The sequence below is a fragment of the Lepus europaeus genome, chromosome 10 (genome assembly GCF_033115175.1).
Source record: "Lepus europaeus isolate LE1 chromosome 10, mLepTim1.pri, whole genome shotgun sequence".
Classification (NCBI taxonomy): Eukaryota; Metazoa; Chordata; class Mammalia; order Lagomorpha; family Leporidae; genus Lepus; species Lepus europaeus.
In genome coordinates, this window is record NC_084836.1 from 63,455,990 (window position 1) to 64,008,444 (window position 552,455).

Consider the following 552,455-nt stretch of genomic DNA (forward strand, 5'->3'; position numbering starts at 1 on the left):
GTGGAAGGAAAGGACCACCTGCGGGAGAGGGGACCGGGTGTGGGCGGAGGATGGCTGGGGTGGGGGGCCCTGGAAAACCTGCCCTGCCCTTTTCTTTAAAGTGCACTTAATACCAGCTGGGGACAACACAGAAGGACATCTTTGGGGCAGGGGGTATATGTCAGGGAGAAGTCCAGCTCCACTTGTAAGAAAGGCATCCAGAGAGATTGTGCCAACGAACTGGGAGCCCCCAATTCCAAGGGTAGAGCTGGGGAGAACCTGGAGGCCAGTTCGGGAGAAAGGACCCCAGCTCAACGCTTCAACCTGACGCTGTGACAACAACACTTAGGACTCTCCGGGCTCGTTCAGCCCCCAAACCCAAGGAGTCAGTCATTCTGACTTGTCCTCGCCTGGAACCACCGTGGGCAGAGGAGCAGCCACCAACAGCTGCTGGGCGGGGTTCTACCACCTGGGTTTTCACAGCGGTTGGAAGCAGCCCTGACTTCTGGCCGTGAGATCTGGGATGCAGAATGTCAATGGAAGGGAAAGGCACACGGCCCCTCGAGCAATCCAGATTCTCGGGAAAACAAAGGGAGGCAAAAAGTTGAGCGGTGGTGAAGCCCTGGGGTCCCCCGACTCAGGTGGTGGGTGTCTGAAGCAGATCGTGTGTGAATTAGCAGCCCTTCCGTGTCACCCTCCCCTGCGCTGCACGTGAGCGAGGCACGAGGAAGTCATTTCTGCGTCTTCTTAGGATGCCAAGACATTCTTCCGCTTAAGGCTTTGTGTGTCCGTGTGTGTCCGTGTGTGTGTGTGTGTGTGTACAGAGACAGAGAAAGGCCGCAGCCCTCCAGCTCCCGTTTCTCCTTTTGTCATCTCTGTGACCTCTATCAGCAACTAATACCACTCAGTGTGAGAGACGAAGGTATGAAGGAGACAGAAGGAACACGTGCCCTCCTCTCTATCGCCCCAATCGAGGAGGGCAGACTAGGCTTAGCGATTGCTCAGTACATGGTTAGATACTCAGAGAGTGAGACAGAGAAGAGAGACGTAGCAGCAACTTTGATCTATAGATACAGAGCGAGCAAACATCAAACATCGCACATCGGGACGACAGGGGCGGGGGCGGCTAGTATTGGAGACCACAGGTTTGCAGCATGCTGAGAGAAGAGGCCTCGGTCCCTCTTAGAAACTGGGAAAGAAAGAGAAAGAGCGTGTGAGGAGCCAGCTGGCAGCCCAGACACTGCCTGGGGACGGGCGCACACACAGGTTCATAGTCCTGCTCCTTCGCTCAGCCCCTCCTCCCCACCCGATTTCTCTGCTTCTCACACCTTTCTGCTGGTGCGTGTATGGCCCATTGTCCTGGGCGCCCCTGCAGAGGGCCAGGGAGGGAGGTGCAGGCCAGAAGAGAATGGCTCTGTTCTCCAAAAGTGGACAATAAAACAGGATCCCAGGGCCCAGTCACCAACGAGGCGTGATGACCCACGAGATCCAGGAAGGTACCCGTGTGGCTGGAGGTAGGAAAGGAGGGAAGTGCTGGGAGCTGGTGAGAGAACCCTTTCCGCCTCCAGGGAGCAGAGGGATGACCTGCACCCAGGGTAACACCAAAGCTCGACCTGGCAGGTGCTTCCTCAGTATGGGTGCATACACAGGTAGGGCAGGAGGAAGGCGAACATCACCTTGACTGGAGATGCCTTGGTTTGGAAAATATCTATCCATCTGAAGCCATGTTAGGGTGGAGGTAGGAGAGCTGAGATCATCTCTCAAGGCCTCCGGTATCTAAGTCTGTGACCTGCCTGTGGCTTTAGAGCCACAGTGCCCGGGTTTGCTCCTTTTGATGTGTGGCGGCGCCCCCTAGCGGCAGGAGGGCAGGAGTGCTGTGGTTACTCCGGCAGCTGAAGGGAGAGTTGGGAAGAGTGGGGAGGTGGGTCCTGAGTTTCTGTACAGATGCAGCCCCGGAGAGGGGGAACCAAGAGGTGAGCACTGAGTACACAGTCTAAGTTTTGAAATGGTGGAGAAAAAAACAGAAGCAGGAGGACTAAAGAGGCGTGGGCAGGAAAGGAGGCAGCCTGCAGTGGTCCGGGGAAGAGCTGGAAGCTACCTGACAGTGCAGGTGCGGAGCCGTCCTGTGGGAGATTAGCTGGCTGCCGTCTCTTGGTGGAGAGGGAAAAGCTTGGCGGGCTCCTCGGCCTCGTAGCCGCATGGCAGGTCACTTCTGGAGGGAGAGAGACCGGGGTGAGGAGAGGACCCCTGTCACCGTCCCTGAGCTCGGACACAGGACTCTCCGGGTTACCCGGGAATGCAGGGATGACGCTGACCTGCCCAAGGTCACCAGCGAGGAGACAGGGCCAGGTCAGCAGATGCCTGTGGCATTTCCTCCCTCCACCCTCGGGCCCCATAACCGGGATGGGGAGAAATCATGGATGGGCCTGGAAGAGGGGACGGCGATGACAGCCCAGAGATAGCAAGAGGGGCTCTGATCTGCTGCTGTCGGAGCCCCTGAGAAGCTCTAAGTAGGGCAGAGGAAAAATGGATCATTTCTTCTCAAGGCGCCCAGAGGACCCAAGGGTATGGGGAGTAGCATACCTGTTGTCGTTGATATCTGTGGCATTTCCTGAGAGCACGGGGGTAGAAGATGACAAAGGACACTAGCCGTTAGAAACCACCTCCCCGGACACGCCCACCTCAGCGCCCTGGAGAAGCTAAGCCACAGCTCCAGCCTCAGCTGCCCCGCGCCTGAGATCAGACCTCCCAGGCCCCTCCCTGAGCGGGGTAGGGGGCGGGAGGTCAGGGTGGAGGACGGGCTCAGAGGTGGGAGGAGTCCACGCGTGAGAGACTTGCAGAGGTGGGCAGTGTTGGAGCTGTGGGAACAGGGGCCACAGTTTTTCTCGATCTATCTGGAGCCCTGGCCCACAGGAGGAGTCTGTCAGAGTCACTCGTAGGCTGCGGTCACTCACTTTCTGCCGCCTCTCGGCTCACCCCGGGGATGCCCACGGCCGTGCGATTCGTCTTTCCCACTCACCATTGTCCATGTTGGCCTTCTGGTAGGGAGCCAAGGAGCCACCGGAAGATGCGGCCGCACTGCTGCTACAGGAGTTGGCGAAGCTGACGGAGCAGAGGAGAGGGAGGTGGGCTCGGGCACACACCCCACTATCCTGAGGACCCTCGGCAATAGAGCCACCCACCACCACCACTGCCACCACCACCAACCCCCTCCCCCGCCCCAAGACCACAGCCCAGCCAGCAGGACCACGGCTGGGGAGCGAACCAGTGGATGGAAGCTCTCTCTCTCTCTCTCTCTCTGTAACTCTGCTATTCAAAAAATAAATCTTAAAAAAAAAAAAATGCCTCCACTGACAATGGACCCAATCCTATGCCTTGGGTAGGGAGCCCACGCCACGGTCACTCACTACATGTCTGAGGTGGAGCTGGGTGCGGCCTGCAGGTACAAGTTCTGGTAGTTCTGGAACAGGCTGTTGGTGTAGCTGATGCACTCCGGGCTCCGGGTGCCACAGGGGTTGGTGGGGGAAGATGCTGGGTAGTGGCCTGGCCGGACAGGTTTGGCTGTGAAAGAAACAACCTTGAGGGACAGGTGTTTGGTGCAGAGTTTCAGACGGCGCTGGGGACACCCACATCCCATACCAGCGAGGCTGGTCCCCGTCCCAGCTCCTCAACTTCCAGCCCAGCTTCCTGCTCATGCGCACTTGGCAGCCAGCAGATGATGGCTCAAGTGCTTGAGCCCCTACCACCATGTCGGAGACCTGGGCCGCGTTCCCATGTGAGGGGCGAACCAGTACATGGAAGATCACTATCTCTCTTTCAAATAAAATGAAAATAATAGTAATGATAATGCAGGTAAGCTTCTTTCCAAAAGAAGAAATGACCTTGAGGAAGCTATGGTCACCATGTGCTCCCTGGGGTCACGGGGGTCATTTAGCTAGGGTCACACCAGTTCCATGTAAGATAAGTATCACAGGGCCAGGCATTTGGCAGCACAGGTAAGACGCCACATCAGAGTCCCTGAGTTCAAGTCCCAGCTCCATTTCTCACCCAGCTTCCTGCTGGTGTGCACCCTGGGAGGCAGCAGGTGATGGCTCAAGTGTTTGGGCCCCTGCCACCCACAGGGAAGACCCAGCATGAGTTCCTGGCTCCTGGCTTCGGCTTGGGCCAGCCTTGGCTGTTGCAGACATTTGGGGAGTGAACCAGCGGATGGAACATCTCTCTCTTTCTCTGCCCTTCCCCCCGCCTTTCAAATTAATAAAATAAAATTTTTAAAAAGATAATCATTCCTTTTTTACTTTTCAGGCGTGGGACAGGGAAGAGGCAGTCATGTAGCGGTTCGGCGCTTGGGGGCTGCAGAGTCTGCTCCGGGTGTTAGGGCCGCCACTCACCGATCTGTGCTGAGTGGCCCCGCTTGCCGGAGCTCTTGTAGCGCACAGCCTCCTTGATGCGGTCCACCTCCTGCTGGTAGCGCCGCTTGTCTTTCATGGCGCCCTCCTTGGCCTCCTTCAGTGCACCCTCCAGGGCCTTAACTCTCTCAGCCGTAGCCCTAAGTCGTTTTTCCAATTTAGGAAGCTCACAACGCAGATCTGCATTGTCACGTACCAGCTGCCGAAGGGAAGAGCGCGGGGTGAGGGATGGGGAGAGAGAAAAAAGATCTCGAAGCCAAAGAAGAGGGACACCAGGTCCCTTGGCGTAGCGTGCTGTCCTGCCCGCCTCTCTCTGAGCAAAGGGCAGTCACGCGTTACAAAGTTCTGTTCTCTAGGCAGCAAAACCTGCCCTCCCCACTGTCGCTGATGTCTGGGCTGGACATTTCCCTCCACCAAATGGCACAGCATGTGCCGGATCAACCACTGCAGGGCAACCATGGGGACCAGCCGACGACCCCCCGCCGCCAGGGATGGCTGTGGGCACACGTGGGGCAGTGCAGGGCGTCGCAGCGTTGAGGTGGTGATGGCACTGAGAATGGGTGCCGGTCGGGTGCCGAGCAGGAGCAGAAGCCGCAATTCAGACCCCACCCCACCCCCCGCCCCCCCCGCCCCCCCACCCCACCCTCCACGGTCGTTCTCACATTTCTGCTCACTACCTTCTCATTCCAGGACGTCCTGGGCTGTCTCACCCCCATCTGAATTAAGCCAGAGCGAGGGAGCAGCTGCTACCTTTGCAGCGAGCAAAGATTTCTTGCTCTTTTTCACAGGGCTCCCCACAAGGACTGGGAGCACCAAGACTGCAGGAGGCACTGGGCCCTGGCAGACACAGGGGAAGCCAGCAGAGCCGTAAAGGGGTGGAGTTGGGAGCCTTTCTGTGCACCTCTTGTCTGACAATCGGCATTTGCACAGAGAGGGACGGTGAACACACAGTGGGGAGAACAGAATGGCAGAACTGATTACAAACCATTTCCTGGTTATTTTTTCAACATTTCCATAAAAATGTTGTTGCAGTGTTTTATAAGTCAAAGCTGTAGACTTCTGCAGGCACAAATCAAAATAAATAAAGCCTGCAGGTCATCTCTGGGACACAGGTTTGGGATATTTTCATTTTTTGAAAAAGTAGCAGTGGTGTTTAGTCTAGCAGTTAAGATGCCCTCACCCGACATGGGAGCGCCAGGGTTCCACACCCAGCCCTGGCTTCTGACTCTTGACTCCAGCTTCCTGCTAATGCCGGCTCTGGAAGGCAGGGGCGCTGGAGTAACTGGATCCCTCAGCCTGTGCCAGACCCAGATTGAATTTCTGGCTACTGACTTTGGTTTGGCCCAGCCTCAGCCACTGCAAGGCATTTGGGGAGTGAACCAGCAGATGGGAGTTCTCTCTGACTGCCTCTGCCTCTCTCTAAATAGACACAAAAAAATTTTAAATGTATTAAATATTTACTGTTGGGGGCTGATGCTGTGGTACAGTGGGTTGAAGCTCCGGCCTACAGCACCAGCATCCCATTTGGGTGCCGGTTTGAGTCCCAGCTGCCCCACTTCTGATCCAGCTCCCTGCTAATGTATCTGGGAAAGCAGTGGAGGATGGCCCAAGTCCTTAGGCCCCTGCACCTACATGGGAGACCAGGAAGAAGCTCTTGGCTTCTGGCTTCAGATTGGCTCAGCTCCAGCCATTGTGGCCATTTGGGGAGTGAACCAGCAGATGGAAGACCTCTCTCTCTCTCTCTCTGTCTCTCTCTCTCTGTCTCTGTCTCTCTCTCTCTGTCTCTACCTCTCTCTGTAACTCTTTCACATAAATAAAATAAATCTTTTATATATATAAAAAAAAGGTCCATACCACATAGGCTAGACATTGCACTGGGAGGAAGAGAAGTTGAAGTTCCCGGCTAGTGAGAATATGAGTCTGATGGAACTTCAGGTGGATTTGCAAGGGCGGGACTGAAGTGTGTGCTCGAGCTTCTTTTATGAATTCATTAGAAGAGCCACTCGCCAGGCTGTTGTGCCTGCCTTCAAGGCCCAGCTGCGTGGCAACAGCGAGGGTGCACCTGCTCTGTACGCACCAAACACTTCCTGTCCTCACTCCTTTGGACTGCCCTCTGCCTCCCCACCCCACAGCTGTGAGCGCCAGTCATGCACCTGAGAGCCGCAGCAACAAGGAGGGTGCAGAGAGGCAGCGACCAAACACGCAGAGGCTCTCACCTGCCCCAGCCAGGCACTGCCCGGCCATCTCTAGGACACTGTTTAACGTCCTTGCAGGCCAGCGCAGGCCTAGGCAGCTGGAGTTCTCACCCTTCCCCTTTCTCCCTGCCTTCCCTCTGGTGCGGTGACAAAGCCACCCCCCACCCCCCAAGCCTTTCTGACCTCTGCCAACCTCAACCTCTCCCTCCAAGGCAGGCCTGAGGAACTCCACTTGGAGCAGGGGTGGGTCAGGGTCTCAGAGAAGGGAAAGCAGGCAGGCAACAAAGGCCAAGGCCAAGGCCCAAAGACAGCATCCGCATCAGTAGGGCAAGTAAAAGAGAACAGGAAAACAAGCAACCAGGTGTTTCTGGACCCAGGATCTCCAAAGACCTGGGTGTCCTAGCTATCTGGCCTCAAAGGCTGTCTTGGCCCCACCTCCGGACTCTTACCTGTTTGTGAACCTTTGTAAGCTGTTCCAGGTTGTTCTCAAGAAAGGAAATCTTCTGCTTTTGGGAGTGAATCCCCCCACTGTCCTCGGGCTCCATTTCTGCACTCTGATCAGAGACAGACAAAGATGTGGCCAAGCAGGTCCCCCAGAGAGCGGATGGAGCCAGCCCCACCAGGGAGAGCGGGGGCTGCAGATACGTGGAGTGGGGTGTGTGTGTGTGCGTGCGTGTGCGTGCGTGTGTGTGCGTGTGCACACGCGGCCGAGGATGGCACTCACTTTCTTGACTCGAGTCGTGACGTCTTGAACGAACAGCTTGCGAAGGTTGTGGAGGGTCTGGAGTTCACGGGCCTGGAAGGGATGATGAAACACCAAGGCTGGCCAGGTGCCACACCCACCCTCTCCCTCCAGACTTACGGGAACCTCGGCTCTACACAGTCAAGGGAATCACTCATCCTTTCCAGGGGCGGGGCATGGGGGGTGTCCTGATTACGCCATAGAGTGGATGGGGAGAGGGGGTTAGGGAGAAATAGAGGGGATGTCATGAAGCCCCGCCCTTCCACGCCCCGTCTGCTTGGCACAGAAGGAAGCCACTCACAACTGTCTCCTCCAGACCCTTGAGGTCCTGCTTGGACTGCTCGTGTCGCTCGTACAGAAATCTGCGGCAGAGAGACGAGGAGAGAGCAGGACACAGAAAGCCTCACGACTCCCTCCACTCACTGCCTCCACCCCTTTCATCCCTGGTCATTGTGTTACACAAGGTACTCAGGGATACTGTACAAAAACTAGAAAAAGATTTTAAAAGAGCGCTAAGGGAGTGGGTATTTAGCCTGGTGGTGAGGACACTCGCGTCCCACAGTGAGCCTGGGTTCGATTCCCAAATCCAGCTCCTGGTTCTGGCTTCCCGCTAAGGCAGACCCTGGGAAGCAGCAGTGATGGCTCAGGCTACTGGGTCCCAAGCCACCCACATGGGAGACCCGGACTGAGCTCCTGGCTTCCAGCTTTGGCCAGCCCAGCAGCAGCTGGGGAGTAAATCAGCATATGGAAGCAAACTCTCACTCTCACTTTCTGCTTCTCAAGTAAATAAAAAACAATAATGAGAAAAAGAACATCCCTCTTTAAAAAAAAAAAAGAAAGAGAGAAATGGGGCTAGTGTCATGGTGTAGTAGGTTAAGCAGCCGCCTGTGACACCAGCATCCCATATGAGCACTGGTTCAAGTCCCAGTTGCTCCACTTCCGATCCATCTCCCTGCTAATGTGCCTGGGAAAGAAGTGGAAGATGACGCAAGTCCTTGGGGCCCTGCACCCACGTGCAGATTTTTATGGGGTCATACCAGACCGCTCTGACACCAGCTTTTCACAGTTAACAGAACCCACAGGCCTCTTCTGGCTACCACTCTGGTCGCTTCTGAGTCTCCTTGCCCCTCCCTGACCTGTGGGTGGCCGCGTGTGCCAGGTGCCCAGGCGTCCCGCCTCTGCGGGCCCGCTGGGCGCAGTGAGCGTCACTCACGTCAGCTCCTGCAGCTTGGTGCTCTTCTCGTGCTCTTCGCTCTTCAGCTTCTCATAGTCGGCCTGCAGCTTCTCCAGCTCCAGCTGCAGCTTCTGATTCAGGCTGTGAGGGCCGCGGGGAGAAAAGCAGAGGTTCACGCGCAGGAAAGGGAAGAAAGCTCCTCAAGCACCCTCCTCCTTGCAGGAGGGAAGCCACTTGGAATAGATGCATCAATTCAGGCCACTGCTTCTGTGACAGCAAACAGCCCTGAGCTCGCCAATCAGTCAGGCCTCAAGGGGAGGGAGCAGTCCATACTTCTGTATCTCCTGATACAGCTGGGCTGCAAAGCTGTGTCACCGTGGATGGAACAACACATGGGAGTGGAAGAACCAGATCCGGAAGGGCAGCTGAGTGCACCCCGCAGGACGGGAGGACCTGGGGGAGACTGGGGCCGCCCACAGGAACCTTACTCTTTGAGTTCATCAATGGTCTTTTGCTTCTCGTTGATCTCGTCCCGGAGCCGGGCCAGCTGCCGGTGATGGGCCTCCCGGTGACTCTCCATCTGCACCTCCAGAGCCTTCTGCAAATAACCCCACTCCAGGCTCAAAGCCGGACTCCCAAGGCACCCCCATGAGGTCTCTGCTCCTGTGCCGCCCCCGGCCCCAGCCCCAGCCCCGCGCTCACCTTCACTTCATCCGCGTCCTGGGTGTCCGGCTCCTTGTCCTTCAGGGCCACCTCATGCACAGTTTCTATGGGAAAGACAGCTCGTACCAAACCCACCTCCTCCAGAAAGACCCACAGGTGGTGAACAAAGCTCAGGCCGGGCAGGGGATGGGCTGTTCTGGGCAGGCCCAGGGTTTATGGTTCGTGTGCATGGGTCACATGCAAAGGCCTGGCTGGGCTCTTAGGATGAGTCCGCACCCGTGGTTTCAGGCTAACGCTTTGGGGGACTGACTGTCAGGTGGGTATTTTGGGGATGTCTGGGACTTTCCATGGGGGATCTCAGATGCCAGGATGGGTGGGACAGAGGTTGAGGAAGGCCTCACCCTGGGCCTGCAGCTTGGCCAGCTCGTCACTCAGGGAGTCGTAGGACTCCTCCAGGTGCCGCTTCTTCAGCTCCACACTCTGCATGTATTCTGTAAGCGAGCGGATCTTGGCCTCATGCTGGGAGGAGAGGGGTGGGGAGAGAAAGAAGATGGCTGGAGCCAGGGACACAACTCCGAGCTGGCGCATACCTGTCAACTCCCATTCTCCTCCCCAGTCCTCCCCCACCCCATGCCTTCCAGGACGCTGCAGATTAGGCGCCATTCCTATGGGGACTCTGCTAGACCCTCTCGGATCAGAGCCTTTGCTTTGGCTGAGTTCTCCCCACTGGCACCCCAGCTCCTCTGTCCTTGATCTCAGCTGACCTTGACCTTCAGGTGGGCACTGGGAGCTTTATCCACAACCGCACAATAGCCCTGTTCCCCAGGGTTCTCAGCTCAGGCGCTCACCTGGGAGATGAGGAGCTGGCAGGACGACAGCTCGCGCCCAGTCACCTCCATCTTGCGATGACATTCCACCTGCAGGTTCTCCAGCTGCCGGCACCGCTTCACCACAGACTTAACCTCCGATTTGATTTTGCTGATGTAGAGCCGGGCCACCGTGAACTCTTCCTCGATGGCCCCGCTGATCTCCACTGGCTGGGGATGGGAAGAAGAGGAAGATCCACTGCAGGGGAGTCCCAGGCATCCCTTCTGCCTTCCGCCCAGCTCCTCACACACTTGGGGACTCAGGTGGACAGGTGAGCCCCCTGCAGCAGCTCTCCTGGCAATTTGCACTAAATCTTCCACCTGCATTGAAAGAACCAAGGGCCACACTCCCCGCTCCCATCTTATCATGCACGATGATTTTCTCTGGTAGACAAAACAGTGTCTCACTTCCACAGCACCGTGCCCCCGCCACTAAATTCTACGCACATCTCCATTGCTTCTGCACTTGGTACCTCCACAGTGTGTCCTGTCAGCTGAGTCTATGCAAACCTCTTGCTATGTTCTGGGTCTAGTGTGAAGGTGTGTCCCCTGGCTCTCTGTGTCCCCCTCCCCAGTATCCCCGAGGGCCTGGATTGGGCCACCCTGTACCTCCCACCAGGACCTGACCAGGACTGCTGGGTGTCCCCACTCACCAGCTTGATTTCCCCGTTGCCCACGATGACGCTGAACTCACTCAGGTCCTTCATCAGCCCGTTCAGCACCTCGGCAATTCGTTTGCGCTGGTGCCCACTGACTTCCTGGAGTCGCTGCAACTCAGCCTCCAGGGACAGCATGGTGGCCTGGGGAACAGCCCCTCAGGTCACTGCCATTGCCATTCCCGCTCCCCTCCCTGGCCCAGGCGGAGGCCTATCACTTCGTGCGTGACCCTGAGGGCCGCCACAGAGAGGACACAGGCCCCACAGAAGGGTGTGGAAGACAGGGGGCAGAAGGGCAAAGTGCAGGGGCAGGATGGGTGCCAACACCCTACTGCCCTGCCCCCACGGGGAACACGGAGGATGTCCGAGGCCAGGAGCACTCGGGCCGTGAGCAGGCCACTTACCACCTTCTGAGACAGCTCGTCCACCAGCAGCTGGTTCTGCTGGCTCTTCTCCTCCACCTCCTGGGACTTCTGGTCGTAGTTCACGGCCAGCTCCTCCAGGGCCTGCAGCACTTCCTTCACCTCCTCCTTGGCGGCGTCGTTCTCCGACTGCAGGTGGCTCAGCTCCCGCTGCACCTTCTCGTTGTCCCCTCGAGTGGACACCAGCAGCTGCGTGGGAGAGGAAGGGCGTGTGAGAGAGCGCCCTGCTGGCGACTGTCCCCACAGCCCCACAGGCTGGGGAAGCTGAGCCCCCCCACCCAAAGCAAAAGTTGGAGGGAGTGGGCTTTAGGCTCCACAGCAACAGAGTGAAGAAGCACCCAGACTCCAACTCCGAGCTTTCAGAAAAGCCCCAAAGCACTTCCTAGACTTCTGTTACGTTTTGGGGGGTGACCAGCCCCCAGGCAGAATGCCCCTTCTTCCATCCGATTTGTTATTTGACAGGCAGAGTTAGACAGTGAGAGAGAGACAGAGAGAAAGGTCTTCCTTCCGTTGATTCACCCCCCTAAATGGCTGCTACGGCTGGTGTGCTGTGCCGATCTGAAGCCAGGAGCCAGGTGCTTCCTTCCGGTCTCCCATGAGGGTGCAGGGACTCAAGCACCCAGGTCATCCTCCACTGCCTTCCCAGGCCACAGCAGAGAGCTGGACTGGAAGAGGAGCAACCGGGACTAGAACCCAGCACCCATATGGGATGCTGGAGCCGCAGGTGGAGGATTAACCAAATGAGCCACGGCACTGGCCCTCTGATTTTTTTTTTTAATTTGTTTATTTTATTTGAAAGGCAGAATTAGAGAGAGAGGGAGAGACACACAGAGAGAGAACCATCCACTGGTTCATGTCCCCAAATGGCTGCAACAGCCAAGGCTAGGCCAGACCAAAGCCAGGAAGTAGGAGCTTCATTTGGTTTCCCAGGTGATGGCAGGGGCCCAAGCACTTGGGCCATCTTCTGCTACTTTCCCAGACCATTAGCAGGGAGCTAGATAGGAAGTGGAGCAGCCAGGACTTGAAATGGCATTCCTGTGAGGTGCTGGTGTTGCAGGCAGTGGCTTTATCTGCTACACTGCGACTCACCGATCCCCTGCCATCTGATTCTATAAAGGCCTTCTCAGGGGAGGGTGTTTACAAGTAGGGAGACCTACGTCCCACACTGGGGTTCGATTCCCAGCTCCGGCCGCTGACTCCAGCCTCCTGCTAATGAGGACCGTGGCAGGCGGCAGCGACGGCTCAAGTCACTGGGGTCCTGCTACCCACACAGAAGTCCTGGATTGAACGTCCTGCTTCTGGCTCCAGCCCCACGCCCAGCTCTAGTCACTGCAAGCATTTGGGGAGTGAACCAGCAGCTGGAAGCTCGCTCTTTCTCTTTGCCTCTCAAATAAATAAATAAATAAATAAATACAAAAATAGGTTTTTTTAAAGAAAGGTCTTTGTTATGTCTTTCAGAGATGAACACAACTGCTTTCCTTTGTGTCTTGCTCCCCCACACCCCTTACCTCTTCCTGGTCCAGCATCTGCTGCTTGAGCTTCTCTATGAGCTGGCTCTGCTGGTTGATCTCATCGTCCTGTTGGGGGTGGGGGGCAGGTTGGGGAAACAAGTGAAGGGAAACTGCTGATTGCTGTTTATCATAAAAGGGTGAGGAGTCGAGGGAGGACCCTGATAAAAATCCAGAGAGCTGAGGCTTTCCGTTAGAGACGCCCATCCTAGAAACAGCGATCTTCTTGAACTCACCTCCAAATCTCTTTTTTCCTGGAAGTTGGTATGACCTTGACTGTCCACAGCAAACACCTTTCAACATTCATACCCTTCAGCCCGGAAGTCCCACACCAATCGTGCATTCCAACCCAATCACTCAAAAGCAAAGTCTTACGCACTTGAAGCAAAAACAGTCATTTCAGAGCTATTTATAAGAGGAAAAAACCCTGCACGCCCTGTAATAAGTGAGTGGCCAAATGCATCTTGATAAACGCACTCCCGGGCAGCTATTTAAAAACACTTTTGATGAAGTAGTGCTAATGCAGTAGGAAATTGCTCCTAATTCAATGCTGAATGAAAAAATGGATGCAAAATTACACTGAGAGTCCATCTCGGCTGCCCGATGTGTGCGCAGGGGAAAGCAAAGTGCTGGCAGCGTTCTCTCTAACGGACGGGGTGATGGATGACGTCCATTTTCTGCTTTCCGTTTCTAATCACTTCCCACCCTTTTCAGAACGAGCATCTGCCCCTTCTAAAGTCAGAAGGGGCAGTGGAGGAGAGCACTCGGTCCTGCAGGGCCCGGCCGCTGCTCACCTTGTCGTCCAGCTGCTTGTAGAGACGGCGGATCTCCTCCTCGTACTTCTGCCGCTCCTCAGGCGCGATGCGTACCACGATGGAGGAGTTGTCATTCACAGGGGTCTCCTCGCAGAGCTCAGCTCCCAGGGCGGCGTCCTCCCCGGCCAGGCGCTCCGTCTCGGGCACGTTCTCTCCTGGCAAAGGGGCAGGACGAGCACAAGGCAGGGACGGGAGAAGGGAAAGCTGAGAGCCCAGGTCTTTCGTCCCTCCCACCTCCAGGCCAAGACCTCCAAGCCAGGCCCCCGATCTCTTTTCCATGTGGCTTTTGCACCTGTTCTGGGCCTGTGCCCACCTGACTGCTCTACTGCACCTCCCCTCCCTCCAGGAGAGGGGTCTGGTTGCCCCGGGCACCAAGCTCTAACCATTGCGCCACCGGCTCAGCTCTGCCTCCAGCTTCGCGATCGTCTCCTTCTGGGCCTTGGTCTTCTCCTTCTCCTTCTCATATTTCTTCTTCCACTGCTCAGCAGTCAACTCCAGATTCACAGAGGCAGTGTTCTTAATGGTCTTTGCCCTGGGGGAAAGAAGGGGAAGGAAGAGGCCTGCGTTAGTCCTGGGCGGCACTGGGGCGGGGAGAGCTGCAGGGACCCTGCCACTGACCGCTGCCCAAACATCAGGGTGGACTTGGTCTCCGCATCATTGTAGCTGGACGGGGAGCAGCAGATGAACATCGTTGTCCTGCAGTTTCCTCCCAGGGAGTCCTGGAGAATCCGCGTCATCTTGCTGTCGCGATATGGCACGTAGCTTTTCTGGGGGAGAAAGGGGCCGGTGAGTGAGGTGGTGCCCATGGGGGATGGTGCAACCTGCGAAATGAGGTGGGGGCATGAGGGGGGGAACACTCACAGTGCCCTCGGCCAGCGCGGAGATCACGTTGCCCAGGGCCGACAGGGACTTGTTGATATTCTTTGCCTCGTCCAGCACGGCCCCCTCTGCTCCAGTCTTGCTGACCTGCCAGGACATGCAAAGGCTGTCGCCACCTCTTTGCACTCACGGGGGCTCAGTCCAAGGAGGAGGGAGGGAAAGGGGATGAGGATGGAGCAAAAGAGATGCTTGGCCAGATGCTGCCCCCCTAAATGCTCTCACCAAGGCCATCTTTCCCTCCATCCTGTACAGCTCTGTGACATGAGATGCCCAGGAGAGGCAAATCCATGCAGACAGAAAGTAGATGAGCGGTTACCAGGGGGTGGGTGGAGGGGACAGTAGGAAGTGACTGTTAATGGGTGATGAATGTTCTGGAATCACACAGTGGAGAGAGTTGCACAACCTTGGGAATACTCTAAAAAACCACTGAATTATACACTTTAAAATGGTGAACTTTGGGGCTGGCATTGTGGTGCAGCAGGTTAAGCCACTGCCCTGAGACACCAGCATCCCTAAGCACTAGTTCGAGTCCTGGTTGCTCCACTTCCCATCCAGCTCCCTGCTAATACACCTGGGAAAGCAGCAGAAGAAAGAGCTTGGGCCCCTACCACTCAAGTGGGAGACCCAGATGGAGTTCTGGGCCCTGGCTTCAGCCTGACCCAGCCCTGGCTGTTGTGGCCATCTGGTTCTCCCTCTCCCTCTCCTTCTCTCTTGTCACTCTGCTTTTCAAATAAACAAATAAATATTTTTTTAAAATGATGAACTTTATGGCACGTGAACTCTCTCAATTTTAGGTCTTTTTCTATTAAAAAAAAAAAAGCCACCCCCACCCACAAGATTCCCCACCTCCCCAGGATGCCAACCTTCTCACTCCCGGCCAGGTCCACGAGATACAGCTTCCCACTGAGCTTCTGCTCCGTCTCCATGTTCTCCTGCTTGATGTTGATGAGGAAGATGCTGTGGCTCCGAGAGCTGTGTTCATTCATGTCTGCAGGAGCGAGCGAGAAACACCCTCGAGCACGCCCTATGCGCCCCCATCTGCCCCAGCGTCCTTGCACCCCCCTCCCACCCCCCCTGACAGACAAAGGGCCTGCCACAGCCACCACCCAGCCCTGGAGGACACACTCTTCCCTCACTCCCTCGCTGCCCACTCACTGGTGACAGCCACGTGACGATTCGACTTCCCCTCATCAATCACATCCAAAATCTCCTCTGGGCTGGACACAAAGCGCTCAGTACAACCCTGCGGGGAGCGTGTGGACAATGACCACAGACTCCGACCTGCAGACTGCACCGCCTGCACGCTGACCACTTCAAGACAGCATCTTTTCCAGGCGCCCAGACTCTGCAGGCCCCTCGGCACGTCTTACCCTGCGGGATCCCCACCCTCCAACTCTGGGCCACTGGCCTGCCCTCCTCCCTCACCCACACTCCCAACACACTGGCCCCACGTGGGCGCCCGCCCCCTCACCTTGACGAATGGCACCCGGTTCTTGTCCTCGTGCACAGACAGGTTTGTCTTGGTCACTGAAGGAAGACAGCACATGATGGGCAAGGCTACCGCTTGCCCCGACCCAGCCCCCACCATGGCTGCCTCCACATGCCACAGAGAGGAAGACTTCCACGTGTGTCCTCGCGAAGCCTCAGTCCCTCCTCCTCCTCCCAGCCGCTTATAGGCGGGCCTGGGCCCCTGAGCACAGCTTCTGTCCCTCTAAGGTTTTGGACATTCTTGGTGAGTGAGGCCGAAGGACTGTGCTCAGGGGGAGGGGTGTGCGTGTCTCGGGTGCCCCCTGCACCTCCTGCCAAGCAGTACCCAAGGCCAAAAGCAAGGTGGGCTTGCCTCCCCACCCCCCAACTGGGGCTTCAAAACTCACCATCCAGAAGGTCACGGATTTTGTCCAAGTAAATCTCAAAGTAAGAAACCTGGTTAGGGAGAGAAAAGGAGAATGAAGTGAAGAGAGCCCACCCTAGAACTAGTACAGGAATCCCAAACTAGTGGGCCTTGCTCAGATGGTGGAGGGAGAGAGAGGGCGGGCAGAAGGGACCATCTGGCAGAGAAGGAGAACCGGGGTCGCCAGGGGTGAGAGGCAAGTTGGGAGCCCAGTGGGTCCCTGGAGGCCTCCCCGTCCCCATCCTGCTGTCATCACCTTGATGTGGAACTCAAGGTTCTCATCCATGGAGTAGATGTGGTTGAAGATGTCTCGGGCAATGCGAGGAATGATTCCCATCAGCTGGGGGTCGTGCAGCTTTCCCTGGGGGAGGGAGGGCATTCCGGAGTGAGGCAAATCACAGGCCCGCAGGTGAACATAAAGGGCGTGGTGGGTGGGAAGACCGTGGTCACCACCGCCGTGGCCGCCTTTCCGTGGCAGCAAGAGCAAACTGAGCAGCCTTCTGGACTCTCACTCTGCTGATTCTCCAGGTCAAGAGAAGAAAACTGGAGCAGTGCAGAGGCAGGCGGGCTGCAGTGGGCCGAGGGGTTCCACCACCTGACAGCGCCCCCTCTGGACCCCTAGGTCTTCCCCCACTGACTTTCCTCGACCTCCACCAATGCTCCCGGTTTCTCACTCCCCACACTCAGAACCCTCACCTCCATGGTATGGGTTTTCCCTGAGGAAGTCTGTCCATACGCAAAGATGGTGCCATTGTAGCCAGCAAGGACATCTGGGAGAGATGGGGGAGGAAGAGTACAGGTGGACATAAGCAGGGTAGGGAATGGGGAGCCTGAGGAAGTACACCCCAAAACTACTTGCAGGGGAGGGCGCTGTGGCACCCACATCCCATATCACAGTGCCTGGTTCAAGTCCCAGCTATTCTGTGCTTCCAATCCAGCTTCCCGCTGGTGTGCCTGGGAGGCAGCAGGTGATGGCTCAAATACATGGGTTCCTGCCACCCACATGGGAGAACTGGAGGGAGCACCCAGCTCCTGACTTCAGCCTGACCTGGCCCTGGCTGTTGCTGGCATTTGAGGAGTGAACTATGGGATAGAAGATCTCTCTCTTTCTCTCTCTCTGTTACTCTGCCTTTCAAATAAATAAATCTTTAAAATAACAATAAGACAATTTTTAAAAAAAAATGCAGTGGTAGGCATTTGGCCTAGAGGTTAAAACACCCACATCCCACATGGGAACGCCTGGGTTTGATTCTCAGCTTCAGCTCCCAATTGCAGCTTTCTATCAGGGAGAAGCAGCAGTGCTGGCCCCTGTAACTGAGCTGCTGCCACACACATGGGAGACCTGGACTGACTTCCTGCCTTCAGCCCTGGCCAGTAGGGGCCATTGTGGGCATTTGGAGAGTTGACACCAGCAGATAGGAGCGCTCTCTCTCACGAATAAATACAGATAGAAAGATAGGAAGGAAGATTCATTACCTTTGACAATCTGCATGGCACACGCATGATAAACTTGCTCCTGAGTCGTGTTCGGGGGGAACACGCGGTCAAAGACGTAGGGCTTCCCCTGGAACGGAGATAAAGCACATCAGACATCAGCAGGCAGAGCGCGATGGAGCAGAACTCCCACAGCCCCGTCCAACAGCCCGAGTCAGGCATCCTGTTCCTCAATCCTTCGGGTACTCAGAAAACCGGGGTGTGGCAGGAACTAGAGAGAGCAGCGAAGTTCAGTCCGGACAGCAGGAGGTGCGTCTGTGTGGCCAAGTGTCACCCAGTGAGATGGCCAGAGGGGATCGCAGTCCCCTGTGATGGTTTATGCTCCACCACCCCACAGCCCCTGCCCGAGAAACCAAACGAGAAAAGACATCAGGGCCACCAGCTGTGGAAAGTGAAGAACTACTCATCAACATTAAAAACCATCTCTGGGGCCAGCACTGTGGCGCAGCGGGTTAACGACCTGGCCTGAAGTGCTGGCATCCCATATGGGCGCCGGTTCAAGATCCGGCTGCTCCACTTCCAATCTAGCTCTGTGCTATGTCCTGGGAAAGCAGTAGAAGATGGTCCACGTCCTCGGGCCCCTGCACCCGCGTGGGAGACCTGGAAGAAGCTCCTGGCTCCTGGCTTCAGTCAGCACAGCTCTGGCCGTTGCGGCCAATTGGGGAGTGAACCAGTGGATAGCAGATCTCTCTCTCTCTCTCTCTCTCTCTCTCTCTCTCTCTCTCTCCTCTCTCTGTGTAACTCCAACTTTCAAATAAATAAATCTTTTAAAAAAAATCTTCTTTCATAGATCCATACCTCGTGCCAGGGAAGGATCTCGAGGTGCTGTGGGGCAGGTTAAGCCACCGCTTCAGTGGCTGGAGTTCTGTCTCAGAGTGTCCGCTCCTAGTCCCTGCTACCCCACGCTTCCAATCCAGCGTCCTGCTAATGCACCTGGGATTCAGCGGGTGATGGCCCAAGTCCTTGGGCCTCTGCCACCCATGTGGGAGACCTGGATGGAGTTCCAGGATCCTGGCTTTGGTTCAGCCCAGTTTCAGGCATTTCAGCCATCTGGGGAGTGAACCAGCAGCAGACAGAAGATCTCTCTCTCTGTGTCCATCTTTCTTGATAGAAGAGCTCTATCTCTCTCTGTGTGTCAACTGCCTTTCAAATAAATAAATCTTTTTAAAAAGACGTTTTAAATGAGTAAGGTATACATAGACATATATTATGTATATACATATGTATATATACATACATACATATATATATATATTTATATTTATACCAAGCAGCAGCTTAACTCACTATGCCACAATGCCAACCTAAGATTTCTGGTATTTTTAAATTTATTTATTATATTTGAAAGTCAGAGTCACACAGAGAGAGGAGGAGAGGCAGAGAAAGGTCTTCCATCCACTGGTTCACTCCCCAGGATGGCTGCAACAGCTGGAGCTGCACTGATCTGAAGCCAGGAGCCAGGAGCTTCTTCTGGTCCTCCCACCCGGTACAGGGGCCCAAAGACTTGGGCCACCTTCCACTGTTTTCCCAGGCCATAGCAGAGAGCTGGATCGGAAGTGGAGCAGCTGGAACTTGAACCGGCACCCATATGGGATGCCAGCACCGCAGATGGAGGCCTCACCCACTACGCCACAGCGCCAGCCTCCAGGATTTCTGTTTTTAAATGTATAAACTATATTTGTATATGTGTACACTTTTCATAGCAAGATATTAATAGTGACCATCCTTGAAAAGTAGGATTTTAGAAGTTTTTTTGTTTTTATTTGTTTTTAAACTTTAATTAATTTATTTGAAAGGCCAACAGACAGAGATGGAGAGAGATCGTCTATCGGCTGGTTTCACCTCTAAGTGTCCACATCAGCTAGTGCTGGGCCAGGCTGAAACCAAGACCGAGAACTTGCTCCAGGTCTCCCACATCTTCACCACTATGGCAAATGCCCATCCCTCTTTTTAATTTAAAACTTTTCTAAAATGAAAATACAGGGGCTTGGGGCCGGCGCTGTGGTGTAGTAGGTTAATCCTCTGCCTGTGGTGCCAGCATCCCATATGGGTGCCAGTTCTAGTCTGGGCTGCTCCTCTTCTAGTCCAGCTCTCTGCCGTGGCCTGGGAAGGCAGTAGAAGATGGCCCAGGTCCTTGGGCCCCTGCACCCACATGAGAGACCCAGAAGAAGCTCCTGGCTCCTGGCTTCGGATTGGCACAACTCCGGCCATTGCGGCCATTTGGAGAGTGAACCAACGGAAGGAAGAGACCTTTCTCCCTGTCTCTCCCTCTCACTGTAATTCTACTTCTCAAATAAATAAGTAAATAAAACCTTAAAAAGAAAATATAGGAGTGGGTGCTGTGGCACAATGGGTTAAGCTGCCGCCTGCAATGTTAGCATCCCATATTCTGCCAGTTCAAACCCCAGTAGCTCCACTTCCAATCTAGCTCCCTGCTAATGTGCCTGGGGAAGCAGCAGAAATTGACCCAAGTGGTTGGATCCCTGCCACCCACGTGAGAGACCTGGATGGAGTTCCAGGCTCCTGGCTTTAGCCTGATCCAGCCCCAGCTGCTGTGGCCATTTGGGGAGTGAACCAGGGGTTGTAGATCTCTTTCTCTGTCTCTCCCTCTCTCTCTGTAATTCTGCCTTTCATATAAATAAGATAAATCTTTTACAAATGAAAATACATAATTTTTAAATAAGAAAAGTTTAAGTTTTTGAAATAAATACATCAACATGCTTATTACCTAGAGAACTCTTATACATTAGTAACAAAAAAACAAAAGCTTAGAAAAAAAGGACAAGTGTTAGGTATTACAACAAAATAAGAAATATAAATGTTCGGTAAACATAAAGATGCTCAATATGTCCAAGAAAAGGAACTAAAACCGTAGCTCTTTTATTTAAACCTATCACGCTGGAAAATAAAGTTTCCATAGTAATGCCCAGAGCGGATGAGGGGGTAAGGAAACGAGCACTCTCCATCTCCCCTGGCAGGAGAGCACACCCAGGCTTCAGGGGGCGATTCAGAAATGCATCTCTCATGTCGCAGGTCTCCTGACCCCGAAATCCTGCTTCTAAGGATTGACACAACAGGAATCATACGCACGGGCAAAGATTCAGCTGCCAGAATGTTTACTATCATACAGCTTTTAATAATGAGAAAGTGAAAACAAAGAAGTAACATTTAAGGCACTGGTTACCCCAAGGAATCGATTAAATCATATTGTATGCAAGTATTGTTATTCCTGACTGCTGTTTAAAACGATGGGATAACAGAATATCAATAAGTAGAACAATCTCCCAAAAACATGGGGAAAGGACACAGACTTAATGCTGTACTATTCCCTTTATACGAAGTTCATGAAGGGACCCAACTTATCTGTGGTGCTGAAATCCAAAGAGCTGCTACCTAGGATTGTGGTAACCCAGTGGTGACTGGAAGGGAGTATGCAGGGCTTTCAGGGGCACAGAAGTGTTCTGGCTCTTGAGTGGGATGGTGGTTACATGGTATCTACAGACACTATAAAAGCCACCGAGCAGGGCCAGCGCCGTGGCATAGTGGGTACAGCCATTGCCTGCAGTGCACAGGTTCGAGTCCCAGCTGCTCCACTTCCAATCCAGTTCTCTGCTATGGCCTGGGAAAGCAATGGAAGATGGCCCAAGTCCTTGGGTGCCTGCACTTGTGTGGGAGACCTGGAGGAAGCTCCTGGCTCCTGGCTTTGGATCAGTGCAGCTCTGGCCATTGCAGCCCTTTGGGGAGTGAACCAGAAGATAGAAGACCTCTCTGTCTCTTTCGCTGCTTCTGCCTCTCTGTAACTCTGCCTTTCAAGTAAATAAATAAATAAATCTTTAAAAGAAAAAAGCCATGGAGCTCTGCTTACGATGTGTACACTGTATATAAATTATAGTTCATGTCTGCTCCCTCTCTCTGCCATTCTGTCTTTCAAATAAATAAGCAAATCCTAAAAAAGGGGAAAAGGCAAGGTGCAAAACAGTATGAATGAGGGGGTCTTCAAAAAGTTGAAGGAAAATGTGTATTGGGGAACCGTATGCATGGATTTCAAAAATGGCTTTGCACCATAGTCAACTTGTCTTTTCATTCTATTTTTACACAAACTTTGTGGAAAACCCTCAAATAGTATGCTACCGTTTGTGTGAAATGGTATATGCATGTATAATTGCATTTACTTGCAAATGCACAGTATATTTCTGGAAAGATCCACAAGAAGCTGGCTGGTAATGCTTCCCCTCCAAAAAGGGAACTGGAGGTGAGGAAAGAGGGGTGGAAGGAAGCTGACTTTTCATTGTATATATTTTTATTTATCTGAATTTTGTCACAGGTGCCTGAGAGATTTATTTAAAAAGTTAAATTAAAAATTGTAAAATAATAAAAAATTACACAAAAATATTTAATGATGGTGAAATTTCATGATATTTTGTTAGTAAAGGTAGGTTCTAAAACCATGTCCATAAATATGGAAGAAATAAACACTGGAAATAAATACTGTTCATCGAATTACTAAGGGTGCTTTTCTTGGGATGATTTTTATAGTTTCTTCTAATTGCTTTTCCTTACCTCTGTCAACAATTAAAATCTAGTAGTGTCATAGTCACGTAATTTCTAAAGGTATTAAAGAAAACATACCTTAATTATTGAATTCTAACCTATCTCAATGTTTCTCCAGCCAGCGGCCAAGAGACAGAAGCAAACAAAATGTGTCTGTCAGGCCGATGCCTCTCAGCTCTTCCACCAGTGATCTCAATCCACGCTTCATGAAACCAGCGTCTGGCCAAAGGGGAGCAAGTACAACTCGGAGGCCAGCCTCGTCCCTCCTCTCTCCCTCCTGCGAACAGGGGCACCAACGCACTCACACCCACTCAAAACATTCCCAATGACCAGACTCCGGAAGGCTCTGCGGACGCACTGGAATGGAGGGCGCTCTCCAAATGCTGAAGCCAATGGCTGCCTGCTGGCCTCCTTCCTCAGCCCTAGCTGGGGAGAAGGAACAATGCAGAGGGTAAAAGGGTGGGGCTCTCAGCTGCAGGAGCTGGGAGTACATCTAATAACCTCCTAAGCAGGAAAAGCCCTAGGACACGGGGAATCAGCTCAGGGGTGCTGGGAAGGCCTGCTGCCCGCTCCCCTTCTCTTCCTGGGCACTTCCATCCCAATCAGCTCTTTTCTCCTTTACCTTCAGATCCTTACTCCTGACCAGGTGTCAAGTCCTTTCACCTTTCTACCGACCATGCTCAGGATGAGTGGAGCCGTGCCTGATCTTTTCAGGAGAATAACTAGACCTGTGGTTTTCTACTTTTCCTGCCTCGAGACTATTCACACGGGACTCTCCACCCTTATTTCCATCTCTCATAACACACAATTACTGAGTCCCGCTGCAGCAGATTGTGAGGGTCCCTTCCCTTCCCTGGGGGAGCAGACACATAATTAGGAAAACCAACTCTGATGTCCCTCTCCCCGGGGCACTCCATAGCACCTAAATCCAGGGTTTCTAGAAGGCAAGAATCCCCTTAAACGCCCCCAGCACCAGAGACCCTGGCCCACAGGCCGCTCTTCACAAATATTTGTTGAATAAACATAGATGCTGATGAGGAAGACGGCAAGAAGATACCAGGCGCCTGGAGATCTGGATGAAGCAATCGGTGAGAGGGGAAAGTATTAACCACTTCCCGATTTTAGCGAAAGAACTCGTGGGGGAGACAGCATATAAAATAATAACAGCTAATTCTCATTAAGAGCTTATTGTGTGTCTGTCACCATGCAAAGCAGCTTTATGCATCATGTCATTTAATGCTCACTGTAATCCCAGAAGCTCAGTACTATTATTACTCTCACTTCATACACGAGGCATCTGAGGCTCGGGGGGACGGCAGCTAGCCCGCAATCACACAGCTGAGAAACGGGGCAGCATGGTTCCAAACCCAAGCGATCTATTCCAGACTCACACAGAGGAAGCGAAGTGCACCCCCTGCTCAGATCCTTATCATGGCTTCCCCCCCACACCCCTGCTGCCCCAAATGCGCCCCCCCCCATTCTTTTCCCTCAGCTCTTTTGGTGTGGCCTTTCTCCAAGTGCTTCCAGACAGTAGGGAAATTCATCATGCCCTTTGTCCAGCCTCAGCCCCTTTCTCAGAAACATGCAGTTCTCCCACCCACCCTTTCAGGAGAGCCTCCCTCGCCCTCTCCACCTCCAGGTATTCCAAGACCCTGCGAGCAGAAGTATTCCCTGAGCCCCTCCACCTTTTTTAGAACTGCTCCTGCAATCACTCTCTCCCACCACCAGCAGATACGGTGCTCATTTGTCCTCGAAGCCTCTGGAGCATCTCTCCAGGACTCGGCAGCCCAGGATTCTTTGTTCTGCAGCCCAAGCTTCCTGGCCGTCTCCTGGTCCATTTGTGTATCCCAGTGCCTTTCTGTAGTTTTCCACCATGCGTGCTGACTCAGCTAATGGGGGGGAGGCTAGAAGCAGGGGTCCAAAGGTGACCAACCTGTTCAAGGCTCACTAAAACACTTGGTAGAAGCTGAACTTCAAGCACCAGGCCCGATTTCCATGGTGACATCCCTGGGGAGGGTTGCCATGGTAATGATGGAGCGACACCGGCCACAGTGAACATCACAGCCCCTCTCTGTTTTCTCTGATGAGATTCCCCCAAAGCTAAGGGGGGCCCTATTCCCTGCCCCTCTTCAGGTAGCAAAGGAATTCCAAACCACCCTAAACCGTACTGACTCTGATCCAATGCCACTGCAGCTCCCAACCCAGCTTGTCCCAACCTAGATTTTCCCAACAGGAACTTGATGGTGGTTTCTTCATCATTGGCAGCCCCGTGGGGGGTGGCGTGTAGACCCCTGAATGAAGATGGGGAGTGTATGTGCATGTACGTGTCTCCTCCCATATCTGGTATGGACATGGCAGCCCAGACAGCAGGCCTTGGGACACTGCTGAGAGACGTCAAGGCGGGGAAAGACAAAAACAGAGACATTTACGAAGGTCCAGGGAAAGTCACGTTGGATTCCGAGTGTGCAAAGAGCAAAACAAGATGCACATGACACATACACAGTGACCCAGACACCCTGCTACCATGACTCAGGCCGTTAGCTTTGACTAAGCCCCATCCCCCAGATTCCGGAGAGAAGCCAGAGAGAGGAGTGGGGGAGACATAAGGCACCTGGAACTGTCTCTCCAGCTTCCTCTCCTACCCTCTGCCCAGCAGAACCAAGCCCAGAGCCCGCCGCAGTGCTGCAGAGGTGGAGGGAAGAGCTGAGGCAGGAGGGACAGAGGCTGGCTCTAGGGACAGCTCCCTGTCCCACCTTTGCTCTTCCTGCACCTTCCCAGCCATCCCAAAGCAGATTCCGCCACCAATTCCCTACACCTGGGGCCCCCAAGAGAGCTGGAGGACAGGGGAGGGGGAGGAGACGTGCTGCCTTGGCTGGGACCCTCCAGGCTCTCCTCAAATCACGTCTCCCGTGACCCTCACTCTCCCGAATGCAGAACCAACAGCGAGTCTAGGAAAGCAGGCTCCAAGGGTGCTGCCTGGGACAAAATGGCCCCCATAAGCACGGAGGCTTAGAGTGAGAGATTGACAGGGAGAGCCAGGACAAGGGAAGATGGGAGCAGCAGGCAAAACCGACAGGGAAACGTGAGCAGTGGTGCTGGGAGAGAGTCGGGATTGGTGGCGGGGGAGGAGGGGGTCCTCCTTTTGCTTCCCCTCTCCTCCCTCTTCACCCTGATTGGATCTCTCTTGTTAGGCTGGTCCAACTGCACGGATGAGCACCACAATTCCTCCTGCCAGCACCACCCCCTGTCCCATGCTATCATACCAGGGGTCCCATCTACAGGAAACACCTTCCAGAACAAGCAAGTTGGGCCTTTTGTGGATTCGTTCCCTCTGGCCACCTCTCCCCATCTTTCGGCCATTTCGTCTCAGGGGACCTCACACTCCAGCTCCCACAGCTATAGTCTGCTGCCCAGACTCTTCATAAAGGAGCTGCCAAGGCCTCACCCGGGCTCTGGCAGCTTGGCCAGACTGCTCCACCAGCCAAGGCCTGAGGTCCCTAAGATAAAGTAGCAGAAACCCCCACTCATACACGTCCATGTGTGCACACACACAGGGCAAAGGCAGCCCCTTGGATTCACAGTGTGGAGGAAGGCACGGGGTGGTGACAGTCCAGGGCCCCTGGGGCCCAGGAAGCAGGTCTCTCCCTAAAGCATGTTTACTCCAAGTCCCATTCTCCCTGACACCCAAGGCCCCGGCTTCCTCCCCTTCTTTCCTTAGCTCCTTTACTCCTGCTTCCAGCTGCCTTGCACCAAGCACTGGGGATCAAAGAGGCACCAAACGTGCCCCTGACCTTGAGCACTGCCCTCCCTTCTCAAACCAGCTACACTTTGCTGGCCCAGACTCTCTCAAACCCTGCAGAAGAATCAACCCCAGATCCTGCAAACTGTCCACTGACTGAGGGTCCCCACCCACCCGGCAAAGGGCAAGGCCTAGCAACTCTCTTCGAAGAGGCAGACCAGAAATGGGGAGGCAGTGGGAGATACAGGAAGATGTGTGGGCTCTGCAGGCACAGATCCAGGTTCAGATCCACACGCTGACAGCGTGACCTTGAGAAAGTCATTCAACTTCTGTGGGCCTCAATGTCCTCATCTGTGAAATGGAAATGTTGATGCCACTTCCGAGTGCTGTTTTAAGGGTTAAATAATAGAGTAATCAGCACGCGGTAAATATCAGTTCTCCCTCTCCAGATCTCCCCCAAGACAGCGGCTGCCACCTGGAGGAAGAGGCGGCTAGCCACTTTTCACTGGATCAACAAGAGAGAGGATGAATAAGCACGTACTGATTGTGGTCTCAGGGCCTGGTCATTTTTGCTGGTGTGGGGAGGGATTAGGGGGTCTGAAGTCCTCTGTTTACAGCACCTGAGATGGAGGGGCAGACCTGTTCTTAGGATCTCAGAGGTTCCCCCACAAAACTGGGTGTGGCATCAATGCATTTTTCTCCCACCCCAAAGTCCAGGCTGTAACTACTTCGGGAGCTGAGGGGATCTTGTCCTACAACCCATTCCCATTCAGACATCAGCAGAGAGCCCTGGCCGCCCACCTCCCATTTAGCCCTTAGGCCAGCCTTCCCCTCCCTGCCTGGGCTCTGGGGTAGAGACCTGAGCCAACAACAAAGGGAAGATGTGCTTTCTCTGGGGGAGAGGGAAAACAGCGGAAAAACACGGTACTGGCTCTAAGTCTCTCTGCCGGGACTAGCAAAGGGGACTTGGGTCTCCTGATGGTGGAAGTGGCCCACTCCCACCCTGCAGAGCCGGGCCGCCGGCAGGGCCAGGCCACACCCAGTCATCGGGATACAGGGGAGAAAAGGAGGGGCTGCAGCGGAAGACAGGATGAGCGGCGGGGACGGGGCGCAGGGTGACAGGCAGAGGCGAAGCTCTTGGGGGAGAAGATGCCACCTCCCGCCCCCTCCCCTAATTCCCTGCCATGGCGACACTCACCCCAATGACGACGCTGTCGTCTCCTTGGAAAATGGGGATGAACTTGTCCCCCCGCAGAATCTCGGCCTGGTTCAGGGGCCGAAATCGGCAGAGCACCTTGATGCTACATTCGTTGTTGGTCTCCGCCATGGTGGGCGCCGGCGCGGGGCTGGAGCACTTCTTGGGCTGCAGAGGTGAGGCGCGCGGCGCAGGAGGCCGAGGCACTGCACAGGTGCTGGCTCGCTGGGCCGGGAAGACAGCCGGGGGGCGCCGGGGCGAAGGCTGGCGAGCAGGGCCGGGCGCGCTTTCTCGAGGCTGCGGCACAAGGATGCGGGCGACCTGGGCGTCTGGTCCTCTCGGCTCTGCCTCTCCGCCCCTCGCGCTGCAGCGCCGCGCTGCGGGCCTGGGCGGGGCGCGCCGGCTCGGGGCGGGGCCTCCTTCGCAGGGGGCCGCTCCGCCCCGCGTCGACCACCGCACTGGGGCTCGCGGCTCTCCTCGCTTCCTCCCCCTCCACCCCCGCCCCCGGAGATGACCTTGCCCTCACCTCTGTCCCGACTCAGCTCACTTGCTGCCTCTCACCCCACGCCCCCGAGTTGTGCGTCTGTCGCTCAGACTCCATCCCCTGACAGGGATGAGGGGACTGCATGGACCTGCCACCTCGGTAGGAAAGGTGGGCCACCCCATCAAGGTCCTCTCCCCAGAGCACACACTCCTCACCCCCCTCCACCCCCACCCCCGCCCACTGCGTACAGCACCGAGGCCTGACTGCCCACCGAACTGGGCCTGCAAGAGCTGCTGGCCGCTCCCCAGTGGAGGTGGGTGTCCAGGTGCCGGCGGCAGCGAGGGGCTACAGGGAAGGGTCTGGCTACTCCCTTCTACATCCCTCTACTACCTGCCCCCAGTACACATGGGACCTCCAGTCTGAGGCAACATAAGCTCCCATTCTGGGCTGTCAGAATTCAAAAGCAGATAAAATTCTCATTTTTGCCTTTTAGGTTGAGGCTGGGCTGGAGTAACTTTTGCAAGAGAAAGGGGGTCAGCATTCTGTGAAGGAGGGGTGCTGATGGGAGTGGGATGGGAGGGTGACCGCCTCCATCTGGGTTTGGGGCAGGCTTAGGCACCCGAGTGTGTATGTGCTTCCCAGTCTCCAATGAACACAGCCCCAACACCCCAGCCCCTTTCTCGGGCCTTTCTTTGCTGCTGCTCCTCTTTCGCTGATTAAAAAAAAATGTTTTAAAGAAAAAAAAAAAAGTCCGGAGATTGCTCATTCTTCCTCCCCCTGGGTCAGCTCCTGCTGCAGCCTCTGAGCCGAAGCACCAAGAAGCGGCTGAATTGATTTTCTCCTCGCGTCACAGGCCTCAGCTGGCCAACAGAGGGATGGATTGCTGGAGTGGAGGCTGCAGGCCAAGGGAGGGGCAGGATGATGGGAGACGGAGGGGGGGATTGTCTAGAGGGAGTCAGATGCTGTGGGCAAGGGAGAGGGACTGATGGCCCGGCCCCACGAGACAGAAGCGCTCAGAACACCGCCGACCCCTCTTGAATCTTCAGGGAGCTGCAGGAAAGGGGTCTGGCCTGAGGAACGGGTAGCAGGGCAGCAGGACTCTGGAGAGGAAGCAGAGGCTTGGGCAGGAGCCCACAGAGAGAATGACAGTGATTCCAAATTCAGGAACTCTCCAGTCACTTGGTTTGGCACTGTTTCTCTGTGTTGCAGCATCTGGCAAGTTCAGGAAACATCCCAGGGGCTCCAAGGTGGCATCCTTAGTGAAGGGGCTTCAGATCGCCAGTCCATGGGGTGGGAGGTCACTGGTCACATGCCATCAGAAGCTACATGAGTTTTTCAAAAAGCTGGATTTGTTGTGTCTCAAAGGGCTGTCTTTTATTCTGAGAGCCTGCCCTTCCTACTTTTTATCGAATGATGATGGTGATAACAGATAGATAGCAGGTTTTTCTGTCTGTAATGTCCTTACTTAGTAAAATAAAAAGACAGCAATGCTATGTCTGCCCTCAAAAAAGGCTTGTTGTTTTAATTTTACCGGACCGTGACATTCAAAAGTCCAGGAACTGTTGGCCAAGTGATTAAGAACACAGTGTTCAAGCATGGAAGCACCACTTATCCTTTCCTGAACTTCTGTAGGATTGCCAGGTTTGAAAAGCACAAAACCAAGATGCCCACTTAAATCTGAATTTCCGGTAAATAATAATTTCTTTGTGTCAGTATATGACATGGAATACACTCATAGAAAAACACAACACAAATGGCCTTTTGTTTACCTGAAATTCAGTTGCAGCTGGGCGCCCTGTATCTTATCTGCCAGTCCTAATTGGCCAAGGTTGCTTAACTTTTCCGTTCCTAACAAACATGCACTAAGCACTTAGGAAATGTTACTTCTTGCTATTGTTTCTGAAGCCAGGGCTATGCTACCCAGCAGGACTAGCTGTGTGGTTTTCTCTAGGCAGGTTCTGGGAGGCCAACACAGCAGCTGTACACGTTATTCACAGACCTGCTGTAGCGATAAAAGCAAGCAGCTGTGTGATGGAGCACCCCAGGTGCGTTAGGGCCGGTCCCGCCCCGGCGCGGGGGACCCAGACTACACATCCCACAATCCTAGGCGGCGTCCCCTGGCCATTACCTCATCGCCTGGCCTCGTTTTCGCCAATCCCTGCCTCTCCAGGGGTGTGGTCGCGGGCTGCTCTCGCGACTTTTGCTTTACCCTTCTACTGTGCTTTTGTCGCGAGACTTCCTGCGCCTCTGCCGCTCCCTTTGCCGCCGCCTTAGCCGGGGACCCGGACCCAGCCTCTCCCCTACCCGGTCACCGGCCCCGGCTTCACCGAGGCCCCGGTCCCCCAGCCCCGCCTCGCCGCCGCCATGGCGGACCCTAAATACGCCGACCTTCCCGGCATTGTGAGTACAGGGCCGGCCCCGGTTCCCTAGGACCGCGGCCCCGACCTCCCAGGGACCCCCAACAGAAACCTACCCGCGACCCCTCCCGCCTGCAGCCCCTCCTCAGCCCCGAGGGCTCCCGCCGCTGCTCTCGGCCGGCTGCAGCACCTCCCCGGACCACTGACGCGGCCGGGGCCAGGCCGGGCTTTCAGACAGCCCACCAGGCCCTCTTTCCGGCAGCCGCCGGCTTCTCGGCCCAGAAATCGTCTCCGGGCGCTTACCACTTGTACCCTTGTGTTTTTACCATCTGTGTCAACCCCGCCCGTGCCTCTCCAGACCTCCCCATGAGTGCCCCGTCCCTAGCCCCGACACACAACACCAGGCCCCTTGTGGTCCTAAGCCTGCCAAGGAAGAGGTTCCTGTGGCAGAACCCCTTCTTGTGTCACATGGGGAGGTCTGGCCTTCGGGAAGCCGGCGCCCTCTTACCCACATGCACATGTTGGCTTTTTGTGCTGCCCGGCCTGAGTTCTTGGGGGTGGGGCACAGGAGGTAGGGTGCTGGGTCCTGAGTCACTGTAACTCTTCAGCCAGGGTAGTGGTGTACAGGGCCTAATTCGAGGATAGCCCTCACCTCCTTCGGACGTGCCCCCCTCCAGAATCAGGGTTTGTTATCACTAACACTTACCCTCAGCTCCCAGTTGTGCCCACTGTCATCCCCACTACTCGGAGATCGGGGTGCAGACACGCTGTTGACAGCGCAGGTGGAGGAGAAGGGACAGGATCCTGGCATCACAGCCTGCCTTCACCGTTAGCTCGTTCAAATGGGAGTGGGGAAGGAGGTGCTGATGGGTGCTGGGTAGTGAGACTGGGTGGTCCCTGCTTCTGCCTGCAGGCCAGGAACGAGCCAGATGTGTATGAAACCAGTGATCTACCTGAGGATGATCAAGCGGAGTTTGATGCGGTAAGACACTGTGCTGCCTCGGGACTCCTCCCCCAATACAGGCCCGTCCCCTGGTCTGCAAAGCCACAGCAATAAGCGGGTATGCCAACCCCAGGCTGCACAGCTTGCATAGGCCTTCCTGGCCTCACAGGCGCTGAGGAGCAGAGCCAGGAGCGAGAGTCAAGCCAGTAGGGTTACCGCTAACGAGACCTGTGTGCAAAGCCCCGGTCCTTGGGCCTTTAGATATTTAAACTGAAATAAAACAGTTCCATTTGGCACTGGTGACTTAGTTCAGGCCCTGGGTTCTCATCCAGAGCAGTGAGCCATGATGCGTGAGCACTCCGGATAAAGAAAGTAGGCTTTCTACATGTTCATGAGAACCTTACCAAGAACTAGACTTTGAAGTATAGAGGACTACTTCTTACAGCCATGGGGCAAGGAAGATTATTTGGAGATGTTAGATAAGGGAGCTGATCAGAACAAAAGAAGTTTGAGGAAGAACACAAGTGTTTCATGTCAGCAGAGGAGAGGCTGTGGTAGCTCTTTCAGATCCAAGAACTCAGGAGGAAGAAGCTAGCAGTGGAGACAGTTTAACCATGAGGAGAGCCTTTTTTTTTTTTTTCTTTTTTTAAGGAAATATGACTATGAAAGGCAGAGAATTTTTTTTTTAAATATGAAAGGCAGAAAGAGAAATAACATCTGCTGGTTCATTCCCTGTCTGCCTGCAATAGCTGGGGCTGGGCCAGGCCGGAGCCTGGATCCAGGAACTCAGTCTGGGATTCCCGCGTGGCTGGCTGGGATCCACATGCTTGAAGCAGTCACCTGCTGCCTCCCACAGTGTGCATTAGCAGGAAGCTAGACTGGAGCAGAGCTGGGATGGAAACCCAGACGCCACGGTACAGGCTGCAGGTGGCCCACGTGGCTTCCTAACTGCTGCCCCAAGCAGAACCATTCAGCATCATTTATTGAATGTGTTTATTCTTTGTGCAGCACAGAAGAAGAAATGCCCCTGTCCTTAGAAAGCCCAAGACTAAGGGAGAATTGGGATACATGTAGGAAACATGGGGGAAAAAACAAAATTGAGTGAACGAAAATGAACATAGTGAAAACTCTGTGTGTAAGTGCCAAGGGGGACAAAAATCTATTAGTATATTTCACAGGCTGGGTTTTAGGTTCTTGTGTTTCCAAAGAGAGCTGGGTTGAGTCACGTTGATTGTATGAGAGCTCAGAGAAGGTGTGACCAAGAGTCACTGGGAACAGGCTCAGGATGCGTGTCTGTAAGTCCTGTGGCTGTATCTGTGGGGCTGGTTAGTTCTGGGGAATGCTGGTTGCTGGCTTCCTATGTATGGCTTGGCGTACTCACTTATTTATTTGATTCCCCCTTGTGGAAGTGCTTCCTACGTTGTGGGGAACACCTTCCCTGTCCCCTCTCTCAGTGATGTGTTCCTTGTGGCTTCCATACTCGCTAGCATGTCAGTCTGTCCCCCAAGCTTGAGTATCTGGAGATAATGCAGATGATGTTGTTGCCAAGGATCTGAGGGTGCACCTGTCACTCCAAGAGTGTGCACCTGTCGCTCCAGCAAGCTGCTTCCATCCTCACAGGATAGGAGTGTGTATGCTGAGAACTTCCCTGTGCTGCCACAGCTCAGAGACTATTCAACTCAAGCCTGGGCCTCTGCCTATAAAATAGCATGCCTTCATGGTAAGATAATGAATAGAACTCTGTCCCTTTGGCAGTGATTCTGATACAAATTGGGTAGTGTCACAGCGGTTCCCTTTGCAAACAACAACAAAAAATACATTGTAATTTTTCTTTAGAAGATACTGAGATCTCTCTTTATAATAGAAGGTGATGCCCATTTTTGGCATGGAAGGACCCTCTGGTTGTGCAGCTCTGGATGGCGAGTTCTCCCCACTAAGCCTGAGCAGCCCATCTGAGTCGCTTCTAGCGAGGTGGCTGCTGGGGAGGAGATAGCATGAAGGTTCATTTCCTGCATCCAGGATGCCACGACAGTGATGCCTAGGAGCTTGGAGCTAAATAGGAGGGCGATGAAGCTGCAGCTGCCTCCCCACCAGGCTCGGCAGAGTGCCTGTCCTCGCTAGGAAGGAGCGGGGGTGGGGAGTGAGACCTTCAGCTGCTTCAGGGCCCCTGGGGGCTGCGATGTATCCTGATGCCAGCTAACGTTTGTGGCCGTGCGAGTCTCTGTGGGCCTTTGGAGGGCAGCTTTCGGGAAGTCAGCTGAGTAATGGCTCTGCCGTAAGCATGCAGTCAGAGGAACAGGGAGTTGTTTGCTGAAGTCTATCCAGAAATGGCGCCTCCAGGGGCCTGGACTCTCAGTCCCACCCAAGGCGACGGTGCTCATCGCCACTCTTGTGGCTGGACCCGTGGCATTTTCTGTCACCTCCTTAATGCCTGGCAATAGCATTCTCTGCCTTAGTCTCCAGATTGTTCTCAACTTTGATTTTATGAGCTTTTGAAATAGTTAATATATGCACACAGACCCAAAAACGCAAGGCTGGCTGATGAAGCGTCCTTCCCACTCCTGGACAGCCTACTTGGTGGGGGCCTCTTGGAGGGGAGCTGGTCTTTTACTTAAAGTAAGCGTCAGTCAGTGTTGACCGTCCCTCCTTCCCCTGATTTCTCCACTGAGAAAGAAATTGGGCTGTGGGAGGGAAGAGCGTCCTCTGATGTCCCTTGATCTTAATGGCCAGTTTAAGGGAAACACACAAGGCTTGATTCCCGTTAGTGGGGAGGATGGGTGAGGAAAGCAGCAGATGATCCAAACTTTGCTACAGATAGTTCTGATTTGTCCGTTTCCCTGTGAAGCAGCACTAGCAGGAAGTAGAAGAGGAATGACCTGCAAACTGTGCAGGCTGGCCCTGTCCCCTCATGCGGGAGACCTCTCCTCGCTTCAGACACACCCGGGTTTGGCTGGGGCAGCCGGCTCATTGGGAGACTTGGCTTAAAATGTCTCGTGAGGAAGCTACTTCCCATGGAATTCCCTCCCCTGGGCCCACAGCCTCCCTTGGGTCAGGGAGGGGTCCTGCACGTGGCTTTTGAACTGCGGGAGTAAGAGGAGTGACCTTTGAAAACCTCCCCGGAAGCAGGATTTCGTGTCTCCCTTCGTGGCGTAACTGCCTGCAGTTCCACGCTGAAAGGTGGCCTCGCCATAGTTCGGGTGGGCTCTGGCAGGCTGAGTTCTCCTAAGGGTAGATGATGCTGGGCGCCCTCCAGCCTGCGGGAACAAACAACAGGTCCCCTTCCTTACGGCCTAGAATATCACAGAGATGCTTGATTGTGTTCGTTGACTGTTGGCGCATTTGAACTTACCTGAGTTTTTCCTAATGCTTCCCCCATCCTCCCTCCTCACCACCTTGCCTGGACACTAGTTTGCACAAGTAAGACCATTCAATGCTTCTTCTCTGCATGTTTTTCTCATCTGCCATCTCGCATGCGATGCTGTGCCGCTGTGCTGTTGTTGTAGCTGATTGTTTTAAATTCCATCGGGTCCTTAGCTGGGTCACTGAGGGGCCTGCTGGCCTTAGGTTTGAAGATCATTAATCAAGGTGTAGAAACATGACTGTGATCCACGAATCATTGTCTTTTCCCTTTGTGAGGGCTGCAGAATAAAACTGTCCAGCGGAGGATGGGATAGAAACATGGAGGCTGTGGATGCTCTGAACATGAGGCGTTTAGGGGTCAGAGTCAAAAGGAGGCTGCCCTTCTCTTCCTCAGACGAGATGGGATGCAGAGATTTTCATGGAATGACATTGAGCCTTCTAGATAAGAGTGGACAAGGGGAACAGCCACAGGCCTCACTTCTTAATTGTGTGTGGATTTTCCCCAAAAAAATCTTCATAATCCCCTATGCTAAGTAAGATGGGATGGGAGGAGGCTATTACGTGCACCTTTCAGAAAATAATTTGGATTATTTAAAAAAAATAATAATTTGGGTTCTTTGTGCTTTGGCGAGTCTTTGTGTTTCTGCACCCCTCCTTAGAGATGGATGTATGGATGATCAACATTATATTGGTCCATCCTGGACAGTTTTCTTCTGTGGCTCTGTGCATCCTCCTCGTCGTCATGGTTATGAGGTCCCCTTGGCTGCAGTGTTGGTGTAGAGCCTGAACAGGCTCAGGGAGCAGCCGTGGCCGCGTCTCCTGTCTGCTGTAGAACTTTAGGTCTTGCCCTCAGAGGCACAGCCACGTAGCCAAACAGCCCTGGGGCATCTGGGAGTCCCTTAGTGAGAAGGGCTGAGAGTCAGTAACTGGTAAGCCAGTTCCCAGGACCAGTGCACTGAAATATCCCAGTCAAGGTAGATATGGTGTCCTTGGTTTCCATGGTGACTGTTACAAGAATTATGCCAAAAATCTCATTGTCCCTCTCACCTCATAGGACAAACCTGGAGGGATGGTATAAAGTATTTACAAGCTAATATACCATTTTTCCTTCTCTTTGACTTTTCCAACTCCCCATTCTGCCCATCCTGCATAATTTTTTTTTTTTTAAGATTTATTTATTTATTCTGAAATCAAAGAGAGAGGTCTCCATCTGCTGGTGCACTCCCTAAATAGCCACTGACAGCCAGGGCTGGGCCAGGCCAAAGGCAGAAGCCAGGAACTCCATCCTAGTCTCACCCGTGAGTGGCAGGGGCCCAGGTATTTAAGCCGTGTTCCCTGCCTTCTTCAGCTCCTTAGTGGAAGTGGATCAGAAACAGAATAGCCAGGGCTCAGAACCAGCACTCCGGTGTGGGATGTGGGCATCGTGAGCAGCGGCTCGACCTGTTGCACTGCAACACCAGCCTCATTCCTCATGATTTAAACTTAAGCTTACACCCCAGTGAACTCTCTCCCCCTCCTTAGTTTCTCCCAAGCAGGTTTTAGCTTGGGATGAGATAGAGAAAGGCATAGTCTCATACTTCGCACATGTGTGCAGCTCTGCATTCGTAGCCCACTCTGTGCAGGGACCGGCTTCCTGGACTGGAGCACCTGGAACCACCACCTCTTGCCTGGGCTAAGAGAGGGCTCTTGGCTGAGCTTGACCCCACTGGCATCAGCCAGGGAGTGGAGGGGTTGGAGGTCAGATCTGTCTGGCTGAAGTCTTGGGAAGGAAGTGCGTGTCATTATCCCACCACGGTTTTCATACATGTGTAACTGTCCTCAGCCTTTCTCACGTCCATCTACCATTGACAGAAATCCTGGAAAGGCCGGGCATACAGCCAGATTTCCCCTGCTGGCAGTTCTAAACCAGTCGTGCCCGGGAGTGACAGCCGAATCCCTGGGGTCTGGAGTAAATTAACACCTTCAGTATACTCACCCTTCCCCGTGTCCACCCTCCAGTGCCTGTGAACAGAAGGTTGAAGAGACATGTTCTGCGCATGGGCTGGGGGTCTTGGTGTCCTTGGGGCTCTTTGTGCTGGCATATCACGCAGATCTGCCCTGGGCCTCTCAGAGCTGCGGGCTGACTTCCCAGCTATGCAGGATGGCCACAAGTGCACCAGGCTGCAGGAGGAACCAGTGTTTGCCTCGCCTCTTCTCTGGCAGCAGGAAATGTGAGCAGGGCTGCAGTTAGGTGCTTCCTGTTTCCTTAGACTCACCACCTGTACCTGACAGGTCTGTCCTGCCTACCCTGAAGGCATATTGGACCACCCGCATGGGCACTATCGTTCTGACTGATGAACTCTTCACAACCGGAGGAACTGGGAGACAGAGACATGGGCCATGAGCTAGTAAAGGGAACTCCCCCTTAAGAATTGGGAGCCCTCCGCCAGCTGTGGGTCCTCAGCATCTCCATGACCTCTGCCTCATGTTCTGCCACTTCTAGAGCCGCCCTCGCCCTCAGCCTTCTCTTCCCGCCCTTTCCATTCTGTGCCACTAGCTTGTAACGTCTAACCCGTACCTCTCACACCCTACATCGCTTCTGGTGATGGCAAAGCTTCATGACATCCTCACCACCAGAGGAAAGGGTCTCATGCTCTTCTTTCTCTTGGAGTATACGGTGACCCCAGCGGAGATTCCTTGGCCCCCAGACCTTGCTAGGCTCCCCTGGGGCCCTGTGGTGCAGTGTGTTGGAAGACTGTCATGTAGTGCATGTGACAATTTGCTAATAACAATTTTGTCTTTTTTTTTTCCCCTCCCTCATCCCCATTCCCCCACTCCCTTTCTTTTTTAACTCTTGATTTTCTCACCTCTGGGGAAACCACAAGGAGCTGGTAAGAAGCCTGACCTTTCGTCTGCTTTTTAACGGGGTGTGCTGTGCTGGGCAGTTGTTTCTCTTTGTGTCTCTACTAAATCTTCATCCCTAGCCTCAGCCCTACGCCCGCTGACAGCCTTTCTCTGTCTCACAAGTCACCATAATGATACTGGCCCAACCCATACCCCAGATCTGCAAGACGCTGGTGGAGTAGGTGCCACCGGACGACTAGCGTGTGCTGCCCGCCTGAGGCTCCCAAGGTCACAGCCTCCAAGAGGGCCCGAGAGGATGCCAGCGGCAGGCTGACCTCCCGGCCCAGGGCATGCTCCTGCCGCAGGGAACCTGGGATCAATGCCTTGTCCATGTCTGCGACCATCCAGAACCCCTGAGGCGCGCCTCCTTAGGGCCTTAAATAAGGAAGTAGGTTCTTGTGTGCATAGCGCCCACCAGTAACAAGGGCTTTATAGACAGTATCTATGATTAATTTCCTTCGTGGCTCTGTAGGTTATGCCTCCCATTCCTCTTTTTGTAAGACGACTAAAGACAAAGATTTCTGCCTCATTGGTCTTGATGTAGGGCTTTCAAAGGGAGAAGTGGTGTATCCTCAAATGTGACTTAATATGGTTGTCTCTCCTGAGCCTGAGTCCTTGGCAGATACTGGACAGAGGCCAGAGAGCACAGCTCTTTGGCCTGTGGATGCTTTGGCTATATATAACATTTCAGAGAAGGTTAAAGAGATAATTATTGGCACTCGAACGGCTCTTCCCAGGGCACTTACATATGGGACATTGAGCCCTTGTTTCCCCTGGATCTGTAGCTCTTGTCCCTCTGCCCAGCAGTTTCCGAAGAAGAGGTGAAGATCAAAGTTGCTACTTGTTCCTCACCCTCTCCTTCCCTCCTCTTTAAAGCTGCCAGGCACATTGATCTCTTCTCTAGCAGGGCAGAGATGGAGGACAGGGCTTCCTTCTCTCAGCTCTACTCCCTCAGGGCGCACCTCCGCCACCTTCCCTCCCCAACAGCCAAACACAGGCAGTCTCAGGCCTGGCTGCAGATTGGAGTCACCTCGGTAGCTGGCCCTAGTCCAGAACAATTAAATCCGACTGCACAGAGGTGGGCCCAGGCCTAAGTGGTTCCAATGTGCAGTCAGAGGTGCAAACTGTTGTCCCAGGTGGAGGAAAGAAGATCCATTCGCCTTCCTCCTGTGGACGTCTCGGTGTAGTTCTTGGACGTTTGGTAAGGAGGGGACCTCTCGGCCTCGGGTTCTAGGTTACAGTCTGACTCTGCTGCGCCCCTGTGTATGGAGAAGCTTCTGTGCTGGAGGCACAACAGAGGCCAGGAGAGAAAGCAGGTGCAGCAGCTGCTCTGTGAAGAGGTGCTAGGCTGGCTCCATCTCAGGGCCAACACAAGCCCTGGACCCAGGGTGCTCTTGGCAAGCAGATATTACTTGTGTTTCTGGCTTCTAAGACATCCCTTTAAAACTCCAGTAAGCCCTTGCCTCTTGCTGGCCTCTGAATTCTCCAGCCTCCTGGCAGCCTGGAAGCCAGGCCCCTGGTCAGGCCTTCTGCCAACCTTTGTGTCTAAGAACTGGTGTCTTACCTTCAGCAGGTTTAGAGTCCTCATAGTCTCCCTCAGAGTTAGTGGTCTGTCTGCCTTCCCTCTTTTCCCTCCAGCAAGGATGGGAGGTGAGCTGTAAACGGACTTGCTCAGTGGCAAGATTTACTTTTGGGAGGGGGAAGTTAAGAGGACAGGATGGTTTCTTGCCTTGAGTGCATGGTGTGTGCCCGACAACTGGGAGGGGTGGGGGGAAGGTTTATGTACAGAGTGGGTGGGGAGGTTTTGCTGCCTCTGTTGCCAGTTGAATCAGGGTGTTAATATTTATACAACTGAGGCTCCAAATTTACCAGGAAGCTTCAGTTTCCTAGGCTGAGCCCAGGTCGGCACCTTGGAATGTTGCCACCCTTTGCCCTTAGAAAATTAGGGCCCAGTCTCCTCATGGTTTAGGGAATGGGGTAGGAATTATAGGGTGAAGTGAGTGTGCCCCAGGCTGAACTACCTGTCCCTGCAGGAGGAGCTGACAAGCACAAGTGTGGAGCACATCATTGTCAATCCTAATGCTGCCTACGACAAGTTCAAGGACAAGAGAGTGGGAACAAAGGGACTCGGTGAGGCTGGGCTGGCAGTTGGGTGGAGGGGAGCCTGAAGGACAGGCCTGAGAAGTGGCTTGCTGTCCTTGGGTCTTGGTGTCTTTAGCTTCAAGGCAGGGCCCCCCTTGGAGATCTCTGGTGGGAGCCCTCACAGACATCTGAGACCACGGCTGCCCTGGGCCCAACTCAGGCCCTTAGTTCTGTCTTTTCTTGGCAGATTTCTCGGATCGTATTGGAAAGACCAAGAGGACAGGCTATGAGTCTGGAGAATATGAGATGGTTTGTAGCTTGTGTGTTAGTGGGAGGATGTGACCAACCTGTGTAGCAGCGCTAGAGGAGGGAGCCCAAGGGATGTGGTGGGGACTCTGAGTTTCTCTGGGTGGGGGTCCTGAGAATGCACAGCCCTCCCGCTGTTAGTCTCCAGGTCTTCTGTCCTGGGCTGTTGTAGTAGGCTCCTGAGTTGGATATAATACCCTTATGACTTGGGCTGGGTTTACATGGTTCTTGAGGCTCCCTGTAATGGGAGCTGTGCCATCACCCTGTGTTCACTCTCTAGCTTGGAGAGGGCCTGGGAGTGAAGGAGACTCCCCAGCAGAAGTACCAGCGACTACTGCATGAGGTCCAAGAGCTGACAAGTGAAGTTGAGAAAATCAAGGTGATTATAAGCTCTCCTCCCCTCTGCTGTGACCCACATAGCTGAGGAGGCACTCCCAGCAGGAGCAGAAAGATCCCCTAAGCCCCTGGCTGAGGGGCTGAGGTTCCTGGAGTTTGGGAACACACAGGAGTCTACACACAGTACCACAGGCAGGCAGGCTCCTGTGCTAAAACCATGCCAGTGACTCACGTCCAGCCGAAACTCTCCTGAAGGGTCGGGTCCGTTTTTTTTTCCATTGATTCACATTCCCCCCCCCCCCCCCCCCCCCCGGTCTGCCTCTCTTCACGCCAGACGACAGTGAAGGAGTCAGCCACTGAGGAGAAGCTGACCCCCGTGGTGCTGGCCAAACAGCTGGCAGCCCTGAAGCAGCAGCTGGTTGCTTCCCACCTGGAGAAGCTGCTGGGACCAGATGCCGCAATCAACCTTACCGACCCCGATGGAGCTCTGGCTAAGTGGGTGCCCTCCTTGATTGGGAAATCGCTGCTGGGTGGGGTTGTGGAGGGGCTCGGGCAGCCACTGGCAGGGAGACTGAGGGGAGAGTCGTGGCGTAGCCATTCCTCAGCACTGACTGTCGGGCAAAAGAGAGTGGCCCCCATCCTTCGTCTTGTCATTACTCGGTCTCCTGCCCCAGGCGCCTACTACTGCAACTGGAGGCAACAAAGAACAGCAAAGGGAGCTCAGGGGGAAAGACGGCTGGTGGGACCTCCGTAGAGAGCAGCCTTGTCACTTACGAACTGCATTCTCGGCCTGAGCAGGACAAGTTCTCTCAAGCTGCCAGAGTAAGTACGTGCACAGTGTCAGCTGGAGGCTGGGGCAGATGTGGCCCTGCGGATTCTCCTGCCTCCCTCCAGGAGAGCGAGAGCACGCTGGGAAGGCCTCTCACTCCACCTGATGTCCCATTCTCCATTTCCCTCACCCATCTACTTTCAGTTAGGCTTTTAAAATGGTGACAGGGATGTGTTCCTGGGAAAGGAGTCTGTCAGGTGGCAGGGGGATGTGGGGGGATGGCGAGCAGAGAAGAGCAGCATCCAGGTGCTTCCGCCCTGGCGGCGGGGAGGCTGGCGGCGAGGCTGGCGGCGAATCTTCCCTCTCTCCTCTGCCAGATTGCAGAACTCGAGAAGCGCCTGACGGAGCTGGAGGCAGCTGTTCGCTGTGATCAGGATGCGCAGGTCAGGTGCTCTCCTAGCCTTCCTGTGAGCCTCAGGTCCCGCGCCCTGAGCCACAAAGTCAGCAGCATCCCACATAAGCCCGTGGGCGGGGCGGGGGAGGGGGGCTCGGCGGAGGGTTACCAGCTACAACCAGGAAGAATGGGAGACGGTGGCAGTCACATGGAGGTTTAGGGACCACTGATTTCTTCCCTCCCTTTCCTACCAGAACCCCCTTTCTGCAGGTCTGCAGGGAGCCTGTCTTATGGTGAGTAGTGGAGACACTGGAGTATTTGGATTTTACAAAGGGGATGTTGGGATTGGATTTCATTAGAGGATTCCTTCTGAGTCCGTAGTGATCTATTAACACTAGTGGAGTATGGCAGGCCTCTTCCTAGCCTGATCCCTTTCCCCTTCATTATTCTTGTCCCAACCCCACCCCCAGGAGACTGTAGAGCTGCTGCAGGCAAAGGTGAGCGCCCTGGACCTTGCAGTTCTGGACCAAGTAGAAGCTCGGCTACAGGTATTAAGCTGAGGACACGCTGGATCGTGGGTAGCTTGGGACTTTGGGAGCCCAGGATTCCCTATCTACCTAACGTCTGTGCTTTCAGAGCGTCCTGGGGAAGGTGAATGAGATTGCCAAGCATAAAGCCTCTGTGGAGGATGCAGATACACAGAGCAAGGTCAGGACACCTTCCCTGTCTCCATAGCCCTTTCTGCTCCCTCAGCTCCTCCAGGAGCTAGTACTGAAGGCTCAGGTGCTTGTCTTGAAAGCGCTCGCTGGCCGAGGAAGTGGGGAAGTTGGGGCAGCGCCGCCCACTGCCCAGTCAGCCCTTTTCCTGCTGCTACATCCTGTACTGCCTGCCCTAGCCGTGCCCTTGGGGCCCTGTCGTGCCCTCCAGGTGCACCAGCTGTATGAAACCATTCAGCGCTGGAGCCCTGTCGCCTCCACCCTTCCGGAACTGGTGCAGAGACTCGTTACCATCAAGCAGTTGCATGAGCAAGGTAGGAGGCCAGCTTCCAGAGATGCTAAGGGTTGAAGGATGGATGGCTTTTCTTCTCTCCTGGGTCCTAATCACAATCAAACCTTTTTTTTTTTTTTTTTTGTAGCCATGCAGTTTGGTCAGCTCCTGACACACTTGGATACCACTCAGCAGATGATTGCTAGTTCTCTCAAAGACAATACCACCCTCTTGACCCAGGTGTGTGTCCCTTTATTGAGCTGTTTTCACCTTTCAGCTTTCTCCAGCTCCTCTGGACGAAGTTCTTCAGCTTTAGTTCATGGGACTGTGCCTTAGTCCATTGTGTGGCCTGGTGGTGTGGCAGGGCCGTGGCTTGAGTCTCCAGCTTCGTAGTGCCTGTGGGACCTTATTAACCTGTGAACCTCCTGTCTTCCCATTTGGAGATTTACCCTGGCCTGAGTTATGTGGATTAAGTGAAATGATGCTGGCAAACTTCATTGATTCCTTTGGCAATGCATACAGCAAGTCTTGTTTCAGCTGTATGCACGGCACCATTCTCATTATTGAGGGAACATTAAAGTCAAGAGACCAGAATTACAGGACCAGCAAAGTAAATGAATATATATATAAATGCACGCATCCATATGTGTGTGTGTGTGTAAAAAATACTTGGTAAAAAGTTTTATAAAATTTTAGACCAAACCCCCATTTCAATTCTGTTTTGGTTCCCATTATAGAAAGCAGATGAAAGAACTCTTCTAGTTCAAAGCTGGGAATTCTTTTTTTTTTTTTTTTTTTTTTTTTATTTTTGACAGGCAGAGTGGACAGTGAGAGAGAGAGACAGAGAGAAAGGTCTTCCTTTGCCGTTGGTTCACCCTCTAATGGCCGCCGCGGGAATTCTTGAGTGCGGCCTGCTTGGCAGACCCTGTGCTGCGTCCACTGGACCCCAGGGTAGTCAGGACACTGCCACTATAAACGCACCCTCCTAGGGCCCACAAGCCGTGCTTCATTTCTTCCCTAGGAAAAAAACTTCCAGTCCTTGTCCAGGTGAGCTCCTGGACCTGACAGTGAAAGCGAGCCTTTGTACCTCCTTGTAGGTGCAGACAACCATGCGTGAGAACCTGGCCACAGTTGAGGGCAACTTTGCCAGCATTGACGAACGGATGAAGAAGCTGGGAAAGTGAGCACCTCCGGGAGACGGAGACGGGGGTAATTCCGACCCCTCTGAACTGTTAACAGCTTACATAGGATTTCCCCCTCACCTTAACTCTTGCAGTCCCAATTCCATGTGACACTGGGAGCAAGGGTTCTTGCATGTGGGGTCCATCCCCCTCCCCTGATGAATACAGAGTGGCGGCTGGAGGGTATTAGATGGCGCACCCCCCGCGGGCCCAGGGGATGAGGACGTGGGCCCAGCCACACGGCGGCTCACGTCCAGTACTGCTTTGCCGGGTGTGGGGAAGGACGGGGTCCTGTCCAGCACAGCTTTTGTGGCTGACTGTACTACTACACATCTGATTCTGCCCATTAAATGCTGTTGTACTCTGTGTGGCCACTGATGTATTTCTCGGGGAAGAGGCAGCACTGAAACTCAGACGTCCATCTACGTCCCTTGTAGTGGAGGAGCAGTTAGGTGGTAACGTGTCCTTACCAAAGAACTAAATAAAAAATGAATACAGAGCCAGAGCCAGAGTTTCAAAATATTCTCATCTGTTAAATTAAGAGTGTCTCCCATAGAAAAGCAGTGGAGGCCCCACAGGGCAAGTACAAAACAGAATTAAAACTCCCAAGGGTCTTGTCTTTACAAAAGAAAAGGCAGGAGGCAGCCCCTGGACAGCTGGTCATGCTGGCCGCTCCGGTTGGACCACGTTGCATAATCCTCAGCCGCATCGTCACAACGTCTCTGAGCGTTTTGGTGGGGGAGAAGGGGTAGTGTAGTGTGTATGGGAGGAGAGGCCCAGAGGGCTCTCTTTGCCCCCTTACCCCCTTTTCCTATCCCAGAGGAAAGTCAAGGGAACCTGGCTACACCTTGAATGAGGCTATGTGTTTCAAACCTGGGGACGGGGTAAGAGGGGATCTGTGCTTTGAGCAACCTGAGCCAGAGGCAGAGGGGTGTTGGAGGGGTGAGGGAGGAGGCATGATGCTTATTGCTTTGTACCTTTCACTGGGAAGGAGGGCAGCAGCCAACAGTAGCTCACAGGTTTGTAAACTGAGCCTGCTGGCTTCAAGGGAGGCAATGAAGTCCAATTAAATATAAAAGAGTCATTTGTGCAAAAATAACTTAAAACAAATAAAAGACCTGGGGACGGGGGAGAGGGGTGTTCCCCTTAGCGCCTGGTGGGGAGAGGGCCATATACCACCCCCCCCAGGCCTTTTCAGTGACATGGCTTTGGGGGGGAGGGGGGGAGCTTCCCTACCCCCTGCAATGGCTCAGGATGGGATTGTAGGGGAAGGGGTTGCATTTGTGCTCTGAGTGGGGAGTAGTGCCCCCACCCACTGTCCACAGGTGCAGGTGGCTGGCAGGGGCTCCCAAGGCTCAGCACTCAGCTCTCCCCAATCAGGGTCAAATCCAGCTCCAGGTATGGCTGCTATGGGGCCAGTTTCCTCCTCTTGTTTTTGGCAGGACGGCCAGGGCGGGCCCGGGGAGGCAGAGGGACAGCCGTCTATACAAGGGGGGAAGTTGAAAGAAGTGACCAATCAGCTAGGTGTCAGCAAGTCCTTTATTTTCTCCCCACTCCCTGTAACTTCCTTGCCCCCTGCCTCATCCCTTATTTACCAGCTACCTGCCCACCCCCACACACCCCCCCACACACACACACACACACTTACTCGGGTTGTGGGGCTGGATTCCAAGGTAACATCCTGGCGGGAGCTATTGCTATTCCGGGTAGGGCTGCAATAAGGGGCACAGATGATCAGGAACAGCTCCCCAAGCACCAGGAGACTTTCAGGAGTTTGGGTGGGAAACTTTCTATATTTGAATAGTAAAGGCACAATATCCTTATTCATACTCAAGTAAGTATACACCCTTTTTGAAAACCAAACCACCATTTTTTGGATGTTCTTAACCCCAACAAGCAGGCACAGGCAGGACTATGGTGGGTGCAACACTCACTTGTATTTTCTCCTCCGGCCACGACGAGACTTTCTGACTATCCCTGGGGGTACCTGAGAAAGGATGGGCTGTGTGTGTGGAAGAGTTAGAAACAGGTACCAAGGACCCAGCCTTTCCTCAAAGCCCTTGGTCCCAGACCTCAGCCATCATTCAGCACCTACCTTCAGGTCCTCAGAATGGGGCCCCACAGGGGGTGGGTCCTTGGGCTCAGCACCCCCTTCAGCCAGCTCCCCATTATGCTGCCAGTGGTGGGTCCTTCTTGGGGACCGTTCCATTTGTCCATTGAAGCCACCACGTGTCCCCCACTTGAGGGCCAGTCGGCCAGGCTCCCGTCGGCTGCCAGGCTTTCGGCCCCGGCCTGGCCTGGCCTCACCGTTAATGCCCCTAAGTCCCCCTCCTCCCCTCCGGCCCCGCTTCCCTGACCCCCTCCCAGTGAGCAGCTCAGGGACTGGGGGGTCGGGAGAACCATGGGGTGGGGCTAAGGCACTGAGGGGAGGCCGGGCAGGCTCCGGTTCGAGGGCTGAGGTGGGGCTCTCAGAGGGCAGGCAGGGGGCTTCTGGCTGCTCTGGAGGGATCTGCTGGCAAAGAAGAGCTCCGTCAGTCTCAAACACAGCCCGCTGCCGAAGTAACTCGGCCTTCAGTTTCCAGGTGGGGGAGAAATTTCTCTCCCTGATGACACACCCACCCCCTTACCTGCAGACTCTGTAGCAGACAGGCTAGGGGACTAGAAGCCTCCGAGAGGGGTGGAGGAGCTCCCCCCCCAGGGAGGAGCTGCAGCCCCAACTGGCCAGAGAGAAGAGGGCCAGGAGGCTGCAACAGGCTGGGGAGGGTTCCAGGGCTGCTGGTTAGCGAAGACAGGTCACCTGCAGAGATGCCGTGAGGTCAGAGGTCTCGCCAGGACAAGCCAATTGGGCTGCGCAGACGGTCGTTCTCCGGCACAGGCTTTCTCCCCCGCAGTCCACCCTGCTCTCCCCATCTTTACTGCTTTCACCTCCACATCCTCACTCAGACTCACCCAGCAGGCTGGCACTCAGCAGAGGGCTAAGGAGTTGGGGGGGTCTCCCTGAGTTGGAGGGGGCCTTGCCCAGAGAGGAGGCCCCCGGGTCAGTAGTTGCCGTGGTGACACTGGAGGTAGGTGGTCCAGGTTGGGGGGCACTCAGGACACAGGGCTAAGGAAAGAAAACAGGTTTGAGCACTCACAAGTGACCTTCTGGAGATCTCTGGTACTTTCACATACAGGACCTAGCTGAAGCCTCCAGGGAAGCAGGCCGCTTTTATTAGACTCGGGCCAGATTCATACAACCATCCCACCCCAGCCTGCAACTTGGCCCTCCCCAAAGCCCCCCCAGGAAGAGCCGGGTGTGCAACTGAACGCCTTGGGTTCTACCTCCTGTTCTGTCCCACCCACTTGTCCTCTGTTGTCCTCACCTGGGGGGGCGTCCCCGAGGGGGGATCCAGGCTGGCAGCCAGCAGCGCAGAATTTAAAGCTATGAGGGTAGGGGGTGCTGAAAGGGGGGGGAATAATAGGGGGGGCAGGTCTCCCAAACCTGAAAATGGTTCCCCACTTGGACCCCCAGCTCCCTCTGCAGATCCCTCCCCGTCCCCAGCTGTGGGGCCCAGGGCCAACAGAGGCAGGAAAGAGGCAAGGAGGTTGCTAGGGGGTGCGGAAGGGGGTGGAAGAAGGTCTGATGGGGGTGGTGGAAGCAAAGAGGCCACCAAAAGCGAAGGCCCTTCGGGCTCGCCTGGGGCTAGAGGAGGGCCAGGTCCCCCGGGCGGGGGCAGCAGGGGCTCAGGGGGAGGCTGTCCTCCCCCAGCCAGCACACCAAACAGACTGTGACTGAGCAAGGGAGAAGGTGGAGGCTGCCCCAGACTCAGAGGGAGCGGCAAGGCCCCCAGCATCCCCGGGAAGCCAGCTCCACTCAGCGCCAGGCCCTGCTCAGGGCTGGGGAAGGGGAAAGCCTCCCCACCAGCCAGAGGAGGCAGAGGGCAGGCTGGGCCTGCCGCCATCCCCAGCCCTTCAGATGGGCTTTGAAGCACAGGGCTGGGGACTACAGGGGCTTTGGAGGCAGCTGGCGGGGCAGGGGGACCTGTAAAAGAAGACAGAGACTGAGCTCGAAGGAGGCCTTCCTCCTGGAGTCCCAATCACCCAGCCTCCCTGCCCCCCAACCCAGAAACCTGTCCCACAGCTCGCCAAACTCCCCCCACCCCCCCGCCTTGACTGCCTCTTTCCTCCCCGGGGCAAGCAGGGGCTCCAGGATGCTCACCACGTACCTGGCACGCTGCTGAGGCTGCCACTGGTGGCACCAGGCAGGGAGGGCTGGGTGGGGTGCCTGGGCTGGGGAGAGCTCCCTGAGGAGAGGGCTGGGGGAGGAGGAAGGTGTGCATCTGACCCCAAAAGGTTAAAGCTTCCATCAGAATGGGAAGGGCCAGGAGTGGGGAGTCCCAGCAGGGACAGCACAGAAGGGAGAATCGGCTGGGACGGTTCTGGGAGAGGAAAGGGCTGGGGGGCAGGAGCAGGGGCCCGGGGGCGGCTCCTTCGAGGGGTTTGAGGGCCTCCCCCTTCTAACAATCGCAGTACAGTTGGGGGTCGCCGGGGACGACGCTGAGTGGGACGGGGTGATGAGTGGGAAGCTGAGGGCACCTGGGCACGGGGCCTTCGGCCCTGTAAAGTGCTGGGAAGGGGTGACGGGGGTTGCTGTGCCTTGGCCGCTGCACAGAGGAGGCTGCTAGCGAGAAAGGGGGACGCCCCAGGCCCCTCCACAGTGGGGGCCGGTCCCAGGACCAGGGGCAGGTGCATAGTGGCTGAAGACACTGGCGGCTGAGTGGCAGGACCGAGGGGACCAGGGGGGCCGGGGAGATTATTGCTTGGGGGCAGGGAAGGGGGTGTTAAGGCATCACTACAGTGGAAAAGAGGAGGGTCTGAAGGTGGTGAGGAGGAGGCATGGGGGGCCGGAGGGGAGCCCAGGTCAGAGGGCACCAGGCTGGATCGCAGGGCAGCTCCCCAGTTGTATGCGGGGGCATTGAGGCTGATGGCAGGAGGAGGTGGTGGGGCTGGAGAAGGGGCATTGCCCCTCGGGAGGAAACAGGGGCTGCCGCTGCCTCCGGAGGGGACTGGGTCAGGAAGCCTTGGTGGAGGGAAGAGCCCCCCAGGCCCTGATAGAGGGGGGAAGGTCTGGGGCACTGAGGGTGGTTCTGGGGGCAGGGAGCCAGGACCCCCATTAAGTGGAGTTGTAGGAGGAACTCGACAGGGAGGGTGGGCGGAGGGGGGCCCTGGGGACACAGTGTGGAACAACTGGGGGCTCGCTCCCTCTCCTGCAATAAATGAGAAACGAAGGGTCAGCTTTAGGCGCCCTTCCAACACCATTCTTTTGTCTTCTCCAGTCCCATCTCCCACAAGTGCCCGACCTCCCTGTCTCCTCCTGTCTCCTGGCTCCCCACCCCACCCTACTCCCAGTGCTCCCACAGAGCTCCTCCCACCACCACCTCCCAGGTCCTCAGGCTGGCCTCAGTCTTGGGCAAAGTGGCAGAAGACTCACCAGGAGAAGAGTGTGAGCAGGTGGTCTCCATGCTGCGGTACAGAGTTGCCATGGCAACAGCTTTCCGCCGGTGGTTGCACAGCTTGGTCATGTCCTCCTCAGATGCTGGCCCCACCCCAGCCCCACCCGGGGTCACCGGGGCCAAAGGGTCAAAGTTGAAAACCTGTAAGGTAGAAGGCACGGACAAGGACCAGAGGGGGTGGAACCTGTGAGAAGGGCTACCATGGTCAGTGATTTGCATTCAGTCCTTTGGCTCATCCCTGTACTCACTGGCACCCCTCAACCCCTCTGACCTTGGGGACGTTGAGTGGACACTCCAGACCGCACTTGCAGGTCCCATCGCTGAGGAGGTAGCTCCGGGTTTGCTCCAGGGAAGACAGCTCTGTGCCACTTGGGCTGGGAGAAGACAAGGTCAGGGGGAAGGGCAGTTGCTAAGTTACAGACCTTCCTAGGAAGGGCAGAAAGGAGGAAAACAGATTCAAAGGCATAGGGCACCAGAGAGCAAAACGGCTGAGGAAGGAGAAGAGAGGAGAGCAACAGGGTACAAGCCCTGGGCTTCCAGAGGAGGGGCAGGGGAAGAAGATGCAGGCACCGTAAGAGCAACTGGGGGGACCGAGCTCAGGGAACGCTCTAGAGCCATACCTGATATAGAGCACAGCACCCTCCCGCACACAGCGCTGCCAGCCGATGGGGACAGATGTGGCCACAGGGCCCCCAGCTCTGTCTGCTCCACTGCTCTCATTGCCCCCATTCATTGTGTGTAATCAGCTCCCGCGTGCCTGATAACACAGACATCCATGTGGGCACGAGGAGGATTACGCTGGGCTGGGTCCCCGAGGGAGTCCCCCAGGAAGGCTCCAAGTGGCAAGAGGGAGCTGGGAGAAGAGTAAGGAGGAATCCTCTGCCACACCACCATGGCTACCTGAACATCTCTGCAAACATTGTGGGGTCCAGTCCAAAGCCGGGGCCGCCAGCTTAGCCCACACCTGTAACACAAGCAGAGCAACGAGACTGTCAGGGAAGCTGCCCCACTCGGGGGAGCGTCACAGCCCAGGACCCTCAGTGTCATGAGACCATGCCTCCAAAGATCTCAGGGGCTGCTGGCCGAGGCCACAACCATCCAAGCCCAGTGCCCAGGGGCCCTCAGCTTGCCCGGAACCCACAGAATCACAGCCCTAGTCCTGGACCTATGAAGAGCAAGGCCCCTTTGTCCCATTAGGGACAGGAGACTTCAACTAGGAGTGTGGGCAAATTCCCACAATGCCAGGCCACTAGGAAGTTTCCCAGAGTGTCTGGCCCTACTGTTCCCTCCCCCAGGAAGATCGTATAAAAAAGTACAGACTGCCCCTAGGTCAGTAGGCAACCACCCAACTGCCTGCTGCGGTGGTACCAGCAGGACTCCCCCCACCCCACCCCCACCCCCGTGTCTGCTTCATCAGACAATCGCTGATTTAGTTCACTCGGGTCTTCAGCGAGGTCAGAATCACAGCTCTGTCTTCTCCCAGGACCCTGAGGAGCTAGGAGCTCCTGATTTTCCCAAAAACCTAGGGCAAGGGGCTTCAGACCCTCGGATCAGCTCCGAGAGTCTTCTTGCTGTGTGGGGACGCCGCTGAAACCTGCAAGCACCCTCCCCAAGCTCACCGCCGCTCACACGCCACAGTGGCGGCTTCCAAACTTTCCCTCTCATAACAAGGCGCCCTGTCACCCAGACTGCTTCCCTCAGCTCGGGGAGGAGGGGAAGGCGCACGAAGTAGGAAGGAACTTGGGGAGAGGGCGGGCGGAGGGTGGGCGAAGCACGGAGGGGAGGGAGGTGAGGAGGCAGAAGTCAGGCAGTGCGAGGGAGAAACGGCGGGGGCAGGTGAGGGCGGGGGAGCGGGGATGGGGCCGGGGAAAGGGGCCGAGAGGACGCAGAGGGGGCAGAGGGGAGGGATAGGGGGAGGGGGAGGGGCGGTGGGGGGGGGCCGGGCCCCGCACTCACCGCGGCCCATGGTTCGGCCGGCCCCGCCCTGCGCAGTCGCGGCCCAGAGGGTGAGTGGGAGGGGGTGGGAGGAGGGTCGGTGGAGCCCGAGCCTCCGGTACGGCCCCGGCCGGTCCTAGCAGGAAGCGCCGCCGCCGCCGCCGCGGATCACCGAGCGGCCTCCCGCGCATGCGCCATGGGGGCCAGGGGCAGCCCTGGGGATTCCGTTCCCAGAAGGCACCGCGCAGCCTGCTGCCGCCGCCGCCGCCGTCGCTGCCGCCGCTACCGCCGCAGCCGCCGCCGCCGCCGCCGCCGCCGCTGCCCGGACGGGAGAGGGGCGGGGCCGGGCCCCCGCCCAGCGGACAGAGACGAGCCAACAGGAGGGGCCGCAGTGCGCATGCGGGAGCGCGCCTGCCCCTCCCCCACAACCCCCCATTAATCCCCAAGAGAACAAACACCCCACGCGGCCCCCCCCGCCCGCCGCGGAAGGATCTGCGTCTCTTCCCAGGCCACTGGTGGCCAATCCCAGCGCTCCCCGGGGAGGGGCCCCTGCCAAAGCCACAGGCTGCTGGGGGAGCCAGGAATGTCGGGGCCGGGAGGGGCCGGCCCCAAAGATGAAAGTCGCGACTTGCCCTGCCCCGCCCCGAAGGCCGCCCGGGTAGTGTGCTGGGACTTGACCCGCCTCCCCAGGTCAACGTGTCACAACACGACCCCGGCCTGTCAAGTCACATGACCCCTGCCTGTCACTGACAACCTGGTCTGTCTGTAGGCCAGGCTAGACCATCTGGTCCAGCCCGCCGCCCACCTCCACTCACAGGAGAGGAAATGGCGCGACCTGTCACTGCCACGCCGGCCTGGTGACAGCCTCTGCCCGAACAAACTGGCCGCCCCCGTGAGGGCATGACAGGAGCCGAGCAGGCCACCATGGCGCTTTCCACTTGGAAGCTGCTTCCAAGTTCAAAGTTCTCTGCTTTTACTTCTGACAATGCGTTATCTTTAATTTACAAACAACACAGGAACGAGAACGGCAGGATTCCCGGGCGAGGAGAAGGCAGAGCGGAGGCTGGCACCCGGGCTCCCGAAGCCCGGGACGAGGCCAGGCGCGCTCAGGTTGACGCACACGCCCCAGGCAACAAGGCTCTGCCCAGTGCACAGCAGGAGCCACAGGACGTAGGGTGGGGGCGTGTGGGGCACAAGCACACGGAATCGGGCCCACTGGGCCAAATAGAAGGTGACTGCGGACACGCTGAGGACTTCTGGGAGACGAGACAAACGTCGAGGCCGCTCTAGAAGCGGCAGTTAACGACCACCAAGGGGAGTCCGATACCTCGGCCCCTTTCCGGGGGCCCTTAGGGGGCGAAAGGAGAGCCCTTTTCGAAGACAAGATGTCGTCGGTCCTGGCAGATGGTTGCAAACTTTCAAAGGAGAGAGGTTCAAAAGGCCTGTATGCCCATTAGCGGGGAGGGGATTGAGAAAACGGGAGCCCCCTCCGTAGAAGGTCAAACGAGGGCTGATGCAAGGTGGGCGGCGTGGCCGCTCCCGGGGCGCAGAAGCTGCAGGGAGGACCCACACGGCAGCTCACGGGAGGCCACGGTTGATAGCCGTTGGGGCCGTTGGTTGCCGGAGCCGGTGCCCCGCCCTCTCTCCTCTCCCCCACCCCCCGTACCTCCCACCACCCTCGTAGTCCCCTGCGCGTGCGCGCGCAGACACCGGTTGCCAAACATTGCATCATCCCCGCCCCCCTCCCCTCCCCTCCCCCTCCACACTCCCCTCCGCGCGCGCGCATGACTCACCCACCGCCTCCGCGGAGCCTCGTGACCCAAAGCCACTTCCGGGTCCAACGCGACGTCGACCTCCGAGCGGGAGGGAGCGACAGGGGCTGTGCCATGGGGCTCCTGAGTGGCGGATGTGGGGGGCGAGGCGGGGCCAGTGTCGGCGTGCCGCTTTCTGATTGGTGAACTCTTGGGCACCGCCCCTGAGAGGAGGGCCAACCCCCTGGTAAAAGATCTGCGCTCTTGCGCTCTCGAGGTCAGAGGCTTGAGTCCGAGACACAGAGCAGATGATGTTGAAGATGAGCCGGTGGCAGCGACAGAGCCAGAATCAGAGCCGGAACCTGAGGAGAGAGGCGAGTACTGACTCCTCATCTACTTTACTCTCCTGTCTATGCGGACGCCGGTCGTCTCCTCAAAGTTGGGGCGCCGCTCTTCGGGCTGTGTCCCCATCCCCCCCAACCCCGCGGTGAAGTTAGGGACCCTCTGGGAGGGATGGGGACAGTCCTTGATTCCGGAGGGCTGCTTACAGGCCCTTCCTTCTCCGTACGACAGCGGGGCCCCACCCCTCCGCGGAGCGTGAGCTCTGCTCTGCGCTTCGGGGCCCTGGGACCCCGGCTGACCTCGAGAAATTCATTCTTTGCCGTGGCCGACTTCAGGCCACCTTGTTAGTCGGTGGCCCCAGCGGAGGTCCAGACTGGAAATCTGCATTTGAAGGATGTCCAGTGGGAGGCGGGGCAGTACACACCCCCGCCCCGAGAAGGCTGGATGGCCGTGGCTCGGGCCGTGTCCGCCGCTTTGCCACCAACGGCATTCCCCCTACCCCACCCCCAGGCCTGCCTCCGCTGCAATGCCTCCCGCGCCAGCATGGCCAGTGCCGTAGCTGTAGGTGGAACCTTTGGGGACAGGGGTACAGATGGAACAGGGAACAGAGGTGGATTTTCCCTTTCCCTAGAGGTCCCTGGGCCTCCCGCATAAGAGAGCAGCCTGGATGTCTTAAGTGAGGGAGGCCATTTGGGGTCTCCCCAGTGTATCCTCCTCCTCCTGGGATTGCTGCCTCCATCTTCCTTCCGTCGTGCCTTCCAGCTGACTGTAAGCATTGCATCAGGCTGGCCCCCGTTTGGCTCTGCAGCCCTCTGGCCTGAGGCTGCTCTGCTGATGAAAGCTGCTTCCCACACACTGGAAGGCGAGGGAGACTTCCCCAGGGAGGACAGCTCTGCAGAGAAACACTCAGGGCGATGTTGCGTCTCCAGTCCCCAAGGATGGGCAGCGCGCAGCCTCCGGGCTTGAGGGCTTATCCAGTCACACGGGATAGATAATGAGCACCTACTATGTGCCAGGTTGTTTGAGGCCCGGGGTATATCCATGAACAAATCTCTGCTCTCAGCTTCTGTTTCAGTGGAAGAAATAAACAAATGCAAGTGCAATGGAGAACACTTGAGCAGGCAAAGTAACAGAGTGTTCAGGGTGAGGGGGTGCAGTTTTTCATCGGGGGGCAGGGCCAGGAATTCTCTCACTGAGGTGGTATTTAAATGAAAAGACCCATAAGGAAGCAAGGCAGTGGACCCTACAGATAGCAACATGGAAGGAAGAGCTTTCCAGGAGGCGCAGCCAGAGCAAAGCCTTGAGATGGGAGCATCTTGGTTTCTTTAGAGACAAGGCCAGTGGGCCAGACTAAAGCGAGAGGGAGTGGACCGTGAAAACTCAGGGGCAGGAAAGGAAAGGATGCTTTAAGGCCTTGTAAGTCATTTTGAGGAGGTTAGCCTTTTAGTATGCATGGAATAGCAGGTCACTGGATGGCTTTGAAGAGGACATTCTGGCTGCTGTATTGTCAGTTGACTTTGGAGGTGGAAACCTTCTGCCATTGGGGGCTCCTGTGATAACCCAGGGGGGAGATGGTACACTGATCCATAATGGAAACAATGGAATCAGTGAGAAGTATTTTGATTTTTTTAAGATTGATTTATCTCAGTTATAAGAAAGGGAGAGACAGAGACAGATCTTTCATCCACTGGTTCACCAGGCTGAAGCCAGGAGACAGAAGTTTCATCCGCATTCCCCCGCCCTGTGGGTGCAGGGGCCCAAACACTTAGGCCATCCTCTGAGCAGGGAGCTGGATTGGAAATGGAGCAGCCAAGAATCAAACCAGCATCCATTGGCATTGTAGGCAATGGCTACACTAAAATGCATAACCCCAGTTTTTTTTTTTTTTTTAAATGAGAAAATTTGCTGGGGCTTTTGGTTTTTTTGCACGGAGTCCAGATGTTATCAAAGGAAACAGCAAGGAGGCAGGAGATAGCAAAGTCGGTGGCCCCAGGGGCGGTCCAGACTGGAAATGTGCGTTTGAAGGATGTCAGTGTGGGAATGGAGTTAGAAAAATGCCACTCAATTCGTTCCCTTCCATGTAGCGTAGTCCTTACCCTGGCAAGTTTGAGGCCTGCCTTGAATTTAGAGAAAGCTGAGTTGGCCAGGACTTCACTGTTATGTAATCAGGATTACAAACGTCAAGAACTAAAAATAAAGGGAAGCTGGCTCTTGCTTCTGTCCTTGGAAATGACCTTTAACTGTCCGTGTCCCCCAAGATCAGAAGTCAAGGAGGACCACTAAGAAGCTGGAAATAAATACAGAGCATCTCTCTCACCCATCCCCCAATGGCTAACATTTATGTTTGTTCCCCACAGTGTTCCAGGAGGAAGTGTATCTTCATACATCACCACACCTGAAAGCAGGTAAGCTTAACCCACCATTCGCCAACACAATGTCCTGTATGCTGTTTAGGCTCCCTTTGCTGGGACCTTAAGAAATTATTAAAAGACCTAGAGAAGGTGGGAGATAAGGGTTTAAAGCTGAGCAGGCTTTTGTTGTCCGCCCACATCTGTCCGGACCTGCCTCTAACACAGTGACCAAGTTGCCATTCTTTCTTTTTTTTTTTTTTAAACAGGCAGAGTGGATAGTGAGAGAGAGACAGAGAGAAAGGCCTTCCTTTTTGCCATTGGTTCACCCTCCAATGGCTGCTGCGGCCAGCGCATTGCGCTGATCCGAAGCCAGGAGCCAGGTGCTTATCCTGGTCTCCCATGCGGGTGCAGGGCCCAAGGACTTGGGCCATCCTCCACTGCCTTCCCAGGCCATAGCAGAGAGCTGGCCTGGAAGAGGGGCAACCGGGATAGAATCCAGCGCCCCGACCGGGACTAGAACCCGGTGTGCCGGCGCCACAAGGCGGAGGATTAGCCTGTTAAGCCACGGCACCGGCCCAAGTTGCCATTCTTAGAGCATGTCCTAAACGAACGCGAACTCAGTCAGCCCCAGACAAGACGACTGTCTGACCAGTCTTCAGTCCCCACCGAGTTAGACTGACTCACAGGACCATATCCCAGCCTTCGCCACAAAGGAGAAAGGAGCACACATGGCCTGTTAATTGTCCCTGGAAGCTGCCAGTGGAGTTCCTAGCAGGGCTGAGGACTTACTAAGATCCCATAAGAATGTTTCTCGAGGCAGTTTGCCTCTTCAAGTCTTGGTCAGAAAGGGAAGGAGTCTGTATAGAGGAGGGGCTGGCAGATTTTTTAAAGAGCCAAATCATATGTTTCAGATGTTTAGGATCATATAGTTCCTGTCACAACTACTCATTCATCTTTGCTGTTGTAGCATGAAAAAGTAGTCCTAAGTGACGGAGTAAGTATGGCTGTGTTTCATTAACACTATACAAAAACAGGCAGACCAGTTTGCCAGCCTGTAGTGCAGACAGTTGGCTATGTGCAACCACTCGTTTTCTTTCACTGGAAAGGCAGTGGGACAGGGAGAGGAGAGCTCCAAACGCTGTTCACGCTGCGTTATCTGAGCACGTCCTTTTCCAGAACCTGAGCCGACTGCAGAGATGGCAGCTGAGTCACTGCCTTTCTCCTTCGGGACAGTGTCCAGCTGGGAGCTGGAAGCCTGGTATGAGGACTTGCAGGAGGTCCTGTCCTCAGATGAAAATGGGGGTACCTATGTCTCACCCCCTGGAAACGAAGAGGTGAGTATATGAGGCCTGAAAGTATAGGTGGGGGGATGTTACTTTTCCCTTCCCTACCATCCTACCTTTTCTCATTTCCTTGAAGGAAGAACCAAAAACCTTCACCACTCTCGACCCTGCCTCTCTGGCGTGGCTGGCTGAGGAGCCAGGGCCAGCAGAAGCCACCAGCACCTCCCTGAGCCCTCACTCGCCAGAGTCTAGTCAGAGCTCCCTGGCTCAGGAGGAAGAGGAAGAAGACCGAGGAAGAACCAGGAAACGGAAACAGAGTGGCCAGTGCGCAGCCCGGGCTGGGAAGCAGCGCATGAAGGAGAAGGAACAAGAGAACGAGCGGAAAGTGGCACAGCTAGCTGAAGAGAACGAGCGGCTCAAGCAGGAAATTGAGCGCCTGACCAGGGAAGTGGAGGCCACTCGCCGAGCGCTGATCGACAGGATGGTGAACCTACACCAAGCATGAACACCTGGGACAGTCACGCCCCTACATGGGCCACGACTTACCTTTCCCAGAAGTGGCCATGAGCACCTGCCCACCTGTGCCAATGATGTGACCCTCAACTACACCAATTCCGTAGGGGGACGGCTTGGGAGAGACAAAGGAAGAGGTCTCGGCTTGTATATAGGGATTGTACATTTATTTATTACTGCCCGTTATCATTAAAAGTGACTGTGTGTGAGCCAAGCTTTTCACTTTTTCTTCTTGCCTTTGGGTGTTTCCAGGGGTTTCCCTTCCGCCAGAGCCAGCTGTTTCTTCAGATCCAAGAGCTTAGTCACCTCGGCAGCAACCTGGTTCTTGTCTGCCTTCTGCGCTTTCAGTTCTCGGACAAGGTTGCCCTAGGAGAGGAGGCCGCATGGAGAGTGTGAAAGCAGGCACGGACCTATTTTTGTTCTGGGTTCCCACAGCGCCTAACCTTTATACCTGTTTTGTCACTTCATCCAGCAGCGTCTGTATCTCCTGCGGCCCAGCTGTCTCCCCGGCTGCTGGCTTGGGGGATGCTTTTGCCTGCAGAACAACAGAGTTACCACCAGCAACCAAAACACTCCCCCCTCCCTGTTCTCCAGTTTGACAGAACAGGAGGGAAAGTGATTACCTTTAACTCCAGGGACTCTTCTAGCTAAGACAGGAAAGAAAAACTACAGGTGAGGAAGCAGCAGGGCCCAAAGATGGAAATGTGATGTATGAGGAGTGTTTTAGGAAAACTAAGGCGATGACGGGCTGTTGCCGGGGGAGGGCAGTCTAGCTTTCTCACCTGGCCCCCTCCAAAGCGCTGCCTCAAACTTTCAATCTGGTCATTTTCCAATTTTTGAAACAGGGGACTGACCTGCGAAAAAAGAATTCCAGATCACTTACTGGTTAGGTGTAAACCACTAGGCAGACTCCTACAAAAAGGCCTGTCCAAGCCACTTCTCTGATCAAACCTTTTGAAGTACCCTCATGTTTTAGCTTAGACAAAAGTTTAGTGATATACTTATTTTATCATCTTAGGCCAAAAGAAGAAACGATTACCTGCTAGCATCATGGAGATCAAGGGAAACATGGCCTTCTTTAATCAAATGCAAAATGGTTTTATATGCCAGGTATTGGTTCTAGCATGAGGAACCATCAGGTATACAGATGATGCAAAGCTACTAAGTCCCATGCCCGAGTAAACCAGCGGAATGGAAGACCTCTCTCCTCTCGCCTCTCCAGTCCTACCTTTCTCTGTAACTCTTTCAAATAAAAAACAATTCTTAAAAAAAAAAGTCTCATGCCCACAGTAAAGCTGAAGAGATGTTAGGTCTCCCTCTAACCCTACCCCAAAGGCTATATAAGTATGAATTTTAAGAGACACAGATGTTCCAACTCAGACGTACTGTGCCAATCTGGTGTCCTGCTGGTAACGTACACAGGAAGTTTGTTGGCAGGACACTGCAGGCTGGAGGTGGGAGCTGCAGCTGGGCCTGGATGCTGGCACTGACCGTCGGCATGTAAGGCTGGATCATGACAGACAACAGGGCAGCTACATTCACTGCCATGCCTGTCACTGTGCCTGCCCGCTGCCTGGGGAAGGAGAGGTACTAGGTCAAGGTCACCAGGAAGACAGAGCCCACCAGCCACTTCATACCTGTGCCTGTGCCTGCCCCTACCTGTCAGCCTCATCGCCTTTTATCCGCTTCCAGGGCTCGTTGACCTGAATGTATTGGTTGCCATGTCGAGAAATGGTGAGGATGCTGCGTAAGGCGTCACGGATCCTAGAAGAGAGAGGGCAGACCAAGGCAGATGAGAGCTCCAGGGGCCAGGATGGTGCTCTCAACATGCCCACACACCACTGAGAGGAGACCAAGGTGTCACACTCACCGTGCCTTCTCCAGCAACTGATGATAGTGCTGGAGCTCCAGGGTAACGTGAGCCAACAAGCGGCGGTCATCTGACGTAAGCACCATCTCGGGCACACAGCCCCCAAAGAACTTAGACACAAACATTCCAGCTCTTGATGGGGGAAGGGCAGAAGAGACGGGAGTTACTGTCCAGTCTCTGGAACGTCCTTCTCAGGATTCCTGTTCAGAACCGACACTTCCCTCCAGCTAGAAGCAAAGCCTAACAAAGTAACGCTTTAATCTGCCGTGCCCTAAGAACATGACTGCACATAAAAGAGCCTGATAAAGACACTTTCAGGTTTTTTTTTTTTTTTCTTTTTGACAGGCAGAGTGGACAGTGAGAGGGAGAGACAGAGAGAAAGGTCTTCCTTTTTCCGTTGCTTCACCCCCCAATGGCCGCTGCAGCCGGCGCACTGCAGCTGGCGCACCACACTGATCCAAAGCCAGGAGCCAGGTGCCTCTCCTGGTTTTAAGAAGTCAATACTCAGAATGGCCAGGTTACAATATATATTGATTGCTATCAAACAAATGGGAAGGCATTTGGCACAGTGGTAAAGATGCCACTTGGGGATGCTGGCACCACTTAGGAGTGCTGATGCACACCCTGGGAAGCAGAAGCAGAAGATGATGACTCCAGTGCTTGGGTCTCTGCCACTGACAAGAGACCCAAATGGAGTCCCTGGCTCCTGGGTTCAGTCTGGTCCATTCCTGGTTATTGGAGGAATTCGAGGAGTGAACCAATGGATGCAAGGTCTTATCTGTCTCTCCTTCAAATATATGTAAATAAATTTAAAAGACTACTGTGGGGCCAGTGCTGTGGCGCAGCAGTTTAAAGCCCCGGCCTGTAGCGCCAGCATCCCATATGGACATCGGTTGGAGTCCTAGCTGCTCCACTTCCAATCCAGCTCTCTGCTATGGCCTGGGAAAGCAGTAGAAGATAGCCCAAGTCCTTGGGCCCCTGCACCCACGTGGGAGACCCGGAAGAAGCTCCTGGCTCCTGGCTTCGGATCAGCTCAGCTCTGGCCGATGCAGTCATTTGGGGAGTGAACCAGCAAACGGAAGACCTCTCTCTCTGGCTCTACCTCTCTTTGTAACTGTCTTTCAAATAAATAAAATAAAGCTTAAAAAAAAAAAACAAAAAAAAAAAACCACTAGTGGTAGCTTAGTGAGGACTACCTATTAGATGTGGTTGATGACCAGACCTGAATGAGTAGGTAGCAGGACTGAGCTAAAGGCCCTGGGCTCAGAGAATGGAACTAAAGAATCCTAAGCCATGGAAGGTATTTCTTTAGATGCAGAACAGCTGAGATACAATGTGAACCAACAAAAACTCTCTGTCCCCACTCCAAAATAATGTCTTTCATCGACCAGACTTTTCAGTGGTCTGCAGGTGAACTTTTCTGCTAGGAAAGAACATCTCTCACTCTAAATAAAGAAAACAATTTGCAGGGCCACTGCTGTGGCACAGTGAGTTAAGCTGCAATCTACGGCACCAGCATCGGATGTTGGGGCTGTTTGGAGGCCCGGCTGCTCCACTTGTGATCTAGCTCCCTGCTAATATGCCTGGGAAAGCAGTGGAGGATGGCCCGAGTACTTGGTCCCCTGTACCTATGTGGGAGACCCAGTTAAAGCTCCTGGCTTCTGGCTTTGGCCTGGCCTAGCCCTGGCTGTTGTAGCCATTTGGAAAGGGAACCAAAGGATGTAAGATCTCTCTCACCATCTTTTCCTCTAATTCTGCCTTTCAAATAAATCTTTAAAAAAGAAAGAAAAAATCTGCAAAAACCCACTTTGTGGGGCTTGAATGTGGCATAGAAGTTAAGCTGCTGCTTGCAACACCAGCATCCCATATCAGAGTGCCAGTTCAAGTCCAAGCTACTGTGCTGCTTATGTTTTGTTTTTTTTGTTTTTTTTAAAGATTTATTTATTATTTATTTGAAAGGCAGAGTTACAGAGAGGAAGAGGCAGAGAAAGAGATCTTCCATCTGCTGGTTCACTCCCCAAATGGCCATAATGACTGGAGCTGAGCTGATCCGAAGCCAGGAGTTTCTTCAGGGTCTCCCACACAGGTGTAGGGGCTCAAGCACTTGGCCACTCTCTACTGCTTTTCCAGGCCATAACAGCTGGATTGGAAGTGTAGCAGCCAGGTCTCAAACCAGGCCCATATGGGACACTGGCACTGCAGGCAGCGGCTTTACCTGCTCAGCCACAGCACCAGCCCCATACTTATTTATTTGAGAGACAAGTTAGAGAGAGAGGCAGAGACAGAGAAAGGTCTTCCATCCACTGGTTCACTCCCCAAATGACCACAATGGCCAGAGATGGACCGATCTGAAGCCAGGAGCCAGGAACTTCTTCAGGTCTCCCTCATGCATGCAGGGGCCCAAGGACTTGGGCCCATCCTTCAGTGCTTTCCCAGGCCATAGAAGAGAGCTGGACTGGAAGAGGAGCAGCTGCGACCTGGGATGCCAGCGCCATAGGCAGTGGCTTTACCCACTATGTTCCAGCACGGGCCCCACAACTGTGCTTCTAATCAAGCTCCCTACTATTTGTATGGGAAAACAGCAGAAGATGGCTCAAGTACTTGAGCCCTGCCATCCAAGTAGAAGACCCATGTGGAGTTCCTGGCTCCTGGATTTGGACTGGTCCACCTGGGAACTGAACCAGCAAATGGAAAATCTCTATCTCTTTCCCTCTCTGTCACTCTACCTTTCAAATAAATAAATAAATATTAAAAAAAAAAAACACTTTGTGAGCAACTGTGCTAAGTCGCACCTCCACAGTTAACTGTTCCCTCGAGTGCACACAGCCTAATGTGCTAGAAGTGGGTCCCAACGGATCAGCTTTCCCCACTACACTTCCCAGCCCTCACAGCTTGCTTACTAGTTCTGTGCACATTCTCCTCTGCTGAGGGAGGATCGGCCCCTCACCAAGGCCCACCTGTTGATGAAGTTGCCCAGGTTGTTAAGCAGCTCAGAGTTATTCTTGAGCAGCATGTCTGTCCAGGAGAAAGCACTGTCCTGGCCCTCAGGTCGAATGTACAGCAGATAGAAGCGCCAGATGTCAGCGGGGATCCCTGTGTCCTGGGCCATGTCCCCAAACACTCCCACACCCCGGCTCTTAGAGAATTTCCCATCCTCGTAGTTCAGGTACTCTGGACAGAGAAAGAATGAGAACCATCTGCTCCAATCACATGCTTCTCCCCTCTGACCCGTTAACTCTTCCACTGTGGGATCCACCAACACTCCCCCTTGAGTAGCTGGCCTGCACGGAACATGGCAGTCCCCATCTATTCTGGCCCCTATTCTCTCCTTGCCTGTACCTACTGCAAAGTCTTTGCCCAGGGGTGAGAAACATCCAGTCTGCGAGCTATATTATTTGGTCTGGCCCTGCCAAGACACTGGCAGGCAGGACTTGAAATTCAGTAAATCAACTGCAGGCTAATTTTTAAGTTGATCATTTTGTTTAGTCCACGAATGATGTTGTAAATATCCAGGTGTCCCCTGGCACAAAAAGGGTTCCCCACTGAGGCCGGCGTTGTGGCATAGCAGGTACTGTAATGCTGGCATCACATACGGGTGCTGGTTTGTGTCCCAGCTGCTCTACCTCCAATCCAGCTCCCTGATAAGATGCCTGGGCAAAGCAGCAGAAGATGGCCCAAGTGTCTGGGACTCTGCTACCCATGTGGGAGACCCAGAAGCAGCTCCTGGCTTTGGCCTGGCCCAGCCCCAGCTGTTGCAGCCATCTGGGGGGCTGAACCAGCAAACGAAAGATTTCTGTCTCTTCCTTTCTCTCTGTAACTAGAACTTTCAAATAAATATTGCTTGAAAAAAAAAAAAGGACTCCCTATCCCTGTTTTATACTTTTGTTTTCTTTAGTTTCTTGTTTCCTTTCTCTAGACTGTTTACTCATGTTTTTTAAATACTTCCTATTTCATGTCAGCTCCTAACTCAAGACCTAGCACCTCTCTAAGATCATGTTCTAAGGACTGCCCTCAATCCCTGGGAACACACCATCTGCAGTCTTCCAGGGGACCTACCTGTAGCGATGAGGTGTTTGACCAAGGTGTAGTTGTCCTCAGCTCCTAGAGCTGAACAAGGAAAGACTAAGCCATGGAAGGGAACGTTGTCTTTGGCCATGAACTGATACAGGTCCACCTAGGGGGACAGAGTTAGGAGAGAGATCTGCTGAGGCTGCCTTCAAAGGCCCAGGAAAGACCAGATACCAACCCTAGCACTCTCATAACACACACACATCCCACCCACAGACAGGGTAACCAAGAACTGCTCACTTGCTCTGGGTTCTTCCACCATCTCTCCCACTGATCTGTGTAGTTGGCTGTGATGGACAGGTAGCCAATAGTGGCATCAAACCAGACATAGAATACCTGGAGGGTCAAGAGGAAAGAAGCACTACAGTGATCAACCAAACTCCCAGACCAAAACAAGACATAATCAGAGATCTATTCAGCTAGCCCAGGGTCTCAACCCCACAGATGAACAATGAGATACAAATAAATGATAGAGTTTTTACCTTGTCCTCAAAACCTTCTAAGGGAACAGGGGTGCCCCATTTGAGGTCTCGGGTTATGCAGCGTGGCTTTAGGCCATCCCGAAGCCAAGAGCGAATGATAAACCGGGCATTGGGTGTCCAGTCACTACCAGGCAACGTCTTCCCCAGCCACTCCTCCAGTCGCTCTTCCAGCTGACACAACAAAGAGAAACAGCCTGATTTAGGCCAGCCTCACACATGGGTAGCATAAGGAGGAACATGCACAGCCTTTTTGGAGCAGTGTGGCAACATGTAATCAGAAGACTCATGTCTTTGACATAGCAACTCCACCTCTTTCAGTTTATTCAGAAATAATTACACCCGAGTGTCAATATTCATATAGAAAGAAATGCAGCTTATGACAGCAAAAACCTGAAACAAATTCCCATGGTTCAGATCTCTACACTCAATACCAGGAAACATTCAGAATGCCATTAAAAAGAATGAGTATGCTACATAAAAAAATTATGTATGCTGACAAGAAAAGACCTTCAAAATATATTATCAATTAAATAAAGCCAACTACAAAACAATAATGTGATATAATCCTATTTTTAAAGTAAAAATAGGCAAATTAATATAGAGCCAGAAAAAAATTTTGAAGTAAAATATATATTGGTGCTTAATTATGAGAACTTCTACATGTTCTACCATAGATTTCTATCTGAAAAAGAAAAAAATTTTTTTGATAGAGACAGAGACAGAAAGGTCTTCCTTTTTGCCATTGGTTCACCCTCCAATGGCCGCCGCGCTGAGGCCAGTGCACCGCACTGATCCGAAGCCAGGAGCCAGGTGCTTCCCCTGGTCTCCCATGCGGGTGCAGGGCCCAAGCACTTGGGCCATCCTTCACTGCACGCCCTGGCCACAGCAGAGAGCTGGCCTGGAAGAGGGGCAACCGGGACAGAATCCAGCGCCCCGACCAGGACTAGAATCCGGTGTGCCGGTGCCACAGGCGGAGGATTAGCCTATTGAGCCGCGGCACCAGCCTCTATCTGAAATTTTTAAAACAAGCTTTTTGGGGCCAGCACTGTGGCGCAGCAAGTAAATCCACAGCCTGCAATGCCAGCAATCCATATGGGCGCCAGTTCAAGACCCGGCTGCTCCACTTCCAATCCAGCTCTCTGCTATGGCCTGGGAGAGCAGTAAGAAGATGGCCCAAGTCCTTGGGACCCTGCACCCATGTGGGAGACCTGGAAGAAGATCCTGATTCCTGGCTTCGGATTGGCTCAGTTCCGACCGTTGCAGCCAATTGGAGAGTGAACCTTCGGATGGAAGACCTCTCTCTCTCTCTGCCTCTCCTTTCTCTGTGTAACTCTGACTCAAATAAATAAATATTTAAAAAAAAAAAAAAAAAAAGATAGTAGAGTATCTCAGGAGCAGAGGCCAGTTCCCCAACTGCCAAATAAAGGACAATCTGACCATAAAAATCACTTAGGACAGGAGTGGGGGAAAATAGGACTCCATGAATCTACAATGAAAGCAGATAACTAAAGAAATAAACAAGGGAAAAGAGTAAATGTAGAGGGATATGGTAGAGTTGGAAAATCCACATGATGAAGAGTGGTTGGAGTAAGAATGATTGATGGGGGCCAGTGCTGTGGCATCCCATAGAGCACCAATTCTAGTCCCAGCTGTCCCTTTCTGCTCCAGCTCTCTGCTAGGGCCTGGGAAAGTAGAAGATGGCCCAAGTGCTTAGGCCCCTGCACCAGCACAGGAGACTCAGAAGAAGCTCCTGGCTTCGAATTGGATCAGCACCAGCTGTTGCAGCCATTTGGGGAGTGAACCAGTGGGTAGAAGACCTTTCTATCTTTCCCTCTCACTGTCTATAACTCTACTTCTCCAATAAACAAAATCTTAAAAAAAAAAAAAAAGGAATGATTGATGAATACTAAAGCACAGCATTTGCATAGTATAAAAAAGTATATGCCCAGACTGCTCATCAGTAGTAAGGGGGGAACATATTATACAGTACAGAAACTGAGTAACACCTTCACTAAAAGAATTATCATCACCAATGACAGCCCAATAGTGTTCCAATAGAAGGAATCACTCAGATCTAACCATGAGGAAACACTCAACAAATCAAAAATGAAGAATATTCTACTTTAAAATGAGAGCTAGAGGGGCCAATGTTGTGGCGCAGCAGGTTAAGCTGCCACCACAGCAGTACATCCCATATGAGCACTGGTTCAAATCCCAGGTGGTCCACTTCCGATCCAGTCCCCTGCTAATGCACATGGGAAAGCAGGGGATGATGGCCCAATTACTTGGGACCCGCCCATCCATGTGGGAGACCCAGATGGAGTTCCAGGCTCCTGGCTTTGACCAGGAGTGAACCAGCAAATGGGCAGTCTGTCATTCTGCTTTTCAAAAAAAAAAAAGAAGAAGAAGAAGAAGAAGAACTATGTGGTATCTATGGGGAAGAGTGAGAAAAAATATGCTAAAGCAAATGAAGCAAAGTCTTAACTGAATCGAGGTACCTGGCACATTGAGTTTCTGTTGGGTAAAGAACATGGTGTTCTTTGTTCTAGCAAGTTTATTTTTGTACCTTTGTGAGGTTAAAATCATTTCCAAATAAATTTTAGAACAGAAAAAAAGACACAAACCTCCTAATATGCAAGACTGGTGAAGATGTAGCACAAAGCATAAGCAAGCTGGTCGCAAAGGAGTGTGAAAGCCCTGATATAATTGGTGTTACACAAAACAATATTTGTGTGTATTTCAGAATAGACGCAGAGGGGAACGAGCAGCGGTGGGCCTGGGCTTTCCCTTTGTGCCCTTGCATCTGTTTCATCTCTTTATAACAGCAGGCAACTTTCCATAGAAACTGAAAACATTCAATTGGCCAGCAGTATTTGTGGCCGAGACAGGGGACTGAAGGCTTACCCACCTTAGGGAGGTCCAGGAACAGGTGCTGGGAGGACTTCACCACAGGGCTCGACCGGCACACTTTACACTGCGGCTTCTGTGTAAGGAGAATTCAGAGAAGGGGTGACAGGCGGGCCAAGGTCAAGGTCAGGACTGCAGGTCAAAGGGAGCTGTCTGGGCAATCACAGGGACACAGAGGGAGGAGCCCCTCAGGCTGATGTCTGGTTTAGTTTCACGCTCCCCGGTCATCTGGCCCTCTCTCAGCTTGGAGACTCAAGGCTGCAGTGCTAACACTGGTTCCTCCCGGTTTCCCATCACACTGCTACCACTCCAGAGGAGGAAAAAGCACTCCCTGAGCACAGGCCAGGCACACAGCACTGCACTGTCCCGAGCTGGGTGAGGGGAAGAAGGACAACCAAAGAGAAGACACCCGTCCCCTCTCCTTGAGGAGGTTACAATCAGATTAGGGACAGAGGGCTTGCCTAGGAAACCAGGGCACAGCTTTACAAAGCAAGAGGTCACTTTACCTGAGTGGTAAAGTGAACATAAACTCTGAAGGAGGAAGGCCTATGGAGTAAACAGGTGGAGCTAACGAGAGAAAACTTCCCAGTGGGTTTCCACCTGAGATCCTCTCTCATGATCCCTCCTGAACTCCACATGTCTACATCCAACTGCCTACCTAGCGGCTCTACTTGGATATCCAATAAGCATCCTGGCATAACAAACCTGACATTGTCATTGCATTCTACCTGAAAACCTGTTCCCCTCACTCACACGCGTAGATGGTACTCCCATCAACCCAAGCACTCCAGTCACAAACTTATCTTTCTCTTTACCACCCCAAATTCCAGGCCATCCAGCTCTTTAGAGTCCTACCTAGAACATGCATCTCAAATCCTCCTATTTTTTTTCCACTTCTGCTAGACCAAGACACCAGCAGCCCGTTTCTGGATGCTGGCCTCCAAACCCTCCTCCCCACTTCCGCCTGCCTCCCTCCCATCTATGTTCCACCCAGCAGCTTGCCGTTCATCATTGTAACAACCACTTATGACATTTGCACTGTAAGTGCAAATAAGTATACGTAAGTATCTAGAGAAAATTCAAAGTATCCAGGAGAATGTACATAAGTTACATGTAAATACTACATCACTTTATAAAAGGAACTTGAGTATCAGTTAATTCCGGCATCCACAGGGAGTCCTAGAACCAATCCCCATCCAGACACTGGGAGATGACTGTGATTATTTGCTTGAGTGGTGTTGGTCTCCTCCCTGTAGCAGGTAAGAGTCCACCTTATTCACTGCCTGATCCCCAACACCTAGAACTGGCCTAGGATAAGGACTCAAAAAATGTCTGTCAAATAAATGAGTGAATAAGTAAGATAGCCAGTGAGCAAATGCAGACTTGAAGACAGAAGGTATTCATGGAGAAGAGAAAGAGCCACACAAGCCTAACACAGTTAGCCTGAAGGAGCAGCAGAAGTTGAGTGAGTATACACGTGTCTACTTCCTGGCAGAGCACTAAGCACACAGTGAGTGCTCAATATGCATTTTTCAAAAAGTTTCACTTGAAATGACGAATTGCTGAAATGGGTCAGAAAGGGCTACTGGTAAAAGGTCTTAAATGTTAAAATAAAAATCCTCACTGGGACAAAACTGGGCCTTAAAAATATGCACTGTGGCCTTCCAGGCTCCCTGGAGACTCTGCTCTCACCTTGAGCTCGATGGCATTGATGAGCTTGCCACACTTGTCACACTGGTCCCCGCGGGCCTCCTCATAACCACAGAAGGGACACACCCCCTCCACAAAGCGGTCAGCCAGGAAGCGGGCACAGTGCTCACACCGCAGTTGCTCCACAGTATCTTGCAGCACAAAACCTCGAGACAGCAACCGCTGGAAGATGTCCTGGGTGATCCTGGCAAGGTAAGCAAAGGACAAGGAGAGAGAGCCAGAGGAGTGGTGCACCCCTCTTCCTGCCACTCCAACCAGGGACCCAAACCCAGAGAAATCATGCAGATGGCCCAGCAAGCCCAAGGCCACTCTTTAGAGTTTACTGGCTGAGTCCAGCGCCCTCATGCATATTCCCCGAGCAAACACACAATCTCGCCCCTCAAGTTTAAGGCTTATTCTTGGCTACCCCAGGCCTTGGTCAGGCTCCTGCACACAATGAATCCCCTCACCAATACCTGAACACCAGCACACGGAATAAATTTCAGGGCTCTATTCAGATCCTATGTTTAAGCAAAATGCCCAGATAGCCACCCAGTTCCTTCCATCTCCAAGCGATTGTCACTGTCCCCAGCCCCAGCCTTCAACCTCCATCTCTGCTTCGTTAGAAGACACCTACTTGGTCTGTTGTGGAGTGGTGGTGCGACCAAAAATATCAAATGAGATATTAAACCATCGGTAGATGTCAGCATGGATGATGTGGTACTTGTCACAGATCTCCTGGGGGGTCAGGCCCTCCTCCATAGCCTTGGTCTCTGTGGCTGTACCATACTCATCTGTCCCACACAGATAGAGGGTGTTCCACTGGCGTAGGCGAGAGTACCTGGTAAATGGCAATCAGAGGGCCCTGAGTCAGCTGGTCCCTTGTGCCAAGGTTCTCCTCAGTCCCCATCCACCAGGCATCCCGGAGGCCCACGCCCCCCGCAGGAGGTCCCTCCCCACCCCCTGGCAACTGGCTCCACCTGGCAAAGACATCCGCACTGAGGACGCAACCGATGATGTTTCCAAGGTGGGGGACATTGTTGACGTAAGGGAGGGCACTGGTGATGAGCACGTTCCTTTCCCCAGCCACAGGCAGCCTGGCATGGAAGGAGGAAGGGAAAATCCATGGAGGAGATGCAAGGGTCAAGAGACCCAAAGTACACAGAACACACAGACACAGACGTCCCAGTCACAGGCTCTCGCGCGAGTACATCTGAAGTCTTTCCTCACAAGAGCCCACGGGACCACAAGGTCCCCCACGACCACAGAATGCAGAGCCCCGAGAGCTGCAAGCACAGGGCCCTGATCACACGAGCAAGCCTCACGTGCTGCTATCTAGGAGACTCGCCCCACCACTGGTTTCCACGTCTTTCACTAACAACTGGTTCTTTTCTCATTCATTCAAACTTCCCAAGTATTGACAAGTCTCCCTAGACTGTCCAATCATCTGTCTCTCACTATTCCTAGGAACACTGCCCAACGCTGACCTCTCCCCTGCTTCCCAGGTGCTATGCAACCTTGCCTCCAGTCCCTATGAAATTCTTGCAGCTCATCACCCCGTACAAGTCTCACCAAGCCCATTCAGGCCCCTTGACTCCTCCTCCCTAACCTCCATCTATTTCCTCGTTGCCAATAACGCAAACCAACAGGCACCAGCTATTGCCTCCATGGAGCCCCTTCCCTCCCCACGTTTTCAGGATCATTCCTAGTCAGCTTCTCAATCTATCTAAACATCTCAAGGCACTCAGTTCAGCACTCCTTCCTCATGCTATATCGCCCTGGACAGCTCAGCTGCACACACCCTGCCAGCCCCCTCCCTCCGTAGCACTGACACCTCACCCAAATGCCTGTCATCTTCCCAGCTACTCTCTCACCCTGTTACCACTGCCTCCCAATGCCTTCACATTAACCTCGCCTCTTCCAAGCTGCTGCCAGTCCCAGGCAGATGGCCTGTCTAGTTCCTAACACATACGACAGCTGATCTCACAACAGCTTTCCCTGGGTGCACTGTCCTTTCTACCCATAATTGAAGACCACAATTTTCTCTGAAATCCAACTGAGAAATCTGCTGCTTCAGGAAAACCTTTCACTGACAATCAGCCTCCCACCCAATCTTTCTCGTACCCCGAGCCCCTAACCACTTCTGCCTTTCTCACACATGGCTCCTGTTCAGTTCCCCATTACCTCTCGCACGAGTGTGCTTACCACTGCAGCACACATATAGGTGAGCAGGCCCTGGGTTCTGCCCGCAGCGGGGAACATTCTGTTGTACAGTAACCCCCCATTATCTGCGGGGGACACATTGTAAGACCCCTCCTGTGGCTGCCTAAACCTGCAGATCCTACTGAACCTATGCATACACCAGAGTACCTCAAAAAGTTCATGGAAAATAGAATTGAAAGGTAAGTTATTTTGGTGCAAAAAAAATTTTTTTGAAGCAGTCCATGTATATAAAGAAACTTCAAAATGTTTACAGAAAATTCATATAATAAAAAAACTATGGGGAGCCGGCGCTGTGCACAGTGGATTAACACCCTGGCCTGAAGCAACAGCATCCCATATGGTCGCCAGTTCGAGACCCAGATACTGCACTTCCCATCCAGCTCTCTGCTATGGCCTGGGAAAGTAGTAGAAGATGGCCTCAAGTCCTTGGGCCCCTGCATCAACGTGGGAGACCCTGAAGAAGCTCCTGGCTCCTGCCTTTGGATCAGCGCAGCTCCAGCCATTGCGGCCAATTGGGGAGTCAACCATCAGATGAAAGACCCCTCTCTCTCTTTCTCTGCCTCTCCTATCTCTGTGTAACTCTGACTTTCTAATAAATAAATAAATCTTAAAAAAAAACTATGCATGAATTTCAAATTTTCCTGTACCAAAATAATCTTATTTGAAAGGCAGAGACAGAGAGATCCCATCCACCAATTTGCTCCCCAAATGCCTATGATGTTCAACACTAGGACAAAGCTGGGAGCCAGGGCTCCTATGTGGGTGACAGGAACCCAATTACTTAAGCCATCACCACTGCTTCCTGTAATTTTTCTATTTTATTAACAGTTACTGTTAATGTCTTGCTGTACCTGGTTTATAAAGCAAGCTTAAGCATAGGTGTGTATAGATAGCAATAAACAGAGTATGAAGGTACTAAAAAACAGTGGTGATGGCTTAAGTAATTGGAGTGAACCATCGGATGGAAGACCTCTCTGCCTCTCCTTTCTCTGTGTAACTCTGACTTTCAAATAAATAAATAAATCTTTTTTAAAAATTATAAAAATGTACTGTGAAAAAAGATACTTAAAACTCGTGGTGGGTGGGAGGGACACTAGGGTGAAGAGTATCACTGTGTTCCTAAATCTGTACATGTGAAATACATAAAATTTGTATACCTTAAATAAAAAAAAAAAAAAAAAAAAAAAGAAACTCGTGAATTGGATAGAATTTTCCATTTAATAGTCTTCAGACTGTGGTTGACCACAGGTAACTGAAACACACAAAGCAAGAGCATGGACAAGGGAGGCTCACTGTGCTCATATAACTGTTTGCTGGGATCAGAGCAACGGAGCACTACAAAGTGGGAAAAAGGTTCCACGGAAGGCAAGCACACACTCCAGCCTGAGATGAAAATAAGTAAGACCACTTAATTTGCCTAGAGGGTCTTCAATATCCATTGTCTCGGGCCGACGCCATGGCTTAACAGGCTAATCCTCCGCCTTGCGGCGCCAGCACATCGGGTTCTAGTCCCGGTCGGGGCGCCGGATTCTATCCCGGTTGCCCCTCTTCCAGGCCAGCTCTCTGCTATGGCCCAGGAAGGCAGTGGAGGATGGCCCAAGTGCTTGGGCCCTGCACCCGCATGGGAGACCAGGAGAAGCACCTGGCTCCTGGCTTCGGATCAGCGCAATGCGCCGGCCACAGCGGCCATTGGAGGGTGAACCAATGGCAAAAAGGAAGACCTTTCTCTCTGTCTCTCTCTCTCTCCCACTATCCACTCTGCCTGTCAAAAAAAAAAAAAAATCCATTGTCTCACCCTCCACTTATATTTTTAAACATATTTGCCTGTATGAACACCTGCAAAAGTCTATCTTTCATTCACTACAAGTCCAAAGTGCTTAATTCTAAAATGAATTCACAATACTCAAAAACTACTCAAAATGAGCAAATGAATACATGATGGACTTCCATTCATTCATTCGTTCACTCAAATTTTATCAATATCTACTAAACGCTTGACCCTGCACACAAGCACCTGGGCCCCACAAAAGGAAAGAAACAGGCCTGCTCCTCAATAAGCTTAGAGATTACTGAGGAAACAAACAAGCGATGAGGCAGTGACAACCATGAGAGGTCTCACGCTGCATTGAGAAGGACAGGGCAGAGCTCCGGGCTGGCAGAGCTGCACACCAGCGTTCCGGGGAGGAGAGGCAGTGTGCACAAGGACACACAGGTGGGCGCGGGCACCCTCTCAGCCCCGCTTCCCCCTAAAAGTTCACCCTGGCCCATCTGCCTCTAGACCAGGCAGCCTCCAGTCACTGATCTGATCAGCTCCTTAAAAACACAAACTCTCTTCCCTTGGGCCTTTCACCTTAGGGTTTCTCTATCTGAATCACCCTTTCCCCATCCATACCCTTGCTTAACTGCCACCTACTCATCTTTTAAGTCTTCACTTTTTAAAAGAAGCCTCAGGGCCAGCGCTGTGGCATAGCAAGTAAAACTACCACCATCGAATCCTGGCTGCTCTTCTACCAATCCAGATCTCTGCTATGGCCTGGGAAAGCAGTAGAAGATGGCTCAAGTCCTTGGGTCCCTGCACCTGTGTGGGAGGACCAGAAGAAGCTCCTGGCTCCTGGCTTTGGATTGGCACAGCTCTGGCTGTTGTGCCCATCTGGGTCTCTCTCTCTGCCTCTCCTTCTCTCCCTCTGTAACTCTTTCAATAAATAATTAAAAAAAAAAAAAAAAAAGCCTCTAAGTCTCCCGATGTTTTCTCTCATTGCATCCTGTCCTTTACCATCATAACTTACTAAAATTTGCAACTAGACATGTCTGATTGTTTTTTAAATACCTACCCACTAGACTCAAAGTTCCATGAAGTCAGAGGGCCTGTCTGTTTTGTTCCTGTCTATTAACATTTCTAAGTGCACTCATCTGTACCCACTCACACTGGATTCTGCTGGGGCCGACGCGGGGGCAAGCTCTCCAGGCCCTTCTCCCAGGCAGTGACAGCCACAGCAATCTCTTCCTCAGACAGGGTAGCCAGCTCCTCCTCCTAGGAAGAACAGACAGAATCCCTCACCAGATGAGGGGGCCCACAGGACACAGAAACTCTATCTTCACTCTCCAATAACTGAAAAGGTTAGGGGCCACCTCCCAACCTCCCCAGGGCTCTGTCCCAAACCTCAGGCTCATTGCTGACAGCCCTGTCCTCAGGTGGGCTGGGCTGAGGCTGCTTTTGGAGGTAGGGCCGAAGAGCCAAGATCCCCTGCTGTTTCAGCACAGTTTCTGCAGCTTGCTGACAAGGCTCCTGGGTGCTCAGTGTCTGGAACCAGCTGCGCAAGGCTCCCAGCTCATCTGTGGGCAAGGGAGGAAGAGGGAATCAGCAGGCGTGAGGAGCTGGACTGGGCAGGCAGGGACCTCTTCCCTGCTCTGTGAGATTTCTCCAGCCATTCTCCCAGTTCCCTCAGCCGTCCCCTGTAAAGCTGCCTTGTCAGGCGACCAATATTCTACCGCTCATTCTACAACCCCTACACCAAGCTCCCGGAGCTGCAGGTCTCACCTGGGAGGTAGGCTGGGTCTTGGAGCAAGGGGTACAGTGCTCCCCACAAAACAATGTCAGCTAGAGATTCTGTCTCCTTTGTTAGAGAAAGAAAAAGGTGAACAGGTGAGAAGCTCAGCTTTTTTTCCTCAATATTAATAATACTTTCTAACCTTTACTGAGTACTTACTACATGTCAAAGACTCTGTTAAGCATTTTATATTATCTAGCTCAATCCTCACAATAACTCAATGAGATATTACTAGTACCCCCATCCCATGTGTGAAAAAAATTAAGAATTAGAAAGTTGAAGTGGTTTGTTAATGTTACACTGCTAGAGCTGGTGTTGTAGCTTAGCAAGGTAAGCTGCCACCTGGGATGCAAAAATCTCCTATGGGGACTGGTTTGAAACCTGGCTGCTCCATTTCAAGTTCAGCTCCCTGCTAATGTGCCTGGGAAAGCAGTGAAAGATGGCCCAAGTACTTGGGTCCCTGCACCTACATGGGAGACCTGGAAGAAGCCTGGGCTCCTGGCTTTGGCCTGGCACAGCCTGGGCCATTGCGGCCATTTGGGAGTAAACCAACAGATGAAAGATTTTTCTTGTTTTCTCTGTCCTCCCTCTCTATGTAATTCTGCCTTTCAAATAAATAAAAATTTAAATAAAAAATGTTATACGGCTAGTAAGTGGCAGCGCTAAGGCTTTGTTTTTGTTTTGTTTTGAAGATTTATTTTATCTATTTCAAAGGAAGATCAACAGAGAGATATCTTCCATCCATCTTCTAAATGGCTGGAACAGCCAGGGCTGGGCCAGGCCAAACCCAAGAGCCAGAACCCCATCCTGGTCTCTCACGTGGGTACAGGTTGGGCCATCTTCCACTGCCTTCCCAGGCACATTAGCAAGGAGCTGGATCAGAAGCAGAGCAGCCACTCAAACCAGACTTGGAAATGGAGTGCTATACGTCACAAGGGGCAGCCTGAGCCACTGCAGCACAATGCCAGCCTCGGTGCTGCGGACTGAACATTCTAAATAATCATTAATCATCTCCATCTGCAGCATTTGCAATCCCCATCTCCAAGTCAACTCACCCCAGCCAGGAAAGGACTGTTCTGCCGACTTAAGCTCTGGTCAATATGAGTCAGGGCTCTCCGGACTGGGCCAAGAACATCTTCCCCCTTCTTGCCTTGGACCACTAAATAGTACAGGGCAGCAGACAAAACTGGCTAAAACGCAGGGGACATGGGTCAGGACGGCCATGCCGAGCAAGGACCTGCCTGCCATCCCCCATGCTTCAGCCCCACCTGCAGCTCTGTGGCTTCCCATTCCAGCCACTGGTTGGTGAGGTCATCTTGCTCCCAGCCAGACAACAGAAAGAAGTATCTGCCCAGGGAGACAGCAACCAAAGACACAATTAGAGGAGCCCCGTCTGTCTAGCCCATTTCTCACGCCTCAGTGAAATGACGATTGCAAATAAGGCCACAAAAAAGACAGCGAGGCCTGCTTTGGTTCATCCATCTCCCCACACCACAGGACCAATACTGACCGGCAGATTGCACTAGTGGAGAAGAGGTAGTTGCCACCATCCAGTTGCAAGGCAGGGACCTTAGGCTGGGCCAGGAACGGGACCACACACTCTGATGCAGGAAAGGAAAATGGGTGAAAAACAGGACAGGAAAAAAAAAAAAAATGTTATCAACTTGAACAATCCTGCATTGTTCAGGGAAGGGAGATGGGCAGTCTCAACGTGGAGGTTCCAGGATAGGACCACCGAAAGGGGGCGGGTCTAGAATGAGCTGGAGAGACCAGCAGGTGTTCGGCCAACACTGGCAGCTGGCAACAACAGATGGGGATTGCAGAGAGGAGCTGGTGGCGTTGGGGCAGTGCTGCAGCCCAGAACGGGAACAACTAAAAGAAACTAGGATATGGGAAGCATGAACGGAAATCACGCTGGTAGAAAGAAATTGGAGGATTGACAAGAGAATCGTTCAAAAGCCACCCAGACACTGGCCTGGAGAGAGAAAAGGTAAACAGAAAGAAGTGTGCGGGTGCTTTCGGCGGGAGGGAGGCATCTTTTAAGAATGGCGAAGGGTGTCTGAGAAGTGGGATGGTTTCATAGACACGGGGGAAGGGTTGGGAAGGGGAGACCGGCTTTTGGGGAGTAAGGCGGGGTTTGGAAGACAAAAATGGACAGGCTAGAAATGAAGGGTGCGCTGAGATCAAGGGAACAGAACCGGGGTGGGGTGGGGGGGACCGGAGGTTTGGGGACGACTTCTGCAGGGTGTCAGACGTGTTCCGGTCCCGCCCCCCTCATTCACCACCACCCCCAGTACCAGCACCAGTACCTTCGGGGCCTACGGTGCTGATGAGCAGCTCTGCTCGGCCCCGGGCCTTCCCGGCCGCTGCCAGCACCGGCAGGCTTCCAGGCGAGCCCGGACTCACGAACAACCTCATTTCGCCGTGCACCCCACGCTGATGCAACCGGAACCGGCCTCCCGCCTTTAAGTTGAGCGGCCGCCGCGAAGCCCGCCGGGAAATGCAGTTCTGTATTAGGCCGAGGCTCTCGCCGCGCTCCCGGAAAGTAGACTATTTCTCCCATCATGCAACACTGGCGCACAGGAAGCGACCATAGAGACGGAGAGACTGCACACGCGGTACTAGAGCGGCGCGCTCTTGGTGCCGGGCTCGGGCGCGGAGGGGGCTCTGCGAGTGTATCCTCTGGTCCTCGGGGCTGTGACAGAAACCGTGGCCGGTTCTCGTCCTGTCGATGTGGAGGATGAAGTGGCCAAGTCATAATAGCAGCTACTCGTAATGGCCAGCTCTCGTTTTTAGGGATCTGAATATTTTATTTTATTTGAGAGGTAGAGAGAAAAGGGCAGGGGGGCGGGAGCGGAGGAGAGATCGCCCATCCGCTGATTCACTCTCCAGATTCCTGCAACAGCTGCGGCTGGGTCAGGCTGAAGCCAGGAGCCAGGGACTGCGTCCAGGTCTCCCTCGTGAGTGAGAGACCCAACTACTTGAGACACCACCAGCAGTCCCCAGGGTGCGCAGTCGTAGGAAGCTGAGCTGGGACTCCAGCCTAGGCAGTGGTGCGGCATCCGGAGACTTTACCACTAGGTCTGATGCCCGCCCCCAGAGTTTCAGAAGAGTTATTATGATCTTACTTTAGCAACAAACTGGAGGTTAGTGTGGGTATCCCAGCAACAAAGAAGAATGTGGCTAGTTAAAATACTGATTTATCAGCAATCTGTAGGTCTACACTGTTACAGCTAGACAATCTCATCGAAGGGAAGAGAGAAATCTGAAGGGAAAATGTCCAATGGAGGCAAGGTTAGAAGGCTAAGTGTTTGGCAACAAGTATGTTATGCCAGGAAACACAGAAATTGAGAAAGGACCCTTATTCATCTTTGTATCCCTTTAAGAATTAATACCTAATAGTATTATGAGCTGGGATTGTTCTAAGCACTTTACATATATTAATTCATTTAATTTGCAAAAACCTCTACGAAAGTTCTGAGTATTTTTCTTTCAGTGGAAAATACCTTTTAATTAAAATTTTAATGAAGATTTTTTATTTATTTGAAATACAGAGTTAGAGAAAGAGGTAGAGACAGAGAGAGGGGTCTTCCATCCGCTGGTTCACTCTCAACATGGCCGCAACAGTCGGTGCTGGGCCGATCCAAAGCTGGGAGCCTGGAGCTTCTCCTGGGTCTCCCATTACTGGTATAGGGGCCCAAGGAGTTGGGCCATCTTCTACTGCTTTTCCTAGGCCGTTAACAGAGAGCTGGATCAGAAGAGGAGCAGCTGGGACATGAAACGCCACCCATATGGGATGCCGGCACTGCAGGCAGATGCTTAACCTACTAGCCACAGCATGAGCCCCAAATAAATCTTTTTTTAAAATGGAGGGGCCGGAGCTGTGGCATAGTAGGTTAAGCTTCTGCCTGCGGCACCGGCATCCCATATGGGCACTGGTTCATGTCCCGGCTGCTCCACTTCTGATCCAACTCTCTGCTAATAGCCTAGGAAAAGCAGCCAAAGATGGCCCAACTCCTTGGGCCCCTGCCACCCACATGGGAGACCCGGAAGAAGTCTGGCTCCTGGTACAGCCCCAGCCGTTGTGGCTATCTGATAGTGAACCAGCAAGTGGAAGATCTCCCCACCCCCGAAACTCTTTCAGACAAATAAATAGTTCTTAAGAAAAAAATGATATGGGGTACTACCTTAGCAGCACACACAGACTTCCGGGAAGTCAGAAAAGAATGCCCTTTAAAGTGTGATGAAAGGGGGTCAGACCTTTCAGCTGAGATCTGATGAGTAGGTGAGGTGGAAATTGGAATGAATGGAGAGGAGAAATGGTTCAGGCAGAGTAGACAATGTGTGCAAAGGATCAGGGATCTCCACGCACCTCAGGAGCGTGAGGGATCGTGTAAGGCTGTAGCGTGGAGTTTGTGGTGGGGAGCGTGAAAGGCCTAAGCTAGAAGGGGAGCATCTCTGTCAGTCATACTGTAGAACTTGGATCTTATTCTGAGGACAATGAGGAACCTTTAAAAAGTATAAGTCAGAGGAGTGCAAGATGTATTGTGTTTAGAAAGATCACCTGGCTGTCGTGCCAGGCATGGACTGGAGAGAAGCTAAACTATAAGAAAACAAGTTAGGAGGTTACCATCCATCTAAAGAGGTAGAGCTACTGGGATTTAAAAAAAAAAAAAAAAAAGTAGGGGCCCAGCTCTGTGGTGTAGGGGGTAAAGTTGCTGCCTGCGTTGCCAGCATCCTATATGGGTGCCGGTTCCAGTTCTGGCTACTCCACTTCTGATCCAGCTCTCTGCTATGACTTGGGAAAGCAGTAGAAGATGGCCCAAGTTCTTGGGCCTCTGCACCCACATGAGAGTCCTGGATAAAGCTCCTGGCTCCTGGCTTTGGATCAGCTAAGCCTGCCATTGCAGCCATTTGGGGAGTGAACCAGTGGATAAAAGACCTCTCTCTCTCTCTCTCTGTCTCTCTCTGTAACTTTGCCTTTCAAACAAAATAAATCTTTTTTTAAAAGCCATAAATATTATTTATATATATAAATTCTTGCATATGAAGAAATTAAGTCACTCACCCATATTTCTGTTTAACTCACTCAGGGAAAAGAGAATCCACTCCTCATTAAGACCCTTTGACTGCAAGCTTCAATCACAATCTCGCCCTTATCTTTGGAAGCAGAGTGGCTGCCTCTATGTATTTGAAAGCCACCTGTGGGTTTTCCCTTCTGAGATTCCTTTTCTCTACCTCAGGAGCAGCAACTCACAACTATTTATACTCCTTTTCCCTGCAATAATTAGAGGGATGAAGGTGGAAGAGTGGTCCTTGCACCCAGATTTTGCCTCACTCATGAGATAATTGCTAAGGTTTTCAGCACTGTCTGCCCAGTGTTGAACACTTACTGCATGGATGAGTGTTTGGCTGAGCTTTCGTCTCAGCAGTGTAGACCCTGTTGGGACCCTACATGCTTATCACAGTGTCTGGTTCAAGTCCCAGCTCCACTTCCGATTTAGCTTCTTGCTAATGTACATTCTGGGAGGCAGAAGGTGATGGCTCAAGTATTTGGGTCCCTGCCACCCCTGTGGGAGGCCAAGATTGAGTTCTGGGCTCCTCGCTTCGGCATGGCCCAGCTCCAGCTATTGTAATTTGGGCAGCGTATCAGTTCTGTCTCTCTCTTTGTCTCCCTGCCTTTCAAATGAATAATTAAGAAGAAAAAGTAGGGGCAGGCTTTTGGTGCAGCTGCAAATCACTACTTGGGACACCCACATCCCCTATCAGGGTGCCTAGGTTGTGCCCTGGCTCTGCTTTCCGTTGAAGCTTCTTGGATCCCTGCCATCCACACAAAACTCCTGGATCGAGTTCCTGCCTCCTGGCTTCAACCTGGCCCAGTCCTCGCTATTGTGGACATTTAGGGAGATCTGTCTCTCTCAGCCTCTTTTCCTTTCAAATAGCAAAGGTTAATGGAAAGGAGACAATAAAGAGAAGCTAAAGTGTAGAAGCAATAGCTTTGGAGAAGGCAGAAGAGGATGGGACCGAAGCTCTTAACAAACACCAGCCGAGTGAAGAATGGACCAAGTTAGTCATTTCTCTGGAAGTGGGAAAGAGGGTTGAGAGGAAACGTTGACATATGTTGGCAGTAGAACAAACGAAGAAAGATCTGAGGCAGAAACCTGGCGCTGGCCACCCAGCCCTCAGGTCACGTGTCCCGGAGGAGAACTGGCCCTGTGCTATCACAGGGGAGGAATCCTCCCTACCAGACCCGAACACTGTGCAGTGGAGAACCTCAGAGAAGGGGAACAGAAACATGCTCAGAAAGGGTGGATTTTAAAATGCTGTCTCCTCCCTCTCCTTTTCTCAAATGCGGAAATATTTTTTAGATTATTGGATTGAAGCCCTGCCTCCCCATTCCAGCTTCCTGCTAATGTACATGCTGGGAGGCAGCAGGTTACTCCTCAAGTGGATGGATGGGTCCCTTCCACCCACTGGGACACCTGGATTGAATTCCCAGCTCCCAGCTTCAACCTGATCCACACCTGGCCCTTGCAGATTTTGGGGGGAGTGAACCAGCAAATGGGGGCACTCCCCCTCTCTTTCTCTCTTAGATAAATATAAATAATAACTATTAAAGTGCCGGCAATCCAGGGGTGATCAGTTCCCACCTTCCACCAGGGAGAAGCTGACATCAGTCCCTCATCTACCTGTCATAGCATCTTGTACAACTACAGTATTCATTCAGTTACAATCCCTAAGTCTAGTATCCTTAGTTAAGGTGAGGTCCATCTGCCTTCCACTCCAAGAGGGCTCATTCCCCTCGCTGAGCTGCAGGGCCTGACACGGCTCCTTGCATCCAGGGAGCACTCAGCCAGTCCCCATAAGAGCGTGGATGAAGGAGCTCATACACTGCAAGGGCTGTATCCACGCAGGTGTACAGAATGAGGGCAAGGTTTCTCAGCTCCCCAAAACACGCCCTGGGCTGGGAAGACGGAGGTGCGTCAACACCTCTGTTTCTCCCAGCCACTTTCTCTTTCTCTCTGACTTGGTCTTACTGTGTCTTTGGCTCTGCCTCTCAGAGAGTGCACAGGAAGCACGCAGCTTTAGGTCTGAGGTGTTCGGTAACGGAAACAGTGATGCCTGTGCAAATTGAATGCGAGGCTTGCAAACCTCCTCTTCGTCATCGTGTCCTGCCTCTCTTGCTGTGGCTCCCTCTCAGCCCTGACTCTGTCTCTTCCTCTCCTTCCTGTGGCCACTGCAAGACTCACACCTGCACCCAGGACCCGTGCTCCTGCCCCTGGATCTTCTGAGGGGCCCCACAAGGTACTTGGAGGAACATTACCAAGCTAGGCCTTGTCCTCTGATTTCCTGCTGTGCTGGCCACACAGCCCTGCTGACCACATCCTCCCACACCTCACTTATATACTTCCTCATAGACAGGAGTCCTCAGCCCCCAAAACCTACCCTGACCCCTCTCCCACACCCCCCCGCTTTACCCTCACCTCTTACCCCGGGCTGCCGTCCTCGCCCTCCTGACACTGCTCACAGCCCCATGTCCCTCTACCTAAAGGCAGTCAGCCCTGCACCCTTCTGGATCTCCAACACCTCCTTTTTCTCACAGGTGGCAGCACTGGCCACAATGCTGTCTGGCCGGTGGTGGCCAAGTACCTGGGGCAGCCTAGGGCTGGGGCCCCGAAGCTCTTCCCAGAGGTCCCAGCTCTGTGCCCTCTATGCCTTTACTTACACTGGGGCAGATGGCCGGCAGGTGTCTCTGGCTGAAGGGGACAGGTTCCTGCTACTTCGAAAGACCAACTCGGACTGGTGGCTGGCCAGGCGCCTGGGAGCACCCGCCACTTCCAGACCCGTCTTTGTGCCAGCTGCCTATGTGACAGAGGAACCCATGCCTTCCAGGAGCCCAACTACCACTACCCCCAGCCAATCCCTCTGGACTCCTGGTGGTGAGTAAGCCCTAGGCTGTCCCCTGTCACCTTCCCCCAACCCTGGCTGCTGGGAGGCTCCCTCTCTCCCAAGCTCCCGCTGATCCCTTCTCTTATTTCCCCTGATCCCTATCATGCTGTCCTCATCCCATTGCCTCTCCTGGTCCCAAGTCTGCCAAATCTCATGTCACTTTCCACAGCCTCCCTCTGCTTTCCTTGACTTCCAGGATGGGGGACCCAGCCAAGATGGTGCGTCTGATCACCTGCCCCCTCCCCCCACTATCCTGGTCCTTCTATTTCCAGGGCCTAAGTTGTTCAGTGGCTCCCTGGAGGAATTGCAGCTGTCCCAGGCATCCCCAAGCACAGCCCAGGCGACATCTGAGCAGCCTCCTCCCCTTCCCCCCAAAATGTATAGAAGTGTCAGTGTTGCCAATTTGAGGTCCAGGCCCGGGAAGCCCTTCCGGGAAGGATCCAGTGGAAGATCTTTCTCCCAGGAAGACTTGCTGACCACGGCCAAGGCCAGCACGGTGAGTCACCGCTCTTCTTAAGGAGCACGGCAAGGCGGGCACTGCTAGCCCCGGTTCTGTGCCCAGTGGCCAACAGGACAGATGGCAGCCCTGCCCTCAAGGGACACACACTAGTGAGATGGCCCTGGTACAGTTAAGTGCCACAAAAGAGGCTGAGATGATGAGGGAAGGTGCCTGAGGTGAACGGCTTTCAGCAGGATGGAGAGTGGGAGGAGGAAGCAGCCGCCGAATCAGGAGCGGAGAAGGGGCAGCAAGTAGCCAAGGCCCTGAGGGGACAGGAAGCCTGGCCCAATAGCACTGAAAGAAGCCCCTTCTTCCCGACTCCCGGGCCAGGGCAGGGTCTGTCCGCACCAGCAAGTCCTCTTAGGAGAGGGAGCCGCCTGCCTCGGCCTCTCCCCTCCCACTTTCTCAGCAGTGGGAGGGAAACAGCCCCTCCTCCCTCTCACTCCCGCAGCTAGGATCTCTGATCCCTCTCCCGCTCTCGCCCTCTTTCACCCTGCAGGATGTGAGGGTGGGGCGCTCCCCTCACCCCCCCACAAACAGTCTGTTCCCCTTTCCTGCGGCCCTGGGGTGGGGGTGGGGTGGGGGCGGAGGGAAGTTGGCAACAGGAAGTGAGGAGAAAAGCAAAGAAGACCGTGAGGGAGAGAATTTTAAAAAAGCAGCCTGGGACTGGGGCTTCTCCACCAGTCCTGGGTCACCCCAGCCGGGAGCTGGTGGTGAGAAAATGGTGGTGGGGGGAGAGGAGGGCGTAAGGAGGGGGAACCGGAGGAGGGGCGAGGCCAAATAACCACCCCCTTCTTCGCGCTCTCCTGGCAGGCAGGACCCCAGCCCCTCATGTCAGAGCCCCCTGTGTACTGTAACCTGGTGGCGCTCCGCCGCTGTCCCCGGTCCCCGCCGCCAGGCCCTGCTTGTGCCCCGCTGCAGAGACTGGATGTCTGGGAGCAGCACCTGGACCCCGACTCCGGACGCTGCTTCTACGTAAACTCGCAGACCGGCTGCAAGTCCTGGAAGCCCCCTCGCCGCCGGCGCCCGCCAGAGACGGTGAGACCCTGCCTTCCTGCTCGCCCCAAGTCCCTTCAGGGCCCACAAAGTACTGTGCACCCTCTCACAGGCAGATTGTGGGGAGGGAGCCAGGAGCCGGTTGACAGGGCGCCCGGATGTGTACGAAGCTATATCTCCCCCTCCCCTGACCCAGAATCCTGGCTTCATGGAGGGGACGGAGCCCCTGAATAGAGAAAACGGGGTCCTGCAACCTGAGGCAAAGGGCACGGGATCTGACATAGGGACCCCAGAACTGCTTGACCCACAGGTGAGATGCCTCCTGCTTCCCAATGGGCTGGCAAAAAGCCAGCCTTTTAATGACTTTCCTGGGCAAGACCTCTGTAACCCCCCACACCCCCTACTCTCACCCACATCCGGAGCCCTCTTCCCCTCCAGCCGGGGCCTCAGCTGGAAAGTTCCTCCACCTGCTCTCCAATCCCCTTCCCCAGGGTTCACCCCGCCCCTGCCAGCGCACCTCCCAGCTCCAGCAGCCTCCCGCCTCGCAGCCCCCTCGACCTATGCCGCAGCTCCTGGAGGACCCCCACGTGAGTTTCCCGTTTCCCTGTCAATGTCAACGTCTTACCTCCCTGCCCTACTCCCCAAATTTTGCTCCTCAAAAATATCTCCCTCTTTCCGAGTACCCTCATTTTACCCAGCCCTCCCGGCCCTAACTTTAAGGGAACTCAATCCTAGGAGAAAAAAGACCCTGCAGGGAGAGGCGTGGTCGCCGTGGGGGGCACAGGGTGACTGAGGGACACCGCTCTTTCCCCTCTCGTTCCCAGGAGGTGGAAAAATCAGGCCTACTCAACATGACCAAGATTGCCCAGGGCGGACGCAAGCTCAGGTGAGGAGCGGCGGGAAGAGAGCAGGGGCCTGGGCTGGGTGCTCCGGGGTGCAGCGGGGTGAAGGGACAGCGCGCTGCCGGGCTACTTGTAGTCTGACCTTCGCACTGCCGCCACTGCCCCTGACCCGCAGGAAGAACTGGGGACCGTCTTGGGTGGTGTTAGCGGGCAACAGCCTAGTGTTCTACCGAGAGCCACCGCCGACTGCGCCCTCCGCGGGCTGGGTGAGTGTGCGGGAGGGGACGCAGCTGCTTTCCGCTCCGCGGGGTGGAGGCGCCCGCGCGGTGTGGAGCAAGTTGAAGGAGTGAGGACGCCTCCCACCTCACAGCCATCAGGTGAGAGCGAAGCGTTAAGGGAAACAGCGCCCGAGCTTCAGTTTCCCCCATCCCGATTGCCAGGGGCCAGCGGGCAGCCGGCCCGAAAGCAGTGTGGACCTGCGCGGGGCGGCCCTGGCGCACGGCCGCCACCTGTCCAGCCGCCGCAACGTCCTGCACGTGAGTGCCCTCCCGCGCGTCCCCGCAGCCGCGCCTGTCTCCCCGCGTCTTGCTGCTCGCCGCCGACCCTAGCCTTTTCCCCACCCGCCCCTCAGATCCGCACTGTTCCTGGCCACGAGTTCTTGCTGCAGTCGGACCAGGAGAGCGAGCTGCGCGCCTGGCACCGCGCGCTGCGCGCAGTCATCGAGCGGCTGGTGAGATGCGTGGGGGACGCGAGCGGGAAGGGCCAGGCTGGGTCCCAGGGAGTCAGGGAGGAACAACAGGAGTCAGGACGGAAGGGGGCAGGGCGTAGAGCGCTGGCTAGGGTGCGGTGGGCCTCGGGGCCCCGGCAGCCGGTTAAGGGTCTCCTTGCCTCAAGCGAGGGGGTGCAGATTTCTCCTCTCTCTTCCTACTTCCTATACGATCCACTCTGCCCGCGCGTCTGCCCGGGTCTAGGATCGGGAGAATCCCCTGGAGCTGCGTCTGTCCGGCTCGGGCCCGGCGGAGCTGGGGGAGCTGAGCGCCGGGGAGGACGACGAAGAGGAGTCGGAGCCCGTGTCCAAGCCGCTGCTGCGCCTCAGCGGCCGCCGGAGCTCCAGTAGGAGGCGGGCCGGGCAGGGCGGGGCCTGGAGCGGGCGGCCAGGCTGCTGTGGGCACTTACTCTGCCTGCCTCTCCGCCGCAGGTCGGTGTCCTGAAGGCGCTGAGCAGAACCGAGTGCGCAACAAGCTAAAGCGGCTCATAGCCAAGAGACCGCCTTTGCAAAGCCTGCAGGAGCGGGGACTGCTCCGAGGTGAGCTGGGCTGTGCCTGCTGGACTAACTGCTCCTTCGTGCTTGCCTGATTTTGCAGGCATCAGCCCATTGCGTGGATGGGAGCGTGGCAGCGCGGCTCAGAACTGCTGCCCTTCCCAGAGCTGGCTCAGAGTTTCCTGAGAATATCACTTTTCCCACTACTTGGGAGGGTTTAGGGGCCGGGGAGTTGAACCTCCTTGCCTGGGCCTGGCACAGCGGCAGGAAGGCCAGCCCCACGTGGGAGAAGGGCTGAGAAGGGCTTCCTGGAGTGACTGCTGGCCCTGGCGTCCCACCTCCTACTGTTCCTCCCCAGACCAGGTGTTTGGCTGCCAGCTGGAGTCACTGTGCCAGAGGGAAGGCGACACCGTACCCAGCTTTGTGCGGCTCTGCATTGCTACTGTGGATAAAAGAGGTCATTTCTCCAGACGCCCCAGTAGCTCCCCTTCCACAGGCCAAGACCTGCAGCTCTCCACCTCCTCCTGCCTGGTCTTCCTCCTGCCCTCCCCTCTCCCCGCTCAGATCCTCAGGGGCCCTGCCCCACCCACACCTGAGCACAGGTGCCCCTGTCTGCTCCCTGCCTCCTCTCCTAGGTCTGGATGTGGATGGCATCTACCGGGTGAGCGGGAACTTGGCTGTGGTCCAGAAACTCCGCTTCCTGGTGGACAGAGGTGAGAAGGCTTGGGGCGGGTGGTGGTGCTAAGAATGGCCCGTCTCAGAGCCATGTGCAGCTCCAGCTGAGGGGGCTGGCGGGACTGGGAGGGTTTCGGGCTGGAACCCCACGTCTGAGCTTCTGATCTCTCCTCACCCATGTTGCAGAGCGGGCCGTCACCTCCGACGGGAGGTACGTGTTCCCAGAACAGCCAGGACAAGGTACTTACTTGGAAGCCCCCCCCCGCCCCCGCCGCCTCCTGTATTTTCCCTGCTCCCCGGATTCCCCCACGTGCCGCTCCTGGGGGTGGGGTCCTCATCCCCACCTTTGCCGGCTTTCCCGGTCCCTCTCCTCCCAGAAGGGCGACTGGATTTGGACAGTGCTGAGTGGGAAGACATCCATGTGGTCACCGGAGCTCTCAAGCTCTTCCTCCGGGAGTTGCCCCAGCCTCTGGTGCCCCCCACGCTGCTGCCCCATTTCCGTGCTGCCCTTGGTAAGAGTTGGAAGCTTGGCGCGTCACACCCTCATTGGGGCGAGCATGGACGTTCCCTTCCGCGCTCTGTCCCATTCTGACACAGAGAATAACTCTGGACTCAGGTGCCACCTCCAGTTGTCGTTTGTGTGGCATGTTTAGAGGACAGAATTGACTCCTGAGGCTACAGAAGGGTTACATGAAAAAGAAAGCTGTGATAGAGGAATGATGCCTTTCCCAGGCGTGAGGGAGAGTGGTGAATTGACCCACCCTGTTCTAGCACTTTCCCTAACCTCACTCCCATGCTGTCTTTGCTCTCTCTCTCTCTCTGTGTGTTTAGCACTCTCCGAATCAGAGCAGCGCCTCTCTCAAATACAAGAATTAATAGGCTCAATGCCGAAGCCCAACCATGATACTCTGCGGTACCTCCTGGAGCATTTATGCAGGTCAGGGAGACTGAACAACTTCGTTTATGCTGGGCAGGGTGGAGGGGGGTGTGCGGCAGGAAGTCTGTTCAGGTGGGGTGAAGGTAGGGAAGTGTAAGGCACAGGTCGGGGAGATAGTAGGCACTTAAAAAAAAATCATGGGAATCAGGCGAAGGCATGTGGCGCAGTTAAGGTGCCGCTTGGGACACCCACGTCCACCTCATCAGAGAGCCTGGGTTTTAGGCCCAGCTTTACTTCCATTCCAGCTTCCCACTAGTGCATACTCTGAATATCGGCAGATGATGGCGCAAGTCCTTGGAGCCCTGCCGCCCACATGGAAGACAAGGATGGCGTTTCAGGCTCCAGGCTTTGGCCTGGCCCAGCCCCAACTTTTATAGACATGTGGAGAGTGAACCAGCAGAGGGAAGAGCACTCTCTGCATGTCCTTCCATCTGTCTCTCTGCCTTTCAAATAAATGAAAACAATTTTCATGGAAAAAAGAAATTAAATGATATTTATGTGTTACAAAATTTTTTTTGATGCACAGGTTTGGTTTTGTTTTAATATTTATTTATTTGAAAGACAAAGTTACTGAGAGAGAGAAAAAGAGGTGGAGAAAGAGAGACAGACAGACAGACAGAGATCTTCTATTCACTGGTTCACTCTGCAAATGGCCACAATGACCAGGGCTGGGCCAGGCCAAAGCCAAGAGCCAGGAGCTGGGAGCTTCATCCGGGTCTCCCATGTCGGTGTAAGTGCCCAAGCACTTGGGCCATCTTTTACTACTTTTTCTCAGAAAACTAGCAGAGAGTTGGATTGGAGTGGAGAAGCCAGGACATGAACTGGTACCCATATGGGACGCCAACACTGCAGGTAGCAGCTTAACTTGCTGCACCACAGCACCAGGCCCCCACTCAATGCACAGATATTTGTTAATAACAGATTTTTCATCAGTTTTTGAAGGCCCCTCCTATTACCAGGGTCGAAGCCTTTGGAAAGTTAACATCAAATGGGGGAAGGAGGCAACAAGCCCAGGGATGCTGTGAGAGAAGCAAGGGAAATCTCACCTCTTCCTTCCCTCTGCCTCGGTCTCCCGCTGGGGTGGGAGTGATGGCACGTCTGCAGAAAGGGGATGGTCATTTGAATCACAGCGTGTGAGATTGCAGGCAAGGAGGACTGTAGGGACTGTCCCTAAAGCTGGGAAGCAGCAGCCGGACCCCAGGCTGGACCCTCAGGTTGTATCCTGAACGTGTCTCCCCTGGTCCATCCTCACGGCCTCTTGGGGGGCTCCCTCCGTGGTTCCTTCAGCCACCACGTGGAGGGGTCCCAGAGTGAAGTCTTGCTTGGCCAACCCTCCTAAGGCTTGGATCGCCTTGAGTGGCAAGCTGCTGCCTCACATCCCCTTCCCTTGGCCTGTGTCCACAGGGTGATAGCACACTCAGATAAGAACCGCATGACCCCCCACAACCTGGGAATTGTGTTTGGACCCACCCTGTTTCGGCCGGAGCAGGAGACGTCGGATCCAGCAGTCCACGCCCTCTATCCGGGGCAGGTAGTGCAGCTGATGCTCACCGACTTCGCCAGCCTCTTCCCCTGACCAGGCAAGGAAGGGAGCAGCTGTCCGTTGGTCACCCTTTGGTGGTGGTGGCAGGGTGTTCTGAGATCGTCGCTTCGAATCCTGTTTCCTGAATGACTATGTGAGAGGAGAGGCTGGGAAGGGGTGAGGGAGCTGCGCGGCAGGGCCTGGGAGAGCCAGCCACACCTCTTGTTCCCTGTGCCACCTTCCCCAAGATAACACGTAAAGCAGCACAGAGCGGCACTCTCTCTGGTGCAGTTCCTTTATTATCAGGAAGCAGTGTCATGTTCAAATTCCTCTCCAAAACATATGCAGACTATGTACAGTCTCCAGCCTGGCCCTCCCATTCCTGTGCCATCGGATGCAGGGGCCATGGCTCCTCTCCCTGACATCTCTGGAGGGATGGAAACCCTGTAGGAAACGGGGGTCTGTGATGGCCGCGTACCCCCACTCTAGGCACTAGAGTTGAGGAATTGCGTCTCTCCGGGCAGGGATCCCAGCAAGACGCTCATGTTGCCCACAGCCATGTTGGGCGTCCCAGAGGGCGGTGGCTCAGAGCTGCCCTCCTGGTCTTGGGAAGGGGGAGGACTCAGGCCCTGGGCCTCATCCAGAATAGCCACAAAGTCCAGCTGAGTGTTGTCAAGATCAAGAGAGTCCAGAGGGTTACACACCTGCCCTTCAGGGGGAGGGTACAAGGCAGGACCCCCTCCCAGCCTGCCCACTTCAGGATGGCCACAGCTGGGGTTGGTGCCCCCCGCCTTGAGGGGCCCATAGCAAGTGGGCAGCGGTGGCAGAAGTCGGGGTGGTGCTGCTGACCTGTGGGAAGCCCTGTTTGTCCCCACAGCAAAATTCTCAGGGCATGGTGGAGGGGTGGGATAAGATCCCGCCTTGTGATTGGGCAAACTGGGTGCAAAGCCAGGTCCGTATGCAGCCACTGGGGCCTTGGCAGGGCTTGGGCTGACTTGGGAACCCCCCATAAACTTGGGGCCCTGGTAGGGAGGTTCCTGGACTGGTACCCCCGTCCTGGCCCCACCCTCCCACAGCAGTTCCTGTTGAGACTGAATGTAATCACACATAAGCTGAGCCTTCAGCTGTCCTGTGGAATGAGTCGGGGAATCAAAATCCAGGCCAGGCCTGGGCTCGGAAGGAAGATAGTCAGAGGGGAGCTGGGAATAGGGGCCTGGCTGAGGGTACTGAGGAGGAGGGGGCTGGGGGTAGTGGGAGAACAGGGGCTGTGGGCGTGGGGGCCCCTCATTGGGGTGGGCATTGAGGCAGGGTGCCAATCCTGTGGAGTCAGACCCCGCTGGACACCCCTGTTCTGGCTTGACCTGTACTTGTCCATAATGTTCAAGTCGAGGACATTGGCTGTAGGCTCCACCTGGAGCCTTGGGGCCTGGGTAGAGCCCCGGGTGGGAAGGAAATTCACCCCATGTTTCCGGGGCGGGATCAGAATAGACCTGCTGGGGGCAGGGGTTGGGACCGTAGTTGGGGGGTGGACCGGGCCCAAGAGGCAGGGAGCCTGGGCCTCTAGCTCCATAAGGCTCAGCTGCTGCCCCTTCAGGTCCCCCATAGGCCAGGGAGTCCGTGGGCGGGAAGTCCATGTAAGGGTTCAGACCACTGCCCATCACGGAGGCCCCAACCTCTGGCTCCTCCCGCAGGCCTCTAGTTTCCATAGCGACATTCTCAGTGATGCTGGGGGGCTGTGGAGAATAGATGGAGGCTGGGAGGTGGGGATCAAAGTTCCTTCCTCCCCCTGCCACAGCAGGCGGGGTATGCACACAGCCCAGGCTCTTGAACCGCTGGACCCTTGCTGGGGCAGGGCGGTCAGCAGCCCGGGCTGGGTCACTGGCCCTTCGGGTGACCCCTGCATTGGGGTTGTATCCTGGGTACTCGGCTCGGCTTCTCCAAGGAGGCGCAGGCAGAGCCCCCATGCGATCCAGGCTGGGTGCTGCGGTGGGTGGGGTGCTGCCCCCCTTGCCAGAGGCGTATCTCGCCCGGAGCAGGTAGTGCTGGGCAGGCGTGAGGCCTGGCAGGGAGGATGCCCCATTCTCTGGGGGGGAGCCAGGGGGGAAGGGGGAGGCCAGGGAAGAGCGCCGGCTGACAGTGTAGGCAGAGCTGATGCTGCTGGAGCTGCTGCTGCGGCGGTCAAGAGAGACCGGGGGACCCAGGCAGCGGGAAACCGGGGTGCCTGCAAGTGACAGAAAAAGCAGGGTGGTCACAGAACCCCCTAAAGTTCACCCCAGGGACAGGCTCCTGGATCCTGACTGCTCATCTCTGTCTCTCCCCAGAGCCTCTCCTGCTTTGGGGCAGCAGAGAGTCAGGGCCGCTGTGAACAACTGTACAGGTTGTACACTGTGCAATCTCAGGGAATAGTATTCATGTCACAGACTTTTTAGATAGTACAATGACTTTCTGATAGATAGAAAAAAAGGGCCTCGAGGAAGGGGGACCTCATTCTAATGGCGCAGAGGTGCTCTATGGCAGCCCTGACCGGAGGAGACCTGCTCCTCCCAGCCTCAGGGCAGACCTACACAGCAGCCCAGCACCACCTCCCACACCGAGATCTTACCAGTGTGGGCCAAGCTGGGCAGCTTGAGACCCCGGGGCCCTACTGGACGGAGCTGATGCAGCTGATCCAGCCTGAGGTTCTCAAGGCGGCGAAGCGTGGACAGACCTGTGCCAGCAGGACAAGGCCCCTCATCCAAGCTGGACAGGTCCTCGGTGCTGCCTCCCGCGTTGCCGGTCATTTCCACGCCACTGTCTGTATTGGCTGCACTGCCTGCTGGGGAGTGGTCACTGCTGCAGGAAGACTGGGCCCCAGGGCTGGGCTGTGGCTTCTGCGGGCAAGACGAGGGCTGAGGGCAGGCCCCTCCCGGTTCCCCACAGCACCCTCAACCTGGCGAGTGACTGCTGGGGGCTAGGGGAGGCGTACAGGCGCAGACAGGGCTGGGCAAGTGCAAAATGCAGAGCTGCGGCCGCGCGGGCTCATGGGTTCACTCTTAGTCCTGTGACCTCCGGCAGTTTCTCTACACCTATTTCCTCATCTGAACATGGAGAGAGCAAATTCCTTTCTCAGGAAGTTGTGAGAAGGACATAAGACTGTCCAGGTCCAAGGCTGGGGATAGCATAGGCAGTGTTATTTAAAGAAGAGTTTGGTGAGTGAATGAGATCATTAAGGACACCCAAGTCCCTGGATTTGGAGTTCTAGAAGGAACAACACTGGGATGAGAGACAAGAAGCCTGGCCGCCCAAGAGCAATGTCCAGAAAGCGGCCAGTTGGGTCGGAAAGGACCCAGCAGCATGTCAGCAGGGCAGGCAGCGGAGGTGGGACAGGGACACGTGGGCTCTCACCATGCCGCCCTCTGGCACCGTCAGCCGGCTGTCCTCCCTGACGGGGCCTCCGTCCCGCTCCCTCTTGGGCTCCACCGTGGAAAGGGATGGTGCCCGGGGTAAGGGGCCATCCCCTCGGTGCCGCTTGGTCACGTGCGCATCAGGACCGTGCACTGTCTTGACGTGTTTTCGGAGTGAGCTGGGATCTGTGTAGCGTTTGGTGCAGCCAGGGAGCTTACACACGTACGGCTTCTGTCAGGTGGAGAGTGAAGGCAGAGGCAAAAGGATCAAAGCAAATGAATGGGGTATGAGGGTTGGGGGGCCCTTGGGTGGGGCTGAACGATGAGGAGATCGGGGGAGGAGGGTTAGAAAGAGGTGAGCCCAGGGCTGGAAGCCTCATACACCCACGGGTTGAAAGCATTGGGGTCTCCTCCGGACCGGGTCTATCTTAGGTTAGCCTTTGACTGGCTGGAGGTAGGAGGAGGGTACAGGTGGAAATTGTGTCTTCAGAAGGCCCTCTCTGGGTGGATTTTATGGGGAAGGAGGACTCACCTCTGTGGAGCAGGTGCTGTGCTAAGGGGCTCCTATAGGGGAGGCTCCCCGGAGGTGGCTTCTCAAGTAGGGGATCCCTGAGCTGGGGCATTCACCTCATTGGAGTGGGTCCGGTTCTGATGCTTGGCACGGTCACTGGCGTTGCTGAAGGCTTTGCTGCAGCCCTCGTGCTCACACATGTATGGCTTCTCACCCGTGTGTGACCGCAGGTGTGTCTTCAGGTTTTCGAGGCGCGAGTATGACTTCCGGCACCCTTCAAACTAGGGACCATGGAGGCATCAAAGGGTAGCTCGCAGACACGAGGATGTGGAGAGGAAAGGGACCTTAAATCTCAAGGGGTATATGCACCAGAGAAGAGAATCCAAGGTGGGAGAGCGTTGGGCCTTCCAGAGAATTTCCAAAATTAGTGGGCGAGGGCAGGCAGCTAAGAGCTGGGGGAGCAGAAGCCGCTGGAGGCACCGTGACTTCCAAGCCCTGGAGATAGCAAGCCAGAGCAGCTCCCCCTGCAGGCATGATTTTTTGAAAATGATTGATTGATTCAGGGGCTAGGGTTGTGGCGAAGAAAGCAAAGCTGCAGCCTGCAATGTCAGTATTCTATATGGGCACCAGTTCAAGTCCTGGCTGCTCCACTTCCCATCCAGCTCCTTGCTAATGGCCTGGAAAAGCAGCATAGGATGGCCCAGGTGCACGAGCTCCTGCCACCCAAGCAGGAGACCTGGAAGAAGCTCCCAGGTCCTGGCTTTGTCCTAGCTCAACCCTGGCTGTTGCAGCCATTTAGGGAGTAAACCAGCAGATGGAAGATCTCTCTCTCTCGCTCCTTCTCCCTCTGCTTTTCAAATAAATATATCTTTAAAAAATAAAATAATTGTTTCACTCCCCAAATGCTTGCAACGGCTAGGGTAGGACCAGGCCAAAGCCAGGAGACAGGAACTCCATCTGGGTCTCCCACACGGGTAGCAGGAACCCAGATACTTGGACCATCTCTTGCTGCCTTCCCAGGAGCATTAACAAGAAGCTGGATCAGAAGCAGAATATCTGAGACTTGAACCGGCCCTCTGGAATGAGATGTGTTGACTTAACCTGCTGTACACCTGCCCCCCAGGTGATTTTCATATTTGTTTGTAGAGGAAAGGGCCTATGATGGCGAAAGTCTGCCTCAGGCCGTACCTTGATTGGGAGCCCTGGTTTAGGAAGGGACCCGGGGCTTGGGAAGTGAGTGCTCACCGTGCACTTGTGTGGCTTCTCGCCCGTGTGTCTGCGCATGTGCACCACCAGCATGTACTGGGCCTTGAAGGGCCTCAGCTCCCGGGAGCAGCCCCCCCAGTGGCACACGAATTCCTTCCGCTCCCCGTGGATGTGCTCGCTGTTGATATGCTGAGGAAGAGGATACAGAGGTTCTCCTAGGTTCCCCGTGCCCCCAGGACCCAGAAGAGACCTCCCTCCCCCCACAGCTCCACCTGGAGGGGAGAAAGGGGCAGCAGGAACATGATATCCTGCATGTCCTGCCCATCCTGCCAGCTCCCTGAAGCAAAGCGGCAGCTCTGAGCCTCTGCCTGCCCAGCTGACCCCCAGCCCTGGTCCCTGGCCCTCAGCCACATTCCTCGGTGTCCCCCCAGAATCTCCAGCCAGCCACTCCTGTTACCCCCTGCGGCTCACGTGCACCAGCTGCTCCTGGGAGTCAAATTCCTGGCTGCAGCCATCCCAGCGGCAGTCAGTCTCATACACAGATTCCGGCTCCGGCTTCTCCTCCCTGTCCGGGTCCTCCCGCCCGTCCAGCATCCCCAGCAGGGGATCCTAGGGCAGCAGAGGCAATCTGAGGGTCATGTGGGTGACAGCACTGGTTTGGCTCAGGGTCCCAGAGGTCCAGCCCCACTTCTCCTCTTACCTGCGTGCCGGTAGAGTTGGGGCTGGACATGTCCCCTTCCAAGGGCTCCTCTGGGCACTTGCCAACCAGCATGTCCAGCTCTGACTTCAGCTGCCCCCAGGGGGAAGAGGTGAGGGTGGTCAGAGTAACGGCCGGCTGAAGGAAGGGGGAGTCCCGCCCTAAGTGCCCCCACCTAAGCAACTGGAACCCTTACATTGGGAAGGGACTTCAGCCTGCACAGGTGAACTGAAGGGCAGAATGTGAGGTCTCATTGGGAGGGTGTGATTGAACCCCAAGGAGTGAGCCTCCAGCAGCCACGCCTCCTCACTCTCTGGAGCTGAATGCTTATATTCCCTGTCCTCCCTTCTTTGCCTTTCTCCTATAACGCCCTCCACTCCCTCCCCTACCCTGAGCTGGGGGAAGCGGGTTGCCATATGGGGCCTCTCACCTGGCAAGTGGGGAGGGGTCCCCGGGCCTGAGGATGTGGCATCATCCCACTACGGGTGGAGTCGTGGGGCCCACAGGGCTGGACCCCAAAGGAAGGCGAGGTCCCTTTTTGGTGATTCATCTGAGATGGGAATCCCAGAGAGGGGCTGGGGAGGAGGAGAGAGAAGGCAGTTACTGAAGATGATGCCGAAAAAGCCTCCAGGAGGGTTTCTGGGAGACTCAGTATGAGACGCGCTTGAGGTAGTGCCAGGGAGGGTTGCAACGCCTTTGAAATGGCAAAGATTCAGTAGGGTCACGTGGCTTGGAGGGCTAGGGCTTTGCATGGGCTTTGGTAGGGGCTTTAGGGCCCTCTTAGTCTGGGGCTGCCTGCACCTCATGGTGCCAATGGAGAGGTGGCCATAGGAGCCTCCAGGGGATGTGCAGCGAGAGTTGATGAAAGCCACGAGGGAGCTGGGCGAGGTGCGGATAACGGTCTGCAGGTCCAGGCTGGCGTCCGACAGAGGTGAGATAGACAGTGCCCGCTTCTTGGTCAACTTGACTGCACTCCGGGGAGGAGGGAAGAGTGGGCCTGGGGCAGGAGACAGGGGACATAGAAATGTTGAAGAAGGGGGCGGCATTTTGGTATAGCGGGTTAAACTGATGCCTGCAATGCCAGCATCCCATATGGTCGCTGGTTCAAGTCACAGCTGCTCCACTTCCCATTCGGCTCCCTGCTAATGCTCCTGGGAAAGCAGCGGAGTCAGGGGTGGGCATTTGGCCCAGCAGTTAAGCCACTGCTTGGGATACCTGGATCCCTTGTCAGAGCACCTGGATTTGAGTCCTGCCTGTCTCAATTTTGCTCCCTACTCCAGCTTCCTGCTAATGTGCCTCTGGACGGCAGTGATAATTGGGCCCCTGTACCCACGAAGGAAACTGAGGAAGCTCCTGGCTCCTGGCTTCAGCCTGGCACAGCCTGGCCATTGCAGCCATTTGGAGGGGTGAACCAGTAGATGAAAGATCTCTGTCTTTTCACTCTACCTTTCAATAAATAAATTTTAAAAATCTTAAGAAAAAAAGAAAGAAATGGTGATGAAGCAAGTCTCCTTGTACTCAACCTGTAGGTCCTGATTCCAAGCAAATAAAAGATACTTGAGGGCTGGGTATTTGGTGCAGGGGTTAAGATGCCCACGTCCCGCATCAGAGTGCCTGGGTGCAAAAGCTGGCTCCACTGCTGACTCCAGCTCCAGCTTGTGCACACTCTAGGAAGCGGCTGTGATAGCTCAAGTGACTGGGTTCCTGCCACTCACATGGGAGACCTGGATGGAGTTCCTAGTTCCTGGCTTTGGCCTGGCCCAGCCCCAGCTGTTGGTGGCATCTGGGCTATGAACCAGAAAATGGGAACTCGCTGTCTGTTGCTTCTCTAATAATAATAAGCGACTTTGCTTGTCTTGCTGATCCCATCTGTGGCCTTTTGATGATGCCTTGAGCCCTCACATCTCTGGACATTGCCCGCTTCTAGTTAGATGCTCTGCCCACCCACTTTCTCCTTCAGAACAAGTCCCAGAGGGGCAGAGAGGAAAGACGTGCCTGAGGCCTCACCCTCGGTGCAGCTGCTGGTCTCTCTGGCTGGCCCATAACTGTGGGGGCCAGACATGAGGTTGGCTTGGTGGCAGAAGGGCAGACCAGACAGTCCTAGAAAAGACAGATGGCTGGAATGGGGGTGTGAGAGTGCATGACATGTAAGGCCTCACCTTGAAACTCCAGGCAAGACCTGATCCCAAATGCCAAGCCCGTAGGACATGGAGCCTCAAAGCCGCTTACAGATGGGAAATGCGTAGGTGCACTGACCTTCTGCCCCCATGCTGGGGGGGCCCTGGCTGGGGAGGGGCCGGAGACAGCAGGGTTCACCATAGCTACTGACTGGCGGTGGGGTCATCGAGTTGAACATGGTGGAGGAGGCAGGGACGCTGCAGAAGGGAAAGGTAGAACCTCAGGTTATCAAGGTGGAGGGAATTAGCGAAGGTCCCTTCATGATCTCAGGCACAGGACCCCGGGCAGGGCTGTCTCTGTTCCCCCAGGCCCTCAAAGGTGTCTTCCCTGGAAACCAGGTTGAAAAGAGCACCACTCGGGGTGGGCATTTGGCCAGCAGTGAAGCCACTGCTTGGGCTGTCTGGATCCCATGTCAGAGCACCTGGATTTGGGTCCTGCCTGTCCCAGCTCTGCCCCCTGTTCCAGCTTCCTGCTAATGTGCACCCTGGAGGGCTGTGGTAGTTGGGCCCCTGCCACCCACATGGGAGAAGTGGATGGAGTTCTCAGCTTCTGCCATTGGCTTGGCCTGGTTCCAGGTTTGCCAGCATTTGGAGAGTGAACCAGCAGATGGAAGCTCTGTGTGTGTGTGTGTGTGTGTACGTCTGTGAAATAAATAAATAACCAACAAATAAGCATCCTCCTGCCAGGGCCGGGGTTAGGGTGAATGCCCCAAGGGATAAAGGCCTTCTTGCAGTCTTGGAGATCTTTTTGGTAACTGGGTCTGAGCGTTAACCCCCATAGGTGTGTATGTGTGGATAGGGGGTGTTATGGACTAATCGTGCCTATTCAAGCTTCAGGTGATTTTCTGCTTCTTGCTCTGACAGGGAGCCAGCTTTGAAGGCTGGGCTGCGGGCACTTAGGGAGGGTCTGACCTAAGCCCCAGGAGGCTCGCCTCCTTTCCTTCACTGGCCCCCGCGCAGACAGCCTACAGTCTCCCCAGTATCCAGCAGGAGGAGCCCTCGCCACAGTCCAGACAGGCCGGCGGGGTCAGGAGCGAGCACGGAAGAGCTAGGGCTCTCTTAGGTAGAGAACTCTGAGTAGGAGTGGGTCAGACTTCTGGGGGAGCCTCCCGGGACTGGTAGGTATGCAGGACAGAAGCTGACGTTGTCCTGCCGTGGTTTGGATCTGGGCCCACTTAGCCTTTCGGTGTCTGGTTTTTGGGGAACAGGAAAAGAACTCTGAGGGAAGGCATTAAGGAGAATGAAAAACAAACTCATCAGCCACTCGAAAGTAGTGAGGAAGAAGCGGGTGCTGCTGTCTGCTTTTCTCCTCAAACTCCGGTTCATACTCCACCCCGGGTTTTCCGGGCTTCCGGGAGCGAGGGTGGGGCGGGGCGGGGCGGGGCGGGGTGGAGAGCCACCGGGAGCGGGCCGGCCGGCGCGGTGGGTGATCCCGGGATGCTGGGATTTAGGGTGAGGGAGGGGTAACACGGGGAGCGGAACTCGGACCCCAAGACCCGGCCCGAGCCCCGCAACCAGGGCCGTACCCTTCCTAACCCCTCCTCCTTCAGCCGACCCCCCGGATCCAGCACCGGGGACCTCCCAACTCGACCTTGGCACTCAAGTTGGAGGCGGGGGGCACAGCTGGCTGGCAGCTGGGTGGGGGGGCCCGTCTCCCGCCTCCTTCCTCTATGACTCACTCAGGGAAAGGAGGCGGACTCGTCAAGGACCCCCCCCCCCGACGCCAACGAGACTCCCCCAAACGTGCCCACGCGGTGGTCCTCCTGCCCCAGCGCCCAGCCGCCAGCCAGGCGCGATTGGAAACGGGGCGACATCCCTCCCCGCCCACGCGTGCTGCGGCCCACCCACGTCTCCCTTTCGCACTAGTGGAAGCACAAGGTCGCCGCCCGCTTTCCCAGCGCCGGGACACTTGGGAGTGGGTGAGGGTGCGGGGTGTGGTGGGGAGCTCCCCGGCTCCCGCGCCGGAGCCCGGCTCGCCAGAGTGCCCCCTCGCACCCCCGCTCCCCAACTCCCAGGAGCCGGCCCCGCCCCCTTCCCCGGTCCCGCCTTCCCCGCCCCCGTGCCTCCTCGGCCCACCCAAGTCGCCGCCGCAGGCTCTGGCTGCAGACGGCTCCGCTTCCCCCGCCCGCCCCGGGAGCCCAGTCGAGCGAGCCATAGTGTGTGTGTGGGGGGGGGGGGGGATGAGGGGCGGGACACATTCTTCCCTCCTCCTCCTCTCCGTGCATCCCGAAAGCAGGCAGCGGCGCCCTGGGGAGCACTTTTGGAGAGTGGGGATCCCCGTGGTGGGGTGGCAAAGCAAGAGAATCCTTAGACTATAGGGAGGGGAAAGAGACGGGGTAAATAAAACAAGGTGTGTGTGTGTGTGTGTGGACACCTCGGGTTCCCGGCAGCCCAAGGGTTAACCCTTTCGGACCCCCGGGAACCCCCTAGTGACGTCAAGGGCGGGGTCTGCGCGTCGGGCGGGGATGCCGGGGAGATAATGAGGGGGGGTCTCGGGACCCCGCCCCCCTAGGGAAAACCACCCTGACGCCGGCCTTCGCGTCTCCCCGGGAAACGGCCAGGTCTTCGCCCTCCACTGGAACTTACGGGCCTATGCTAAGAAGACCCTAGCTCGCCAGCCCCCTAAAACCCTCAGCCCTCCGCCGCTACGGGGTCCCCTTTCTCTAATCCTGCCCCCAAAGCTGGCTACCCAAGGTTGATTGTTTCGGGGTCAAGGGGCCTGAAAGAGGCTTCAGAGCGGGGAGCCAGGGCAGGCAGGGTGGTCTGAGCCAGAGGAGGGGCTTGGGTTCGCAGCTCCCGTTTGGGCGGGGGGCCAAGCGGGATATATAGGCTGGCAATGGCCGGTGGTCCCGCCTAGCCCCAGTAGGGGTCTCCCTGCGGCTGGCTTCAGCTGCCCCGGTGGTCCAGAGGTCAGAGGGTCAAGAAAAGGTCTCCCCAGCTCCTCTTAAGCGGCCTGCCCCATAGCCCTAGAGGCTCGGGAGCCCAAAATTCTTTGGGGTCTTTCTAAGGCCTAGTTAGACCTTGGACAGCCCCGCCAGCTCCCGGCCTAGTCCGGAAGACGCTCGCGTCCCGCATCTGCAGGCGCATCGCCACAGCAGGTCGGGGGCTCAGGCCCAGCAGGCTCCCCGTGGTTCTGCTGCCTCACACACACCTAAGCCCACCCCACCTGGAGCGCCCTCCTTCGGGGTGCCCCGACGTCCTCATGCCTGGCGCTCAAGATGCTACCTGGAGTTCCCGCTCCACCCTGCAGACCCCAGGCCAGCCACCCCTCCAGCCTCGAGAAAGTGAGATGTTTCTAACACAGGGGAGTGGCGGAGACAGACAAAGAGACCCACGGTTGCCCGAGACAGAGACACGCAGACTGTCAGAAGAAAAAAAGAAGGGAATGAAGAGATACAAACGGGGGGAAAAAATTCCCCCAGACTTCCTAACAACTCACCCCGGGCTCGCCCACCCCCATTCTGTCCCTGCACCCCAGGTCTCCCTCCAGGCAGGGGTGAACACCTCGGAAGCAGCGCATCCCCCTCCCCCACCGCTCCCAGGTGGTCCCCCGCCCGCCCCCCTTCTCACCTCCGTCTGGGCGCTGGGCTCGGGATGCGCGGTCCAGGGCAGGAGTCTGGGCTGGGGGGTGTGCGGTGGGGAAGGGGGGCGGACAGGGCCACGGCAGCGCAGCCTCGGTGCCACCCCCACCCCCCAACCTGGCCCCCCAGCCCTCCCGCCGGCCCAGCCAGCCGGGCCGCGAGCCGGGACCACCCGCGAGAAGCGCAAACTTTTTTTTTTCCCTTTTGCAAAAACTTTTCCTCGCTCTAGCCGCTGGCGCGCCGCCTCTCTTCCCGCTCGCCCCTCGCCTCCCTCCTATCTCCCTCCCTCCTGCCGTTCTGGAGGGTGAGGCGGGGTGGCTGGGAGCGAGAGAGGGGGTGCCGGGCTTATTGCACCCCCAGGACCCCCAGGATCCTCCCCCTCCCTTGAGGGACCCTATACTGCCTCCCCCCCCCCCGCTGAACACGCTGCTGGTGGTGGGCGGGAAATCCCGGTCTGGATCCGCGGATCGGCTGTCCACGAAGAGGTCCTGAGCCAGAGCCAGAAAGACCGAGGGAAATACTGTGGGGCGGGGGCAAAAGAGAGAAGTTCATCTGGCAAAGATCATATTCGAGGCAGGGTCGTCCACACTGACGGATGCGAACTGAGCATCCTGCCACCCTGTGGTTTATCTGCAGGTCTAATCCTCTGGGAGAGTTGGGGTTGGGGGCTAACCGAGTTGAGGAGTTGGGGGGGGGGGACTCTGGAGAAAGTTTCGGGGTCTACGGAGTAGAAAGGAGAGGAGAAGCGGCCGAGGCTCTGCGTGCGAGGTGCGCCTCCACAGCGTCGCTAAGGAGCCGTGGGTCTGCAGCACCTTTCCCAGGAAACGCCCTCTCCTCCTCGAACCTCTGCAGGCTGCGGCCACCTCCGCACCTCTCTGCCGCCCCGCGCTCTTTCCGCTCTCCAAGGCTTCCTGCTCCCTCTGCTGGCCCTGCTTGCACATGACACTCTCTCTGCGTTTGGAGGCGGAGGAGACCGGGAGGACCCACGGAGCCCGCGCCCAGACAGCTGCCTCCCCCAAAGCCCAGTTAGGAGCCCAGAGAAGCGGCGGGGCCCAGCGTCAGAGGCTGACGGAGGAGTGCCCTGTCCCTCTGGGTTTGTATTGCCGTGGTGACCGGATGGCGGGGAGGGCGCAGCTATTTCGTCCTGGGGAGAGGAAGGACTCCCTTCCCGGTTCTGTCACCTCCCTGGCAGACCTGGCACACCTTAGCTCTGCGTCCAGGAGCCACCTACTTGAGCTGAGAGTGAGGGCCTGTTAACAGTCGGGTTGGGGGGTCCAGGGAGGGGAAGACCAGGAGAAGCAAGGGGAGGTCTGGGCCCCACAGGAGTCACTGGGGGGTGGGACGGGGTGGGGGAGGTCCCCGTGCAGCCTGCCTCCCGCACAGTGTCACCCAGAGGGTCGAGGGCCTGCCCAGCTCGTTCAGGCCGCATCAGTGGCCACCAGGAAAAGAGATCCCACTCACGCTCCTGTCCCAGCCGGGTGTCCCTTCTCCTAGGACTCATTTATCAACTTATTTCAGGGCAGAGACAGAGACCCAGAGCTCCTAACCGTTGTTGTTGATTCATTCCCAAAATGCAAGCTGGGAACTCAATCCAAGTCTCTCACTGGGGATTTGAACCCAGGGACTTAGATATGGGATGTGAACTTTTTTTTTTTCTTCTTTGCTTTTCATTTCTTTATTTATTTGAAGGGCAGAGTTACAGAGAGAGAGAGAGAGATCTTCCATCCTCTGGTTCAATCCCCAAATGGCTGCAATGGCCAGAGCTGGACCGATCCGAAGCCAGGAGCTAAGAGCTTCTTCCCGGTCTCCCACCCGGGTACAAGGGCCCAAGCACTCGGGTCATCTTCCACTGCTTTCCCGGACCATTAGCAGAGAACTGAATCAGAAGAGGAGCAGCCAAGACACAAACCAGTGCCCATATCAGATGCTGGCATTGCAGGAGGCAGCTTTTACCTGCCATGCCATGGCACTGGCCCCAATATTTTTTTTCCAAGATTTATTTATTTGAAAGACAGAGGTATGGGGTGGGGGAGAGAGAGAGGGGGAGAGAGAGAGAGAGAGAGAGCGCCTCCATCCATTGGTTTACTCCCAAAATGACTGAAACAGTGGGGTCTGGGCCAGGCCAAAGACAGGAGTTAAAACTCCATCATGGGTAACAGAGACCCAAGCACTTGGTCCATCTTCCACTGCTTTCCAAGTCACATTAGCAGGGATCTGGATTGGAAGCAGAGCAGCCAGGACTCAATCAGGGCTCACGGGTGGCGACTTAACCGGCTGCTCCACAGCGCCCGCTCCGAGGGTTGTGGTCATCTTAACTGCAGAGACGAACATCCACGGGTCCAGAGGAGCTGATTTATTTATGCATTTTTAAAGATTTATTTATTTGAAAAACAGTTACAGAGAAAGGAAGAAAGAGAGAGAGATATCTTCCATCCACTGGTTCACTCACCAAATGACTACAACAGCCAGGGCTGGATCAAGCAGAAGCCAGGAGCCTGGAACTCCATTCGGTCTCCCATGTGGGCGGCAGGGGCCCAAGCAGGTGGACCATCTTCTGCTGCTTTCCCAAGCACGTTAGCGGGGAGCTGGATGGGAAGCAGTAGCGTAATCCACAGTGCCACGATGCTGGCCCCCCCAAGAGGCTGTTTTAGAGCACCCCATTTTCTTCTCTCCACCCAGTTCTGTAGGTCAGCAATTTTGTTTTCAAGATCTCTACATGCCCTTAGAAAGTATTGAGCTTTGGTTTGTGATTTATATCTATCAATTCACCATATTAGACATTAAAATGTAAAAAACTTGTGACATAAGAATGCACAAGCACACATTCCGTTAACAATGATGTCAGAGTGGCCTGCATTGTGGCGCAGTAGTTTAATCCTCTGCCTGTGACACCAGCATCCCATATGGGCACCTGTTTGAGTCCTGGCTGCTTCTCTTCCAATCCAGCTCCCTGCTAATGAGCCTGGGAAGGCAGTAGAAGATGGTTCAAGTGCTTGGGCCCCTGCACCCACGTCGGAGACCTGGATGAGGCTCCTGGCTCCTGGCTCCTGGCTCCTGGCTTTTACCTGGCCCAGCCCTGGCTGTTGCAGCCATTTTGGGGAGTGAACCAACAGATAGAAGATCTCTCTCTCTCTCTCTCTCTCTCTCTCTCTCTCTCTGTAACTATGCCTTTCAAATAAATAAATAAATCTTTGAAACAACAACAAAAGTACAGTGTCAGAAAGATGATGTGACCACACATCGCACAGGCTCTGCAAAACTCCACTGTACAATTGCGAGGTAACAAAAATAAAAATGGCAGCTGATGTATTCTTAGGAAGATAATTCGACCTGGTGGACACCCTGAAGAGGGTCGCCCCTGGAAGGGCTATCCCACCCTTCGTCACAACTCACACTTGTAGCTGTGCTTTCTCATTTTTATTAAGAAAGTAGAAATGTCCGTCTCTCAGGAGAGACCTGTGCTCCAGAGCAAAACCAGATAGCTTCTCAGATTTCGCACCGCTCCTTCCTGACCCCCATTTCAGGGTGTCTCCTACACCCCCTGCCTTGGAGCATTTCTGCGTCCCTTCCCTTGGCCAGCCCTGCCCTGCCCATCGTCCCCTGCGCCCTCTGCTTCCGCCCTCTCCCACCGGAGGACTTGCCCTTTTGGGCAGAGTCAAGCAGTTTTTCTCTGCCTTCTCCTTCCCCCCACCCCACCCCTTCCTAGCCCCGCCACCTCCTCCCAGGACTTAGGATAGGAAATCGTGCTGCATGACCCTTTAAAAGAAACACTTTCCCCCTTCTCCCCACACACCCACCAGCCTGGCCCGAGGCTGGAACAAGAAAGTGCCCATTTGGGTTCCTTGGGGAGACCCAGGCGGCCTGTTGGGAGGCGGAGAGGATCAGGAATCTGATGACATCACCGACCGACCGCAGGTGGCTTCGCCTGGGAGCCCCTGACTTGCTGTCTTCCTGCCGCTGCCCAGGTCTTCTCGCTAGCTGCAGCCACAAGCCTCCACCACCATGTCTGGCACATCTGTCTTGACCACATTGCCCTTATGGTCGAGGTAGAGCAGAGAAAGGGACCTCCGGGCAGTGGGGACGCAGCAGGAAGTACCTGCAGGCCAAGGATTATTGGCCTTGAGAAGACTGAAGACGGCCGAATGGAAGGAAGCAGCAATGCCTGGGCTGCCAGCCAGGTGGAGTGGGCACTGCCCACTGCAGTAATTCAGCTGGTACCCCTCAGGCTGCAGGATCCAGTCCCGCCATCCCAGCTCCTGGAAGTCCACATAGTGGTCTCGTCTACAACATAAGGGAGTCTCAGGCTCACAGGTGGGAGTCCTCCTCCTGGCTCGGCCTGCCCCAGGCTCATTGGCCCGCATCTTAAGCTCCAGGAAGGGCCGCTGGTGTCCTGCCATGTCCAGGAGCCGCCGCCTCGGTGGTCCAGCCGCTGTTCTGTTGCCTTTCAGGGGTCTGCAGTCCACTTGGAGTTTCAGGACGCCAGATCTTTCACCCCTCAAGCCACTAGGGGGCAGAGTCAGGGCTTGCCAGCCGGGGAGGCTCATTTGGTGCTCACCCAGGAGGGTGCGGGATCCTCGGTGCCTCCTCCTTGGGCTCCACCGGAAAATCTTCAAGTTAAGAGTGCCAGGAGAGTTGGGGAGCACGTGCAGCCAGAGGCGGGCACGGTACAGGTGGTGGGACCGAGGCGTGGGCAGGTGGAAGGTGAGCATGGAACTGCACGCCGCAGTGGAGGAGCCTGCCAGAAAGGCAGAGAAGGGAAAGAAATGTGAGCAGAGATAAGCTGTAAGCCGGAGGCTCTCCCAGGCCCTGCGTGCTGCCCTCCCTCCCTCCCACCCGCCTTTAGAAAAAGCCGGGTCTGCCTTGCGTCCTCGGCAAGGAGTCCCTGTCCCAAGTCCTCCTTCTCCTGCCACACCCCACTCCCCTTCTCTCTTCCTTTGCCTGTCTTGGGCTCCCTCACCTACCTGTGACAGTAGCAAAGCTGACAATCTCCTCCCCGTTCCCTGGAGCCACGCTCCCAGGCTGGAGCCTTCGGAGGGCTGTGGTCAGCGCTGCCGGGGGTGGAGGATGCGTTATTCTGGGCCGGCTGGTCAGGTGCAGCCCCTCCAGAATTTGCTGCTTGGCCAGCTCCAGGACCACAGCTCGTTCTGCCTGGGGTGCCAGGGTTGGGCCCCCACAGGCAGGGCACTCCGATCCTGCCCTTCGTGCCCACCACAGTGTCCACAGCAGAACCAGGCAGAGCTGGACATCTGGGAGCCCCATGCTCCTGGTGGGTGGCCCCGGGTCAGGAGCCTTGGGTGGATGCTCTTCTGTCTGTTGAGTCTGATGTCGTGTGGCAGCAGGCACAAGGGCCACACCTATCCTTGGCCAAGGGCAGGGCCACCTGTCTTCTATTGCCTGGGACTGAGAAAGGCTGGAGGTGGTCAGCCTGATGGGGAGCTATGGTCAACCCTCACAGTTCGTGTCTGGCCACTGAGCCAGGGCCTCTTTAGACCAGCTGCCTGGGGCTCCCTTACCTAGTGGTCAGCCTGCAGATCTGGCCTCTGAGCCCGGGGATTGGCCAGCTGGGCTGCCCATCAGGCCCCTGCAGGGGTGGAGGTCCCCCCTCCCTGGAGCTCGGGTTTCACCATCCCGCCTGGTGATTGAGCTTGAGTAGGGGTATGGGGGTGGGGGGGCAGTGTGGACATGCATGATGCAAGAAAGAGGATGATTTCACATGCTCAGTTCCCAAGGTCTGGGACACAGAGGAGGGAAGCTCATGCGCCAGGCAGGGAAGGGCAGTACCGCTCGGATCTCCATGGTCTCCAGCGTGCCCAGCCACCACCACTGCAGCAGGTGCCAGGAGGTGGCAGGGGGTCCCGGTGCTTATCTCTCTGGGGTCCCTGGAACAGGAGAATTCTGGCCTCTGTTTCTAGCCCTGGAACTGGGGCAGAGGTGAGGGGTTGGTGGAGGTTAAAGAGAACGGAGTTCTCTTGCTTTGGCCTAGGTGGCAGTGCCACGGGGCACGGAAGTCACACCCTGACCCTGCCTGTGCTGGCTGCTCAGAGTCCAGTTGGACTGGAGCAAGCATGGAGAGGGGCCAGCGCGGGGGTGGGGGCATGTTACTGTGATGTCTGGGGAAACCCAGCGAGGTGGGGGTGATGCAATATTGTAGCAGGGCAGAGTCCACACAGGCTGGCAGGAGGGCATGCGACTTGGGAGAGCCTGCACCCAGCTGCCAGGTTCTCTTTCAAGGACTCTGAGAGTTGCCTGAATTGGGGACATCCCAGAAGTGGTGTCAGGACTCTGTTCACAGGGGCCAGAAATGGGAGGTTTAAGGGCTTGCTTTGGAGAACGAACCAAGGAGAATATACAGAACCCAGCCGTCCCTACCACACTTGCTCAGTGACTGAATGAACTGGGGAGGGGAGGCTAGCTCTCCTCCTTACGCCCCAGTTTCTTTGGGAAGCTGGGGTGGAGGGAGAATGTGTGGGTAAAGGGAACTGCCCCTACCCGCTTTGTTCATCCTCCCCCCTCCATAAGTTGGTCAGGGCTGTCAAGAAAGGCCATTAGAGAGTTTTTGTTTTGTTTTTCAATTAGTGGCTGTTTTAATTTTTAAAAATTTTTTTTAATTTGGGAGATAGAGAGCAGAGGGAGAGACAGAGAGTCACAGACAGATCTTTCATCCATTGGTTTGCTTCTCAAATGCCTGCAGCCTATGGGGCCTGGTCAGACCCAAGCCAGGTCCCCCATGGGGGTGGCAGAGACCCAAGGACTTGAACCATCACTTACTGTATCCCAGGGTGTGCATATAGCAGGAAGCTGGAATCCGGAGCAGAGATGGAACTCAAACCCAGGCACTCCAGTATGGGATGCAGGTGCCCTAAGCATCGGAACTGCTGTACCAAATGCCCACCTCCAGAGACATCAGGAGATTTGGCACCAAGGAGGTGGCCGGCACTTTGAGGGCCGGGCCTCAGTACCACCAGTGTCCACCATGTGGCAGTGCCGTGCCTCCGGACAGTAGCGGGCTTGAGCTGACCAGAGCGTCCTAGGGAGAGGGAAGTGCCGTAGGGAGCGTGGGGAGCGGAGGACTGTGCTCCTCAAACTCGCACTCTGGGGCCTCTGCCTCCCCTACAAGACAGGGAGACGCTGGCTGGCCCCTCCCCCAGCCAGAGAACGGAGGCTGTCCTCAAAACCTTTGGTTTTGGACCTCATCACACTGACAACGTGGCAGTGGCCCTCGGTGAGGAGAGTCAGGCTCGTCCTAGAAACTCAGGGCACGGTGTGGCGGGGTTGGAGCCGGGAGAAGAGACATTGAAGCTCTCGGACCCTTCTGTCCACCCTGCCTTTGTCCACAGGCCCTGAAACATATTCGAGGCCTCTGTGTGGTGCTCTCCCCAGCTCCCTCTCTGTGGGTCAGGGCTGGTGGGTGACGGTCCTGTAGCCCCTGGGTCTGGAACATCGACTGCAGGATGGGTGAGTCTGCCCATGAAGGTGCTTCAGAGGGCTTCCCTGGAGACGCCAGCAGCCGGAGGCAGGAGCAGCAAGAAGTGGCTTCCGACCCCACCTCTCCGCCACCCTCTCTGTCAGGTGCCCCCAATTTCCAGCTCTTCCCACCCCCCTGGCTGCTGCGCCTGGCCTGGCCCTACCTCCCCACTGACACTTACGTCAGAACTCAGCTATAAATACGCTCTTAGCATCTTAGTCACTTTTCCCAAGAAGTGCTCCCAGGTTATAAATACCCCAGCCATCTGCCTCACTGCTCGCCCCACCACCAACCTGGCTGGGGGCTGGGGGTGGCAACAAGCTTGGGGGTAGGTAAGGAAGTGCAGGCATGCCAGAGCTTACCTGGCCCAAATGCAAAAAGCCGGAAGTGGAGCTTAGGAGCATCTGGAGAAAAATGGTCTGGTGCAGCCCCTGGAAGGCACAGCCCATCACCCATCCTCTCCCCTTTTTACAAAAGTGTCAAAAGAGGGGGGAATCATACAGACCCTGTTTCTATGTTAAAATATGCTATTTGCTAATCATGGATTTTTGCATTTTGATTTTAAAACATTGCATTAAATATTACTTATTTTGATTGATGAATTTTTTGGTCTCTCCTTAATTTTTTTTAAAGGTTTATTTATTTTATTTATTTGAAAGAGAGAGAGAAGGAGAGACAAAGAGAGACATCAGCTGGTTCACTCCCCAAATGTCCACAATGGCCAGGGCTGGGCCATGCTGAAGCCAGGAGCCAGGAGCTTCATCCAGGTCTCCCACGCCGGTGCAGGGGCCCAAGCATTTGGGCCATCCCTCGCTGCTTTCCCAGGCACATTAGCAGGGAGCTGGATTGGAAGTGGAGCAGCCGGGACTGGAACTGGCACCCATGTGGGATGCTGGCACTGCAGACTGTGGCTTAACCTGTCATGCCACAGTGCTGGCCCTCTCCTTAAAATTTTGCCCACCAGGTTTGTGTCTCACTTCACTTTAATCTAGTCCCTGAGGACTGGAGGGAAGGAGGGGGCATGTGGAGGAGGGGAGGAGCCAGGCGGGGTGGGGGAGGGGTGACACCAGAAGCCCTCCTTAGATGAAGGTCTCCTTAAGTCCCAGGTGGGATACCTCTGGAAGCCCCCAGCTCCAAAATGCAGTCCCCTGGGAGGTCCCTCTCCGATGCTCTCCTCAGGCACATCTGTCACAGGGGCCTCTTACATGGGTGGGAGGGGTTATAAGCTGAGCAAACACAGACATCACGTCCCCCAGAGGACACAGGGGGTTTGCGCAAACTCGGCCTTGGGCTGCAGACGGTATTGACCGCATGGTTCTGGACTGTCCAGTCACAGGGAGCAGATGGCTGGGGAAGGCAGGCAAAGGTCTGAAGAGGACCCAGTCTCCAGCAAATGCCGCCCTCTCCTCACTCCAGGCCTTCCTCTTCCCGCTCAAGTGGCCCTATCCAGTTGGAGCTTCCAGCAGGACTCCTGGACGGAGCCTTGGGGGTGGGTGAGGGGAAGGTGAGGGGGTTTCCGGCAGCCAGCCCTGAGCACGGTGCTGCCTCCCAGCACGTGTGTGCCGTCAGGCTGCCTGCCTGCTCGGGGACTGGCTGTCCGTCTCACTCATCTCCTGGAATGAGTGCAGAGGGAGGAGAGGAGCAGGTGAAACCTAGGTCTTTATCAGCTGTGAGACCATCAGTGACAGCCCCGGGGAGATGCAGAGGGCCTGAGGAGGCTTGAAGATGTGAGAGCCAGGCCTGAGGAGTCCAGGTGAAGATGGAGCTGAGCAGGCAGGGCAGGAAGGCTCTGTGTCATCTTGGGTGTCATCAAGGTCCTGGCAGGACACTGAAGGCCCCCTCAGTTGTCTAGTTCTTCATCAAGATGACTTGGTGCAGGAATTCGTTACAGAGGTAGAAGCAGGGTTAAGGGGACCAACAAGGGGCGTGGAGGCACCGAGGGACCAGCAAAAGTGGAAGGCCATTAGGATCCCCTAGTGGTGCTGAAACAACGCCATCAGAACGCAGGCAAAGCTAAAGCCATGGCAGGACGTAGCCAGGCAGCAGGCACTAGGTCACAGCATAGCAACAGTCACATAGAACCAGGGCACCCAGAGAGGGAACAGGAATAAGAAGTACCCTGACCTCTGCCTCTGCCTCTCCTGTGGTCCCCTGCCTGTGTCTCCCCTTAGTCAAACCCAGCAAGAAGCCCGAGGGCAGGGCAGCCCAGGTAAGTCAGCCCCTAAGTGCACAGCACAGGACAGAGAAGGACAAAGAATAGTTGAGGGCATGCAGAGAGAACATTGGCAGCCCACCTAGGCAAGTTAGGACAGAAGCTCAAGATACAGAGGTGGTGAATCCCACCTTGGAGAATGACCTAATCTTTGGTGAATCCAAGGGATGGGGCTCTGGAGACCCAGAAAAATCAGGAGAAGGGGCTGGGTCAACTCACCCTGGAGTGGGGGCCTTCTAGTGGACAGGGCAGGGAGGCAGAGTGGGCTATGGGGTTGGTTAAGGCTGAGTTAAAGGTATCTTTGCCTAGGAACCAGACGGCACTGCTCATGGCTGGAGGTGGATCAGAGTTCCTGGATGGGGGTGAGCATGTGAGACTTGCTGGATGGACCATGCCGTGAGAGAGAGACTTGTGATCATGAAGATGGCCCTGTGGTTCTCCTTCGATGTAGCTCTCCTGAAGTCCAAGGTGGGATCCTTCTCATGGGTTGCTCAGGGGGTCTGCATCTGGACAGAGGCAGCAGCAGGGAAGGCCCTCTTCTAGGGGAAGAGCAGCTCTGAGGGTGTGTTTGGCACCCCACCCCACCCCGGGGTTGCCCACACCACACACACACTAGCTGCACCCACAGGCCTCTACCACCATGTCAGGTATGTCTGTCTTGACGATGTTGCTGTCCCTGTCATAGTAGAGCAGAGACAGAGGCCGCTGCGCAGTGGGCACACAGCACGAGCCCCCTCCGGCCGTGCCTGTGGCTGTGTTGGCCTTGAGCAGATTGAGCACTGCAGTGTGAAAGGAGGCAGCGATGCCAGGCATGCCGGCCACGTGCAGCGGGCACTGCCCTCTGCAGAAGTTCATCGCGTAGCCCTCGGGCTGGATGATCCAGTCCTGCCAGCCAATTTCACGGAAGTCCACAAAGAATTCTTGTCGACAGCACATCTTGGACCCTGCCTGGCAGTCAACGCCTCGTCGCCGAACTCGGTGTCTGCCTCCAACCTTCACCCGGGCTGCCACAAAAGGCTTATGGGCAGCCGTGGCCAGGATGACTGAGCTCTGAGCTTCCTGGCCTTCGGGTATCAACTCCAGGGACAGGTGCCCCTGACTACAAGCAGCCTGAGCTTCAGGTCCCAGGAGCAGCTGGTGCCAGCCACTGGCACCTACCTCTAGCAGGTGCTGGGTAGCCAAAGTGAGGTTTGTGTCCCGTAAGCTCAGCACCAGGACCCTCACTGTCGTAGTCCAGGTGGTATTGGGAGGGAGTTGCACAAAGAACATGAGTCTGGCCTGCTGGACCTCCGCGCCACCCACAGTTCTGTCAGAGAAGTGGAAATCGAGACGAGTGCGGTTGATGTCGGAGAGGCCTGTGGATACAAGAGGCCCATCACTGCAGCCATCCGAATGTCAGCTCTACCAACCACCTGCTCTTGGTTTCCAGCAAACTTGAATTCTGTGGCACTTGCTATGGTTTGAACGTGTCCCCTAAAGTTCATGGGTTGGAAATTTGATCCCAAATGCAGTGGTATCAGGAGGTGTTTGGGTTATGGGGGCACTGCCCTCACAAATGGATTAAAGTCCTAGGGCCAGCGCTGTGGCACAGTGGGTTAACGCCCTGGTCTGAAGCACTGGCATCCCATATGGGTGCCAGTTCTAGTCCCAGCTGTTCCTTTTCTGATCCAGCTCTCTGTTATGGCCTGGGAAAGCAGTGGAAGATGGACCAAGTCCTTGGGCCCCTGCACCCACATGGGAGACGCAGAAGAAGCTCCTGGCTCCTGGCTTCCGATCAGTGCAGCTACGGCCATTGCGGCCAATTGAGGAGTGAACCAGTGGATGGAAGACCTTTCTCTCTCTCTCTCTCTCTCTCTCTCTGCCTTTCCTCTCTCTGTGTAACTCTGACTTTCAAATAAATAAATAAATTTTTAAAAAATGGATTAAAGTCCTGATTTCAGGACTTTAGAAAATGAAGAGCCCCCATCCCCCCATCCCCCACCTTTGACCTTTTGCATGGGATGGTGCACCAAGAAGGCCCTCACCAGCTGCCAGCCCTTGGATCTTGGCCTTCCCAGCCTCTAGAACCATGAGCTAGGAAACTTTTGTTCATGGCCAACTGACTTGGTCAGTGGTATTCTGTGACAGTGGCACATACACACTCAGACAGCATTGTTGACTACCCTTTCCTTCTTGAAAATCATTCCTCTCATGCTTCCATGACACAGCAATTACAATTCTTCCTTGGTTTTCTCTGCTATCTTTCTTTTCTCTGATCATCCTTCCAGGCGAGAGTTCTCTAAGGTCTGTCTTTTATGAAAAATTTTTTATTTACTTGAATAGGGGAGGGAGAGGGAGAGAGAGAGGGAGAGGGAAAGGGAGAGGGAGAGGGAGAGAGAGAGAGAGAGAGAGCTCTTCCATCTCCCCCACATGTCCACAACAGCTGGAACTGGGCCAGGACAAAGCCAGGCACCTGGAACTTGATCTGGGTCTCCCATGGAAGTGACAGAGAGCCAAGTATCTGAGCTATCACTATTGCCTCTCAGGCTGTGCATCAGCAGAGAGCTGGAATCAGAAGAGGATCAAGGACTCAAACCTAGGTACTCTGGTATGGGATGGGAGCATCCCAAGTGGCATCTTAACTGCTGCAACAAACAACTGCCCCTTCAAGGTCTGTCTTTGACCTTCATTTCCTTTCACTCTACGTTGAGGGAAGCTCTTATGAACCTGGACGGTCAGCCAGCATACTCTTTATGTTAGTGGCCTTTGTGAATATCTGGACTGGATATACAGATTTGGTAGTCATTGGGCTTCAGGCCAAGATTTCTTTTTTTTTTTTTTTTAATTTTTTGACAGGCAGAATTAGACAGTGAGAGAGACAGAGAGAAAGGTCTTCCTTCCATTGGTTCACCCCCCAAATGGCCGCTATGGCTGGCGCGTTGCGCCAATCTGAAGCCAGGAGCGAGGTGCTTCCTCCTGGTCTCCCATGCGGGTGCAGGGCCTAAGCACTTGGGCCATCCTCCACTGCCTTCCCAGGCCACAGCAGAGAGCTGGACTGGAAGAGGAGCAACCGGGACAGAATCCGGCGTCCCGACCGGGACTAGAACCTGGAGTGCCAGAACCGCAGGTGGAGGATTAGCCTAGTGAGCCACGGCGCTGGCCCAGGCCTAAATTTCTAATTGCTTAATTTTGTAAAATGAATGTTCTGCCAGCACATTAAAATCAATTTGTCCCAACCCCCAATAATGGAATAACAGTGAAAGTTGCCCCTTGGAACACTCTTATCCCACATCAAAGTGCCCAGTTCAAGCCCCAGCTTCTCTGCCTCTGATCCAGCGTCCCGCTAATGTGTATCCTGGGAGGCAGAAGATGATGACTCAAGTAGTTGGGTCCTTACCACTTACATGGGAGACCTGAATTGAGTTCTGGGCTCCTGTTTTGCTTTGGTCCAGCACTGGCCAGTGCATGCATTTGGGGAAGTAAATCAGTGGATGGAAGACCTCTCTCTTTTTTCAAATTTTTTTTTAAGATTTATTTATTTATTTATTTGGAAGTTGGAGTTACACAGAGAGAAGGAGAGGCAGACACACACACACAGAGAGAGAGAGAGAGAGAGAGAGAGAGAGAGAGTCTTCCATCCACTGCTTCACTCCCCAGTTGGCTGCAACAGCTGGAGCTGTGCCAATCCGAAGCCAGGAGCCAGGAGCCAGGAGCCAGGAGCCAGGAGCTTCTTCTGGGTCTCCCACGCAGGTGCAGGGGCGCAAGAACCTGGGCCATCTTCTTCTGCTTTCTCAGGCCATAGCAGAGAACTGGATCGGAAGTAGAGCAGCCAGGTCTCGAACTGGCGCCCATATGGGAATGCTGGCACAGCAGGTGGCAGCTTTACCTGCTATCCCACAGCACCGGCCCCTGGATGACCCCTCTTTATGTCCCTCTGTCTCTGCCTTTCAAATAAAATGGAATAAAAAATTGGTAGCACTCCTACACTGCGTATCATCTCTAGAAATCCTGTGATCACCTCCTTCACTCTTCATCTAGTTCCTCATCAACATAGTTCTAATGTCTGTATGTCTTTATATCCTCATTACATTTGCCCAATTTCTCCTCACCATCTCTCCTGTTTTATTGAAACATTTTCACTGGGTTTTTATTCGCTCTACTGTAATTGCTCGTGTCAAAGTCACCAACACCTTCCAAATCTATCTCGTTACATTCATCTTACTTGACCTTTAAGCAGTGTTTGACACAGTGAAGCACTTCCTCCTCCTTAAATATTTCCTTTTCTTGGCTTTCGTGGCTTTGACCAGTCCATCTTTGTCTCTTTTACTGACAGCTCTTCTTCCCTTGCCTGGCCTCTAAATGTCGGAGGTCCTAAGTTCCCTTCTCCTCTCTATGCATACTCTCCCAAGGCTGAACTCGTCATTTCTCGTGCCTTTCAATTCCGTCTATGTGCTGATGGCTCTCAAAAATGAGTGCCGTGTATATCCCTGGCCCTGACCTCTCCTTGGGCTCCAGACTTGTATATCCAGCCACCTATCTACTATTCTACTTGAATATCCAATGATACCTCAAACTTTTCATGTTCAGAGAACTCTAAGTTTACCTCCCCAATCCAAATCTATTCCTCCTCCAATCTTCCCCTTCCTTGAAAATGCCTTACTTTAGCTCAAATCTTCATTGTCCTCATCCTTTCCTTTGAAATTACCTGAAAGAACTATCAACTCTACCCCAATTCATAATATAATTTCACTTCTCTTTACCTTCTCTATAACACATTAGTCCAACACACAATCATCTTTTTTTTGAAAGATAGCAATAGCTTCCTAAGCAGTCCACTCACCCACTCACCCTTCTAACCATTCTCTCTCTCTCTCTCTTTTTTTTTTTTGACAGGCAGAGTGGATAGTGAGAGAGAGACAGAGAGAAAGGTCTTCCTTTGCCATTGGTTCACCCTCCAATGGCCGCTGCAGCCAGCACGCTGTGCCCGGCGCACCGCACTGATCCGAAGCCAAGAGCCAGGTGCTTCTCCTGGTCTCCCATGTGGGTGCAGGGCCCAAGCACTTGGGCCATCCTCCACTGCACTCCCAGGCCACAGCAGAGAGCTGGCCTGGAAGAAGGGCAATTGGGACAGAATCCGGCACCCCGACCGGGACTAGAACCTGGTGTGCCAGCGCCACAGGCGGAGGATTAGCCTATTGAGCCAGGGCGCTGGCCCAAACCTTTCTTCAAATATCAGCCACAGATAGAACTAGAGAGTTTCCACTGGCTGGTTCACTCCCCAAATGTCTGAAACACCAGGGACTGGGCCACGCCAAAGCCAGGAGCCAAGAACTCCATCTGGGTTTCCCACACTGGTAGGGCCTAAGTACATTGGCCATCACCTGCTGTCTCCAAGCTGGACCAGAAGCAGAGGTGGGACTCAAACCAGGCACTCTTGACAGGGGATGTGAGCATCCCAAGTGGCAGTTTAACCGGCTACATGATAACATCTGCTCCCAGACTAATCCTACTGTATGAGTCTGATCATCTCTTTCTCCTCAGCTGAAACCCCTCCAAAGGCTTTCACTGATAATTGGATACAACCCAACTCCTTAAATGGAAAACTTATGTGCTTAGGTGGTTTGTCATTTAATTACTACACTCTTCCTTACTGTAGACTCTTTTCTGTTTCCTGAACTACCACACATGAACCCATCTCATGGCCTTTTCACCTGCTTTTCTCTTTGCCATGATGTCTTTCCAAGATCTTTGATTAACTGACTCCTTTTTGGCATGCAGCTCAAACGTCTCCTGTGCAGAGGAGCCTCCTTGACTAGCCCTTAGGGACAGAAGATTGGCACAGTGGTTAAGACATCTGCATCCTATTCAGGAGTGCATGGTTTCAAGTCCTGGCTGGTTCTTGTCCAGTTTTTCACTAATGTGGACCCTGGGAGGCAATGGGTGATGGATCAAGTACTTGGATCCATGCCACCCACATGGGAGACACGTATTGATCTTCAGGTTCCTCGTTTTAACCTGGCTCAGTTCCAGATATTAGGGACAGCAGGGGAGTAACTCAAAGAATGGGAAATCTTTCCATCTCTATCTCTGTGTGTCTCTATCTTTCTTTTTAAATATTTTTTAATTTTTTTGTCAGTTTTTTTTTTTTTTTGACAGGCAGAGTGGACAGTGAGAGACAGTGCCATTGGTTCACCCTCCAATGGCCGCCGCGGTAGGCGCGCTGCGGCCGGGGCACTGCGCTGATCCAAAGCCAGGAGCCTGGTGCTTCTCCTGGTCTCCCATGGGGTGCAGGGCCCAAGCACTTGGGCCATCCTCCACTGCACTCCCTGGCCACAGCAGAGAGCTGGCCTGGAAGAGGGGCAACCGGGACAGGATTGGTGCCCTGACCGGGACTAGAACCCGGTGTGCCGGCGCCGCAAGGCGGAGGATTAGCCTAGTGAGCCGCGGCGCCGGCTTTTTAATTTTTTTTTGAAAGGCAGAGTTACAGAGAGGGAAGGAGAGACAGAGAAATGTTCCATTTGCTGGTTCACTCCCCAGATGGCCACAACAGCCAGGGCTGGCCAGTCAGGCCAAAGCCAGGAATAAGGAGTTTCAACCGGATCTCCCAAATGGGTGCAGGGGCATCCTTGAACCATCTTCCGTTGTTTTTCCCAGGTCAGTAGCAGGGAGCTGGATTAGAAGTGGAGCAGCTGGAACTTGAACCAGCACAGAATGCTGGTGTCACAGGCAGAGGCTTTATCTGCTACTGCATAATGCTGACCCCTTTTTCAAATTAAAAATATATTTTTAAAAAAGCAGTCCCCCACTCTACTTCCATCTCTCTAAGACATCATCCTGCTTAGCTTTAACTCTCTCAACAGTCACCAACAGTCCCTGTAATCTTGGTTCTATGCTCATATGTTTATTATGTTTGTGGGGGCCTTCAAAAAGTTCATGGAAAATGTGGACTATAAAAAATTATGCATAAATTTCAAATGTTTTGGGCCCCAAAACAAATTTATAGGAGTGGGCATTTTTCTTAGTGGTTGAAACGCAGCATTTCCTATCAGAGTGTCTTGGTTCCATACCCAGCTCTGCTCCTCACTTCAGCTTCCTGCTGATGCAGATCCTGGGCCGCAGCAATGGGGACTCAAGTGACTGGGTTCCTCTCACCCACATGGGTGACCTGGATGGGGTTCCCAGCGCCTGTCTTCAGTCTTGGCCCAGTCCTGACTGCTGCAGGCATTTGAGAACCTGTTGCTCTCGTTCTTTCTGCCTCACAAATAATTTTTTAAATGTATCTTTTAATTCCATTTTCCATAAACTTTTAAAAATTATTTATTTATTTTGAAAGAGTTAGGGAGACACACACACACACACAGAGAGAGAGAGAGAGAGAGAATCTTTCATCTGCTGGTTCACTCCTCAGATGGCTGCAATGGCCAGGTCAAAACCAGGAGCCAGGAGGTTTATCCAGGACTCCCACACGGGTTGCAGGGGCCCAAACACTTGAGACATCTTCTGTTGCTTTTCCCAGGCCATTAGGAGGGAGCTGGATCAGAAGTGGAGCAAGCTGGGACATGAACCAGCGCTCATGTGGGATGCTGGCATTACAGGCAATGGCTTTACCAGCTATGGCAAAATGCCACACTTCACTCCCTGGCTTTAAAAAAAAAAAGACTTATTTGAATGGTAGAGTGACATAGAGAGAGGGAGACACAAAGAGATCCACACACTTGTTCACTCTCCAAATGGCCTCAACAACCAGGACTGGGCCAGGCCAAAGCCAAGAATTAGAAACTCCATCCAGGTCTCTCGTGGGGGTGGCAAAGGCCCAAGTCCTTGGGTCATTTTCTGCTGCTTTCCCAGGTTCATGAGCAGAGACCTGGATCAGAAATGGATAAGCATGGATTCAAAGCAGCATTCCAGAATGGTATGCTGGCATGAGAAGTAGTGGTTCAACTTGCTATGCCATGCCAGTCCCTCCACAAACTTTTTGAAGTACACTTGTACTTCTACCACTCCCTTGTCCCACAAGCTAGAATGTAAACTCCATGAAGGCAGAGACTGTGCTTGTGTGGTTCACCATTGTGCCCTTGGTACCTGGTATGTACTAGATACTCAATAAACATTTGTTGAGTGGTCTTTCAGTTCTTCCATTCTTCTTTTACACTGACACCAGAGTTATTTTTCAAAAACTTGGATGGAGGGGCCAGTGTTGTGGTGCAGTAGGTTAAGCCACCACTTGCTACATCAGCATGCCATATTAAAGTGCTGCTTCAAGCCCCAGTTGCTCCACTTCCAATCCAGCTTCTTGCCTTTTTGCGTGGGAAGGCAGCAGAAAATGGCCCAGGTATTTGGGCCCCTGCCATACAAGTGGGAAACCAAAATGGAGTTTCTGGCTCCTGGTTTCAGCCTGGCCCAGACCCAGCTGTTGTGGGCATTTGGGAAGTGAAACAGCAGATAGGAGATCTCTGTCTCTCCCTTTTTGTCACCCTACATTTCAAACAAATAAGTAAATCAAGACTTAGATGGATCATAAAATTCATGGTCTCAAAAACCTTGTTGGCAAATTAAGTCTAAACTTGTCTAGGAAGCAGTTAAATGTCTATTTAACTAGGGGCTGGCGCTGTGGCGTAGTGGGTAAAGCTGCCGCCTGCAGTGCAGGCATCCCATATGGGCACTGGTTCGAGTCCCGGCTGCTCCACTTCCAATCTAGCTTTCTGCTGTGGCCTGGGAAAGCAACAGAAGATGGCCCAAGTCCTTGGGCCCCTGCACCCACATGGGAGACCCAGAAGAAGATCCTGGATCCTGCCTTCGGATGGGTACAGCTCCAATTGTTGTGGCCAACTAGGGAGTGAACCAGTGGATAGATCTCTCTCTCTCTTTCTGTAACTCTTTCAAATAAATAAATAAATGTTTTAAAAATGCCTTATTTTTCTTTATCAAGTAAAGGGTGCTTTATTGTGGGAATGCAATTGATACTTTCATGAGGATAAAAAGGCAGGAAATGAAGTTCAACCAGTCATTATTTGAATAAGGCTGCTTTGACAGATGTGAGGGCCAACACGATCTCTCTCATCTGTGTGAAAATACATTTTATACTTCTTTCTGTGGATTTACGGCTGCCTCCTTGTCAGTTTTCACAGGTCCCAAAATTATGATGCCAGCTCCTGAGTCTGCAAACTTTCCCCTCAGCTTCTCCTAGTTAAGTGAGCTGATCATCCAGTGTCTCAATTCCAAAATCCTAGTCTGATTGGCCCAACTAACCTCCTGCTAGGACATGAAGCGTGCTACAGTTAGGACCTCTTGAGTTACTCCAGTTATGGGATGCAGACGTGATCAGCAGGGCCTGTCGTAGGCCATTCATTACCTTGATGACCCTCAGGGACCAACACCTCCCAATATTTATAGCTTTGTGTTGTCCTTTCCCACATCAAGTCTGGTCTTGGTCATGTGACGTGATTTAGCCAATGAGACAATCAGCAAGACTAGTGTGTACAAAAACTTGCTGGGTGTTCACATATTCAGGTTTCTTACTCAAGGAAGCTGCTCACAGTGCTGCAAAGAAACCTAGGCTCAGATAGGTGTTTAACCAAGTAGTAAACATGCCCAAATCTGGGCTGGCTTTTGACACAATGGGTTAAGCTGCTGCTTGTAACACCAGCATCCCATGTTTGAGTGTCTGAGTCCTAGCTCTTCTGCCTCTAATCCAACTTCCTGCTAATATACCTAGGAAGGTAGTAGAAAACGGCCTGAGTACTTGGACCCTTGTCCAAGTGGGAGACCTGGATTGAGTTCCCTGCTCCTAGTTTCTGACTGGCCTAGCCCTGGCTGTTGAAGTCACCTGGGGAGTGAACCAGCAGATAAATAATCTCTCACTTCCTCTCTGCTGCTCTGCTTTTCAAATAGATAAATTAAAAGTTTTAAATAAAAAATCCTGGACTAGTACACTGAAAATGGACCCAAAGTAACAAAAACAACCATAACAGAATGTTACTTATATATATAAAGACACCCACATCCCACATCAGAATGCTTGAGTTAGTTCCTGGCTTTGGCGCCTGACTCCAGCTTCCTGCCAATACAGACTCTGGCAGGCAGTGGTGGCTCAAATAACTGAGTTCCTGCCATTATGAGGGAGACCTGGATTGTGTTTCTGGCTCCTGGCTGTTGCTGGCATTTGGGGAGCGAACTACTGATTGCTAGCTCTCCTTACTGTTCTCTATGCCTTTCAAATAAATTTTAAACAGAAAGAAAGAAACTTAGGCTAGGCTACTAAATGAGAAGAAGCCATGTAAAGGGAGACTTTAGAGTAACAGAGAACATCTTAGATATTCTAGTCCCATCTGAGAGCAGTTGCATGAGTGACCTCAACTGTATACATGGAGAGAACTGTCAAATAAGACCAATCCAGTCACAATATCGAAAAAGTGAATTTCTTGCTTCAAGCATCTATGTATTAGTGTTTTTAATGTATATATTTATAAACACACATACATTTCAATTAATTATTTTCATTTTATTTGAAAGGCAGAGAGAAACAGATACAGACAGATCTCCCATTCAATGATTCACTCCCCACATGTCTGCAACACCTGGGACTGGGCCAGCCTGAAGCCAGGAGCCTGGACCTCAACCCAGGTCTCCCTCGTGGTGGCAGGGATCTAAGGACTTGAGACATCACCTGCTACCTCCTCAGCTGCATTTTAGCAGGAAGCTGGATGGGAAGCAGAGCTGAGACTCAAACCCAGGTACTCTGATAAGGAATGCAGTTGTATATCAAGTGGTATCCTAACTATGTCAAATGCCCACTCCTGGTGTTACATTATAAATAGCAGAAAAAGAAATCAGTATCAGAAGTGGGGTGCTGCCCAAACAAGACAGCCTTGGCACTGGCTTTGGGACTGAGTGGCAAGCAGAGGTGAGGGCACAGAAGACTGTTCGTGGAGCTAAGAAGAGCAAGGAGAAACTGCTACAGGAAGCCGGAGGAAGGGGAACCTGTTGTGTGTGTTGGCTGTCACCCATGGTGACTTGGGAGCCAGAAAAGATATCTAACAAAGTTGTGAATCTAGCTAGAGCTATTTCCTGGCAGAATGCTGAAAATGCCAATTGGCTTATTTTAGCTGCCTATGATAAGGCATTTCAGGAGAGAGATGAACTCAAAAAGGAATTGTTCAATTTTCAAACAGAATTTAGAGAAAATATTTCTAAAAGGACTTGCTAGGTTGAAAAATAAAATCCTTTTTCATACCTCCCCTCTCTGTCAAACCCAGTTTGCTGCCCGTAAAATACAACCTGGGCTCAGAGCAAAGATCAAAACAAAGAAAGGCTGACCTGTAAAACTGTTTGTTAAGATCTAACATCTTGTTGAGAACTAAAATTTAAAGTGAAATTCTGTAGATCCTCTCAACTAGACAAAGGGATTTCTAAGAATGTGAAAGGTATCGTCTTGTAACACTGACTCGTAGCCTAAAGAAGCATCCGTCTCATTAGAGGGGGGTGCCTTCTGTCTAATTGAGCAGACCGCAACTGATTATTCAGAGAGCCCGCAGGGTTTTAAAGAGAATTTTCATGGTGAGAGCAGCACCAGTTTGGATGAAAAGGGAACACAATTAAAAATGAAAACAGACAATTAAAAATGAAAAGAAGCTCTTGGGCCTCAACTTTTGGGAGGGGGGGGCAGGAAGCAGGCTGAGTTTACTCAGCCACAAACACACGCCATTTCCTATTTAAAATGAAAGATGTGTGAGAAAGTAGAAAGGCTAGGGCTAGGAGTATGGGTCTAGAAGCCCAGAAGAAGTAGAGAGCAGTGGGAAAATACGACCTAGGAAAACCAGGCCCTACACAAGGGAAGTCTGGGGCAGATGGAGGCACTTGCCTAGAGGGAGGTCAGAACTTGTGCATCAGCGACTGCTCTGAGCCTCCTGCTCTCCCATCCCCCACTTTGAGCAGGAGGGTCTCATGAAGGTTATCCTGCTGATCCTTGCACTGATGTTAAGTGTATGGGAGGCAGAAAACTTCTATTTTTAGGACACAGGCAGTGGTGTGTTGGTAAATATTTGACAACTGGCCCAGGAGGTGGGGTGGGGGAAGAAAGTAATAAAGTCCCTGATTTGTAGTGTTTGTCCATTTTGATGGTATAAATTCTCCCACCATATTTGATTTCAAGTTACTAATGTGACCGGACCTGAGCAATGGAAGAGCTCACCCTTGCAGCCCATGAAGATTTGTGGGTCCTGTAGGGAAAAGGGCCGAGGTGATGAGGGCCAGGATGTCTCAAAAGCAATGAAGTTTACCAACATTCCAGCTGCTCATTGGTCAGGTGCAAGCTACCAGAAAGAGCTGGGAGTGAGAGCCTGGGATTAGCAGATTCCAGGGTGGGAGAGGATGGTTCAGGGGAGGGAGTCAGGATGGAGGTGGGTGAGGAAACATGCTCTTTCCTTGAAGGATCAGGTTTTGGGGAAGAGCTACAGACCGGGAACCCACCTGTCTCAGCAAAGCTGATGATCTCATACTCCTGTCCCTTGACGTCCTCCAGAGGTGTTCCCCATGGAGGCCCACGGAGGCGCCGCAGTGCGGTCTTCAGAGCAGCTCTGGACACTGGCCGGCTCAGGAGTGGACGCTGGCTGAGGTGCAGCTTGTTCAAGATGCTTCTCTTGGCCAGGTCGAGAAGCAATTCCCGCTGGCTCTTGAGGTCCAAGGCAGGTCCCCCGCATGCCGGACACTGATCGCCACCTCTGGGAGTGGCCACTGTGGCCACAGCCAAGAACAGAGAAGCCAGGAGCAATGAGGAGGTCATTGCTGGGGGAGGGCCCTCCTCAAATCACACCAACTCAGGGTCTCAACAGCAAAGGTCTCAACTCTGTCCCAGCTGCCAGGGGCTCCGGAAGGAGCGTGTGTCCAGCTGGCACGACTCCTTTATGGAGGGCATAGAGCAGCCAAATATCTGACATGGAAACGCGGCCAGCGACAGGTAGAATTTGGCAGAGGAGTCAGTGAAAGTACAGAGTGCGGGAAGTGAGAAGTTGGTTTGTTTGGGGAAAGAAATGTCCCCGGGCCAATGCTGAGAGACAGCTGCCATCCATGTGAGCTGCCAGGCCTGGGGACAAAGGTTAGAGAGCTGAAATTCCTCCTTAGGATCACTGACATTGCTGGGAGGCCTGGGGGGTGCCGGCAGGGGAAGAGCAGAGGATTTAAGACCGGTGACAAAGGCGTCCTTTGGGTCACATTGGAAGCTGTATTCTTCCTTGCCCAGTGTTTTACCAATCCCGCGTCCCACCCCTCAGCCTCTCTCCCGCCGCTGTCATTTCGAGCCATCTTTGCTACTCCTTTGTGGGTTTTGCGGGGGGGGGGGGGGGGGGCATCCATTATGAAGTGACTTAGATTACGCACATCTTCACGGGGAAGACTGACATTGGGAAGGGGCCTGAGGTCCAGATGCGCTCACCCTTTGGGGTTTGTTCTGCCCAGGAAAAGGTGTTTTGAGATTTCTCAGAATTCTCAGCTCTTTCCATCCAAGGTCCTGAGCGGTGAATCTTAAGGGCAAAGCCTCTGTCTCCACAGCAGGGGTTTACCTGGGGGGGCAGGGCAGGAGCACAGGTTTTTCACTTTTGTCCCTTCCTCTTGCTAGCTGCGTGTTCCCCGGCGTGTTACTGGATTTCTTCATTGGAGAAATGAGAGAATGACAGAACGTTTACTAGGATTTCACTTTCTAAAACTTGAAATTTTCTGAATTCTGAAATCCTAGCCCTAGGATTTTGAATATGGAATTATAAAGCCTGTAATGATTATTCATTAGGGTTTTGAGAATTAAATAATCCTGTAAAGCACTTATAACCATAGCCAGCACCCAGTGAGTGCTTAAGCAAAGTTTATGATTCCTGCTACATAAGTTTAAGAACCAGAGTACCTGCACCTCTGCACGTGATGAAGAAACCTGGCCAATGGTTACCCTTCTGGACTCCGTTTTCCCAGACTCCCTTCGCAAGTGCCTTCTGTAGTGCACTCACTTAGTAAGCTGTCTCTGCCACTGGCTGCTACTGCACAAGCACAGTGCCTGGTCTATAATGCAGGTGTTTAAACCTTATTTATTTACTTATTTATTCAGAGGCAGAGAGAGAGAGAGAGAGAAAGAGAGAGAGAGGGAGAGGTCCTCCCCACCTCTGTTCACTCCCCAAGTGTCCTCAATGGCCAGGGCTGGGCCAGGAGCCAAGAGCTTCATCCAGGTCTCCCACGTGGGCCACACAGTGGCCCAAGCACCTAGGCCATCTTCTGCTGCTTTTCCCAACCATTAGCAGGAAGCTGAATTGGAAAGAGAGCAGCCAGGACACAAACTGGTGCCCATATGGGATGCTGACATCACAGACTGGGGCTTTACCAGCTATGTTACACCACCGGCCCCTTAAACCATATTTATTATTAATGAGTAAATGTTACAGTCCAGTCTGCTTTTCAGAGGTTACACCAAAGTCATCTTGATTTTTTTGAATATCATAGTCTTTTAACTCTTCTCTATAGGGGCCCTGATAGATTTCTTAGTTTTCAGCATTATATATGGCTAAAAATGGCAATTTTATTGATATAATTCATGTACCATAAAATTACATTTTTTTTTCTTTTTGTTTGAGTGGCAGAGACACAGAGAGCTCTCACTTGCTGATCCACTCCCCAAATGCCTACCACAGCTGGGGCTGGGCCAGGCTGAAGACAGGAATCAGGAACTCAACCCAGATTTCCCACATGGACAGCAGCCATCCGAGTACTTGCGCCATCACCTGCTACTTCCCAGGGTGTACTTTAGCAGGATGCTGGAATCAGAAGCAGAGCCAGGCAGTCTGATCTGGGAAATGACCATCCCAACTGGTGTTTTAACTGCTAGGCCCGATGCACAATTCAGTGATTTCAGAGTGTACAATTTAGTATAATACAGTGGTCTTGAGTCTATTAGACCTGTGTAATCAACACCACTATCTAACTTAAAAACAGTTTTGGGGAACAGGTATCAGCCTAGCAGTTCAGATGCCCGCGTCCCAGCCTGCAGTACCTGGTTTCGACACTTGGCTCTGGCTCCTGACTCTAGTTTCCTACCAATACAGATCCGAGAGGCAGCAGTGATGACTCAAGTGGTTGGGCCTCTGTCACTCATGTGGGAGACCTGGACTGATTTCAGCTTGGCCTGGTCTTAGCCACTGTAGGCATTTGGGGAGTCCATTTGCAGATGGGACCTCTCTGCCTCTAAAAAAAAAAAAGCAAAATTAAATGCATGAGTTTATTTTGGTGCCAATTTTTTTTCATAGCATGTGGAAAATACGTATTATGAAAACCGTGCATGGATTTCAAAAATTTCTTTGCATGAAAACAAACTTACTCTTTTTTTCTTTTTATTTATTTGACAGGTAGAGCTATAGACAGTGAGAGAAAGACAGAAAGGTCTCCCTTCCGTTGGTTCACTCCCCAAATGGCCGCTATGGCTGGCGCTGCGCCAGGAGCCAGGTGCTTCTTCCTGGTCTCCCATTTGGGTGCAGGTGCCCAAGCACGTGGGCCATCCTCCACTGCACTCCCGGGCCACAGCAGAGAGCTGGCCTGGAAGAGGAGCATCCGGGACTAGAACCGGCGCCCTTATGGGATGTCGGCACTGCAGGCGGAGGATTATCCAAGTGACCCACAGTGCCAGCCCTCCAAACTTATTCTTTTTTTTTTTTTTTTTTTTTGACAGGCAGAGTGGACAGTGAGAGAGAGAGACAGAGAGAAAGGTCTTCCTTTTGCCGTTGGTTCACCCTCCAATGGCCGCTGTGGCTGGTGCGCTGCGGCCGGCGCACCGCGCTGATCCGATGGAGGAGCCAGGTGCTTCTCCTGGTCTCCCATAGGGTGCAGGGCCCAGGGACTTGGGCCATCCTCTACTGCACTCCCTGGCCACAGCAGAGCTGGCCTGGAAGAGGGGCAACCGGGACAGAATCCGGCGCCCCGACCGGGACTAGAACCTGGTGTGCCGGCGCCGCAGGCGGAGGATTAGCCTGTTCCATGAACATTTTGAGTACCCCTCAGTACATATATAATACAAATATTGGCTATTATTTTCTCCTGGACATTACTGCCTCTTACCCCCAACTTGAACTTAGTAGAACTTGGAAGGAAAGATGAATTTCATACCTCTATGATTTTGCTGGAATCTGCATTCTAACCTCTCTGGTAAACTCCTCTTTATATTCTACAAGGTTAGCTGAAATTTCAGCTGTGATTTCTCTGTAGCTTACTGTGTATCTTCCCCCTAAGAACGAACTGTGCTGTTTTGTTTTCATAACACATTGCAATCTCTCTATTAAAGCACTTACACTGTACCATAATTATTATTTTTCTTCTTGCCTACCTCAGTTTCTGTCACATAGTAACTAATGGTTGAATGCTAGAGATTTAAGATTACAGTGCTTACTTGAGGGAGTTGGTTAGTGAATTATCCCAATACACATAGTCAATAACTAAGCTGATTCTGCCAGAATGGACAGAATGGAGGAGGCTAGAAGTTTAAGTGACTTTTGAGAAAAAGACGGTGATGCTAAGAATGTGATTTTAATAGGACAGCCTGAGTTCCTTCTAAGTCAGCTTCTTCATCCGAAAAATGGACATTTATCTACTGGAAGTACTTTTATCCACCTGTACATCAAATAAATATTGTGCATATGCTTCTTCTCGGGCGCGTAAATCAGAGGCTGTTTGAAAGTGTTAAGTTGAAATTAAAGGTCATCATTATTACCATTCTATTAAAATCTAGAGTGGTTCTACCTGGCAGTGTGGACGTGTTTGAGGTGGACTAAGGAGCCCTGGGGTCCAGGAACTGGCGGACTGACCCACAGGTGCAGGCGACGGGAGCGACAGAGGGCGAGCGCGGGCGCGAGCCGGTGGGCGCGCGCCCGGACACCGTGAGCGGGCAGGCGGCGGCCGTCAGCCGGCGCCGAGAGGCGCACGCAGGAGGCGGGAACGCGCGGAACGCAGGACGCGGTGACGACTACGCCGGACGTGGTGACGTAGCGCGCAGGCCGCAGCGGGGGGCGGACTCGGGGCCTTTCTTCCCCTTCTGATTTTCCCCCTCCCCCCTTTTCTCCCTCTCCGGGTCTGGTTCCCCCCTCTTACTCCCCTCACCCCTCCTCCCCAAGCCCCTTTCCCCTCCCCCGCCCCAGTCCCCCTGCTCCCCCGCCTGGGCCCGGGGGAAACCCCCGCCGAGAAGAGCCCGCCCCTAGAAGCGCGCCGCCGCCGGCCGTCGGGGCCGAGCCGCAGCCGAGGGGCCGTGGGCCCGGGCGGCGGGCGGAGACGCGGGCGCCCTCCCCGCTACGGCCCGCGTGAGGTGAGGCCACCTCCTGGCCGAGGGGGCGGGCGGCCCGGGCGGCCCTTGGGGAGGGGGCGTGGCAGCCGCGCGGGCGGGCAGGCGGGCGGGCGGAGGCCCTTCGGCCTGGGTTCCCCACGCTGGAGCTGCGGGGTCCCCGGGGCGGTGGGTCAGGGCCGGAGCCCGCCGGGAAGCACTTGCCCTTGGCCGGAGACCCCCCGAGTGTGCGCGAGGAGCGCAGGCGAGAAGCGGGGGCCTTGGGGCGGAGGGCGGGGGGTGGCGCCACCTGTGGCCTGTGCGGTGGGACCTAAAAACTGTTGCGCCCCTGTGGTACTTGGGGAGACTGGCTCCATGTGGTTATTGGGTGTCCGATTGCTTCCGAACATTGGCAAAACGGCACGGAGAGATGGCCGAGCTTCTTCCTGGAGCACAGATTCGAGTTGGCACAAACAGGGCGATGTTTCTGGAGCTTAAAAGTTGGGCCTACGCTAAGCCCCTCACTCGCTCTTGAGCCCCTGAAAACTTCTCAGATCGGTTTCCTGTAGAGCCAACACTCTGGAGCAGTGGTGACCATTAGCCCACTAATTGCAGCGAATATTTACTTATTCAGAGTGAATTGTTCTTGAATAATGTGAGAAGTAACTGAACAACAGTCCCAGGGCTGCATTCAAATCAAAGAAAGAAAAGTGGGACAGTTTATGTTCAGATCGATTCCAAGTGGATGGAATGTCCTTGTATTTTTTTTTTTTTTTCCAAATAGACTTACCTGAAACAAGTTAATAGCCTGAGCCCTTGTCTGTTGTTGGTAGGTGACGTGGAGAATCTGAGGACGCGGGAGGTGACAGGTTCTCTGTAGGTGTCTTGCTGGATTTTCAGATAGATCGACACTTGAATCAGTTCGTGGCTCCTCTTCTTCAGGCATCAGCCCCTCCCCACCACCCTTCTTCCTTCAGTACTTTATCTCCCTTCCGGAGCTTGGGGCGGGAAGACCCAAAAGTTTCAGTAGTATAGGAGGTGAGAGGTTATTTCAGTTCACTTTTTAATTGTGTCTTTCTTCCCCTGTTCTTTATCAAGAGAACAGAGAAACTTTTCTTGAAAGTCTGATGCACTCTGTCACAGAAGCTGAATTTCACAGTTGCAGTTCTAGTGGTTTTGGTGTCCACTAAATTATCAGCAGAACCTCACAGTTAAAAATAATTATTTCAAAAATTTTTAAGATTTATTTTTAGGCAGAGACAGCGCTCCCATCCACTGATTCACTTCCCGGATCCCTCCTGAGTGCCAGGAACCAGGATGTGCATTAGGAGGAAGCTGGAGTCAGGTGTGAGACCCCAGTGGCTTAACTGCTAGTCTTAAATGCCCACCTCAAGACATATTTTAAAACTTGCCTAACAAAAATAATGAGCCTTGGGCCGGTGCTGTGGTGTAGAGTATTCAGCCACCACTTGTGGAGCCAGCATCCCATATCAGTTGGTTTGAGGCCCAGTTGTTCTGCTTCCAATCCAGCTAAGGTGCCTGGGAAGGCAGCAGAGGATGGCCCACATTCCTGGCTTCTGGTTTTGGCCTGATCCAGCCCTAGTTATTGTGGCCTTCTGGGGAGTGAAGGAGCTAAGGAAAGAAAGACCTCACTAATGCCTCCTTCCCCTCCTCACCAATTCTCTCCTCCCTCTCCTCTGCCTTTTAAACAAATTAAATAAAAAAAAAAAAAAATCCAGATATGAGGCACCTACTCTTTCTTTCTTTTTTTTTTTTTTATGGGAAGATGTCAGAAGAGGCAATGGCTTCTTTTCTTTTTCTGGGTAAAAATCAGTCTTCACAATTGCCTGGATCTGTAGCATCCAACCTGCACAAGGACCCCTCGGCTGTTCTTGAGCACAGGAGGCACTCTCTGCTCCAGGGGTTATGCAGTTGTTCCCTCTTCCTGGATCACCTTTTTTTTTATAAAGCTGTCCCCTGCACTTCCTTCAGTTCCTTCTGTACTCAAATGTCGCTGTTGACATTTCCTTGGCTACCTAGATTGCAAAGCCTTTCCCCCACATACATGTACATAATTCTGTATCCCATCTCTCTGCTTAAGTTTTCTTCTTACTTCTTAGTAATTTTTAACATAATATATATATATATATTTTAATTTTTTTTTTTTTTTTTTTTTTTGACAGGCAGAGTGGACAGTGAGAGAGAGAGACAGAGAGAAAGGTCTTCCTTTTGCCTTTGGTTCACCTTCCAATGGCCACCGCAGTAGGCGCGCTGCGGCCGGCGCACCGCGCTGATCCGATGGCAGGAGCCAGGTGCTTCTCCTGGTCTCCCATGGGGTGCAGGGCCCAAGCACTTGGGCCATCCTCCACTGCACTCCCTGGCCACAGCAGAGAGCTGGCCTGGAAGAGGGGCAACCGGGACAGGATCGGTGCCCCGACCGGGACTAGAACCCGGTGTGCCGGCGCCGCAAGGCGGAGGATTAGCCTAGTGAGCCGCGGCGCCGGCCTATATTTTAATTTTTGACAGGTAGAGTGGACGGTGAGAGAGAGAGAGACAGAGAGAAAGGTCTTCCTTTGCCGTTGGTTCACCCTCCAATGGCCGCCGCGGTAGCGCGCTGCGGCCGGCGCACCATGCTGATCCGATGGCAGGAGCCAGGTGCTTCTCCTGGTCTCCCATGGGGTGCAGAGCCCAAACACTTGGGCCATCCTCCACTGCACTCCCTGGCCACAGCAGAGAGCTGGCCTGGAAGAGGGGCAACCGGGACAGGATCGGTGCCCCGACCGGGACTAGAACCCGGTGTGCCGGCGCCGCAAGGCGGAGGATTAGCCTGTTGAGCCACGGCGCCGGCCCATAATATATATTTTCATCTCACCCATTAGGAAAGGACTTCAGGAGGGCAGATAGGAGAGTCCTCCAAAAAGTTCGTGAAAAAAATGGAATAAAAATTATTTTGGTGTCCAAAAAACTGAAATCTATGCTTTTTTTTTCATAATGCACATGTCCATGAACTTTCTGAAGACCCCTTCATTTTTATTAATAGCTTTGTCTTCAGCACTTAGCATAGCAGTTGACATGTAGTCAAGTGTGCAACAAATTTATTGACTGAATAGGTAAGGAGGAGGGGTTTTCATTCTTGAACTCTGATCTTGTCATGACTTTCTGATTTTGATTGGCTGTTCTTGGATGTGTGGGATGGGTTTTTACTAGGATTTTGTAAGGTACTCATTGGAACTTGTTGAAGTGTTTATCTGTCATTTCTTGGGACATGTCTGTTGACAAAGATCTTGTGTTTTCAGGTTATTGGATGAAAGTACTCTGAAGGCAGAGGAGGATGGAGTGTGGAAATCTGTAGTATTGGTGATTTTTTTTGTTTTTAAGATGTATTAATTTGAAAGGCAAAGTGACAGGAAGAGAGGAGAGAGAGGGGAAAGAGACCATCTTCCATTCTCATTGGCTGCAACAGCCTTGTCTGGACCAGACTGAAGCCAGGAGCCAGGAACTCCATTCTGGTCTCCAACATGGGTGGTAGGGGCCCAAGCACTTGGGCCATCTTCTGCTGCCTTCCCAGGTGCGTTAGCAGGTAGCTGGAATGGAAGCAAAGCAGCTGGGACTTGAATTGTCCCTGCAACATGGGATGGGGGTGTTGCAACCTGCTTCACCAGAATACTGGCCCTGGTGTTGGTGGTGTTATCACAGACCTCACGTGGCTAGAATTTTTACCTCCTTCAAACTCTTCAGGTTTGTTCACAGATGTCGCCATCCTTGCTGCTTTGGTCCCAGAGAGCTAAGCAGGTTGGTTCCACCTTGAGTTTTTCATTAGTGTGAAATATTTGTATTTATAGTTGTGGCCCTGTGGATTGTCCTTCCTATTCCCCTGTTCATGGAGAGACAGTTGACCTCAAAAATGTAAAAATAGCATTCTCTTACAATGCTAGAGTGACTTTCAATTTCTTTTTTTTAAATAAAGTTTTTTTTTTTTTTTTTTTATTCGTTTGAAAGGCAGAGTTACAGAGAGCAGGAGACGGGGGGGGGGGGGGGGGGCGGCTCTGCCATCCCCTGGGTCACTCTCCAAATGGCCATAATGGCTGGGGCTGTGCCAGGCTGAAGCCAGGAGCCCGGAGCTTCTTCCGGGTCTACTATGTGGGTGCAGGGGCCCAAGCACTTGGGCCATCCGTTGCTGCTTTCCCCATGCTCATTAGCAGGAAGCTGGATCAGAAATGGAGCAGTCAGGTTTCAGACTGGTGCCCATATGGGATGCCAGCTTTGCAGGTGGCAGCTTAACCTGCCACGCCACACCACCAGCCCCAAGTTTTCATTTCTAGAGAACGTGATCTTTTTGATCCTTTTTCACAGATTCATTTTAGGTATCATTGTTTGTAGCTAAATTAATCTCTATTAAATTTGGGAGTACAAGGAGAAGGCCTCCTGAGTCCTGGGGGTTATCCCTCATTTATTTTTTCCTTTCTTTTTTCTTGGTTGGTGCATTTATTACCTTCATTGACCTTCTGGCTGGGGTGACCTGGATGTTTCTCTTTGGGGCTATCGTAGCTGCTCTTCTCCAGCTTAGCAAGGCAGAAGGGTTGACGTGTGCTTTTAACACTTTGTAGGAATGCTGGTGTCAAGGCTAAGGCTTTTACTTAAACCTTTGCCAGAATGCTGAAAGCTGCCAGGTCTATGGGGTACAGTTCATATGAGGTGAAAGAATTGGGGCTCTGTATGCATTTGACTGATTTGGTTCTGATACTGTTAGTGTAAAGAAGTAACAGCATTAGAAGTGTAATAGTAGTTGTTATTTTGTGAATAATTTCAAACACAGGTTGATAAACTTCTGTTGGACTAGCCGGCGCCGTGGCTCAATAGGCTAATCCTCCACCTGCGGCGCCGGCACACTGGGTTCTAGTCCCGGTTGGGGCGCTGGATTCTGTCCCAGTTGCCCCTCTTCCAGGCCAGCTCTCTGCTGTGGCCAGGGAGTGCAGTGGAGGATGGCCCAAGTGCTTGGGCCCTGCACCCGCATGGGAGACCAGGAGAAGCACCTGGCTCCTGCCTTCGGATCAGCGCGGTGTGCTGGCCGCGGCGGCCATTGGAGGGTGAACCAACGGCAAAAGGAAGACCTTTCTCTCTGTCTCTCTCACTGTCCACTCTGCCTGTCAAAAACAAACAAACAAACAAAGCTTCTGTTGGACTGCTTTAAGTCCTTATATGAAGATTCTAGGGGAAGTTTTTCCTAGGATCCAGGACTGCTAGCATCTCTGTCATCTCTTCAACTTCTAAAAGATAATACTGAGTACTGACAATGCTTCTGTGTAGATAACAGTTTCTGAATGACTGCTGTGTTTCTTCTTAAACTCATAAGAAAAGTTTTCTGGGAAAAGTCAGTTTTTGTGGAACGGGGAAAAAGTGTTGCATTTTGGTTATATGGTCCTAATAAGTGCAAAGGAGATAATTTTGTGGGGAAAAATTATATATATATATATATACATATATATATATATATATACACACACACACATACATATATTTAAAGGTTTTTCTGTGCTTCTTTGTGAGATTGGATAAGAGACTCCGAGTTTCCCTCTGTGGAATGTGTTGCTGATTTACAAGCAAGAAATATAACTAGACTCATGGCTTGAAGATGTGTGCATGAATACATTTGGTGGGGTCTAATTTTAGAGACTTCTTCATCCACAGTGGCCTTAGTAGTTTCCTTCAGCTGTATGCTTACCCTCTGTGTAGAAAACATTCCACGTAACAGTCTTTCAGTGACTAACTTTCGGTTGCTAATTTGGTAGTGTAGCACCTGTTCCATCTCTGCCTTACTCTGTACATTCCTGTCAGTAAATTTGAGTCTCTGTCTGAAGGCAGATAGAGAGGAAAGATTTCTTAACCTTGATCTATTTTGATTCCTCTGAGTTTTTTTAGATTTTCTTAGCATATTTTCTCCAGCACTTGAAAAAAAATGAATGTTGAAAGCCTATAATTATGATAATCTGCAGTAATTCCATCTTTTTGGCTTGGGGATTATGAAAAGAAAGATTCTGGGATTCTTCCTGAATCTGGGTGTTCTTTTTGCTTTTCTTGCAGGATCTCTTGTAAGTTGTTCAGTCTATTTATTTGAGCCTGTACTGGGAAAACTGTTTCACCTTTTTTTTTTTTTGACAGGCAGAGTGGACAGTGAGAGAGAGACAGAGAGAAAGGTCTTCCTTTTACCGCTGGTTCACCCTCCAATGGCTGCCGTGGGCGGCATGCTGCGCTGATCCGAAGCCAGGAGCTAGGTGCTTCTCCTGGTCTCCCATGAGGTGCAGGGCCCAAGGACTTAGGCCATCTTCCACTGCACTCCTGGCCACAGCAGAGAGCTGGCCTGGAAGAGGGGCAACCAGGACAGAATCCGGCGCCCTGACCGGGACTAGAACCTGGTGTGCTAGCGCCGCAGGTGGAGGATTAGCCTGTTGAGCCATGGCACCGGCCTCACCTTTGTTTTTGACAGTGCAGTTTCCAGAGTGCTTTCTAGTGCTTTAAGGAGGAAAAAAAAAAAAAAATCTGATCAAATTAGGAACCTCATGCAAGAGATAAGAGAGAACAGGGAGGTGCTGGCACGGTGGCCCAGCGGGTTAAAGTCTTGGCCTGCAGCACCAGCGGCATCCCATATGGGTGTCAGTTCAAGACTTTGCTGCTCCACTTCCCATCCAGCCCCCTGCTGATGTGCCTGGGAAAGCACCACATGGGAGACTCAAAAGAAGCTCCTGGCTCCTGGCTTTCGATTGGCTCAGCTTTGGCTGTTGTGGCCATTTGAGGAGTAAACCAGCAGATGGAAGACCTTTCTCTCTCTTTCTCTCTACCTCTCTCTGTAATTCTGTCCTTCAAATAAATAAAATAAATCTCTTAAAAAGAGAATACGGAGAAGGGTCCAAAAGCCTGAAGCAGTCATGTGTTCCAATAAAAAGCAGTTTTGGTAGTTTTAGTTTTATTTTAATTTGTTCATTGTTAAAGATTTATTTGCTTACTTATTTGAAAGTCAGAATTATGAAAGAGAGGGGGAGACACAGAGAGAGGTCTTCTATCCTCTGGTTCGCTCCCCAAATGGCCACAGTGGCTGGGGCTGGGCCAGGCTGAAGCCAGGAGCCAGGAACTTCTTCCAGGGCTCCCATGTGGATGGCAGGGGCTGTATAGAAAAGAGAAACTTAATGGTTTGAGGCATATGTTCTAGAGATATATGTTTTAGATTGTGATTTTGCCAGCTGTTTTGCTCATCCTAGAACAGTACTCAAAGAGATCATTTTTTTGAGTCTTGATTTGGGACAACAAATGAAACCCTGAACTGAGTTTTGTCCCATGCTGCCTCTGTCATCAAAGTTTTACCTTTCTCATTGTCCTATTGCCTGCAGCTATATGTTTATTGTCCTTTTTAATTCTCCTTTTCCCTTCAGAGTTATTTAGTTTAAAAACATTCTTTTGTATTTTACTCTCCATGTTAGCAGTACTTTTGACTATGAAAAAATAAGAATGTTAAGAGAGTTTGCATTTTGAGTATTTTCCCTGAGTGATAGTGCAGAAACATTTTAAAAAACCTTTTTATTTGTGGCTGGCGCTGTGACACAGCAGGTTAAAGCTGAGGCCTGCAGTGCAGGCATCCCATGTAGGTGCCAGTTCAAGTGCTGTCTGGTTCACTTCCAATCTAGCTCCCTGGTTATGCGCCTGGGAAATCAGCAGAAGATGGCCCAGGTCCTGCCACTCATGTGGGAGACCCGGAAGAAGTTCCTGGCTTCTGGCTTCTGCCTTGCTCAATGCTGGTCATTGTGGCCATTTGGGGAGTGAACCAGTGGATGGAAAAATCTCTCTCTGTATCTCTCTCTGTAATTCTTCCTTTCAAATAAATAAATAAATACATATATATTTTAAAAGTTGCTTTATTTAAATTAAAATTTTCATTTTATTTGAAAGGCAGACAGATACAAACACCCCCCCACCCCCATCTGCTGGTTCACTTCCCAAATGCCAACAACCAGGACTGAGCCAGGTGGACACTGGGAGTCAGGAACACAATCTGGGTCTCCCATGTGGGTGGCAGTGACCTGATTTGAGCTATCACCTGCTGCCTCCAAGGGTGTACATTAGCAGGAAGCTGGAATAGCACTCAGTTCTAGGCACTGATTTAGGATGGAGGTGCCCTAAGTGCGTCTTAACTGCTATGCCAGATACCTGCTCCCAAAAACACTTTTTCTTAATTTTTAATTAAGAATATATTATGACTGAAAAATTGAATAGATTAGAGCTAGAAGGACTGTTGAAGAAGTGCAGATCTGTTTGGTTTTTGCGTAAGCGCTGTGAAAGAGTAAAATCAGAGCCCAGTAATTAAAACTTTGAGTTTTTAATTCTGAAGTTTGTAAAGCTTTTTCTAGTTACCCTCATTAACTGCTGAATCTGTGTCTTCAAGTGTGAAATGAGATTGATGATCTGTTTTCTTTCAGGGTAGAGGAAAACTGACTTTGGGTTAAGGACGGTAATACATCTTGATATAGGTATTGACTTAAAATGTAAATACTTGAGATTGAAGCTGCACTTTACGGATTCTGTTCTGGCTTCAATCTTTTACTCCACCTGTATTGTTTAAAGAAAGATTTATTTATTCAAAAGGCAGAGTGAGAGGTCTTCTATTAACTGGTTCAGTCTTCAAATGCAGCAGTCTTCAGAAGCAGCAGGGCTGGGTCAGACTGAAGCCAGAAGCTGGGAACTTACGTGGGTGGCAGGAATCCAAGTGCTTGGACCATCATCTGTTGCTTTCCCAGGCACGTTAGCTGGAAGCTGTACCAGAAGAAGAGTAGCTGGGACTCCTATCCAATCTCAGATTACCAGTGTTGCCAGCAGCAGTTTAACTTGCTGTGCTACAGTGCCCACCCTTCTACCTAAATTTAGTAGATAATACAAAAGATGAACAGAAAAGTATCTGCAGATACTAGTGAACACATTTTATGAAAAGTTGAGATGTATTTACCTCTGTTTAGTGTCCGTAGTCAGCAAACATAACCTGCCTTACAGGACAGTATATATTCAATAATATCAAATTACTAGCCTCTAAATGTTGCTCAGTGTTGATAAAATTGGGACTAGGGCTGGCATTTTGTGCAGCAGTTAAGATGTCCTTTGGACACCTGCATCCCATAAGGGGACAGCCTGTTGTGAGTCCCCACTTCACTTCAGATCCAGCTTCCTGCTAATGGGCACCGTGAGAGGCAGCAGGTAGTGGTCCAACTACTTGGGCACCAGGTAGAATACCTGGATGGAGTTCCTGGCTCTTTGCCATTGCAGCCATTTGTGTAGTAAAGCAGTGGATGGAAGATTTCGCTCTCTTGCTCTTGTTCTCTCTGCCTCTCAGTAAAATAAATCTTTTTTATGAAAGTTCATAGAAAATGGCATTGTTGAAAAATAGTGCTTGGATTTCAGAAATTTTTTGAACTATAAGAAACTTTCAGTCCATCTTCCATGAACTGTTTAAAGCATCTTAATATGGTTAGCAGAATGAAGCCCTCTGGAAAGATACAAATTTTCAGTTAAGAATTGCAGGCATTCACTTGCCACTGTTTTGCTTGACCAATCCAGCTTTTTTCACTTCACACAGTTGAAGCCCTGTTAGTTTACCACTTCCCAATGCTGTGTGCTTATCATATAAAATGTTAGCTTAGAAATCAGAACAGCCGTCAGTATTAGTCTGTTAGACTAAGCATCATCTTTGTGTTTTCTTCCCAGGACAGAGCTGTGTTAGAATATTCTTTCTGGTTTCTATGCCTCTCTCTCTTTTTAAGATTTATTTACTTATTTTTTAAAAGGATTTATTTATTTATTTCTTTGAAAGGCAGAGAGAGACAGAGAGAGTTCTATCTGCTGGCTCACTCCCCAAATGGTCACAATAGCCAGGGCTGGGCCAGGCTGAAACCAGGAGCCTCTTCTGGGTCTCTCATTTGGCTGGCAGGGACCCCATCCAAATGGACCATCTTCTGCTTTGCTTTTCTAGGCACATTAACAGGGAGCTGGATCAGAAGTGGAGTAGCCAAGACTCACACTGGTGCCCATATGAAATGTTGGTGTCTTGGGAAATAGAATTTGTTAAGACATGGAATGTATGTGGGGTATGTGTGTGCACACGTTCATACATGTGGGGGAGGCGAGAGAATGTAATGCTAAATGAGAAGGATAAACCTTGGATAATTCAAATTCTGTGCCAGGGTGCATGGTTATGAGGATTTATGAGTTAAGGAATACAGGAAGGTGTATATTTGGAAATAAAATGTGAGGCCGGCGCCGAGGCTCAATAGGCTAATATTCCACCTGCAGCGCCAGCACACCGGGTTGTAGTCCTGGTTGGGGCGCCGGATTCTGTCCCCGTTGCCCCTCTTCCTGTCCAGCTCTCTGCTATGGCCCGGGAGTGCAGTGGAGGATGGCCCAAGTCCTTGGGCCCTGCACCCGCATGGGAGACCAGGAGAAGCACCAGGCTCCTGGCTTTGGATCAGCGCAGTGCGCCGGCCGCAGTGCGCCGGCAGTGGTGGCCATTGGAGGGTGAACCAATGGCAAAGGAAGACCTTTCTCTCTGTCTCTCTCTCTCTCACTGTCCGCTCTGCCTGTCCCAAAAAAAAAAAAAAAAAAAAAAGAGATGTTTGGTTTGGACTGGTTGAATTTGTGATACCTGTGGAGCCATGCGGAAATGCTAATGGACAGTTGTATATACTGGTCTGCAGATGGAGCAGTTGGGACTAGAGAGAGATTTGGGATTCAACTGTACATCTGGTGTATCTGAAACAGTAGGTTTGGGTCAGCTAAGGGGCATGTTAAGACAGAAGAGCTGCAGGCTAGGGAGGGAGCCTTGGAGAACACTGACAGTAAAGATGTGACTAGTAGAAGTAGAACGCTGGGAGAAGGCCAGAAAAGTAGATAGAAAATCAGTAAAGTGTGATGGGAACCAAAGAGAGAGAGGTTCAAGGGGTAAAAATGCAGTAGTATAGATTTGGTGAGAAGATCAGGTACCTCGAGGACAGAGAAGAAATCATTGGATTTGGCATTCAGGTCATTGACAATGACAGTGGGGTCACTGAGGTGATAACAGACCACATTGCATTGAACTGAGGAATAAATGGGAGGTGAGAATAAAAGTCTTTCAAGATGATTGCAAAGAGGTGGAGAGAGAGAACAGTGGTGAGAGAAAATGTGGGGTCAAGGGAGTTTTTTTTTTTTTTTCAGATTATTTATTTGAGAGGCATGAGTTACAGAGATGGAGAGCTGTACAGATCTGCACCTGCTGGTTCATTCCCCCAAATGGCCGCAACGGCAGGAGCTGGGCCAATCCAAAGCCAGGAGCCAGGAGCTTCTTCTGGCTCTCCCATGGGGTGCAGGGCCCAAGCATTTGGGCCATCCTCCACTGCTTTCCCAAATATATTAGCAGGGAGCTGGATTGGAAGTTGAGCAGCCTGGACTCCAACCACACCCATATGGGATGCTGGTGCTGTAGGTGGAGGTTTAACCTACTACCACACGCTGGCCCCAAAAGGAAGTTTTTTAAAATGAGAGACTCAGGCACATATGTTTATATGTTCAAGACAATAGGGAATGGTGATAATGGGGTTAAATTCTTGAGCAAGTAAGGAAGATAAGACCCAAAGCAGAGGTAGAAGTGTCATTATCTCCTACTACAGATAAGAAAAAGAAGGATGAGGAGACATGTTTGATATCTAAACAAAGGGGTTTGAGGAAGTTCCTGCCTTATAACCTTTATATTTCTTGTTTGGTGTGATAAAGAGGTTTGGTGTGATAAAGAGGTTTGGTAGAATAGGGCTCTTGAAGGCAAATTGCTCTTGACAGAATGGGAAGGATCTTGTCTGGTTAGATAAAAGTATGGTGAGGTGGTATGGGGGAGCATTCCAAGCAGATAGGTTAGCTTGGTTATAGAGCAGCATAGGGCCTGATTTTATGGTGCACTTTATAAGCTATATTAAGGAATTTGGAGTATTTTGAGACATGAAGTTTGTTTTTTTTTTAAGATTTTATTTTATTTATCTGAAAGAGTCACAGAGAGAGGTAGAGATGGCCGAAGATGAGCCAATCTGAAGCCAGGAGCTTCTTTCGGGTCTCCTACTTGGGTGCAGGGGCCCAAGGACCTGGGCCATCCTCCAGTGCTTTCCCAGGTACATTACCAGGGAGCTGGATTGGAAGTGGAGCAGTTGGTACTGAAACCGACACCTATATGGGATGCTGGCGCTTCAGGCCAGGGCTTTAACTGTTGAGCCACAGCCAAAGCACCAGCCCCGCGACATGGAAGATTTTTTTAAAAACAGATTTTTTTTTTTGACAGGCAGAGTGGACAGTGAGAGAGAGACAGAGAGAAAGGTCTTCCTTTGCCGTTGGTTCACCCCCCAATGGCCGCTGTGGCCGGTGCGCTGCGGCTGGCGCACCACGCTGATCCGAAGCCAGGAGCCAAGTGCTTCTCCTGGTCTCCCATGCGGGTGCAGGGCCCAAACACTTGGGCCATCCTCTACTGCATTCCCGGGCCACAGCAGAGAGCTGGACAGGAAGAGGAGCGAGCAGTACAGAATCCAGTGATCCGACTAGGACTAGAACCTGGTGTGCCGGCGCTGCAGGCGGAGGACTAGCCTATTGAGCCGCGGCGCTGGCCTAAAAACAGATTTTATGTATTTATTTGAAAGTCAGAGTTACAGAGAAAGAGAGCTTCCATCTTCTCTGCAATGACCAGGAGCTGCAACAACCAGAAGTCGGTAGTTCTATCCAGGTCTCCCAAGTAGGTGGCAGGGCCCAGCGAATTGAATCATCTTCCACTGCTTTTCCTAGGCCAGTAGCAGGGAGCTGAATCAGAAATGTAGCAGCTGGGACACAAGCTGGCACCCATATGGGATGCTGGTATTGCAGGTGATGGCTTTACCCACTGTGCCACAATGCCAGTCCCAAGGCTTGAAGATTTTAATAGAATTATTTTGTATTTTACAAAGGAAATGATGGTGGCTATTCAGAGACGTTCTGTAAGGTTTTTATTTTTAAAATTTCTTTATTATTTGAGAGAGAGTTACAGAAAGAGAGGGAGAGACATAGAGAAAGATCTTCTATCTGCTGGTTCAGTCCCCAAATGGCTGCAACGGCCGGAATTGAGCCAATGAAGGCAGAAGCCAGGAGCTTCTTCTGGGTCTCCCAAATTGGTGCAGGGCCCCAGCAGAGAGCTGGATTGGAAGTGGAGCAGCTGGGACATGAACTAGTGCCCATTTGGGATGCTGACTCCACAGGTAGAGGTGTAACCTACTACGCCTCAGTGCCGGCCCCTCTGTGAGGGTTTTGTAGTAGAGGAAGAGACATTGGTTAGGGAGCTGAGGTAGTCCATGTGAGAGAGATGATATCAGAATAGACTAGCATATACTGGGTAAGAAACAACCCCTGAATTTCAGTAACTTGGAATGGCAGTTTATTTCTCACTTACACAACATATCTATCAAAGGGCAGGCTAGTTGTTTTAGTTGTTTTGGGACAAAGGCTGACAGAGCGGTCACCATCAGGAGTAGTGTGTTTTTATGCTAGAATCGAGACCTCTGGAAACTGAAAATCATTGTGTTTAGTGAAATAAACCTGTCCCCAAAAGGCAAAGATCATGTTTTCTCTTATATGTAGTAGTTAATATAGAATACAAAAAAAGGATAGAAATGAGACCGGCGCCGCCGCTCAATAGGCTAATCCTCCGCCTGCGGCGCCAGCACACCGGGTTCTAGTCCCGGTAGGGGTGCTGGATTCTGTCCCGGTTGCTCCTCTTCCTGTCCAGCTCTCTGCTATGGCCCGGGAGTGCAGTGGAGGATGGCCCAAGTGCTTGGGCCCTGCACCCGCATGGGAGACCAGGAGAAGCACCTGGCTCCTGGCTTCGGATCAGTGCAATGTGCCAGCTGCAGTGCGCCGGCTGTGGCGGCCATTGGAGGGTGAACCAACAGTAAAGGAAGACCTTTCTGTCTCTCTCTCTCTCGCTGTCCACTCTGCCTGTCCAAAAAAAAACCCAAAAAACAAAAAACAAAAACAAAAACAAACAAACAAAAAAACACCAAAAAAACAAAGGATAGAAATGAAATGGACATCTTGAGGTTTGATTGTTGTTTTTAGCCCTTGTTTATACTCCTGTGGAACTATGGTCTTTCCATTTTTTTACATGCTGAATGTTATGGTTAGGTTCATTAGCTGTGATTATAGAGTGGACTGAAATCATATTCTTGCGGAAATTGGAGGAAAAAAGGAAGGAGGGGGATTGAGGGAGGGAAAAAAGAAGGAAGGGAAGTATGGCTGTCCTCTAAGAATTGTACCTAGGGACTACCAGGTTGAACATCCCTTGTGGGTACTGTTCCTCTTCTGATCCAGCTCCCTGCTAATGTGCTTGGGAAAGCAGTGGAGAATGGCCCAGGTGTTTGGGCCCCTGCACCCACATGGGAGACCTGAAGGAAGCTCCTGGCTTCAGCCTGGCCCTGCCCTGGCAGTTGAGGCCATTTGGGGAGTGAACCAGCAGATGGAGAGATCTTTTTTTGCCTCTCCTTTCTCTCCCTCCATGTTTCTGTCACTCTGACTACTTCCAAGTAAATAGGTAAATCTTTTAAAACAAAACAGTTGTACCTATGAAATATGTAAAATCTGTTCTCTGTATATTAATATTTTTTTTTAAAAAAAGACCTCCAGAGGTCTTGCTCCAGTAAACTAAATATTGTGCACAGAAGTGATGGGAATGGAGAGGAGGGGGACAGGACTGAGAGGATCAGATGGATCCAGGAGATGGTGTCAGAATTTGGAGTGTTTAAATGTGGAAGGAGAGAGAAGGAATTGTGGGTGGATGACTCTTCTATTTCTGTCTCAGGTAACTGGATGTTGTTGCCCATTGACATAAGAAAAGGTCAGATTTGGAGTTAGAGAACGTTGGTAGAGAGTTCATTTTGGGGGATATTTGTGAACTAGTTGGCAAATGGATCTGGGGCATTAAACAGAGGCAGGGGTGTTTAAATTGGGGAGTACACTGTATATGAAGGAGATTCAGCCCAAGAAACTAGATTACCCGAGGCATACTTGTGGATTAAGAAACTGAGATGGAGTCTCAAGAAATACCAGAATTTAAGGGATACTCCTGACCTGATGGCATTGGATTTTAATGTTAAGGTTGACATTTTGGGGATCAGTGCAGCCTGTATCGTTCTGACAAGTAGTCCATTAGTGATTTTTTTTGAGGAAGGGGAAAATGTAAGCTGGGAAGTTGATTTTCCATCATTTGACACATGCTTTAGAGTAATGTTAGCTCTCAGTTATTTGTGGTAATGGAGTGCATTTTAATTCTATTTGATTTTGGATGTGTTTCACAATTCACAAAATTTTGACAGAGTAAGTTAGCAGCCAAGACACCGAAAGGTTAAAAGTTGATCCATTTCCCTACATCACAAGGTATTAAGTGAATGAAGAATGTGATAATGTCATAAAATACAGCCATAAATGCCACATGCTAGGTCATCTAGTCCTCAGAATTCAGAGCCCCCTGGAGTATACTGCATTATTCCCTTTTTACGGTGGTGGCTTAGGGAGCTTGGTGTATGTTAATTGTCCATCTTGTAGTCAGGTAGAATTTAGTTTGATGCTACAGTCTGTGCTTTTAGCCACCACCGGAAATTCAGGACACAATATAAAAGTTATTCTGGATAGCCAAATGTTTGGGTTAATTTGCTTCTTAATCTTTTGGCCCCAGTTTTTTATTGGGAAGAATTTTAAACCTATAGGAAAGTTAAAGAATTACAATGTGAAAACCAGTGTGAACTTCACCTGTGTTTGTCAATTGTGATATTTTGTCACATTTGCATACTTGCTCTCGTAGTCTCTTCCCTCCCTCTCAGTAATTCTTTATTGTACCATTGTGTATTAGGAATTTCATTAGTGTATTAGGAAAGAAATTACAGACATTAGGACCCTTTTCCTCAAAATTTCTTAAGTGTGTAGTGCCTGAGAACAAGAATGTTTTCTGTATTACCTCAGTACCATTAATAAACTCACTATCACATTCAGGATATTTTACAGTGATATAATAATACATGTAGTCCATTCTTGGACTTCCACAGTTATCTCAACCTGCTTTATAGCTTCCCCTTTAATCCTGGATTTATTCAAGGATCATGTATCCTATTTAGTTGTCATTTGTAGTTTCTTTTTGTCCAAAGGAGTGCTCTTCCTCTTTATGGTTTTTCATCTCCTTGATATTTTTGAAGATTACAGCCCATTAATTTTGTAGAATATTCTACAATTTGGATTTGTCAAAATTAGATTCAACTTGAACACATTTGATAAAAATGCCAGTGACATGTTTTGGGTGCATAATGTTACTTTGTTCCATTATTTGTGAAATCGCTTGATTATGTGGTTAAATTGATAAGTGCTAGATTTCTTCATAGTAAAGGTGCTTTTCCCCTCTTTGAGATGATGTGTTTAAGATTTCATGACCCTTTTACTCCTCAACAACCTTTTTCCCCCTAGTGGTGTTAGCATCTACTGATGATCCTTTTCTGATTCTGTTATATTATATTGGTAGTTTCAATTTATATTGGTGGTTGATTTTTCAGATTCTCATTCCTTCTACATACTCTTGCTGGCATTGTTCTACAGAAAAGAGCTTTTCTCTTCCTTTTTTTAAATTTAATTTTGTTTATTTGAAAGACGGAGTTACAGAGAAAGGTAGAGACAGAGAGAGAGGTCTTCCATTGCTGGTTCATTCCCCAGATGGTTGCAACGGCCGGAGCAGCGCTGATCCGAAGCCAGGAGCCAGGAGCTTCTTCCGGGTCTCCCACGTGGGTGCAGGGGCCCAAGGAGTTGGGCCATCTTCCAGTGCTTTCCCAGACCATAGCAGAGAGCTAGATTGGAAGAGGAGCAGCCAGGACTAGAACCAGCGCCCATATGGGATTCCAGTGCTTCAGGCCAGGGCTTTAACCCACTGCGCCACAGCGTTGGCCCCCCTTTTGTTGTTGAGGATCACTACAGATTTACTATTTAAAATTCTTTTAAAATTTAATTTTATTTATTTGAAAGGCAAAGAGACAGAGATCTCCCATGTGCTGTTTCACTCCCTAATTGCCTCCACAGCCAGAGTCTGGAAGCCAGGAGCCTGGACCTTAATCTAGGTCTCCGAAGTGGGTGGCAGGGACTCAAGTACCTGGGCCATCACCTGCTGCCTCCTAGAATGCATATTAACAGGAAGTTGGGGTGAGCCCATCTGGGACTTGAACCAGATGCTCTCATATGGAATGTGGTCATCCCAAACAGTAGCTTAACCATTGTGCCAAATGCCCATTCTAGATTCGCTATTAAAAACATGTTGCAATTCATTGCTGACAATATCAAGAATACCAGTGATATTTATTATTAAGATTACTCAAATTATTCTAAGTTTGACTAGTGAGAACCCCTTCAGGCTGACTGTTATATCCTATTGACATGTCCCTGTCAGATTTTGAGCACTCCTTACACTCTGACATACACTTACCAAAGTATTGTGGCCTCATTTTGTGCGTTATATGTCCCAGACTGGAATCAATCATTTTCTTTTTTCTTTTTTTTTTTTTTTTTTTTGACAGGCAAAGTGGACAGTGAGAGAGAGAGAGAGACAGAAAGAAAGGTCTTCTTTTGCTGTTGGTTCACCCTCCAGTGGCTGCCGCTGCTGGCGTGCTGCGGCCAGCGCACTGCGCTGATCCGAAGGCAGGAGCCAGGTGCTTCTCCTGGTCTCCCATGGGGTGCAGGACCCAAGCACTTGGGCCATCCTCCACTGCCTTCCCAGGCCACAGCAGAGAGCTGGCCTGGAAGAGGAGCAACCGGGACAGAATCTGGCACCCCAACCGGGACTAGAACCTGGTGTGCCGGCGCCGCAGGTGGAGGATTAACCTATTGAGCTGCGGTGCCTATCAGGAATCAATCATTTTCAAAAGGACTTCTGATTCCTTTAGTGGGGAAATTATTATGTTATTTACTTTTCATTTATTTTTTAAAAAGATTTATTTATTTATTTGAAAAAGTTAGAGAGAAAAAGAGAAAGAAGTCTTCCATCTGCTGGTTCCCCAGTTGGCTGCAACATCCAGAGCTGCACCGATCTGAAGGCTGGAGCCAGGAGCTTCTTCTGGGTCTCCCACGCAGGTGCAGGGTCCCAAAGGCTTGTGCCATCTTCTACTGCTTTTTCAGGCTATTGCAGAGAGCAGGATTGGAAGTGGAACAGCTGGGACTCAAACTGGTGCTCATATGGGATGCTAGCACTGCAGGCGGCAGCTTTGCTTGCTACACCTCAGCCCTGGCCCCTACTTTTTGTTTTTAAAATACTTTTATTTATTTACTTGAAAGGCAGAGTTGGAGAGGGAGAGAGAGATCTTCCATCTGCTGGTTCACTCCCCAAATGGCTGCAATATCCAGGGCTGGGCCTGGTTTCAGCCGGGAGCCTAGAACTCCATGCAGGTCTCCTATGTATGCGGCAGGGGTCCATGTCCTCAAATTATCTTCTGTTTTCCCAGTGTGTTAGCAGGGAGCTGAATCAGAAGTGAGGCAGCCAGGACTGGAACTCATGCTCATATGGGATGCTAGGCATTGCAGGCAGTGGCTTAATCCACTGAGCCACAAGGATGATTCATTTAAATTCTTGGCATTCCATATGGAGTGTCTGGGTTTGGTTCCTGGCTCTGGCTTGTGATCAGGTTCCTGCTAGTGTAAATCCTGGGACCCAGCAATGATGGCTCAAGTAATTGGGTCCTTGCCACCCACAGTGGGAGACCTGGGTTGAGTCCCAGCTTCCTGTTTTGCCTGCCCCAATCCAGACTGTTGCTGGCATTTGGTGAGTAAACTGACAGTTTTGAGCACTCTCTACCTCACAAATAAGTAAAATTTTTCAAAAGAGAAATACTCATTCTGAATTATCCACCCCTTGTTACTTTGGGAAGTTATTTCCAGTAAAAAAATAGAATGGATTCCAGAGCTAAGACCTCCTGAATTTTCCCAGATGTGCTTAAGTAATAAAAGTATCTAAACTGGGATATTTCACAAAATGAAGTGACCTATAGGCAGGTGAGGTGACTTATCATGGATCTAGGATATTACCTGGTGGATTAGCATTGTATTTTTTTTTTCACCCCTAAGTTAGTGGTGAAAATGTGAAAGTGAAAAGTGAAAGTGTGAAAGTGAAAATAACTTCATTTCCTTCTTATTCTTCTATAATCCAGGGTGTAATCAGTTTTGTGGAAACTTTGTATCTTCTATCTGAACTAAAATATTGGAGCCAAGAATTGAATCCAGGCACTCTGAAGTGAGATGGGTATCCCACTGGCAGCTTAATTGCTAAGTGCCTGCCCCCAAATATTTTTTCAGAGGTGAGAAGGTGGTCATTTCCAGAAGCCATCAGTGGTATTTTAATGAATACCATTACTAATCTATCAGCTGGTTATATTATTAAATATATTTATTCTTTTACTTTATGTGGATGGCTGCTCTAATGATTTCTTAGGAAATTAGCTGCCTGGCAACATAGAAGTGCAAATATTAAAATGAATTACATACTTCCCAACTATATCTATCACTTGGCTAAATTTAGAACCTTATAGAGCTCCTGTAGAATTGAAATCTCTGGAGATTTTAATAGTTAAAACAGGCAATATTCAGCTGCTCAGAGTAAGGAAGAAGAAAGGTAGCTTCAAATTAATTTTTGTCCTGTCATCCAAACTGCTTAATGAAGACATGGAGTCCAGAGAGAAGTCCGAACAGTTCTGAGAATAATTTGACTATTGCAGAAACCTTAGCAGTTCCTGGGCTCAGGGTGGTAAAAAGAATTTTTTTCCCTCCTAGGAGAATTGCTAGAGGCTGTCCACTCTCCTTTTCCCAGTGTCTCTCCAAATTATGCTGATAAAAATAATTCATAATACTTCACCACAATGGAAGAGACAATACAAATGAGATAGAGATCAGGTGAGCATTAACTTGGGTGCTTGTGGGTAAGTTTTATAATGTCGGAATTGTTTTGTGTGTGTCTGAATTCAGTCTAGAGTTTATGTAGAATGTTTTGAGGAAAAACTTAGTTACTTGATGTACATTAAGCGATACATGATGTGTGTAGATCTGTTTGTAGTTTGGTAGCACCTCAACACAAGCAATGACATATAAAAGGAATGATTACTTTGAGTATTTTAATTTAAATATGTTAAAATATAGGGTAAGATTTTACAGACAGTGTAAATGATATGTTTAATACATGAATTGGTAATTGGGAAAGTAAAACTTCTTTGTTACTATAGCAGATAATTTTAGGGATACTGGAAAAAATATGCAAAAAATGTATTGTAAACCAACAAGAAAAATCCTTAAAAACGGAATGCCTGGTTATTCTGGCCCTGCATTTATACAGTTGGTGAAATCAAGACATAAATGTACATTTTAACTCTGGTTAATTGTTCTTCCTTTTTATTTCTCCTTCCTGCTAGGGCTTCCATAAATCAGTTTTAGAGGAGAGTGATGTGTTCATTGGTGAAATGAGCTACCAGTTGAAAGGTTATGAGGGAGGTTATGGGGAGATTTTTTGTTTTCTGTTTATCTGTTTGTAAATGATGGATATTTCTTTTAAAATTGGAGGAAGGAAAATTATTTCAATTTTTTTTAAGATTTTATTTATTTATTTGAGAGGTAGAGTTACAGACAGTGAGAGGGAGAGACAGAAAGTTCTTCCTTCCACTGGTTCACTCCCCAGATGGCCATAATGGCCGGAGCTGTGCCTGTCAGAAGCCAGGAGCCAGGTGCTTCTTCCTGGTCTCCCATGTGGGTGCAGGGGCCCAAGTACCTGGGCCATCTTCTACTGCCTTTCCAGGCCACAGCAGAGAGCTTGACTGGAAGAGGAGCAGCCGGGACTCAAACCAGTGCCCATATGGGATGCTGGCGCCACAGGCGGAGGATTAACCCATTGCGCCACTGTGCCACCCCAATTATTTTAATTTTTAAAAAAGATTTATTTATTTATTTGAAAGGCAGAGTTACAGAGAGGCAGAAGCAGAGGCAGACAGAGATCTTCCATCCACTGGTTCATTCCCCGAGTGGCCACAGCGGCCTGGGCTGGGCCAATCCGAAACCAGGAACTTCATCCAGATCTTCCACGTGGGTACAGGGGCCCAAGCACCTAAAACATCTTCTGCTGCTTTCTCAGGCCATGGCAGCCTGGTAGAGCAGCCAGGTCTTGAACCAGCACCCGTATAGGATGCTGGCACTTCAGGCAGTGGCTTTGCCTGCTGTACCACAGTGCGAACTCCTTTAATTTTTTTTTTTTAATAAAAAGCATAATGGGCTTATGAATGGGCTTATGAAACTTAAAGAGTACTTCAATAAACTGGTTCTCCAGTGGTCTTGATTGGTCTCCAGTTAGATAATGGGTTCTTTGTTTCCTGGGCTTTGTGTCTTTTTCTTTGGGTAAACTATATTGAAACTGAAGTTTTTATTAAATAAGTACACTGTACTTACTTAATCATTAATCAGTTAGTCAACAGAATTTCTATTTAAATCTAGTAGCATATTTTTGTTTCTGTGAAAGAGTACAAATATGCCTGTTTGAACTCTGGGAGGAGGAGAAGCTGGTACTTATTAGCTTACCTTAACTTGCTGGAGGCTTAAAGATTTATTTATTTGAAAGGCAGAGTGACAGAGAGAGGGAGACACACACACACACACACACACCTTTTATCTGCTGGTTTGCTCCCCAAATGACCAGAACAGCCAGATCTGCATCAGGGTGAAGGGCTTCATCCTGGTCTCCCACATGAGTGGCAGGGGTCTAAGTACTTGGGGCATCATCCATTGCTCTTCCCAGACACAATCCAGGAAGCTGGATTGGAAGTGGAACAGCCAGTACTCAAACCAGCACTCTGACAGGTTTCTGGCATTTCATTTGGTGGCTTAACACAGTGTTGGCTTAATATGCTGCACCGGAATGCCACCCAGAGGCTTAGCATTTTGATGTCACAAAAGTGACTACTGTAAAATTTGAAGAAGATGCCTTTGCTTGAGTAAAAACTTTTTTTTTTAATCCATAACTTTTTTTTTTTTTTTAATTTATTTGAGAGGCAGAATTACAGAGAGAGGTCTTCGATCCACTAGTTTACCCCCCAAATTGGGGTTGGGCCAATCCAAAGATAGGAGCCAGAAGCTTCTTCCAGGTCTCCCACGTGGGTGCAGGGGCCCAAGTACTTAGGCCGTCTTCACTGCTTTTTAGCAGGGAGCTGAATTAGAAGTGGAGCAGCCAGGACTCAAACCGGCACCCATATGAGATGCTGGCATGGCAGATGGAGGCTTAACCTACTATACCACAGCACTGGCCCCCTAAAAACTTGATTTTATTGTCAAGTGACAAGGAAGAATGCTGCATTTTTCCATGGATCTCAAGGTTTTCCCAGACAAGTGTCAGATAAGATACTTGGGACCATTAGGCTAGTTAAGCATCCTTCTAGTGTTGTAGAATTTTGTGTGTTTTACCTTACTGGCTGCTAGCTGTGGAGATAAAACTTGAGCAATTAATGAACATGATATAATGGATTAGATCCTGTGATATAGTCAGAATACAGTAGAACTTATTTAAGTCAAATTTTGTTAGTATAAACAGTTACAGAAAACAAGAAAAATCAATATAGAAAGGCTTCACCAAAGAGGAAGGAATTGAACTTGCCTTTGAAGAAAGATTACTATATAAAATTTTAAGTTCCTTATATTTCAAACAGAGAGGTATATATATATATATATTTGTGTGTGTGTATTTCTTTTTTGAGATTTGTTTTGTTATAAAACTTTTACTATGAAAGATTTCAAACATAAGCATCAAGAATAGTATAACAGGGGGCCAGTGTTGTGGCGTAGTGGATAAAGCCACTGCTTGCAGTGGGGTTCAAGTACCTGCTGCTCTAATTCCAATCCAGCTCCCTGCTAATGTACCTGGGAAAGCAGCAGAGGATGGCCCATGTCCTTGGGCCCCTGCACCCGTGTGGAAGACTTAAAAGAAGCTCCGGATCTACCAGCTCTGGCTATTGCAGCCATTTGGGGAGTGAACCAGCGGATGGAAGACCTCTGTCTCGCTGCTTCTCTGTAATGCTGCCTTACCAATAAATAAATAAATCTTAAAAAAAATTAAAAATTAGTATAAAGGGGGTGGTGTTGTGTCATGGATTAAATGGCTGCCTGAAAAGTTGGCATCCCATAAGGGCACCAGTTCAGATCCCAATTGCTGCACTTCTAATCCAGCTCCCTCCTAATGGCCTGGGAAAAGCAGCAGAACATGGCCCAAGTACTTGGGCCCTTCCCATCCATGTGGGAGACCTGGGTGGGTGAAGCTCCTGTCTTTGGCCTGGCCCAGCACTGGCCATTGTGCCCATTTAGAAAGTGAATCAGCAGATAGAAGATATCTGTCTCTCTGTGGCTCTCCCTCTTTCTATGAAACTCTGATTTTCAAAATAGATAGATAAATCCTTAAAAAAAAAGAATATAATGAACCTCCATTTACAAGTATCAACTCATGGCTCATTTTGTTTCATCTGTATTCCCACTACTTTCCCTTCCTCATTATTTTGAAGCACTCTTTGATATATTATTTTATCAATCAATATTTCAGTATTCATCTCTGAAAAATAAGGATTTAAACATTTTTAAAAATTTGAGAGAGAAAAACTAAGAGAGATTCCCACAGGTGGTTCACTTCCCAAATGCCCACAATACCCAGGACTGGACAGAAACTTGAGCCAGGAACCAGGAACGCAATCCGGTTCTCCCATGTAGATTGTAGGAACCCAATCTCTTGAGCCATCTCTGCTACCTCCCAGAATCTGCACTGGTGGGAAGCTGGAGTCAAGCTAGAGCTGAGCATCAAACCCAGCCACTCTGATGTGAGCTGCAGGTACCTTAATTGCTGGCTAAATTGTCTGCTCCAAAAATAAGAATTTTAAAGACATAATTATCAATAGCATATGCACATAAAATAATTAACAATTCCTTAATTTAAACTGTTCATATTTTCCCAATTATATAATTTTAAAATAGCTTACAGGACTCCTGCAACCTCTGTCAGTTTCTGGGTCAAGTCCTGGCTACATTCCTGTTTCCAGCTGCACCCTGAAAGGCAGCAGGTGATGGCTCAAGCAGTTGGGTCCTGCTGCCCACATAGGAAACATGGATTGAATTCCCAGCTCCTGACTTTGGCCTAGTCCAGCTCTGGTTGTTTGTATGCATTTCGGGAGTGAACAGTAGATGCAAGATTTCTCTGTCTCTGCTTTTTAAATAAATGGGGGGAAAAAAAACCAACCCAAATAAAGTGCATTGTAGTTAACCAATAAAGATGCTTTCTGCCTTACACTGTGGTTATGCCATAATAAATCCATATCCATGCATTTTATAAGCGTAACCTACAGAATTTTTTTTTAAAGATTTATTTTGTTTACTTGCAAGAGTTAGAGAGAGGTAGAGATGGGGGAGGGGTGGTCTTCGTCTGCTGGTTCACTTCCCAAATGGGTGCAAAAGCCAGAGCTTAGCTGATCCGAAGCCAGGAGCTTTTTCAGGTCTCTCATGTGGGTGCAGGGACCCAAATACTTGGGCCATCATCTGCTGCTTTCCCAGGCATATTAGCAGGGAGCTGATTTGGAAGTGGAACAGCCACGACTCAAACTGGCAGCCATTTGGGATACCAGCTCTGCAGGCTAGGGCTTTAACCTGCTGCGCCACAGCACCAGTCCCTAAATATTGTATCTTTTTTTTTTTTTTTTGACAAGCAGAGTAGACAGTGAGAGAGAGAGAGACAGAGAGAAAGGTCTTCCTTTTTGCCGTTGGTTCACCCTCCAATGGCCGCCGTGGCTGGCGTGCTGCGGCCGGCGCACCGCACTGATCCGATGGCAGGAGCCAGGTGCCTATCCTGGTCTCCCATGAGGTGCAGGGCCCAAGCACTTGGGCCATCCTCCACTGCACTCCCTGGCCACAGCAGAGAGCTGGCCTGGAAGAGGGGCAACCGGGACAGAATCCGGTGTGCCGGCACCGCAAGGCGGAGGATTAGCCTAGTGAGCCGCGGTGCCGGCCTAAATATTGTATCTTAACACTGTACACTGTAGGGTGTAGGTTGTTTACTCTGGTGATTGGGTGCCTGACTTTGAGTTTGAGCTTGGTGCTGCCTGACATCTCCAGAGTATCATAGGACATATTGCTAGCCTGGAAAAAGAGCAGAACTCAAATATGTTTTCTGCATTGTGCATATTACTTTATACCATCATAAAATTGAAAAATTGTTAGTTTGAACAATGGTAAGCCAGGCAGCATCTGTGTGTGTACCTCCCTCCCTCTCTCTCTCTCTCTTTCTTTCTTTCTAAGATTTATTTATTTATTTGAAAGGCAGAGTTACAGAGAGAAAGAGAGAGAGAATTTACTCCCTAAATGGCTACAACAGCTAGGGCTGGGCCAGGCAGAAGGCAGGACCTAGGAGCTTCTTCCGGGTCTCCCATGTGAGGAGCCCAAGCGCTTTGGCCATCTTCTGCGGCCTTCCCAGGCATATTAGCAAGGAGCTGGTTTGGAAGTGGAGCAGCCGGAACTGGAACTTGCACCTATATGGGATACTGGCACTGCAGATGGTGGCCTTACCTGCTGTATCAGAGCACTGGCCCATGTCTGTGTATCTTTAACATCTCTTTTTTTTTTTTTTTTTGACAGGCAGAGTGGACAGTGAGAGAGAGACAGAGAGAAAGGTCTTCCTTTTGCCGTTGGTTCACCCTCCAATGGCCGCCGCGGCCGGCGTTCTGCGGCCGGCGTACCGCGCTGTTCCGATGGCAGGAGCCAGGTGCTTCTCCTGGTCTCCCATGGGGTGCAGAGCCCAAACACTTGGGCCATCCTCCACTGCACTCCCTGGCCACAGCAGAGAGCTGGCCTGGAAGAGGGGCAACCGGGACAGGATCGGTGCCCCGACCGGGACTAGAACCCAGTGTGCCGGCGCCGCAAGGTGGAGGATTAGCCTGTTGAGCCACGGCGCCGGCCAACATCTCTTAATCTCAAAAAATTCTCTTACCTTATTTTTTCTTTGCCGTTTATTTGTTGAAGGAACCGGATTATCCGTCTAGTACAGTTTTCTACGGTTGGCTGATCTGCTGATCATTATCATTGTGCCGTCATTTAACATTTTTCTCTGTCCCCTTTATTTTCTTCAATCTGACAGTTACATCCAGAAACTTGATCAGATTCAGATTTAGTGCTTTTGGCTAGAACACTTTATGTGGTGTCTGTTTCCAACAGGAGGTTTGTAATGTCTAATTAGTCTTCCTTTTGTGATGTTAGCAGCCATTGCTGATCATTTTCTAGATCTCTTCATTTTACTTACCAGAGATTATAAAATGTTGAAATTCAAATGTGTCACTTCTTAAATTTTTTTTTAAACTGGAATACTTTCATAAAGAAGTATTTCACCTCATCCTCTATTTGGTTGCTCTGAGGTATAATAATATGTACTGGAAAAGCAAACCAAATGCTTGAGTATTTTAGTTACTGGCCATTACCATTTTCAAAATAATGAATTTTTTTACTAACATCCTCCAAAGATGACTGATGAATTTTTTTATATTGTCATATGAATTCCCCAATTAAACATATTTAGTACGTCTTACTAGTTTCAGTTTTACCTTTATTAATGTCTTTTTTTTTTTAAAAGATTTATTTTATTTATTTGAAAGCCAGAGTTAGAGAGAGAGGTAGAGATAGAGAGAGAGGTCTTCCATCCACTGGTTCACTCCCCAGATGGCCGCGACGACCGGAGCTGTGCCCATCTGAAGCCAGGAGCCAGTAGCTTCTTCCGGGTCTCCCACGCGGGTGCAGGGGTCCAAGGACTTGGGCCATCTCCTACTGCTTTCCCAGGTCATAGTAGAAAGCTGGATTGGAAGAGGAGCAGCCAGGGCTAGAACTAGCACCCATATGGGATGCCAGTGCTTCAGACCAGGGCTTCAACCTGCTATGCCACAGCGCCAGCCCCTGTTAATGTCTTTTAAATTGATTCCTGTGACCTTTGGAACCTGTCCAAAGATCCAGTATCCAGGTTCGTTCATCCTTCCTTCCTTCCTTATTTATTTATTTCTTCATTTATTTGAAAAGCAATGACAGAAAGAGAGGGAGAGACAGAGATCCATTCTTCAAATGCCTGCAACAGCTACGGACAGGCTAGGCTGAAACCAGGAGCAAAGAACTCCAGCTAGATCTCCCATGTGGGTGGCAGGGATCCAAGTTCTAGGGCCATCATCTGCTACCCAGATATATTACGAGGAAGCTGGATTGGGAGTGGAGGTGGGACTTGATTACAGGCACTGCACCGTGGGATGCAAGCATCCCAAGTGGTGGCTTAACCTGCTACACCACAACTGCCCCATGATTCTGTCTTAGTTTCCTTGCTTTCTGGTGTGACGTGATGCTCCATGATGATCTTTTTACATTTCCTTAGACATAGATCAGCCATTGGTTCCAAGACATTGGTTCCTTTAGTGGGAAATGATATTTAGTGATCACAGTTTGAGTGCAAGAGGTACCTAATAACTTAGTGGGTTGGTCATTGTTTCTTGATGGGGACAAGGGTAGGAAATAAGGTATTTTTCTTTATAAAAAAGTATATGGGCCGGCGCTGCGGCTCACTAGACTAATCCTCCGCCTTGCGGCGCCGGCACACCAGGTTCTAGTCCTGGTCGGGGCACCGGACTCTGTCCCGGTTGCCCCTCTTCCAGGCCAGCTCTCTGCTGTGGCCAGGGAGTGCAGTGGAGGATGGCCCAAGTGCTTGGGCCCTGCACCTCATGGGAGACCAGGATAGGCACCTGGCTCCTGCCATCGGATCAGTGCGGTGCGCCGGCCGCAGAACGCCGGCCACGGCGGCCATTGGAGGGTGAACCAACGGCAAAAAAGAAGACCTTTCTCTCTGTCTCTCTCTCTCTCACTGTCCACTCTGCCTGTCAAAAAATAAATAAATAAATAAAAGTATATGACAACATCATATCAGTATTTCCAATTCAAAGTTATAGCTATAGGTTTTTTTTTTTTTTTTTTTTTTTTTTTTTTTTTTTTTAAGATTTATTTATTTGAAAGAGTTACACAAAGAGAGAAGGAGAGGCAAAGAGAGAGAGAGGTCTTCTATCCGCTGGTTTACTCCCCAGTTGGCCACAATGGCCGGAGCTGTGCTGTTCCGAAGCTAGGAGCCAGGAGTTTCTTCCAGGTCTCCCATGCAGGTACAGGGCCCCAAGGTCTTAGGCCATTTTCTGCTTTCCCACACCATAACAGAGAGCTGGATTGGAAGTGGAGCAGCCGGGACTCAAACTGCACTGCAGGCGGCGGCTCCACCTGATTCGCCACAGCGCCGGCCCCTAAGTATAGTTGTTTTTACTTTAAACTCTTTGATCTTGTAGACATTTGCTTTTTGAATTACAAAAGTAAAACATTCATAATCATTGTAAGAAACTTAAGTAACTCCAAAGTGTAAAAGGTGAAGAACCTGCTCCTGCTCCAGAATGGTTAACCGTTTAACACAGAGACTTCACAGTGAATGTCTTGGACTCTTAACATTAATTATAGATACATTGTTTAGGCAGCACTGACTCTACAGTTAGAAAGTAACTATGTATATTCTTTGAGGGTAGAGGGTAAAAAAGATGAGAAGGATTTACTTTTTGAATTGGTATTATATAGTTCAAAATTCTTTTCTTAAAAACATTTATTTATTTGAAAGTTATATATATATAGACAGAGACAGATCTTCCAGGTCTCCCATATTGGTGGCAGGGGCCCAAATACTTGGCCATTTTCTGCTTTCCCCAGGCCATTAGCAGGGAACTGGATAGGAAGTGGAGTATCTGGGGCACGAACCAGCAGCCATATGGAATGTAGCTGCCTTGCCTGCTACATCACAGTGCTGGCTCCTGTGGTTCAAAATTCTAAGGAAAAGAGATCTGGATTGAAGTGTCCTTCTTGGTTTTATACCTCCAAATTAGCTCTTCTACCTCTCTCCAGAGGCAACTACTATTATGTTTTTGTGATCTGTACATTTATAAGCATAAACTATATACATTCATGCAAATATGTGTATATTCTTTTACAGAATGGTTCTGCATCCTGCTCTTCTCGCTTAATACAGCATGCAATTATGTCAAGAATTTCTAGTTTAAGGCTGCTGAGTATTACAAGGTCTATATGCATTGTTTATTACTTAGTAAAGGGAGTTTTGATTTTCCCTCAGTCTTTTGCAGTTACAAAGAGTGCTACATTAATAACCTTGCACATAGATTATTTTCTGTATTTATAGGATAATGTCAATTGAGAAATTTCTAAAAGTTAACACTTTTGTAATTTTTATCAATATTATAAAATTGCCTTCAAAGATAATACGCAATTTACATTTTCACCAGCAATTTATTTCTCTACCAGTTGGTAGAAGATTTGGGTGTGGTAAATATATACAAAATAATCAGTTTGAAATATCAGCTTTATCCTTCTGTGTTTACAGTGAAACACTCAACACTGGATTGTGTTTAGCCTTGTCTTTTCAACATAATCATAAACTAAGTTCCTGTGAGGGGCTGGTGCAGTGGCGCAGTAGGTTAATCTTCTGCGTGTGGCGCTGGTGTCCCATATGAGTGCCGAATCTAGTCCCAGCTGCTCCTCTCCTGATCCAACTCTCTGCTATGGCCTGGGAAAGCAGTAGAAGATGGCCCAAGTCCTTGGGCCCCTGCACCGGCATGGGAGACCCAGAAGAAGCTCCTTGTTCTTGACTTCAGATTGGCTCAGCTCCTGCCCTTGTGGCCATATGGGGTGTGGAATAGCAGATGGAAGACCTTTCTCTCTGTCTCTTTTTCTCACTGTAATTAACTCTCCTCTCAAATAAATAAATAAAAATCTTTAAAAAAAAAAGTTCCTATGAACGAATATAATCTTTGCTGTCCACTGTAAGCAAATAATTACATCAGATTAACCATGTAAAGTATTGGAGAAGGCTTTCTTTCTTTAAACATTTATTTATTTGAAAGAGCAACAGAGAGAGAAACCTTCCATCTGCTGGTTCACTCCCCAAATGACTGCAACAGCCAGGGCTGGGTCACAGCAAAGCCAGGAGCCAGGAACTCTTTCCAGATCCCATACATAGGCCAGCATCTGATGCTTTCCCAGGTTCTTTTAGCAGGAAGCTGGATTGGGATGTTGGTGTTGTGAGCGGTGACTTAACCTGCTGCACCCCAGGCTTTCTAGAGGAGAGGAGCCTTAATAGACAGTTGAGGCTGGGCAAATTCTAGATTAACATCTGTTAAACATTTTGGCCTCTGATCTTTGTACACCTTTAGCATTTTTTAAATTTGAAAGACTGAGGACAAACATCAAACTCTCATCTGCTCGTTCATTTCCCAAATGCTAATAATAACTGGGTCTGGACCAGGCTGCAGGTCTGTATAATTGGCTGGAACCTAGCAACTTGAGATATCACTGCTGCCCCCAGCATCAGCAGAAAGCTGAAGTCAGGAGATGGAGCCAGGAATCGAGTCTGGGTCCTCCAGTGTAGGATGTGGGTGTCTGAACCAACATTTTAATTCTTGGCCAAATATCCACTCTTATATACACTTTAAAAAATTGTAGGGCTCGTGTTCAGACGTAGTAGGTAAAGCTGCCACCTATGATGCTGGCTTCCCATATAGTTGCTGGTTCAGGCCTCTGCTGCTGCCCTTCCAATCTAGCTCCTTGCTAATATGCCTGGGAAAGCAGCAGAAGATGGCCTAAGTAGCTGGGCCCCTGCCACCCTGTGGGAAACCCAGAAGAAGCTCTGGCTCCTAGCTTTCGGCCATTTGGAGAATGAACCAGCAGATGAAAGAGCTCTCTCTGTGTCTCTCCCTCCCTCTCTCTCTGTAAACTCTGCCTTTCAAAGTAATAAATAAATAATTAAAAATTATAAAGTATCCCAAAGAACCTTTCTGTATGTGGAGTATATTTATTAATATTTACTATTCAAAATTAAAACAATGTATTTGCTAATTCATTACACAATAAACACATTAATATTCAATTTTTAAAATGAAAAAACTTTTTTAAAGATTTTATTTATTTAGTTGAAAGGCAGAGAGAGAGATCCTCCATCCGCTGGCTCACTCCCCAAATGACCACAATAGTGGGAAGGGGGCCGATCCGAAGCTAGGAGCCGGGAGCTTCTTCTGGGTCTCCCACATGGGTGCAGAGGCCCAAGCATTTGGGCCATCTTCTACTGCTTTCCAAGTCTATAGCAGAGAGCCAAATCTGAAAGTGGAACAGCTGGGTCTCGAATCGGTGCCCATATGGGATGCTGGCACCGCAGGTGGAGGCTTAGCCTACTATGTCACAGTACCGGCCCCCAAAAAACTATTTTCTAAAGCAGAAAAGGTCTACTGAGAAGGAAGACTTTGTTTTACTTTTTGTTGTTGTTGCAAATCTCTGTAATGTCTGTCTTAATAGAAGACAAAATGGATTTTTTTTTTTTAAGATTTTATTTATTTTATTTGAGAGGTAGAGTTACAGACAGTGAGAGGGAGAGACGAAGGTCTTCCTTCCATTGGTTCACTCCCCAAATGGCTGCAACACAGGAGCTACACCAATCTGAAGCCAGGAGCGGTCTCCCACGTGGGTGCAGGGCCCAAGGACTTGGGCCATCTTCTATTGCTTTCCCAGACCATACCAAAGAGCTGGATTGGAAGTAGAGCAGCCGGGACTCAAACCGGTGCCTATATGGGATGCTGGTGCTGCAGGCGGAGGATTAACCTACTGAGCCACGGCATCAGTCCCTGGATTCTTTTTTTTTTTTTTTTTTAAGATTTATTTATTATTTATTTGAAAGAGTTACAGAGAGGCAGAGAGAGGGAGAGAGGTCTTCCATCTGCTGGTTCACTCCCCAGATGGCTGCAATGGCTAGAGCTGCATTGATTTGAAGCCAGGAGCTTCTTCCGGGTCTCCCTCACGGGTGCAGGGTCCCAAGGACTTGGGCCATCTTCTTTTGCTTTCCCAGGCCATAGCAGAGAGCTGGATCAGAAGTGGAGCAGCTGGGACTTGAACCAGCGCCTTAATGGGATGACTTTGTAGGTGGCAACCCTTCCCGCTATATCACAGTGTCAGTCCCTGGATTCCTATATCACCATCTGTCCTCAGTCTGTTGGGATGTGTCATTTTGGTTGAAGTATATGAAAAAAAAAAAAAAATCCAGCCTCCAAGATCTGTTAGAAAAGGAAGGGATAATTTTGGGTAACTGTGGATATTCTTCTTTGACCCTATACCCAAACTCAGCATGTTTCTTAAAGGGTACTTGCATGGTGGATTCTGTAACCATATTACTATATGTTTTACTTGGAAGAATTAAAATCTATTTGTCTTATACATTGAATAGCCTTTTACTCTTTTTGTTTTTTAAATATTTTTATTTATTTATTTGATGAGTAGAGTTACAGAGAAAGAGGGAGAGAGAAAAAGGTCTTGCATTTGCTGATTCACTCCCCAAATGGCTACAGTGGCCAAACCTGGGCCAATCTGAAGCCAGGACCCAGGAGCTTCCGGGTCTCCTACATGGATACAGGGGCTCAAGCACTTGGGCCATCTTCTACTGCTTTCCCAGGCCATAGGCAGAGAACTGGTTTGGAAGAGGAGCAGCCAGGACTGGAACTGGAGCCCATGTGGAATGCTGGCCTTGCATACGGAGGCTTAGCCTACAATTCCACAGTTCTGGCCCCTGGCCTTTTACTTAATGTATGATTGGGAAACATGAATCAGTCAATTGAAATATACTGTTTTACTGACATATAGACCAACTGACTATTTGACACATTTCATTATATTTTTATTTATTTTTTGTTTAAACAAATTTTAAAGATTTATTTGCGAGTCCAAGTTAGAGAGGGATCGGCAGAGGTAGAGGTAGAAGGAGAGGGAGAGAGACATCTTCCATCTGCTGGTTCGCTCCCCAGATGGCTATAACAGTTGGAATTGGGCCAGGCCAAAGCCAGGAGCTTCCTCCAGAACTCCCATATGGGTGCAGGCGTCCCAAGTGCTTTCCCAGGCACATCAGCAGGTTGCTGGATTGGAAGTGGAGCAACTGGGACACCAACAAGTGCCCATATAGGATGCTGGTGTTGCAGGTGGCAGCTTTACTTAGTACTCCATAAGGTAGACCCCAAGAAAGTTTTATTTTTTTTTAAAAGATTGATTGATTTGAAAGGCAGAGATAAAGAGAAACAGAGGCAGAGAGAGAGAGAGAAGTCTTTCATTCGCTGGTTCACTTCCCAAATGGCTGCAACAGCCGGAGCTGGGCCAATCTGAAGTCAGGAGCCAGGAGCTTCTTCTGGGTCTCGCAGGTGGGTGCAGGGCCCCAGGGACTTGGGCCATCTTCTACTGCTTTCCCAGGCCATAGCAGAGAGCTGGATTGGAAGTGGAGCAGCGGGGACTTGAACTGGCGCCCATATGGGATGCTGGCACTGCAGGTGGCGGCCCCATGTGCTGTGCCACAGCTACGACCCCATTACTTGATTATTAATGAGACATATACTCAGGGGTAGAAACTTAACAAAATTACTAACTTTTATTGTTTTACTAAAGAAATTTTAAAGTTATTTACTTATTATTATTTTTTTTTAAGAAGCAAGTGTTGGGTGGTAAAGAACATATTACTTGGGGCCAGCACTGTGGCATAGCAGGGAAAGCCACCTTCTGCAGTGCCGGCATCCCATATGGGCACCGGTTCGAGTCCTGGCTGTTCCACTTCCGATCCAGCTTTCTGCTATGGCCTGGGAAAACAGCAGAAGATGGCCCAAGTCCTTGGGCCCCTGTACCCACATGGGAGACCTGGAAGAAGCTTCTGGCTCCTGTCTTTGGATCAGCGCAGCTCTGGCCGTTGCAGCCACCTAGGGGAGTGAACCAGCAGATGAAAGACCTCTCTCTCTCTGTGCCTCTTCTTCTCTCTCTTTGTAACTCTTTCAAGTAAATAATAAATAAATCTTTAAAAAAAGAACATATTACTGGTATAGTTTGATAACCCTGCCTTCATTTATAGGAAGGCACTATCAGTTTACCTTCTGATGCTTTTGAAAATATGAAAAAATAACATTTGATGTTATGAAACTTATTTGACCTCTTAGACCCAATCCTGAGATCACACTTTGAGAACTGTGTTGTAGATAGGTGATACATACCTAGAGAAACTGAGGTGAGAAAAAGCATAGCTTTTTTAGGTCAGTTACACTAATTTGTTATGACAAGTCAGAGTACATGGTGAGAGAAAAAGAAGATAGTTAAGTTCTAGATCATAAAGGGACAAGAGTGCAGCTCCTGTGGGTCTCTCATGTGACACTCACATAGCAGGGGTCCAAGAACTTGATCCATCTTCCACTGCTTTCCTAGACCATTAGCAGGGAGCTGGATCAGCAGCAGAGCACCTGGGATTGGAATAGGACAAGGCAGGTAGCTACATTTATTGTAGTTTCTTTCTTGTATTACAATCTTCATTTGTGGTTAAGTTATTTTTCTCTAGTGTGTACTTTGATTCCTTATTATTTTTGTTAAGTCCATTATAGGTCTTTGGTTTGTGGTTGCCAAGAATCCTACAAAAAAATTCTTTTGGCTGTAGTAAGCTATCTTGAAATTATAACAAGTCAACATTTATTATGGTATATAGGTAGGAAAGAGACAAACAAACAAAAAACAAAGATATAAGAAATCCTAATAGGGTTTGGCGCTGTGGTGTAGCGGGTGAGGCCACCACCTGCAGTGCCGGCATCCTGTAGGGTGCCGGTTCAAGTCCCTGCTGCCCTACTTCTTATTCAGCTCTTTGTTGTGGTGTGGGAAAGCAGTGGAAGATGGCCCAAGTCCTTGGGCTCCTGCCTCCTATCTTCAGATTGGCACAGCTCTGGCTGTTGCGGCCATCTGGGGAGTGAACCAGCGGATGGAGGACCTCTCTCTCTCTCTCTCTCTCTTTCTCTGCCTCTGCCTCTCTATAACTCTGCCTTTCAAATAGAATAGATAAATCTTTAAAAAAAAAAAAAAAAGAAAGAAAGAAAGAAAGAAAAGATGGGGCCGGTGCTGTGGCATAGTGGGTAAAGCCACCGCCTGCAGTGCCGGAATCCCATATGGGTGCGAGTTTGAGTCCTCTGCTCCACTTCTGATCCAGCTCTCTGCTGTGGCCAATTGGGGAGTAAACCATCGGATGAAAGACCTTTTTCTGTCTCTCTGATTCTTCTCTCTGTGTAACTCTGGCTTTCAAATAAAGAAGTAAATCTTTAAAAAAAAATCCTAATAAGAACTCTATAGTTGTGCTCCATTTCTCCTACATTTTGAAATTTTTTAAAAAAATTTATTTAAGGTATATATAAATTCCATCAAATTTTGAAAAAAAATTTTTTTTTAATTTTTATTTTTTGACAGGCAGAGTGGACAGTGAGAGAGAGAGACGGAGAGAAAGGTCTTCCTTTTGCCGTTGGTTCACCCTCCAATGGCCACAGCGGCTAGCGCGCTGCGGCCGGCGCACCGCACTGATCCGATGGCAGGAGCCAGGTGCTTCTCCTGGTCTCCCATGGGGTGCAGGGCCCAAGCACTTGGGCCATCCTCCACTGCACTCCCTGGCCACAGCAGAGAGCTGGCCTGGAAGAGGGGCAACCGGGACAGGATCGGTGCCCCGACCGGGACTAGAACCCGGTGTGCCAGCGCCGCAAGGCGGAGGATTAGCCTAGTGAGCCGCGGCGCCAGCGCCAAATTTTGAATTTTTGATAATTACATTTGACCTTTATCAATATTGCCCGTCTCTTTAACATTTAATGATTATCACTTTTTTTTTTTTTTTTTTTGACAGGCAGAGTGGACAGTGAGAGAGAGAGACAGAGAGAAAGGTCGGTTCACCCTCCAATGGCTGCCACGGCCAGCGCGCTGCTGCCAGTGCACCGCACTGATCTGATGGCAGGAGCCAGGTGCTTCTCCTGGTCTCCCATGGGGTGCAGGGCCCAAGCACTTGGGCCATCCTCCACTGCACTCCCTGGCCACAGCAGAGAGCTGGCCTGGAAGAGGGGCAACCGGGACAGGATCGGTGCCCCGACCGGGACTAGAACCCGGTGTGCCAGCGCCGCAAGGCGGAGGATTAGTCTAGTGAGCCGCGGCGCCAGCCAATGATTATCACTTTTTAAAAGTCTTCTGGGGCCTGAGCTGTGGCGTAGCAGGTAAAGCCACCGCCTGCAGTGCCGGCATCCCATATGGGTGCTGGTTTGAGACCCAGCTGCTCCCCTTCTGATCTAGCTCTCTGCTGTGGCCTGGGAAGGCAGTAGAAGATGGCCCAAGTGCTTGAGCCCCTGCACCCTCGTAGGAGACCAGGAAGAGGCTCCTGGCTCCTGTCTTCGTATCGGCTCAGCTCCGGCCGTTGCGGCCAACTGGGGAGTTAACCAGCGGATGGAAGACCTCTCTCTCTCTCTCTCTCTCTCTCTCTCTCTCTCTGCCTCTCTTCTTTTTGTGTAACTCTGACTTTCAAATAAATAAAGTCTTCTCAGTAAAGATATACATGGTTTACACATCATGTTTACAAGGAGCATTCTGAATTTATTTGTAGAATTACTCTTGCCAGTGGATTACCTGCATTCTGATATTTTCTCCTTGTTAAGGTTACTTTCTTTCAGTTTGAAGAACTCCCTTTAGCATTTCTTATAATACCTGTCTGGTAATGATAAATTCTCTCAGCATTTGTTTATCTAGGAGTGTCTTTGTCTTTCCCCCAAGTCTGGATACTGTGTTTTTGGCTAGCACTTTCTTTCTTTCAGTGTTGTAGAAGGTTCATCCTACTCCTTCCTGGCCTGAAAGGTTGCTGCTGAAAAGTCTGCAGTCAGGCAAAATGCGTTATTTGCTTCTTTTCCCTTGCAGCTTTGAGAATCCTTTCTTTATCTTTTACCTTGGAAAAACTTGACTTTTTGGGGTAGACTTGGTTGGGTGACTCTGAATGGTGACCTTTTACCTTCCTGCACCTGGATGGTTCTATTTTTCTCTAGGTTTGCAAAGTTGTCTGTCATTATCTCTTTGAATATGCTTTCTACCCCTCTGGCATTCTCACGTCTGTACTGAATCCCAGTAACTCGGACATTTGCACTTTCTGTGCTATCCCATATATTTTGTATAAGCTTTTCTCATTCCTCTTGATTGTTTTTTCTCCTTTGTGTATTTTCAAATAATCTGTTTTCAAGTTCACTGATTCTTCTGTTTGTTCTGTTCTATTGATGCCTTATATTGCATTTTAAATTCTACTTAGTGTAATTTTTAAGTTGAAGGATTTGTTTGATTTTTTAAAAGTTTTATTTATTTATTTGAAAGGCAGAATTACAGAGAGAGGGAGAGGCATAGAGAGAGAGGCAGAGAGAGAGAGAGAGAGAGATTCTCCATCTTCTGGTTCATTCCCGAAGTGGCTGCAATGGCCAGAGCTGGGCCGATCTGAAGCCAGGAGCCAGGAGCCTCCTCCAGGTCTTCCATGTGAATGCAGGGCCCCAAGCACTTGGACCATCTTCCACTGCCTTCCCAACTACATTAGCTGGGAGATGAATAGGAGGTGGAGCAGCTGGGACTCCAACTGGCTCCCATGTGAGATGTTGGCATTGCAAATGGCAGCATAACCCATTGTGACACAGTGCCGGCCCCTGGAAGTTTTTGATGCTGTACAATGTCATCCACATGTTCAAGGACTAGTTATAGTAATTTGGCTGTCCTTTGAGAAATTTGAAGCTGTCTATTTATTTATTTATTTATTTATTTGAGCCTGTGGATATTTCTGCTATTTATTTCAGCACTAGATAGTACCCAAAGTTGCAGTTTGCTCCAGGCCCACTGTTGATATATTTTCACTGATTCAGTCTTAGAATACTCCCAAACTCGAATTTGTCCCAAATCTAAATTGATGTATTGTTCAGTGTGAACTGGCTAAGTGCCTAAAATGGGGCAGTGCATCCCTACAAGCCTCTTCCTGGGCCTGTGTTTGGCTTAGATTCCTTGGTTTGTGTCCACAGATGCCACACTACTAGATCACAGCTAGAGCTCTCATCCCACCAAGACTGGTGCAGCGTGGATAGGACCAAAGCTCACTCAGCTAAGGTCTGTCTACTCCTGAGGTGGGCTTACTGCCTGATGCATCGGCCTCCTGGTGATGTTGGATAGGGTGTAAGACTGCTGACCTGGGACCAGGAACTCTGCTGGGTACTGAATGAAGCGGGTCCAGAGGATCTGTGCAGTCATGGACCTGGGTACAGGGTCCATTAGAATTTGCTCAATGCTGGCTTTTATCAGCCTGGCCGAGTGCTAAACAGTTCTATGATTCCTAGCTGTCTGCCTAAGGTTGAAGGAAGGGTGGTAGAGGCAATTCCTCAACTACTCAGGCAGGCTCTAGTTGGGTCACATCTAGATCTCACAGTCACTAGGCCTTGTGCAATTTTGTGGTTGCACACCAGACCCACAAGAGTTATGGTACATGCTGAAACAAGTCCGTCTCACCAGTGCATAGTTCTCTGCTGGTGCTGGGGCAAGTCCAGAGACTCCATCCACAGGCATTTCCTTGGGATGGAAACCTTCAGGATCTGCCCAGTGTTGGGCTTTGCCAGCCCAGCACTGAATAACAAGACACAATTCCTTGGCCCCTTGCTGTCTGTCCAAGGTTGGAGGAGTAGTCCTCTGACTACCTAGGCTGGTCACACTTCTGTCCCCTAGTTGCAGGTCCCTACAAAGTCCCAGGCATGTCTGCCAAGCCTACCAGATTTCAGCAGTGACACATACCAAAATGAGTCTGACCTTCCCAGGGTGCAGATCCCTGCCTGATGTTTGAACAATTCTGGATGCGATAGAGGCTTTAGGGTGTTACCATGCACCAGGTCTCCAGGTCTCCATGTGGTAGTCCGTCCTTTTTTTTTTTTTTTTTTTTTTTTTAAGATTTATTTATTTGAAAGACAGAGTTATAAAGAGGCAGAGAGAGAGAGAGAGGTCTTCTATCCACTGGTTCACACCCCAGTTGGCTGCAACTGTGGGAGTTGTGCTGAGCAGAAGGCAGGAGCCAGGAGCCTTTTCTGGGTCTCTCATGTGGGTGCAGGGGCCCAAGGACTTGAGCCATCTTCCAGTGCTTTCCCAGGCCATAGCAGAGAGCTGGATCGAAAGTGGAGCAGCTGGGACTCAAACTGGTGCCCGTATGGGATGCTGACACTGCAGTCCAGCAGCTTTACCCACTACGCCACAGCACCAACCCCTCTATTTCACTGGCCCTTTTTTTTTTTTCATTCCTTTTAAATGAAGTGCATGCTTGATTTGTTTTTATTGGCCTTGATATCTTTCTTTTTCTAGTTAGAACAAAACAAATAAGGTTAAAAAATACTTTCTGTGATTACTTGGTATTGCCAGGTACTGAAAATTTCATATTACCCTAGTAATACCTGAACATCTGCTAATGTTGAGGGGACCAGTTTCTTTGCCAGGTGATTTTTAACATCTTTGTAAAATTGGTAATTGCTGGGGCCAGCGCTGTGGTGTAGCAGGTAAAACCACTGTCTGTAGTGCCGGCATACCATATTGATGCTGGTTCGAGATCCAGCTGCTCCACTTCTGATCTAGCTCTCTGCTATGGCCTGGGAAAACAGCAGAAGATGGAGATGGCCCAAGACCTTGGGCCCTTGCACCTGCCTGTGAGACCTGGAAGAAGCTCCTGGCTCCCGGCTTTGGATCAGCCCAGCTCTGGCTGTTGTAGCCATTTGGGAAATGAGCCATCAGATGGAAGACCTTTTTCTCTCTGCCTCTGCTTCTCCTTAACTCTTTCAAATAAATGAATAAATCTTAAAAAAAAAAAAAAAGCAGTAATTTCTGAGGGTTAACAATTTGGTCCTTTTTATGGGCTCTTGGCTGTTAAGTCATCTAGAATCACTAATATGAGCCTGAAGTACTTTTTTTTTTTTTTGTCAAGTGCTCAATGCAGTCATGTAGGGCAAGGCTCCATAGCAAGGAAAGGTGTCTGGATTGTGGTTGTCTTGAGTAGACTGTTTTTATACATGAAATAAAAATCTTTGGCAGGGCTCAGATCTTAGTGACCTGTCAGCCCATCAGGATGAATCAGAATAAGTTCTAGGTGATGTGACAAGGGGCACAGTGAGCCCCTTATTTTAGAGAAGAGTAAAAGTTATTGTTCAAGAATTCAGATGACTTTCAAAACTGTTTTGGAGGGGAAAGGTCACTTTCAGTATAGATGTATTATTGGAAGTGACATATGGCTGTTTTTTTAGATTATAGTCATTTTGGTATTCCCAAATGTTAGAGTGGATATTTAAAACTTGTCTCCAGGTGACTAGAGGTTAGTCTAGTCAATATTTTTAATTAATTGTCCTGACAAGTGGATAATCAGATAGTAATCTGATTATTATTATATTGATAATCAGAATAATAATCCAGACAAGTGGATTTTTTAACTGTAATTTCTGATTTACATTGCTCAAACCAGTAATAATCTGATAACAGTAGGAATGTACAGGTGGCATTTTATTGCCAAAGATGGATGTTGGCCGGGGTGGAAGAATCTAGTAAAGAGGCTGTAACTGTAGGCTCCTTGGGCGTTACAATGCATGGAGGAGAAGAGAATTAGACTTTTTCCAGAAAGTATTCCACTTTTAATTATGATAAGACTACAATTTGATCAACAAAACCCTTAGAGCAGTTAAGTACTAGTGTATCTTTTGAATTGTGTTGCTCTTGATTCTTTGACTCAGAGTTGAAGAACAACCTCTTGGTGTAGCCAGGCTCTCAGTGTGAACAACTATGGCCACTTAAAATGAGACACCCTGGGTATGCCTTGAGGGCCTGTGGGGGAAAGGCAACTAGTAATCTTTTTGTGGGTTGTAACAAGGTATTTCATGGGAAAAAACTGACCAAGTGGGCAGTGTTTTAGGACCAAAGTTGGTGGTAAAAAGAAGGTTAATGTCCTCTAGACATGTCTTTGCATCCAATTACCACATGTCCCTGATGCTAAAACCTTGAAGTGCAAAGTCTGTAAAGAAACCAGAAAAGCATCCTCACAGATTTATTTGAAAGGTATTGAGAAGGCAAACTTCAGAGGTAGACTCTTTGTGGAACGAGATTACAAAGCAAAATGGTGAGTTGAGATACACCTCTCAACATAGAACACAGTAGGACTTAGGTGTTTCCTGGCCTTCCAGGAATATAGACTGTCTTGGGCATGTGGAGGGTTTCAGTGGTGACACCCAGCGCTTTGGGCTCTTAAAGTAGATTAGGAAGCGCCCCTAAAGCAGATTAAGCTCTCAAGGTGTTGTAATAGCGATGATAATGATGATGGTGGTGATAAATATTGAAGTAGGGGAAGGATATATTTAATTATGTCTTTGCAATGCTTACTTATACTCATGGAAAAAAAAAGTCTGTCTCTGGCCCCAATTCATTTCTATGTCTCCCCTACTAAGAGCATCTGGGATTTGTTTCTTATTTCTAGACTTGTCTTGTGTAAAAGGATAATGTTTTAAAGATAGCTGCAGAGAGGGTTAGGCATTGTGGTGCAGCAGGTTAGGTAGCTGCTTGACATGCCTGCAGCCCATAATGGAGTGTCTGAGATCTAGTCCTGGCTCTGTTTCTGATCCAACTTCCTGATAACGTGCCTGGAAGGTACTTGGGTACCTACCACCCCATGGGAGACCTGGATGGAGTTACTAACTCCTGGCTTCAGCCCAGCCCAACCCCTGCTGTTGTAGCTTTGGGGAACAAACCAAGATGGAAGATCTCTTTCTCTTTGTCACTCTACCTTTCAAATAAATAAATAAATCTTAGAAGAGGCCCAAAAAAGGGGATTCTTTTAAGAATAAAGTAGACCAAGGCCGGCACCATGGCTCACTAGGCTAATCCTCTGCTTGCGGCGCTGGCACCCCAGGTTCTAGTCCAGGTTGGGGCACTGGATTCTGTCCCAGTTGCTCCTCTTCCAGTCCAGCTCTCTGCTGTGGCCTGGGAGTGCAGTGGAGGATGGCCCAAGTGCTTGGGCCCTGCACCTGCATGGGAGACCAGGAGGAAGCACCTGGCTCCTTGCTTCGGAATGGCGCAATATGCCGGCCTTAGTGGCCATTTGGGGGTGAGCCAATGGAAAAAGGAAGACCTTTCTCTCTGGCTCTCTCACACTAACTCTGCCTGTGGGGGGAAAAAAAAAAGTAGACCAAAATACTTTCCCTTCAGTAGAGCAGAAAGAGCAAAACATTAGTTTTTTTAAAATTGTGAATTGAGAGTGGGAATGGAGCTGGAGAGTTCAGGGAAGGTACAGCATTATGAGAAAAATGAACAGGGGCCTGCACTGTGGTGCAGCAGGTTAAAGCCCTGGCCTGAAGCACTGGCATCCCATATGGGCGCCAGTTCTAGTCTTGGCTGCTCCTCTTCCGATCCAGTTCTCTGCTATGGCCTGGGAAAGCAGTAGAAGATGGCCCAAGTCCTTGGGCCCCTGCAACCATGTGGGAGACCCAGAAGAAGCTCTTGGCTCCTGGCTTCGGATCGGCGCAGCTCCGGCCATTACAGCCATCTGGGGAGTGAACCAGTGGATGGAAGACCTCTCTCTGTAACTCTTTCAAATAAATAAAGTAAATCTTAAAAAAAAAAAAAAAAGAAAGAAAGAAAAATGATTAAAAGGAATTGGGAAGGAAGATATTCATATATTAATAGAGGTGCTGCAGTGACTTTTGAATTGAGTTAATTTTCTTTGAGCATCTCAATATATTCAAATTTGACTTTTTTTTTTTTTTTTTTTTTGAGGTTAAACTTGTTTCTTCTATGTGATGCCATTCCAGCACTGGACTCATGGAGGCTGAGCCTTTGTTCAGGTAATAATAGGTAACTTTTGTGGAGCATTTTCTATGTGGTAGGCAACAAACTAAGTGCTATACCTTTGTTCTCATTGAATTCTCAAATAACCCTATCCAAATGGAAGTATTATAGTACTTCTTTAATAGATGAAGAAATTGAGATGCACAGAGTATATCAAGATTGAGTTCAGCTGAATTAAAAAAAAATACCTGTTGGCTGCAGTTGAAGTGAGAGATGCTGGGAGTTTGGGTTAGATGATGCCATCATTCATTTGTCATAAATATCATGGATACAAAGTGGTTTTGATTGAATTTCACCCAGAATTCCGTCATGTTTTTCTACCAGTGAATCCATTGTTACTTGTCTTTAAAACAATGGACTTTTGGTAAAGAAAAATCTTTTGGTAAAGAAAAATGTAGTTTAGAATTTTTAGCATTCAAGCTTTTCTAACTTGCTATAAAATAGATTAAAAATTTTTTGAAATAGTTTGTGTGAATATCTATATAAGATAAATGGAAGTGGTAAATTCTTTCTTTCTTTGAAAGGTAAAGTTATGAGGGAGTGGGGGAAAGACAGAGAAAAGTCTTCTGTTTGCTGTTTCTCCCCTCGAATGGCTGCAATAGCCAGGACTAGGCCAGGCTGAAGCCAGGAGCCTGAAACTCCAACTGGGTCTCCCATGTGGGTAGCAGGAGCCCAAGCACTTGGGCCATTTTCTGCTGCTTTCCTAGGCACATTAGAAGGGAGCTAGAACAGAAGTGGAGCAGCCAGGATTGGAACCAGTGCTCATACGGGATGCCGGCATTTTATGCTGTGGCTTAACCCCTTGTGCCACAATACCAGCCTGAATTCCTTTCTTAAGAGGTGATTGATATAGGTAACAGAAGTTGCTCATTAATTTCTTCTTGCTTGAGATACTGTTGGCAGGTATCTTCATCTTTTTATTTTTCTAAAGATTTATTTATTTGAAAGGCAGAGTGACAGAGAGAGACAGAGAATGAGAGAAAGAGAAAATCTTCCATCTACTCCTTTACTCCTTAAAATGGCTGCAGTATTGGGCCATGGATTGGGCCATGCCGAAGTCAGGAGCCAGGAACTCCATCCAGATCTATCATGTGAGTGACAGGGAGCCATTTTCTGCTGTCTTCCCAAGCAGATTAGTGGGAAGCTGGATTGGAAGCAGACAAGCCAGGATGCTATCTGGCACTCCAATTAAGGATGCCAGTGTTAAGTGGCAACTTATCCTGCTGCACCAACACAATGCCAGCCCCAGGTATTATTAGGGTTCCTTTTTTTTTTAAGATTTATTTATTTAAAAAATGGAGAGAGAGAGAGAGAGAAACAGAAAGATCTCCTATCTGCTGGTTCACTCCTTAAGTGACTACAACAGCCTGTGCTGATCTGGGCCAGGATGACTCCAGGAGCCCATCAGGGCAGGAACTTAAGTATTTGAGCCATCATTTGTTGCTTCCAGGCACATTAGCAGGGGACTGGATTGGAAGCAGAGTAGCTAGGACTCAAACTGGCACTCCCATATGGGATGTGGAAGTCCCAAGCAGTGGTTTAATCCACTGAGCCACAACACTGGCCCCTTACAAGGATTTCTTATAGGAGCTTTCCTATTATATCTAAATGCTCAATTACAGATCACATTGATTACACTACTTACCATGTGTAAAGGAGAATTGAAAGGGTTTTTGGCATTACCAATTGAATGTCAGTGAAAAATCAAGATTGAGCATCTCTGAAATGATAATTTAGGTTAAATGGAAGTATTTTCAAATTTATGAAAATTGAAATTCATAGTCTACTTTGAGTGGTCCTCCATATTCAGTCTTGCCAAGGGTTGTCTGTACACTCAGTGAGTTAAAGTAAAATTGTTTGTACCTTCTCAGTTGAGTGGCCAACATGAATATATTTGTCTGTTTCCTTTTCCCCATCATTTTTAAAGAAAGAGCTCTAGTGAGGTATAATTGACATGTAACAAGCTATATATATTAAAATGTGTAATTTAAGGTTTTTTTTTTAAAGATTTATTTATTTGAGAGGCAGGGTTACAGAGGGATGGGGGGGGGGGGGTGTCTTCCATCTGCTGGTTCACTCCCCAGATGGTCGCAAAGGCCAGAGCTGGGCAGATCGGAAGCCAGGAGCCAGAAGCCTCATCCAGGTCTCCCACGTGGATACAGGGGCGCAAACACTTGGGCTATCCTCCACTGCCTTCCCAGGCCACTAGCAGGGAGCTGGATTGGAAGTGGAGCAGCCGGTACTCAAACTGGTGCCCATTTGGGATACTGACACCACAGGCAGAGGCTTAACCTACTATACCATAGCACCGGCCCCTAATTTAAGTTTTGACAAATGTGCATATCCGTGAAACTCACCACAATCAAGATAAAGAACAGGCTCACCAGCTGAAAGGTTTCCTTATCCTCATTTGTAACCCAACTTCTGATCTCCAGGCAGTCCCTGATCAGCTTTCATGTCAGAATATTTTGCATTGCTGAGGATTTTATATATGGAATCATAGAGTGTACTCATTTATTTATTTATTTTTGGTCTGGCATTTTTATTCAGTGTAATTATGTTACTGCCTATGCCAATAATTAATTCATTTTTATTACTAAGTGGAAATCCATTATAGACATTACACAGTTTGTTTATCCATTCACTTGATGATGGACACTTGGATTGTTTTTAGTTTTTGACAATTACAAATAAAGCTGTGCTATAAATATTTGCGTAGAAGTATTTGTATGGATGTGTACTCTTTTTTCCCTTCAAGTTAATTTTTTTGCAGTTGAGGTGAAGTTCATGTAATTAACAATTTTGGAATTCAATTCAGTGGTATATGTGTTTATACTGTTTATAACTACCAGCTTTCTCTGGTTTAAAACTTTTTCATCATCCCATAAACTACACCATACCCATCTCTCCCTATTCCCTCCCTGCATCTCTTGATAACCTCTAATCTGCCTTCTGTCTGTATGGATTTGCCAAACCAAAGCAGTCATATGTAAAAGAAACCTTTCAATAGTGGACCTTTGTGTCTGAGTTTTTTTAAAATTTATCCAAGTTGTAGCATGTACTACTACTTTGTTTCTTTAAAATTTAAAAAAGATTTGGGAGTGGGGGGCGCAGTGCTGTGGTCAATGGGTTATTCCATACAGTGCCAGCATCCCAAGTGGGTACCAGTTCAAGTCCTGGCTCCTCCACTTCTGATCTAGCTCCCTGCTAACGTGCATGGAAGAGCAGCAGAAGATGGCCCAACTCCTTGGGCCCCTGCACCCATGTGGAAGACCAGTATGAAGTCTCTGGCTTCTGGGCTTTGGCCTGGCCCAGCCCTGGCTTTTTAGGCTATTTGGGAGTGAATCAGCTGAATTCACAGTGAATCTGTCTGCCTGTGCCTCTTCCTTTCTGTAACACTGCCTTTCAAAAAAAAATTTAACCAGTAACATTCAAATTGTATTTATTTATTGAGTACTATATGATGTTTTAATAACATGTATGCATCATGCATTGTTCAAATCAGAGTAAACGTAATATATCTCCTAAAACATTCATTTTTTTCTTTGTGGTTAAAATACTCAAAATCTTCTACCTTTTATACACACACACACACACAGAAAATATATAATCATTATCTTCTTTCTCCTAACTACAATTTATTATTTGTTAACCAGTATTTTCTCATCCCTTCTTCCCATTTACTTTCCCCAGCCTCTGGTAACCTCCATCGTACTTTTGAATTTCTATGAGAGCAACCCTTTCAGATTGCACATATGAGTGGATCATGCAGTACGTTTCTGTGCCAGTCTTATTTCACGTGTGACTAACAGTTTCATCTCCATTTTCCAAAGGACAAGATTTCAACTTTTCCAATGACTATAATAGTCCATTGTACATACACAGACATCAATTTATCCGTTCTTTAGTTGATGGACATTTGGGTGGTTTCTACCTTTCAGGTATTATGAATAATACTACTATAAATACTTAAGTAAAAGGATCTGGGTCTTTGCTTTCAATTCTTTTTTTTTTTTTTTCCTTAAAGATTTATTTCTTTATTTGAAAACATTACACAGAAAGAGGAGAGACAGAGAGAGAGAGAGGTCTTCCATCTTCTGGATCATTCCCCTGTTGGCCACAACAGCCGTAGCTGCACCGATCTGAAACCAGGAGCCAGGAGCTTCTTCAGGGTCTCATACGCAGTTGCAGGTGCCCAAGGACTTGGGCATCTTCTACTGCTTTCCCCAGGCCACAGCAGAGAGCTGGATCGGGAGTGGAGCAGCCGGGACTTGAACTGGCACCCATGTGAGATGCCAGCACTGCAGATGGCGGCTTTACCCGCTATGCCACAGCGCCGGCCTCTACTTTCAATTTTTTTTTTTTTTTTTTTTGGACAGGCAGAGTGGATAGTGAGAGAGAGAGAGACAGAGAGAAAGGTCTTCCTTTTTGCCGTTGGTTCACCCTCCAATGGCCGCTGCGGCCGGCGCATCGCGCTGATCCGAAGCCAGGAGCCAGGTGCTTCTCCTGGTCTCCCATGCGGGTGCAGGGCCCAAGCACTTGGCCCATCCTCCACTGCCTTCCCGGGCCATAGCAGATGGCTGGCCTGGAAGAGGGGCAGCTGGGATAGAATCCGGTGCCGCAACCGGGACTAGTACCTGGTGTGCCGGTGCTGCAAGGCGGAGGATTAGCCTGTTGAGCCACGGTGCCGGCCTACTTTCAATTCTTTTGGTTATGTATTTAAGTGTAGAATTGTTAGGCATATGATAATTCTACATGTAACTTTTTGAGGAAACACCAGACTTTTATACAGTATTGTCTCATTTTACATTTCTGCCAGTAACATGAGGATTCCTATTTTTCCATATCATCATCAATATTTAGTTTCCAATTAAAAAAAAAAAAGATTGATTGATTTAAAAGGCAGATGACAGAGAATGGGAGAGAGAGGCCTTCCAAATACTGATTTACTCCTCAACTGGCCACAACAGTCAGATCAAGCCAGACTGAATCCAGGAGCCAGGAACTTTATCCAGGTCTCCAACATGGGTGGCAGGGGCCCAAGCACTTGGGCTATCTTCAGTTGCTTAATTTTTTTTCTTTTATTTATTTTCATTTTATTTGAAGGACACAGAGACAGATAGATCTTCCATGCTCTGGTTCACTCCAGTGCCTGCAAAAGCCAGGGCTGGGCCAGGCCAAAGCTAGAAGCACAGAACTCAGTCTTGATCTCCCATGTGGTTGGCAGGAACCTAGATATGTGGGTCATCACCAGCAAAGAAGGCTAAAGAGCCCAGACTTGGAGCAGCACTCTGATACGGAACCTCAGTGTCCCCAGCGAAAACTTAACTGCTGTCCCGAATACCCACTCTTTGTTAGTCTTTCTTTCCTCACTTTGAAGGTGTAGCCTTTGGGCCTCCATGATTTGTGATGAGAAATATGCTATTAATCATACAGGGTTGTCTTATATGTGATGGGATGCTTCTCTTTTGGCTGCTTTTAGGAGTCTCTGTTTATCTTTGTTTATTTATTTATTTATTTTTAATTTTTTTACCAGGCAGAGTTAGACAGTGAGAGAGAGACAGAGAGAGTTATAGACAGTGAGAGAGAGACAGAGAGAAAGATCTTCCTACTGTTGGCTTACTCCCCTAATGGCCGCTATGGCTGGTGCTGCTCTGATCCGAAGCCAGGAGCCAGGTACCTCCTCCCAGTCTCCCATGCGGGTGCAGGGACCCAAGAACCTGGGCCATCCTTTGCTGCCTTCCTAGGCCACAGCAGAGAGCTGGACTAGAAGAGGAGCAACTGGGAATAGTACCCAGCACCCCAACCAGGACTAGAACCCGGGATGCCAGTGCAACAGGTGGAGGATGAGCCAAGTGAGCCACATGCCGGCCTATCTTTGTTTTTTAAACAATTTGATTATGATGTGTCCAGGTGAGAATCTCTGACTTTTTCCTAGTTGAAAGTTGTTGATATTCGTAGACATGCAGATAAGTGGGTTTTTTTTTTTTCACCCATAGAATTTACTTATTTGAAAGGCAGACAGACAGAAGGAGAGAAAGAGATCAGTTCTCTGGTTCACTCCCCGAATGGCCACAGCAGCCAGGCTGATGCCAGGATTACAGTGTTCGATACAGGTCTCCTATGTAGGTAGAGGGTACCCAAGCACTTGGGCTGTCTTCCGCTGCTTTCTTAGGTGCACCAGCAGTAAGCTGGATCTGAAGTGTATTAGTCAGGACTTTAACCCACACTTCAGTATGGGATGCCAGTGTTACAAGTGGTTACTCAACTCATTGTGCTACAATACTGGCTCCTCAGTTTGAGACCCAGCTGCTCCACTTCCGATCTAGCTATCTGCTATGGCCTGAGAAAGCAGTAGAAGATGGCCCAAGTCCTTGGGCCCCTGCACCTGTGTGGGAGACCTGGAAGAAGCTCCTGACTCCTGGATTTGGATCGGCACAGCTCTGGCCATTGCAGCCAACTGGGGAGTGAACCAATGGATGGAAGACCTCTCTCTCTCTCTCTCTGCCTCTCCTCTCTCTCTGTGTAACTCTGACTTTCAAATAAATAAATTAAAAAAAAAATCACTGGCTCCTAGATGAATGTTTTTCATCAGATTTGAGAAGTGATTTTTTTTTTTTTTGGCCATTGTTTCATTAAATGCTCTTTCCCCTTTTGTCTTCTCATAGAATTCCCAATATTCATTTGCTGATATATGCTTAATTGATGTTCCACAGGTCTCTGAGGCTTTGTTCATATTTATTCATTCTTTTTTTTTTGTGCCTCAGACTAGATAATCTTTCATTTACTTAAAGATTTATTGTCTTGTCTGCCTACTTAAATCTGCTGTTGAGCACTTTTACTGATTGTTTCCATTTCTATTATACTTTTCAACTCCAGAGTTTCTAATTCCTTTTTATAATTTCTGACTTTCTATTGCCAATCCAAATTTCATGAGGCAGTGTTCTTCTATGTTCTGTTAGTTCTTTCCACATGATTTTCTTTCCTTTTTTGAACTTATTTAAAATAGCTGACTTAAAGATGATCTGGTAATAATAAGTCTGATGCCTGGGCTTCCTTATCGACTTTGTGTTGACTGCCGTTTTTCTTTTCAGTGGCCATACTTTGTATTTTAAAGTAAAATACTGCTTCATGTATAGTATAAGAACTTTATAATAATATACAAGTCTATTACATTTACCTACTTAATACCTATTCCTCGTGCTCTCCATTTGTTTGTGTAGATTCAGTTTTCCATCCTTTATCAGATTCATTTAGTCTGAAGGACTAGTGTAGGTCTGCTGTTGATGAGTTCTTTCAACTTTCATGCGTCTGATAAAGTCTTTTTGCCTTTGTTATTTTCTGAGGATATAGAATTCCTGGTTGACAGTTTTTCTTTTAGTCCATTGTTATTCCCTTGTCTTTAGACTTAAGTAATTTCCAACGAGAGTTTTGTTATCTGTATCTTTTCTTCATTCATAATGTATCCTTTTCTTCTGGCATTTTTAAGATTTTCTCTCTCACTGATTTTGAGTTGTGGTCTTTTGAGCTTCTAGAATCTATGTTTTAAAGTTTTGATTTCAAGTTGGAAACTTTGAAGTTACTATTTTTTAAAGATTTTTTATTTGTTTCTCCTCTTTGGATTTACCACTGACACACACATTAGGTTATTTGTCCATCATCACTATCAAGATAGAGTAGTTCCATCCCCACAAGGATCTCTACTGTTATTTCAAGAATATTACATAAATGCAATCATATAATATGTATAATTGACTTTTTTTCACCTCTTATGATTGGCTTTTTCTTAAGTGAGCATAATTATTTTGAGATTCATCCAAGTTGTTTCATGAATCAACGATTTGTTCCTTCTTATTTCTGTTACTCCATGATATGGCTGGACAACAGTTTGTTTAATCACTCATCTGTTGAAGGGCTTCTATGTCGCTTCCAATTTTTGGCCATTATAATAAAGTTACCATGAACATTCATATACAGATTTTTAGTGTAAACATAAGTTTTTATTTGTCTGGGGTAGATGCCCAAGAATGCAGTTGCTGGGTGGTAATATAATAACTACGGATTTCGTTTTATAAGACATTGCCAAACTATCTTCTGAAGTGGCTATTCCATTTTATATTCCTATTTGTAATGTATAAGTGATCCAGTTGCATCCTTACCAGCTTTTGTTATTGTCAGTATTTTTTATTTTAACCATTATGATAGACATGCAGTAATAGCTTATTGTGGCGGTTCTAATTTGCATTTCCCTAAAGGCTGATGATTTTGAATATGTCTGTTTATGTCTTTTGCCTGCTTTATAATCGGGTACTTCTTTACTGTTGAGCTTTAAGGGTTCTTCATATATTCTAGATACAAGTCCTTTGTCAGATACATAATTTGCAGTGTTTTCTCCTTAATTTATTCATATCTCTCTTTAACTTATGCTCCCAGTGAACTCTTGCCTCCTTGGCTTTCTCAGGTTCTCATTCTGTCTTCTCCATTCAGGGAGCATGCTAGACTCTGCCCTTGCTTTCACTAGAGTCCTTTGCTTGTGATATTACCTGTAAATAAGAAATATGTTAGAAAATCTGTGGGAAATGGAATTAAAATAAATTTATTTTGGTGCAAAAAATTTTGAAATCCTTGCATATTAGGCATCTTTAAAAAGCTTATGGAAAATGTGTGTTATGAAAAAACTCTTGGCTGGCGCCGTGGCTTAACAGGCTAATCCTCTGCCTTGCGGCGCCGGCACACCAGGTTCTAGTCCCGGTCGGGGCGCCGGATTCTTTCCCGGTTGCCCCTCTTCCAGGCCAGCTCTCTGCTATGGCCCGGGAAGGCAGTGGAGGATGGCCCAAGTGCTTGGGCCCTGCACCCGCATGGGAGACCAGGAGAAGCACCTGGCTCCTGGCTTCGGATCAGCGCGATGCACTGGCCGCAGTGGCCATTGGAGGGTGAACCAACGGCAAAAAGGAAGACCTTTCTGTCTCTCTCTCTCTCTCACTATCCACTCTGCCTGTCAAAAAAAAAAAAAAAAAAGAAAAGAAAAGAAAAAGAAAAAACTCTATGGGTGGTCCCTGTGGCGCAGTGGGTTAAGCTGCTGCCTGTAGCATCAGTATTCTATATGGTTCATGTCCCAGCTGCTCTTCTTCTGATAGAGCTCCCTGCTAATACCCCTGGGAAAGCAGTGGAAGACAGCCCAAGTCCCTGAGCCTTCCAGGTCCATGAGACCTGGAAGAAACTCCTGGCTTTGGCCTGGACCAGCCCTAGTCATTGTGGCCATTTGGGGTGTAAACCAGTGGATGGAAGATCTCTGTGTCTCCTCTCTATAACTTTACCCTTCAAATAAATAAGTTAATTTTAAAAAGAAAACTATATATCAATTTCAAACTATTTTTGCATCAAAATGAACATATTTTGATTTTGTTTTCTGTGAACTTTTTGAAGTACCCTCACACTTGCTAGGCATTAAGTTTGGGTAATCATGGAGCTCACCTCATTGATTTGCCATCTCTGGAATCCTTGTCCTTCGCCTGATAAACTGTGACTTAAAAACTGTTGTTTCATGCATTTTTGGTCTGCCTTTTGTTTCTGCTAGGAGGTAAAACTGATTTTTTTTTTTTTAAGATTTATGTATTTTAGAGGCAGAGTTGGGAGGAATTGGAGAGAAAGAGAGAGATCTTCTATCTGCTGGTTCACTCTGCAAATGACTGCAATAGCCAGGGCTGGGTCAGGCCAAAGGCAGGAGCCACGAGTTTCTTCTGTGTCTGGCACGTGGGTGAAGGGGCCCAAGCACTAGGGCTATCTTCTGCTGCTTTCTGAGGCCATTAGCAAAGAGCTGTATTGCAAGTGGAGCAGCCTAGACTTGAACCGCGTCTGTATGGGATGATGGTATTGTAGGCAATGGCTTAATTCATTGCACCACAGTGCTGGCCCTCTGATTCCTCCCATCCAAACCGGTAAATTTTTGTTAACATTAGATACGCACATTGTTACTTAATATTGTCCAATAATTCCTTCCTATCTAAAGCTGTTTTTTTAAAAAAAAAATATTTAATTTGACTTGTTTTATATACAGAGAGAGAATAACAGAGATCTTCCACCTGCTGCTTCACTTTCCAAATGCCTTCACCTGCCAGGGCCAGGTGTACTGAAGCCAGGATCCTGGAACTCAAATGGATTCCCATGTGGGTTGCAGGGACCAAGTACTTGAGCCATCAATTACCGCTTACCAGGGTATGCATTAACAGGAAGCTAAAATTAGCCAAGCCCTCCAGTACAAGATGCAGGTGTCACAGTGTTGTCTTAACTGCTATGCCAAATGCCCACCCCTCAAATTCTTTAAAAGGAGAAATGGAAGCCAAATAAAGCTCAGATAAAATATATTTCTAATGTTGTTCGTTGTCTGTTGAAACCCAGGTACTTCTAGCAGTTTGCAAATCAATGAGATATAGGTCAGCTCCCTTAGCACAAGATGAGAGCGTGAAAAAATTTAGTGACAGCTTATACATAGTAATATATCCTTTCTTATTCAAAGTTCTCTTTGGATTTAATGCTAAATTCTTTTTTTTTTTTTTTTTTGACAGGCAGAGTGGATAGTAGAGGGAGACAGAGAGAAAGGTCTTCCTTTTTGCCGTTGGTTTACCCTCCAATGGCCGCCGCGGTAGGCGCGTTGCAGCCGGCGCACCGCGCCATTCTGATGGCAGGAGCCAGGTGCTTCTCTTGGTCTCCCATGGGGTGCAGGGCCCAAGCACTTGGGCCATCCTCCACTGCACTCCTGGGCCACAGCAGAGAGCTGGCCTGGAAGAGGGGCAACCGGGACAGGATCGGTGCACCGAGCGGGACTAGAACCCGGCGTGCTGGCGCTGCAAGGTGGAGGGTTAGCCTACTGAGCCACGGCGCCGGCCCTAATGCTAAATTCTGTGCTGTTTTTTTTTCCTCTTTTTTTTTTTTTTAAAGATTTATTTTATTTATTTGAAAGAGTTACAGAGAGAGGTAGAGATAGAGAGAGAGGTCTTCCATCCACTGGTTCACTCCCCAATTGGCCGCAATGGCCGGAGCTGTGCCGATCTGAAGCCAGGAGTCAGGAGCTTCTTCTGGATCTCCCACACAGGTGCAGGGGCCCAAGGACTTGGGCCGTCTTCTACTGCTTTCTCAGGCCATAACAGAGAGTTGGATCAGAAGAGGAGCAACCAGGACTAGAACCTGCGCCCATATGGGATGCCGGCGCTTCAGGCCAGGGCTTTAACCCAATGCGCCACAGCGCCGGCCCCTCCTCTATCTTTCTTAATCTTTTCCTTCAAAGCATGTATATGGGTAAAATCTGAACTTCTGCATTTTAAGGTTAGGGTGACGGTTAAAATAGCCTTTGCAAACTAAGTGCATCTAGATGTTTCTCCTTTGATTTTTATAATTTATTTTGGAGCTTATATTTGAGTTTGACGGTTTAGTGTATATGATAGTAGTTCTTAAAGATTTTTCTTTGTATTTCAGAGCTGCACTTATCTATGTAAGTAGTTGGGTAAAGTAATGTATTGCCATAGGACCACATAACTATCAAACACTTGAAGAAAAAAATTTTTGGACTTATTTTCTTGGATTGGGCTACAAACTAGGTGGCTTTGAGCTCTGGGACTTCTTCTTTTTAAGATTTATTTATTTATTATTTAAAAGAGTTAGAGAGACACAGAGAGATCTTCCATCTGCTGGTTCACTCCCCAAATGGCTACAAACAGGTGGCACTGGGCCAGGCAGGCCAAAGCCAGGGACCAGGAACTTCTTCTGGGTCTCCCACATGGATGGCAGGGTTCCAAACAATTGGGCTGTTCTCTGTTGCTTTTCCTAGGCCGTTAGCAAGGAGCCAGATATGCAGTGGAGCAGTTGGGACTTGAACTGGCACTCCTATGGGATGCCAATTTCACAGGTGGCAGCTTTACCCACTACACCACAATGCCGGCCCCAAACTCTGGAATTTTTCAAAAAGGGCTGCCTCTGCCAGTCTTATAACTAAAGCTGGTTTTTTTTTTTTTTTTTTTTTTTTTTTTTTTAATTGATTTGAAAGGCAGAGTGGCAGAGGCAGAGGCAGAGAGAGAGTCTTTCATCCACTGGTTTACTCCCCAGATGGCTACAATGGGCCAGAAGTGGGCTGATCTGAAGCTAGGAGCCAGGAGCTTTTTCCAGGTCTCCCACATGGGTGCAGGGACTCAAGGACTTGGGCTATCTTCTGCTGCTCTTCCAGGCCATAGCAAAGAGCTAGATTAGAAGTGAAGCAGCCGGGATTCGAACCAGCACCCAATATGGGATGCTGGCACTGCAGACAGTGGCTTTATCCACTACAGCACAGTGCTGGCCCCATAAGTAAAGTTTTATTTTTATTTCCAGTCTATTGCTTCTGCTGATGAACTAAGATTGACTATTAGTCAGTTGTTTTGGACAGTGCTTCTCTAGATACTTTTTTAGTGGTAGCCTAGTAATTATTCGTTGGATGAATGAATGCCTGTTTATCACTATCTCCCTTTTTATATTTCATTTGGAGTTTTTCCATTTATCCTTTGGTCTTTTTTTTTTGCTCCAGAGTAAACCAAGAGAAGAAAATAGATGAACCTGAAACCATTCCTTCTCCTTTAAATATTGGTATGTCCTGAGGCCACTATTTTTCCTTCTAGCACTTTGTTTTGCTGCTTTAGCACTGTTTTCACCATGCGTTTTCCTTTTTGACCCCACTTAAAGCCCAGGGGTTCAACTACTTTCAGAGTTTGATGATCCTAGATTCCAATCCCTCCTGTGTAAATGTCTGTTACCTTGTGCCAGTTCCTGGCACATTACATTTACCATGTATTTATTTATTTTTCTTTTGACAGGCAGAATGGACAGTGAGAGAGAGAGAGACAGAGAAAGGTCTTCCTTTGCCATTGGTTTACCCCCCAATGGCCGCTGCGGCCAGCGCACTGCTGCCAGCGTACCGCGCTGATCCGATGGCAGGAGCCAGGTGCTTCTCCTGGTCTCCCATGGGGTGCAGGGCCCAAGCACTTGGGCCATCCTCCACTGCACTCCCGGGCCACAGCAGAGAGCTGGCCTGGAAGAAGGGCAACCGGGACAGAATCCGGCGACCTGACTGAGACTAGAACCTGGTGTGCCGGTGCCGCAGGCGGAGAATTAGCCTATTGAGCCGCGGCACTGGCCACATTTACCATGTATTAAACAGAACTTTATCCAGTTTTTTTTTCCAAAGTGATTTCTTCTTCAGTATCTCTATCTCACTGAGTGGAAATATCCACCCAGTAGTTTTCAACCTTTTTGGTATCCTTTATACTTCTAAAAAATCAGGTCTCCAAAGAGCTTTGGTTTATGTGAGTTAATACTTATAAATACTAGTGTATTGGAAATTAAAACAAATTTAAACCATTAATTAATTAATAAGAGCAGTAAATCTATTAAATGTTGACATATTTTTGATATTTTTCTGAAAAATAACTTTCTAAAACAAACAAGAAAACTTAGAGATATGTCTTTTTTCATTTCACAAATCTTTTTAATGATTGAACTAATAAACATAGTTGGATTCTCATACCTACCCTTTAATTCAAAGTAGTTGTGGTATTACATGACCATATAACTTCTTAGTTTTAAGGCTTATTTATTTATTTATTTGAAAGGCAGAGCAACAGTGAAAGAAAAGGAGAGAGAGAGAGAGAGAGAGAGAGAGAGAGAGAGAGAGATCTTCCATCTACTAACTCTCCAAATGACCAGAACAGCCAGGTGTGAGCCAGGATGAAGCCAGGAGGCAGGAACTCCATCCAGTTCTCCCACATGGGTAGCAGGGGCCCAGGCATTCTTCAGCTGCTTTCCCAGGCACATTAGCAAGAAGCTGGATTAGAAGGGGAAACATCTGGGACTGAAACCTCTGATATGATATAGGATGTCAGTGTCACAGGCAGCAGCTTAACTATTTACACAAGGACAACACCCCCATATAGCTGCTGCTGCTGCTTCTTCTTCTTCTTCTTCTTCTTCTTCTTCTTTTTTTTTTTTTTTTTTAAGGTTTATTTTTATTTATTTGAAAGCCAGAGTTACAGAGAGAGGTAGAGACAGAGAGAGAGAGGTCTTCCATCTGCTGGTTCACTCCCCAAATGGCCACAATGGCTGGAGCTTTGCCTATCCAAAGCCAGGAGCCAGGAGCTTCCTCCCATCTCCCACGTGGGTGCAGGGGCCCAAGTCCTTGGTCCATCTTCCACTGCTTTCCCAGGCCATAGCAGAGAGCTGGATCGGAAGAGGAACAGCTGGAACTAGAACTGGCACCCATATGGGATGCCGGTGTGTCAGGCCAGTGCTTTAACCCACTGCGCCACAGCGCCGGCTCCCCCATATAGCTTCTTAAAACTGTTATATACATGACAGTATGAATGTGGAATGATAAACAAGATATTAATAGTATAAAAATGATTTTGACCTTGCAAGTCCTATAGAAAAATCTTGGGGATTACCAGGGGTTCCAGACCACATTTTGAGAACTGCTTTTCTGTTCAGTCTTCTTGGTGCCCTTAGATGCCTCCTCCTATCCCAGTATTCCCACACATCCCTTTTGTCTCTAAGTCTTTAAAGTTTCTGCCCTAGAGTCCCCTCGTTTACAGCCAGAGTTCTAAGCTCATCTTATTCCTGTCTGATTTTTTTTTAAAGATTTATTTGTTTATTTGAAAGGCAGAGTTAGAGAGAGAGAGATCTTCCATCCACTGCTTCTTTCCCCAGATGACCACAACAGCCAAATCTAGGCAAAGCCAGGAGTCAGTAACCCTGTCCTGATCTCCTGCATGAGTGGCAGTGCCCAAGAACTCAGGCCATCATCCACTGCCTTTCCAGGTAAGTTAGCAGGAAGCTGGACTCGATATGAGATGGCAGCATAGCAAACTGGCTTAACCTCCTGTGCCATAGCACAGTACCTCCACCTTTTCTTTTAAAGAAAGCTTTAGGAGTTGGGCTTGTGGCCACCTAGTGATTAAGACATCAATTAGGACACATGCAAATTGCACCCAAGTACCTGGGTTTGGTTCCCAGTCTTGGCTCCTGATTCCAGCCTCCTGCTAATGCAGACTCTGGGTGGGAGCAATGATGACTCAAGTAATTGTGTCCTTGCCATCTACTTGGGAGACTTGAATTACATTCTTGGCTCCTGGCTTTGGCCCAGCACAGCCTTGTCCATTTTGGGCATTTGAGGAATGAGACTAGCCCCAGGTGGTTTTAAATGTTTAAAAATTCATTCATTTATTTATTTGAAAGGCAGAATGACAGGGGAAGAGAGAGCAAGTAAGCGAGCTTCCATCTGCTCGTTCATTCCCCAGTTGCCCACTAGTATCTGGGGCTAGGCCAGACCAAATTCAGGAACCATGAACTCTATCCGGATCTCCCATGTGGGTGGCCAGGACCCAGGTACTTAGACCGTCATCCACTTCTTTTCCCAGGCACATTAGCAAGGACCTGGATCAGAAGCAAAACATCTGGAAATGAAATTGGCACTGCAGTGTAGGATGCCAGCATTGCAAACGGGCTTAACGACTGCACCACAACACTGGCCCTTAAAATTTGTAGTTGTCTTTAATTACTTTCAGGCTTATGAAGAGAGAATGGTGTGTATTGTGATGACCATGGGAAAATGCAGTTTTGAATACAGAATAATATTTCTGCATTGCACACATTGTTGAGTTTGTTGAATACATCTGGGTCTGGCTATTCTTATAGTCCTCAAGGTACAGTCTTCAGATTGTCCAGCCAACACTGTTCATCAGAGCCTATACTTGAATCATTCTTGAATAGGTTGAGACTTGTGTGATTAATATGAACCCAGGATTTTGGACTGTCCTTATCTAACCATTAAGATTTTGGTACCAGGGGCCAACACTGTGGCTTAGCCGGTAAAGCTATGGCCTGCAGTGCCATCATCCCATATGGGCGCAAGTTTGAGACCTGGCTGCTCCACTTCTGATCCAGCTCTCTGATATTGCCTAGGAGAGCAGTAGAAGATGTCCCAAGTGCTTGGGCCCCTGTACCCATGTGGCAACCTGGAAGAAGCTCCTGACTCCTTCAATCTCAATCTCTCTCTCAATCAATCTCTCTCTCTCTCTCTCTCCCTCCCTCCCTCCCTCCCTCCCTCCTTCTCTGCCTCTGTGTAACTCTGCCTGTCAAATAAATAAATAAATCTTTAAAAAAAAAAAAGTCTTTGGCACCAAAGCCATAATACATGGGCCATTGGAAAACATCCAAACCATAACATAACAACCCTCACTACTAGAGATATAATTAGTGATTAAGAGTTTAAATTGATGTTAAACCTATGACATCGTGGTATAGAAAATAGAATTTTAATACCTTTCTATTTTTTTCTAAAAACTGTCTCCTGGGGTGGGCATTGTGGTACAGTGGTTAAATCACTGCTAGTAATGCCCACATCCTGTATCCAAGTGCTGAGGTTTGAATCCCACTCCGTTTCTGAATCAGCTTCCTGTTAATGTGCACCCTAAGAGACAGCAGGTGATGGCTCTGGGTCAAATTTCAGACTTCTGGCTTTGACCTGGCTCAGCCTCAGCTCTTGTGGGCATTTATAGTCTGAACCATCAGAGAGATTTTTTTCTCTCACTCTCTGTTGCTCTGCTTTTCAAATAAATATAAAACTACAAAAAAAAAACAAAAAAAAACAAAAAAAAACAACCTGTGTTTCTTATCTTTTGGATTTGATTTTATATAATAACTGCTATTGCCAAATAGTACTATTGTTTATTAGTTCTCTTATTATCAGATTTTCTAAATTCCTGAAAAATACTTTACTTTTTTTTTTTTTTTTTGCTCCATTAGAATTCTGGTATCTGTGACAATTTCAGCAGCATTCTTTGTTGCCAAGGGCTTGGGGGTTTGTTGACATGAATGCATTTTCTCTGACTCCTGATTCCTCCACCTAGGCGCTCTAGCCTGTGGTCTATTTTTAAATCCTGCTGCTGTGCTCTGTATTGCAGCAGTTCTTCCTGAATTATTTATCATTGTTTGGAGCTGAATGGAGCAGTATGTTTTTTTTCACCACTGCTCATTAGAACCCACGTGTCTGTCTTCAACTTGGTTGACAGATTTGGTTCATGTGAAATCCCACCAGCCCATCCTGAGGCTGTGAGGCAGTATGGAAACAGGTCGCAGTCTACAGTGTGTGTAAAATAAGTGGGGCTCTAATGTTATGGTATACATGTATATGTTTTTGTTTCAGGACCAGTGAGACAGTAGTTATGCCAGCCATAGACTGCTAAAAGATAGAAATTGTGTTTTGCTGGCTTTTCTGATGACATTAACTTTTTTTTATGGGTATTGCATTGATGATGGTTATTTAGGAGAGGTGCAGGAGAAATCTCTGTGAGAAGTATAACATTAACTTAAAACATTAATGTAGGGTCTTTTTTAGTTATAAATATGATTCAGATATTTGAGGAGACTTTGCAGTTTTCTGGTTTGGTGGTATATGTTGTGAGGGATTGGTTTGTTTTGTTTGGGGCTATTTCTTATTGCCTGTCTCACCTTTACAGACTATAGACTTGGAGGGAGATGGCAGTATCTAACAGCAAGGCCATTATTTTGAGTGATACTTCCTCCCTTTTGTGTTTTGCAGTGCATCAGAACTGATGCTTCCCTCTTCATTCTGTGCAGTTTCCTCCATCACATCTACATGAAAATATTTTTCTTTCCCGTTGTAGCCCTGCTTTTTTTCTCTTTGAAAAATGTGTATACTACCACTTGTGCATTCTTTACTTCTTTAAGTATTTAACCCTTTCATTATCACTGTAAGCCGAAAGGGATGAGCTGTCACTCATTTGGGCATTGAAAACAGTAAAATCTTGTTTGCCTGCCCTTCTCTTTTGGCTATCTCTTGAGTTTGGGTGTACCTTTTGAAAAAAAAATATGGGTATAGATTTGACTCCTGTTTTGTTTTGTTTTTTTCTTCTTGTAAATGATTGTCTCAGTTTCCTTCTTTCTTTTTCTTTTTAAAAAGATTTTATTTATTTGACAGGCAGAGTTACAAACAGAGAAAGGGAGAGACTCAGAGAGAGCTCCTCCATCCACTGGCTCACTACCCAAATGGCTGCAATGGCCAGAGCCGGGCCAATCCAAAGCCAGGAGCCTCATCCATGTCTCCCACATGAGTGCAGGGGTCTAAGCACTTGGGACATCTTCCACTGCCCTTCCAGGCCATTAGCAGAGAGCTGGATTGGAAGTGGAGCAGCCAGGACATGAACTGGCACCGATATGGGATGCTGGCACTGCAGAGGGAAGCTTAGCCTACTGTACCACAGCATTGGCCACTTGACTCCTGTTCTTGAAGTAATGATACAGTATATTTTTTTAAAGATTTATTTATTTATCTGTAAAGCAGAGTTATAGAGAGGCAGAGAGAGAGAGAGACAAACAGAGAGAGAGAGAGAGAGAGAGAGGTCTTCCATCTGCTGGTTCACTCCCCAAATGGCTACAATGGCCAATAGGACTTGGGCCATTCTCTGCTGCGTTCCCAGGTGCATCAGCAGGGAGTTGGATTGGAGGTGGAGCAGCCAGGACTCGAATCAGCACTCATTGGGGATGCTGGTGCTGGAAGGCTTTAACCTGCTGCGCCAGAGTGCTGGGCCCTCACAAACATGTTTGTAAACTCCAGATTTCAATTTTAAGGGCAAGAATAACTATCTTGTTTCCTGTAGGCTGCTTTTTTTTTTTTTTTAAAGATTATCTATTTTAAAAGACAAAGTTACAAAGAGAAGAGAATGAGAGAGAGATATATTGCATCTACTGGTTCACACTCCAAATGGCTGCAGTGGCAAAGGTGGGGCCAGAAGCCTGGAACTGCATCCAGGTCTTCCACATTGGTGGCAGGGCCCAAGTGCTTGGGCTCTCTTCCTTTGCTTTCTTGGGCACATTAGCAGGGAGCTGTATTGGAATTGGAGCTGCCAAGATTCGAACTGATGTTCATATGGGATGAATGGAATTCAGCAGTTTAAAATGCAGTGCCAGCATTTTAAACAGTTTAAACAGTTCATCCTTTGAACTCTTACAAATTGTTCCTGCTGCTTTTAGCGCCTGATAGGCAGCCACTTGCCATGTAATGGAGCAGACTAGTTGGGTGGTAGGGCACTAGGATAGGGAAAGAAGAGTTCTAGGTATTGTGGATTCTCTATATCTTTTAGAATGGTAAGACTTTACAGTCTTTTAGAATGCTAAGACTTTACAGTCTTACTTGATATTATATTTTGGAGACTAAAATGGCAGACTATAATGTAGCAAAAAGATATACTAGGTATATTAGTCTATTTGCTGCTGCTATAATAAAATACCTTAGAATAGGTACTTTATAAAGGATGTAGATTTATTTTGCTCAGGTTTGGAGGCTGAAAGTCAAGACACCATAGTAGTGGCTGTATTTGAGAGGAGACAGCTTTACATGTGAGAGAAAACCCAGTGATCTTTGGAGGATTTTCCTAACACACACTGTCTGATATAGTAGTCATTAGCTGTAAGTAGAGATTTACATAAAAACTAAGTTCTTCAGTTGTGTTAACACAATGCAAGTGTCCAATACCCACAATTCCATCATCATAGAACTTTTTTTTGAAAGCTTTCATTTAATAAATATAAATTTCATAGGTACAGCTTTAGGAATATAGCAGTTCTTCCACCCATAACCGCCCTCCCACCCCCACTCCTGTCCCACCTCCTACTCCCTCTCCCATCCCATTCTTCATTAAGATTCATTTTTAATTAACTTTATATACAGAAGACCAACTGTATACTAAGTAAAGATTTCCACAGTTTGCACCCACACAGACATACAAAGTATAAAGTACTGTTGGAAGACAAGTTTTACAGTTAATTCTCATAGTACAACTCATTAAAGACAGAGGTCCTATATGGGGAGTAAGTGCACAGTGATTCCTGTTGTTGATTTAACAATTGACACTGTAATTTATGATGTCAGTGATCACCTGAGGCTCTTGTCATGAGCTTGCCAAGGATATGGAAACTTTTTTTTTTTTGGTGCAGGGCCCAAGCACTTGGGCCATCCTCCACTGCCTTCCCATGCCACAGCAGAGAGCTGGACTGGAAGAGGAGCAACCGGGACAGAATCCAGCACCCCAACCGGGACTAGAACCTGGGGTGCCGGCACCGCAGGCGGAGGATTAGCCTAGTGAGCTGTGGCGTCGGCCTGCTTTTTTTTTTTTTTTTTAAGGTTTATTTATTTGAAAGAGTTATAGAGAGGCAGAGAGAAAGAGAGAGAGAGAGAGGTCTTCCATCCACTGGTTCACTCCCGATTGGCCACAACGGCAGAGCTGGGCCAATCCAAAGCCAGGAGCCAGGAGCTTCCTCCAGGTCTCCCACGCAGGTGCAGGGGCCCAAGGACTGCTTTCTCAGTGGAGCAGCTGGGACTTGAACCAGCGCCCATATGGGATGCCGGCACTGCAGGCAGTGGCTTTACCCACTGTGCCACAGTGCTGGCCCCTGGAAGCCTTTTGAGTCTACGAACTCTGTCAGTATTTAAACAGGGCCATAAGCAAAGTAGAAGTTCTCCCTTCAGAGAAAAGTATATCCTTCATCACAGAAAGTTCTTTTGGATTTTATTGTCTTAAACATTTTAGTTGTATATTAGTTCATGTGTGTGAGGAAATTACCCAGAGGCAGAAAAAGACTGCTGGAAAGGATTAGTCAAAATAGTCCTTGGAATACAGTGCCATGAGTGGTTTGATTGCAATAGTTAGAGTAGACAACACTTTCTAAGACATGGGACAATGAATAGAGCCCTTGGAAGGATATTGCCTTAGTCATGATACCAAATTAATACTAGTCTAAGGCTATCTTTTATTAACCCAACAAAGTATAAATGCAAGCCTCAGAAGGATCAAATTGTTCCTAAGTCAGAGTACTAAAACAAAATCCAAATTAATGGGTTATTTTAAAAAACTCCATCTATATGAAATGCATTATATTTGTTCTCTTTATATAAATAAAAAAGTAAGAATAAATAAGCCCAGAAAATTTAAGACAAAAAAAATCCCCCCATCAGCCAACAATGTAAAATTTGTATTTGGCTTCTAGTCACAAAATTATCAGGTATGCAAAGAAACAGCAGAGGAAACTGTCCATTATGAAGAGAAAAACCAATCAATAGAAATAGACCCAGAGGCCAGCACCGCGGCTCACTAGGCTAATCCTCTGCCTACGGCACTGGCACCCCAGGTTCTAGTCCAGGTTGGGGCACCAGATTCTGTCCCGTTGCTCCTCTTCCAGCCCAGCTCTCTGCTGTGGTCCAGGAAGGCAGTGGAGGATGGCCCAAGTGCTTGGGCCCTGCACCCCATGGGAGACCAGGAGGAAGCACCTGGCTCCTGGCTTCTGATCGGCGCAATACGCTGGCCGTAGCGGCCATTTTGGGGGGTGAACCAACGAAAGGAAGACCTTTCTCTCTGTCTTTCTCTCTCACTGTCTAACTCTACCTGTCAAAAAAGAAAAAAGAAATAGACCCAGAAATGACACAAATGATAGAGTTAGTAAACAAGGACATTGTTGCAGTAAAAACTATTCTGTGTGTTCAAGAAGACTGAGCATGTTATGTAGAGATGAGGAAGATATAAAAACAATCTGGCTCAGACTTCTAAAGATGAAAACTGCAGTGTCTAAGATGAAAAGTGACCAGGATTAATAGTAGATAGGTACTATAGAAGAAAGCATTAGTGAAATTGAATAGATAGCAAAAGATATTTATCCAAAATGAAACGTAGCAAAAAGACTGAAAATAGAAGGGAACAGAGTGTCAGTGATGGAATATCAAGCAGTCTTAAGAATATGTGCTGTTGCTCTGGCCTCAGAATCAGCCCTTAAGGCATTCGGATCTGGATAAAAAGCCCATGAGAATATTTCAGGCATGGAAAGCCAAGACACTGTGGGGAAAAAAAAATGACCTAAATGAAAGATCTCTGTGAGTGAAATCCCAGTGGAAAGAACGGGCCATCAAAGAAGGAGGTACCTTTCTCTGAAGGGAGGAGAGAACTTCCACTTTGACTGACCTTGTCTAAATAAGATCAGAATCGGGGAACTCAAAAGGTTTCCATAGCCTTGGCAACTCATGACAAGAGTCTCGGGTGATTACTGACGCCATAAACAAGAGAGTCAATTGTTAAATCAACAATAGGAGTCACTGTGCACTTACTCCCCATGTAGGATTTCTGTCCTTAATGTGTTGTACAATGTAAATTAATGCTATAACTAGTACTCAAACAGTACTTTACACTTTGTGTTTCTGTGTGGGTGCAAACTGTTGAAATCTGTACTTAGTATATACTAAATTGACCTTCTGTAAATAAAGATAATTGAAAATGAATCTTGATGTGAATGGGATGGGATAGGGAGCGGGAGATGGGATGGTTGCGGGTGGGAGGGAGGTTATGGGGGGAAAAAGACACTGTAATCCAAAAGCTGTACTTTAGAAATTTATATTTATTAAATAAAAGTTAAAAAAAAAGAATATGTGCTGTTGGAGTCTTAGGGATATTGTTTGGGAGGTGAAATTCGAAGTGATATTCGCTGAAATTTTTCTAAATTTAAAGAAAATTATAGGGGCTGGTGCTGTGGCATATCAAGCTAAGCCACCACCTGCGATGCTGGCATTCCATATGGTCACCGGTTTGAGACCTGGCTACTCCACTTTCAATCCAGCTAATGTGACTGAGAAAGCAGCAGAAGATGGCCCAAGTGCTTTAGCCCCTGCACCCATGCGGGAGACCCAGAAGAAACTCAAGGCTTCTGGTTTTGGCCTGACCCAGCCATGGCCATTGCAGCCAACTGGGGAGTAAACCAGCAGATGGAAGATCTCTCTTTCTCTCCTTGCTTTCTCTCTTTCCTTCTCTCTCTCTCTCTCTCTCTCTCTTCCTTCCTTTCCTTTCTCTCTCTCTCTCTCTTTTCTGTGTGTGTGTGTCTTCCTTTCTCTCTAATTCTGCCTTTCAAATAAATTAAACATAAAAATCCTTAAAAGTCCAAGAGCTAATTTACGAGTTTCTCTTCATCACTTATATTAAGCAGTTTGAATATGACATGCCTTGGTAGCTCATTTTCTGATTTTTTCTTTTTTGGGGTTTTTGAATATTTATATCTGTGGAAACCCAAAATAAGAAAATCATGAAGAGAGCTATACCAACACACATCTTTATCAATAAAGGGATACTCTTTATTTTTTTAAATATTTATTTTATTTTTAAAAGAGTTAACAGGGGCTGGCACTGTGGCGTAGCGGGTAAAGCCACTGCCTGCAGTGCAGGCATCCCATATGAGTGCCAGTTCAAATGCTGGCTGCTCCACTTCCAATCCAGCTCTCTGCTATGGCCTGGGAAAGCAGTAGAAGATGGCCCAAGTCCTTGGGCTCCTGCACTCCTGTGGGAGACCTGAAAGAAGCTCCTGGCTTTGGGTCGGCCCAGCTCCAGCTGTTGCAATCATCTGGGAGTGAACCAGCAGATGGAAGACCTCTGTGCCTCTGCCTCTGCCTTTCAAATTAATTAATTAAATAGAAAAATATATATATAACTTAAAACAAAAAAAGACAGTTACAGAAAGAGACAGAGAGGGGTCTTCTATCTGTTGGTTCATTCCCCAAATGGTCGCAGTGGCTAGAGCTGAGCCTATCCGAAGCCAGGAGCCAGAAGCTTCTTCCAGGTCTCCTACATGGGTACATGGGTACATGGGCCCAGAGACTTGAGCCATCCTCTGCTGCTTTCCACATGCATTAGCAGGGAGCTGGATTGGAAATGGAGCAACCAGGACTTGAACTGGCACCCACATGGGATACCAGTACTGAAGGCTGAGTCTTTTATTCTGCACCACAACATGGCCCCCAAAGGGAAAGTCTTAAAAAGAAGGAAAGGGTGTGATAAATCACATTATAAACAGAAGAACTGAAGTTTAGACTGAATTGTGTCTCCCGCAAATTCATATATTGAAGTCTTATCTCACCAGTACCTTAGAATGTAACTGTTTTTAGACATAGGACCTTTACAGAGGTGATCAAGTTAAAAATGAGGTCAGTGGGACCAGTGTTATGGCACAACAGGTTAAGCCGCTGCTTACAATGCCATCGTGCTGTGTAGGTGCTAGTTCAAGTCCTGACTGCTCCATTTCTGATCCAGTTCCCTGCTAATGTGCCTGAAAAAGCAGCAGAAGATGGCTCAGTAGTTGGGTCCCTGCCACCCAATGTGGGAGACCTTGATGGAGCTCCCAGCTCCTGGCTTCAGTCTAACCCAGCCCCGGCCGTTGCTGCCATTTGGGGAGTAGTGAACCAGTGGATGAACAATCTCTCTCTCTTTTTCCGTAACTCCACCTTCCAAATAAATAAAGTAAATCTAAAAAAAAAAAAAAAAAAAAAAAGCTCAGTAAGGTGGGTCTTAATCTAATCTGACTGATGTCTTTCTATAAAGAGTAAAGTTAGACACAGAGGGACACTAGGAGCACAGGCATGTAAACATGGAAGAGACCGAGTAAAGACACAGTGGAGGGCAGGAGGGCAGCCTTCTGGAAGCTGAAAGAGCGGGGCCTCAGGAAAAACTACATCTGCTGACATCTGATTTTAGACTTCTAGTCTCCAAGACAGTGAGAAAATAAACATGTTGTTTAAGCTATTCAGTGTGTGCTGTATTTTTATAGTAGTCCTAGAAAACTAGTACAAAGTAGGAATTAAAACAGACTTTTTTTTTTTTTTTAATTTTTGACAGGCAGAGTGGACAGTGGGAGAGAGACAGAGAGAAAGGTCTTCCTTTTGCCGTTGGTTCACCCTCCAATGGCCGCCGCGGTAGCGCGCTGCGGCTGGCGCACCGCGCTGTTCCAATGGCAGGAGCCAGGTGCTTATCCTGGTCTCCCATGGGGTGCAGAGCCCAAACACTTGGGCCATCCTCCACTGCACTCCCTGGCCACAGCAGAGAGCTGGCCTGGAAGAGGGGCAACCGGGACAGGATCGGTGCCCCGACCGGGACTAGAACCCGGTGTGCCGGCGCCGCAAGGCGGAGGATTAGCCTGTTGAGCCACGGCGCCGGCCTAAAACAGACTTTCATCAGAATCATTGGAAACCAGAAAATACTGCAGTAATAATGTTTAAAATGCTCATTGACAAAGCTGTCAATCTAAATTTCTGTGTGCAATGAATTGTGAGAAAATGGGAATTATTGCTAATGAGAAAAATTTCTTTTGGGGATGATGAAAATATTCTAAAATTGATGTTGGTGATGGAAGCACAACTCTGGCTATATGGAAAGACATTGAAGTGTATACTTTAAGTGGGTAAATTATACAGTTTATGAATTATATCACAATAAGAAATATAGATAAAGTTTTTCAAATAAATATGGGAGCTGATTGAATTCATCGTTATCAGAGCATCATAAGAAATGGTAAAGACAGGAGAAATCTATACCAGCGGAAATTTGAATCTAATAGAATTAAGAAAATAAGATGTATTTGCAGAAATGTGTGAATTATTTTTAAAAATTCATATCAGAATAATTGCATGTTTAAAACAAACTAATAAAGCTGTATTGTGAAGTTTATAACATGTTAAACTGAAATGGATGACAGCAGTTGCCCACAAAAGGTTGGGAAAAGGGGACAGCATTGTGGCACAGTGAGTTAAGTTACCACCTGTGATGCCGGTATTCCATGGGAACGCAAGTTTGGGTCTTGGCTGTTCTGCTTCCAGCCAACTCTCTGCTAATACGTGTGGGAAAGCAGTGGAAGATGGCCCAGGTACTTGGCCCTCTGCCACCCGTGTGGGAGACTGATGGAATTCCTGGCTCCTGGCTTTGGCCTGGACCAGCGCTGGCTGTTGTGCCCATTTGGGGAGTGAACCAGCAGATGGAAGACCTCCTCCCTCCTCTCCCCTCCTCTCTCCTCTCCTCTCTCCTCTTCTCTCTGCCTTTCAAGCAAACATACACATAAATATTTTTTTAAAAAGTTGAGAGAAGTGAGATAAAAATACTTTCTCCTAAGGTTCTTATAGTTTATTACTTGGAGGTAGATTGTGATAAACTCTAAAGCAGCGATGGGAAACCTTTTTTCTGCCAAGGACTATTTGAATATTTGTAACAGCATTCATGGACCGTACAAAATTATAATTTAAAAATTAGCTTACTATAGATTTATTGAATTTCTAGTCCTACTTGCATTTCTCTTGGCAAGGCCAGACCAAATAATTTTGTGAGCTTTATATGGTCTGTGGGCTAGACACTTCCTACCCCTGCTCTACAAAGAAACTGCTTTAAAAGTAAAGGGGTGGGGCCAGCTCTATGGCATAGCGGGTAAAACTACAACCTGCAGTTCCAGCATCCCATATGGGCGCTGGTTTGAATGCTGGCTGTTCTACTTCCGATCCAGCTCTCTGCTATGGCCTGGGAAAGCAGTAGAAGATGGCCCAAGTCCTTGGGCTCCTGTACCTGTGTGGGAGATCTGGAAGAAGGTCCTGGCTTTAGATCGGCATAGCTCTGGCTGTTGCAGCCAACTGGGGAGTGAACCAGCAGATAAAAGACCTCTCTCTCTACCTCTCCCTCTCTCTGTGTGTAATTCTTTCAAATAAATAAATAAATATTACAACAATATAAAGGGGTGGGCCTTGCGGCACAGTGTGTTTATATGCCCATATATCATATCACAGTGACTGGGTTTAAGTCCCACGTCTGCTTCTTATCCAGCTTCCTGCTAGTGTGTATCCTGGAAGGCAGCAGGTGATGGCTCAAGTACTTGGCTTCCTGCCACCCACATGGGAGATCTGGATACAGTTCCTGGCTCCTGGCTTTGGCATGGCCCAGCTGTGGCTGTTGTGGGCATTTGGGGAATGAACCAGTAGATGGAAGATCTCTCCCTCTGTGTCTGTTTTTCTGTCTCTCTCTCTCTCCCCTCTCCCCCACAACATTTCTGTACCTTTTAAATAGAAATAAAAAGAGGTATAACTAATAAGCCAATAAAGGAGATAACATTGCTAGTTAACCTAAAAGATGTCCAAAAAATGGAAAAATGAACATTTTGAAAAATAGAAAACAAATAGCAAGGTGGTCAATTTAAATCCTAACATATAATAATCATTTTAAATACAAGTTATCTTAACACCAAAATTAATGGGTGAAAGCTATTAGAGTGATTTGAGAGCAAGATTCAACTAAGCACTGTCTATGAAAAGCCCTCACTTCGCAGACACAGACTAGAATAGAAGGATGAAAGAAGATATACTATGCAAACACTAATTGGAAGTAGGAGTTACTGTATTAATAACAGACAGTAGATTTAAGAGCAAGGATTATTACCATGAGTATAGGAGCTGACTTAGTGATGAAAAAAGGTGTCAGGTCTTTAAGAGGACCTAATTAACATAACCATTTATGCATTTAATAACAGCTTCAAATTCATGAAGCAAAAGTAAAGTGGAAGAAAGAGAACCTACCAGTATTTGTGGAGATTTTGATAACACTCTCAATAATTGAAAGAACAAATTTTAAAAATCAGTAATTGGCCCAGTCAGCTTTTACAAACCATGCCAACAAAAGCACGATACTTACTCTTTCCTAGTGTTCATGGTTCTAGTGTTTTGATAGTTTCGTAGTATCTTTATGGTAAGATAGACTGTATTCTGGGCCATGAAAAAAGTTTTAGTAGATTAAGTATTTAAACTGTATAAAATATGTTGTTTATCAAAAAGGGACTAGGATGGGGTGAGTATTTGAGGTTTGGTATAGCACTTAAGATGCAGCTTGGGATTCCTGTGTCTCATGACAGATTGCCTTGGTTCAAGACTACATCCATTTAGGATTAAAGCTTCTTGCTAACACACACTCTGGGAAGCAGCAGGTGGTGGCTCAAGTACTTGGGCCCTTGCCATGCAGGGGACCTGAATTAAAATCCAGTTTCCTGAGCTTGGCCTGGCCTACCACTGGATGTTTTGGGCATTTGGGGAGTGATCCAATGGATGAAAAATTTTCTGTCTCTCTGCCTTTCTTTTCTTTCTTTATTTGAGAGGTAGAGTTGCAGAGAGGGAGAGGCAGAGGAAGAGAGAGAGAGAAGTCTTCATCCATTGGTTCACTTGTCAAATGGCCAAAATCGCCAGGGCTGGGCCAGACCAAAGACAGGAGCCAGGAGCTTCATGTGGGTCTCCCACATGGGTGCAGGGATCCAAGCACTTGGGCCATCTTCCGCTGCTTTCTCAGGCACATTAACAGGGAGGTGGATTGGAAGTGTAGCAGCTGGGACTCTAACCAACACCCTTATGGGATGCCAGCACAGAAGATGGTGGCTTTACTACAAGGCTGGCCCATTTAGTTTTTATGCCACAAGGCCAACCCAACAACTTTTTGAAAATAAAGGGGCTAGGGGCCAGTGTTATAGCACAGCCGATGTAGCTGTCACCTGTGATGCCAGCATCCCATATAGGCACTGGTTTGTGTCCTGGCTGCGCCACTTTCAATCCACTCCCTGCTAATGGCCTGGGAAAAAGCAGCAGAAGATGGCCCAAGTATTTGGACCCCAACCACCCATATGGGAGACCCGTATGAAGCTCCTGTCTCATGGCTTCAGCCTGGCCCAGCCCTGGTGGTTACAGCCATTTGGCTACAGCCAGTGGCTAGTTTACTGGTTTACAGTGACTGGTTTACAAAGATCTTTCTCTCTTTGTCTCTCCTTCTGTCTCTGTAAGTCTGACTTTCAAATAAACAAATAAATCTTTAAAAAATAAATTAAATTAGAAATTAGTAGCAGGAAAATATCTAGGAAAACCCCAAATATTTGAAAATTAAACACACTCTGAATCAGATATTGGTCAAGAAAAAGTAAGGGAAATTACAAGATGTTTTCAGCAGAATGAATTGAAAACACAACAGCAAATTCTGTGAAATGCAGTCAATACATTACTTAAAGATAAAAATTTATAGCTTGAAATACTTACATTAGAAAGTAGGGAGATTAAACTTCTACCTTAAGAAATTAGAAAAGAAGAGTGAACTTAATTAATAGAAGAGGGGCCGGTGCTGTGGCGCAGTAGAAGATGGCCCAAGTCCTTGGGCCCCTGCACTGCATGGGGGACTGGAAGAGGCTCCTGGCTCCTGACTGCAGATGGGTCCAGCTCCAGCCCTTGCCGTCATTTGGGGAGTGAACCAGCGGACGGAAGACATTTCTCTGTCTCTCCTTCTCACTTTCTGTAACTCTACCTCTCAAATAAATAAAACAAACAACAACAAAAAAAGTTAAATAGAAGAAAAATAAATTGTATGGACCAGAGCAAAAAAATCAGTGAATTAAAAAACAGGAAAACCATAGGGAAAATCAGTGAAACCAAAAGCTGATCCTTTATCAGATATATTCAGAATTAATAAACTTGGCCAGATATACTAAGAAAGGAAAAGAAGATACATGTTAGTATCAGGTACAATGAATGATTCATTGATGATTCTGTAGACACTGAAAAAATAATGGAGAACCACAAACCATTCTAAGGCAATAAACCTGACAATTTATATTACCTGGATAGATTCTTTGAAAGATACAAACTGGTAAAGCCCAAAGTGAAATATAATCTGAGTAGACCTCTGTGTGAGAAATTGTAGTTGAATTCATTCCCATAATCTCAGATGACTTTACTGTTGTAGTTTGCCAACAATTTAGGGAAGAAATGCCATTTCCATGCAATTTGAGGAACATGGGAGAGGAATTCAACTTTGCCCACCTGGAAGGGACAGGTATTTAGTCTAGCAGTTGAGATGCCCATGTACCACATCAGACTACCCGGGTTAGAGGCCTGGCTCTGGCTCCTAACTCCAGCTTCCTGTAGACCCTGGGAAGCAGTGGTAATAGGTAAAGTAATTGGGTTCCTGCTACCCACATGGGAGACCCAGGTTGAGTTTCTGACTCTCAACTTTTGCCTGAGAGAGAGAATCCTCTATCCACTGGTTCACTCCCTAAATGGCTTCAATGACCATGGCTGGGCTAGGCTGAAGGCAAGAGTCCCATCTGGGTCTCCCTTGTGGGTAGCAGGGGCCCAGGCACTTGGGTCATCTTCAGCTGCTCTCCCAGGGAGCTGAATTGGAAATGGAGCAATCAAGACTTGAATGGAATCCAAATGGTATGCTGGCGCTGCAGGTGCACCATGGCACTGGCCCCATCCAAACCAAATGTTGATGAGGATGTGGAGGAACTGGAACTCTCATGTTATTGATAGGAGTATAAGATAGTACAACCATTTTGAAACAATTTTTTTTTCTTTTTTTCTTTTGAGAGGCACAGAGAAAGAACACTCATTTACTGGTTTACTCGTTTTTTCAAAAAATTGATTTATTTATTTGAAAGGCAGAGTTACGGGGCTGGGGGGGGGGTATCTTCCATCCACTGGTTCACTCCCCAAATGGCCACAACAGCCAGAACTGGGCCGATCCAAAGCCAGGAGTCTGGAGCCTCTTCCAGGTCTCCCACATGGGTGCAAGGGCCTAAGCATCTGGGCCATCTTCTGCTGCTTTCTCAGACCATAGCAGAGAGCTGGATTGGAAGTGGATCAGCCGTGACTCGAACTGGTTCCCACATGGGATGCCAGCACCGCAAGTGGTGGCTTTACTCACTGAGCCACAGTGCTGGCCCTTAACTTACTCTCTTGAGATGCTCACAATAGCTGAGTCAAGGCTGAAGTTGGGAGCCAGGAACCCAATCTACATCTCCAAGTGAGTGGCAGAAAACAATTACTTGAGCTGTCATTGCCATCTCCTATGGTCTGCATTAGCAGGAAACTGGAGTTAAGGTGTAGAGCCAGGGATGGAACCCAAGCGCTCCTATAGGGCATCTTAACTGGTGTCTTAACCACTGTTCCAAATGCCCAGCTCTGTTTCCTGATTCTTACTTAAAAATTCTTTTTTTTTTTTGTCTTTTGTAAAGATTTATTATTTGAAAGGCAGAGTTACAGAGATGGATAGGGAGAGAGAGACAGAGAGAGAGATCTTCTGTCCACTGGGTTTACCCTCCAGAGGGCCGCAATGGCTGGCTAAGTTGAAGGAGCCTGGAACTCCATCCATGTGTCCCATGTGGGTAGCAGGGGTTCAAGGGCTTGGGACATCTTCAGTTACCTTCTCAAGTGCATTAGCAGGGAGTTGGATGGGAAGTGGAGCTGCTGGGGCTCAAACTGATGCCCATATGGGATGGCAGCATTGAAGGTGACAGCTTAACTCACTGCACCATATTGCTGGCCTTAAGATTCTTGTATATTTGCTTCTAAAAGTTTTAAGGACTTGAACCAGTGACTATATGGGATGCCTGTATGAAGATGGTGGCTTAACCCATTGTGCCACAATGCTGGTCCCTTAAAGAAACTTGTATTTAATATTTGAAGGCAGAGATCATTTTTGCATTTGCAGATTCACTTACCAAATGACCCCAATGACCAGGACTGGGCCAGGTGGAAACCAGAAGCTAGAAACTTAATCCAAATTTCCCAGAGGTTTGGTAGGGACCCAACTACTTGAACCAAAATCTGCGGCCTCCCAGGGTGTGCATGTTAGAAGGAAGCCGTGGAGGGCCAGCACTGTGGCAGAGTAGATAAAGCCACCACCTGCAGAACCGGCATCCCATATGGGTGCTGGTTCAAGTACCAGCTGCTCCACTTCCGATCCTACTCTCTGCTATGGCCTGGGAAAGCAGTAGAAGATGGCCCAAGTCCTTGGGCCCCTTCACCCATGTGGGAGACCCGGAAGAAGTTCCTGGCTCCTGGGTTTGGATTGGAGAGTGAACCAGCAGATGGAAGACCTCTCTGTCTGCCTCTCCTTCTCTCTCTGTGTAATTCTGACTTTTAAATAAATAAATAAATCTTAATTAAAAAAAAAAAAAAGAAGAAGAAGAAGAAGAAAGCTGTGGGGCTGGGACTTAAACCCAGACACCCTGAAGAAGGATCTTTTTTTTTTTTAAGATTTATTTATTTGAAAGACAGAGTTGCAGAGAGACAAAGAGACAGAGAGTCTTCTATCTGCTGGTTCACTCCCCAGATGGCTACAACGGCTGGAGCTGTGCCAATTTGAAGCCAGGAGCCAGGAGCTTCTTCTAGGTCTCCCACGAGGGTACCAGGCCCTAAGGACTTGTGCCATCCTTTACTGCTTTCCCAGGCCATAGCAGAGAGCTGGGTCAGAAGTGGAGCAGCCAGGACTCAAACTGGTACCCATTATGGGATGCCAGCACTGCAGGCAGCAGCTTTACCCGCTATGCCACAGCGCCAGCCCCTGAAGAAGGATCTTAACCACTACACACTCATCCTCTGTGAACTTTTTGTAGCTTACACGTAGTAGTGCTAATTTCTCTAGCTTGAGCATCTTAATCTAATTCCATTGACATTTTTGTTGAAATTGAATTGAATTGAATTGAATTGAACATGGGGGAACCTGGATTCTGAGTTTTCCCAGCCACAGATGAGATAACCCTGTTTGGGTTATTTCTGCCCATCAGTAATATTTTGTGGCTTTTTCATTTAAAATATAAGTTTTTTCCCTCAGGTTAAATTTATTCCTATGTAGTATTGGTAGTTACTCTGTGAGTTCTATTTTTCTGTTGTTAGAATATAGGTGCATTGTTAATTTTAGTATGTTGATCTTTATTTTAGATGAACTCTTAAATGGTAAGTGCTTGGCACTTAGATTTTCTTGGATTCTAGACAGTTACATTGACTAAATTTAGGAAAGCTTTGTCTTTCTAATTCTTAAACTTCATTTCTTTTTTGTGTCTCATTCTTTTGGATAAGCCCTCCCATTCAGTATTGAACAGAGATGGTGATGATGAGTATCTTAATATCATTCCTGACTCCAGTTGATGTTCTTCTTTCCTGTTAAACTCAGTAATAATAATATTGCCTGCAACTTACTTAGTGCCTACTGTGTGCCAGTTACTATGCTGGTGATTTGTTTCTACTTTTCATATTTTGCAAGGCAGATAGTTGTCTCCATTTTGTAGTTTATGATCATAAAGTAGAGAAGCTTGTCAGTTCTGTAATGAGTGACTAGAGTCTGGGACTGTTAGTCCTTGTGCCTTAGCACTAGGAAAATGCCCTCAGGGGAGAAGTAGAAAGTCATCCTGACATTTTTCTATGATTCTTCTCTACTGTATGTTGGAGAAATAGCACATACTCATACTTTGTCAGTACACATCATCCACAGGTGCTACTTTTTGCTTGCTTTCATATCCAGCTGGGCTGGGCCAGGACTCCATCCAGGTCTCCCATGTGGGTGCAGAACCCCAGGGACTTGGGCCATTTTCTGCGGCTTTCCCATATGCCTCAGCAGGGAGCTGGACAGGCAGTAGAGCAGCTGAGGCCCGAATCGCTGCGCCAACACTGACCACATGTCTGTTCACATAAGCAGATTTTACCTGTCAGGATCACCAGCAGCTACCTGAATCTCTCTTTTGGTTCTTTAGACATTTGTTGCAGTTTTATTTGCCATCTAGATGTGATAAATATCTTGAAAGTTTATGTAACGCCTTATCTCTTCTTATTCATATAAGCCTTCTTTGCTTTTCAAAAAGTTTTCTTGGAGGAAATTTGAACAGAAATAGCAATGAAGAATAATCTAATGAACTTCCATAATCCAACACCCATTTTCAGTACACTCCACTCACATTGTTGTTACTGTTCTAATTGAAGTTGGATTATTTTGTTTATGTTAGTAATTTAATATTTTAGAAACACAGAAGACAGAGTACATTAAAAACATGTACTTGGGGCAGGCAGTTAGTCTAGTGGTTAAGAAGCCTGCATCCCATATTGCAGGATGTTCGATACGCAGCTCAAGCCGCTGATTCTAGCTTCCCTGGGAAGCAGCGGTGATGGCTGAAGTAATTGGAGCTTGGTGAACTAGAGGCAGCATTGGATTAGAGTGACAGCAAAACCATGATAACAGCATGGAAAGAAATGAAGTTAATATTTTAAAGTAAAGCCAGGCATGTCATTTCATCTGTAAATATTTCAGTTTCGTCTGTTACTAATAACTTTTAGAGAATAAACATGATACTATTATCATATTTCACAGAATTAATAAGGATACTTAATCATCTGATACCCATTTTATATGCTCATTCCCCAGTTGTCTGCAGAGTATCTTTTCATTGTGTGAAATTGGATCCAGGGGCCGGCGCCATGGCGCTCTAGGTTAATCCTTTGCCTGCAGCACCGGCATCCCATATGGGCACCGGTTCTAGTCCCAGTTGCTCCTCTTCCAGTTGAGCTCTCTGCTGTAGCCTGGGAAAGCAGTAGAAGATGGCCCAAGTGCTTGGGCCCCTGCACCTGCATGAGAGACCCAGAAGAAGCACCTGGCTCCTGGTTTCGGATCGGCGTAGCTCCGGCCGTAGTGGCCATTTGGGGAGTGAATCAATGGAAGGAATACCTTTCTGTCTCTACCCCTCACTGTCTGTAACTCTGCCTATCAAATAGATAAATAAAAATCCTTAAAAAAAATTGGATCCAAACAAGGTCCATACATTTAAACTTTATAGTTGAAAAAAATCTTGAGAACTACAAACTTCTTATGACCCTTTAATTTTAACTTTTATTTACTTATTTATTTATTTATTTTTGACAGGCAGAGTGGACAGTGAGAGAGAGAGACAGAGAGAAAGGTCTTCCTTTGCCGTTGGTTCACCCTCCAATGGCCGCCACGGCCAGCGTGCTGCGGCCGGCACACCGTGCTGATCCAAAGACAGGAGCCAGGTGCTTCTCCTGGTCTCCCATGGGGTGCAGGGCCCAAGCACTTGGGCCATCCTCCACTGCCTTCCCTGGCCACAGCAGAGAGCTGGCCTGGAAGAGGGGCAACCAGGACAGAATCCGGCGCCCCGACTGGGACTAGAACCCGGCGCCGCAAGGCGGAGGATTAGCCTGTTGAGCCGCGGCGCCGGCTAATTTTAACTTTTATTTATTTGAAAAAGAGAGAGTTCCCATCTGATGGTTCATTCCCCTGAATGCCCGCAATGGCTGGAGCTGGGCTGGGGTTGAAGCCATGAGTTAGGAATACAATCTAGATTTCCAGTTCAACACTGTCTAAATCAGTATAATTTCTCAATGAGTGTTAATGTTAAGTGCTATGATTCCTATAACTTTATTCTTTCTCAAAATTGTTTTGATTATTTTGACTTTGCCTTTCCATTTAAATATATTAGAATTAATTTGTATCTGTAAACAACAACAAAAAACTTTGCTGGAGTTTTGAATGGAATGGTACTAAATCTGTAGATCAACTTGGGGAGAATTGACATCTTTACTATATTGAGTCTTCTAGTCCATGAAAATAGGATAGCTTTCTGTGTATTTGGATCATTGAAATTTTTTTATCAATATTTTATAATTTTATTACAGATACTGTATGTATTTTGTTAAGTATATACCCAAGCATTTGATTTTGAGGACAATAGTTGTAAATTGTACTATTTTTAAAATTTTGGTTTTCAGTTATTAGTATGTGGAAATTTTATTAATTCAGCAATGTTGACTTACTGATTCAACAATGTTGATTTTATGTCTTATGATCTTGCTAAAATAGAGAGATGCCCCCCATCCACTGATTCACTCCCCAAACTCCCACAATGGTTAGAGCTATGCCAGGTCTGAGCCCTGGTTCGAGGCATGAGCTAGGAACAAATCCAGGTCTCATGAAGTCACAGGAGCCTAATCACTTAAGCCAGCATTGCCGCCTCTCAGGGTCTGCATTATTGGGAAACAACTCAGAAGCTGGGGCTGGGAATTGAACCAAGGTACTCTGCTGTGGAAAAGGGCGTCTTGACCACTAGGCTAAATGCTTGCTCTTGGATTCTTTTTAAAATTGAACCAGTGTTGTATTCTCAGGATAAACCCCTCATAGTTGAAATGCTTTATTCTTTTTATTCATCCTTGGATATAATTTCCTAATATTTTGTTGAGACATTTAGTATCTATGTTCATGAAGATATTAGTCTAAAGTTTTCTTGTAATGTCTTTGCCTAGTTTTAATATAAAGGTAATGTTGGAAAGTGTGTTTTTTCCTTCTATTTTCTGAAGAGATCATATTGAATTGGTATTACTTCTTTAAGTTGTGATAAATGTTACTAGAGTAAATATCTGGGCCTTTAGATTTCTTTGATAATTAGTGGATATTCCAGTTTTCTATTTCATATTGGGTAAGTGCAATAGTTTGTAATTTTTAAGAAATTAGGCTATTTCAACTAAGTTGTTGAATTTATGTGTAATGTTTTATTGAATTTATGTGTAGTATTCCCTTATTAGCCAGTACCTGCAAGATCTGTGGTGATATCTTTTTTTAAAAGATTTATGTATGTATTTGAAAGGCAGAGTTACAGAGAGGCAGAGGCAGAGAGAGCGAGAGAGAGAGGTCTTCCATCTGCCAGTTCACTCCCCAAATGGCCACAATGGCTGGAGCTGCGCCTGCCAGGAGCCAGGATCTTCTTCTGGATCTCCCACGCAGGTGCAAGGGCCCTGGGACTTGTGCCATCTTCTGCTTTCCCAGGCCATAACAGGGAGCTGGAATGGAAATGGAGCAGCTGGGCTTGAACTGGTGCCCATATGGGATGCCAACATTGCAAGCAGCTTTACCCGCTGTGCCACAGCGCTGGGCCCCAGTGATATCTTCTGTTAATGTTTTCTGTTTTCTTTTTTTAAAATTGCTGTTAAGAGATTTATCAAGGGGCAGGCGCCATGGTGTAGCAGGTTAAGCTGCCTCTTGCAGTGCCAGTATTCCATATGGGTGCTGGTTCAAGACCTAGCTGCCCCACTTCTGATCCAGCTCTCTGCTATGGCCCTGGCTACTGGCTTCGGATTGGCAAAGCCCTGGTCGTTGCCATCAGTTGGGGAGTGAACCAGTGAATAGAAGACACCCCACCCCCCGCCTCTCTTTCTATCTCTATGTAACTCTGCCTTTCAAATAAATAAATTAAAAAAAATTTTTTTTGACAGGCAGAGTGGATAGTGAGAGAGAGAGAGAGAGAGAGAGAGAGAGAGAGAAAGGTCTTCCTTTTTGCCGCTGGTTCACCCTCCAATGGCCGCTGCGGCCGGCGCATCTTGCTGATCTGAAGCCAGGAGCCAGGTGCTTCTCCTGGTCTCCCATGCGGGTGCAGGGCCCAAGCACTTGGGCCATCCTCCACTGCACTCCCAGGCCATAGCAGAGAGCTGGCCTGGAAGAGGGGCAACCGGGATAGAATCCAGCGCCCCAACCGGGACTAGAACCCGGCGTGCCGGCGCTGCAAGGCGGAGGATTAGCCTGTTAAGCCACGGCGCTGGCCAAATAAATCTTTTTTAAAAAAGATTTATCAAAGAGCCAGCTTTTGCTTTCATTGATTCCATCACTTATTTTTCTTTTTAAGATTTATCTTATTTGAAAGGGAGTGAGAGAGAGGGAAGAGAGAGGTCTTTGCTCTGGTTCACTCCCCAAATGGCCACAATAGCTGGGGCTAGTCTAGGCTGAAGGCAAGAGCCTGGAGATTCAGCCAGGTCTCCCATATGGGTGGTAAGCACGCAAGCATTTGGGCCATCCTCTCTGCCTTCCAGGGTACATTAGCATGTCGCTGGATCAGAAGTAGAGTAGATGGGCCTCCAGCTGGTCCTATGATTTAGGATGCCTGCATCACAGGTAGCAGGTTAGCTCACTGTGCTGCGGTGCTGCACTCCCACTGCCCCGTTTTTAATTTTATGGGTTTCTGCTTTTTATTATTACCTTAACTCTTGTTGCTTTGAATTTGTTTTGTTGGTTTTTTTGTTTTGTTTTGCTTTTTGAAGTTTCTTAAGGTGAAAACGTAGATTATTGATACTTGAGACCTTTCTCCTTATATTATTCAGCTCTGGTAGCATTTATAGATTATCCCAGACTGGGTGGCTTAAAGAGCAGAAATGCATTTCTCATGGTTCTAGAGACTAGAAAGTTTAAGATCAAGATGAAGGCAAAGTAGATTTTCATTCTGAAGCCTTTCTGTTGACTTGTAGGCAGCTTTATTCTTGCTCTGTGTTCACATAACCTCTTTGTGTGAGTTGGGAGAGAAATGAGGTTTTCTGGTATCTCTTTGTAGAAGGACATTAATTGGATCAGAATCCACTCTCATGTTCTCATAGAGATTTCGTTACCTTCTTAGAGGCATCATCTCCAAGGGTTAGGTTTTCAACATGTGAATTGTGGGGAGGGCAGGCACAGGGGCACAAACATTCAGCACAATATACTACTTCTCTTTTTTAAGATTTGTTTCAATATTTATTTGAAAGGCAGAGTGACAGAGAGATGTGGAGAGAGAAAGAGATCTTTCATTCCTCTGGTTCTCTCTTGAAATACCCACCACAGCCTGGACTGGGCCCATGTATTTGGGCCATCACCTGCTGCTTTCCCAGGCCCATTAACGGGAAGCTGGATAGGAAGCGGAGCAGCATGACTCAAACCAGTGTTCAGATAGCAATGCTGCTGTCTCAAGCTGCCACTTAACATATCTGCACTACAATGCCAACCCCTAGGGCCGTTTTACATGTACTGTAAAACTGAATAGAAAGTAGAGTGTCCATAAACTGCTCCTCTGCCCTCTGTACATATAACAGTTTCTCTTGTTATTAACATCTTGCCTTAGTGTAGAACATGTTAAAATTGGTGAACCTATATTGATACATTATTATTAACTGAAGCCCATAGTTTATACTATTTCATTCTTTGTGTTGTGCAGTTCTCTGGATTTTGGTAAATGTATGTCATGTATCCACCATTAAATTACCATACAAAATAGTTTAATCCATTTGGGTTTAACCAGCCTATTTTATTATATTTGAAATGGACTTTTAAAAAAAAGAATTATTTGGCCGGCGCCGTGGCTCAACAGGCTAATCCTCCGCCTTGCGGCGCCGGCACACCGGGTTCTAGTCCCGGTCGGGGCACCGATCCTGTCCCGGTTGCCCCTCTTCCAGGCCAGCTCTCTGCTGTGGCCAGGGAGTGCAGTGGAGGATGGCCCAAGTGTTTGGGCTCTGCACCCCATGGGAGACCAGGAGAAGCACCTGGCTCCTGCCATCGGAACAGCGCGGTGCGCCGGCCGCAGCGCGTTACCGCGGCGGCCATTGGAGGGTGAACCAATGGCAAAAGGAAGACCTTTCTCTCTGTCTCTCTCTCACTGTCCACTCTGCCTGTCAAAAAAAAAAAAAAAATTATTTATTTGAAAGTCAGAGTTACATAGAGGAGAGGCAGAGACAGAGAGAGAGAGAGAAAGAGAGACAGAGGTCTTCCATCCACTGGTTCACTCCCCAATTGGCCACAACGGCCAGAGCTGTGCTGACTGAAGCCAGGAGCTAGGAGCTTCTTCCGGGTCTCCCATGTGGGTGCAGGGGCTCAAGGACTTGGACTATCTTTTACTGCTTTCCCAGGCCATAGCAGAGCTGGATTGGAAGTAATGTAGCTGGGTCTCGAACCTGCGCTCCTATGGGATGCAGGCACTGCAGGTGGCAGCTTTACCCGCTACGCAACAGCGCTGGCCCCTAAAGTGAACTTCTTACAGATAGCCTGTAGTTGGGTTATGTTATTTAATCTGTTGTTTAATTGTCATTTTTAGACTATTTACATTTAATGTAATTGTTGATACATTTACATTTTTGGTTTATCATTTTATTGTTTTTGTTGTTATTCCTCCCTTTTCTTGCCTTTTCAGTTATTGGAACATGGAGTGAGCCATCACTTAGAACACATGTATCCTGTACTGGAATGCTGATTTGGGTCCCAGCTTCTCCCTACCTATCCAGCTTTCTGCTGATGCATTCCCGGGAGGCAGCAGATGATGCCCCCGGTGCTTGGCCTCCCCTACCCTCATGACAGACCTGGGTGGAGTACTAGGCTCCTAGTTTCAGCCTGGGTCAGCTATGGTTGTTACAGGCATTTGGGGAGTGAATCAACAGATGCAGACATTTCTCTCTCTCTCTTTCTGTGTGTGTGTGTGTGTGTGTGGGTATGGGTGTGGGTGTGACTGCTGTTCAGGTAGATGAAAATAAACACTTTTTATTTTTTATTTATTTATTTATTTATTTTGACAGGCAGAGTGGACAGAGAGAGAGAAAAAGGTATTCCTTTTTGCCGTTGGTTCACCCCCCAATGGCCGCTGCAGCTGGCGCGCTGCGGCCGGTGCACCGCGCTGATCCAAAGCCAGGAGCCAGGTGCTTCTCCTGGTCTCCCATGCGGGTGCAGGGCCCAAGCACTTGGGCCATCCTCCACTGCACTCCCCGGGCCATAGCAGAGAGCTGGCCTGGAAGAGGGGCAACCAGGACAGAATCCGGCGCCCCGACCGGGACTAGAACCCGGTGTGCCAGCGCCGCTAGGCAGAGGATTAGCCTGTTGAGCCACAGCGCCGGCCTAATAAACACTTTTTAAAAAGGTATTTATGGGCTGGCGTTGTGGTGTACCAGGTTAAGCTGACGTCTGTGATGCCAGCATCCCATATGGGCACTGGTTCAGGTCCTAGCTGCTCTACTTCCAATCCAGCTCCCTGCTAATGTACCTGGGAAAGCAGCTGAAGATGGCCCAAGTGCATGGGCCCCTGCATCCTCCTGGGAGATCTGGATGAAGTTCCTAGGATTGGCCTGGCCCAGCCCTGGCCATTGTGGCCATTTAGGGAGTGAACCAGCAAATGGATGCTCTCTCCCTCTCTGTTTCTCTGTGTACAACTCTGCCTTTCTTTCTTTTTTAAAAAAAGATTCATTATTTTTATTTATTTGAAAGAGTTTCGGAGAGAGGGAGAGACAGAGAGAATCTTCATCCACTCATTCACTCTCCAAATGGCTGCAGTGGTTGGGGCTGGGACAGGCCCCAACCCAGGCCATTAGCAGGGATCTGGGTCAGAAGTAGAGCAGCTGGAATACAAACTGATGCCCATAAGGGATGCTGTTGTTGCGGGTGGAGGCTTTATCCGCTATACCACAACACTAGCCCCACTCTGCCTTTGAAATAAATGAATAAACCGTTTACTATAAATAGGTATCCAATTTTAGTTGTCTTATTTATGTATTAGATTTTGACTATATCTCTTTTTTTAAAGATTTATTTATTTGAAAGAGTTACACAGAGAGAGAAGAAGAGGCAGAGAGAGAGAGAGAGAGAGAGAGAGAGGGAGGGAGAGGGAGGTCGGTCAGTCTTCCATCTGCTGGTTTACTCTCCAACTGGCTGCAACAGCCGGAGCTGCACCAATCCAAAGCCAGGAGCTAGGAGCTTCTTCCAAGTCTCCCATGCGGGTGCAGGGGCCCAAGGACTTGGGTCATCTTCTACTGCTTTCCCATGCCATAGCAGAGAGCTGGATTGGAAGTGGAGCAGCCGAGTCTCAAACTGGTGCCCATATGGGATGCCTGTGCTTCAGGCCAGGGCTTTAACCCACTGCACCACAGCGCCAGCCCCAGCCATCCAAGTTCTGTACCAGCAAAATAGTGAGTCAGAAGCTAGAGTAAGGAGTTACTCCAGTGTGTAGCCTGGTTGTCTTAACCCATGTCTTAACTGTGAAACTATACAACTGCCCTGTTTTAGAGTAGGTTTATAGCAATGGATTCTGTTACTTTTTCTTCATCCAAGAATGTCTTTATTTCATCTTTATTTCTGACAGATATTTTCTGTAAATATGGAATTTTGCATTTATAGTGTTTGAATAAAATAATTTTAAAGTATATATATATATATATTTTACAGGCAGAGTGGATAGTGAGAGAGAGAGAGACAGAGAGAAAGGTCTTCCTTTTTGCCGTTGGTTCAACCTCCAATGGCCGCTGCGGCTGGCGCATCGCGCTGATCCGAAGCCAGGAGCCAGGTGCTTCTCCTGGTCTCCCATGCGGGTGCAGGGCCCAAGCACTTGGGCCATCCTCCACTGCCTTCCCGGGCCATAGCAGAGAGCTGGCCTGGAAGAGGGGCAACCGGGATAGAATCTGGCGCCCCAACCGGGACTAGATCCCGGTGTGTCGGTGCCGCAAGGCGGAGGATTAGCCTGTTAAGCCACGGCGCCGGCCAAAATATTTTATTTTTAAAATGTCCTCTTTCTCCATGTTATCACCAGCAGCTCTCTTGGATAATAGCCATTCTTTTTTTTTTTTTTTTTTTTTTTTTAAGATTTATTTGAAAGGCAGAGTTACAGAGAGACAGACAGACAGACATCTTCCATCTGCTGGTTCACTCCCAAGTGGCGGAAATGGCCAGAGCTGGGTGAATCCGGAGCCAGGAGCCAGGAGCTTCCTCCAAGTCTCTCATGTGGTTGCAGGGGCTCACGTACTTGGGCCATCTTCTGCTGTTTTCCCAGGCCATTAGCAAGGAGCTGGATCAGAAGTAGAGCATCTGAGACTCAAACCGGTGCCAATATGGGATGCTGACACCACAGACAGTGGCTTTATCCGCTACACCACAGCACTGGGTCCGGAACATTTTTATGATACCTAGTTTAAGATCATTGTCAGGCAGTTAAGTCCCATGTCTATGTCATCTTGATGTTTTGACCATTCATTTCTTTTCCTGTGTGAGTTGAAATTATCTTAATTCTTCAAGTAAATTTACTTGATTCTTCAAGTAAATTTAGGTTGGTTGTATCCTACAAATTTGAATATTACATTGTGAGTGTCTGGATTTTCTTTAAATTCTATAGTGAATGTTAGGTTTTGTTTTAGTGCCCATTTGACCTGGTTTTCAGCTTGCAAATTCTGACTGGCTCATGGTAGGAACATAAGCCTGTTGCAAATATGTGTTTGAATGAACGAGTAGATGCATCTTTCTGTAGTAATAGAGATTACTACTACATTTCCTTGCAGTCTTAGAAATTAGAACCTGAATGTTGTGCCTAAGTTTGCTATCCCAGAGTCTTGTATACCTTATAGAATTACTACTTCATTGTCCTGATCTCCTTTATTTATTTATCTTTGGTCCCATTTTTGTATTCTCTATTCTCATTCTTTTTTATCAGTTCTATCAGGAAAGGTGCCTTCATGGCTTCCTTATTCCCTCATTTTATAGCCAGAGTTTTCTCTGCATTCATTGGGGGAAATATAGGAGGACGAATAGGTAGCTACCAGTATTCTCTGCTGCCTACCTCCTGCTCCAAAATGAAAAATGATTTTACTAAATATAGCTTGCTGGAAAGAAATCCTCTGCAACTAGGTTTGGTCTTTCTTTTTTACCTAACATCCAACCCAGTAGCTTTTAGGCAAAGACTGTTTCTCCAGCCTTGGTTATTCTGCAGGTCAGAAAAAAGCAAGGTAAATTTAAAGGTGAACTTTTAATTCAGTACATGCCCTCATCCTGTTATCTCACTGAAAGACAATTTTGTGTCTCAACATATGCAGCAAAAAGGAGCTCCTGCTGCTGTGTCTTTAAAAGCTGTCCTCAGAGCAGGTGGAGGCAGGCGTGCCATTGAAGTACTTGAATGAGAGCACGAAGAGGAGGTCGGAGTGGGGGTTGCTTTTGCAGCCTCTGTGTATGTGTGTGTCTGTGAGTGCATGTTCCAGTGTGACTGTTGGCAGAGCACTGGGTGACATCTCTCTGAACAGCTGGGCCATGGTCTGCTTCAGAGCTGCTTGTCAGAGCAATTAGCTTGCTGGAGACGCAGCAGCAAGGATCAGTAGCATTTCATTCAAGGGTGAAGGGGGCGGGGGAAGAGGCACAGGTTTCCCAGAAGGAAATTCTTCCGGCAAAATTCCGGCAGAACAGATTCTTACAATGAGGTCTCCATTAATAATGAGCTTGCTGTTGGTGTAAGTGCAGATCCATCTGGGTGAGTTTTGGATAATTTTCTTTCTTTTTATAAAAGTCCTTGAACTCCACAGATTAGGTAGGAAAGAGGCTACAAAGATAGTTTCTTTTCTATCTTGGCTGATATAACTATAATACACACAAGGGAAATTAGAGAATTTTCATGTGTTACAATTGTTAGGATTTTGTGAGCATTTTCATTTGCTGTTTTTTATCTTTAAAACGTTTTAAAGATTAGGTTTGCTAGAACTTTTACTCTATTCAGATGTCTCTTCCATGGCTATTTCAAGCGGTGCTTCATTCAGATTTAGCTTATGAGAACGGTGGTGATTTCTGTTCTCTTTGGTGATGCTGTTGACGCACATTGCAGGAAGCAGGGAATCCCCTATAAATATCCTTCACTGTGTTATTACCCAGCAGTCCACACCCGGCTGGTGAATATGTCTCTCTGTCCTATGTCTTTATGTAACCGTCCCCTAGTCTTTAAATGTGATAGGAAGAAATATGTCGCCTTTGCTATGTGTAGGAAGCTTCTTTCATTGTGAAGATCATAGGAAGAATTTGTTAGACCTTTTTGCTAAAACATGCCTTTTGATGTGTTGAAATTATCGTATGAATTTCTTCTGGTTTAACCGATTCTTATTTTGGATTACTCGTTTCTTTCTTATAATTGGCTTGTTTTTGTTTGCTGGCTTTGGTTTCTAAAGAGTGCGGAGATGGGATTCCCTCTACCTCCAGTGACGTAGTGATTTTGTTTGCAGTCTTTCTCTTCTGAAAGGGAGGGGACGGAGAGAAGGAAGAAGAAAAATCCATCTGAAGCTGTGCGGTGCGTTTTCCCATCTTTGACTTGATAATGATAACTGGGTACCATTGAATAGAGCTGAAGCCAAAGTGGGATGTTTTAATAATAGGGGTGCTGTTTTGTTTGTTTCCTTTTAGAATAGGCTCAGACCAAAGTCAGGATTGCTGAAGCAGGATGCCTGTATTAACCCTATATGTCCTGCTGTTAATGCATTTTACCTAATTGCTTCTAAATATGAAAAGAAAAAGAGGTCATAAGCAGTTTTTGGAACCTAGGATGCTTTAATAATCCCAGGTTCAGTTTTGGAATTTGGAATTTTGATTTGCGCTGCTCCTGATCAGACAGTTTGTGTGCTGTTTCTCGGACTTCAAAAATAACTAGTTATATAAAATTCCTTGTTAGGATAACATTCTAATTTTGAATATATGTAGCTATAGGGAAGCTTCAGGAAGAAATTGTTAGATATACTTAGGTGTGAGCCTAACAGCCCCACCCATTTTTTTGGATTCAATCTTTGGGCTTCCAGTTCCATTATAAGCAACTGCATTTTAAAACTGCTGATCTCTGGAGCACTGCCTGCAGAGGTCAGTTTGAAAACTCAGTAGACTAGAGAGCCTAGGGAAATTTAAGGATTGCTCCTCTGTGAATATGTGTTTGGATAGCCTCTGTGGAAAAGAGCCTATATGAATGACTGGTTTATTTTCTATCTTGATTTTCTTTTCTGTTCTGTGCTTTCATTTACCCTAAATTCTTTATGTGAAGTAAAAAGAGGAATAATGTTGCTTTACAGTTTATGTTTTGCAGTCTTTTTTCCTATGGTAGCTCAATTATAGTAATACTTATTTCAACCATAAACATTTCAAACTAACAAAATTAACTTTATTTGAAAAGAAGTGAAGGAGACAAGAAAAAGGAAGATAATTCTAGGGTGAATGGAAAACATTCCAGAAGAATAACCTGTTTACAAGCTTGTCAGAGATTGTACCCACAAGGGTTAAAAGAAATTCCATCACATCTTTGCATCTTGATATTGCTGCAAATATGTGGATAATTTCTTGCTAGCTTTTCAGGAAACCCCTGTGGTGGACAACCCTCATTAATCGTTGCTGGGAGACTGCTCTGACGTCACTGGGAGCAGTTCCCTGTCTGCAACTAGGACAGGAATAGCCTTTGAGGGGGAAGAGAACTGCTGTGATATTAAAAGATGATGGTTTTGTTAACTTGCTTTTCCTTCCATTTGAGGGTAGGGGGGATAGACCTAAAGTCTTTCTTAAATGCTTCAGTAATTACTAAGGGAAAAATCACCAAATTACCAAGAGATTGTTTTATTTGAACTGAAAGTGCCTTCTTTTTAAATCTTTGTTTTCTAACCATCAAGGTTTTGGAAAAGGTCAAAGAAAAGAAAAGCTGTTGGAAGGTTTTAGAGAAGTAAGATTTCAGTTTCTTTTTACTCTCTCTCTCTCTCTCTCTTTTTTTTTTTTTTTTTTTTGAGGAGGGAAACTTTTACAAAAGGTATTTTAGCATCACTCTGTTAGGGATAATTAAAAATTGATGTATGGTAGAAGGACATTCTGCAAAATTGATAGGGGCCATTTCCTTGCCTAGAATTTACTGTATGTTCTTATTCTCTTTGTTGTCCTCCTGCCTAGTCCCCTACCCCAGCCCTGTTGTTCTATGGCCTGTCAAGAGCTTCTGGAGTCTGCAGTTTAAATCCCAGCTTTGATGACTGTTACTTCTGCAACTTTGGGCAAATCACTTAACCTCTCCATTTCTTACTGTGTGTAATGAGGATAATAATAGTACTCATCTCCTAGGGTTGTTGTCAGGATTAAAAGAGTTAATACCTATAAAATAAAGCTGTTAAGATGGTCCTGGTCATTTTAAGGCTTTAGTTAACATTAACCACTATTAGTAGACTTTAGGAATAAAATAAGGATCTACGACTTGTGTTTTTAGTTCACATGTAATTTCTGAGGAAGCCATAAGAGATTTTCAACCCATGTAAGATACTTTTTAAAATGGATCTAAGTATAATATAAGTATTTAAGCCAAATATTATTGTTTTTGGAAGTCTACTTTGTAATTTAATGCTCAGGGGCCAAACTGTGAACGTACCTTCCCTAAGAAGATTAGTATCTCTCTTTTTCTTTCCTGGCCATCTTTGACCTTTTGACTTATACAGATGATGATTAGTTAGTTTTGGGATTTTGTTTTCATTTTTTACTTTCAGCCATTGGTTCTGCTATACTTTCAAATCTTAGGACATTTATCTTTGGGGTCTACTTCTGAAAATTTAGTCGCCTCTGCTTTTCTCTCTGTGATTTGATATCTTTCTCCATATGTTTATGAAAGTATAAGATTTATCTGAAGTACTCTGTGTGAAGAATCCTCAAAATTACTAATGTACAAAAACCTAGGATAAGTGGACTAAAGGTCAAATCACAAATATTAAAATTTCCATTTTCTCTATTCCCTTGTTTTAATTAATATTGAAGAGTTGGAGTGCTATTCTTTTGTGTTTTTAGAGGTTTTACATTCTGAATTGCTCACTAAACTACTGAAGTACTTTGACAAGAGCCAGTGTCTTGTCAAGTGACAAGTGACAAGTGATGTGTAAAACATTAATAGCAAAGAGAGTATCTCCCCATATAACTTTATCCAATCCTCCCTATTCATTTTCTTAGGTCAGTGGTTTTCAAGTAGGTAGGGGGCAGGACAGGGTGCTAATACTATTAAAATAGTAGAATATATGGGGAAAAGGGAATTTATATTATTAAAGAGGGACATGAATTGAAGAAAAATAAGAACGGGAAATGCTGCCCAGGTAAATGTCCTGGAATCCCAGGGCAACACTGTGAGACCTGGGAAGAAGACATGATTTGTTACTGGGGGAACATAATATTTGAAGATGTGACTACTTGTGCTTCGCTAACTAGTGTGAACTCAAGGAATTTTTTTTTACCTCCAAAACGATCGAATGTATTTATACTGGGGAGTTTATGAGAAATGTAAATGAAGGGTGTTCATCATACATTGTTACAAAAATTAATGGCTGCCTAAATTTTCAGTAATAGGGCAATGGTTAAATAAAGTATAGTACTTGCATGTAATAGGGCATTAGTTAGATACTAAAATGACTTTATGTTAAATGTAACTAAATGAAAAAATGATTATGGTTTTAATAGTTGAAAAATGTTATAAATATACTCTCTGTCATATAAATTACATCAAACTTACTAGAGGGGTGGGCATTGTGGTGCAGTGGTTAAGCCACCCCTTGGGATGCTTGCATATCAAAGCACTGGTTCAAGTCCTAGGTAACTCTACTTCTGATCCAGCTCCCTTCTAAGTCTGTGAAGAGGCAAATGATGGCTCAAGTATCTGAGTTCCTGCCACCCATTTGGGAGACCTGAAAAGTTTCTGGCTTCTGACTTTGGCCTGGCCTAGACCAGCTGTTGTGGCCATTTGGGGAGCCCATGGATGGTAGATTCTCTCCCTTTCTTCCTTTCTTCCTCCCTCCCTCCTCGCTGCTCCTATCTTTCTGCCTTTCAAATAAATAAATGTATCTTTTAAAAAGTTATCAGGCCGGCGCCGTGGCTCAACAGGCTAATCCTCCGCCTTGCGGCGCCGGCACACCGGGTTCTAGTCCCGGTCGGGGCACCGATCCTGTCCCGGTTGCCCCTCTTCCAGGCCAGCTCTCTGCTGTGGCCAGGGAGTGCAGTGGAGGATGGCCCAAGTCCTTGGGTCCTGCACCCCATGGGAGACCAGGAGAAGCACCTGGCTCCTGCCATCGGAACAGCGCGGTGCGCCGGCCGCAGCGCGCTACCGCGGCGGCCATTGGAGGGTGAACCAACGGCAAAAGGAAGACCTTTCCCTCTGTCTCTCTCTCTCTCACTGTCCACTCTGCCTGTCAAAAATTTAAAAAAAAAAAAAAAAAGTTATCAGATGTGGAAACATGTCCAATATGGTTACAAATTCCATACAAATACAGAAATAGACTATAGAAAGATATACCTGAAAACATTGCTCTCATTAATTGCAGTTATCTCTAAGTTACAGATTATGGATGATTTTTTTCTTTATCCTTGTATGTGTTTAAAGAATACTGTAGTGATTTCCTAGTCATGAATTTTTAATTTAAAGTTTCTACTGTTGGTGTCTAAAAGTAATATTTTAGATTGTGTTAAATTCAGATAAATGTGATGACCTATATAAACCCCCGAGTCTAGCGTTTGGAACGCAGTAAATACTCAGTAAATAAAACCGCTGCTGTTATTATTGGAGGAAAGTAGCCTCCTGTGATCAGAGCCTAGGGCTTTCATGTTGGAAGACATAAGCACTGAGAAAATATTCTGTTCATTCAACTTCCTGCCTTTCTGAGATCCATAAATATACTTTTGTATGTTTACTGGCACAGGATATTTTAAAAAATAAAGTAGAAAAAAAAAGTTACAGGAATACAGTAAAATGTTATGTGATGGTGTAGAGCAAATGTGACATTAAGAGGTCTAATAGGGGCTTTTAAAAAATAGCTTTAATATAATTTATTTTTTTCTTAATTTTTAAAAAAAGATTTATTTATTTATTTGAAAGAGTTACACAGAGAGAGAAGGAAAGGCAGAGAGAGAGAGAGAGGTCTTCCATCCGCTGGTTCATTCTCCAACTGGCTGCAACGGCCGGAGCTGTGCCAATCCGAAGCCAGGAGCCAGGAGCTTCTTCTGAGTCTCCCACATGGGTGCAGGGGCCCAAGGAGTTGGGCCATCTACTACTGCTTTCTCAGGCTATAGCAGAGAGCTGGATCAGAAGTGGAGCAACCGGGTCTGGAACTGGTGCCCATATGGGATGCTGGCACTGCAGGCAGCAGCTTTACCTGCTACTCCACAGTGCTGACCCCAAATATAATTAATTAATTAATTAATTAATTTTTGACAAATATAATTTATTTTTTCTACTAAAGTTTACTTCTGCCCCACTTTCTGGGTCATACCTTAAGAATTCTTGGGAAATTTGAAACAGTTACAGGAAAGATTTTCTCAGTTCTAAGAATTTCTAGAATTCTATCTGCTGTGTATTCTGTTAGTCTTCCCTGGTGGGTTCTTTGGAAGTTAGTGCTGACAAAGAGATCTACACATCCATCTACTTTGGAACCATTTGGAAAGTGAGACAGGCACATAAGAAACTACAGTTAGTGTGTAAAAAACATACTAGGTATCCTTGTGTTGGTGATTTTACTGGACAGTGATGTCAGATTCTTAACATTTGACTAGTTTATTATTCATATCCCCAACTTATCATGGTTCAACTTATGATTTTTTTTTTTTTTTTACTTTATGATGATTCAAAAGCAACACACATTCAGGAGAAACCGTACTCTGAATTTCGGTCTTTTCCCAGGCCAGTGTATGCAGTACGATCCTCTGTGGTGATGCTGGTCAGCAGCAGTAAGCCACAGCTCTTAAGTCAGCCACATAATCATGAGGGTAAACAAGCGATGCTGTACAGTGTGCTGTGTTGCTAAGCAATAGTGTTCAGTAGGTTAGATGTATTCAACACATTTTTTACCTACTGTATTTTGTACTTAATGATGGGTTTATTCGGACATAACCCCACTGTAAGTTGAGGAGTATTCTGTGTAAGTGACTTTTACAATAAATGCATGTTCATTAAATATCATTGAAAGAATGGCTGTAGTCTCTTTCTTATTTATTTTTTTAAAAAAATATTTTTATTTATTTATTTGAGAGGTAGAGTTACAGACAGTGAGAGGGAGAGACAGAGAGAAAGGTCTTCCTTCCGTTGGTTCACTCCCCAAATGGCCGCAACGGTCGGAGCTGCACCAATCCACAGCCAGGAGCCAGGTGCTTCTTCCTGGTCTCCCATGCGAGTGCAGGGGCCCAAGCACTTGGGCCATCTTCTGCTTTCCCAGGCCGTAGCAGAGAGCTGGACTGGAAGAACAGCCGGGACTAGAACCGGCGCCATGTGGGATGCCGGTGCTGCAGGCAGAGGATTAATCTACTGCGCCACAGCGGCGGCCCCTAGTCTCTCTTTTAAAAAAAAAAAAAAAAAAATTATTTATTTATTTATTTTGAAAGGCAGAGTTAGAGAGGCAGAGGCGGGGCATGGGAGGAGAGAGAGACGTCTGGAGCTGAGCCAATCCAGAACCAGGAGCTTCTTTCGAGTTTCCCATGTGGGTGCAAGAGCCCAAGCATTTGGGCCATCTTCCACTGCTTTCCTAGGTCATAGCAGAGAGCTGAATTGAAAGTGGGGCAGTCAGGTCTCCAACCGGCGCCCATGTGGGATGCTGGCACCACAGGCGGCAGCTTTACCCTCTATGCCACAATGCCGGCCCTGTAGTCTCTTAACACCATGGCTTTGTGCCTGAAACTAGTTTTTCTTCATAATGCACATTATGATTATGCATAATATCACTGAACCATACACCAAAGAATGGTCAAAATGGTAAATTTGATGCATATTTTATGTATACATGTGTTTTATATATACATAAATAAACTTTATGTAATTACTGTAATTTTTAAAAAGCTCAAAGCAATGTGAACCAGTTAGAAATGCAATTTCCCATCTAATTTTGACCCTGGTGTCTCAGACTTAGTCTGATTCTCAGCGCTTACTCATCACTGTGTGATGGCAGGAACCAAAGTACTTATTTAGAAAACTACATCAGTTACTGGTGAAAGCATGGCAGAAAGGGCAAACAGTTTGTAATATGTCAGGTAGATTTTAGAGTATTTATGTGCACCATTGGAAAAAACAAAATTTTTTTTGGTGGTGATGGTGGTTGGTTGATTAGTTGGTTTTTGGTCTAGTTTCATCATCCAGTTTGAAGTTATCTTGTTCTCTCTTTGCTTCAAGATCTGTAGTTAAGGGAGAAGGAATGGGGCATGTGGAATGTGAAGAGCACATGTAGTGTTTCTTGGACACAGCAAGATTTTGCTTTAAACATATTGGTGGGGCAAGGCAGGGTGGTGTGACTGTGCTGAGAAGAGGACAGACACAATAGAATTTTGAGGACTATATGAGCTGATTGAGAACTTGGAGAATAAGGGCCCAGGGTCTGAGCTTTGGTGTGCATTTTAACATTAAAAAAAAGTTGTGGGAAGCTTAAAAAGGGCAGCAGTCATATATTAAAACCTTTAGTTGTGTCTGTATCTTGTGGCTTGGGAAGCTTCAATATTGTGATCTCAGCTAGGCAGCACTCTTTTCTATTAATCCCTCAATCTACCCTAGTATTAGTTTTCTGGCCATTCAGAGATTCCTGAATTCTCCAGTGAAATTAAATAGGGAAAAGTCTCTAGGTTTTTTTGGGTCCCTTGTTATTTACATAGATTCATTATCATTGCTTTTCATCCCTCAAGCCCACACACAGAGAGTTCATTTTTAGGATACCAGAATGGCAGCATTATTTATTTGTCTACATTTAGAGACGATTCACTGACAGGGCTTGCAACAGTTTCTGTGGAAAATGCTTTATTTAAAAAAAAAAAAAAAGGCATGAAGAATATCGTCTTGTAGCTCATAGTGATAGAGCCTGTTGCCATGGAGTCTGAGATCAGATTGGCTGACCTAGGGGCCAATGAACAGATAGAACATAAAGCACATCATCATTTAACCTTGCACAGTTCACTTACTCAGTAATATATGTATTAATATCCTAACTGCATATATAGCTATGAAGTAAAATGTTTGATTTGTTCTCTTCTGTCAAAATTTGTTGTTAAATATAAACACTGTAATTGTATATCCTTAAGTGATTTGACTGGGAGCAGATGAGGTAGGAAACACCTACTTACTTACCTGTCTGTGAATTGAGCTGCTGCTGCAGTCAGCTGGGTTTGTGCCAAGTCTGGTCTGACTATGGCCTTTTAGGCCAGAGGAGATTTGCCTTTATATTTGGAGCCGCCTTGCATCTTTTGGTAGCTTTAAAGCTAAGTTAGAAATGACGAGCTTTCTTTATACTTGTTTTTCCTTCTTTCTCTTCCACTCCCATATGGTAGCATTTCATCGATGTTGAGCTGCCTTGCTATTTGGTCTGGACATAGAGGGTGAGCAAGGGGTATCTTCCAGGTTTTCCATCTGCACTTTATGAGCTTGTACATGCTTAACAGTTTTCACTGAGCTCAAGGTTAGTTCACCCTCATCCCCTCCCCTTTTTCAGTAGTTGAAAATATTTATTTGTTTATTGGAACAATTGAGAAAGAGTTCCCATCTGCTCCTTCATTCCTCAGATGCCTACAACAATCAGACAGGGATCCAGCTCCTTGAGCCAGAGCCTGCTGCCTTCCACATGCAAATTAGCAGGAAGTTAGAACCCGGAGTGGAGCTTGACACAAACCCTGTCACTACAATACAGGATGCGGGCATCCTAAGTGTCATCGTAACTGCTGCACCAAACACCTGCCCCAGTGTTGGTGTCTTGTCATAGCAATTCATAGTATGTGTTTTCTCCCAATGTATTGCCCTGGAGACTAAGAGTGACTCATTCACACACAGAAAATTCTTCTTCTAGATCTTGTAAATGTAGGAAATCAAGACCATGTAATTCTTTTTATGTCACAGATTCTGGTGAAATTATAATAGATCTTATTCTTTGATCTCCCAGCATTCTTGTATTTACACAGCTGAAGGACTGAAGAAGGGTACAATGGGGCACCTTAATAGGGCCGTGAGTTTATCCTCCTCCTTTGAGCTGTTGAGTCTCCATGTAAACTTTGCATTATACGCCACTGCCTCTGTCTCAGGGAAAAATAAGCACGGTTTAGATTCATTTTCTACACAAATAGGAGTAAAATCCGTTCAATATCTGACAGAATAATTTTTTGTGGGAGAAGACTGAGGGTAAGAAAAGGTACATGTGAACTGGCATTGTGGTAGTGTGTTGAAGCCACTGCTTGCAATGTCATCATTCCATATAGAAGTGATGGTTCAAGTCCCAGCTTCTCTGCTTCCAATCCAGCTCCCTGCAAATGTGCCTGAGGAAGCAGCAGGAAGTGGAGCGAGTGCTTGGGCCCCTGCCACCCAAATAGGAGACTTGAGATGGAGCTCCTGCCAGGCCCAGCTTCAGCTGTTACAGTCATTTGAGGAGTGAACCAGCAAATGGAAGATCTTTCTATATCTCTCTGTCTCTCTGCCACTCTTTTAAATAAATAATTTTTTTTTTTTAAAAAAAGGAGCTGGCATTGTGGTGCTGGTTCGAGTCCTGGCTGCCCCCCTTCCAATCTAGCTCCCTGCTAATGTGCCTAGGAAAGCAACAGAAGATGGCCCAAGTACTTGTGCTCCTGCCACCTATGTGGGAGACCAGAATGGAGCTCCAGACTCCTGGCTTTGGCCTGCTCTAGCCATTGCAGCCATTTGAGGAGTGAACCAGCTGATGGAAGATTCTCTCTCTTTCTCCCTCTCTAATTCCGCCTTTCAAATAAATAAAATAAACCTTTAAAAAAATAAAAGAAAAAGGAATGTGATTTGGTTCATTGTGTAAACATAAAGCAGAAGGAAAAAGTAAGCAGGTTAGCCCGACAGGTTAAAAGCTTGAAGTGCACTTAGCACAGTTTTTTATGTCTTCTCTGTGAGGCTTTGTTTTGAGTTGCCATCATTGATCTCTCCAGAATGGTGATCTTAATTTGGAGCAACAGGCCATTTTGAGAAAACAGTTTAATGTCGGAGAAGGTTTGGAACCAACCTTGAGTTGAATTCTAGCTTTACCAAAATTCTATGAATATTTAGGAAAATTACTTTTATTCATGTATTCATTTAAAAATATATTTAGGGGTGAGAATTTGGCAGAGTGGTTAAGATACCACTTGGGACACCCGCATCCCGTATCAGCGTGCCTATGTTCAATTCCCACCTTTTCTTCCAAATTTGAGCTTCCTACTGATGTACACTCTGGGAGGCGTCAAGTGATATCTCAAGTATTTGGGTCTGTAACATACATGTGGGAACCTGAATGAGTTTCAGGCCCCTGACTTTGACTTGGCCCAGCCCTAGTTGTTAGGAGCATTTGAGAAGTGAAACAGAAGATATGAGATTTGTATGTGTCTGCCTCTCTGCCTTTCAAATAAATAAAGAAGTTTAAAAATACATACATATTTAATATGTGCTGGGCCCTGTTTAGACCCTGATTGCAAGCCAGTGAAGAAATGTAAAAATCTCTGCCCTCTTTGCGTATGCACTGGGGGGAGATAAAGGATAAAAAATAGTAAAGCATGTGGAGTATTAGGGATAAATTAGGAGACAAATGAAGGCAGGGAAGAATAGGATGCATTTTGGGGTTTTTGTAATTCTGATTATTGTAATTTTATTTATGGTTTTGTATATTGTAATATTTATTATTTAACTTAGTTTTATTATTATCACTGAATGGCATTTGAGTAAAGACTTGAAGGAACTGGGTAAGCAAGCAGTTATCTAGGGGAAGACCATTCAAGGCAAAGGAAAGCAGCAATGAAACAGTCACCCCAGGGTGGTTTTAGAACTCAGGAAAGAGGCAATGTTAATGGAATTGGAGAAGTTGAGGGAGTGGGGAGAGATGGAGTCAGAAAGCAAACCAGAGATCAGATCATTTAAGATCTTATAGTTCATTTAAAAATTTGGGCTTTTCTCTGAGCGAGATGGATAGCATTGGAGGGTTTTGAGCAAAGAAATATATAAAGTGACAGTGTTTTTGGCTGCCATTTAGAAAGTACTGTGGTGGGAAAGAGGGAGCAGTATTTGCCCTAGTAGTTAAGATGCCCGTGTCCCATATTAGAGAGTCTGGGTTCAAGTTGCAGCTCTGGCTTCTGAGTCCAGCTTCCTGCTAATGTGGACCCTGGGAAGCAGCTCTGATGACTCATGTAGTTGAGTTTCTGCTACCCATGTGGGATTGAGTTCTTACCTCCCAGCATTAGGCCCCTGGCCATTGCAGGCATTTGAAAAGTGAGTCAACATTTGGGAACTCCTGCTGTGTCTCTGCCCATCTTTCTCTCTGTGCCTCTCAAATAAAAAATAAATATTACAAAGAAGTGAAGATGGAAGCAAGGAGGCTGGTTTAGAAGGCTGTTGCAGTCATTCAGCCGAGAGAAAATGGAGGAACAGTTAGGTAAGAAAAAGAAATATAGTACTTGGATACCTACATCCCGTATCAGAATGCTTGCGTTAAATTCTAGGCTCTGAGGGGCTGGCCTGGGGCACAGAGGGTTAAGCTGCTACCTGTAATGCCAGCATCCCATATCACAGCACAGTTTCAAGTCCTAGCTGTTCCCACTTATGATCCATCTCCCTGCTAATGCAGCTGGGAAAGCAGCAGCAGATGCCCCAATTACTTGAGCTCCTGCCACCCACATAAGAGACCCAGATGGAGTTCAGGCTTCAACCTGGTCCAGGCTGCAGACACTGAGGGAGCGAACCAGCAGAAGAAAGATCTCTCTCTCTCTCTCTCTCTCTCTCCCCACCTCTCTCTTAACTTTGCCATACAAATAGATAAATCTTAAAAAAAAAAAAAAAAAAAAAAAAAAAAATCCCAACCCTGCTCTGCATTCCCGCTTCCTGCTAATGTATACTTGGAGGCAGCAGGTAGTTGAGTGGCTCAAGTAATTGAGTCCCAGCCACCTATGTGGGAGACCTGCATTGAGTTACAGGCCCCCCAGGAAGAAGTAAAATAATCTCTGTTTGCAGATGATGTGATCTTATATGTAGAAAATATGTTGCCAAAAAGTCCTGTTAAATTAATAAATGAATTCAGCAAAGCAGCAGAATACAAAGTCATCACACAGAAATAAATTGCATTCCTATCCAGTAACAATGAACAATATGAAAAAGGAAATTGTGAAAACAATTCCATCTATGATAGCATTTTTAAAAATGCAATACTTAGGAAATACCAAGGAGGTGAGAGTCATGTACAATAAAAAATAAAAAACATTGCTAAAATAAATAAATGGAAATATTTTTCAGCTTCATGAATTGGAAGACAATTTTTTTCTAAAGACTTACTGATTTGAAAGAGTGACAGAGAGAGGGAAAGACAGAGATATGGGGCTGGCACTGTCGCGTAGTGGGCAAAGCCGCCGCCTGCAGTGCCAGCATCCCATATGGGCGCCGGTTTGTGTCCCAGCTGCTCCACTTCCCATCCAGCTCTCTGCTATGGCCTGGGAATGCAGTAAGGGATGGCCAAAGTCCTTGGGCCCCTGCACCCGTGTGGGAGACCCAGAGCAGCTCCTGGCTTTGGATCGGCACAGCTCTGACCATTGTGGTCATCTGAGGAGTGAACCGGTGAATGGCAGACTGTCTGTCTGTCTCTCTCTCTGCATCTGCCTCTGCAACTCTGCCTTTCAAGTAAATAAATAAATCTTTAAAAAAAGAGAGAGAGAGATCTTCTATAAACTGGTTTACTCCCCCCAAATGCCTGCAACAGCAGGGACAAAGCCAGGCTGAAGCAAGAAGTAAGAAACTACATCTGAACCTCCCACATAGATGACAGGGACCCAAGTATTTAGACCTTCATGTGCAGCTTCCCAGGGATGGTAGCAAAAAGTGTGAAGCAGCCAGGACCCGAAAAAGGCGCACTGATATAGGATGGGGGCATCCCAAGTGGTGGCTTAACACACTGCACCACAACACCTATTCCAAGACTTGATATTAAGATGTCAACGTTACTCAGAGCAGTCTACAAATTCAATGCGGTCCCTATCAAAATCTCGATGACCTTTATTGCAGTAATAGAAAAATACCATCTAAAGTTCATATGTAATCCCAAGAATCCCCAGCTAGCCAAAACAATCTTGAAAAAGAGCAAAGCTGGAAGACCCACACTTCCTGATTTCAAAACTTACTACAGAGGTACAGTAATCAAAACAAAGTAGTGGTGGGGGCCGGCGCCGTGGCTCACCTGGTTAATCCTCCACCTGCAGTGCTGGCATCCCATATGGGTGCCAGGTTCTAGTCCTGGTTGCTCCTCTTCCAGTCCATCTCTCTGCTGTGGCCCAAGAGGACAGTGGAGGATGGCCCAAGTGCTTGGGCCCCTGCACCTGCATGGGAGACCAGGAAGAAGCACCTGGCTCCTGGTTTCAGATCGGCACAGCACCAGCCGTAGTGGCCATTTGGGGGGTGAACCAACGGAGGGAAGACCTTTCTCTCTGTCTCTCTCACTGTCTATAATTCTACCTGTCAAATAAATAAATATGAAAAAAAAAAAAGTAGTGGTATAAAGGTAGACATAAAGACCAGTGAAAAAAATAGAGAAATAAACTTTGCATATATGATCGGGTTGTTTTTTTTTTTTTTTTGACAAGGATGCCAGTATCATTCAGTGAAGAAAGAATGGGCTTTCGGGGCCGGCGCTGTCACGTAGCAGATAAAGCTGCTGCCTGCAGCGCCAGCATCCCATGTAGGCACTAGTTCGAGTCCCAGTTGCCCCACTTCCAATCCAGCACTCTGCTGTGGCCTGGGAGGGCAGTAAAAGATGGCCTAAGTCCTTGGGCCCCTGCACCCACATGGGAGACCAGGAAGAAGCTCCTGGCTCCTGGCTTCGGATCGGTCCAGCTCTGGCGTTGCGGCCATCTGGGAAGTGAACCAGCGGATGGAAGACCTCTCTCTCTGCCTCTCCTTCTCTCTCTGTGTAACTCTGACTTCCAAATAAATAAATAAATCTTTAAAAAAAAAAAAGGGGCTTTCAACAGATAGTGCTAGGAGAACTGGATATCCATATGCAAAAGAATGAAGTTGGATCCTTACCTTATACCATACATAAAAAATACTCAAAATCAAAAACTTAAATGTGAGACCTAAAACTCGGAATCTCTTAAAAGAAAACTTAAGGCAGAGGCTTCACAACATAGATTTGCCAGTAACTTGTTGTTTGTGAAAACAAAAAATATAGATAAGTTGAGCTTCATGAAAACAAATCTTGTGGATTGAAAAGCAAAGCAATGTATAGTATGAAAAAAATACTTGCAAATCACATATGTGATGGAAGATAAAAATAAATGTGTGTGTGTAATGGGTAAAAGACTTGAGTAGATCATTCTCCAGAGAAATTATCTAAATTGGTAATAAGCACATTAAGGGATGCTCAGTATCACCGAACATTAGGAAATGCAAATCAAAAATATTTTAAAGATTTTTTATGTATTTCAAAGGCAGAGTTACAGAGAGAGAGAGAAAGGCAGAGATATCTTCCATCTGCTGGTTCACTCCCCAAAACCCCAAGTGGCCACAACGGGTAGGGCTGGGACAGGCCGAAGCTATGAGACAGGAGCTTCTTCTGGGTCTTCCACGTGGGTGCAAGAGCCCAAGCACTTGGGCCATCTTCCATTGCTTTCCCAGGTGCGTTAGCAGGGAGCTGGATTGGAAGTGGAGCAGCCGTGACTTCAGGAACCGTAGGTGGTGGCCTTACCTACCATGCCACAGTGTCCATAGCATTGGTCCTGCAAATCAAAATTACAGTGAGATGCCACTTCATGCCCATCATATTGGCTACTATTAAAAAAAAAAAGTGTTGGTGAGGATGTAGATAAATTGTAATGGTTCTGCACTGTTGGTAGAAATGTAATATGGTACAACTGCTATGGAAGACTGTATAGCAATTTCTCAAAATACTAAAATTACTGTGTTATCCACTTCTGAATCTGAATTGAAAAAAAGTTCTTGAGGAGATATTTGTAAACCCTATATTTATAGCAGTGTTATTACAATAGCTAAGCAAGATGAATCAAAAATATAGTGTATATAACACACACACACACACACAGTGGGATATAATGCAGCTTAAAATAGGAAGGAAATTCTTGGGGCCAGCGCTGTGGTGCAGTGGGTTAAAGCCCCTGCCTGAAGCACCGGCATCTCATATGGGCGCCAGTTTGAGTTCCAACTGCTCCTCTTCTGACCCAGCTCTCTGCTATGGCCTAGGAAAGCAGTGGAAGATGGCCCAAGTCCTTGGGCCCCTGCGCCCACATGGGAATCCCGGAAGAAGTTCCTGGCTCCTGACTTCAGATTGGGATCGGCTCAGCTCCGGCCATTGTGGCCATTTGGGGAATGAACCAGTGGATGAAAGATTCTCTCTCTCTCTCTCTGTCTCTGTCTCTCTGTCTCTACCTTTCTCTGTAACTCTGTCTTCAAATAAATAAAAATAAATCTTAAATTTTTTTTGAGGAAGGAAATTCTGACGTATGCAATAACATGGATGAACTTTGAGGGCATGTGCCAGGTGAAATAAGGTGGTCGCAAAAAGGAAAAATACTGTATGGTTTCACTTCTTTGGGGTAATTAGAGTAGTCAAAATCATAGGGACAACAAGTAAAATTGTAGTTGCCAGGGGAGGGAATGAGGAGTTATGGTTTATTGGGTGCAGAGTTGCAGTTTTACAAGGTGAAAAGAGTTACGGAGATGGATGGTGGTGATGATTGCATAATATCACACCAGGCTATACACTTTAAAGTGATTAATGCAGTGACTTTTATGGTATATGCATTTTACCATAATTACAAAAATTGAAGGAAAAAAAGAGAAAGAGGCTGGTGGCTTGGAGCAGGGTGGTAGCCGTGGAAATGTAGGTAATCATCAGAATTTTAAGATACATTTTGAAATTAAAGTCAGCAAGATTAGGTTCTTCATCACTTGGAGCTTCAGTTTACCCTTCTATAAAGTAGGAATAATAATATCTACTTGTAGGGGCAACCATTTGACATAAGGGTTGAGTCTCCACCTAGAGTGCCTACATTCCCTATCAAGAGCCTGGGTTCAAGTCCTGCTCTGCTTCTAATCCAGCTTCCTGCTAATGTGTCTTTTGGGAAGCAGTACGTGATGCTTACTTCACCACGTGGGAGATCCAGATTGGTTTCCAGTCTCCTGGCTTCAGCCTGGTTGGCTTTGGCTGTTGTGGGCAATTGAGGAGTGAAGTCACAGATGGAAGATCTCTCTGCCTTTCAAGTAAAGTGAAAATAAATAAATAAAAATTCTAAAAATATATTACTTGTAAAGTGGCTAGCTCTGTGTATGCAATGGTGTGATAAATGATAAGCGCTCTAGAGGATCTTTGCCATCAAACAGTATTCTTTAAATACCTGACCAACCATTATGGGTATCTACAAGTCTGAAGGAAATAGCCATTCTGAGTGACTTGTCTTTGCCTTAGGCCTAATCTCAAACCCATATCAAACATTGGAGTTCTCTCTTGGAAAAAGCATTTACCTAAATTGACTTTTTAAAAGCAATTCTCTTTTTTTGGGTAAGATTTATTTATTTATTTGAAAGACAGAGTTACACAAAGAGAAATGAAGAGACATACAGAGAGATTCCGTCCGTTGGTTCACTCCCCAAATGGCCACAACTACTGGGCTGGGCCAGGCCGAAACCAGGAGCTTCGTCCAAGTCTCCTACTGGGTATACCAGTTCCCAGATGGGATGCCAGCACTCCATGGCTTAAACCCACTGCACCATAGCACTGATCCCTCTTTTTTTTTTTTTTTTTAAGTTTTATTTATTTTATTTGAAACACAGTTAAATCAATCTTCTGTCTGTTGTTTCAGTTCCCAAAAGACCACATTGGCAAAGCCAAAGCCAGGAGCCTGGAACTCCATCAGGGTCTCCCAAGTGGGTGCAGGGGCCCAAGTACATGCTATCTTCTGCTGCTTTCCTAGACAAATTAGCAGGAGGGTAGATTAGAAGTGGAGTAGCCAGGATGCAAACTGGCACCCATAGGGGATGCCAACATTGCAGGCAATGGCTTAACCCACTGAGTCACTAGGCCAGTCCCTAAAAACAATTCTTAAAATATAACATACCTGGGCCAGTGCTGTGGCATAGTGAGTAAAACTGCCACCTGCAGTGCCAGCATCCCATATAGGTACCAGTTCAATTCCTGGCTGCTGCACTTCCCATCTAGCTCCCTGCTAATGCATTTGGGAAAGCAGTGGAAGATGGTCCAAGTCCTTAGGCCCTTGCACCCACAGGGGAGACCCAGGTGAAGCTCCTGGCTTCAGATGGGCCCATCTCTGGCCATCGCAGTCATTTAGGGAGTGAACCAGTGGATAGAAGATCTCTCTCTGCCTCTGCCTCTCTGTAACTCTGCCTTTTAAATAAATAAATAAATCTTTGAAATTATCTATATCTATCTAGATAGAATCTATCTATCTGTCTATCTGTCTCTCTATCTATCTATCTGGAACATACCAAGAAAAATAAGAAGCCAGGGGTGTTGGTGCTGTGGTGTAATGGGTTGAGCCTCCGCTTGCAGTGCCAGCATCCCATATGGGTACCTGTTCATGTCCTGGCTGCTCCTCTTTGGATCCAGCTCTCCACTGATCACTGGGGAAAGCAGTAGAGAATGACCCAAGTCCTTGGGCCCCTGCACCCACGTGGGAGACCCAGAGGAACCTCCTGGCTTTGGATCGGCCCAGCTCTGGCCATTGTGGCCATTTGGGGAGTGAACCAGCAGATGGAAGACCTCTCTCTCTCTTTCTGCCTCTCTCTGTCGCTCTGCCTCTCAAATAAATAAATAAAATCTTAAAAAAAAAAAAAGAGAGAGAGAGAAAGAAAAAGAAGAAGCCAGGTAGAGGGAGAAGTTAATAGGATTCTTACCTTCTCTGTTTGTTTAGTCTTTTGCTGTTTACTTTTACCAATCTCATTAAAATAAGCAAGGGTCTTACCTATGCAAGGACAGTGTGGGTTCATTACTGACTGGGAAAAGGCTATATATGACTTGCCAGTCCTGAGTCAAAATATGTTAGCTCATCAAATGCCAGTGAATGGCAAGGAAAGGAGATCTCTCAATTCTGTTTCTGTCCCTTCTTACTGTAGTGTATGATTGTGAGGAGCATCTGACATTTATGTCTTATGTCATTTTCCAGTGATTCTGCCTATCTTATAGACAAGTGGACTGAGACTTAGTTATGGGATTAATATGTTATGGAAACAGTAGTCATATGGTCAAATCTATGTCAAACTTGAAATCCATAATTTCATTCACTGTAACCTGATTGCTGCCTTCACACTGGAGATAGGATGTTCCTTATTTTAGTAGATGCCACCCTTAACTCACCCACTAATAATGGTTATCTTTTTCCTTGGAGCAGAAGTAGTGTTAGTCACAAAGGTGATACTCTTTATTGTATGTTCATTCACTCATTTATTTATTCATAACAGAGGTAGGGGGAGAGGGGTGGGAAAGAGAAAGATACCTTGCATCTACTGGTTCATTCTCCAAATGCCCACAGTGGGGTACTCTAATATTCTTCAAAAAAATGCCAGCTCTCACTTTACCTCTTCCTTCTCAAGTACATATCAGCTCCAACTTTTTGTTTTTTGTTTGTTTGTTTTTATTTATTTGACAGATAGAGTTAGACAGTGAGAGAGAGAAAGGTCTTCCCTCCATTGGTTCACCCCCCAAATGGCCACTACGGCCAGAGCTACACCAGTCCGAAGCCAGGAGCCAGGTGCTTCCTCCTGGTCTCCCATGTGGGGCCCAAGTACTTGAGCCATCCTCCACTGCCTTCCCAGGCCACAGCAGAGAGCTGGACTGGAAGAGGAGCAACCGGGACTAGAACCCGGCACCCATATGGGATGCCAGCGCCACAGGCGGAGAATTAGCCAAGTGAGCCACAGCACTGGTCCTTTGTTTTGGTTTTTGAAAGAGTGAGAAAGAGTCCACTGGTTCACTATCCAAATAGTTGTAACAGCTAGGCCTGGGTCAAGCTGAAACCGGGAGTCTATAGCTGCATCTGTTCTCCCTTCTGGGGAGCAGCATCCCAGGTACTTGAGCCATCTTCCACTTTCCTAGGTGCATTAGCAGGGAGCTGAATCAGAAGCAGAGTCTTTGGGACTTGAACCATCCATATGGGATGCTGGTTCACAGGCAGCGGCTTAACCCTCTGTGCCTCAATGCCAGCCCCAGCTCTAGGTTTTTGCTGTAGTATTTATTTATTGCTTATAGGTATTGCTTATTATTATTTTCATCATTATTGCTTATAGTGAATGTATGTTTTATGTATATATGAGACATATCACGTAGGTACTGTGTTAGGTTTGGATTCTGGTGACATTTAACAGCAAAACCCAAAGAGATTTTTTTTTAAGACTTATTTATTTATATTTGAAACAGTTACAGAGAGAGGAGGAGTGACAGAAAGATCTCCCATGTGCTGATTTCACTCCCTAGATGGCCATAATGGCCTATACTAGGCCACACCAAAGCCAGGGGCCAGGTGTTGCTTCCAGGTGTCCCATGTGGGTAGCAGAGGCCCAAGCACACTGCTTTTCCCAGGCCATTAGTAGGGAGTTGGATTGGAAGTGGGGCCAGTGGAACATGAACTGGCACCCATATGGGATGCCAGTGTCAGATGCTACAGCTTTACCCACTAGGCCGTAGTGCCAGCCCCACAAAGAGGATTTTAAATCACACAAGTTTATTTTTCTCTCACAGTCAAGAGATCCAGAGGTAGGTACAGGATTGGTTTAGTTAGAGACCTACATATCTGTATTTATGGTTTTTATTCTAGTGTCATCTGTCACTGCAATAGGGCTGTTGGAGCTGCAGGTCTCACTTTTGCAAGAAGTGTATTTACTAACTTCTCTTAGTCTGCCAGAGTTGCTGTAATGAAAGAGCACAGGCTAGGTGGCTTAAACAGTAAGAATTTATTTCCTCTCAGTTCTAGAAGCTAGAAGTCTAAGATCATGGTGCCAGCAGGTTTGGTTTCTCCTGAAACCTCTGTGGCTTCCAGGTAGCCACTTTCTCTGTCTTCACAAGGTCTTTGTACCATGTGCAACATATTCCTAGAGTCTGTGTGCCCAAATTTCCTCTTTTTATAAGGACATTCATCAGATTGGATTAGGCCCCACCATAATAGCTTCTTTAAAGGCCCTTTCTCCAAATATCATCACATTCTGAAGTACTTGGAGGTTCAACATGAATTTTGGGGAGATGCAGCCCTATCTCTGCCTGCATTTCATAGAACAGAACTTAGTCACATACTCGTATTTAGCAACAGTGGAATTTGGAATAATGTGTAATTTTTTTTCCTAGGAAGCCATGTGCCCCAACTAAAAATTAGTTGTTCTAGTACAAAAGAAGTGATTGGATATTGGGGAATAAACAATAGTCTTTTGCAGCAGAGGCTTAAGGGTTGATAATTCTTAAAGATTTCCAATTTCGGTGGGAGGGAGGTTATGGGGGGAAAAGCCGCTATAATCCAAAAGTTGTACTTTCGAAATTTATATTTATTACATAAAAGTTTTAAAATTTTTTTCCAGTTTATTTTCATGAAATTAGATTGTCCTTATCTAATTTCTCTGACCAGTCTCACATTTGATTTTAGATTTTGGAAGATTCTTTTAATACTAAATTGTTGGTTGAGATTTCCTCTTTACCCAATAGTAGTGGTAGCATGACCAAGGGTCATGATAAGGCAGGATGGTAGCTGCGGTGGAAAGAATCTTACTGGTATTCTCAAGTATAGAGTGTTAGCAGTGGAAGGTATCCTGAAACTGCAATGGACAGCAGATAAATTAAAATTATTCATTTCCCAGGTTTCTTACCTGGGTTCATTGGGAGCAGTGTTACAAGGGGCTAGGAAAAGATATTGAACTGTCAAGATCTTTTCCATCCCTAACTTTCTGGGCTATTTTCTGCATTGTGGTACTAGATTAATAAAGCTAAAGAAAATGGAAGCAGTAGAGAGGAAATCCCCCACTGCTGCCTTTCTTTTGAAAGAGGAGGATGTTTGATTTATTCTGTTTCATTCAAGGACATAAAATGGGCATTTTTGGCCTCAAATGTAGAGGATCTAGTAGAAACTGTAATGAGACCCAGCTAACATTGTAGTCCATTGATCAAAGCACTTGCAGTTCTTATTTTAGGACAAGTATAGCCATAACAGATACTGAGGAAAGAAAGAGGGTATTTATTCAGAATATTTTAATCTCATTTCTTTACTTTGCCTGAGGAATTGCTCTGGACACATCAGCTCTTGTGGGTTTCCCTATACACTAATGAATCCTTTTGCAGTTACAGAGTGGGATAATTTTCATGCTTCTTTGATTTGAATAATTGGCACAATTGTTGTTGTTCCTAATCCAGTACTAGTGATGTCTTTGACAGTTGGCTTCTATGGTGATTTTTTAAGATAGATAGATCATGAAATTATTATAAATCTATTATTATAAATCTATTATCTATTATTATAAATCTATCTATCATCCATCTATCTATCTGAGAGGTAGAATTACAGAGAGAAAGAGACCTAGAGAAAGGTCTTCCACTCGCTGGTTCACTCCCCAAAAGGCCGCAACAGCCGGAGCCGGGCCAATCCGAAGCCAGGAGCCAGGAGCTTCCTCCGGGTTTTCTATGTGGGTGCAGAGGCCCAAGCACTTGGGCCATCTTCCACTGCTTTCCCAGACCATTTTCAGAGAGCTGGATCAGAAGAAGAGCAGCTGAGACATGAACCAGCGCCCATGTGTGATGTCAACACCGCAGCTGGAGACTTAACCTATTATTCTACAGCACCGTCCCCATTTTTGTTTTTTTAAAGATTTGTTTATTTATTTGAGAGGTAAAGTTAGAGAAATATTGTGGGTTTTTTTTTTATTTTTAGAAATTTCTTTATTTGAGAATTACAGAAAGGGAGAGACAGACAGAAAGGTTTTCTACCCACTGGTTCACTCCCCAAATGGCAGCAATGGCCAGAGCTGGGCCTATTCGAAGCCAGGAGCTAGGAGCTTCCTCCCAGTCTCCCACATGGGTGCAGTGGCCCAAGTACTTGGGACGTCTTCCACTGCTTTCCCAGGCCAAAGCAGAGAGCTGGATTCGAAGAAGAGCATTGGGATGCTGGTGACCCAGGCAGAGGCTTAGCCTAGTACACCACAGCGCCGCCCTGACTTCTGTAGATCTTAGAGCTTGGTGACTATCATAACTATAGCTTTATATGTTTCATAAGCACTTTATACTCTATTCCCATGTTTTCTGTTTTCTTTCTTTGTGAAGAATTGAATCATATGTTTCATTTATTGTAATGCATTAGGCCCTTTTTTCCTGTCATTTTCTGGGGGGCTGTTAGGCATTTATCTCTTCAGGTAAGCAGCTACCATACTGTTTTGTTTTGTTTTCTTTGTTTTTTACACTGTAATGAAATGAGCCTTGAATTTTGGAAACAGATAGACCTGAGTTTGGATCCTGGCTCCTTTTACATAGTGTATGGTCCTGAACAATTACCTTAATATTTTTTACTTCTAGTATCTTCATTTATAAAATGGAGATAACACTCTATACCTGGAAAAGATCAAATAAGATACTTTCTATAAACTATAAAGAACTCGGCTCACTTGGCTAATCCTCCGCCTGCGGTGCTGGCACCCCGGGTTCTAGTCCCGGTTGGGGCGCCGGATTCTGTCCCGGTTGCTCCTCTTCCAGTCCAGCTCTCTGCTGTGGCCCGGGAAGGCAGTGGAGGATGGCCCAAGTGCTTGGGCCCTGCATCCGCACAGGAGACCAGGAGGAAGCACCTGGCTCCTGGCTTCAGATCGGCGCAACGTGCCGGCCGTAGCAGTCATTTGGGGGGTGAACCAACGGAAGGAAGACCTGTCTCTTTGTCTCTCTCTCTCTCACTGTCTAACTCTGCCTGTCAAATAAAATAAAATAAAATAAAGAACTCAAAGTCAGGAGAAGTGGACCCAGGTTGAAAGGAAATATGGGTGAATTCACAAACGTGTATATTTTTTAAAAGATTTAATTTGTTTATTTGAAAGGCAGAGTGAGAGAGAGAGAGGGAGAAACAGGTCTGCCATCCTCTGGTTCAATTCCCAAATAATAGCAAAGGCTAGAGATAGGCCAGGCTGAAGCCAGGAGCCCAGAACTCTATCAGGTCTTCCATGTGGATGGCAGGGGCCTGAGCACTTTCCCAGGCATATTAGCAGGAAGCTAGATGAGAAGCAAGAATTGCACCAGCACTCTAATAAGGGATGCCAGCATTACAAGTGGTGGCTTAACCCGCTGCGCCACAACAGCCCCAAAATCTATTTTTTAATCCAAAAATATGTCCCCCACTCTTACTCTCTGAAGAGAGACCTTCTAGATCCAAACCCCACCCCCACCCCGACCACCCACTGCCAATCCCTTGCTATCATGCACTCCGTGCCCTAGTGTACTGCTGAATAGCCAGCCACCTTGGAATACCTGGAACTTTGACTTTGGGATCAGACACAGCTGGGTTAGAGGCTGGCCTTGCCTCTCTTATATTCACTTGATTTGAACATTGGTTTTGTCATCTGAAAAATATCCAAACAAATAGTTGTGTTAGGATTAAATAAGGTATAGAAATAATAAAAAGAAAAATCAAGGTCATGGGAAGAATGTTGACTTTGGAATCAGACAGTGCCAGCATTCTGATCTGGTTCTGTCATTTAGTCCTCCTGTGACCTTGATCAAGATGTAAGTTGAAGTAGGTAAAGCACCAAGTTCCTAATCGTGCTGAATAAACATTAGCACCTTTTTATTTCCTTCTAATTCCAGTGTCAAAGAATGTAAGGAAAGGCTTCCAATGCATTAGCACCTAGATTGTCTTGCTATATTTTATTTTAACCTACTGTCTATCCCTATGGGTGTTTTGTTCCCACTGCTTGATTCCTAAGGGTATTTTTTGTTCTTTTTTGACATAATTAAATAAAATATAATAAAAGTCACAGATTTTAAGCATTCAGTCCAAGAGTTTTGATAATTGTACACTAGACCCATGTAATGACTGCCTCAAACAAGATAGAATATTTTTCATCACTCCAGGAGAGTCCCTTATTCCTGTTTCTAGCTAATATCTACCTCCTAAGCCTTAAGCAACCACTTTCTGATTTCAATTACTGTAGGTTAGTTTGCTTGCTCTTGAACTTTGAATAAGTAAACTTACATATAGTATGTATCGGGGGGTGGGGATGACTGCTTTCTTTGATATACCATAGGAGTTTTGAGATCCATCCATGTTTTTATGTGTATCATATATATATAGCTGTTCATTTTTTATTGTTAAATAGTATTCCATTATATAAACTTACCACCATTCTTAAAATCCATTCTCCTGAGCCCCTACACTTTATTTATTTTCATTTGCAAGGCAGAAAGACACACAGAGAGGCAGAGACAGAAATCTTCCGTCCTCTTGTTTATTCCCCAGTTGCCCACAGTAGCCAGACCAAAATCCGGGAGCCTGAAATTCAAACTGGGTCTCCCATGTGGGTGGCAGGGACCCATCTACTTGAGTTATCACCTGCTGCCTCCTAGCTCGTGTATGACCTGGAAACTGGAATTGGGAATGGAGGCAGGAGTCAAACCCATGCACTCTGACATGGCACGTCCCAAGGATGCCTCAACTGTTGCACTAAACACCATCCGCCTCCCCCCAGTTTTAAAAGTTTTTTAAATGTAGCTGGTGCCGCAGCTCACTTGGCTAGTCCTCCGCCTGTGGCGCCGGCACCCTGGGTTCTAGTCCTGATTTGGGCGCCGGTCCTGTCCCGGTTGCTCCTCTTCCAGTCTAGCTCTCTGCTGTGGCCCGGGAAGGCAGTGGAGGATGGCCCAAGTGCTTGGGCCCTACACCCAAGTGGGAGACCAGGAGGAAGCACCTGGCTCGGATCAGCGCAGCGTGCTGGCCGTAGCGGCCATTTGGGGGGTGAACCAACAGAAGGAAGACCTTTCTCTCTGTCTCTCTCTCTCTCTCTCACTGTCTAACTCTGCCTCTCAAAAAAAAAAAAAAAGTTTTTTAAATGTTATCAATTTAGAGTAATTTACTCTTAATAAATTTTGTCTTTTAATTGTACATATTTACGTGGCACAGTGTGATAATTTGATATGTATATATGATGTGTAATGATCAAATCAGGTTAGTTAACATTTCCATCTCTTTAAACGTTAAAAAAAATTAGTAACAATATCATACATGTTTAAGGCATACAGTGTGATATTTCATTTTTAAAAATTTTATTCATTTATTTGAAAGGCAGAATAACAGAGAGAGGAAAGGAGAGAAAGAGAGACATCCTATCTTTTATCTGCTGGTTCACTCCCCAAATGGCTGCAATGACTGGGGCTGGGCCAGGCCAAAGCCAGCAGCCTGGAATTCCATCTAGGTCTCCCTCTTGGGTACAGGTACCCAAGGACCCAAGCCATCCTCTACTGCTTTCCCAGGTTCATTAGCCGGGAGCTAGATCAGAAGTGAGCAGTGGGGACTCAAACTGGCACTTATATGGGATGTGGGCGTCACCGGTGGTAGCTTAACCCATTGTGTCACATCACTGTCCCCATATGGTGATCATGGAGGAATTTACTCTTGATAGTAAGTAAATTAGTAACAAACTGGAAGGCTTTACTGGGAATTTGGCATAAGATGTCACAATTTTTAGCACACAAATATTGTCTTCTTGCTTGTAGTCTCTCTACTTGGCCATAAATTTTTATTTATTTATTTATTTGACAGGTAGAGTTAGACAGTAAGAGAGAGAGAGAAAGGTCCTCCCTCCATTGGCCCACTCCTCAAATGGCTGCTATGGCCGGAACTGTGCCGATCCAAAGCCAGGAGCCAGGCGCCTCATCCCCGGTCTCCCATGCGGGTGCACGGGCCCAAGCACTTGGGGCATCCTCCACTGCCCTCCCGGGTCACAGCAGAGAGCGGGGCTGGAAGAGTAGCAACTGGGACTAGAACCCGGCGCCCATATGGGATGCCGGCACTGCAGGCAGAGGATTAACCAAATGAGCCACGGCACCAGCCCCCTTGGGCATAGATTTAAAGGGAGAAAATGAAACTATCCTGTCTCTGAGCATCTCCTATATAATGTATTCCTTTTGGCCCAAAGCCTAGAAAGTTGTTTATAGAGTCGATGGATAGATACATAATCTCACTGTGTTCTGGAAAGTACTTAACCTTGGCAGTCAAAAAATTTATGGGGAATATACAGTATTCTCCCTGGAAAAAAATGTGTGAGTCTTAGCTCCCAACCATCCTCCTTGTATCATTCCATTTCCTCACTCCTACTTGCCCCTACATTTCACAGTCTCCTTATGCAGCTTTGTACCACTGAGAATCCTCAGGAGATAGTCTGCCTTAGAAATTGTGCTGTTTGCCTGGATGAGATGTACAATGTGCACAGATACGTTGTAGAGAGGCACACATCTAGGCCCTCCTGAGAGCTTAATGTCTTTGCTTTGTTCTAGTCACAGTTATATATGAAATAGTTCCTTTCTGTTTCTCCTATCAAATAAACCTCCCAAGCCCTTGCTTTTTTCCCTCTATATCAAATAAACCACCAAGAGTGGAAATTACTTCTGTGCCTTTTAGCTTGTCTTTATTTATTCTCACACTTTAAAGGCTACTTTAGTTAATAAATTGTCTTGTTCCTCAACTGCAAGTTTCACTTGTTTTGGCCCAGGAAATTTTGTATCTAAGAATGTTTTTGTTTTAATGTTTGTTTATTTTTTTATCTACTTGAAAAGGGGGTGAGGTAGGGGGGAGATAGATATCTTCCATCTGGTTAGGCCAGGCCAAAGCCAGAAGCCTGGAACTTTATCTGGGTCTGCCATGTAGGTGGCAGGAACCCAATTACTGGGCTATCATCTCTTACCTCCCAGGATGCATTAGGAGAAAGTTGGATGGGAAGTCAAACAGCCAGGGCTCAAACTGGTGCTCCAGTTGTGGCAGCTTACCTGCTGTGCCACAATGCCCACTCCTGCTTCAGGAATTTTTATACCCTAAGGGTAAATGGAGTCTTCTGCTTAGTTTATAAGATTAGAAATGACCTTAATTAAAGGTCATTTTGAAGTTGCAAAAAGAGAGTCTCAGCACAAGAATTATGATTTTGTTCTCAGTGATTTTCCCGTAGATCGTGACTGTGGAACAGTAGCATTGTAATTCCTAGCTTCCATCTGCCTCATCAGGATAGCTCCTTTTATCTAGAAGCAAAATAATGAGGAGGCTTAAAATCATGGGATGTGAAGACCTGACTTAAAGAAGCTGGGACTGTTTGGAGAAGGAAGTAAGATAGAGTTGTCTTTTGTAAGGGTCCCCGATGGAAGCCAGGTTAAGTTTGTTCTCTATAATTGTCAAAGAAAGCTGAACTGGGGCCAGTGGGAATAAGTAGCAAGGAGATGAGTTTTGCATCTTTTTGATGAAGATGTTCCCAAAAGAAATTATTTGTCTCTAAAGGTGAAGACTTTTCCTTTACTAGAGTATAATAAGAGGAACAGACAACTGTTTTTCAGAGTTGCTAATGAATGAAGAACTCAATCATGAGTGACTGTGGCTGTAGAAGGGTGGAACTGAATGAGAAAATTTCTAAGTATTCTTCAAATAATAAGATCTCACAATTCCTTCGTGTTTTTCAGACTTCTCATATTCCTCTCTGGTCTTTTGACCATCTATCCCTTGTGAGAGGTAATATTGCATAAAGGTGAAGAAAGCAAGTACCAGAGCCAAATTCCCTGGCTTTGAACCCTTGCTCTGCTTTATACTAGTTGTATGACCATGAACAAATTATTTAACTTCTTTGTACTCAGTTTACTTGTCTATAAAATGGTGGTGATGATAGTAATATGTTTGTCATAGGATTTTTTTAAAATCCAGTGAGATGCCTAAAGTATTTTAGGATAGTGTCTGGTACAAAGTAAGTACTCACAGGAATTTAGCTGATTATTATTATCGTCTCTCACCCTGTCAGTTATTACTACTTCAATAGCTAAACTTCTCTGGTCCAGGGAGTCCATCTCTCTTAATTTTTTTAAGATTTTATTTATTTATTTATTTAAGAGGTAGAATGACAGCCAGAGGGAGAGACAGAGAGAAAGGTCTTCCATCCTCTGGTTCACTCCCCAAGTGGTCACAAGGGCCAGAGCTGAGCCGATTCAAAGCCAGGAGCCAGGAGCTTCCTCTGGGTCTCCCATGTGGGTGCAGAGGCCCAAGCACTTGAGACATCTTCCATGCTTTCCCAGGTCATAGCAGAGAGCTGGATCTAAAGAAGACCAGCCAGGTTATGAACCAGCACCCATATTGTATGGCAGCACAGCAGGCAGAGGCTTAGCCTACTATACCACAGCGCCGGCTCCAAGATACTTCTTCTCTTAACATGCCCTTTCTAACTATGTCTTATGATGTTCAGGTAATAAACTCAACTGAGAATAGCTTAAATGATAAGAAGACTTAAGACCTCACATATCAAGAGGCCCTGAGATAGGGAGGGAGGATCCAAGTTGACTAATTCAGGTCTCCATTACAGCTTCATAGATGCAGATATACTCTCTTGGCTCCCTCATCCTCTATATGTTGGCAAACACTGCCACGGTCCAGGCCTCACTTAAACACAACACCACCTTCAGCAGAAGATAGCCGCCATTTTTTCCTAAGGGCTTAAAAATATTTTAATACAATAGAGAGCCTTTCATTAAAGCCACCCACTAGCAAAATCCCCTCATGTCTCACTGGTGCTCATTGAGTTACTATTTTTTTAAAGATTTATTTTATTTATTTGAAAGACAGAGTTATAGAGAGGGCTAGAGACAGAGAGAGGTCTTCCATCCGCCAGTCCACTCCCCAAATGGCCACAACAACTGGAGCTGAGCCAATTCAAAGCCAAGAGCCAGGAACTTCCCTTGGGTCTCCCAAGGGTAGCAGGGGTCCAAGGACCCGGGCCATTCTCCGCTGCCCTCCCAGGCACATCAGCAGGAAGCTGGATCAGAAGTGGAGCAGCCAGGACTCAAACTGGCGCCCATATGGGATGCCAGCGCTGCAGGCCAGGGCTTTAACCTGCTGCACCACAGCAGCACCAGCCCCTCATTTAGTTACTTCTAAAACTAGTCACAGAAAGGCAAGAGTTACCACAGTTCATATCCCAGAATTCCAGGATAAGGTCACCTTGACATTGTATCCTCAGAGGAGGGAAAATGCCAAAAGAATCAGAATTAGATCATTGGGTGTGGAAGAAAGGGTGAACTAGCTAGGTAGCCAAAATAGTGTGCTAACTTACATTTCTTCTGCTGCTACTCTTTTTCTCCATGTGAGAATTACTTTGTTTTATTAGCTCTTCAAGAAGCTAATGATCTCAGTATAATGATTGACTCAATTCTTAAAAGTAGGTGGATCAATCACTGTATAGTTTATGAGTATCTGAGATTCTAACATTCAAGTTTCCCTCTGTCACCAATGAATGAAGGAAACCATATGGCACCTTAAAACTTGAGTTTGGGGGCCAATGTTGTGGCTTGGCATGTTAAGCCTCTGCCTGTGATGCCAGCATTCCATATGAGGACCAGTTTGAGTCCAGCTACTCTATTTCCTATCCAGCTCCCTGCTAATGTGCCTAGGAAAGCAAGAGAAGATGGCCCAAATTGTTGGGCCCCTGCCATGCATGTGGGAGATCTGGTCGAAGCTCCTGGCTTCAGCCTTGCCCAGCCCCAGTGGCTGTGGCCATTTGAGGAGTGAAACAGAAGAAAGATCTCTTTCTGTGTCATTCCCTCTCTCTAATGCTGTTTTTTTATATTAAAAAAATATATTTAAGGGCCAGAGCTGTGTATAGCAGGTAAAGCCGCCACCTGCAGTGCCAGCATTCCATATGGACACTGGTTCAAGTCCTGGCTGCTCCACTTCTAATCCAGCTCTGTTATGGCCTGGGAAAGCGGGATTGGCACATCTCTGGCCATTGAGGCCATTTGGGGAGTGAACCAATGGATGGAAAACCTCTTTCTCTCTCTCTGCCTCTGCCTCTCTGTAATTGCCTTTCAAATAAATAAATTAATATTTTTTTAAAAATTATTTATTTGAAAGAATTACAGAGAGAAGAAGAGACAGAGAGATCTTCCATCTGTTGGTTCACTCCTCAAATGGTCCAGAGCCAGGAACCTCCCCTGGGTCTTCCACATGGGTGCAGAGACCCAAGGGCTTGGAACATCCTTTGCTGCTTTTCCAAGAGCGTTAGCAGGGAACTGAAATGGAAGCAGAACAACCAGGACTTGAACCAGCACTCATATGGGATGCCAGCATCACAGATGACAGCTTTACCCACTGTGCCATAACACCAGCCCCAATAAATAAATATTAAAAGTCAAAAACAAAAAAACTTGAGTTTGAATATGTGACCAGATTCTTCAGGCAGCTGTTGTGAATGACAGTTTTTGTTGTTTGCTTTCCTTATGTTTTGGCTAAGAAACAATGCTTGGATAGTGAAATTATTCCTGGCATCTAGATAATTGATTCTTTCCTGATCCACGTATGAAGGAAAGCTATACAGTTGTTATTCTGATTTGAAGAAATATACTTGATTTGTAATTAAGGGTCTTCCTGGAAAAAGAAATAACCGACTGCTTTATATTTTTCCGTATCACCTTATCTTTATTTCTTTTTTTTTTTTTTTTTTTTTTTTTAAGATTTTATCTATTTGAGAAGCAGAGTTACAGACAGAGAGAAGGGGAGACACAGAGAGAGGTCTTCCATCTGCTGGTTCACTTCCCAAACAGCCACAATGGCCAGAACCGGGCCGACCTGAAGCTAGGAACCAGGAGCTTCTTCTGGGTCTCTCATGCAGGTACAGCGGCCCAAGCACTTAAGACATCTTCCAGTGCTTTCCCAGGCCATAGGCAGAGAGCTGGATCAGAAAAGGAATAGCTGGGTCTTAAACTACCACCCATATGGGATACCAGTGCTATAGGCAGAGGCTTAGCCTACTACTCCACAGTGCTGGCCCCCACCTTCTCTTTCTAGCATAAATTTGTTGGAGGTTATTTAATCCTGGAAAAGAGAAATATATTGAAATTCTAATGTGTGGTAAAAGAAAATTTTGTGTGACTTTAAGGCTGATTTAGGATAGAGATTGAAGCAGTTAATAGCTTATTGTAGGGAACAGTTATATAAAGTTAAGACTATTCCATGTAGAGTGGGATGACCCTGTCCTAGGAGTTTTCCAACAGACCTCTCAAAGTTACAGAAAGGAGATTTCTTTGTTTTTCTTTCTCTTAAAAAATTTATATTTAGGGGCCAGTGCTGTGGCATAATAGGTTAAGATTCCACCTGTGGTGCCGACATCCCATATGGGTGTTGGTTTATATCTGGCTGCTTCTCTTCCAATCCAGCTGTCTGCTAATGGCCTAGGAAAGCATTGGAAGGTGTCCCAAGTGCTTGGGACTCTACACTCATGTGGGAGACCAGGGGAAGCTCCTGACTTCTGGCTTTGTATTGGCCCAGCTCCGGCCATTGCGACCATTTGAGGAATGAACCAGCAGGTGGAAAACCTCTCTGTCTGTCCCTCTCTCTGTAACTCTGCCTCTCAAATAAATAAATTTATAAAAATTTATTTTAAAAAATTTTATGCAATGTTGCAGTTATTGCAATATGCAATAATTATACATTTTGCAGAGTACAGTACAATATTTCCACACATATGTACATTGTAAACCAGGTAACCAACCTTTCCATTTCCTTGTCTTTGTGTTGGAGTCTCCCAGCTCCTCACTTCCAGTTCCTTATGCAGCATGCAATACATTATTGTGCACAGAAGTCACTCCACCCTGTGTGGAGCGCTGGAATTTGTTACTTCTCTCTGACAGTAAAGGGGCTCTGCTTTGGGAGTAGGGGGAGGTTGCATTAGATCATATCTGAGAACTCTCCCAATTCTTGTCTTTGTTGTTTGCCAGCTAAGAGGTATAAAGAAGGCATGTCCTGAATTTTACTGAAGAGATCCAAGGATTGGTTTGCCTATTAATAAATCTATAAATATATACATAGACAATGTAACCTGTACAGCCACTGATTCTTTGAGTTCTATAGATTATAACTCTTTATAGAAAATCCTGTAGCTATTGAATCAGTTAATTTTATTTTTTTTTTATTTTTTTTATTTTTTATTTTTATTTTTTATTTTTGACAGGCAGAGTGGACAGTGAGAGAGAGACAGAGAGAAAGGTCTTCCTTTTGCCGTTGGTTCACCCTCCAATGGCCGCCGCGGTAGCGCGCTGCGGCCGGCGCACCACGCTGATCCGATGGCAGGAGCCAGGTGCTTCTCCTGGTCTCCCATGGGGTGCAGGGCCCAAGCACTTGGGCCATCCTCCACTGCACTCCCTGGCCACAGCAGAGAGCTGGCCTGGAAGAGGGGCAACCGGGACAGGATCGGTGCCCCGACCGGGACTAGAACCCGGTGTGCCGGCGCCGTAAGGCGGAGGATTAGCCTGTTGAGCCATGGCGCCGGCCGAATCAGTTAATTTTAAAATGGAATATTGACCATTATCTTTTGTAGTCAAGTTCTTCTGATTTTTTTTAGATTTTTTTCATCCAATATTTCTTATCTTTAAATTCAACTTCATCTCCTTGTGATTATATGAATCACTCTCTGGCCCTTTAAAGATAATTTATCTAGCCTTAAGCAAATTAAGTCTCCAAGTAGCTGCTCAGGAGCTCCCACATAATGAACAAAGCAGTAATCTTGTAAACATCCAGATAAGGTTACCTGTGCTTTTTAAAAATACATATATTTATTTTGAAAGCATTACAGAGAAAGGGAGAGAGAGGGAGGGAGGAAAGGAGGGAGGAAGAGAGAGATCGATCTTCCATTAGCTGGTTTGCTCCCCAGATAGCCACAACAGCCAGCATGGAGCCAGGGTGAAGCCAGGAGCCAGGAGCTTAACCTGGGTCTCCCATGTGGGCAGCAGGGGCCCAAACACTTGGACCATCTTCCACTACTTTTCCCAGGCCATTAGCAGGGAGCTGGATCAGAAGTGGAGCAGTTAGGTTCATGAACCAGCACCCATATGGGATGCAGGCGTCCCAGGCAGCAGCTTTATACACTATTCCACAACATTGGCCCCTACCTTTGCTTATTTAGAGCCTTCTGAATTTTCCCTGTTAAACTGGTTTGAATGAGAGAAAAATGTATGTTGTGACAGTTTTCTTGAAGCAGTACTATTTGTTTAACTGAGTTTCTAGGGCCGCACTGGAAATAGATGTGACATTTGGGAGAGTTTCTAGCCTTAACCTTTCTAAAGGAGGGGAAGAAGTGTTTAGGATTGAAGTACAGCCATAAGCTATACAAAGGAGAAATCTCTACAATCCTTGTTGGAGCCAAATATGTATGACTTCAACAGTTGAGGACAGTAATCTGTGTATAGAACATCAACTTCTGTTTTGTTTTTGTTTTTTAGATTTATTTATTTATATGGAAGGCAGAGTTAGAGAGAGAGAGAATCTTCTATCCACTGGTTCACTCCCCAAATGGGCACAACAGCTGGAACTGGGCTGAAACAAATCCAGGAGCCAACAGCTTCTTCCAGGTCTCCCATGTGGGTAAAGGGGACCAAGTACTCAGGCTATCTTCTGCTGCTTTCCCAGGCATGTTAGTAGGGAGCTGGATCGGAAGTGGAGCAGCTCGGACTCTAATCAGCTCCCGTCTGGAAATGCCACAGTACCAGCCCCCAACTTCTGTTTTTTTACTGTATGCTTAGAGGACTGTGTTAGCTTTAATACAGGATTTCCCATGTAATGACAGTAAGTGATAAAAGAGCCAGCCACCCTGCTCTACAGATACCCTGACATTGGAATGCCATGGATCGACTGAAATAGCAAATAGCAAATGACAGAGCAAAGATTATCTCCTCCTGGGGAGACAGCCAATCTGTCCAAAGGACCATTGACTACAAAGTTCTCTTCTTGCTTTTTCATCTTGCCTGAAGATAAAGAAAAAGAGCTGATGTTGTGGCGCAGTGGGTTAAATCACGAATCAGAGTACCAGTTTGAGTCCCAGCTGCTCCACTTTGAATGCAGCTGTCTGCTTATGAGCATAGGAAGGCAACACATTTTGGCCTAATTACTTGGGCACCTACCACCGGTGTAGGAGACACAGATGGAGTTCTGGCTCCTGATTTCAGCCTGGCCCAGACCTGGCTGTTGGGGCCCTTTCAGGAGTGAACCAATAAATGAAAAAGATCTCTCTGAATCTCTCTCCCCCCTTCCCTCTATCCCTCTGCCCCTTCTTCTCTGTCACTCTGCCTTTCAGATAAATCTTTTTAAAAAATTTTTAAAAAAATTTAAGATTCTTTACCCATTGTCTGAATTTGCTGCTTTTTGACGGTGGAATAGCTTGAGGTTGGTAACAGTGTTGTTGTTTATGGGAGCTGTGGAACTAGAGAGCCCCTCTCTAGTGATGAATAGAGCTTTATAGTGTATTTTCCTTTTTTCTAGTGTATTTTCCTTTTTTCTAGAGAGGATTTAATGATTTAAGTGATTGAGCTGAAAATGTGAGCAAATTCCTCTAGGGAACAAGGGAGGGCAAATAAAGTGCCAAGAGGACTAATGCTAAATTGCATTAGAATTGAATGCTGGTGAATCTCAACATAATAATGCTGAATAAGAGTCCAGATAGTGTATGATTCCATTTATATAAAATTTTAGAAAATGTAGACTAATCTGTTGGGGCAGAAAGCAGATCAGCGGGGGTAAGCATTGTGGCACAGAGGGTTAAGCTGCTGCTTGAGACACCAGCATCCACTTTGAAGTCTGGTTCAAGTCCCAGATCCTCTGCTTTTGATCCAGCTTCCTGACAGTGAGCCTGGGAGGAAGTAGCTGATGACCCCAGTGCTTGGGTTCCTGCCACGCACTTAGAAGACCTGAATTGAGTTATTGGTGCTTACCTTCGACCTAGCCCAGCCCTGGCTTTTATAGGCATTTAGGGAGTGAACGAGTGGATGGAAGATCTCTCTGTGTCTCTCCCTCTTCCTCTCTCTCTCTCTGTGTCACTCTGCCTTTCAAATAAAGAAATAGATCGTTTAAAAAAAAAAAAAAGCAGGTCAGTGGTTTGTGGCTGGTGGGAAGACCACATAGGGCATGAAGGAAACTTTGGGGCTAATGGATGTGCTCACTGTCTCAATTGTGGGAATGAGTTCACATTTGTATGCATATATCATAACCCACCAAACTGTACATTTTAAATTATTCAGTTTATTTCATATGCTGATTTAACCTCAGTAAAGTTAAAGAAAAATTCCAAGGGCAGCAGCATTTATACCGAGGCTAGTTTATACCGAGGCTGCTGAAAAAAAAAGTACATATGTGAAATACAAATCTTGTATGTGTATTAAGGATGGCTACAACCTCTTGTTTAATATATTTGACATTTCTTTAGGAGTCCCTAGAGGCACTGTATTCTATTGAAGAACATGTCTAACAGTAACACTACTCAAGAGACCCTGGAAATAATGAAAGAATCAGAAAAAAAACTGGTAGAAGAATCTGTAAACAAAAACAAGTTTATATCCAAGACTCCAAGTAAGGAAGAAATTGAAAAAGAAGGTGAAGATACCAGTTTGCGTCAGGAGACACAGGTAAAGATTAGAGTACGTCGTGTGCATGCTCTGTATTATCTGAATAGAAGTGAGGATCCATAGGAAAACTTGATTCTCCTTCAAAACCCCATCTTGACCTCTCAAGAAACATCTCCTGCTTGCTTTGTTACAGAGCCCACAGTGAAACACAAAGAGGACAGAATGAAATCCCTAGTTCATTTGGACCTCGGTGTACTGGTCCCTACAACATTGGTGCATTTTGATATTTTTAATAACCAAAAATAACTATGTACAACACATAGTTAACAAATCATAAAGTGGCTTATACAATAAACTTACAGCAATGGCTTCCTGACTTTGGGCAGTGTTGAAGTCATATCCTGGTTGTGTTAAAGCAGTCAGCATTTTCTGTGTCAGAAATAGTCTCTGAACTTACCACTAGGTGAATGTGAGAGGAATTTCACCCTTGGGTTGCCATGTTACTTTCCATCCATATTTATCCTGCAGTACAGAAATGATGGCAGGAGGTTGTCAGCCAGGCTGCTGCTTTGGTGCCTGCCAGCTGGGTCTCTGAACCTCCTCTAGCCATCCTGTTCCAGCCCTTCTCCTATTCTGTGCTAACTGCTGGTTTCTTCTGTTACCCAAGTCCAATTTATATAAATCCTGTCCTTCATGCTCAGGGGTAAGACTGATTTTTGTTATAAAATCTAGCCAAAAGTTAGATTTCAAAACCAAGACAACATTTTGGAGGGTCTGGAAACTTGAAGGATAATTTTTCTGGACAACTTAATTCACCTCGGCCTTGTTTTCTTCAAAGTTTACAGCAACATAAAGGGACAAATTAGAACCAGACAGCTCTCAGATATTTTGTTCTGTGGCTGCCTGCCTTTCCCCCGTCTCTTCTCTTAACTGTTCGCCGGATCTCTGTCCTGGCTGCTTTTCTCTCCATTGTCTCTTGGGTGTGCATCGTCACTTCCTGCTGTCCTTCCAGAGTTTGTGGAGACAGTCTGCCACTGTTGCAGCCATGCTTCCCCCCTCCACTGCCACCACTAAAGAATTTTAAATCCTTAGGACAGAAGAGGGATGGGTGTTTATGGATTATGTGTTGTCATTTTACATGAAAGAGTAATCAAGTGGACTCTTGGGTCCAAGTTACTATGTTCTCAATACTGTGATAGATGATGTTCTGAACTCCTGTTATGTCATGTACTTCTTGAACAAAGGCAGTAAGAAAAGGACCTTTATAAGTTTTACACTCCTTATGGATGCTCACATGTTTAAAAAATGCCTTCACCAGGCCGGCGCCATGGCTCACTAGGCTAATCCTCCGCCTGCAGTGCCGGCACTCCGGGTTCTAGTCCTGGTTTGGGTGCCGGTCCTGTCCCGGTTGCTCCTCTTCCAGTCCAGCTCTCTGCTGTGGCCTGGGAAGGCAGTGGAGGATGGCCCAAGTGCTTGGGCCCTGCACCTGCATGGGAGACCGGGAGGAAGCACCTGGCTCCTGGCTTTGGATCGGCGCAGTGCACCAGCCGTAGCAGCCATTTGGGGAGTGAACCAACGGAAGGAAGACCTTTCTCTTTCTCTCTCTCTCACTGTCTAACTCTGCCTGTCAAAAAAAAAAGTCTTCACCTGGCTGTGTCAGTAGGTTATGAGGGGTTTTGGGAAGAATAGGATGTCTCTTCTCTGACTTGTTGACTCCTTTTGCTGCTGCCACCATTGCCGCCATCTGCTGGAGCTCCTGCTCCTTTTGCAAAGTCTTCAGTCACATCAGACACCCTGGATCCAACAGAGCAGTCCCTTAGAAAACCCTCTTCCCCTCTACCATTTTCCCACAGATCATGCACCACTTCAACAACAGCAGTAAAACTGCTTCTTTCCTGTGTGTTTCTGGACCTGAGTTAGACCTTTGTGCTGTGTACTCCTGTAACACTCCATGAGTGCCTCTCTAGTGCACCAACTGTGCTGCATTGTAATTGTCTGTTTGTCTTCTCCAACAGGATTATGAGTCCCTGTTTGACAAGGTTTGTGTCTTTTATCTCTGTATCCTCCAGTAGCTGTCAGAGTACCTGGTACCTAGTAGGCTTTCAGTATGTATTTGACTATTAAATGAAACAATCCACTCTGGGAAGTAAGCAGATTCATACTTTGCTAATAGGAGTATAAATTACTACAGTAATACTTTATAAAAATTTTTAAATGAATTATAGCTGTACTTTATTTATAGACATACACAGTGACATCATTTATACTGGAAAAAGTTAGAAACATTCTAGTGTGACAATTTAAAGGACTAGCAAAATAAGCAATATAGCCAGTTGATGGAATACCATGCAGCCATTAAGAAAAACAGAGTAGGCCTCCTATGGAGTGGTATTCATGAAAAAACTTTAAAAAATAGCATATACAATATGCTTGCCTTTAAAAACAACTGAGTGCACATGTGTGTTAACCTTGTATATGTGTAACAGATCTCTGGATGTATCTAAGATTCAATGCTGGCTGACCCTATAGGAGGGACGACATGGAAAGAGACTTACTGTTGAATATCCACATTATACTTTTGGATTTTGTGTCATGTGTCTGTATTGCTGACATGAAAAAAGAGTGACAGATACCACTTGCCATCTCTGGGCTTGGATTTTCCCTTGCTCCAGCACCCTTGCCACCGACCAGATCCACCATCCCATACTCTTTCCAGCTCCCCAGTTCTCCACGTTCTGTTGTGACAGTGTTGTTTGCTAACTAGTGAAGAGGACTGAGGAAAGAGAGATCCTCACCTGCCCAACACCAGGCTGATATTCTGCTCCTGACTTACTTCCCCTCCTCCGCCTCCCAGCCCCAGTTCTTTCCATACTCCAGTGGCAGTAATTCCATTCCAGACTTCTCAGAACCCTGAAGTTCCTCATCCCCTTTATAACCCTATGCCAAAGCCCCTATTTGGACTTCTTTGTTGTTTGGAAATCTTGTCACTTAATTAGCTGTTCCTCCCTTCATTGCACCCCATTCTTCATCTTCCTCAGCTTCTGTCTCGTTCCCTACCCACTTTTTCTCCCTATTTTCTGTGGAAAATTTGACCCTATCTTCCATGCTTTCTTCTTTATTATCCTGTCCCATCTTGCATATCTGATCTAGACAGACTATAAAAGTCATCACCAGGAGCTTAGAACTGGAAGCAGTCTCATATAAAGGGAGAGAGGTACTTGGGAAGAAGACTCTTTTCCATTTCCACAACTATAAGGACAAGTACTATGGGTATCTTGTGTTGAAACTCTGGCTGTGTTGTCCGTAAACATGTTACTATAAGTGATAGTTAGGGACCATATCTCACATCTGGTGTGCATTAAATAGTCTCCTGTGATCAAGCCCGAAAAAAAAAAATTTCATGCAATGATAGTGACATTACCAGAAGTATTTTATTAGAAGAGGATCCAATCCCATGGCTTGTTCAAATGTAATTCCTACCAGTCCATGAAATGAGCCAGTAAATCAGTCCTCCTGCTCTTTATTTTCATGGTGAGTGGTGTGACTATCGATGGTCTGTGACCCTCTGCGTTCAGTAGGGAGACAACCACACCAGGTAATTCTCATCATAGTTTAGCTATTGGTGTAGTGGTTTTAACAGTTAGTGACTTTTCTTTGCAGACATGTATTGCTTTTAACTTCAGTGTTGATTTTCCCCATCTTTGTATTTTCTATTCCTTTCTCACAGAGGCGGACATCCAACCATGGTCATGCAAGAAAAAGAGCCAAGGTAAGAGCCTTCCTCATAGCTTCTTTATTATATTATTAGTAATACATTTATGAAGATGATGTACAGGTAGAGTTTTCTGGCCTACACTGTGCACCCAAATTGTGTACATTCACACACATACTGGTATGCACATACCTACACATTTCCTAATGGTGAGTCTGACTTCTTTTCTTTTCATTATCTATAATGTGGTTACAGTCTGTTTCTGATGCCTGAAAGGATACCCAGCTGGAGCCTTCCACAGAGCCTGAGAGAATTTGGTACTGCTTGTACTGAAATGGCACTTTGTCTGCTCACATCTGGCTTCCTGAGGAGAATGGCCACTTTTTATTCCCCTTCATTTAAAAAAAATTTTTCCATGTGAATTTTTCTTTAAAATATATCTGCTCCCTTAGTAGAAATAGCTCAATACTTTTGGATATCCTAACAATGCAGGCCTTTAAAAATCTTTTTTAATGTTTCAGTTTTTTTGGGTTGGGGCAGGAAAGAGGATTTTGTTTTTAATCGTTGTATAATAAAATTAGCATATCACAGATTATTTTAAGCAGAGTTATCAGTGAAAAGTGTATGTGTTAATGTGTGATAGCTTTTTGATTTAGCTGGGGAACAGTAAAATATTAAGTTTCGCTTGCCATAGAAAGAATTATCACCAGAAGTAATAATTAAGGTTGTCCACTGCCTTCCCCTTCAAAAAATGATAGAATTTGGGAGTAGCCTAGCTAGTAAGTGTCTTATGTTTGAAAAAGACTAAGAAGTATGATAAATTGTCTCAGTGGCTTTCCTCACATGACCTAATCTATAGTGAAATGCTTTACATTAAAGTTTAAAACAGGCTGGCATTGTGGCATAGCAGGTAAAGCCACTGTCTGTGATGTTAGCATCCCATATAGATGCCCGTTCAAGTCCTGGCTGCTCCCCTCCCCATCCAGCTCCCTGCTGATGCACTTAGGAAAGCAGCAGAGGATGGCCCAGGTGCTTGAGCCCCTGCACCCATGTGGGAGACTGGGAAGAAGCTCCTGGCTCCTGGCTTCTGGCTTCAGCTAGGCCCAGCCCTAACCAATGTGGCCATTTGGGGAGTGAAGCAGCAGATGGAAGATCTCTCTCTCTTTGTTTCTCCCTCTCTCTCTGTAACTCTGACTTTCAAATAAATAAAACAGATCTTTTTTTTTTTTTTAAGTTGAAAACAAAAAGTGCTCACTGCTATTTTAGTGCCTCCAGACTTTTAAAAATAAGTAAGATAGTTATCACCACCATTTTGCAGATGGGAAAACTCGAGCTATAGAGTAGACTTCACCAAAGACATTAAGCAGTAAGTGACAGAACTAGACTTCAAGTCATTCTTCAGACTTACAAGTTCTTCTCACTATACTACACTACCTGGGGCATGCAAACCATATTTTGTGCTTCTGTATGAACTGTAAGCTTTGGCTTTGTTGTAAGGACTCTCACTAGATGTTTATAGGTAGATTTCTAATGAATCACTACAATCTCTGGTCATGGAGATCCACAGAACAATGATTGGCATTATGGCAGTCAGATTGCTTGGGAGTTTACTGGCATTGGTTCATTATTGCATTAATCTTAAGTATTGAGGAATGGCCTAGTGACTGAGACACCTGCCTCCCATATCAGAGTTCCTGAGTTTAATTCCTGGTACATGCCCTGGGGAGCAGCAGGTAAGCAGCAGGTTCAGATAGTTGAGTCTCTACCATCCACATGGGAGACTTGGCATGGAATCCCAACTCTCAGCCCAGCCCAGTCCTGCTTGTTATGGGCATTTAGAGAGCTAAATGCATTTGGCATTTGGCAGCTCTCTTTCTGTTGATCTCTCGCTGCCTCTCAAATAAATAAATAAATTTCAAATGTTATAAAAAGTTTTCTCTGTCCTCCTCTTTCATCCTTTCTTAGAAAGTCCTTTCCATACCTTTCCCACCTTAGCTATACAGTCATTCAGCATGTATTGTTTACTGTATGCTTAGCACTGTTTAATGGTATGTATATTTATATACTGTATATCATATATTTCTCATGACTTAGACATTTTTATTCTAATTTTATTGAGGAAAAAGAGAGACTCAGAGTATCAAGTAATTTGCCCGGAATCTCATAGCTTCTAAATGCACATCAGGAATTTAGGCAAGGACTGTGGCTCTCAAACATGATGTCTTTCGGGGGCCAGTGCTGTGGTGCAGCGGGTTAATGCCCTGGCCTGAAGCGCCGGCATCCCACATGGGCACCGGTTTGAGTCCTGGCTGCTCCACTTCCCATCCAGCTCTCTGCTATGGCCTGGGAAAGCAGTGGAAGATGGCTCAAGTCCTTGGGACCCTACACCCATGTGGGAGACCTGGCTCCTGGCTTCGGATCAGCGCAGCTCCGGCTGTTGTGGCCAGTTGAGGAGTGAACCTCTGGATGGAGGACCTCTCTCTCTCTCTCTCTCTCTCTCTCTCTCTCTCTCTCTGACTCTCCTCTCTCTGTGTAACTCTGACTTTTGAATAAATAAATCTTAAAAAAAATAAAAAAGAAAATATGGTATCTTTCTACAATGCTGTGGTAGTTTGTGTTCACAGTAAATAGCTGAGAATAAAATTGGAACACTAGGATAGAGAAAGAAGAGAATTTAGTGAATTGAATTTACTATTCTATCCATGTAGGCTTTTTGTTTTTACATGTCTGCCATTTTAAGCAGGAGAAATATCTTCCAAATGAATTAGAAACTGGTGAGTAGAACTTGTTTAGGGGAACAAAAACATTTATTAGAAGCAGCAACTAACAGAGCCGAAGAGGGTACCCTTGATTCAGCCAAAAGTTCCTGAATGTTCACCAAGGGAATATATTTGTGTGTGTGTACACATACATACATATATATATGTACACACACACACACACACACTTTTTTTTTTTTTTTTCAGTCTAATTCCAAGCTGAAGTTGGTACGAAGCCTGGCAGTGTGTGAGGAGTCCTCTACCCCATTTGCTGATGGGACACTAGAAACCCAGGTAGGTCATTTACAGGACAAATTGTAGCTTTTGAGTGTGGCAGTTGTTTGGTAAAGTGTAGTATAGCAATCACACATCAGCATCAATCTTGGAAATTGGAGTGGAAGTCCTTTCAAAACAAAAGCTGCCAGTAAAGAGTGGCCTGGTGAAAGCATGAAATTTAAGTCTCTATAGTTTGACCACCTGGGATACTGAAGGCAAGGAAATCTTAGGGCTAGATCTTGTTTTCTCACTCACACCATTTTATTTCCATCCAGTTCCTACTCTAAGAACAGCTGGTGTAACTTGAACTCTGCATAGATTAGGCCGTGATTGCTGGCAGAAAAAACTTAGCCTTTACGCTCTTGGTGGAACAAAACTGAAAAACAGTTTAATGAATGAAAAACAGTCTTCTGTAAGAGAAAGATGCCTCCCCAAGATTGGCCTTCTTTGAGATTTCAGGGGAGCTACAAGACAGTTAAAATCTTTTCCCCCTCTTTGATTATATTCCTTTTTTCCTCTTATTTAAGGATATAATTCAGTTGCACATCAGTTGTCCTTCTGACAAGGAGGAAGAAAAGTCCACTAAAGATGTCTCTGAAAAAGAAGACAAGGACAAAAACAAAGAAAAGGTCCCAAGGAAGATGCTCTCCAGAGGTGAGGTCTTCCTCCATCTCCTACCTGTCCTAGGGCCAGACTCAAGTGGCTTTTCTTTTCATTCAGAAATCTGGTACCTGCTTGTCTTACTGGCCTAACTGTAGTGTCTTGTTGACTTGATTGACTGGGTAGATGCCTAACTAGATTCCTTTCTTTGCTTCTTTAACCAACCCTGCTGTAACAGCTCACCCGTCGCAGAAACCCTGCTGTAACAGCTCACCCGTTGCGGAGAGCTGCTCCATCTACATTGTCACCACCTGTTGGAAGACAGTGTAGTCAATTCTGATTTTGTTTGTACTCTGGAAAAAATGGTGACATGGAAAGCAACTGGTAGCATTTCCTGCAGACACCATTTATATTTTGATTTGGGGATGGCTGGAGTGATTTAAAAAAAAATGATAATGCATATTTGCCTCTAATTATTAAACTCTTTTTGTCTTTACACTGTTGGACTGGCAACAGAAAGACATAGCCTATAAAAATGATAGTTGACCAAAAAGGCCACCTTGAGATTAAAAGTAATCGGGTGTATTTACAGAGATTCCGAAAGTTTAACCCTGACTGTCCTTACCTGGAATTTATTTTCTTTTGCTATAATAAAACCTGTTTTGTTTTGATCAGAACATTAAGCAAATACTTAGTATTGGTCAGGGGCTTTTCAATGGGCTGTTGATGCAATACTGTGGCCCAGATTCCTCCTCCTCTTGTGGGGAGCTGGCTAGTCATGATCATTCTGGAGTTCATGATAAGCCTCCTAGTCTCTTCTCTCCTGGTTAGGTTGTGGCCTTTTGCTTGGCATTAGATACTATGCAAGCTAGTTTCATTTATTTTAAATTTCTTTTTTGCTGTGGTTCTAGACTCCAGCCAAGAATATACAGACTCCACTGGAATAGACCTGCATGAATTTATTGTAAATACACTGAAAAAGAACCCAAGGTAATAATATGATTGGTATAAAAGGAAAAGGGGATAGAGGCCAGCAGGAGGCCAAGCAGCTTGACAGAATTTTTCCATAAGAATCTAGGATCTCCCTTCCTCCCTGCCCCTCCCCAGTCTTTCTCAAATACTTTTATGTACTGTGAGGGATTCAGAATACCCTCTCATTGAGGTTTCAGCTTTGGGAAGAGTTAAAAAAAAAATTCTGTGGAAGAATGCAGAGACAAAGAAATGTGCAGACCTTGGGAGTACTCTGATTAAAAAGCACAGGGGAAAAATTATTTATTTATACATAAGCTAAATCATAATCTCCTTAAAAGTCTATATGTAACCAGATAAAATGTAGAAAAATAATTGGATTTATAAGTGTGTTTATATGAATATACTACTAAAAGAATGAGATTTCTGATATAGATTATAAAGTCTGTTATTGGGAGGACCCTGTAAAATTTATACTTCAGTTGTTTCTGTCTTTCACACTATTGTCAGCCCAGTGAGGCTCTGCATTACAGTCCTTGTTGAAGTTTGGCTCTGTCCCTCCCATTAGCTCTTGTGGTAAACAAGTTGTGTTTTAAATCCCTGCTTTCAGTGTCTACGGGAGGGCTGTGTTTTGTTTTGTTTTGTTTTAATCTTTTTTAAACAGGGACAGAATGATGCTGCTAAAATTAGAACAGGAGATTCTGGAATTTATTAATGACAACAAGTAAGTTACTTGTATGAAATACACATCTAGAGGTGGGAGGGGGCACTGGAGGAAAATTGAGACGCAATTTTAGGACGTCCCTTCTTCATCCTTCCCTTAAAGTGTGAATCTGGAACTAATTACTCACTGGGGAACAAAATTAATTAGGGGAGAAGCAATCAGAAATGGGTAAAAGAATGTATGTGTGACAATTAAGTAAACAATTAGAACTCACAGACTTGAATTGGAAAAGAATTTACTTCTTCTCAGCAGTTAGTTCTTGTCCCAAATTTTACTATTCTTGACTTTCTCCCTTTTTTTCTTTGTTGAACATCATCTGGGTGGCTGTGCCCAAGGGCTAACAAAATGGCCTTAATGATGATAGTGGATTGAGTAGTCTGCAAAACACTATCAATAAAGAAGCTGAGAGAAACCTTTTTTGTTCCCATTGAGTAAATATCTGTCTTCCTTATGATATGTCTGTTTCTCCTAAGAAATTCTCTATTTTGAACTCCTGTAAGAAACATTACAATTGACTGTTGTGGCTGTTTGTCTCATTCCACTTTCCCTCGCCCCCGGGGTTTCCCTTCAGTAACCAGTTCAAGAAGTTCCCTCAGATGACCTCATATCACCGGATGCTATTACACCGGGTAGCTGCCTACTTTGGGATGGATCACAATGTTGATCAAACTGGGAAAGCTGTCATCATCAACAAAACCAGTAACACAAGAATGTAAGGGAGGAAACTGTGGATTTGGAAGACTTCCTGGGATAACTTACTGGGGTGGAAGAGGAAGGTGCAAGATCAAGATGTCTCTGCCGGGGGGAAGGAGTGTGGGGACAGGTGTTAGTTACATTATCAATTCCCAATCTTGTAAAGTGTTAGAGATAGATGCTGTGTTTTATAAGGACTGACCCTGGGTTCTCTTCACCTGCACTGGTAGGATAGGTGTAACTTTGGAGGAAGAAGCATTGTGAGACTATGTAAGAAAGGATGTAGAGCAGACTCAGAGGATTTCATTAAAACCCTCGTGTGACTTTCTGGATACCTGACTCCAGAGTTTCCCTGAGTGGGAATTGTGTAATGTAAGGAACTGCATGTAGAAGGGCTGCTTCCTAACAAAAGGATCTTTTTCCTCCCTTCCTTCCACATTTCTCTCCAAATTCTAGTCCTGAGCAGAGGTTCTCAGAACATATAAAGGATGAGAAGAATGCAGAATTTCAACAGAGGTTCATTCTGAAAAGAGACGATGCCAGTATGGACCGAGATGATAACCAGGTGAAGAACGGAAAGGGGTGGGCCTGTAGAGAGAGCAGTAAGAGAAACTGGGAAGGGAGCAGAATTTTTATGGGATGGAGAAACCTCAAAATATCTTGGTATGGGAAAGTGTTCCTGAGCTGTACTGAGTTGGTGTGGACTTGGGTTGAGGACTAACTACACTTGTTGAGCTGGGTGCCACCCTGTTAGCCCCAGAGAGACATGGTGCTGAGGTTTGCTGGGTGATCTCATTTGGCCTGGAACTCCTTGGGTCTGCCACTGACTTCTAACCCCGTGTCTTTTGGACAAAGCAAGGTTCCTCCCTGCCTCAGCCTTGACCCAGCTGATGGTTTCATTCCTTTTTCTCCAAGAGTTAGGGATTTGTTTGGGAACCACCAGAAGCTACTTTATTCTGCTTCCATGCTTATCCTAGCTCAGGGCTAATCTTGAACTGGCAAAGTTGTGGTCTAATTTAACCAATTATAAAGGTATTTCTGATCTCTTTCTGCAATTTCTTAATCTTTCCCAATTCAAAGGTGAGTGAGTTAATTTGACTTTTGATGCTGGAAACTTCAGGCAATATCCCCTTTGTGGTGCCCTCCTGTGGGAATGAGAAGGGAACAACATGTCCTGTCCCTTCATTTATGGGCCTGGCTATTGCTCTAATCTCTGGCCTACCCTTTAGGTAGTAAGTGATTGAGAGTTAGTTTCCCTGAGTAGAGAGTTTAGATCCAGCCTGCTTCTACTTGGCCTCCAAAGAGGATTAGGTTTGAAAAGCATGATTGGGTAGAGCCAATATGAATCTTGCTAATTAATGGTGACTGAAATAATATCTTACTTCTAGAGTCAAAATTGATTTCTTGGGATTTTGTATGGTCTTGAAACCAGGACCTGTCTTGCTTGCTACTGGAGTATTTGAGGGAGTCCTTTTGAGAAAAGTGCCATTGTCTGCTGTGGACAAACACACTGGGTCTGATTGAAATCAAAGAAGCATACAAAAAGACATAAAAATTTTAAAAACAAGAAAGAGCCTTTCCATCCTGATGCCCTTCTCTCCGTTTTCCCACAACCATTTTTCTGTGGATCAAGAATTATTCAGGCCTAGAAGCATGTTGAGGCAGCGCAGAGTCTGTCCCTATTGTGAACTTATTTCTCAGCTTCAGGCTTAATTCATAATAGGGTAGGTTTTGTGTACTTTCTATCTGTGAGACCATTAATAAGCATAGTAATCACCATTTTTTTAACTGTTTCTCCTGAACTAGGCTCTGTTCTGAACACTTTATGCATTATCTCTCCACAACCCAATGTAGATGCGAGTTGTTAGTCCCACATTACATAAAAGAAAACTGAGGCTAAAAGATGTTAAGTCACTTGCCTGAAGTCGCATTATGGGGAGGTGGCAGAGCTTAGATTCTACCTGACCTCAAAACCTATTATGTTCTTTCCCCTCTGCCTTTAGTTTATCAGTGTTAGAGGCTGAGGACAAAAATGGCTCCCTGAGGTCCTGTGTCATCTTTGGATGGATAAAAGGACTTTTGGTAGTGTTCAGGTTCTTAAGACAAGTGGAAACTAAATCTAGTCAAAATGGGTACCCCTGAAGTTATTGCTGCCCCTGGGGGTTGGTGAAGGTAAAGAAATTCAGCCAGGAGCTAGCAGTCGGTGGGTGCTTCCTCTAAAGCTTTCGAAGCCCATGGACTGAAGGTCAGAATCATTTATAGCTTGATGACACGCATTTGCGAAGTGTTCTCCTTTAACGCTCCTTACCTTTCAGAGCAGTGTGGATAAGGATACTGTGTTATATTCTACTCAGGGAAGTGTTCATAAAATAAATTGCAGACCAGATAAAGAGAGTGATGGGGAGTTCAGTGGTAGACTAGTAGCCAGAGGAGGCCATCAGCCCAGCCATCCCTTCTCATCACTGCATACCATTTTTCAGAGAATGTCAAGTTCTTTATCCTCCACTTCCCTCTTTTCCCTTTCTCTCTCTCCCCTCCCTTCACTGTGCTTTGCTCCGTCCTCTGTCCATCTGTCTCTTCTGTTCTCCTTTTTCTCTTTTCCTCTTTGTGTTGCTCTGTTCTCTTTCTTCTCTATTTCTGTAACTTCTTTCTCTTATTCCCTCTCTCCAGTTGCTATGGTTAAGATGAAAAGAAATGCTTAGGCTTTTCAGTTTAGCTTCGCCCTTGGGATTTCATTCCCAAGGCCCTCTTTGCTGAGCTGTATGTGACTTGGGTCTTCAGCCATAGCACTAGTGACTAAAGAAGGGATAATGTCAGTTGCTAGTTCTGTAAACTTCCTTCTCTGTGTTCAGCTCTGCTTAATACCCATTTCCTCTCCCTCTCTTAACTTCCTTCTCTCCCTTGCTTTCCCTCTAAAGCAATGTTTATTTTCCCAGGGCTGTTGTTTTGTTTTGTTTTGTTTTATCCTTATTAACTGGAGAGTACCTGATTACAGCAGGGAAGCAGCCCAATCCTTATAAATAGTTGTTCTTGGTACTCTGGGGTGGGTGGGGAGGTGGACAGTCCCTAGCCATCCAGAAAACCTGATCTCCCAAACTGCATGGTCAGATGTACCCAGTGAAATCTGTCCAGGACTGGAAATTTTATTTTTTTTCCATTTTTTTGATGGCAACTGTAAACTTTCCCGGTTTCTCTTCCTTGCTGGTGTGCAGTGAGCTTGCAGTACGAGGAGAACTTAACTAGCTTAATTCTGCTCATCGATCTAGATCAGAGTTCCATTGCAGGATGGAAGGAGGAGCAAGTCAATAGAAGAGAGAGAGGAGGAATATCAAAGGGCCCGAGAGAGAATATTTGCCCGAGAGGTAAGTGTAGCTTCTGAGAGTTGTCAGCCCATAGTTTTTAGCTCTTAATCTTTGGAACTGTGAATGGAATGAACCCTCCATAAATGTTTTTGGGGTTGTTTCTTTTGTTTGTTTGTTTGTTTGTTTTTTAACCAACATCAGCCAGTCCCAGGTTTGATCTCCAAAATTAAATGTGGCTTATTGGGAAGCTGCAAGTTTTTGTTTGCATTATTTTTAATATGTTTCTGTATAGTATTCAAAGAGAACTAAAACTTGGAGTGGCTGAATTTGGTAAATATGACTAGATTGCAAATAGAAATGGTTTTGACAGGGCTTACGGAAGGGCCCTAAATCTTGCCTGTCGAACCCTCTTCCCACTTACCTCTTCCACTCCCACTATCCATTTTAGGCATCTTTGCTTCTAAGCAGAAGACCTAGTGTCTGCACAGGCTATACATTCATCTTGTTTGACAAGCTTCACTTTTAGGCTATGTTGGTCATTGTTAGAACACAGGTGTAGCATCCATCCTGTATGAGTGCCCTGTTCTGCCTATACAGAGAGACTACCACTATTCCCTCCAGTCTCTACCTGAACAAGAAGTCTCTCTCTTTCTATGTTTCTTACCTTGCTTCCGACAACAAGACTGGCTCCATGGGCCAAGAGGCAATGTGAATCAGTTTAGCCAACTTTATTCTTAAGAATTGTGGACCATATCAGTTACACTTGATGCCCTTGTGTCTGGTTGTTTTTTCCTACTATATTGAAGACAGCAGACAATTCAGAAAAGGGAATGAATTGTTGAGAGAAGAACAAATCCAGAAAATGTAGGATCCAGATAGCAGCACCATCCCATAGTCACATTAACAAGAAAGAAAGGAATCACTCTCCTTTCATTATCAAAAGATGGTTAGTTTATGTCAGTGTACTTAGATGGACACTACTCTCCTCCCATTCCCCCATTCCACCTTCTCTAAGCAAGGCATATCTGTCTGTCTATCTATACATATATACATATATATATACACATATATATATATATCTTTTCATCATTACCTCGCTCAGAAAAATACTGTCTCCAACTGAAAACCAAACTCCTCTGTGTACGTGTTCATTGTCTCAGGAGAGTCATGTACTTCCGAGGATCCTCACTGGGGACTGATACATGATAAGTCTGAGGAGAAGCTGTCTTCTTGCCTCCTGGTGTATAAACTTCCATTCTGAGTCAGAAAAATATGTCCTCCAGATTATCCAATCATTGCCCAAAGAAGGTTCTCTGTCTTTACCTGCAAACCAGCTGGGTGGAATGAGAGGAGAGATGTCATTTTTATGTGACTGTGGCCAGTGATGTCCCTAAACTATTGTTAGAGCAGATTGGTGGATAATAATAGCAAACAATTATATAATGCATTTTATCTCTTAGTGTTCTTAACACTTTGTAGATTAACTCACTTAATCCTCACACTAGGCCTGTGAAGTAGTTACATTATTTTCCGTATTTTATAAATGAAGACCTGAGGCACAGAGAGGTTTGGTAGCCACCTAGTGTCACACTGCTAGTTAGTAAAAAGAGCTGCGAGTTGAATTCAGGCATCTGGCTCCAGAGCCCATGCTCTTAACCCTAAGGTAAACCACCTCAGGAAAACTGGCTCTGCTGTGGGCTCTTTAGATTAAGAAGTAACAGTGACACCGTAGTCTACTAGCTGACTATCCCTGGTGTGTTCCTCTGTTTCAGTGTCACACGGAAAGTGACTAGTCCACCACAGCAGCCCTTAACAAAGCCACAGATGTTCTGAAAGAACAGGCAACTTGCAATAGGGTATTGGGACTTTCTGTGAGCAACACTGGGATGTATATACCTGTATCATAACAAAGGCAAAGTTAGCTCTTCTATCCTTTTTTTCTCCTGATTTTCTAGTCTCAAGCTTCTGTTAAATCCTGTGGATTTATCACTTTCATTTCTGCACTTCCTAACTCTTGTCATAGTAGAGGCATCAGGAGTTTGAGAAAGTCTAGACCAGGAAAACTGGCCAAAGCCCACCACACTCCAAAGATTCCATGAGCAGAGGAGCCTGGCCAGTCAAAGGAAGCTGATCAGGGGTGGGGCTGTGGGCTCTCGGGTGGACTAGGGGCAAGAGGCAGGCCAAAAAGAAAGGGAAGTGGCAAGAAGGGTGTTTGGATGGAAATGCTGCTGCAGCCTCCTGGAGCCAGAGCCGTGTTCTGGGAGAACTGCCCAACATGGGCTCTGCTCTGTGCAGATCCCACTCTGCTCAGCGGCTGGACACTCTTGGTACTTTTTTCTAAGGCTTGGGAATCCACCACAGTGCTCACTTCCCTCAGCACATGACTTGGTCAGAAGATGACCCCAAAGGGAATGTATCAGGCTTTTAATTTTCTCATTTTTTCTAGGCTTTGAAAAGTACCTGCTTCCCCAATATCCTACCCTGTTTGGGTCTCAGGTAGAATGTCTTTTATTTTGGCAAGTGTAGACAACAGAAATGGAATAGTCATTGAAGATAATTTTTAAAAAATGAGATTTATTTTTCTTGTCTCCCTTTTCTCTTCCTTTGAACACACTCTTTAGGCCCACGTACATCAATTATTAATATTCAGCTTTCCTTTAGCACAATAAATGTAGAGCTAACTACAAAGGAAATAATAATTAGGTTAATACTTTCCTCTTCCTTTTTTCCATACTCCTACCTTGATCAACCTCTTTTTAAACTGTGGGAAGGCTAAAATTGCCAAGTGTTCTTTCCCATTGAAGGTGAGAAGCCAGATTGGGTGTGTGGGTGTGGGTCATCTTGTCCCTGCTCTCCCTCTCCCTGTTGGTGGGGTGAGCTTTGGTTTGAGGACCTTGGGTATTCATAGCATCATGGACATCCTTTTCGGTTATGCCATGCTGTTTTCTTATAAGTTATTTTCCGTTTTCTCCCCCTCACCTAGACTGGCCAGAACGGATATCTAAATGACATCAGGTTAGTACCACTTAGCATGTTCCCTGCTTCTCATTGAGCTTTGTCAGTGAGGTTAATATACTCCTGTAATTATGCTTTTTTTTTTTTTTTGATGTTAACCAACAGACTCTCCAAAGAAGCCTTTTCTTCTAGCTCTCACAAGAGAAGGCAGATTTTTAGGTACTTCTGTGTGATATATATCTCTCCTTTTAATTTTTTATTTTGTTTTGTTTTGCTGTAATCTTTTCAACGGAGTGGGTTTGCTCCATGCATGGCTGCTTGTGGAATAATTAAATTCGTGGTTTTTGCAACATTGGATATTTTCCCCTATTTAAAAAAAAAATGGCTCCTGCTTAGTGACTTCATTTTAATCATTGCTGGTTTCATTTTGAGTCCTGAATAGGTGGTGAAGGGGGTAGGTGTATCAGGGATAGGTAATTCTTCCCAGAAATTTACTAAAATTGGCATTTTTGAAAGATTTGAGCACATATTTATAGTAAGGTGTAAAAGAATGGGTGTCTCTGGCTGCCTTTTCTGAATCTGGGAAGAAGTAGAAAGCTTATCCTTGACCCAGCATAGGGAGTGCTTTCTATCTTCAAGGAAAAAAATAGGACATATACAAACATAAAACACATACACGAACACCTCTGCTTGTGTAGTTTTCTGTTTGAGACAATGTCATGTCCAAGATGACCTTAGAAAGTACCGAGGGGACCTGTCTGACTTAGAGCATGTCCTTTATATGAGTATCTACCACTTGCTGTTAATGCTAGTAGAAGTTGTATTAACTTCCCCAGTGCGTAACATTCTCCATTTCCCTACAAAGCAATCATAAGAATCCCTCTTTCATTTCCATCTCTCAATACCACCCCAGAGGATAATCTAAGGAAGTGGTAAGGGAAGTACTACTCTCAGCCCCTATCTTAGTACCAGTTCATTTTAAGTGTGTTCTTCCCATTTTACCAATAGAATACGGAGAACCTGAGTCTTAAAACACTGAGCATTAACACGCATAATTCAGATTTCCAAAAGGTTTCTCTTTTTTTGAATCCTAAACTCAATAGGGACTTTCTGAGTAACTCAGATTAGGGATCTCATTTCCAGTATGCCAGCTGTGCATCCTATGGCCCTTTTTAAAGCTAGTCAACCCATGTAGAAATTGGGATGGTGAGATTTCACATTTCATGGGTGGAGGATTTCCCATCTCTCTGAGCTCCTTTTCTCCTAGACTGTCCCACCTGAAGTCCATCAGAAAAGCCCAGGCAGAGATGGTTTTGCATTGTGGGTGTTATAAGAGATAGAGTACTCCACATTAAAAAAAGAAAAACCCATTCTACATCTATACTTCAAAGTGGTAGATCATACCAGAATACCTGTAATAATAATAAAATTCCTGTAATAGGAATTTCAGGCCAACTCCTGTGTGTGAATTAATGCACAGAGCTTTACAGTTGCCAAGTATACTTTATTTGATTCCATTCTCTCAACATCCTGATTTGGTTAGCAAGTTTACATCTAAGAAAATAAATGCAGGGGCGAACACTGGCGCAGTGGATTAAAGCCCCAGCCTGCAGTGCTGGCATCCCATATGGGCTGCTTCACTTCCAATCCAGCTCTCTGCTATGGCCTGGAAACACAGTAGAAGATGGTCTGAGTCCTTGGGCCCCTGCACCCACGTGGGGGAACTGGATGAAGCTCCTGGCTCCTGGCTTCAGATTGCCCCAGCTTTGACCGTTGTGGCCATTGAGAAAGTGAACCAGCGGATGGAGGATCTCTCTCTACCCCTACCCCTACCCCTACCCCTACCCCTCCCCTTACCCCTACCCCTACCTCTACCTCTACCTCTCTATAACTCTGCCTTCCAAATCAATGAATAAATCTTCTTAAAAAATGCAGAGAGATTAATTGACTAGCCCAAATTTAAGTGGTTGTTAGTGGCAAAATGGAAGCTGATTCTTTGTTCAGTGTTCTTGTCACTACACTACACCACACCAGCTCTGTACAAACATCAACCCTTTCTTTCTAAGTAGAGTTCTATTTGGAGCCCTGATTGAGATTCACTGCTAGGAACGATCCCCTTTTAGTGCTATGGAGCATCCATCTATATCAAACTGCAGATAGTAGCTTGAAAGATCTGGTTAGCAGGTGCAGCCCTCTCTCCAGACCTCCTTTTAAGCTGCTGCTTTTTCAAACTGAGCTTTGACAAAAGATCTAGGTCATCTGAAATGAGGCATCATGCACTCTTAAGGAGGTAGCTTCTTCCCCTGTTTGGATGCTAGTCCAGAACTGTAAAGATGAGATGCTTATAATCATTTTGTATGTTTATATCCCAGTTTATATTTGTGAAACATACCAGTATACCATCATCCATATTGGCCATAACTATGGCAATTTCTCAGTTCTTTAGAAGATTCTGCACCATCGATAAATAAGCCATCGTTAGTTTGGCTTACTGATGTTCATTGCCACCTCTTTCACAAGCCTCCCCACCCTACTCCTCAGACCCAACAAACTGCATAAAAACTGAATCAGCTCTGATTTTACAGAGGTATGAGGTGTGAATGCTCTTTGTCCTTTATCCACATCTCTCTAACAGAACCCAATCCAGTGCTCTGAATTGAATCTAGATAGCTTTCCCTAATTGCTTTATTTTTATTTATTCAAGAGGCAGAGAGAAAAACAGAGGGTTCCTATCCACTGGTTCTCCAAATGCCTACAACAGTTGGAGCTGGGCCAGCACCAGAGCTATGAGTTGGGAACTGAACCCAGGTGTCTATCCAGGGCTCCCAGTTGGGAACCCAATTACTTGAACCACCTCTGCTGCCTCCCAGGAAGCTGGAACCAAGAGCCAGAGTTCAGTATTCTACCTAGGCATGGCAGTGTAAGATGCAGGCATCTTAACTGGTAGGCCAAACGCCTACCCTAGTTGCCTTACTTTTAGTGAAGTGAAAAGACATCACTAGAAAGTAGGCTTAGTTGTAGAAAAACTGATCTCTTTCCTGCCAAGACTCAACTTAGAATCTCTTAACTCTTAGAGGAGTAGTGTACTACTAACCCAGTTTAATCAGAGTATCATCAGACAATCCACATTTTGAGCATTTGGTTCAACTCACTTAGGGGAACTAGGTGAATGTAGAAGTGCTGCTGTTTTGGACCTAGTTTCCCGAGATACTTGGTTTAAATATGCCTTATTCATTGTCTTCCTTTGGTAGCAAGTAATGGCAAGATTATCCTAATACATAGCAAAGTGTTTAATTTAGGTGGAAAAGACCATTAAGGACTTACCTTGCAAAATCAAGCTCTACTGTCTAATGCTGAACTTCATCAACTGCCACTGCTATACTCCCTTAGTCTAAGAACATGCACATTATTATTGAGCCCTCTCAGTATACTGGCCTTTGTCCATTGAAATAGAGCAGTTGTCTCTTACTTCAGGTCTGATGTATTCCTGGGGAATCCTTGATGTACATTTCTTTCTTGTTTCCCATTATATTTTTGATATCGTATCAGAAAGAAGTAAAGTTTTGGGGAACGAGAATGTTTCTCAATCTTGGAACTGTACAAAGAAGCATTGAGGTTATAGATAGGTACATGTTCTTGGGATGGCAAAGAACTAATGTGCCTCTTACAGCTGTGCCAGTGTGTTCTAGTCTACCATGATTGCCTTGGCTAAAAGCTAAAAAATTCCCCTAGCATGTATTTGCCCTTTTTTCCCTTTAGTGCCTTTAAAGTAATATCCTAATAGTTCTTTCATATGAACCCCTTTAAGAAAAATACTTTTTTTTAGTTAAAATAACTCTGAGCCTAGCACCTTTGCAGTTAAGAGCATGGGGATTTCTATTTGTTTTTGGTGGAATAGTGGTGGAAAGAAGGGAACCCAAGCATCTGTGATTTTTGCTTACTTGTTCCCCAGTGTTCATACCAAAACCTTTGTCATTTGTTGCCATTTGGTTTCTTGAGGTCATTAGGTTTTGGGGCAAGTGGGGGAGGAAAAGATGTGAAAGGAAAATTTCTAGTCTTTGGCTGCTTATTAGTTAAGAAGCAGTAAGAGCTCAACAAGACATTTTCAGGGAAACTCTGGGTATCTTAAGGCATACAGCTATTTATAATCATAGTGATTATAACATCAGAATAACCCTGGTTTATCAGAGCAAAATAAGAGAGGAAGACCCCCTTTTTTCATTAGCTTTGTGTCTTGCCTAGGACAATAGGATTGTGAATATGGAGGCAACTAGACACAGTCCTTTCCATTCTGAATCCCATGATCTTGCTGAGAACTTGAGCACTTAGAGACCCTGAAACCAAGTGTTCCCAGACACCAAGATGGAACTTCCACAAAATAGTTTGGGTCAGTTCCAGACTATCAGTTGGAGTTTTCTAGAGTGCCTTTTAGTCTACTGTACTCTTCTTCTGACCCCTGGAAGATGGCCATAAGCAGCACCCCTGCTGGCTTAGACAGGTGTTATATGGAAGACTTATTGAGGGATTTATCCATGTCATTGGCCATTCCTGCCTTTTAGCAATAATAACTTCTAGGAGTCCTTTTGTTTTAATAACTCTCAGAAGGCACTAGCTCTCCTCTGCTCCCACTATGTCCTGCATGTGTGGGATCCCCGCAGTGTGTGGGGAAGAGACCACAGCCAATCTCAGCATCATGTATGTGGTTTCCCGTCCACCTCTGGTCTGATGTATTGAATTAGTTGCCAGTGCACTGTCTTCTAGATTTGCCTCTGTGCTCTTCATTACTGTACTAGATCTTGTTCTGTCTGCTCCCATCAAGTCTTAGTTGGCCAGCCAACTAACAAGAAGTCAGTGTCCATCCTCCCCCTAATCGTTACCCTTCTTTGTCATTGATAGAATAGAAATGAACTCTCTCCTAGACCTTCTACTGAAGTGGTGGGTGGGGGGTGCTCTGACCACTGTGGTCTCTGCAGGGGGAACCGTGAGGGGTTGAGCCGCACCTCAAGCAGCCGCCAGAGCAGCACAGACAGCGAACTCAAATCCCTGGAACCACGGCCTTGGAGCAGCACCGACTCGGATGGCTCTGTCCGAAGCATGCGGCCCCCTGTCACCAAAGCCAGCAGCTTCAGTGGAATCTCCATCCTCACCAGAGGTGACAGCATCGGTAGCAGTAAAGGTGGCAGTGCAGGAAGGATCTCCAGGCCAGGTACCACAGCTTCTTTCTTTCCATGTTACATGCTTGTCTCCTCCAAAACATCACTGATATTTACTTTCAACAAAACACTCGCCTCAGAATAGTTTCCTGGAATCCTAACACAGCCAGGCAAGGGGAAACTTGATTTCTTGGATCTAGTCCCCTCTCTGATTTTCTTTCAGATCTTTGTTCCTTATTGGAAAAACTGGTTGGGATTGTATTCTTTTTTCTGATTGCTGACTGAGGTTGGACATGCCTGTCAGTCCAAGTTCAGGTTATATACTGGAATGAAAATGATAGCTGCTTGCATTCTGGACCCCTTGAGATTGTAAAGAGGATTTGCAGAGCAGAGGGAGCGCATAGAGTGTAGTTGTTTGTAATTAATTGTAGTGGCCAGTAGGTGAGAATGTGGAGAGCTGAGGCAGTGGCTGTGTCTCAGGAGCTTAGTACCTGGGACTTAGTGCTCCGTGTGAAAACTCTGCCACCAGCCTTCTGCTCTCTGCTCTGTGGCACAACCTTCTGTGTTCCCACTGCACTCTTGGTAGATATTTAGCTCTCTAAACCTGGTGGGCCACTCCTTCACTACACTTCTCTCTTTAAAGAGTTTCTTGAATCTCGTTGCAGAAGTTCTGTAGATCTGTACTCAGCAGACATAAGAAGGGGAAGATTGTGCCTCTGACTGTTGGGTCTCTAGCTCCCCTCTCTGTGACCTCCTAATGCCTCTGCCTTTATCCAGGCCTTTATTTTCTTGGATTATGGCACTAGCCTTCAAGCTGATCTCCCTGCTAGTTTACCAGTCTATAACAGATTTAATCATATAAGTTCCTTAGCAATGTTCAGGTTTCCGTATTACCTGCCTGAGAAAGTCCAAACTGCTTCGTGTAGCCTTAACTTCCTGACTCTGGGCTATCAATGTCCTGTCATTTCCAGATACCTGTTGTCCCACAATCCTCCAGCCATTTCTTGAATATGGTACTAGCTTTGTCCCCTCTCAGTGTCAAGCTTCTGTTCATCCTTAAAACCCATCTCTCCAGTCACCACTTCTTTAGATCCTGTTTTGAAATCACTGATGGATCCCTTCTAATCAGATCTTAACAGCTAGGTGGGTGTCCATCTCCCTTCACAAGATCTTGTGTTATCTAAGGGTGAGGACTGTGCTCCCTTTAGCCGTGTGTCCTAGCTCATTCCATAATGCCTGCACAGAGTAGATGTTCAGTAAAAGCACATTAAATGGATGTGTGCATATGTTGAGAGCCTGGAAATGGGGGAAATATTTGGGTGCAGGATATGTGTACGTGTATACTCATGTGTGTTTAGGTTGCCTTTTTACAACTTTAAGAGATGCTGCAAGTTGAGAACAAGCAAACACAAGACAGGTCCCTTGGGGACCAGGAAGGGAAGATTCACCTTTTCAGCTGTCTAGTCATGATGGAAAGATTTTAGCTACTCAAACTTAACAGTCTTCACATGTTGTTCAATTCTAAAACCAAACTTTGATGGTTACGGTGGTTCCTGTCCCTGGTGAGCAGAACCCTGCAAAGACAAAGCAAGGCAACTGAGAGTGGATCTTCAAAGGACAGTGCAGGAATGGACAGAAGAGAGGGAAGAGAAAGGGCAAAGAAAGGTGGAGCCCTTCAGCTGGGCCCTTCAGGGGCGTGGTCATGGCTTGTGCTTACAGCTCTCAGTGAGCCTCCTCTTTGCCTTAGGTATGGCACTAGGTGCCCCAGAAGTGTGCAACCAGGTCACCTCATCCCAGTCTGTCCGGGGCCTTCTCCCTTGTACTGTCCAGCAGCAGCAACAGCAGCAACAGCAGCAGCAGCAACAGCAACAACAGCAGCTTCCTGCTCTCCCACCCACGCCTCAGCAGCAGCCACCCTTGAATAATCACATGATCTCACAGGTGAGTCACCGCTCGGTGTCGGAGCCCCCTCTGCTCTGAAAGTACAGACATGTCTCTGGTGCTGTGGGTGGCAGGAAGAATCTGTTTTTGGAGCTATGCCACTTCCTTTCCCATTTCTAATTTGTTAGTTATGGGGAGAGGCATGTAAGGGCAAAGGTCTGGCCAGAGTCCTCTCAGTACAGTCATCCTGGGGTTTTTTGGCTTTACATTTCTTCCTATTTCTCTTGAGAATGTTAGTGAGACCTTTTACCCTGTACCACATTTTTGTGCACCCCAACTCCCTTTACATCCTGTATAATTAGCAAGGTGATTTTGCCTACTATCTCCATATTTAGAACTTGGAAAAAATCACAATTGCCACCATAATCTGATGGAATATATTGAAGTGTAGGTTGACCTATAAACACATATTCATGTATTGGGATTGGGAGCAGGGGGATAACTCTGAAGACCCCTACAATACACATACCATGAGACACAAAGATCCCACATGCTGTCTTTGCTTCCCATATCTTTCTCCTGCCGTTGCTAGAGTGGGACATGTTGGAACCAGCCAGGATCTGAGGGAAGTTTTGCTACAGTGGAGACCGTGTAAGTTACCAGCCTAAGAAGCAGGTCGTGTTTTAAACGGGATCTTCAGTGATTGGGATTTAAAAGCCACATTCCTACTCAGAGCAGAACTGTGTTGAGATCTTCACCTATTCTCCTGTATGAATAGAGCTGTCCATGAGGAGAGCTCCACTATCCTGAAGTATTTTCTAGTCATCAGGAAGCCCATAGGTCTACACTATGTTCTGCTGCAACTTCAGTTCTCACTTTACCCTCCTGGCTTGCTCATCCCCTGCTCAGTTAGTTCCTCTTAGCCTTGGGTATGTCTTTTCCTCTGGCATGAGAAGCAAGTCCCAAGCACTGATGTAGCCCAGGAACTGGAAACTAGATTGGAAGGATCCCAGGATGGTCCAGGATTGCCCCCTGTCAAACACTGTGAAATGGAGCTAAAACAAAGAAGAGTGATGATCCAGGAGATCTGCTGTGTCAGTTGTAACCCACATGCAGCTCACTCCAGCCCTTCATCTGAGTCCTTAAACCAGTCTCTCCATAGTCCTTTCTTATTCTGTTACCATCTACCCCATTAAGTCTCCTTTGTATCAACATATCTTGGTCCTTGCTGAAGCATGGCATGTGCTGGTGCTTTTCTGGGTCTGTGCTAGGTAGTTCAAACCTGCAGATGGCAGACTTTGTGCTTCTTCCCTGTCTCCCCCCTGTGTGTGTGTGTGTGTTTGTGTGTGTTTGTGTCTGTCTGTCTTGCTTTCCCAAGGTCCCAGTATTTCTTGTGTATTTTTTCCCTCAAATGTGTTATTTTAATTCAGTCTTGCTCCCTTTTGTCCCCTGTAGTCACTCTCTCATCTGCCTCCACTTTCCACATGCCATTCATACCTAGAAACAAACTGTAAAAGTTGGAGAGAAATAAAAAGATGAGAGTAAACATTTGGGACTAAAATTCTAGAAAGTCCAAATCCTGGGCCCTGTACCCCAGACTCAGGTTCTGTTCCTGCCACTGGAGTCATGAGGGTCAGAGAGTCAGTGGTTAGTGTTTATTTCTCTCATACAGGGAGTAGAGTGCTAGGTTGGGCACTATAGATTAGGGGCAAGGGGTCATTTTTTTGGTGCAGAGCTCTCTGTTCCCTCAGAAATTCATTCTTGAGGTTAATCATGATAACCAACTCCAAACTATGTAAAGATTCTTATATTCTCCTGTCCTTTTTCTTCCTCTCTCTTTATCCCTTTCTTTCCTCTTCCTACTACCTCTTCCCTTCCCTGCCCTCCTTTGCATTTCCCTCTTTTCCTTCTTTTCCCTGTTGGGTGTTAGTACTGGTTGGCTATCCAGACTGAAGTTGCTGAAGCCAAGAATATTTAATGCTCCACCCTCCAGTGGCACAGAACAGTGCGAGAATGTGACCACATGTACCCTACTGTGCTTAATTTCCTTCCAAAGAAAAACTGAGAAAGAACAGTCATTCTTAGCTCTATGCCTAAGGACAATGCTGGCAGGACTATCTCCTTTCCTTCTGGGAAAGCCTCCATATCATATGTCACTGAAGCACAGGGAATTCAGGGGGTCAGACTAAGGCCCAAAAGGACTTTTGCCTAATTTACTTAAAATGGAGTAGACTTTTTTTTTTTTTTTTTTTTTTAAGATTTATTTGAAAGAGTTACAGAGAGAGGGAAAGAGAGGGATCTTCCATCCACAGGTTCACTCTCAGTGTGGCCACAGTAGTGGCAGGAGCCCAAACACACTCCCACATGGGATGCCAGCATCACAGGTTGTGGCTTTACCCACTGCACCGTAATGCAGGCCCCTGGAGTAGGCATCTTAAAAAGAAGCTCTCTGAGCCCCTCTGCTGGTGTCGGGCATCCAAAAGCCAGTGTTCGAGCCCAGAATTCACCAGTAGGTGGCAGCCGTATCCCTCAGGGTCAGTCTTTCCCCATGGCTTCTCAAAGGTTCCCTGGCTTTGGAGTTTGAGCTCTGAAAGAAGAAAATTATAGCTAAGGGTAGCAGCAGAATAACTAAAACACAGCACTGAGACCCCTACCTTTACCACTTCCCTTTCCTAGTTAGGAGAGACTAAAAGAGAAGTATCATGTGTTCTCTCTCCAATCTTTATTTAGAATTCACAGTGTGAGAAACATAGGCAGTGTTGTTTCGGGGTTTTAGTTTAGTTTTTCTTCTCCCTCCCTCTCTGTCTCTCTCTCTCAGGCAGGCAGACAGCTAGCTCCCACCCACTGATTTACTCCCCAAATGTCCACAGTGATTGGGATTGGGCCTGGCCAAAGCTGGGAACTAGGAGGGGCTAGTGTTGTGGTGTAGCGGGTAAAGCCACTGCCTGCTATGCCAGCATCCCATATGGGTTCTGATTTGAGTCCTAGCTGTTTCACTTCTTTTTTTTTTTTTTTCTATCAAAGATTTATTTATTTATTTGAAAGTCAGAGTCACACAAAGAGAGAAGGAGAGGCAGAGAGAGAAATATCTTCCATCTGCTGGTTCACTCCCCAGATAGCCACAACAGCCAGAGCTGAACCAATCCGAAGCCAGGAGCCAGAAGCCTTTTCCAGGTCTCCCACACAGGTGCAGGGGCCCAAGGACTTGGGCCATCCTCCACTGCTTTCCCAGGCCATAGCAAAGAGCTGGATCGGAAGTGGAGCAGCCAGGACTTGAACCGGGGCCCATATGGGATGCTGGCACCGCAGGAAGTGGCTTTACCCGCTACACCACAGCACCGGCCCCTGTTTCACTTCTGATCCAGCTCCCTGCTCATGTGCCTGGGAAAGCAGCAGAAGATGGCCCAAGTGCTTGTGCCCGTGTATCACATGGGAGACCTGGATAAAGCTCTTAGCTCCTGTCTTTGGCCTGGCCCAGCCCCAGCTCTTGCAGCCATTTGGGGAGTGAACCAGTGATGGGAGTTCCGTCTCCCTCTCCCTCCCCCTCCCCCTTCCCCTCCTCCTCCCTTTCTCCCTCTCCCTCCCCCCCTCTGTCTCCCTGGGAACTAGGAGGGGCTAGTGTTGTGGTGTAGCGGGTAAAGCCACTGCCTGCTATGCCAGCATCCCATATGGGTTCTGATTTGAGTCCTAGCTGTTTCACTTCTTTTTTTTTTCTATCAAAGATTTATTTATTTATTTGAAAGTCAGAGTCACACAGAGAGAGAAGGAGAGGCAGAGAGAGAAATATCTTCCATCCACTGGTTCACTCCCCAGATAGCCACAACAACCAGAGCTCCCCATCCCCCTCTCCCTCTCTCTCCACTGTGGATATCTGGGGAGTGAACCAGTGGATGGGAACTGTCCATCTGCCTGAGAGAGAGAGACAGGGAGGGAGAAGAAAAACTAAACTAAAACCCAAAAACAATATCTATCTTTCTCTCTGTAACTCTTCCTTTTAGATACATAAAAATAAATCTTGGGAAAAAAATCTGGGAACCAGGAACACAATCCAGATTTCCCACATAGGTGGCAAAAATGCAATTACTTAAGCTGCTACTACTGCCTCCCAGGGTCTGCATTGACAGGAAGCTGGAGCCAGAGTCAGGAATCGAACCCAGGCTCATGTGGGTATCTAACCAACATCCTAACCACTAGGCCAAACATCACCATGGCAGAAGAGTTTTACATTTTGCTGTTCTCTCCCCTCCCTCTAACCCTCACCCTGAGTGTGTAAGGCCTGAACCTGATCAATCTCGCACAAGAGAACAAAGATTAGGATGATAGAAAATGGGTACAAAATGGCTACCAGCGTTAGCAGCCAACGCTGAGCCACCTGGCAGGCAGTGACAGTTGGAACACCATTGGTTTAAGGCAGATGGGTGCACAGTAGAGCTGAGTTCATTCTTCAGGCTACCACAGCGTCTCTTCACATCTTACCATGAAGATATTTCTCTCTCTGCCTTTTCTTAGCCAAGTGACTTATATAATCCAGATATCAAGTCCTCTGCTGAGTCTTCTACTTCCTGTACCCCCAGACTCCCAGACCATCGTGAAAGAGCCTCCTCAGGGATGCGAGGCGGGAGAGGCTGTTGCTGCCCTGCGATGCATGACACGTGGAGGAGGAGCCTGGGGGTGGGGCGTGGATAGCTTCTGGGACTTCTTTCCCTCTTCCCCAGTGCTAGAATGCAGTAGAAAGAACGCATGTCAGGTAGAACCAGGCTCATCCCAGCTTGGTCACTTCAGGTGTGTGAGCCTAGTTGAATAATTTAATTTGTCTGAGCCTTACTTTCTTAATTGCCAATACAAGTTAGATCTCCCAGTAGGATTTTTGCAAGGCTGTAATGAGAGAATGCATGTTTTGAGATAATGTTTTTGGTCCCCACCCCCGACCCCTTCAACTGTCCTCCCAGCCCTCCTATTTCCAGGGGCTGTGACTGGAGAACTGATGGGGCGGGGAGATCAAAAGGGCGGAAGAGGGAGAAGGGAGAGAAAAAGAACTACCCATTAGTTGGTTTAGGACACTCCATGTTCCTAATAAATCCTCCGGCTTGAGGCTAGAGAAGAGGGAGCAAAGGGACACACATGAAAGCGAGGCTGTTTCTATTTTATTCCTGCATCCTCCCTGTGTGCTTGTGGGGGCACTTTTCATGCTGGCCTCACAGCCTGGAGGAGCACTGAGCCGTCAAGGAGCAGGAAGGAATAGCCTGAAGCGGCCAAGCGTGAACTGGATGTATTTTCCTGCTCTGCCCTCGGGAGGGAGACAGTCCTGGGCAATGAGCACTTGCTCCAGGAGAGCCACGGTGTGAAATCAGAAGCACAGCTGAGCCAGACCTTGGGTGACCCCCCTGCAGAGGCGGTACAGCGGTGCAGACAGCAGTCCATTCTCAAGTGGGCATTCAAGGAGGGTTATGATCCAGCTCCCCAGGCAGCGTGTGTTCAAAGAAAATGCTTTAGGAAAAAGCTTTGTTTGAATCAGACAGCAGACCCTGGCCCTAAGAGTCCTCAGATCGCTCACAACAACTGCAGAGTTCTGAATGGCTAATGGGGCGGGGAGCACAGATGCTCTCTGCTGATAGGAGAGGTTGCCTATTTGTCAGAGATGGGAAAGCCACAAGCTGTCTTGGGCTCGCTTGCCAGTCAACTCAGCAGCCTTGCTCTTCACGTGGAATTTCTTTTATGATTAACTTTGTTGTTCCTTCCCTTTCCCTCCCCCCCCCCGCCCCCGACTCCCCTGCCTCTCCTTGTACCTTCCTTTTCTCTTCCCTTTCCACATGCCTCTGCTGTCCACAGCCAGTCCCGGCTCTGCAGCCCTCTCCGCAGCCTGTTCAGTTCTCTCCAAGCTCCTGTCCCCAAGTCCTTCTGCCAGTCTCTCCGCCCCAGCAGTACAACATGGTATAAACTCCATTCCCCCTTTTCGTCTTGTCCATGTGTGGCCTGTATCTGTGGGTGTGTCTGGATCAAGCGGTGATGGCCTTGCACGCGTGTTGTGCTTTTGGAGTGCCATACTGAAAGCTGCTGCTTCTTGAGGCACTAGACCAGGCTGAACTATACCCTATTGTAATGACCTCATCACAGCCCATCAAAGGATGTGTCTGTGGAAGACACAGGAATACCGAGTTCTCCTGAATTTCAGGAGGGGAATGGAATCAGGTGTTGGTCTAACCTCGTCTCTTCATCTTTCCACCAAGAACATCCTTCATCTGATCATCTGATTTGCTCCCTGGATGTGTCTGAGGACGCCAGTTTTCTTTCTTTTATTTATTTTTTTTTTTTGACAGGCAGAGTTAGACAGAGAGAAAGGTCTTCCTTTTCCGTTGGTTCACCCCCCAAATGGCCACTACAGCTGGCGCGCTGCAGCTGGCGCACTGTGCCGATCCGAAGGCAGGAGCCAGGTGCTTCCTCCTGGTATCCCATGCAGGTGCAGGGCCCAAGGACTTGGGCCATCCTCCACTGCCTTCCCGGGCCACAGCAGAGAGCTGGCCTGGAAGAGGGGCAACCGGGATAGAATCCGGCGCCCCAACCGGGACTAGAACCCGGTGTGCCAGCGCCGCAGGCAGAGGGTTAGCCAAGTGAGCCACGGCGCCGGCCAGGACCCCAGGTTTTTTATGTTTGGTTTGGTTTTATTTTTTTTAATACAGAATGATTGCCTGTAATTTCTTTTAAAGATAAAAGCACAACTTGTAGTTGTACTCCTGTGGTACTACCACTGGTAAAACCTTAAAATCTTACCTGTCTTACCATGTCATTTGTATTTTAAAAATCCCTTTTCCCTGTATAGCACATGATTAAATTCTTTGTACCCTGATTATGCAACCTTTGAAGATATGATTTGCCATGTAATTGGTAACTCCCATCATGGTTGTCGAAGCCTGGGTGACTTTGCTTTGTATGAATCATCTCTCTGCTTTTTCACTAACATCTCCTCTTCCCTCCTGCCTCTTGTCTGCATTCTGAAAAGTCCTGGAATAGGGACCTCAGAATTATCTGCAAGCTAGTCCTTTTGTTATCTCTTCCTGACCGATAAAGTGGCAAAACAACTAACCTGAACATCAAATTCCTGAAAATTCTGTGAAACTACAGGAAAGCATTATCTTCTGGTTTCTACTAGTTTGTTTTGTAAAAGAATTTGTGCATGTGCGTGTGTGTATGTGTGTGTGTGTATCCCTGATCAGGGAGCAAAAGGAAAGAGGAAGCTAACAAACTCCTAACTATCCCCATGCAAGTGAGAAATGGAACACTGTCGCCCTTGCTGCTTAGGGAAGAGGCTAAAGAAAAGGTAATCACTCTCCCCCTCCAGCTCAGCTGCTCACGCTGGCCTCCTTTCCGAGGTGAGAATTGAAAGTGGTTTCTGAAGGGCAGGAGAACTCTAGGCTAATGTCAAGAACAAAAGTGGAAATGACATTGAGAAGGAGTGCGGAGGGAAGCAGCAGGAGAGGGTGCCCTCCAGTCCTTCCACCACGTGGACAGAGCTGTGGAGGAACCCAGGCCCTGCCTCTCAGGGTCTATTCAAGGAGTCATCCAAGTCCTTTTTTTTTTTTTTTTTTTTTTTTACAGGCAGAGTGGATAGTGAGAGAGAGAGACAGAAAGGTCTTCCTTTTTGCCGTTGGTTCACCCTCCAATGGCTGCTGCGGCCAGCACATCTCGCTGATCCGAAGCCAGGAGCCAGGTGCCTATCCTGGTCTCCCATGGGGTCCAGGGCCCAAGGACTTGGGCCATCCTCCACTGCCTTCCCGGGCCATAGCAGAGAGCTGGCCTGGAAGAGAGGCAACCGGGATAGAATCCGGCGCCCACAGCCAGGACTAGAACCCGGTGTGCCGGCGCCACAAGGCGGAGGATTAGCCTAGTGAGCCGCGGCGCCGGCCCCAAGTCCTTTTTTTAAAAACAGGATTTACGGCCCTTTTTACGATTGGAGGCATGAAGGAGACAGGGAATGGAAAGACCTACTAGTTTGTCCTGTTATGAAGTTGGGTCGTAGCTCCCCATTTCCCTGGAACTAACCCTGATAATGATTATCAAGGTGGCCATTTTTACCTCATATGTGTTAGGGAGACTGTCTCTGGATTTGGACTTCAAACAGCTGTTCAGGTCATAGCAGTTTAAAATACCACATGACAGAGGCTTAGGGCTAAAACACACCTCTCAGAACAGAGGCGGGACTGTCCCAATTTGGTGTAAGGAAGGCTGTAGAGAGCATTGCCATGTCTGTCAGTCTTTCTGTGTTGAAGCCAAAGACATGAAGCTTGATACAACTTCAGTCCTTGAGCCTTCCTCTCTCTCAACAGGCAGATGACCTCAGCAACCCCTTTGGACAAATGAGCCTCAGCCGCCAAGGTTCTGCTGAAGCAGCTGACCCCTCTTCAGCTCTGTTCCAGCCCCCACTTCTCTCCCAGCACCCCCAGCAGACTAGCTTCATCATGGCTTCCACAGGACAGCCCCTCCCCACTTCCAACTATTCCACTTCTAGCCATGTACCACCTACTCAGCAAGTCCTGCCGCCCCAGGGCTACATGCAGCCCCCTCAGCAGGTGAGCAGCTTTATGATCATCCTGCCTTCCTCCAGTTGAAGTAGCTCAAAGTGGACGCCCCTCCCTGCTTTGTGCCGGGGAGTTGTGTTCCAGACAGAAAGTCTTCTTTCTATGTAGCACAAGGCTTCCTGTTTTATTGTAAACGTGTATACTAATCATACCATAAAATATCTCCATTTGTAGATTTCTAGCCATCAACCACACATTTAGTAATTTGCAGATGTTGGAGCTGAAGTTGAAAAACCTCTCACCTAGCTGTTTTCTTCTACCACAGATCCAGGTTTCTTACTATCCCCCTGGACAGTATCCTAACTCAAACCAGCAATATCGACCTCTCTCTCACCCGGTGGCCTACAGCCCCCAGCGTGGTCAGCAGCTGCCTCAGCCATCCCAGCAGCCTGGTAAGGAAAACTTCTGGCATAAAAAGGCAGTGAGTAGGGAGAAGGCAGAGAGTGGGAAAGAGGGAAGAATAACCTTCCTATTAAAAAAAAAAAAAAGGCATGAATGATTGGAGTCCTAAGGAGGGGGACACAAGAAGAGGAAAGGTAAAATAGGATGGAAGGGGAAGTTACTGAGAGAGGGCTGCCTTCTCCACTTTCATACTAACGTTGTCTCTGCTTGCCCGTCCCTAGGTTTACAGCCCATGATGCCTAACCAGCAGCAGGCGGCTTACCAAGGCATGATTGGGGTCCAGCAGCCCCAAAACCAGGCCCTACTCAGCAACCAGAGGAGCGGCATGGGGGGCCAGATGCAAGGCCTAGTGGTTCAGTACACTCCACTGCCTTCTTACCAAGTGGGTGCCTTCTGCTTTGGGAAATATCACCAATTCTTGGGATGAGGGAACAGACAGCCTCCTGGGATCATCCAGACTTAAAACTCCAATGCTAAAATATTGTCCATTTCCCCCTAGAATTGTTAGGTTTTTTTTTTTTTTTTCTTCTTCTGAGAGAAAGCCTAGAGAGCCTGAGAAAATTTTGTAAATGGTTATTGCTTATATAGCCTGATTTCCTTTAGAAATCAGGCCCCTTACCCTGTGTCGGATGTCCAGGGAGAGGAAAGTAGAGGTAGCTCTGTTAGCATTTCCTTTAGGCAGATGGGAAGAACAGGATGAAGCTCTAAGCAGGGATGAAAGTTGTAGTGCCCTGGTCTCGTGATGCTAGGCTGTGCTCGGGATGAGCTCTATGGGAGTGTGAGTAGTCATTCTCTTCTCCACCCAGGTCCCAGTGGGTAATGACTCACAAAATGTGGTCCAGCCACCTTTCCAGCAACCTATGCTGGTCCCTGCGAGTCAGTCTGTGCAAGGCGGCCTCCCAGCAGGGAGTGTACCGGTGTACTACAGCATGATTCCACCAGCTCAGCAGAACGGTACGAGGTGAGGACTGCAGAGCCAGGGTGCCTCCCGTAGACCTTCAGCAACTGTGCTCCATGGTTTTGTCTCCACTGGCCTCAGACACACAGGGGTAAAGATCTCAGTGGTGCCCCATGGCAGATAGAATATGAGGGAGTTCATTCTCCTTTTCTTCACATTGATTTCACATTTGCATAAAAGCTTATCTGCAGGAAAAAAATCCTTGTTGAGAGACAGAAGCTTTAGAGTGGTCCCCCATTTTTTTCCCATCAGTGGTACCAGAACTATGGGATAGAGGCTGCTTATCATTAAGAGAAGCAATCTGGATATATGTAAAGTTCACTGTGAACATCTGTTATCTATTGGTGAAACTGTGTGTCTGTTTCTGTATATCCGTTTATATAGAAAGAGTGAGTGAGCTGGGTATAGGTCATAGCTAATTAGAAAAATCCAGTTAACTCCCTTTGTTTCATCTCTCTCTCTCTCTCAAGATTTATTTATTTATTTATTTATTTATTTATTTGAAAAGCAGAGCAACTGAGAGAGATGGGAGAGATCTTCCATATGTTGATTTATTCCCCAAGTGCCCACAATGGCCAGGGCTGGGTCAGGCCAAAGCCAGGAGCCAGAAACTTCATCCTGGTCTCCCATGTGGGTGACTTGGCCATCTTCCACTGCCTTCTCAGTATATAATTAGCAGGAAGCTGGATCCAAAGCAGAGTAGCCGGGACTCAAATCAGCGCTCCGATATGGTATGCCAGTGTTACAGGTGGTGGCTTAACCTGCTACCCCAAAACACCAGCCCCCTCCCTTGTTTTTTTAAATAAAGAAATTTCAGCTAGGAATGTTAAGAAACTTACCCAGGGGCAGGCGTTGTGGTGCCTCAGGTTGGGACGCCCACATCCAGTCTTGGAGTGTCTAGGATCAAGTTCCGCCTCTGCTTCTAATTCCAGCTTCCTGTTAATGCATCTGAGAGGTGGGGGAGGATGGCCTGAGTATGTGGGTTCCTGCCACCCATGGGGAGATCCAGGTGCAGTTCCCAGCTCCTAGCTTCAGCCTGGCCCAGTCCCAACTGTTAAGGGCATTTGAGGAGAGAACCAAAGGGTGGAAGATAGCACTGTCTCTTGCTTGCTCTGTCCTGTCATTCTGTTTCAAAGAAATAAAAAAACCTTTACAAAAATCAAAAGAAGAGAAAGAAACTTACTCAAAGTCACACAGCTAGTTAGGAGAACTGGAACTAGAACCCAAATCCAGGATGTATGTGTCTCTTTCCCAGTATGTATGTTCCTCTCTTTTTATGTGTACGTCTCCATGTTGTTGGCGTCTTGTGGGATTTTTGTTCCTCCTGTTTCTCTGTGAATCTTCTGTGTTTTGCATTATATGTGTATCCAAAGTCATAAATCTCCTTAGTTCTTTTATACTCATCTCTGTGGCACCATGTTTCTGGCACACTGTGTGTCTGTTTCTGTGTGTATTTACATGTGTGTGCACACATATATGGGTCTGGTGTTTACACGCTGTGGGGAAGAGCATGTGTCACTAACATTTCATCTGTAGCACTGATTAGCAGCTTCCTAATTGAAAGATGATCAAGTACAAATATATATAATTAACTTTGAACTGATGAGTGATTTTAGAAATTGCATGGCAAATTGATCTGGGAATGGCTTGGAGCTGCCTCTGCTTCCCACGGGGGAGGCCCAGGCGGCAGCAGCTGTTTGCCGGGAGCTGTGCTCCTCCCTCTGCTGCTTCACCACTCCTCTCTCCTCCATCTCCCCAGCCCTTCTGTGGGGTTTCTGCACCCTCCAGGGTCTGAGCAGTACCAGATGCCTCAGTCTCCCTCTCCCTGCAGTCCACCGCAGATGCCACAGCAGTACTCAGGTAAGAGGGCGAAGGGGCAGGGTCTGGGGCACTGGCAGGAGCAAACACTGCTGAAGGGTTTGTGTTGAGAGTGGAAAGGACAGAAAGAGCTCAAAGACTGGTTCTGTCCTTACTGTGACCCCATCATGAAGTCCTGGCTGGTGTTTCCCAGGGGTCCTGACGTTGACCTCTCAAGAGGTAAGGTTGGTTGTCCTGTCCCTGGGAAGCCACTTCTTTGGTTGAGTTCCCTGTTTTCTTGTCCTTTTCTTCTTCTAAATCCAGCATTGCACTCACATGCCTTTAAGTTATGAAATACTTGCATCTGTTTTCTGCATTCATTCTTCCTATAGACAGATTTTCTTTCTGTTGGCTGTGTCAGAGAAGTTGACAAAATGCTTTTTAAGTCATAGGTTTGCTCAGCAGTTTTTAATGTGTGCTTATATACATATTGACATTTTAATTCCCATCACAACTTTGAGAGGAGGGAATTTAAGATTTAACAAAATTAAATGACTTGCCCAAAGTCACAGTCCTGAAACTTGAGTCTTTTGACGTTCTGAATCCTCAGTAACACATTGTCAACAGGCTTTTGTACCATGTTCCTTTCTTGCCATTGAGAAATAAAGGACATCGTGTTAAACAGCTAAAAGCCCTCTTCAGAGGGGCCCGCTTTTCCCGGCGAACAGGCCGATGCCATGCAGCCTCTCACTGGCTGCCTCCACCCAGGACTCCTCCAGCACAGCAGGCACAGCTGCCCTTGCTGGATGCCGTTTACCTGCCCCGACACAATATCGCACTGCAGTCAGAAAAACGTCAGGGCGAGGCCTGCACTGTGGCATAGCGGCCGCAACACCAGCATCCCATAAAGGCGCTGGTTCAAGTCCCGGCTGCTCCAGGCGGGACTTGATCCGGTTCCCTGCTAGTGTGCCTGGGAAAGCAGCAGAAGATGGCCCAAGTGCTTGGGCCCCTGCACCCATGTGGGAGACCTGAAAGAAGCTTCTGGCTCCTGGCTTCGGTCTGGCCCAGCTCTGACCATTGCAGCCATTTTGGGGGTGAACCAGCGGATGGAAGATCTTTCTCTGTGTGTCTGTGTGTCTCTTTCTCTCTTTTACTCTGCTTTTCAAATAAAATAAATAAATCTTTTATAAGAAAAGAAAAAGAAACTTCAGGGGTTCTGGAGGGGAGGAAATGTTAACCTAGCCTCCAACCAGCCCCATTCCACTTTGTTGTGGGAATGTCAGAGTGCCCTCTTCTGGTGAAAGGAAGGCACTTTGCCAGTTTTCCCTATTTAGAAGTGGAATATTTTTCACTTAAGATTTTTGGCACTGTCACTGTGTGTTAGGTGTTATGGAGGGGATTCCAGAATTAATCTTGCTCATAAGATATGATTAGTTCCTACCTTTAAGGAGGAACGTCTGCCTTTATCAGGCTAAACAAGGATCTTCCATAGGCTGAGATTTTATATTCATCAGTTCTGACCCTCTATTGAATCAGTGGTCTCTCTAGTTGTTTCTGCTAGTGTCCGCCAGGGGCACTTGGCCTTGAAATTCCCAGTGGGGTATGGAAATTACAGAAGTCAGCTCCAAGAACTACTGTAGCCTGTGGTGGTGCTTGGTACCGCAGGGCATTTTCTCTCCAGTTCATTAAATAAGTGTGTGTGTGTGTGTGATATGCTTGTGTGTGCATTTTTGTGTGTATCCTGTGTTGTATGTCAGTATATCTCTTGGGCTCTGCTTATATCTGTTAATCTTCAAATATCGGGTTTTTGAACCAAAATCAAACCAAGTGAAAAGAAGTTTTCATTTCCTACTCATCCTGGTTCTGGGTTAAGTAGACTGGAACACTGTTGTTCTGGAAATTGACAACACTGGAGGCGTTGGAAGAAAGAGATAACCTAAGCTTCCCACATCAAAGGAAATAACGAAATGCTCTTCATCGTTTGTTTCGCTTGCTGCTCTGAAATTTTCTCAGTTGTGTCTCCTTTCTTCCTGGCTACCCCAGTTGAGCCTAGGCTTCTGACTGGCCCCACATACTTTTCCCAGATGATAGGACCCTCTGCTCTACCCACATGATGTAAGAAACCATATTCCCCAAAGAGTTTCTTGTAGAAGTCTTGAGCCCCTGCTCGTGGAAACCTGAGGAGAAGTGGGAGAAGAGGAGCACTTGCTTCTCTTGTCTTCCTCTCCAGTTTACCCTTCGTGGGCAGAGAGACGGCAGACATAGCCCGCGAGGGCCACTCTGTCACTTTCAGAGGACAGTCACCTGGCCTCCTCTCATGTAGCAACATGGTCACTTTTCCAAAAATAAAGGCAGGGATTAGGATTGGCTGTTCCTGGAACAACTGTTCTGGTTTATTAATACATTTTTGTAGTTGCCCAGTTCCCCCCCCAGGCCTGGATCTTAATTCCTCTACTATAATATTAGACATAACTGTAACCCCAGGAAACACTTCTTCCCACTAAGATGATGGCTTGCAGGTCCCTTGGGGTTTCCACAGAGATGCTTGTCTGGGGAAGAGGTACACAGATGAAATGGCAGTGACACCTGTACACAGGCTCCCAGCTGCCAGTGACACAGCAGTGGAAACGGAGGGAGAGACAACAGAAAGAGCCTCTCACATTCTTACCAGCTCATTGTTTAGCTGAGGGGAAGTTTCCAAAGCTGAGACTATTATTTTCTCTCCCACTTCCTGAAGATACCCTCGCCCCTATCAAAGGACCAAAGTATGATTGGTTTCTGTCCTGGACTTTGGGAAAGGTGGCTATGGATTTTATTCCTCTGGACATTCCTTTCCATATATTTGGTTCCTTGTGGTAAGGAAGAAGCCTTGTCAGTCTTCTACCTCGGTGATTAAAAAAAAAAAATCTAAACAGCGAACAGTTGTGTCAGACATAAATGTCATCTGTTTGTATTTATGCGATTTGCTCTGCCCAATCGACCTTTCTGCCCAGGTTTAATGATGCCACTTAAAAAGCCATTCACACGTCCCCTCTCCTCTCAGAGCTTTCAGGCTGAAATTGATTTCCTTATTCAACCCCTTTCTCCCCCTTCCCACCTGCTCTCAACCGAGCTCCTTCCCCCAACCTGATTATATGGAAGTGCTGTCACTGGGCAGTGGTTTTTTTTTTTTTTATTGCCATGTCCATTAAGAAGTAGCGACAGTTCTGCTGCTAACGGATGCCACCTGCTTTTGGCTTGAGGAAGAGAAGCATAAAAATCAGCTCATCAGCCAAGGAGCAAGTAGTGCTGTGTCCTCAGCTGAGTGAAAGAACAATGCCCCAGGCCAGCGGGGGAGGACCAAGTGTAGGGAGGAGCTTGGATTGGGCTGCGCTAAGAGCCCTGGCTTTGTTTTTGTTGGGATCAGAGAAAATAATAGGAAGGTGTTGTCCTCAAGCCCCTTAATTGCTCCTTATGGCTACATGTTGGAGTTAGAGCATCCACCACCTTGCTTATTTATGCTCACCCACACACACACTCCCACTTCCCCCTCCTTTCCTGGCCCAGGGCTTCAGGCTCAGATTATGAGCTGCCTTCTAGAAAAGCTATAGACTTGATTATTTTTTTGCGTTGGCCCCTCAGGTAGCACTGGGGTGTTTTAGTAAAGCCAATTGCAGTTTTGTTGGTAGACAGTGTTGGAATGGGTGGAGCTCTTAGGATGGGGAAATAGAATGCCCAGAGCCACTCCAGTCAGGGGAGTTGGTGAGTGTATGACATTGCACAGCCGTGCAGCCATACTGAACGAGTCCTTGTGCCCTTGGAGGGGAAGGGGTAGTGCAAGGTGTTGCTCTGAATGTGTGTGTTCTGTGACTGACTGAACGCTGGAGGGTAGGGGCATGGACTCGCTAGGGGATAGGATATAACTGATGCTGTCTCTCCTGAGCTGCTCTCTCAGACCTCCTGCCATTTCTTTTCCTCTCCTTTGACGGTACTACCTCAGGAAAGCAGTCACACTCGCTTTCCAGCATGGCTGATGCCCAGGGCCAAGGCTGCACCATTTCCCGGTACAGGAGGAAGTGTGATGGTGGCAGCAGTGGCAGCCCCAGAGCACTGCCCCGTGACAACAGCAGCACTGCAGCAGGCAACCCCAGCTCCCATTTCTCCACTACTGCACACACAGGCAGCCTCAGCAAAAGAGCCTGGGAGGTCAAGAGCAAGCCCTCATGCTGAATAGTGCCCTGTGGGGAAGCAGAGCTCCCGCCCACCCTCCCAGCAGGGACTGTCCATCTGACTGCCCTACCCTGGGACTGGATGAGGCCTCTGAAGTTGCCGGGGCTAGAATCTCAGGGTTGTGTCCAGTCAGTCACCTAAACCTGTTGGTGTAACCCTCAGAGGCTCTACGTGCCCACTCTGTTCCTGCTGGCGTTGCCCTTATTCAGAACCTCCTCACTGAGTTTCCAGAGCATCCTAAATGGTCTTTCTGCGACTAGTCTCTCCCTCCCTTCAACTGCCCTACATCTGAACTCTTGGAGCAGCTCTCTAAAGCACAAGTCCTACTCCCTGCACCCTCAGGATCAAGTCCAAGCATCTCCCCAGAATGAGCTTTAGGCTCAGATACCAATTACTTCTAGTGGATAACCCCGTAGTAAGTGGAGTGTGCCATCTCTGAGGGCAGGGACCAGGCTTGTTTGTTGTACGTAGTAAATGTTCATTAAGTGTTTGCTGAATATACCTACTTTATTTCCTGCTACCTCCCCTACATAACATCTTGAGTCATCTGTCATTACCTGACGTAAGTGACGTTAAGTGTCCATGCCATTCCCTCTGCTAAAATGTTTCCTACCTCTTCAGTCCAGAAGTATCTCCCTGGTCTGGCTTAGGGAAGCTATGTGCATTCATCCTCTCCAGGACAACCAGAAAAGCTTGCACGTGTCTGGAGCTCTGGCCCACACCCCGGACTGGGACCTGTACCCTGCTCAGGCATTTGTGCAACCTGACCTGGATGTTTCGTAATACCTAGCTTTGACCGAGTGGAGTCGTTTTCTGCCAAGCCTATCAGACTGCCCCTCACCAGGTGAAGGCCAAGAGAGCATTGGCACTGGGGGCTCCTTTCCCTTTCGCTCAAACTTCCACAGTTTTGGGGAGACAGAGTCAGATGCCAAGTCAGCAGCCATCTTGGATTCCTGGCAGGACACAGTTAGAATTGTGCTGAAGCTAGAGGGTGGATTTGCTTACTGGGTTTTCCACCTAAGGCTAACTGGAACACCAAAAATACAGTTTGAATTCACCACCAACTGCTTTCTTCCTGCCACTCAGGAGTGTCACCTTCTGGACCTGGTGTAGTGGTCATGCAGCTGAATGTCCCTAATGGACCCCAGGCCCCTCAGAACCCATCCATGGTCCAGTGGAATCACTGTAAATATTACAGCATGGACCAGCGCGGTCAGAAGCCTGGAGACCTGTACAATCCTGACAGTAGCCCCCAGGTGAGTTTCACAACCCGGCCTTGCCTTGGCAACGAGGTGACTGGATTATTCCCAGGGGACAGCCTTTGTCATTGAATGTACAGCTTCTTTTATGTGAGTATTTTGGGGGAAGAAACAAAGAAACCGAGGAGAGCATCCTGTTTTAAGGAACTTCACATCTAAGGTGGCAGATGAGCACACTGTTGAAAGTACTTGGAGAAAGCCTAAAGTGGTATGTCACAGTGGAAAATCAGGGGCTGGCATTGTGGTGCGGCAGGTTAAGCTGCCAGTTCCGATGCCAGCATCCTGTATGAGCGCCGGTTCAAGTCCTGGCTGCTCCACTACTGATCCATCTCACTGCTAAAGCAACTGGGAAAGCAATGGAAGATGGCCCAAGTGCTTGGGTCCCTGCCACCCACGTGGAGACATAAATGGAATTACAGGTTCCTGGCTTTGGCCTGGCCCAGGGTCGGCTGTGGCAGCCATTTGGGGAGTAAACCAGCAGATGGAATGTGTGTGTGTGTCTCTCTCTCTTTCTCTCCTAATAAATAAATCTTTTTTAAAAATAATGACACCAGGGACCAGCACTGTGGCACTAAGTGGGCTAAGCCTCTGCCTGTGGCACCAGAATCCCATAGGAACATCAGTTCCAGTCCCAGCTGCTCCTCTTCTGATCCAGCTCTCTGCTATGGCCTGGGAAAGCAAGGGAGGATAGGATGGCCCAAACGCTTGGGCCTTTGCACACACGTGGGAGACCTGGAAGAGGCTCCTGGATGTAGGCTTTGGATCAGCTCAGCTCCAGCCATTGCAGTGTGAACCAGTGGATGGAAGACCTTTCCCTCTGTCTCTCCCTCTCTCTGTCTATAATTCTACCTCTTAAATAAATAAATAAATCTTAAAATAATAATAGTAATAATAAAACCAACTAATTAGCCACTAGGTGGGCAGTTTGAAGGAGTGATCTGACTTTGACAGAGTTCAGCAAGAGAAACTTCTTTCCTGAGAGAGATGAAGTTTAAGCCAAGCCATAGAAACATCCAGAGGGTGATACTGACGTTCATATGCATTGTGCTCCTCTCTTCCACAGGCCAGCACACAACTGAGCAGCAGCCCGGTCACCTCTCCCACCCAGTCTCCAGCTCCCTCGCCTGTCACCAGCCTCAGCAGCGTCTGCACAGGGCTCAGTCCTCTGCCTGTCCTCACACAGTTCCCCCGGCCTGCAGGTCCTGCACAGGGTAGGGGGCTCATTTAGGGCTGGCTGCCATGGAATTTACCCTTCATATCCCACTCCCAAGTGTAGAGATGGAGAGGGTAGCAACAGGCAGGGAACCAGGCCGGCCAATCCAATTCTGGGAACCAGCTCTTCCTTAACACCCTGCTTTAGGCCAAAGACACCTGCCCATCTAGTGCAGCCCATAGTTCACCTTATTCCAGCCCTGCTTTACAAACTTAGTACTTATCCCCAAGGCATGTGAAAGAACAGGGAGGCCAAGGAGTTTAACCTAACATCAGTACTGAGTGTGAGGACTGGGAATGTGGAGCTTTGTAAAATGAGTATGGTTTCAGAAGAAGGAACACTAGATTTGAGCTCAAAGACTTGGATTCAAATTCTAGTTTCTCTACACACTAGCTTTGTGATGTTGAACAGCTTATTTAATCTTAGCTGCTTTCTGCTTGGGCTGTGATTAACAATATAAAAATAAGATGAGAATATAGTTGAACTTCAGAGTGTTCTGAAATGTGATCTTTATCAATCCAGTGTAACACAGTATGCCATTGCTATTAGTACTTTACATGTCTTGCATTCATTTCACCTTCCCCTGGACACTATTGTGAGAAAAACAAACCCAGAATCACATTTCTGGTGACAGAGCCAGGATCTTAACCTAGGCAGGCTGACGCCCCATCTGTGTTCTTGTCCAGTGCACTGTGTTGCCATTTTCCTGAATCAGAAACTTGAACTGAAGCCCGGGCTTGGGGATTGGGGGATGTGCATAAAAGATAAAAGACACAAGGGTCTATAGACTTCTTCCTTGGTCATTTCCATAGGGCCTTCTGTCTATAATGGAAAGAGCCCTTCTTCAAGGGTGAGGGGTCCAAGAAGCCCCATTTATCTGTAAGGTACAGCTAAACCATCAGACAGACAACTCTGAAGTCAGTCACTTGGGTACTCCCCTCACGGAAAAGATAAGAATATCCTGCATGATTGCTATCCATCTCCAAAGCTCCCTGAAGTCTCATAAGGTCACAGCAGGAGGCTCAAGCTCCCAGAAAACCGCCTGCTCTTAATCCCTAGGTGATGGGCGCTACTCTCTCTTGGGCCAGCCATTACAGTACAATCTGTCCATCTGCCCTCCCTTGCTCCATGGCCAGTCGACTTACACGGTGCACCAGGTAAGGCTACCAGACCCCCCTTTCTCACCCAGGCCCCTGTCTCTGAGCCACTGCTTCAACCAGCTGGGTGGACAAAGGAGACAACACAGAATGGACAAGGCAGTGGAAGCTTTGCCCCACCCCTGACTCGCTCCCACCTCCCAGCGCATCAAGAAGCAGGGGCTCTTTGTTTTCCGGTGGCCACCCCCTCACCAGTCTGGCTGCCTCTTGGGGCCCTCTGGGTGGGAAGTTACTTCGCAGTCTCTCGGACAGACCTTGGGACGCAAGGCAGTAATGTTTGCTTGGAATGAGAGTTAACTTTTGAATGTTGAAGGGACAAAGTGGATTGAAGCATGGAAACCGAGGCAAGAGACAAGCACTCAAATCTGCCTCCACTGACCTGGGGACCACAGACGTTGGTGAGTAGCAGGATGCTGAATCCCAGAAGAAGGTGCCCATCCCATCAGCCCTCATCACCATCCCAGGATGATGGGGAAAGCCAGCGTAGTTAGCATGGGGAGTGGAAGAGGGACCCTTTGTGCTCAGGCGCAGGCAGACATTGGAGAAGTGAAATACCTCGGTCCCTCTTACCAAGCCATCCCAGGCACTTAAAGACCGATCGTGGCAAGACTTGGGAATAACTCAATAACGGGAGCTGCTGAGCCTCTTGCTAACAGTTGTCTTGGAGTGGTCCTGCCCCTAACCTGGGACATACAGTATTGGTAGCCCTAACCCCGGTTCAGGAGAAAATTGATGGGGGAATATGGAGGAGTACCTCTCCTCTTACAGCCTCCCATGCTAGGCACACAGGGTCTCTCAGGAGTTCACCCCGAGTTTGCTGAAACTCGGGTGCAAGGAAGGGAAGGGAAACTGCTTCCTGAGACGAGGAGGAAGGCTCCCTGTGGTCCGGCCTCCGAGCGGGAGGGCATGTGGGGCACGTCTCACAGCAACCCATTGACTCGATGGAAGCACATGAGCAAAGCCATTTCCTTCATAGCAGTGACGCCCTGTGAGAAAGCTGCCACGCAGGTCCTGGAATCTGTACACTAGGATTCAGACTCCAGGCCCTTCTCCCTGGACTAGGAGAAGCAAAAGGCTCATTTGTTTCCCTCTATATTGCCCGGATCAGAGTCTGGCTAGTGGGGAATTGGGTTGATGTGGGGAGGGGAGGATAGGACTAAGCAAGAAAGGCCAGACTTTCTAGAGGATGTCTTACGTAGACCTGGTCAGCTGCACGTGTCTCTGCCAGATCACTGTTCAGTCCTCCTCAACCCTACACCTCACACGTATCCTCTCTTCTCCTCTTCCAGTCCTGGGGCGGGTACTGGAGGTGACAGATCTCCCTGAGGGCATCACTCGCACCGAAGCGGACAAACTATTCACTCAGCTCGCCATGTCTGGTGCCAAGATACAGTGGCTCAAGGATGCTCAGGGGCTGCCTGGCGGGGGCAGCGGGGACAGTGGTGGGACTGCCGAGAATGGCCGCCACTCGGACCTTGCCGCCCTGTACACCATCGTGGCTGTGTTCCCCAGCCCCCTGGCTGCCCAGAACGCTTCCCTTCGCCTGAATAACTCCGTCAGTCGCTTCAAACTACGAGTGGCCAAAAAGAACTATGACCTGAGGATCCTGGAGCGAGCCAGCTCCCAGTGAATGGACACCAAGGGCCAGGAACCGGCACAGCAGGGGTGGGGCAGGGTGCAGGGGCAGAGGGATCCTGACACATGCGCACAGAGGCTGCGGCGGGGACAGTGCTGGGAACAGGTGTGCCGGCATGAACTCCTTTCTGCCCCCTGCCGCGGGTCTCCTCGTTGCCTGGTTGGCCCCTTCTGCCCCTCTCCTTCCCATACTCTTCTATCATTTTTTACCTCTTCTTCCACCATGAAATCAATTTCTTTCGTATTTTTTGGTCAGGTAGAATTGGGAGGGTCCCACACTTCCCTATTCTCCTGTTTCCTTACCATCACAAGCCTCCCTTTCCTTTTTGAGTCTTTATGAATATATTTATATGAACAGAATTAAGACGGACAAAATTGATTTCCCTGTTCTCTAACTTCTCCCATCTTGTATCCCCAAGCCCCGCAGAGTTAAAACTTGGGACTCCCCCGCCCCTAGAACTCTTGTATCTTGTTTGTTTGAGGTTTGTGCCACAGTGACAGATGCAGTATTTAATTGCACATACAGATGTTTGCTGGGGATATTCACTGTAAATTTTATTTAATCTGGTTTTTGTTTGGGGGGGGATTATCCGAGGGGAGGTTGGCTTTGTTTTTAAATATTAAAAAAAAAATCTGTCACTGGACATCAGTCACTGTTTCTCTGTTGCCTCCCTGGGGTGGGTGGGGTTGGAGGCCCTGGGTGAGTAGCGCCCCTCACTGCTGGAGGAATTTGTTGTGGGTGGCTTTCCCTAGCATTGACACACGTCTCCCCTGTACTCTTCCCTCGGAGCCATCCTCCTCCCTGCTCAAGTTCTGATGGGGGCTGGGTCTCTAGGTCAGTGGGTCACTGAGCAGCACCTCCCTCCTCAGCTCTGGGCCTCTGTGTTCCTATCAGTAAAATAAGAGGCTCGATGACAAAGTGGCCTCTGAGGGTCCTTCTAGCCCTGAATTCCAGGACTCATGTCGACCCTGTGGCTGAAGTGGCGATGTACCCATCTGTTGAAGGTTCCAGAAGCCCTTCAGAGGTGGAGGACTTGGACCTTTCTTGAATCCTAAAGCCAGAGGATTGGGTTCTACCTGGCAGGAACAGAAGAGGGTACTTCTAACAGTAAAAGCTACGCCAGCTGAACTTGAAGTGTCAAGATGTGTGTTCCTTGCCATCTGTGGTGGAAGAAGAGAGAGGAGCCAGGAGTACTTGGGACTTCCCACAGCTAGCCTGTAGGTACAGGGTGGTCCAGCACCTGTTTCAATCTCCCCTACCCCTCTAGGAGAGATAAAGAGCAGTGGGTAGATGTGACAAAGTGCAACCCCTAAAATTGCTGGGGTCTGGGTGGCCCTATCTCTAGCCATGCTCCCCCCAGGAACTTGGCTGACCCTACCTGCAACATAGTCCTTTATTTATTACAGATAAGAAGGGATAAAGCAGCATACAATACCCCCTCAAAATCGCTCTTTCGTAGTTGAGAGTATCTCTTCCTTCAGTTATGCCCTGGCCCAAAGAGAAGGCGAAGGCTGTGTCCCCCTGAGATGAGAATGCCAGCCAGATCTCTGCCCTCTCACTTCACATGCTGGGGTATCAGAGGTGGGCGACGGGACTGGAGAACCATAGTGGTTTAGAGACTTGGCCGTCCTCCCTTCAAAAGAGTCTGCAGCTCCCTCCTGACAAAGAATGGACTTAAAAATGACAAAAACTCCCTGCAGAAGGCAGCCACAGTCTCTGGCGTCAAGTATTTCTTCCTTGTTACTGGCCCCTCCTTCCCTGGAGCCCCTCAGGTGGAAGTTTCGGCCTGTCCTGTAGTAACCCTTACAATTCCCTTTACCCTCAGGACAGGATCTTAGTGGAATGGGGCGAGGACTTCCCTGGGGGCGACTGGAGGGAGCAGAGCAGTACTGTGTATTCCAGGATAGCAAGGTGTCCCTGCAGCTGCCCGGTGTCAGGCAGCCATGTGGGGTGGCTGACAGGACAGTCAAGTGGCCCATCCTAGCCTGAAGGTCTGAAGCTGGCGGCTGGAGGGCGCAGGGACTTAGAGCCACCAGGAGACAACTGCAGAGAAGAGAAGCCTGGCTCCTAAAGGAGCTCCGGGGAGGGTAGAGTTGGGGGTGATTGGGTTGGGAGTCTAAGTCATCTTCCCTCACCTGCAGTCATCTACATCCCCTCAAATGGGCACACAGCGTGAACAGAAACTCCCAGCACTGGGCCTGTTCAGCTCCTGCTGCATGAAGACTCAGGGAACAGCAGCTGGGGGAGGGGTGGAGTTCGGGTCCAACCCTGCCCAGACCTCCCGTGTCCGATTTCTCTGTGTCAGCTGTGTGGCTCAGCTGTCCACTTCCCTCCAGCCCTGTCATTTCAGCTCTGACACCAAGGCAAGAGGCTAGGAGGTCTACAAATAACCGTCTGAGTGGCTGGTGTGAGTACGGACGGCACTGGGGGGGCGTAGCCCCCAAGGAAGAGGAACCAGTCCTCCCCCAGCACCACCGTCAAGGCCCCAGGGGCTCCCTCTGCCCTCCACAGCCTGACTTTAGGGAACCCCAAACGTAAGTTGCCTCTTGCTCCCCTTTCCCGCTCCAGGATTGTTCTCCCCAACGTCCCCAAGCGTAGTCTATTCAGCTGTGTCCTCTCGTGTGTAAGTAGTGGGGTTTTTAGGAGTGGCATTACTCTACTGCAGGATGAGTTGGGATTGGAGGTGGGGGTGGGGTCGAGGGAACAGAGTAGTAGGGAAGGAAAGGCTCATATTACTCTGAAAACTTAAAATAGCAGGCCTGAGGCAGGCTGGGACAGAAGTAGGCAGCGGGCCCCCAGGAGTCGAGAAAGAGGGGAGAAGCAGTGTCTCTAGCCCATCCCTCCCTGTGGGCTCGCAGGGATGCACAGCAAACCTGCAGGGAGGGTGTGTAGAGGCACAGGACACTGCTGGACTGAGCAGGCTGCCCGTCAGAGTGGAAGGATGGATGGGAGGATGGGACTGGCTGGGAGGTTCTGACGTCTGCTGAGTTTCTTCTGGACCTCCATGGAATCTTGCTGCTCATAGCCCTACCAAAGGGTCTCTGCCAGATTTTTCCTAAAGCCTCCCTTTCAAAGACCACCCTACCCCCAATGAGACAAGAATGAAAAGACAAGAAGAGGCTGGCGCCGCGGCTCACTAGGCTAATCCTCCACCTTGCGGTGCCAGCACACCGGGTTCTAATCCCGGTCGGGGCGCCGGATTCTGTCCCGGTTGCCCCTCTTCCAGGCCAGCTCTCTGCTGTGGCCTGGGAGTGCAGTGGAGGATGGCCCAAGTGCTTGGGCCCTGCACCCGCATGGGAGACCAGGAGAAGCACCTGGCTCCTGGCTTCGGATCAGCGCGGCGCAGTGTGCCAGCCGCAGCGTGCTGGCCGCGGCGGCCATTGGAGGGTGAACAAATGGCAAAAGGAAGACCTTTCTCCCTGTCTTTTTCTCACTGTCCACTCTGCCTGTCAAAAAAAACCAAAAACAAACAAAAAAAAAAGACAAGACAAGAAGAAAGTTAGTCAGGGATTAGATTTCCTATGGAGTCCAACCTCTTGCAGGATGACAGAAAAGGAGGTGCCGGAGTCCCCCAAGCCCTCTCCAGCAGAGGCTGGGCAAAGTGGGGTGAGTCTGGGGCACTGACTGCTGTGTTGGGGGAACTGGGAAGCCATTGCTGGCCAGAAGGAAAGTGCTTGATTGGTCTCTGTTGTTAGATGGCTAGCCAGCACCTGCTGCTCCCCTGACCCCACCCACCCCACCCCTGGCTGCATTCCTTGCCCCAGACAAGAACAATGTGGCTAGCTGTAGCCTTAGCTACTCCAGGAGGCCTTAACATTGGGTTTCCTTCACTCCCTCCCTCAGCTGCAGCGGCTGAAGCAGTTATTCAGGAAGGGGTCTTCAGAGACAAAGGAGATGGAGCTTCCTCCAGAACCCCAGGCCAATGGGGAGGCGGTGGGAGCTGGGGGTGGGCCCATCTACTACATCTATGAGGAAGAGGAGGAAGAAGAGGAGGAGGAGGAGGAGCCACCCCCAGAGCCTCCTAAGCTTGTCAACGATAAGCCCCACAAATTCAAAGATCATTTCTTCAAGAAGCCAAAGTTCTGTGATGTCTGTGCCCGGATGATTGTGCGTGAGTCATGAAGGGAAGCAGAGAGAGTGAGGGCGGGGGCAGGGAGTACGGGAGAGGGTTTAGGAGAGTGATATTGGTAGCAGGCGGCCGGTGGCAAGATTTGACTTGGGAGATAGCTGTTAAGAGATTCAGAGTATAGAGTCCCAGACCAAAAAGGGAGCGGAAACTCTGCTGCAAAGGAGAAGGGCAAGCCGGGGTCTTACACAGATGTTCTCCCCTCCCCCAAGTCAACAACAAATTTGGGCTTCGCTGTAAGAACTGCAAAACCAACATCCATGAACATTGTCAGCCGTACGTGGAGATGCAGAGATGCTTCGGCAAGATTGTGAGTAGGCTCTGGGGAGCAAGAAAGGAGAAGTGGGGGACTCGCTAGCTGTGCCCTTGCTGCTCCCCCTCAAGTCATCCCTTTCTTCTCCCTGCTTCTTCTTAGCCCTTCTCTTGCTCTGAGAAGGGGCGAGCACTCATGGGAGAGATGGGTTTTGGACCCTGCACTGCTGCCTCTAATACTTCCTCCCATCCCATCCTACAGCCCCCTGGTTTCCGCCGGGCCTATAGCTCCCCACTCTACAGCAACCAGCAGTACGCTTGTGTCAAAGATCTCTGTAAGTGCCCCATATGGGACCTGAGGGAATGGGGCAAACCTCAGAGATGGCTGCATACCACCTCTAGCTTTGGAAGCCACAGTGTGAAACAAGAGCATTCTATTTCCCATGACTCTCCCTCATCCTAATACAAAGGCTCTTCAAAAAGTTTGTGAAAAATGCTTGTCAGGAAAAAACTGTGGATTTTGAATATTTTTTGCGCCAAAGTAATTTTTTTAATTGATTTTTTTTTTTTTTTTTTTTTTAAGGCAGAGACAGAGAGCTCCCATCCGTTGGTTCACTCTCCCAAATACCCACAATGGCTAGGGCGGGCTGAGTCCAGAGCTAGTAACTCAATTCAGGTCTCCTATGTGGAGATGCTTGAGCTGTCACTGCTGCCTCCCAGGCTCTGCGTTAGCAGGAAGCTGAGTCAGGAGCCGGAGTGGTTCTCAAACCCAGGCACTCCGATGTGGGATGCAGGCATTGCAACTGTAAGGCTAACCATCCGCTTCCTAAACCTTTTAATTTTACCTTTTCATGAATGTTTTTAGTACCCTCATAAGGACTATTACAAAAGTAATAAGTACTTTTATAGCCATCTCGGTTGCAGCATTAATATTGTCCTGTTTGAGACAATCTTGAGAAAAATAAGATTTGCCTGGAGGGGGTCAGCGCTGTGGCTCAGTGGGTTAAGCCTTTGCCTACAGTGCCAGCATCCCATATGGGCACCGGTTCAAGTCCCAGCTGCTCCACTTCCACTCCAGCTCCCTGCTAATGGCCTGGGAATACAATGGAAGATGGGCCAAGTGCTTGGCCCCTGTACCCACATGGGAGACCTGGAGGAAGCTCCTGGCTCCTGGCTTCAGATTGCGGCCATTTGGGGAGTGAACTAGCAGATGGAAGTTCTGTCTCTCCCTCTCTCTGTAACTCTGCCTCTCAAACAAATAAATAACTCTTTTTTTAAAGAAAAAAAAATTGGCTAGAGCTATCTACAGCTAACAAGAGATAGAGCCAAGACTAAAAATTGCATCTGCGAGTTTCAAAACCTGCGCTGTTCAGATGCAAAACTGTTTCTGAGCAAGAGCAAAGATTCTAGACTGTCCTCACGCTTCGCACAGAGTTATCCCAGACTCAGCCAGATCTGGAGCTGTGGGCAGCCTGGGCAGGTGCATGATTTGGCAATCCTTAGAAGTGTATTCCTTGACAATTCTCTCAGCATTTATTTGGAGAAGAGGCTGAACTTTGCGAGGAGCATGGGTGAAAATGAAGAATCTGCTGGTCACAGCACTGCAGCTTACACATGCCACTCGGCAGGGAGAACCCATCAGTTAAGGGAGCACTCTCCTTAGGAGAACGGGGACTCCAAGCATGCCCCAGCTCCAGAGAAACTTGCCGCCATGTTTCCTCCAGCGTCACGTAATGCTCTGCCTGGAAGGAGCCTGGCAGATGTCTTTCCATCTCGGGCCACTTCCAGTGCTATTTGTAGCAACCTCCACGGATGGGTGACCTCATTACCACGCAGATGGCCACTCCCTGACCCTCCCCTCAAACACTGCCTTCCCCAAGGGTGTCTATTCATGCCCACTTCTTTCCTCCACGAGAGGTGTCTCTTCCCTCCAAACCTCTACCTCCCCAGTAGTGTCGTCTTTCTCCTCCAATTCCACCAGCTGCCGCCAATCGAAATGACCCAGTGTTTGAAACCCTGCGCACGGGGGTGATCATGGCAAACAAGGAACGGAAGAAGGGACAAGCCGACAAGAAAAATGTGAGCACTCTTTTGGGAAACTGACCAAAGCTGGGGATCTCTGTTGCACAGAACCCAACAGACAAGTTTTTGCATGCACTTTTAAGTTTTCTGGACCTGCTGCAACTCACCAGGTTGAGAACTCCTGCCGTAGAGTGTTGGCTCAACTCCTTTCTGAAACTGTCAGACTAACCACCCGAAGGCTAGATCCCGGGCCGCTGGCGGAAGTGGGTGACAGAGGCAAGAGCTGTGCTTTCAGGTTTGAGGGAGAGAATGGGTCATGCCATGCGATCAGAGTGTTCTAGAGCCATGCAGGGGTCCCTGAGGGTCATCTGGTCTGACTCATTCATCTTCCAGATGATGAAACTGAGGCACAAAGCCACAGGCCAAGAGTGACCTCAGTCCCTTTTCTACTAGGGTTAGTAGGTTAGTAACACCACCCACTCGCGCTTCATTCAGCAAGGAGTTTATCAGTGTCCTTTGACGGAGGGCCTTCAGAAAGTTCATGGAAATGCATATTATGAAAAACTATGTGTGGAGAGGCACACCTGTGTCTTCCTGGACACCAGGTTAGACTAAGGTGGACGGTGGTTCCACTTAGATGGATTTCTGTGGCCGTGGCCAGGATCCGGGTGCTGGTTCTCCTGCTCCTCACGACATGATGTGGTCCGTGGCCCTTGCCTGTGGACGTTCTCACTGATGCAAACGAAAATGTCAGTGGTGTATTCATCAGTTTGTGGGGCAGCGAGGAGGGAAACCTATGTGCTGAATGATACTTTAACACAGAGACTAAAAGAAAGGGCCAGAACTAATCATTTGAAATTTCATAAGGAAAAATGTACATATCTGCCCTTAGATTTAAAAAAAAAAATCTGTGTAAAATCTGAACTACACCTGTGGCTGCAGACTGGTTGACAGGGAGTTGGGCACACGTGGGGATCTCTTGGATGAGAACGAGGGTTCCTCAGGCGCCAGGAGTGTGATTCGGCTGCTCCCAGAAAGGCCAGCACACTCTCGGCGTCTGCTCTCAGAGGGGCCGCTCGTGTTTCTCTCCCATCCGGTGTACTTGTAGGCACAGACAGAAGGTGAAGGACCTGGAATCTGGATCCCAGGAGTTACTTGAAGGGACTGAGAGCGATTAGTGAAGAAAAGCCAAGAAGGACTTACAGCTGTCCCCAGACACTGAAAGGGGCCGTGTTTGCTCCACAGGCAGTACGGGACCAATCCAGCTAGAAATTGCAGGCAGACTGATTGAGGCTTACTACAGGGAACTGCCTTGAAATTGCTCGTGGTTACTCTGTAAGGTAGTGAGCTCCCTGCCATTAACTGCATCCAAGCACAGCTCAGCATGGGCGTCCCGCCCACCAGGAAGCCTTCGAAGTCAGCGGCTGGCCTGGCTGTTTCTCCCAAGGCTGCGGCCCTGAGATCCTATCATTTGGAAGTGCTCAGGCCTTCCTAGAGAGCCAGCGCAGGCTCTGGGTTCCCAAGCCGACCTCCCCCTAACTCTGGTGCCCCCTCCAGCCTCTAGCAGCCATGATGGAGGAGGAGCCAGAGTCCGCCAGACCAGAGGAAGGCAAGCCCCAGGATGGTGAGTGTCCCGGGGGTCTCAGCTGCCGCCCAGGGGTGGAGATAAGAGAGAGGGTTGCCCTCCAGAGCCAGACACAGTCTGTCTGTGTCCCCCCCCCCCCCCCAGGAAACCCTGAAGGGGATAAGAAGGCTGAGAAGAAGACGCCTGATGACAAAGTGAGACTCCTTCCTCGTGGCGAGGGTCCCAGGCCTCTCCCCAGCCCAGGCCCCACAGCGCTCACAGCTCAGCGGCGGCTCAGCTGACCCCTTGGTTCCCATCACCCTCGGCCTGCCCTTTCCCTCGCCACGGGCACACGCCCAAAGCCATCAATCAACTCCTCTCAGTTCAGGGCCCTGGAAGAGGGTTGCAATGCGGTGTGTCTGGAGAGTGTCCCCGCCTTGGGCTTCTACCCCTCCATGCGGGGTGCAGGAGCCCTGACACTCCCCACCCCCTTCACTCCCAGCACAAGCAGCCTGGCTTCCAGCAGTCTCATTATTTCGTGGCTCTCTATCGGTTCAAAGCCCTGGAGAAGGACGACCTGGACTTCCCGTGAGCGGCCTGGGGTTGGCGGGGAGTGGGGAGACAGGAGGGGCGCTCTAGGCTTCCTGTGGAAGTGGGGCGCGGGGACTCGGAGCCTGGAGCCTCCTGAGCTTAGACCTGGGGCCCAGCCAGGAACCTGCTACTGAGTGAGGGTCCTAAATCTCACAGCCCCGCCTTCCTCTCCCAGGCCAGGAGAGAAGATCACAGTCATTGATGACTCCAACGAAGAGTGGTGGCGGGTAAGGGAAGTGATGGACGAGGGTGGGACACGGGTTGCGTCCAGAATCTGAGATGGAGAGGTTGATTGTTCCTGTCTTCCCTAGGGGAAAATCGGCGAGAAAGTCGGGTTTTTCCCTCCAAACTTCATCATTCGGGTCCGGGCTGGAGAGCGCGTGCACCGCGTAACAAGATCCTTCGTGGGGAACCGTGAGATAGGGCAGATCACCCTCAAGAAGGACCAGGTAGCCCTGGAGCCCCAACCGGTCCCGGGCCCGGATGCTCCTCCACCAATGGGCTCCTTGGCCATCCGAGCCCACGGAGGAGTAGCAGGAGCCTCTGTTGCCCCAGGCTCCCCTGCTCTGCCCTTCATTCTGCTTCCTGATCCTTTAATCTTGTAGATCGTGGTGCAGAAAGGAGACGAAACCGGCGGCTACGTCAAGGTCTACACCGGCCGCAAGGTGGGGCTGTTCCCCACTGACTTCCTGGAGGAGATCTAGGCGTGCGGGCGCCTGCAGGCGGGAGACCCCCGTGCTCCACTCTGGGCTGGCCCGGTGGAGGCTGGGGAGAAAAGGGGCAAAAGCAACTGGACTGCTGGGTGGGGGAGGTGGGGGGAGGTCCGCCGGGGCGGGGGCGGGGGCGGGGGCGGGGGCGGGGGGCTTCCGCGAAGGGACTGGTTCCTGCTCCCTTCCCCGGCCGAGGGCTCCAATACCTGGTGCCCTCGCGCCCAGCCGGCGGGAGCCGGACCAAGAACGCATCGCCACTAGGAGGGGCCGGGGGAGGGGGGGATGGAACTGTCGAATGTTGCGGATTTATTAAAGTTTTGACAAAAGTTAGAAAAGTTTGTTCTTTAACTGCGGAGGGCTGGAGGATCCTCCCCAGCTTTCCCGCTCCACTACCATCCGGCAAGCGAGAGATCTTGGCTGAGCCTGCGGGAGGGAGGGAAGGCAACCGCGTCCGCCAGGAGAAACCTCTGTGGCCTGTGAGCAGGCGAGCCGGCCCGGAGTCACCGCCCCTGCGCCCCTGCGCCCCTGCGCCCCTGCGTCCTTGCGGCCAGCGCCTACCGCCCATCACCGTAGGCCCCTCCGGTCTTGGTCGTTTAGCCGCCGGCAGCTCCCCTTGCATTTCGGAACCTGGCTCAGTGCCCAGCTAGGCCGCCAGGGGGCGATGCAAGATCTCGGTTGGAGAGCGAGGGATGGGGAGGGGGTAAGGGTGGGTAAGGGGAGAGAACCAGAGACACCGAGCCGGAGACCCTAGGCCTGGGAGGGGGTGGGGAGCGTGCCGTCTCTATGGCAACACTTCCTGAAGTCCTCTGGGAACCGAGCTAGCGAGGCCGGGGGGTCTAACCCCTCCCGCGCGGCCCCTGCCCCAGCCCTTTCCGACAGGTACGGAGGAGAGGACGCGGGGCCGACAGCTAACGGGCTCTCGCCGAGACCCCCCCTGCGGCGCGCTGTATGCAAATATTATTATTTGCATATGCAAATATGCAAATGTGCCGGCCCCGGTCAGGGCGGCAGGTGGCGAGGAGCGGGAAGGTGTGGGGAAAGGAGCAGAAGGAGACGTGGAGTTTGGGGACCTGGGAGCGGACCAGTGAGAGGCAGCCTGGGGTGGTCGCTGGAGTGGGGCAGGCGGAGGGTCTTGAGCTTGATGGTGGGTGGGGGAGGGTCGGCTTGGCCAGCCAGGCGCTTCTCTTCTTGTCTGCCCGTTGTCTGCCACGACTGAGGTTGGCACCGCCTAGCAAGGTTGGCAGCAGGAGCCCGGGCACCATCTGCTGCTGGCGGGGCTGGTGGGGGGGATAGGGCAGAGGCTCAGCTGGGCTGGGGAAGAGGAGGGCCTGGGACGAGGGCACCCCCTCCTTCCAGAAGGCTGAGGTGCGATGGGGGTGGGGAAGCGCACAGGAAGGCTCGCTGCAGAACCGGGTCCACTTTCCCGGTTCCCTTTGCCCTTGACTGTCCCAGACGCCTCGGGCAGGGGCCAGCGGCTGGGTCATAACGGAAGACTCGGGCAGCCCCCCCCCCCAACCTCCCTTCACGATTGGTGTGGAATAGGAGCAGATCACAGGTGCACACACATTCCTCCTGGGGACCCGCCCACCACGAGTGTGTGCAGGGACGGAGGGCAGGGTTAAGGCCTATTCATCAAGCAGTCTGAGGGACGCAACACCCCAGCCCCCCAAGATCTTTGAGCAGGGCCCCCCACGACGCTGAAGCAAAACCAATTTACTGGCTCATTGGGCGGTGAGGCTGGTGTGGGGGTGCGGAGGAGCAGGGAGAGCGGCTGTTCTCCCCCTACACTCGGGGGGCGCCCCCCTCCCTCGCCTCACCGAGCCGGCAGCTGTCCCTAATTAGAGCGGTGGTTTAATTGGATTTATCAGCAGTTAATAGGAAATTAAGCAAAGGGCCCGAGAGAAGAGGGGCGGGAGGAGCGCAGAGATGGGCTGGCAAAGAGCTGGAGGGAGGGGTGCTGGGGTGCCAGAGGTGGGGACACGAGGCCCAGGGAGATGAGTCCCAGGGTCACACCTTCCCTCAATACTCTGCCGCCAGTTGAGCCGTGCCCCACAGACCTGAGAGCACATCCCGAGAGAGGGCGACAAGGCAAGACCCTCTTGGAGCCCCCAGCGCCCCCAGCTCCCACAGGCACCCGCCTAGGTGATGGATGACGCTGCCACCCGCCGCAAAGGTCATAAGTCTGGGCCGAGGAGCCGACTGAATTGAAAACAGATCGGAGGTAGGGCCAGGGGTTCCAGGGCCCAGGACACAACTCCCACCTCACCCCTCTCCCACTCCACGTTCGGTAAGAATGTTTAACAATCACACAAAAAATTAGAGTACCCTTTGGAGTGGGAAGATTGGGCAGCACTGGGGAGTTGCTGGGTACTCAGTACCCTCTATTCAACCCCTGCTGGGAAGCTGTGTTGGAGATCCGGGGATTCTCCCAGTGCAGCTACCAATGCTCCCCCCCTTGCATCCCTCCCCCAACGGCTCGGGGCTCGGGTTGGGGTCGGCCGTGCCCGCAGGGGCTGCCCGTGGTCCGCACCACCCGCCCCGCACACAGGGAGGAAGCTTGCAGCAGCCCAGCGGGGGCGCACAGGCCTCCGAGTGCGCAGCCCCAGGCGCCTCCTGTCACCGCGGCCTCATTACACAGCTCGGCTAAGGCAGGCTAACAAGGCCTGCTCCGGGAACCGTGGCGACCTCTCGGCCACATTCCCTCCCAGCCGGGGCATCATGGCTGCTCCCGCATAAACGTGCATGCCAGCCTCTGAGTGGGTCCGGGTGGTTGGGTGCTCTCTGTGCCTCTGTACCTCTGTATCCCCTGTGTGTGATAGGTGTGTTTGTGTGTGTTAGGCGTGGCTGAGACCCACGTATACGCCCGTGTCTGTGCCCTGGGGGCGTGTGTCTGTGTGGGACTCGTCCACTCCCACTCCGCCCTCCCCCATGGTTTCCGGCTCAGCCCCAGGGTGTCTGGGTGCCCGTAAGTGCTTGGGGGGTGTGGACGTGTCTGTGTGCCCCTCACGCCGGCGTGCGCCCCGACGCGCGAGCCGGTATATCCCTGTGTCAGGTGTGAAAATCGGGAAGAGCCACCGGTGAGTGTGTGTTGCTCTGGGCGTCTCCGCCTGCAGGTGTGTGTCTCGGTGACAGTGCGTGGGCGTGTGCCTGGGTGTGAGCCGCGCGGCGGCGAGTCTCCAAATGACAGTGTGACGCACGCGTGTGTGCGCGCGCGCCTGGGTGAGTCTCCCGCCCCCGCTGCTTCCTCTCCCTATTTCTATTCCTCTCTCCTCTCCCGGCCGGCTCGGCTCCGCCGTCCGCATCATCTCCATCCATTATTGAAGAAACAGCCGCGTCCGCTCCAATCACATCAACCCCCCACCCCCTCCCCGTTCCGCTCGCCCCGCGGCCCCTCTGGGTGCTGGGGAGGGGGAAAGCCAAGGCGCGGCGGGGACGCCACGCGGCAGCGGGCTCTTGACCCCGTGCCCCGAGCTGGGCCAGGCGCCGGGACGCCAGGGTCCCCGGCGGAGAGCGCTTTGCATAAACAGATGGCGTGAGCGTCTTTGTCTCGCTCGCTTGGCCGCGCGGCTCCCGACTCCGCTTCTGTCTGGCTGATGCAATCACGACCGTCTCAGAGCCTCGGGACCAGGCGCCCTTAATAGTGGCAGAGGGGGTCAGGGACCCCAGGGCTCCCGAGCAGCTGCTGGGCCCTGTGTCTCTCCTCCAGCCGCCCCCTCCCCGCCCCACAGCTGCAGCTGGAAGAAGGAGGCCGTGCAGAGGTGATGGGCATGTGGAGGTGACCGGGAGGGGGACCCCAAGCAGTGCCCAGCGGTGTCCCCGGGCTGTCCTGTTGGACTGCTGCAGCCCCTCGGGGCGCCAGCAGAAGACTAGGAATGGAGGGGAGGGGGTGGCGAGCAGAGAGACAGAGACAGAAATCGGTGTTGGTAAAGAGCCACGGCGGGCGCCGAGGAGAGAGGTAGAGGAAAAGAGAGACACAGAGAAACAGATGCTGGTGGAGAGCGCAGCAGAAGAGAGACAGACAGATAGACAAAGCCAGGACGGTGGGCACCGGAGAGGCGGACATACCCAGAGCCAGAGCCAAACAGAGACAACGGGACACACGGCCTGCAGATGAGGCGGGAAGAAGGCCAGCCAGATGGCAGGGCAGGTCTGCTCACAGGGTAGAGAGCAGTCTTGGGAGCCCCAGGCATGTGAGGCCGCCCGGCCCCTGGGAGAGGACCAGCCTGATGCCCGGAAAGCTCCCGTGTCCTCGATCCGCCCTTTGTGCCCACCTCACACCACAAGAGTGGAGGCTGCGGCGCCCGCTGTCTCAGCAGCGGGATTATCCGGAGTGCCCGGCTGGGCGTGGACTCGTACCCTCCAGGGTTGGTTTTACCTGCACCAGCGTGGGGAGTGCAGGGCAGAGGCCTCCCGAAAGGGGGCGCCCGAGGCCTCGCCCCCAACAAGTTGGGAGCCGCTCGGCCTCCAGGGGGCGCCCGCACCCACGGACCCGGCTACTCGGGGGCCACGCGGAGCCCAGCTGCGTTTGACCTGCTGCCCCAACAGTGCATGGATTAGCATCCTGGTGTGGTTTAGCGTTTCACAGTCGGGTCCCGACGGGACCCCTGGCCGCGCCTAATCCGCGCCTAATGAGTCCTGCCATCCCTCAGGGAACGGGGGAGAAAGGGGATCTGGAACCCAAAGAGTTCTGCTTCAACTCGGCCCCCAGAGACCATGGACGGCAAGCAAAGATAGGAGGCCGGGTAGAGATGGGCTCACAGCCCCCGGGACCTGAGGCCGGCGAAGGGTCGGGGCGTCGCGGACGCGGGGAGCAGAAGCAATCATGTCACAGTGCAGCCGGGAGAGTGGGGGGTGGGGGGCCAGGTTCAAGGCCAGAGAGCCGGCGGTGGCTCTAAGAAAGGAGCTGGACCGAGGGCCCCGGGCTCACCAGGCCCGGGTCCCCGGACCTCAAGAGAAGAGCCCGGCGTCGCTGCCAGCGCCCTGCTGCCCAGCTGTGCCACAGATGCCAGATGTGCAGCCCAGATGTGCGGCCGCTCGGGCGGAGCCCGCAGCCTGGAGGGCTGGGGGTGCGGGCGCACGGGGAGGGCTCGGCGCCGCACGGCTCTGACACCCGTCAGCCCCCGCCCCCGCCCCGCACACGCGTCGCAGCTAGTCTCTGTCTCTTTGTTCTCGCAGTGTCTCTGACACTTTATCTCATTATCCACCGGAGGGAGGCGGAGAGCCCGGGACCCCGCAGCCTAATTACAGCTGCGCTTGGCAGCGCAGGGGGCGGGGGAGGGATCAGCGCGGGAAAGGGAGGGGGCTCCCCTCCCCGCACCCCGAGGGGCCCAGCGGCGGGGGCACGGGACGGGCTCTGGAGGGGAGATTTGGGGAGGTCGCCGGAGGTTAGTGAGGGAGTGCGGAGGGGCAGTTAGGGCTCGGCTCCTGAGTCCCCAAGACCCCAACTCCCCAGACAGGGGGCGGGTGTGCAGGTCCCCCATCCCCCCACCCCCGGCAACGCAGCCTACACCTGGGTTGGCTGAGAAGCGCCAGTCTGTGTCTTGTTCTTCCTCCCTCAACACCTTCTCCGTCTTTCCCCCCACCCGGTTCTATTCCTTGCCAGGCCACAGCCCAGAGGCACAGGCTGGTTTCCGTGGGCGGGCCTCCTGCACCCCTACCCCAGGTAGCTAGCAGGGTCAGCTTGGTCCCTCAAGCCCCCACCGTGCCACAACTGACCTACCGTGTTCTGAGCCTGGGTGAAGACACGCCTCCTTTCGGTCCTCAACACCTTGGGGGGGGGGGGCACAACAGGGCCTGGGGCAGTGTTTAGTGATGGCAGTCACTGGGTGGATAGCGACATGACCGACTCCGCCAGCCCTGCCAGTTACCTGAGGGGCCTCAGGGTAACGCCTCAGACACCCGCACTGGTCCCCTGCCGCACATCTGTGAACAGGTGCCACAGGTGTATCTTGCTGCAGATCCGTCCACACATCTGTCCCACAGCCCCCCCCCCCTTCCCTGGTGAGTCTCCACATGCCGAGCCTGTGAGGCACCTCCCTGCCCTCGGATGCCTAAACCTCCAAAGGGGTGCAGGCAGCCAGAAGTGGAGAGTCAGAGACCTGTGTGCTCCCCAGCAACTCCTCTCCAGTCCTGGGCCTGGACTTGCAGGAAGGAGTGAGAAGCATGGGGTGGGGTGAATCTGCAGAAGCGGCCAGCCCAGCTGGGCTGACCCCTCCCTGCAGGGGCGGGACCCCGAGAGGAGGGAGAGATCCGAGGCACTGGGAAGGAGACAGGAGAGGCGCTATGGCAGGAACCGGTCTAGGGGCCCGCTTCTACCGGCAGATCAAAAGGCATCCGGGGGTGAGTGCCGCTTCTGGCCGCAGATCCACTGCCCACTCCGTGTCCCGCGGGCCCTGCCTGGGGCCCGTTGCTCCAAGGCTCCCAGTCATCCCCAGGAGCCCTGATCTGTCCCTCCAGGCTGCCTTGAACAGAAACGCCTTGGGGTGAGACCCGGGTGATCTTAGGAACTTCCAGGTCCCCTACCCCAGAAGGGAGGGAGTCAGAGGCAGGGTGGGGGTGGGGTAGGCAGCAGAGCTGGGGGGGGGCAGGGACTAACCCTGAAGGTGCCCTCCGTGTGCCTTGCAGCTCATCCCGATGATCGGCTTCATCGCGCTGGGCATGGGCAGCGCTGGGCTCTACCTGCTGCGACTCGCTCTTCGCAGCCCCGACGTGTGGTAAAGGACAGGCGTGGCACTCCCGCAGGGGTCTTGGGTGGGGCGGGAAGTCATTGGCCACCAGCAGCGGTGGAAGCGTGGGAGCGAGCAGTCCTGGCCAGGTACCTCAGGCTGCACCACACCGTATATCAGGGCTGGAGCCCGCTCCTAACCTGGGAGACCCCCATCTCAGCTCTGGCCCGCCTGGGCGCTCTCTCGTCTGGGGCTCCCAGCCCGGTTGCCATGGCGACGCCGCTCTGCCGATGGCCTCCCGCTTTTGGGCACCTGAGTCCAGCGCACTGGAGCACCGGGGGCACGGCCGCGTTCGCTGCTGCGGGCACCTCTGGGCCTGGGGTGTCGAGGGGACTTCACGCCAGTCGCTGAGGCAGTGAGGGCGGAGGTCCTCCCAACCCGCAGCAGGCGTGCCGGCCGAATCCGCGGCCCTTGGCTATCTGTGCCCAGTTCCCGGACTCTGCTCTGTGGTGTCCATCTAGGACGGCAGTGAGCGGGCGGGAGTCACCAGCCCCCACGCTGACAATGGTGACAAGCTGCCTGTCTGCATTGTCAGCACCTGCTAACATACCCCCTCTCTGGGAAGCGGGCCCCTAGAGCTGGAGACATGGGTGGGTGGGTGGATGGGGGAACGGCGGGGGAGCAGGGACTCCAGCTGGGGCCTGGGGTCACGTAGGCTTCAGGAGTCCTGGCTCCCTGAGAGGAGACCCCAGCCCTGTCCATCGTGCTCCGCAGCTGGGACCGCAAGAACAATCCGGAGCCCTGGAACCGCCTGAGCCCCAATGACCAATACAAGGTGTGTGCTTGCTCCGGGGTGCTCCCCCACCAGCTCGTCCTGGCCCCGGGGCCCACATCTCCCTCTCTCAGTTCCTTGCAGTGTCCACTGACTATAAGAAGCTGAAGAAGGACCGGCCAGACTTCTAAGCTGCACTGGGCTGCGCTGGCCAGCGCCCCCGTTTCTACTCCGCGCCCGCAGACCCCCTAGGCATCAGTGTGTGCCCCCGTCCAGCTCTTGCTCCCACAGGCCACGTTCCCACGCACAGAGGCGGCGGCTCCACCCCCACCCTCCTCCCTCGCTCCCCGGCGGAAGCGCCTCTGACCCTCGGCTGCGGTCCCACGTGGGGGAGGGCAGGCAGCAGCCCCAGGGGGCACCCAAAAGGCCCAAACCAGCTGGTCGGCCCTCCTACCCCGGCTCTGCAGGGTGTGGCGCAGGCTACGTGCTGAGCGTGGCCGACGTGAGCCAACAGCGAGCAGGGGCCTCTGAGTGCCAAACGACGTGGCGGGCCCCACGTTGGCCCAGGCTCCCGGCGCCTGCCAGGGGCGGCGCTGCTCAGGCTCGGCTGGGCTCGTCTGGCACCGCCCAGGCCGCCCGCCCAGTACGGGACAGTCCGACAGTCCGTCACCAGCCCAAGCTGGCAGCTTCCCGCGCCGGCGGCACCGCCGCCGAAGGCGCCCCTCTCGCCTCCCACTTGGGCCTCCCCCTGCCGCTCCCCACCCCTCCCCTCCCTTGCTCCCCTCCGTCCCCCGGGATCAAACAGAAGCAGCCGTGGGCAAAATACAATTTCATTTAACAAATTGAATTTGCTGCGCCTGCTAATCACGTCTGGTGTCGGCTCTGATCAGAAACAGAGAGGAGGCTGCAGCCCCGGGGGTCCTTGTGGTGGGGGGGCGGGGTAGGGAGGTGCACTTGGAGGGAGAGAAATCACCACACGTCCAGGGGACCCTCCCATAGCAGCAGAAACGAGGGGCAGGTGAGCATTTTATTAGATAAAAACAGGAAGGAGGGTGCCCACCCACCGTGTCCACTGGCTCAGAAGGGTAACGCCCCCCTTCTCCAGAAGGGGTGGGGGGTCTGTAACACTGAGAGTTAGGGCAGAACGCTCCATGGAGGCCAAGTCTTGTTACAAAAATTCTTTCTCTGAGCTACAGATTCTAGGAAGGGGGATTGGGCCTGGCTCTTGCCCTGCAGGCCTGCTGGAAAGACAGGTGGCCGTCGCCCCCCACCCAGCCTGGGCCTCACTTCCCAGGCGCCCTCAGTGCTCAGGAAAGCCAGGCATAGGGAAGGCCCTGGCGAACTGCTGCACGCGGCGCCTGAGGTCCGCCAGACGCTGACTTGTTTCCGGGTCCTTGAGGAGGAAGGACTTGAAATCCTGGAGCTTGGCTAGACAGGGGCAGGCAGAGAAGCGCGGTCAGTGGTCAGTGCTCGGGGCAGGCGGTCACGGGAAACCCGCTGGCCCTGGGCTCTGCCGTGCCCACTCACCAGTCTTCCTCTTCACCTCCAAACCGATGTTAACCCCCTCATCTATGAAGTCCACAACTCTCCGGAAGTCATCCTCGCGGAACTGCCGAGAGGTCAGGGCGGGGGCCCCTGGGAGAGAAGCAGAGGGGCAGGATTAGCACCACAGGGCAGCCCCCCGGGGGAGTGTGGGCCCTTCCTTCCCAGGCCCCCGGGGCTCACCAAGCCGCAGGCCCCCGGGTGTGATGGCACTTTTGTCTCCGGGACAGGTGTTCTTGTTGGCGGTAATGGAGACAAGCTCCAGTACCCGCTCAGCCCGAGCTCCATCCAGACCCTTGGGTCTCAGGTCCACCAGCACCAGGTGGTTGTCGGTGCCACCTAATGGGGGGATAAAAATGGGAGTGTGGTGAGTCCTGGGCCTCCACCTGGAGCCCCCAAACCCTCATCCATCCTCCCTGGCTCACCGGACACCAGGGAGTAGCCTCGCTCCAGCAGTGCGTCAGCCATGGCCCGGGCGTTCTTCAGAACCTGCAGGGAGTACTCCCGGAACATGGGGGTGCAGGCCTGCAAGTAAGACAGCAGCACCTGTGGCCCTGCCCGGCTTCACCCCCAGCCTGGCCCCGGACTCCAGCCTTGGCCTCTCCCGCACTTTCCTTCCATCAGCCCCCACATGGGTTAGCAAGGTGCAGAGGCCACGTCCTCGGGCCAGTGTGCCCCATCCAGTGCCCAAGAGCAGGCTGCCCACCTGCTTCAGGGCCACGGCTACTGCAGCAATGGCATGGTTGTGGGGGCCCCCCTGCAGCGATGGGAACACAGCGAAGTTGATCCGGTCCTCAAACGTGTAGGGGATCTCTCGGCCGGTCTTGGGGTCCACGGTCCGTACTCCCTTGCGGTAGAAGATGAGGCCTGACCTGTGTGCGAGGTGTGTGGTCAGAGGCTGAGCTGGCCAGCCTGGGCCCCTCGGCCATGCTTGGTGTTCTAGTTTCCCACCCCCGCGTCCCCTGCCAGGGAATGGCCACCATGGGCACAGACTGGGTGGACAGGAACAGGGAGGGAAGGCAGGGAAGGGCAAGGCCTGCCCACAGAGAAGCCTCACCTGGCCCCTCGGAGAGTCTTGTGGGTGGTGGTGGTGACAACGTCGGCATGCTTGAAAGGTGAGGGGATCACCTTGGCAGCCACCAGGCCGCTGATGTGGGCCATGTCTGCCAGCAGGTGCGCCTTGACCTCGTCACACACCTGGACAGGTAGGGAGACAGGCCTCAGCCGGGGGAGGCTGCGCCCCCTCCCAAACCTCTGGGCCAGGGGCGCCCCACCAACCTCTCTCATGCGGGCGTAGTCAATGAGGCGCGCGTAGGCACTGGTCCCGGCTATAATGAGCCGCGGCCGGAAAAGCCGGGCAGTCAGAGCCAGCTGGTCATAGTCGATGAGGCCGGTTTGGGGCTGGACAGGAGAGACAGACAGCTCAAGCCCTGGGGAGGCAGCAGGGCAGCTCCCTCTCCCCCCTGGTCCTCAGGGCTGCCCAGGGCTCCAGCCCCCCACCCCATCCCCTGCCACCGCCTGGACAGAGGAGCCCCAGGCTGGAGCAGCCCCGTCCGCGGCACAGCACTCACGTTGAGCTTATAGGGCATAGACTCGAAGAAGATGGAGGTGGCTGAGACGCGCTTCACATCGGACATGTAGCCATGCGTGAGGCTGGGAAAGGAGCAAGGGTTAGGGGGCCTCAGAGTGGAACAAGCCAGACTTAGCCACTCCCTGCCTGCCAAGCTCCCCAGCCTCTGTCCCAGAACACAGCTCCCTGCTCGTCTGCCCGCCCTGCTCTGTCACTCTGGTGGGCTCTGATGCTGCTGGGTCTCACATCCCTCATCCACGGTAACACATGGGACAGGGACAAGCCTGCGCCGCAAACAGCAGGTGTCGGCAGAAAACTCCTTCCTTACCCCAGTCCCACCCCCTCACTGTCCCCCCCCCCCACTCACTGGCCCCCATCAGGGAGGTCCAGCCCCATGATGCGGTCGTGAGGCTGCAGAAGGGCCGTGTAGGCAGCCAGATTGGCTGGGGACCCCGAGTAGGGCTGGACGTTGACTCCCCACTGGGCAGGATCCAGGTCAAAGGCTTCCAAGGCCCGGCGCTGGCACAGCAGCTCGATCTCATCCACCACCTCTGCTCCCCCGTAGTATCTGTGGCGGGAGAGGGGTGCATAAGGGCCCAGAGAAGGGGCCCTGGGCCAGCAGCCGAGGACTGGCAAGGTCACTCCTCGATAAACACCGGGAGGGTCCAGGTAGGTCCCCCGTTGGGAGCACCAGCCCTGATGTCGCCCTCCAGCCCTGGGGTGCCTCGCCCTCACCTCTTGCCAGGATAACCCTCCGAGTACTTGTTGTTCAGACAGGACCCCAGGGCCTCCAGCGCAGCTCGGCTGCAGAAGTTCTGGGGTGGTGGGGGGGGGCAAGGTCAGACGGCACGGAGTCCCTCCCTCTGGACCCCCACAGCCCCACCCTGCCAGGGCCCCACAGGGAGCTCGGGGTGCCTTGCCAGAGGCACCATTCTCAGAACCCCAGCTGCCATTATGCATGTCCCCAGCGAGGCCCCCTGTGCACCCTGACACGTGCCTCCAGGCTGCTCTTCCCTCCGGGGAGGGCAGGAGGAAGCAGAGGAGCCTGGAGTGGCCCTGGAAGGCTGTGGGATGCCTGGATGCCCACACCCCCTCAAGCAGGCTGGTTCTGTCGTCGTTTGAGAGGACAGTCCAAAGAGAAGGAGACACGGCCCGGAGGGGACACCAGGAGAAGTCTCACTGAGATGACTTCTTTCGTCCTGCACCTGCTCCATGCCCCTCTCCCAGGGTCCCACCTCTGACGCAATGAGTTCCAGGCCACAGCACTGCCTGTCCTTCTCCCTCTGCAACAGCTCCCACATCTCGGGGTCAGTGTCCGAGAGGCTCTCCTGGCCGGTCCAGCCCCTGCTCGCTTCCCCAGTCTGAGTCTGCGCCGCCTTGCCATGCTGAGCCCGCACGACCGTCCTGACCAGCGGACCACATCTCTGCAGAGGCTGGGGGCAGGAAAAGCCAAGGTCAATCCCAACTCACCCAGGCGGTCTCCCAATCACCCCCAGCCAGGCTCACACCGCCCTCTGGCCCTACACCAAATGGCCAGTGGTCCAGCCAGCTGGCTCCCGTTCTTGCCACCTCCACCTCTACCTTTCAAAGCCAGTTCCAGACCAAGGTTGAGATCAAGGTCCAGGGGGTGGTACTGATTCACTCCACTCAGCTCACCTCCTCCGAAACTCCCTCCACCTCACCCCAAAAACCGTTATGGAAGCCCCAGGGCAGCTTCCCATGTCTGCACTCCCCAAACCCAGGAAAGGGCCCCTGAGATTCTAGAACCTGCCCGCCCACTGGGACAAAAGGGCCCTCCGGGGTGGGCTGGGGGGGGGACCTGCTACCCCAGGCCAAGTCCACACAGGCTGTGGAGGTGGTTTTCCCAGGGATGGAGGTGGGAGGGTAGACCCTCTGCAGCCCCTGGGTTACAGGTACGTGTGGGGGAGGGGAGTTGTCTGGCTGAAAGGGAAGCCAAAAGCCATATCCTGTTCCCTTCACCACTAACTTTTCCACTTCCATCCAGCCACACTGCCGCTGGCTGGACCCCTGCCTGATGCAAGCGGTGGGGCTCAGTTGCATCATGTGCATGGTTCAGAGCCGGCCGCAAAGGTTCGGTTTGCTGGTCCGGGCCGGGAACCCAGCTAGTTCCCCAGCACAGGGTCCCCAGGGCATCCGGCGCGGTCCTCTCCCCTCGTGCCACGTGAAGTGGGCGGTCACGCGGCTCTGTGGCGACTGAACGCTAGAACAGAGAGGGTCCCCAGCTCACCCCTCGCGTGCCCAGCGGTTTCGGGATACTCCCTAGTTACATACATACATGAGCACATGCGGTGAGAAAGCCAAGAGAACCCCAGAGTTTGTGAATGGGAACTAGGAAGGGGGAGGGGTTCTTTTCCACTAGTCACCCTGCCTCCGGAGCCCCATTCTTACCCGAACTGCCCAGAGCAAAGAGAAGGGCAGCATGGCAACCACAGGTCGCAGAAGGTCCAGTAACCAACTCTGGCCCGAGGTAGCAGGGGGTCGGAAACAGACCCGATCTGACAGCGCATGCGCGAGAAGATCTACCCGCCGAGCCAGATTTCAGGGGCGGGACCTACGCATGCGTGATGGTGACCTTTTGAGGCCTTTTGGGAATTGTAGTTTTTCTCGTTTCTTCCGCTTCTTTCCCCCATCTGTAGTCCCAGGATTAAAAGCCCTTGCCTGAAATAAAAGAGATTCAGTGCCACCCTACTCCTTACAGTCCAGCTTTTCAGGATTTCATTTTCTTGTCGATTGTCAAGACAAGTTGATTGGATGCGTACTGAATACCTTGCATTATTATCAATCTGGGAGATTCAAAGACTCCTGTACAAAACAGAGAGCTGTGTATGGTATCCTGGTTTACAAGGGGGAAAGACCTGAGTTCAAGTCCCAGCTCCAGGACTAACTAGCAAGTTAGCCTGTGTGGGCCTCAGTTTCCTCACTTGTAAAGCCACAGTCAAATAGTGCATGCTGGGTGATGGACTGGCAGTATTCATGGGAAGTGCTCTGGGGCTGATCTGCTTCTGAGCCACACTGGCTCCCTCTGAGGCCATCCTCTGCCTTTCCTGACACACCCAAGAGCAGACAACCCCTCGTGTTATGCACCTGTTGCATTCTGTTGCCTGTTCATTGGCCTCTTGATGTCCCAGTAGCCAGCGAAGGCCTTTATATCCAACCCTAGAGGCACAGATCCTGGGAACCGGGAGGGATCTTTTCCTTAGCCTTACTTCATCCGGATAAAACCCCTGGGCAGTTCCCAGATGAGTGAGAGGCCTCTCCTCAGAGGTGGTTGACAAAGTGTGGGCATTCCGCCCACTTGTGCTAACACATAAGCAAACCTCTCCTCCGGGAACCTAAAAAGCGGTGGTTTGGGGAACCATTCCTCACACAGCCATATTACACACATTCATCCATTCATTCAACTGACAAATGGAACTCCGGCTCCGCCGGGAGCTGGGCATGGCACTGGAGTTATTAAGCAGGGCCCACTGGCTGCTGGGACATCAAAAGGTAGACAGGTTGGGGCCAGCGCCCTGGCTTAGCAGGGTAAGCCTCTGCCTACAGCTCCAGCATCCCACATCAGTGCCGGTTCAAGTCCAGGCTGCTCCACTTCTGATCCAGCTCCCTGCTGATGCACCTGGGAAAACAGCAGAAGATGGCCCAGGTGCTTGGGCCCCTGCCACCCACGTGGGAGACCCGGAAGAAGCTCCTGGCTCCTGGCTTCAGGTCAGCCCAGGTCTGGCAGTTGTGCCCATTTTGGAGTGAACCAGTGGATGGAAGACCTCTCTCTCTCTCTCTATATATATATATGTGTGTGTGTGTGTGTGTGTGTGCGCGCACATGCACGTGTGTGTATAACTCTGCCTTTCAAATAAGTATTTTTAAAAAAAAAAAAAGAAGTGGACAGGTTACAACATGTGTCTAGATGAGTAATACGCAGGGATGCCTCACTCTTCCTCCCAGAAGCCCAGATGGAGCGGGGAGGGACAGGGAGGGGAAGAGGAGGTGGCCTTGGAGGAAACAGGTACCTGAGCCAGAGGAAGAGGAGCTGATCCATCCCACAAGTGTGTTCCCAAGCAAAGTTTCATCTCATCCCCCCCCCCCCCCCCCCCCCGCCATGTGATTTTACGGCGACGTCGTTACAAGGGAGGAAGCCGAGGCCCACGGAGCTACCTTGCTATTCCAGTCATTCCCACCTAGCTGTCATACCCTCAGGGCCAACCTCCTTCCCGGCCACTCCAGCTCAGCTTTCCTCAGGCGGTAGGAGGCTTCTGGGTTCCTCCTGCAACCTCTGACCCAGGACCCCTCCCCGTGCCCGCTCGCGCTGGGCTGAGTCTGTCCTTGGCCCAGCCACCCTCTCGGCGGGCCCGTCCACCCAGCAGCCGCTGACTTTCTGCTCGCAGACTGTTCATACCCAGGCCTGTCTGGGTCAGACCTGGCCCTGACTCAGTTTCTGGCTGCGGGGGGGGGGGGGGGGATCTCCTGGGGAACACGGCCCTCCCCCAGGGGGCACCTGGACAGTGGACACCGGGAAGCAAGGCGGAGGAGGAGGGCCCGTTTCGGTGCCTCAGCTTGTCCGAACCCCCTCCCTCACCCCAGTCAGGGGTCCCACGGGGAGGGGGGCCGCCGAGCTAGAACTGCTAATGAAGCCGCAGCCAATTAACGCCCGGGCCAGGGTTGGGGGCGGATAAAATTAGCAGCCGCGGCTGCAGGAAAGAGCTGGAGGCGGGGGTGGGGAGGGTGGGCAGCTGGCTGGAGGGGCCTGTGTTTGCAGGCGGCTAGCAGCGGCGTCGCGGCCCCGCCCTCCAAACCCGCGCCCGGCCCTTCCCCCACCCCCTCATCCCAGTGCTCCCTCCCTCTCTCATCCGTCTGCAAACTCAGCGCCCACGAAATTAGGAAGGAAAAGGAAGATCGATGACTCCAGATGCTGCAAACACCGTTCCCCCTCCCTCCCAACCTGCCGCCTCCCTCCAGCCCCGCGAAGCTTCGCAGGTTGTCAGCGCTCTGCCCACGCTGTCCCCGCAGGTCCATCCCATTCAAGGTCTTGTACCTCCTTCCCCAAATAGTTCGCCGCTCCCCACTGAGGTCTTCGGGCTCCAGCCCATTCGCCACAGCCGCCTTCGCTCACCTCAGGGAGGAGCCTCATCCCTCCTGCACCCGGTCTTCGATGACCTTTCCGGTGCCGGCTCTTGGCAAGCTTTGCCTCAGTTTCCCCAGGAGCCGCTCAGGGAGGAGGCCCCCGGCAGGTCTCCACCAGACAGAAACCCACACCTGCCCCCCTCTTCTCTACAAAGGTCTCACACAGACGCGTATTGGATTTCACTTTATTTTGTTCCCTTCCCCGTCTGTTTTGGCGTATAAAAAATATCACCGAGAGGAAGCAGCCAGAGAGGGCAGGTGGAGCTGGACTGCGGGGACGGGAGGAGGGCGGGCCCAGGGCAGGGGCCGGGCGTTCTGCTTCCGCTACCCTACGGGGTTGCGAGGAGAGGGTAGGGGGGCAGGCAGACCGCAGGCAGACAGCGACGGGGACGGGCCGGGGCTATTGGCCTTTGCAGGCTTACACACGGGGGCAGGCGCGGCAGGAGGACAAGCGCGTGGGGGAAGAGAGTTAGGGCGGGAGGAGGGTGCCAGGCAGGCATCATTAAAGCTGCAGGCAAAGGGAGTGTCCATCCCAGCGCCGGGGGCGAAAAGGGCATCCAGTGTAGACCTCGAGCGCGCTGGAACCGCCTTCCAGCTGTGTATTCTGGGGCTGCGTTCCTGCCCCTCCACTTTAGGGGGTGCCTGGGGCGGGGGCCATGCCATCCCACTCAGGGGCACTCTCCGCTAGGAAAAGGGGTAACGCGCCTGCTGATGGGCCCGGGGAGGGCCATTCCCCTCCGCCCGCAGAGTGGAAGGGCTGGACGCGGCCACAGGGACGGAGAGGTACAGGGAGAAGTGGGGGGGGGGGGTCCCACCTAGCCAGGCTAGGATTTGGCGGAAAGGTCGGGGCCGGGGCCGGGGGCGGGGCGCGCTATCCAAAGTAGGGGTGCTCGCTCTGGAAGTTGTAGTCTGGGCACACCTTCTGCACCAGTTTGTAGTCAAAGCTGAGGAAGGAGACGAAGATGCAGATGACTTTGAAGGGCTTGGCACAGAGCCAAGCGGCCTGGCTCTGCGTGTGCTCGGTGAAGCACACCTGCGATGGGTCGTACAGGCACGGGCGGTGCTTGCGCGCGCGGTTTGTCTTCTCATACTCCACGTGGCAGTTGAAAGCGCGGGACTCTTTGGCCCCAGGCACTCCCAGCGCGCCCCCGAGGGGGCCTGCGAGTGCGCCCCCAAGGGTGCCCCCAAGCCCCGGCCCCGCTGCTGCTGCAGTCACCCCCAGCGGGGGCCCCAGGCCCGGGAGCACCCCCTCCAGGGCCAGTGTAGACTGCAGAGGGTGGGGGGCCGGCCCGGGCAGCCAGACGCCCCCGAACTCGACACGCTTGGAGGGCGGCACGATGCTCACACTGAGGTTGCCCAGGCTGGAGGAGTTGTGGCGGAAATACACACTGAAGGTGCCGTTCACGTGGTCCACGATCTTGCCAGTGACCAGCAGCGAGAACTTGAGGGTATGCACCCGAAAGTAGAAGTCTCCCCAGCCGAAGATCTTTTTGGCTCGGGCCGCTTTGATGGAAGGTTTCCTCTTGGTGCGCGGCACCGGCAGCGCACCGGCAGCCCCGGCCCGGGCCAGCGCCCCCGTGTGGTTAGCCGGCCAGGCCCAGCTCCAGGCGCGGGCGGCGCCCAGGCCCTCGGAGGACCTGGACGCTGGGAGCTGTTGGCCAGTGGCGCCCCCTCCGGCCGCGGCGGGGCGCAGCTCCAGGTACTGCGGCAGTCCGGACTCCGGCAGCTGGGCGCTTGCGGCCTGTGCACCAAGAAAGAGCAGGAAAGAGAGACGCTGGGGTTGTCCCCACCGCGCCTGAGCCCTCCCCACGCCAGCCCTTCCCGTAGGCCGCAGCGGGGGATGGGGGTGTCTTCAAGAAGGCCCTGGAGTAAGCCCGCGCGGCCTTTTCAAGCCGTATGGACTTGGCCAAGGCACCGCAAATATCGGGACCTCAGTTTCTCCGTCTGTGAGATGGCGCTGCGGTGGAGCTCCGTTCACTCACAGAGCTCCAGAGTGAGCCAAAAAGCCACAGCCGGTGCGGGAGTGGATCTGAGTAGGGAGTGCAGCTCTGGAGCCCGGCCCCCACTACCCAGGCCTGCAGCTGGAGAGGCTGTGGCCGCGACCACATCCGGCGCCAAGAAAAAGGCGCGAGGAGCTCCCGCCTCACCTCCGCCCCGACCGGCCTTCGGGCAGGGGGCGCGTCTGGGGCGCCTTGGATTGTGGCTGGGGCCGTAAGGGGCACCCCTCGCTGCGTGCGCGGGGCGGCGCTTCCCCGGGCTCAGAGGGGACCCGGGGGAGCCGGACCGCCCGCCCCCACCCGTCTGCGAGTCTCAGGTGGCGGCCGATCTGGGAGACAGCGCGGGCGCGAGTACAAGATGGATCGAGAGGCGGGAGCGGCCGGGCCAGGCCCGGGCCATCAATTATCTGGGCGGGGTGGGTGGGGACGGGGAGGGGTGGCCGGGAGTGAAGGAGACCGGGAGAGCGAGAAGAAGAAATATGGAGATGCCGCTCGGGCGCGGGAGCGGGAGGGAGAGGAGCGGTGCGTGTCAGAGTGTGTCAGTCAGCCTCGCCGGCGGGCCCGGCTGCTGCGGTCCCGCGGGGGAGGCAGCGCCGCGTGCGGGGTCTGGGCGGCTGTCTGCCTCCCGGGGCTCTGCGGTGACTGTGCTTGCGCCTGAGGGGGCGCGGCCGCGCGCGCGGCCTGGCTCGGCTGTGCGCGCGTGTGCGTGTCGCTCGGTGGTGGCCGTGTCTGTGTGACTCTCGTGGCTGCCTGTATTTGTCTGGAGAGATCGCTCTTCCTCTGTGAGCACCACCTTTCATGCTCTCTGTATCCGCAGACACAACAAGTGTGGCCGCACTGTGTCCCCACAGGCGTGTGGGAGTGTGTGGGAGTGCCCCCCGGGGCTGAGCTCCGGTCCGAGGGTGACTAGGGAGGTTGGGCAGCAAGAGTGCCCCCTGTGTTTGCACACGCCCGTGTGTCCACACCGCATGTCCACGGGGGATGGGGACAGCAGAACAAGCTGCCGGGATGGAATCTCCTCAGCCGCCTGCGATCCCGGGTTATTAATGCTGCCGCCACCCGCCCGTCATACATATTTATCGGCCCTTCGTTCCTCCTCCCATCCAGCCCTCCTCCCAGCCCAGGTGAGGGGGGCAGGGGCGCAGCAGTGACTGAGTCGGACAGACAAGCTGGAGCTGACACCTAACATCCGGGGAGTGGGCTTCCGAAGGGCTGGGGCAAGGAGAGGAGGCCTCTCAGGGGGAGGGGAAGGGGTCTGAGCCCCTGGGGCTAACGTGGGGAGAGCAGGGTCTGAGCCCAGGCTGGGGAGGTCGGGGGAGGAAGGATTGGCTGAGGCTCTTGGGGGGGCCTGGAAGAGTGGGTTGTTTGAACTCTGACCTTTAATCCCACCCACTCTGTACCCAAACGCTGTTCTCTCCAGGAAACCCAGCCACCAAGTCCCTGGTCGCCTGACCCCAATGCCACCAAGCCACCTCTGCCCAGCAAGCCCCAGGCCCCTTGTCCTGCACCCAACCTGGGACGGCGGGGCAGGGCTGCTCAGTCCCGTGACTTTCAGGACAGGGGGCCTGGGGGAGGGGACCTGGTTTGGCAGGGCAGAGAAAGGTGCCAGGATGCCCCCCCACCTCTGATCCCAGACAAATTGCCGTCTCTACTTCTCTGATCCTGGCAAATCCCTGGGCTTTGGGCTCTGGAACCCCCCCCTGCCACCGGAGACAGCAAAGATAAAAGGGAGAGTTGAGGGGGGACGGCCACAACGACCTTGGAGGGGGGCTTGCACGGGAAGGGCGAGCTGCGAGGAAACGAGCCGAGAAATGGGAACATGGAATAAAATAAAATCAAATCCTCCCTCTGGCTTCCTTGATCGCTCGAGCTCGCTCTCCCTCTCTTGCTCTCCCTCTCTCTTGTTTTCCACTCCCCCCCCCCCCAGTCTCTTCCCTCACTCTCGGTAATTACCTCCTTCTCTCCCTGTCTGTCCGTCTGTCTGTGGTTTTCTCTCTCCGTCCTTCAGGGTGTCTGTCTCCCCCGCTGGGGGAGGGGTGGGAGCGAGGTGATAAGGAGCTCCGGTCTGCCCAGAGCCTAGGTCTGCCCCCCACCCCGTGGCTGATGGAGGGAGCAGGGTGTTGTCCAAGGAGGGGTCCCCCTCGATCCAGAGCCACTTTAATTAAGCTAATTGGGCGCGGTGACATTTGCAGAGGGGAGAGGCTAGTGCAGCTGTCGGCTCAGAGCCGCGGAGCGGAGGTGCACGGTGGCTGGGGCGGGGGGGGGGGGGGGGGGCTTCAGCAGGCTCATCTAGGCCCTTGCGGGTGGGAGCCGAGCCAGCAGCGCTTTGCCCCCAAGGCAGCGGCCCACGCACCTGGGGGGAGTTGAGGCTGCCTCTTGCTGCTAAACAAACTCCACTTGGGGGGGGGCAGGGCCCTTTGGGGATGGGACTGCTGGGAATGGGGGAGGATGAGGCTGTGGGCCCCCCAGCCGCATTGCAGGGTGCACCTCCCTCGGGCCTCCTGACTGCTCGGTGGCTTTCCTCTCGCTGCGTGGGTCAGGCAGGGCGCTCAGCAGTCAGCTGGGGAAGGGGACAGCCCCCTGTGGTTGGGGAAGGGACAGCCCAGGCCTGGACTGAGGACGGGGAGACGACAGCATGCTGAGCCCCTGCACCTAGGAAGACGCCAGGGCGAGGGCACCGCAGTCAGGGCGGGGAGGAGTCTGGCTGAGAACCAAGGACAGAGGTGGGGTGACCAGGACAGGCTGGGGTGAGGACTAGAGCAGCCGGAGGGGAGTCGGGATTGGGGACTGGCCAGGCACAGGCGTGGGGTGCTGGGATGAGGAGGCGGCGAGGCTAGGCCAGGGGCTTCGGAGGAGGAGGAGGAGGCGATGAGAAATGGTGGCCAGGCACTGGGCAAGACAGAGGTGGGGACAGGGTGGGGGCCACAGAGAGAAGATGGAGCATGGTGGAATGGGAACCAAGTAGGGACAGGGTTAGTGGCGGCTGGGCACTGGGGGCAGGTGGGAATGAGGATGGGACAGGGTCAGGGACCGAACGGGGTAGAACGGAAATGGGAGGGTATTGGGCAAATGCAGGAATGCTGGGGCTGCAGACACCCAGGAGATGGGAATGGGGTGAGCAGGTAGGGCTGGAATGGGAAATGGGGGGCAAGGAAAGAGATGGGAGAGACGGAGGGAGAGGCGTTGAGGACAGGTGTGGGACACAAGCGGGGTGGGGGGAGACAGAAAGCCAGGCAGATCAGGCTCTGGGAGGGGCCAGGCAGGTGGAGGCGAGGGGACCTTGTTCTAGACCCTAGTGCCTGAGGACGGTGGGGGACGGCTGGTGGGGTGGGCTCTGCCCTTGGGCCCGGGGCCCCCTCCCCCTCAGCCCCGCCTGCCCGCCTGCTCGCGGCCTGCCGCGCAAGGCTCACCGTTATCTGAATTTTGATTTTATTTTATTTTATTTTATTTCCCTGCTTCCTAGAGCCGGCGCGGTCCCCCCGGGAACGGCCACCCCCCGCCCCCCGCCCCGCGCCTCACTTTATTATTGCAATAAATGTGCCTATAAAGGCGCCGGCTCCGGGGCGCGTGGGGGGGGGGCGGGGAGCCGCTGAGCGGGGATGTAATTTCCCGAAGCCGGAGCCGGAGGGGGAGTGGGCGGGGTGGAGGTGGAGGAGGGGCAAGCGGGGGAGAGGGGGAGACTCGCCAATTTCCACCGCTCAAAGCGGCGCTCCCTGCTCCCCAGCCCCGCTTCGCAGCTCGAGGCCGCCCCACTCCCTGCGACTCCCCCCCCCCCCGTACTTGAGCCCCGGCCCCTCCCCCATGACCCTGCCCCCCTCAGTGACCCTATCCCCCTCGGGGCCCCGCCTACCGAGAGAATGCCGCCTTCCAAAGTTCTCGTTCCCTTGCCAATTACTCCTTCTCTGACCCCTGTCTGCGAGCCCCTCTCACCCCAACTTACCTGCTCTCTCACTGTTTATTTGCTCCCTCCCCAGTGACCCTGACCCCAGTGACCCCTTGCTTCTGTCCTTATTATCTCACCTCTTCCCCATGCACCTGCTCCAGGATCTCGCCCACCCTGAGTCGTGACCCCCTAAATTCTCATTTCCAATGGAGTGCCTGCCCCCATTCAGGGGCTTCCACTGCAGGCTCTGGCTCCAGGGAACTGTCACAGCAGCCCCCTCCCCTGTGTCCCTGAGCCAGCTGCTGCCTCTGATCACCCCCAAATCCTCACCAGCAGCTCTAGGCCCTGGCCCAGGCAGCGCGTGCCTAAGTGGCCCAGCCAGAGATTAGCTGAGGGGCTGGAGGGGGTGTGGAGGCGGGAGGGGGTGGCTGGACCAGGGGCTGTGGCCAGCCAGCTCACAGATTCATTCAGGCCTAATCCTTCCCTGAGGCAGGATAGAGCTGGAAGGTCCCACAGGGCCCCGCCCCTGCCCTCCCCAGCTAATTAGTAATTAGTGATTAGTGATTAGTGACTATTGATCGCCTGCTGCTTCTCCCAGTAGGCAGCTGCTTTGGCAAGGGTGGGAGAGACAGCGAGAGAGTGAGAGAGAGAGAGAGAGAGAGAGAGGAAGAAGGAGTGAGACTGTTAGAAAGATCCCGAGGAAACCTCAGTAGACAGAGGCCAGAGCCCCAGCGGCCATGCAGGCCTCGAGTCCCAGCCTGAAGCTGGCAGGAGGCTGGAGCAGGTGGAAAGAGGGAGAGACCCTGGGGAGGCCGGGCCAGTGAGCCGGGCGCAGGAGGCAAGGCTGTTGGCATCTGATGGACAGGGCTTTCCGAAGCCACCCTGTATGCTGTCCCTCACCCAGGTTAGCCTCTGTTTTCGCCCACTCCCACTCGCTGGCACAGAGACACCAGGAACATACACACATACGGCACGATCAGGTATGTGAACACGCCCTGAGGCTCATAACTCCCTACCCACACTCAAATGCACCCAAAACTACCAACACACGGATACACACTCACACACCCCAGGGACTCACCTCCAGACAGCACACGGACCTGGGGTACATACACAGGCACACTCGGTACTCACGAGCACACCGTGTGTGGACACCTGAAGCCTTCGCGACCCACACTTCCCCAGGAACAGCTGTCCACACCCCCCACACCCACAGGGTGTACACACACCCAGCCAAGCACAAGCTCTCCCATGCACACGAGCCGATCTCCAATCTCCCCACCGGCTCCACCATGAAGGCCCACAGCTGCAGCTCGCTCGCGCTCAGATAGCTCCCATCGCTCATATCCCTGAGCTCGCTCTCCCTCAAGTCTCCACCAGATGTTTCCTTCCCCTTCAGGGGGCAAAGGAAATTAAACCAGATCTCTGCACAGGGGAGTTTATTTGACAGGAGAGTAGGGAGTGGGAGGAAGCCGGAGGAGGAGTAGGGGCGAGCCACCCTACCCCCCCCCCCAGCCCAGGCCTTCCTGCGGGGTGGGTGGTTGGCCCAGACCCCCCTCTGCAGCCCTCTAAGGGCAGCGCTGGGCATCTCGTGCAAAAGGAGCTCCTGCCCGAGGCAGCTGTGCCCACCTTCCTGGCCCTCAAGGTCACCAGGATGGACTGGGAGAATGGGGTGCTCTATTGCCGGCTTCCCAGGGGGCAGTCCCTGCCCTGCTGGAGTGCCCGCGTGTGATTTGGCTGAGCAGGTGGTGGACCAAGGGCCGGGGGAAGGGGGACTACACCTTTCCGGGCTCCAGGGGCTGAGGGGGTGGGGAGGGAGAACTAGGGAGCCACCTACCTGCTTGTGAACCAGGTAGGTCACAACTGGAGTGCAGAAAACCAGAAACCCACGGGCAGCAGAGGCTTAGGAAAGGAGATGGGGGTCCAGGGCTTAGGCCCCGTTGTATTATGGGAGACACACCAGGGCCCCAAACTGCTGGCTGCACCCTAAGGCAAGTGCTGGCACTCTCCCAGGCCAGGTGGACACCACCACACCACAGCAGCGGACACAAGCACCCTGTGCCCCAGCACCAGACACTCAAGTCTGGCTCCCCTGGACACACCCACGCACACAGGTGCACACCAGGACGCACACTGCACATAGGAGCACACCCTGTACACCAAGTGGAGAGCCAGGCAGATCAAGTCTGCGCCCCCTTAGCCTTTACGTCCTTGCCCCGGAACCTCAGGGAGGCAGGCTATCTAGAGAGGTTGGGTTAGGAGGAGAGACTCCCCTTCCAGACAGCACCCCCACCCCCGCCATTTGCGGGGCGCGAGAGGGGGGTGTGTCTGCGAGGTTGTGCAGGGGAGATGGTGTCTCCGCGGGAAATGTAATGGGAGATTGTAGCCAAGTTCAGCCGTGTCGGTGTGGGTCCGAGTGCGCGTGTGCTCCGGCCGTGTAAGCTCGGAACCAGAGCCTCCCTGGCATCTTGACAAGTGCAGAGAGACGGGGAGGCGGGGGTGGAGGGGTAGAAAGACCGACAGACAGCGAGCAAGGCGAGCGAGGTTGGCGCGGAAAGCCGGCAGGGCTGACACCCTGCTGGCTTGTCTGTCTGTCTCGCACTCCCGCTCTGTCTGGCGCACTCGCGGGTCGCGCCTTGTCCCCTCCCCCGCCGCGCCCGAATCCACACCCGCGCCGGCCTCCACCCCGCGCCCCCTCTCGCCTTCCGCCAACTTGCGCTGGGAGAGTGCCAGTCCGGAACCCGGCGATCTGTCCGTCCGCGTCCCCCCACGCCGCGCAAAGTTGGGCCGCTCGGAGCTGGGGGCGGGGCGGGCGCGCCGAGCCCCTCGCACTCCGGGACCTTCGCGCCCCAGCCCCGCCGCCCTTACCTTCCTCACGGGCCATAAGAGCCACGGGCCAAAGAGCAAGAGGAGCCATTCCGGGAGCAGCCGCATCTTCCCGGGCGGGCGGGCGGGCGGGCGGGTCCCGGGGCGGGCCGGAGCCGGGCCTCGGGACGCAGGGCTCCGGGCGGGCGCGCAGCGGCGGGAGCAGGCGGCGCGGCCCGCGGACTGCGCGCGAGGAGCGGAGCCGGCGCTGGGGGCGGGGCGCGGGCGGGGGAGAAAGTTGGGTCGGACTCGGGCGGGCGGGGGGCGGGGCTCCGCGCCGCTCCAATCCGGGCCGCGCCCCGCGCGCCCCCTCCCGCCCAGCTGGGGCCACCGAAGGTGACTTTCACCCCGACACGCCCCGGACACGCCCCTTGGCCCAGGTGCGAAGCGAGAAGCTCGAGGGGCCCAGGGGCCGTGTACCCCACCTGCGGGCTCTGCACACCCAGGTGGACCGGGGCAGGGCGTGGAGCTCTGGGCTTCGGGACCCTGCAACCCGAAGCGGGGACACAGCGGAGCCGGAGCCCGGCGGCGCAGCAGGACCAGGGTCTCTCGGTGCTCCGGGCCAAGGTGGGTCCCCGGGCCGGAGCAGGGCAGGGGCCGAGGTGAGGGCGGGTGGGGCCTCGGGCGGCCGCCGCCGCGCGGCGCTGACGGGGATGGATGGGCGCCCCGCGGCTCATTCGGCCCGGAGATGAGAATCATTGATCACGGACGGAAACCCCATCACGTCTGTCAATAGGGCTGACGAACGGCGCCCGCCGCCCCGCCCCCGCCCCGAGACACCCCTGCGGCCCCGGGACCCTTTGGCTAGACGGGCGGCTCACCTTTGCCTCCCCCTACGCCCCACAGCGCAGACCCCCGCGAGGGGGCTGGGCAAGAAGTCCCCCTCGGAGCCGCCGGCCCAGCCTCCTGGTGCAGCTTCTGTCCCTTCCCTGTCGCCGTCCCATCTTTCACCATTAGCTCTTCTTGATCCTCGTCCCCTTCCCGGTCTGTCTCTGTCCTTGTCTCTGTCCCCAGCCCCAGCCCCGTCTCTGTCCCTGTCTTGGCTGTTTCTTCCTCCTGCTCCCTCCTCCCCGTAGTCTCTCTCCCAGCCCTGGAGTCTTTAGCTGTCGCTGTTGCTATGCGCTGAGACTATGCCGAGGTTGTGGTATGACCCACACCTTAGACAGGAGAGATCCTGGCCAGCGAAGAGATGGAGAGAGGGGCGTGCACCCCGAGATACCAACACAGCCCCTCCTAGGCGTGCTCGCTCTGCATCCACGGGACCAGGCTCCTCCGTGGAGGTGCACCCACATGGCAGAGCACTCGTGGAGACCAGCACACAGGACAAACACATGCTCATTTTGTGCACACACACACAGACGCACAGTGTAGGAGAAAAACACATACCTGCACAAGAGATGAGCACACCCAGCCAGGTACTCAGAGAGCTCTGTTCCCCTCCCCCCCTTGGCCAAGAGCACACAGAGACAGGTGCATGTGGGCAATGTCAGCCCAGAAGACCCGCCGAGGCATGTACAAAGAAAGAGATAGGTATGAGATGTCACACACACACACACACACATGCACAGGTCAGGGAAAGGATAGGGAAGCTGGAGGAGGCAGACTGGGACATCCAGGGAGACAGACAGAAGCCAGGAGGTAGGAGCCCCGGGGAGGGGTAGCACAGAGGAGTGAGCAGGAATGGGCAGAAACGTCCAGGCTCCAGGCCACAGTCAGAATCCGGAGCCCAGGTCCCTCAACAGGGGGCTGCTTTGGGGGTGGGGGTGGGGCAGCCGGTACATCAGCACAGATGCCCATCATCCTGAAGCTTTGCAGGCCCACCCCATTACTTGTCCCTTCTTGCTACGGTCTCAGGTCATCCTGTTTTCTCACCATTATACATTTGCATGCAAGCGTACACACACACACACACACACACACACGTCCCCCTGGCTCTTTGCTTCTGCCTGATACTGTTTCTGAGTCTGCCTCTCATTCTGACTGTCTCGGCCTCTGTTCCTGGTTCTGCCCCCTCCCCCCCTCTCCTTGGTCCCCCCCCCCCCTGCCGGGCAGGTCATCTTGGAGGACTGCCTCCTGGTGGACCATCTCCTGGCAGGTCCTGGACAGAGTCAGGGTGCTGACCAGAAGGCTGTGCCTTCCAAACCGCTGCCGGGGGGGGGGGGCTTTCCATGCTTTGCTCAGGATCTTGAGGCGACAGGCGGAGAATCAGTGGCTCCCGGGGGGCGCCAGATGCACGGGCTGGCAGAGGGAGGGGATGAGGGGGTGGGGCCGGTGGAGGGGAGCGGCGAGCTGCTACGGAGGGGGGAGGCTGGCTGGCAGAGGGTGGAGGGGGGTGTGGCAAAATAGCCTGAGGGAAGGAAGTGAGAGGCTGGGCTAGGGTCCCCCCGCAGGTGCATAATTAGTGTGTGTTGAGGAGGGGGCTGTGCGGGGCTTCAGGAAGAGCAGCCCTGTAGGAGTGTGGACGCCACCTGGTGGCCGGATGGAGGCACAGCCCGCTCAGCAATCAACAAGAAAGCCCTTTTTCCCTTCTAGCTGGGTTGCTCAGCCCCGCGGCGGGCTCTTGGGTTCCCAGGCAGGCAGGGGAAGGTCTCAGGAGCGGGCTTGGAGCAGGAGGCCAGGGTTGGAAGCCTAGGGCTAAGAGGGAATGGGAGGACTCATTTCTGGAGGCACCACTATCCACACTTTCCCCAGGAGAGGAGGAAGGGAGGGAGGAACCCCCGGGGAGGGTGAACCAGTGGGGGTGGGGATGAAATGCGGTCCCCCGCTTTTGGGAGTCTGCTAAGGGGCCTCCAGGCATGGACAGCACCCTCCCTGGGCTCCTGTGCTGCTGGGCGGAGTGGGGGAGCTCCCTCTCTCTCAGCCCTGGGGAGCACAGAGCCGTGTGACCTTCGGCAAGGGGTTCCAGCCCCGGGGCAGGAGCCGAAGTAGACCCGGGACGCCCGTGATTGCCACAGCCCTTTCCTGTTGCCCCTGGACTTCCAGCTGGGTCTGTTGGCGGCTACCATAGCGTTATTCATTCCAGGGTTTCGCTCTAAAGAGGCCTCTGAGTCTCCACGAAGTGAGATGTCACCACTTCAAGAGCAAACCCGGGCAGAGAGGGCCGCCTGAGGCCTGAGGCAGCCCCCGCCGAGCCCAGGGTGCGCACCTGTTAGCCGTTGTGGGAGGCGGTTTTTGGTAGTGGTGGATGCGTCTGCTGGGAGTGACAGTGCACAGAAGTGCATCTCGGAGTTAGTGTCCTGGAGCCAGAGGGCACACGAGGTCCGGAGCCGTGAAGTCACGGGCTCAAGGTCTCACAGCCAAGCCCACTGCCACCCCCTTCCCCAGCGTGGCAAGACCCCAAACAGGCCCTGAAAGGCCCAGGCGCAAGCCTGCCTCCAGCAGCGAGCAGCACTCCCTCTGGTGGCTGAAGCAGGCAAGCGCAGCTCCAGCTCTCAGAGTCGCAGTCACAAGCAGACACCGGCGTCTTTTTTTTCTTTTCTTTTCTTTTTTTTTTTTTTAACAATTTTATTTATAACAATATCTGTGTTATTTAGTTGTAAAGGAATTCAGCAAAAATTATTAAAACGTTCAGGTCCCCAAAACGGGGCTGCCCGCTTGCCCTTCCTTGGCGTGCCCCACCTCCTCTTCCTCCTTTGGCCGGGGAGGTGGGGGGGACGGGGGGGGGGCGGGGGAGGGCCTGTCTGGGAGGGGTGCTGAGTGTGGCCATCTCAGAGGTGCCCCCAGATTAGGGGCTGGGGCTTGGGGTGACCTCCCCCAAGAACTAAAAGTCTCCACTCTTTCCTTCCAGCCTCAGCCAGAGCCAGACAGGACCGCAAGAACCCTCCCGCCTGGAAATGCGCCCCCGGGGGGCTGGGGGTGGGTAAGTGGGTGGGGGCTGAGAGGGGACGCCTTGACAAAGTGTCTCGCTGTGGGAGGGGAGGCAGCATGGCCAGCGCTCCTGGTAGGATGCGTCTGGGGGGGCAGCTGGGAGTGGCCCCTTGACCAGATGAAGCTGTAGGAGCCCCCAGAGCCCTCCCTGCTTCCCCCCCCAAAGGCAGCGTGGGGGGCGGTGAGGGGCAGGCAGGAAGAGGGGACTGGGAAGAGATAACACTGTGCTCGCTGGCTGGCTTGCTCGCTCACATATAAAAAGTAATTCCTTCATTTTTACATTTATACATCCGGCCGGCTGGGGAGGGGGCTCGCTGGAGAATCCCTCGGGTAGGGCGCGGGAGGCTCTCTCGGGGGGAGTCCTATGCCAAGGGGTCCCCTATCTCGTCCTCGGGACCCCGGCCCAGGAGTTCTCGCTTCTCATCCGTGCTGGCCAGGGAGTGGCGGCTGCCGTGGCCCCCCATGTAGAGTGTGGCGTACACAGGGTTGGTGAAGTTGGTGGGCTGCAAGGCGACAGAGCAGTCAGCAGGGGCGCAGGGGCCGGGTTCTGCGGCCCCGCCCACCCCCTCATATCCCCCCACAGCCTCCTGGCCTTGCCCTGGGAGCTGTCCCCCCACCCTGTGTCTGCCCTGTCCACCTTGTCAGGGTCCAGGGCAAAGTCGGCGTCCAGCAGGCCACCCACATCATCCGGCTCTCCGCCTTCGTACATCTTGTACGTAGGGTTCCCGATCTCCACGTTCATGGCCCCGTTGGTCATCCGCTGGTGCTGGAAGCCCTTGGCCCTGCAAGGCCAGCAGTGTGAGGAGCAGGGAGTCCTAGGAGGGGGTAGGGCGTGGGTGGCAAAACCACGACCAGAACTTGCCAGGCGCCAGTGACTCACCCTCGGACTCGCCGCTTGTACCAGAAAACCAGCCCGGCCGCTGCCAGCAGCAGCAGCAGCAGCAGCAGCGGGATTAGGATGGAAGCCACATCTGGAGGCAGCAGGGAGGCGCAGTCAGAAGGACCCAGGGAAGCGGGGGGCACAGGTCCCCTGCTCCAGCCCCAGCCCTGCCACTCACGTCCTGGCTGCTGCTGGCTGACAACCTGCTCCTCACACCGGGGACCTGTCATGTGCGGTGGGCACCTGCAGATGGGAGGGGCGTGGCTGAGCAGGCCTGGCCCCCCCACACCCCGTCAGGACCGCGGGGGGGGGGGGGCTGGGGCAGGGCGGGAGGAGCTCTGCCCGGGGGAGGCCCAGGCCCTACTCACTGACACTCGGGCATCATCTTGCTGTTCATGGTGCAGGAGCCGCCATTGCTGCAGTGGCCGGCGCAGGTGAGGCAGCTGGGGGCCACGCGGCCATCGGTGCAGCTGTGGGAGGGAGGCAGAGGAGTAGGGGCGGGGCTGGGCTGGGAGGCCAGGAGGCTGGGGCCAGGCTGGATGGTGGAGGTGGGGCGCCACTTACTTGCAGGTGACACCCCCAGTCTGCTTGTTGACCACGCAGGCTCCCTGGAGGCAGCGGCTGCACTTGTTGACCTCACACCTGGGGCCCTCGAAGTAGGCAGTGCAGCGGCACTGCCGGGAGCCGTCGGCAGCCATCTGGCACGTGCCGAAGTTCTCGCAGTAGTTGGAGCACTGGCCTGCAGTCAGGGGCAGGAGAGGCAGCGCCTCAAGTCCCGCCCTCACCAAGATCTTCCATCGGTAGACGGGGGAGGCCGGGCACCAGGGACCCCCCCCCAGGTCCTGCGGGAGGATCCCACCTCTCCTGGGCTTCCTAGTGTCCCCATGTCACAGGCTCCAGCATCCAGAGAATAATCCTGATGACAGGGTGCTCACTGCATCAGGGAGGTGTGCCAACACACCGGCAGCCTGGGTACGTGCCCACTGCCCTGTGCTCTGGGGGTCCCTGGCTCCTGTCACTGCCCCCCGCCCCCAGGGCTCGGGGATGGCTCACTCACGGTACTGGCAGCGATCGCCCAGGAAGCCGGGGAGGCATCGGCACTGGGGCTGGTTGCCCTGGTTGACGGTGCAGGTGCTGTTGTTGGCACAGTAGCCCGCACACACCTGCTGGGTGCATTTGGGGCCCGTGAAGCCCGTGGGGCACCGGCACGTGGGCATGCCTGGCGGGAGAGGATGTGTGAGCGGGACCACCCGGCCCTGCTGTAGAGAAACAGGGCTGGAAGGACCTGGGTGGGAGGCAGAGCCCAGGGGAGAGGGACGCAGGGGCTGTGGAGAGGGAGGCAGGGGCTGGGCGTGAGCCCGAGGCCAGGCCTGCGGGCCGTGGCGCTGGGACCAAGGGGCCAGGAGCGGTTGCCGGTGCGTGGTGCGTACCGGAGGGGGAGGCGGCACAGGTGCCCCCGTTGCGGCAGTGCTCCCAGCACTGGTCCAGCTCACACTTGTCGCCCGTGTAGCGGGGCTGGCAGCGGCACTTGGGCTGCCTCCGGGCGTTGAGGAAACAGCTGCCACCGTTGAAGCACTGCAGGTTGCAGGTCCCGGGCCGGGGAGCTACGGCGAGGACTGACCATTAGCGTCAGCAGGCAGAGCTGGGGGGTGGGGGGCAGCAGGCGGCGGGAAGGGGGGGCGTACCGTCTGGTGGGGGCGTTGGAGAGGGCACGGGCACGCAAGTGCCGTTGTCCAGCCGTTTGCCATTAGGACAGGTGCACACGGGCCCGCTGGGGCTCAGCAGGCAGAGCCACTCGCACTTCTTGCGGTCACAGGGGTTGGTCACTACATTGGGGGGGGGCAGGAGGACAGTGAGCAGGGCCCTCCCCTGAGCCCCGTGCACCCCCAGCACATCCTGAGCCCCTGCCTCCCTGATCCCACCTTCGGGCTGCTTGTGTTGGTGGTACAGGACCACGTCAGAGGCGTGGCTCAGGCCCCCTGTGAGGTTGATCAAGGGGCTGTGGCCAAACTTATGGATCTTGAAGACACGGTTGTTGATGTAGGTGACGCCGTAGATGTAATCCTCAAAGACATCGATGCTGAAGGGGTGACTCAGACCTGCGGGGCAGGGGGAGGCGGCGTCACAGGGGAGTGAGGCCCTGGCCCCGCCCCCTCCTCCTCCTCCTCGGCACAAGAGAACTCAGCAGTGCAAAAGCGGACTCTGGCCGGCCCCTGCGGCCAATGCCGGCAGAAGCGCCCACCACCCTGGGACTTCGGGGCCACACAGGGTTTTGCTCTTTCCTCCCACACCTGCTAAGGCGCTAATACCACACTGATCATGCCACTCAGTCATCGCTCACAAGGACAAGTGGGTCAGAGGGTCAGGGTGGGCCTCGGGCCTGCTGGCAGGGCAGGGGCGAGGCTGTGGCCGGCTCTGACCTCGTTTGCTGTCTGCGGCCACGACAGGGTCGGTGCCGTTGAGCCGGATGCTGCCGATGACTGAAAGCTTGGCATCTGCCCAGTACAGCCGCTCGTTGTGGTAGTCCACGGCCAGGCCTGGGAGCAGGGCAGGGTGGCTGTGAGCGCCCGGCCTCTCTGCCCCAGCGCCGTCTCTGTGTGCGACAGCTCCCCCCGCTGCACCGGATCACTGCCAGTCACCTCTTCTGGGAAATCCGTGCCCCTCCACCCCGCCCCGCCACCTGCCCTCCTGGTCCACGGTTTTGTGTGATGGTGGCCAGCTCCCCCCAGCCCCCGGCCCTGCAGACCTGTGGGCCACTGGATGTTGTCCTGCACCAGTGTCTCCCGAAGCGTCCCGTCCATCGCAGCCGTCTCGATCTTGGGGTGGTTCCCCCAGTCTGACCAGTACATGGTGCTGGGGAGGGAGGAGGGCAAGTGTGGGCCTCCTGGGCTGGCCACAGGGACTGCTGGGCTTTGGGAAGAGGGGTCCTGTCCTCCTCCTCCAGAGACTCAGGTAGCCGGCCCCTGACCGGGTCAAGTCTTCTACTCTAAAGTGGGTGGAGTCATTTGGGGCGGGGTGGGGGGCTGGGCAGAGGAGAGGCCTGGAGCAGGCCCACGGAGCTGCTGGGCCCCACCCCGGCGCGGAGCTGGCCCCCAGGGCCCTCACCCACCCCCTCAGCGGGTCCACCACGATGGCATGGGGCTCATCGATCATGCCCGAGATGAGCGTCTTGCGGTTCTCGCCCTTCATCTGCGCCACCTCGATCACGTCGCGGCCCGAGTCGGTCCAGTACACGTTCCCGGCCACCCAGTCGATGGCGATGCCCCTGGGCATCTTCAGGCCTGAAATCTGAGCGGACACCAGGTTCTCCCTGCCTGCCCGCCTCCTCTCCCCCTGCCACCACTGTCCCTGGGGAACTGGCACCCCGCACTGACAGCCAGGCCCCTGGCTTTCCCAGGCATCCCGCCAGCTCCTCCTCCCAGAGCGCCCACGGCACAGGTGACGATCAGGCCCCTCAGTCCGCCAGCTCCTGTGGATTCTGTCTGTGCTGCCTGCCCGTGGCTCGGGACTCAGAACACAACCCAGAACACAACCCTCACTCTCCACGTACCCTCCCTCTTGGCCCTGTCCCACTGTGCTTTTCAAAGTCTGTTCTGCAATGTGTGGCTGGCTGGGCACTCACATTGAGGTGGGTGACGCCGCGGTCGATCTGTCGCCGGTGACGGTTGGAAGTGGTAGGGGGCGCGGCAGGGGGCAGGCTGCGGTAGGAGATGGTGCCTGTGTGCCAGTTGGTCCAGTAGACGCGGCCGGCCTTGACGTGGACATCCATGGCGTCGATGCGCACGCTCTCATCCCCCTGGAAGGCCTGCTCGTAGGCCGAGTGCGGGTGCCCGGGGAACAGGCTGCGGATCTCGTTGTCATCAGCGATGTACAGGACCTGGTACTCGGAGCCTGCAGGGGCGAGTGGCCAGATGTCAGGCAGGGGCTGGGGCTGCCGCTGGGGCATCTGGGCCTGGTGCTGGGTGCAGGGCAGCTGGGATGTGCATCCCCACTCCGCCCAGCCCCTTTCACACTACCCATAGCCTTCCCTACTTAAACCGCCTGCTCCAAGCAGAAGCTAATGCTCGCCCGCCCCTGCTGGGGGTGGTGTCCAGCCTCAGCCCCTTTTGCCTGGCTGGCAATTCCTGTGTGCCCTGCTACATCATGCCATCAGGAGGTGCACAGGCAGGTGGTGGGGTGTGGGTGGCCGTGGGCACGGGACTGGATGGTGTGTGCATACATAGTGGGTATGTGTGAGTGGCGAGCACTCTGTGCAGGCAGGCATGTGTGATGGCGTCAGTGCCCGTGCCTGCATGTGCACCTGACCCGGGACTGGTGGGGGAGGCATGCGTGCGACACAGGCCCGCACCTTCGGCCTTGCAGGTGTTGTGCGTCTTCATGAAGTTCCGGGCACAGCTGCAGAGGTGGCCGCCCTTGGTGTTGTTGCAGAGCTGCGAGCAGGTGCCGAAGCGCAGGCACTCGTTGATGTCTGGGGTGGGGGGGTGGTCACAGGGGAGGGTCACGGGCTGCATTGCGTCTGGGCCTCCCACCCACCCACCCCCTCTGGATCCCGTTTCCCACCCTGGCATCCAGGCTGGCCAGGCACGGTATGGAAGCCCGGGCGGCAGGCGCAGTAGGCCGCTTTCTCGGTGCGCACGCAGCGGGCCTCATCGCCGCAGATGCTGGCATTGGTGGCGCAGCTGGTCAGCTTGGGGTCTGTGGGCGACAGAGAGTGGGTTCCCCCACCGAGCTCCTCCCCCGGCACTCCCACCGCCAGCCCGGTGCCCGTCGCGTCCTACCCATGCTGCAGCCCTCCTCGTCCGAGCCGTCCCCGCAGTCGTCCAACAAGTTGCAGCGCAGGGAGGAGGAGAGGCAGCGCTGGTTCCCGCACAGGAACTCCTTCTTGTCCTTGCAGTGGGGGGTCTGGGCCGTGGGGGGCTCTGAGGAGGGGCGGGGCTTCAGGCCCTGCTACTGCTGCTCTTCCCCCAGGGACCCCTCAGAAGCTGGGAGGTCCCAGGCTGGCTGTTTGTCAAGCTCGCCAGGGAAACTGTTTAGCACTGATCCCGGCTTCTGCCTGCAGATCCACAGGCTCAGGAAGCCTCCAGCACCTGCTTCTCTCCCAGGGAAGGGCCTCCAGGCTCGGGGCAATGGATCCCCGCCTGCCCTGGTGAGTCCGCTCCCCAGATGCACACTCAGCCCCGTGCAGCGCCCCGCACCAGCCCCTGCTCACCGCAGTCCTCCTCGTCTGAGCCGTCCCCGCAGTGGTCAATGCCGTCGCACTGGCGCCCGATCCACAGGCAGACACGGTCGTTCTTGCATCGGAAGGGCCGGTTGGGAGGGCACACGAACCGGGCTGCGGTGGCCAGGAGGGCGCAGAGCTGGAATCAGTCCCAGGGAGCCTGGGGGCCGGGCCCCTACCCGGGAGCCCCGCCCCTGCCCCCACATCTCACCGCACTCCTCCGGGTTCTCGTCGGAGTTGTCCCCACAGTCGTCCTCGCCGTCGCACTTCCAGGCCAGGGGCTTGCACAGGGTGTTGTTACACTGGAACTCGTCCAGGGGGCAGGTCCGCACTGCACGCCAGCACGACTGTGAGCGCGGGCACTGGGCAGTGTCCTGCCCGGACCCCGCCCGCCACAGAGGGGTCACCAGGAAAGCAGTGGGCACCAGCAGACTGGACCCAGGCCTTGTAGGGCAAAACTGCCCCCGGGGTAGCCGGGGGTAGGGGACAAGCCCCACTTTGGGAACCCATGCTCCTTCTCTGGTGGTAGTGGCAGGTGCAGAGGAGTAGCCCTGGGCTGGAGGAGGGGACTCAGGCCGAGTGCTTGTCTGCCTGGTGTCTGCCATCACGGTGGGGGCCGCCGCTCCAAGCCCCCACCTCCTCAGGCCCAGGCTCAGCCAGGAGCAGGGGTGGTCTCCCTGCCCCAGGACAGGGAAGTGGACAGGACTTTGCTTTTCAGGCAGCCAGGTGCAGAGCCCACAGACTCCTGCCTGATGGGCACAGCCTCTCCAGGAAGGCAGCCAGCAGCCAGTATCTTGCTTACGGCTTACCATGGGTCTTCAAAACATTCCCAGAAAAGGCATATTAGGAAAATCTATGCATGGATTTCAATGTTTTTGCACCCAAACAAGATTATTTTTGAAACCCATTTTTTCCCTGAGTGTGTTGAAGTGTATCCCCAACACTCAGGACAAAGCCTGGTGCACGCTGCGTGCTCAGTAACATTTCCTGCACAGGAGCCAGCGTTGTGGTGGAACAGGCTCAGCCATTGCCCGCAACGCCGGCATCCTATATCAGTGCTGACCGGAGTCCTGGCTGCTCCACTTCCGATCCGGCTTCCTGCTAATGCACTGGGGGGATGTCCCAAGTGCTTAGGCCCCTGCCACCCACGTGGGAGACCCGGATGGAGTTCCTGGCTCCTAGCTTCAGCCTGGCCCAGCCCCTGGCCATTGTGGCTATTTGGGGGAGTGAACCAGTGGATGGAAGATCTCTCTCTCTCCCTTCCTCCCTCATTCTCTAATTCTACCTTTTAAATAAAATACATAAAAGTATGTAAGTGATAAAAAAATCGTCGCGTGACCAGTGCGAGACAGAGGCGGGGTGCTCACCGCCAGTGCCGCAGGCCTCCTCGTCGCTGCCGTCCATGCAGTCGGCGTCGGCATCACAGCGCCAGCGCAGGGGGATGCAGTGACCATTCTTGCACTGGAACTGGTCCATGTCACAGCGTGGGGTGCAGTCTTTCTGTGGGCACGGCAGCGGGCAGCCTGGTCAGCTCCGGGCTCCCCGGGGCCCTGGCCACCACCCCTCTGAGGCACCCTCCTTCCGTGGGGTCCCCCTGCCCACCTCGTCTGAGCCGTCGGCGCAGTCATGATCCCCGTCGCACTTCCAGCGCCCGGCGATGCAGCGGCCGTTGGCACAGGAGAACTCACTCTCGGAGCAGGGACGCGGTGCTGGGGGAAGGAGAGGGGAGAGAGGCCCCAGGAGGGTGGGCATGGGGCCTCGCCTCCGAGGCAGCTCCAGTCCTCGGCAGAGGGAGCCTCCCGAGCCCAAGGCCCACTCCTGTGACCTCAGGGGCCCCAGCTGACCACGCAGTGACCAAGATGCTGGAGCATCCTGGGCACCGCCAACCGGCTGTTCTCATGGGACAGAGGGTGCTCACGCTTACCCCGCTGGGGACAGACACACAGCAGAGGGCCTGGGTCCTTGGCCTGCCTTCAGGACAGACTGTGGGTGGGTGGGGGAGGGGCAGGACCACTAAGACAAGCACCGGGGTCTGGGGAGAGGCCAGTAGAGGAAGGCACAGGGCAGGCGGGCTCCGGGGTAGAGGCAGGGGTGTGGTAGGAGCACAGGCGCGTCAGAGACACCTACCTCTGAAAGCCCGAGAGGACAGTGTGAAAATGGAGAGAAACATGAGATGACGTGAAATGGCACAAACTCAGAAACACAGCATGGAGGGGCGAGGCGGGAGGGGCTCCTGCGCCCCCTGGCCCGGGAGGCGGTGCCTGCCGGGCGGGGGCGCGCGCGCAGCGCGCGGCGGGACGTACTGCAGCTCTCCTCGTCCGAGTTGTCCCCGCAGTCGTTGTCGTAGTCGCACTGCCAGCGGCCCGGCACGCAGCGGTTGTTCTTGCAGCGGAACTGGTAGGGCTCACAGGTGCGCTCGTCTAGGAGGCGGAACGGGGGAGGGAGAGCCTCAGGTGGGCGTAGCCTGGAGGGCGTGGTCCAGGGAGGCGGGACTGGGGCGGGGGAGGGCCTGCGTGGGCGTGGTCTAGGGAGCAGAACGGGGGAGGGAGAGCCTCAGGTGGGCGTGGCCTGGAGGGCGTGGTCCAGGGAGGCGGGACTGGGGCGGGGGAGGGCTCAGGTGGGCGTGGTCTAGGGAGCGGGATGGGCGTGGCCTGGAGGGCGTGGTCTAGGGAGGCGGGATTGGGGGATCGGGTGGGCGTAATCGGCAGGGAGAGAGCTCCTGAGGGTCAGCTGTGGGGAGCCCAGGCAGGTTCAGAGATGTGGGTTCTCTAAGGAGGCTTGGGGCAGGAGGGATGTCGGGGGCTGGGCAGCTGCTCTGGGGCGGGGAGATGAGCTGACCCCGCGGGGTAAACCTATGAGGCGTGGGTGGTGGCAGGGGCGGGAATTAGGAGGTGGGTGGGTGGGGGATGAGGGTTGGAATCTGGGAAAGTAAGCCCCAGCTGGGCCTCCCTGTGCCAGCTCCACAGTGGCTGGGCCAGGGCCAGGGCTAAGCAGAGAGGCTGTGAGCAGGCGGGCCGGCCCCGCCCGCCGCCCCTAGCGGTATGGGTCGGGGGCTGGCTCACCGCACTCCTCCTTGGGCTCGTCCGAGCCATCGCCGCAGTCGTCCTCGCCGTCGCACTTCCAGCGCGCCGGGATGCAGCGGCCCGAGTCCTTGCAGCGGAACTCGTCCACTCCGCAGGTCATCTGAGCTGCAGGGCAGGGCAGGGCGGGGCTGAGCCTCCTGCGCGGGGGTGGGGGGAGGGCCGCGCAGGGGTTCTCCTGGGGCCTGGGGGTGCGGGCCACTCACTGCAGTTGGCGGGCTCATCGCTGCCGTCCACACAGTCGTTGTCCCTGTCGCAGACCCAGACCCGGGGGATGCAGCGCTTGGTGATGGAGCACTGGAACTGGTTGGGGGCGCAGGTCACCTCGGCTGCGGGGGGCGGGGTGAGAGGATGAGGACCCTCCCCTTCCGCCCTCCAGCCCAGTTCACAGTGGCCATCCTCTCCCTCTCCCAACCACCACCCTGCCCTGGTCCTGCCTGCAGTTTCGGGGGGGGTGGGGGAGTCAGATTATGCCCGAAGCTGGTGCTTTTTTGTTGTCTGGATCTGCATATTTTTACGCCAAGCATGATGGCTTTTATGAGCCAACCAAGTTACACCCAATATAATTTACGGCCCCATCTTAGGAAGTCAGTGGAGGGTTTCTGGGAGCGGCGAGTCCCTGCAGCCCCCCCGCCGACCGCCCCACGCTCACGGCAGTCCCGCTCGTCCTCGCCGTCGCCGCAGTTGTCCTGCCCGTTGCAGCGGAAGATGCCGGGGATGCAGCGGTTGGTGTTGGTGCACTTGAACTGACTGGGCAGGCACACGTGGATGTCTGTGGGGACAGGAGGGGCGCGTCAGGAGGGTGGCCAAGGAGCGGAAGTGGGCACCCATTCCCTCAGGGCATGGACAGGAGGAGATCCACCCCCACACCCAGCCTGCCTCGTGCCCTTGGAAACCCTGGATGGGGGGGGAAGGAGGCGGGGAGCTGGGCAGCCCCTTACCGCAATTGGCCTCGTCACTGTTGTCTTGACAGTCATTGTCCCCGTCACAGATGAAGGCGGGGTTTGTGCAGATGCCTGTGGAGCACTGGAATTGACCTGGACGGCACTTGAACTCGGCTGTGGGAAGGCAGGGCTCAGTCAGAGCAGCTGGGGTGGGCGTGGCTGGCGCCGCCCCCAGCCTCCCCAGCCCCCGTGCCGGGGCACTCACGACAGTCTGGGGGCTCGTCGGAGTGGTCTCCACAGTCGTCCTCCGTGTCACACTTCCACCAGAACGGGATGCACTTGTCGTTCTTGCACACAAACTGGAGGGCAGTGGGGCAAGAGGGGTTGGTGGGGACCCCGGGAGCTCAGAAGGTTTTGTTCTGAGGGGCCGGGATGTTTCCCAGGAGTGGCGAGGGCATGACAAGTGCAGGGGGCCCAGACAGGGTCTGTGGGGCATCGGGGTAGGGGTGGAAGTCAGGACTTAGGGGGTGGGCGCTGGCAAGGGAGGGTAATGGCTAGGCCGTGAGGTGTTTGTTGGGAGGGGACAGGTGTACAAGTATTGCTGTGGGGAGACAAGAGGTAGGCAAGAAACGTGGGGGTGTTAGCGTGGACAAGTCAGCCGCGTGGGGACATCACAGTGGGCGCTGGGGTCTGAGCAGGACTGGAGGTGCTGGGTGGGGGGAGCTCGGGCAGAGGCTCACCTGGCTTGCCGTGCAGTTGGACACACAGGTGCGCCCGTCGCCGCCCAGGTAGAAGTTGGTGGGGCAGGCACATTTGTGGCCCCCACCCGGGGACAGCAGGCACAGGTTGCTGCAGCCCCCGTTGTTGCTCTTGCATGGGTGATTGGGCACTGTGGGGGAGAGAGTGGCTGAGTGACAGGTGCCTGGGTCTCCTGTATGGCCACTGCCCCTGCAGGCGCTAGGGATACGTCTTGGTCTTCCAAAGGCTGCCCAGCCCACTTCCTCCTGAGCGGAGGTGGCCTGGGACTAAGTCCTGCCTCTCTCTCAGGAGGGAGCTGAAGCTGGAGACAGGAGAGGCCCCTCCGAAGGTCCCTGGACCCGCAGTCCTGCACTCCTGCACCATCTGTGCCCTCCCCCACCATAGGTGCCTGCCTGTGGGTCCTGCCTCCACCCTTCTCCCCACTGCTGCCCGACTGGGCTTGGGCCTTGCTGTTACAAGACCCTGGGGTTGGACCAGGCGGGCATGAAGTTGATGGTGCTCCATTTTGAGCACCTGTGCCTGCTCCCACCCCTTGCTCACGTACCATCCGGCTGGCGCAGGGCGTGGAAGACGTGCAAGTCCATGGGCCGGTGCAGGGTGCTGATGAGCAGTGTCTTGTTGGCGCCCGTGGTCTTGTGGGCTCGGTTGATGGACTTTGTCTCCCAGTCGGTCCAGTAAACGTAGTCCTCAAACAGGGTCAGCGCGAAGATGTGCGGGATGTCCTGGCTCAGCACTGCGGGGAGCAGGGACACAGGCGCGGCAGGCCTCAGCCCAGGGTGACCACTTGACCTCCTTCACCCCCACCACAATCCTGCAAAGCGGGCGTGAGCCCCAGTTCCAGATGGTTCTGTGACTTCCCAAGGTTGCACAGCCAACAAGCGGCCGAGCTGGAATTCAAGCATGGTGTGCTCTGGCCCTCAGAGGGGCCCGATTCCCGCCAGGAAGGGAGAGGCGCTGCCCTCCCTCCTGGGCTGCCCATCGCCATTGCTCAGAAGGGTACATGGCTGTGGGCCTCTCATTCTGCCTCCCAGTGGAGCTGGGGCCCAGAGGGAGCGCCCTGGTGAGTGGTGTCCTCAGACCAGGCCCTCTGGCTTTTGCACCACTCTCTAGTCTCAAAAACTTGACCCCTCCCCCTCCGCCCCTGCCATTGCTTCAGCCCCTGACCCACTGGGCCTGCTCTGCTGGGGGCAGGGGCCCTCACTGGCACACTGACCCACGTGGCGGTTGGAACCATCTAGGCTGGCAAACTCAATGTAGTCCTCGCGGGCGTCGGCCCAGTAGATGCGCTCGGTGACGTAGTCCAGCGTCAGGCCGTTGGGCCACGTGATCTTGGTGTCCACAATGACACTGCGGCGAGACCCATCCATGCCGATCCGGCCGATCAGGGAGTGGTCACCCCAGTCCGTCCAGTACAGGTACCTGGCAGGTAGGAGGGCAGTGAGCCTGCTGGCCTGAGGCTACCAAGGGCTTTTGGGGGCTCCCCCAACCCTCCTCAGCCACATACCCATTCTGCACGTCCACTACCAGAGCCCTGGGCTCACGAAGGCCAGAGCTGACCAGCACCGTCCTGTAAGCCCCGTTGAGCTTGGACACTTCAATGGTGTCCCGGCCTTTGTCGCACCAGTACAGGTTGCCACCGACCCAGTCCACAGCCAGCCCGTCAGGGTTGCTGAGACCTGTCCGGTGCAGCACCTGCAGGCAGGAGCAAAGGAGGATGGGCTCTGGGTGACCTCACGAAGGCTCAGGCTCCCCGACATGGAAGCCTCCCCAGCTTTGCTGGGAGGACAGCGGGTGCCCAGCCATGGCCTGGTGTGGGGTGAGCACCAGCAGGGGTGCTGGGAAAGGGGCTGGAACATGAGTGAGGACACACAGGAGCCCGCAGTGCTGGGAACACAGGTGTAGGGGCGGTCAGGCCTGGGGCCCCAGGATATCCGGATAGCCAGGGAGATCAGGGGATGGCGGTGGGGGAGGAGCTTGTGCCCGGGGCTTGCAGGAGAGGGAGAAGCTACATGGAGCAGACCCACGCAGTGACGCAGTGAGGAAAGGAGGCAGGAAGTCGGGTGGGCGGGGGCCGTGTGCATCTGCGGGGTGCCCACGGAGGAGTGCCGCCCTCACCGCACCTGCACGTTGCTCCCATTCAGGTGCATCCTTCGGATCATGCTGCCTTGGGTCGTCACGTCTGTCCAGTAGATCATCTGCTCTCGGTAGTCGAAGTCCAGGGCCACAGCGTTGTTCAGGCCCTGGATGTGCCGAGTGAGGAGAGTGGAAGGAGTGAGTTTATGGCAGCAGGGGCCCCGTCAGCCAGGGGGGGGTTGGCTTTGGAAGCAGGACTGGGGTAGGGGCAGGGCTGGGGGGAGGCTGTCCTGGGTGAGGAGGCGGGGCTTGGGCACCTGCTTCAGCAGCGTGTAGTTGGAGCCGTCCAGGTTGAGCCTGCGCAGGTAGTAGCGGTTGGCAAAGATGAGGAAGGGTTCTTCGTCTGGAGACAGAGGATCCGGGCCTCAGCTCCTGGCTGGGGCAGCCTCTGGCAGCCCTGGTTCCCCTACCCGCCTCGCAAGCGCCTGTCTCACCGGTCACAGCCTTGCAGCTGTGGGGGTCGCCGGCCCGGGGGGCGTAGCCCTCCACACACAGACACTTGTAGCTGCCGTGGCTGTTGATGCAGCGCTGGCTGCAGGGGAAGGTGGTGCTGCACTCGTCCACGTCGGCACACGTCCGGCCGTCGTCCTTCAGCCGGAAGCCGGGGCGACAGCGGCACTGTGGGCACAGGGAGCTTGAGCTGGGACACGGCAGGGGTCTGGGTCTCCCGCCCCGCATGCTGCAGGTCAGAGGCCCTCTAGGGGCCAGGAGGAGGCAGGCAGCCGTAACCCCAGGCGCTTGCACCAAACACCGGCTGAGTGAACACAAGAGGGGTCGGGCCGGGTCTGGGGGTGAAGCAGCGCCCAGCCCCGGGGCCGGGCACACCTTGAAGCCGATCTTGAGGTCCTCGCAGTCCTGGCTGCAGCCGCTGAGCTTGTGGCTGAGACACTCGTTGACGTGGCAACCGCGCTCGTCTGAGCCGTCGCCGCAGTCGTCCTGGCCGTTGCAGAGCAGGGCCTCGGCCACGCAGCGACCGCTGCTGCACAGGAACTGCGAGGAGACGTTGCACTTGTGCTCTGCGGAGGGGCGGGGCAGGTCAGCGGGGCGGCGGGCACCGGGGAGCGCGCGCGGCAGCAGTGGCGGGGAGCGCGCGCCCACCTGGGCTGGTGCAGTGTGGGTTCTTGGGGGCCTCGTCGCTGTGGTCGTGACAGTCGTTCTCCCCGTCACACTCCCACTGGCGGGAGCTCAGACAGCGCCCGTTGGCGCAGCGGAACTCACTGGGGCCGCAGGTCGGGTACTCTGGGGGAGGGGGAGAGGCCGGTGAGGCGGGAGCCCTGGGCGCGGCCCTCGCACGCATGCGCCTCCCACCGAGGCCCGGGGCTCACCGCACTCCGGGGACTCGTCAGAGCCGTCGGCACAGTCACGGTCGTGGTCGCACACGAAGTGCTTGGGGATGCACTGACGGTTCTGGCACATGAACTCCCGGTCGTCACACGTGCTGTTGTACACTGGGGACAGTGGCGGACACGGCCCCCTCAGCGCTGCCCCTGCCCTGCCCTGCCCCTCCCGCGGCCCCAGTGGCGACAGTGGACTGAGCCCCGGGCAGGGAGGCTGGGCGCCTGCTGCAGCACCTCCCGTTCCTTGACTGATTTCCCCACCTGCAAAGTGGGACTTGGCCCTGCGCTGCCCGCCCGCTCCTCACGGTGGCCCCTGCTACTCACGGCAGCCGGCTGTGATGCTCTCGTCAGCGCCGTCAGCACAGTCCTTGTCACCGTCGCAGAGCCAGCGCTCGGGGACGCACACGTGGGTGCCGGGGCAGGAGAAGGAGGAGGGGCCGCACGTCTTGCCTTCTGCGGGGCGGGGATCAGGGAACCAGGGAGACTCAGGGGCGGCTGCAGGGACTCAGCCCTCTGCCGTGCAGGGGCGTGGGGTGGGGGTCTGTCCCTCCCCTGGGGCGCCTTCCCGGCCCCGGTCCCGCCCGGCCCTCACCGCAGTGAGCCGCCTCGTCTGAGTTGTCCCCACAGTCGTCACTGCCGTCACACAGCCACTGCTTGGAGATGCAGCGATGGTTCTGGCACTCAAACTGGGCCTCAGAGCAGAACTTGTCTGGGGATGGGAAACCGCGGTCAGACGGGACAGAGTGGGCGGGAGAGGTCCCTGAGGCCCTGCCATCGGGGCTCGGCAGGACTTGGGGGGTGGGGTCCCAGGCTGGCGCCAGAGCAGCTGAGCTGCAGGCAGGGGCCGATGGCCGATGGCCTCGATGGCCTCGGTGCCCTTCTCCACAGCAGGCGCTTCCTGGAGGGACTTGGAGGTGGGGCCTGGACGGTTCTGGGCGCTGCGGCCCAGCCCCCGCCCCCCAGGCGCTCTGCACTCACTGCAGTGGGCCTCGTCCTCGCCGTGCTCGCAGTCATCCTCCTTGTCACACGTCCAGCTCATGGGGATGCAGCGCCCGCTGGGGCACGCGAAGTAATTCAGGGGGCATTTGGGGCGCTTCACACCTGGGCGGGGGGCGGGGGCGAGGCACGTGTGAGGGAGGCGCCTGCAGCCTCGGGGCCAGTGCCCACCACCGCACAGGTGCCCCGGGCTGACCTGGACAGTCGCGCTCATCGCTGTAGTCCCCGCAGTCGTTGGCGCCGTCGCACACCCAGCTGGGCGCGTAGCACAGCGACGTCCGCTCGCATGGCTGGAAGAGCACGCCCTTCACGCCCAGGCGGAAGTAGCTGCTACAGTCGGTCGCACCTGGCGGGGTGGGGTGTGAGGGGTGCCACCTGGCTCCTCTAAGGCACCCTGCTGGGGCAGCCGCCAGCCCTAGGAGCCTCTGTGTGCCCTTCTTGCCACTCCTGAATCCCAGGAGAGCCCGGGAGCGGGAGGGAGGCAGGGCGGCTGGGGACGGGGCAGGGCCTGAGGCGCGAGGGGCTGGGAGGCAGGCGGGGCTGGCAGAGGGGAGGCTCACGCACTGCAGTTCATCTCGTCGGAGGCGTCCTCACAGTCCACGAACTGGTTGCAGCGGCTGGAGTTCCCGATGCACGAGCCGTCCCGGCAGCGGAATTCGCCCGCGCCACAGGCCGTCTCTGGAACGGCACCGGCCCTGCACCGTCAGGCCAGAGGCCTCTCTCCGTGGGGACAGGGAGGGCCCAGCCTGGGGGCGGGCGGGGCGGGGCGCACTCACTGTTGCAGGGGATCTCGTCGGAGCCGTCGCCGCAGTCGTCGGCGCCGTTGCACCACAGCATGTTGGACACGCAGCGCCCGTTGTTGCACTGGCGGAAAGTCTTCTTGCAGCGGCGCGAGTCTGCGAGGGCGGGGGAGGGGCGGGTCAGCAGCCGGCTGGGGGCGGGGCTGCCTCCTAGCGGGCCTGGGGCAGGCTGCTGGTGGCTCTGTCCTCCCAGGGGCTCCCAAAACACCCAGACCATGGAACTGCATCACCCTCGTGCTCCCGGGGGCTGGGGGCCGGAGGAGGCGGGGGCTGGAGCGGGCGCCTTACTGCAGTAGGACGGCTTCTCATCGGACTTGTCCTTGCAGTGGGAGACGCCGTCACACGTCAGGCTGAAGCCGATGCACTCGCCGTTGGCACACTCAAACTCGTCTTGCTCCCGGCATGAAGAATTCATGGCTGAGGGGGAAGGGGAGGAAGCACCATGAGCCAGGGCCCTCTCCTGGCCAGGAAGCTGCCTCCCACAAGCCCCCTCCTCCCTCCCTCTCACCTCGGCAGCTGAAGTCCTCCTGGAGGACGCGGCCCCCTCGGCACGAGCAGTTGACGTGGCCTTGGTGAGTGAGCAGACACAGGTCCTGGCAGCCCCCGTTGTTGACTCGGCAAGGGGAGAGCTCGCCTGAGCAGGGATGGAGTGACCGCGGGCTGCAGAGTGTCCTCTGTGGTACCCCCCGACCGCACACCCAGCTTCCCTGGACCTCCCTCCCGCACGCTCATGAATGCCCAGTGGTGCTTGGCCAGCCAGGGTGTGGGGGAGGAAAGGGAGAGGACGTGGATGCTCCTACTGAGGTTCGGTAGGCTTTGAGGGGTGCTTTGGGGAGATGCTAGTGAGCCTTGAGACCACGTAGGTGCTGGAGGGTCCGGGGCACACGTGAGGAGTGTGCATGAGGCATGGTTAGCCAGGTGCAGCTAGAGGGCATGCAGGGGCGGTGGGTAGTGTTTGGCATGCTGTGACTGAGCAGGTTCTGGGGTGCGTGTGTGGCTGCAGGTAGGGAAATGACGGGTGTGGGGACAGGGTGTCCAAGAATGTGAAGCGGGAAGGTGTGCAGGAGCGACTGCTTCCGGTGGATGGGCCCAGGCATGAGCCCAGTCTCTGGGTGTGTACACAGAAGTCTTAGGGAGCTGGGTAGGAACATTGGGCCCTGGCAGGCGTGTGTGTGTGTGTGTGCAACGGAAGCCCCGCAGAGCTGGACGAGGCTGGCGTGCGAGGTGGGCGGGAGAGCGAGGATGGGGGCGGTGGCCCCACTCACAGCTGTTGGTGTCGTTGGCCACGGCGATGATGCCCATCGGCTGCTGGGGGATGTCCACACGCAGCAGCTTCATGTCACTGCCCACATACTTGTTGGCCCGCTGTACAGCCCGCCGCACCCAGTCCGTCCAGAAGATGTGCTGCCCATACACAGCCAGCCCGAAGGGGTGCACTGGCTCCGACTTCAGGATCACCTGCAGAAAAAGCACCGTTACCGATGCCAGGAAGGACTCACATACACGCACACACACACATGCACATACGCACATGCACACGCATGCCACCTCCCCCTCGTCTCACCACTGAGCAGGCCAAGCCCATCCAGGGCCCGGGTGGGGCTTCTCACCCGCTCCCACTCTTCCCACCGTGCCACACGCCGCCTGGCCTGGTGCTCTGGGCCCAGGCAGGCTTCCCCTCAGTCGACCAGCTGTCCCCTGCCCCGGCCTCCCCCTTGTGTAGCCCGCAGACTCACATAGCGGTGGGAGCCATCGTACTCGCACCGCTCGATCTTGTCCAGGGTGGCGTCGGAGAAGTAGAGCTTCTCGGCGCGGTGGTCGATGGCCAGGCCGTTGGGCGTGCGGATGTCCTTTTCGATCAGAGTCAGGACGTTGGCGCCGGACAGGGCTGCCCGCATGATGCTGGGATGCTGCTCGTTCCAGTTGGTCCAGAACATCAGGCTGCAGGGGGAGGGGCCCAGGGACCAGGGTCAGAGCCGGGGAGTCGGCCACAGACGGCACTGTCCAGGACGTGCGAGGCAACCTCAGGAAGGGATCAGTAGTCTGGGAAGGGCTGGGCTGGCGCACACACAGTGCACATATACTCCGCGGCCCCAGTGACGTGACTACTTGCGCTGGCTGAGATGAGACATGGTGTAGACAGCAAGCCAGGCTCTGGGGGTCCCGTCCTGGCTCTGCCACTTAGCACTGAGGTGGCCTTGGACACCTTCCTGAACTGCCTTGAACCTCAGTTTCCTCCTCTGTGGGGTGGAGAGAAGATGCACCCGTTCCTCAGAGGCTGTGGGATGGACACGTATGGGCTAACGACATACGGGCTGCACACTTGGAGCGCTTCCACAGCTACAGCGGTGACCCCGCCTCTCTCTGCGGAGAAGCCGGCCCTCTCCCAGCTCACCAGGGAGACAGCTGCGTGCAGGGCGCACCAGGATGAGCCCCCAGAATCCCTTCTCAGGGCCCCCTGGTACTTGGGGTCGAGCCCCAGCTCTGACCTCGAACGTACCTCTCGCTCACTCCCCCCACCCCGAGCCGTGGCTTCCTCTCTGTAAAGGGGGTGAGGGCGCAGCTGGCTGTGCTCACGGCTCCCGGGGTGGGGCGAGGCTCGAGGGGTGCATGTGGAAGACCACGGGGGTGGTCACACGGTGGGTGTCACAGTGTGGCCTCAGCTCACTTGCACTGGATGGCGAGGCCTGGGCCTTGACCCCAGAGCTGCACACACTAGGTTCTGGCAGGGGAGCCAGCACCGTCCGGCACCCCCACACCCTCGGGCACACTGGAGCTGAGAACCACCCAGGGCCCAAAAGCCACTTGCATTTGTTCATCTGCCAGTGCGCCAACGGACCCCGCTCCTGCCCCTGCCCCTCAGCTGTGCTGGGCACAGGTCAGTCCTCGGGCTGCTGCTGGCACACCTCTCCCCAGTCTATCACCTCCTTCAGAGCAATGACCATGCCTCCCAACCCCTGCCCCTCAGTGGGCCGCAGGCTGCTCCAGTGCACACCAGGCAGAAGCTGTGATATGGGAAAGGTTGCACGCAGGCTGGGGAGGACCGACTTCCTGCTGGCTCTTGGAAACGCCATGGGAGCTGGAAGGGAGGGGACAACCCTTTCTAGCTGCCTCAAGAGAGCACCCCGACAGCAGGCCACTTCCCTGACTCGCCAGGGCTGGACCGGACATGCTGGTCCACACCCCCAGTATGGCAAACTTATGTGTGGGATGCGACTGTTGGCGCTGGAGTCTGGGACAACTCCCTGGGAGGACGGGGGAGGGAGGAGGAGGAGGAGGAAGGCATTCCTGGGCCAGGGGTTGAGCAGCCAGGACCACAGGGACATCCTGCCATCCTACTGTGCGCCCCAGGGGCCACCAGTGCCCCAGTGCCAGCTTCAGGGTGAGCTCAGGAGGGAGCGGGGCCCTTCGAGCCTCTCCGTCTGGGGCCAGGCTGGCTCCGTGCAATTCCCCCACAATGCCTGCTCCCAGACTTTCCCAGCATTCCCTGGGGGCCACCCCGCCCCAGCCTCAGTGTACTCCAGTGACCCTGTGGAGCCGAGCTCAGTAGCACCCATGTGAGGACACGTCTAGCAGGGACAGGTCCCCGGCACGGAGCCACAAAACTCCTGCTGCCTCACGGGAGCCGCAGCAGACATCCCCGAGACAGGGCCCACAGACCTCTGTGCCCCCACTGGGCCCTCAGCACCTGGCTGATTCTCGAAGCCACATGCTAAATGCCCTGCAGAACCTCATGGGCTCAGAAGAGAGGGACCGGGTGGGGGGCCATTCAGGGGCTGGGCTGCTCCTGGGAGGGGGTAGGAGACAGGCAGGGAACCTGCAATGGCCACTCTGCGGCAGGGGGGGAGGCTCCAGGCCCATGGGGGACAGGTGCGGTCACCAAGGGTCAGGCAGGCGAGTCCTGATCTTTGTCAACTTGGCTGTGCCCACCACACACGAGGCCAAGGCAGGCAGAACAGAGGGGCCTTGTGCTGGCTCGGCGGTGGCGGGCGGGTGGGCAGGCTGGGCCAGGGCTGGGCACACTCGCTGTTTCTATGTAGCTGCTTTGGAGTTTTGTTTGTCTCTTAGTTTCCTAGTAAAGCTTTTTGAAAACATTCCAAGGGCTGCTGAATCAGGCGGAAAAAAGTGTTGCTCACATCTGGGCCAGGATTGCTAAGGCAAGGGGGTGGCCCCTTGCTTGGAGGGGCTGGGGGCCGCCCCTGTGGGAGAGCAGAGCAGGTGGACCCCAGGGGGCTGGAGAGCACCCACCCAGGGGATCTTCCTCCCAAGTTCTTCCTGGCTGTGCCCTTGACTGCCGCGTGACCTGCTACCAGCTCTCCGTGCCCGGCGGCGTGGGGGAGGTCCCCCTGCTGGCCCCTCCGCCTGAGCCTTGCCTCGTCCTGGCTTTTGCTCAAGACGCGCCCCTGTCTGGGCTGCACTCATCTTCATCACGGCAGGCCTGGTGCCAGTCCCCGCCTCCAGGCTGCCTCTGGTCGCTGCTGTGGGCAGCCCTGGGCCGGCCCTCGCTACTGCCCTCCTGTGTGACCCCCCCATCAGGGGCTTGCCAAGCCCCCGGCAGCCACACAGCCACCTGGGCTCAGTGGAGTTCTCTGCCTTACTTTGCACTCTGGGGCCCAAAAGGAGCTACTTTGGGCCTGGAACGTGGCTCTCAGACGAGTGACTCAATCACAAAGCCAGACGCCTCCACCACAGCCCTCCATCCTCCCCTTGGTTTGGGGAACTGGAATATTATCCTCCTGTCACAGCCGAGGAAACTGAAGCCCAGAGGGGGTGTGCAGCTCACCCCAGGACACACAGCAGGGGCAGGCGGCATGGGGGCTGGCGCCTGGCTCTCCTGCCCCCGCACCCCCGGGTGGCCCTGTTCGTGCCCCCTCCCCTGGCCTGCAGCTCACTTCTGGCACTCGTCCAACACGAAGGCCCGCGGGTGGTCATCTCCAGACATGGTGATGACTGTCTCACGCTCGAAGGCCCCTGGGCGGCTCTGGTCCACCGTGTGCCGGGTGATGGTGGACGTCGTGTAGCTTGTCCAGTAGAGCGTGTCCCAGCCACGGTGATAGGCCAGGCCTTCCACGGAGCCCACGTCTGTGAAGGCACGGGAGAAACTGGGGGTCAGGAGGGGGCGGGGTGGCCAGGGGCATCTATTCCCCAGGCTGGAAGGGGGAGGAAGGGTGTGGATGTGTAGGGCGCCCAGGTCTGACCTCCAGCGCACCCACAGTCCGCCCCCTGCCCCCTGCCCTCTCTGTGGGCTCAGCTCTCTGTGGGGTTGTGTTTTGCTGGAGCTCAGCCAAGCTGAGTTCATATTGGGTTTCAGTAAATCAGATCCTACCGGGGCTGTCTGGGGAAGCGTCCTACTTAACAAGGCTATGACCCTGATTGGTTAGGAAAGTAGACATCTTAACTCTGCTTATAGAACCAAGAGCATGAGGCCCGGAGCTGTGGCACAGTGGGTTGGGCTGTTTGTGGCCCCAGCATCCCATTTGAACGCCGGTTCAAGTCCTGACTGCTCCTCTTCCAATCCAGCTCCCTGCTAATGTGCTTGGGAAAAGTAGCAGAAGATGGTGCTTGGGTCCCTGCACCCACATGGGAGACCTGGATGGAGTTCCTAGCTCCTGGCTTCCGCCTGGCCCAGCCCCAGCCGTTGTGACCATTTGAGGAGTGAACAAGAGGATGAAAAAATCTCTGTGTGTATAACTTTCTCTTTCAAATAAATAAATTTTTTTAAAAAACTTTTTTTTTTAAACAGGGGCTGGCATTATGGCATAGTAGGTAACGCCATTGCCTGCAATGCCAACATCCCGTATAGGCACCAGTTTGTATCCCAGTTGCTCCACTTCCAATCCAGCTCCCTGCTAACAGCCTGAGAAAAGCAGCAGAAGATGGCCCAGGTGCTTGGGTCCCTGCCACCCACATGGGAGACACAGATGAAGCTTCTGGCTTCATCCTGGCTCAGTGCTGGCTGTTGTGGCCATCTGAGGAGTGAACCAGTGGATGGAAAATTCTGTCTCTCCCTCCTGTTCTATAATCTGACTTACAAATTAAGAAAAAAAAAAAAAGCAAAATGTATAAGGAGACAGACAGGCCTGAAAGCAGCGTGCAAGGGAGAGACCAGGGGTTTTCTTGCCTTCAAGCAGCAGGGTGATGGGAGTGCTGGCAGGGAGGCGCTGGGCGCAGGGGCTAAGACACCACTGCTATCAGAGTGCCAGGGTCTGAGTCCTGGCTCCGCTTCCGATGCCAGCTTCCTGCTAACGTGCACCCTGGGAAGCAGCACGGATGGCTCAACAGCCTGGGTCCCTGCCACCCGCGGGGAAGACCTGGATGGTGTTCCAGGCTCCCAGCGTCAGCCTGGTCCAGCCCTGGCTGTTGCAAGCCTTTGGGGAATGAACTAGAGGATAGCAGAGCTCTTGGTGCCTCTCTACCTTTCAAACAGGGTGGCCATAGGTTTTAAGAGGGGCCTGTCGGCCGGCGCCGTGGCTCAACAGGCTAATCCTCCGCCTAGCGGCGCCGGCACACCGGGTTCTAGTTCTGGTCAGGGCGCCGGATTCTGTCCCGGTTGCCCCTCTTTCAGGCCAGCTCTCTGCTGTGGCCCGGGAGTGCAGTGGAGGATGGCCCAAGTCCTTGGGCCCTGCACCCCATGGGAGACCAGGAGAAGCACCTGGCTCCTGGCTTTGGATCAGCGCGGTGCAGCAGCCATTGGAGGGTGAACCAACGGCAAAGGAAGACCTTTCTCTCTGTCTCTCTCACTGTCCACTCTGCCTGTCAAAAAAAAAAAAAGGGGGGGGGCCTGTGTGCCATGCTGCAGTCCGCAGCACGGCCTGGCCGAGGGGCGGCTGGGTTACTCTCCTGACCCGGCTGTGATGAGGCTGGAGCTGAGCCGGGACACGACACTTCTCAGACAGGCATTTGTGGACGGCAGCTGGTGACAGACAGTGTCCCAGAGGGGCGTGAAAGGGCAGGTCTGGCCCCCCCCCCCCCATTGTATACCCAGCTCACTGCTGTGGTCCAGCTGAATGAATGAATGAATGAGCCTGAGGAGGAAAGGGAGTGGACACAACAGTAGCTCCCAAGGAGCCCAGGGCTGTCCTGGATGACAGTCTAAGCCTGCGACTGCTTCCCCGTGCAGCCCGCACTGGCCCCTGGTGCTGAGCTCGGATGCTGCGGAGAGGGGGTGGGGGAGCCCATCTCCCTACACAGCCCAGCACACCCAGGCTTGTCCAGGGGAGCAAGCCCGTGCAAGTTGCTGAGATCCTAAGGGGCCAGCGTGGACCCCAGCTTGTGTCTGCAGATGGAGCTGTGAGTGTTGGGCTCCAGACTTTGGCCTGACTCTGGAGGCATGGGGGAGGGGATGACAAGGGGGGAGGGGAGTGGAGCAACAGCGACTCCAAATAAGGAGAGACTTTTACGTAACTGACAGCGGGCTCAGCAAGGCTGGACTGCCACTTTTGTGGGACAGTGTGGCAGGTGGGATAGGGATGTGGGGCAGGGGAGGGCTGTGAGAGTCTGTGCCGGGCACTCACTCTCCACGATGGTGGTCCTCCCCGAGCCATCGTCATTGATCTGCTGGATGTTCCCAAAGTGGATGTCGCTGAAGAAGATGCGATTGGGGGTGCCCGGGGAGGTGCCCGCCCGGTAGTCGAAGGCCAGGGCGATGACGTTCTTCATGTGCTCGGGGTCCTCGAAGGGTTGCACAGGTGCGTTGAGGTTGCGCTCGTCCGACAGGTGGATGCTCTTCAGGATAGTGCGCTCTGAGTAGAGCAGGTAGCCGGCGTACTCGCGGCAGGACGCGCCGTCTTCCGCCAGCATCCCATGGGCGCAGGCGCAGGCTCGCTGGCCTCCGCCCCGGTACAGGCACAGCTGCTGGCACCCGCCATTGGCCACGGCGCACACGTTGGTGCCTGGGGGGAGGGGGAGGTCACAGGGGGCGGGGTCTGCCTGGGGGAGGGCTCTCTGGTGCTCCTGTCACCTGGACCCCGACCCTGGCGCCTGCTCTGCTTCAGCATCCCCAGCTCACTCAACCCTCCAGGCCCTCACCCCCCAGCTCCCAGATCAGCCTTACTTGTCGCCAGCCTCTCCCCTCCCCCCATTCCTGGTCTCTCTGGCCTTTGGAAGGCACCCCCCACCCCCCAGGCTCCACCTTCTCTCCCAGTCCCTCTCGCTCTGGCCCCGGCCCAGAGCGCCAGCCTCACACCTTTCTGCCGGTCCCGGTTGAAGACCTTGATGTCTTTGAGCTGGACGCCGATGCCGGTTCGTAGGGGCACGGAGTCGGTGGCGTTGTCCTTGCTCCCACGCTTGATGGAGCCGTTAGCGTGAGTCCTGGGGGCAGGGAGAGGCATGAACAGGGCGCGCGCAGGGCAGGGAAGGGGTGAGGACGGTGCGCAGAAGAGCAGCCCTCACCGGTCGCTCCAATAGATGAAGTCCTCAAACACGGACACGGAAAACATGTCCATGTTGTTGCTGGACAGGACCACCTCGCGGCTGTCGCCCGTCTCCAGGTCGATGCGCTCTATCTTGTCGGTGCGGGCGTCGCACCAGTACAGCTTCCCATCCTGCGGGCAGATGCCGCTTCACTCTGGGGCCCCCCACCCCCTGATCTCTCCACTCACCCCTGCCCATCCCCCGGGTCCCTCTGCTCTGCACGTCGCCTCTGGGGTAGAGGAGTCCTGCTCTGGGTGGGAGCTGGGCCCCTGCCCTCTGCTCTCTCACTGGCCAGGGGCTCTCCCCACCAGCTCCATGGTCATGCCCAAACCTGATAGTCCACGGAGATGCCGTTGGGCCAGCTGATGCTGACGTTAACCAGCACCACCCGCTCGGTGCCATCCAGTCGCGAGCGCTCGATGCGCGGATACTGGCCCCACTCAGTCCAGAACAGGTACCTATGCGTGGAGACAAAGGGGGTGGGCATGAGAACCCAGACCACAAAGGAGAGAGTGCCAGGGCCGGCCCCGAGCCAGCCCGTCCAGCTGCTCACCCCTTCTCTGGGTGCACAGTGATGGCCCGGGGCTTGTCCAGACCCTGGGAGATGACCACGTAGCGGAAAGAGCCATTGAGCCGGGCTACCTCGATGACGTCAAAGCCCTGGTCTGTCCAGTAGATGTTGCCTGCGGAGGGAGTGGGGTGCAGGGAGGTTGGTGGGGGGCACGCACACAGCCCCAGGGACCCCTCCAGCTGTCCATCTGTCCCTGCCAACTCCCTCTTCCATCCCCTCTGAGGCGCCCCAGCACCCACCTGCGATCCAGTCCACTGCGATGCCCTCCACACGGCCAATGCCGTTGGTCACCACGTCCTCTCGCCAGGTCTGGTCGCGCTTGGCCCGGCTGATGGTGCTCAGGCCCATGTCCACCCAGTAAATGGTGTCGTTCTCTGCAAGTGGAGGTGCCCACGTGAGGACACCCAGTGTGGCGGGGGCAAGGCCGGGGTCCAGGATCATGCAGCAGGTGTCAGGTGCTGGGGGCCAGTGCAGGCCCCCAAGCTCCTGGGTCACGTCCCGCCGTCCCCCGTCACCCAATGTCTCACCAGCATGGAAGTCGATGCCAACAGCCAGCGAGGTCCCCGACACAGGGACCAGGGCGTCTGACTTGTCATTGGGATCCAAGGGGATTCCCCGAATTCCCTCGTGCACGGAGTACAGGAGAAAGGAGCCCACGCCTGAAAGGCAAGGACCCCTCAGGCACGGGCCTCGCGACGCTCCTTGAAGCCTGGCTCTTGCTACCTTCACACCGCTCTTCTCTGCTTCCCCTTTGGTATCTTCCCCCCAGCCATCGTCCCTGACCCAAAGGTGTCTGAGACCCAGAGCCTGGGCGGTGCTGAAGAAAGTCCTGGCCGGCAGGGTCAGTGCCTGCAGGACCTCTCACGGACACGAGGGGGCAGCAGAGACGCGGCTTTCTCTCCCCTCACTTGGCCCTCACAAGACGGGCGGCTCCCCACAGAGGCCCTGGGGGAGGCTCAGACAATCAGGATGGGACGTCTCCAATCTAGATTTTCAGCTTGGCACTCCGCCTGACCTTAGCTTCCTCTTTGTCCTCCCTCTGACTGGTCCAGGCCACACCCTCTCTCCAACACCCAGAACCTTCCCAGCACCTTGCTTGCTGCCAGCCCTCCCATTCCCCGCGTAGCCTTAGCCCTCCCTTGCCTTTATCCTCTCGTGCAGGCCGGCCCCAAATGAACGCCCCAAAGGGGCCCCAGTTAGGGAAAAACCCAAATGCTACAGGCCATGCTTGCATATTTAGTCCTAACGTTGCTTACTAGAAGTGCTTATTTCTAACAGTCTAACATTCCTGATATTTGAATGCTGGAGTCCGTGCCTGAAGAATTCTCGGTGTGCACGGACACATTCAAGGCCCTGAGAAGTTCCGCGAAGTTCTGCAGCCTCGACGTTGCCTCCCTGCCGTGCCCACATCAAAGGCGGAGGTTCCCAGGGGCCCATAAATCAGTCGACAAGGGCTCGTGAAACGCCTCTGACTCTCAGCCCAGACCCTGCTGCTCACCCTGGGATTACCCCAAAGCCTCCTAACTGGTCTAACTGCCTCGGTTTCTCCCGCTCCCCTGCTGCCGCCAGCTTAATCTTCCCCAAACACCACTTCCAGGCACCACCGGCTGAGAACCCGCAGGAGCCCGCCCGCCTGACCTCACCACCTTATCACCAGGACTTTCCCACACCCAGTCCAGCGCTCTGGGCTCAGGGCCCTACGCATTGCCTCCATCACCTTGGGCTGGGGCACGGCTTTAGCGTCCCCTTTGCATGGGCCTAGAACCTTCTCCTGCAGGCCGTGTGTCCCAGTGCTACTCATTCTTCCTACAAACCCAGCTCACAGCACACCTCTGCCAGGAGGCTGGCGTCTAGCTCCCCAAAACCCTACTGTGGGTGGGCACTGGACAGTCAAAGCCACTCCGCGGTCCAGCTTCCCCTCTGTGCTGGCCCCCTACAGAGCCAGGGACAGGGACTTTCACTCCCTGGGTTTTCCCATGGCGCCCAGCAGCGTGGGGGCTTCTCAGACACCTCACCCGAGGGCGCCGGAGGAAGGCAGCGTTGCCCGCGGTGTGGGCCAGGGTGGGGGAGCAGAGGCCACGCACTGACCCTCGCAGGCCTGCTGGCCGCTCCGGAGGCTGTAGCCGGCCGTGCACATGCAGGAGCGGGTCGTCTCCGACGTGGGCAGGCAGAGCTGGGAGCAGTCGCCGTTGTTGACGCTGCAGGGGTTGGTGCCCTCGTGGTCTGGGGGGTGGGGGTAGGAGGCAGACAGAGGGTCAGGTGGCCTTTGGGATGGTCACCACCTCCACCCTGGGCCTGGTGGGGGCTACCACCCACCCAGCTCCCAGGTCTTCTATCCTCCCAGGGCCGGTGACTAAGGCTGTCATGCGAAGGAGCGAAAGGAGCCCGCGGTAGGGGGTGCAGCCGGGGCCTCTCACTTCCGTACCGGCCCGCTGCTCGGCCCGTTGCCCACCCTGAGCTCTGGGCCCCACCAGCCCCGCTGTCGCCTCTGAGCTCCAGACCCCAGCCCCAGCCCTGCTGCCCGCTCTGCACTCCAGGCCCTGCCCCAGCCCCGCTGCTTACCGAGCTGGATGCTCTCATCATAGACCTTCATGTGCATCACCAGCGTGGTGCTGTTGCGCAGGACCACGGCGCCCGAGCCGTCGGCCTTGTTGCAGGTACCCATCTTCTCCGACACCTGATCTGCCCACCACAGCTTGTCCCCTGGGGAGGCAGGAGGCGGTGAGGCCCGCGGAGCCCTGAGGCTGTCATCTGTGCGTGGCCTGCCCTCCCCGCGGCGGGCCCTCACCCATGATAGCCAGGGCAGTGGCCTTGCCCAGCTGGCTGCGCATGGCGTCTATGACCTCCAGGCCGCTGCCATCCAGGTTGCAGCGGTTGATGGTGTGGTTCCCGGAGCTGATCCAGTAGAGCTTACTCTCGGGGAAGTCGATGGCCAGGCCTGAACCAGGAGGGCGGGTGGGAGAGGTGAGAGTTCGTGGGAGGGGCATCCAGACAGCCACCGAGGCCAGGATGGTGGTGGTGGGGGCAGCTGAGGGGCCCCGCGAGCATCTCACGCTCAGGGACTTGGGGGAGGGCTGCAGGCACAGGCAGGGCAGGCTCCTACCCACAGGGCCCTTCTGGGCGCTGAAGAGCAGGGTGCGGTTGCTGCCGTCCATGTTGGCCATGCTGATGTTGTCGCCGTCCGTCCAGTAGAGCTTCCTGCAGGAGGGGCCGACGGTGGCAGCGTCAGGGTCCCCCGCTGCCCACCTGCCCAGGCTCTCCCCCCGAGCCCCCCTCCCCAGCCCTGGGTGTCGGACCCACCCCCGCAGCGGGTGGACCACCAGGCCGTGAGGCTGCTCCAGGCCCTGCACCACTGCGTTCTTGAAGGAGCCGTCCAGCCGGGCCACGTTGATCTGCTTCTTGTTGGTGTCATAGCTCGTCCAGAACAGGTTCCGGGAGACCCAGTCCACAGCCAGCCCGTGGGCGTTGGGCAAATCTAGGGGCACAAGTGGAAAGCCCGTGGTTGGGCGCTTGCGGGGCCCGGGCTGGGAGGAGGGCAGGTGTGGAGCGCTGGGCCGGGTAGGGCCCAGGGGCCGGGCGCGGGGCCAGCACCTGCAGAAACGACCGTCTCCACGCCTGTGCCATTGATGAAGGCTCGCTTGATGGCCTGGGTGCGCACGTCCGACCAGTACACACGCTGCTCCCGGGCGTCGTAGTCTAGCACCGTGACGTTGTCGATGTCGGGCACCGTGAAGGAGATGATGTAGTTGTAGTAGGGGGCGTCCAGGTCCACGCCCCGGATCTCCATCTGACGCGCGTACAGCAGGAACTTCTTAAACTCTGCGGGGCACAGTGCCGGTCCATGGGGGCAGTCCCTGCCTCCCTGCTTCCCAGCCAACCGCCACCCCCCCAACGCCAGAGGATCCCTTCCACTTGCTGCTGGCCCTGGGCTCTGGGGAAGCGCCCCGCTGGGTACAGCCCCCCTCAAGCTCCAGCCTCGGCTCCCCGCACTGGTGCCTGGGTCCTCTCCTAAAGGACAGGGGTCCCGGGGGCCAGAGCCCTCCCTCAGCCTTCTGGCCTCAGTGGGGGAGGGGCGAGCCTACCATAGCAGGTGGTGTTGTCCTGGTGCAGCTTCATGAGGTGGGGACAGGCGCAGGAGACTGTCCGGTTGTAGTTGATGAGACACAGGTGGGAGCAAGGCCCACGGCCGCCGTTGGCCTCACACGGATTGGGAGCTGGGAGCAGGGGCGGGAAGAGGAACAAGAGCCTCCTGGGACTGCTGGTCCAGGCCTGGCCTTTCTCACCTCGGCTCACACGCTCCTGCTCCGTTCCTGCCCCTGCCTGCCCAGCACAGACCCCAGCCTGTCTCTCCAGCGCCTTCGAGGCCCCAGGCCCTTACCCATGGGCTGCCGGGATGGGTGGTAGACCTGCAGGTCGAAGGGCTGGGTGTTGGTCCTCTGGACAACGGTGACGTTGTGGCCAGTCCATTTGTTGGCCTTGGCCAGCGTGTTTGTACGCCAGTCGGTCCAGTACACCTCCCCCCCATACAGCGTTACTGCAAACGGGTGCGACAGGAACTCGTGTCCCCGAAGCACCTCCATGTGGCCGGAGCCGTCGTAACGGGCTGAGTAGATGGCGTCTGACCTGAGAGTGGGGTGGGGGCAGAGTGAGGACGCAGGCGGGGAGCTCAGCCCTTAGCACCCTGCGTGGGGTGTCCACTACCCTGCCCCGGCCCACAGCCTGGTCCGCAGAGCACGCAGCCAGCATCCCTTCCTCCCGGCCTGGCCGGCCAGAGCAAGCATAAGGAAGGACTGAGGCTGGAGCCGGGCGGCTCTGGGCTCCAGCTGCTGGACCCCCGTTCCCGAGCCCCCAGGGAAGTGCGCTGGCTCACTTCTTCCCAGGGCTGCAGGCGGCACTCACGGCTCGGGAGAGAGTTAGGGAGAGACGCCCTCTCTGGACAGACAGATTAGGATGCTGTCCCTTCCTCCCATGGGCCCCGCCTCCCGCAGAGGCCACAGCCTGGGGCTCACAGAGGGCCCAGCTGGGGTCACCGCAGGCGACAGCCTGGCTTCTGCCCTCTTCTCTCCCACTCACTGCCCCTGGCCCCAGCCTCTGCCCTCATCCCACTGTGCCTGGCCCTTGACCATCCTCTTCCTGCTTGCACAGCCCGGCTTCCCCTGCCCCTTCCCCCTGGGCCCCACAGGGTGTGGTGTGGGCGCGGACCTGGCGTCGATCCACAGGATGCGCTTCTCCAGGTAGTCCACGGTGAGCCCGTTGGGCCAGCCCCCGGAGCCCGTCTCCCTGTGGACAGTGCGGCGCCCAGCCCCACTCATGGAAGCGGCCTCGATACGAGGCAGGCTGGCATCCCAGTCTGTCCAGAACAGGATCCTGGGGGGTGGGGAGAGAGGGTCAGGAGGGCAGGGGTGGAGGGGAGGAGCCGAGGTAAAGGGTAACGGTGCAGCCAGCACTGTGGTGTCCCCGGCAGGTGCAGTGGGGTCTTCCAAAGACAGCGGGGCGGGGCCTCACCCATCCCGGGGATCCAGGGCAATCGCCCTTGGATGCTCAATGTCCCCGGCCAGCAGGGTGGTGCGGAGGGTCCCGTCCAGCTTGGCCACCTCGATCTGGTCCAGGTTACTCTCCACCCAGTAGATGTTGCCTGCAATCCAGTCGACAGCCAGGCCCTCGGGAGTGGCCAGGCCGTACTGGATCACCACCTCGAAACTGGTCAGGGCTGGAGGACAAGAGCCGTTGGGTTGTTAGCATCTCCTGGACAGGGTGGGGAATCCCAGGAGTCCTCGCTGACTGTCCCCCTGCCCCAAATCCTGGCACTGGCGCCAGCAGCTCCAATGTGCCCAGACTCAGTGGGGGGTCCCCAGCACCCCGACTCTCCTCACCCAGGCTCCTGCTCTATCATGAGATCAAGCAAGAGAGAGGACTAGAGCAGCGGGGCGAGGCTCTGGGGAACCGGTGTGCCCTCAGTATGAGGACAGAACTTTCTAGAAGTCACCCCACCAAATGTTCTGATGGTTTCTCACGCCAGCACAGGCATGTGTGCCTTGGGTTTGGGAGCCGTCGCCTTGTGTGGCTGTCACCATTACTCAGCCATCCTCTTGTGGACAGACATTTGAGATGGCTTCGCGTTTTCTGTACTAACAAACAACACAGACTGCTCCAGTACGCTGTGCCCTTCGAAGTCCCTGCTCAGATGTCGCCTTCTCAGGGGACTGTCTGAGACCAGGCAATTTTAAACAGCCATCTTGGCCCTGTAGAACCCCCAGACCCCAGGGGCATAGCAGGTGTGTGGCTGAAGGAGGAGGCCTGCAACAAGCCAGGCGGCTTTGGGCCGGGACAGCAGCAGAGAGGGCCTGGGGCGGGGGGGGGGGGGGGGGCAGATGCTCCACCCCCAGCGGCTTTTTCCTCTCAAGCCTGCAATTCTAGGAGCTGGGGAGCCGAGCTCCAGGCTGTCCCAAAGGAAAGGACGATCATTTTCTTAATTATCAGGCTGGGAGCTCTGTGGAGGATAATTATGGGGCGTCAGGCACTGAGACCCACAGCAAAATATAACCCAATTAACAGCACTGAGGGGGGATGGGAGAACCAAGGCCTCTGCCGGGGGCCACCAGGACCTGGGCCTCTGGCACTGGAGTGCCCAAAGCCCCGTGAGCCTGTGCGGACCCTGTCCGGGCCGCACCTCCGTTGTCCAGCAGCTTCCCGCGGTAAATCTTGTCCTCCACCACGTCGGTCCAGTAGAGGGCGCTCTGGCTGAGATGGAAGTCCAGGGCGATGGTGTTGCGCAGGCCAGGCACTAGGACGCTGTAGTCCCCTTTGTGAAGATCGATGCGTCGGATCTCATGGCGGTTGGAAAAGATGATGAACGGCTTGAAGGGGTCTGGGGTGGAAGGGACGTGATGGGGTCAGAGGCTTGCCTCCCATGCCCCCTGTCCGTGGGGGCAGGCAGGGTCTCTGTCGGCCCTGGCACTGGGGAGCCGAATGGAAAACGGAGCCCCTGGCATTCGGCTGCCCAAGCCCAACCCCCCACCAGCAGCTCCGGGGCGTCCCCCCCCCGCCTGCCTGGGCCCCCCAGGTCGCACCCAGGCTGCGGCAGCTCTCGCCATCGGGCTCCAGGACCCAGCCCTCGTAGCAGGAGCACTTCACGCTGAACTTGTTCTGGTCGCACTTCTGGCTGCACTTGAGGTGCTTGGCACAGTAGCTCTGGATCTGACAGGTGTGGTTGTCGGGCCCCAGCTCCATGCCCAGAGGGCAGGAGCACACGATGCCTTCGCCAGGCGCCACGGAGCAGTTGTGGCTGCAGCCGCCGTTATTCAGAGAGCACTGGTCTGCAGGTGGGGGGCCGGGGACAGGTCTGGGGTCAGCATCTGGACCTTGGCCTGCCGGGCCCCAAGCCCTGGCTCCGTGCCAGGGGCCCCCCCTTCCTCTCTCCATTCCTGCCAGTGCTTCCCAGGCTCCCTCAGGCCGGGGGCAAGACCCTGGAGCCGACAGCACCCCCATCTCTCTCTGGTTCTTAGTTAGTTGCCTACCCCGTCGTGGGCTATGGCTGGGACCCCTGCCCTTGGCGCTAGCCCTGGGCAGCTGCTTTCCCCACCTCTCCTGAGCCTGGTGCGCTGCGAGGGGGGACGTGGCAGGGAATGTGCTGGCCTGGGATCTGCAGCCTGCCCGGCGACCTGTCAGCAGTTCTGCGGGCCTTATCTCCTGGGGCTCCCCTTCCAAGGAACCGGCTGCTCCAAGGCCCGGCCGAGCACAGATAAGGCGGCTCTGCTGCTCCTTCTGGAGCCATACCATTTGGCTCTCCTGACCCCCCGCCTCCCCCAGCCTCGTTCCTTTAGATCTAGAATGTGCACCCCCCTCCCCCACCTTTGCACTCACTCTACAAGTTCTGCTTGTCCTTGGGAACCCACTTAAAGGCCCACTGCCTCCGGGAAGCCTGCCTGGCCATCAGCACTCGGGCCTGGTGCCTGCACCTCCTGCCCCAGGGTGTTGCGGGGAGCAGGGGCGAGGGGGACCGTGCCTGCAGGAGCTGTGTGACCTGGACCAGGCTAACTAGCCTCTCTGTGGCTCAGTCTTCTCATCAGCAAGAGAGCGACGGTGCCTGTCTATGCAGCACAAGGGGCCGAGCAGGCTGCCTCTCCACCGTGCTCCGGCGCGTCCCCCACCCCAGCCCTGTGCGAGCCCGGCCCGGCTGCCCTGGCCGCTCCTCACCGCAGAGCTCGCCCTCGTCCGAGCCGTCCCCGCAGTCATCGTGGCCGTCGCACAGCTTGTCGGGGGGCAGGCAGACGGATGTGTTGTTGGCGCAGGGGTGTGAGGGCGGCCTGCAGGCCAAGGACTCGCAGTTCTCCTCGTCCGAGTTATCTTCGCAGTCGCTGTCGCCATCGCACACCCACGCTTTGCTGATGCAGCGAGCTGAGGGACGGGACAGGATTCCCAGACCCCATGGGATCAGGACTGTCACGCCTGGGCGGCCACTAGGATCCTCTAGACCCTTTCAACCCAATCCACACGGGCCACGGAGGAGGCCTCTGCCGCGGTGCCGACGCCCCGCTCCGGCTGTGGTTCCCAGGTCCTTCCCACAGGCCCTGGCCACCCGGCGCCTTGGCCCGTATGTGTGGTGTAGGCTTCCTCTGGGCTGCCTTTGGCCTCACAGGGCCCTCGCCCCACCATGCAGTGCGGGGTGTCTCCCTGGCCACCACTCGGCCCTCAGCACAGCCTCCCTGTCCCAGGCTCCCCCCAGCCCTCCTTTTTACCCGAGTCCTTGCAGCCAAACTTAACGTTGGGGTCACAGACGTGGGTCACTCCCTCGCAGCTCTTCTCATCGCTCGAGTCCATGCAGTCAGTGTCCCCGTCACAGCGCCACCGGAGAGGGATGCACAGTCCGTCCAGCCGGCACTGGAACTCGTCCGTGTGGCAACCACCGGGAGGCCTTGTGGCTGCAGGGGGACGTGGTGGGGCCATCAGGAGGGACAGCTGCTCCTGGTCAGCCACCCCCAGCGCTGCCTCCCCACCCCACCACGCCCAGCTTGGGGGGCCGAGCCCTGCCGTCTCCCAGCGGGAGCTTAGGGGACATTGCGATCCCTCCCTCATCGGACCCCCACCCCGCCACTTGAACACACAAGATTTCCTCTAGATCGGCCATTTGCTAGGCCAGAGCTCATGCGAGCGGAGGTCAAGGATATCTGCAGGCTCCTTCCCTGCAAAGGGCACAGCCAGTGCAAGTCTCAGAGACAGGGCCGTGCCGGGCAGCAGTGCAGGGCAGACGTGGGGGAGGGGGCCGCAGGCCGCGGGGGAGGGCTTGGCAATGACTGCACGCCTGCAGGGAGCCAGTGCAGAATGGAGGGCAGGCTGGGGCATGGCCTGACGCACGCTCCATCAGGATCACTCTGGCCCTGCGTGGGGAGCTGACTCAGGAGGCAGCGAGCCGGGCAGGGGCAGCACGGGGTCACGGCCTCGATGGCTGAGTTTCACACTCGCAGGGCTGCCGGGCCCAGGCCTCTGCCCTCCCTGCTGTGAACGCGGATGACGCCCATGCCCATGCCCGGAGCCCCTGAATCTCCTCCCAGTCAGATCCCCTGCAGCGTTGTCTTCCTGAAGCACCTGCTGGCTTCGACATCCTTCCAGGACACCTGCGCCTCCCAAGGCAAGCCAGGGCCCAACTTTCCCCTGCGGCCATGATCTGCTCCCTTCAGGGACGGCTGCGTTTGCCGCTGACCCTACACAAGGCTCGCCTTGGCCCAGCCTGGCACCCCCACCACCCTACTGAAGTGCTCAGCCTCACTCTCTAAGTCTCCACAGCAGGGCACCCCGTGCCAGTCCCTCTGCCTCTGAAGAGCCTCCCCCTTGCCCACCTACTGGCAATCTAACCCCTCCACAGGGCGTGGTTCAAACCCCATCGGCTCCCGCACAGCCACAGCCTGGTCAACAAGCGCTCCCCGGCTGCCCTCTCGTCCTGCTTCATGGAGAAGGAAGCCTGCTCACCGAAGCCATGACCGGGCCCAGCCTACCCTGCTCACCGGCGAGCCCAGGGAGCCCCTCTATACCGCACGGCCTCCAGGGCCTCCTTCCCAGCACCCCATGGGGTTGTCTCCTGTCCCCCTCACTCAGCCTTTCTCAGAGATGACCTTGGAGACTCAGGCACTGTTTTCCGAGCCTCCTGTCACCTCCTTGTCCTCCCTCTCGGGCTGAGCTCTGCAAGCTGGGGCCAGTGAGCTGGTGGGCGGGGGGCCAGTGAGCCTGTAGAAACTTGGGTCTGTGGTATCTTTTTTTTTTTTTTTTGACAGGCAGAGTGGATAGTGAGAGAGAGAGAGACAGAGAGAAAGGTCTTCCTTTTTGCCGTTGGTTCACCCTCCAATGGCCACCGCGGCCGGCGCACCGCGCTGATCCAAAGCCAGGATCCAGGTGCCTCTCCTGGTTTCCCATGCGGGTGCAGGGCCCAAGGACTTGGGCCATCCTCCACTGCCTTCCCGGGCCATAGCAGAGAGCTGGCCTGGAAGAGGGGCAACCGGGATAGAATCCGGTGCCCCAACTGGGACTAGAACCTGGTGTGCCGGCGCCGCAAGGCGGAGGATTAGCCTGTTAAGCCACGGCGCCGGCCTGCCTGTGGTATCTTAAAAGCTTTGACAACCAGTTGCCAGTTGAATTGAGGTCCCTAAAACGATACGGAAGCCCTCCCCTATGACACCCGGGGTTGGGTCCCGACTCAGAAGCCTGATCTTTGCAGCTGGTCAGCCTGAGGTGAGGTTATTAGGACGGCTCCAGCCAATCCGGACTGAGTTCTGTATTTAAAGGGGAAATTTGGACCCAGAGAGACACCTGCATGTGGGGAAGACACCATGTGATGATGACAGAGACAGGGACACAGCAGCCAAGACCCCCGATTGCCAGCAAGCCCACAGCTGCGGGGGCAGAGGCCTGGGACAGCTCTGTGGCACCTCGGAAGGGCCTAGCCCTGCCAACAGTTTGGTCTCAGACTTCCAGCCCCCAGAAGTGGGGGACAACGTATTTATGCTTTTTAGGTCACTGTCTCTGCAGCGCCACTATGGGGCCCCAGGAAGCGCGCGTGTCACCGTGAAGAACTTGGTGGCTTTCACATTCAAATCTGCATTTCTGACTTCTCTTGAAGCCAAGGCGACCTGGGGTGTGCACCAACCCCAACCGCCGTACCAGCAGTCAACATCGCAGGGCGGGGGCGGGCAGTGCCCTCCGGAAGAGGCCGCTCCCACGGTCCCCAGGCACAGCCAAGCCCTGTGTGCCCCGTTCTCTCCTGCTCACTTAGCACCCTTCACCCAACGCAGGCCCTGTGCCGAGCGCTTCTTCCGCGTCTCTTCTCATTAAATCCCCGCCTGGACACTGTGATGCCAGGGCTGTCATTACCCCACTCTGCAGACGCAACTCACAGAGGCCCAGCAGAGATTAAGCAACTCGCCCAAGGCCGCTCAGATAATACGTTGCAGAACTGGAGCTCAAGTCCAAGGCCACCCAACTGCCAGGCCCTCGGAGAGCTCAAGAGCACGCGGCCAATCGTCAGCTGGCATGCTCCCCCCTCCCCTGGGACGGGAACCTCCCCGCTCAGCCAGCGGCCAAGGCGGCGGGCACGGCGCTGGTGCCCACCCTGGTTGGTGCAGTTGGCGTGCGTCTCGTCGCTGTAGTCCCCGCAGTCGTTGTCCCCGTCGCAGGTCCAGTGCTCGGGGATGCAGCGCCCGCTGTTGCACTTGAACTGGGTGCTGGAGCAGGAGTGGCTGCAGCCGGCCTCGTCGCTGTTGTCCCCACAGTCGTTGTCTGGGGGCAAGGGAGGAGGGCAGAGGCGAGGGGAGCAGTCAGCAGGGCAGCTTTCTCTGTGACCCCCAGCTCGGCCCCCGCCGCCTCCTCCTCAGGCCCACCTGCTGCCCCCCCCTCCCCCGCCGCTGAGAAAACAACAAACAGAAAAGACACAGAAACTGCATAGACTGCAGCATGCACCATGGCCCGGGGCGGGCGGGACCCACGAGGGCCCTCCCTGAGTCGGAGAGGCTGTGCCGGGGGCAGGAAATGTCCCCTCTCTCGGCAGGGTGTGGGAACGGGGGTCTGCTGCTTTTACAGGAGAGACAGGAGAGGCAGAGATGTCTCTAGATTTGGAGGGAGAGAGGAGGGGGTATGGGGGGGGGCTCTGCTGGGCTGGGAGGGGCTTTATTGCTCCTGCACCTAAGCTTGCTGGGCAACCTGCTCTGGGCGCCTGTGGCTGGGGGGGCCCTCTGTGGATAGAGGTGTCTGAGACAACACTTGAGTCCCAAGGCGAATGAGCGCCCTGCTTCTAGCCCTGGGGGGGTGGGGGGCAGCGGCTGGACTCACCCACGTCCACGGGACCTGTGCTAAGACCCAGGTGCTCTGCCCATCTCGGGGCATTGCTGCCTGCCTCTCTCCCAGGGCACGGGCTGCCCTAACGCTCTCCTGCCCTGAGAGCCTCGCCGCCCGCTCTCCGTCATCCCTCCTGTTTCCTTCCCATCCCCTGTCTCCTCTCTGTCCTGCGGCTCAGGGGCGGGAAGACTGCGGGCCCTGGGGGTGGCCGAGGCGGCTGGGGCTCTGGGTGATGGTGCATGTGCTTCTATGCACTGACCGGCAGGCTCAGGACAGGTCTTTTCGTCAGAGCCGTCCCCACAATCCTTCTCTGAAACACAGAAACCGCCAGGGCAGCCATTGGCACACGAGACACAGCAGGGATGAGGGCCAACGTGGCGCTGACCAGCCCACGCTCACACACAACAGGCAGGCTGCAGCGCTGGGCAGCGCATTACAACACAATGCCAGACGAGACAGAGCCCGACACGGCCACACACACACACACAGACACACACGTGCACGCGCAGTCACTTGTTGGCATCACCTGGTCCGTGGCTCACCACCAGGTGGGCTCCTGAGCCTGGAGCCCGGAGCCTGGGGGCTGTACCAAGGACTCCAGGAGATGGGGGTTTGCAGGAAGAGGGGGAGTGAGGTGACCCCAGGCTTTCCCCTGCTCTCGCCCCTCTCGCTCATCATTCTTGGGCACCTGAGCCCTGGCACAAGGCAGGCAGCTCCAGCCCTGCCCACGGGAGGAATGGTGCCGACCGGCAATGTCAGGGTCTCCCGTCGGTCCATCTTGGCTCCCCAAAGCCCTTCCAGCTCCTCCTGTCTTCTCCCAGACAACCCGGCCGGGCTTCAGGGTACCGGAGGCCCTGGCCTGATTCTCAAGGCCCCTTCCCTTCCCATCCGGGGCCTGGCTACAGTTTCCAGCTTTCCTAGGACATCAGGGCCGGTGATGGGGGTGGAACTCTTACCATTGTCACACCTCCAGTTGATGTTGATACATCTGCCGTTGTTGCAGGTAAACTGAGTCAAGGGGAAGCAGGTGGGGTAGGCTGTCGGGGAGAGAGAGCAACTGAGCAGGGGCCCCCGGGGAGGACACAGCATCACTGCTCATGTATCCCCAGTCGGTCACCAGAGCCGGGCCCTGAGCCAAGTGCTCTCTGGGTGGGAGCTTGCTGCGCCCAGCAGTGCTGGCATGTTGGTGTTATTAGCGTTCCTGTTTTGCAGACAAAACTCTGCTGAGGCCACCCAGGTACTAAGCTGCAGTGGCTCTGCAGGTCCTCACTTGAGGCACGTGCTCATGGGCTCCCCCCCCCGCAGGCCCGGCCTTGCTGCCACCCCTCTTACCACAGGAGGCTGACTCATCGGAGCGGTCCCCGCAGTCATCATCCAGGTCGCATGTCCAGGAGATGGGGATGCAGCGGCCACTGGCACAGGAGAACTGGTTGGGGGGGCAGGTGCGAGCTGGGGACAGGGATGGGCATGAATGGCATCGCCCTGACCCTCTCAGACCTGCTCTGCTTCCCTGCCACCCCCCACCCCATGAGACCCTTATCGGAGAAGTTCAAGACCATCCACGTGGTCTCAGGCTGGATGCTCTACGCACCTCTCAAGGGGTCTCTGGTACCCTCCCAGGGGAAGGGCCACCTGCCTTGCTCCCGTCTACACTCTGGAGCTGTGCCACGTCCTGCGAGCTTGGCCCTCCCAGCCTAGGAGCAGACAGCCCTCCCCCCACCCCCAGCTCTGCCCTGGAGGCCTGAGCTCTGTGCCTTCTCCCCGAGGCCCCTCCGCAAGCCTGGCTCCCCCATCCTCCCTGCCTCCTTGACAGAGGGGTGCGCAGTGGGGGTCCCCAAGTCCACACCTGAACAAGTGGCGTTGGACTCGTCCTCGCTGTTCCCACAGTCGTTGTCCCCGTCACACAGCCAGCGGTTGGGGATGCACCGGTTGTTCTCACACTTGAATCGGTCGGAGGGGCAGGTGTGCTGATCTGGGGGTGGGAATGTGACAGGCCGGGGTGAGGGGGCAGGACGGGCACTGCCAGCACCCAGCTGCCCCGCCGGCCGGCAGGGAGGGCAGGCACTCACGGCAGAGGGCCGGCGCCTCGTCGCTGTTGTCCAGACAGTCATTGTCCCCGTCGCACTTCCAGCGCTCCTGGACGCAGCGGCTGTTGGCGCAGGCAAACTCCCCCGGCTGGCACTGGGGTGGGGGCACGTAGGATGGATTCGCTGTGGGCACCACAAGAGAGTGAGCGGGAGAGTGAGACCCAGGTCCTGGGACAGGCGCTAGGCCGTCATGCACGTGTTCTGTTTGTTTTAACACACAGAGTAGTTTTTTCCAGCACAAAACGCTTCAGGAACGGGGCAGGGAGCCCACGGTTCTGTCTCCAGCCTACTTCATCATTTCCACACCTCACTGTGGCCTGGGGAGAAAGCAGCTTCCAAGAGAGCCTCAGGCCCCAGCCCCTTCTGACGACACAGCTCGTCTTTCCTCACCCCTTCCTTGCCACCTCCACGACTGTCCCTTAGAAGTCATCTCTGGGACCCTCAGGGCCCTGCCCTGGTCCCTGGACTTCTTCTTTCACAGATGTGTCAACTCCACCAGCGGGAGTGGAGAGAGGCCCGGAAACCTGCAGCTCCACAGCTCTACCTCATCATCACCATGACCCTAGCAGGAGAACCAGTGTGTCCTGGTCATCACACTGGTGACCTCAAGAAGTCCAGGACTGGGGCCGGCGCTGTGGCATAGCAGGTAAAGCCACCGCCTGCAGGGCCGGCATCCCATATGGGCGCTGGTTTGAGTCCTGGCTGCTCCACTTCCGATCCAGCTCTCTGCTGTGGCCTGGGAAAGCAGTAGAAGATGGCCCAAGAGCTTGGGTCCCTGCATCCGCATGGGAGACCTGGAAGAAGCTCCTGGCTCCCAGCTTTGGATCAGCTCAGCTCTGGCCGTTGCAGCCATCTGGGGAGTAAACCAACAAATGGAAAACTTCTCTCTCTGTCTCTGCCTCTGCTTCTCTGTAACTCTGCCTTTCAAATAAATAAATAAATCTTTAAAAAAAGCAGCAGCAGCAGCCCAGGCCTCCTGTGCCCCAGATGCACCTCCCACCCCACATCTCTGAGGCTCCACACAGGCCCCCTGCAGGGCTGTTTCCCCTGCTGTACCCATGGGCCGCTGGGCCTGGAGGGTGACACATGTCCTCCTCACTCCACACCGTCACTTCCGATCGTGCTTCCCTCTCCTGCCTCTCAACTCAGCGCAGGGGTGGGCGTTTGGCGTAGTGGTTAAGATGCAGCCCAGACACCTACATGCCAGGCACCTACATTTTGTAGTGCCTTGGTGTGGTCCTGGTTCTGGTTTCCAATTCCAGCTCCTGCTAAGGTAGACCCTGGGAGGCAGTGGGTGATGGCTCAAATGGTTGGGTCTCTGACACCCAAATGGGAGACCCAGCTTGAATTCCGGGTTTGTGGCTTCAGCCTGGCTCAGCACTGGCTATTGCAGGCATTTGGGGAGAGAACCAAAGATGGAGATTTCTGCCTGTCTTTCTCCAGGTCTCTCTGCCTTTCAATTTTTAAAAAAATCAGTGCTGAGGGCCGGTGTTGTGGCATAGCACCAGCATCCCATATGGGCATCGGTTTGTGCCCTGGCTGCTCTATTTCTAATCCAGCTCCCTGCTAGTGCACCTGGGAAAGCAGCAGGAGATGGCCCAAATGCTTGGGCCCCTGTACCCATATGGGAGACCCAGGGGACGCTCCTGGCTCCAGACCGGCCCAGCCCTGGCCATTGCAGCCATTTAGGGAGTGAAGCAGCACTTTGGAAGACCTCCTTCTTTCTCTCTCTCTCTCCGTAACTCTGCCTTTCAAAACAAAAAAGAAATATTTTTAATAAAGAGAGTCCTGTTTTAAAAAAATCAGTGCAGACTTTTAGATTATTAAGCCACAGCGACTTCTACTTGTAAGGGACTCTCGGGCTACTTCCCAACAACCTTAGGAGGTACTGGGTCCGGGCTCAGTGTCCCTTTCTCCAGAGCCACTCCTACTTCAAGCCTTGATGATGTCAGCTTCCGCGTACATGATCCTTCTCTTACCCGGGCCCTTCAATTCCTCGACCTCCCTCTGCCAGGTAACCTCGCCAGCCGTTTACTACGGCCCTGCTGACCCACTGCCATTTCTGGGATTCTGTTCTAAGGAAACCACATGGCATTGCGGAATACAGGGAGGCATGGAGGTGACGAAGAACCTGACTCCGTCAGGCCTCCTGGGTTTGAACCCCTGCTCTAACTTTGGGTCTCAATTCTCCATCTGTGAAATGGGGGTAAGAGAAATGCCTTCCCTGTGGCGATGTTCTAAAGAGTAAGTAGTTACTGCGTGGGAAATTCTTCCACCAGGGCCTGGCACACAGCCCACGCTCAGTGCACACCGGCTGTGACTGTAATGAGAAACTGGAAACGACGGACACATCCAACAGCCAGACCATGGCTGAGGCCACCTCGGGACAGTTTCTAAATAATATCTGGTCTACCCTTTAGAAATGCTGTGTGCACGCTCATGACCTATGGCCCAGCCTGTGCTGATCCCGTCCATGTGACTGCACAGAGAAACCAGAGTGGCAGTGACAGTGACCCTGGGAATGGAACTGGGTGATTCCTCCTTTCACCGTTGTATGTTATGATACCACATATGTATGTATTTTTACAGTGAGCAGCAACCCACTTTTATTAAAAGCCAGATTGTTTAAAATAATGCAATAGTAGGGGCTGGCGCTGTGGCAAAGTAGGTTAATCTTCCACCTGCAGTGCTGGCATCCCATATAGGCACCAGTTCAAGTCCCGGCTGCTCCACTTCTGATCCAGCTCTCTGCTATGTCCTGGGAAAGCACTAGAAGATGGCCCAAGGCCCTGTACCCACGTAGGAGACCTGGAAGAAGCTCCTGACTCCTGGCTTCAGACCAGCTCAGCTCCGGCCATTGCAGAAATTTGGGGAGTGAACTAGCGGATGGAAGACCTTTCTCTCTGTCTCTCCTTCTCACTATCTGTAACTCTACCTCTCAAATAAATAAATAAATAAATAACCTTAAAAAATAAAATAAAATAATGCAACAGTAATGCAGAAAACGCTGTCACACCTACGAGCAGAAAAGGACAGAGACAATTACATCCAGCGCGGCCCCAGCTGGGTCAGAATCAAGGCTGCACCCAGCAAGGGAGCAGGACGGGGCAGCATTAGGGCTAAGGAGGCACCGGGCTCTGTCTCTCCTCTGGAACTGCCAAGGCTTTGAACTACTCTGACTTTGTTTCAATAATGGGAAAAGTAAAATAAAAGGAGCTCAGCACCGTTCCTCCGTCCCTAGCTGTCTCCTTCCTCAGCGTCCACCAATCTTCACGCCTCCTCCAGGTCCCCACGGCCTTCTCTTACCCCCGCCTCTTGCTTCCTACGAGCCCCCAGAGCCCCTCTTTGCTTCTTGCTTCTCAGATCGGGCTCCAGGAGCTCCCCGGACCCTGCCTGTAGCCTCCTTCGGGGGTCTGCTCCCCCCCCGCCCCCCCCCCCCGCCGCGTACCCAAGCACGTGACGCCGTCCGTGTCCAACACCTGGTCCTCCGCGCAGGCGCACTGGCGGCTCCCGGGGGTAGCCAGGCACAGGCTGCTGCAGCCACCATTGTTCACTCGGCACTTGTTGGTGCCCACTGCGGGGACGGACACGAGAGGGATGGAAGCAGGGTCGGGGGAGGCAGAGAGGGAAGAAGAGGGGCCGGGGAGGAAGGAGAGAGCACGTTGGAGAGGGCCCGGGACTGGGCTGGTGATGGCTGTTCTCACGAGCCCCCTGTCACCCCAGGAGCATGTTCACCCCCAGAGGAGGCTCAAGTCCCAGGCCAGACCCCACCCCCATCCAGGCTCCGTTTCTCCGCCCCAAGCCCCGCCCCCCAGCCCCGCCCCGAGGGTACCTTGCTGCTGCTGGGCGTCATACATGCGGATCTCAAAGATGGGGGGCCGCTCGCTGCGCAGGAGCGTCACGGTGGGGGGCGCGCCTCCCACACCCCTCTCCAAGCGGTAGACGCTGCCGCTGCGGTACTCAGTCCAGAAGAGGTAGTTGCCATGGTGACAAAGGCCAAAGGCGTGGTTCAGCTCCGGGCCCTCGTACACAATCTAGGAACCAGAGATGTTACTAAGGATCTGGGAGACAAACAGGGGCTCCTGAGGGAGGCCAGAGACCACTGCTATGTCCCTGCATCTGTCTATGTCCTGGGCACAGGCCTTGTTTCTCCCATTAGCCTGGGAGCCCCTGGGAAGGGTGACAGACCTTGAAGCCAGTGAGTGACCCAAGCAGACCAGGCTGTCCATGTGGTCCTCCCTTGGGCTCATTCACATTCATTCCTATTGCCCACAACACACACACACACACACACACACAGCAGACAGAATTCATCCACTCACGTCACGCAAGATCTGTTATGGGCCCAGCTGTGGCAGGCACTGAAACAGGAGAAAGTCATGCTCTCTGCCCTCAAGCCACGCGTTGCCCGTGGAGGGCACACCCGGCAGTCCAGTGTGGAAGACGGGTGGCCTGGAGGAGCTGGGGTGGACTTTCCAGGCAAGAATTCCTACATGAGCAAGGGCAGAGGGCAGGTGCACGAGCAGGCATGCTAGGAGTTACAAGCTGTCTGTGCTGCTTGTTTAGAGTGTTGGGATGTGGGGAGCAGGGAGAAATGAGACCACAGGAGCTATGTCACAAAGGGCCTAATATTCAAGGAAGAGTGTGGGTCACACACCTAGGCATGAACGTGACCCATGCCACACGAAATTCCCCAAGCATAGGCTTCTCACACTTGAACAGGTAGCAAGCACCCACCAAAGTATACCATGCATGCGTGTGCGATCATGTGCGTACATGCACATGTCCACACACCACACGGACAGATATGCGCCCGGAGAGGCAACGCTTGAATGATACAACGTATGAGATCCCCAAGCACACAGATGCACACACATGAAGCACACAGACACCCACCAACGCACACAGGGCCTCATGCAGTCTGCCAATGCACATAGGAATGCCTGCTCACCTTCCGGTCTGTGCCATTGAGCAGTATGGTCTCAATGCGGTCATAGAAGGCATCGACCCAGTAGAGGCGCCCGGCTGGGATGTCCAGGCTCAGCCCATTGGGCCAAAGCACCGTCTTGGAGGTGACAAATATGTCTCGATGTGATCCATCCATCCAGGCCCTCTCCAGCCGTCCACGCCGACTGTCCTTGGGGTCCTCCTCCCAGTCTGTCCAGTACATCCACCTGTGGACAGCAACCGGTCAGCACCCCACGGGCCACCTGTGCCATTGACAGCCTCTCCTGCGATCCCACTCCACAGGTGCTGTCCAGGGCCCCTCCCAGGGGTCCTCCTGCCCTGCCTGCCGCTGGGCCACCGTTTCATTCACTCTTCCCTCCATTCCACCAATTTTTGTTGAGTGCCTACTGTCTTCTGGGCACAGTTCTGGCATTCAGGGACCCAGAGAGACCAAGTTAGCCAAGGCCCTTGCTGTCATACGACTTATATCCTAAGAAGCCAGCCAGTCAAAGTCATGCTTAGGAGTGACAAGGCAGGAAGTGAAACAGTGAGGGTTGCACAGCGGCCATGAGGCAGGTGGGGGCCTCTTTGAGGATCTGCTTGGTGCTGAGAAGGAGATAGACCTGCAGGTGTCGGGCAGTGCCAGCACAGGAAGTCTGAGGGCAAAAGCCTCAAGGCAGAGGGAACTGGGGCATTTGTGTGAGGAGCAGAACCTCCAAGTGTGGGGAGCGAGGTGCAGACGAGGTCAGACAACCACCAGGCAGGGCCATGCAGGCCTGGCAAAGACGGTGTGTCTCATGTTAAGGGGCTGGGGGAGGGCCAGGCAGGGGGCGGGCTCTGGTCTGGGACTGACAGGCTCAGATTTCTGTTTATGTGTTTAAGGTATCACTCCCATTGCCCCGAAGTCAGGGCCGCCTTCTTAAGTGCCCGGCCTCAGCAGCTGTGCTCCAATTCCCTCTGTCCCATCCCCCGGGCCTCTGAAGTGTACATATTGTCGACTCCTCCCACCCCACAGCCCTGGGAGGACTCACCCATTGAGCGGATCCACTACAATGGCCCTGGGGTGCGTCATTTTGCCCTCAATTAAGGTCTTGCGGGTCTGAGCAGCTTTCTCCAGCCTGGCCACGCTGATGGTCTTCTTGGGTCCATCGTCCGTCCAGTAGAGATTGTCCCCCATCCAGTCCACAGCCACGCCCTCCACATTGTGGATGCCTGGGAGGGGTGCAGTGGGGACGGGGAGGGAGAGCCTCAAAGGAAGCTCAAAACTGCCTGCCTCCAACCCCCCAGGATACATGGACCTTTGAGCGAGGGTGCTAGGCAGGGGTACAGGACACCTCCAGTGCTCTGGACAAGTGGGGGTTGGGACAGGAGGCTGGGGGAAGGGATGAGGAAGGTCATCTGTGTGGCCACGCCTGTGTTGAGGCACTGTTTCCCAGAGGCAGGGGGTGATTAGCCTGTTGATTAAGCTCCCATTGGAGTGCCTGGGTTTGATTCCTAGCCCCGGATCCTAATTCCAGCTCCCCGCTAATGCAGAGCCGGGGAGGCAGCAGGTGATGGCTCCGGTGGTTGGGTCCCTGCCACCACATGGGAGACCTGCCTCGAGTCTCTGGCTCCTGACTTTGGCCGAGCCTCAGCTGTTGCAGGCATTTGAGGAAGAAACCAGCATCTGGGAGCTCTCTGTCTCTGTCTCTCTGCGTCTCAGATAAGTAATATTTTCACAAACATAGAACTGTATACACGGCAACCAGTGAACCACACGGCTGTGCGGGCCCTGGTGTGAGTCACACGTGAATGAACATGAAGCAATGGGCGCGAGGCGCCAGGCGCAAGTGTGACGCCACGTCCTCGGCCTCAAAGTCCTGAGCTAACAGAATGAATAAATTAGGAAGTGATTTTTCACTTAGCCCGAGGCTTCATCTCCAGGGTCCTTTAAATAGCAGTTCCCCTGGTACAGGGAACCCCGATCTTTTCCTGATGAGGACTTACTTTTGATTTCCCCCAAGTCTTATGATTGCTGACTGCTGAGGTTCTCTGAGCCGTGGGAAGTGGGGGAGGTGGGGAGCAGGGCAGAGGGCGGCACTGCATCCGCCCGCTGGGCTGGTGAGGAGCCCAGTGCTGGGGGCTTGGGCAGGACTCACACAGCTCAGGAGCCCCCGGGCCAGGAGACATTCACACGGCAAGGCCCAAGTAGCTCAGAGCGGAAAACCCGCTTCAACCGGCAAAATGCAACTTCCTTGAGACCCGGAAGCATGTGTTTGGGGCGACTGCAAGGCCTTGCTGTGTGTGCACACACGCGTGGGTGCGCCCTGCTCTGCTCTGGCAGGCCCTGCTCTGATCACAGGCCTGGGGCCTCTCCCGCCTGTGTGCTGCGTGCAGCTCCAGGGCTCCGAGCCAATGGCAGAGAGACCCTGCGTTTTCCCAAGGGCTGGCAAGGACGGCCCACACGGCCTAACCCATCCATCCTCCTGCCTCTTTTCGGCTCAGCCAAGAAGGGGGTCACCCAGGGGTCAATCTGTCTATCCCCTCATCTCCATGCCAACCGGCCCAGCCAGCCAGTCAGCACGGGACTCTCCAAGCCGAGAGGGCACCGAGAAAGCTGCCGAGGCCTCCTGCTGCCTTCCCGACCGGGGTGGCCCACGTCCCTGCGGAGCACTGCTGGCGCGCTGGCCGCCCTGGGCTCGTACCGTCTTTCAGGATGGTCTCCCGCTCGGTGCCGTCGATCTTCTGGCGGCCAATGAGATAGCTGGTGGTGTCGGCAAAGTAGATGAAGCCTGTCTCGGCGTGGAAGTCCAGGGCCCGGGGGTTCATGAGGTTCTCGATGGGGATCATGTGCTCGTCGGGGACCTTGGCCCCCATATCCATGCCCCGGATGATGCCTGGCCGGCCCTTGCCGTACACAAGGAACAGCTCGTGCTCTGGCTCTAGGGCGGGCACAAGCAGAGAGGGGTGGAGTCAGACGCCGCCCGTGACCAGCACCCTCTGCTGCAGAGCCAGAGCCCCTGCCCGGGCTGTGCTGGGGTCAGGAGCCGCAGGGATGCAGGGCTGTGGGTGGGCAGGTGGACCGCACACACCCTGACACTGAGGGCTCTGGGTCCGGGCCACAGTGTTCCGGGGCTTTGTCCCACGCACTGGGCAGTGGACAGAGGGGGAAGGAGAGCGTGTCTGCAGAAAACTGCCCGCTGCCCAGTGGTGACATTAGTGGCGGCAAAGCAGTGCCTTCAAAATGTGTCGGAATCAGATCACATCTCACCACTTCCTGTGCTAGCACCCCAGCCGAAACCACATCACTTCTGGCCCACACCACTGAAATAGCCTCCCGGCTACTCCCCTACTGCCCATCCTCGCCCGCAGGGCTATGATTTGTATACACGTGTGAACCTGATCACATCACTTTTCTTGAAAGTTGCAAGCTGAGAGCTTCGGATCTCGGCAGAGGGCTCGGCCTGTGCCCGCCGGTCCCCTTGCTCACAACGCTTGGCCCTGCTGGCCTCTGTGCCATTCCTCGGGCACGCCAGCCTCACGCTGGCCTCCGGACCTTTGCAATGAGTCCCTCTGCCCGAAACGCCCTTCCCTCGGCAGGCACACGTCACAGAGAGCTTTGCCCAGGTGCTGCATCCTTGGAGAAGCCCTGGCTTTATTTTCTTCAAAACACCCACGGACACTAACATTATATTCACTAACTCCCCTGCTACTAGGCTGTAACTCCCTGAGCCAGGAATGACATCTGTCCTGCTCACTGCTGGATCCTCGCGGCCAGAACAGGGCCGAACACACACTGAGTGCTCACTAGATATTTGCTGCATGCATGAATGAGACCATGTACAGCCCTCTTCCCAGATGTGGGCGCAAGTCCTGTCTCTCCCACAAGAGTCCAGCAGTGGTATCAGGGGTTGAGTTCCTTCAGAAAGAGGCAGCAGAGCTGGGGGGGACACCTGAGGACACCCCCCCCAGCAGGCGAGCACGCCCTGCCCCGTCACTCACTCTTGCATGATTTCCCGTCACTGCCCAGGCTGAAGCCCGAGCGGCAGCGGCAGGTCCGCGCCTTGTGGCTGTTGGCCAGCAAGCAGATGTCAGAGCAGCCGCCCGGCTTCCCATACTGGTCGTTCTCACAGGCGTGGCTCCGCACTGCGGGAGGGTGGAGAGCTGTCAGGATCCCGTGGAGCTTCCCGAGAAGACTTCCCGAGCTCTGCCCATATGCCCTGCCGGGGCGGTCCTTGGGCCTCTCCTCCCATTCAGGATCCGGAAGCTGCAGGGCCAAGACTCCTCTGCCTGCCCCCACAACCTCACCCCTGGATGCACTTGGTGGAGACGTCTGTGGTCAGGGCAGAGTCCCAGGGATCTGGGAGCCAGGTGCTTCTACTCTAGTCCCACAAGCAACTGGGAGGGGCGGGAGGGGGTAGGACCTGGGGGCTGAGAGACTAGCAAGGGGCTGGCAGGAAAGTGGAGGGGCCAGGTGTGTGGCCTCAGTTGGACAGCATGGACAAGTGGTCAGGAGGTGGCAGAATCAGGGGTCCCCACAAGAAGGCCATGGAGGGGCTGTGGTCCCTGAGCACAGAGCCCTTCGGGGTGAAGCTGGCTACGGGGGAACTGCGGAGGCCGCTTACCTCGGGGCTGACGGCGCTGGTGGTAGATGTGCAGGGCGCCACCCTTGTCCACGCGGGTCACAACCTGGTACTCGGTGCTGTTGAAGCGATTCACTCGGATCACGCTGGTCTTCTGCTGGGCATTGGCGTTGTCGGAGTTGGTGGCGTAGAGGTAATTCTCGAACACGGTCAGGCCGTACAGATGCTCGATCTGAGACGCAGGCGGAGTGGGCACCGTGGGGTGAGAATGGGGCCTCCCTCTGTCCCCGGGAAGCCCAATCCCAAATGCACGTTACAGGGCTGAACTCTATATGCTGCAGCTTGTGTGTTCTGTCTGGACGGTCCTGTCTTGAGATTTCTGCTTGAATTCACACACCCTTCACAATACGACTCTAGAGAGCTTCTGGAATATTCTGAGATGGCCTCTCCTACACTCTCTCCTGTGGCCTTGGTACCCATGGTGTGGGGTGGTGCTTTGTGGGCTGGTCCCATGCACCCTACTGAAGCCCCTTGAGGACACAAGCCACGCCCCTCACAATGGACGATTTCAGGAGTGGGGCCCCGGGCTCCTTCCCAGAGAATCCTCACAGTCCGACTCTGGCGCCCGGCTTTGCAAGCAAGCCCGGTGACAGCCCCCATGTTCTCACGGCTTGCCAACAGTGCCCATCTGACCAACACTATGGGGCTCGTTGGTTCACGGGACTTTCAGGGCTAAAACCAAGACAACTTCAGGCAAAGTGGGACAGGCGGTCATCCTAACTAACCCAGAATGGCGGTGCCAGCTCTGAGTTCCAGTACTTGCCTGGTTGCATGACCTCAGCCAAATCACTTCACCTCTCGAAACCAAAGACACCAAACCACCCGCCTGCTTGTCTCCTAGGCACTACAGTGAGGATCGAATGAGGATGAGGAAGTGAAAGAGACCTCTGCCGTGACTGCTCCCACAGACGGGAAGCTGTGTCCTGTGCCTTTTCTGCAGGGCTCACGCCCAGCCCACTGCACCAGAGGGCTCAGGGCAGCCACGCTCCCCTTGTCCTCCCCCTCACCATGGGGCCCTGGATGATGGCTCCCCCGCCCCCCGCCCAGTTCGCTCAGCCAGCAGCTCCCTCACCAGAATGCCCTGGATGATGGTCTGCCGGCCCTTGCCCTCGTAGTCCACCACTTCAATGTAGTCCAGGTAGGCATCTGCCCAGTACACCAGGCGGCTGACCAGGTCCAGCGTGATGCCGTGCGGAAACACGATCTTGCTGTCCACTAGCTTGGTGCGGTTCTGCCCGTCCATGTCACAGCGTTCCACCTTCGGGATCTGCCCGTAGTCGGTGAAAAAAACCTTCCTGCAGGCAGATGCAAGTTAACCGGTGTCTGGATGGATGCCCCGCCCCATTGGCCTCCTCCCTTCCCGAACTGCTCTCACCCCATGGCAGGGTCCAGTGCGATGCCCTTGGGGTTGTAGAGCTCCAGGTCTAGCAAGGTGACACAAGTGTCCCCGTTGTGGTTACAGACAAAGATCCTATCGTCGATGTCATCCACAAAGTAGAAGTTGCCCGTCAGCCAGTCGATGGCCATCTGCTCCACATCTGGAGAGTGTGAATGAAAGAGCTGTGGGGAGCAGGTCCTCCCACAGACACACCCGCCAGGGGCTGTAAGCACACAACCCACGCCTGGGACCCCACCTTCTCAGGTCGCCCTCCTCCGCCTGCCAGCTGAGCTGCCTCCCTGCCCTGGGCGCCAGGGAGAGCTGCGGGCAGCTTCACACTGCGCCTGGTAGTCTTCGCCATCTTTGCAGGTGTCTCCGCTCTCCCAAAATTAGTCTGGAAGTATCCACACACCCCCCACCCCCAACCCCGACACCCTGGCCCATGCCCTAGGCCACGCTCCGGATTGTCAGGGCTGGGTAAACATCAGCTGACAGATTGACTGACAGGCTTCCCCCACTCTGACCTTGAACAGGGAGCTGACCTTGAACAGGGAGCATCTTCTCGGAGTTGCAGAAAACAGAGGGGGCCAGCCCACCAGCTCACTGCTGGGTTTCTTTTTTTTTTTTTCTTTTAATCTGGTTTTGCTTATAATAAGATTGCTCAGGCCAACTAAAACACCACGTATCTTTGCTTTTGGCTAGACTTTTAGCAGCTTTATATGGTAAGACTAGTTATCGCATGTTAACCAGAAGCACCAAGCGGAAGCTGTAGGTGTTGCATAAATTTTGAAATGGAAAAGCAAGGTACGTGTCAATAAACGCAGGTTGAGAGAAATGGATTTTAAGCATGGGCAAGAGCTCGAGACAGGAAGGCCCACGGTGCGAAAGGTTGGCAAATAGTAACTCCCTGGTCAAGCTCCTCCACGCCCCCACTCCCTGTTTCCCAGGTTCCTAAGCTCCCTCATGTCCCACGGAGGGGCAGAAGATGGGGGAATAGGATCTAGGGGTAGGGAGATGGAGGCCGAGAGCGGCGCTGTGAAAGGACCATAAAGTAACCCGAGGGATGGCTCAGAAGGAGGTCGGGCGTTTGAGCCAGAGGTTAAGACCACGTGCAGATGCCTGGGTTAGATTCCCGTCTCCAGCTCCTGACCCCAGCTTCCTGCCAATGCAACCCTGGGGAGGCAGTGCTGCTAAGCAGTTGGGTTCCTGCCACTCATGTGGGAGACCTGGATTGAGTTCCAAAATCCTGGCTTTGGCTCTGACCTACTCCCGGCAGTAGTGGCCGTTTGGGGACTTAACCAGTAGATGGGAGCTTTGTCTTTCTCTGTCTCTCTCCTTCTGCTTCTCAAAAAAGTACATAGAAAGGAAAATAGGAAGGGAGGGAGGAGAGGGAGGAGAGAGAGAGAGAGAGCGCGCGAGCGAGCATTCCAGGAGGGTAGAGTGGGGAAGATGCAGGCCAGGTGCCCGTGCAGCCTAAGCCATGATTCTGGAGGAGTCCGGAGGTGGGGGCAGGGGCAGCGGGGTGGGGGGGGTCTAGGAGGCAGGAAGTCTGGGGACAGAGGTGCCCACTGGCCTCCTTTGGGCCCCGCCCCCTCCCCGGCCCCTGGCCCCTCCAACCACCGCCGTCAGAGATGACGCCTCTTGCAGACTGGGAAATTCCCAAGGCTGTGCTTCTCTGAGCTCCACCTTCACCCATTTCCTCAACAGGTGGAGAGGTTTCAGACTCCAGGCTTCTGGCGGGAACTTAGCACTCCACTGCCCAGACTTTACCCTCCCCCCCGCCCCCCACCGCCACCCAGCACCAGAGACCACGACAACTTGGGGTCTGATTAACTTACCCCCCCACCCCCCCACACACACACCGGAATCAGGGGTTGTTTCCTAACAGTTGGCGGTGGGGGCAAAGGAAACAGGAACGCGGCTCCTAGGGAACTTGGCTGGGCCCTGACACTGACTCACAGTCACAGGACTGGGACTGAGCAGAGGAAGGGAAGGAGCCAGTTGGAGGCCTCATCAAACTAGTTTCCTCTTCAGGTCTCCTCTGTTGAACCCCAGCCTGCAAGGACTCCGCAGCAAGGGGTCCCAGGGATGAGTGTTACCCCCGTAAGTGCCGGTGCACCCCCAGCCCCAGCCACCCTTTCCTCTGCACCTCCTGACGAGGCCGGACGGAGCGGCAGGGCAGGCTGGGGAGAGCCAGGCCATGGAGGGAGAGGGCCCCGTGCGAACTCCGTGCCCCACGCACTGTTACCCCAGAGAAGCCAGATTAAAACGCACACCGCTGGGCCGCCTCCAAAGGAAGCCGAAGTGCCCAGGCGGGGGAACCTGCCCGCGGCCCCAGGCCGCCAGCAGGGCGGCTGGAAGTCAAACAGGGCTGCGTGCCCTTTACTCGGTGGGCACGGCAGGGGTCTGGGGGCTGCTGGCATGGATTTGAACTTCATCAGTCAAAGCTGTTTTCCCAGCACCAGCTGGCGCGGCTATGTCCTCTCTCCAACTTCCTGAGGCTTCCCTGAGTCACTGCCCAGCCCTGGGGTTGGCAACACCCTACCCGTGCCACCCCCTCCCCCCCATCCACCCTTCCCTTGGCAAGAGGGAAGGAGGAAGAAACCTGCCCAGATCTGGGGCCTTCGTCCCTGCTGCACTGCGTGGCCACCCCTGAGCCTCAGGATGGGGCCCCCCCAGAGCCCTGCTCCCGGCCCAGGCTCCCCCGGACGCTGGGGAGGCAGGCAGAGAGATGGTCCCTGCTCTCAGATATCTGCCCTTGGCTGGTCTCCGCTTCCACCTCCCCAAAGGCCAGGCAGGGCCCCACTCAGCAGGCCGGTGAGGAGTTGGCAAGAACCGGAGTCCCCGGCCCGCCTGGCCTCTCCTTTGGTATTTTTGCAGCTGGAGACTATTAGTTACAAGCAAAAACCCTTTGTCATCCAACCCCCGCCACCACATTATTTTCCTCTCTCCTAAAGTTCAGATTCTTCTGCCTGCCCTGCTACACACACACGCGCGTGCACACACATTCACACACACTCACGCACACACTGATGCACACACGTACGCACACACTCACGCACACATACGCACACACTGACGCACACACACACACACGCACATCTCCACTGCAAAGCCAGCATAGATAGGCTCAGATTGAGCCCTCTATCGGCTCCCTCGCAGGCAGGGTCTGGGCCACTCCCCCCTGCCCCTTGCCTGGGATTTGGGTGGGGTCCTGGCCCTGAGCACTCTGGCCCCACAAACCCAGAAGGCAGCTGTGCCCCCTCAGGCCAGCCCTGTTCTAGTTCCAGGGCCCCAGACCCTCAGGTCAGGAGAAGCTCGGGCAAATCCAGGGGCGGATCCTGTGCGGTGGGAGGAGCTTGGGGGGTGGTCTAGGGCTGTGGCTAGGACACTGGGAAGGGGACAGATGAGTCAGAGGAGGCCGGTAACGCGGCAGCCATGGCGCCCAGGACTTTCGGTTCCAGGACCCAGAATAGACTCAGGCCGTGCATCTGTTGAGTCCCTGCCGCCCCACAGCTCCAGGCTTTCTCAACTTCTCCGTCATCCACGTTGTTCCACAAGCCGCTGCCTAAACGGTGGCCGCTTTCGCAAAACGTGGGCCCCACTCCCCATTCCCAAGGAGACCCTGGCTTCAGCTGCAGGATCCTGCTTCTCTAAAACAAAGAAACCCCTGGGAGGGGGCGGAAGGGGGACCCTACACCCCGAGAAAACGTCCCCTAACCCAAACACACACAGCAGCCAGCGCAAGGTCTCCACTCAAGGAGAATCCCATTTGCACCTTGGTGACAGCTGCGGGGACACACTGGGTTCCGGCCTTGATTCCTGCACACCCCCTCCAGCTTTGCTTCCATTGCTCAGCCCTGCCCTGGGCCCGGCTGGGCTCTGCAGAGACACGTGCAAATGCTGGTTTTGTCACCTTCCAGCCGTGGGACTGTAGGCAAGTTACGCAATGTCTCTGGGTCTCAGCTTCCTCCTCTGTCACAGGGGGTGACGCATTAGCGGTTCCCAGCCTAGACTCCCAGCGGGAAGCACTCCCCGGTAGAAGCAGCTCCTGGGTCCATCTCTGGCACCGGTGCCGACGCACAGCTATGGATTCGCTTAGCCAATACATGTGGAATAGATACTTGTGGAATACCCAGTCCTCACTCTAGTCCAGAGCTGGACTTCATTTTCCCTCTTCCCTTCTGCCCCCAGGACCCTCCCTGTCCAGGCTTGGGATGCCTCAGGACAGCCTGTCCGTGGAGCTTGCTCAGGGGCCGGCCCAGAGGGCTGGGAGCACTGAGCCAGCGGCTGCCGCTTCCAAGCTGGGGGAGGAGACCTTGCCGCAGGTCCAGCAGCTCTGCTGGGCCCAGACTGCAGCTCTTCCTCGTTCCACCAGCAAGTCCAGAGCTCAGCCACACTGTGTCACCTTATTCCCCCATGCCTTCTGGCCCTGCTCCTCTTCCAGCCTGGGGTCTCTGCCCTGTTCCCTTCCCAGGCCTGGCTCAGGTCATTGCAGACGGCAGGGTTGGGTTGCCTGGATGCGGCTCAGCCGGTCTTAGAGTCTTTGCAGGATGGAGAAATCCTTGCCGGACTCTCTCTTGCTTAAGCTACTTCCTTTGGCCTGAAAACAGCCGGAGTGGGGGTGGGGTAGAGGAGGGGTGCTGGGAGCTGGCTGGGTGGGGAGGCAACTTCCAGGAGACAATGGTGGAGGGAGGAGAGGCAGGGGCTGGCTCTGGGCTGGGAGACCTGGGGCTGGCCCTGGCTAGGAGAGAGAAGGAGCAAGAAAGGGCTGTTAGGCCGGCGCCGTGGCTCAACAGGCTAATCCTCCGCCTTGCGGCGCCGGCACACCGGGTTCTAGTCCCGGTCGGGGCACCGATCCTGTCCCGGTTGCCCCTCTTCCAGGCCAGCTCTCTGCTGTGGCCAGGGAGTGCAGTGGAGGATGGCCCAAGTGTTTGGGCTCTGCACCCCATGGGAGACCAGGAGAAGCACCTGGCTCCTGCCATCGGAACAGCACGGTGCGCCGGCCACAACGCGCTACCGCGGCGGCCATTGGAGGGTGAACCAACGGCAAAAGGAAGACCTTTCTCTCTGTCTCTCTCTCTCTCTCACTGTCCACTCTGCCTGTCAAGAAAAAAAAATAAAATAAAGAAAAAAGAAAAAAGAAAGGGCTGTTAAACCAGGAGGAAACTTGGAAGGTGAATGGGGAAGCCAAAGTGCCAGGGTGCAGGAGGACAAGGCCGAGGAGGGGGACAGTGAGAGCCCCCTGAAATGTTCTGAACCCCGTGGGTCTGCAAGGCCAAGGGACAGTCTGGTGGATTTCCCAGGTAAGCCTGGGGCACCCTGGGCAGTGGGCATGCGGCCCCCTCCCAGTTATCACAGAGGGGTTGCTGTCTGCTCCCACTAGACAAATCACTACCCAATTTCCTGTTGTGATCTTAAACACGCACACACCCCCCACATGCAGAGGGAGGGAGAAGTGAAGTTGGCCAGCTGGACTTGGGGACCCATTTCGCAACCGCTGCCTGCAGCCTAGGGGGCCTTTGCTGTGCCGCCCCGCCTACCTCCTTCTTCCCCAAGCAGCACGGAGCGGGGTGGGGGGGCAGGGAGGGAAACCCTAGGACCCCCCTGGAGGGCACCTGCCCCAGCCCAGCCAGTCCCATCACGTACACACAGAGGCAAAGTGACCTCAGCAAGCCTTCTTTCCCTCAAGGCCTCTATTTGCAAGCTCAAATGCCCTCCATGCGTGCACGCGCACACGCACGCGCACACACACACACACACCCCTCCCCAGGGCCTCACGGCTGCAGTGGGCCTCAGGCCTGCACTGTGGAAACCTCAAAGCTGATAGGCAGTCAGGTGGCAGGGCTGGGGCAGGGTGGGTGAGGTCAGGAGACGCGGCCACCAGCCGTGCCCAGGGGCAGCCCTGCAGGAGGCTGGACGGGCAGCCTCAGAGGTAGGCGTTCGAGTGGCAGGCCAAGTCCTGGCTCTGGTGCTATCAGGCCTGTTGACCTCCTGTTTCTAGAATGTTAGTCTTTTGTGTCTCACTTTCCAAACACATGCCACACTTATGTGCAGCTTGTGCTATTATTTAGTTGTATTTCTTGAAATCAACTTATTTTTCCTGTTCTGCTGCCTGCTAAACCATTTATGAAATCAACAGGATCAATGTGGGGCCGGTGCATGGCGCAGCTGAGGAAGCTGCCACCAACTTGGCCAATGTTCTCCATCAGAGCGCTGGCTCAAGTCCTGGTTGCTCCACTTCTGATCCAGCTTCCTGCTAAATGCACCTAGGAAACCAGGAGAAGACAGCCCAAATCCTAAGGCCACATGGGAGACCCGGCTGGAGTTCCAGGCTCCTGGTTTTGGCCTGGCCCAGCCCTGGCTGTTGCAGCCATTTAGGGAGTGAACCAGCGAATACATCTCTCTCTGTCTCTCCCTCTGTCTGTCAGTCTGCCTTTCAAATAAATAAATAAATAAATAAGTCTTTAAAAAATATATTTGATAGGCTAGTTACAAGAGTTTCCTAATGAGTATCAAATAAAAATGTAACCATAACCATGAAAAAAGTCTTGTCCCTGCATCCCCTGAAATCAAAGCCCAGCCACTGGGAAAGGCAGCACTGGAGGAGGCTGAGGAGCCGGCTTCCATGGTTACCAAGGGTCTTCCTTCTTTTCCGACTCTCACCATGGACTCTTTCCTGCCATAGACTTGGAGCCTTGTGGACTGCCCATCGCCCCAGGGACAGTGGCGGAGGGGAAGAGACCCGGGCCCTATCCAGGCCTGTGAAAGGTATGGGGGCTGGAGGAGGAGAGGTAAGCAGCACAGGCCTTGGCCAGCCCCAGAGAGAATGGGGTGGGGGTGGAGGTGCATCCCACAGGGTCTGGGGCTCCCGGCTCCCGGCTGCTCTGGGACCCAGAGCTGCCCCGGCTCACTTGCCCCAGGACCCACGTGAGGCAGGCTCACTTCCGGACCTTCTTCCTTCTTCTATTTCTGCTTCCAGAGTTTTCTCTGGGGCAAGCTCCCCCTTCTCCCCACACCCGCCTTCCTGGCTCCTCCGACACCTCTCACTTGTCTGGCTCCTCCCTCTGGGCCCACTGTCGCCTGTCAGGTGTGTGTGGGGGTCCAACAGAGGCCACAGTCACAGCAAAGAATGGGCTGATTACAGGGAGAGCAGCCCTGAGGGCAGGAGAAAGCAGGAGAAAGCAGCCACTCCTCTTCCTCCTCCTCCTTAGGGAGCTGATTACGGGCCAGCAGCCCACTGCGCAGGTGAGTGTGGGAGCCCACACACCAGGGCAGGCCAGGCAGCCTCTCCTGGGGAGGGGGCTGCTCGGAGGTGGGGAGGTGCCGGGGAGAGACACTCCGACATCCTCAGTCCAGGGCCTGTAATTAGCTTGTGGGATGACAGCAAAACAGTCATCCTCCCAGTGACAGCAGACACGCTGGCGGCCAGGGGGTGGGGAGGGGTCGGAGGAACCCATTCCTCTACCCCACAAAGGTTTCTCCCTAGAACCTTGGTCTCTTCCAGCCGCCTGGACTCTGCCCTGGAGGGGCCCAGGAGTCTCAAGGAGGCAAAACAAATGTGTTTGCCAAGGGAGGGGTGTCTGCCCCAGGTTATTTCCGGCTGCTCTGGGGAAGAAGTTAGGAGAGGGGACCAGGCCAGAGCAGAAGCTGAGATGGGCAGTCCACGGCCACTTACCCACCAGCCCAATTCTAGCCCGGAGGCTAGTCTTTCCCCTAGCCCATCTCCTGGCCCTAGAGTCCCTGGGGTTCCCCCATGCACCCACCTCTCCAGCCAACCACACTCAGCCCAGCCCCCAGGAGCATGCAGGTCTAATTGCAGGGCACCTTAGACACCAGCAGCCCAAGGACACCAGTAGGATGCTCTGGAGAACCCAGGGGATGGGGTGTAGCCCACACAGGAAGTTCTTCCAAAAGGTCACGAAAATCGTGAATGCTGCAAACAGCACGGATTTCAAAGATGGTTTGTGCCAAAGTAAACTTATCTTTTCATTCCATTTTATGAACGTTTTGTGTGTTTGTTTTTAAGGATTATACATTTATTTGAAAGGCAGAGTGACAGAGAGGAAAGAGAGAGAGGTCCTCCATCCACTGGTTCACTCCCCAAATGGCCGCAACAGCTGGAGCTGGGCCAGGCCAGAGCCAGGAGCTCTCCGACATGGGTGGCAGAGACTCACGTGCTTGGGGCAGCATCTGCTGCCTCCCAGGCGCATTAGCAGGGAGCTGGGTCAGAAGCGGAGCAGCTGGGACTCAAACCGGCACTGGATAAGGGAAACCAATGTTGCCAGCAGTGGCTTAAACCTGCAGCCACCATGAAGTTGGTGAAGAACCCCAGCGTGATGAGGCCTCTGCTATCCACAATCCAGGCAGGTCTCTGTCTCCCAGAAGGAATCCCTGGGAATTCCTTGTGGGATCTTTGTTTTCCGTGGGGATTGCCCCAGGAACTGAATAAAGAACCTTGAAGGCCTCCCGGAGAGGCACAGAGTTCCCAATCCTAAGCTTCACCACGTGTGCCAGCCTGTGTTGGCCAGCGGCTTTCACTTCTTCTGATCTGGACTGACCAGCTCAAAGCCATTGTGAAGATTAGAAAAGCAAAGTGGGGACAGGGAGTTCTGGTTCACTTAAGGCTGAGATCAAGTTACCCTGTGGGTGGGGGTGGGGGGTCAGAATGTTCCCCTCAAGCCTGTCCACACTGTGATGACCCGGATGTTGCCTCTAAAGCCGCTGAGATGAGCGGGCTGTGGGTCCACACCCAGCCCCGCCTGCCCTGCCCTGTGACATGCCTCCTGCCTCGGCTGAGCTGAATGGGAACATCGGGAGATCCTATAGCGTGCCCACAGTCTCATCACCACCACACGTGGCCCTGGGATCTCCACAGCCACGCTGCAGCAGGGAGTCCATTCTGGCTAAGCCCTGAGGGAGGCCACGGACGTAGACACAGACCCAGCCAGGTCCTGGCTCCTCTGCACTTGGCCACAATGTAACAGGGCTGCCCCCGGCTCCGGCCCCTTCTTTAGCCAGCCGTGGCTCAGGCTGCATGGGAAAGTCCCTCTGAGGTCCACTCAAGACAACTGTCTTAGAGAAGGGACAGTCCCTGTTCTCTGGAGATGGGTCATGTGCGGCCCTTCAACCCCTGCTTCCCTCTAAGGCCTTGCTCAGCCCTGTGCCAGAGAGGCGGAAGCTATCCAGAAACTCAGTGCAGAGAGAAGGGAGGAAGCAGAGCGTGGCACTTACCCTGCCCCAAACAGGCCCGATCGCGTCCAGCCCCCCTGCCTCGGCCTCAGTCAGGGACTGCTGGATGAACCGCAGACAAGCGCAGTCCTGCCAACCCCCTGCCCCTGATCCCGCCCCCAGCCCCTGTCCTCTCCTGCCCTCCAGGGAGGCAGCAGGTGACTCACGGTGCAGACTGAGGGAGATGTTGATGGTGTGCTCATCCACGAAACCCTTCAGGCCGGGCATTCGGGCGCACTTGAGCTGTGTTTGGGCAGCGCTGTCCCCAACATGCACCCAACACACGGTCTCGTTGGCGTAGCTGAAGTCCATGGCTGTGGTTTGCCGAGTGCTGGTGGGCGTGATGGTGGATACCTGGGCGCCACTCAGGTATGTGGCCAGGATGTTCTGGGAGTTGGCGATCAGTAGCACAGGAGGGCGGTCTACCGGTTCTGGGCATAGGATAGATAAGGGTCAGTGGGGACAGGTCCCTAGCACCCGTCAGGGACAGCATGGAGAGCATCTAGCACTGACCACAGGCAAGCCCACTCACCATTCTTGGCTTTGCAGGAGCGGTTGTCTGGCTGCAGCAGGTACCCCTCGACGCAGCCGCACGTGAAGGAGCCGTCTGTGTTGGTGCAGAGCTGGCTGCAGGTGCCATACACGGAGCACTCGTCAAAGTCTGCCAGGAAAGGGGCGAGGGCGCGGTCACTCCCAGGATGAGGAGGGCAGGGAGAGGGTGCCCTCAGATGCCACCAGGCTGCCTGTCCTCGTAGCTACTTGCAGAGACAGTTTGGCAGGATGCACTACAGCAGGCTGCATGTAACCTTGTCACCCAGCAAACCCTCAAAGCCCAGCCTCGACCTCAAAACTCCACTCTCAAGAAAAATCTGCATGTGATTTCCAACAATAAATGAAATATAGTAATAATAATTATAAATAAATAAAAGGTAAAGGATATGTTGGAGGTGCTAGGGTGATGGAAAGGGACGGACACTATGGAAAAAATCTAGGTGGGGGTGGGGTGGGGACAGCAGAGTCGGGGGTGTGGCTTTATAGTGCTCAGGGGCCGCTTCGCCGAGAAGGGGGATTTGCTCAAGGGCCTGAGCGAGGCGAATGTAAGACAGGAAAGTCTGCATTGTTTGTAGCAGAGAAAAGCTGGGAACATCTTACTCATCAATAGGGAGATGGCCAAGTAAACTGTGGCAACAGTCACACGTCAGGGCGGTTTTTAAAAGAATGAGGTAGAGTGCTGCATATCAGCCTGGGAACAGAGTCGGGGCGGGGGGACAGCCTGCGGAACGCAAGCTTCTGTGATAGGAACAGCAGGATGCCGCTGGTGTCACAAGGAGCAGACGCACAGAATCACGCTGCCAAGCAGGTGTGCGCGAGCACATGTATATCACCACGCAGAAAGGGGCCTGGAGAGACGGACAGCCGAGTTGCAGGATCTGTCAGAAAGGACTGTGGGATTGTTTTGTTTTGTTTTGTTTTACAACCAGAAGATTCACAGATGCCCTGGAATATTAAGATGAGTTTCCGAAAGTCTGGTGGAAGCAAGGGGGTTGGGGCTGGGCAGTCCCGCCCCGTCCAGCCTGCACCTTCCCGCTCTCTCCTCCCGCAGCCTGCACTGCACGCATGTGAACGCAGACGCGGCTGCTACCCTACCTTTGCAGGTCCTGCCGTCGGCCTGCAGCTGGAAGCTGCTGTTGCAGTAGCAGGTGGGTCCGCTGAGCGTGGGGACACAGTGGTGCTGGCAGCCCAGCCGGGAGCAGTTGCCCCGCAGCTCTGCATGGGGCAGGAGAGACACGAACTCAGGCCTCCAGACCAGACAGCCACCCCCAGACCGCACTGTCCCCGGTGTCTTCAGAAATCGTTTCCCAGGGCTGAGGAGTGAGAGATGGGGGGAGCCCGAGGAACCGACTCCTGAAGTTTGCAAGTGAGGGAATGGAAGCCCAGAGAGAGGGTGCGAAAGAGGCCCGGGGTCTCTGCGCCCATCGAGGCTTAGCAGCCTGTGTGCTGGCCCTGGATTCCCTCCGTCCCCATGGAGAGGGGATCTGGAACTTTTCTGGGGCCAACAGGAAGAGGGGACAGTGGGTCTGATCCCGACCATATGCCACTTGTCTACACTGCCAGGGGCTCAGCACGTTGGCTTCAGCAGAGGGCGAGAGGCGGATGGGATCCGGTCCGGCCCTGCAGGAGCCCAGCACGGACCTGGCAGCAGCCGTCTGACCTGTGCTTCGAGCACGAGGGGCCTCCTCCGAGGGGCCTCCGGGAGAAGGCTCAAGGTCAAGGTGGAAGATGGGGAGGAGGAGCAAAACTGCTTCCCTCAGGATCCTTTGCAGATCTTTCTCCTGCCACTGACCCACTTCCACACGGGGGACAGAAGGGAACGGGACAGGAGGGGGAGAGGTAGGAGAGCAGTGCCCCCCCCAGACCAGTGACCCAATTAATGGCCTTGCGTGGGGCCAGGCGGCCTGGCCACAAAGACCCCTTTGTCCAGCGGCCTCACACCCCCACTGCCCCTGCCCCCACCTAGGAGGGAGCATGGCTGTGAAGCTAAGACGTTGAAGGCGCTGAGCCTGCCAGAGGAGCAGAGGTGGGGGCCAGACCCCTGTTAGCCGCTTCCCCTCTCTGCTGTTGGCACAGCCCAACTGTGCCGGGAAACCCAGCAAGGAAGGTCCCCCCTGGGGATGGCACGGCGGGGTGGTGAGGAGGCCTTGCCTGTGGACCAGCAGAGAAGAAAGTTCAAGCCCTGGCTCTTCGAGGCTAACTAAGAAGCTACCCGAAAGGCAGCAAACTTGAACACGCGCCACCCGATAAGGAGGGGTGTCAATGGACCGAAGCCGGCCCCAGGCCCACCTTCTGCCTCTCAGCATGGGAGCCTGGGATAGAAACAAGCAGAACCAATCAAAGGCAGGGAGGGGAATCTTCCACAGCCTCTGCCCAAGTGAAAGGATCCAGATGTGCTTCCTCCCGCGGCAGCTGTTTTCTGATTCGCCTATGGCACAGGCCACGGTCCCCACCCTGTGACCACCCCCAGCAGGAGGCAGAAGTCACCACTCCCCAACACATAGGCCTGAGGCTGCTCACGCAATGACCCAGACTCTCCATGGCCCCAGGGACGCTTCAGAGCCCAGTGACCCGAGCCGGGGCAAGGGGGACATGGTCTGGCTTTTGCCTCCTCACACGCCCACCTCAGCCTTGCTGCCCTTCCCGTCAACCACTTCAGGAAGTGCAGACTATCAGGAACGAGGGAGCAACGCTGCTTTTGGGCCCCTCCTAGGGGGCTTCCTGGGCAAGCTCCCTACCCCAGCCTGGGTCCCAGCACCTCTCTACTCCTCTCTGTGCCCTCACTCGGGTTACAGGTAGGAAGTCTTTTGAAGAAAGGACCCCACTATTTTTATACATATACACATTTTTAAGCACGAAGACAATGATCTCTCATTGTGTGGAAAGAAGCAGTGACTTGCCCCAGCACACACGGCCAGGGGCAGGTGTACAGCCCAGGGTCTGATTGAGCTCCAAGGCCAGGTGCATCACCAACGTCATCTGCTGTCTGTTGGCCATGTCTGGGCAGGGGAGCAGGACAAGGCATCACCCCTCCAAAGGAGTGAGGATGGTCCTCGGATGGCCCTCTGCTGGCACTAGGTGCCAGGCAGGGTGGGAGAGCAGGAACGAGTCCTTACCTCGGCAGTGGGGCCCCTCGTCGGAGCCGTCCACACAGTCCTGGACCCCGTTGCAGAGCCGGGACATGGGGACACATAGCTCGGTGCCCAGGCAGTTGTGCTCATTCGGCTGGCATCGCTGGGCTTTACTCTGTGGACCTGCGGGCGGACAGAAGGACTGACGTCACCATGCTGGCCGACGTGGCCGGCCGGAGGAGTGTGGGCACGAGAGACTGCAGTTCCGGACACCTGTGCTGGTAAGATCTCCAGCCGTGGACACCTTCAGCCAGGGCTCTCCTACACCATTCCCACCAGGAGCGCGAATGTGGGAGCAGCCAAGTGGAGGGGAGAATAGGCCTTTAGCAAAGTCCACCCCCAAGTGCCCAGTGTCCAGCACTCAGGAGAGATGCTGGGTCAGAGGTGAGAGGTCTCAAAGAGCAGAGGGGAGCAGAGTCCAGGGCAGGGAAACTCAAAGCTAAAACCACCTCCTTCCCATGACTTCCGGCACTCAGCCTGGGGCTGACAGTGCCACCAACCTTCTAGAACTGCATTGTCCAATATGTAGCATCAGCATTTTCAAGCCCTCTGGAGGACCTGAAATACCGCTAATTCAAATTGTAGGTAAAGGGACCCGCGTGTGGTGGAGCGGGTGAAGCCGCTGTCTGCAGTGCCGAGATACCATATGGGTGCCAGTTTGTGTCCCAGCTGCTCCACTTCCAAATCAGCTCCCTGCTAATGGCCTGGGAAAGCAGTGGAAGATGGCCCAGGAGCTAGGGCCCCTGCTATACATGTGGGATACCTGGAAGAGGCTCCTGGCTCCAGATTTTGGCCCGGCCCAGCCCTGGTCATTGTGGCCATTTGGGGAATGAACCAGCAGATGGAAGACCACTTTCTCTGTCTCTTTCTCTGTAACTCTAACTTACAAATAAATAAATAAATCTTAAAAAAATTGTAGACTAAAGATACACACCGGATTTTTAAGATTTAACACAAAAAAAAAAAAGGATGCAAAAGATCTCCAATAACTTTATAGGGACAATATTACATAAATGATACCATCATTGGATAAAATAAGTTATTCAAGTTAATTTCACCTATTTATTTTGGAACTCTTTTAATGTGATGATTGGCAATTTATTTAAAAATTATTTATCTATTTGAGAGCAGAGAGAGAGAGAGACAGACAGATGGACACAGAGCCTATCCTCTGGTTCACTCCTCAAATGCTCACCATGGCTGGGGCTGGACTATGCCAAGGCTGAGAGCTGGAAACTCAACCCCGGTCTCCCACATGGGTATCAGGAACCCAACTACTTGAGCCATTATTGAGGCCTCCTAGGGTGCTCACTAGCAGGAAGCTGGAGTCATCCAGCCTGGCACTTGGCTATGTGGGCATCTTAAGTGCTAGGCCAAACACCACCCCTACTAGCAAAATTTCACATGTGGTCTGCAATATACTTCCATTGAGGGTGCTGGTCTAGACTCCCAGTGTCCTGATGGAAGGCTCTGGAAAGAGTCCAAGGTTGTGGTCAGCTAGTGATGTCTCTGGTACTTCCTCTGTTGCCTGAGATGAACATCCTCCTGCCCATTGGCCCCTAAGTCCAGACAGGGAGTGGCAGTGAATGTCCCTGGGTGCCTGGGTAGGAGTCCACATGCCAAGTGAAGGGGTGAGCGTGGAGTGAGCAGTGTGTGTAGTGAGGGTGAGGCTATGTGTCTCTGTGTGCTGGGCTCCTGGCCTGAGGCTGTGAATTTCCTTTTCCTTTTGTGAGCAGTTCTGGTTGTGCGTGTGTGTCTGTGTGTATTGGGGGAGGGAGTGTCTGTCAGAATGCAGGTGGTGTTTCTGTGTGCAAGGGGCAGTGTGTCTGTGCCTTTGTGTGCAGGTGTGTCAGGCCCAGCTGGCTGTGTGTGACTGCTACAGGTCCAGGAGTGTATATCTGAGTGTGAACAGCACCAAATTAAAGAATGGACAAAAAGAGCCAGATCCGGCCTCAGCATGGCTTTCTTTACTCTCAGCACCCACGGATCGCGATCAGAAAAGCAGAGGGGTTGGGGCCGGTGTTGGGGCACAGCGGGTTTAGCCATGGCCTGCGATGCAGACGTCCCATACTGTAGCCAGTTCCAGTCCTGGCTGCTCTGCCTCCAATCCAGCTCTCTGCTTGGGAAAGCGCTGGAAGATGCCCCGAGTAGTTGGGCCCCTGCCACCCATGTGGGAGACGCGGATGGAGTTCCAGGCTCCTGGCTTCAGCCTGGACCAGCCCTGACTGTTGTGGCCATTTGGGGAATGAAATAGTGGATGGACTTTCTCTCTCTCTCTCTCTCTCTCTCTGTAATTCTGCCTTTCAAGTAAATAAAATAACTCTTAAAAAAAAAAAAGAAAAGAAAGCAATGTGGAGGGGTGACGGTGGCCTTAGGCAGGAGGGGACTCCAGGCCAAACACCCTGGCCCCTTCCTCCAGGGCACTACGTGGGAATGAGGTTGAGAGAACCAGTGGCTCCCTTTCCGGCCCTAAAATTACCGCTGATAATTACGGGCGGGGGTGTGGGGAGAGGACAGGGGATGGGACTGGAGCAGCAAGAAGCCTGAGAAAGAAAACAGAGACACTGAGGCAGACCTATGGATGCAGCGGCACCCAGACCCTGGCCCAGATTAGCTCCATGGGGGAGTGGCTGGGAGGATGAGACCCCAGGACCTTGCCAGCTGCCCTGACTCTGAGGTCCTGCCAGCGAGTCCTCCACCCCCCACTGGCAGGGGAAAGCCTGGGTGGGGACCTTTCTCCCAGTTTAAACAGCTGCCTCTGATTACACCACTTATTGGGGGCAGGGGAAGGCGGGTGGCGGGAAGCGCATAAGGGGTGGGGCTTCTGGTACAGAGGCTGAGCAAGAGCTGTGGCCTTTGGCCTGGGAGCCAAAGACAGAAGGGACCGGCAGGACCTGGGGCCACTTATCAGGGGTCAGGGAGGCTCACAGGTGGGAAGAAGGAAGGGAAGCCAGGCCACCTCCCTCCAACACAGCTGTCAGCCCACAGAACAGAGCCCCTGGCAGCCTTGGGGGTGTGGCGGCTGGCTGGGGGAGAAGTGAGAGGTGGCCTTTCTAAGCACCCCATGCACCACACCGGGCACCTGGAAGAGTGGGGGAGAGGACAGTTTTAGCTGTGTCATGGACAAACACAGCACGGAGCAAGGTCCACGCCGAGCCAGAGAGCAGCTGTGCCGTCCCAGATACCTGCCAAGGGGAGAGGAGTCAGCAAAGGGTCGAAGCTCGGGGATCCCCGGCTGCACTTACAAATCTCGGGGGCCTCATCAGATCCGTCAGGGCAGTCCCTCTCGCCATCACACCGCCAGCCCTTCGAGATGCAGGTGATCTGGTCTCTGCAGGCAAACTGCTTGGGGCTGCAGGTCTTAGGGGCTGGGGGTAAGAAAAGAAGAGAGGGGGTGTCAGTGAAGGCTGGAGGCTGGCTTTGTGGCCTTGAAGCTCCCCAGATTCCCCCTGCTGCCAGTATGGTCCCCACCCAGCCGGACCTGAGCCACAGCCTGGGCCTGGGGGAATGGTCGCTCTTGGATGCAGGGGGCAGCCCTCCCCCACCCCAGGTTGCCTCTTTGGTCAAGGCCCTTGCTGTTTGTAGTCACTCAGGTCAGACATCGGCCTCCCCCGCCCCACCCCTGGCAACGTGAGGGGGTCACTTAGGCCTTTGACATGTTTTCTCCTTATCTTCCCGCCACTCCCACTTAAAAGGCCCAGAGCTGGTTTTTCTCTTTTGAAGATTTATTTATTTGGAAGGCATTGTTATAGAGAGATGGGGCCGGGGGGGGGGGGGGGGGGAGGTCTTCCATCCACTGGTTCACCCTTCAAATGGCTGCAACAGCCAGGGCTGGGCCAGGACACATCCAGGAGCCCAGAACTCCATCTGGATCTCCCTTGTTGGTGCAGGGGCCCAAACACTTGAGCCATCTTCTGTTGCTTTGCCAGGCACATTAGCAGAGAGATAGATTGCAAGTGGAGCAGCCAGGACTTGAACCAGTGCCCACATGGGATGCTGGTGTCACAGGAAGCGGTTGAACTCTGCACCACGGCACCGGCCCCCAGAGCTGGTCTTTTCTAACCTCCTAGGATGCTGGTCCCTTGACCCATCACCCCACCTACCCCAACCTCTCATCACCAGGCCCCCAGACCAGAACTGTCACAGTCTGCAGAAATGTGGGGACACACAGGTCTAGGAGGGCAAGGTGAGGCAGGGCTGGGCAGGGCAGGGCCGAGAGCCCAGCTTCCACCTCCATTCTCCAAAGACACAGCCTCCCTGGCTGCTCACACCTAGGGAGCACTTTAAGCAGATGTTTTCAGACACAAGAGGCACTGGAGGATTGCTCAGGATGATGGAGTTGGAGGGCAGAGGCAGGGGGACAGCTGGCATGACCTCTCGGAGCTGGCTTCAGCCCAGCCCACCTGTGAAGTTTCTGTATCCAGGACCTCTGACCTAGCTCCCACCTCCTGCCCCCAGCCTCTTTCCTCTCCTACCCCATTCTCTTACCTCATTCCCCAAGGAGCAATTGAGAATGGGACCAGCCAACTTCTTACTATGGTGGTATTGGTATGTGCTGGCAACTGGTAAACCAGTTCCCTCCACATATCTTCTTTAATCCTCTCCACTATGTGATAAAGGAGGGGCAATGAACACCTCCACTTCCCAGAGGGGGAAACCAAGCCTGGTGACTTGCCCTGAGTGACAAAGCTGATGACAAAACCAGGGCTCAGGAGCTGGCGTTGGGGTGCAGTGGGTTAAGCTGCCACCTGTGACAAGAACACCCCACGTCAGAGCACCGGTTCGAGTCCTGGCTGCTCTGCCTCTGATCCAGCTCCCTACTGCTCCTAGGAAAGCAGCAGAAGATGGCCAGAGTACTTGGGGCCCTGACACCCACATGAGAGATCCAGACAGAGCTCCAGGGTCCTCGCTTCAGCCTTGCCCAGTCCCATGGGCCATCTGAGGAGCGAACCAGGGTACGAAGATCTTTCTCTCTGTAATTGCCTTTCAAATACATTAGGAAATCTTAAAAAACAAAACAACCAGGGCTCAGACTGGCCCAGCTGGCTCTACGCTCTCAGCCAGTGTGGTCCACACCAGTCTCCCCTTCCCACTGAGCCATTCTGGGTGCTGCAGGAAAGCCCCCTGACCCCTCGTCCCACACCAGGGCTGGCTTCCCAGCCTTCCAGTCCCTTCATGGTTCTTCCTTGGCCTGTGTCAATTACATTTCTATTCTGCTGGCTCACGCTGAAGGCCAGCTCTGTGCCAGGCCCCGCGCTAGGCACCAGGGTGCCAAGGAAGGGCAAGAAGCCCCCTCCCCTGCTCAAAGCCACAGCCTTCTGGGAAGAAAGGCAGCTGGCCACACCTAAGGGGAGAGCAGGCGGAAGGCAGATGCCTAAGGCAAGCACATCAGGCCTCCGAGTGCAGAGGGAGTCCGACAGGGCCACTCGGAGATGTCCTCCCTCCGGAGCCCCCATCTCTGGCAGAGGGGACAGCACTCAGGCCCCTGGCCAGAACGAGAGCCAGAGAGCTGACTTCAGGAAACACATCAAGGATGGCCTGGCCAGGCCCCCCCCAACGGTGCCCCCCCTTCTCTGCCCCCCCCCCAAGGCGGGAATAAAGGCCCCTTGAGGAGGTGGATAATGCTGAGTTCATTGCCCCACTGGGCCAGCTGTGAGGTCTTCCCGGGAAACGCAGCCGCCAGCCTAGTTAGCATGCGGGGGAACCATCCACTTCCCCTGGCCAGCCGGCCAGCGGAGAGGGGGCTGCACTGGGACTCACAGGCAGATGGGGTGTTTGGAGCCCAGAAATGGGCCCCCGTGCCACCCCCAGACCCACCGCACTTCTTCCCTCCCCTGCCTGGGATTGGTTCCCCATCCCCACTGCTCCCAGTGGGGCCCTGGGGGTGGGGGGTGGGAGGGTGGAGGGGAGGCAGAACTCACAGCCAGGGCCTGAGGTTACCGCTTGGTCACTCTAACCTCGCCTCCATTCCCCCTCTCAGCCACGATCCCCCCCTTTGGCCCTCGCTGAGTCCCCCCGCTGTCCCCCACCCCCAATTTTGGCCTGAACTCGACGGAGGAAACAGCAGCTGGCAGACTCCGAAAGCTGGAATGAGAGAGATTCACAAACCAGATGTGCTCTTGCTTAGGGAGGGAGTGGGGGAGGGGGCCGGGGAAAGGAAGAGGAGGGCCCAGGCCCCCCCATCTCCCAGCCTGGGGCAGCAGAGGGGAGGCCCATGCAAATCTCCCAAGGGCCAGGACAGCCCTTGGGGTGTGGGGGGACAGGAGAAAGAGCTGCTTCTTCTCACAGCCGGGGGAGAAAGCCCTAGGCACCTCAGGGCCAAGGCTGAGGCCTGTCTTTGATTTCCTTCAGGGGGAGAGGGGAGGAAAGAAGCAAATAATCTACTTCAGGGCCGTCTACACCAGCCAAGGGAGCCTCACTGTGGACTGGGAAGGAGCCGGGAAACTTATAATCTGCTTAGCGCCCACGCCAAGCCGGCTCCCCTCAGCTAGGCCTTCTGCACTGGAATCCGGCCCCCAGAACCCCGCCTCTGTGGCCTGCTGTCTGCAGGACTGCCCTGAGGTCCTCAGCCACCTCGGCCTCAGCTGGCGCCCCTCCCTCGGGAGAACAGGGGCTTGTTAAAGCTCCCCTCTTTCCTGTGGTCACTGCATGCCTGCTGCGGCTCTGAAACCCTCCGCCCGTCCATATCTACTCCTTTAGATCTTCCTCCGGGCCCTGTCGCAGCCCCCACCTTACAGAAAGGGAAACTGAGGCACAGACCGGCAGTCACCCACTGGCTGTGAGGATGCAGTCGGATTAGGAAGGGAAACGGGCCCGGTGAACTCTTTGGGTCCCTGGCACCGGGAGTGAGGGGGCAGATTGCAGGGAGTGGACTTCAGGGCCCCATTGAGGACTGCAGGAGATGGAGGGGGACGAGCAAGGGGATAGGAGAGGGAGCGGCATGGGGAGAAGACGGAGGAGAGGACCGGAGCGGGTGGAGAGCGAGTGAGGCGGCAGGAAGGACACCAGGACACAGGGACCGTCTGTTCTCAGCTTTGCTGGACACGAATGTGACCGCCATGCTAACTTGGCCAACACCCTACCTCCCCCCCCACCCCCAGCCCAGGCGTCCTGCCCAGCCATGGCCCCCCGGGGCCACCAAGCTGGAGCCAGGGCAGGAGGTGTAGGGCTGGGTGTGCGTCCAGACACAACACAGGCCCCACCGCCCTGCAGGAGCCTTGGCTGTCATCCTGGGTCCCATTTGAGGACTTTGGGGGCAAGACGGCCTGGCCAGAGAAGACATGGGGACATAGAAGCCCAGGCCCACTGGACACCCCCAGGGGACAGGGAGGGAAAGGAGAGGCGGGGGGACCTCGGGACACTTCCTAAAGGAGCAGGAGGCGCGGAGACAGGAGGGAGCCTGGCGGCTGTTTCCAGAGCAGACACAGCAGAGGGAGCGACAGCTCCTCCCTCCCCACCCCATCTATCTAAGGGACCAGGGAGCAGGGGTGCCCAGGGGTGGGGGGCAGAGCTGGCAGGAATCCGATGCGTCCAACTCACGGGGGTGGGGCGGCCAGGACCTCCAGGCCCAAGCGCTGAGCTTTGCGCAGGATTTTATGTATTTTGGGTGTTACGCCCGTGGCTCCTTTTCCTCAGCTCAGTGAGGCTCAGACACATTTTTGTCATTCCTGAGTCTGGGCCTCTGCTTTGCGGCCTGGACAGATGGACAGATGGGGTGGCTCAGACCTTCAGGGGAGGGGAAGGGTCCCCCCTTCCATCCTGAGTCAATGTTGACTCAGCAGGACATTAGCCTGACCTGTGACCTCCCAGCCATCTTTCCCTTTCCCCACAAATACAATCCAGACTCCTGAGGAGCCTCCAGAGGTCAACGTATCTCACCAGGTCCTCGGAAGCCCCTCCCACCAACCCCGTGCACCCCCCCACACTCCCCCCACTTCCCACCCCGGCCAAGCGCCCCCACCCCCGCCACAGCCTTTGCCACCAGAAGTAAAAGCACCAAGCTCTCAATGACACACTAGTTCTCAGCTCCTGGGCTGGAGGAAGTTCTGCCAGGAGTCTAACCTCCCTCCATCCTGAAATACCCCCTCTCCCGCTTACTCAACCCACAAAGGATATCAAGTTCCTTTCTTCCAGAAACATTCTCTCCAAAACCCAGTCCCAAAATCAGCGGAGGGGGAAGCAGACAGAGGAACTTGGAGGAAAGTGGAGGGGGACTTTCACTGCCCAGCTGGCAGCTCTGGCTCTGGCTGGGGCGAGAGGCAGAGACGCCAGTCCAGGTAGCTTTGGGGATCTCAAGAGTCCTGGACGAAAGGGAATAGCAACCGGCTGGGGAAAATATGGCATGAAAGAGACAGAGAGGGTGGAGAACAGCACAAGCGGTGGGCTATGGGGGTGGGAGACGGGGGAGGTCTGAAGGCCAGGGTAGCCCACGTCGAGGACGGACAGACTGGCCAAGAAGATAGAGGGCGCTCAGTCCAGAGCTCGCCAGGATGGTGACACAGGGGTGGGACAAACCCAGAGATTCAGAGTGGGGTGGGGGCAGTGTCGACCCTGGTGCTGACACTGCCTAACTCAGGACACACCCAGGAGAGGGGCTGCTTCCTCCCACGGAGCCTGGAGGGTGGGCAGAGGGAAGGCCTGGGAGACTGGCTCACTCTCTGAGCCTAGAGGGAGAGGACAGCTCTCTCTTCCTGTACCCCTCACCTCTTTCTCAGGGAGGTTTTACACTGGTGCCTGAGGCCACTGCACCGGAAACACTCTAGAGCCAACTGCTTCCTTCTCCAAACAATGCCAGATCCTGCTAACCAGGCTGAAATCTGGGACAGAACACGGGGGGTGGGACCAAGCTGCCGGAACGCGCCGCAGAACCGAGTCTGGGCCCCCCTGTGCAGTCCCACTTGACTGCACCCGATTTCCCGGAGGTTAGGGAGCCCCTTTCCAGGGCCGGAGAGCCTGAGAGGTGTGGGGGGGGCCCACGGGGGTGCAGAAGACCCTGGGAGCAGAGCACTGGGGGTGTGACCCACAGCAGGGGGAGAGAGAGTGGCACAGAAGAGCTTCCCAAAGGCAAGGAAGGCGTTGGGAAGAGTCAGCTGGGACTTGACCTGGCCAGTGCTGCAGATGTCACGCTGGGGAGCCCAATGATGGGGGAAGTGGTTGAGGGTATTTAATATATATATATATATATATATATATATATGGAAAAGATGGAAAGAGAGGGAAAGGAAACAAGAGTGTGGAGGGGGAAGTTTTGTGAAACAGCCCCAAACATCTAAATACCCCCCCATCCCCAAATGAATTCTGCAACATCTTTGTCTTAAGAGATGAGGCTAAGGGGAGGTCTGACCAGGGGAAGAGTTTGGATCCTTCTTTCAGGGAACCTGGAGGTTGAGACCCCACCCTCCTAATGCACTTCAGCTGTCCACGCATCCTGGCCAGGCACTACCCCAGCCCCAGGAGGTAGGGAGAGAGGTGGGAGTCGGCCTTCTTCCACCAGCTGGTTCTGCCTGGGAGTGCTCCCCCCTCCACAAAACCCCTCCAGCGAGGCAAGGCCCGCACAACCTCTCCTCCCATCTTCCTCCTCCTCCCCAGGAGCAAGCACTAGCAGTTTTGTCTACTCATGGGGAGTGACAGTGCTCGGCCGAGACAGGGGGACCCAGGATCTGGAGAAGGCCCTGGGACTGCTCCCGCAGCCTGGACAGCAAGAGGAAGGCAGGCCAGACATTAGGTCAGTCCAGCTGGGCCTGGAGGGTTCCTTCTCTGGAAAGCGAATAAGACAGTTCAGTGTCTGGGCCCCAGGCAAGGCCGTCAGGAGGAGGGATTACGGGCTCTCTCAGGCTGCCCCTGGCCAGAGCCGGTGTGTGTGTTTGGGGAGGGGTCCTCTCCCTGGGACTTGCACAGTTTGGTCTGAACTGGGGGAGCAGACTAGGAAGGGGGAGACTTTAAGAAAAGGGAGAGAGATGGTTCAGAACATGTCCAGTGTCCATCTCATGGTTAGCACCAACTAGCACCAACACGCAGAACCAGCGGAACCCGAGGGACTAGGTTCTGCCCTCCGCAGAAACACCTGGCTTTTGCCTAAAGGGTCCACCTTCCTTTAAGGGGCTCCTGATGGGCCTCTAACATTTGTTTTTTTTTTTTTTTTCCATTCCTCCCAGAAACAACCGTGCCCAAACCTCTCTGCCTCAGTTTCCCCTCTCACTTCACAGGGCTGAAAGCTCGAGAGTGCTGGCCCGGGGCTGGCTGTGAGAGCCGGGCTGAGGCAGAGCCCCCTTTCTCCTCTTGGGCAGATAATGGATGTGTGTGTTGGGGGAGGGGGCGGGGGTGGACACACAGCCCCCAAGACAGCACGATTGAGGGCCACTGAATACACTTTTCCGGGCACAGCTGCTTCCTAACCTTCCAACCCTTCTCCCTCAATGAAAGCAAGTTAGGGAGAGGGGAGGAGGGGGGTGATAATCTGATTTCAGAGAAAAACTTTCCCAATCCCAGCCTGGCAAGATTCAGAAGGCAGGGGAGGGGGTGTGCGATGGGATCAGGCCATCCTGATCTCTGGTCCCACCCATTCTCAAACCGGGGACCCAGCCCAGCCCAACCCCATGACCCCAGCTTAAAGCTTGGGCAAGACTTGAACCAGTGACTCACAAGGAAAGGAAAAAAACAGCGGACAGAGAAAAGGGAGAGAGGGGCACCCCATGTCCTCAAAAGGACCCAGGTCTAGTTCCAGTAACTGCGCAGTATATAAAGTGTGTGAGCAGGATGGCAGGGGTTCACACATTTACTGAATGAGGAGAGAACTGGGGGGTGGGGGGCACGGCCCTGAGCCCCATCCAACCTCCAGCTCCCCTTGCAGTCCCAGTTGGGACGCAGCCAGAAGCCAGGGGGGAAGCCGCTTCCCCTCTGCCTCAGACCCTGGCCGCTCCCCAGTCCCCTTCCCCAGCGATGACATCTGACGTGTTTTTTTTTTTTTTTTTTTTTCATCTTGAAGCTCCCAGGAATTAAGAAGGGAAATTTAAAGTCACAGAGCATCACCAGCGCCCCCTCTCCGCCCCCCAACACAGCCCTACCCAGGATACTGACAGAGGCCCTGGGAGGGGGAAGTGCCCCCTTCAGAAGCCAGACAAGCAGTCCTGGATGGAGCCTGGACCCCAGGCCTCCAGGCTTGGGCTCCCAGGCCAACCCACACCCAAGCAGGGGGCCTTCCCTCTCCCCATCCACAGCCTTCCTGGGCCTGCCTGCCCTCTGCCCAGCTTCAGAGGCCACTGCAAAAGGTGCCCCCGCCCTGCTCTGCACCCCCTTTTCAGCGGTCATTGCAAATCCGGATTCCTTCACAATCCAGATGGGGGTGGAGGATGTGGGGGAGGCAAAGGCCCTCCCCGACCAGAGAGAGGGAAAGAAGGCCTCTCGGATCCTAGAATCACAAAAACCGGGGCGCCCTCTTCTCCCCATCCAGGCCTTCACTCTTTGTCTGAGCTGGGGGGTCCTGAAAGCATCATCTGCCCAGGGCCCCCATCCCCCAAATCGGACCCCCATCCCCGCCCCCAGTCGGGCCGCTGCTGTGTCAGCTGGACCGGGATAACAAAAGGCACCCCCTCCCGCGCCTCCCTTCCCTACCCGCTCGCAGGAGTGGGGGCTGGAGAGAAGGTGTCCCCGGGGGTCCAAGGGGGGCCACGGAATCTCACTCACCGTCGAGAGCAGCCGCGACCAGAGCTGAGAGCAGGGGCAGCAGCAGCAGCGGCGGCGGGGTCAGCATGGTGTGGGCTGATGCAAGCAGCAGCCCCTCCCTCCGGTCCTGCTCCTTCTCACCCTCGTGCCCCCCCCAACTGGGGGGTCCCCCTTTTCCTTCCCCCCTCCTCCTCCTCTATTCTTATTCTTTCCTTCGGCAAAACGTACCAGGGGCGTGGGTGAAGAGGGATAGTCCGAACCCTTTGGGGGAGGGCCTGCTGACGCGGGTGCGCCCCCTGCCCCCAAATCCAAACCCTCTGCCCCCCGTTTTACTCCTCGCTCCTCTCTACCCCTCCCCAGGCGAAGCTCACAGCCCCATCTCGGAGCCGCCTCCGGCTGCAAAAATGCACAATTGGGAGGAGGCGGGGTGGGGGGTGGGGGGCGTGGACCGGGTCGGGGAGCCTTTGGAGGGGCCTGATGGAGCTCTGGGGGCTCCCCTCGTTTCCGCCTCCTCAGTGCACGGGCCTGGAGCTCGCACCGCTGTTCCCCGGACTGAAGTGCCGCGGGGGGGGGGGGGGGTGAGGGGGAGAGGGAGGGGACGGGCCGAGGAGGGAGGGAGGGAAGGGGCGGGGAAAGAAAAACCGGGGTGGGGGGGGAAGAGCTACGCGGCAGTCCCGGGAGTGCGCATGCGCCGGTTTGGCGCGCTGCCCTGGGGAGGGGGAGTCGGAGCGGCGACGGGATTTGGACTTCTGGGAAGCGGTCCGCGAATGGGGGTCCCGGGGGCCCGCTGCCCGGCTGGGGGCCTGGCGCTCGCTCTCCCCGAGCGGGCCTCCCTGCGACCCGCGCTGCGGGGAGCTGCGGGGGCCCGCGGTTGGGAGCGGGCGGTGGGCGAGGAGGACGCAGCGGCTTCTCTTTGAAACTCAGTGTCAGAGCCTAGGATGGCGGGCCGCTCTGGGGGGTCCAGGCCCCGGTGGTCCGGGCCGAGGCCCAGTTCCCTCGGGGAACCCCGACGCCTCCCCAGAGCCCGGGGTGGGGGCAGGGCGGCCAGTCCGCGGGGAAGGTGCGGGGAGAGAGGCCGAGCTTTGATTTGGAGACTCTGAAAGACGGGGACCGGGATTGGGGCCCGCGGCGCCGGGGGCCGGGTTGGGGGAGGGGCCGCGAGGGCCCGCCCCCTCCTCGCTCGCGGGCTCGGAGTAAACAGGGACACCCGCGGGGACACGCCGGAGCTTGTCCGCCGCCTGGGGCTCGGGGGACGGAGCCCACCTTAGCGCGCGCCCCGCCCTGCTCGCCTGGCACGGGGCGCGGGAGGGGCGGGCCCGGGTCTGGAGGGAGGTGTGAGTCAGCGGGTGGGGTCGAGGAAGGGCCACCCCCGGGAGGTCGGGGCTCGCTTATTTATTGCATTTATTTATCTTTTTTTGTTTTTGTGCCTTCTGCCTGACTGGCTGCCCACCAGGTCGGGGGTTTGGAATAAGCCGAGGGCGGCCGGCCCTGGGTTCCCAGCGGCGTCGGCTGCGCGCGGGACCTTTGTCCCAGGCTCCGGCCGGAGGTGGGGTGCGGGGGACGGCACTCAGAGTCCCGAAGGCTCCGGGCGGGTCCCGGGGGCCGGCGACCGAGCTGCTGGCCACCGCCCCCTCCTGGGCGGCGTGTTCAGGCTGTACCCTTGGTGCCTGACTTTGGGTGTCTGGCAGCCCGCGTCCAGGGTGCGGGGCAGACGGCGGCGAATGCCAGAAATAGAATTTGGCGATGAGGGCGGGGCGCTGCCCTTCTTCTGCCTTTTGGGTTCCGTGCGGGCAGGGCCCGGAGTGCCCGCTCCGGTCGGTGCCCGGCTGGAGGGGGAGCCGCGCCTGACCACCAGGACTTTTCCCGGCCACGGCCACCTGCCCTGAAGGCTCGCAGGCTGGAAACCTCGGACTGTTTGCCAAGCTCCACGGGGCCTTTCTTTCCTGTGTCCCATCTTGCCAGCCTTTCCTTGGGTTGGCGTTTTTTTCCCCCTTTGAAGCGTGTCTCAGATTTCCTCCACTTCCACTGCCAGAGAGTTTGTCCCAGCAGGGGTGGGGACGCGTTCCCCCTTTCATCCGCCCCTCACGGCCCAGCTCAGTGACCGGCACGGGCAGGGGCTGAAGGGCTTTCAACCCATGCCTGTTAGGTTCCTGCCAGGACTCCTCCCGAGGTTGTGGCCCAAGGGAAATCAAGTGGAGGCAGACTTCAGGCGGCTTTGGAGGGGAAAAGATACCTGTGTTTATTTTGATTAACTTTGCATTGCAAAAAAATGATAATACTTGGCGGTTGAAACACTCAGAGTTTGGTGCAAGGTGAAAAATAAATTCTATTTGCCACGGTGCACACACCCGCCCTTCAGCCCCACCCTCAGGGTAACTGCTACTAACAGACTTCAGGGTCTCCCTCCAGGAGTTTGTTTATTTTTTATTTTAAAGATTTATTTATTAATTTAAAAGGCAGAGTTACAGAGAGGCAGAGAGAGAGAGAGAGAGAGAGAAAGAGGTCCTCCATCTACTGGTTCACTCTCCAGGTGGCCACAACAGCCAATCTGAAGCCAGGAGCCAGAAGCTTCTTCTAGGTCTCCCACGTGGGTGCAGGGGCCCAAGAACTTGAGCCATCTTCCACTGCCATCCCAGGCCATAGCAGGGAGCTGTAGTGGAAGTGGAGCAGCCGGGACTCGAACTGGTGCCCACAGGGGATGCCGGCACTGCAGGTGGCATCTTTACTGGCTACACCACACTGCTGGCCCCTGTTTAGTTTTATACTGATAAACAACTACGAGTGGATATTCTCAAACATCACAAATGAGCTCGACTAATGTGAATTGGCCCTGAACTTGCTTTTTTTGTGAGGCTTCCACACCGTCCACACGTACCCAGCTCGCGCTCTCTATTGCCTGCTTGGAATCTCCTCGCTTGGTGGTCAGGGTTGCTGAGCACTCGTTTCCAGTGTGTGAAGGGCTCAGCGTGTCCTGTGAGATGAGAGAGCCTGTAATTAGACCCCCCCCCCCCAGCGCCTGTTACTCCCATTTGTCCAGCTCCCCCCTTCCAAACGTGTACTCAGCACAGGCTCGGCAGTGGTGGCTAGCACTTAATTTTGTGGTTCAGAGTTCACTACTAGATCATAAACGCCTTGAGGGAGGGCGTCTTTACTCTGTATCCACCCAGCTCTTTTTTTTTTTTTTTTTAATTCTAAAAATTATTTGTTTGATGGGGTTGGCGCCGTGGGGTAGTGAGCTAAGCCTCTGCCCATGGTGCCGGCATCCCATATGGGCAAGCTGCTCTTTTTCTGATCCAGCTCTCTGCTATGGCCTGGGAAAGAAGTAGAAGATGGCCCAAGTGCTTGAACCCCTGTACGCACATGGGAGACCCAGAAGAAGCTCTTGGCTCCTGGCTTCGGATCGTCCCAGCTTCAGCCATTGCAGCCATTTGGGGAGTGAACCAGCAGATGGAAGACCTCTGTCTCTCCCTCTCTGTGTCTGTAACTCTACTTCTCAAATAAATAAATAAATCTTTAAAAAATATTTATTTGAGGGGCCGGCGCTATGGTGCAACAGGTAAAAGCCTTGGTCTGCAGTGCCGGCATCCCAAATGGTCGCCAGTTTGAGTCCCGGCTGCTCTATTTCTGATCCAGCTCTCTGCTATGGCCTGAGAAAGCAGTAGAAGATGGTCCAGGTCCTTGGGCCCCTGCACCACATGGGAGGCCCTGAAGAAGCTCCTGGCTCCTGGCTTCGGATTGGCTCAGCTCCAGCCATTGCAGCCATTCGGGGAGTGAACCAGCAGATGGAAGACCTCTTTCTCTGTCTCTACCTCTCTGTAAATCTGCCTTTCAAATTAAAAAAAAAAAAAAGTCTTAAATTATTTGAGAGGCAGAGAGAGAGAGGGGTGGGGAAAGAGAATGAGCTCCCATCTGCTGGTTCACTCCCCAAGTGCCCACTTGAAGCTGGGAGCCGGGAACTCAACCCGTCTCCCACGTGGATGGCAGGGACCCAATCACTTGAGCCGTCACCACTGCCCCCCAGGGTCTGCCTTAGCAGGAAGCTGGAGTTCAGAACCTGAGCCAGTGCTGATATGGCGTACAAAGTCTTCGCAGGTGCCTTACCCGTCCGTTGGAGGAGTGGCAGGTGGGTTATGATTAGGGGTGCCTGCTCTGGCTGGATACAGCTGCAGGTGGCTTCTCCCCTGCGTTTCTCCTGTGGCACTCATTGTTCAGTCCGTCTCTGCCTCCTCTTTCTTGCAGTTTCTCGTTGTTTCTTCCTCCCACAAATCCTTGGGTTAGCATTGTAACTAAAGCAATAGGAAATCAAGAAGGAATTCTCTGAAATTCATGATTGAAATAGGTAGAATGGTGATCGGGGCAAGGAAATTGGTATAGGAATTGGAGATCTCCTTTTTTTTTTAATCTCTCATAAAATTATTAAAGATTCCTCTTTTTGTTCAAATGTGCCTGGGCCTGAGGTGGGACATTCATTAGGGCATCTCTGGAACTGAATGTCAGGCCAGAGGCTACCACCACCTGGTGGTCAGTTGGAGAAGTGCAAGGAGGAAGGGGTAGTTGAAGGTTCTGGGAGAAGGTGGGGAGATGGAATACCACCACCATTTATTGAGTGCTTACCATGCATGCACTCGGCCCACACCATGGACTTTGCATGGGTTAACTCACTTTGCATGGGTTAACTCACTTAAGTTCCACAACCACCTTGTGGCTTAGGAGTTATTTCCTGTTTGTAGTCTAGGAAATAAACACCCAGAGAGATCACGGAGTCCGCCCACCGTAACAGTGCAGATTTCATTCACTGAAGGAACACTTATTAGATGCCCCATGGGTCCCAGGCACACTGCAAGACACTAGTGGCAGCTGAGGGAAGCACACCACCTCGGCCTTCAAGTAGCTTGCAGGGCAGTGGGCTTGCTCCCCAAGGGGACCGACCACTTCAGCACGGCACCTGAATGCCCGCGCTGAAGACATGCACCCTGGGCCGAGTCCTCCCCAGATAAGAGGGTCAAGCCAGGGAGGGACAGATGACGCCAGACTGCATGTTAACAGGGAGGTGCTGACAAGAGTGATGGAGGGAAGGGTGTTGCAGACTGGGAGGCAGGCAGAGGCACGTAGGCAGCACGAGGCTTGAACACCTGACGGTCTACAGGCATGCTAAGGTGAGGTGTCTGAGCCACACTAAGAACTCAGGCTTTTCCTACAAGGAGTGTGGAGCTGGTTGAGAAAGTGATAAAGCCGCTACTGCGTCACGGATGGAGCTGGAGAGGAAGAGGACCCAGACGCTGCGGAGGCAGGATTAAGTATGAGGACACTTCAGGAAGTCTGTGGAAAGTAGAATTAAAAGGAATTTATTGGGGGCCGGCGCTGTGGTGTAGCAGGTAAAGCTGCCACTGGCCGTGCCAGCATCCCATATGGGCACCAGTTAGAGTCCCGGCTGCTCCACCTCCAATCCAGCTCTCTGCCATAGCCTGGGAAGGCAGTGGAAGGTGGCCCAAGTGCTTGGGTCCCTGCACCCGTGTGGGAGACCCGGAAGAAGCTCCTGGCTTCAGATTGGCACAGCTTGAGCCGTTGCAGCCATCTGGGGAGTGAACCCGCAGGTGGAAGGCTTCACTCTCTCTCTCTGCCTCCTCCTCTGCCTCTCTGTAACTCTGCCTTTCAAATAAATAAATAAATCTTTTAAGAAATGTGTATTTGGGCACACAAAAACATTTGAAACCTGTGCCTATGAGGGGTTTGCAAAAAGTTCATGAAAAATGAATAGTGCAAAAAACTATGCATGGCTTCTATTTTTTTGTGCCAAAATCAACTTCTCTTTTTAATTCTGTTTTTCTACATACTCTGTGAAGGACTCTCCTATATTGATTTGTTTATCATGGAGACCTAGAGATAGTGACAGAGAAAGCTGGGCCCAGGAACTTTGGCTCCTGTGAATCTGCTCAAAGTCCTCAAACATTGGCTGTTCATTAGAATCACATTGGGGCTTTAAAAAAAAAAAAACCCAACTGCTAAAAACAATGTATAAAAAACCCTCAGGCCGGCGCCGCGGCTCACTAGGCTAATCCTCCAACTTGCGGCGCCGGCACACCGGGTTCTAGTCCCGGTCGGGGCACCGGATTCTGTCCCGGTTGCCCCTCTTCCAGGCCAGCTCTCTGCTGTGGCCAGGGAGTGCAGTGGAGGATGGCCCGCTTGGGAGACCAGGAGAAGCACCTGGCTCCTGCCATTGGATCAGCGCAGTGCGCCGGCCGCAGCGCGCCAACCGCGGCGGCCATTGGAGGGTGAACCAACTGCAAAGGAAGACCTTTCTCTCTGTCTCTCTCTCTCACTGTCCACTCTGCCTGTCAAAAAAAAAAAAAAAAAAAAAAAAACCCTCAAAAGCCAATGACGGAGGACTTGGCCGTCTTGATTTCAGCTATAATAGTTAAGACAGTGTGGTTCCAGCATAAAGATCAACAAATAAACTCATGGAACAGAATAGAGAGCCAGGAGTGGATTCACGTTTTAAATGCATTTGATTTTTTTTTTTAAGATTTATTTATTTATTTATTTATCTGAAAGGCCAAACGATAAAGAGATGTTCTGTCTGCTGGTTCACGCCTCAGATGGCCTCAATGGCAGGAGCTGGTACCGGCTGAAGCCAGGGGTCCGGAGCCCCAGCTGAGTCTCCCACATGGGATGGTCTTTGGGCCATCCTCCACTGCCTTCCCAGCCGCATTAGCAGGGAACTGGAGTGGAAGCTGAGGAACTGGGACTTGAACCAGCTCTCCGATATGGGATGCTGGCATTGCAGGCTGCAGCTTAGCTCGCTGTGCCACAATGCTGTCCCCAAAGGCCATTTGATTTTTTATTTTTATTTTTTTTAAGAATAAAAACTCTTGGCCAGCACCGCGGCTCACTTGGCTAATCCTCCGCCTGCGGCGCCAACACCCCAGGTTCTAGTCCCGGTTGGGGCGCCGGATTCTGTCCCAGTTGCTCCTCTTCCAGTCCAGCTCTCTGCTGTGGCCCGGGAGTGCAGTGGAGGATGGCCCAAGTGCTTGGGCCCTGCACTCGCATGGGAGACCAGGAGGAAGCACCTGGCTCCTGGCTTCAGATCGGCGCAGCGCACCGGCCATAGCAGCCGTTATGGGGGTGAACTAACGGAAAGGAAGACCTTTCTCTCTGTCTCTCTCTCTCTCTCTCACTGTCTAACTCTGTCAAAAAAGAAAAAAAAGAATAAAAATTCTTGAACAAAAAAATTCTTGAGCCAATGTTGTGGTGCTGCGAGTTAAGCTGCCGCTTGCAACACTGGCATCCCATGTCAGAGCTCTGGTCTGAGTTCCAGCTACTCTGCTTCTGAACCAGGTGCCTGTTAATGGGCCTGGGAAAGTACTCGAGTATTTGAGTCTCTGCTACCTGCATGGGAGGATCTCCTTGTGGAAAACCCAGATGGAGTTTCCAGCTCCTGGCTTCAGCCTATGCCAGCCCCCTGGCTGTTGCAGCCTTTTGGAGAGTGAATCAGTGGATGGAAGATTCTCTGTCTGCCTTTCAAATACAGAGTGGGGGGCCGGTGCTGTGGCGTAGTGGGTAAAGCTGCCGCCTGCAGTACCAGCATCCTATGTGGGCACCAGTTTGAGTCCTGGCTGCTCCATTTCCTATCCAGCTCTCTGCTATGGCCTGGGAAAGCAGTAGAAGACGGCCAAGTCCTTGGGCCCCTGCACCTGTGTGGGAGACCTGGAAGAAGCTCCTGGCTCCTGGCTTCAGATCGGTGCTGCTCTAGCCGTTGCAGCCAATTGGGGAGTGAACCAGTGGATGGAAGACTTCTCTCTCTCTGTCTCTCCTTCTGTCTGTGTAACTCTGACTTTCAAATGAATAAATCTTAAAAAAAAAATACAGAGTGGAAGAAAAATAAATAAAAATCGAACGCATTTATTAGCCCATAATGATAATTTTATATGCTTTTGTTTGGAATTATTTTGTCATTTGATTAATTTCCTATGGAACTATGATTTCCCTCAAATCTCTCAATATGACAGACAAAATCAGAGAGTTGTTCAGTTTCTTGTTTCAATTCCTTGGCCCTTTCCCCCTGCCTGTGCCCCTCTACTGTGCTGTTGTAAGGTCCCGGGCCCAGCTCCATCCTTTAGCTCCTCTTCTACACTGCTCTGGGATTTTGCTGGGAACTGGCACCTGGCCTGGACCAGGCTGCTGGAGGCTCTTACTGCAGGTGGGTGGTCTCCATCAGAGAGCCCCCACTCTGAGGCCCGGGGATGCAGGGCCACCTCGATGCTGCTCTTCTCAGCTCTGGGTTTGGGGTGCTGCAACCTCTCCACTGGATTCTGGCCTTCTCACACAGGCGTTTGGTCTCTGTGTTGTTAAATCCAAATTTCTGTGAGGGATGAGAGGTGGGACTTCCTGAGGCACTCATGTGCTAAGTCATTCCAAAGAGCTTTGGATTTTGATAGAAATGCCCAAGCATGGCCGGCGCCATGGCTCACTTGGCTAATCCTCCACCTGCGGTGCCAGCATCCCAGGTTCTAGTCCCGGTTGGGGCACCGGATTCTGTCCCGGTTGTTCCTCTTCTAGTCCAGCTCTCTGCTGTGGCCCGGGAAGGCAGTGGAGGATGGCCCAGGTCCTTGGACCCTATACCCACATGGGAGACCAGGAGGAAGCGCCTGGCTCCTGGCTTCGGATCGGCTCAGTGCGCCGGCCATAGCGGCCATTTGGGGGTGAACCAACGGAAGGAAGACCTTTCTCTCTCTCTCTCACTAACTCTGCCTGTTCAAAAAAAAAAAAAAAAAAGGAAAGAAAGATGACTTCATACTGTGATCTTGTTAGGTGCTTCTGCCGACTGAGACAGCTGTGATGTCACTGGGCAATACAGTCTTATGGGACCAGGTCATATATGCAACCCATTTTTTTTTTAATTTTTGACAGGCAGAGTGGATAGTGAGAGAGAGAGACAGAGAGAAAGGTCTTTGCCGGCGCCGTGGCTCAACAGGCTAATCCTCCGCCTTGCGGCGCCGGCACACCGGGTTCTAGTCCCGGTCGGGGCACCGATCCTGTCCCGGTTGCCCCTCTTCCAGGCCAGCTCTCTGCTGTGGCCAGGGAGTGCAGTGGAGGATGGCCCAAGTCCTTGGGCTCTGCACCCCATGGGAGACCAGGAGAAGCACCTGGCTCCTGCCATCGGAACAGCGCAGTGCGCCGGCCGCAGCGCGCTACCGCGGCGGCCATTGGAGGGTGAACCAACGGCAAAAGGAAGACCTTTCTCTCTATCTCTCTCTCACTGTCCACTCTGCCTGTCAAAAATAAAAAAAAAATAAAAAATAAAAAATAAAAAAAAGAGAGAAAGGTCTTCCTTTTGCCTTTGGTTCACCCTCCAATGGCCGCTGCGGCTGGCGCACCGTGCTGATCCGAAGCCAGGAGCCAGGTGCTTCTCCTGGTCTCCCAAGCGGGGCAGGGCCCAAGGACTTGGGCCATCCTCCACTGCACTCCCGGGCCATAGCAGAGAGCTGGCCTGGAAGAGGGGCAACCGGGATAGAATCCGGCGCCCCAACCGGGACTAGAACCCGGTGTGCCGGCACCGCAAGGCGGAGGATTAGCCTGTTAAGCCACAGCACCGGCCGCAACCCATTTTTGATTGACTCTTGACCACTACCCCACACTACACACAAAATTAACTCAAGATGGATTATGGATGTAAACCTTAAAAGCTAAAATTATGAAATTAAAAAAAATATTTTTTATTTGAAATGCAGAGTTACAGAGAGAGAGAGACAGAGAGAGAGAGAGACAGAGAGAGAGAGACAGAGATGTATCTTCCATCCAGTGGTTCACTCCCCTAAATGGCTGCAATAGCTGGGGCTGAACCAGGCCAAAGTCAGGAGCCTGGAACTCTATGCAGGTCTCCCATGTGGATGGCAGGGGCCCAAGGATTTGGGCCATCTTTCACTGCTTTCCCAGGCACATTAGCTGGGAGCCAGATTGGAAGTTGAGCAGATGGGATTCAAACCGGTGTTCATGCGGGATGCTGGCATAGCTAAAAGTGGCTTAACCCACTGCACCACAACTCTAGCCCCTAAAATTGTGAAATTTTAAGGTGAAAACACGTAATGTCCTTTAAAATATTTTAAGGGACCTGCACTGTGGCACAACAGGTTAAAGCCCTGGCCTGAAGCACTGGCATCCCAAATGGGCACCAGTTCTAGTCCCAGCTGCTCCTCTTCCAATCCAGCTCTCTGCTATGGGCTGGGATAGCAGTAGAAGATGGCCCAAGTCCTTGGGCCCCTGCACCCAAGTGGGAGATCCAGAAGAAGCTCCTAGCTCCTGGCTTCGGATCGGCACAGCTCCGGCCATTGCAGCCATCTAGGGAATGAACCAGCAGATGGAAGACCTCTCTCTCTCTGTCTCTACCTCTCTCTGTAACTCTGTCTTTCAAATAAATAAAATAAATCTTTAAAAAAAAAAGAGTGGATTCTTGATATAGAATCTATAAAAATAAACTATTTTAAAGTGCATTTCAAAATTAGCATAAAGTAATTGTACATATTTATGGGGTACAGTGTGACATTTCACTACATGTATACAATTTATAATGATCAGGTAAAGGGTGATTGGTATATCTATCACTTTAGATATATGTCATTTCTGGCCGGCGCCGCGGCTCACTAGGCTAATCCTCCACCTTGCGGCGCCGGCACACGGGGTTCTAGTCCCGGTTGGGGCGCCGGATTCTGTCCCGGTTGCCCCCCTTCCAGGCCAGCTCTCTGCTGTGGCCAGGGAGTGCAGTGGAGGATGGCCCAAGTGCTTGGGCCCTGCACCCCATGGGAGACCAGGAGAAGCACCTGGCTCCTGCCATCGGATCAGCGCAGTGCGCCGGCCGCAGCGCGCCAACCACGGTGGCCATTGGAGGGTGAACCAACGGCAAAAGGAAGACCTTTCTCTCTGTCTCTCTCTCTCACTGTCCACTCTGCCTGTCAAAAAAAAAAAAAAAAGATATATGTCATTTCTTTGTGTTGGAAATATTCAGAATTCTCTCCACTTGCAATTTTGAAATATTCAATCAGTTGTTGTCATCCATAGTTCTCCTACTGGGCGACGGAACATGAGAAGTCATCCTCACCTCCAGCTGCAGCCCTGCACCTAACCACCCTCTCTCCATCCTTCCGCCCCCAAGTCTCCTGTCAGGCTCTGGTAACCACTACTCCATTCTCTAACTTTTTAGCTTCCACGAGTAGGGGTGAATATAGCGGTATGTGTTTTGCTGTGCCTGACTTACTTCATTTAACGTGTTCTCCAGTCCCAACCATGTTGCTGCAAGTGACAGAATTTTATTCTCTTTATCTATGCACCTGTCAGCAGACGCCTGGGTTGATTCCATATCCTGGCTATTGTGTATGAAATTACCATGTGAATGCATAGCTCCTTTTTAAAATTTTTTTTATTTTTGACAGGCAGAGTGGACAGTGAGAGAGACAGAGAGAAAGGTCTTCCTTTGCCGTTGGTTCACCCTCCAATGGCCACCGCGGCCGGCGCGCTGCGGCTGGTGCACCGTGCTGATCCGATGGCAGGAGCCAGGTGCTTCTCCTGGTCTCCCATGGGGTGCAGGGCCCAAGCACTTGGGCCATCCTCCACTGCACTCCCTGGCCACAGCAGAGAGCTGGCCTGGAAGAGGGGCAACCGGGACAGAATCTGGTGCCCTAACCGGGACTAGAACCCGGTGTGCCGGCGCTACAAGGCGGAGGATTAGCCTGTTGAGCCACAGCGCAGGCGTAGCTCCTTTTTTTTTTTTTTTTTTTTTAAAAAAAGAGATTTATTTATTTATTTGAAAGTCAGAGTTACACAGAGAGGAGAGGCAGAGAGAGAGAGAAAGAGGTCTTCCACCCACTGGTTCACTCCCCAGTTGGCCGCAATGGCCGGAGCTGCACCAATCTGAAACCAGGAGCCAGGAGCTTCATCTGGGTCTCCCACACAGGAACAGGGGCCCAAGCACTTGGGCCATCTTCCACTGCTTTCCCAGGCCATAGCAGAGAGCTGGATGGAAAGTGGAACAGCCGGGTCTTGAACCGGCGCCCATGTGGGATGCCAGCACTTCAAGCCAGGGCTTTAACCCGCTGCGCCATAGTGTTGGCTCTGTGCATAGCTCCTTGACATACTGATTTCAATTCCTTTGGATAGAGAATAGTGGAATTGCTAGAACATATGATAATTCTATTTCTGGGGTTTTAAATATACTGTATGAATGAAATATACACCTATTTATTTGATTATTGTTTATAGCCCTTGTCTATATTCCTGTGGAATCATGGTCTCTTTTTTTTTTTTAATTTGTTGAACTTTTTTTTTTTTTTGAAGATTTGTTTATTTGAAAGGCAGAAATACAGAGAGAGAGAGAGAGAGAGAGAGAGAGAGAGATCTTTCATCTGCTGATTCACTCCCCAAATGACTGCAATAGCTAAGGATGAACCAGCCTGAAGCCAGGAGCTTCTTCTGGGTCAACCATGTGGGTGCAGGAGCCTAAGCACCTGGGCCATCTTCTGCAGCTTTCCCAGGTACATTAGCGGGATGGATCAGAAGTGGAGCAGCTGAGCCACAAACTGGCACCCATATGGGATGCCAGCACTGTAGGCAGAGGCTTAACCTACTATGCTACAGCACTGGCCCCTATTTCTAGCTTTTTGAGGAACCTCCATACTGTTTTCCTTAATGGCTGCATTACTTTATATTCTCACCAACAGTGTATGAAACTTCCCCTTTCTCCACATCCTCATCAGCTTTTATTATTTTTATCTTCTTAAAATTATTTACTTTGAAAAGTGGGGGGGAGGTAGGGGCAGGGGAGAGAGATCTCCCATTTGCTGATTGACTCCCCAGAGGCAAACAACAGCCAGGGCTGGGGCAGTACTTGAGACATCCCCTGCTGCTTCCCAGGGTACACACTGGCGGGAAGCTGGGGTCAGGAGTGGAGCCAGCACCGGAACCCAGGCACTGCAACCTTGGGCGCAGGTGTTCCCAGCAGCACCATGACTGCCGTGCCAAGTGCCCACCCTCTTTATTCTTTTGGCAATGGCCCCTCTAACTGAGATGAGAGGACGCCTCACTGCGGTTTTGATTTGTATTCCTCTGGTGACTGATGACAGCATTTTTTCATACACTGCTTGTCTGTTTTTATAGCCTCTTGAGATGTGTTTATTTAGGTCTTTTGCTTATTTTTTTTTTTTAAAAAGAGTGTTTTTTATTTGAGAGAGAGAGAGAGAGAGAGAGTGCGAGCTTATATCCTGGCTTACTCCCCAGATGTCCACTAATCCAGATCTCCCACATGGGAACCCGATCACTGAGCCATCGCTGCTGCCTCCAATGGTCAGCCTTACCAGCAAGCTGGAGTCGAGAGCTGAAGCAAGGAATCAGACCCAGGTGCTCTGACAGGAGTCATCGGTGTCTAACCGCTAGGCCAAATGCCTGCCCCACTTACTCATTTTTAATCGGATTATTTTGGTGGTTTTTTTTTTTTTTTTGCTTTTGAGTTGTTTGAATTTTTTGTGTATTATGGAAACTAATCCCTGTTGGAGGAAGAGTTTGCAAATATTTTCCTCCAGTTTGTGGAATGTTTGCTGGATAGAACCTCTTTAGTTGATATAATCCATTGACCGATTTTTTGTTTTGTTTCCTGTGCCATTGAGGTCACATTCAAAAAAACTTTGCCAGGGGTGGGGAGTGTCCAGCCTGCAGGCTGTGTGAAGGCCTGCAGAACTGTCTGCCTGGCCCTGCCAAGGCAACCGTAGGCAGAACTCAAAATTCAACCCATCCATAGTAGGCTTATTTTTAAGCTGATAATTTTCTATGGCCCATGAATGATGTGGAAAGTATTACTATGTCCCTGAATCTATGTGAAATACCTGAAACTTGAATACCTTAAACAAAATTAAAAATAAAGTAAAAAAAGAAAAATTAAAAAACATATACAAATGACCCTCAGCAGAAAAACAGGCTTCCCAGCCCTGGTAGGTGAAAATCCTGACGTGTTTGTCCTGTTTTCTCCCAGCAGTTTCACAGTTTCAGGTTCTATAGTAAAATCTTTGATCTGCTGTGAGTTGGTTTTTGTACATGATGAGAGAAAGGGGTCTAGTTTCTTGCTTCTGCATGGATACTTCGTTTGCCCAGCACCGTTATTGAAGAGACTTTCATTTTTCCAATATATGTTCTTGCTGCCTTTGTTGAAAATTAGTGGACTATAAATATGTGGGTTTATTTCTGCATTCTCTATTCTGTTCCATTGCTCTGTGTGTCTTTTTTTTTTTTTAAGATTTATTTGTTTATTTGAAAGACAGAGTTACAGAAAAAAAGGAGAAACAGAGAGAGAGAGAGATTTTCTATCTGCTGGTTCACTCCCCCAGATGGCCACAACGGCGTGGCCCAGCTCTAGCCAAAGCCAGGATCCAGGAGCTTCCTCTTTGTCTCTCACATGGGTGCATGGGCCCAAGCACTTGGGCCATCCCCTGCTGCTTTCCCAGGTGCATTACCGGGGTGTGGAACAAGAGTGGAGCAGCCGAGACACGCACCAGCTCCCATATGTGACGCTGGCACTGCAGGCAGTGACTGACCCACTGTGCTATGGCATTAGTTCCCTCTGTATGTCTTTTTATGCCAGTACCCTGCTCTTTTTTCTTTTCTAGGATTTATTTATTTGACAGGCAGAGTGACAGGGGGTAGGGAGGGAGAGAGAGAGAGAGAGAGAGAGAGAGAGATCTTCCATATGCTAGTTCATTTCCCAAATGGCTGCAACAGCCAGAGTTTGGCCAGGCCAAAGCCAGGAGTCTGAAAAACCGTCTGGGTCTCTCATGCAGAAGGCAGGGGCCCAAGCCCTTGGGCCATCATTCACTGCCTCCCAGGATACATTAGCAGAAAGCAAGATTGTAAGCAGAGCAGCCAGTACTCAAACCAGCACTCTCCTGTGAGATGCTGGCATCTCAAGCAACAGCCGAATCCACTGTACAACAACGCCTGCCCCGGTGCCTTGCTCTTTTGGATACTAAAGCTTTGTAGCATACTTTTAAAATTTAATTATTTTAAAAATTTATTTGAAAAGTAGTGGGAGAGAGACAGAGACAAAGAGATTTTCCATCTGCTGGTTCACTTTCCAAATGCCCACAACAGCTGGGGCTGGGCCAGGTTGAAGCCCGGAAATTCAACCCAGGTCTCCCACGTGAGTGGAAGGGACCCAGCCGCTGGAGCCGTCACCTGCCGTGTCGCAGGGTGCACATTAGCGTAAGGCTGGAATTGGAAGTGGAGCCAGGACCTGAGCCAGGCGGTCTGGTGTGGGATGCCAGCAGCCGAGCAGCCTCTCATCTGCTGACTGGCCCTTGTGGTACACGCTGGAGGCCAGTACTGTGCTGCTCCAGCTTTGTTCTTCTTGCTGGGGATTGCTTTGGTTATTTGCACCCTTTGTGGTGCCACACGAATTTTGGATTGCTTTTTCCTAGTTCTGGAGAACACAGAGTATCTTCACAACTTTAAGACAGGCAAGGAGCTGGTGCTGTAGTATACATAGTGGGCTGGGCCTCCGCCTGTGGCACCGGAATCCCATGTGGGCGCTGGTTCAAGTCCTGGCTGCTCCTCTTCTGATCCAGCTCTCTGCTATGGCCTGGGAAAGCAGTAGAAGATGGCCCAAGTGCTTGGGCCCCTGCACCCCCATGGGAGACCTGGAAGAAGCTCCTGACTCCTGGCTTTGGATTGGCTCAGCTCCAGCCGTTGTGGTCATCTAGGGAGTGAGCCGGTGGACAGAAGACATTCCTCTCTGTCTCTCCCTCTCAAATAAATAAATAAAAAATTTCAAAAAGATAGGCAAATATTTCTTAAGCCATACAAACAATAACCATAAATGATAAATGAAACATTGAAAACTTTTGCTCATAAAGGATATCAATAAGAAAATGAGTTAACCCAATAAGTAAATAAAACATTGATCTGACAAAGAATGAATACATGCAGACTACATTAAAAATTCCTATAATGGAGGCCAGAGTTGTGGCGTAGTGGGTAAAGCCGCTGCCTGGAATGCCGGCATCCCACATGGCTGCCGTTCATATCCCAGTTGCTCCATTTCCGATCCAGCTCCCTGCTAATGGCCTGGGAAAAACAGCAGAAGATGACTTAAGTGCTTGGGCTCCTGCCACCCATGTGCGAGACCTCAAAGAAGCTCCTGGCTCCTGGCTTCGGCCTGGCACAGCCCTGGCCATTGCAGCCATTTGGGGAGTGAACAGCGAATGGAAGACTTCTCTCTCTGTCTCTCCTCTCTCTCTCTCTGACTTTCAAATAAATAAATAAATCTTTAAAAAGTTCCTATAATGTAGAAATAAAAAGAGAACCCAATGAATGAGCAATAAACACATGAAAATTACAAAATATCTTTTTTATTAAACTTTTGCAATTTTATTGTTTTTAATTTTTTCATTAATTTATTTATTTGAAAGAATTACAGGGAAGGAGAGATCTTCCACCCACAGGTTCACTCCCAAATGGCTGCAATGTGGGCTGGCCCAGGCCGAAGCCAGGAGCCAGGAGCTTCTTCCAGGTCTTCCATGTGGGTGCAGGGGCCAAAGACTTAGGCCATCCTCTGATGCTTTCCCAGGGGCTTTATCAGGGAGCTGGATCTAAAATTGCATGTCCAGGACTTGAACCAGCACCATGTGGAACGCTGGCATTGCAGGCCATGACTTAACCCACTGCGCTCCACACTTAACCCAGTGCTGGCTCCCAAACGTTTTTTTCCCCCTCCAAGGTTTACTTGATTATTTGATAGGAAGAATCACATGCGCACACACACACATAATCTTCTACCCACTGGTTCATTTCCAAAATGACCGCAACAGCCAGTGCTACACCAGGCTGAACCCAGAAGCCAGGAACTCCATCCAGGTCTCCCATGTGGGTGGCAAGAACTCAAGCATTTCAGCCATCATCCATTGCTTTCCAGGCACTTTAGCAGGGGGCTGGAAGCAGAGCAGCCTGGTCTGGAACTGGCATTCAATACAGGACATGCGGGCATCCCGAGTGATGGCTTAACCCACTGTTCCACGATGCCTGCCCCAGTGCACAACATTGGAAGCCATCAGGAAAACTTAAATTAGTGGCGTTTGATGCAGCAGTTAAGATGCTGCTTGGAGGGGCCGGTGCTGTCGCTGAGCAGGTAAAACTGCCACCTGTAGTGCTGGCATCCCATGTGGGCGCCCGTTCCAGTCCTGGCTACTCCACTTCCTATCCATTCTCTGCTATGGCTTGGGAAAGCAGTGGAAGATGGCCCAAGTCCTTGGGCCCCTGCATCCATGTGGGAGAACCAAAAGAAGCTCCTGGCCCCTGGCTTCAGATCAGCACAGCTCCGGCCATTGCAGCCATTTGAGGAGTGAACCAGCGGATGGAAGATCTCTCTCTCTTTGTCTCTCCTTCTCTCTAATTCTGACTTTCAAATAAATAAATAAATCTTTTTTAAAAAAAGATGCTGCTTGGATTATCTGCACCCCACATTGGAATAACAGGATTCCAATTCCACCTCTGCTCCAACACCAGCTTCTTGACAATGTGCGTGCTGGGAGGCAGCATATGACGGCCCAAGAACTCAGGTCTGTCGTTCACCTGGCAGGTGTTGCAGGCGTTTGAAGAGTGAACGAGCAGATGGAAGATCTCTTTGGTTGGCTGTCTTTCGTATTTACCTTTTAAATGAATTTTTTAAAAATTAAAGTAATAAAATGCACATTAAAACCACATGCATTACCTCTCCATAATAACCTAAATAAACTTTAAGCAACTGACAAGGCCAAATGTTAGTGGGGACAACACCTTGTTGGTGGGAATGAAATGCATTATCATTTTGAAACAATACATGACTATTAAAACCAAGCATACCCTACCACCCAGCAGTTCTACTCCTAGTTATTTATTCAAGAGAAAAGAAAGCCCGTGTTCACATCCAGACTTGAACATGGAATGTCCATGGCAATCTTCTGCATAATAACCAAACACTAGCTATCTCTCAGGTGTCTATCACTAAAAGAAAAAAGCCCAGTGTTGTGGCTCAGCGGGCTGCTGCCCACAATGCTGGCATCTCTGTGGGTGCTGGTTCAAGTCCTGGATACCTCACTTCGATCCACCTCTCTGCTAATGCACATGGGAAAGCAGTCCTTGGGCCTCTGCCACCCGTGTGGGAGACCTGATGGAGTTCCTGGCTCCTGGCTTTGGCCTGGACCAGCGCTGGCTGTTACAGCCATTTAGGGGAGTGAACCAGCAGATGGAAGAGCTCTGTCTCTCATTCTGCCTCTGTAATTCTGCCTTTGAAGTAAATAAATGAATCTTAAGGAGAAGGAGAGAAGGGGGGGGGGGAGAGGAGGAGGAAGGGGAAGAGGAAAGGGGTGGAGGACAGAGTTGTAGCATAGCAGGTAAAGCTGCTGCCTGTGATGCTGGCATCCCGTATGGGCGCCAGTTCATATCCCATCTCCTCCACTTCCAATCCAGCTCCTTGCTAATGGCTTGGGAAAAGTAGCAGAAGATGGCCCAAGTGTTTGGGCCCCTGCTGCCCACGTAGGAGACCCAGATGAAGCTTCTGGCTCCTGTCTTTGGCCTGGCCCAGCCCTGGCCATTATTGCTATCTGGGGAGTGAGCCAGCAGATGGACTATCTCTCTCTGTGTGTCTCTCTCTGTCTCTATAACTCTGACTTTCAAATAATTAAATAAGTACTTAAAAAAAAAGGATAAACAAACTGTGATATATCTCTACAGTGAGATACTACTCAGCAATAAAAATGAACAAACTCTAGAGACATGCAACAACATCGGTGAATCTTAAAATATGTGAGATAAAAGAAGCCAGACATAAAACTGGCACTGTGTTGGGGTTGGTGCCGTGACGTAGCGGGTAAAACTGCCCTGCAGTGCCAGCATCCCATATGGACACCAGTTCATGTCCCAGCTGCTCCTCTTCCGATCCAGCTCTCTGCTATGGCCTGGGAAAGCTGCAGAAGATGGCCCAAGTGCTTGGGTCCCTGCATCCACGTGGCAGACCCAGAGGAAGCTCCTGGCTTCGGATCAGTGCAGCTCCAGCCGTTGTGGCCATCTAAGGAGTAAACTAGTGGATGGAAAATGCCTCTCTGTCTTTCTCTCTGCCTCTCCTTCTCTCTCTATGTAACTCTGACTTTCAAATAAAATAAATAAATCTTTAAAAGAAAAAAACTGGCACTTTGGCTTAGCAGGTTAAACTATTGTCAGTGACGCTGGCATCCCATATCAGAGCGCCAGTTTGAGTTTCAGCAATTCCGCTTCTGATCCAGCATTCCTGCTGATGTGCCTGGGAAGACAGTAGAAGATGGCCCAAGTACTTGGGTCTCTGCTCCCCGTGTGGGAACCCAGGATGGATTTCTGGCCATTTGAAGAGTGAACTAGTGTATGGACCATCGAGATCTCTTTCGCTCTCTCTCTCCCTCTCCCTCCCTCTCTTTAATTCTGCCTTTCAAATAAATAAAATAATGTCTTTTTTTTTTTTTAAAAAAAAAAAAGAGAAGCCAGACATAAAAGTATATCCCATATTAGCACATTTATAGGAATTCTAGAAAATCAGAACCGAGGCAGACATTTGACCCAGCAGCTGAGAGCCAGCATCCCATGTGAGAGGGCCTGGGTTTCCCCCCCTGCCTCTGGCTCTTGACTCCAGCTCCCTGCTAATGTGCATCCCGGGAGGATGCTGTGGGGGTTCTGGTGGTTGGGTTCCTGCCACTCCCTGCTGCACAGAGTTCCAGCTCTCAGCTTCCTGGCCCAGGGAGGGGCCGCTGTGGGCATTTGAGTGGGAACTCTCTTCCTCTGTCTGCCTGCCTCTCAAATAAATAAATAAACTTCAAAAAATCAGAATGGTGGCTGTTCCTGAGGATAATGTTCTTTTTAAAAAAAATTATATATTTACTTGAAAGTAAAAGTTACAGAGAAAGGGGGAGAGACACACACAGAGATCTCCCATCATGGTTCACTCCCCTAGATGGATGCAATGGCCAGGGCTCAGCCAGTCTGAAGCCGGAAGCCAGGAGCTTTATCTGGGTCTCCCACATGGGTGGCAGGGGTCCAAGCACTTGGGCCATCTTCTGCTGCTTTTCCCAGGTGCATTAGCAGGGAGCTGGATGGAAATTGGAGCAGATAGGATATGAACCGGCGCCTGCATGGGATCCGGTGTTGCATCAACGGCAGTGGCTTCACCTGCTAGGCCACAATGCCGGCCCCAAGGCTAATGACCTTGGTAGAAGATTGTGTACCACGCCACAGCTGCAGAGCCGGCCAGGACTGGACCCCAGGTGGCCCAGCCTGGAGGCCATGGTTTTTATCAGCAGCCAGTTGCCCTGCTGAGGACACGGGGCTGTCGGTGTGGGTGAGATCATACGGAAAGAGTAGCTGCAGAGACGGGAGATGAAGAGGGAGCGCACTGAGCGGCAGGAGGAAGACTCAGAGGGACTGTAAGGCTGACCTTCCTCAAGAGTTGCTGTCAGCGTTGAGTCCTGCCAGGGTGCACCAGCATGGGGGTGGCGCCTCGCCGTTGTTCTTGGCACAGCCGAGTGCCTATGTGAGCCGGGCCACGGCAGCTCTACCGACTCGGTTGGGAGGAAGCTAGCTAGTGGTATAATGAGGTAAGGAGGGGTGGACAGTGCAAGACTTTCCCAGGAAGCTTGGCTGCACAGGGGAGAGCGCGAGCGGGCAAGACAGTAATTAGAGGGCTGGAACTTCCTTGCAGAGGCTCGGCCCTGACCACAGCCGGCCCCATCCAGAGATGCTGGACTTCGCCCACCCACCAGGGCTGCTACTTGTCCTTCTGTGAGGTGAAGGTCTGTTGGCCACAGTTATCCTCGGCACAGCCTGAGGGCTCCATGCAGAGCTGAGATCAGCTGACCCCACCATTGCTCATTTCCTGCCGTCCTTGGCAGGCCTTGATGGGCGTCCACCCTTCTCCGCTAAACCCAGTGCTTTCTCTTCCTAATTACTCTTGCCCTGCTCCCCACGCCCCTCCCTGCATGAAGCCTGGGGCCATGCTCAGCTCACACTGCCGCTGCTCTTCTGTGCGTGTCTAACACCTGGCTGTCCCCAGGACCTTCTTCCCTTAGTAAGAGTTCACTTGCTTTCCTAAGCGCACATGCTGGTTGGTGATGGGAGCATGGGTGAGTAGCCTGCTCTGGGCTCTCCATATCCTACCATCGTATGGCGCTGCGAGTCAGTTAGGGATGGCATTTAGCAGCAAGTAACGGAAGATCTCACTGAAGCAGTGAGGAGTCCTGGAGCAGGTCCAGGAGTGGCTGCTTCATCAAGGACCTGCCACCTGCTCACACGGACACTCTGTCCTCCAACTGCAACACGGCTACAGCTGTTCCATCCCTCACAAGTGGAGATTGCGCTGAAGAACAACAAAATCTTCCCAGGGAGCACCCCGAGTCCTGTTGACTGGGACTGACCAAGATTGGGTCAGCAGGCAGAGGGATGGAAACACAGTGATGGGCTGGACCCACAAGATTCAGTGTGGGAGGGGGCCACTGTACAAAATCCAGACTTTGCTAGCGAGGAGAAGGGCTTGGCAGCCGTGTTGGCATCCTCAGTGCTTGTCTCAAAGCTCAGATAAAAGCTCTTGTTCCTTAATGGCCAATTCTTTCACCTTGCATGGAGAAGGAGGGTAACACAGCTTCAGGTGCCAGACTAACTGGATTCAATCTCACTTTGGCCTTGGACAAGTGATCTAAGTGAACTGTGCCACAGCTTCTTCATCTGTAAAAAGAGGGCCACTGGGGGCAAGTGGGATAGCAATTCACATGCCACTTGGAGGGGCCAGCGCTGTGGCGTAGTAGGTTAAGCCTCCACCTGCAGCACCAGCATCGCATATGGGCTCTGATTTGAGTCTAGGCTCTCCACTTCCAATCCAGCTCTCTGCTAATGCACCTGGGAAAGCAGCAGAAGATGGCCCAAGTGCTTGGGCCCCTACACCCATGTGGGAGACCCGAAAGACGCTCCTGGCTTCAGATCTGTCCAGTTCTGTCCATTGCAGCTATCTGAGGAGTGAACCAGCAGATGGAAGACCTCTCTCTCTCTCTCTCTCTCTCTCTCTCTCTCTCTCTCCTCTCTCTGTCTGTAACTCTGCCTCTCAAATACATAAGTAAATCTTTAAAAAATGATGCCATTTGGAATTCACTCACATCCTATATCACAGTGCCTGGTTTGAGTCCCAGCTCCTCTGCTTCTGATCCACCTTCCTGCTAATGTGCAACCTGCGAGGCAGCAGATGGTGATCCAAGCAGTTGGTTCCCTGCCACCCACTTGAGAGCTCTGGATTGAATTCTGGGCTTCTGGCTTCTTTCTGGCCCACCCCTGACTGCTGTGGGCATTTGGGGAGTAATCAAAGGATGCAAGATTTCTCTTTGTCTGTTTCTCTGTCTCTGCCTTTCAAGCAAAATGAAAATAAAAATTTTTAAATGAGAGCTATCAGCACTGTCCAATAGAATTTTCTGTGATGGTGGAATGTCCCATATCTGGGCTAATACAATAGCCACTAGCCATAGGTGGTTACTGAGCACTTGAAGTGCGGCTAGTGCATCTGAGGAATTAACTTCTAAAATTTAAATCAAATAGCCACATATTGTTGTGATTACTGCATGACACACACAGTTCTAACTAATAGTATTTGTTTAAAAAGATTTATTTATTTATTTGAAAGGTACAGTTACAGAGAGGCAGAGAGAGAGAGAGAGAGAGAGAGAGAGAGAGAGAGGTCTTCCATCTGCTGGATCACTCCCCAGAGGGCTGCAACAACTGGAGCTGCACTGACCTGAAGCCAGGAGCCAGGAGCTTCTTCCTGGTCTCCCACATAGGTACAGGGCCACAAGAACTTGGGCCATCTTCTACTGCTTTATCAGGCCATAGAGGAGTTTACTTATTAATTTATTTTTGAAAGGCAGAGTAACAGAGAGAGAAAGAGGTATTTTCATCCACTATTTCACTCTCCAAATGCTCACAACAGCCAGGGCTAGGCCAGGTTGAAGCCAGGAGTCTGGAACTCCATTTGGGTCTCCCTCATGGGTGGCAGGGGCCCAAGGACTTGAGCCATCCCTGCTGCCTTGGCAGGTACTTTATCAGGGAGCTGGATGAGAAGTGGAACAGCCTGGGGCACCCAAGATATGGGACACCGGTGTCACCAGCAGTGGCTTAACCCACTGCGCCACCGTGCGGCCCCCTCCTTGACCACTCTTGTGTGCTCCCACAGCACTCTGCACTCACTGGGACTGCAGCCCTGATTATCTTGTTAACAAGTCTGACGCCATCCCTCCACTGTGCTTAGGGACAGGCATTCAACAAATGTTTGTTGGGAACTAGGAGGGAGGAGTAGCTTTGTCTGCTTGGCTTTTTTTTTTTAAGATTTAGTTTATTTGTTTGAATGACAGAGTTACAGAGAGAGGGAGACACACACACACACACACACACAGGTCTTCTACCCACTGGTTCACTCCCTAAATGGCTGCAACAGCCAGAGCTGGGCTAATCCAAAGCCAGGAGCCAGGAGCTTCTGGGTCTCCCTCGTGGGTGCAGGGACCCAAGGACTTGGGCCATCCTCCGCTGCTTTCCCAGGCACACTAGCAGGGAGCAGGATCAGAACTGAAGCAGCTGGGACATGAACTGTTGCCTATATATGATGCTGGCACTGCAGGCCAGGGCTTTAACCTACTGCAACACAAAGCCGTCCCCTGCTTGGCTTTTAAAAAAACTTGTTTACTTATTTGAAAGGCATAGTGGCAGAGATAGAGGGAGAAACAGAAAGAGAAAGAGCTCTTTCCCTTTGCCCATTCATTCCCCAAATGGCCACAATGGCTGGGACTGGGCCAGGAGTCAGAAAAATCTAGTCGGGTCTCCTATGTCGGTGTAGGGGCCCAAACACTTGAGCCATCCTCTGCTACTTTCTCAGGTGCATTGGCAGGGAGCTGGGTCAGAAGCAGAGCAGCTGGGACTCAAGCTGGTGCTCTAACATGGGATGTCGGCTCTGCAGGCAGCGGCTTAAGCCACTGTGCCACAACATGCAGTGCCCTGCACAGCAGTGTCTCTAGGGTGAAGAAGGGACAGCGCACAATGAATAAACAAAGAGGACAAGGGAGCGAGAAGCTGGGGGCCAGAGGAAAGCCCTTCTGAGAGCGGAGAAGGAATCTCTCTTCACCATGACCTGTGGCTTTTATTCTCTGCAGATAACACCACATCTGGGGCCGGCGCTGTGGCGTAGCGGGTAAAGCCGCCACCTGCAGTGCCGCATCCTATATGGACACTGGTTTGAGTCCCGGCTGCTCCACTTCCGATCCAGCTCTCTGCAATGGCCTGGAAAAGCAGTAGTAGATGGCCCAAGTCCTTGGGCCCCTGCACCCATGTGGGAGACCCAGTAGAAGCTCCTGGCTCCTGGCTTTGGATTGGCCCAGCTCTGGCCCTTGCAGCCATCTGGGGAGTGAACCAGTGGATGGAAGACCTGTCTCTCTCTGTCTCTGCCTCTCTGGAATTCTGCCTTCAGCAGTTTCACCCTCAGGCGGCATGGATCAGGCTCACTCCCGAGGAGGGGAAGCAGGAACCTCCGGTGGGATAAACAGATCCTTGTCCGTTTCCTATAATGTAACATCCCAGGCCTAGGGCACAAGAGGACTGTTGCCTGCATCCTTGGCCTTCCAAGGAATGCCGGCACACTGTTCCTGTCTCTCTTCTCAAGAGATCACCAAGATGGCACCTGGGGATCCCCAGTGTCTCCCCCTTTTTGTTTTCTTATTAGGTCAGAGTAAAGTAGCTGGAGTTGAGGTTTTTGTGTCTTTCGTGTAGTTAATCCTCACGTCGGCAGACTACACATAAAAGAACAACCATAATTAATAAGACAAGAAACGTGACACATGTAAGTGAAAAATGAGTATTGATCCACGTAAGGAAAAGGTGTTTGTATGTCTTGCCACGGTTCTATAGTGGAAGCATCGTGATGAGCACTTTGAAGGTATCAGATTTGTTGTTGTCAGCGACTGATGTCAAGAGATGTGAATAACATCAGAGGCATACGGTGGAAAAGGCATAATGACAACGCATTTGGGACTTTTTATTTCTACAGTATTTATCTGATCTCCAAGCCACACGACTGTATCTTTCAGTTGCTGCAGCTCTGTGTCACCCGGTTCACCCAGCCTCTTCCGTGCTTGTAACGTCCTGGTGACAAGAAGTTGAAATGATTTATGAATGGAGAAGTCAGAATCGCTTGGTCATGGGTACGGTGCTGGTGGAGACAGGGGTAACAGCAGCCGCTAAGCTGACAAGATCAGCTATTAAAAGGCCAAGACACTGAAACCAGGGGCATTGGGGACCGCAGTGGGGGTGGCTTTATGGATGTCAGGAATCTTTTTTGGTGCCTGTCAGCAGTCTTTGCGGAAGTGGCTTGTCTTGCCACAATTAAAGCAGGTCTTTTTGGGTTGGGCCATAGCAGCAGCAAAAGCCTGGGCCTGGTGAGTGCTGCTGCCCACATCTTGACAGGCGCCAGTCATCTCAGCGATTGTCCCGCTTTTTCTTAAGCGTGCTGGCGCCGTTTTGCAGTCTGTGTTAGCATTCTCATAGGCTGACTGCCTTCAGATTGGGCGCATGCCCAATCTGTCTGTCGATCTGTCTCATTAATCAGCCCATGCAAACTGTAACAGGCTCAATAGGTCCCCAGAAGCAATTGGTTAAACTCCCAGGTAAGTCTCCTTTCCCTGGGATTCCTGCCCAAGCGCGGCCAGCATGCTGTAGGATTAGGTCATACTCACTGGCGGGCATGCTGTGCTGAGCGGCAAGATCCGAATAACTGCCTTGTGCGGTGAGCACAGCAGAGGTAATGCTAACATTCTGTCTCTGATTAGCTGGAGCTCGCATCTGAGCCTGTTCATAATATTCTGATTTTCAAATCGAATAATCCGCTCCGTCTAAACAACCTCAAGCTAAAGCCATCCAATCAACAGGAGCAAGCTAGGTCCCAGACACCACCTCCACTAAGGACAGAGTAACAGGAGCGTTGGCTCCATTTTGAGCAACGCTAACCCGTATTGCCTTGAGAACCTTACAATGAAAAATGAAACGGTTTCTTGTGAATCGACTAGGATTATTTGGATCTGGGCTCTCAGTGACTGGAAAGGCCGACCTGGCTTCTGCATCCATACGCTGCAGTCCTTCTCTGCCTTTTCTACGGGGGTCTCCACCAGGGAGCCTGGTGCACTGGGCAGCCGGTGGAGGCGGTGGCGGCGGCAGAGGCCGGTCATCATTTGCATTAGCCAGGCAGGTTGGTTTAGCGTCTCTGCATGGGTGTCAGGACGAGCCTGAGACTGGACCACAGGCCAAAGGAGACTTGAGGCAACTGTACCCCTTCCCAGCGACCCTTTTCAAAGTCTCCCCCACTTTGTCTCCCTCTTGTAGGTCTAAAGCTCCCTGCTTTGGAAGCCATGGATTGTACTCTACAACTACGGAGAAGTCTTTTCTAACAGCCAATCTCTTCACCTTTCAAAAGTTGTTTCAAAACCTTCCGGCACTGCACTTTTCCTGCACTAATGTTCTGCTCCACTACTACTCTGGCTAAAGCGAAAGCAGGACTCACAGTCGCGGCTCCAGACGCTCTGCGCTCCGGCTGCCGCCTGCTCCGTTGTATTTTCACTTCTGCTAGCTCCGCGAGCCTTCCTCTCCAGATCCCCAACGGGCACCGCTTGCCTAGATCTGCACAGGGTGAAGACGGGACAGCGTGCAACGAATAAACACAAAGACAACAAGTGAGCGACAAGCTGGGGAGCCAGAGGGAAGCCCCTCCTCCAGCAGAGAAGGAAGCTCTCTCCGCCGTGTCCTGCGGCTTCTATTTCCTGCAAATAACATCCAGACTCGTCTTGCTGCGTCAGTGAGAGTATATTTGCCTGCATCAGCACAATTTCGCCCTGGGGCGGCATGCATCAGGCTCTCTCCCGAGGAGGGAAAGGAGAAACATCCTGTGCGATAAACAGATCCTTGTCCGTTTCCTGGAACGTAGCGTCCAAGGCCTCTGTGGCGTGAGCCTTCCCACGACCTAGGGCACAAGAGGACCGTTCCCTGCATCCTTGGCCTTCCAAAGAATGCAGGCACAATATTCCTGTCTCTCTCCTCAAGCGATCGCCCAGATGGCGCCCCGTGGTCCCCAGCAACACCACCAGCTCCTGCTTGTTTGATGTTTCTTTTCCGCAGCTGAGAGGATGCAAACGGGCTTATACACCGGGGGTATAGAGCTGTAATAATCCCGAGCAGGAGGCTGGGGACTGCCAGTCGAGGGACTACAATGAAGGGACCCAGTGCCTGAGGAGGGTTTGAAGGGAGGCTCCGTGGGCACTGTGGAGGAGTCCGCCTTGAGCAGCGGCGGGGGTGGGGGGAGCAGCACAGCACCACCTCCTCAGTCGGCAGGTGCAGAGGGGTGTGTGTGTGTGTGTGTGTGTGTGTTTGGGACAGAGCAGTAGGAACTTCGGGGAACTTCCTACAGATGGTCTCTGGTTCCTCTACTCTAACTGACGAGTTGGTATCAAGGTGCATTGCAGTTTTTTTTTTGTTTTGTTTTGTTTTTTGACAGGCAGAGTTAGACAGTGAGAGAGAGACAGAGAGAAAGCTCTTCCTTTTTCCATTGGTTCACCCTCCAAATGGCCGCTACCATCAGTGTGTTGCAGCCGGCACACTGCGCCAATCCGAAGCTAGGAGCCAGCTGCTTCCTCCTGGTCTCCCATGCGGGTGCAGGGCCCAAGGACCTGGGCCATCCTCCACTAAGAGGAGCAACCGGGACAGAACTGGTGCCCCAACTGGGACTAGAACCCGGAGTGCCGGCGCCACAGGCGGAGGATTAGCCAAGTGAGCCGCGGCGCCGGTCATTGCAGTTTGGCAGGAACTGTGAAGGCCTGGGAGATGGTGCTGGCGGGGGAGGGGTTCTCGGCAGCTCCGACACTTCTGTGACCCCTTTCTCCCATCCTTCAATTCTCACAAATCCCAGATCACTAACCAGCACCCAGAACTGTCTTGCTGGCAGCAGCAGTCACTCTATCAATAAGCCTAGTCCTGGGGCTGGCGCTGTGGCATTGTGGGTAAAGTCGCTGCCTGCAGGGCTGGCATCCTATATGGGCTGGTTTGAGTCCTGGCTGTTCCACTTCCCATCCAACCTCCTGCTAGTGCGCCTGGGAAAGCAGTGGAAGATGGCTCAGATCTTTGGGTCCCTGCATCCACGTAGGAGACCCAGAAGAGCTTCTGGCTTTTGACTATTGCCTGGCTATTGCAGCCATTTGGGGAATGAACCAGCAGATGGAAGATCTCTATATATAACTCTGTCTTCCAAATAAAATTTAAATGTACACACACATACACACACACAACCTAGTGTGTAAAACACACAGCCCGGTGGCCAGGACAGAGAAAGCCGTTGGTAAGAGGCAGCCCTGGGGCCAGTGCTGTGGCATAGTGGGTAAAGCCAGCACCTGCAGTGCCCACATGGTCTTCAGTTCGAGGCCTGGCTGCTTCACTTCTGATCCAGCTCCCTGCTATGGCCTGGGAAAGCAATAGAAGACGGCCCAAGTCCTTGGGCCCCTGTACCCATGTGGAAGACCCAGAAGAAGCTCCTGGCTCCTGGCCGTGGCCTGGCTCAGCCCTGGCTATTTGGAGAGTAAACCAGCAGATGGAAGATATCTCTCTCCCCCTGGCTTCTCTTTAACTTTGCCTTTAATAAATAAATATTTTTAAAAAATAAAAAAGGGGCCAGTGCTGTGGAGCAGCAGGTTAAAGCCCTGGCCTGAAGCGCCAGCATCCCATATGGGCGCCGGTTCTAGTCTGGCTGCCCCTCTTCCCATCCAGCTCTCTGCTATGGCCTGGGAAAGCGGTAGAAGATGGCCCAAGTCCTTGGGCCCCTGCACTCACATGGGAGACATGGAAGAAACTCCTGGCTCCTGGCTTCAGATAGATGCAGCTCTGGACATTGCGGCCATCTGGGGAGTGAGCCAGCAGATGGAAGACCTCTCGCTCTGTTTCTACCTCTTTCTGTAACTATGTCTTTCAAATAAATAAAATAAATCTTTTAAAAAGTAAAAATTAAAAATAAAGAGAGGCAGCCCTTGTTATACTGACACACAAGAAAGCATGGTGCCTTTGCTGTTGAAGAGCAGTGTGCACGCACAGTGTGATGGGAGTATCTGCCCTCCTGCAGCTTGTGTTATGGGGAAGGAAAATGCACTCCTGCAATGAGTAAAAGGCTATGCAGAGCGATACATGATGCTCACCAACATCCAAATAATGCTTTTTTAAAAAAAATATTTATTTACTTGAGAGGGAGAGTTACAGACAGAGGGAGAGACAGAGAGAAAGGTCTTCCATCTGCTGGTTCAATCTCCAAAGGGCCACTGGGCCAATCCAAAGCCAGGGATCAGGAGCTTCCTCTGGGTCTTCCCATATGGTGCAGCAGCCCAAGTACTTGGGCCATCTTCTACTGCTTTTGCAGGCCATCAGCAGGGAGCTGAATCAGAAGAGGAGCAACCGGGACTCAAACCAGCACCCATCTGAGATGCTGATACTGTAGGTGGATGCCTAACCTACTGCACCACAGCACCAGACCCATAATGCTTTTTTTTTCACCATAACCTGTACAGAGGGTAAGTTTTACATCATTACTGAGAATTCGGATACATACAAATGTGCTTTAAGAAGTTTGTGGAAAATGAAATTAAAACATAAGTTTATTTTGTTGCAAAAATATTGAAATCTGCATATAAAAGGTGTTTAAAAAGCTCTCCTGGCCGGCACTGCAGCTCAATAGGCTAATCCTGTGGTGCCAGCACACCGGGTTCTAGTCCTGTTGGATCCTGTCCCGGTTGCCCCTCTTCCAGGCCAGCTCTCTGCTGTGGCCCGGGAGTGCAGTAGAGGATGGCCCAAGTCCTTGGGCCCTGCACCCGTGTGGGAGACCAGGAGAAGCACCTGGCTCCTGGCTTCGGATCAACACCGGCCACAGCGCCCATTGGAGGGTGAACCAATGACAAAGGAAGACCTTTCTCTCTGTCTCTCTCTCTCACTGTCCACTCTGCCTGTCAAAAAACTAAAAAAAAAAAAAAAAGAAGAAGAAGAAGAAGAAGAACTGATGGTTAAGCGTGCAAGCCTCAATCCCACATGACTGCTATCCTTACAAAAGGGGGCCTCTGGAGACAGACACGTGCAGAAGAACACATGAACACGGAGACAGCCACCTGCAAGCCATGGAGAGGGGCCTGGACAGACTCTGCCCACACAGCCCTCAGAAGGAACCAACCCTGCCAACACCTCGCTCCATCTTTGCTTTTAATTCTTGTTTATTTGAGAGGGAGAGAGAGAGCGAGCCCCTATCCTCTGGTTCACTCACCCAAATGTCCACAACAGCCAGAGTTGGGCCAAGCGGAAGCGGGGAGTAGGGAATTCAGTTCGGATCTCCTACTCCGGTGGCAGTTAACTCAGTGACTTGGGCCATCACTGCTGCCTTCCAGGAAGCTGGAATCAGGAGCCAGGAATCGAACCCAGGTACTGTGATGAAAAAGGGTGGGAGCGTCTTAACTGCCAGGCCAAATGCCTGCCCCAGCGTTTCTGTCGTCAGTCACCCAGTGTGATACTCATCAAACTGCTTTCAGGCTCACTGCTGGGTTGAGGCCACACAGTTCCTTCCCTCTCTGCTTTCTCTCATGCACTCTTCATAGCCACTCAGCGGACCGGGAGGGCCTGGAGGCGGGTCAGGCGAGGAAGCTGCTTACTCTCCGGTTCTTGCAGGTCCCACAGACTCTGCAAGTGCACAGCCTGAAGATGAGCACCTCCTAAAATTAAGCACCCCAAACACCGCACCATAGGCACCTCCGCTATGGAATTTGGCTTAACAATTGTACCCATTTTGGGGGTTGACTCATGGTTATAAAGATTATAGGTGGAGCCAGACCCAAACCAGATTTGCCTCTACATCCTTGACTCTTTCCATGACAACCGGTGTTCCCACTGGGGCAATCAGTTAGAAAGGAAGACAATAAATATGATTTTCCTATTAGTCTTTCTCCTTACCTTTCTACTCCCTAAGAGATCCAAAGGGAGAAACTGCGCCTGCTGTTTCCCCTCCTCCACCCCAAATGGACTCTCCCACGGCCAAGTCCAACTTCAGCTACCATCTGCGATGGCTGCAGGCACAGTGTGTGGGACTGGAGGGGAGGTACCTACAAAGTGCACAGAGGTGAGCCCACACATGCTAGCGCTGCTGGGTACACAAGCCCAAGGACAGACTCCCCTGCTCTCCCTGTTGCATTCACTGCCAGGCAATGGGCACATAAACGCACACCCACACGCGGCTGTGCTGTGCAGCAGAAGGTAACGTCACCCCCAAACATATCCCCCCGGGTAGGATGGAGAGCCCCGCGCTGCCCCCTCCCCTCCAACGCCTATTCAGGACCATAAAGCAGTGCTGGAGGTCTGCTCTGTTAGAACAGGTGTTGGATGCTCGAACCCCTCACAGGAATCACGTTTCTCACAACCTTTTGGGGGACGACTGTTAGGGGTTCAATTTTACAGATGGCAGAAGTGAATCACCCGAGCACATTTCTCAGGGCTGTGCGGTCAGGGGCAGTGGCAGACTCGGAACCCAGGCGGCCCTTGCCCCCAGTCCAGCACCCGAGCTGCCGTCCTGTGCCCTCTGCGGCCCCGCTGTTGCCACCTTCCACCCACCCCCACGTGCCCTCACGCTCTGCCTCTCTGGTTCACAGGCTAGGGAAGAGAGGCGTCAGGGGCTGGCCATCAGTGTAGGCACCAGGGGGCAGCACAGGCCTAGCTTTGGCTCCTGGGCCCAGCCCTGGTAAAGCAGAGGGGAGCAGAAGCCTCCTCCTGTAACCCACCCCCGCCCTACCCCCGACTCCGTCCCCCGCTCCCCGCCCCGTGCCTCTGACACAACCCTTTCCACACATCTCCACTCGCAAGGCCTCCCCAGGTCCCTTGGTCTCCAGCTTCTCCCCCAGCAAAAATTGCAAAAATATCCACCGTCTGTGATGACTCGGAAGCTGAGCGGGCCGTGTGTGCGCGCGCGCGCTCGCGGTTGGGATTGCAAGGGGCTGGGGTGCAAACGTGTGCGAGCCGGAGTGCGCGCGCGCGCGCGCGCGCGGGGTGATGTGGACGGGGAACTTGTGCATCTGTGTTTGTTTCTGGGTGTGTCTCCGTGTTTACCCCAGAAACAGATAGGAACTTCGCCAAAGCTGCACAGCATATTCATAGTTAAACTTGCCCCCTGGGGAAAATGCAGACAGCGGCTCCGCCTGGGCTGGCCCTCCAGGGGCTAAGGAGGGCTACCCTGCAAAGAGTGGGCAAAGCCAGGCTGCAATTGCCCACGGACTCCTGGAGGCTTCCAGAATTCTGAGCGGAGGCCTCCCCTCCCCCCAGCTCCCAGCAGCGGTCACGCGACGTCCAGGGCGTGCCGGGCCCAGGAGGGAGGGGAGCCCCGGCTGCTTTTCAGGGTCCTCCGGTGGAGGCAGCGCGAGTGCAGAGAGGTTTGCTTTTCCAGAGGTGCTGGGAGCCCGGTGCCTCGTGGCCCCTAACCCCAGCCCTGGGCACAGTCTGAGCGCGAGAGTCAGGCAGTCTGGGGCCGCCCGTCTCGGCTTGAGAGTAGGTGACTCAGAAAAGTTGATCACTTTTGAGGGGGCCAGAGTAGGTGGGGGTGGGCTCCCCTCCAGCCCGGCAGGAGCCCTGGCCTGTCAGCAGTCTCCCTCCCAGCCCGGGAGGCACACACGTTCACCCCACTTTCTTCCTCTTCCTCCTCCGGCCCACTTTCTCTTCTCTGTGTCGTCAGAGCTCCAGGGAGGGACCTGGGTAGACTGAGAAGCCGGAAACAGCGGGCTGGGGCAGCTACTGCTTGCACCGAAGAGGAAGGCCGGGCGAGGACAGAGAGAGGGGGAGAGAGAGAGAGAGAGAGAGAGAGAGTTTTGTTCTCTCTCTGGTGGTGGTGGAGGAGGAGGGGGTGCCTGCCGGGCAGCCCTGAACTCGTGGACAGAGCTCCAGCCCCATGGGGCCTGACAGTGCCTGCTGAGCGGGAGAAGACAGCGGAGGGGTTGCCAAGGTGAGGGGATGTCTGGGAGGCCGGCAGGGTGGGGGTCCTGGGAGCGTGCGTGTGGGGGTCCTGCTCTGGGCGGGGTGTTGGGGGTCCCCAGCTTGGGCCGCAGGGAGGTTTAGCAGCTTCCAGCACCCAGAGCTGTCGGGGGTGAGTACAGGCCTCGTCACACCCACCCCCTGGGGCACTCTCCCCCACACCAGCCGGGACACCTCCGGAGCAGGGAAGTCAGGGGGAGCAGGCTGCAGGGAGGGGGTGCCCCTCTGCCCTCTGGGGCGGGGGGAGGGGGGAAGCGCCTGCCCCTCCGCAGAAGGTCGATGCCAGGGCGGGCACAGTGGGTCCTGGTAAGAGCCCCATCCTGTCCTGGCCAAATGTTCCTGTTCAAGGGCGTGGCTGAGGGTGAGCGAGTCCCAGAAGCAGACCTCATGGTGCCCGGGTCGAGGGGGGATTTCCCCCTCAAACTGCTCCACGCTCGGCTAATGCAGATTTCCCTGCGGGCGGCAGCGTGGAGTTAACCCTCCTCTTGCTGAGCCGGCCCCGCCCCCAGCCCCATATATTCCTGGGGCAGCCAGAAGCAGGCGCTCTCCTGACTGGGTCCTGTGGCCCCGCGGCCCGAAACCTCAGGATCACCCAGCTCCTAGAAGGTCCTGGTTGCCTGGCTCCCGACCCTGTTTGGGAGGAAACCTTGGCCCCGCCCCCTGACACGGAGGTTCCTCCCTCTCTGCCTCTTTCAGGGGGCTGGAGGCCAAAGGGGCCCTGGGCCTGGCCAGGCCGATGGACTCAGCCTTGATAGAGGGTATCGGTGGGGAAAGAAGTGAGTCATCCCGATGTCTGGAGAGGCGGTGGAAATTTGAACCCAGGGCTGTGCCAAGAGGAAAGGGGGGCTGCCTATCACTCGGGAATCACCCCAGTCCCCAGTCCCCAGCAGGGCAGGGGCAGGGGGTCAAAGGCCTGGAATCCTAGCATCCTTGCGGAGTGGGATGGGGAGGGGAGAGATGGAAGGAGTTCTGCCTTGAATTTGAAACCGGGATGGAGCAGTGTTTGTGAAGGTGCCCACCCCGGGGGGGGGGGGGGGGGGGCTGGGGAGAGAGAGGAGAGGCCTGCGGGAGGAGCCTCCGGCCTCCGGAGGAGAAGAGCTGAGAGAGTGGGGACTGGGGGAGAGAAGGTCCAGAGGGTTTGGCACAGCCGTGTCCAGAGAAGGGGCATCTGTTTTCCATCCCTTTGGGAGTCCTGGGACGGGGAGAGGCCGCATGTTGGGGTTACCAAGTTAGGACAGACTCAGGGAGCTCCCTTCCCTGTGCTCTGGCTCGGCTCTCGGACAGGGCTATCGTGAGAGCCCCGACCTGGGAGACCCGTGGGGAACCTCTGGCTTGCCCAGCCCACCCTGTAGAAATGGGAGGTGGCGCTGTCCCCTACTGCCCCGCTGTGCCTTTCCCCTCCCCCTTGCTTCTCTCCCTCTCTGTCTGCTCACTCTTCACTCCAGGCTCCCACCCCCCTCTTCCTCCAGCCTCTCTCCCCCTCTCTGCCCCTCACCAGTTTCACTTTTTCTCTGTCTCTCCTCCCTCAAGACTCCTCCCACCCTCCCTCCACGCTTCTCAGGACGAGGGATTTGGAGCTGGAAGAGTCCTCAGGGAGCTGGCCTCACACTTGTTGAGTGACTCTGGGCACGTAGAGGACCTTGTTGATCCCTGAGTTCCTCCTCTGTGGAAAGGGAGAGCTACATATTTTAGAATTTGTTGTGAGTCTCCAATGAGCTAATGCATTGAGTGTAATGCTTCCTACAGAGTAAGTACGTAATAAATGGTAGTTGTTACTCTGCCGTCTTCTTCGTCATCCAGCCTGATGGCTTCCAGATTAGCTTATGGAGTCCTAGAATTTAAAAAAAAAAAAAATTCTCTTTTTAAGATGTCTTGGTCGGTGCCGTGGCTCAATAGGCTAATCCTCCGCCTTGCGGCACCGGCACACCAGGTTCTAGTCTCAGTTGGGGCGCCGGATTCTGTCCTGGTTGCTCCTCTTCCAGGCCAGCTCTCTGCTGTGGCCAGGGATGCAGTGGAGGATGGCCCAAGTGCTTGGGCCCTGCACCCGCATGGGAGACCAGGAGAAGCACCTGGCTCCTGGCTTCAGATCAGCGCGGTGCGCCGGCCGCAGCAGCCATTGAGGGGTGAACTCTCTCACTGTCCACTCTGCCTGTCAAAAAAAAAAAATGTCTTTATTTGAAAGGCAGAGAGGGACACCTTCCATCTGCTGGCTCACTCCCCCAAATGCCTCCAACGAGCTGGTGCTAGGTCAGGCTGAAACCAGGAGCTTGGAACTCCATCCAGTGCTTCCACATGAGTGGCAGGGACCCAAGCACTTAGGCCATCATATGCTGCCTTCCTAGGAGCATTAACCAGAAGCTGATACAGCACGGTATCCAGGGCTCGAACCCGGCACTCTGATACGGGATGTGAGTGTCCCAATTGGTGGCTTAACCTGCTGCACCACAATGCTGGCTGGTTTTAAATTTTATGTATTTAGGGGCCGGCACTGTGGCACAGCAGGTTAAAACCCTGGCCTGCAGTGCTGGCATCCTATATGGGTGCCGGTTTGAGTCCTGGTTGCTCCACCTCTGATCCAGCTCTCTGCTATGGCCTAAGAAAGTGGTAGAAGATGGGCCAAGTCCTTGGGCACCTGTACCCATGTGGGAGACCCGGAAGAAGCTCCTGGCTCCTGACTTTGGGTCGGCTCAGATCTGGCTGTTGTGGTCATTTGGGGAGTGATCCAGCAGATGGACGACCTCTCTCTCTCTCTGGCTCTACCTTTCTCTGTAACTCTGTCTTTCAAATAAATAAATAAATAAATAAATCTTAAAAAAATATGTATTTATTTGAAAGAGAGAGATCTCCCATTCTCGAATGCTCACAACAGGCAGGTGTGGGCCAGGTGGAAGCCAGGAGCCAGGAACCCAGTCTGGGTCTCCCACATGGGAGGTAAGGAATCAAACACTTGAGCCATCACCTGCCACCCTGCAGGGTGAACATTAGCGGGAAACTGGAATGGAGAGGAGTCGAGACTCAAACCCAGACACTCAGGCAGGCGTCCCGAGCAGCAGCTTCACTCCTGTGCAGACCACTGCCCCAGAGTTCTAGAACTCTGAGAAGTTTCTCTAGGGACACCTTTGGGGTGAGGAGGTGGAAGAGGAAAGAAGAAACAGGAGAGTTCTCCATACGCACTCTGGAGAGCATCTCTAATTTTACACCTGCTGTGTGCAGAGGCTCCCCCTTAGCTGTGGTTCCCCTTTCCATGGTTTCAGTTACTGGCAGCAAACCGAGGCCTGAAGATATGAAGTGGAAAATATCAAAATACAATTCATAGACCTTAAAAAACTTTTTTACAGTACATGGTTCAACTTGTATCCAGGTTATGATTAGCTATTGTTAGTGCCTTCCTGTGCATAATTTATAAACTGAACTTTATCATAGGTATGTATACATGCATAGCAAAAACGTATGACATATGCAGGGCTCAGTTTCAGGTACTATCTGGTTTCAGGCCACTGAGCAGCATCTTGGGATGCATCCCCCATAGCTAAGGGGGAAGAGCTGGCATTGAGATCCCACAGATCAAAAACTACAATTGTCTACCTTAAAAAATATTTATTTTATTTATTTGGAAGGCAGAGTTACAGAGAGGCAGAGAGAGAGAATCTTCCATCTGCTGGTTCACTCTCCAAATGACCACAGCAGCTGGAGCCGGACCAATCTGATGCCAGGAACCAGGATCTTCTTCCGGGTCTCCCACGTGGGTGCAGGGGCCCAAGCACTTGGGCCATCCTCTACTGCTTTCCCAGGCCATAGCAGAGCTGGATCGGAAGTGGAACAGCCAGGACTAGAACTGGCGCTCCTATGGGATGCCTGCACTTCAGGTGGCAGCTTTACCCGCTATGCCACAGCACTGGCCCCTGTCTACTTCTTTTTAAAGTGTGGAATGTTCTCCCTTCGAAACCTCCCATTTAATGGATGGGAAGATTGAGACCCATCGAGGGGAGGCTCTCTGTGCACAGAACCAGAGCTGGGGCTGGCGCAGCAACTCAAGCCATGTTGCAGAACTCTCCCCAGGGTGGGCATTCGGCCTAGCAGTCGCAGCACCCGCTGAGACGCCCGCATCCTGTGTCAGGGTGCCCGGGTTGGAATCCTGGCTCTGCTCCTGAGTCTGACTTCTTGATAATGCGAGTGACGGCTCAGGTCGTGCGCTCCTGCTGCTCGTGCGGAACACTTGGATTGAGTTCCCAGCTTCTGGTTCCTGGCTTCTGCTTGGCCCAGTCCCAAGTTTTACAGGCATTTGGAGAGTGAACCAACAGATGGGAGCTCTCTTCTGCCTTTCTGTCTGTCTCTCAAACAAACATGTAAATAAAAAATTAGAAGAGCACTTTCCTTATGTCCTGTCTCCCGTGTCCCCACCCCTCAGGCTGCAGCTCAGCTCCCCCCACCGCTGATGACCCAGTGTCCACAGCTGAAGGCATTGGCCACATGGCTCCTGGTTTGAGGGGGTCTGGCTTTGGGCAGGGCTGGCTAACGGCAGTCCCTGGAGGCTCCAGAAGACAGGCTGCGTTTCTTGGCCACCGCTCGGAGTGGCTCTGCTCCTTTCTTCCAGGCACCCTCCAAACCCCACATCATGTCTCTGTGGGGTCTGGTCTCCAAGATGCCCCCAGAGAAACTGCAGCGACTCTACGTCGACTTCCCCCCACACTTGCGGCATCTCCTGGGAGACTGGCTGGAGACCCAGCCCTGGTGAGTCCTGGCTGCCCCATGCTGATCCTCCCAGCCCATCCTCTCTCTCTGATGAGATCTTCCCCTCGCCATGGAATTTGGGACTTGGGGGTGGTTATTCCCGATGTGGTTGTCTGAATTTATTGGGTGACTCTGTACCCCATCCTGACCAGGCTGTGCATGTAGATGTGGACAATCCCCGCCCTGCCTCCTGTACCCCCCGTCCAGGGCCTTAGGAAGCTAAGCCAAAGAGGACGGTGGTCAGGGCTGGGCAGACACTTCTCACAACAGCTGCAAGACTGGAGGATGAGGGTCAAGGGTGATGGCCGCAGAGGGCCTAGATGGAGGACAAGGAGGAGGAAAGACACCGTGTAGCACATGGTCAGGGGAGCCAAGGAGGCCCCGGCTGAGGCAGCCTCATAGTCATCTTTCCACAGGGAGTTCCTGGTCGGCTCGGATGCCTTCTGCCTCTCCATGGCTAGCGCTCTCTTTTCAGCCACGGTCAAGCGCCTCCAGACCTCAGCGGGAGAGCAAGGCGAGGGGAGCACCATCTTGCAACCCATCAGCACCCTGGAGGTGGGGCCGAGGGGAGGGGCCGAGGAGGCTGAGCTGGGGTGAACAGTGGATGCTGGGAGACAACTGATGGGATGTTGGAGGCAAACTGGTGTTCCTGTGGTTAGCTATTACCTAGCATGCAAAACAGATTGTAAAAGTATGCCAATGCATGAAAACTTCCGGACTCCACGGTTGTGCTGTCTGTCAGCACTCTTGACAGTGAGGGCCTGGGGGCTGGAGGGAGGAAAGGGCAGGGCTGAGAGCCAGGCTAACTGCCCACCACCCTCACTTTCACAGAGCGTATATCAGAGGGACCCCCTGAAGCTGGTGGCCATTTTCAGACAAATCCTTCAAGGGGAGAAAAAAGCTGTTATGGAACAGGTACTGTGTGATACCCCACTTCTGCCCCAACGCAACTCCCTGGGACTTTCATTTGCGCCATGAGAAAGTAGAAAGAATTTGAACCTCACGAGAGGGTCAGTGTTCGAGACCCAGGGTGAGCAGAAGAGGTTCCTGAGGCCAGAGTGAACCCCACGCCAAGTTCAAGGACGCTTCCGATGGGAGGCTGAGGATAATGAGGCCTGGGGTGGGGGGGGGTATAGGGCAAGGGGTAAGGAGCTGTTGCTGCCGGGAGAAAGGTCTCGTCCTCAGGGGATCACAGAGGGTCAAGGAGAACTGCCATGGGGAGAAGGCAGCGGGGTAAGGGGAGGGTCCCCATCCAGACCAAGTGCAGGGTGGTGGCAGGACATCTCACCTGTCGGTGTCTCTCCCTCCTGCACAGTTCCACCACCTGCCAATGCCCTTCCACTGGAAGCAGGAAGAGCTCAAGTTCAGCACAGCCTTGCAGAGGCTGCGGCACCGAGTGGAGGAGGCTCACCGTCTCCGGGATGCCCTGCAGCAGGGGCCTGAGGCCGGCCAAGGTAGGAGCCCGGGCCTGGAGCCGGAAGAGGGTCCTGAGGAGGATGTGGGGGTGCTCCTCCCATCTATCTGCATCCCCGATTTCCACCCCCACCCTCAGTGTCTCTGCACAGCTTGCTGGAAACTCCTGCCAATGGGATGGGCACAAATGAGGTGAGTAATGGCCCGAGAGGTGGAGACTGAGTCAAAGTGCAGCTGCTCAGAGGGCGATTAGAGCTCAGAGAGACACAGCCTGGGGAGGGGGCGGTGCGGTGAGGAGAGCTGGGTGAGGACACAGCAGCAGGCAATCCTGGCTCGGGCCCCTCCCTGCCCGCAGGCGCTGGCCACGCTGCTGCAGGAGGCTGTGGGGGAGCTGGAGGCAGCCCAGGCCTTGGTGCTGAAGAGGATCCAGATCTGGAAGCGGCAGCAGCAGCTGTCAGGGAATGGCGCGCCCTTTGAGGAGAGCCTGGCCCCGCTGCAGGAGAGGTTGGCGCACGGCAATGGGGAAGGGGGAGGGCTGGGGGTGGGCACCTGCCTTCCCTGCTAGAGGGCCCATGGGTGTGAGAAGCCAGGAGGGAGGGCTTGGAGGGGACCCAGACTCAGAGAAGCCAGCTCCTGCAGGGCTGTGTACACTGCAGTTCCAGTCGCATCCTGTAGAGGGTGCCCTGTTGGGGAGGGCACAAGTCGGGGCTTATTCAAGTCCTGCCTCTCTCTCCAGGCTCCATGCTCTGAGAAGTAGGGAGCCTTTTAAAAATATTTATTTACTTATTTATTTGAAATGCAGAGCAATAAAGAGAGGGAGAGACAAGGTGGGGGAAGGGAGACAGAAAGAGAGAGACTGAGATCTTCTTTCGACTGGTTCACTACCCAAATGGCCACAATGGCCAGGACTGGTCTAGGCTGAAGCCAGAAGCAACAAACTGCTTCTGGGTCTCCCATGTGGGTAGCAGGGGCCCAAGCACTTGGACCGTTCTCTGCTGCTTTCTCAGACTCATTAGCAGGAAACTGGATTGGAAGTGGAGCAGCCTGGACTTGAACCAGCACTCCCATATGGGATGTCCTTGTTGCAGGCAGCAGCTAAATCACTTTGCTCAATGCTGGCCCTAGGACCCTGATAGGCAGGGGGGCATCTTCCGGTTTACCCAAAAGCACTCTTTGTGCTGGGAGCTGTCCTGGGTCTCAGAACTGGGGAATAGACGGCCAGCTTTCCACAGAGGGTGTGGGCCCTTAGACTGAGCCTCTCGCCCTGAGCCAAGGCGGGTCCCAGAACCACCTTCCACCCAGGCCCACCTGCACACCTGCTTTCTCCCTGGGTTAGGGGAAGGGGGTCTGGGCCAGAGCAGGCAGCCTGAACCCTGCGCCCCCTGACCGTGGTCCTGGCCCCAGGTGTGAGAGCCTGGTGGACATTTATTCCCAGCTACAGCAGGAGGTAGGGGCAGCTGGTGCGGAGCTGGAGCCCAAGACCCGGGCCCCGCTGATCAGCCGGCTGGATGAAGTCCTGCGCACCCTGGTTACCAGGTGTGTCCTGGGAGCTCCCCGGGGAACGGAGAGGGGGGGGAGGAGGGGTCAGAGTCGAGTGACAGGCACGGGAGGAGCCAGCCCCTACCTCCCCTCCATGACCTCCTCACTCCTCCCAGCTCCTTCCTGGTGGAGAAGCAGCCCCCCCAGGTTCTGAAGACCCAGACCAAGTTCCAGGCAGGGGTCCGATTCCTGCTGGGCCTGCGGTTCCTGGGAGCCTCAGCCAAGCCTCCGCTGGTCAGGGCTGAGATGGTGACCGAGAAGCAGGCGAGGGAGCTGAGTGTGCCCCAGGGATCTGGCGCTTCTGCGTAAGCTGGGGCTGGACCAGGGGCCGGAGGGGGTCTCGGGAGTGATGGAGGCTCTGAGAGGAGCCTGTGGGGCTGGCACCATGGAGTGGGGTGATGGGGAGGGAGGCCCGTGGGTGTGGAGACCCCAGTGAGCAGGACAGAGAAAAGGCAAGGGCCCGTTCAGGGCTGGAAGGGGGTGGGGACGCCATGATTTGGCTGTGATGGGGACTCCTCCCTTAAGAGCCCAAGCAGGGACGTGGAGACTTAGGGCCAGTGGCAGTGAGCGGTCCCCGCCGTGCACCTGGCTCACACGCTGTCCTGCCCGGCAGAGAGAGCACAGGAGAAATCCTCAACAACACCGCATCCCTGGAGAACAGCATTCCTGGGAACTGCTGCTCCGCCCTCTTCAAGAACCTGGTGAGGGGCCCCAGGGGGCCGGGGCTCCTCAGATGCTGGGACTGTCCCCGGAGAGGAGGCTGGGGAGCCCAAGAGCGGCGGCCTCTGCCCTCACGCCCTCGCCCCTGCTCTCCCTCCTCCCACCGGCAGCTTCTGAAGAAAATCAAGCGGTGTGAGCGGAAGGGCACCGAGTCGGTCACCGAGGAGAAGTGTGCTGTGCTCTTCTCCACCAGCTTCACGCTGGGCCCCAGCAAAGTCCCCATCCAGCTCCAGGTGAGCCGCAGCCCGGGCCCCACGCCGCCAGGGGGCCCCCAGCCTGCTGCCTCCTCCGGGATTCACGCAGGCGCGCTGGAGCAGGGGGAGCTCGCAGCAGGAAACCAGGTGGTCCAGCACTTACTAAGCACTCGCTTAATGGACCAGGGCGCTCGCTGGTGCAACACACACACATTTGGGTTTCTCGGGGGCTTTACGAGGTGGGCTCTGTTACCGGCTATCATTTGACAGACACGGCCATTGAGACACAGAGAGGTTAAGGCATTTGCCCAGGTCACACACCTCCTAAGTGTTTATCACCTGGAATTCAGGCTGCACAGACCCCTTCTCTCTAAGAGCCTGCCTGAGCTGCAGGCTAAAAGCATGCCAGGAACTTTAACTGCCGGGGTGAGAGTCCCTTCAGCTCCCAGATGCTCGGAGCCAGCCCCGGCCAGCCCTGCTGCTCTGCTAAGAGGAGACTCTCCTCACCCCCTCCAGGCCCTGTCTCTGCCCCTGGTGGTCATCGTTCATGGTAACCAAGACAACAACGCCAAAGCCACCATCCTGTGGGACAATGCCTTCTCGGAGATGGTGAGAGAAGACCCAGGAGAGGGCCGGGGCAGGGTGGGGCTGGGGGGTGGGCAGCTGGCACCAGTGAGTGGGCCTGCTTCCCATTTCCAAACTCTCCCATCCCAGCCTGAAGCACAGTTGTGCTGGCGCACCGTGACCCCCTGTTGAGAAGCCGCTGTGTGTGTGCGGAGGGGCAGGCTCTGCCTATGAACATGGGATGATGGCCTGGAGTGCTCGCTCCTTCCCCCTTCCTCCCAGGACCGTGTGCCTTTTGTGGTGGCCGAGCGTGTGCCCTGGGAGAAGATGTGTGAAACTCTGAACCTCAAGTTCATGGCCGAGGTGGGGACCAACCGGGGGCTGCTCCCAGAGCACTTCCTCTTCCTGGCCCAGAAGATCTTCAATGACAACAGCCTCAACGTGGAGGCTTTCCAGCACCGCTCTGTGTCCTGGTCACAGTTCAACAAGGTCCTTCCCTTGCCCTTCCAACCTCCCCCTCAAAGCTCCTCACTGCTGCGCCACTCAGGGCTTCCGAGCCCCCCTCCCCGAGGACCCTCCCCATGTCTTGGGAGCCAGCCGGCAGGAGGCCTCCTCTGGCACCACCCCCAGGCTTGGCCTGGGAGCCCTCTGTCCCCTCTCTGGGGACTTGCATGATTCTCCTAGATGGTGCATGGGCACATCTGTGATTCAAAATGACTTGGACCCATTGAGAAAATAGCTCCTACTGCCAACACCGGATGAAACCCCACAGGGTCACATGCCAATCAGTTCCCACACGCCAGGCAGGCACTCTGCTTGGCGCCCTGTGTATGTTGGCTCACTTGATCCTTCCAGCACCCCTTTGAGACAGGTACGGCTCTTACCCCCATCTCACAGGAAAGGAACTTGAAACTCAGAGGGGGTAGCTGGCTTGTTCAAGGTCTCACAGCAAGTGAGTGGCATGATGAGGATGGAGCCCCGTATTCCTGACTCCTGTTCTCCTTTAAAGATTCACTGATTTGTTATCTGAAAGGCAGAATTATGGGGTGAAATGCGGAGGAAGAGGGATCTTCCATCCACTAGTTCACTCCCCAAATGGCCCTAACAGGCCGGGGCTGGGACAGGCCAAAGCCCGAAGCCAGGAACTCCAACTAGGTCTCCCACGTGTGTGGTTGGACAGCAAGAGGAGCAGCTGGGACTCACACCAGCACTGCTGTGTGGGATGCCGGTGCTGTGAGCGGCACATTCACCACGTTAGGCCACTGTGCCACAGCCGCGGCCCCTTACTCCTGCTCTTTTTTAAAAATTTTTTTATTTATTATATTTGACAGAGTTAGTGAGAGGGAGAGACAGAGAGAAAGGTCTTCCTTTTTGCCGTTGGTTCACCCCCCAAATGGCTGCTACAGCTGGCGCTGAAGCCAGGAGCCAGGTGCTTCTTCCTGGTCTCCAATGCGGGTGCAGGGGCCCAAGCACTTGGGCCATCCTCCACTGCCTTCCCGGGCCATAGCAGAGAGCTGGCCTGGAAGAGGAGCAACCGGGACTAGAACCCGGGGCCCATATGAGATGCTGGTGCTGCAGGCGGAGGATTAACCAAGTGAACCATGGCGCCGGCCCCTATTCCTGCTCTTAGCTACTGTATTTTATTGCCTCCAGAATGATGTGGCTCATTTGCAAGAATAGGGGAAAAAGAGATCTGGTGTCTTGGTTCACCACCAGCTGGGCGAACACAGCCATGGATGGCCCTTTAAAAAAAAAGAGGAAGAAAGCAAAGCTCATGTGACCAGAGGATATGCTGGCAAAGGAAGCAGGACAGTGCCACCCAGCAAGTCACCTTCCTGCCAGGCGTCACTAGAGAGGAGGGTAGCATGGTGGTTATGAAGGGCTTCAGCGCCAGACCACCTGGGCTTGGAGCCGCTGCCTCTCACCGGCTGTGCAGACCTGGGCAAGTCATTTGACCCTTCTGGGCTTCCGTTTCTGCCTGTGTAAGATGGAATGGTTATGGTACCTCCCTCCACGACCTTGTAGAGGTCCCAAAGGTTAGCATGAGGAAAGGCCCCGGGGGAGTGGCTGGTCTCGGGCCCAGCTGGGTGGCTCAGCCCTGTGGCTGCATCGCATGGGCCCTTGCAGCCCAGTGCCCGCCCCGTCAGCCTCCAGCTCTGGCCTCCCCTGCTCACGCCAGCTTCCCGGGCATCTCACAGGAGATCCTGCTGGGCCGAGGCTTCACCTTCTGGCAGTGGTTCGATGGCGTCCTGGACCTCACCAAACGCTGCCTCAGGAGCTACTGGTCTGACCGGTGAGTCCCCAGCCCCCCTGGGGCGGGGGGAGCCTGAGCAGCTGAACCTGCTGCTCCCTCTGCGTCCCCAGTGCCTGCAGCCTGTCCCTTCACTCCTCCCGGCCAGGCTGATCGTTGGCTTCATCAGCAAGCAGTATGTCACGAGCCTTCTCCTGGGTGAGCCTGATGGAACCTTCCTCCTCCGCTTCAGCGACTCAGAGATTGGGGGCATCACCATTGCCCACGTCATCCGGGGCCAAAATGGTGAGGTCACCCCAGCCGGCCCTCTACCTCCGTGCCTGTGTCCTCTTGGGTTGCTGGGCGGGGTTGGGGGAGGAACTGTCCTGGCCTTCCCTGATACCAACGCTGGTCTTGGGGAAGTTTTCCAAAGTCCAGCGCCTCTCCTCCCTCCGAGGGCTGAACCTCCCCGTCTCACTGTAAGACCATGGGAACGAAAAGCCCCTCTACCCCTGCACCGGTGGATTGAAAAGGGGGCCCACGGGGGGGTGGGGGATGGGACCGAGGCCTGGACCGAGGGGACCCAGGGTCTCCTTCCTACCATAGGCTCCCCACAGATAGAGAACATTCAGCCATTCTCTGCCAAAGACCTCTCCATTCGCTCCCTGGGGGACCGGATCCGGGACCTCGCTCAGCTCAAAAACCTCTACCCCAAGAAGCCCAAGGACGAGGCTTTCCGGAGCCACTACAAGCGTGAGCTCTGATGGCTTCGTGGCGCCCGTCCCCTCCCTGCTCCTGGCCATCCCCTCTCCCAGCCTGCTCTGTGCCATCCCTGACTTGGCTCCCTATTTTCATAGTCCCGCTTCTGCCTGCCAGGCCCTCCTTCCCCACCTCCCTCACCCTGGAGCACTCCATGGCTCCCCATTCCTTACCACAACAGCTGAACAGATGGGAAAGGATGGCAGGGGTTACGTCCCAGCTACCATCAAGATGACCGTGGAAAGGTGAGTGTGGCGGCGTGGCTGAGAGCTGGGGGCTGGACTTGCCTGCAGGAAGAAGCATGTCATCAATCCTCGGCCAGTCACCTCACCCCGCCTCCCTGTCTCCTCCAGGGACCAGCCTCTTCCCACCCCGGAGCCCCAGATGCCTGCCATGATGCCCTCTTATGACCTTGGGATGCCCCTGGAGTCCGCCATGCAGCTCGGCCCAGATGTGTAAGGAGCACCAGGGACGGGAAGGGGCGTGGTCTGTGCAGACAGGGCTTTCAGGGGTGGGGGGGAGTAGGGAACTTGCCTTTCCCTGAAAGGGATTCCTCTTCCCAAGGCAGGGTGTGGGGGAGTCCAGGAGAAGGGCTGGCATCAGGGGTTCTGTGTTCTTTCCCCAGGTCCCAAGTCTACCCACCACCTGCGCACTCTATTCCCTACCAAGGCCTTCCCACAGAGGACTCAGTCGGGGTGTTGTCAGCCTTCCCGGAGTAAGTGGGAGCCTCTGGGTGTGGGGCGGGGGTGGGGATGCTGTGTCACTGCAAAGGGTGTGGCATCGGCATCACCAGGAGAGGCTGAGGCGACGTGTGCTCCCTGCACAGGCTGGATGTTGTAGGGTTTTTGTTTTGTTTTGAAGGTTTACTTATTTTGATAAGCAGAGTTAGAGAGAGAGATCTTCCAACTGCTGGCTCACTCCCCAAATGGTTGCAATGGCCTGGGAAGGGCCAAGCCAAAGACAGGAGCCTGGAACTCCATCCTGTCTCACGTGGGTAGCAGGGGCCCAAATACATGGGCCAACCCCCACTGCCCTTCCAGCAGTATTAGCAGGGTGCTGGATTGGAAGCAGAGCTCATACGGGATGCTGGCCTCGGGTGGCGACGTAACCCACTGTGCCTCAATGCAGATCCCTGGAGGTAGTTAGATCCAGAGTAGCTTGGTTTGAATTTTGCCTCTGCTGCTTCCTGCCTTTGGGCAAGGTACCTAACTTCTGGTGTCTCATCTGTAATATGAGGAATAAGAATGATGATAGTCATAATCCCTACCGCATGGGATTATTGTGAAGGTTAAATGTGAATTCATCAAATGCATAAAACTGAGCAGAGTCCTTCACTGGAAACAAAGGCTAGCTAAATATTTTTCTCTCTTGCCACTGAATTGAAATCCACTGTTTTCATTTGCTGTGTTGCTTTCTTTTTTCTAATTATTTATTTGAAAGAGTTACAGAGAGAGACAGAAGAGAGAGACAGACAGACAGACACTGCTGGTTCACTCCCCAGATGGCCACAAAAGCCGGACCTGGGCCAGGCTGAAGCTAAAAGCGTCCTCTGGGTCGCCCACATGGTGCAGGGGCCCAAGCACTCGGACCATCTTCCACTGCTTTCCCAGGCCACAGCAGAGAGCTGGATTGGAAGTAGAGCAGCCAGGACTCGAACCAGCATCCATATGGGATGCCAGTATCTCAGGCTTTACCTGCTGTCCTATAGCACAGTCCCTGCTGTGTTGATTCTTTTTGTTTGTTTTTAAAGATTTATTTATTTAAAAGTCAGAGTTACAGAGAGAGAGAGGGAAGGAATGGTCTTCCATCCGATACTTCACTCCCCAGTTGGCCGCAATGGCCCAAGCTGCGCCAATCCAAAGCCAGGAGCCAGGAGCTTCCTCCAGGTCTCCTACACGGGTGCAGGGGCCCAAGGACTTGGGCCATCCTCCACTGCCTTCCCAGGCCACAGCAGAGAGCTGGATTGGAAGTGGAGCAGCCGGGTCTCGAACCGGCGCCCATATGGGATGCGGCACTGCAGGCCAGGACATTAACCCACTGCACCACAGTGCCGGCCCCTGTGTTGATTCTTAACATTAATGTGTGTGTGTGTGTGTGTTTTATTTGAAAGACGGAGATCTATCTGCTTATTCACTTCCCAAATAGCCACAATAGCCAAGGCTGAGCCAGGCTGAACCAGGAGCTTGCAACTCAATCTGGGCCTCTGGTGTGGGTGGCAGGGACCCACTTGAGCCATCCCTGCTGCCTCCCAGGGTGCACATTCCCAGGGTGCAGCATTGGAAGCAGAGTGGGGACTTGGGCACGCAGGCCTGATGGGGGATGTCGACGCCCCAAGCAGCGACTTAATGGCCAAACGCCCAGCCCAGGTTTTCATTTATTCGTCTATCTTGCCCTTGAAGGGGTCTAGACATCTCTCCTCCTCAGTGTACCGTTTATTAACCCTCAGGCCAGTCACACCATTTCCCCTCCCGAGAGTTGAAGCCGAGATGGGGAGCAGCAGGCTTGGGACCACCGGAGTTCACAATCCAAAGAAATGCTGGACTTCGGCTAATGCAACCTCCGGCACACACGTCATAGCTGAGCAGACCCAGCTCAGTGCGGAGACAACTTGTGCGGGTTCACGTGGTCAGCGCGGCTAAGACAGGAGGAGCTGGAGCTATTTCCGCCTCTGACTGTAACCTCCTTCTGCTTCCAGGACTCGCCTGCAGATATCCCCTAGCCTGAGCCAAATGAACCTGCCCTTCGTCCAGCCTCACCCCTCGTGAGTGGCGGAGCCCCTCCTGACCCCACGCTCCCCGTTCTTCAGCCCTCTCTGCCCCCTCCTCCTGATTCCCCTCTCTGGCCCCCAGCCTGCTGCAGTGCCAGCCTCAGGAGCATGCCGTGTCCAGTCCCGAGCCTCCGCTGTGCTCAGATGTGACTATGGCGGAAGACAGCTGCCTGGGCCAGCAGGTGGCAGGGTTCCCTCAGAGCACCTGGTGAGTGGCGGCCTGTGGGGGTGGCTGAGGAGGGCCTGGGGAGCGCATGCCCTGCCCACCCCACCGCTTCTCCCCCTTCTCCTTGCAGGCCCAGTGAAGACATGTTCCCACCCCTGCTGCCACCCACAGAACAGGACCTCACCAAGCTTCTCCTGGAGGGGCAAGGAGAGGCAGGGGGAGGGTCCCTGGGACCCCAGCCCCTCCTGCAGCCTTCCCACTATGGGCAGACTGGGATCTCCATGTCCCACCTGGACCTAAGAGCCAACCCCAGCTGGTGAGCCCAGCTGGATGAGGAGCCCAGGGAGACAGCTTTGCCACCGCCCTGTGGACCTGCCCGGGACACGGCTCCTGCTCTGCCAAGCAGCAGACGGGGAGGCGCCCTCCCAGCCCCACCCACTCTTGGTCAGGAGGAAGACTCTGCCGGGAGAATGCAGGGGGGGTGGAGCTGCCCCACTCCTTCCTTCCTACTGCACACCCCCATCCATCCCCTTCCAACAGTGGAAGGGAAGTTCTGGCTTCAAAGCAAGACACGCCCCAACATGCCTGCACCTGCAGCACACACATGCACACAGCTCTCTGGAAGGTGGGGCTGAGCAGGCGAGGCTGGCCTGGGGCATGGGTTGGGGTGTGGAGGGCTCCTCTGCCCATCCCAAGCCAGGGTCCGCGACACACTTCCAGAGATGTGCACACGCATTGGCACTGGAGGCTGAGATAGTGGGTCTGGGCCTGGGTCCTTGCCCTGGGGGAATGGGGAAGCTGTTCAGGGGGGACACTGGGTGGAAGGACAGGAGGGCTCTGGACACGTGGATGTTGACAAGGTTTTGCCCAGATTAAGAAACAAACCCCAGCAGCCTCTGATGGAGGCTTTTGGTCTAACAGTATGCAGGAGCCCAAGGCCAAGTTCCTTCGTGTGCAGCTGTCCAAGTGTGTGTACCCAAGACATGTTAATGCAGATACTACACATCAGTTATGTGACCACATACAATCTGTGCCTATCTTGCTTTTGCCCATGTTGACGACACAAATTTGGGAGTACGAGACACTGCACAGGACCCCAGCTGCTGTGTCGGTTAACGTGTACTAACCCAACGTGCTGTGGTTCCAGTATGACTCTGCCCAGCTGGGTCCATGTGGCTATGCCACCTACATGTGGCTGTAGCTTTAGGACCTCTGATGCTGCCCCCAGGGGCCAGGGAGTGTGAGTCTTTGGTCCAGGCCTGGCCCTCCATCGCTTTTTGTCTGTCCTACCCCCTACACTGCCAGCTTCTCTCCACTGTCCCAGCCTGGCCTGTCCCATCCCTTCTCTCTTTTGGGGTGGGGGTGGGGAAGGGGAGTCATAGATCCTAAGCCATAAAATAAATTTTATTCCAAAATAACAAAATAAATAATCTACTGTACACAATCTGAAAAGAAAGACGCTCTAACTGCTCAGATAGGTGCTGGGATCGAGCCCCCAGCTGGAGGAGACTCTGAGTGGACCCAGGCCTCCAAGGGGATCCCACATCCACCACCACCCCCTGCCAGAGGGCAGGGGGGAGCGCACTGCTGAGGACTTGGGGCAGGGAGGAGGTGGGGATGGGAGGCAGACTGCAGCACTTGTTAAAGTAAAAGACAAACTAGAAGCACAAAAACGGGGAAGGGGCAGGGAGGAGGAGCAGGTCCAGTGTTCCCAGGCCCCCAGTTCTGGGGGGGGGGAAATTGTTGCCATTTTTAGCTGCTGGACCCTCCCGGCGAAGTCCCCCTCCCCCATGTCCAGACTCAATCCAACTGCTCACAGCACCGCCGCCAGCGTGGGAAGAATGGGAGTGAGCTGTGGGAGGAGGCGGGAGGCCTGGTCCCCTTGCTCTGGGCAGGGGCTGGGGGCACCACGCATCCTGCTTGGGTCCCCACACCAGGCCCCTGCTCGTTATTGCTTGAAGCCCCACAGTTTTACTCCCATGGAGCAGGTGGGGAGGCTGGAGAAGCTATGACTGGACTCCAGGGAGGGAGATCCCGGGGTCTGTGGGAGCCGAAAGCCTGGAGTCCCGGGTCCGGGGCCACCGGTCCGCCCCTCACTGCCGGCTGGCCTCGGCCTCCACCTTCACGCTGCTTCTGCGACCCTCCACCAGAGCGGGGTGGGGCCCCGGGGCAGGGCATCTGTCCAGCAGCCCTTCCTCGAACTCTGCAGGGGGAGAAGGGCAGGTTAGGAGCCCAGGGGGGCGAGGCTGCTGACAACGCCGGGGCAGAAGGGGCTGGGAGGATGAGCTCCGGTCATTGACTTCTGCCTCCTGCCTGCAGGAGGGGGTGCGCACCCCAAGTGTGTGTGGAGCCCCCTCCCCTGCATGGCCCCATGCAGCTCACTTGCTCGCTCTCTGCCTCTCCCGCCTCTGTTCTGCTGGAATTTCTGGTTCTGTAGGGAGCTGCGGGGGCGGCTTGGCTCTGACCTCTTTCCCTCCCCCCTTCCCAGGCTCACCCACCCCCTCTCAGGCCCCCACCCACCCTGTCATGGCCCCCCAAGATTTTGGTAGCCAAATTAGGGGGGAACACAGGAAGCCAGCCTCCCAGCTCCTCCCTCAAGCAGAGCCCCCCTTCCAGTCCCCACCCCCACTTCCCACCCACACACAGTTTAAAAATACCAAGCCAGGGTTGGTGGCTTTGTCTGCTGCGTCACTCTCAGCCCAGCCGCTGCCCGGCCCTCTGCCGGCCCACTCCCTCTTCCCCTATCCACACACAAAGCAGCCCCCTCGGGGCTCCCCTGCCGCCAAGCGGGGCAACCTGGTCCCTGCAACTCCCAGCCTGCCCCACCCTCCTGCACAGAGGGAAGTCCCAGCTAGGCTTTCCCTAGGTGCCTCTCCATTGCCCGTTCTCTGTAGCCCTGCTCCCCTGTCACAGAGCCACCACAGCCCCAACCCGCCCCGCGAGGACCAGCCCGGCAGGCTCTGGCTCTCCTCAGGGCTCAGCCTGGCTGGCTGGAGCCAGACCCTCCTGCTGCCTCCCCACCCTCCTGTCCCCTCCAGTGAGGGTCTCCCTGGTCCTCCCACCTGGCCCCGGGCCACCAGGATTGCTGTGTAGGGCCCGAGTGGCCGGGGTGCTTGGGGACAGCACTGCTGGCTGCCTCACCTGCGAGAGGCGGCTTTGCAGGCACACAGGGGCTGAGGCGGCCCACGCGGTCGTGGGAGACGAGGCGGGCGAGCCGCAGCCCCTCATCCATCAGTGTCTGCTGCAGGATGTGGCGGCTCCACAGCCCGTGGGCTGGCAATGCCAGAGGCAGGTCAGCAGGGGGCGGCGTCAGCCTTGGGCACGGCCCCACAGCTGTGGGCATGGGCACTGGTCAGGTAAGGGGCTGCAGCCAACGGAACCCCCACCCTCAACCGCAAAGCCAGACCCAGAGGCCCTCTGGTCCCCACTGAGCCTGGCCCCTGAACCCTGTTGCAGGTAGCTGCCTCCCAGCTCATTGTCCTTCCCCGCCCCCACCCTCTGACCTCCCCCGGTGGGGACAGGAGTGTCCTGGAGCACGCTCACCCTGCAAGTGTCCGTCGAGACTCTCCCCGGACAGGCTGGCGCTGTCTTCCTCCAGGCTGGGGCGGTACGGGGGTGCATAGGGCTCAGGGCCTGGGGGAGGCTGCTGGATTTCAGAGTGACTCTGTTCTCCAACCTGTGGACACCCCAGATTGCAGAAGGGATGGAGAATCAGGGCCTGGCAAGGAAGGGGGTGAGGCAGCCCCCTACAGGAACCCTAGAAAACACACCTCCTGTTTCAGCTTTTTCAGTGGGGGGCCTCCCAGTTCTTCAGGGTGCAGCCTGCAAAGATGGAGAGTAAGCCAGGTGAGGCTGGGCAGAGTCACGTGATGTGGCCAGAGACATGCATGGCTGAGAATTTCTGCAAAGAAGCTGGCTGAGGAGGGAGGAATCTCCTGGCTAAGCACAGCTGCTATGGGGGAGGGGGGAGACCCAAGATGAAAGGGATGGGGAAATGAGCCCTCAGATGAGCTGACCTGGCCAGAGGCAGGGCATGCAGGTGGCTGGGAAGCAGGCCTAGAGCTGCCTGAGCTGGAGCTTAGCCCATGACTCAACTCCTGGGCAGCACTCCAGGCTGGAAGGGGAAAGGGGTCTCACCTGGAGCCCTTCAAGGAGGACAGGTAGGTGCTCTCGCGGGCCACTTGACGGGACAGGGAGAAGAGCTCCACTCTCCGTAGCAGGAGCGTGTTGTCGCGCATGCAGAACTGGGCAGCAGCCTCGTTGATGGTCAGCTGTCGAGAGGGGGCAGCCAGCCAAGTCAGAGTCTCAGCTCCTCCCCCGCTGCCTTACCCAGACCTGCTCAGAGCCCTGTGCCCCGGGACAAGCGAGGCCCATCCGCAGGACGGCTGCTGGGGCTCTGACACCACCAGGCAGCTTTCTCTGGGGGACCAACACAGAACCGCCTGGGGCCGCCTCCCCGGTGCCAGCTCTGAGGTTGGAAGCCCCACAGCAGGGGGCCTGAGTGGAGGGCGAGCCCCCGCCCCCGGGGGCCCAGGGGGCTCACCTCGTGCAGGCTGAGCTGCTTGCCCTCCCGCCGCTTGGAGTCGAAGCGGCCGTAGATGATGCTGTACTTGCGGATCTCCTCTTCTTTCTGGCTGTCGTTATCATCCATCTCGAAGATGTGCCCCACGCTCCGAGCCAGCTTCTTATTCAGCTTCAGCAGCGACGTGACCTCCCCGGCGTCCCCCCTGGGGAAGCTCCGGAAGATCCTCTCCACACTCTCCACCACCATGCGCACCATCTCCGGCTCCAGGCGGTCTGGACTCCCCCCGGCCCCACCCGCCGCGGCCAGACCCCCAGCCCCAGTCCCCTCGGGGACTCCTCCCCCTGCAGGTGGGGAGAAGGGAGGTGAGCCAGCCTCTTCTTCCCCTCCCGCCCCAACGTCTGATTCTGGAGTGCTCCGGCCCGGCCAGATCCGGGGGTCCCCTGTTCCAGGACCCCCCGGCAGTGGCGACAGCTTCTCTCCAAGTTCGAGAGGGCTCTTGGGGCTGAAACTGCGGGCACCGCCCGCCTTTTCCCCTGGGCTGCTGTGCCCATTGCTCATGCTGCCTTTCCGGGTACCCGCAGTCTCGGAGATCTTGAAGAGTGGGATGCTGGAGACGGGCACGGCAGGCACCGGCTGGCTGAAGAGCCCTGGATTGGTGGCCCACTCTCTCAGTGCCTTCTGCAGGCGCCGCACGTGGAGGGGCTTGGTGGCCATGCCCACAAGTGCCATGATCTCCAGGAACTCCTCCTCGCCGGCCTCACACAGCTGCTGCACGTCGTCCCCTCCCTGCTGGATGAACGTCTCATAGTAGGAGAGGAGATTGGCGCGCTGCAGGACCCGGTACAGCTGCAGCTCCCCCAGCGTCCGAGGCAGTGCCATGGCTCGGCCACTGGGCCTGAGAAGGAGGGGCGTGAGAGAGGCAGTGAGTGCGAGGCCCCCGGCTGGGTACCAACCCACACTAACAATTGTTCTCTCTCTCCTGCCTGTTTCTTCTCCTCTCCCTCTGCCCAGCAGCGCCCAGCACTGAGCACAGACTCAGACTCGGGCACTACTCGGAGGCATTGACATGCCACTACATCCCACACTAGCCAGAAGCACCCAAAGCCAGGGCCTTGTTGGCGGGAGTCAAAGACTCACCGCCCCCACCCCACCCCATCCTCAGCTTTGCCCTTTCTGGTCGGGGCGAGAAGACCTTAGGCACACCCCTGGGATGGCTGGCCCTCCCTCTCTCCCCCAAAACACTTGGCCCTCACCTTCCACCCTAAACACCTCAACACAAGTGACATCACACACTAAGGGGAATGTCCCACTCATCCTTCCCACAGTGGACGCTGGGGACCACTGCAGGCCACCTGCACTCCCTTGGGGGCATTCTACCAGGGTGGCTGGGAGGGAGGGGTGTGTCCCCCTCCCTGGTCTTCCCACTAGGAGCCAGGTGGACCCCTGTTCCTGTGCCCCTCAGCTAGCCCAGGGATCAGGCACTCCTGGTGCACCTTAGTTCTCCACCCCACCCCCTCCGCCGTACCAGGCTGCCCAGTAACCCCCCCACCTCGCGCCCCGCTGGCCCCTCTCCAAGCAGTGACCTTCCCCACTCACTCCCCTCTGTCCCTCCTGCTCAGACGGTGGGGGAGGGGAGGGGCGCTCGATTGTTCTGCTCTGGGGCCGATCCGCCCACACACACTCCCACAGCGGTAGCGTCTGTGGGCGAACCCGCCTAGGGGCTCCCGCCTACTCTCCCCTCCCTTAATTTCCACCCACACTTTCAAGTGGAGTGGGGGGGGGGGCGACTGCACACCCAGACGCCCCTCTTCACGCTGTGAACGAAGGGGCAACCGAAGGCACCCCCTGGCTGCTCAGGGCTTTCCTGCTGTTCTCGTACGTGTGCGGGACCCCCCCGGGGTGGGGGCAGCGCTCGGCGCCAGCTGCAGACAGAGCAGGCTGAACGCGCCCCACCGGGTACTGTTGCCAGCTCCAGTCCTTGGGCTTCTCCTGGCACTTGCGGACTCCCAGTCTTTACAGGGGGCTCACACGCCAGTTCAGGCCCACCGAATAAACTGGGAATGGAGAATCCAGTGCCGCTCTTTCACATCAAGCTGCAGCGGATCCTCCCCTGCTCCCAGGGTCCCTTCATTCGAAGACGCACCCCCTTTTTCCATCAGTCTCCACCTCCCACCCCCGTCCCGGTTCCCCACGTCCTCGCCGCGACCTCCGCCCTCCGGACCCCACTCCCAGTCCAGCTCCACCCATCTCCACTCCCGCTGTCTCCCTCTGCCCACTAACTTGAGTCTGGGCTGCGGGGTCCGGCGGGCGCTGTCCCCTCCGCCCGGCGGCTGCTCAGCTGTGGGGGAGGGCGCTCTGTGCATGGACGGCCGGAGACCACCCAGGCTGCCCCTCCGGATGCCCGGCGCTCGGCGCCTGCTGCGCGCTGCGCTCTTCCCTGCGCGCGATGCCGTGTCCACCGCTGTCCAGGCTCCGTCCCTCCCTCCACGTCCTCTCTCTCCGAGCCTCCGCGCCTCAGTCTGCGCCTCTACCCCCCCTCCCCGGCTGCTCTCGCCGCCTCTCAGCGCCTCCACCCCCGCAGGACGCACGGGGAGCGAGGCCCCGCGCTGCGCTGGCTGCCGGGCTGGCGGGCGGAGGGCGTGGGCAGAGCCGGGGGCTGGGGCCGGGGGCGGGGGGCGGGCGCCCGGGCCTCTCGGTCTCCGAGACGCCGCGGCGGAGCGACAGAGAAAGGCGGAGACTGGGGGGGAGGGGGTGTGGAGCGGGAGGCAGGGGCGGGGACTCAGAGCCCGGGAGCCGAGTTGGGGACCGAGGTGACCGAGGCCGGGCTGCGGAGGGCGGGCTTGGGGGCCCGGCGGGCGGGGCGAGGTCGCTCCATGCCGCCCACGCCGGATGCACAGCCGGCCCTCTCCGCACCCACGCACCCACGTGAGCGCCCCGCCGGCGACATTCCTACTCCCCCCCACCCCCCGCCACCCCTACCTCTCTGAGAGGAGAGAGGAGTTGCACAACCACGCACAGGTACACAAAGACACGGGGAAGCGCAAGGACTGCACACGCGCCCCAACAACCGCGCGGACGCCCGCTACCCGCACGCAGGCCTCGCGCTGCTGTACGTGCGGATGCGGAGAGCCAGCCGGCGAAAGTTGGCGAAGGGCTCAGGGCGCGCGGCTCCTCCTGCGCGCGGCTCTGCCTCCAGCAGTCTTGCGCTTTAGGATCCCTTGGGTATCCCAGCCCTTCCCCTGCCCTCAAACGAAAGACTGGAAGGGGCCGCTCTCGAAGACCCCGGCCGCCTCCATCTCTCCGGTCCTTGCCGAAGTTTGAAACAGGGATGGGCGGGCCATGCTAGAAGCCACCACTTCGGCGTGCGCTGCTGCGCCGCGCCAGGTTGGTTAGTCCGGCCAGCAGGGGCGGCGAGGGGGGGGGGGGTGCGCCCCGCTTTCCTCTGCTCGCCGCCGCCCATTGCACCAGGACGGGGCCCTGCTCCTCGGCCGCTGTGTGTCCCAGGTAGGATAAGGATACCGTTCTGGGACACCTTTGAGTCCGGACGGCGAGCAGAGGCCGGGCGCTCCCGAAGTGACTGGCTGCGGCGGGAGGGGCGCCTTCCCCGGGGCCGAGCCCCCTCTGCAGCCCACCTCCCCCTGGGTTTCTCCTAGCCCATCTGGTTCCCATTTCTCTCTCGCCCACGGCTCGGAGGGTGGTGGGGAGGGGAGGAGGTGTGCAGGCGGGGGCTCCGAGGGCCTGGCCCAGCGGCTCTAAGCCCAGGGGAACTGAGGTGGGGGCGGCGGGAAGCGAGCAGACTGGCCGAAGGCGAGGGTACTCCTGGTGCGAAGCCTCAGCCCCGCCCCGCCATTCCGCGCTTCTGAGTGGCCAAGCCGGGGGTGGGTGGCGTGGGCCGGGGCTGGTTCTACATTCCGGCCCGGCCAGGGGACCTTGCTGTCTCTGGTGGGGGCAGGGAAGGAGGGGTGGCCTTGTTGGTGGCGGGATTTCAGTAGTTCAGGTTGTCTTCTCCATCCCAGGTTGGAGCTCCAGACGCGGTGGGGGCGGCGGGAAGCAGCGGAGTCCCCCTCGTCCAGTCCCGCAGCGGGAGGGCACGGCCAGACCGGCTCCCGCCGCGGGGCACTGCCCGACCCCGCTCTGCGGCGGGTGGGCGCCCCTCCCCCACCCCCGTCGGGTTATTTTGGAGCCTGGGCTGCCAGTCGCTGGCCCCGGGTTTCCACGTGCCCCCTCCCTCCCCCTGCCCACGCTCCCCGTGACGCACATCCTCCGCCCACGCAGCCTCTGCTCCCCGCGCCCCCCTCCCTCCCACCCGGCGCCCTCGGGGCGGCGCTGAGCCCTGCGCTCCGCAGGGAGACGCCCGCCCGAGGGTGGGGGGCGGAGCAGGGCGTGAAGTCAGGGGGCTGCGGGGGGGGGGGGGGCGGCAACCCGCAGGGCGCCAGGCGCCTGGGTCCCTATCGGGGAGGAGGACGGGGGAGGAGCCGACGCTGAGGTCCCCAATCCCTAGGGCTGGGGCGGGTCCTCGGCCAGCGAGGGCGGGGGGAGGCCCAGGGCGCCGGGCTACCCGAGTGGGACTGCGGGGTGTGCGTGGCTGAGCCCGGTGAGGTGCGAGCGGGAGGCTGTGCGTGCCAAGTCCGGAAACTGTCGAAGCCGAGCGCACGGGAGGCGTTCCTGCCGGCCGCTGGCTCTGCACCCTGGGAGCAGGCGTTTGCGGCTTTCCATCTACCTGTGTGTGTGTCTCCGTCTCTCTGCTTCTGTATGCGCGCCCCTGTGTGTGGATTTAAAAATACGTACATTTGAAAAATCGTTGACTTATCAGGCCCCGCCGAAGCCCGGAGCGCCCCCGCAGCCCGCAGCCGCGCCGCGGCCTGTTCCTCGCTTCGCTCCCACTCCTGCCGCCCCCGGCTCCCCGCCTACTCCCTTCCGCCGAGAACAAGGAATTTCCAGCCTTTAGCAAGGGAAGAGAGAGAGAGAGGAAGACAGAGACCACGAGAAACTATAGAAAAACATGAGGCAGGTGGGGGGGGGTGGGGAGGGGGGGCATAAAATACCCAAATTTCCATTTCTTTCTCTGCACGACGGTCCGCACCCTCAGGACCGCTTCCACACCTGACTCGCCCGGCTTCTGCCCTCCCCACAAGGCGAACAGCGACCCGATCCCATTTAATCAAGGATTAGTATTCCCATGATCTACACTGGTCTCTTCCAGGAAGGGAAACAGTGTCTGTGTCCCAAGGTTTCCAGGAAAGGAGCCAGGAGTCTGCAGAACGGAGGGAGAATTGTGAGACCTAGGGCCATGTAGATTTGTGCTGGAACACAAACGCATCTCATGGTGCAAAATCCCACTTGCTCAGCAAGGTTTAGCTCAAACTCCCTAGACTGGATCCTTCCCCACCATCAGCACCCCCACCTGCCCTGGGCAGAAGTGGCTCCACCCACCCCTCTGTGCCCGCCCCCCCACCCCCCCATCTCAGTTCAGTGATAGTTGCTTGTTTTGAGACCCTCAGGCTGGAACCTCTCCAGCTCTGTGAAATGAATGAATTGAAGATGCTGGTGAAAGAGCTGAGAGACTTGGAAAACAGCAGTTGACACAGCTTCAACTCCAAGAGGGCAAAACTGCATAAGTGGAGAAATTAGGTTTTCCTTGCTCCTTTTTTTTTTTTTTTTTTTTTTTTTTAGACAGGCAGAGTGGACAGTGAGAGAGAGAGACAGAGAGGAAGGTCTTCCTTTTGTGGTTGGTTCACCCTCCAATGGCCGCCACACCGCGCTGATCTGATGGCAGGAGCCAGGTGCTTCTCCTGGTCTCCCATGGGGTGCAGGGCCCAAGGACTTGGGCCATCCTCCACTGCACTCCCTGGCCATAGCAAAGAGCTGGCCTGGAAGAGGGGCAACCGGGACAGAATCCGGCGCCCCGACCGGGACTAGAACCTGGTGTCCTGGGGCCGCAAGGCGGAGGATTAGCCTAGTGAGCCGTGGCGCCGGCCCACTCCTTTGTTTTTAAGAGTTCCAAGTGACCCCAGCAAACCTGGCTCACTGGCCTTCTAAAAAGTAGAAGACTGCCACCCTTGCCCGTGGTGGGAAAATACGAGTGTGATGTAATGATGCCTTTTTCAGTAACCTGTCAGAATTGATCACCTAAGAAGTGTTCAAGGTTTTTTTTAAAGAAACGTGTTACCCCGAGAGACGATGGTGGTAACCTCTGCCTGTGAGGCACTCGCAGTAGGGGAGATGGGTCATTGACAGGTAATTGCACAATAGTGCAAGAATGGTGGTACAAACAGTGGGTGAGGTCTAAGGACACTGATGAGCCACCTGGTGCTGTGAGGGAACAGGTTTAGACAGGCACTCAAAGGAGCGTTCACACGCAGCTCAGTATTTGGAAGCATGAGATTTCCGGTCAGGTTAGGATGTCCACTGGCATGGAGGTATGAAACAATATTGAGAAACTAAAACCTGTTCATTAGTGACCAGTGGGTCTCTCAAATTGTGCTTAAGGACAAATTTAAGGAAAAATTTCAGGAGGCCGGCACTACCTGCAATGCAGGAATCCCGTTTGGGTGCTGGTTTGAGTCCCAGCTGCTCCACCTCTGACCCAGCTCCCCGCTAGTACGCAAGGGGAAGCAGGGGAATATGGGGCAAGTGCTTGGGCCCCTGCACCCACGTGGGAGACCCCGGTGAAGCTGCTGGCTTCTGCCTGGCCCACCCCTGGCCGCTGAGTCCATTCGGATAGTGAACCAGCGGTTGGAACATCTCTCTCTCTGACTCTCCTTCTCTGGAACTCTGCCTTACAAATAAATAAATACACCTTTCAAAAAACTTTCAATCAATGATTATGTTTTATAAAATACAGTAATGATAAATTCTTATAAAAATGAAATAAGCATCCACTTGCATGAGCTTCAACCAAGATAGTGTTTCTGTCAAGTGGCTGTAGGACTTTCTAAATGCTTGCACTTAGATTCTGGAAGTGTTTCATTCAGATTGGTGCCAAGCGTTGAACAGCACTGCTGCAGATCCTTTTCATCCAAGGTCTAGATCTTCCTAAGGACCCTGGACTTCATCCCGTGGCAATCCCACGGAGCCGTCGGCGTGGCACCGCAGGTCTGCATCGAGCATCAGTGTGGAGGAAGGAAGTACCGCAGGGAACAGGATGATCTCCGTAGAAGCTCCATGGCGGAGTTGGCAAGGTGCCGGGCCAGGAGTTGGCAAGGTGCCGGGCCAGGTCGCTGGCCTGGGCTGAAGAGGAAAGGACGCAGTTGAAAGAGAGGAAGTACAGCCCAGGGGACTCCACTGTTGAGAGAGCAGGAGGGGAGAGAGCAGGAGGGGTGAGGGTGCCTCTAGCGTGGTGACTGGGTAGATGGAATGGGTGCTCTTTTTCAAAACTCTGGAATTGTCTTCATCAAGCATGGTGTTGTGCAGTCCTTTACCCGTAGTTCCCCAAATTGAAAACTATGAAAACCAGAATCTTCCTTGTATGATACTTGACGGCAAACCCTAATCTGACTGGGATTGATTCGGTGGCAGAGAGCCTGACCCTAAACCTCTATGAGGCTATGGTTTTCATTTATCCCTCTTTGATTTATCCTAGTGTGACCACTCACCTACGTCCACGCAGCAGTCCTGGTGTTGGATCACTGCGTGGTGCCCCACGTACCATTGCCTTGTGTAATTGTACATGCACCATGTTATCTTTCTGAAATTCAGAAAATTCTCAAACACGTTTACCCCCCACATTTCCCAGCCTGTTTTCTTGTTAGCTTTGGAATGAGTTTTTTTTTTTTTAGCCTATTTGCATAAACAGATCCACCTGCAGATAATGAATATTCATCACAGTATGTGCTGTAGACTCTGAAGGTGATTCTCAAAGTGTTTTGAGCAGTGTCCTCTGTTTTAAAAAGGCTAACAACTTCTTCAATGACTAGGTCATGTTGAAGTGGACAACCTATCTCATTTACACATTTTAAGAGTCAGTGATTTTCTGGAATCACTTTGCAAAACTAATTAGTTCCCCTGTTTTTGCCTTAATCCAAACCAAAGAGCAAACTGAATGTTGAGAATGAGACTTGGTAGAAAAAAATGGAGAGTGTGTGTATGTGTGTTTATATATGTAGAAAAAATGAAGAGACTGGATATGTGTTTATTAAATATGTGCATATATATTATACATATATATGTATATATACATATATATGCATATACATATATATACATATGCATATATAATATACATACATTTTTAGAAGTCCATTTAAATGTTGTGTTATGAAAAAAATATGATTTCGGGGCCAGTGCCATGGCGCATCAGGTTAATCCTCTATCTGCGGCGCCAGCATCCCATATGGGCACCGGTTCTAGTCCCGGTTGCTCCTCTTCCAGTCCAGCTCTCTGCTATGGCCTGGGAAAGCAGTAGAAAATGGCCCAGGTGTTTGGGCCCTTGCACCTGAAGGGGAGACCCAGAGGAAGTTCCTGGCTTCCGATTGGCCCAGCTACTGACGTTGCGACCACTTCGGGAGTGAACCAATGGAAGGAAGAACTTTCTATCTCTCTTTGCTGTCTGTAACTCTGCCTGTCAAATAAATAAATAAACATCTTTAAAAAAAAAGAAAGAAAAAACTGATTTCAAGGTATTTTTGCACGGCAACAAACTATCTTAAAATTTCTTTAATTTTATATTTATTTTCATTTTATTTGAAAAGCAGAGAGAGACAGAAGGAGCTCTCCCATCTGCTGTTTCACTCCCTAAATGCCCACAGTAGCTGGGGCTAGGCCAGGCCGAAGCCAGGAGCTCAAAACTCAGTTCAGTTCTCCCATTTGGATGAGACTCAAATACTTCAGCTGTTGCCTGTTCTCTCCCAAGGTTCACGTCAGCAGGAAGCTGGAAGCAGAGCTGGGAGTAGAACTTAAGTACTCTGATAGGAGACGTGGGTGTCCCATGTGCCATCTTAATTGCTAGGCCAAATGCCCACCCCTAAAACATTTTTAACTGGGGCCGGTGCCATGGTGCAATAGGTTAATCCTCCACCTGCGGCGCCAGCATTCCATATGGGCACCGGTTGTAGACCCAGCTGTTCCTCTTCCAATCCAGCTCTCTGCTATGGCCTGGAAAAGCAGTAGAAGATGGCCCAATGCACCTTGGGCCCCTGCACCCATGTGGGAGACCCAGAAGAAGCTCCTGGCTCCTGGCTTTGGATCAGCGCATCTCCGGCCGTTTTGGCTATTTGGGGAGTGAACCAACGGAAGGAAAACCTTTCTCTCTGTCTCTCCCTCTCAAATAAATAAAATTTTAAGAAAAAAAAATAATAATTAGAGCAAAGCAGCTCTCAAAAATATTTTTAAATTTTTTTTAACTAATTAATTAATTAAAGAGGCAGAGAGCAAGCTCCCATCACTGGTTCCCTGCTGAAAGAGGGAACCTGGAGCTCAATCTGTTAGCCAGGATGAGTGGACTAGGTTCTTTGAGCATGAAAGAATCCAGACGTGAGACAGAGAGGTGGCAGGGTTTAGTAGGGCAGGGCATTGGTCAGAACGGATGAGCACCTCTCCAGACAGAATCTAAGAGAGAGTGCCCGCTCATTCAGGCTGGGAAAGCCGGGTTATACAGTTTGATGGTAAGAATGCACCTGACCGGCCAGGCGGGCGGCTCAGGAAAGAGCGGGGAGCTGAGCGTGCTGTTTGTGTTTAGACTGGGGCTTACTAGGAAGGAGGTCCAGTTCTCCCCTCCCTCTTCTCCTGGATGAGGGGTTTGCTGGGTGTGAAACAGGTAAAATTCCTCCCCAGGGTTTATTCCCCAGTGTTACCAGACTGGGCAGCCCGCTTGACACCGTGCAGGGAGGAATCCTCCTAGGATGCCTCCCTTGGGGGAAGGCTGGGACCACTGTAAAGTAATTCCATAGGCAGGACCTTGGAGTGTGAAATGCTGGGTGGTTTCCAAGGCGTCCTTCTGAGGCTGCTAAAGGCGGCTGAATTCCTTTTTTTTTTTTTTTTTTAAGATTTATTTATTATTTATTTGAAAGAGTTACATAGAGAGAGAAGGAGAAGCAGAGAGAGAGAGATCTTCCATCTGTTGCTTTACTCCCCCAATTGGCGCCATGGCTGGAACTAGACTGATCAGAAGCCAGGAGCCTTGGATCAGCGCAGTGCGCCAGCCGCAGCGCATCAGCCGCAGTGGCCATTGAGGGTTGAACCAACGGAAAAAGGAAGACCTTTCTCTCTCTCTCTCTTACTGTCCACTCTGCCTGTCAAAAAAAAAAAAAAAAAAAAAGGAAGCCAGGAGCTTCTTCTGAGTCTCCCTTGCGCGTTCAGGGGCCCAAGGGCTTAGGCCATCTTCTACTGCTTTCCTAGGCCATAGCAGAGAGCTGGATCGGAAGTGGAGCATCTGGGACTCGAACCGGCACCCAGATGGGATGTTGGCACTGCAGGTGGCAGCTTTACCCACTATGCCACAGCGTTGGAGCCATGCATTCCTTTCTTTTCCACTGTGCCTCATGTCCCTTTGGCTCCTCCTACTGCGTAACATGGGCTAGTTTCTAATTTACTGCCTAACAGATCCAGGTCTCCCACGTGGATGGTAGGAACTCAACTCAGCCATTACTGCTGCCTGCCCGGGGTTCACAGTAGCAGGAAGCTGGAATCGCTAGGTCAAATGCTTGCTCCCAAATTCATCTTTAGTTTCATTTTCCCACAAACTCTGAAGTAACATTCTACATGTATACAAGTAGCCTTTTTTTTAAAACACAACTTTAGATTTACAGAAAGATTGAACAGATATTACTCGGAGAGTTCTCATATACCCCACATCTGGTTCTCTCCATGTTCATCTCACATTACTATGGCACACTTGCCACCATCAACGAGCTGTTATTTTTTTTTTTTTAACAGGCAGAGCTAGACAGTGAGAGAGACAGAGAGAAAGGTCTTCCTTTTCCGTTGGTTCATCCCCCAAGTGGCTGGTTCCGCAGGCGTGCTACGCCGATCTGGAGCCAGGAGCCAGGTGCTTCCTCCTGGTCTCCCACGCAGGTACAGGGCCCAAGCACTTGGGCCATCCTCCACTGCCTTCCCGGGCCATGGCAGAGAGCTGGACTGGAAGAGGAGCAACCGGGACAGAATCTGGTGCCCCAACTGGGACTAGAACCCGGGGTGCTGGTGCCGCAGGCGGAGGATTAGCCTAGTGAGCCGCAGCGCCGGCCTAAATGAGCTATTAATACATTATTTTTTAAGTAGAGTCTGCAATTTGTTCAGATTTCCTGAGTGTGTGAGTGTGTGTGTTTAACTCGTGTTGTTTTAGGATCCTCCCACAGTGCTGCTCAGGGTCCCTAGGCTCCTGTTGTCTGCCTCAGTTCTCAGACTTCTCTTGTTTTGATAAGCTTGATACTGTTGAGAAGTACTGGTCAGGCATTTTGTAGGACCCTCTGGTTTACTCTGTCCACCATTTCCTGGTGATGTGAGTGGTCTTCTAGGCCTTGGAGGAGGGAAACCACAGAGGTAAAAAGCCATTTTCATCACATGGTATCAAGGGTGCCTATAGTAACAACAGGATTGTTGGGCTCCAGGTCAGCTGAGGGTGTGTGAGACATAGGATGACTCTTGCAGCACAGCCAGCCTAGGCCTTTTTTTTTTTTTTTTTTTTTTTGGTGAAGATGAATTTTCTTACCCCTAGTTCAGTCCCGTTTTGACTTTAAAAATTCCTTGTTTTGAAAGCTTGGGCTGCCCCCAGAAGCCACCCCATTCCTGGGTTTCTCCTCAGCTCCTCAACTTGCCTCCATCATCTGTAGGCTTCCTATTCGCCACCATCAAAGACCCTAGAAACAAAAACAACAAGCAAAAAAATCCCACTTCAATTCCTGCTAATAGTTACTGAACACCTGTTATGTGCCAGGCCCCCAGCAAAGCCCTCGCTGTGTTAAATCTTTAAGGAGAAGCAGCGTGATGTCCAGAAAAGGCTCAGGCTGTGGGGTAAGAGCTGGGTTGGAGCCACAGCTCAGACCAGCGCTGTAATGGTAGGCAGCTTCCTTTGCTTGTCTCAGCCTTGTCTGGCTCCTTGTAATGGAGGGAATTATATTCATCTCATAGACGCTTCGAGGTATAAAGAAACCTCTCCTTAATCCCCGCAGGTATTTTTGTTTCCAAAAATAGAAACCCCTCTAGTTCCATTTTTAAAGGCCTATAAAACACTGACACACAATTTCTTGATGACTTTTGTTTTAAATCATTTAGGACTTTGGAGGGCCACACTTTGGGCAATCATCTCACTTTAAAAAAGTGTGATGTCAGGCCCGATTCATAAAGAGATCTCAGTTACAGGCTTCCTGTAACAAAAAAGGTCGTGGTAAAAAGAAAAGAAGGAACTTGAGATAGTTTCGATGGCTGTATCAAGTTTGGCCCAGGGGGCCTAGGTTTTCTATTGGTTAAGCTTCCCGTCAATCGCACCAGTTGTAAATAAACTGGAGACGGAAGCATGTTGTTTAGAGGCGGGATCTTCCTGTCGCCATTGTTAGGGCGGGATGAAGCCCCGTTTTCTAATAGGCTGAAAGCTGCTTCTCCCGCCCTCCGCGGCCAGTTGCTAAGGGGCGGGACGCCTCAGGTCCTGGGAGAGTTGAATGCTGGCAGCCTCGTCTATCCGATTGGTCGGCAGGGGCGGATCTTGTAGCGGATTGGTTACTGGCTCTGCCTGTTCGGGGTTAGTTGCCCGGGAGAGGCACGTGAGAAGGAGGCGGTGTGAGGCGCTCGGCGGGAGGAATGAAAGTGGCGGTCGCGCTGGCAGTTGGTCCCGGGTTCTGGGACTGGAGGGCTAGGGGCGGTGGGGCACTGCCGCTGCTCTTGGTCCTCTCCTGCTGCTTGGCCAGCGACTCAGGTACCACCCGGGCAGCCGCTGCCTAAGGGGCGGGTGCCGAGGGGGCTATCTTTGGAAAAGTGGGGAACCTCCGAAGGGTGCGGGAGGTTCTCTGTTCGGGGGCGGCGGCTCGGTTCTGCGCCGTGGGAATGATGCTTGTCAGCGAGTCAGGGCTGAGGGGCCTGGGCCCCGGGGCGGCGTCGGGGCTCTCCTCAGGGCGGGGAGGAGCCGGGAGCCTTTCGGCGGAGACCGGAAGGGAGGCCTGCGCTGGAGGCGATGCGGTTCTGGGGGCGTCGGCGTGCGGCGGAGGCTTCCGCGGGTTTCTGGGGTGCAAGGAAGGAGTAGCAAGGAGCGTGGGGGCCAGGCGGAGCGCCTCATTCACTCCGCAGAGTAGCGAGCGCCTCAGCGTGTGCTCCGCCGGGCGCGGCGGCTGGCTGACGTCTCCTCAGACCCTCGCCCCTGCCGGGCTTGTAGAGCGGGTCTGGAGCCCTTGCATCCCGGTTTCCGGGAAAAGCTAGCAGTGCCATTCCGCATCGAGGGTACTCGTGGCTGGGTCCACGCAGTCTTCCAGGCGAACGCCGCTGGGTTCCTTTCCCGGATTTACACTGTGTTGGTGAAACACCTCCTTCTGCATTGACAACAGAGAAGCGAGGTTCCCAAGCTTCCGCTGGAGGGAGTTTGAAACCCGGGAGTAACTTATCTCGTGAACACACGCGCCTGTGTCACACTGTCACTTAGGATTATCTGTAGCTGCAGCGTTAGGGTGGTCCGGTCCCATCCATAGAGCCGGCTCCGAAACGCAGTGGCTTTATGAAAATAGTTGGGGGGGCGTCGGTAATAAGGACGGTGCAGAGGCAGGGCCCGCAGTAACACTGGAAGGGCTGTCTTATAAAAGGGCCTGTAGGTCGTGGGGGATGAGACGAGAGAACACGCGCGGAAATGCCGCTAGGAAAGCCAGCACTCCAGCGGCTGAGCGGGGAGAGGAGTGAGTTCAGGCGGTGGCGGTTCGGTGTGGCCTGATGGGTAACTCGTGTCGGCCACTACACCACACAGGGAACATTGGGCACGCCTTCCTTCTCGTTGGAAGCTTTTGAAAAATGTGATTAAGGAAGGAATGCATGTTTGCTTCAGACCGGTTGGCAAGTGTGAGTCCAGTTAGGTGTAAAGGAGTAAGCTGCAGCCTCATGGGGCTGTGCAGAGGGCTTCCATAGACTGTGCTTTCTTGTCTTTCCCCTGCGCGTTTTTAGTTGAAGATTTTGGGGAGGAAAGGGTATATTTCCAGCGTGTCAGTGATGTAGTTCTCTTCCCTGCAGACCACCACTCGCTGCCAGAGATCCCTTTCCCATTTCATTTTTGCAGCAAAGGCGTGTAAAGTTCTTCGCAATAGTGTTTTACTTGTTTGATAGTCCATTGAATGGATGGAGCATTATGTATATAATATTTCTGGATTAGACAGTTGGTGAGATAATTGTGGTGTATCTTGAGTTTTCATTGTTGTGGATAACCACAATTTGTATAGATTTTTGTATCCTTAAAAAGTCTCTAGAATTCTGGAGAAGGTACACCAGCTTTCACTGCTGTCAGCAGTGTTAGTGCCCCATATGCTCTGCAGCTTGGATGCTGACTTTTTGTTTATCTGATAGACTGAATAGGATCTTTTCTTTTACTTTACATATCTTGTGTGATTAGTGAGAGTGAGCATTTTTAAGTTATTAGTTATCTTAATTCTCCATATAGGCTTACGTTTGGAGTGTGTATGTCCTTTTTCTTGGTCTCTTTATGATTATTTATTGGGATTTTTGTAGACTTTCAAATGTTTAAACTTTTTAGATATTAAGGATGTGTATTTTTAACAACCTATTTATCGAAGAACTTAATTTGTTTTGCCACTTTTTTTTTTAAAAGATTTTATTTATTCACTTGAGAGGTAGAGTTACAGACAGTGAGAGGGAGAGACAGAAAGGTCTTTCTGTTGGTTCACTCCCCAGATGGCCTCAATGGCCAGAGTTGTGCTGATCCGAAGCCAGGAGCTTTTTCCGGGTCTCCCATGCGGGTGCAGGGGCCCAAGGACTTGGGCCATCTTCTACTGCTTTTCCAGGCCATAGCAGAGAGCTAGATCGGAAGAGGAGCAGCTGGGACTAGAACCGGCTCCAATATGGGATGCTGGCACCACAGGCGGAGGATTTAACCTACTGCGCCATGGCACCGGCCTCTGTTTTGCCACTTTTTAAAATGAATTTTCACTCCGCTTTATTTGAAAGAGAGAGACAGAGTGAGATCTCCCATCTATTGGTTCACTCCCTAGATGTCCACAGTAGCCAGGACTGGGCCAGGCTGCAGCCAGGAGCCAGGGACTCAGTTAACCCCACGTAGGTGGCAGGGACTCAGATATTGAGCCATAAAGCGGAGCTGAGTCTTGAACCCAGGCACTCTGATATGGATGCAGGCATCTTAACTACTGTTCCAAATGCCCACCCCTCTTTTTATTTTATAAATATACAATTATAATTTTATAATTGTACTTTTTATATAGCCACTAGATTTCACTCTTTATTTCTATTGTTTTTTCACTTCAAGAGTTCTCCAAAGTTGAATGTATATTTTTTGTGGTAAAATTTAAGGTTTTTTTCCTTTTACTCCTTCATTTGTAATCCATGTTGGGATGTGGTGTGAGGTGGGAATCTAAGTAGACTTTAGCGTCCCAGTAATCCTTTGCTGCTAAGCCGGCTCACTGATTTAAGATGCTAGCTTTAAGGAGGCTTCAAGATAGGAGCAGAATTACCTCTTGACAGAAGTGAATAGAAGGACTTTTTAGGGTCCTTTCCAGTCTATACATCCTATGCACCATTTTCATTACCTTCTGGTAGATGTTAAAAAAATCACTGTGGTCGAATAAAAAGATCATAATGATTACAAGTAAGTGTGATGTTATTGGGCTGTATAGATACATACAATCTTTTTAAAAAGAGATTTATTTGAAAGGCAGAGAGGGAGAGAGAGATCTTCTGTCTGCTGGTTCACTGTCCAAATGGCTGCAAAGGCTGAGGCTGGTCCAGGCCAAAGGTAGAAGCCAGGAGCTTCTTCCGGGTCTCCCACGTGGGTGCAGGGGCCCAAGCACTGGGCCATCTTCTGCTCTTTTCTCAGGCACATCAGTAGATAACTGACTCGGAAGTGGAGCAGCCAGGTTCCCATTTGGGAGGCTGACATTGCAGGTAGTGAATGCTGGCCTGACAGTTTGTATATATTTAAAGTTATTTGGCTTAATTTTTTTTTTTTTTAAGATTTATTTATTTGAAAGTCAGAGCTACACAGAGGGGAGAGGCAGAGAGAGAGAGAGAGAGAGAGAGAGAGAGAGGTCTTCGATCTGCTGGTTCACTCCTCAATTGGCCACAACGGTTGGAGCTGCAGCAATCTGAAGCCAGGAACCAGGAGCTGCTTCTCGGTCTCCCACGCGGGTGCAGGGGTCCAAGGACTTGGGCCGTCTTCTGCTGCTTTCCCAGGCCATAGCAGAGAGCTGGATTGGAAGTGGAACAACCAGGTCTCAAACTGGTGCCCATATGGGATGCCTGTGCTTCAGGCCAGGGCGTTAACCCACTGTGCCACAGCGCTGGCCCTGGCTTAGTTTTGTGTTTCCAGAAATCACAACTGCAGCTGGAGTAGTGATTATACAGATTACTGCCCACCCCTTAGGTGGCATTTGTTTCCCCCTCCCCCACCGTACATTTCCAAAGATATAGCTAACCAAGGTACTGGTTCTTGTAGGAAGTTACCATTAATGGGATATGTTTATTTATTTGTCTACTTATTTATGATTCTTTCCCTTGAATGTACTGTGGAACTGTGGAAAAGAAAGAACTAGTTTTTTTGTTTGGTTTTTGTTTTTGTTTTTTTAATTTGAAAGACAGTTTCAGAGAGGCAGGGGCAGAGGCAGAGTGAGAGAGAGATCTTCTGTATCCTGGTTCACTCCCCAAATAGCTGCAACAGCCAAAGCTGGGCTGATCCAAACCCAGAAGCCAGGAACTTCTTCCAGGTCTCTTAATGTGGGTGCAGGAGCCCAAGTACTTGGGCATCTTTTACTGTTTTCCCAGGCCGTAGCAGAGAGCTTGATGGAAAGTAGACTAGCCAGGACTTGAACTGGCACCCATATGGGATGCTGGCACTGCTTTACCCGCTATGCCACTAGATTAAAATATGTTAATTCTGACATTGTGTCTTAAAAATCAGTTGTATTTCTTTAATGTATGGCATTGGAGAATTTTAAAGTTTAAAACCATGGTGCCTTTTCTTGGCACCAAGTTTTTTGAATGGTCTTTGCTATTGACAGATCTTGAAAATAATAATGAGCATTTTAAAAGATGCAGTGTTATTATTTGGCATTGTAGGGGAGAAGGTGTTAATAAGTGTGAATCTCATTTTGTTTTGATGGGTGTGAATTTCTGCTTGGGGTTGTATAAACAGACTGGATATTGTTTTAAGAAAGTGATAGGTTCTTGTCCAACTTAAATAAAATAGTTCCCTAGGACAGTGTTACGGTGTAGCAGGTGAAGCTGCCCTCTGCGACACCAGTATCCCTTATCGGTGCCAGTTTGAGTCCGAGCTGCTCCACTTCCGATCCTGCTAATGGCCTGGGAAAAGCAGCAGAAGATGTCCCAAGTATTTGAGTTCCTGCCACCCACGTTGGAGACTGAGATAAAGCTCCTGGCTTCCACCTGGCTCAGCACTGACCATTGCAGCTATCTGGGGAGTGAACCAGCAGGTGGAAGATTTTTTTCTCTACCTCTCTGTCTGTAACTCTGACTTTCAAAATAAATAAATAAATCTTAAAACTTCTCAATGTTTTTGTAGGCCTCAATTTTTTAAAAAAGATTTATTTATTTATTTATTTGAAAGAGTTACACAAAGAAGCAGAGAGTGAAAGAGGTCTTCCATCTGCTGGTTCACTCACCAACTGGCCTCAGTGGCCGGAGGTGCGCCTATCCGCGGCCAGGAGCTTCTTCCTGGTCTTCCACACGGTGCAGGGGCCCAAGAACTTAGGGCATCTTCTACTGCTTTACCAGGCCATAGCAGAGAGCTGAATTGGAAGTGGAGCAGCCGGGTGTTGAACCACCGCCCATATGGAATGCTGGCGCTCCAGGCCAGGGTGTTAAACCACTGCGCCCTGGCCTCAGTGAATTTTTAAGTTTCATATAACCTTACTGCTCACTCTCCAGAAGAAAATAAATTCTTTTTTAAAAAAAGATTGACAGAGAGAGGGAGAGACACAGAGAAAGAGAGATCTTCCATCCACTGGTTCACTCTCCAGATGATCGAAATGGCTGGGACTAGTCCAGGCCAAAGCCAGGAACTCCATCCTGGTCTCCCATACAGGTAGCAGGGGTGCAAGTGCATGAGTTATTACCTGTTGCTTCCTCACCACATTAGCAGGGAGCTGGATTGGAAGCAAAGCAGCCTGGTCTCCAACCAGTGCTATAATATGGGGTTCCAGGTTTGCAAGCAGTGGTTTAACCCGCTGTGCCACAACACCAGCCCCAGAAAATGAACTCTGACACATATGTGCAAGTGGGTATTCTGTGGGCTTGTTGGGAGATGAAGGTCAACAGGACTTTGAAAAAGTTTCAGTTTATATGAAAGATAAGTTTGGAGGAAATACAGATTACTATTGGATTGAACCCTAGTGAGAAACTGATAGTAGATCAAGACCTAATTTTTAAAAAGATGTAATTCACAAACGTAAAACTCACACTTCAATGGTTTTTAGTGTATTTACAAGCTTGTGCCAGTATCAGCCTGATTCCAGGGTGTTTTGAAGACTCCAGAATGAAACCCTGTGTACCATTCCCCTCTTCTCCTGGCCCTTGACAATTGCAGTCTGCTTTCTGTCTGTGGGTTTGCCTATTCTGGATATTTGTAAGTGGAATCACTACGCTCTTTAAGTATCTGGCTTTTTTTTTGGTCTGGCTTCTTTCACTCTGTGTAGTGTTGGTAGGGATCTTCCTGGCTGTCAGTGCTTCAGTGCTTACATGGCTGAATAATACCCATTGTGTGGCTATGCCACAGTTTGCTTGTCCACTCTTCGGCTGATGGGCGTTGGATCCCATTTTGGATTGTTGTGGATCATATGGCTCTGAACTACCTGGGTTTCTGTGTGAGTATGTGTGTTCAGCTGTCCTAGGTGTGTCCCTATGAGTGGAATGTTTAGCTTTTTGAGGAACTATCAAATTTTTCCCAAGAGCCTGCAGCATCTTACCTCCCCATCAGTAATGTGTGAGGGCTTCTCCATGTCCCCATCAATAGCTGTTATTAGAAGAGCTCTTATTAGAAGAGCCTTCCTAGTGGACAGGAAGAGCTGTTTCATTGAAGTTTTGATTTGTATTTCCCTGGGACTAATGGCATTGAGCCTCTTTCCATGTGCTTATTGACCATTTGTGTATTTCCTTCTGAGAAATGTCTGTGTAGATTCTTCCTTTACCCATTTTAAAAACTGGGTTATTGTTAAGTTGTAATAGTTCTTTCTATATTCTAGATACTAGACCCTTATCAGATGTGTGAGTTGTAAACATTTACCTCTTGTGTTGTGGGTTGTCTTTTCACTTTTTTCAGAGTGTCTTTGGATATACAAAAGTCCACTTTACCTGTTTTTCCTTTGGTTGTTCATGCTTTTGTGTCATGGCTAAGAAACCATTTCCTAAAATCATGAAGATTTATACCTGTGTTTTCTTTTACACTTTATAGTTGTTGTTCTTCCATTTGGATTTAAGATCAAATTTAACTTCAAAATTAGAATTAGCTTCCCCTAAAACCATTTTGGACTGGTGGACATCAGTGCCTTTGTGTATGTTACTTTGGCTTCTGGGGATTGGTTTGAAGTTTTTTTGCTTTTTTGGTTTATGTAAATCTGGCCATCCTTACACTAAGTTTCCACTTAAAGTAGTCTTTTATTAGTTGGTAAGCACAATATAGAACTCAAGAAAGAAGTTATTTAAGTTTTATATTTTAAAAAGTAGCTTGGATAAACATGGGTGAGAAGAAATTGAGGAGCGGTCACTTTTAAACCTTGATTTAGCAGATACTGAATACAAAGGGGAGAGCATTTGAAAATCAGAGGGGCTGCACATCATGTTGGCTGCTGTTCAAATGTGAGATGAAACAGAATAGCTGGAAGAAAGCGACTCTGGAATATTTTAGTATCCCCCTAGAGTACTATATATAAAACATGTTGTTAATTCTGTTCATCTTGCAAAGGAGAGGAATAGAGAAAGTCCACAGATGGGGTGACGTTAGTGGACCTTATCTGAGACAGCTAGCTCCAGTCAGACCTTGGTGTGAGCCTCAGGCTATTTATTGGCTATATAGCTGTGGGCAGATTCCTTCATGTTTGTTTATTATTTTTTTTCTTAGAATATTCTTTTTTTGGCTGGTGCCACGGCTCAATAGGCTAATCCTCCGCCTGCAGTGCAGGTTCTAGTCCCAGTTGGGGCGCTGGATTCTGTCCCAGTTGCCCCTCTTCCAGGCCAGCTCTCTGCTATGGCCCAGGAGTGCAGTGGAGGATGGCCCAAGTGCTTGGGCCCTGCACCTGCAAGGGAGACCAGGAGAAACACCTAGCTCCTGGCTGTGGATCAGTGCGGTGCACCGGCTGCAGCGGCCATTGGGGGGTGAACCAACGGCAAAAGGAAGACCTTTCTCTCTGTCTCTCTCTCTCACTGTCTACTCTGCCTGTCGAAAAAAAAATTTTTTTTTTTTTTTTAAGATTTATTTATTTATTTGAGAGAGAGTTACAGAGAGAGGAAGAGAGAGAGAAAGGTCTTCCATCCACTGGTTCACTCCCCAGATCCATCCACTGGTTCATTCCCCAAATGGCTGCAGTGACCAGAGTGGGGCTGGTCCAAAGCCAGGAGCATCTTCCAGGTCTCCCACATGGGTACAGGGGCCCAGGCACTTGGGCCATCTTCCCCTCCTTTCCCAGGCCATAGGCAGAGAGCTGGGTTGGAAGAGGAGCAGGCAGGACATGAACAGGTACCTGTGTGGGATGCTGCTGCTGCAGGTGGAGGCATAACCTAGTACACCACAGCGCCAGTCCCTCCTTGATGTTTCTTTTTCTTTTTCTTTCTTTCTTTTTTTTTGACAGGTAGAGTTAGACAGTGAGAGAGAGACAGAGAGAAATTCTTCCTTCTGTTGGTTCACTCCCCAAATGGCCGCCACAGCCGGCACTGTGCCTCCTCCTGATCTCCCATGCAGGTGCAGGTGCCCAAGCACTTGGGCCATCCTCCACTGCCCTCCCGAGCCACAGCAGGGAGCTGAACTGGAAGAGAAGCAACCGGGACTAGAACCCGGTGCCCATATGAGATGCCGGCGCCGCAGGTGGAGGAGTAACCAAGTGAGCCATGGCACCAGCCCCTCCTTGATGTTTCTTAACCATCGGTTTCCTTGTTTGTAAAACAGGGTTTATAAGAATGCCTAGCTTATAGCATTGTTGGGAGGGTTCAGTTAAACACAAAGCATACTATCTGTCTTAATAAACACTTAACACTTACCAGTTAATGTCTATTTGTGATATTTAAATAATCAAACTTGTTAAAAATAAGGCTCTGCCTTATTTATTCTACCCAGTTTTCCCCTCTTCACCACCCTTGCTGACATTAAAAAAAAAAAAATTTATGTATTTATTTGAATGTCAGAGTTACACAGAGAGATGGAGAGGCAGAGAGAGAGAGATCTTCCATCTGCTGGTTCACTCCCCAGTTGGCCACAATGGCCGGAGCCAGAGCTGCGCTGATCCAAAGCCAGGAGCCAAGAGCTTCTTCCTGGTCTGCCATGCAGGGGCCCAAGGACTTGGGCCATCCTCCACTGCTTTCCCAGGCCATAGCAGAGAGCCAGATCGGAAGTGGAGCAGCCAGGACTTGAACCGGCGCCCATATGGGATGCTGGCACTGCAGGCAGTGGGTTCACCTGCTACGACACAGTGCTGTCCCCTGGCTGACATTTTAATCCCAAGCTTCAGAAGGTAGCCAAGTTAATTCTTTTTATTTAATGAGTTACAATTATTAGGCTGTTATGTTATGTTATGCTTAATTCTTGTTTCCTTTCTTTGCATAAAGCTGGAATTGATGTCAATGTGATCATGCTGCAGGAATCCCAAGTTTATACTCTGAATGCCTGCCAACAATTCTGTTATAAAAATGTGCTTATCCCAAAATGGCATGACATATGGACACGGATACAGGTAAGAATTTGAAGTCCCTGGCGGAGGGACTGCTCCTGTGTGCTTTCTGTCTGTGATTAGTGAGTACTTTGTTACCTCTCCTTCCCCATACATACAGCTTTTTAAAAAGTATTGTTGCCGGCGCCATGGCTCAACAGGCTAATCCTCCGCCTTGCGGCGCCGGCACACCGGGTTCTAGTCCCGGTTGGGGCACCGATCCTGTCCCGGTTGCCCCTCTTCCAGGCCAGCTCTCTGCTGTGGCTAGGGAGTGCAGTGGAGGATGGCCCAAGTCCTTGGGTCCTGCACCCCATGGGAGACCAGGAAAAGCACCTGGCTCCTGCCATCGGAACAGCGCGGTGCGCCGGCCGCAGCACGCTACCGCGGCGGCCATTGGAGGGTGAACCAACGGCAAAAGGAAGACCTTTCTCTCTGTCTCTCTCTCTCACTGTCCACTCTGCCTGTCAAAAAAAAAAAAAAAAGTATTGTTAACAACCTCTTTAGGGTTGAGAGTGCCCTAAATTATGTTCCCATCTATAAGCATTTATGCCAACTTTGTGTGCCTCCCTCCTCCAGCTCCTTATGTAGCTTACAATACTTGGACCCTGAGATAAAATTCCTTCCTTTTGCTAAGGAAACTGCTTGCTTTTCTTTCTTACACACCTTCATACACACGCACGCACGCACACCCCCCTACCTTTCTTTCCCAAGACCTGAGTCCTTTGGGCTGGAAACTCGCATGGCCGCTGTCAGGGTGTAAACTCTTCGGCCTTACTGCTGCTGTGCTGTTTGATTCTCCATGAGGTCTTTCATGAGCCCCGAGTTGAAGGTTCCCCTGGCTAGAAAGACTTTGCGTTCATTTCTTTCCTAACGCTGGCAAGCCGCCTGGCTGTAATAGTGATTGAACAAAATGAGCCCTCTTAGAAATGCTGCTGCTGCTGCTGCTAAGGATCAGCACGGTTCGGCTGTCTGTTGTTCACAGCAGAAACAGAAGGCTGGGCTTCGTGGGTTTTTTTTTTTTTTAATTTTCTCTTTTTTATTGTCTGATATAAAAACCACACTGCATCTGGGACACATTATAACCAACAATGGGTTGAACTTCTCAGCCTGCCATTATGGGGAACATTTTCAGTTTTCTGGGGCTGTTTATGACTGGCAATTTTCTTAATATTCTAGACCCTTGCTTTGTGTTGTCTCTCATAAAGAGCTGTATTGATAACTTCCAGCATGGGAGTCTTTTTCCCCCATGTGTTCTGGCCTCATAGTAGATTCAGACCGTGTTAGTTGGAAGACGTTCCATCCCTGCCACTCTGTACCTTGTGCAGTGTGGGTTGCCTGGTCTGGCTTTGGGTACTACCTGTCCACATGTGGTTTTGTGGGAACTGGCGCTGTTAACTGCTTTTGCTGTTTTTGTGTATGTGTGTTTAATTGCATTTGTGGAAGTTTAAAATCCCTACCTTTTTTCTTTCTCATCCTGATTTTCCTTATGTTACAGATCCGGGTAAATAGTTCCAGATTGATACGAGTCACCCCGGTGGACAGCGAAGAGAAACTGAAGGAGCTAGAGCAGTTTAGTATCTGGAACTTCTTTTCCTCCTTTTTAAAAGAGAAATTGAATGACACCTATGTTAACGTGGGTCTGTACAGCGCAAAAACCTGCCTCAAGGTTGAGATTATAGAGAAGGACACCGAGTACAGTGTCATTGTGACGCGGAGTAAGTCTCACCTCTGTTTTTCTTATGGATTCTGTAGTGAGAAGGGACTGAGCTTTGGAGGGTATAATTAGTGAGGCAGAGAAGTCAACCTAGGACAGCTCCATTTTGGTTCTGATTATAACCCTGCTTAAACGGCTCATGGAGACGCCACCCCACGCCAGAGACTTTAGGCCTGTACTTGACACTCCACCTCAGGTCATTCCCAGCACCTCCTAAGTGAGAATTATGAAGACCTGCATTCCTATTACTGCCAGAGGCCCTGAGCCGCTGTGCCCAGTGCTACTAGAGTAAATCGATGTGGTTCCTGCCTTCTGGATACTTCCAGAGGTAGATGTCCCAGTGTGTGCAAGCCTTTATTTGAAGACATGAGAGATTAAATAATAAAAACCAAAGAAAGGTAAAATGGAACATAATACTTCGCAAAGTAGGAGTATTTTATGGAACCATAAATGAAGATGCCGGGCCACTGCGGTTGAAGGCTGACTCAGTGAAGCTGGGACGAGTTTTCTCTGAAGGTCTCTGAGGAAGTTTCAGAGGAGGTAGATCCTGTTGGCTTCTCCATGGTGACTCTGCAGGGTCCTGGGATGTTGTGAGTAGTAGAACTATTTTTGGGTTTTACTACAAAATAAATTGTGTTCTTCCAATTCTCCGAGGACTCCTCGGTTCCTGGGTTGTGTAGGATTGCCCTGGGGTTTCAATCTCCTTCTACATCTGCTGATCCTTCTTGCCCCTGTTCTGTTTGTGGGCCTCCCCTAGATGAGAACTGTTGAATATGAAGGCTGTAGGAGTGTCTGGTATGCTACTGAGGGGCCTCTGCTCGGGCCCCTGGCCTGGGAGAGCTGTGTTGCTTTGTAGGCTGTTCAGCACAGTGCTGTGTAGTGAAGGGAAGTAGGTGGTATTGTTAGGCAAGGAAAGCAGCCAGCTGGAGAACAGCACAAGGCCCCGACCCCAAGTTCTAGGCAAATTGGGTGAATTCTGTGCTTGTGTGTGACTTACGGTTTGAAAGTCAGAGTGGCAGAGACCCCTTGTGGGCGATTGCCTGAAGTGCTGATGGTTCTGTGGCTTGGTCCACAGTGAAGCTGTTTCTTTTAACCTTGGTAGCTAAGATAAAAATAAGATCTTCAGGAAAGTACAGGTTATACAGAGACCTAATTATACTTTCTCTTTGGAGGGGTTCTGAGGCTCTGTATGTAACTTCCTTTGCTGCTTAGGCAGGCTGTTTGCATTTATTTTTCTGTAGCTGACCAATGCCAGTGTTGTCTTTTATTTGTAATGCCTTCAGGCTGTTTGGATCCCCTGTTAAGCACAAATCTTTATTGCAGGATTTGACCCCAAACTCTTCCTCGTTTTCCTCCTTGGACTTTCGCTGTTTTTCTGTGGAGACCTGCTGAGCAGGTAGGTCAACAAGGCTCCCCCACTCTGCCTGACTTGTGGCGTAGAAACTACAAGTGCTGCCGCTTCGCTTTCCAGGACCTCTGTGGCTTGACACTGCCTGACCAGTGTTCTGAAAGTACCTTATTTTTAATGTTAGGACTTTTGTTTTCCTTATTTGAATAATATTGTCAGTGATGAACTTCCCCCTATTAGGCTGACCCAGCCTTGGGTTGATAGGAGTCAGTCGGTACTCTAAAGTAGAGCCTTGCCGCCCTCTCATCGTTGGAGGTGACAGGAGAGCATCCACATGCTCGCTGCTGACATGGAAGGAGACAGCTCTGTACTCAGTTCCTTCCTCTAGGAATGAGTGCCTCAGACAGGCGAGACTGACATGCCTGCATACAAAGAAAAAACAGACAACTACACAAACTCCGAGAGTGGATTCAACATCAGGTTTATATTCACTTAAAATGAATATTTGTAGAGTGGTCAATGAATGGTTAACAATTAGAGGGCTTTTTTTTTTTTTTTTTTTTAGATTATTTATTTATTTGAAAGGCAGAGTTACAGAAAGAGGAAAGACAGAGAGAGAAAGGTCTTCCATTTGCTGGTTCACTCTCCAAATGGCTGCAACAGCTGGGGCTGGGCCAGGCTGAAGCCAGGAGCCAGGAATTCTGTCCAGGTCTCCCACATGTGTGGCAGGGGCCCAATCCCTTGAGCCATCTTCTGCTGTTTACCCAGTCCATTAGCTGGGAGCTGGATTGGAAATGGAGCAGTCAAGACTCCAGCTGGCATTCATATGGGACGCTGGCTTCGCAGGTGTCAGCTTAACATACTTTACCACAAGGCCGGCCTCTAACAATCGGAGTTTGAAGTCTGGCTGGAGTGGTGGTGTTCTTTATTTTGGGAATCCTGACAGAACTCGAAAGTGAAGGAAGAATAACTGGCAGAAAGAGCCTGCAGTGCAGTCCCAGCTCTTCTTCTCCTGGGTGATCGGTTCCCTTGCAGTTCTCTGTCTCTTCTTGGCCATTATGCTTGCCCTTTATGCCCCAGGGCAGCTGTGCTGTTCTCCAAAATAAAGATTCTTAAAAATTGGGTTGGGAGAGATGATGGATCCAGGAGGGGAGATTAAGCAGAGGTTTATTACTGGGATATACTTGAGGGTACCCTGTCGATACTCATTTTCCAAATCTATTAGCAGCTACATTGTGTCAATCTCTGAATTCTCTGATCCTTACTTTTGAGAAAATATTTGCTCTAATCTTGTGCCTTTTAAAAAAAAAACAACCTCTTAGGGTGTGTGTTTGACGCAGTGGTTAAGATACCTGCATCCCTTGGGCCAGCGCTGTGCGCAGCGGGTTAAAGCCCTGGCCTGAAGCGCTGGCATCCCATATGGGTGCTGGTTCTAGTCCTGACTGCTCCACTTCCAATCCAGCTCTCTGCTATGGCCTGGGAAAGCAGTGAAAGATGGTCCAAGTCCTTGGGCCCCTGCACCCATGTGGGAGACACAGAAGAAACTCCTGGCTCCTGTCTTCGGATCGGCACAGCTCCAGCCATTACGGCCATCTGGGGAGTGAACCAGTGGATGGAAGACCTCTCTCTGTAACTCTGTCTTTCAAATAAATAAAATAAATCTTTGAAAAAAAGATACCTGCATCCCATACCAGAGTGCTTGGGTTCACGTGCCATCTCTGCTTCTGATGGACCCTGGAAGGCAGCAGGTGATAGCATAAATGATTGAGCCTCTGCCACCCACGTGAGTTCTGGGCTCCTGGCCTCAGTTTGACCCAGCCTGGGCTGTTACAGACATTTGGGGAGTGACCCAGAGGGTGGGAGGTTTTTATTCTCTCTTTGTCTTTTTGCTTTTCAAATAAATGAACATAAGTAAATAAAAGTTAAAAAGAAAACGTAGCTGGATTATTTGTCCTCATGTTAGCACTGCCAAATGTGAAATTTATACATAGAGTCATGAATAAATTCCTTCTCTGCAGAAGTCAACTTTTCTACTATTCCACTGGGATGAGTGTGGGAATCGTGGCCTCTCTACTGATCATCATTTTCATGCTGTCCAAGTTTATGCCCAAGGTAAGTAGTAGAATCCTTGTGAGTGGGTAAGATGAGCTTGAGGAGCCGAAGGACTTTTCCTGGGTACTCTTAGAAAACTGAACATTTGCATTAATGGCTTTCCCTGATTTAGAAAGGTACTTTCCATGCTGAACTTGGACCCTGGCTACCTCCATACAAGCTCTCTCTTTTTATTGCAAATCTTTTGCTCAGTGAGAGATTGAAGCCACCTTCCTGTCTTCTAATTACATAGCCAGGCTTCTAAGTTACTTAGCATCTCATCTTCCCAGTGTTCCTGGCAAGCTGTGCCATTTTAAATAGAAAGGATATCTTTTGGAGATATGCTTTTTGTTCATTTTGAGTAGGTTGAATTTTTTTTTTTTAAATCATAGTTCCATTTTGCTGCTTTTATGTGTGGAAAGCCTGTTGTAACTTTTTGCTTTCACTTCTTCTCTGTTTTAGAAAAGTCCCATTTACGTCATCCTGGTGGGAGGCTGGTCCTTTTCTCTTTACCTCATTCAACTAGTTTTTAAAAATTTACAAGCGATCTGGAGCTGTTACTGGCAGTACCTCTTAGGTAAGTGTTGCCGTGCTGCCTGCCGATTTCTGTTATTCATGTGATCATGGGAAGATACTGCCTGTTTACAGGAGTTAATAGTTATTTCATCAACTCTTAAAAATCGTAATTTTGTACTTATTTCTAACCCCTCTACAATGATCAGCTTCCTTTAAGATATGATGCTGCTGCTAATGGGAAGATGTGTGGATATGCTCCTTTCTGCAGTGAGCGACTTTCTGAAAAGCTGTACGTTGACTTTGCCAGGATAACCATGTTTTAAATACACTTGATCTTCAGTAGAGGACTGTGCACTGAATCTGATCTATAAAGTAATAGTCCTTTAGTCATGTATATTAGTAACCCTTGATCTATCCTTTGAGAGGGAATTAATTTGGATTTTTAAAAAAGGATTTATTTATTTATTTGAGAGGCAGAGTTAGAGAAAGAGAGAAAGAAGGTCTTCTATCCCTGGTTGACTTCCCAAACTTGGCCAATCTGAAGCTAGGAGCCAAGAGCTTCTTTTGGGTCTCCCATATGGGTGCTGGGGGCTGAAGCAATTGGGCCATCTTCTGCTGTTTTTCCAGGCCATTAGCAGGGAGCTGGATCAGAAGTGGAGCAACTGAGACTCAAACTGGTACCCATATGGGATGCTGGTACCACAGGTGGTGGCTTAACCCCTACTACAACACAGCACCAGCCCCGGCTTTTTTTTTTTTTTTTTGACAGGCAGAGTGGATAGTGAGAGAGAGAGACAGAGAAAGGTCTTCCTTTTTGCCGTTGGTTCACCCTCCAATGGCCGCCGCGGCCGGCGCATCGCGCTGATCCGAAGCCAGGAGCCAGGTGCTTCTGGTTTCCCATGTGGGTGCAGGGCCCAAGGACTTGGGCCATCCTCTACTGCCTTCCCGGGCCATAGCAGAGAGCTGGCCTGGAAGAGGGGCAACCGAGATAGAATCCGGCGCCCCGACCGGGACTAGAACCCGGTGTGCCGGTGCCGCAAGTTGGAGGATTAGCCTGTTAAGCCACGGCGCCGGCCTTTTTTTTTTTTTTTTAAAGATTCGTTTATTTTATTTGAAAGGAAGAGTTACAGAGAAGCAGAGGCACACACAGAGAAAGAGATGTTGATCTTCCATCCAGTGGTTCACTCCCCAAATGGCCACAATAGCCAGAGCTGGGCCGATCCTAAGCCAGGAGCCAGGAGCTTCTTCTGGGTCTCCCATGTGGGGCACAGCCCCAAGGACTTGGACTGTCTTCCTTGGGCCATAGCAGAGACCTGAATCAGAAGTGGAGCAGCCAGGACTTGAACCAGTGCCATATGGGATGCCAGCAATGCAGGTGGTGGCTTTACCTGCTACACCACAGTGCTGGTCCCTTCGGATTTTTTTTTTTCTTTCCCTTAAAAAAGATTATTTATTTATTGAGGGAGAGACAGAGAGTGAGAGAAATCTTCCATTCACTGGTTCATTTCCCAAATGGCTGCAACAGCCAGATCTGGTCTAGGCTGAAGCTAGTAGCCAGGAACTCCATTCTGGTCTTCCACATGGATCAGAGGGGCCCAAGTACCTGAGCCATCATCTGCTTTTCCAGAATCATTAGTGGGAGGCAGAATAGCCAGAACTGGAACCAGCACTCTAGTAATGGGATGCCGGCTTCACAAGTTGTGGTTTAACCAGCTGGCCCCTTCTGAATTTGGATTTTGCTTACTTATTTATTTTACAGTATTTTATTTGTTTGAAAGGCAGAACAATAGAGAGAGAGAGAGGGAGAGACAGAAGAGACAGAAGAGATCTTTCATTTGTTGATTCACTCCGCAGATGGCTGGGCCCAGCCAGAACCAGGAGCCCAGAACTCCATCCTTATCTCCCATGGGTGCTGGGGTCCAAGGACTTGGGCCATCTCTTACTGCCTTCCCAGGCACATTAGCAGGGACTTGGATTGGAAGTGGAGCAGCAGAGACCCCGACCTGTGCTCCGATATGGCATGCCAGTGTTGCAGGCAGCAGCTTAACCTCTGAACCGCAATGCCAGTCCCTAACATGTAGCTTTCACGCTTTATTTGAACCAAATAAACTTGAGAAAGCAGAAGGGATAGAAAAAAGCTGTGTGTGTGTGTGTGTATTTGTGTCTGTGTGTTTCCATCCTAATGATGAAAAAATTGTGAATAATTGAGTAACAGTCTTGTTACTGGTTCAGTAGATGAAACTGTATAGTGAATTTCCCACTGCTCTTCATGCAAATTACTTGTACCAGGTATAGACGAAAACAATTGTCTTCTGATGATTTTTCTTAACAGGCTACGTCCTGACAGTCGGATTCTTGAGTTTTGCAGTGTGTTACAAGTACGGGCCCTTGGAGAACGAGAGGAGTATCAACCTGCTCACCTGGGCCTTGCAGCTGCTGGGCCTGTGTTTCATGTACGCCGGCATCCAGATCCCACACATTGCCCTCACTCTCATTGTCGCTGCGCTGTGTACAAAGAACCTGGAGTACCCTGTTCAGTGGCTGTACATCACCTACAGGTGACTGAAAGGCAGTGTAGCTTGCTTGGTATTGACCTGTGCACTGTGGGAATGTGGTTTGCAGCAAACAGATAACAGAGGCTTTGGCCTGGGAGTCTCTTTGTTAATGGCAAGTCATTGTGTTATGCTTCTGCTTTTGTTTCTTCCCAAGTCTGTTTTTCTTTTTCTTTTTCTTTTTTTTTTTTTAATTTTTTTTTTTTAATTTATTTTTGACAGGCAGAGTGGACAGTAGAGGGAGACAGAGAGAAAGGTCTTCCTTTGCCGTTGTTTCACCCTGCAATGGCTGCCGCGGTAGGCGCGCTACGGCCGGCGCACTGCGCTGTTCCGATGGCAGGAGCCAGGTGCTTCTCCTGGTCTCCCATGGGGTGCAGGGCCCAAGAACTTGGGCCATCCTCCACTGCACTCCCTAGCCACAGCAGAGAGCTGGCCTGGAACAGGGGCAACCAGGATAGGATCGGTGCCCCGACCGGGACTAGAACCCGGTGTGCCGGCGCTGCAAGGCGGAGGATTAGCCTACTGAGCCACGGCGCCGGCTTGTTTTTCTTTTTTAGACTCTGTAGGCATCTTAAAGTTTTTATTCTAGTCGTTTTCTGTAAAATAAAAACATCCAGTAAAGTGTCATGTGTTCCTGTTGCCACTAGGTGGTGCAAATTATATCACTATACCCCATGCTTCAGATCACCTGGTTGGAATTTCTTTTTTTTTTTAAGATTGTATCTGAAGGAGCCTCAAAGAGAGTGGAAGAGAGAGAGAGATCTCAAGATATTGAGCTCTTCCATCTTCTGGTTCACTTCGCAAGTGACCACAACAGCCAGGGTTGGGCTAGGCTGAAACCAGGAGCAGGAACACCATCCAGGCCTCCTATATGGGTGGCGAGGGTGCAAGTACTTGGGCCATCATTCACTGTTTTCCGCAGTGCATTAGCAGGGAGCTAATTTGGAACCAGAGCAGCCAGGACTTGAATTGGCGTTCCAGTATGGGATGCCAGCATGGCAAGTGGGGACTCACTCTCTGTGCCGCAGCGCTGGCCTTGCAAAACCAGCTCCTCACCTGCTTTTAGATTCTTTCACCTTGGCTCTCAGATTGCTCCGAAGTCCTAGTCTTACTGTGAGCTGTACTTCACAGCATGCAGCAGTAAGTATGGAATGGTCATAGTTCTGAGGTTGTCAAGGGTTATTTTCTTGTAGATAGTAAAAGTGATCATTTCAGTTTGGGGGGCCAGGTCAGTGGAACACATTCTGTCCCGCCCTTTTCTTGTTGTGTTTCCATTGATTGGAAAATGAGTATTTGCTCGTCACGTATTGTGCAGTAAGTGCACGCATTTCACATCAGTGAGTCACATTGACTACTCAGACTCATCCCTCAGTCTCGTGTGTCAGAAGTCCATTATAACTAAAGATGTCTGTGGAAGAAAGGTGGGAGTGATGGCTGTTGATGTTCAGGCTGCCTGCTGTGTGCTTGACCCTCTGAAGAGAGCTGGAGCTAAGCATGCATGTAGATTACTGATTAATGATTCATGATGTTATTTTGGTGAGCACAGAAAGATGTGTAAGGCCACAGAAAAGCCTGTCCCCCCTCGTCTCCTGACAGAAGAAGAATATCGGATACAAGGAGAGGTGGAGACGCGAAAGGCTTTAGAGGAGCTTCGAGAGTTTTGTAACAGTCCAGACTGCTCTGCTTGGAAGACTATTTCTCGAATCCAGTCTCCAAAAAGGCAAGTCCTTGGTCAGAGATGCCACGGCTCTGTCAGAATGGCCGTGACCTTGAGTTCTAACAGAGGTCACACTTCTAGACAGGCTTGTATCATGGCCTTTGTTTTCCTGCTTCCTCAAGGAACCGTCTACTTTAGCTTTGATTATAACACAGAGATGGGAAGACGCATATACAGTTTCCCCTCTGAAAGATTGGCACTGCTCTCTGAGTTTTCCTTTTTTAGTTGGGAGCAATTGTAGCAATGAATATTTGAAGCTTCTATTTGGAATCCTGATCGCATAAAGTGCATAGGGCTGTAAACTTGAGTAACTGTTGTGCACCTTAATCTTCTCTTATCGGAATTGTGATGACTAAGGGAACCTTAGCACCTCCATGGCTGAGAGGGTAGGTCGGTGCTTGTTAAGCAGGATGGAGGTGCAGGGGTGGTGGCCCATGAGCCCAGCCTTCCTTTCCTCCTGCGTTCTCGCTTTAGTTTACTTCCGTGCCAGGTTAAGGACAGGGATCTTGGCTAGACTTAATATGATCGGAGCTGTGAGGACCCCAAACAGTTGAGTTGTTTTTATTTGGAAGGAAAGCAGAAGGGACAGAACGCGGACTCCTGATGAGCATTCTCTCTTTTGCAGATTTGCTGACTTTGTGGAGGGCTCTTTCCACCTCACGCCCAATGAAGTGTCCGTGCATGAGCAGGAGTACGGGTTGGGGAGCATCATTGCCCAGGATGAGGAGGCGTCCTCTGAGGAGGAGGGGGAGAACCCAGAGCCCCAGTGGCCCGCTCTCACGCAGAACAGCTTCCTGACCTAGGTGGCGCCTGGTGATTTGTGTACACCGGCAGGAGCCCCAGTGGTTCGTGTTGCCTGTGCCATGTGGTTCTTGCACTCCTCTGAGAGTGGGTGAGGTCATGTGCAGAGGTTCCTACTGAAATGAGAGACCTGCGGGTCTCCCTCGGCAGGCGGTCTTGGTGGTCTGTCTGTGGGATCCCTGAGGACAGACGGTGGGGAAGACCGTGAACGCCACGCTGGTTTGCCTCTGTGGGAGGAAGCTGTGAGCCTGCTCTGTGTTCCCGAGCGGTTGGCTGGCCACAGCCGGCACAGCGTCCTAGCCCCCTGCGAAGGCTGACTCAGCCACTTAGTCCTGGCGCTGCGACTGGCCCTCCAGGAGCCGCCGTGCGTTCCCACCGTGGAGTGCACGGAGCACACACGTCTCAGCCTCCTTTCCTTCTGCTCTCATTTCAGTGACGGACATAATCCTTGAATTGGCTGTTTGGAGAGGAAAATGAATTTTTATCTGTTTTATTTTTAAAGTGAATATATTTTTTAAAAAATATAACACACTCATGTTCCAGAGCCAGCAAGTGCTCCAGAGTGACAAGCCCCACAGGCTGGAACATACGTATGAATGCAGGTTATGGGAAGCTGCACGAGGGTGAATTCTTAGACATAGGAGCTACTAAGTCCTGCTTGCCTCTAGGAACAGGCCTAGAGCTTTGTCTGGCGGGGAGGTCTCGGGATTTTATTATGCCCGACTTGTGACTGCATCTTAGAACATTGGCGCTTCTCCCTGCCGGCTCTCCACGGCCCGCTGTGCCCCTGCAGGCAGGACTGTTCCCCAAGCTGCACGCTGCGCACAACTCGGAGCGTTTCCTCTCTGCCAGCCCCTCCCCTCTCCTTAGGGCATCTTTCCTGCCAGCTGGGAGACGGGGTTTTGTGTAGGGGCTTCCATGCTTTTTGCAGGTTGCCCATTTTTCCTGCCGTTGGATCCCATGGAAATCAAGAAAGTATCTCTGTTTCCTTTGCCCCTCCTTGGTGTACCCATCATACCCATTCCTTTCAGCCTTTGCTCACACCTGTTCTCCCCGGGATCTGGCTCGTTGTGAGCCGCCAGCCTCTCTGGCAAGGTTGTTGATGTGCAGCTGGCAGCTGTAGGACTACCACAGCGGGGGCTGCCAGCGGAGACCTCCAGGTTCTCTTCAGGAGTGGACACATTTTCCTGTGAACTTGTCACACTGGCTCGCAGGCTGTTTCTGACCAGAGGTCCATGCTGCCTTTAATGACAGTGGCGTTAGTTCCTGATTCTTTTGCCACTGTGAAATACCCTTATCACCCAGCAATATGCTTTATGAGGGAGCAGATTCCTACGTATCAATCATTTGCTTGGGTCTGTCTTTGTGCTCTTCACCCTCAAAACTTGAAACTGGCTGTCACTGCTTCAGCTAGGAAGATGGGCGCCATGGCAGGTGCACAGCCTCAGATGCGGGGGCTGCTGTGACCGTGCGGTGAGCAGGTGATTTTGTTTTGAAAGCTGTAGTGACTCCTTCATGTGAGCCATTTAACGCAGACTTCTGGCTGGTTGATGGTTTCCACTAGTGTTTCCCACAGCCTTAAACTGTCCCAAAGCGACAACTACCTCAGTTGATAGCAGAGACATACGGTCAGAAATGGAGAGTGAGCAGTATCTAGGCAAATGGCAGGAGTGAAAGTGGCGGGGAACCTTTATACCTTTGTGAATTATGTACAGGGTAAAATTTTACTCTGATACAAAGAGCTATTAAAGCCTCTGTTCTTCACTCTGTTTATAGATCAGGACTTTGCATATGTGAACGTGAGTAGATCTGAAAAAATCATTGAGCTGTGTATGTGGTCTCAGGACTCCCTGGAGACTTGGTGCCTTCCCCAGGGGAGCTGCTTCAGGGGTGGTGGCTCGGCCCTGGGCTGCCTTTGCCGTCATTTCTGTGAGACGCCATGAAGTAGGGAAAGCGTCGTCTTTTTCTGGGTTTAGTAAATGCCTTGTGAGATACAGTTGCCGTCTCAACACCAGGTTTTTTCTCTGTGTTTGAACTTGGTGTGAGCAGATTCCTCCCAGCGTGGAGGTTAGAGGACCAAGCCGCAGGCAGTGGAGATGAGAGTGTGACCTGCAGCAGGAGAGGGCCCTCAGACAGTGAAGGCTGGGCCGCCTTGGTGAGCTACATGTCCTTGGCCTGCTTGCTGCACGCCTCTACCCACGTGCTTCGGAGCTCCTGCTGCCCAGAGACTGCCGGGCTGGAAGCCTGTGGAGCGGCTCTCGTCCTCCTGGCCACTTAGTCTGCTGGCTCGGTCACTATTTGAAGCCCCCGTTTAATTTTCTTGGGCGGTTACAGCTCTTGCAATTGCAGCACAGCCTCAGCTCTCAGACCCATCTCATCAGCAGGGATTGACGGGATAGGGGGGAGGTGAGCTGGACATCGGAGCCATGTCTGCCGCCACATCAGCGTCTTGCCGTAAATGAAGCCGTAAATTGGCTCCAGGACTCAGGGTCTCATCAGCATTGGAAATCTATCTCCTCTTCTCATTCCCACCCCCACCGAGTCTAGTAGAGCATGGCTCCCATTAATGAGACACCAGGAGGCACCTGGCCCCAAACAGGTCCCTCTCACTTTCCCCCTCATATTGCTTGCAGGGAACTAAAGACACAGGGCTGAAAACCGGGGAAATTATCAACTTTGATTCCTTCTAGTAAATTCTGTCCACCACTGCCTCCTATCAAAACCAGATAATTTCTCTCCTGTCTTTTCCCGCCCCCTCATGATTTTTGTGTGTGTTACAAAGGGAATTTGGCTGCTGAAAGCTCTTTGGGCCCCCTCTGTTGCATCATGTGTTAGTGTGTCCCTCTCTCGGGCCAGCCCTCTCTTCACTGACTGCCTCGTTCCCACTTGGCGCAGGGGACAGTGGTTTGACGAATGAGTGGGCCCAGGTAAGCCGGCTCGGCCCCCAGCTCCTGAGAGCCGCCCTGCGAGGGGCTTATGTAGTTGCCGTCAACCTTACTATTGTTCCAGGAGAAAAGATGGGCTCAGAGGGATGCCTGCATAAAAATGGTACCTAGCTGTGTACTCGTGACTCTCCTCCGAACTGAGCAGTGAAAGATGAAGTAAGAGAGGAAAGGAAATGGAATGCCCTTGTAATATTCCTGTGGAGTCAGATCTGACATACGAGATAATACCTACACTGAAATGCAAGGATTCTGTCTGGACCAAGGAGAGGACAGCTTGACAGATTTACTGTGCCCTCAGTGCTAGGCAGTGAAACCAAGTAACAGATGAAATAGCCATCGCACAAGAGAAATGCACCTCCACCTTTTGCTTCCGTTTCCATGTGACAGAACTGATTTATCTTTTCCAGGGGAACCTGTGCAATTGTGTGACCCAGAGGTGTCTTTTGGTGACTTGGTCTGTGGGTTCAGGTTGCTGTTGAATTGGATTCTAGACAGTTACTACTTTGAAAAGGATGTTTGGTGCCTTACGTGACAGGAGCCAGAGCCTGCTGGGATCAACAGCAGATCCATGCCAGTGTCAGCTTGCAGCTGTAGCTGGGGTGGGAGTGGTCACACAGACGGCCCACATATGGGGCTCTGGACGCTCACTGCCACCCCCATGTGTGTCATCTTTCTCGTTCACACCCTTGATAACTTGAAGATGGAGAAGTCGCTTTCTCCAGACTTGCCTACAGCGAGAGCAGCACTCAACTGTTAGCTCCTGCAGTTGCCACAGCTTTCTGTGTTTGTGGAATTGGTGTTGAAATAACAGGGCTAAGGAAATAGGAAATTTTAGCCTGTGGGTAATGCCTTAGTGTTATTTAAATAAAAGATTTGTCATTTATATTTAAAATAAAAGTCCACAGATGTCTGAAAGAAAATTATCAGGGATGGCTCTTTGCCGTGGGTCTCATTTTCACCTTCTTTTATGTAAGAAAAAAAACCCAACTTTTGTATTTTTTCATTTTTATTGTATAGTTTGTAAATAATCCCAATTTTAATAAAGTTTTTTAGACAGTACGTGGTGGTCTCTGCTGCATGCTTGCTTTGCCTGCTCTGACCTCTGAGGTAACGGGTAATCAGCCATACAAACCTGTTTGCTCCTCCGCGTGCAGTGGTTTTGCATGATGCCGATGTCCCTGTTTTTCTTCCCTTCCCTTCTCTCCCTTCCCCTCCCCTCCCCTCCCTTCTCCTCTCCTCTCTTCTTTTATTTTCTTTTTTAAAAAGATTTATTTATTTAGGGGCTGGCGCTGTGGTGCAGCAGGGTTAATGCCCTGGCTTGAAGCGCTGGCATCCCATATGGGCACCGGTTCTAGTCCCGACTGCTCCTCTTCCAGTCCAGCTCTCTGCTATGGCTGTCTCTACCTCTCTCTAACTCTGCCTGTCAAATAAATAAAATAACTTTTAAAAAAAAAAGATTTATTTATTTGAGAGGCAGAGTTAGAGAGGAATAAACAGAGAAAGGTGTCTTCCATCCCCTGGTTCACTCCCCAGATGACTGCAACAGCCAGGGCTGGGCCAAGCTGAAGCCAGGAGTTTCTTCCAGGTCTCCCCTGTGGGTGCCGGGGCCCAAGTACTTGGGCCATCCTCTGCTGCTTTCCCAGGCCATAGCAGAGAGGTGAAGCAGAAGAGAAGCTGGGACACAAACCGGCACCCGTATGGGGTGCTGGCACCACAGGCGGAGTCATAACCTACTACAACACAGTGCCGCCCCATCCCCGTGTTTCTTAATCAGCTCCTCATCCTGCATCTCCCTTCCACTTCTGTGCGTGGATGGGATGGATCCTAGGGGGCTGGATCTCTAAGGGGTGCTCTTGCAGGAGTAACTTAGTGGTACCACTGTGCTGTCTCAGAAGCAGAAAAACAAGGTTACTCCTGGTCCAAGGAGCTACTCTGCTTGTGCTTTAGTTGTTTTCTCTCTGTGACACAAAGTATCTCTTGTTTATCTACTGGGATTGGGAGAAGGACCTGGGGATCCAGCCATGGGTACCCACAGAGAACCCTGTGTAATTGTGGAGGAAGAAGCAGGGCTGTGGTGAGCATTGGGAGTGGGGGGCATAGAATACAAACTTCAGTGCTGGGGCCTGGTGTTGTGATGCAGTGGGTTAAGCTGCCGGACACCTACATCCCATAATGGAGTCCTGGGATGGAGTCAGCTCCCTGCTCAGGCACACCCTTGGAGGCAGCCAGTGAAGGCTGAAGTACTTGGGTCCCTGCCACTTACGTGGGAGACCTGGATTGAGTTCCCAGTTCCTAGATTCAGCCCCGGTCCTGACTGTTGCAGGCATTTAGGGGATGAAGCAGTGTACAGAAGCTCGCTCACTCACTCTCTCACTCTGCCTTTTGAATACATAAATACACATTGGGAGAAAAAATTTTGATTATGTCTATGCCCAGCTTCTGCAGTAGATATTTGGTACCTTTCATTTCTTTTGTGTATTGGCTATATCCTTTGGGAATCTTTTATAGCATTTGTATTAATTCTGTACTTGTCTTATTTAGATTACATGAAAATCCATTGTCTGTTTTTTAAAAAGAGTTAGCAAAAACAATGTAGACTGTGTGTAACTATGTAGATTAATATACATAGTTAGTGGCGCCAGCACACCGGGTTCTAGTCCCAGTTGGGGTGCCGGATTCTGTCCCGGTTGCCCCTCTTCCAGGCCAGCTCTCTGCTATGGCCCGGGAGTGCAGTGGAGGATGGCCCAAGTCCTTGGGCCCTGCACCCCATGGGAGACCAGGAGAAGCACCTGGCTCCTGCCTTTGGATCAGCGCGGTGCGCCAGCCGCAGCAGCCATTGGAGGGTGAACCAATGGTAAAGGAAGACCTTTCTGTCTCTCACTGTCCCCTCTGCCTGTCAAAAATAAAAAAATAAATAAATAAAAAAGCATGTGCATGACATCTTTTCTCATTTTCCTTCTGTAACTACTAGGTAAATAAATTTTTCAAAAAGAATTATTTATTTGAGGCCAGCGCCGTAGCTTAACAGGCTAATCCTCCACCTTGCGGCGCCGGCACACCGGGTTCTAGTCCTGGTCGGGGCGCTGGATTCTATCTCGGTTGCCCCTCTTCCAGGCCAGCTCTCTGCTATGGCCCAGGAAGGCAGTGGAGGATGGCCCAAGTCCCTGGGCCCTGCACCCACATGGGAGACCGGGGGAGGCACCTGGCTCCTGTGGAGTATGCTACATTATAGGATTGTGGTGAAGGCAGAAAAGAAGTGAAAGCATTTTCCTCATCCTGTAACACACACGAGAATCATCAGGGGTCTTGGTAAAGCACAGCTCTGACGGCTGGCGGCAGTGCCCGAGGTTGTGCCTTTCTAGTCAGTTCCCAGATGATTCCAGTGCTGCTGGGCTGTGGGCCTCATTTTGGATAGCAAAGATGTAAAAGCACTTGACTTACTGCCCACTGTGCAGTTGAGTACTTGATAAAAGTTACTAATTGGCAGCAAATTTTTAAAAGGATTTATTTATTTAAAAAGGCAACAGAGGGGGAGAGAGATTTTCCATCTGCTAGTTTACTCCCCAAATGGCTGCAACAGCCAGGTCAGCCATGCTGAGGCCAGGAGCCAGAACTCCATCCAGGTCTCCCGCATGAGTGGCAGGGATCCAAGTACTTGGACCGTCTTCCACTGCCTTCCCAGGGAAGCTGGATCAGAAGCAGAATAACTGGGTCTCTACTTGTCCCTAAGTTATAGGATGCTGGAGCTGTAAGCGGTGGCTTAACCTGCTGCACCACAATGCCGGCCCCAACACCAGGTAGCTTACGAGAGCCAAACATCTCCCCCCATTATATCTGAAGCTTCTGTTTTTGTTGTGTAACATCTGTTTAGAAGTTGATGTTTCTGAGAGGATTAATGAGAATTGGTTTAATCAGAATGCTGCCTTCCCAATTTTGTCAGGAACCAGCACCAAAGGATTTGAAAGTTGCTGCTGCTTTTCCTGGCCAGCTGCATGGAAGTGTAATTTATATGCAATAAAATTGATCCATTTTAAGTGTATAGTTTCCTTCAGTTTTGTGTCAAAAGCAGATTCTGATGCAAAACCCATCCCTTCCTCTCTACCCCAAGAGTAGTTTGATAGATCTCGAGATCCCAGCTGTCTTGGATATATGTTTCAAACCTTGTTAATTTAGGGTGACACACTGGTTCCATTTTGCCCTGAACTTTCCTGGCTTCAACACTCAAATTCCCACCACAGGTCAAAGGCAGGTGAGCAAGGTTGGTTGTCATATTTGTGACACTCAAGCCTGAGGTTGCCGTCTTTCTTTATTTGAATGGCAGAGTGGCAGGAGAAAGAGAGGAAATTTTCTATCTACTGATTCACTCCCCAAATGGCCACAACAGCCAAGGCTGGGCCAGGCTGGAGCCAGGAACCCAGAACTCCATCCTTGGGTGGCAGGGGCCCAAGTATTGGGTCATCTTCTGTTACCTTCCCAGGTGCATTAGCAGGAAGGTGGATCAGAAGTGGAGTAACTACGATACCGTCCCTGCCATCTGTTTTTTTTTTATAGTCACTTCTCATGAGAGCAGCACATGGTAGGCACTCAGGTTAGTGAGTGAATGGACGCACAGGTAAGCCTCGTGTGCCTGTAGATTCCTGGCCCAGAGAGCACAAGAGCTCTGCTAGGATTGCAGTGGTGCAGTGTCATGGCCCCGGGGAAGTGGGTTTCTCATTGAGTGTTTCTCGCATGGGAAAACCGTGGGACTTGAGTCGCTTCTGCCTCTGACACTGTAGCAATGCCCCACCTGTACATGGGACTGCATTTTGATGTCACTTCCACTTAGCTTTCTCTTTCTCTCCTTCTTTCCCCTCCTTCAAATAGAGCAGATCAATAAATTACGTAAGGGCGGGTTGATAATGGAACTGCTGATGGGCCCGGCTTATGCAGAGTGCTTCTCTGAGAGCAATAGAGTTTGGACCTTGGGCCAAGCAGCCGTGGCTGGGAGAGGAGACTCAAGCCTCCAGTTTCAGTTAAGCGTCTGTAATCACCTCATTTGCTCCCTGTGCATGCCTGCTATAGAGGATGATGGGCAGCGGGGCCCTGCTGCTTAGGGATTTTCCTGGGTGGATGAGGGGGTAGTCTGGAAAAATACGACTTTATAAGGAGCTCTTTAACTATCAGAGGGAGCCTGTTCCTGCTGAGCTAATGTCCAGGAAATAGCATCTCAGGGTCTTATTCAGTAGCTTCGTGCTGAAGCTTAAAATTAGAAACCTCAGCACTAGGGCTGCAACCCATGTCAGGCTCAGGGTCAGGAAGCTGCACTGTGCTCTGGTGCCATGGACTAGCTGTGGCACTGTGGACCTATCACGTCACCTCCCCAAGTCTGCCTTCCGCTCTCACATTCTATTTCTGTGGTGCGCGTGCACCGCCCCTCTCTCCAGTGAGATGGTTCAGGTGGGCATCCTGAAAACCCGGGACAGCCATGCAAATGCGAGGTGTTCCTACTAATTACGTTCATCTTCTGGTCTTTATGGGGTTTGGTTCAGAGGGGGAAGGCAAGTGGAAAGGACTTGGGGGATTTTGTCTGCTTAGCTCCCCAAGTAATCTCATGAATGCCCTCTGACTCCCAGAAAGATGGGCCAGGTGGGCTTGAAGGGAGAACGGTGTGTTTCGTGGCTAGGAAGGCCCCTGGCCTGTCTTCCTCCTGGAAAAAAAAAAAAAAATCCCTGACTCCTTGGGGGAAAATCTTGTCCCTGGCTACAAATTCCATTCCTCCTGCTCGCATTTGCAAACAGTGAGGACACTGAGTAAGGACTCCTCTCAGCAAAGGCTGGCCAGATTCACTGTTCCTGCATCTCCCTCTGGGGCAGAGGCCTGTAAGGGTTAAGTGAGCCACACCCTCAGCAGATACAGCTTCGGACTTTGTGCTGAGCTGAGCAGCCTCTCGGCCTCTGCTCTCCTGCCGTGGCCAGCACAGGGGCCTGGGCTGGAGGAGGCAGCACAGAGGAAGGTCGGAGGAGAGGACACCAGCAAGAGGAGGGCCAGCTGGACACCATGGACAGCTCCTGCTAACTCGGCCACCTCTCCACCTGGGGGCCTGGAACGCCAATGCTCCCTTCCTGCCACACTGGGTCTCCAGGGGAAACTGAAGTTACAGCCTAGGTCCAGCATTGGGTGAGTCTTGTCTTGACCTGTCTCTTCTCTCACACCTTCGGGTGCCCCGTCTGGGGCTCCTTTTCTTCTTCCCTACCCCTATGCAGCCACATTCCCACTTCCCTCAATTCCAAACCCAAAGAGCCTCCTCCAGCCCACCTTCAGCTTCTCGCTCTTCCTTGCCCAGTTTCCTAATGTCTTAGTCTTTTTTCATCTGGGAAATATGAGAGACTAATAGTGCCTCCTTTATGGGGATATCGTGAGCATCAGATGAACCCAGGGTCTAGAGCCCTGCTGGCCCTTGGTAAATGCTGCGTGACTTGAGAGGCTGCTGCTGTCGCTATTATTGCTTCCTTATTTGTGTGCTTCTAGGAAGTGACCGGGACCTGGGGAAAGCAGGAGGAAGGAAGACTCCTGCTTGCTTCTCACTCCACCTCCCTGCCCACCCCACCCAGGTCAGAGGTGTAGGAGGATGTGTCTGTTCCTAGCTGGGAGTGGCGTTGACCATTGTACTAATGGTTCTGCCCTGCACCTGGCCTCCCTGCCTGCTCTATCCCGCAGGGAAGACTGCGGAGGGCTGGGCTTTCTCCGGGAAGGAGCACCTGCCATGTGCCCTCTGCGTGGGGACCCTCCCTGTACCGCCAGGCCCACTCCCATCGGCTGGTAAAAGCCTGGGTGTGTCTTTCTGGGACAAAGTCTATGCAAAGCACAAGGGAATGCAGGTAGCGGGTAAAAGCTGGAGTTGGGGAAACGGGACACAGCACTCCTGCCCACCCTGGGGAGACAATCCAGTCCTGCTTTCATTTCCTTTATTTTTAAAATTAATTAATTTGAAAGGCAGAGTTACAGGCTGGGAAGGGGTGGTGTTGGAGTGAGAGAGAGAGAGGTCTTCCATCTTCTGGCTCACACCCCTCCCCCCCCCAAATGGCTGCAAGGGCCAGAGCTGGGCCGATCCAAGTCAGGAACCAGGAGCTTCCTCCCAGTCTCCCACGCAGGTGCAGGGGCCCAAACACTTGGATCATCTTCTACTGCTTTCCCAGGCCATAGCAGAGAGCTGGATCAGAAGTGGAGCAGCTGGGACTTGAATGGTGCCCTATGGGATGCCAGCACTGCAGGTGGCAGCTTAACCCACTGCACCACAGTGCCCCCTTCTCTCTCATTTTCTGTCTTTCCTGGAGGGCTCCTGTGCCGCCCTGTTTGTTGCCTTGTCCACTCCCCAACTTAAACATGCAGCTCCCTGTGACAATGACAGGGGAGGAGAGACAGTGGGAGAACGTCTGACATAGGCCTGGACGGGTTGGGTGATGGTCAGGGGCCTATGAGAGGCAGGGGCTTGTGTATGAGCACTGGGAGCAGAGAGGGAGTCAGCACCGGCCAGGCGAGAGCACTTCCTATACCTGGCTGTGGCACAAAGCTTGGCTTACACTTTCCTCCCCAGCACTCTCTCTGCTCCCCAGGTGCCTTCCTTAGTGGGCAGAGGCAGGTGGTGCTGCCCCAGCCCCGCCCCACTCCCACCAAACCCACCCAGGGAGCCGAGGATTCCACTGCCTGCGGCACAGAGTTTCAGCAAAGCTTGCAAGCACAGGCCAGGCGGGGACTCCCCAAGGCCAGCGCAGGGAGAGCTCTCTCGGGTCCTCCTGAGTGCTTCCCCTCAGGCAGTCACTGGCCCCCTGGCATGGAGCAGACATCAGCACACAGCGCCACCCTCCACCCCCATTGCTCACAGGGTCTGCAGCCCCTTGGGCCATGCCTCTGCTGGAAGGTTCTGTGGGGGTGGAGGACCTCGTCCTCCTGGAACCGCTGGAGGAAGAAGCCCTGCTCAGGAACCTTCAGCTTCGCTATGAGCACAAGGAGATTTATGTGAGTGCAACATGAGTGCCCCGCTGTGCGTGTGCCCCAAGGGGTCGCGGACTCCCACCCCCACCCCTGCCTCATTCCCTCCTCCTCCTTCCTGGCTCCAGACCTACATCGGGAACGTAGTGATCTCAGTGAATCCTTACCAGCAGCTGCCCATCTATGGCCCAGAGTTCATTGCCAAGTACCAGGACTACACCTTCTATGAGCTGAAGCCCCACATGTGAGCCGAGGGACGGCGGGGAGGGGACTGCCGGGGCCCCACTGGGAGACCCGGGGCCTCCTAATCTCCTCTGTCCCTGCCCCTGGAGGGGGTTCTCAGCGGCCCTCCCTAGGCCTGTCACCTCTTGCCTTGTTTGGTCCACTTGGGGCGGGTGAATGAGCCCGGGGGGTGGAGATTGAGGGAAGGCCGGGGTCCTATGCTGGCGCCCCACTGGTCCCCATTCACTTGCTCTTCCGAAGCTACGCACTGGCAAATGTGGCCTACCAGTCTCTGAGGGACCGGGACCGAGACCAGTGTATCCTCATCACGGGCGAGAGTGGAGCTGGGAAGACTGGTGAGGCGCCTGGAAGGAGGGAGGCACCCTGGGGTCAGCTCCGGAACCACCTCCTCTCTTTCCCTGCCAGGCCTAGCCCTGACCCGCCTCTCCCCCAAGCCCCGAAGTCCCCTGTTTGTCTCACTGCGTGGGGTGGGGGGCGGGGATTCACGGGAGGGTTTCCCCACACACAGAGGCCAGCAAGCTGGTGATGTCCTACGTGGCGGCCGTCTGCGGGAAAGGGGAGCAGGTGAACTCTGTGAAGGAGCAGCTGCTGCAGTCGAACCCAGTGCTGGAGGGTGAGGAGTCTGCGCCCGGCCCAGAGCCCCCACCCCTGCTCTCCTTTCCCGGACTCCCCTTCTCCCCTCACCCTCCTCACTGCCCCTCCTCCTCTCCGCAGCCTTTGGCAACGCCAAGACAATTCGCAACAACAACTCCTCGCGGTTTGTGAGTGAGGGGCGCCCGGGAGGCGAGCATGTGGGGCTGGAGAGGGAGGAAGGCAGCGCAAAGCCCTCCGACGGCCGCAGCGGGGGAGGAGGGGAGCTGAGGTTTTGTCCGATCTCTCTCTGCAGGGAAAGTACATGGACATTGAGTTTGACTTCAAGGGCTCCCCCCTGGGCGGTGTCATCACCAACTGTATGTGCCTGGGCCACCCGGCTCACCACCTCTCCCCCTCTTGCCCGGCCCACGGTGGCATCGTGCCCTCACGAGCTTATACTCCGAATTCCACCAGATCTGCTGGAGAAGTCGCGAGTGGTGAGGCAGCTCCAAGGCGAGAGGAACTTCCACATCTTCTATCAGCTCCTGGCTGGAGCAGACGCACAGCTACTGAGTATGTGCCTGCCCCTGGCCCCATGGCGGCCCCGAACCACCATCTCTGTGTCCCTTTTCCCTTCTCCCCTGCATCCTCCACCCCGAACTGCGTTACCCGCCCACTGTTGGAACAAATCCCCCTGGGCCCCCGGTGCTCCTCCTTGTCTGGGGATTTATTGCCAGGCTCCAGCTTCCTGCCTCTTCACGGCTCGCATCCTTCTGCCTGGCCGGGGGGTCCTCCTTCCCCCTGCTGGCTTCCGACCTGCCAGTCTTCCTCTCCCAGTTTGTGGGCCTTTATTGAGAGTCAAGCTGGGAAGTGGGCGGCATGTTGTGAGTGCTTAAGAGCTTTCTGTGAGCTCCAGTTGAAGCTGTCCTGGGTCTACGTGTGCCTCACCTGATTTCCTACATTTAAAAATTGCATGAGAGTGAGCGAGCGAGCGAGCACTGTGTTCATGATCAGATCAGTGAGCAAGTAATGGATGGTACAGCCTAGGCTGAGGGTGCAGTGTGGAGGCTGGGGTGTGTGTGGGACCTCTGTTCCTATTTCTTCCCCTCCTCCTCCCAGAGGCCCTGAGGGCTGAGTGGGGGCGGGGTGAGGGGGGAGCTCTACTCCCTGGTTTGGGTTGTGTAGAACCCTGCTGTCAGGGAGAAGGGAGGAATGAGGCTTTACTTTCATGACAGCTGGAGGGGGGAGAAAACAAGTATGAACTCCCAGACCCTAATTACTTTTTAAAACCTTAGTCTATCACCCCAGGAATTAATGGTCCCCAAACAAAAGAGGCAGGGGAAGAACCCCTAACCAAAACTGACCCCTGTGAATACATGACAGCGCCCACCAAGGACAAGGGCCGCGGGGGGTCAAGGCTGGAGGGCTCCGGGGAGCCAGCTACTGACACTGCTCCCCCTCGCCCGCCCTCACAGAGGCCCTGAAGCTGCAGCGGGACACGAGTGGCTACACCTATCTGAACCAGGAAGCATCCAGCGTAGGGGGCATGGACGACGCCTCCAACTTCAGTGCTGTGCAGGTGGGTGCCCTTAGGCCTGGCTCTGAGGCTGGAGGCCCTGGGCGGGCACCCCCAGTTCTGCCGCTGATTTCTGATTTCTCCCCAAGAGTGCAATGTCGGTGATCGGGTTCTCAGAGGCGGAGATCCGACAGGTGCTCGAGGTGACAGCTCTGGTGCTGAAACTGGGGAACGTGGAGCTGACAGATGAGTTCCAGGCCAACGGGATTCCAGCCAGTGGCATCCGTGATGGGAGAGGTTCGCACCACCCCGGCCCTGATTCCCCTGCCAGGACCCCCGGCCTGCTGCCATCTCCGATGTCATGGATTCAGCCCCGTCTTGAGCTCTTCCTGAACAGACTCACTGAGAGCTCCTGACGAGGATATCGGAACCAAATACTGAAGTCTGATAGACCAAGGTCTGGAACGCCTCGGAGTCTCAGTTGATCGTTCTGCCAAGTGGGGACAATCACAGCTATTTCAGGAGATTGTGGCATTAAAGTAGTGAATGCTCGCAAAGTGCCCAGACCCCTCTCCCGCCTGCCCCCACTCCCCCAGCCACTAGGGCCATGTCCTGCGGGGGACCCCAGGCTCCCCGGCAGTGGCAGTCTCCTTTCTCCCTGAGAGCAAGCCCCTCCCAGGCCACACGGCATTGCCTCCCTACCCCAGGTGTCCGGGAGATGGGGGAGATGGTGGGTCTGGACTCAGCGGCGCTGGAGAGAGCTCTGTGCTCCAGGACCATGGAAACCAGCAGAGAAAAGGTGACCACAGCCCTGAATGTCACCCAGGTAAGGGCCCTCCTAGAGGGGCTGCTCGGGAGCCCGTCGCCTGGCTGCGCCACTAACCTCTGGGCCCGCCCTGCAGGCTCAGTACGCGCGCGATGCTCTGGCTAAGAACATCTATAGCCGCCTCTTCGATTGGATCGTGAACCGCATCAACGAGAACATCAAGGTGAGCGGCCGTCCTCCCCTCTCAGCGTGCCCTGCCCTGGTCTCCAGCCCTGGGCTCTGAGATGACAGGGGTGAGCAGCACGCAGAGGTGGGCACCACGTCCCTTCCACCAGTGCGGCGTGGTGCAGACACCACGGGGTCAGAGTCAGGTGCTGTGGATCCCACCCACCAGCCCTGTGGCCTTTGGGTTTCACAAAGACTCTGAGCCTCACTTCCCCGATCCAGAAACATCCACGCAGGTGCCCACCTGCTCCCCAGCATTTAATGAGGACTGGATAAAATTACGTATGTGGTTACCGTGCGATCCAGCAGTTCTGCTCCCAGGCACACATCCAAGAGGACTGAAAACAGATGCCCTTAACAAAAAGCTGTAGGCGAGTGCTCATCAAGGCACTGTTCATGAGGGTCCGGAAGTAGTGACAACCTAAATGCACGTCGGCTGACGCACAGATAAACCAAACACAGTTTATGCGTCCGTACGGCAGGACGTTACCTGGCCTTGAAAACGAATGCAGTACTGGTACACTGCACTCCTGGACAACCTGGACAACATCGCTGTGAACGAGCCAGTCCCAGGAGATTGGTTTATGATTCCATTTCTATGAAATTCCCCACACAGGCAAATCCCTAGAGATGCAACATTAGCAGATGGGGACTGGGGGCAAGGGGGATGGGAGTGGCTACTGATGGGTACAGGATTTTGGCAATGAAAATGCCCTGGAATTAGGTGATGGTGAGAGCTTTACAATTTTTTGAATGTACTAAAACGTCACCGAGTTGTGCATCATATGCGAATTCTGTTCTACAAGGCTGCGATCAAGTGATTACCATCGGGAAAGTGCCGTCACGTAGAAGCTATATTGGAGGGCAGCAGGATGTCAGTGTAGGCCTGGCGAGATGCTGAGCCCTCATTTGCATCTGTAAATCCTTGCATCTGTAAAATGGGAATACGCATATCTTATAAGGTTAAGATATGACTCAACTAAAGAAGGAGTTGGATTTTTTTTTTTTTAAGATTTTATTTCTTTGAAAGGCAGAGTTACAGACAGAGAGAGAGGTCTTCCATCTGCTGGTTCATTCCCCAACTGGCTGCAATGGCTGAAGCCAGGAGCCAGGAGCTTCACTTGGGTCTCCCACATGTGTGCGGGGGGCCCAAGCACTTGGACCATCTTCTGCTGCCTTCCCAGGTGCGTTAGCAGGGAGCTGGATTGGAAATGGAGCAGCTAGGATTTGAACTGGTACCCATATGGGATGCCAGTGCTACAAACAGCAGCTTAACCCACTCCCCCACAGTGCTGGCCCCTGGATTTTTTTTTTTTTTTTTTTTTGGCATAAAATGTTCTACACATATAAAAGATGGTAGAAGGGCCTATGTTGTGGCGGACGCAGTGGGTTAAGCTGCTGCCCGTGAAGCTGATTCAAGTTCTGGCTGCTCTGCTTCTTGCCGATGAGCCTGGGGAAGCAGAACATGACAGCCAAATTGCTTGGGCCCCTGCCACCCATGTGGGAGACCGGGTGAAGTTCTTGGCTTCTGACTTTGACCTGGCCGAGACCTGGCTTTTGAGCCATTTAGGGAGTCAACCAGTACATAGAAGGTCTTTCTCTCTTTCTCTGTTTGTCTATCCCTCCCTGTCTTTGTCACTCTATCATTTAAATAAATAAGTAAATAAAATCTTTTAAAAAAACATAAGGGATGGTTATTATCCTCAGAGGATTTTAAAAATTTTTTAAAAATTTATTTGTAAGACAGAGAATGGGGTAGGGGTGGGGAAGAGATCTCCTATTTGGCTCAGTCCTCAAATGCCTTCAATAACTGGGTTGGGCCAGGCTGAAATCAGGAGTAGGAACTCCATCCAGGTCTCCCAAGTGGGTGGCACAGGCCTAAGTATTTTTTTTTTTTTTAAAGATCCATTTATTTACTTGAAAGAGTTACACAGAGAGAGAAGGAGAGGCAGAGAGAGAGAGAGAGGACCTCCATCCACTGGTTCACTCCCCAAAAGGCCGCAACAGCTAGAGCTGTGCCGATCTGAAGCCAGGAGCCAGGAGCCTCCTCCGGGTCTCCCACGCAGGTGAAGGGGCCCAAGGACCTAGGCCGTCCTCCACTGCTGGATTGGGAGCGGAGCAGCTGGGACCTGAACCAGTGCCCACCTGGGATGCCAGCGCTGCAGGTGGCAGCTTTTACCTTCTATGCCACAGCACCGGCCCCAGACCTAAGTATTTGAACCATCGTCTGCTGCCTCGCAGGGTGTACATTCAGTAGAAGCTGGCTGGGAAGCAGAGCGGAACTCAAACCCAGGCACTCTGCTATGGGACACAGGCATCCCAAGCGGCCTCTTAACCACTGCGCCAGACATCCATCCAGAGAGGATTTTAGTCCTCCTCACCTCTTATGGCGGGAGACTGTGCTGGAGTCTGCATTTTCCTTTCCTCCCTCGTTGCTCATCCTCCAGCGTCTGGGGGTAGAAGGAGGATGAGATCGCCGTCCCTTTGCAGCGTGGCTCAGCTCACTGCCATTCTGTTTACCCCCTGCCCCAACAATACTCACCCGGGAAGGGCCAGGCCCGGCGTGCCGAGGGGTCCTGGCCGCCACCTTACCTTTCCCTCCTCTTCAGGTAGGCTCTGGGGAGAGGAAGAAGGTCATGGGGGTGCTGGATATCTACGGCTTCGAGATACTAGAGGTGAGAGAGCCCCGGCGCACCCCAGCCTCCTGCTTCCCTGGGGTCAGAGGTAGAGGCGTGAGAGGGTGGCGTGGCCCTGGGCTGAGCCGCTCATGCTCTCTAACTTATGCGCCCTCCCTCAGGATAATAGCTTTGAGCAGTTTGTGATCAACTACTGCAATGAGAAGCTACAGCAGGTGTTCATAGAGATGACCCTGAAAGAGGAGCAGGAGGAATATAAGAGAGAGGTAAGCGAAGCCTTTCCCCACCTCTCCTCCCTTAAATGACGCCAGGCTCGTGCCAGACTTGCCTTTCTCCTGGATCACAGCTGCCTCGAAATTGTCTCCCCCCCCCCCACCCCCCGGCACGCAAGGGACAGAAGGTTCCCTCGCACAGCTGCACAGCCAGCTTTCCTAAGGGGCCCCATCTTCTGCTCTCCACACCCCCAGCCCCGGGCCAGGCCAGGCAGGGGCGTGTGCAGAGTCCTGAGGAGTGAAGTGACAGCTGTGCTTGGGCCACAGCAGACGGTGAGGCACTTCCTGGGCTTGGCGCCCTACCGCCTCCCTCTTCTGGCCCTCCTCCGGCGTCCTGGAGTCCTCCATCTCCTCTGGGCACCGGTGATGCTTGGATCCCCTGGTGTGGCGGCCTGGTGACTTCCACACCAGAAGGGCCCCACGGCTCTGAGTGTCCGCGCGCCGTCCTGCTGACTGCGGCTACGTGTTGCAAAAGCTCCCCAACTGTGGATCTCACTCATCACACCTCTGCCACGGCCGGCCCCTCGTGAGTGCATGGTCATCTGCTGTGGCAGGACTGGAAGCAACATGCTCACGGTTCTAGGAAAAGGTTTTTGGAGCTGTTCTGCATTTTTAAAAGAAAGATTTATTTATTTATTTATTTATTTATTTATTTTTGAAAGATATAGTGATAGAGAAAGGGAGTGACAGAGAGAAAGAGAAGTCTTCCATCTGCTGGTTCCCTCCCCAAAAGTCCACAACACCTAGGACTGGGCCACTCTGAAGCCAGGAGCCCAGAACTCCATCCAGGTCGCCCATGTGGGTGCAGGGACCCAAGCACCTGGGCCATCTTCTGCTGCTTTCCCAGGCGCATTAGCAGGGAGCTGGGTGGGAAGCAGAGTGGCCTGGAATGAAAGCAGCACTCCGACACGGGATGTAAGCGTTGCGGGCAGCAGCTTAATCTATGACGCTAGCTCTTAAAAATTTTCATTTTAATCATTTGATTGATCAAAGAGGTTAAACAGATGGGTCTGAAGAAAGGGCTCCCTCTCACCGGTTCCCGTCCCCACCTGGAGGTATCCCAGATGAGGCTCCTTGCACAGAGTGTATACCAATGGCATAAGTATCTGCACCTTGTTTTCATCGCTTCACAGGAGCCGGTTCTGTGAAGAACCCTTCACAGCTCCGTAGGTCTCTGAGGGCACCATCGTTCCTTTAATTGGTTGGGCAAGGTATTCTCAGGAGGAAGTGGGAAGGCTCCTTTATTTAATCTCATTCTTCTTTCTCTGAAGACCCGTGAGGGAGGAGGGCAAAAAGGCCTGTGCCCCACAGCCACACCTGGGCGTGTCCTCAGGCGGAGTCTGGCCTGAGGCGGGGTTAGGAGCTGTCTGGCCTGCAGGCCCAGGGCCCAGTAAGTAAGGAGAGAATGGTGGTTTTGCAGTCATCTGCTTTTGCCCCCTGCTTGCTTCTGAAAGAATTGTACAGTGTGATTGGTCACGTCCGTAAGCGGCTCTTTTTTTAAAAGATTTTATTTTTTATTTTTTTAAAAGGCAGAATCACAGAGTGAGGGGTAAGGGGAAGGAGAGAGATACTTCCACCCACTGGTTTCCTCCACCCATGGTCACTGGTCTCTTGTGTGGATGCAGGGGCCCAAGCACTTGGTCCATCCTCCACTGCTTTCCCAGGCATAGTAGCAGGAAGCTGGATTGAAAGTGGATCAGCTGGGACTGGAACCGGTGCTCATACAGGATGCTGGCCGCCTCACCACAATGCCAGCCTCCGTCAGTGGCTCTTAAAGTGTGGCCCTGGGCCAGCAGCAGCAGCAGCAGCAGCAGCTGGGAAGATGTTGGAAATGCAACATCTTTCTGACCCTGCTGAGGCAGAAAGTTGGGGGGTGGGGAACCCAACTGTGCTTTCACTAGCCCTCCTGGTCACTGGGATGCACACTCACGACCAAAGCCAGGAGCCAGGAACTTCTTCCAGGTCTCCCACGTGGGTACAGGGACCCAAGCACTTGGGCCATCTTCTACTGCTTTCCCAGGCCACAGCAGAGAGCTGGATTGGTAGAGGAGCAGCCAGAACTAGAACCAGCACCCATATGGGATGCTGGCGCTTCAGGCCAGGGCTTTAACCCGCTGCTCCATAGCACTGGGCCCAACACACTCAGCTTTGAGAGTTGCTGCTGCAGCTCCTTGAAGACACGTCACATCCGCTCTGCTGTTTGGTGCTGAACTCTCACTCCTGCCCTGATTTTGCAGCGTCTTGTCAGAGCAGTGGATCCTTGTCCACTCTCACGTAGCTGCCCAACGCATGCCGCCTCCCTCTGCCCTGCACCACCTCCAGGGCGCTCTGCATTGTCGCGCCTGCTCTCCACAGCTCTGGCCTCTCCCGTGCATTTGTCTATCCACTCCACAAATTCTCCACCAATCTTGGAGAGATGAGGCCATACACAAAAACCACACCAAGGGCCGGCACCGCGGCTCAATAGGCTAATCCTCCGCCTAGCGGCGCCGGCACACCCGGTTCTAGTCCCGGTCGGGGTGCCGGATTCTGTCCCGGTTGCCCCTCTTCCAGGCCAGCTCTCTGCTGTGGCCCGGGAGTGCAGTGGAGGATGGCCCAAGTGCTTGGGCCCTGCACCCCATGGGAGACCAGGAGAAGCTCCTGGCTCCTGGTTTTGGATCCGCGCGGTGCGCTGGTTGCAGTGCGCCGGCCACAGTGGTCATTGGAGGGTAAACCAACGGCAAAGGAAGACCTGTCTCTCTGTCTCTCTCTCTCTCTCTCACTGTCCACTCTGCCTGTCAAAACAAACAAACAAACAAACAAACAAAAAACAAAAAACAAAAAACCATACCAAGGACCCTCTGAACAATGGAACTTTCTGAAGGCTCCTTGGGGATGGGGGTGGTGAGAGGAAAGCCAGGGCTAGTGAGGTCTTTGTCTCGGCCCTGCTCCCTGTCATCTGTTACATGCCCCCTCTCCACCACCAGGGCATCCCGTGGACGAAGGTGGACTACTTTGACAACGGCATCATCTGCAACCTCATTGAGCACGTGAGTTTCTTTCTCTCCCATACGGCCTGCACATCCTCCCGCTGCGTCTCGTCCCACCCCGACCCCCGACCCCACCGTGCTTGGTAAGGATGGTAGAGGGCAGAGGACAAGAGGAGGCAGACGAGCGGCTGTGGGAACACGGACACCTCAGAGGACCGGGTCGGGGTTGAGCCGATCTTGTTCCCTGGCCCAGAATCAGCGCGGCGTCCTGGCCATGCTGGACGAGGAGTGCCTGCGGCCCGGCGTGGTCAGCGACTCCACTTTCCTAGCGAAGCTGAACCAGCTCTTCTGCAGCCACAGTCACTACGAGAGCAAAGTCACCCAGAATGCCCAGCGCCAGTATGACCGCAGCATGGGCCTCAGCTGCTTCCGCATCTGCCACTACGCGGGGAAGGTGAGAGCCAGGGCGGCAGGGCGCGGGGTGCACCAGGGCCCAGCACAGGCTGCAGCCAGCCGGGGGGGGGGGGGGGGGGCCGAGGGAGGCAGGAGCCAGGAATGCTTTCTAATGAGACTGGGAGGGGCACGTGGTAGGAGTAGGCTGTGGGGGTCTCCACGGGGTCTCCAAACCAACAGCTGCTCCTTTACAGGTGACATACAATGTAAATGGCTTCATTGACAAGAACAACGACCTACTCTTCCGAGACCTGTCCCAGACCATGTGGAAGGCACGGCACCCCCTCCTGCGGTCCTTGTTCCCCGAGGGTGACCCCAAGCAAGCATCTCTGAAGCGCCCCCCGACTGCTGGGGCCCAGTTCAAGAGCTCTGTGGCCGTACTCATGAAGAACCTGTATTCCAAGAACCCCAACTACATCAGGTGACAAGCGGGGCACACAGGGAACACGCTTCATGTGTGATGGTCTGTCTGCAGAGTCCCACGTGCTGTGGGATGCAGCCATGGTGGGGTGGGGATGGTAATCTCTGTAATAAGAGGCCTTTTGCTCTGAAAACCAACAAAAAGGTATGGGGATTTGGCACAGTGGTTAGGCCACCGCTTGGGATGCCTGCTTCCTGTATCAGAGGGCCTGGGTTCGAGTCTTGGCTCCACTCCCAATTCCAGCTTCCTGCCCTTGTGCACCTTGGGAGGCAGCAGTAATGGATCTTGTACTTGGGTCCCTCCCATCCACATGGGAGACTGGATTGAGTTCTGAGCTCCTGGCTTCAGCCTGGTCCAGTCCTTGCTGTTGCAGGCATCTGGGGAGGGAACCAGTAGGAGGAAACTCGTCTCTCTTGGTCTCTCTCTGCCTTTCCAACAAAATTAGAACACACCAAAGCCAGATAAGGAGCTGAGACTCCTGCAGTGGGGAGACTATCAGATTTGGTGGGGACCACGCAGGAGTGAGTGAATCTGGGGCGATGTGTGCAGAGTAGGGGTGCAGAGACCGGGGTGAGCCCCACTGGCGGTGGTGTCAGCTCCTGAAGCCTGTTTCCTGCCTCTCACACAGGTGCATAAAGCCCAACGAGCACCAGCAGCGAGGGCGGTTCTCCTCAGAGCTGGTGGCCACCCAGGCTCGGTACCTCGGCCTGATGGAGAACGTGCGGGTGCGGCGGGCAGGCTATGCCCACCGCCAGGTGTACGCGCACTTCCTGGAAAGGTACCGACTGCTGAGCCGGAGCACCTGGCCTCACTGGAATGGAGGAGCCCGGTAAGGCCCAGTGGAGCCTGGGGAGATGGGGAAGGGCAGTGTGGAGACCCGCAGGCGCCATGTGCATCTGCCAAGCCTTGGCGGATGGAACGCTTGGGAAGAAGCGTTGAAGGATCCCTGCTCAGGGGCTGGAAGGGGAAGGTGGGAGAGGATGCTTGGCTGAGACCCCCTGTGGCTTTCCCCTGCAGGGAGGGAGTTGAGAAGGTGCTAGGGGAGCTGAACCTGTCACCCCAGGAGCTGGCCTATGGGAAGACCAAGATCTTCATCAGAAGCCCCAAGACTGTGAGTTGGAGGAAGCTGTGGGAGTCAGGAGTCCACTGAGAAGGAGGCTGGAGGGGAAGGGGTGCCCACAGCCAGGCAGGGGGTGGGAGACCAGGGCGGCTCCTTGCTGCAAAGCCTGTCTCCCCGAGGGCCTAGCGCTTGGCTCCCCAGGCCCCATGCCGCTGCTGCCCAGGGGCGAGGTGTGCCATGTGGCCTCCCCCAGGACCCCCCCCTGCTGTAACCCCCCGGGGCTAGGGTGGTGGGCTGCTCCCGTCCCACTTCCCAGCACCCAGTGCAGTGGCGCCACAGAGTTAGAGCTCAGGAGACACTCAGGAAAAGGGTGGACAGATGAATGACCCGAGAGGGCGAAAGCAAAGATGGAGCAAGACGCTGGCTGGGACAGGAGGAGAAAGAGAGAGAGAGAGAGAGAGAGAGAGAGAGAGAGAGAGAGAGAGAGAGAGCCCTGTTCCTGAGTCCAGTGCTGCCCTGCCCCTTCCTGCAGCTTTTCTACCTGGAAGAGCAGCGGCGCCTACGCCTGCAGCAGCTGGCCACGCTCATTCAGAAGACGTACCGGGGCTGGCGCTGCCGCACCCACTACCAGCTCATGCGCAAGAGTCAGATCCTCATCTCCTCGTGGTTCCGGGGCACCATGGTACAGTGACCCCCTAGAGTGCCGGGTGGGTGGGAAGTGGGATGTGGGGGCCTCCTGACAGCTCTGCGTTTTCTACAGCAAAAGAAGCGCTATGAGAAGTTAAAGGCATCGACATTGCTGATCCAGGCTTTTGTGAGGGGGTGGAAGGTAATGGGGAAGGGGATTGGGGCTTCCTCCCCACACGTGGGCTCTCCAGGGTTGTGCCAGCTGCTGGGGTGGAAGTGCTGCTCCTTCCCGGTCCATCCCCGCGTGGGGCGGCCTGTGCCTGGGGGTGGCAGGGGTGGCGCTGCCTGCGGGTGCAGGTCTGAGTGTACTGAGCTGTGCCTTCTGCTTCAAGTACCCTCCTCACTGCCACGGTCTCAGCCCTGTTCTCGGTGCGGTTGAGCAAACAGCAGAACCCTTCCTGGAGTCTGTCTTTACTCGGCCTCCTCTCTTGCATGTCCCTGCCAGGCCCGCAAGAATTATCGAAAATATTTCCGATCAGGGGCCAGCATCACCTTGGCCAATTTCATCTACAGGAGCATGGTAAGTGGTGGGTGTTGGGGTGCGCGCGGAAGATGTGGGGTTGAGAAGCAGCACCTCCAAGCTTCCGCAGTCTGCATGTACCTAAGGCCGAGGAGAAGAGCAGACGGGTCTCGCAGGGCACGGCCCAGGGCACAGGCAGACTCCATTTTGCTTGAGGGGATGCTGTAGGCAGCCTTGAGGCAGCAAGGGGTCCACGGGCGAAGAGGCTCAGGGAGGACGGGGCTGGGTGTTTGACAACACTAGGAGAGGCTTGGCGGTCTCACCATAACACACGGAGGGCTCACCAGCTCCACCTCCCAAGGTCCTCTTTAGGGTTGAGGTGAGGCAGAGGAATCATATCTCCTACCCCCCAGGAAGGTGGACTGGACAAGCCGGAGAGTAGATCGGGAGGGACCTCTCTTAATCCTGGGGGCCCGCCCGGGTCAGGAGGGGAAGGCAGACGCCAGGACTAGGCTGTGTAGTCACCCCGAGGGCAGCGTCCTGCAGGAGAAAAGCAGAGGTGGAGGAGGGCCGTGGCCCAGACAGCAGTGGTGCTCCCGAGAAGTGTCACAGGGAGCCAGGGAGGGAGCAGCGCGCCCAGGGGAACCCTGGGGAAGGCCAGAGGGGGAGATCCTGGACAGAGGCCGGCCCGCGGAGGGCCTTGTGGCAGCTGTTGGGGCCATGCTGCCCATGCCTCTGCAGCACGGGATGCACTCCCTGTGTCGACAGAGAGGCTGGTTCCCTCGGCTGCCGCGGGCAGGGATGGGAGGCCTGAGCCTCCCAGCTCTTCCTTGCTTCCCTAAACGTCCTTCTCGTCCCCCTCCTCCCCTCCCTGGGGGAGTGCCATCTCGCAGGCCCCCCACCCCCACCTGGTCTGCTCTTGCTCAGGCGGCCCCAGGCCCCAGAGTACGTGCCTCTTGCCGCACACCCGAGACCTGCGATCCGATCTTACTCTTATCTCCAGCCTGGCCTGTCTTCTGCTTTCCATCCCACCTGGATCTGACCAGGCAGCTGCTGAGTGTCAGCACCTGCGCTGCTGTGTTTAGACCCAGGGGTCAGTAAACCACACCCCCTCAAAGCATGCAGGGTGTGCTGGGCCTGGACTCTCCCAGGGTTTCTCATTAGTCCTTGGTTTGCCATGGCCTTGACTGTGACTGAGGCTGGTGCCCATCGTCTTCTGAACACTCACTGTGTGCCAAGCTCTTTGCACACTGGAGCTCCAAGCCCTTGTTCCCGTCCTGTGAGATCCACCCAGTTCTTTCCCATTTTGTAAGCGAGACACGAAGGCTCAGGCCAGGGTCTCCCCACAGCTGGTAAGTTGTAGAGCTGGGGTCCAAACTGTTTGACTCTGGAGCTTTTAACTACTGCCTGCCTATCAGAGGCCTGGGCAACCCACCACCCTGGGCAGATAATATGTATGCACAGTTCTAGAAAGTTCTGCACAGTTCTAGAAAAAAACATAACATGAAGATAAGAAAACCATCAGAGGCTCTGTGCTGACTAGACTGTGGGAGGCGCTCAGGAAAGTTTGTTGAATTAAACCAGACCCTGGCCCAGATCTCATAGATCCCACCTCTAGACCAGCAGAGAACTTGGTCCTGCAGAGTTATAGCAACACATTGTGTATCTATTACATTTTTAAAAATATTTATTTTATTTATTTGCGAGGCAGAGTTACAGACAGAGAGGGAGAGAGAAAGAGGGAGAGATCTTCCATCCGCTGGTCCACTTCCCAGATGGCTCCAACAGCCGGAGCTGAGCCAATCCAAAGCCAGGAGCCAGGAACTTCCTCCAGTTCTCCCATATAGGTGCAGGAGCCCAAACACTTGGGCCATCTTCCACTGCCTTCCCAGGCACATTAGCAGGGGGCTGGAGCAGAAGTGGGACAGCCCATATGGAATGTCTGCACCCCAGGTGGGGGCTTAATTCACTATGCCACAGCACTGACTCCCTCTATTAAATCTATTATTTATTTAAAGATTTATTTATTTATTTGAAAGTCAGAGTTACACAGAGAGAGAAGGCAGAGAAAGAGAGGTCTTCCATCCGCTGGTTCACTCCCCAATTGGCCGCAACGGCCAGAGCCGGAGCTGCACTAATCCAGAGCCAGGAACTTCTTCCCAGTCTCCCACGTGGGTGCAGGGGCCCAAGCACTTGGGCCATCTTCTACTGCTTTCCCAGGCCATAGCAGAGAGCTGGATCAGAAGTGCAGCAGCCGGGACTTGAACAGGTGCCCATGTGGGATGCCGGCACTGCAGGTGGCAGCTTTACCCACTATACCACAGCACCAGCCCCCTCCATTAAATTTAAAGACCCAATATCTTAGTAAAATGTTTCATAAAAACTCCCGATATTTGGAAATGCCAAAGATCAAGACATTATCCTCAGTAGTCCTATGTGGTAAGTAAGCAGGGCAGTAGGTGCTCTCTGGGATGCAAAAGCTCGAGGGTCGTTGTTCGAGAGTGGAGGAGACTAAATAGCCAGGTGCCGTGGATGGACTTGATTGGGTGCTGGAACAGAAAAAATAAAAATGAAGCTACAAAGGACGCATTCAGAAGTTTTTTAAGGACGGGCGGAGAAACTCATGTGTGGATGGTATATCTGCCATACACTGGTTTTCTTTTCTTTTCTTTTTTTTCTTTTTTCTCTTCCTTTTTTTTTTTTTTTTTTTTTTTGACAGGCAGAGTGGACAGTGAGAGAGAGAGACAGAGAGAAAGGTCTTTGATCTGAAGGCAGGAGCCAGGTGCTTCTCCTGGTCTCCCATGGGGTGCAGGGCCCAAGCACTTGGGCCATCCTCCACTGCACTCCCGGGCCATAGCAGAGAGCTGGCCTGGAAGAGGGGCAACTGGGACAGAATCCGGAGCCCGTACCGGGAGTAGAACCCGGTGTGCCAGCGCCACAGGCGGAGGATTAGCCTATTGAGCCGCAGCACCGGCCTATGTACACTGGTTTTCTTAGGTGTGGTGACAGAGTTATGACTGTGTGAGAGAGTGTTCTAGTTCTGGAGCGATGCATGCTGAAGTTTTAGGGGGAAATGTCATGATATCTATCACCTGCTTTACCATGCATGGCATGCTAGCAAAAATTTACATATATTTGCATGTATGTAAGCATGCACATATCTGCATGTATACATGTGTGTGCTGGAGAGGACACACACATGAGCGAGCACACATGTGAGAGAGCATGCAGGAGGAGCAAAAGAGCAAAATCAGATCACAGGTCTCAGCTGCATAGCAGGAAAGCGCGAACTCTGTCTACAGTGCGAACATTATCAGACGGGAAATGATCAGAATTTAGATGAGGGGCCCATGATGTGCAGAGACCCCTTGTGCTGTTTTTTCCCAACATCTCTGCAAGTTTAAAGGCCTCAAAAAATAAGCTCTATTAAATTAAAAAAAAACAACAACACCTAAGTTAGATCAGGTCACGCACCTGCCTCAGATCCTCCAGTGGCGCTCCACTGAGCTTAGAGAGAGAGCCTGGGTCCTGACCTCAGCCCCTAAGAGCCTTTGTCATCTGCTCCAATCAACTCTCTGTTCTTCCCTCCTCTTGCTCGATTCACTCCAGCCACACTGGATTACTTTGTTTCTGGAATGTTCTACCATACAACCCCGCCTCAGGGCCTGCATCTTTGCTTTGCATCAGATAGCTTGGTCTGGCATTACGTTGTATGTGTATGTGCACTTGTGCTCTGAGCTCTGCCCACCCTCTCCTGCAGCGCTCCCTGCACCCCCCAGTTTCAGGCATGGAGCAGACCCTCAATACGCGTTGAAGGGGAAAATCTCATGCTCTGGGCTCCTGACTCCTGGACTCACCGTCCAGAAGAGGGAGAAGTTTTCCACCCGGCAAGTAGTATAAGGACAGAGGTCAAGACGAAGCGCTATGGGCCTTAATGAAGGGAGAGGCAGCCTGTGGCCTGGGCAGCCGGGCATCAGGTAGTGCGAGGAGCTTGACTTGGGTGGGCGGAATCCGGGTGGGCAGAGCTGAGCGGAGGGCAGCATGGGCTGAGGCACAGAGTGGAAAGGCGTGGGCTGGGTAGCGGCCACGATGAGCAGTCCCGCCTAATTGGTGTCCGGGAGCAAAGCCCTGGATCCTGGGGACGCTGCATGACAGGCTGAGGTGTGAGGCCTGACTGCCCACGGAGGAGGTGGGGTCGGTGCTGCCAGCTGCCGGCCGTTGTGGGCTGAGAGCACAGGAAGCTGAGAGCTCTGGGAGGCTGCAGCCAATCCTTCCCCCTCTGCCTCTGCTGTCCCTGCTACACCTGCCACCCTCAGGCTGCTCTTCCCGCTGAGGGTCATCCGAGGTGGCTCCCTGCCTTCTTTCAGCTCCACTCACTGTTCTTGCTGTGGCCCTCTTCTGACTCTTCCTTTTTGCTGTATGTATTTTTAAAAGATTTATTTATTTGAAAGTCAGAGTTCCAGAGAGATAGAAAGAGAGAGAGAGATCTTCTATCCACTGGTTCACTTCCCAGATAGCTGCAACAGCCAGGGCTGGGCCAGGCTGAAGCCAGGAACCAGGAGCTTCTTCCAGGTTTCCCACATGGAAAGCAGGAGCCCAAGCACTTGCTGCTTTTTCTCAGACCATTAGCAGGGAGCTGGATTGGAAGCGGAACAACCAGAATTCAAAGGAGCACCCGTATGGGATGTCGGCGTCTTAGGCAGCAGCTTAACCCGCTACACCAAAGTGTTGGTCTCCAGCTTTTTTGTGTGTAAAACATGTATTTATCTAAGAGAGAGAGAGAGAAAGGGAGAGAAAGTATTCCCAATTGCTGGGTCACTACCCAATGCCCCAATAAGTCAGGGCTGGACCAAAGCTAACGCTGGGAACCAGAAACTCAGTCTAGGTCTCGCACTTGGGTGACAGGAAACATTACTTGAACTGTCACCACTGCTTTCCAGGGTCGTGGAGGCAGGTGTTGAACCCGGGCACTCTGATATGGAGTGGCAGCATCTTAAGTGCGAGGCCAAATGCCCCAGTCCTCCCTCCCCCACAGGGGCAGGATGCGGGGGGCGGGTTTGCCTGCCAGGAGGGGTTTCTCCTCACCACACCTCTCCTGGTGCCCCCTGCCCCCAACCCAGACACAGAAATTCCTCCTGGGGCTGAAGCGCAATCTGCCATCCACCAAGGTCCTGGACAGCTGGTGGCCGCCCGCCCCCTACAGGTGCTTCCAGACGGCCAACCAGCAGCTGCAGCAGCTCTTCCACCAGTGGAAGGTGAGCGGGCCGGCGCCTCGCCCCTCACGCGTTCCTCCCGTTCTCCCTCTTGAGTTTCCGCTCGCGCCCCCAACTTCTACTTTTCCCCCTCTTTTTTAAGTCAAGGTAAAGCACACCCAACAGACAGTTGACCATTTTAACCACTTCCGTGCAGAATTAGTGAGTGCATTCACAAGGCTGGGCAGTCGCCGCCACCCCCCACCCCGCGCACATGTGCCCCGTCACCCCAACTTGACACTCGGTACCCACTAAGTGACCACTCCCCATCCTGCCCACTCCCCGACTCCTGGCAGCCTGTAATCTGCTTCTGTTTGCCGGTGTGCTGTGGGTTCCTCATACGAGCGGGCACCATTGGATATTTGTCCCCTTGTGTCTGACTTCCTTCACTTAGCATAGTGTTGTTTGCTCTTGGATTCAGGAAACGCTTGGTGAGTGCCTGTCTGGGACGAGGCTTTGCCCTGGGTGCCACGTGGTGCCTCATCTTTGCCTGCCTCTCCCTCCCCAGCAGCCCTCACTGGCAGCCCTCCTCCCTAGTGGCTTGCCCCCCTCGCCCCCCCAGTGTCCTGAGTCTGCCCCTCCCACCTCTCTCCTGAGCACTGCCTTGATCCCAGCTCCTGTCCCCGATCCTCACAGTGCAAGAAGTTCCGGGATCAGCTGTCCCCTAAGCAGGTGGAGATGCTGCGGGAGAAGCTGTGTGCCAGCGAGCTGTTCAAGGACAACAAGGCTTCGTACGCCCAGAGGTAAGGCCCCTTCACGCCCGCCACAGCTGGCCCCGGCGAGCGGCAGCTGGCAGCCTGGAATTGGCACCAGAGCCACCTGGCATGCTGTCCACACCCTGAGGCCTCGCCCTCTCTGTCTCTGACTCAGCAGGGCTATTGGGGGGTGGGGCAGGGCCAGGTGGTGCTGGTGTTGTCGGTGCTGGCCCACATGCCACGACCCGTGGACACACAGGCTGCGGGGAGGAGGATGAAGAGGGCGGCTCTTGGGGAGAGGGTGGTTTAGGGTTGGGTTTGCATTGCACCCCGCTCCTGTGCCCTCAGCGTCCCCATTCCATTCCGCGGCGACTACATTGGGCTGCAGGGGAACCCCAAGCTGCAGAAGCTGAGGGGCCGGGAGGAGGGGCCGATCCTGATGGCAGAGACCGTGAGGAAGGTCAATCGTGGCAACGGCAAGGTAAAGGCCTTCAAGCCAACTTCACCGGGCAGGCGGCTGGAAGGCCCAGGCTGGGCCGAGTGCGCTTGCCCAGTGCGGGTTGGCTGGGGTTGGTCGGTCCTGCCTTTCCTCACTTTTCCCATTCCATGCCTAGACTTCTTCTCGGATTCTCCTCCTGACCAAGGGGCGTGTGATTCTCACCAACACCAAGCAGTCCCAGGCCAAAACTGTCATAGGGCTGGACAGCGTGGCTGCGGTGTCGGTCACCAGCTTAAGGGATGGGCTCTTAGGCCTGCATCTGAGCCAGGTATTTGAGGCGGTGGGAGGCGGGCCAGGGGCTGCTCCCCAGGACAAGGTGAACCCCTTCCCTGCTCTTCTTCCCTCTTCCTAAGATGTCACCCGTGGGCTCCAAGGGGGACCTGCTGCTAGTCAGCGACCACGTGATTGAATTGCTGACAAAACTGTACCTGGCTGTGCTGAATGCCACGCGGAGCCAGCTCCCAGTCACCGTGACTGAGCAGTAAGGCCGTGTGCTGGGGGCGAGGGGTGACCGGACTGCTGGTCATTGTGACCGGGGAGACCTGAGCCGGCAGAGTGAAGTGTTCACTCATCAGGGCCAGGCTCCAAGGGGTTTCCTAGTCCCCCGCTGGGGGCTGGGGCTGGGGGCTTGTGTATTTGCCTCCGGAAGGGGAGTGGGGGTGGGGCCGGGGGCACTAGCCCTGGCTTCTCTGTCTGTTCCCCTCCAGATTCTCAGTGAGGTTCAAGGAGAGCCGTGTGGCTGTGAAGGTCGCCCAGGGCCCCGGGGATGGCGAGAACAACAAGCTGAGCTTCAAGAAGAAGGGGGGTAACTGCCTGGAGGTGACTGTGCAGTGAGCGCCTCCCACAGGGACCCGGATCAGCGCCTCCTCTGGCAGGGAGGGGGACCCCTGTGTCCGGGGGGGCTGGTGTGGAGCCCCTCTATGGGCAGCGGGGCTTGGAGATGAAAGAACCCCAAAGGAGGTCCTTTCTTTTCCTGAACCCTGCCCCAGGCAGCTCCCTTCACCCACTAATAAAACACGTGACTTCCAAAAGGCTGGGTCCGAGTGGCTGGGTCCCCGACAGCCCTTGCCCTCTCTCGGGCTCCCGCTCCTAGAGGTAATAAGAGAGGAAAAGAAGGGAAATTTTCCCCAGGCTCCTCAACCGGCTGAGCTCTCGGGTGGGGTTTGGAGAGGCTGGGGTGGGGGTGGGGGAAGCTGGGCCTGGGGCTTAGGTCGCAGGTGGCCACCGAGCTGGTTCATTAAGTGTGTCCCTGGAGGGAAGAAGTGGGCCTACAAAGACGCTGGAGGCTGGGGGGCTCAGGTAAGCCGGCGGGGGGGGGGGGGCTGGGGAATGCAGGGTCCCCTGCACCCAGGAGCTCTATGACCTGCAGCACCCTGCGAGCACCAGGCAGCGTCACCCCTGGCTCCCTGGTACCCCTTCCTTTCCATGTGCCTGAGAAGCCCGTGGCCGTCTTCTGGGGGTGTAGCTGGGGCAGGTCCCCCACCCAGACTCTCCTGTCCCTGGGACTCGATTCTTTTCTCTCAGCCTCGTGTATTTTCCCTGTGTCATTGTCATTATCCCTCACCATCTCACTGTCCCCGTGTCTGTGGGCGCTGACGCTCATCGTGATATTTTGTGCTATTATATCCGTGATATTTGTGTAATGCTTTCTATGTTCTTCCATTGCCCTGCATCCCTGTGCCCTCACAGCCACTGTCTTGTCTTGGCTTCTCACCATCCAGGCCACCTTTGGGGAACACACTGCTCACACATTCACAGTGAGCTCTGTGAGAGCCCACCCCGGGGGCTGCCTTTGTTCCTGGTTCTGGCCGGCTCTCCCTCCTTCCCAGCCTCCTCCCTGCCTCCTCCCCTGAGCTCCCTGTGCCTTGAGGCTGGGGTCTCCCTGCACCTTCCATCTGCAGGCAGCTCACGGCCCCAGGTAATCACTGTGGCTAGGGAGACCTGATTAACTTCTCTTCCTGCCTGCGGATTAATCTTGCTCTCTGAACGCAAGCCCAGGCTCCTGCACACACATGCTCCGGGGTGAGGGCTGGAGCCCGTCCTGTGGGCTCTGTGGCCCGAGCACGGCCACTCAGGCTCTGGCTGGCCTCTCGCACCCAGGACAGCTCCCTGCATCCCTGACCTCTCAGAAGCAGGCCGAGAAGATCCTGTCTGGCCGAGAGGGAGGTGGTGACCCGAGCCGATCGCCCCCGCTCTCTGCCTCATCTCCTGCTCCCAGGGCCCAAATTGTCGTCACTTTCCCAGTGAAGTGTCTGGTCATTTCAGAAGCAATTTCAGCAGAAAATGCAGCTGCTGCTCCCCATCCTGCTTTTCCTTTCCCCGGGGCTGAAGGCACTGGCAGCTCTCCACGGCAGGGGTGGGAGGCGGCCAGGGTTCCTGGCCTCCCACATCAGCCCTTTAGGGGGGTGCTAGTTCCAGGAAGGTGGGGGCCCCTCTCTTCTCCTCTGCCCTCCCACACTCCCTTCCTCCTTCCCTTTCCTAGTTCAGAGTTTTTACCCCCTGAAGCCCACGGGGACCCCATTTCCCTTCTGTGCTACAAGCTTGAACTGGCTCCAGTCTCCTCCTCCCCACCCTGCCCCCTCCGCTAGCCCCTCGGTTGTTTCAGTGCCAGAGGGGCACAGCTGTCCCCGAGTCCCCTCACCCAGTGAGGGACCACCCCAGCAGTTCGCAGCTTGACCAGCTCTGGCTCTGAAGGCCTTTCTTTTCTTTTTTAAGATTTATTTATTTATTTGAAAGACAGAATTATAGAGAAGGAGAGACAGAGAGGTCTTCCATCTGTTGGTTCACTCCCCAAATGGCTGCAATGGCCAGGGCTGGGCCAGGATGAAGCCAAGAGCCAGGAGCTTCTGGGTCTCCCACACGGGTGCAGGGGCCCAAGCACTTGGGCCATCTTCTACTGCTTTCCCAGGCTATTAGCAGGAAGCTGGATTGGAAGTGGAGCAGCCAGGACTCAAACCAGTGCCCATGTGGGATGATGGTGCCCAGACGGTGGCTCTTCTTAATGTCTGCTCTGTGGGTTGTCCCCAGATGTGTCCTGGCTGCAGGACGTGGCAGGACAGACACTGCCATCCTTCTGTTCCTCACTGGAGGCTCCACCCAGTGTCCCACAGCGCCCTGGCCCAGCCTCCTGCCCCAGCCCTACAGGATGTCGGGAAGTCCACCAGTTGTGCCCAGATGGACACATTTGGGTCACGTCATGTGCACCAGCACTGGCCAGAGCTGGATGCACCTCTAGCCCCTATCTCCTGTCAGCACCTCTTTGGGCCTCACCTTCAAGCCCCCCTGGCCACCAAGAATGAGGGAGCTGCAGGGAGAGGGGCTGCTGGGGAGCCCTGTGACAGGAGCTGTGTGTGAGCAGCTCTGGCCCCAGGAGGTGCTCTACTGGCCTCTGGCCTGCCGCAACACCACTTTACATGCTATTTGCATACAGTCTGTGGGCTGGGGGGGCGGCGACACCCCCTCCTTCCTCACCTCTCTAACTTAGCTTACACTGAGCTCTTTCAAGTCTTTGCTAATCTCAGAGATCAAGGGTGATCAGTGCTCCCTGCCTTCCCCTTGCCCTACCCCCAGCCTGAGCCCCCGCCAAGATGCTGTATCATCAAAGGACATTATTCATGGGGGACCTTTGCTGAGGCCACGCTTCCCTGGCCCGGGGCTTGGGGGCGGGGAGGGAGGAGCGGGTTGGGGAGGGGCCTGGCACCCAGATCAGACCCAGGTGGCTGTCGGTCTCCAGCTTTTGGTCAGCCATCTGCTCCCCTGTACACCCATCTGCCCCCGGCCGGCCTGTGTGGCTGGCGTGGGCCTGCGCCTCCAGGTGGGTGAGGCAGAACAGGAGGCGGGTGGTGGCTGGGTCCAATACAGAAGAGCTTCTCAGAGGACTGAACCAGGCACGGCATTTGCATGTAAACAGCCTTCCGTTTGGTTCCTCATCCCACCAAAGGCTGGCCCGTGTCCTCTGCCCCACAGTCCTGTAATTAGCTGGGTAATGAGAAGCTTTAATGAGGCCCCATTAGCCTGTCCCACAATAAAGAGACCTTGAGCCCCAGCTGCTGCCCTCACTCAGGGGCGAACACTGGGCCCTCTACAGCCAAGGTGGTTTCTGTCAGGGTGGCCCAGGTCCCAGGATGGGGTGGGGCCGCCAGCGACACTTGAGAGGCTCCATGGAGGATTCACATTTTGGCCCACGATGTAGAAGTGTGGCTTTGTTTTCCTTTGCTTTACAAATAGATTTTCATTGAGCACCTATTACACGCCAGCCTGTGCAGGGCGAGGGATGCCCCAGCACGTGATGGACACAAGCAAATCCTTGCCCTTGCAGCCTCCACACACTTACGCTCTAGTTGGGTGTGTGGGAGAGGGACAGTGAGCAAAGCGAACGGGCATGTTGGGTGTAATATGTGCCAGAAGACAAAAAACGGGGGATAAATGAAGCAAATTTTTTTTTTTTTACCAAAAAAGGTTTATTGTAGTTGAAAGGCAGAAGGAGAGACAGAAAAAGAGAGAGAGCACTCCCATCGGTTTATTCCCCAAATGGCCACAACAGCTGCAGCTAGACCAGTCCAAAGCCAGGAGCTGCTTCTGGGTCTCAGGGGCGCAGGGGCCCAGGCACTTGGGCCACCTTCTGCTGCTTCCCCCAGGCACATTAGCAGGGGGCTGGATTGGAAGTGGAGTACTGGGGACTTGAACTGGCGCTTTGATTTGAGATGCCCATGTCACAAGTGGTGGCTTAACCTGCCGCACAACAACGCCGGCCCCATATGGAGTTATTTTGTTTTTAAAGATTTACTTATTTGAAAGGCAGAGTTGGAGAGAGGGAGAGATCCTCCATCTGCTGGTTCTTGCCCATTCCTGGCGATGGACCAGCAGAAGCTCCCAAAAGTCTCTTGGCGGTTGGGCTGCCCACTCTCCCAGGGGAACGAACTGTTCTTTCACAAGCTACTGTTCAGGCAAAGCAGTCAAAAGAGCAGAGGGAGGGAGAGCGAGCCATGGCTTCACGGTGCTTCTTGCCGGGGTATCTCACCGTGCGTACTGGAGCAGACGACTGGACTTCCCAGACTTCCGTTCCCTCACCTGAACCCCAGAAATATTGCCGTCTTACAGGGCAGTGGCAGTGACACTGAGTAGATCCCTCCAAGCCCGAGCACCTTGCAGGCATCCACACCCCACAGCCGCCCCTCGATCTGTCTCTGGCCCTCGCCTGGGTACGGAACGGTCATGTAACATCAGACTAAGAGATCCATGCTGGCATGGGGCCCGAGACGGGGAGTGGACAGCCCAACTTTGGTTCTGATCCCCTTCTCTGATGACAGCAGGAGGGATGGAAGTTAGAAGTAGATAGGCTGCAACAGACTCAGGCTGGCTGGGGTCAGGAAGGAGCCCATGGGGGCCCAGGGGACGGGCAGGCACCAGCACTGGTGAGGTGGGGGGTGGGGGCAGGTAGGGGGATAGGTCCTGGAGGATTCTGGATCTAACAGCAGGGGACAGTAATGTGATACGGCAGCTCCGGGAGGCGAAAATGAGGCCTATGGGCAGATATTGGGCTCCCCCACCTCCAAGTCCTCCTGGTGGGGCAGGGTGGAGAGGCCCCAGCTTGAACCTGTTCTAGCCTGGTAGTCAGGCTCAGAGGTTTCAAGAGCTGGGAGCTGATGGGTGAACCAGGAGGCCCACGATCCACGCTGCTCTGCTAGGGCTGCCTGTGACCAAGCCTAGTCAACTGTATGCTTTAAGCCCAGCTCAGGTGCGGCCGGCAAGTGGGCTCCTGGATACCTTCAGCCGTGTGTGTGTGTGTGTGTGTGTCCTGGATACCTTCAGCCGTGTGTGTGTGTGTGTGTGTGCGTGCGCGTGTCTCTGCTGTCTTCAGCCTCCTTTCCTTCCTCCAACCTCCCCCCCACCAGCCCCCAGCCACCCTGGGATTGGTGACTCTCAGCCCCTCCCCTTGGCTCCCCCAGACCCTCCCAGCCTTTATCAGGGAGCTGGGACGGAGTTCCTGCCACCTTCCCAGATCTCCTCCACTCTGCTTCTTTCTTCGCCGCAGCGGCAGCCGCGTGTGTGCGGAGCAGGCAGTGCTCCCAGCCGGCTCCCTGCTCCTGCCAGGCTCTCTGTCGGGCCCCAGGCTCGGAGCGGCTCCACAGGTAGGCAGGAGCGGCAGAAGGTGGGAAGGACGGGAGCCAAAGTCAGGAGGGAAGAGAGGGGCGGCAGCATGGGGCCAGTGAACGGAAAGTGCCTGTAGGGTAAAGAGCTTGTGACTGCGTGGAGCCTGTGAGTGCAGAGGCTGCGTTTTCCATGCCAGAAAGTTGTCACCTGCATCGCGGTTTACCCAGTGCTGGAGGAGAGTGTCTGGGATCCCCCCTAAGCCGATGGAGGAAACAGACCAGTGTGTGTGCTATCCGTGTGTCCTCCTCGGAGGAGGCGTCCATGCGTGGCCAGGGAACATCCTGGAAGATGACTGATGGCCCCAGGGTGGCAGCCCCTGCTCAGAGATCCTTTCCACTTTCTCCCCTGACCAGGGCTTGGGTGTGAGAGTCAGGCTGCTGTTCTTGGTGCTCCTGGCTTTTGCTCCCACACTGTCCTCTTCCTCTATGCCCCTCACCTGGGTCCTATCGCTCTGCCCTGGCAGGCACCATGAGGCACACCCTGCTATGGGCAGCCACCCTGGCCCTCAGCCTGACTGGGAGTTTCGGGGCTGTCTGCGAGGAGTCGCGGGAGCAGGTGGTGCCCGGCGGGGGCCGCAGCAAGGTAAGACGCCCCCTGGCAGAGTCCGGGAAGGTCCTGGGCATCTGGGGCTCGGCCTGTCTGGAGAGCAGCAGGGAGGGGACAGGCGGGCGGGGCTGCGAGTTGTGTGCGTGAGTTCTGCACCACAAGACATCCGTGCCCCCCCCCCCCCCACCGGGATCTCGCTGTCCTGGGTTGTCTGAGGGCGTCACTGTCTCTGCGTGGCCTTGAGCCCGGGCACAGGAAAGGGGCCCTGAGAATGTGGCTGGTGGGCTGGCTGGTGGCTGGGTGGGACCACGGCGGGCCGGGGGTGGGACTTCAACTTCCTGAGGCCTCTGCTGGGGCTGCGTCGCTTTGTGCAGGGCACAGATCCCCTCCACGCCCCAGATGAAGCGGTCAGCTTTTCCCTCGCAAGTTGGCATTGGTCTGCTGCTTTGCCCATAGCCTGAGTGTATCATTTCCTAAGTGCAGACAAATTCCTGTATCCTCTGTTCACGCCTCTCCCACTTCTAAGATCCCAACCCCTGCCCTTCCCTGCCCGCCTCTGGCCTCTGCTCAGTCAGGGTGGGGAAACAAACAAAAGCCCAAATCCAAGAGCCAGGTTTGCGCCCACCAAAGTTCCTCTAAGAAAAAGAATAGGATCTGTCAGGCTGAGGGCAGGGAGGAAGTCTTTTCAGGGCTTCGAAATGACAGCAATTACCTCGGCACAAATGCTTTTAAGATGATTACAGGTGGGACTCATCACCAATTCAGTGTGTGCAGTCGAACAGCCTCTGCAGCTCGGATCTGCTTAGCATCTCATTACAGGCGGCGGCCGAGCAGGAGAACAATCTAGGCAAGGCGGCTGCCTGGGCAGCTGAGCGCTGGGCCGAGAGAGAGATGGCCATAGCAGCCTTGCAGGTGGTGGCAGTTGTTCTGGATCCCAAAGACCAGAACCCATTCCAAAAACCACACAGGGACCCCAGGACGGGCTGCGGGGCCGTGTTGGGAGCCACAGAGTTCCAGCGGCAGAGTCAGTGTATTCGGGCTTCTCTGAGATGCCTTTGCTATGGGATCTCCGGCCCCTCCTGGGCCATGACAGAGAGTGCTTGCCCTCTTACCCCACCTCCCCACCCTGTTTCCCCGCGAGTCTGTGGGAAAGAAGGAAACTGGGTCAGGGAGAGGGGAGGACACAGGTGCGCCCAGGCACCCCTCTGCCTGCACAGCAGCTCCAGGACACCTGGGCTCTGGGGAGGGAGGGAGGAAGAGATGGGGAGAGAAAGGGAGAGAGGGAGAGAGAGAGAGAAAAACGGGAGCCCTGTGAGCTCCAAGGTGAGAATTTCCAGCTGCGATTAGCTGGATGTGTTAATGGCTATTCCCAAATTGCTAAGAAAAATCCTGCAGAGGACAAGAAAGACCCCCACCCCCAGGGGGCGGGGAGGTAGGGTGCCACCTGATCATGTTTTTAAAATTCTAGATCCAGGGTAGAAAGGGGAGGGGAGAGAAAAACAGAGGCAGAAGAGAGCGTGAGGCTGTGGGACAGCAGGAAGCAAGCGAAACACCCCGGGACCTCGCACACCCTGGGGCTTCCACGCAGTCTGGCGGTCTCTGGCTTGCAGGTGTGCCCTGGCCACCTCGTGCCACCTGTGCCCAGGACTGAGTCCCATCTGTGTCTCAGCCGAGGAGCACAGAGCAGAACACACCTGCTCTATCTGTGGGCCTTTCCCGGGGGGGGGGGGGGTGCAGAGGGGAGGCAGAAGCTGGGATGGGGTCCCAAGGGACAGTCCCCATGAGCTTTGGAGGGGTAGCATCATCAACTGTCCCAGTTTGGGCACTGAAAGCCCTGCATCCCAGCAGCCCTTAGTCCCGGGCCAGTTGTCAGGACGCCCAGTGTGTTCCCTCCCAGGGCTTCTCAAACTTGGGTAGGTATTTCCCCTGGGGTGGCTGGCTAAAGTGCACATTCCACGGCAGCTGGGGCAGGAACCAGCTCCATGGCCTGCTGGTGCCGCACAGCGCCCTGCTGCCCCCGAGGGTGCACTTCTCTGCCAGTGCAGCGTGGAGGAAACCCTGACAGAAGCGGGTTGTAGGATTCTGCTGCAGTGGGCTCAGGAAGGGGCTGGCTCTTGCGGGAAAGGAGCCAGCGGCTGGTGGGTCGGGTGGGAGCCTCCTGCCTCCACCTTGTTTCTTTCCCGGCAAGGACGTGGACCTGCAGCAGCAGCCTCCCTCGGTGCTGGGGAGACTCCAGGACAGCAGCCGCCGCCCGTTCTCGCTGGAGGAGCTGCTCAAAGTGCTGAGCAAGGCTAGCGTGGGTAGGGAGCAGCCCTGGGGAGAGTGGGGCTGGGGGCAGGATTGGGCTGGGAAGACGCCCCTGCCGAGGTGGGAGGGAGATGGCTGATGGCTTAGGGCAGAGTGAGGGTTGTGACCTGCACTCCCCCGCCCCGCCCCGCCCTACTCATCATCACTTTTCAGGGTCAGCCCCCCACCCACACACCTGTTCTCCGATTCACAGATCCCAAGGCAGTGTCACTTCCCCAGAAACGTGAGTAGCCCCTTCTCTCTGCCTTGTCTCTGCTGACCACTTTCCCAGAGCACCCTAGGCACGGGGCCCAGGAGCCATCCTGGCCAGCCCCACGCCCGCTGGCACAGACAGTATGCCAGCAGCAGCACTCAGCGGCCCAGGAGGAGGCGGGAGGAAGCAGGTGTGAGGGCCGTGGTGGACTCCCCCTCCCCCGCAGCTGCCACCGCTGGCTGCTCACTGGGAACCTGGTGGCCTTGAGGAGTCTGTGCCAGGCGCTTGTGGAGGGCAGAGAATTCTTGAAATACGGAGGAGGGGGAGAAGGGTGGGCTTAGAGGACTTGCTTGCTCGCCGTGGGGATTCAGAGTGGGTGCGACAGAGGGACTCATGTCTGGGAAGATGCCTCACCGCCCCATCACCCCCTGGGGCTGTGGACGACCTGGGCCTTCTCTGCAGGAGACATGCATGACTTCTTCGTGGGACTCATGGGCAAGAGGAGCAGCCAGCCAGGTAGGGGGCGTCCCCTGGCCCCCTTCCCAGATGCAGAGTCGGGGTCCATACACATGGTCCTCCTGTGGCCCCGAGGGAGGGTCAGAGGCTCTGCTTCCTGTCTTCTAAGGCTGCCCTCTTGGCTGGCCCTTTGCTGTTGGGTCAAGGTCAAAGTGACATTCAGAAAAACCCCTCCTACTTCCTCTGTCTGCTTCACCCCAGCTCCTCCTGCTGATGTGGATGAAGAGAACGTGTCCAGCTTTGAAGCATTCAAGTATCTCCCCAGGGCCGAATGAGGTAAGGGCTGCTGGCTGGGGAGCGGAAAGGGGGCTGTGTGGGTGCTGGGGAAGGTGGCCGTTCTGCATTTCCTCTGATGTGTACACGCATTCGTGCTCATAAACTTGCCCTCAGCACCTAGCGCACTGTGGGTTAAGCACAGAGACACTTAGAGGCAGGTGCCTGCCCCTTTTGTCACCACCCTCCCCAGAGTCATGGCCGCAAACTGACTATATCTAGAGGGGTGAGCAATGGGGCTGGGGGTTGCAGCGGGGCTTCCGCTGGGGTTTCTCAGACAGGCAGATTCTGCGGTTCCAGCTCCCATCTCCTGGGATCCGTGCAAATGAGGGAGAGATGGTTATCTAATCATCACAGGTACCACATCAGATGCACAGGTGAACCGTCTGCCTCCCAGGCAGCCTGAACCTTCCAGATCATTCCAGACCCCAGGCTACCAGGCCTAGGGTGTAGTCACACACACGAGGGCAATGTGGGAAGAAATGCAAGGAACTCTGAATCCTAAGGGGGGGCAGCGGGGACCCCCGTCTTCCCCTGTCTGTAGAGAGTCATGGATAGAAGCATGACCTGAGTTTGACTCCAGCTGTGTCCCGTTGGCCACGTCGCTTAACCCTTGTGTGAGAACTGGGCGTGATGACAGTGCCCGGCGGGGCTGCGAGTTCAGAACAGTGCCTGGGGCACAGCGCTCTTGCAGCCTGGGAGGGGTGGGGTCGGGGGCGTCACAGTGCTCCCCCTCCGCCTGCCGTGTGGGCTGGCCCTCAGGCCTGGGTGGGCTGACGGAGCAGTGTGACAGTCCCCTGGGAAGTGTCTAGTCAAAACACGGAGCTTTCCGCCTTGACACCCTCTTCCCACACAGCAAGAGCAGCTCCGGCGGCGACTCTCCTCTCCCTGGCTTCCGAGGAGATGAGGTGGGGGTGGCGGAGGAGACGAGGATGGGGTGGGGAGCCTCGGTACTCAGAGACTTCTGCCTCTTTCCTGTGTCCCTGCTACCCACACTCACGGGTCTCAAGGGAGTGCCTCTTGGTGATACCACCCGTGTGAGACTCCCTGGGACTGGGGACGGGGTCTGTCCCCCCATTTAGCGTGGGGCGAGAGGGCACAGCGAGCCGTAATAACTGTAACTCGCTGATTGCATGGTACGCACTGTATCATTTTGCTCTCATTAGATGGTTATTTCAGTCCTGCCGACGGCCAGATAATTACACGGGCAGCTATATCTGGATGACACACTCTCCTCCAGCCTTATGCACCAACCATAAAGATAATTACAGTGCAATTTTGCTATAGTATTTTATACAAATGGCAAAAAAAAAAAACGAGTGCATTGTGGAAATCTACTTTTAATGCTTGCCGGAAAATCCAGACTCCTTCTGAGGGCCCAGGTCGATAATTGCAGGCTTCAGAACCTCACCTCCGACAGGGCATTCTCCACCTGTTGGGCATCCGGGACAATAGGACAGCAGGTCCCGGGGCTGGCATTCAAAGGAGATTAGAGGAGACAGACTAACGCTGATCCCCGTGTCATCTTATTTCATTCACGTGAATCTGCTGCACAAGGAGATGCTCCCCGGGCCGCTCCACTCTCGGAGAGGTTTCTAGGAAGACGTGGGGCTGAGCGAGGCTGGGGGAGCATTAGCACCCGCGTGCCTCGGCTGGGGCTGTGTGTCTGGCTCACGGGGGTGCTGGGGTGCTTGAAACTCGGTCACCGCCTCTTCCCGCATGGGCCCCACAGACCATGCACGCGATAGCATGCGTGGGGAACACAGCAGAGGGGAGGGCCACGCACCTGCTGCTGAGAGAAGTCAGTCCTCCAGGTCAGAGGCTGCGGGCAACACTGAGGTCAAGACCACGGAGCATGCTCAGTGGTGGTTTCAGAGGATGTAAAATAGGATGATCTTGGTTTTCCAGGCTTTTTTTTTTTTTTTCTGTTTTTAGCATTCCACTTCCGGACCCCCAGGCTGCACCGTGAAGACCCCGTCTCCCTGTCCCAGCTCCCAGGTGCATGCTTTCCCATCTCCCTCTCTTGTCCCCGTCCTGGGGACAGCCTTGTGCTTTCGCTGTTTCCTGTCCCTTCCCCTACACGACAGTCAACGTCCCCAGTCCCAGCGAGTTTTGCCTGTGGAGTCCCCGGCAGATTCTATGGTGTCTATGTTGAAACTAGGACATCCGTCTCTATCCCTCAACAATAAAGGATTTTTATGTATGAGTGGTGGGATGTGCTTGCTTGTTCGGTGGGTTTTCCTTTCCTTGTCTCTTGCATCTGCATCATAAACACATACCACACACACACACACACACACTTGTACATATGATTTCTTTTTTTTCCTAAGGAAGCAGTATTTTTTTTTAAAGATTTATTTATTTATTTGAAAGGCAGATGGAGAGAGGGAGAGAGGTCTGGCTCACTCCCTGGCTCACATCCACTGGCTCGCTCCCCAAATGGCTGCTGTAACTAGAGCTGGTCAAATTCAAAGCCAGGAGCCAGGAGCTTCCTCCAGGTCTCCCCACATAGGTGCAGGGGCCCAAGCACTTGGGCCATCTTCCACTGCTTTTCCAGGCCATGGCAGAGAGCGGGCTCGGAAGTGGAGCAGCTGGGATTTGAACAGTCACCCATATGAGATGCTGGCACTACGGGCGGCAGCTTTACCCGCTACTCCAGTGTCAGCCCTTGTATATATGATTTCAAAACCCGTGCCTAAGTGGGGTCTTCAAAAATCCACAGGAAATGTGTACTATGAAAAAATGCATGCATTTCTTCATTTTTTGTACTGAAGTAAGCTTATCTTTCAATTCCATTTTCCATGAACTTTTTGACATTTTCTCATACATGTCTACCTGTGATACACACTCATCATATTTATTTATTTATTTTTACTCACATCATATTTAAAGGGAAGTATATTTTGTACACATACCCATTTCCCCAGCAGTGTCTTACATAATGCTGTGCAGTTAATATCAGGTTTAGTAATTAAAAAAAAAAAGAATGGGGGCCAGTGCTGTGGCAAAATAAGGTTAAGCCTCTGCCTGCGGCACCGGCATCCCACATGGGCACCACTTTGAGTCCCGGCTGCTCCATTTCCAATCCAGCTCTCTGCTAATGGCCTGGGAAAAGCAGCAACAGATGACACCATGTGCTTGGGCCCCCGCCACCACGTTGGAGACCTGGATAAAACTCCTGGCTCCTGGCTTTGGCCTGACCCAGCCCTTGAGGTTGTAGCCATCTAAGATGTGAACCAGTGCATGGAAGATGGCACGTTCTCTCTCTCTCCCTCCCTCTCTCTATATACCTCTGCCTTTCAAATAAATAAATCCTTTTTTAAATGAATTCAGAAGATGATGCCCAACACACAGAAACCTTCACAGATCCGCTCCAGATGACGACAGCACAGGTGTTTGGAACAGCTTGTCTGTGTTTCTAGGACGGGCCTGGGACACTTCAGTTCTGGAATCTGCACTTGGGCGAGGGAGGTGCACAGCCCTGGTCAGAGAGGGGGGTGCCTCTACAGCACTGTAGCATTTTTCCTGTCTCTACCTGTCGAGCGTGGGTTCTGGGACAGATGCTGGGGATGAGCTGATCTGTGCATGGGGTTTAGAATCTAGCAGGGCTGGGCACGAGCAACCAGAACTTGATCTTTAAGTATTGACTGGCTGCCTTAGTTATAGTAGGAAAACATTGATTCCAGACCCCTCTATCACGAGCCTGGCCCCACAGTGCTGGCCTCGTGGTTGTGTGTGTGGCTGTGATGTCTCTCATTAATCTGATGTGTCAACTATCAACAGGCCCTGATCCCAAGGCGGGGGTGTCATTGCTGCAGTGGAAACTGGGAAGGCCTCAGGCTCCCTGCCTTAGCCTGGCTGGGAACCTTGGTCAGACCCCTGAATCGAGCGGCTACAAAGTCAAGTCCTCCCTAGGCAGGGTAAGGACAGGGGCCACTTCCTGCAGTTGTCTCAGTCCAGTGAGAGCTCTACCATCCCAGAACCTGATGGGGGCCGCTTTGGACTGAGGGAGAGCTCAGTAGCACAGGTGTCAGCTTCAGAGCCAGACGTCAAAGAGCGCCCCAGCCCCAATTCCAGAGCCTCCCTTTGGTGACTCAGCGCTTTGCCTTAAAAAAAAAAAAAAAAAAAAGACATCTGGAGGGGGCACTTTTGCAGACTGTGGGGAATTCTATGGGTCATGCAAGCCTCGTGCGTTGGTTCTGCTCAGGCTTGGTGGGAGTCAGGCACATAGGAGATGAGACCACTGCTTTGCCAAGTAGGAGCGTCCGTGCAGGAAGGTTGCTCTCTGGTGGGGCTGACAAAAATTGCAGCGCTGAGGATTCCAGCAGCAATGAAGACACATTTAAAAGTCAGATTGCTGCTTTTTGCTTGGAGAATATGTGAACACATCCCAGCCCTCCCCTTCCTGCTGGAGAGAGGTCAGTGCCTAAGGAGACCTGGTTAACGTGACCTCAGCTAAATTCCTGGCCCTTTCTTCTCCACTGAGCTTCGTGGATGTCTGCTATCGTGACTGACTGGTGATTCATTTTATTTTCTTTAAAGATTTATTTATTTTTAAAGTCAGAGTTACAGAGAGGGAGGGAGAGAGAGGTCAATTTTCCATCTGCTGGCTCATTTCCCAAATGGCAAACAGCCAGGTCTGGGGCAGGCAGAAGCCAGGAGCCAGGAGTTTCATCAGAAGGTCTCCCATGTGGCTGCAGGGGTCCAAGGACTTGGGCCATCTTCCGCTGTTTTCCCCGGTCAATAGCAGGGAGCTGGATTGGAAGTGGAGCAGCTGGGACGTGAACTGGCGCCCTTATGGGATGCTGGCCTCACAGGCATCAGCTTTACCAGCTAGACCAGGACACTGGCCCCAGCTATTTACTTTTTTTTTAAAAAGATTTTATATATGTATTCATTTGAAAGGCAGAGTGAGAGAGAAAGAGAGAGAGAGAGGTGGAGAGACAGAGATCTCCCATCTGCTGGCTTTCTCCCCAAATGGCTACGATGGCCAGAGCTGAGCCAGACTGAAGCCAGGAGCCCGGAACTCTATTCAGGTCATCACATGGGTGGCAGGAGACCATCTTCTGCCACGTTCCCAGGCACATTAGCAGGGAGCTTGTGGGCAGTGGAGCAGCTGGACTGGAACTGGAGTTCATGTGGGATGCTGGTATGGGAGGCAGCAGTTCAATCCACTGTGCCACAAGGCCAGCCCCGTGATTCACTTTTTAAAAACTTCAGTCTAACAGTATATATGTTATCTGCACACTTCAGGTGGTTTGCTGGCCCAAGGTACCAGGGTCCACACTCCAGAGACAGCTACGGCAGCTGGTTAGCAAGAGTGAACAGGCCAAGCCCCTTCCATCTCCCACCTCGGTGTTGTGCTGGAGGTCTCAGGTCTGCTGGCTGTGTGATGTCCACTCCTGGGGGGGGGGGGACGTGACCCCACTGCCCAGCTGGAAGGCTGGCCTGTCATTGAAAGTATGAACACCTGTGTGTGGGATTCCCTGCCTTCAACCTGCAACAGTAGCTTGTGTGGCTGTTTCCACGTCCTCTAGCTAACAAGGCGGATGTCGGCCAGCGTGCGGTACTGCCCACTGGCTAATGAGGGGTGGAGAGGAGGACCCACAATCTTCCAAACTCATCCAGAGTCTTGACCATTGCCGAGCAGCCACACTGGCTGCAATCAGTGGGCAGCATCCTATGTGCCCCTCCCTCCCATTTATCCCGCAAGGAAGTCCTGCCTCAATTGTGTGCCTACCCTGGGGCTCTGGGCCGGGTTGTGGCTACGCTCAGGCAGTGCCTGGGGTTGGAAGAAGAGAGGTTCAAATAAAGGAGGCGGGGGAGGCGGGTCACCGGGACTCCTGCTGTCCCTGGTGGCAAGCAGGTCAGGCAGTTTTGGTTTGATAGTAATTCTTGGACAGGAGCCCTGGAGGCCGAGAGATGATGGAGTGCTCAGGCTTCGGGAAGCAGGCGGGGCGGCCACGGTGCAGGGGCATCCTGGGACTTCCCCCACTGGGCCATCTCGGATGGGGGGCAGCCGCAGTGGATCCTCCGGAGGGAGGGTCCGCCAGTGCGCACCTGCATTCCTTGGCTCACATTCACACTGCGCACCTGACCTCCCAGCCAGCCAGCGCGCTAAGAGCGCAGGCAGAGCCCGCGCGGCCTAAATCAGCAAGCTGACCACTCAAACTGCAGCAGCGGACGTTTGAGAAGGAGCTTCCGCAACGATGAGACGCGCCACAGGGCGGCCTGGGGCTTTGGAGAGGGGATTTCACCTCCCGGGCACCAGGGCGTGGGAAGCCTGGGCCTCCGCACCGAGGTCCACGCTCGCAAAAGCCAAGCCTGGCCGCGTCGGGACCGCCCCCCGCGGGGCCTCGCGCCCGCCCCGCCGGCGGGGGGCGCTGCCTCCTCCCGGGCGGCGGGGGGCGCTGCGGGCCGGGCGGCGGGGGGCGCTGCCTCCTCCGGGACGGCGGGGGGCGCTGCGGGCCGGGCGGCGGGGGCGGCCCGGGCCGGCGCGGCGAGCGGCGCGGCGGATGGAGAGTCTGGCCGCGGCCAGCGGCGCCGCCTCCTCGTCGGGCCGGGCACAGCGGGCCGGGGCCTTTGTGTGAGGCGGCGGCGGCGATGGTGCTCGGGGCCCGCGGAGCCGGGTAAGCGCGGCCGGGCCGAGGGCTGCCCTGGCCGAGGCCCGACCCCGGCCCGGCCTTTCCCCCTCGCTCTCGCTGGGCTCCCTCCTGCCCGGTCCCGCGGCCGGACCCCTCCTGCCTGCCGGCGCGCGGACCCCGGCCTCCCCGGCCGACCCCGCCGCCCCTCCCTGGGGCCCTGGTCGGCCCCGCGCCCTCGCCCCCCTGCGCGGGGTCGCCCGCACGAACCCGCTGCTGTCTTGGAGGGGCCGAGGCGCTCGGTGCCCGCCCGGAGCCTGAGCGCCCCAGCCCGATCCAACGCCCTTCCCTCCCGCGTCCGACCCGCACAGGGCAGGGGAGACCGTGGCGCCGCCGGTTTGTTGGGGCGCCCTCCTTGGGAAGTTCCGACCCTCCCCGCCCGGCGGCCGCCAGTGCCCCCGGCTCGTCGGCCATTGAGTGGCCGCCAGGCCCGGGAGCTGCCTGGCCGGTACCCAGCGACACTGCGGAGCTTCCTGGGCTCCAGGAAAAGTTGGGAGTTGTTGGTCGACTCGTGCGAGCCGGAGACGGGGGCCGTGCTGCGCGGGGCGAGGCGGGAGACGGACGGGGGACAGGAATGTGGCCGGCCTTTCTTCCTCGGGCTGTAGGAGTCCAGGGCGGGGAAGGCGGTGTGGACCGCGCCTCCAGGAGGCTTACCTGTGTGTGCAGTGGGCGTCTTTCTCCCGGGGACCCGGCCTGTGTACGCATAATCCCTGAAGAGGCAGTGAGCAGGAGAAAAAGGCACAACCCTGCCTGTCTGTGCTTTCCTGCCCCGGGGTCGCCGTGTGCCGTGTTTGCGCTTTATCCGCGGAACAAGCGGCCTCTGGGTGTTCTGGGCGTCAGAGGCCAGGAGAAGGGGGCATTCGGAATGAGACTGATTTAGGGGCTGGAAGGAGGCAGAGAAGGCTTACCTTTTCCTGGGAGCTGAGGGAGCCTTGGTCGTTGCGTTCGGGACTGCGTATGGGGTTTGGCCTTGGGAGGGAAGAGCGAGTACTTGCTGAGACGCCCAAGTGTGCTCTTGGGAGGAAAGGAGGCAGAGAACAGTCTGGGCCAAGCGCTCTGCTAACCAAGTGTGGGCTTGTGTCGGAGCAAACGCTCCCACTCGACTCCAGGGTGCAAGTTTCCCACCCGGCCAGGCCTGCGTCCCCTCTGCCTGTCTCTTGAGACCAAGCCACCAGGTCTTTTGCGGTCCTTTGGGAAACGTGTGGTGACGGTGCATGCCGGGGGCGGGGACACTGTCTGGCCCTCCAGGGGCTCCTGCTCGGAGTGGTGGTGTCCTCCGCAGAGCAAAAGGCTCACCCGTCTCTGTCTCTGGCCACCCGCAGATCAAGCGTGCTGAGAAGGAGGCGCTGTCATCGGAGCTGCTAAGATGGGCATGAGGATCAAACTGCAAAGCACCAACCACCCCAACAACCTGCTGAAGGAACTCAACAAGTGCCGGCTCTCGGAGACCATGTGCGATGTCACCATCGTGGTGGGGAGCCGCTCCTTCCCGGCCCACAAGGCCGTGCTGGCTTGCGCGGCCGGCTACTTCCAGAACCTCTTCCTGAATGCCGGACTTGATGCCGCCAGGACCTACGTGGTGGACTTCATCACCCCCGCCAACTTCGAGAAGATCCTGAGCTTCGTCTACACGTCGGAGCTCTTCACGGACCTGATCAACGTGGGGGTCATCTATGAGGTGGCCGAGCGCCTGGGCATGGAGGACCTCCTCCGGGCCTGCCACTCCACATTCCCTGACCTGGAGAGCACTGCCATGGCCAAGCCCCTCACCGGCCCCGGGGACAGTCACCCTGCGGCCCTGAGTTGCCCCTCAGCCGAACCTGCCCACCCGCTCGGCGAACTCCGCAGCGGTGGGGAGCACTTCGGCCCTGACAGAAGCTACGCATTGCCCAGCGATGCCGGCGGAAGCTACAAAGAGGAGGAGAGGAGTGTCGCTGGCGACACCGGCCACGGCCTGCCTCTGTCGCAGCCGCCGCTGCCACCAAAGACAGAAGACCACGATGCTCCTGCTGCCTTCCCGTCCGTGCCCAGTCTGGTGGGCCAGCCAGCCCTAGGCACCGTCAGCACAGGCATCCAGACCAGCGCGAGCTCCTGCCAGCCGTACAAAGTTCAGAGCAACGGAGACTTCGGCAGGAACAGCTTCTTCACCTCCGACAACGCGGTGGACGTCACCACGGGGGCCAACTCCTGTGTGAGCAGCAGCGACCACTCCAGAGAGCCGGGCTTCGGGCAGGTGGACGAGCTGCAGCTCGAGGACCTGGGGGATGACGAGCTGCAGTTTGAAGACCCCACCGAGGAGATCGGGGCCGCGGAGGAGGTGATCGAGCTGAGCGACGACAGCGAGGACGAGCTGACCTTCGGAGAGAGTGACAGCCGCGAGAGCAAGGCCATGCCCTGCCAGGTGTGCAAGAAGGTTCTAGAGCCCAACATCCAGCTGATCCGGCAGCACGCCCGGGACCACGTGGACCTGCTGACGGGCAACTGCAAGGTTTGCGAGACCCACTTCCAGGACCGGAACTCCCGGGTGACCCACGTCCTGTCCCACATCGGCATTTTCCTCTTCTCCTGCGACATGTGTGAAACGAAATTCTTTACCCAGTGGCAGCTGACCCTGCACCGGCGGGACGGGATCTTTGAGAACAATGTCATCGTGCACCCCAACGACCCCCTGCCCGGGAAGCTGGGTCTGTTTCCAGGGACAGCCTGCCCGGAGTTGAAGTGTGCTGCCTGTGGGAAAGCATTGGCCAAAGATTTCCACGTGGTCCGGGGCCACATCCTCGACCACCTGAACTTGAAGGGCCAGGCCTGCAGCGTCTGCGACCAGCGCCACCTCAACCTGTGCAGCCTCATGTGGCACACGCTCTCCCACCTGGGCATCTCCGTCTTCTCCTGCTCTGTCTGTGCCAACAGCTTTGTGGACTGGCACCTGCTGGAGAAGCACATGGCCGTACACCAAAGCCTGGAAGACGCCCTCTTCCGCTGCCACCTGTGCAGCCAGAGCTTCAAGTCGGAGGCCGCCTATCGCTACCACGTGAGCCAGCACAAATGCAACAGTGGCCTTGACGCACGGCCCGGCTTTGGGCTGCAGCTCCCAGCTCTGCAGAAGCGGAAGCTGCCGGCCGAGGAGTTTCTGAGCGAGGAGCTGACTCTGCAGGGCCAACCTGGGAACAGCAAGTACAGCTGCAAGGTCTGTGGCAAAAGGTTTGCCCACACAAGCGAGTTCAACTACCACCGGCGCATCCACACGGGCGAGAAGCCGTACCAGTGCAAGGTGTGCCACAAGTTCTTCCGGGGCCGCTCGACCATCAAGTGCCACCTGAAGACGCACTCGGGGGCCCTCATGTACCGCTGCACGGTGTGCGGCCACTACAGTTCCACCCTCAACCTCATGAGCAAGCACGTGGGCGTGCACAAGGGCAGCCTCCCGCCCGACTTCACCATCGAGCAGACCTTCATGTACATCATCCACTCCAAAGAGGCCGAGAAGAGCCCGGACAGCTGACTGGCTCCCCGTGGAGCCCGGGGCAGCGCCCGCGGGGCAGCCAGGACGCTGGTTTTCCCGACGCCCCTTGGGCCCTCCCCAGCCAACATTGCAGTTTTGCCTTGCTAAGAATTCTGTTCTGTGTTGTGTCGAAAGGAGAGAGAGAGAGCACACGAGCCGTTGCCGTCTTTTTACGAAGCGGCGGCCCTATCGCATTTACCTCCACACCCGCTCTTGCCCACGAGGGGCGTTTCTGATTCCTTGGAGGCTGGTTTTGGGATCTGGCCAAGCAGCTGGTGTCGGCTAGATCCCTGGCCCAGCCTCTCCGGTTTTAGTTTACTGATAGGTTTTATGCTGCTAAGAATCCAATCGACAGCCTCACCGGAAGAGAGGAGGTAGAGAGGTTTTCGTTCACTGTGGGTGTTAGTGCCAGACCTCCAACCGCGACAACCAGCCGTGAGAAGGACTGGGGGAATGTGGTCCTACAGAGAAGCCTGGGCAGCAGGCCCGCCCCCCGCAGGGCCCAGCGCCAGCCCGCAGCAGGGAAAAGGTGTCAGGGATGGAGGTGCCTGCTGGCTCCGCGGCCCTAATCTGCTGACCGGACAGCGAGCAGCTTTGGGGCAGCTCGATCCAAACTGGGACGGAGCTTTCTGTTTAGGTCAGGAAGCTTTGGGATGAGTTCTTGCCTGCCGGAGGGGTGTCCTGCAGTGCCGCCTGCAGTGGAAGCCCGGATGGACAGGAAGGGAGGTTGCTCTTTTCTTCTCATTTCCAAAGAGACATGCTTTTTTGCGGAGTGATGGCCCAGGATGCCGGGGCCCCGCTGTGGGGCAAAAGGACGAGGAGCCACTTCGATGGAGTCACCTGTCGCTCTGGCCAGCTCCGTCGGCCTGGATTTCCTGGTGGGGAGGTGGGGATGCCTCTGACAACAGCAGCCTTGCCTTAATTTATGTTTGTGCTCCCACCCAGAGGTGTTTGGCCAGTAGCAGCGACGAGAAGAGCCCAGTAGGCAGTGGCGTGGTGGACTCTGAGCCCTCCAGGATGAGAGGGACCGAGTGCGTGGTGGTGTGTAGCAGGGTGTGTGTTCTGTTTGTCCCGGTTGGGCAACCTGTTGTTTACTTTGTGCTAACAGTGCGGCTGCTTCGGCCCACTCACCTTTGACCTGCTGGAATTTATCCCGATCTGTCTGCCCTTGCATCACCTCCAGGGGGCGCTGTTGGATGACGGCTGCTTCAGGCCCTCCCTGGATGTCTAGGACCATGGGACCAGTGGCTCCATTCTTAGTTGGTTTTTGCTTAAGTCTTGCCCAAAGAAGGCTGGAGGGAGGGCCCCTGGACCTTGTGTACCCGCAAGGTGGCACCTCAGTAGCTCATACTACCTCATCCTGCTCAGGAGAGCTCTGGGAGTCCCTGCCCCGGGGACCGTGCAGCACCCCGGGCTATTTCACAAGCAGGTGTTTTAAGTAACCCACAGAGCCCTTTTGGACCTTACTATTTATTTATTTGTTCTGTTTTGTTTTCATATACACATTCCCCAGCATCTCTTCTGCATAAGAGACTTCAGGAAAATGCGTTTCTTCTCAGCAAGTAGCCATATTCTGGGGACAGTCCTGCCTGGAGATTGGAGGCTTTAAAACAGCAGGTGCTTTTCTTCTTCCCCACCCTTTGGAGTAGGTGTGCGTTCTGGAAGGCCGGGTAGATTCCCAGACCCTCCATGCCCCTTGTGTGGTCCTGGAGTCGGGAGAGACTGGGTTGGGGGGGCGGGGTCACACACAGGGCCTCCTCCACATGGAGACGCGCGAGGCACCCGCAGCTCTGTCCCCGTTGGACCCCAGGCTGGGGCGCCTGGCTGGCTGCTGGGGTGCCCGTCAGATGGAGGGACTTGTCCAGTGGCCAGTTGAGGGCCGACCCTTGACCCTCGCCACCCGGCTCATTCACGGTCCCCTCGGGACTTTCTCCTCGGGCGAGCGGTGCCGAGGCTTCTCCTTAGGACTGCTGGCTTCCCATTGCTCGACGCTGAGCTCTGGGCGTTTAGGCCGTGAGGGGCAGACTGTGGTCAAGTTGTGTGAGCTTCGTGAGCAGGCATGGCTGGCAAGGACTGACTGAGGGGGCGGTACCTGTGCAGCCCAGCCAGGCCTCTGGGGATGGAAGACTTGCTGGAGAAACCCTTTCCTTAGCGGGCATCGGGGATGCCGGGTGGTCTGCGTACCTAACTGAAACTGTGAAACTTGCCCTTGCTGCCAGTAAACCAAAAAGCGGACCCTTGGAACACTAAACTAAAAACAAGCTCTGCGGCCCCCACCCCGGCGGTGGCTCAGGAGCTCCGGGCCCCCTGACCAAAGCCCTGCCCAGCGGCAGCGCCCCGTTCCCGCCTGGACTCTCCCTGTGTCGGGAGCTGCCTTTGCTTCCTCCGCCTCCAGTCACCTTCTGAATCGTCTTACGCTGTGTTGGCGAGGGCCCTCGGGGCTGGCCGGTGGGAGGCACTCATTCCATTTTGCCGTTTTAATTTTTGGCCCTGTGCCCGTTGAGTCGTGTGGTCCCGTCGTCTCCTGGAGCCCGGGTGACCTCACGCGCCCTCCCATCCCCCGTTCTCTCTCTCGTTCTGTGCTCAGGACCCACTCCACTGTCACGGAGCCCTCGTGTTCACGTGACCGGGACTTTGAAGGTGACAACTATAGCGCGTTAAACCCAATGCAGGCTGCTTCCCAGTTCCCTAAGGGCAGGCGGAGGTACTGCTGTGGCTCCCTGGGCTGAGCACCCGGGGCTGCTTGCGGCCAGAGGGTGGGATCAGTACTCCGGTGCCCGGTGATCCTGGTGTTGGTCCTAACCGTAAGACTCCGTGGAGTCCCTCCCTGCGTTCGTGGCTACTTGGGAAGAAAGGAGGTTGGTGGGGGCTTGGCCCAGGTGACCCTCAAGAACCAGGAAATGGGTAAAAGTTGTTGACTTCTCTTTAGCCCTGTCAGCACCCCTCTGAGTCCCGGACAAGCCTCTGGGCCTCCACACCTTCTTCCCAGTCAGGTTTTTGCTACTGATGACGTCTCCTCTCCTGGTCTCCTGCTGTGCCCCGTTGTCCAGACCCCAGACTGCTCAACCTCAGAAGTGGGTCTCACTCCCTTTATTGATAGACACTGAGTCTGTTGGCATGGGAGTGGGCCGTGCCCCCCGGGGGTCCCCCCTTGTCCTCTTGCCTAGCTTCGCACCGGCCAGCTGAGGAGGTGGTGGGGTTACACATCACGCGCTGCACAGTGAGAAGGAAACTTTTGATTTTGATGTTTCTTTAACACTCTCCCCCCAGCCTGGTCCGCTGCGCAGCTGTACTGGCTAAAGTCTCTTATGAAACAGACGAGTTCTTAACGTCCGACTCCTTCCATTAAATTAAGAAGTACTGACCTCCTAATATTTAAGTGTTTACTATCTATTGCTGTAAAGTTTTGTATATTTTGTAAACTTCTTTTCCCAAATAGTAGATGTCTAAAATCGTTGTACATCTGATTCTTTTATATTCCATTGTTCAGCACAAAGTGTGGTTTTTATTTAGAATAAAAAAAAAGAAATCTGAAACGGGAGTTGTGTTCCTGTGTGCCGCGAGCGCGCTCGGAACATCCGGGCTCCTGGCCCTGTCAGCGGCAGGTCTCTCTCAGCAGGCGCCCGGCACGCGTTCCTGTCCCCCAGGGTTCGTGTGCTGACCTGTGTTTTAGTGGGCGGTGAAGTCAAAGGCTCCACCTGTTCAGGGAGCTGTCCCTGAGCGCTGGCCAGGCCACCCTGCGAAGTGAGCGACTGGCCGCAGGCTGTGTTGCTGACACTCACTCCTGTGACACTCCTGTGACACTCACTCCTGTGCCTTGCTGGGACTGGGCAGAGGCAGGTGCAAAGTGAGAGCAGAGGGAGGGTCAAGCAGGGAGGAAGCAGGGGTTTGGTTTCACTTTGAGGTTGATCTAGATGTGTTCCCACGGAGGAGACAGACCTCTGGCTGTTGGAGGTTGGTGTGGCGCAGGCCAAGCTCCCGTGAACAGCCTTGTTGGCAGTAAGCGTCGCCATGCGTGGGTGGGTGGAAGGGCCCTACGGAAGTAGTCAGTGCCAGGGTGATAACTGGGCTTGGGGAAGTGGCGTCTGAGTGACCTGGGACAGGACAGAGGGCGCATCCTCCAGGAACCTTTGTAGACGGGTGGGGTCTGACAGACATCAGATCTTGGCTTATGGTGGTGGTTTGTTTTGAGGGGCAGAGGTACAGATAAGGGTTCCCGTCTGTTGGTTCAATGCCTGTAATGGCTATGGCTGGGCCCAGGGAGGAGCCTGGAACCAGGAGCTCAGTCCAGGTCTCCAGGTGGGTGGCAGGGACCCAGCCGCTGGAGCCATCGCCTGCCGCCTCTGAGGGTTTGTGCTGGTAGGAAGCCAGGCTGAGGAGCTGGAGCTGGGAGTTACACCCAGGAGTTCTGATTGTGGCTTCAGGTGGCGTCTGAAGCGCCAGGACAAACCCCTGCCCCTCGGCTGGGTTTTGAACAAGGTCTCTAATGCAGTCCTTGCATTGTTAGGTTAGGCCCCATTGCGGCCCTGAGCCACAACCCAGACTCTTGATCCCAAAAGCCTTCAGCCCTGCACTGGGGCGCTGTTTGTCGCTCCAGGCCCTTAGGCGTGGGCGCGTGCACCAGCGAGGTGCACAATGAATGCCTCCCGTGAGTACAAGTTCAGGTTTCGGGAAGTGAGAGGATTCCAGACACAGAGCAGTGGAGCGGGATGGAGGAGGAGACCCTGGGGCGATCAGAGATCACATCCACCACCCCCTCCCTCTCCACAGCAGGACTGAGAGGATGTGCAAGTGGAAACAGAAGCTAGAAGCTCGTTTCGGGCTTTTACTGCACGGTGCTTCCTGGACACGGTCCGACTTTCCCAAACTCGTAACAGAGCCCTTTCCCAAGACCTGCCTGTCAACAACAGGGCTGCTTATCTACAGAACAAGTGTTTATGAGCAGAAGTAGCTGGACAGGAAAACAATGAAAAGAGATGGCCAGGGAGAACTGACTTAACACACCGTCAGCACTCTGCCCTGTGACAGAACTTGGAAATTTCCACTCCCCCCATCCTGCGGCGGGGACAAAGGCTGAGGGATGGCGCACCTGCCAGGCCCTGCTCCCAGCATGGGTGCCCCGTGATCCGGAGGGAAAAGGAGAGATGAGGGTGGGGCGGGCGGTTCTGATAGCTCCGGGTCTCCCTGGAAGCCTCAGAGCATCCTGGATCCAAAGCTGGGAGTACATCTCTCAGCTTCGAGGAACACTGACTCGGGGACAGCCCCTCTTGCTTTGGGGGAGGGGGAGAAGGATGGACAAGGGGGAGGGGAGCCACGGCCAGGAAATAGAGCCCCTGTTTCCTGGCTGGCTGAGGGTGGAGAGACAGACCATCCTGCTGACCCAGCTGCAGGGTGCCTGTGTCTGGCCCTGGCCTTGTCCCCATCCTCCCAGCCCCTGACTTATCACAGCCCTGAGGATGCACGGCCAGGGGCCACCCTGCCGGGGCCTCCTGGTTCCCTGGCCTCTGGCCTCTTGTCCCCACGGTGAGCTGGAAGTGGAACAGGCAAACACACAAGGGACATTTTGTGAGGTTCCTGCGGCGCCCCCTCTTTCCAGCCCCCGGGGGTGATTTGTGAAACGGGGGGTCCCCTTGCTTCTGCCAGCTCCCTTCCCAATTGCAGCTGGAAGCATGGGGTGATCAGACATCGGAGACAGAGCTGCCTCTACGCTTTATTTCACCTTTGGTTTTTTTCCTGCGTGGCCCCTTGGATACAAGGACCTGTTCTCTGTCCCCACCCCCGCCGCCTCTCCCTCGAACCACCTCAGCATTTTGAGAGCTACTCAACATGGCCCGCAGGCGCTCAGATGCTCACGCCCCAGGAATCTCTCCCCTGGCCCTCCCGCCTTCCCTTCACTCACGAGGTGCCTGTGGCCCACCTCCGCTGGGCGTGGGAGGTTGGGGCGTGGAGACGGGTGAGGTATTTGGAGGCAAAGAGGGCGCCTGGCAGTTGGGGCCCTGGTGCGGCCCGGGGCCTGCAGCAGAGGGCGGGCTGCCCTCCTTGAGGATGACGATGGAATGCTGCGTGGAGGAGGCGGAGGAGCCCCGGCCGCCTGCACGCGCCTGGTCCTTGGGCAGGTAATGGACCACAGCGCTCACCAGCCGGCCCCGGAAGCTGGGGCTGAGGAAGTTGTAAAGGATGGGGTTGGCAACGCAGTGCAGCATGGAGAAGCAGTCGATGATGTCATAGAAGAAGTAGAGCAGGTGGGCCAGGTAGCAGTGGAGGGAGATGTGGGTCCCGTACAGGGTGAGCAGCAGCAGGGCCAGGTGGTAGGGCAGCCAGCAGATGGTGAAGACGGCTATGTAGGCACAGAGCAGCAGGCTGTGGCGCCGGCCCTCGGACTGCCCCGGCCGCCGGAGCCTGCAGGCCGTGAGCACGTTGAAGACAGCGATGAGAGGGAAGGGCAACACGAAGCCCAGGATGGTGGTGGACAGGGACACCAGCAGGCCCCAGGAGTTGTACGTTTCGAAAGGTGCCATAAAGAGGCACATGGGCTCCAAGCCCTCCATCAGCTGAATGTGCACCACCTCGGGCAGCGGCGCAACGGCCGCGAGGACCCAGACGCCCGCGCACACGGCCCGGCGCACTCGGTGCTGGTGGCGCTGCCAGGAGGCCGAGGCACGCGTGAGGGTGACGTAGCGGTCCACGCTGAGGCACACCAGGAAGAAGATGCTGCTGTACATGTTGGCCAGGTAGAAGTAGTGCGTGAAGCGGCACGCGAAGCTGCCCCACAGCCAGGTGTAGTCCAGGGTGACCTCCAGCATCCACACGGGCAGCGACAGGATGATGCCCAGGTCCGCGACGGCCATGTTGAGGACGTACAGGTTGAGCAGCCCCATGCGGCCCGCACGTCGCCAGTTGACGCAGATCACCAGCAGGTTCTCCACCAGTCCCACCACGAAGATGGCCAGGTAGACCACAAACAGCACCGCTCGCTTGGTGTTCTCGTTGAGGTTCAGGTGGCACTCGGAGAGGGTGGCGTTGAGGAAGTCGAGCATCTCCGTCCAGTTGTGGATCTCCGTGAAGTCGCTAGCTGGGGCAGTCGGTGTGACCACCTCCGAGGGGTGGGGCCCCGAGCTGGCTTCGGCTGTCATCAGGACCAGCAAACACTCTGCTGGGGAGAAGGTTGTTGGGGGGGGAGGGAAAGGAGACCTCGAAAGCGGCCTTGGGGCTGGCGCTGTGGCGTAAGGGGTAAAGCCGCCACCTGCAGTGCCGGCATCCCATGTGGGTGCTGCTTCAAATCCCGGCTGCTCCACTTCCAACCCAGCTTTCTGCTATGGCCTGGGAAAGCAGGAGAAGATGGCCCAAGTGCTTGGACCCCTCTACCCACGTGGGAGACCCAGAAGAAGCTCCTGGCTCCTGGCTTTGAATCAGCGCAGCTCCAGCCGTTGCGGCCATCTGGGGAGTGAGCCAGCGGATGGAAGACCTCTCTCTCTCTCTCTCTCTCTCTCTCTCTCTGCCTCTCCTCTCTCTGTGTAACTCTGACTTTCAAATAAATAAATAAATCTTAAAAAAAAAAAAAAAGAAAGCATCTGTACATCCCCAAGGTTGAAAGCCACAGGGACTGGGGTGCTTCGGGGAAGATTCTGGGACTGAAGGCAAGCAAGGGGAGCAGGGTTTAGAGTGAAACTGAATAAATAACATGCAACTCACCTGCCGGCTTTGCCTCCAGAGCAGAGAAGCGGTTGTGGGGTTTCAGGGCTGGAAGAGACAGACCAGGACTGTTTGCACCTGCTAGGCCCACCCGCCTGTAGCCCCAGGGGTCTTCTCCCCTGATGCCTCACTCTTTGGTCCTTGGCCCAGGTCATCAGCAGCGGCTCTTGCTCTGCCTTGGGCAGTGGGTGTGGGATGGACACACACACACACACACACTTCTAACTCACCCCTGGGAAAATTCATGCACCCCTGTGTGTCCAAGCCCCTGGTTGTCATTGTCCCTGGGACAGAGCCACACTCACCTGAGCGTCCCTTGTGCGAATCCCCGGTGCTGGAGCGCCTGTCCGGTCTGGGCAGCTGGGGAGCTGCGAGGAGGCTGCTGTGGGGCTGGCTTTCCTGCTGGCTGCAGGGGCCGCCCTCCGTCCGGGAAGCAGCTGTCACTGGCTGAGGCTCTGTGGCAGATGGATGGGGTTTTCCTGCTGCTCCCCAATCCCGTGAGAGGGGACGTCCCAGCAGAGGAGCCTCAGCACCCTGTCCCTTCCAAGCCTCAGTTCTTCTCTCCTCAGCAAAAGGGGGCAGCAGTCACGTCTGCTAACGGGGGTGAGCCACAGAGGCAAAGTGCATCGCACACGTGCGTCGCAGGGTAAATGTGCATTGTCCTCTCCGGCCTGGACTCCCACTCCAGTCCCCACCAGAGCAGAGCTGCGTGCCTCGTGCAGGGCAGGGCTGGCGGGGGGTGGGGGTGGGGGTGGGGGTTGCTTCTAAAAGACATAGAAAAATCCAGTTGGGCTTTGGATGACTGGCCCCAGCCATTCTCTCCCGCCCCTCACAGGGCATCCAGCTCCCTGCCCTCATGAGAACCTGGGTGGAGAGGGAAGCCTACCGCATCTCCCCTCCCGCAGCCCTCCACCCCCAGGCTCCACACTTGCTGCGGGAAGGGTGTGGTGCGGGCTGGGGCAGAGATGGGACCTGCCTCTCCCTCTGTCCCGTGGCTTGTGCTACTGCGGGCGGTGCTTCCTGCCCTGCAGAGCTCTCTCACACGGTCAGTCCCCTGGAGTGCCCCGTGGGGAGATGAGAGGGGCGTCTTCCTCGTCGCCGAGGCCCAGAGACGTTGCCTGTCTCACACACGCCACACAGCACGGCCGCAGAGCCTCCTGGGCCGTGGCTTTGTAGGCACAGGGTCAGGAGTGTGTTGGCTGAGGGCGTGAAATCCGCATGCATCGGAGGAGAAAGTCTCCTAAGGCGAAAGGAGCCAGTTTAAAAGCGCGAGATGCTGTGGCAGTGAGTACATGCGGGTTTATGTGCAGCCCCGCTCTGTCGAGCTCCCGAGCATGGCCATCGCCCCTAGAGAAAGCCCTGCTCCACAGTCACCCCGCCCTCCCCGGCCCCCAGCCCCAGCCCCTGCCATTCTGCCTTCTGCCTCCGTGGGTGGTCCTATCCCGGCCATTTCATACACACGGACTCACGGGACAGGCTTTGGGCGCCTGCATCCCGCCTGCAGTGCCTGGATTAGAGTCTGGTCTCCACTTCACTTCCAGTGCCTGTGTGCACCCTGGAAGGCAGCAGTGTTGCTCTAGTGGTGGGATCCCTGCCAGCCACATAGGAGCCCGGGCAGACCTCCTGACTCCCGGCTCTGGCCTGGCCCAGCCCTAGTTGTCAGCATTTAGGCAGTGAACCTGTAGCTGGAAGATTCTCTCCCTCTCTCTCTTTTTCTCTGCCACTCTGCCTTTCAATAAATAAATAATACAAAATAATAAATAAATAAGATAAAATAATAAATAAATAAATAAAATAATAAATAAGATTTAAAAAGTAAATGGACTCGTACTATGTGACTGGCTGTTTTCTTCACTTAGTATAGTGCTTCTGAGTTTACCCATGCCGTGTCTGTGTTTCATTCCCTCTCATGGTAAGTAATATTCCAGGGCATGAGGTAGGAGACTTCAAACAGCTTCTGGGAAAATGGAATTAAAAGATAAATTTATTTTGCACAAATATGCAATTTTTTCCATAATAGGTATTTTGTATGAACTTAATTTTTTTATTTACATAAAAGTGAAAGTCACACACACACACAGATCTTCCATCTACTGGTTTATTCCCCAAATGCTCCCAACAGCTGGGGCTGGACCAGAGCAAAGCCACGAGCCAGAAACTCCGTCCAGGTCTCCCACGTGAGGGGCAGGGGCCCAAGTACGTGAGCCGTCACTGCTGCCTCCCAGAGTCCGCATTAGCAGGAGGCTGGAATGAGAAGCCGGACTGGGACTTGAACCCAGGCACTCCCAATGGGGTGAGGGCATCCCCAGCCAAGTCTTCACAGTGGCGCCCAACGCTCGCTCCAGTGAAACCCTCACCTTAGCCATCAGACCACTCCCGGGTCAAGAAATCTGTCATCAACTGCAGCAAGGCAAAGATACGCTTGGTTTGATTTTTCAGACAATTCTTTCTGTCTCTAGGCTCTCAGTGTCTGGGCCATTGATATCTTTTTCCAGTAAGGGGCCTTTTCTCTGCACGCCTTGGCACTGTGCTGACCGAGCCTCTGCTGGACCGAGCCCCCTCCGCGGAGGCCCCTGGCTCCGGGCTCTGTCCTCTCCACGTGGGTGACACCCACGGTCATTTCTGTGCATTCTAGTGGCTCAGGTCACCAGGGCCCAGGAATCCTCCCTCCCACAGGGAGACGTCACCTGCAGCCTGAGCCCCACCTGCTCCACGGCCCAGCGTGCGTCCACAGCAGAAGGAAGCGGCCGGGCTTCCCCTGGCGGAGGCTCAGAGCGAAGCCGCTCCCACAGGAAGAAGTAAGTGACAGGTCTGCACTTTCCATGCAGCATGCAGGTTTTTTTTTTTTTTTTTTTTTTTTTTTTTTTTTTTTTTTGCCGGGAGGCGGCAGCTGGAAAGAGAGGGCCTGGCAGGAAGGCACAGAGGGAGGGGCGGGAGGCAGGCTCCCTGCCAAACTGGGCAGGGGGGTGGGAGGGCGAACAGCTCTGTTCTCAGCAGCGGCAGCAGGGAAACAATTCCTGGAAATTTACTCTTTCTCCTTCCCCACCCCCAGCTTTTTTTTTCTCCCCCCTCCAAAAATCGTAGACAAGACATTGTGGTCAACAGTTCGAAAGGAAGGAAGGCACCAGGGAGCAGATATTGAGAGGCACAGATAAAGGCAGGGGGTTGGCAGCAAAGGGTTTGTGCC

The 552,455-nt window shown here is 52.7% G+C and overlaps 23 protein-coding genes across 61 annotated transcripts; 12 read left to right on the forward strand and 11 right to left on the reverse strand.

Annotated features, from left to right (window-relative positions):
- Positions 1 to 1,084: 1,084 nt before the first annotated feature.
- KIF5A (kinesin family member 5A) lies at positions 1,085 to 27,348 on the reverse strand. The gene is made up of 29 exons (XM_062202094.1): positions 27,179 to 27,348; positions 17,673 to 17,760; positions 16,893 to 16,966; positions 16,453 to 16,557; positions 16,180 to 16,228; positions 15,777 to 15,832; positions 15,461 to 15,548; positions 15,169 to 15,293; positions 14,288 to 14,392; positions 14,045 to 14,193; positions 13,810 to 13,958; positions 13,406 to 13,581; positions 12,612 to 12,680; positions 11,086 to 11,292; positions 10,679 to 10,825; positions 10,008 to 10,196; positions 9,561 to 9,678; positions 9,199 to 9,263; positions 8,985 to 9,094; positions 8,536 to 8,637; positions 7,624 to 7,684; positions 7,305 to 7,376; positions 7,030 to 7,134; positions 4,368 to 4,584; positions 3,387 to 3,540; positions 2,999 to 3,081; positions 2,563 to 2,590; positions 2,078 to 2,191; positions 1,085 to 1,168 (listed from the first exon to the last, which is right to left on the reverse strand). Exons 1-28 carry the CDS (start codon positions 27,305 to 27,307, stop codon positions 2,113 to 2,115), a joined length of 3,099 nt encoding a protein of 1,032 aa, XP_062058078.1. The 5' UTR covers positions 27,308 to 27,348; the 3' UTR covers positions 1,085 to 1,168; positions 2,078 to 2,112.
- A 2,543-nt stretch (positions 27,349 to 29,891) lies between these two features.
- DCTN2 (dynactin subunit 2) lies at positions 29,892 to 43,623 on the forward strand. The gene is made up of 14 exons (XM_062203369.1): positions 29,892 to 30,059; positions 30,930 to 30,998; positions 39,236 to 39,332; positions 39,532 to 39,593; positions 39,871 to 39,969; positions 40,261 to 40,421; positions 40,601 to 40,748; positions 41,073 to 41,138; positions 41,344 to 41,382; positions 41,560 to 41,637; positions 41,726 to 41,797; positions 42,017 to 42,119; positions 42,225 to 42,316; positions 43,174 to 43,623. Exons 1-14 carry the CDS (start codon positions 30,024 to 30,026, stop codon positions 43,258 to 43,260), a joined length of 1,209 nt encoding a protein of 402 aa, XP_062059353.1. The 5' UTR covers positions 29,892 to 30,023; the 3' UTR covers positions 43,261 to 43,623.
- Positions 43,624 to 43,739: 116 nt separating this feature from the next.
- On the reverse strand, positions 43,740 to 52,509 carry MBD6 (methyl-CpG binding domain protein 6). Of its 8 annotated transcripts, none has more exons than XM_062203362.1 (13): positions 52,478 to 52,509; positions 49,650 to 49,713; positions 49,370 to 49,506; positions 49,021 to 49,123; positions 48,728 to 48,890; positions 47,463 to 48,503; positions 46,620 to 47,278; positions 46,207 to 46,360; positions 45,885 to 46,054; positions 45,353 to 45,769; positions 45,192 to 45,259; positions 44,906 to 45,047; positions 43,740 to 44,739 (listed from the first exon to the last, which is right to left on the reverse strand). In XM_062203362.1, the coding sequence occupies exons 3-13, from the start codon at positions 49,480 to 49,482 to the stop codon at positions 44,665 to 44,667; spliced, it is 3,105 nt and encodes a 1,034-aa protein (XP_062059346.1). In that variant the 5' UTR covers positions 49,483 to 49,506; positions 49,650 to 49,713; positions 52,478 to 52,509; the 3' UTR covers positions 43,740 to 44,664. The 8 variants fall into 8 exon arrangements, with proteins under 8 accessions (XP_062059346.1, XP_062059349.1, XP_062059345.1 ...); XM_062203365.1 differs by lacking the exon at positions 52,478 to 52,509 and adding an exon at positions 50,706 to 50,900 and having other exon boundaries at positions 45,192 to 45,244; XM_062203361.1 differs by lacking the exon at positions 52,478 to 52,509 and adding an exon at positions 50,706 to 50,900.
- Positions 52,510 to 52,725: 216 nt separating this feature from the next.
- On the forward strand, positions 52,726 to 56,344 carry LOC133768651 (DDIT3 upstream open reading frame protein). The gene is made up of 3 exons (XM_062203374.1): positions 52,726 to 52,809; positions 55,135 to 55,182; positions 56,305 to 56,344. The coding sequence occupies exons 1-2, from the start codon at positions 52,744 to 52,746 to the stop codon at positions 55,174 to 55,176; spliced, it is 108 nt and encodes a 35-aa protein (XP_062059358.1). The 5' UTR covers positions 52,726 to 52,743; the 3' UTR covers positions 55,177 to 55,182; positions 56,305 to 56,344.
- DDIT3 (DNA damage inducible transcript 3) lies at positions 56,325 to 57,138 on the forward strand. The gene is made up of 2 exons (XM_062203373.1): positions 56,325 to 56,462; positions 56,548 to 57,138. Exons 1-2 carry the CDS (start codon positions 56,325 to 56,327, stop codon positions 56,914 to 56,916), a joined length of 507 nt encoding a protein of 168 aa, XP_062059357.1. The 3' UTR covers positions 56,917 to 57,138.
- Positions 57,076 to 76,163, reverse strand: MARS1 (methionyl-tRNA synthetase 1). Of its 2 annotated transcripts, XM_062203370.1 has the most exons (22): positions 76,021 to 76,163; positions 75,222 to 75,312; positions 74,980 to 75,058; positions 74,767 to 74,901; positions 73,702 to 73,777; positions 73,324 to 73,496; positions 73,088 to 73,194; positions 68,921 to 69,037; positions 68,578 to 68,781; positions 67,944 to 68,145; positions 66,253 to 66,327; positions 63,345 to 63,515; positions 63,103 to 63,198; positions 62,851 to 62,968; positions 61,752 to 61,965; positions 58,795 to 58,926; positions 58,584 to 58,688; positions 58,311 to 58,497; positions 57,707 to 57,778; positions 57,548 to 57,571; positions 57,376 to 57,459; positions 57,076 to 57,290 (listed from the first exon to the last, which is right to left on the reverse strand). In XM_062203370.1, exons 1-22 carry the CDS (start codon positions 76,127 to 76,129, stop codon positions 57,144 to 57,146), a joined length of 2,718 nt encoding a protein of 905 aa, XP_062059354.1. In that variant the 5' UTR covers positions 76,130 to 76,163; the 3' UTR covers positions 57,076 to 57,143. The 2 variants fall into 2 exon arrangements, with proteins under 2 accessions (XP_062059354.1, XP_062059355.1); XM_062203371.1 differs by lacking the exon at positions 57,548 to 57,571 and having other exon boundaries at positions 76,021 to 76,162.
- On the forward strand, positions 75,500 to 88,658 carry ARHGAP9 (Rho GTPase activating protein 9). The gene is made up of 18 exons (XM_062203372.1): positions 75,500 to 75,701; positions 81,315 to 81,651; positions 81,934 to 82,157; positions 82,974 to 83,198; positions 83,353 to 83,466; positions 83,648 to 83,743; positions 83,981 to 84,042; positions 84,174 to 84,264; positions 84,439 to 84,534; positions 84,630 to 84,728; positions 84,970 to 85,111; positions 85,197 to 85,304; positions 85,618 to 85,716; positions 85,895 to 85,972; positions 86,121 to 86,174; positions 86,312 to 86,446; positions 86,766 to 86,871; positions 88,276 to 88,658. Exons 2-18 carry the CDS (start codon positions 81,333 to 81,335, stop codon positions 88,445 to 88,447), a joined length of 2,220 nt encoding a protein of 739 aa, XP_062059356.1. The 5' UTR covers positions 75,500 to 75,701; positions 81,315 to 81,332; the 3' UTR covers positions 88,448 to 88,658.
- Positions 88,659 to 88,721: 63 nt separating this feature from the next.
- On the reverse strand, positions 88,722 to 100,019 carry GLI1 (GLI family zinc finger 1). Of its 2 annotated transcripts, XM_062202095.1 has the most exons (12): positions 99,938 to 100,019; positions 96,447 to 96,565; positions 96,198 to 96,290; positions 94,992 to 95,187; positions 94,621 to 94,765; positions 94,194 to 94,283; positions 93,965 to 94,102; positions 93,533 to 93,682; positions 92,404 to 92,568; positions 91,778 to 92,008; positions 90,996 to 91,263; positions 88,722 to 90,614 (listed from the first exon to the last, which is right to left on the reverse strand). In XM_062202095.1, exons 2-12 carry the CDS (start codon positions 96,544 to 96,546, stop codon positions 88,879 to 88,881), a joined length of 3,312 nt encoding a protein of 1,103 aa, XP_062058079.1. In that variant the 5' UTR covers positions 96,547 to 96,565; positions 99,938 to 100,019; the 3' UTR covers positions 88,722 to 88,878. The 2 variants fall into 2 exon arrangements, with proteins under 2 accessions (XP_062058079.1, XP_062058080.1); XM_062202096.1 differs by lacking the exon at positions 96,198 to 96,290.
- A 3,331-nt stretch (positions 100,020 to 103,350) lies between these two features.
- On the reverse strand, positions 103,351 to 105,673 carry INHBE (inhibin subunit beta E). The gene is made up of 2 exons (XM_062203375.1): positions 104,910 to 105,673; positions 103,351 to 104,683 (listed from the first exon to the last, which is right to left on the reverse strand). The coding sequence occupies exons 1-2, from the start codon at positions 105,205 to 105,207 to the stop codon at positions 103,923 to 103,925; spliced, it is 1,059 nt and encodes a 352-aa protein (XP_062059359.1). The 5' UTR covers positions 105,208 to 105,673; the 3' UTR covers positions 103,351 to 103,922.
- Positions 105,674 to 108,081: 2,408 nt separating this feature from the next.
- On the reverse strand, positions 108,082 to 122,542 carry INHBC (inhibin subunit beta C). The gene is made up of 2 exons (XM_062202098.1): positions 122,073 to 122,542; positions 108,082 to 110,980 (listed from the first exon to the last, which is right to left on the reverse strand). Exons 1-2 carry the CDS (start codon positions 122,383 to 122,385, stop codon positions 110,238 to 110,240), a joined length of 1,056 nt encoding a protein of 351 aa, XP_062058082.1. The 5' UTR covers positions 122,386 to 122,542; the 3' UTR covers positions 108,082 to 110,237.
- A 4,290-nt stretch (positions 122,543 to 126,832) lies between these two features.
- Positions 126,833 to 294,394, forward strand: R3HDM2 (R3H domain containing 2). 24 transcript variants are annotated; one of them, XM_062203382.1, is made up of 28 exons: positions 126,833 to 126,924; positions 169,687 to 169,754; positions 244,646 to 244,803; positions 249,385 to 249,583; positions 251,539 to 251,562; positions 253,251 to 253,292; positions 256,202 to 256,288; positions 256,798 to 256,924; positions 257,782 to 257,860; positions 258,504 to 258,563; positions 259,135 to 259,275; positions 259,713 to 259,821; positions 262,523 to 262,618; positions 265,542 to 265,573; positions 265,679 to 265,732; positions 270,487 to 270,719; positions 272,414 to 272,607; positions 278,377 to 278,478; positions 280,869 to 281,111; positions 281,386 to 281,512; positions 281,744 to 281,904; positions 282,329 to 282,483; positions 284,240 to 284,340; positions 289,573 to 289,742; positions 290,809 to 290,956; positions 292,018 to 292,115; positions 292,429 to 292,513; positions 293,405 to 294,394. In XM_062203382.1, the coding sequence occupies exons 4-28, from the start codon at positions 249,419 to 249,421 to the stop codon at positions 293,743 to 293,745; spliced, it is 3,174 nt and encodes a 1,057-aa protein (XP_062059366.1). In that variant the 5' UTR covers positions 126,833 to 126,924; positions 169,687 to 169,754; positions 244,646 to 244,803; positions 249,385 to 249,418; the 3' UTR covers positions 293,746 to 294,394. The 24 variants fall into 24 exon arrangements, with proteins under 24 accessions (XP_062059366.1, XP_062059361.1, XP_062059360.1 ...); XM_062203376.1 differs by lacking the exon at positions 244,646 to 244,803 and adding an exon at positions 146,737 to 146,856 and having other exon boundaries at positions 126,846 to 126,924; XM_062203380.1 differs by lacking the exons at positions 126,833 to 126,924; positions 244,646 to 244,803 and adding exons at positions 146,737 to 146,856; positions 182,312 to 182,370.
- A 491-nt stretch (positions 294,395 to 294,885) lies between these two features.
- Positions 294,886 to 303,092, forward strand: STAC3 (SH3 and cysteine rich domain 3). The gene is made up of 13 exons (XM_062202099.1): positions 294,886 to 294,968; positions 296,088 to 296,285; positions 297,294 to 297,357; positions 297,595 to 297,862; positions 298,090 to 298,187; positions 298,392 to 298,464; positions 300,111 to 300,208; positions 301,709 to 301,775; positions 301,881 to 301,930; positions 302,218 to 302,303; positions 302,482 to 302,533; positions 302,618 to 302,755; positions 302,912 to 303,092. Exons 3-13 carry the CDS (start codon positions 297,295 to 297,297, stop codon positions 303,008 to 303,010), a joined length of 1,092 nt encoding a protein of 363 aa, XP_062058083.1. The 5' UTR covers positions 294,886 to 294,968; positions 296,088 to 296,285; position 297,294; the 3' UTR covers positions 303,011 to 303,092.
- Positions 303,093 to 309,246: 6,154 nt separating this feature from the next.
- NDUFA4L2 (NDUFA4 mitochondrial complex associated like 2) lies at positions 309,247 to 311,287 on the forward strand. The gene is made up of 4 exons (XM_062203401.1): positions 309,247 to 309,355; positions 309,641 to 309,729; positions 310,456 to 310,516; positions 310,588 to 311,287. The coding sequence occupies exons 1-4, from the start codon at positions 309,299 to 309,301 to the stop codon at positions 310,642 to 310,644; spliced, it is 264 nt and encodes an 87-aa protein (XP_062059385.1). The 5' UTR covers positions 309,247 to 309,298; the 3' UTR covers positions 310,645 to 311,287.
- A 180-nt stretch (positions 311,288 to 311,467) lies between these two features.
- On the reverse strand, positions 311,468 to 316,096 carry SHMT2 (serine hydroxymethyltransferase 2). Its single transcript, XM_062203400.1, has 12 exons — positions 315,975 to 316,096; positions 314,801 to 314,998; positions 314,301 to 314,380; positions 313,933 to 314,133; positions 313,567 to 313,648; positions 313,274 to 313,396; positions 313,053 to 313,192; positions 312,702 to 312,867; positions 312,421 to 312,520; positions 312,179 to 312,334; positions 311,981 to 312,088; positions 311,468 to 311,881 (listed from the first exon to the last, which is right to left on the reverse strand). The coding sequence occupies exons 1-12, from the start codon at positions 316,005 to 316,007 to the stop codon at positions 311,754 to 311,756; spliced, it is 1,515 nt and encodes a 504-aa protein (XP_062059384.1). The 5' UTR covers positions 316,008 to 316,096; the 3' UTR covers positions 311,468 to 311,753.
- Positions 316,097 to 318,878: 2,782 nt separating this feature from the next.
- NXPH4 (neurexophilin 4) lies at positions 318,879 to 327,534 on the reverse strand. Its single transcript, XM_062203402.1, has 2 exons — positions 327,453 to 327,534; positions 318,879 to 320,445 (listed from the first exon to the last, which is right to left on the reverse strand). The coding sequence occupies exons 1-2, from the start codon at positions 327,516 to 327,518 to the stop codon at positions 319,576 to 319,578; spliced, it is 936 nt and encodes a 311-aa protein (XP_062059386.1). The 5' UTR covers positions 327,519 to 327,534; the 3' UTR covers positions 318,879 to 319,575.
- Positions 327,535 to 330,927: 3,393 nt separating this feature from the next.
- LRP1 (LDL receptor related protein 1) lies at positions 330,928 to 406,867 on the reverse strand. Its single transcript, XM_062203403.1, has 89 exons — positions 406,338 to 406,867; positions 397,901 to 398,023; positions 394,641 to 394,778; positions 392,620 to 392,739; positions 391,505 to 391,633; positions 391,140 to 391,403; positions 381,739 to 381,901; positions 381,436 to 381,658; positions 380,346 to 380,535; positions 379,723 to 379,866; positions 378,426 to 378,662; positions 376,773 to 376,953; positions 375,746 to 375,968; positions 374,627 to 374,828; positions 374,243 to 374,368; positions 370,777 to 370,917; positions 370,554 to 370,679; positions 370,040 to 370,156; positions 369,664 to 369,744; positions 367,985 to 368,152; positions 365,125 to 365,307; positions 364,583 to 364,783; positions 363,457 to 363,702; positions 363,057 to 363,254; positions 361,892 to 362,096; positions 361,589 to 361,753; positions 360,765 to 361,009; positions 360,469 to 360,600; positions 359,978 to 360,205; positions 359,687 to 359,861; positions 359,490 to 359,584; positions 359,175 to 359,324; positions 358,949 to 359,089; positions 358,475 to 358,609; positions 356,914 to 357,045; positions 356,626 to 356,760; positions 356,369 to 356,498; positions 356,147 to 356,273; positions 355,795 to 355,946; positions 355,589 to 355,713; positions 354,918 to 355,295; positions 352,296 to 352,485; positions 349,140 to 349,344; positions 348,669 to 348,861; positions 347,912 to 348,037; positions 347,692 to 347,820; positions 347,380 to 347,499; positions 347,168 to 347,281; positions 346,800 to 346,949; positions 346,586 to 346,708; positions 346,200 to 346,316; positions 345,932 to 346,060; positions 345,596 to 345,718; positions 345,369 to 345,509; positions 345,096 to 345,286; positions 344,705 to 344,888; positions 344,528 to 344,613; positions 344,258 to 344,377; positions 343,642 to 343,829; positions 343,351 to 343,556; positions 342,682 to 342,870; positions 342,119 to 342,267; positions 341,644 to 341,737; positions 341,436 to 341,552; positions 341,147 to 341,266; positions 340,701 to 340,823; positions 340,477 to 340,602; positions 339,718 to 339,834; positions 339,017 to 339,123; positions 338,782 to 338,914; positions 337,626 to 337,745; positions 337,406 to 337,528; positions 336,975 to 337,115; positions 336,757 to 336,891; positions 336,545 to 336,664; positions 335,819 to 336,087; positions 335,306 to 335,484; positions 334,943 to 335,049; positions 334,617 to 334,733; positions 334,119 to 334,295; positions 333,882 to 334,022; positions 333,627 to 333,800; positions 333,254 to 333,415; positions 332,761 to 332,935; positions 332,565 to 332,666; positions 332,375 to 332,439; positions 332,197 to 332,287; positions 331,954 to 332,098; positions 330,928 to 331,819 (listed from the first exon to the last, which is right to left on the reverse strand). Exons 1-89 carry the CDS (start codon positions 406,402 to 406,404, stop codon positions 331,679 to 331,681), a joined length of 13,635 nt encoding a protein of 4,544 aa, XP_062059387.1. The 5' UTR covers positions 406,405 to 406,867; the 3' UTR covers positions 330,928 to 331,678.
- A 31,945-nt stretch (positions 406,868 to 438,812) lies between these two features.
- Positions 438,813 to 455,926, forward strand: STAT6 (signal transducer and activator of transcription 6). The gene is made up of 22 exons (XM_062203404.1): positions 438,813 to 439,410; positions 444,034 to 444,170; positions 444,587 to 444,725; positions 445,002 to 445,085; positions 445,486 to 445,624; positions 445,723 to 445,775; positions 445,939 to 446,087; positions 446,988 to 447,119; positions 447,239 to 447,427; positions 447,736 to 447,823; positions 447,953 to 448,075; positions 448,553 to 448,645; positions 448,883 to 449,089; positions 450,799 to 450,893; positions 451,000 to 451,136; positions 451,437 to 451,583; positions 451,771 to 451,834; positions 451,943 to 452,044; positions 452,215 to 452,304; positions 454,285 to 454,350; positions 454,439 to 454,564; positions 454,653 to 455,926. Exons 2-22 carry the CDS (start codon positions 444,055 to 444,057, stop codon positions 454,840 to 454,842), a joined length of 2,529 nt encoding a protein of 842 aa, XP_062059388.1. The 5' UTR covers positions 438,813 to 439,410; positions 444,034 to 444,054; the 3' UTR covers positions 454,843 to 455,926.
- Positions 455,898 to 461,612, reverse strand: NAB2 (NGFI-A binding protein 2). Of its 2 annotated transcripts, XM_062203405.1 has the most exons (7): positions 461,328 to 461,612; positions 459,066 to 459,942; positions 458,660 to 458,793; positions 458,293 to 458,344; positions 458,066 to 458,198; positions 457,664 to 457,855; positions 455,898 to 456,725 (listed from the first exon to the last, which is right to left on the reverse strand). In XM_062203405.1, the coding sequence occupies exons 1-7, from the start codon at positions 461,408 to 461,410 to the stop codon at positions 456,616 to 456,618; spliced, it is 1,581 nt and encodes a 526-aa protein (XP_062059389.1). In that variant the 5' UTR covers positions 461,411 to 461,612; the 3' UTR covers positions 455,898 to 456,615. The 2 variants fall into 2 exon arrangements, with proteins under 2 accessions (XP_062059389.1, XP_062059390.1); XM_062203406.1 differs by lacking the exon at positions 457,664 to 457,855 and having other exon boundaries at positions 461,328 to 461,608.
- A 10,122-nt stretch (positions 461,613 to 471,734) lies between these two features.
- NEMP1 (nuclear envelope integral membrane protein 1) lies at positions 471,735 to 495,825 on the forward strand. Of its 2 annotated transcripts, XM_062203408.1 has the most exons (10): positions 471,808 to 471,891; positions 480,106 to 480,244; positions 480,966 to 481,090; positions 482,562 to 482,781; positions 484,104 to 484,176; positions 486,147 to 486,240; positions 486,682 to 486,796; positions 489,068 to 489,293; positions 490,834 to 491,007; positions 491,630 to 495,824. In XM_062203408.1, exons 3-10 carry the CDS (start codon positions 480,989 to 480,991, stop codon positions 491,805 to 491,807), a joined length of 1,182 nt encoding a protein of 393 aa, XP_062059392.1. In that variant the 5' UTR covers positions 471,808 to 471,891; positions 480,106 to 480,244; positions 480,966 to 480,988; the 3' UTR covers positions 491,808 to 495,824. The 2 variants fall into 2 exon arrangements, with proteins under 2 accessions (XP_062059391.1, XP_062059392.1); XM_062203407.1 differs by lacking the exon at positions 480,106 to 480,244 and having other exon boundaries at positions 471,735 to 471,891; positions 491,630 to 495,825.
- A 6,607-nt stretch (positions 495,826 to 502,432) lies between these two features.
- MYO1A (myosin IA) lies at positions 502,433 to 522,588 on the forward strand. Of its 3 annotated transcripts, none has more exons than XM_062203409.1 (27): positions 502,433 to 502,745; positions 502,847 to 502,962; positions 503,202 to 503,296; positions 503,470 to 503,574; positions 503,676 to 503,722; positions 503,848 to 503,911; positions 504,009 to 504,107; positions 505,010 to 505,113; positions 505,200 to 505,347; positions 505,758 to 505,876; positions 505,953 to 506,039; positions 508,651 to 508,716; positions 508,839 to 508,943; positions 511,916 to 511,978; positions 512,172 to 512,372; positions 512,566 to 512,792; positions 513,421 to 513,621; positions 513,810 to 513,903; positions 514,385 to 514,534; positions 514,613 to 514,681; positions 514,985 to 515,059; positions 520,120 to 520,254; positions 520,888 to 520,994; positions 521,295 to 521,427; positions 521,561 to 521,713; positions 521,799 to 521,926; positions 522,153 to 522,588. In XM_062203409.1, exons 1-27 carry the CDS (start codon positions 502,632 to 502,634, stop codon positions 522,277 to 522,279), a joined length of 3,132 nt encoding a protein of 1,043 aa, XP_062059393.1. In that variant the 5' UTR covers positions 502,433 to 502,631; the 3' UTR covers positions 522,280 to 522,588. The 3 variants fall into 3 exon arrangements, with proteins under 3 accessions (XP_062059393.1, XP_062059394.1, XP_062059395.1); XM_062203410.1 differs by having other exon boundaries at positions 505,758 to 505,849; XM_062203411.1 differs by lacking the exons at positions 508,651 to 508,716; positions 508,839 to 508,943.
- Positions 522,222 to 533,618, forward strand: TAC3 (tachykinin precursor 3). Its single transcript, XM_062203412.1, has 7 exons — positions 522,222 to 522,264; positions 528,062 to 528,180; positions 530,333 to 530,444; positions 530,645 to 530,674; positions 531,107 to 531,160; positions 531,362 to 531,436; positions 533,369 to 533,618. Exons 2-6 carry the CDS (start codon positions 528,067 to 528,069, stop codon positions 531,433 to 531,435), a joined length of 384 nt encoding a protein of 127 aa, XP_062059396.1. The 5' UTR covers positions 522,222 to 522,264; positions 528,062 to 528,066; the 3' UTR covers position 531,436; positions 533,369 to 533,618.
- A 2,223-nt stretch (positions 533,619 to 535,841) lies between these two features.
- Positions 535,842 to 545,089, forward strand: ZBTB39 (zinc finger and BTB domain containing 39). 2 transcript variants are annotated; one of them, XM_062203414.1, is made up of 2 exons: positions 535,842 to 535,950; positions 539,397 to 545,089. In XM_062203414.1, the coding sequence occupies exon 2, from the start codon at positions 539,441 to 539,443 to the stop codon at positions 541,574 to 541,576; it is 2,136 nt and encodes a 711-aa protein (XP_062059398.1). In that variant the 5' UTR covers positions 535,842 to 535,950; positions 539,397 to 539,440; the 3' UTR covers positions 541,577 to 545,089. The 2 variants fall into 2 exon arrangements, with proteins under 2 accessions (XP_062059398.1, XP_062059397.1); XM_062203413.1 differs by lacking the exon at positions 535,842 to 535,950 and adding an exon at positions 537,973 to 538,062.
- A 1,585-nt stretch (positions 545,090 to 546,674) lies between these two features.
- Positions 546,675 to 549,954, reverse strand: GPR182 (G protein-coupled receptor 182). Of its 2 annotated transcripts, none has more exons than XM_062202100.1 (3): positions 549,574 to 549,954; positions 549,269 to 549,316; positions 546,675 to 548,726 (listed from the first exon to the last, which is right to left on the reverse strand). In XM_062202100.1, the coding sequence occupies exon 3, from the start codon at positions 548,707 to 548,709 to the stop codon at positions 547,468 to 547,470; it is 1,242 nt and encodes a 413-aa protein (XP_062058084.1). In that variant the 5' UTR covers positions 548,710 to 548,726; positions 549,269 to 549,316; positions 549,574 to 549,954; the 3' UTR covers positions 546,675 to 547,467. The 2 variants fall into 2 exon arrangements, with proteins under 2 accessions (XP_062058084.1, XP_062058085.1); XM_062202101.1 differs by having other exon boundaries at positions 546,675 to 548,729.
- Positions 549,955 to 552,455: the final 2,501 nt, after the last annotated feature.

Bases quoted from the DNA above. Each gene is read 5' to 3' on its own strand.
- NXPH4 (XM_062203402.1), bottom strand. From the start codon at position 327,518: ATGCGGCTGCTCCCGGAATGGCTCCTCTTGCTCTTTGGCCCGTGGCTC. The intron at 320,446-327,452 runs GTAAGGGCGGCG...CTTGGTGCACAG, and splicing joins TCTTATGGCCCGTGAGGAAG to GCCGCAAGCGCCCAGCTGCC.
- NEMP1 (XM_062203407.1), top strand. From the start codon at position 471,777: ATGAAAGTGGCGGTCGCGCTGGCAGTTGGTCCCGGGTTCTGGGACTGG. The intron at 481,091-482,561 runs GTAAGAATTTGA...CTTATGTTACAG, and splicing joins ACATATGGACACGGATACAG to ATCCGGGTAAATAGTTCCAG. The intron at 486,241-486,681 runs GTAAGTAGTAGA...TCTCTGTTTTAG, and splicing joins TGTCCAAGTTTATGCCCAAG to AAAAGTCCCATTTACGTCAT.
- SHMT2 (XM_062203400.1), bottom strand. From the start codon at position 316,007: ATGCTGCCCTTCTCTTTGCTCTGGGCAGTTCGG. The intron at 313,193-313,273 runs GTTGGTGGGGCG...CTACCTGTCCAG, and splicing joins ACTACGCCCGCATGAGAGAG to GTGTGTGACGAGGTCAAGGC. The intron at 312,521-312,701 runs GTGGGCAGCCTG...TCTTACTTGCAG, and splicing joins TAGCCGTGGCCCTGAAGCAG to GCCTGCACCCCCATGTTCCG.
- ARHGAP9 (XM_062203372.1), top strand. From the start codon at position 81,333: ATGCTGTCTGGCCGGTGGTGGCCAAGTACCTGGGGCAGCCTAGGGCTG. The intron at 84,729-84,969 runs GTGAGATGCGTG...GCCCGGGTCTAG, and splicing joins GCGCAGTCATCGAGCGGCTG to GATCGGGAGAATCCCCTGGA. The intron at 86,872-88,275 runs GTCAGGGAGACT...CTGTGTCCACAG, and splicing joins CTCCTGGAGCATTTATGCAG to GGTGATAGCACACTCAGATA.
- TAC3 (XM_062203412.1), top strand. From the start codon at position 528,067: ATGAGGCACACCCTGCTATGGGCAGCCACCCTGGCCCTCAGCCTGACT. The intron at 528,181-530,332 runs GTAAGACGCCCC...TTTCCCGGCAAG, and splicing joins CCGGCGGGGGCCGCAGCAAG to GACGTGGACCTGCAGCAGCA. The intron at 530,445-530,644 runs GTAGGGAGCAGC...TCCGATTCACAG, and splicing joins GCTGAGCAAGGCTAGCGTGG to ATCCCAAGGCAGTGTCACTT.
- LOC133768651 (XM_062203374.1), top strand. From the start codon at position 52,744: ATGATGTTGAAGATGAGCCGGTGGCAGCGACAGAGCCAGAATCAGAGC. The intron at 52,810-55,134 runs GCGAGTACTGAC...TGTTCCCCACAG, and splicing joins GCCGGAACCTGAGGAGAGAG to TGTTCCAGGAGGAAGTGTAT.
- MARS1 (XM_062203370.1), bottom strand. From the start codon at position 76,129: ATGAGGTTGTTCGTGAGTCCGGGCTCGCCTGGAAGCCTGCCGGTGCTG. The intron at 61,966-62,850 runs GTAGGTCCCCTG...TTCTCTGTCCAG, and splicing joins CAAACACCTCATCGCTACAG to AGTACCTGAACTACGAGGAT. The intron at 57,460-57,547 runs GTAATCACTTTC...GTTGTTCTGCAG, and splicing joins AAGAGTCCCTGGAGTTAAAG to GCAAAAGCATCCCCCAAGCC.
- NAB2 (XM_062203405.1), bottom strand. From the start codon at position 461,410: ATGCACAGAGCGCCCTCCCCCACAGCTGAGCAGCCGCCGGGCGGAGGG. The intron at 458,794-459,065 runs GTGAGCCCCCTG...CCCTCTCGACAG, and splicing joins AGCAGCTCAGCCTGCACGAG to CTGACCATCAACGAGGCTGC. The intron at 458,199-458,292 runs GTGTGTTTTCTA...GGGTGTCCACAG, and splicing joins TGAAAAAGCTGAAACAGGAG to GTTGGAGAACAGAGTCACTC.
- GLI1 (XM_062202095.1), bottom strand. From the start codon at position 96,546: ATGTTCAACTCGATGACCCCACCGCCAGTCAGTAGCTATGGTGAACCC. The intron at 94,103-94,193 runs GTAAGAGGAGAA...CTGCTGCCCTAG, and splicing joins CCAACTCTACCGGCACGCAG to GATCCCCTGCTGGGGATGCT. The intron at 92,009-92,403 runs GTGAATGCCCCA...TCCACCTGACAG, and splicing joins ACCGGACCCACTCCAATGAG to AAGCCGTACGTGTGTAAGCT.
- INHBE (XM_062203375.1), bottom strand. From the start codon at position 105,207: ATGGGGCTCCCAGATGTCCAGCTCTGCCTGGTTCTGCTGTGGACACTG. The intron at 104,684-104,909 runs GTAGGTGAGGGA...CCTTTCTGGCAG, and splicing joins CAGCTTTGCTACTGTCACAG to GCTCCTCCACTGCGGCGTGC.
- KIF5A (XM_062202094.1), bottom strand. From the start codon at position 27,307: ATGGCGGAGACCAACAACGAATGTAGCATCAAGGTGCTCTGCCGATTT. The intron at 9,264-9,560 runs GTGAGGCCTTCC...TCTTTCCCATAG, and splicing joins GGCCAAGCTGCAGGCCCAGG to AAACTGTGCATGAGGTGGCC. The intron at 9,095-9,198 runs GTGAGCGCGGGG...GGTTATTTGCAG, and splicing joins AGGACGCGGATGAAGTGAAG to AAGGCTCTGGAGGTGCAGAT.
- INHBC (XM_062202098.1), bottom strand. From the start codon at position 122,385: ATGACCTCCTCATTGCTCCTGGCTTCTCTGTTCTTGGCTGTGGCCACA. The intron at 110,981-122,072 runs GTGGGTTCCCGG...TTGTATCCACAG, and splicing joins CATCAGCTTTGCTGAGACAG to GCCTCTCCGACATCAACCGC.
- GPR182 (XM_062202100.1), bottom strand. From the start codon at position 548,709: ATGACAGCCGAAGCCAGCTCGGGGCCCCACCCCTCGGAGGTGGTCACA.
- LRP1 (XM_062203403.1), bottom strand. From the start codon at position 406,404: ATGCTGACCCCGCCGCCGCTGCTGCTGCTGCCCCTGCTCTCAGCTCTG. The intron at 369,745-370,039 runs GTAAGAGGGGTG...TCTCCCCGACAG, and splicing joins CGATGAGTCAGCCTCCTGTG to CCTACCCCACCTGCTTCCCC. The intron at 347,821-347,911 runs GTGAGAGGGAGG...CTTCCCCCTCAG, and splicing joins GGAGGACTTCAGCTGCCGAG to CCATGAATTCTTCATGCCGG.
- MYO1A (XM_062203409.1), top strand. From the start codon at position 502,632: ATGCCTCTGCTGGAAGGTTCTGTGGGGGTGGAGGACCTCGTCCTCCTG. The intron at 503,723-503,847 runs GTGAGTGAGGGG...CTCTCTCTGCAG, and splicing joins ACAACAACTCCTCGCGGTTT to GGAAAGTACATGGACATTGA. The intron at 508,717-508,838 runs GTGAGAGAGCCC...GCCCTCCCTCAG, and splicing joins ACGGCTTCGAGATACTAGAG to GATAATAGCTTTGAGCAGTT.
- MBD6 (XM_062203362.1), bottom strand. From the start codon at position 49,482: ATGAATGGGGGCAATGAGAGCAGTGGAGCAGACAGAGCTGGGGGCCCT. The intron at 46,361-46,619 runs GTGAGGACAACA...TTCTTTCCTTAG, and splicing joins CCTCGGGGACGCCCCCCCAG to CCCTGTGTCCTGAGTGCCCC. The intron at 44,740-44,905 runs GTAAGTGTGTGT...CCCCTTGTATAG, and splicing joins AATCCAGCCCCACAACCCGA to ACGGCTGTCCCTCTGCCTCC.
- ZBTB39 (XM_062203414.1), top strand. From the start codon at position 539,441: ATGGGCATGAGGATCAAACTGCAAAGCACCAACCACCCCAACAACCTG.
- NDUFA4L2 (XM_062203401.1), top strand. From the start codon at position 309,299: ATGGCAGGAACCGGTCTAGGGGCCCGCTTCTACCGGCAGATCAAAAGG. The intron at 309,356-309,640 runs GTGAGTGCCGCT...TGTGCCTTGCAG, and splicing joins AGATCAAAAGGCATCCGGGG to CTCATCCCGATGATCGGCTT. The intron at 309,730-310,455 runs GTAAAGGACAGG...CGTGCTCCGCAG, and splicing joins CTTCGCAGCCCCGACGTGTG to CTGGGACCGCAAGAACAATC.
- STAT6 (XM_062203404.1), top strand. From the start codon at position 444,055: ATGTCTCTGTGGGGTCTGGTCTCCAAGATGCCCCCAGAGAAACTGCAG. The intron at 445,776-445,938 runs GTGAGTAATGGC...CCCTGCCCGCAG, and splicing joins ATGGGATGGGCACAAATGAG to GCGCTGGCCACGCTGCTGCA. The intron at 448,646-448,882 runs GTGAGAGAAGAC...CCTTCCTCCCAG, and splicing joins ACAATGCCTTCTCGGAGATG to GACCGTGTGCCTTTTGTGGT.
- DCTN2 (XM_062203369.1), top strand. From the start codon at position 30,024: ATGGCGGACCCTAAATACGCCGACCTTCCCGGCATT. The intron at 41,638-41,725 runs GTATTAAGCTGA...CTGTGCTTTCAG, and splicing joins AAGTAGAAGCTCGGCTACAG to AGCGTCCTGGGGAAGGTGAA. The intron at 42,120-42,224 runs GTAGGAGGCCAG...TTTTTTTTGTAG, and splicing joins CAAGCAGTTGCATGAGCAAG to CCATGCAGTTTGGTCAGCTC.
- DDIT3 (XM_062203373.1), top strand. From the start codon at position 56,325: ATGGCAGCTGAGTCACTGCCTTTCTCCTTCGGGACAGTGTCCAGCTGG. The intron at 56,463-56,547 runs GTGAGTATATGA...ATTTCCTTGAAG, and splicing joins CACCCCCTGGAAACGAAGAG to GAAGAACCAAAAACCTTCAC.
- STAC3 (XM_062202099.1), top strand. From the start codon at position 297,295: ATGACAGAAAAGGAGGTGCCGGAGTCCCCCAAGCCCTCTCCAGCAGAG. The intron at 298,465-300,110 runs GTAAGTGCCCCA...CAATTCCACCAG, and splicing joins CGCTTGTGTCAAAGATCTCT to CTGCCGCCAATCGAAATGAC. The intron at 302,304-302,481 runs GTGAGCGGCCTG...TTCCTCTCCCAG, and splicing joins AAGGACGACCTGGACTTCCC to GCCAGGAGAGAAGATCACAG.
- R3HDM2 (XM_062203382.1), top strand. From the start codon at position 249,419: ATGTCTAACAGTAACACTACTCAAGAGACCCTGGAAATAATGAAAGAA. The intron at 281,513-281,743 runs GTAAGGAAAACT...GCCCGTCCCTAG, and splicing joins TCAGCCATCCCAGCAGCCTG to GTTTACAGCCCATGATGCCT. The intron at 289,743-290,808 runs GTGAGTTTCACA...TCTCTTCCACAG, and splicing joins ATCCTGACAGTAGCCCCCAG to GCCAGCACACAACTGAGCAG.